General features: G+C 45.9%; 14 protein-coding genes, 2 long non-coding RNA genes and 4 pseudogenes across 60 annotated transcripts; 11 read left to right on the top strand and 9 right to left on the bottom strand.

Moving 5' to 3' along the window:
* Nucleotides 1-2,140: 2,140 nt before the first annotated feature.
* PCDHB15 (protocadherin beta 15) lies at nucleotides 2,141-7,054 on the top strand. The gene is given in 2 exon segments (XM_047729555.1): nucleotides 2,141-4,668; nucleotides 4,671-7,054. Coding segments are annotated over 2 exon segments (2,385 nt in total). The 5' UTR covers nucleotides 2,141-2,348; the 3' UTR covers nucleotides 4,736-7,054.
* Nucleotides 7,055-29,325: 22,271 nt separating this feature from the next.
* LOC125100498 (mitochondrial ornithine transporter 2) lies at nucleotides 29,326-30,918 on the bottom strand. Its single transcript, XM_047730704.1, has one exon. The coding sequence runs from the start codon at nucleotides 30,780-30,782 to the stop codon at nucleotides 29,877-29,879; it is 906 nt and encodes a 301-aa protein (XP_047586660.1). The 5' UTR covers nucleotides 30,783-30,918; the 3' UTR covers nucleotides 29,326-29,876.
* A 7,763-nt stretch (nucleotides 30,919-38,681) lies between these two features.
* On the bottom strand, nucleotides 38,682-41,026 carry TAF7 (TATA-box binding protein associated factor 7). Its single transcript, XM_047730779.1, has one exon. The coding sequence runs from the start codon at nucleotides 40,250-40,252 to the stop codon at nucleotides 39,203-39,205; it is 1,050 nt and encodes a 349-aa protein (XP_047586735.1). The 5' UTR covers nucleotides 40,253-41,026; the 3' UTR covers nucleotides 38,682-39,202.
* Nucleotides 41,027-51,374: 10,348 nt separating this feature from the next.
* On the top strand, nucleotides 51,375-54,308 carry LOC125100540 (protocadherin gamma-A1-like). The gene has a single exon (XM_047730778.1). It carries the CDS (start codon nucleotides 51,711-51,713, stop codon nucleotides 54,141-54,143), a length of 2,433 nt encoding a protein of 810 aa, XP_047586734.1. The 5' UTR covers nucleotides 51,375-51,710; the 3' UTR covers nucleotides 54,144-54,308.
* A 12,070-nt stretch (nucleotides 54,309-66,378) lies between these two features.
* On the top strand, nucleotides 66,379-254,077 carry LOC125100255 (protocadherin gamma-C4). 32 transcript variants are annotated; one of them, XM_047730316.1, is made up of 5 exons: nucleotides 138,892-140,712; nucleotides 161,390-162,271; nucleotides 239,839-239,897; nucleotides 248,079-248,167; nucleotides 253,660-254,077. In XM_047730316.1, the coding sequence occupies exons 1-5, from the start codon at nucleotides 139,186-139,188 to the stop codon at nucleotides 253,884-253,886; spliced, it is 2,784 nt and encodes a 927-aa protein (XP_047586272.1). In that variant the 5' UTR covers nucleotides 138,892-139,185; the 3' UTR covers nucleotides 253,887-254,077. The 32 variants fall into 32 exon arrangements, with proteins under 32 accessions (XP_047586277.1, XP_047586265.1, XP_047586263.1 ...); XM_047730320.1 differs by having other exon boundaries at nucleotides 138,892-140,453; nucleotides 161,149-162,271; XM_047730318.1 differs by lacking the exon at nucleotides 161,390-162,271 and adding an exon at nucleotides 152,076-152,167 and having other exon boundaries at nucleotides 138,898-141,499.
* Nucleotides 72,068-74,538, top strand: LOC125100256 (protocadherin gamma-B1-like). The gene is given in 2 exon segments (XM_047730333.1): nucleotides 72,068-73,595; nucleotides 73,598-74,538. Coding segments are annotated over 2 exon segments (2,454 nt in total). The 3' UTR covers nucleotides 74,524-74,538.
* Nucleotides 77,222-86,998, top strand: LOC125100259 (protocadherin gamma-A4-like). Of its 2 annotated transcripts, none has more exons than XM_047730335.1 (2): nucleotides 77,222-77,815; nucleotides 84,988-86,995. In XM_047730335.1, exons 1-2 carry the CDS (start codon nucleotides 77,608-77,610, stop codon nucleotides 86,913-86,915), a joined length of 2,136 nt encoding a protein of 711 aa, XP_047586291.1. In that variant the 5' UTR covers nucleotides 77,222-77,607; the 3' UTR covers nucleotides 86,916-86,995. The 2 variants fall into 2 exon arrangements, with proteins under 2 accessions (XP_047586291.1, XP_047586293.1); XM_047730337.1 differs by having other exon boundaries at nucleotides 77,593-78,067; nucleotides 84,907-86,998.
* LOC125100257 (protocadherin gamma-B2-like) lies at nucleotides 87,898-93,105 on the top strand. Its single transcript, XM_047730334.1, has one exon. It carries the CDS (start codon nucleotides 89,810-89,812, stop codon nucleotides 92,264-92,266), a length of 2,457 nt encoding a protein of 818 aa, XP_047586290.1. The 5' UTR covers nucleotides 87,898-89,809; the 3' UTR covers nucleotides 92,267-93,105.
* Nucleotides 144,066-149,000, top strand: LOC125100258 (protocadherin gamma-A9-like; annotated as a pseudogene).
* LOC125100260 (protocadherin gamma-A12-like) lies at nucleotides 173,836-175,254 on the top strand (annotated as a pseudogene).
* Nucleotides 180,122-180,669, bottom strand: LOC125100262 (60S ribosomal protein L21-like). The gene has a single exon (XM_047730338.1). It carries the CDS (start codon nucleotides 180,640-180,642, stop codon nucleotides 180,160-180,162), a length of 483 nt encoding a protein of 160 aa, XP_047586294.1. The 5' UTR covers nucleotides 180,643-180,669; the 3' UTR covers nucleotides 180,122-180,159.
* A 3,797-nt stretch (nucleotides 254,078-257,874) lies between the features above and the next one.
* On the bottom strand, nucleotides 257,875-355,284 carry DIAPH1 (diaphanous related formin 1). 7 transcript variants are annotated; one of them, XM_047730294.1, is made up of 29 exons: nucleotides 355,041-355,272; nucleotides 327,645-327,671; nucleotides 326,498-326,653; nucleotides 323,733-323,834; nucleotides 323,257-323,387; nucleotides 322,999-323,085; nucleotides 321,868-321,931; nucleotides 320,469-320,608; nucleotides 317,688-317,796; nucleotides 316,636-316,746; nucleotides 316,358-316,476; nucleotides 315,594-315,710; nucleotides 314,860-314,975; nucleotides 314,270-314,334; nucleotides 312,776-312,955; nucleotides 311,285-312,037; nucleotides 310,323-310,437; nucleotides 309,819-309,827; nucleotides 275,316-275,414; nucleotides 271,095-271,189; nucleotides 270,720-270,821; nucleotides 270,254-270,493; nucleotides 269,991-270,120; nucleotides 269,182-269,306; nucleotides 268,402-268,566; nucleotides 268,139-268,274; nucleotides 265,967-266,053; nucleotides 261,446-261,497; nucleotides 257,875-259,834 (listed from the first exon to the last, which is right to left on the bottom strand). In XM_047730294.1, the coding sequence occupies exons 1-29, from the start codon at nucleotides 355,155-355,157 to the stop codon at nucleotides 259,774-259,776; spliced, it is 3,810 nt and encodes a 1,269-aa protein (XP_047586250.1). In that variant the 5' UTR covers nucleotides 355,158-355,272; the 3' UTR covers nucleotides 257,875-259,773. The 7 variants fall into 7 exon arrangements, with proteins under 7 accessions (XP_047586250.1, XP_047586251.1, XP_047586253.1 ...); XM_047730295.1 differs by having other exon boundaries at nucleotides 261,446-261,501; XM_047730297.1 differs by lacking the exon at nucleotides 261,446-261,497 and having other exon boundaries at nucleotides 355,041-355,284.
* LOC125100261 (60S ribosomal protein L6-like) lies at nucleotides 318,045-318,972 on the top strand (annotated as a pseudogene).
* On the bottom strand, nucleotides 321,108-321,257 carry LOC125101335 (uncharacterized; annotated as a pseudogene).
* A 2,187-nt stretch (nucleotides 355,285-357,471) lies between the features above and the next one.
* On the bottom strand, nucleotides 357,472-372,485 carry HDAC3 (histone deacetylase 3). Its single transcript, XM_047728963.1, has 15 exons — nucleotides 372,352-372,485; nucleotides 372,162-372,244; nucleotides 370,691-370,833; nucleotides 365,447-365,528; nucleotides 365,261-365,317; nucleotides 365,085-365,140; nucleotides 364,575-364,708; nucleotides 363,963-364,043; nucleotides 363,537-363,610; nucleotides 363,309-363,373; nucleotides 362,157-362,246; nucleotides 361,975-362,033; nucleotides 361,605-361,684; nucleotides 361,188-361,345; nucleotides 357,472-358,125 (listed from the first exon to the last, which is right to left on the bottom strand). Exons 1-15 carry the CDS (start codon nucleotides 372,404-372,406, stop codon nucleotides 358,056-358,058), a joined length of 1,287 nt encoding a protein of 428 aa, XP_047584919.1. The 5' UTR covers nucleotides 372,407-372,485; the 3' UTR covers nucleotides 357,472-358,055.
* LOC125099681 (uncharacterized) lies at nucleotides 358,549-361,261 on the top strand. The gene is made up of 3 exons (XR_007127318.1): nucleotides 358,549-358,749; nucleotides 358,929-359,028; nucleotides 361,149-361,261. It is a non-coding gene; the product is annotated as an uncharacterized LOC125099681 (long non-coding RNA).
* A 65-nt stretch (nucleotides 372,486-372,550) lies between the features above and the next one.
* On the top strand, nucleotides 372,551-376,750 carry RELL2 (RELT like 2). 4 transcript variants are annotated; one of them, XM_047728967.1, is made up of 8 exons: nucleotides 372,551-373,394; nucleotides 373,578-373,735; nucleotides 373,811-374,057; nucleotides 374,442-374,507; nucleotides 374,614-374,680; nucleotides 375,121-375,306; nucleotides 375,579-375,954; nucleotides 376,081-376,750. In XM_047728967.1, exons 3-8 carry the CDS (start codon nucleotides 373,874-373,876, stop codon nucleotides 376,111-376,113), a joined length of 912 nt encoding a protein of 303 aa, XP_047584923.1. In that variant the 5' UTR covers nucleotides 372,551-373,394; nucleotides 373,578-373,735; nucleotides 373,811-373,873; the 3' UTR covers nucleotides 376,114-376,750. The 4 variants fall into 4 exon arrangements, with proteins under 4 accessions (XP_047584923.1, XP_047584920.1, XP_047584921.1 ...); XM_047728964.1 differs by having other exon boundaries at nucleotides 372,552-373,394; nucleotides 373,578-374,057; nucleotides 376,081-376,114; nucleotides 376,350-376,750; XM_047728965.1 differs by having other exon boundaries at nucleotides 372,552-373,394; nucleotides 373,578-373,713.
* FCHSD1 (FCH and double SH3 domains 1) lies at nucleotides 375,235-386,710 on the bottom strand. Of its 2 annotated transcripts, none has more exons than XM_047728961.1 (20): nucleotides 386,591-386,710; nucleotides 386,260-386,357; nucleotides 385,617-385,662; nucleotides 385,143-385,210; nucleotides 384,654-384,810; nucleotides 384,431-384,567; nucleotides 384,272-384,335; nucleotides 383,342-383,470; nucleotides 382,737-382,859; nucleotides 382,464-382,559; nucleotides 382,014-382,139; nucleotides 381,507-381,611; nucleotides 381,156-381,317; nucleotides 380,168-380,296; nucleotides 379,999-380,082; nucleotides 379,705-379,822; nucleotides 379,368-379,588; nucleotides 378,504-378,591; nucleotides 377,398-377,453; nucleotides 375,235-377,268 (listed from the first exon to the last, which is right to left on the bottom strand). In XM_047728961.1, the coding sequence occupies exons 1-20, from the start codon at nucleotides 386,609-386,611 to the stop codon at nucleotides 377,203-377,205; spliced, it is 2,094 nt and encodes a 697-aa protein (XP_047584917.1). In that variant the 5' UTR covers nucleotides 386,612-386,710; the 3' UTR covers nucleotides 375,235-377,202. The 2 variants fall into 2 exon arrangements, with proteins under 2 accessions (XP_047584917.1, XP_047584918.1); XM_047728962.1 differs by having other exon boundaries at nucleotides 375,237-377,268; nucleotides 384,654-384,789.
* Nucleotides 386,711-388,924: 2,214 nt separating this feature from the next.
* Nucleotides 388,925-412,939, bottom strand: ARAP3 (ArfGAP with RhoGAP domain, ankyrin repeat and PH domain 3). Of its 3 annotated transcripts, none has more exons than XM_047728960.1 (33): nucleotides 412,764-412,939; nucleotides 410,631-411,139; nucleotides 410,453-410,514; nucleotides 410,236-410,347; nucleotides 406,149-406,349; nucleotides 405,921-405,990; nucleotides 405,551-405,671; nucleotides 405,268-405,452; nucleotides 405,062-405,168; nucleotides 404,605-404,804; nucleotides 404,422-404,507; nucleotides 404,102-404,284; nucleotides 403,823-403,958; nucleotides 403,091-403,207; nucleotides 402,517-402,664; nucleotides 402,318-402,420; nucleotides 400,254-400,473; nucleotides 399,483-399,546; nucleotides 398,825-398,988; nucleotides 396,781-396,993; nucleotides 396,392-396,497; nucleotides 395,024-395,171; nucleotides 394,674-394,742; nucleotides 393,870-393,944; nucleotides 393,658-393,772; nucleotides 391,876-392,004; nucleotides 391,663-391,796; nucleotides 391,346-391,428; nucleotides 390,991-391,026; nucleotides 390,793-390,856; nucleotides 390,567-390,704; nucleotides 390,324-390,362; nucleotides 388,925-389,783 (listed from the first exon to the last, which is right to left on the bottom strand). In XM_047728960.1, the coding sequence occupies exons 2-33, from the start codon at nucleotides 410,918-410,920 to the stop codon at nucleotides 389,307-389,309; spliced, it is 4,395 nt and encodes a 1,464-aa protein (XP_047584916.1). In that variant the 5' UTR covers nucleotides 410,921-411,139; nucleotides 412,764-412,939; the 3' UTR covers nucleotides 388,925-389,306. The 3 variants fall into 3 exon arrangements, with proteins under 3 accessions (XP_047584916.1, XP_047584914.1, XP_047584915.1); XM_047728958.1 differs by having other exon boundaries at nucleotides 410,631-411,171; nucleotides 412,764-412,891; XM_047728959.1 differs by lacking the exons at nucleotides 390,324-390,362; nucleotides 412,764-412,939 and having other exon boundaries at nucleotides 410,631-412,749.
* A 623-nt stretch (nucleotides 412,940-413,562) lies between these two features.
* On the bottom strand, nucleotides 413,563-421,714 carry LOC125099680 (uncharacterized). The gene is made up of 3 exons (XR_007127317.1): nucleotides 421,647-421,714; nucleotides 413,892-413,953; nucleotides 413,563-413,776 (listed from the first exon to the last, which is right to left on the bottom strand). It is a non-coding gene; the product is annotated as an uncharacterized LOC125099680 (long non-coding RNA).
* Between the last annotated feature and the right edge of the window lie 148,852 nt (nucleotides 421,715-570,566).

A 570,566-nucleotide genomic window follows, 5' to 3' on the forward strand; every position in this document is an offset into this window, starting at 1 on the left:
ATTGCATGTTTTTGTTTCACAATAAGTAGTATTACACAGAAAGGCTACAATTTCTCCCATACTTAAGTGCTTTACCTCTATATCAACCTTCAGTATATCAGCTATACGAATAATATCAAAAGATTATTAGATTATATCAAGATATTTAGGGGCACCTGGGTGGCTCAGTGGGTTAAAGCCTCTGCCTTCGGCTCGGGTCATGATCCCAGGGTCCTGGAATCGAGCTCCACTTGACGGGGGGAGCCTGCTTCCCCCTCTCTCTCTCTGCCTACTGTGATCTCTGTCAAATAAATAAAATCTTTTTTAAAAAGATATTTAAATGATAGATCTCTTGTGGTATCTATCTAGCCCACCCCATCATTTTCAGGAAACTTCTCTCCAGTAGAAGTGTATGGTTGCAGCCATGTTTATTTTATTTGATCCATTTCCCTCTGAGTCTTCAGACAATCAGACAAGGTGGTGTTGCTAATCCAAGCTTTGTAAATCTCGTTTGTTTAAAAACAACGAAGCAAATCCAAAGAAAGCAAATCTAAAATAGTTTCTGTTAGGAACTTAACAAGAAAATGATATCATGTTGGCTAAATAAATAGAAAGAAAAAAAAAACAGAAGGTCAATGCATTTACAGAGAAGAAGAAAGGAGATGCCTAAAAGGTAACATTATGGATTTTCCAGTCCTTCCCAAGTCTGCTTTCTCCCTTGGCTTTTTGGAAACAAGTATGTGCACTTTTAAGAAATGTCCCTTTAATGATGATATCTATGTGGATTTCTCCCTTGTCAAAAGCATATCTAGATTCTTGCATGGCTTGAAATTTACTCTTCATTGGAGATTTTTAAATTGTTTTTATATTAATATAATAATATTTGGGATCAAAAGTTTGTGGAATATTAGTAGTCTGTAAAGGACAAGCACAAACTCTGGTTAACATATATGATTTTGAGAAGAACTGATGGCTATCTTAAAATTTTAGTGTTTGGTGTGTCTTATGGAAATTCTTTGGAAATTCTCATATGTAAGAAAGTTTTAAATATTATTACTGTCACAATAATATTGACAATGTAAAATGTGTTTTAAAAGAGATGTATACCATATTTGTAGGATCTTTATAGCATGGTAGTTACGTTCTGGTTTTTTGTTTGTTTTTTAGAATCTATTCCATTACATAGAGGATGCCAGAGAATTTTGACATTTAATGAAAAACATTTAGATCATTCTGAAGTACTGCAAATTACTTTTCTAAAGAGCATATAAAATGGCTATTAGGGAACATGGTGTTTTGTTTGTCCAGTTCATATAATGTACTAGGATTCCAGCAGAAAAAAAGGGGGCTTCTATGTTAGGAGGAGAGTCCATCTATCAAAATTTTTAAATTGTGATTTATTGATTGACCATTGAATATTGGTTGAGCATCTACTATGTGCTACGGACTGTTCTAATGTTGGGAGATGTAGATATGAACAAAGCAAAGATATCAAGCACAAGAAAGTCACAGAAAAGAAAAAATTAAATATGTACATCTATGCTATATCAGATAAATGTGAAGGAGGAAAAGCCAGGTAAGAGATAAAGAAAGTGTCCTCATATGCATTTTCCCATAGTTTGAAAGTTTTTAAATCATAGTTCTCTGACCTTATGTCAAAATGGTATCATCTCCTGTAATAAACTGAATTAACTGTTTTTTTTTTTAATGTGATTCAACCAATGGGAACAACTATTCTGTCACATACACTACCTAGAATATGGAAGAAAATCTAGAGGAATTCATCCTCTTTGCTGAGAGAATTTTAAGAAATCACATAGGTATATACTGTTATTTTCACATGATTTATCACTGTTTTCTTCTTTGACTTCTCAATTTTCCTAGCACCTCAGGCCAACTACAGGTTGGAAAAAGTAGGGACCATGTTTACGTTGTTCATTGATCTGTCAGAAGTTAGTACATAGAAAGCTAATAATACTTCTTTGAATGAAGGAATGAGTAATTATAATTATATGGTTTTCCGATTACACTGCCTCCTTCAAATCATTTCCAAACTCCTAATAGCATATTGGATTATCAGAGAATACAATTGTAGCGATTCCTCTGGAAGACAACACATGGTGGCGCTGCAAGCTAAGGTTTAAAACTCAAAAAAAAAAAAAAAAAAAGAAGAAGAAGAAGAAGAACAGAAACAGCTACAAACCTGACTTCCGATCTATAACTGAAGACAAAGCCTGTACGCAGAGTTCCAGACCAGTACGTCATGCTACTCACCAACATTTCCGGACAGGTTATCAACTGAGAGATCCATCACTGTCCCTAAGGTAGAGCTGGGCCCTGTTTCTGGACAGGTGTTTGTGGAAGTAAAGATGGAGGCCGGAGGGGAGTGCTTTCCTAAACAAAGGCAAGTCCTGATTCTCTTTCTCGTGTTGGGAGTAGCTTTGGCAGGCTGGGAATCTCGTCGCTATTCCGTGATGGAGGAAACCGAGAGTGGCTCCTTTGTGGCCAATCTGGCCAAGGACTTGGGGCTGGGAGTGGGGGAGCTAGCAGCACGGGGAGCCCAGGTAGTCTCCGAGGATAACAAACCCCGCTTGCAGCTTGATCTGCAGACCGGGGAGTTGATATTAAACGAGAAACTGGATCGGGAGGAGATGTGTGGCCCCGCAGATCCTTGTGTAATGCATTTCCAAGTGTTGCTGAAAAAACCACTGGGAGTATTTCGAGCTGAGCTACTGGTGAGAGACATAAATGATCATTCTCCAGAGTTTCCTGAAAGAGAAATGACTCTGAAAATCCTGGAGACTAGCCCTCTGGGGACCATGTTTCCTCTGAAAAAAGCCCAGGACTTGGACGTGGGCAACAACAACATCCAAAGTTATAGTATCAGTCCGAACTCTCATTTCCATGTTTCTACCCGCACCTGGGGGGATGGTAGGAAATACCCAGAACTGGTACTAGACAAAGAGCTGGATCATGAGGAGCAGGCTGAGCTCCGATTAACCCTCACAGCACTGGATGGCGGCTCTCCACCCCGGTCTGGCACTGCTCAGGTTCGCATCTTGGTACTGGATGTCAATGACAATGCCCCTGAGTTTGCAAAGATACTCTACCAGGTGCAGGTTCCAGAGAACAGCCCTGTAGGCATGCTAGTTGTCAAGGTCTCTGCTAGAGATTTAGACACTGGAACAAATGGGGAAATATCATACTCCTATTTTTATAGTTCCCAAGAGATAAGCACAACTTTTGAGCTAAACAGCCTTTCAGGAGAAGTTCGACTAATTAAAAAATTGGATTTTGAGATAATATCTTCATATGAGCTGGAAATAGAGGCGTCTGATGGTGGGGGGCTTTCGGGAAGGTGCTCTGTCTCCATTGAGGTGGTGGATGTTAACGATAACCCCCCAGAAATAACTATTTCATCACTCACCAGCCCCATTCCTGAAAATTCTCCTGAGACAGAGGTGGCCCTGTTTAGAATTCGAGACCGAGACACAGGGGACAACGGAAGGATGACTTGCTCTATCCAGGATGATCTCCCCTTCGTTCTGAAACCATCAGAAGAGAATTTCTATACCCTGGTAACAAATGGGGCCCTAGACAGGGAGAGCCAGGCCGAGTACAACATCACCGTCACCGTCACCGACCTGGGGACCCCCAGGCTGAAAACTCAGCACAACCTAACGGTGACGGTGTCCGACGTCAACGACAACGCCCCGACCTTCAGCCAGACGACCTACACCCTGCGCGTCCGCGAGAACAACAGCCCCGCGCTGCACATCGGCAGCGTGAGCGCCACCGACAGAGACTCGGGCGCCAACGCCCAGGTCACCTACTCGCTGCTGCCGCCTCACGACCCGCAGCTGCCGCTGGGCTCGCTGGTGTCCATCAACGCGGACAACGGGCAGCTGTTCGCGCTCAGGTCGCTGGATTTCGAGGCGCTGCAGGCGTTCGAGTTCCGCGTGGGCGCGGCCGACCGCGGCTCGCCGGCGCTCAGCAGCCAGGCGCTGGTGCGCGTGCTGGTGGCGGACGCCAACGACAACGCGCCCTTCGTGCTGTACCCGCTGCAGAACGGCTCGGCGCCCTGCACCGAGCTGGTGCCGCGGGCGGCCGAGGCGGGCTACCTGGGGGCCAAGGTGGTGGCGGTGGACGGCGACTCGGGCCAGAACGCCTGGCTGTCGTACCAGCTGCTCAAGGCCACGGAGCCCGGGCTGTTCGGCGTGTGGGCGCACAACGGCGAGGTGCGCACGGCGCGGCCGCTGAGCGAGCGCGACGCCGTCAAGCACAGGCTGCTGGTGCTGGTCCGGGACCACGGCGAGCCGCCGCTGTCGGCCAGCGTCACGCTGCACGTGCTGCTGGTGGACGGCTTCTCGCAGCCCTACCTGCCGCTGCCGGACGCGGCGGCGGCCGAGGCCCGCGCCGACCCGCTCACCGTCTACCTGGTGGTGGCCTTGGCGTCCGTGTCGTCGCTCTTCCTGTTCTCGGTGCTGGTGTTCGTGGCGGTGCGGCTGTGCAGGAGGAGCCGGGCGGCGTCGGGGGCCGGCTGCTTGGTGCCCGAGGGCCCGTTTCCGGGCCACCTGGTGGACGTCAGCGGCGCGGGGACCCTGTCTCACAGCTACCAGTATGAGGTGTGTCTGACGGAAGGATCTGGGACCAATGAGTTCAAATTCTTGAAGCCTATCTTCCCCAAATTCTGAACCAAGACCTTAGGAGTAAGTCAGAGCCAAATCCAACCTTCCGGAATAGCTTAGGTATCTGAAACTTTCCTGTTCACTTTCTGTTAGTTTTGTCTCCTTCGCCTTTCTGTTTCATTTTTTAATCCAGTAGTAATTTTAATTGTACTTTCACCCTCTTTTTTCCATAGTAAATTTACTCTTTGTTTTGTTGGCCTGATCAATCCTGTGATTATTTTTCCAGGTATTGTATTATTAGTAGACATTCTATATCAGGAAATTAATATCTCTGTTTAAAAATTTTTATACTCATTCCTAAAGGATAATATGAAAATTAACCTCTCAGAATATACAATTCTGATTTTCAAAGTATTTTACTAACTATATGACAGTACTTAAGAACGTCCAATTCCTGGGGTGCCTGGATGGCTCAGTTGGTTAAGCATCTGACTTTTGATCTCACCTCAGGCCTTGATCTCAGGGTCATGAGCTCAAACCCTGTCTTGGGCTCCATGCTGGGAATGGAGCCTACTTTAAAAAAAAAAAGAGGAATGTCTTAATCTTTGTTTACATACTTCATTTTTAAATTACTGGAAGGCTTTTAGGTTTTATTAGTAACAGCTATGACTTTTGCATAACCCCTGATGTGTTTGGGGTGGAATCAATTTGTATTTACCCATGTCCAGTTTTTCCAAGCTCTTTTTGGGTGGATTTTTGTTTTACAAATAGACAGCAATGTGTATGTTTCCATGCTACTTATTTCAAAAAGTCACAGTTGTAAGCATTAGATTTTCCCTATGAAATACATATGTCACATCATGAAAATCTTTATCATGCCTTCTTTCTGAGAAATTCATGTTGAAAAAAACATTTGGGTTCTAACATTTAACTTATGATCCTGATAAAAGTCCTAGACATATTTACTGATGCTCAGGTTGTGTTTAAGGTGTATCTGTATACTCTAATGGCTCTAGTGCCAGGTAGGGCATTGCTTGCAATTATCTGCTATGATTGCAGAGTAATTCTCATGTGACTTCCAAATTCTGGGCCAAGAGGAGCTTTTGATGGCACAACATGCCAATATCTACTTGCCTTTGGATGATGACATTGTACTTGTTGTTAAGGGATTTGAAAGAAAATACATTACATGATTAATATTAGTTAACCCAGGAAAACTTACTAAATAATACATTGGTGGGGGTGTTGAATGATTTAAAGAAATAATCAACTGTGTTGTCAGGACTCCTCTAGCTCCAGGAAGCCTCCTAATTTTGCAGATGCTATAGAATGGTGTGGTAGGCAGAATAATAGCTCCATAAAGACCTCTACATCCTAATTCCTGGAACTTATAAAATGTTAAGCTTTATTGTAAAGGGGAATTAAGGTTCAGATGGAATTAAGGTTGTTAATTAGTTAACCTGTAAATAAGGAGAATATCACAGATGCTCCGTGTGGGCCTGATTGATCAGCTGAAAGCCCTTAAGAGCAGAGCAGATCTGAGTCTTCCCTGAGATGCAGAGGAAATTGTGCCTGTGGGCAGGGGCTTCAGCTTGTGTCCCAATGTTCCAGCCAGCCCTTTAATTGCGGGTCCTACAGATATTGGACTTGCCTAGCCATCTCCCACAATTGAGTAAGTCACTTTCTTGCAAAAAATCTCTCATTACATATCTCCTGCTGATTCTGTTTTCCTGGTTGAACCCCCAAATGATACAGATTTTGGTACATGGAAGTGGAGTACTGCTGTAACAAATTACTAAAATCATAGAAGTTGTTTTGGAACTGGAAGGTAGGTAGAAGCTGGAAGAAGTTTGAAAAGCATAATGGAAAAAGCCTACATTGCTTTGGATAGTTTAACAACTCTGCTATCAAAGTCTCAGAAGGAGAATGATGGAGAAAACATGTGTTGCCATATAGAATACCTAAGTCAGGGTGCCTGGTTAAGTAGGTTAAGTGTCTGACTCTTGATTTTTGGCTCAGGTCATGACCTCAGGGTCGTGAGATCAAGCCCTACATCTGGCTCCATGCTGAATTTGGAGCCTACTTAAGATTCTGTCTCTCTCTTTTCCTCTGCCTCCTCCCCTCACTTTCCAGTGCTGGCACTCTCTCCCCACCCTTCCTCCCACCCTTTCTCTCTCTCAAAAAAAAAAAAAAACCTAAATCATTGTAAAGATAATGATGATAGAAATATGGATGTTAACATCACTGATGGTGAGGGATCAGACAGAAATGAGGTCCAGCCCAGTTTCTTCTTGTTGCTTATAATGTGAGAAGAATGAGATGGATGGAGGGAAGAACTGTTAAGCTTTTAAAAGGGACTAGAACTTGGTAATGTGGTAAATTCTAAGACTAATCAGATTGTACACGGGGCTCAAATTAGGAAAGTATATTCTAGATAAAAAGCCAAGGGGTCAGGGGCGCGTGGGTGGCTCAGTGGATTAAAGCCTCTGCCTTCAGCTCAGGTCATGATCTCAGGGTCCTGGGATTGAGTCCCACATCGGGCTCTCTGCTCAGCAGGGAGCCTGCTTCCTCCTCTCTCTGCCTTCCTCTCTGCCTATTTCTGATATGTCTCTGTCAAAGAAATAAAATCTTTAAAAAAAAAGCCAAGGGGTCACAGGACAATCTTTTGCTAGTGCCTTGAAAGGATTAAAAGATAAGAGCATTCAGTCACACAGCAAGTTCTTGAAAGAGGTTAGGACTGTGATTCATGAAAAGCCCAGCCATTCCAGCAGAAGTCAGAAATAGAGATGAGAATACCCAGGAAATAACTGAGAAGCAGCTCATTGTCTAGGGGAGAGAATCCCTGTTATACACATGGGACTCAAAAAGTTCTTGAGAATGTTATACCAGCAGAAGTATTAGCAGCTTGAATTGGAAGAGACAGAATGATAAAAAAAAAAAAAGCCTATTGTACTGCACAATTCTGTAAGCAAGAAATTATTGGAAAAACTAGTAGCTGAAAACATATACTACTCTTTCATGAAAAGGGAAGGATGGTTGATAGGAGAGAGCCTGGAGCCCAGAGGGTGAAGGTCCAAACCCAGGCCTTGAGAGGCTTTAGAGGCTTCAGGATGGATTTTGATGTTTCTTGGGGCATATGACTGTTTCTACTTTCTCCTTTCTGTTTTTGAACTGGAATGGCTATTAACTGTAATCCTATGCCTGTCCTATCCTGATACAGTTTAGAGAGCCAATAATTTGTTTAGTTTCACTGGTCCACAGATGGAGAGGAATTATGCCCAGGGTGAGTAGTTCCTAGAGTGTCACTCATACCTAATTAAGATGATGTATGAAATTTTGAGTTTTTGAGTTGGTGAAATTTAAGTGAAATTATGCACCGAGTTGATAACTTTAACGAGATGAGATCTCTTCGGACCTTGAATATATATGTATTTTTACGTGGGATGGATGTAAATCTTTGGGGGTCAGAAAGTGGACTTCAGTAAGGAAAATAATGGCCCCACAAAGTATCAGTGTCCTAATCTCTGAAACTGTATCATTTGTTATGTGGCAAAGAAAAATTGGAGTTGCGGATAGGAAAAAGGTTGACAATCTGCTGACCTTAAAATAAAGAGATTACCCTAGATTATGCAGGTCGGTCCAATGTAATCACAAGAGTCCTTACTTAGTAAGAGGTGGTAGAAGCAGAAGAATCAGTGTCAGAGTGATGTTTTACAGAAGAGTCCACCAGCCTTTACTGACTTTGAAGATGGAAGGGAGCCTCCAGTAAAGGAATGCAGGCATTCCTAGAAGCTAGAGAGGCAAAAATAATTCCCCATTAGGGCCTCCAGAAGGGAATGCAGCCCTACCTTAAATGTAGCCCAGTAAGACACATTTTAGACTTCTGACCTCTAGAGCTATAAGATAATAAACTTGCATTTTTAAGCCACAAAGTTTGTGGTAATTTATTACAACAATGATTTCTAAAAAAAAAATTTCTTTTTTTTTTTAAGATTTTATTTATTTGACAGAGAGAGAGAGAGAACACAAGCAGTGGGAGTGTGGGCAGGAGAGAGAGAAGCAGACTCCCTTTTGAGCAGGGAGCCTGATGCAGGCCTCCATCCCAGAATCCTGGGATCTTGACCCAAGCCAAAGGCAGACGCCTAGTGACTGAGCCACCTAAGCACCCCTTAAAAAGCCATTTCTGAGCCCATTTTTCTTTGCCTTCCCCTACTCTAGACAAAAATATTCACATTCCCATAATCTCTTGCACATAACCATATCCTAGTTCTCAGCTATTGCTAGTGGTTTAAAAGTGAAATTGGGGCATCATGCGTAAGGGAATTTTTTTTTTTTTAGCGTCTTATTTTTTCCTTTTTATTTTTTTTAAAGATTTTTATTTATTTATTTGACAGACAGATATCACAAGTAGGCAGAGAGAGGGGGTGGGGGTGGGGGGAAGCAGGCTCCCTGCTGAGCAGAGAGCCCAATGTGGGGCTTGATCCCAGGACCCTGAGATCATGACCTGAGCCGAAGGCAGAGGCTTTAACCCACTGAGCCTCCTGGGCACCCTTTCTCTTTTCCTTTTTAAATTGAAGTATAGTTGATACACAATGTTAAATTAGTTTCAGGTGTACAACATAGTGATTTAACAACTCTATGCATTAGGCTTTACTGATCACAGGTGTAATTACCATCTCTCACCACACAATGCTATTATAAAACCATATTCCACTATATTCCTTATGCTGCACCTTTCATCCACCTGAATGACACATTCCATAACTGGAAGCCTGTATCTCCCACTCCCCACTCTTCTTTATCCGTTCTGCTCATCCCCCTATCCCTTCCCTCTGGCAAACACCAGTTTGTTCCTTGTATTTGTGGGTCTCTTCTTGTTTCTGGGGGTTTTTTTGTTTGTTTATTCAGGGTTGGGTTTTTTTTTAGATTTTACATGTAAGTGAAATCATATGGTATTTTTCTCTGTCTGTCTTATTTCACTTAGCTTAATACCCTTAGGTCCATCCACGTTGTTGCAAATGGTGGTATCTCATTCTTTTTTATGGCTGAATAATATTCTACTGTATATTTGTATCCTGTCTTCTTTGTCCATTCAGCTATTGGTGGACCCTTAGGTTGCTTCCATAACCTTGTCTATTATAAATAATGCTGCAGTAAACATAGAGGTGCATGTATCTTTTTGAAATAGTGTTTTTGTTTTCTTTGGGTAAATAACCAATGTGTAATTACTGGATTGTATAGTATTCCCTTTTTTAAAGATTTTATTTATTTGAGAGAGAGAGAGAGAGAGAGTGTGTGTGTGTGTGTGTGTGTGTGTGTGTGCGTGCCGTGTTGGGGGAGGGGCAGAGGAAGAGGGAGATGCAGACTCCCCATTGAGTGCAGAGCCTCATGCAAGGCTTGACCCAGGCCCCTGACATCATGACCTGAGCTGAAGTCAGACACTTAACTGACTGAGCCACCCAAGTGCCCCTGTGTGGTATTTCTATTTTTAATTTTTTGAGGAGACACTGTACTGTTGTCCACAGTGGTTGCACCAAGTTACATTTCTACCAGTAGTACAGGAAAATTCCTTTTCTCCACATCCTTGCCAACACTAGCTATTTCTTGTCTCTCTGATACCAACCATTCTGAGGTATAAGGTAATATCTCATTGTGGTTTTGGTTTGCATTTCTCTGATGATTGGTGATGTCAAGCATCTTTTCATGTGTGTATTGGACATCTGTATGTCTTCTTTGAAAAGATGTCGAAGTCCTCTGCCCATTTTTTTAAAGATTTTACTTATTTATTTGACAGAGATTACAAGCAGGCAGAGAGGCAGGCAGAGAGAGAGGAGGAAACAGGCTCCCTGCTGAGCAGAAAGCCAGATGCGGGGCTCAATCCCAGGACCCTGAGATCATGACCTGAGCTGAAGGCAGAGGCTTTAACCCACTGAGCCATGCAGGCGCCCCATCTCTGCCCATTTTTAAATTGGATTATTTGGTTTTTGGTGTTGAGTTGTATGGGTTTTTTTTGAGAGATAGAGAGAAAGAGAGCAAGAGCCTGACCCAGGGCTCCATCTCACAATCCTGAGATCACAACCTGAGCTGAAACCTAGAGTCAGAAGCTTAACCAACTGAGCCACCCAGGTGCCCTGAGTTGTGTAAGTTCTTTAGGTATTTTGAATATTAACCCCTTATCGGTTGTGTCATTTGCAAATCTCTTCTCCCATTTAGTAGGTTGCCTTTAGTAGGTTGTTAATGATGGTCTCCTTTGCTGTGCAAAAGCTTTTAATTTGGGTATAATTAAGGCAAATGTTTTTCAAAGGGGTAGTCTGAGGTGGCATGTTCCTGGGGTCTTTTTGGCCATTTCCTTTTCATAACCAGCCTGGATATTGGAGAATAAGCCTTGAGTTGAAGCAGCCAGCTTGCAACCCTGAGATGTCTACTCTGATCTACTGTGGCTGACTTTGTATCTTTATTCAGTCATTTTTCAATTTGGCTAATACAAACATACACAAAAAAACTGAACTTGGAAAGGAATATTCCTGGCTAGTAGCACCCCAAAAGTTGAGTTGTGAAGAATAGAATGAGAAGGTGAACTGATAAGCTACTCTTTAAACCTACAGGAGTGGTGTGCTGACAAAATGACTATGATGTTTATGAAGTAACCCAGAACTGACTTCCTTCTCAGTCAGGGAAGTAGCAGGGTCAAAAAAATTTTTTTAAAGATTTTATTTATTTATTTATTTGACAGATCACAAGTAGGCAGAGAGGCAGGCAGAGAGAGAGGGGGGAAGCAGGTTCCTACTGAGCTTGATCAGTGGGGCTCGATGCCAGGACCCTGAAATCATGACCTGAGCGGAAGGCAGAGGCTTAACCCACTGAGCCACCCAGGTGCCCCTAGATCCTTTCTTTATCTAATATTTGGGTATTTTATTCATAATGTATTATTTTCATAAAGTTTGATTTTTTTTAGAAGATTGCATTAAACAGTATCTATCTTTAATACCAAGTTTTGGGGAGATCCATTAATTTTGATTCGGAGACACTAACCTTACCCTAGTCCTGGTCCTATTGATTGTTTCCAACTTGCAAGTTCAAGTGGCCATTGCAGTACTAGTGATGCCATCACAACTGGAATCTGAGCTCCAAAATCTGAATCAAGTCTCCCTCCATTCTGAATATGGGATAGTGGCAGCAACAGTAGAAAAATACAAAGGTATCCCATGAGATCCAATGAACTGGAGTCCTGCAGAGTGGGAAGAGAAGAGCACCTCTATGGCCATAATTAACCAGGCAGAATGTTTAAGTTTTTCTTCCAGGTGGCATGCAGCTGTGTGAAAAATGTGATATTAATTAGGTAGATTAAATTTACTAAGAATGCTGTTGAGTGTTTTGCATTTGTGTTCATGAGGGATATTGTTCTATACATTTTTTTCATGTTCTACCCTTAGCAGGTTTAGTTTCAGGATTATACTGGTCTCATAGCATGATTTGGCAATTATTTCTTCCTTTTTTTAATGAGAGAATTTGTGTAAGATTTTTATTATTTCCTCTTTATGTATTTGATAGAATTTACCACAGACGACATCTGTGGCTAACATTTTCTTTGTGGAAAAATTTGAATTGCAAAATAAATTGCTTAAGTAGATATCCTACAATTCTAGTTTTCTGTTTCTTCTTGTGTCGGTAACATGTTTTTTCAACAATTTGTCCATTTTATCTAAGATGTTAAATGTATTGACATGAAGTTATTGATAATACTCCTTTTTCATCTTCTTAATATATTTAGGATCAATAGTGATGTACCTCTTTCTTTCTGGGTATTGGTAAAATTGGTAAAAATATATTTTCTCTCCTTTTGTCTTTATCAGTATTGCTTTATCAGTATCAATTTTATTAATCTCTAAAAAAAATCTTTGTCGTCTTCCTATTTCTGTTTTCTGTTTCATTGATTTCCACTCTTATATTTTAATTTCTTTTTCTATACCTACTTTATTTTTTTAAGATTTTATTTATTTATCATTTGAGGGAGAGAATGAGAGAGACAGAGCATGAGAGAGGGGGAGGGTCAGAGGGAGAAGCAGACTTACTGCAGAGCAGGGAGCCCGATGCGGGCCTCGATCCTGAGACTCCAGGATCATGACCTGAGCCAAAGGCAGTCACTCACCCTACTGAGCCACACTACTGAACCACCCAGGTGACCCATCTATACCTACTTTAGATTTAGTTTTCTCTTTTTCTGTTTCTCTGAAGGTTTGGATCACTGACACTAGACTTTTTTGTATAGATTAAAATATATAAATATATAAATTAAAGCTATACATTTCTCTCTATGCATTACTCAAGCTATATTTCATGAATTTTGATAAATGGTGGGTTTTTTTTTACCATTGAGTTTGAATTTACTTATATTTCCCTGTTGATTTATTTGATCTATTGGTTAACTAGAAGTATGTTGCTTCATTTCCAAATATCCAGAGATAACATTTTCACATTCAAAATAACTCTGTTTTGGTCTAAGAACATAACTCGGTATGATTTCAATCCTTTAAAATTTATTGAGTTTTGTTGTTATCCAACATATGTTTGATCTTTATGAGTTTCTCATGTGTACTTGAAATAAATGTATGTATAGTATTCTATAAATATCAATTAAACCAAGTTGCTTGATAATTTTTTTTCAAAGATTTTATTTATTTATTTGACAGAGAGAGATCACAAGTAGGCAGAGAGGCAGGCAGAGAGAGAGGGAAGCAGGCTCCCCGCAGAGCAGAGAACCCGATGTGGGGCTTGATCCCAGGACCCTGAGATCATGACCTGAGCCGAAGGCAGAGGCTTTAACCCACTGAGCCACCCAGGCGCCCCAAGTTGCTTGATAATTTTAAGTTTTATTTATTCTTACCATTTTTTCCTACTTGTTCTATCAATTACTGAGATAAAATGTTAAGTTCTTAAATTATGATCATGAATTCGTCTTTCTCTCCCTTCAGGTGTAGCACTTTTTTTTTCAAGATTTTATTTATTTATTTGACAGACAGAGATCACAAGTAGGCAGAGAGGCAGGCAGAGAGAGAGGTGGAGGCAGGCTCCCTGCTGAGCAGAGAGCCTGATGTGGGGCTTGATCCCAGGACCCTGGGATCATGACCCAAGCCAAAGGCAGAGGCTTAACCCACTGAGCCACCCAGGCGCCCAGTGTAGCACTTTTTTAAACTTCATGTATTTTGAAGCTCTGTGATGTACACATAGGTAAGATTATTTTATCTTCTTGATGAATTGACAATAATTATTATGAAGCATTATGAAGCATATTACTAGAGACATTCTCTAGTAATACTGTTAGTCTGATGATAAAACCACCCTATATTTCTTATGCTTAGGGTTCATTTAATATCTTTTTTCCTCCTTTAACTTTCTCATCCTGACTTTATATTTTAGATACATCTTATGTAAACTAAAGAGTTGGATTTTGTTTTTTACCCAGTTTTGTCATTTCTGCCATTTAATTGGAGAGTTTATTCCATTTATATTGAATATAATTATTTATATTATTGTCTTTATGGCAATTTAAAAAATATTTTATTTTTAAGTAATCTCTACATCCAAAGAGGGGCTCAAACTCAGAACTCCTATATCAAGAGTCATATGCTCCACCAACTGAGCCAGCCAGGTGCCCCTATTATAATTTTTTGGTACCATCTATTTTCATTCCTTTGTCTCTTATTCACTGGATTTGTTTTTTTTTAAGATTTTATTTATTTGACAAACAGAAATCACAGGTAGGCAGAGAGGCAGGCAGAGAGAGTGGGGGGAGAAGCAGTCTCCCTGCTGAGCAGAGAGCCTGATGCGGGGCTCGATTCCAGGAATCTGAGATCATGACCTGAGCCAAAGGCAGAGCCTTAACCCACTGAGCCACCCAGGCACCCCTGGATTTGGCTTTTGTTTGTTTTTGCTTAATTGTGTATATTTTTTTTTTGGTGCTCTACTTTTATACTAAATTGACTTTTTATGCATAACATTTTGGGGGGTATTTCATCTAAGGATAAGCATACACAGCCTTTATTAACACAGTCTACCTTAAATTAATATTATGTCACTTCACCAGCAATGTGGAATAACTTCCTGTTAGGTAATCCTCATCTTTTTCTGTCATGACACAGAAGATCAGCACAAGACATAGGAGAGGTATTTAAGAATTCCTATGGTGAAGAACCTCTATGAATAGAATCAAATTGGAAAATATTTGGAAAATATCTTAATATGTAATGGGTAGAAGATATTCCATACTAGAGAGAAATATCATGAAAACAATCAGTGTGAGAAAAACTTCAGCCAGATTTCAAATTTAAATGTGCATAAAAGAACTCATACTGAAGAGAAATGCTGTGAATTCAGCACATGTGAGAAAATAGTAATCTTTCATTTGTTAAAACACACATGGGAGCACACACTGACACAAACCCTATCAATCTAAGAGACAGTAGAGAGCCCTTCAGCTGTTTTATGTATTGTAGGACTCACGTGAAAATTCACGTTGGAAAATAAAATACAAAATGTGGGAAAACCATTATTTGTTCTCCATTTATTGTTGTACATGTGATACTCATGGTTGAGATAAGCCTTATTTCATGTAATGTGAAAAATGTGGGAAAAAAAACACTTCCATTTTTTTATCTTTTAGAAAAATGTAGAAAAAATCTCACTGATGAGAAATACTGTGATTGTGAAAAATGTGGAAAAATCCTCAGTTGTCCCTCATCCTTTAGGCACATGTGAGAACTCATATTGAAAATATCTCCTTTGGCTGTTGAAGTGTATGAGAAGGTCTTTATTTCTTTTATATCCCTTACTATACATGTAAGATTCACATTGAGGTGAAGCCTTGCAAACGTAAGAAATAGAGGAAAACCTTCACTTATTCCTGAAAGCTTACTCTACAAGTGAGAAAACATATAAGAAAAGGATCTGTATACATATAAGAAATGTGGGAAAGCCTATAGGTTTCCCTCTACCTTTAATAACCACAAGCACTGGCCTTATAATGGTAAACAATGTGACAAATCCTTTCATTTTTCATGTTTTACTATATATGTGATAATGCACATATATTCACAGAAACACTGTGAATATATGGAATGCAGTAACTTCTGCCTTCTCAGCTCTTAGGTCATGAGAACTCATACTAGCGAGAAGTCATATTACTATCTGGAGAGTAGGAAAGTCTGAACTTGTATGTAATTCCTTCAAAAACTTGTGAAAATTCACATTGGAAAGAAAGCATACAAGTTTAAGAAATGTGGGAAAGTATATTTCCTAACACTTCAGTGCTTATTTGAGAACATGCACTGAAGAGAAAATATATAAAGAATGTGGAAAATCTTTCGTGTCTTTCTCATTCCTTAGTCAGCTAGTGAGAACTCATACTGTGGTATAGACCTGTGAAGAATGGAAAATCCTTTAGCTTATACCTTCATGCTTTCAAAGATGGGAAAAGTCAAGTTGGAGAGAAAGCCAATGAATGTAATCAATGTGGGAAAGCCTTCAGGTGCATCTAATCTTTTATTATGCTTGAGGAAATTCACACCGGAGGAGAAATCTTTTTACAGAATTGCTTTATCACTGTCTCATCTTTGAAGTGACTCCTAGCTCATAATTTCTACTTTATATTTTCTAATATAAGCCTTTATAATATAAATGTTGCTCCTGATGTCCTTGTAGCTATATCATACAACTTCTGATATCTTATTTTCATTATGGTTCATTAATATGTATTGTATAATTTCCATTGTGAAGTCTCCTTAGACTTAAATAAAGTGTTTTTAGTATGTAAATGTATTTGAAATTAGTTTTGTTACTGTTTCTAATTAATTCCCATTCCCATATGTAATACATGTGGTCATTACAATATTGACTCTGGTACTTGTTGGGATAAGGTATTGATCTTTACTGTTGAGAGATCTGCAGCATTTTTGTAGCTAATGTAGTGTAAAAGCAGTTGCTTTGGTCAATAAGTAGTTGATGTAAGTAAAAAAATGTGCAAAGTTATAAAAAAGGATAGTTTCATTAGACTTGGTAATTTCACCTTTTGTGCTTTGCTCCTCCAAGTTGGACACAATACTTCAAGTTGAAGAGGGAGCCCTTGCAACCATGAAAGTGAAAGCTAGGGGGAATGATGATTGTGCTGGATCATGTTAAATGAGACTTAGAACCACATTTTCCAGACTCTTCTCTGCTATATGGTTGTAAGTTAGAATTGGACAAGAGTAACCTGCATGAAATTTGGAATGCAAAATGAAGAAGCCATCAACCTCAAAAGAATGTGGAAGTAGCAGATTGACAGATCTAGAACTATTCAGGAGTTCCAAACTTCAACCTTGACTTCCTAACTATTGGCTTTGTTGAACATCATCCCTAAGCCAATCACTAAGCATGTAATTTCATTTCCCTCAGGGATGGCAGCTTCCACAAACACCTCCATGAGCTCACCCATCATGGTCCTACTTTGGCGTCTAGATGTGCACAACTGTTTGAATTTTCTACACAGTCAAACCCGCCTATTCTCACTGCTGTTTCAGGATATCATGATTAGAGATTTTCTTCCAAACTCTGACTCCCTTTTCTCCACATTGTGAAAAGTGTAATTTCTATAGTGAGCACCTATAATACATAAACAAATATATATACAATATAAACAAATGAGTAACTTTGTTCCCCTTTTGTATTGTTAAGTGGCCACACTATCTCTGTACTGCCTGTTTCTGGACTCTTCCAAGAGAGAAATAAACACCTTGCTAATCTGTGGGTCATGCTGTGAGAATTTTTTTTTTAAAGATTTTATTTATTTATTTATTTATTTATTTGACAGAGAAAGATCACAAGTAGGCAGAGAGGCAGGCAGAGAGAGAGGAAGGGAAGCAGGCTTCCTGCCGAGCAGCGAGCCCGATGCGGGCCTCGATCCCAGGACCCTGGGATCATGACCTGAGCCGAAGGCAGTGGCTTAACCCACTGAGCCACCCAGGCGCCCAATGCTGTGAGAATTTTATGTCCCTCAAAACTGAATAAAATCCTAAAAAACATAGTATGTGTTAAGTTAAAACAACCAATCAGTGTAATTCATCATATTAACAACATGAAGGAGAACATTTATGTGATCATCTTAATTCATAGGAAGTCTTTGAAAAATTCACAATGCACTTTGTGAAAATTTTCAACACTCTAGAAGATGGAACATTCCCAATGTGGTAAAGAATATCTATAAAAATCCTACTACTAATATCATACTTAATGGTGAAATATTGAATGCTTCCCCATAATACTAGAGACAAGGCTTAAAAATAATCACTGCCCTGTTCAACATATAAAGTAGGGTCTAGTCAATGTAAAAATGCAAGAAAAATAAATAAAAGACACAGGTACTTAAAATATTTGTTTTGGGGGCACCTGGGTGGCTCGGTGGGTTAAAGCCTCTGCCTTTGGCTCAGGTCATGATCCCAGGGCCCTGGGATTGAGCCCCACATCAGGCTCTCTGCTCAGCAGGGAGCCTGCTCCCCCCCGCCACTTCTGCCTGCCTCTCTGCCTACTTGTGATCTCTGTCAAATAAAAAAAATTATTTTTATTTACAGATAACATAATTGCATGTGTTGAAAATCCTAAAGAACCTAGAGTGGATTTAGCAGGGTTGAGGTTATAAGACTGATTTGTAGAAGTTAATTATATTTCCATATAACTGCAACAAATGGGGAAAAAAAGTTAAAAACTACCATTTGCAATAACATTAAGAAATAAATAGGAATAGATTTAACTAAAGATGTGCAAGACTTCTACACTGAAAATTGTAAAACATTGCAAAGAGAAGTTGAGAAGATTTAAATAAATGATGATTGGAAGACTCAGAATTATTAAGATGTCCATTACCCCCAAATTGATCTCTATAGAGATGCAATCCCAATGAAATTCCAACCAATTTTTTCATAGAAATTGACAAGTGACAAGTAAACATATTTGCAAGACATCTTGTATAGCTGCCATAATCAAGATGGTGAAGTATTGGCAAAAGGATCATCAATAAACTAAAAATCGAATTGAGTGTAATACTAATTATTTGAGGAGAAAATCAACATTTTTTGTCAGTATCCCTATATACTCATGGTATTTATGGACTATATTTAATCAAGTATGTATCTTTGGTCCATTTTTACTAATTATCATAACTTCACTGACAGGAAAACTCCTTAAACTAGCCTCTCTGGGATTTTGACCCAACTCATTATATTGAAAGGATCCTTGCTTTCTGGCCATAGCAAGAGGTCACAAAGTTATTCTTTTTTATTGCTTATCCAGACATGTACTCAACTGTCCTTACAAAAAGCTCTGGTTTCTTTTCATTGAATAAAGGTGTTAGAGGACAAAATTTTGGGGTCCTGAAAAGTTGGAAGATTGAGTATAAGGAGCTCTGAGTTAGAGGCATGTTGATGGACATATAGGAGTGAAGATAAAGTGTGAAAATCTTTATGTGCTAAGTTAATGATCACCAAAGGGCATCCCACCAAGAAGAGTCACTAAACATTGAAATAGACAAAATTACATATCTGTTTAACTTTAGACAGCCTCTTTCATTAGCTAGGACACTGCTAGCATGATGAACATAGGGAAAAAGAGGCCACAGTGGCAAAGATTGAAGTGTCTCTGCCTCACTGACCAAGGCTCATCCAGCTGCTTCCATAGCCAAATGTCTAACCTGCCAGTAACTGAGATAACACTAAACAATTTATATGGCAGGAATGGCTTCAGTTACCATTGCTTTCAACAACCCACTTGGGGAATTTGTGCTTCCCCTTTTCTGAAATCTGGGCTCTGCAGAGTTAGAAGCCCTTATCCCTAAAGGGAAAATATTCCGCCAGGGAACATAGCAAGATCCCCAATATAATATAGGCTAAAGCAGTAACCTCAGTCTTCTGGGGTTCCAGCAGACAAGAAGAGAAATGATCCAGCTTGACTCTGATCATCAGGAGGAAATAGGGCTGCTCTTATACCCTGGGGGCAAAGAAAATGTGTTTGGTACCCAGAGGACCTACTTGAGTGCTTCCTGGTACATATTTGCGCAATTACTTCAGAAATTGGGTATATGCAACAATCCCAGATGGGAAAGAGCATGATGACAAGGCTCAGATCTCTCAGGAAAAAAGTCTGGTTTACACCACCAGGTAAGTTGGTGACACAAGCATACGTTCTAGTGGAGGGTTAGAAGAAGCCTGAAGTGGGCAGCGTGGGAGGGAGATAATTACCAGTTTTAGCCCTGAGACCAGTTTTACTAGTAGGGGCTGTAGGTCATCCTATTAAACTTTCTCTTCCAAGTTTTCCCTCAGGAAGAGGCCCAGAAGAACCATGAAGGAGCTGCCTCCTAAATATATGTGAAGAGGATCTGAGTGGCACAGCAGGTGGGTTGTAGGGACATGGAGATGCACCACCCAGGTTCTCTTCCAATGAAGGACTTGTTTCTGGGCGTGCCAAGGAGAGTGATCAGTGGCCATCCTTCAGCTGTCACACCAGTAACAGGGTGAGCCATGTCCAATTACTGATCAAGGTGGAAATATATAGACCTGGCTATTTCAATCTAACACAGCATACCTCTACAGGGTCATTTTAACTCCAGACCTCCCCACTTCTCTGTCTGCTGAATCCTGCTTCCATCACCTCATTTCCACAGCTGTTAACCCCAAAGAACTCCTTAGCAAACACTCTACACTCTTAAGTCTCAGTGTCTCCTTCCTAGAGATCCCAACTTAGTAACACAGCTCCCAGCTTGCTATTGGACCATGGTAGAGACTGAAGCCTGACTGTGGAATACCAAATGAACATGTGATCTGAGATACCTGTAACTTACTAGATATTAGCTCATTCATCAAACCATAAAATTGGTATCATGTGTAACAGTTCTCCATCTTCAAGTGGAAGTAATAATACAAGATCATCCATGACAAGGTCTAGAGAATATAAATACATTTCATGAGTGGATGGTTTAGACTGGCAGGGCTCCTGCTGTTCCTGGATTTATAACCTCTCTTTCAACCTACATCTATGGCCTCAGTGGGAGTTCCCTGGGATCAAATTACTGAAGATGGGAAATTTGAGCCTAACCTAGCAATTTTTCCACCCAGAAATCTGGCACAAGTCAGAAGAAGACTCCTAGATAATTGCATCCTGCAGGACTGGCCTAGAAAGGAAGGAAACTCCTGATGGGAAAGAACTTTGAATGGTACACCTGATTGTTCATTTTCCTGGAAAGAAGGATGGCCAGAGGTATAGATTTGCATTTGTATTAGTTTTCTAGGGGCTGCAATGCTGAAAGTACCATAAACAGGTTGGCTTAAATAATGGAAATTTATCATCTCACAGTTTTGGAAGTTAGAGGTCTAAAATCAAGCTGTTAGCAGAGTTGGTTCCTTATGAAGGCTGGGGGGGAGAATCTGTTCCAGGTCTCTTTCCTGGGATTGTAGGTAGCATTCTTCTCCCTGTGTCTCTTCACATAGTCTTCACTCCAGTGTGTGCCTGTGTCCAAATTTCACCTTTTCAGGAGGACATCAGGCATACTGGATTAGGGCCCATCCTAACGACCTAGGTTTAACTTGATTACCTTTGTATTCTGAGGTACTGCATGAAGCACGGGAAGAAAAGGTTGAGGTGATATGGGGAAGAAAGTATACCAGCAAATTCCTCACTCCCTCTTCCCCAGACCCACCAGAGAAGCAAGAGAAATCAATCCAGTGGGGACACTCCTTTAGCCTTCCTCTTTTTGCGTGTGAGCAAGGACTCATGAAGGCATGTAAGCCAGGCCTTCCTGCTTTTATCTCCCCCTCTCTTACCCAGCCAGTGTTTCAATTACCTGTTCCAATTTTCTATCAAAATACTGCTCTTAGGACGATATCTCTCTGCCCATTGTTAGACATGATGGGCTATAAACTGATTTTGTTGGTCTGAAGAAATGACAGTCAGCTGTCTCAATTAGTGTAGTATCTTTTTTTCCAGTTCTTTCCTAACACTTTGATCATTTGCATCTACCACCAGATAAGCCAAGCCTAGTCCAGAGTCCATGGCTACTCCTGTCAGCATCCGTTTGTAACCCGATGGAGCTGCCAGTATCAGCTTGACTTGCCAGTTATGTTCAAGTCTTTCCCACCAGAGAACCTGTAGTCTCCGTGTCTTTTGTTGACAGATAGAACAGTTTTTGTAAAAGATTTTTAAATTTATTTTAGAGAGCTAGAGAGATTGAGAATGAGGGGATGGGGAGGCAGAGGGAGAGAGAGAATCCTGAAGCAGACTTCCTGCTGAGTGCAGAGCCCAATGTGGGGCTAAACCTCAGGATCCCAAGATCATGATCTGAACCAAAATCAAGAGTCTGCTGCTCAACCGATGGGGCCCCCTAGGCACACGAGTTAGAACACTTTGTATTGGCATTTTGTGCCTCAGTGGGTGCAAGAGGACTATGTCCAGATTCAGCCCATCTCTAAACTGCCCCCAATGTTTACTTATTTCATGGACTTAGGTGACTGCCTTCCATGAGGGTGGTAGCCTTCCAAACAGGATATGGTCCATTCACCTTGGAACTGTCATCCATAAACCAAGCAGCTCTTTTTCAGTCAGTTGAGGACTCTTTATAGGGCACTGCCCATGTGACAATAGAATCCAGCAAGGCTTTATGCAGTTCCAAAGTCAGTCCTATGGGAAAAGAGGCTCCTCCTTGTATTTCCTTGTACTCTCTAGGCGGCAGGATCCCAAGTAAACCATTTCCACTTTATTATGAATTTTTTTGGGCATTTCCATCCTTATTAGAGTATTCCACCAATATTACTCTAGACGTTATGGGTATTTCCGCTTTCAGCATCATTTTATGTCCTTCAATCACCAGGATAGCTTCAATTAACATCTAATAACAAAGCAGTAAATAACTTTCAAATGGAAATTCTCTTGGCCAAAGTCCCAGTAGGCATTGCAGGGAAGCACTCACAGGCTTTTGTTCTAAGTCCTAGCCTTGGCTCCACACAGGGCTCTCAACACAGAGAATTTGTCCCTTCCAGCACTCTAGCTTCCATTCCACACTGCATGGCTCAGGCAATCCTATTGGTTCTCATTTAGGATGTCCAATTAACCTTAACTGCAGGACTGACTTACATGTCTTCTGTTTTACAATATTAAGGGAGATGTTCCTCAGTCAGCTACAATGTCTACTGCCCAAATATAATCAGTTTAAAAAGACAGAACCACTTCACATAAAGCTTATTCAAGCATACCAGTTCTCCTATAAAGTTTTACTATAATTCATCAACTCATATGTTCCTAACTATAGTCTCTATTAGGATTTATCCACAGGTTTTGATTTTATAATACGAGGTAGGGAAGTGTTCCCCACCCATACAGAATGTCAGTTCTCATATAAAACATTCAGTCAAGTTGAGAGAACTTCTTTAGATAATACGTGCTTAAACATTCTATCTTTCAGGGGCGCCTGGGTGGCTCAGTGGGTTAAGGCCTCTGCCTTCGGCTCAGGTCATGATCCCAGGGTCCTGGGATCGAGCCCCACATTGGGCTCTCTGCTCTGCAGGGAGCCTGCTTCCTCCTCTCTCTCTCTCTCTGCCTGCCTCTCTGCCTACTTGTGATCTCTGTCTGTCGAATAAATAAAAATCTTAAAAAAAAAAGTCATTTAAAACATTCTATCTTTCATAATCCTGTCAACCATTACAGTTTTAGGTTATCTCAACCCAATTGTAGCCCAAATCAGGGCTTCACCCTTGGGCTTTGGTATCACATTATGTGGGACTCCCATATTGAGGAATCCTGGAAACTTCTCTTCCCCAACCCCTGGCCATTTTAACCACTCTTGTGCAAAAGGCTTTGAGTCCCCAGCAAGAGGTCAAGCCATGGGACCCTGGCCCTTTGGTCAATTTTTGTCTCAAATAATCTACCTAACCACAGTTCCCAAGCTATTACTGGTTAGGTTTCTCATGTAATCTTTATCTTCTGACTTTTTACCTTTCTCCAAATAGGGTTAAAATAGAGCAGGACTTGTTTGGAGATCCTTTAATGTTGGGGGCCAGTGAGGGGGTCCCTTTGAACTGCCCAACCTTAGGTAGTACTGTATTAAAACTTTTGTTTAACCCCATTAATATCTGTCTTTAATCCCATTTTTAAGTAACCATCTAAAGATTTCCACCATGTTGAGACAAATCCTGTGCTTTCCCTTTCCCCCTCTTTATTTTGTTCCTATCAATATCCATTCTATTAACTTTATTCCTTAATAACCATTTAAAATTTTCAATTTTTTGCAAAGAATACTTTGTTTCTTCCTTTCGCCTCTCCCCAGTCTCTTGTTAATTAACTTTATGCTTTTATTAGCATCTGTGAAACTCATGGGGAAAGTTGAGAGAGAAAATTAGAGGAGGCTTCCCAACGTGTTTTTTGCTTTTGCAACATTTAAGGTTATACGGAAGGCCCATGTGAAAGAGCACGCCCTAAACATAGCATTTACTGTGACCTAGGTGATGGGCATATTCAGTGGGTGAATCTTATGGTCATCATAAAGCCCAATCCTACACAACTTGCATATGAAGCATATCAGAGGCCTCACCTTGGGTGTTCCACTTGGCATATCTAGAGGGAAATGGATAATCCGTCTTTCTAGGGTAAACAGACCTTACAGTGGCTTTTACCCAGTCCACCAGTCTAACTGTTCCCTCAAGAGTAACCCCCACTACATCTCGATCATTTGCCATCTGTAATTGTTCCATAGTGAGCTGTGGGTCCTGTATCAACCCAAACGTGCTCTTCCATTCTGCAGCATTCAAAATGAAAAATGTAGCCCCTAGAGGAGTTATTCTCACAATCCATTCAAGTAGAAGGTTTTAAAGGAAGCTGATGATATCAATCTACAAGATAAAACAGTTCCTTCACACTATGCCCCCTGGTTCCAATGGTTTCCTGGTTTTTCTGACACCAACTTTGACTATTTTATTGATGATTAGAGGTCCTAAAGGGACTTTTCTTTTGTTCCTGAACAATTTTTTTGTCCTGGGGTGGGTGTAGTTGGGCAGCTCTGAAACTGGTGGCCCAAACTCAGGCTCAATGAAATGACTTTGGTCTAGCATCAAAGTCTGACCCAGAATTGCTCTCTTCTCTTTTCAGTTTAGCAAAGTTACAAATAACAATAACCAAGTTTTAAAAAACAAAATTCAACTGAGTAAATTTTAGGATCTAATTGGCTTTATGCAATGATTCATTATCTAGCAGCATCCTATCTAGCAAATAGAAAGGAGCTCTGAAAATCTATATAAAATGGAAGGATTTTATAGGAAGAAATGGGGAGGGGCAATCAGCAAAAAAAAAAAAAAAGAAAGAAAGGATTGTTTCAGGCAAAGTCACCATCTCTTAGGGGAAAGAGCAAGAGATCTTTTTATTTTTCCCCCAAAACTTGCTGATACTGTTCTCTTGCCCCTCTGCTTGCTTCTTACTCTTATTCACTACTTAGGACATTTTCTTTGGTTGTTTATTTTTAAAAGATTTTTTTAAATTTATTTATTTGTCAGAGAGAGTGAGCACAGGCAGACAGAGTGTCAGGCAGAGGCAGAGGGAGAAGCAGGCTCCCCACTGAGCAAGGAGCCCGATGTGGGACTTGATCCCAGGAAGCTGGGATCACGACCTGAGCCAAAGGCAGCCGCTCAACCAACTGAGCTACCCAGACGTCCCTATCTTTAAAAGATTTTATTTATTTATTTGAGAGAGAGAGAGCGAGAACAAGCAGAGGCAGAGGGAGAAGCAGGCTCCCCACTGAGCAGGGAGCCAGATATGGAACTCCATCCCAGGACCCTGGGATCATGAGTCAAGCCAAAGGCAGACACTTAACCAACTGAGACACCCAAGCACCCCAGAGTAGGCGATCTTAATAGGTAGATTACCTCATCTTCCTTTGGAGGATGGAGAGGCCCGTGTGATAGATTACCTTATTGGTACTGACCAAAAAATTCTGACTGACTGTTAAGGCTACGTATCTGGGAGAGGTTGAAACTGCAATTAGGTTAGGTATTAAACCCCATTTGGTGACTTGACTTGACTCCATTTTGGGTCTCTGGTTTTCCTTTAATCCAAGGGATTGAATATTTTGACTTTTTCCTTATTAGTTTGCATTTCATAGTGTATTCAGTGAACCATCTCTTCAGAAGTTGGATCCATCACTAAATTCCATTGGCATCTTGTACCTTTAGCCCCTGACTCTAGCGCAACTGCTGCTCTAGACCATGGGTGACTGTATGGCCACACAGAAATCAAAGGTTCTTCATCCCTCACCTTTTCATCCTTTCTTTTCTAAAACCACATGTTTCTGTGAGCCAGGACCAATCTAGCAAATCCCACTTCACTGACACCAGCTCTTTTAAGGTTCTAAATAGCCAGTTTCAACATAGGGAGAAATATAAGTTAATTTAGCTGATTCATCAAGATTAGAAAAAACTGGAGAGTACATTAACTATTAAATAAGTTGAATATTTCAGCATCAGCTGGCCATGAGTACTACCAAAAATTCAAGGAAAAAATAATTAGTCTTAAACACACTTCTAAAGACTAGAAAAGGAAAGAACACTCCATAAAAATGTCATATGTTTAGCATGACTCCGATATTAAGAAAGGAAAATTAAAAGGCAATATCACTCATTGACGTAAATTAGAGGGAGAAAAATATCACCATTGTCTTTATAGATACAGAAAAAAAACATTTGTTAAATTTTTTTTATTATGGAGTAAAAATCTCCTTAAACTAGGAATAAAAGGAAATTTTCTTTTTTTAAAAAAGATATTTTATTTATTTATTTGACACACACACAGAGAGAGAGAGAGAGATCTCAAGTAGGCAGAGAGGCAGGCAGAGAGAGAGGAGGAAGCAGGCTCCCTGTTGAGCACAGAGCCTGATGCGGGGCTTGATCCGAGGACTCTGGGTTCATGACCTGAGCTGAAGGCAGAGGCTTAACCCACTGAGCCACCCAGGCACCCCAAAAGGAAATTTTCTTAATCTTTAAATGATATAGGGCGGCTGGGTGGCTCAGTCTGTTAAGACTCTGACTCCTGATTGTGGCTCAAGTCATAATCTCAGGTTGGGGAGATCAAGCCCCATATTAGGCTCTGTGCTGGTCATGGAGCCTGCTTAAGATTCTCTCTCTCCCTTTCCCCCTTCCCCACCTCCCCAGCCCTGCTCACACGTGCAAGTGCATGTGCACACACCCAGGTACACGTGTTCTCTCTCAGTAAATAAACAAAAATAATAAAAAGCTTTAAATGATGTGAAAACATTTACAGCAAAACACTTACTTGTAAGATGTTAAAATCTTTCCTCTAAAATTAGAAACAAGACAAAAGCCCACTTTAGTATCTACTTAATATTGTACTGTAGGTTTTGGCTAGCATTATAAGTCAAAGAAATACAAGTCATCTGGATAGCAGAGGAAGAAGCAAAGTTGTTATTATTTGCATATGATGTTAAGGAGTACACAGAGAATCCAAGTACCTGCAGATAAAATGTTATAGTTAAAAATAGTTTAATAGGGTTGCAGAATTTGAAAAATCAATACCAAATTAGTGTATTTTACAAATGGAACAAAAAGAAATTGATATTTTAAATCGAGATGTGATTTTCAATCATAAAAAATCAAGTAGTTAGGAATAAGTATAACTGATGAAGTGTAAGACCTATGTTGGGGAAATTACATAATTTTATAAAGAGATATTAAGATGACTTACATAAATGGAAAAATATATAATGTTTGTGAATCAGAAGATTGAATATTTTAAAGTTATCAATTCTCTTCTCCCCCAAGACATTACTTTAAACATTAAAACATTACTGTGACATTACTTAGAAATTTGTATGAAAGAATAAAAGTCAATAATAGCTAGGAAGCTATTAAAAAGAAAAAAGAACAGGAAGAAGAAACCTGCCCTGGGGAGTTGCATTCTTGGTTTAGGCTCTTGTATTGATCTCAGGGTTGTGAGATCAAGCCCTACATTGGGCTCTAAGTTCAGAGTAGAGTCTGCTTAAGACTCTCTCTGCCCCTATGCTAGTGGGCTCTCTCTATCTAATAAATAAATAAAGCTTTAAAAAAAGAAAAGGGGGGGTACCTGGGTGGCTCAATCTGTTTAGTGTCTGCCTTTGGCTCAAGTCATGATCTCAGGGTCTTGGGATTGAGCCCCGGCTCATGCTCCCTGCTCAGTGGGGAGTCTGTTTCTCCCTCTCCCTCTGCTGCTCCCCCTGCTCATGAGCTCCCTCTCTCTCTCTGATAAGTAAATAAAATCTTTTTTTTATTTTTTTTTAAGATTTTATTTATTGGGGCTCCTGGGTGGCTCAGTGGATTAAGCCGCTGCCTTCAGCTCAGGTCATGGTCTCGGGGTCCTGGGATCGAGCCCTGCATCAGGCTCTCTGCTCAGCAGGGAGCCTGCTTTCCTTCCTCTCTCTCTGCCTGCCTCTCTGCCTACTTGTGATCTCGCTCTCTGTCAAATAAATAAATAAAATCTTTTTAAAAAAGATTTAAAAAAGATTTTATTTTTTTAAATAAATAAAAATAAATATATCTTTTTTAAAAAAAGATTTTAAAAGATTTTTTAAAAGATTTTAAAAGATTTTTTAAAGATTTTAAAAAGATTTTATTTTTTTAAATAAATAAAAATAAATATATCTTTTTTTAAAAAAAGAACCTCACATCCTGAGATCGAGTCCCCATGTCAGGTTCCCTGCTCTGTGAGGAGTCTGCTTCTCCCTCTCCCAATGACCCTCACCCCTGCTTCTGCCCTCACTCCTGCTCTCTCTCTCTTAAATGAATAAATAAAATCTTAAAAAAAATAAAGCCCAGCAGAGGTAAAGCTCTTTGGGAGGGAAGAAGAGGGAAAGTTGGTACAGATGAAGGCTGTGTTACTTCCCAAAGGCCTGATGCTTTAGGCCACATCTAACTAACAGTGCAGAATATGGTCCCACTTTGAAAATAAATGCCAGAAAGAGAAGAGCATCTTGAACTGATGAATCTATCCTGAAATTAATAATGCACACTATGTCAGCTAAGTTGAGTTTAAATAAAACCCAAAAAAGATGCTTTCTAAATATATCTAAAGATATATATGAACATATATATAGCCATCAGAAAGGATGATTACAATTTGCATCGATATAGATGGGACTGGAGGGGATTATGCTGAGTGAAATAAGTCAAGCAGAGAAAGACAATTATACAGTTTCACTCATATGTGGAACATAAGGAATAGCATGGACCACAGGGGAAGGGAGAGAAAACTGAATGGGAAGGAATCAGAGAGGGAGACAAACCATGAGAGATTCTGGACTCTGGGAAAAAAACAGGGTTACAGAAGGGAGGGGGTATGGGGGGGACGGGGTAACCGGGTGACGGGTATTAAGGAGGGTATGTGTTATGATGAGCACTGGGTGCTATACACAGCCAATGAATCACTGAACACTACATTAAAAATTAATGATGTACTATATGTTGGCTAACTGAACATAATAAAAAATAAAAAAATTCTAAAAAAAACAAAAAACATGTATATATAAATGTATTATATATATATATATATATATATATATATAGAGAGAGAGAGAGAGAGAGAGAGAGAGAGAGAGAAAACATCTTGGGAAAATGCAGGATGCTTACTCTGAAATTTTAACTCAAGAATGTGGAAGCCACACCAGTACGCAGGTATACTGTCCTCTTAAAAATCTAGATGGGTATTTCAGATTTCAAGTACCACACAAAACCTTTTTTAAAACTTTAATTGTCTAGTATAGTGAACATGTTAAGCAGAGTTTTAGAGACCCTACATCTCAAATGGGTTAAACCGTCTTTTGACCATCTTCATGAAACATGGTTAACTCCGTCTTTCTGGTGATACGGATTAAACATGAAACCAAACTGTTTTACTCACAACAGATAACCGACTAAACTGCATGTACCTGTACAGGTTTATACAAGAGCCATGATGGAACTATATTTGTCATTTCAGATCAGGGTCATAGGCCACCTGCTCACTATGTCTATCTCACCAAACACAAGAGCAGCCATCTTTCTATTTAATACAATTATGGGTGGAAATCATAGGATGTAAAATAGTTCTTCTGTAAAGTTTAGAAGAAGGGAAGACAAAAAATTCCCATGAAGTAAAAAATAATTCCACAGTGGTCCAGGGCTCCATGAAACCAGAGATAAACTAGTCCTCTAAGGCATTTGCGTGGATCCAGTTCACCGAGACCCTTCAGTATGCTTCAAACTGGCTCATCATCATTCTCCTGCTATATTCATAAGCCAGAAATAGTGACCCATTGGCAGGGAGCGCTCGAATCATAGTAGCGGTCAGTCCAGAATATAATGCTGCTATTCCTTCATTTTTCACAATACTTACAAGAGTTCCCAGAAACCCAGCCTGTTTTCCAGACATGGAAAGAACCTGAATTCTGGATTTGATACAATCCACTGGGTAGATGACAAGCCAAAGACAGATTCCAGCAATTCCACCACTTAACATCAAGGGGACAGGGCCCAGTTCATCTTTTGATCTGCCTGAGGCAAAAAATGATCTACTCAGTTCATAGCCCCCGAAGAAGAAGAAATAGCCTGGAACTTCTTGAAGGAGAGTGCTGGAGAGTCCTTGGTAGAAGCCCAACGGGCCTTCCTTTCTGAGGATACCTTTCACGACGGACCAGATTGTATTGTGGCTTTTTGCTATTTTGCCCGACCTCTCCATTTCATACATGGTCTGTAGTCGGCACTTTACAAGCTCAGTGGGGCACAGGGCCAGCGCAGCAAAGGCGGAGGCAAAGGACCCCGCAGTGGCCGTCTGCAGATCACTCAGCTTCGCCTGCCTGTCCAGTCCAACCACTTTCCTCACGAGCTCTTGGCAGAAGCCGTAGCACATGAAGAGGACAGAGTTCTCGGCGACGTAGGCCATCAGCGCAGGGCCGGTTCCCTTGTAGAAGCCCCGCAGGCCCACCTGGGAGTACGTTTTCAGGCAGCAGTCGGTGAGACCCTTGTACAGGCCGGGGAACGTCTGCATCTTCACTTTCACTGTGTCGAAAGGCTGCCCGGTCAGGACACAGGCCGTGCCCCCTACCGCACCCGCTGTCAGGTCGATGGCGGCCTGGGTGGCAGGACTGGACTTCATGTTTGTTCCCTCACACTCTCCGGCTGGTCTCTGGGGTAGGCAGCTCTCTGGAGCCCCAGGCAGGTGTCACACCCCAGCCGCCCGTTCTCGACTCTCCCTCCTCCGCGGGAGAAGCCGCTTAACCCCACGCTAGGTCTCGGGCGCTCTCCCCGCGCACTGAAATAACCTCCAGCTGGCGGGCTCACGCGGGGCCTCCAGCGCGCCCTGCCGCCCGCCGCCGCCGCCACCGCCGCCACCCGGCCCTCCTAGCTCCCGCCGGCCCGGGGCACCCGCTGAGTACACACTTTTCTTTTTGTTTTCTTTCTTTCTTTTTTTAAAAATTAAGTCGACTCCACGCTGGAGCCCAACGCCGGTTTGAACTCTTGAACTCACGACAGTGAGATGGAGACCGGAGCTGAGCTCCACAGGAGTCAATTGCTTAACCGACTGAGCTACCCAGGCGCCGTGTAAGTACACACTTTTAATGAATTATAATACAGCGATTGAAAGCTGTTCGCTAAATTCTTGCAATTACAGCCAGAGACTCGAGACGCCGCTGTTAACAAGCCTGGACAGAAACGCTTTCTTTTTCAGCTAGCCCCCACTCTCTCCCCAGGTATCTCACTGGGCAAAACAAAAGGGGATAAGCAACTAGCGGAGCCAGCCTGGGGTCAAAGGTCAAATACACAGAAACAGATTTAAGACTGGGAAGACAAACTACTGGGCGAGGGGTGATATTTACATAACAATTGGGGGCTGCTTTTCATCAGAAAACCCTTAAAGTCTCTAGGACAGCAATGCCAGTTCTGCAGCGGCTCTTCCCTAGACCAGCGACGCTGCGGGGTTGGGGGAGGTGCGGGAGAAGGGTGGAGCCTGAGACCCTCCTGTGGCGGAACCGCCCTGCCTGTGCCTGTGGAAGAATGGCTACTCTCGCGGCCACATCGCCAAGGATCTGGGGTTGGAGCCCTGGGAGCTGGTGGCTCCGAGCCCTCATCATTTCTAGAGTTAGGTCAAGGCGTTTTACAATTGGCGTGGAAAACAGGTTATTTTTTTAAGTCTCTAAGGAAAGAGCTGTGTGGCTCCAGCGCCCTCTACTGGCGTAAATTTTGAGGTTCTTGAGGCGTCATAGAGCCTCAGGCAGCAGCGAAAGATGGGGATATAAATGACAACAGGCCCAGCTTCCAAAGCAAGTTGGGGTTTTGGACATTAGCTTGAGGATACCCCTGTCAGGACATACTTTTCCCTTCCAGATATATGCTCATAATCCCAGCGTTAGAACGAATTCTCTTAGGCTTCCATTCTAAAGCTGCGTCGGTGTTTTACTTTGAGGGTAAAAGTAAAACGGAGGGGGCAGGAGGTAGGCTGAAATGATTCTCCCTTCGGAAAGCTTTCCTTGTTTGATTATCTTTGGCTGTCAATTGATATATAAAAGTGAGTCACTGAAAAGCAGATGGTGCGTGGATAATTTGCCAACAGGTAGACTTCATCGTAGTAAACAGTTACCTGGCCTTTTCCTTGAAGAATGCCCAAATGTCAGTATTTGATTTCTTTTCTCTGCAACACATGGTTTCTTCAGAGAATAATCTTGAAATCTTAACTCTTTGTATGAGATGTAAGGCCTAGATACTGATTTAATGAGATTGAGAATGGGGGAAGAGGGGTGAGATTACTACAGTAAAGTATATAGATTTTCACACAATTTTCTTGTTTGATCCCATACATTCCTTTATCTGTGCCTGCTTTCTCTTAGTTTGAGCCTTTGGTTTAATTTACCTAGAAAATAAACATCTGTGGAATGGGGAAGGCAGAGTCATCCTAGGGAGGGCTAGGGATCCTGGACATCCAACAGCTCTGCATGTACTTCAATGAACCCCATATGTCCAGCCAGGTACCTTTCTCCCTTCCTTAGAAACTTCTGCATGCAAACACTGAGTTTTTCACAGGTTCTATATCAAGTGGGTTTTTCTTTCTTTGGTATACTGCTTTTCAGACATTTAGCATGTAACTTTCTCTGATCCCTGAGTTAATTTGTCAGTCATTCCTCTGCTTTGGCCTTCTGAAAATAGGATGACATTCTTCATTCACTGGCTCATCTCTTATTCTTTCTGACCTTGAGATTTTTTGTTGTCTTGGTAAACTTTTTGACAGAAAAAAAGAGCTGTGTGAGAACACTGCCATTTTACACTAGAAAAAGATTTTAAAATTCTTCATGTTGAGGAGTAGTTAATAGTTGAGGGATTTTAAAAAATTTATTATACTTTTTTTAAAGTAAACTTTACCTCCAATTGGGGTTAGACCTCACCAGCCCAAGATCAAGGGTTGCATGCTCTATGACTGAGCCAACCAGGCTCCCTGAGGGATTTTTTTTTGTTTTCTTTTGATATTATCCTCAGGAAAGTCAAGAAGAAAAAAAAGTATTTTAATATTTATTGTGGAGGCTCTATCAAGTTATCTAGAAGTGTTTTCAATAGTTCAACGACCACTGATTGTCAATTAGTTACATCTCGTTCATTGTTTATTTAAAAAACACATACTGAGTTTTTACAAACACAAGACATATAGGAAACTGCAATAAATCATAAACTGCTTTTGCATTAAGTTCACACATATGTTTTGGAGAAGCCAAATTAGTGATCCAGGCCAGGGATCACAAGGGCATTAATAGGGAAATGGTCTATACCTTAAATTGCCAGACATAATTGCATAAATAGTAGAGACTAAGATCAAGTTCTATGATTTTAACTAAACTGCTGGACTTGGAGAGAACAAATTCCAGCATGTATTATATCACTGCCCTAGATAATAGGTAAGCAACTGAAATCATTTTTTTAATTCTAACCAAAGTGATAATGCTTCTTGTTTTAAACTGGAGCACTTCTTCTCAAGGCCAGAAAACAATGGCAAAGAATTTCCAGATTTTTAAAAAATATTTTATTTGTTTATTCAACAGAGAGAGACACAGTGAGAGAAGGAACACAAGCAGGGGGAATGGGAGAGAGAGAAGCAGGCTTCCAGATGAGCAGGGAGCCTGATGTGGGGCTCGATGAGGGGGGATCCATTGTGGGGGCACCATGTGGGGGGCTCTATGCGGGTCTTGATCTCAGGACCCTGGAATCATGACCTCAGCAGAAGGCAGAGGCCTAATGACTGAGCCATCCAAGCGCCTGGAATTTCCAGCTTTTCATTGAAGACCACTACCCTTGACAAGATGAATGCCCAAATCACATGCTCCCTAGCTGTTAGACTGAACAGTCAGATAGGATTACTAGAGAAGTAGGGTGTGAGCTAAGGCCTGAATGGCAAAAAAGACAAACAGGAGACTATCTGGAGATTGTTCCAGGAAAAGGGAACTGTACCTGCTAAATGAAGCTCTGAGTTGAGAAAGATTGGCATTTGAGGTACAGAAAAAAAGTCCAGTATGACTGCTGTGTAATGAGCAGTCTTCCTACTCTATATTTTCACATAGAATTCTTACTGGGTAATAAAAGATAACCAGAGTTTAAGACACAGTCCTTCAAAGACATGAATTGTCATAATTTGTCCAAATTTTCATCTCAAATAAAAATTTTATCTGCAAATTAAAAACGTCAGGCCTTATGACACTTAGAACTGATCATAAAGATCCCATTTACCTAATCTGTAGATATAACAAAAATTGGATGTTGATAGGGATGTTTTTTGCAATATTTGCTATAATAAAAAAATTTTAAAGGGAACAACCTGAGTGATCAGCACTAGGGGAGTGGATAAAATGTTTTTTAAAAATCTATATCATGGGGGTGCCTGGGTGGCTCAGTGGGTTAAGCCTCTGCCTTCAGCTCAGGTCATGATCTCAGGGTCCTGTGATGGAGTCCCACATCAGCCTCCCTGCTCAGCAGGGAGCCTGCTTCCCCCTTTGTCTCTGCCTGCTGCTCTGCCTAGTTGTGATCTCTCTCTCTTTGTGTGTCAAATAAATAAAATCTAAAAAAAAAAAAATCTGTATCATGGGATGACTGGGTGGCTCAGTCAGTTAAGTGTCTGCCTTTGCGTCAGGTCATGATCCAGGGTCCTGTGATGGAGTCCCAGCATCTGGCTTCTTGCTCAGCCGGGAGCCAGCTTCTCCCTTTGCTTGCCACTCTCCAGCTGTTGTGCTCTCTGACAAATAAAGAAATCAAACCTAAAAAGAATAAAAATAAAAAATAAAAATCTGTATCTTGAACAGAAGCAGTAAATCTATATATCCTAATAGGGAAGGACCCTTATATTTTTGAGTCATAAAATTTTTTATTTGTGCCTACAACAAAATCATATATATTTTTTGCTTTTCAAAACTGCATAAACATATATAATTAAATGTATACCAAAGAAAGGCCTGGAATGATAGATCTCAAAATGTTAACAGATTACTTTAGGAAGTTGGTGTGAAAGGGACTTTACTTTTGGTCTTTTTAAAATCTCTGCACTGTTTAACGTTAAAAACTAGCCCAACTACACACCATACTCATTAGCCAAGGGAACTGTGAGAAAAATGAATCCTTTTGGTAACACAGGACTTACTTTAAGGAAAATGGATCCCAATCTTCTTTTTCTCTTTTGAAGTTTACATAAGAGATTAATTACTCTTATGGGGTTCTCAGTATTAATACAAAGCCAAACTATTACTAAATCAAGTAAAAAAGTTGTAGTTAGCTGGGTCAGTTTGTTTACACTGTAGGTATATTTGAAGAAATTGTTTCAGTTGTAATTGGATTCTTTGATTTGAAATCAGCCACTTAAAATGGCTTTATTTACACTTTTCTTTTTGACTACTTTTGAATTCAAGTAATTATTTCATCCCACTTATGTTCAGACAGTAGTAGTTTGCTTTTATTGTTAATAACACAGGTGCCTGCTTTTATTAACTTACTAAATTTCAGGCATTGTTCTAAGTCCTTTATTTGTACCAACTCAAGAGCCAAGAGCCAACAACTCAACAGTCCTATGAGGTATGTAGTGTTATCACCTTCATTTTAGTGATGAGAACAGTAAGAAAAACAGATTAAGTTACTTGGGCAAGAAGCACACAACCAAAGGTCACTAAGCTAGCATACAAACCCACGCACTGCACCTCTTGACCTTGAGATCTTCATCTCTTTACTATTCTTTAGTAAGTGACTAACAAGCCAAATTGCCTACTTTCGGTGAATTTGCAGCAGTGGGGGATGAGCTGTAGGTAGTTTATACTCTATTATGATAAATGCATAGGACTATTTATCCCAGCAGGGGAACATAGTGACTCAGTCGGTTAAGCACCTGCCTTCAGTTCAGGTCATGATCCCGGGATCCAGCCTGGCGTCGGGCTCCCTGCTCACTGGGAATCCTGCTTCTCTCTCTCCCCCTGCTTGTGTTCTCTAAGACATAAATAAAATCTAAAAAAAAAAAAAAAATACTATCCCTAGCATCCACTAGAGTGCATGAGATTATAACAGACACTAAATGTTTAGTTCAGTACGTCATATCCAGTGTTTGGTACTGTATAGCACAGTAAGTATTTGTGGAATAAAAGGGAAACACAGAGTAGAGGTAAATCTGTAACTGAATTGCTCTAGATGGAGATCAAGAAAGCCTCGCTGGAGTTAGTGATATTTAGTTTGAGGTCTGAGAGTTAGTAGAATTTGGCCAAATAAAGAGGAAAGTCTTCTAGATGTGGACCGAAAATAAGCGAGAGGCTGTGGTGAGATGAGGCTGAAAAGGTTAACTGGAGCACTCCTAATCTTGTGTCTTTTTTTTTTTTAAATATATATATATATATTTTAAGATTTTATTTATTTATTTGACAGAGAGAAATCACAAGTAAGCAGAGAGGCAGGCAGAGAGAGAGGAGGAAGCAGGCTCCCTGCTGAGCAGAAAGCCCGATGTGGGGCTCGAACCCAGGACCTGGGATCATGACCTGAGCCGAAGGCAGCGGCTTAACCCACTGAGCCACCCAGGCGCCCCAATCTTGTGTCTTTTTAAAATTATAAACTTGGTCCTGAAAGCAATGGTGTACCATTCAAGGGTTTTAAGCATGGGAATTACATGATCAAATATGTAATTTGACGATCACTTTGATGACCAAGTCAAAAAACTAAATTACATGGTAAGAAAAAAATGTTTATACACAACACACACACACACACACACACACACACACACACACAAAATGGGTTAGAAAGTTATTGCCATTTGCTAGGCAAGAGATAATAATGACTTGAACTAGGGCAGAGGCAGGAGGATCAAGTAGTGATTGAAGAGCTTTTTAGGAAGTAGACTCAGTAGTTCAAGGGTGAGTAGCCAAAGGTTATGGCTTAAGCTTCTTCTTCCTCTTTTTTTTTAAAGATGTTATTTATTTATTTGACAGAGAGAGATCACAAGTAGGCAGAGAGGCAGGCAGAGAGAGGAAGGGAAGCAGGCTCCCTGCCGAGCAGAGAGCCTGATGTGGGACTAGAGCCCAGGACCCCGAGATCACGACCCGAGCCGAACTTAACCCACTGAGCCACCCAGGCGCCCCATGGCTTCAGCTTCTAGCTTCATTAATGAGGATGGGTGGTAGGGCCGTTTAGTTCACTTAAGTTTTAAAAAGAGGAAGAGCAGGTTTTCAAGGAAAAGGAGGAAGTGAGAGTTCCATTTTTAACATTTGGAGTTGAGTTGCCTGAGGGATACTTACAAGGGTTTCCAGTATCCAGGTGAATATACTAAATCTGAACTCTGAAAGGATCAGGCTTAGAAATAAGGATTTGAGCATCAGCATAGTCCTAGTAACTGAAACTGTGGTCACACAATCACTAGACCATTCTGTTACTGTATGCAGCATCTTTCCTTCCTATTATAGCTGGAACTCAGCCATCACTGGTGTTGACACCTTCGTAAAAAAACAGTATTTTGTTAAATGATTCACTGTAAAAGGCAAATTTGTGGAGCTTTTCAGGTATCAAGGCTGTAAGTGTAGCAAAATACTGAATGTACTAAACATAACTTATTACCTACCATACTAATGCAGTAAGAAAACTTATTTGCAAAATTAAGAAATAATCCAAAGTTTGACACTCAGAGAAAAGTTAAGCCTGTACTATACTGAAATCTTAACAGTCTAACAACATTTTGGTAAAAATGATTAGATAATGTGAGAGAAAAATTAGTTTTGTGAGATGTCCAAACATTAGCATATGATTTTAGACTTAAGAGGTCTGGACAATTTTAACATTTCACCACTGCTGTTTTCTGTGAAATACAAAATTAAGATGGGCTTTAAATGTTTCATGAGGCCAATTTTCAAACCAACCTTTAATCCCAAACTGTCCAAAATGAATTGCATGCAACTACATTTTGTAAATTTTTTGTTTTCAAAAACAGCTCAAGTGTAAAGCCATTAGATTAGAATCCTAAGAACACACAAAAATTGTTTAAGACAATTTGAAATATCCCACTATAGCGATGACTTCCTTTTGAACAATTTTGATTCAATATGGACATATCAACTTGAGTTCTGAGAATAGTATTAAATAATTGCAGTAATTGAAGTTGAAAATATTTAGAAATCCAACTAATCCAAACCATTGGGTTGATCCAGTGAACAGTACTTGATATGATAGCCTTTTTTCTACTGAATTAACCAGATGAGCATAGTGCTTAAAAAAAAAAAAATAGACCTTCATGTACAAAACTTAAGGATCATTTAGGTAGGTTCTGTACCTAGTGCTTTTTAACCTGCAAATGAAACAGGTGGTTTGGAAACTTAATGTAAGGCACAAAGATGACATTTCCTAATTTTTTGACCCTACTGTGTTTTCTTAAAACCCAACATAACTGCTTCTTTCCCTACAAAACAGGATCAAATCACTCAGTCATTAAACCACACCAAGAAACCACATCACAGGAGGACCTGATATTCCCACTACCCATAAAAAGCAACAAGACACATAGTGAAGTGAAAATTAGTTGCTTTTATTGTGTTAAAACAGCTTTATGAAATGATTTCCAACCCTACATATGTAAGAATGCTTTGAATAGCTGGGAAAATAGCTATCACTTCATGGGAAAACACACAAACTAGCCTCACTGCCTACAGACTAGACTCTGCTTACTGATCTCGGATGGCATCACAGAGAATCAACAGCCATTTATGGCAAATGGAGAAATAGCAGCAAAGTCCTGCCGTGAAGCTGTGATTACTAAGGTTGAACTGTTTATTCCACTAATCCTGCAATCTTCCTACAATCATTTATCTGTCTATACATTACTACTTCCTACAGGATAAACAGCAAAGTGGTTCTGACAGAAAACGAGATAGCAATTCACATGTGTATCTGTAAGACAAATTCGGTAGAAGACGGTGGAGAAAATGAGAACTACTGCACAGTTCTATCTAGTCCAGGTGATGAAGCCAAGATTCTTCTTTCAATGCTGAGCACTCTAAGGAATGAAACTAAGTATGAGAGCTCTTTTCACTTCTCTAGGAGCGATTCTAGCTCTTCTTGCAAAGAGCTGAGCTGCTCCTTTTCTCGGTCTTCTTTTTGTTTGAGTTCATCCAGCACAGCCTGAAATCTGTTCTTGAGAGCCAGATTTTCCACTTTCATGATGAGATCCTCCTGTCGTTTTGCCCTATCCTGTGTCTCTTGGAGTTTGCCTTTCATATTATCAATCTGTTTCTGAATTCCCATAACCAGCTGGTTGGTTCCCTCATTTTCTTGGTGCTGTTCATCTGATTCATTCAGCTTGTCCTGTAGCTGTCTTTCCAGATCTTCCTCAGTGTCGATGATGTTTATATCCTCTTCATCTTGATGCTGCGTCTCATCTTCATCTTCACTGCTGCTGCTGAGGTCGTTGAATATCTCCCGAAGCTCATCATGTTCTAAAGAGTCGTGGCCCTGCCTGTGACCAGACATACCTGGAGAAGAGATATCAAGGCCCTGATTTTCTGTTTCTTTTGTTTCATCTTCAGCAATTATCTCCCAACGAGTACTCACAGCTTCAGCATCTGTACTTAGCAACCTCTTCACTTCCTTCTCCACATCTGGAGATTCAATATACTTCTTTTTTGCTGTCTTCCGGAACCTTCTCTTTCTCACATTTTTTAGAGGCAGAGTAATTCCATGGTTCCATATAAACTTTTTCTCTTTGTCCTTATCCTTTTTCTTGCTTGCTTTGGGATCAGTAGTAGCAACTGGTTCCTCCACAGGAGGATAGAGATCACCATCAACTGTGGAGACAAGCATCTGACATATATCAGCTGTCTTGTAAAAAGTTTTTTTATCAATGGTCTTCAAACTTTCCATAACACAGGGCAGATCTACCAATTTTGAGGCCAGTGGGACCCGGTCCACTCTGACGATTCCGTGACGTCCATCAGGGTGTAACTCAATTGTCAGTCTGTCCTTCAGGTTGACGTGACCAGACTGTACCGCCCGCCTCACAGTAGAGGCATATTCCGGAGGCAGCCGTAAAATAAACTGGCTCTCTAGCTCGTGAGGAGCATCATCTTTGCTCTTACTCATCTTTACTTCTTTGAGGCTCACTTTTCTAACAACCACTTGTTGCACTAAAAGTTGCAGCTACTGCAAGCAGTTAGAAAGACCAGTTTGTTACGATTCGAAATCCTCAATTATAAAAAGTTTTAAGCAGAATAGGGGCAAGGCGTCTATTTTGTCTTAATTTTGAATTAAGGTCCAAGTCTTTGGAAATATGTTGTGCCTGAATACCAGTCGTTAGACACACTAATCAGTTCGGGCCACTTAAATCTACTGGCTGCAATGCAAGTTCCGACCTCTAGATGTCGCTGCCGGACAATGCAGACAGCTAGCTAGCAGGAAAGCAAATGGCGGCTTCTGCGGAATGATTTTCGACACAAAATGAAAGGCCCAGTAGACTCTCCCAATCCACAATATCTCCCGGAACAAAGGTATTCAAAAAGCAGGATGCAGTGCGCTTTCTTCGCCTTAGGTACTTACAATCCGGTGACGATTATAAACCCAGCTTCTCCGAACAGGAGCAAGCGGAAAAGGAAACCAAGCAACACGGCCGGGAGCCGAGCGTCTCCTTTATTCCTTTGTTCCGCTCGGATCTCAGGAAAGTGATCCGCTTATCAACGAAACGCCGAGGACGGGCAGTGCAAAATCTCGCCGAGAACCGCAGCTCGCAGCGCCCGACTCGGCAGCTCAGCAACACAGCCACTCTCACTCCGGAGCTGCAGACCCAGCAAAGAAAGCGCTACGGAACACCGCCAGGCAAGAAAAGCGCTGTGACTGACAGCACGCCTAAAGCGGAAGTGCGGGCTGCTCTAGCGCGCGCAGGCGCAATTACGCTATCCGGGGACTTGTCCTCTCGCGAGAATTTGACTTAACTCGAGAAAAAGCTAGTGTTTCTTAAAGAGCTCTCGGTTTTGAAAATATTTAAAGGCAATGCTTGCAGGAAAAACACAGACCCTCAAGCTCACCTTTCCTGCTTTGTTAAGCCAGAACCTTTACCGGTCGCCGTGGGTCCGGATGGCTCCTAGGCTTCTGTGTGATTGCTGGAGATAGGGCATCCGTGCGGAAAGCGTCTTTGCCTTTGGAAACATCTCGGATGCTCCACACGGTATATCCAAATCTGGAGCAGATACAAAAAATTATACTTAACCATATAGTGGATTGTAAAGTACCCAAATCAGTGGAGTAAGAAGGACATGCTGACCACTATAAAATTCTATGTTTTGTTGATGATGAAAATGCCCTGAGGGGACCCATGACTTAGGGACTGTTACTGTTTTGAAGGACCCCAAGGGAACATGGTGATTCCTCTTTTTAATATGTTTGATGTAGATATAAATGTCAACAGGGAAGTAAGTGTTCTTCTGGAGGCACATACTCGTTTAGGATAGAGCTGTCTAACGAATGGTCTGATTGAAGTAGAATAAAATTAGAAGTATTACTCCCTATCATGCTTTTGCCTGTAATTTTTAAGTTAGGAATTTTTTTTTTTTTTTGTTCCACGTCTACTATTTTAAAACTGTTTATGCTTGTTTCTTCTATGGGTAATGAGGTATTCATTTGCATGTTTTGTAGTATTTAGGCCTAAATATGTAACCGTTTCCACTTGCACCTATTCATTTCCATTCATTTTTTAGTAGGATCAGTTTGGTAAAGCATCAAGCTCATTAAAGTTTTATTTCTATCTTCTAAAATACAAACTGCATATAAATTTGAGAGAGCTCACCTGAAATGTGATTAATACTTTCAAAATTCTCTTTATTTGTTTAGGCACTTACTATCTCTCTTGCCCCAAATTGGAAGCTCTGTGATAGTCAGGAGTTTGTGGTTTCCCGTGTTCATTGTGTCCCAGTGCCTAGTACCAAAACATGGGAGACACACAAGAAATATTGCTAATTGAAGGAAATAATTGACCCATGACATAAGAGAAAATGACATAAATATAGTCTAATTCCCATAATGATTTGTGAGAGAAAATGGGTCTTATGTTACCTTAGAATGAGATAGATCCACTTTATACACATTTTCTCTCTAGCCAAGAACAGTGCCAATTGTGAGTGGAGAGTTTTGGTAAAAGTGTGTGTGAATGTGTCTTCTTTGGTTTAGGTAGACTCTGATACTGTGTGTTATGGGAGGAAATTAAAATGGCCTGACACCAGTTCGTTTTCTTGTTGTTGTTAAGTTTGAAGGAGAAATTACATTCTTCCAGATAACTACATTAGTTCTTATTGTTCTATAATATGTTGAAGAATGTTAGTGGATTTAACAATAATTTCCAAGATCATCTATTTTCTTTTTGAAGGTGAACTTTTTTCACTGTGCTGTCCCTTAATTATACCTGGTTTTACTTATTTTATACGTATAACAGGATATCTGCTGGCCTCTGCATAGTACTTTATTTAACCATATAAGATGTAAGGACATGCCTATAAATGAAAATAATCCAAATATTTCTTTGCATTTTAATTGCCAGAGTTCTATGATGCTCAAATATCCTTGTCACAGAAAATAGCTTAAGATAAATTCTATGTAATTCTGACCTGCCAAAATTATGATATATTTTGGTTACTAACCTTTAAATGGAATATTGTCAGAGATAATTAAAAGGATTAACTGAAGTTTCCTCTAAAGTAAATACCTCCTTCAATCCTGAAACATATTTTCTGCTCATGAGCTTAACATATTTTGCAAATGCTGGTTTTTTGAGGGAAAATTACACTGATCCTAAAACTAAGGGCTCTGCCACATCACCCATTACCCTAATGTCTATTGAAAAATCCAGGTTTTTAATTTTTTAAGATTTTATTTATTTATTTGACAGACAGAGATCATAAGCAGGCAGAGAGTTGGGGGTGGAGCAGTCTCCCTGCTGAACAGAGAGCCTGATTTGGGACTTGATCCCAGGAACCTGAGATCATGACCTGAGCTGAAGGCAGAGGTTTAACCCACTGAGCCACCGAGGTGCCCCAATCCAGGTTTGTTTTTTTTTTAAATCAAGCCCATTAGGCCTACAGAAACACTATAAATTGATGAAGGAATTACACTTCTGTGGTTGTTCCATGAAATACCTGGGATACTAGCAAACCAAAGATTTGGGGAGAGGAAAAAATTCCCCAGTGAGGTAACAAGTCCTCCGAAGACTTCCTTCCTATAATAAAGGAGTGGCACAATCAGGCTTATGCTGTGTGTTTGGAAATTCCCTTTAATAAACTTTTAAGTTCCTTATATTGTGGAAATTAAAAAATTATGAGTGATGGGGTACCTGGGTGGCTCAGTGGGTTAAAGCCTCTGCCTTCAGCTCAGGTCATGATCCCGGGGTCCTGGGATCCAGCCCTGCATGGGGCTCTCTGCTTGGCGGGGAGCCTGCATCCCCCTCTCTCTGTCTCTGCCTGCCTCTCTGCCTACTTGTGATCTCTGTCTGTCAAATTAAAAAAAAATCTAAAAACTTATGAGTGATGGAAGTATCCCTGCTTATATTTTAGAGATCAAAAATTATAGGGGTGAGGAAATTGCAGACACCCCAAAAAAGTATACTTATATATTGGCATATCATTACATAAACAGAAAAAAAAAACCAAGTTAATCAGGGGTGCCTGCCTGGCTTAGCAGGTAAAGCATGTGACTCTTGATCTTGGGGTTGTAAGTTTGAGTCCCACATTGTGTGGGGAGATTACTTAAATATAAAAATCTTAGAGGGGCTTCTGGCTGGTTCAGTTGGAGGAGCATCCAACTCTTGATCATGGGGTCATGATTTTGAGCCCTACATTAGGTATAGAGAGAGATTACTTAAATTAAGTAAAACAAACAAGAAAATGGAATCTTGAGAAAAAAAAAACCCAGGTTAACTAAAATGTAGCAGTCTCCTGTATCAAGTAGAATGTTTTTTTAAAGATTTCATTTATTTGAGAGAGAGATAAGAGGGCAAGCTTAGGTAAAATGTAGCAGTATCCTGTATCAAGTAAAATGTTATTTTAGGATTTTATTTATTTATTTGAGAGAGATAGAGAGAGAGCAAGCATGAGCTGGGGGAGGGTTTGGGAGCCTGATAGGGGCCTTGATCTCAGAGTCCCAGGATCATGACCGGAACCAGAAGCAGGCGCTTAACCAACTGAGCCACTGGGACACCCCAATTAGGATGTTTTCTATAGAAAAAAAGATCAACCTAAATTGATACTGATTTAAACAATTAGAAAATCTGTTATCTTAAAAACCAGATAGTCTAGAGCAGCTCTGTACAGTTAGAATTATACTCTGAGCCACAGATTAAAGCCACTGATGTGATCTTAAATTATCTAGTAAGCACATTAAAGTGGTAAAAAGAAACATAAAATTAAAAAAAAGAAACATAAAATTAATTTCACTAATTTTATTTACCTTAATCCAAACTATCATTTACACATGTAATCAATGTAGTAATTATTAATGATATATTTTACATTCTTACTTTGTACTAAATCTTCAAAACCTTTTGCGTATTTTACACTTACAGCACATCTCAATTTGGACTAGCCATATTTCAAATGCTCAGGGGCCACATATAGCTGGTGGTTACTGTATTGAACAGTGCCATTCAAGTATGGCTTCCTCTGGGCATGACAGAATCATGACCTGGCACAAATTGTTTTCCTCTTCCTCATTTTGGAGAACGATTATTTATTTATACTTTTTCTGTTATTCTTTTAGCTTTGCCCTCATCTTGAGACTTCTAAAGTCTGTGGTCACAAGAAATCTGCCAGCAGTAACCAGGGGAGTTCCCTCCTTGTCTGTGGTAAGTTCAAAGAGTGGCTCCCCCAACCAAAGTTCATCTTTCAATCTGATTGGACCAATTTAGGTCATGTACCTATGCCTATAATAATAATAGGCCTAGTAATAATAATAATCACCAGAATACCCTGAGCTATACCATTTTCAGTATGGTGGGAGGAGGTGACATTTGATAATATCTGGAGATTTTTTTTTGGAGATATTTTTGATAGTCACAACTATGGGAGTGTGTCTACTGGTATCTAGCGAGTAGAGGCCAGGAATGCTACTAAATATCAGAACAGCCTTATTCCCCACAACAAAGAGTTATCTGGCTCAAAATAGTGCCATGGTTAGTCATCATATTAAGTCTATATTCCTAAGTAAACAATGACAAGAAGAATGAGAGTATCATTATTGGCTTAGATCTATCAGAACCTATTACAACTATGAATAGGTTTAGCTTCCTGTTTCAGAGGATAGGCCTCTAAACTACAAAAGGAAATGTCAGAAGAGGGCAAAGGGCATGGATAACCGTCTTCATCCATTTGAGCTACTATAACAAAATACCATAAACTGAGTGGCTTGTAAACAACAGAAACTTATTTCTTAGTTCTGGGGCTTGAGAAGTTGGAGATAAAGGTGCCAGCAGATTTGGTGTCTGGGTGAGGGCAAGCTTCTGGCTCCATAAACAGTGGCCTTTTTACTGTAACCTCACATGGTGGAAGGGGTGAGGGAGTTCTCTGCAGCCTCTTTTACAAAGCACTAATGCCATTCATGAGACTGCACCCTCCTGAGCTAATCACCTCCCAAAGCCCTACCTCCAAATACCATCACACTGGGAATTGAGTTTCAACGTAAGAATTTTGAGGGGACACAAATACCAGTCTATATAAGCTACCAGTAGTATCAATGAAAGAGCTGATTATTTGGGGGTTGTAGTGGTATATGTGTCATTCCAAAAAAGATACAAGTGGACAGTAAGCCCATGAAAAGATGCTCAGCATCACTAATGGTTAGGGAATGCCAATCAAGACAATGAAATACCACCTTACACCCATTATGATGGTTACAATAAAAAAACCAAAATACATAAATGTTAGCAAGTTTTAAAATATTTGAAACCTTTGTGCATTGTTGGTGGGAATGTAAAATGGCACAGCCACTGTGAAAAACTGTAGAGTTTCCTCAAAAAATTAAAAATAGAATTACCATGTGATCCAGCAATTCTACTTCTCGGTATATACCCAAGAGAATTGAAAGCAGAGACTCAAAGGGGCATTTGAGATTTTTTTTTTATTTGACAGAGAGAGAGAGATCACAAGTATGCAGAGAGGCAGGCAGAGAGAGAGGAGGAAGCAGGCTCCCTGCTGAGCAGAAAGCCTGATGCGGGGGTCAATCCCAGGATCCTGAGATCATGACTCAAGCCGAAAGCAGAGGGCTAACCCACTGAGCCACCCAGGTGCCCCTCAAAGGGACATTCGCACACCCATCCTCATAGCAATATTATTCACAGCAACTGAAATTTGGAAGTAACGCAAGTGTCTATCAGATGAATGGATAAGCAAAATGTGGTCTGTACATAAAGTGGAATATTTTTCAGCCTTAAAAGGGGAGGAAATTTTGACAGTTGCTATATCACAGATGAACTTCAAGGTTATTATGCTATGGAAATATGCCAGTCATAAGAAAATAAATACTGCTTGATCCCACTTGTATGAGGTATTTAGAGTAGCCCAAATCATAGAAAATATATGGTGTTTGCCAGGGGCTGGAGAGAAGGGAGAATGAAGAGTTATTAGGTAATGGGTATGGGTTTCAGTTTTACAAGATGAAAAGTGTTCTGGAGATGGATGGTGGTAATGATTGCACAACATTATGAATGTGTTTTAATACCACTGAACTGTGCACTTAAAATTGTTTGAAAAGTGGTTAAAATGTTAAGTTTTATATTATGTGTATATTACCACAAAACAAAGAAAAAGCATTATGTACTAACGAAGTATGAGTAGTCATCAAATACGATATAATAATTATATAATTACTGGTGATTTTAAATTTTTATCAGTATTTTCTATTTTTGTATAGTAAAAATTTTTTATTATAGAATTTACAGTGAGAATATCTTTTCATAATGAAAAATTCTTTTTACAATGGATAATTTCTTGAGCAAAAATTTTTTTTATTTAAAATTTTTTAAAAATTTTATTTATTTATTTGACAGACAGAGATCACAAATAGGCAGAGAGGCAGGCAGAGAGAGAGGAAGGGAAGCAGGCTCCCTGGTGAGCAGAGAGCCCGATGCGGGGCTCGATCCCAGGACCCTGGGATCATGACCTGAGCCTAAGGCAGAGGATTTAACCCACTGAGCCATCCAGGCGCCCCTGAGCAAAAATTTTTTTAAGGAAAAGAAGCTTCAGTAGTGTATCGTCCTCATACCAAGAGGGAAAATTCTATATGAATTATTTTAAGTTGATGAATTGTAATAAAAGTGCTTGGTTTAAGTTTTGTGAAAATTCCATTTTTTAATATTTTGTCAAAAATAAATAACGACTTACAGCCTTTGTCTAAAATAAGCCCTGGAAATAAAGCAAATACCGTCACCTGACTGAGAAATTACATGCGGTAGATATAGTACCAGGCCTCTGGGTGCCGCTGTCTCCTAATCCGTGGATAGAGTGAAACAAAGCAATCCATTGGCATTCTGACTCAGTGATCACCGCCGACTTGGGAAATGCGTCTGGAGTGGATTCCAAATGCCTTCTCTCCCACCATCTTTTCCAAATATCTGGATCAGAAATGCCAGGATGTTTAATGAACCATAGTGAAGTGCTGCCTTTTCTCTCCAGCGCACCTTTGTAATCTGGAAGCCACCATGGCAAGGTGTATTAAGATCTGAGAAGGAGCATCAAGAAGAGATAAGAAGACCCCCGCAGGGAAGATGCTTGGCGGGCAGGAAGTGGTTTCCCTTACTGGCGTCTTTGTTCTGTCTAGTGAACTACACATCAGGTGTGCTGTGAAATTCCAGAAGAAGAGCCAGTGGTTTAAAAGTGGAGAATCTGGGCAAAGATATGCGTCTTGGTGACTGGAACTACGGGTGAGTGCTGGGAAGCCTCTTTTTACTGCCAGCACCAGCAAGGACAGCAGGGAAGAACTGGAGAATGACAGGCTAGATCTAGCAGATATGCTAAAGGAAGTCTTTGGGATCTTGAATCTGAAACCCTCCTCTGGAAATCCCATAAATGCTTTTCATAAAAATATATTCGCCCTGGATATAAATAATTTGTGGCTTTTAATACATTTTGTTTTGAAAATTGTAGGAAACATCTTAATAGTAGCATATTCATTCTTAAACCCCAGTATGTTTGGATCCTGCAAGTAATTCTCTATGAATTTATCACATTAATTTCAATACCCATCTCCCACAAGTAAAAGAGATGAGTAGGGCAGGAATGGACCAAAGGAACAGAGCTGCCACCACTTCATGAGGGGGAGCAGTAGAAGCAGCTTATGGCAAGGTATAAGAGATGGAGGCTAATGCCAGTCCTCCCATACTGAGCCACAAGGAGTACAGCAGAGTTCACCTGCCCTCTACCACATCGTCTGCATTCGTCAGGTGGTTCCCCACTGACCTAGGTGACACCTTTAAGGTAGAGTTCCCCTACACTTACTACACAGTCTCCCAGGGCATATAGCAAATATCTGTCATCCAGTAATAACAGTGCCATCTTTGATTTTGGAACATGACAGTTGCAACATTTAGTAGAAGAGAAGATTGGAGGCAGTTTAAGGGTCCATTTCAGAATCCTGATTGAAGTGGAGGTTGAGAACTATAATGCTGTGCAGATGACTTTCAGCTGGCTGTATAGGCAAGGCAAGAACTCTGGTTGCCCAAGCCAAAACAGTGCAGAGATAAAAGATATTGTAGGAAGTAATAAATAAGCAATTCACCTATAAGAATTACTTTGTAATTCTTTCTAGATACAGGCAGAAGGAATTCTAAACTGGGAGCAGTACGTGAAGTACAGTGGCACCACCCGAGCCACCAAGGATAAGCCATTCTCTCCTCCAGCACAAACATCACCCTGCAAATCACCCCCATCAACAAAAATGCTTTTGTTCTCCAGCAGGCCTCTTATGTGGCCCAAGAGAATGGGAATGCCTGCTCAAAGCCTCCATTGCACACTTTAGTGCTTCTTACCCAGATGTGGGGCCCTATGTGCCTATTTCTTCCTGACCAGCAACCGAGTACCATGTGCATCGTCATCCAACGTGTCCTAGTGCAGAGCACGATGATGTTCACTGCAGGCTCCTTGTGATGGTGGGCCACCACAACGAAAATGCACAGGCAGCACTGTGCCAGGAGCTGCAGCCAGAAATCATGCCCTCTTGGATGTGTAACCATGCACAGTGCAACTCGCTACCTGGTCACCAAGGTGGACGTCAAGTGAAGAGCCTTGCCTGGCTATCCTATTACATGCTTCAGACCAGCTAATTCTTCAACCTGGGGAGGCACAAGAGTGAGATTAGTACTGTGGTCCTGTGAGCAGCAGAGACGCTGCTCTACAGGGCTTGCTGGTCACTGCACACAATACCAACAGTCATCATCCTACAGCTGGTCTTTGCCTACAGTTTAGAGGAATTGCTGCCAGAACCCAGCAGTGGCCTGGTACCTGCTGGCTGGCAGGCAGACAGAGCCACAGTTTTACCTGGTTGTGGCCTTGTCCTTTGTATCCATGGTCTTCTCCTCACAGTGACTCTGGCCATCACTCTAGTCCTGAGAGGCTCCTCCAGCCCTACTTTCAGTCTGGTCTTTGGTCCAAGCCTAGATTTGGAGTTGCTTTTACTTCAGCAAGTGAGATTTGCCCTATTTCTGCAGTCCTTTTGTGGGTTCAGATATTTTGCAAATTTTTAATCTTATTTCTTTGACTCAAGAAACATCTTTTAACTGGATGTTCTCTTTGGTGCCTGCACTGCAACCTTCAGTATTACATTGGATTCAAATATTTACCTGTGAGTTCTAACACTTTTATTTTGTAAATACCCTGTTCTAAATCAACTCTACTTGGTTTTTGCTGTTGTTGGAGGAAGAGAAACTCTACAAATTCACTTTCTAGTTGCTGTGTGTTTTTAAATTTCTTTCATTTGTCCAGACAGTCCCATTGGTGAAAAGTTTGTGCCTATTAGTGCACATTCTAAAACTTATATTTTCTGGTAAAAAGTCCTCTCCTTGTAATATTTAAAGAGGTTCACTGAATACTTAAGTTTCTGCCTTTGGACTCCATATACTTGTTTGGAGAAGCTGAGAAACCATAAATTTGGTTATACAGGAATGGATATTCTCTTTCCAAGAACTATTCTTGTGACTTTTGTTTCCTTCATTGCTTTATTTTCTCTACTCTTCTCAGTCATATCCATAGGTTGACTGCCAGTATCTGGCCCAATTTGTTCCTAAAATGTTAACCTCTGGAATGCAGAGAACATTCTTCCCTAACTTTTGGGTAAAGATAAATCACTCAAAACCTCAAGGCGTTTTACTTAGTAAACTTTTACTAATTTTACAATGAGTAAAAGAAGGAAGGCAATCTAGTTAAAAATTTTTGCTATTAAGAAAACCAGTTTCTCTTGGAGGAAATATTAAGTTTGATTTTAGGAGAACACATATTATTTTCAGGGCCTGTCTAAAAATAAAGATGTGGCCATTTCCTTCTCAGTTTTGAAGAATAATATCACTACCTCTTGTGTCTCTTAAATTTGAAGACTAAATTAGATACTCATATGACATTTTCCAGTGAAATTCCAAGAGCCCAGTGTTATTCTATTCAAAATTTATTGCCTTTGAGTGACTTAAAGGTCTTTAAAAATCCACATAATACATAGACACTTCAGAAATGAGTTTTGAAAAAATAAGAAATGGTTAAAACACATCCTTCAAAATTCAGAGGTTTCTGATAAATATTCAAAGCACAATGGAAAGAAAATGGACAGTCCGATTTTTAAAAGTCTAGCTTACATTTTAAAAGTTTATTTATCCTCTAGTTTTTATTTGATTCACCAGTCAAAGGGTAGTTGCTCTTCTGTGTGGTCCGAGAAACTGTCAAGTGTCAAGACATACTAGGGAAGTGGAGGTATGATTTTTGTCCCTTGTGATGATATTGCCTGAATAGCAAACAGGGAAAGCAGATAGCTTAGGTATACTGAGATTCTACTGTATATTGCAATTTAGTAACAGTTAGATATGATTAATTAAACAAACACAATAGTTTCTCATTTTCATGCTTATATTATGTTATATTATATTATGTTATATTATATTATATTATATTATATTATATTATATTATATTATATTATATTATATTATATTATATTATAGAATCAATAGCTACTTTCTTGACAATAAACCAAGACTTAAGGAAAGATCGATGAGGTTAACAAAGGTAAGTTTCAGTATTATCTACGAGTGTAGTAACTGGTGAGGACTCTGGGAGCCGCTGTTCACCAGTCTGGGAGATACAGGCTGCGCGTGCGCACTCTCACCCCCAAAGAAAAAAGAAAAAAAATAGCTTCTTAGAACCTCCATCACCGCCAGATTGAAAACAGTCTCCTTGAAGCTTCCCAGACCCTACTTCTGGACCACTTTCCGCTCTGAAATCTCCTGAAAATTTGGTTAATTTAGGCTTAGAAGAACAGAGAAACAATACTCTTGGTACCGGACTGGGAGTAAACTACGAAGTGAGAGAGCAATGGTGATTCAGGGGAAGCAGCCCAGCTGCAGCGAGCTGTTCCTGCTATGCCTTTTTCTGGGGCTGTCGTGGGAAGCTTGGGCTGGGAAGATCCGATACATGGTGCCAGAAGAGACAGACATAGCTTTCTTCGTGGGCAACATCGCTGAAGACCTGGGGCTGCAACCTCAGGAGCTCACAGAGCGCAGAGTTCGCATCATCTCTAGAGGTAGGACGCAGCTTTTTGCTCTGAACCCTCGAAGTGGCAGCTTGGTCACAGCGGGCAGGATAGACCGGGAGGAGCTCTGTGCACAGAGTGTGCAGTGTCTGGTGAGTTTTAACATCTTGGTAGAGGATAAAATGAAGCTTTTCCCTGTTGAAGTGGAAATAATTGATATTAATGACAACACTCCCCAGTTTCAGTTAGAGGATGTGGAATTTAAAATGAATGAAATAACTACTCCAGGTACCAGGATCCCTCTACCTTTGGGGCAAGATCTTGATGTGGGTATGAATTCACTGCAGAGCTACCAGCTCAGCTCCAATCCTCATTTCTCCCTGGATGTGCAACAGGGAGCTGATGGATCCCAACTCCCAGAGATGGTGCTGCAGAGTCCCCTGGATAGGGAAGAAGAAGCTGTGCACCACCTCCTCCTCACGGCCTCTGATGGGGGCAACCCAGTCCTTTCAGGAACCCTCCGCATTCATGTTCAGGTGGTAGATGCAAATGACAACCCTCCAGCATTTACTCAAGCACAGTACAACACGAGTGTCCCAGAGAATGTGCCACTGGGCACTCAGCTGCTTACAGTAAAAGCTACTGACCCAGATGAGGGAGTCAATGGGGAAGTAGCATACTCATTTCACAATATAGACCACAAAATAGCCCAGATATTTCAGCTGGATTCTTACACAGGAGAAATATCAAATAAGGAAGCCCTGGATTTCGAAGAATACAAAATTTATTCAATGGAAATTCAGGCTCAGGATGGGGCAGGCCTCATGGCCAGAGCTAAGGTGCTGGTAAAAGTTCTGGACATAAATGATAATGCCCCAGAGGTGACCATGACCTCTGTCACCTCTTCAGTCCCAGAAAACTTTCCTCCTGGAGCTATAATTGCTCTTATCAGTGTGCATGACCAGGACTTTGGAGACAACGGTGATACTACCTGTTCCATTCCTGGAAATCTACCTTTTAAATTAGAAAAGTTGGATGATAATTTTTACCATTTAGTGACAGAAAGAACACTGGACAGAGAACTTACCTCTAGGTACAACATCACAGTAACAGCAACAGATCAGGGAACTCCAGCTCTATCTACTGAAACTCACATTTCACTGCAAGTGACAGATATCAACGACAACCCCCCTGTTTTTCCCCAGGACTCCTACTCTACCTTCATTCTAGAAAACAATCCTCGAGGTGCCTCCCTCTTTTCTGCAACAGCCCATGATGCCGACAGCAATGAGAATGCACTAGTCACTTACTCCTTGGTGGAGGACACCATCCAGGGGGTGCCTCTGTCCTCCTATGTTTCCATCAACTCAGACACTGGAGTCTTATATGCCCTGAGATCCTTCGACTATGAACAGTTCCGGGACTTTCAACTGAGAGTGGTAGCATGTGACAGTGGCGACCCGCCGCTCAGCAGCAATGTGTCGCTGAGCCTATTCGTACTGGACCAGAATGACAACACACCGGAAATCCTTTACCCCGCTCTCCCCACTGACGATTCCACAGGCGTGGAGCTGGCGCCCCGATCCGCAGAGCCCGGCTACCTGGTCACCAAGGTGGTGGCGGTGGACAGAGACTCTGGCCAGAACGCCTGGCTGTCCTACCGCCTGCTCAAGGCCAGCGAGCCAGGGCTCTTCGCGGTGGGGCTGCACACGGGCGAGGTGCGCACAGCGCGGGCCCTGCTGGACAGAGACGCGCTCAAGCAGAGCCTGGTGGTGGCGGTGCAGGATCACGGGCAGCCCCCTCTGTCGGCCACCGTCACGCTCACCGTGGCCGTGGCCGACAGCATCCCGGACGTCCTGGCGGACCTGGGCAGCATCGGGACCCCCGCCGACCCAGACGATGCGGACCTCACGCTCTATCTGGTGGTGGCGGTGGCGGCAGTCTCCTGCGTCTTCCTCGCCTTCGTCATCGTGCTGCTGGCGCTCAGGCTGAGGCGCTGGCACGCGTCGCGTGTGCTCCAGGCTTCAGGAGGCGGGCTGGTGGGCGTGCCGGCCTCGCACTTCGTGGGCGTGGACGGGGTGCGGGCTTTCCTGCAGACCTATTCGCACGAGGTCTCCCTCACCGCGGACTCGCGCAAGAGTCACCTGATCTTCCCCCAGCCCAACTATGCGGACACGCTCATCAGCCAGGAGAGCTGTGGGAAAAGCGAGCCTCTTCTGGTATCTCAGGATTTACTTGAAGACAAAAAGGAAACATTTTCTCAGGTAAACTACTAAATTTTTCTAGGTAAAAATAATTACTGAGTTTATTTACTGTCAGTCTTTACTATTAACAGTTCTATTACCCACATATTTTTGTAGATTTCTATTTACAGATTCTGGGAAATTATTATTAAATGTTTATATCCAGGGGCACCTGAGTGGCTCAGTGGGTTAAGCCTCTGCCTTCGGCTCAGGGCATGATCCCAGGGTCCTGGGATCGATCCCCACCTCGGGTTCCCTGCTCAGCGGGAGGCCTGCTTCCTCCCTCTCTCTCTGCCTGCCTCTCTGCCTACTTGTGATCTCTCTTTCAAATACATAAATAAAATATTTTAAAAATGAAGAGCATTGCATCAGAAACAAGAAAATATAACTTCTAATATTTTCTTGCTTTCCTCTGGTCAAATAATTTAATTTTTCTTGTTTTACCATTCTCTTATCTGGCAAGAATAGGGTTTGACTAGAAAAGATCCACCAATATTTATGTGACTAACAATGTTTTAAGTTTCTCTCAGTTATAAATACTAATTTATCCCTAAACTTAAAATAAATGTCATCTGGCAAGGCCTCTTTTATTTGGGGACATTTGAAGAGGTAAAGGTTGTCTAAGATATTTTTAGTTGTGTTAGGATTAAATTATAGGAATATATATATATGGAGTTTTTGTGGAATATCTTAGCCCTTTGTTTAATCTTTTATTTTGAGATAATTCATGTATTCTGAGGAATACATTAGATGTTTAAGAACTTATGAAATGAGGTAATAAAGTGAATGACAGGAAATTTACTATGCAACTTGAGAAGTTGTTTTGAAGCCTCCTGACTTGTATATTATGCCTATAATGGGAGCGACTAACAAAAACCAAGTATATATTTCTTTTTAATGTGTGTGTTAACTCTTCTCAAGAAATGTATCATTGGGGAGTAAGTCCATGCTTTGATAAACTTACTCTGCTCCAATAAATTAAAGACCTAAACAAACTATAAAAATAAGAAATCAAAAGCTTGGTAAGGCATAAATAAAAAATAAATATATATATGGGTCAGAGATGGAACAGAAAGTGGTGAGCCACACTAAAGCTATGGGGATTCTCGTCTTGGCTTAGATACAGGCATAAGATCAGGAGGTCGTTCCAGCACTGTTACAGGGACAGAGTGCTTTAGGCTAAACAAGGAACCTGAGCCAGACTTACTACAGACTTACTACTAGAATCCAAAATAAGCAGTTCGGCCCCTCAACTACCTAAAACAGGGAGAAATTGCATGAAAATGCTGCCTACCAATTCCTGTGGTCATGACTTTTTGCAACCTGCAGACCAAAGGTGAAAAGTGGATACAGGTGCTAGCTTCAGAAGATGAACACCAAGTTTCTTAGACATGAGCTGTAATATTCACACTACTACTGCTGCACACCATTAAAAGACCTACTTATGGCCTGGGACCTGGAATAAAAACACTTTTAAAACTATAAGAGACAAAACCCTGAACCCAGGAGGGAGGGAGAGTAGGAGAGAAAATAGAAGAGAGAGAGCAATTAAGAAACTCTTCCACTTAAAATAAATCTACAAACCAAAATGTTGAAACATCGTCTTCTGGAGTTATTGTTGCTAGTGAGATACTTTCAACAAATTGTCGTTATCTTTAAGGTATCTCTGTTTTCTGTCTAATGGCTTTTAAAAAAATTCTCTCATCCTTCTATATGTCTAAGCGTTGATTTTTATTTTTATTTTCTGTTTGGAGTACACTCTCAATAACATAAGTTATTTCATTGGGCACCTGGGTGGCTCAATTGGTTAAGCATCTTATTCTTGGTTTCAGCTCAGTTCATGACCTCAGGGTCCTGGGATGGATCCCTCTGGTGGGCTCCATGCTCAGAGGGGAGTCAGCTTGACTCTGCTCCTCTGCCCCTCCCCATGTACATGCACTTTTCTCTCTCTCTCAAATAAATAAATCTCTTTAAAAAGTAACATTTTTAAAAAGTTACATGAGTTATTTCAATTCTGGATTTTCTCAGCTCCTGTTAATTTAAAATTTTTGATTTTATGTGTATATAAATTAGCTAAGTTTACCTATTAAAATACAGAGATACCAAGTTGGATGATTTTTAAAACCCATCTAAATTCTGCCAACAAGGGCGCCTGGGTGGCTCAGTGGGTTAAGCCGCTGCCTTCGGCTCAGGTCATGATCTCAGGGTCCTGGGATCGAGGCCCGAGTCGGGCTCTCTGCTCAGCAGGGAGCCTGCTTCCCTCTCTCTCTCTCTCTGCCTGCCTCTCCATCTACTTGTGATCTCTCTCTGTCAAATAAATAAATAAAATCTTAAAAAATAAATAAATAAATAAATAAATTCTGCCAACAAGATACATGCTTAAAACAAATTCTACTAAAATAGTGAAAATAAAAATATATATGTGGACACACAAAAGAAAGCAGTCATGTCAGTTTTAATATAACAGCAAATAGTGTTTAAGACAGTAAATATTAATGGTGATTTTTTAAAAGATTTTATTTATTTATTTGGCAGAGAGAGACACAGCAAGAAAGGGAACACAAGCAGAGGGAGTGGGAGAGGGAGAAGCAGGCTTCCCGCTGAGAAGGGAGTCCGATGTGGGGCTTGATCCTAGGACCCTGGAATCATGACTGGAGCCAAAGGCAGACACTTAATGACGGAGTCACCTAGGTGCCCCAATGGTGATTTTTTTAATGAACTGCTCATAATTACGAAAAACCAGACAAACAAAAAGATATAAAAAATATAAGCCCCTATCACTGAATAATATAGCTTTGAAAAGAATACCAGGAGATTTAAACTCAGTGTCATAAGAAATAATATACCCCACAGGAACAAAATTACTAAGCATACAGAAAATTTGAATAATAGAATCTATAAGCTTGATTTAATAAATGTGTATAGAGTCCTATGTACAACAAATACAGAATAGCTATTCTTTACATGAACATATGGAATCTACAGCAATTTACTACATAGTCATAAAAAAGAGTAAACTTCAAAGTATCAATAATATATGTGCCTTTTAACATGTATGTACTTAATCCATAAAGCTGGGGTGGAGAAAATAGAGACAGGTAGGTAAAAGGGTACAAACTTACAGTTGTAAGATGAATAAGGCCTGGGGCTCCTGGGTGACTCAGTCCTTAAGCATCTGTCTTCTGCTCAGGTCATGATCCCATGGTGCTGGGATCGAGTCCCGCTTCGGTTTTCCTGCTTGGTGAGCCTGCTTCTTCCTCTCCCTTTGCCTACCACTACCCCTGCTTGTGCTCGCACACGCACTCTCTCTGTCAAATAAACAAATAAAATCTTTAAAAGAAGAGAATAAGGCCTGAGTATCTATTGTATAACATGGAGACTACAGTTGATAATATTGTGTTGTATAATAGAACTTTCTTCAGAGAGAACTTAAATGTTCTCACACATATAAAGAAGTAAATATTTGAGGTGATGGATGTTTTAATTAAATCAATAAGGGGAAATCCTTTCATGATGTATACATTTATGATATCATTACGTTGTACACTTTAAATATCTTACAATTTTATTTATTAATTATACCTCAATAAAACTGGAAAATTACAAAGCAAATATTTAACAATAGTAAAAGGAAACAAAAAAGTTTGGACACTTAAATCTATACCCCTAAATTACTTTTGGATTTAAAAAAATCACGGGGGCGCCTGGATGGCTCAGTGGGTTAAATCCTCTGCCTTAGGCTCAGGTCATGATCCCAGGGTCCTGGGATCGAGCCCCGCATCGGGCTCTCTGCTCACCAGGGAGCCTGCTTCCCTTCCTCTCTCTCTGCCTGCCTCTCTGCCTATTTGTGATCTCTGTCTGTCAAATAAATAAATAAAATCTTTAAAAAAATAATAAAAATAAAAATAAAAATATCACGGTGGAAATAACTATTTAGAAAGGAACAAAAATTAGGGGTGCCTGGGTGGTTCAGATGGTTAAGTGTCTGCCTCCAACTCAGGTCATGATCCCAGGGTCCTGGGATCTAGCTCAGCAGGGAATCTGCTTCCCTCCACCCCTCCACCCCTCACCTGCTTCTCTGCCTACTTGTGATCTCTGTAAATAAATAAATCTTTTTTAAAAAGGAGCAAAAATTAAAATATTATTTAAAACTGTGGAATACAAGGACACCTATTTGGCTCAATCAGTTGAACATGCAAATCTTGATCTCAGGGTCATGAGTTTGAGCCCCATGTTGGATGTGGAGCCTATTTAAAATTAAATTAAATTAAATTAAATTGTGGAATACAGCTGAAAGAGTATCTAGGGGTAAATTTATAGACAAAATAACTAAAAGCAAAACAAATTATTTAAAATAAGTGAGTTTAGCAAGAAACAAGGCAGGGGCGCCTGGGTGGCTCAGTGGGTTGAAGCCTCTGCCTTCAGCTCGGGTCATGATCCTAGGGTCCTGGGATCGAGCCCTGCATGGGGCTCTCTGCTCAGTGGGGAGCCTGCTTCCTCCCCCTCTCTCTCTGCCTGCTTCTCTGCCTACTTGTGGTCTCTGTCTGTCAAATAAATAAATGAATAAATAAGATTTAAAAAAAAAAAAGAAACAAGGCAAACAAGAAATATTGTATCAGCATAAACTTTAAGAAAATAATAGGGAAGGGGCACCTGGGTGGCTCAGTGGGTTAAAGCCTCTGCCTTCAGCTCAGGTCATGATCCCAGCGTCCTGGGATTGAGCCCCACATCGGGCTCTCTGCTCAGCAGGGAGCCTGCTTCCCTCTCTGTCTCTCTCTGCCTGCCTCTTTGCCTACAAATGTTCTCTGTCTGTCAAATAAATAAATAAAAATCTTTTTAAAAAAAGAAAATAAGAGGGAAAAAACAAAGCTTAGAGTATAACATTAATATACAAACAAGGACGAATTCTGATGATGAAGCATAGAAGCAGACAATAAAAGTCATACTGAGACCAGTGGGGAGAAATTAAAATTCTGTGAAGTCCAGTGCTAAGACTAATACAGAGTAGGCAGATGGCCTAGTAAAAAAATTCTTTTTAAGGATTCTAAAAGAAAACCTCAAATTCTGATTAAAAATAAAGACTTGGAAAAGGAGAAAGAAAAGCAAGAGAGACTGGGGGAAAATAAAACAACTTGATTCAAACAAGAAGCATGAGTGGGAAATAATATCAGATTAAAACCAGCTATTGCCAAAGACAAAGAACAGAATTCTTTTTTTTAAGATTGTTAAAATTTTATTTATCTGAGAGAGAGAGTGAGAGAGGGTCAGAGGGAGAAGCAGACTCCCTGTCCAGCAGGGAGCCCGATGCGGGACTCAATCCAAGGACTCCAGGATCATGACCTCAGCTGAAGGCAGTTGCTTAACCAACTGAGCCACCAAGGCATCCAATAACATAATTCTTTAGAGAGCTGCAGTAAGGGATGTTGAACATTTATTCAATGAGTATTGAAAACATCAAAACGATGTTGATGAAAAGATTTTTAAAATCCAAAAAAGTAGAGGCCCTACTAGAAAACAAGGTGAGTCAATATCACTGGTTTCCATTTTTTCCATTCTCAGAGGAATGGATAAAAATAAAAATGAAAAAAGTTCAACACGGAAGAAACCAAAAGATAAACAGACTGAAGTGAGATCAGAAGTGGGCAATCTCATTTAAGAAGTTGATTCAAAATTTTAATTAAGATAGTATCAAGCCCAATCTACCATATACTAAAAAATAATATTTATGACTAAATAGAGTTTATTTTAAGGATGCAAGGATATTCTAATATAAGAAAATCTAATAATGCAAAACTCCATATTAAGAGATTAAAGATAAAAAGCCACATATTCATTTATTTTTTATTTTTTTTTAAAGATTTTATTTATTTATTTATTTATTTGACAGACAGAGATCACAAGCAGGCAGAGAGGCAGGCAGAGAGAGAGGAGGAAGCAGGCTCCCCGCTGAGCAGAGAGCCCGATGCGGGGCTCGATCCCAGGACCCTGAGATCATGACCCGAGCCAAAGGCAGCGGCCCAACCCACTGAGCCACCCAGGCGCCCCCCACATATTCATTTAAATAGAGTCATAATAAAGCTCTTGAGAATATTCAACACATGATTAAAATTGTTTAGCAAAATAGGAATTGAAGGAAACATCCTTAACCTGATAAGAGTACTTATCAAAAACTTAGAGGACTACCCAAAGCAATCTACAGATTCAGTGCAATCCCTATCAAAATCCCAATGATTCTTTTTGCAGAAATAGAAAAAAAAATCTAAAATTCATATGAAGTAGCAAGGAACCTCAAATAGCCAAAACAATCTTGAAAAAGAAGAACAGGGGCACCTGGGTGGCTCAGTGAGTTAAGCGTCTGCCTTCGGCTCAGGTTGTGTTCTCAGGGTCCTAGGATCCCCAGGTCAGGCTCTCTGCTCAGTGGGGAGTCTAATTGCCTTCTCCTTCTGACTTTCCCCTTTATTTGTTCTCTCTCTTAAAGAAATAAAATCTTTAAAAAGAAAAAGAAGAACATAGAAAAATCCCCTTCACTTTCCTTAATGTTCCAGGTGGCCTTCCACCTCCAAGCATTTGTACTGAGGGTCTAGAACACTATTCTAGCCTCTTCACCCATTCCTACCTTTGTTCCTACCGTTTATGACATCTTCAGTAATGTCTTGGAAAATTTTTGACCCCCAGATCTAGGTTGGATACCCTTCTTATGTATCCCTTTCCATTGCTCAGTGTTTCCCACCTTTGTAACAGTTAACATATTCTATTAAAATATTCTATTTAGTTTTCTGTGTCCTTCCCTATACTGTAAGCTTCCTGAGAGCAAGGACTGTGTTCATCAGGTTCATCATTTCTTATGAACAAATAGGCAACAAACAGGTAAATTGCCGGGTATACAATAGTCACCCAATTAAGTGTTGGATAATTCACTTTTTAAAATACAGATGTTGAAGTTTAATTCTAAGGCATCAAGCACAGAAACCCAAAACATATGACCTTAGAAGATAATGTAGCTAATGTTCTAAAGTTGATCTTACTGTCTTTGAATATAAAATAAGAAGTTGGAGATGTTTGGAGCAAGGGCAGAAGCAGCCTTGATGGATGCCTTGAGTGTTCAGTAGTAACACTTCCCTAAGCAACTACTATCAAGGTCACATTTGTTTACACATTCTTATTAATTCTGAGAAAAAGACTCCTGACTTGAAAGAGCTCTTCTAAGGTATCTTAAAACTAAGATTCTTCAAAGCAACTTGAAAGTCACAAAGCTAAAAAGCAAGAAGTAACTTTGGGTTTGCCTTAGAGGGTGCAGAAATTACTTAGGCCTCTGAGCGTCGCTGTTGACCACCTTAGAAGTAAAAGCCTGCAAGACACCCAGTCCAACATTACTGCTCCCACAACAAAAAGGGCTGGGCGCTTGGCCCCCAAGCTTCTGGACGGGGGGAAAAATCAGTCCAGCAGCTGAAAGTTCTCTCTACAGTGACCTGGGTCCTGTGAATCCTGGTCCCCTCAGACCCTGAGGAATAAGGACTTTCAGAATCTCACACTGGGTGCTGGAAGTTTCGTGGGAGAAAAGATTGCAGCAGAAGAAATGGCGGCTCTGCGAAAATTGCCGCAATGTGGAAGGCTTACCCTGCTCTGCTTTCTTTTGGCTGTCTTGTGGGAAGTCGGAGCTGGGCAGATGCACTATTCTGTGCCAGAAGAGACCGACAAAGGCTCCTTTGTGGGTGACATCGCCAAGGACCTGGGGCTGGAGCCCCTGGCACTGGCAGAGCGTGGAGTCCGCATCATCTCCAGAGGTAGGACACAGCTTTTTGCTCTGAACCCGCGAAGTGGCAGTTTGGTCACCAAGGACAGGATAGACCGAGAGGAGCTCTGTGCTCAGAGCGTGCAGTGCCTGGTGAATTTTAACATACTCGTGGAAGACAAATTAAACATTTACTCAGTAGAAGTAGAAATAACAGATATTAATGATAATGCCCCTCGCTTTGGAGTAGAGGAATTAGAGCTAAAAATAAGTGAAACGACTGCGCCAGGATTCCGAATTCCCCTAAAGAGTGCGCATGATGCAGACGTAGGAGAAAACACACTTCAGAACTATGAACTGAACCCAAATGACCACTTCTCCCTGGATGTGCGAAGCGGAGTGGATGGGAACAAGCACCCTGAGTTGGTGCTGGAGCTTGCCCTGGACCGCGAGGAGAAGGCCGTTCACCACCTCGTCCTTGTGGCTTTGGATGGGGGCAGCCCAGTCCAATCGGGCACCTCCCGCATCCGCGTGACCGTCCTAGATGCGAATGACAATGCGCCTGTATTTACACAGCCCGAATACTGTGTAAGTGTTCCTGAGAATATTCCCGTGGGCACTCGGATACTTACAGTGACCGCCACTGACACAGATGAGGGATACAATGCCCAAGTGGCATATTATCAAGAGAAAAACCCAGGAGAAACCTCACAGGTATTTGAGCTTGAGTCAACGTCTGGAGAGATAACAATCACAAAGAGTCTAGATTTTGAGGATGCCAAAGTCCATGAAATTGATATTGAAGCTCAGGATGGTCCGGGCCTTCTGACCAGGACAAAGGTTATTGTGACAGTTCTGGATGTGAATGACAATGCCCCAGAATTTTACATGACATCTGTTACTAGCTCAATTCCTGAAGACTCTCCCCCAGGAACCATAGTTGCACTTTTCAATGTACATGACAGAGACTCTGGGCTGAATGCATTTATCACATGTTCACTCCCTGAGAACCTTCCTTTCAAGTTAGAAAGATCAGTGGACAATTACCACCGACTGGTTACAACCAGAGCCCTTGACAGGGAACAGTTTTCCTTTTACAACATCACTGTGACTGCTAAAGATGGAGGGAAACCATCTCTGTCCACGGATGCTTACATTTTGCTGCAAGTGGCAGACATCAATGACAACCCACCCACCTTCCCTCACGTGTCCTACTCTGCCTACATTCTTGAAAACAATCCCAGAGGTGCCTCTATCATTTCTCTGTCGGCCCATGACCCTGACAGTGACGACAATGCCCATGTAACTTATTCTTTGACTGAAGACACTCTTCAGGGTGCACTCCTGTCCTCTTACATCTCCATCAACTCTGACACCGGCATCGTGTATGCGTTGCGCTCCTTTGACTATGAGCAGTTCCAGGATTTGCAACTGTGGTTGACTGCATGGGATAATGGGAACCCACCCCTCAGCAGCAACGTGTCATTGAGCATATTTGTGCTGGACCAGAATGACAACACGCCGGAAATCCTGTACCCGGCCCTCCCCACTGACGGTTCCACAGGTGTGGAGCTGACGCCCCGATCCGCAGAGCCCGGCTACCTGGTCACCAAGGTGGTGGCGGTGGACAGAGACTCTGGCCAGAACGCCTGGCTGTCCTACCGCCTGCTCAAGGCCAGCGAGCCAGGGCTCTTCGCGGTGGGGCTGCACACGGGCGAGGTGCGCACAGCGCGGGCCCTGCTGGACAGAGACGCGCTCAAGCAGAGCCTGGTGGTGGCGGTGCAGGATCACGGGCAGCCCCCTCTGTCGGCCACCGTCACGCTCACCGTGGCCGTGGCCGACAGCATCCCGGACGTCCTGGCGGACCTGGGCAGCATCGGGACCCCCGCCGACCCAGACGATGCGGACCTCACGCTCTATCTGGTGGTGGCGGTGGCGGCAGTCTCCTGCGTCTTCCTCGCCTTCGTCATCGTGCTGCTGGCGCTCAGGCTGAGGCGCTGGCACGCGTCGCGTGTGCTCCAGGCTTCAGGAGGCGGGCTGGTGGGCGTGCCGGCCTCGCACTTCGTGGGCGTGGACGGGGTGCGGGCTTTCCTGCAGACCTATTCGCACGAGGTCTCCCTCACCGCGGACTCGCGCAAGAGTCACCTGATCTTCCCCCAGCCCAACTATGCGGACACGCTCATCAGCCAGGAGAGCTGTGACAAAAAGGATTTTCTATCAGCACCTCAGGCTTTACTTGAAGATAAAGGAGAAGAAACAGTTCCCCAGGTAAATTCCCTTCACAATATACTTACAAGCTATTGCTAAAATAAACATGTATTTATTTACTTAGCTGCCTCCTTTGTTTACCACATCTTTTTTATTTTTCATATTTCCTTGTGAATATATCAGTTCTTATGAAATTAGTCTTGGCAAATTATTTCTCAGAATTTCTAAGTGTTTACACCCTGTAAGGGGAAAGGGGGCTAGCATCATTTATCATGAATATAAATCAGGAGTTAGTATCAGGTGAATATTATATTTAGGTTATCAAAGAGCATTCCATTAAAAACTGGTATATCTGCTTTCTCATACTTTCTTTCCCAACCCTGGACAAATCATCTCATCTACCTGGGTCAATAATTCTTTCTCTCTTAAAAATATGAAGATTGAGGGGCCCCTGGCTGGATCAGTTGGTGAACCATGTCAATCTTGATCTGGTGGTCATTAGTTTGAGCCCTATGTTGGCGGTAGAGTTTGCTTTTTAAAAAATAAAAAGATAATTTTTTAAAATGAAAGTTGAATTTTATGTTTACGCAAGTGCATTAAAAGTCATGGTTTTTGTTTTATATTTTGATCTATGAGTAATGAAATGCTGTAGTTTCTTCTCAGTGAATTTTAATAATTTTCCTTCAGTTTGGCAGTGAGGTTCTTCATTTTATTTGATTTGTATGACCTTCCCTTTTTAAAAAATGGAAATTTAGAAATATATACACTTCACTGTATTTTAGGAAGGTATGTCATGGTATCTCAGCTTAGTTAAAAATCCTACTGATTTCTAAAGTAGTTGTTGGGGGCACCTGGGTGGCTCAGTCGTTAAGCGTCTGAGTTTGGCTCAGATCATGATCCTGGAATCCTGGGATTGAGCCCCACATTGGGACTCCGTGCTCTGTGGGGCACCTGCATCTCCCTCTCCTACTCCCCCTGCTTGTATTCCCTCTCAAATAAATAAACAAATAAATAAATAAATAAATAAATAAATAAAATCTTTTAAAAAATAAAGTAGTTGTTGCTTAACAAAATGATTTAATTATTGTTTGCTCTATAATAAATGGGTAGTGTAAGAGTAAATGCGTTTCTCTTTGATGTTTTTATTTTCTCATATCTGGAAACCACATGTACTTTCTACCATTAAAAATAATATGTATCCTCAAGGGATTCAAAGGCCAGATAAAATAATTGCCCCTAAAAAATCCTCCTTATACATTTCTCCTCTCAAAGATTCCTACTCACAGCAGTGTTAAAAATATTTCCAGTTCCTCACCTAACCTTAGTCTCCCTCACAACCACTGTCTTTCTTCCTCATTCCATGTTGGCGTTTAGTATGTTCATTTTGCTTTTAATAATGAAGAACAAAGTCTACAGTAATATTCTCTGTAACTGAGATCATTTTAAATTTTGATTTGGAAGTAATCATGTGCTAACCGAATCTTGTGTTTAATGGTATCATCATCTTTCAAGGTACTGTGATTTTTAATTATACTTAAAGGCATTTGAGGAGAGCTGATCTAAGCCAATGTGCCTCTTGTGTTTTATTACTATTATGTAATTCTCTAGGAGATAAAACTGAAACTTATTGTGGAATAATACATTATAACACATTTACTTCTAGGTAATAAATAAAGTATAAAGTGAGAAAAATTAAAGACAGTTCCTTATAGTGTTTATATTACCTCTTCACAAGAATAAATGCCTTATGGATAAATTTATAATAGTACATGCTTGGAATGACAAGTGTATTTCTATTTCTGTGCTTGGAGAGGAAAACAAATACAGAGACAGCATTTCTGGAACATAACACAAAAGTTTATTTCTACTAGTTTTAGTTTGGGTCTTTAAAAAACACCCTCACTTTAGATTTAGACAAAGTGAATTACTTGAAGTTCTTTGATTTCTCTCTCACATCTCGACATTGCCATACTGTTCTCTCTCACATCCAGGACTTTCCCCTGATCCATTCCTGTTATGTTTTTGTGTGTGTGTGTGTTTTGTTTTGTTTGTTTTTGGCAGAGAGTTAGCACAAGAGCAGCAGGCAGAGGGAGAGGGAGAAGCAGGCTCTCTGCTGAACAGGGAGCCCGATGTGGGGCTTGATCCCAGGACCCAAGGATCATGACCTGATCTGAAGGCAGTCGCTTATCTGACTGAGCCACCTGGGCACCCCTCCTGTCATGTTTCTTGAGAGAGTCTTTGCTAATCTCCAAGGCCAGGTTGGAGGCCCTCCCATCACCTTTGGCTTCTTCCATTTTGGTAGTTTTCTCAATGCACTGGAATTCCTTGTTTGAAATTATCTTCATAGCTTTTCAGGGGAGGGAAGTGGTTATGTTCGTATAATTTACCTTAAATCCCCACATATCGTCTAACATCCAATTTTATGTTTGTTTAATGAATGCGTTAAATTACAAATATTGAAACTAAGATGTCATGCTATCAAGGGCAAACTTCAATAAGTATAATTATAAATATGGCTTATTTTTTCTTGTGGTTTTTAAACTTTGAACATTTCAAAACAGTAACTCCAGCGTGTTTGAAGCAATATTGGTGGTGTTAAGGTTAGAGCATGGCTTCCCAAGGAACTTGAAGTTACATACTTTAATTTATAGCAATTCGAGTGTGTGAAATAGACACCAATCCCATTACCTCTGATAAAGACGATTGCAGGTGTTGGGAAACTTAAAAATGACTTACTTGGGTCTGTCTGAGAGGGTGCAGTAAATCAATAGGCCTCTGAGTGTCGCTGTTGACCACTCAAGGAGGAAAACGGAGCTGGAGAGCTAGTCCACCATATCCTTGTTCCTAAAAAGCAAAGAACGAGTCAGTCAGACTGCAGAAGATCTGAGGCTGCTACAAAGCTCACCTTGTCCGTCAACCAGCTCTGTGACTCCTAAATTAGGACTATAAAAGGCTTAGTTCCTTGAGAAAAAATGATATTTGAGTCCGTCGCGGGCAATTGGAACCTATTTCACAGAAAATAATTCACCAAAGAGAAAATGATCAAATACCTGACATACAAACACTGCAAAGGACTGACCCTGCTGAGCGTGCTTCTGGGGATGCTGTGCAAGACTGGATCCGGGCAGATCCACTACTCAGTGCAGGAGGAGCTGGACAAAGGCTCCTTTGTGGGCAACATCTCCGAGAACCTGGGACTCCAGCCCTGGGAGCTGGCGGAGCATGGAGTCCGCATCGTCTCCAGAGGTAGGACGCAGCTCTTTGCTCTGAACCTGCGAAGCGGCAGCTTGGTCACAGCAGGTAGGATAGACCGGGAGGAGCTCTGCGCTCAGAGCACATTGTGTCTGGTGAAATTTAACATCCTGGTTGAAGACAAAATGAAAATTTTTGAAGTAGAAATAGAAATTAAAGACATTAATGATAATGCTCCTGATTTTCTAACAGAGGAATTGGAAATAAAAATTGGTGAACTAACAGTTTCTGGAACTCGATTTCCACTTAAGACTGCATTTGACCCAGATGTGGGCATGAACTCCCTTCAGAACTACCACCTCAGCCCCAATGACTACTTCTCCCTGGCTATGAAGCATGTCTCTGATGGGGCCAAGTACCCAGAGCTAGTACTAGAGAGGGCTCTGGACCGTGAGCAAAAGAAAGTTCACCAGTTTGTCCTCATTGCTTCTGATGGTGGAAACCCTGTCCGCTCTGGCAACTTGTACATCCAAGTGGTAGTTCTGGATGCAAATGACAACCCACCAGTATTTACTCAATCTGAATATCAAGTAAGTGTTCCAGAGAACTTGCCATTGGGTACCACGCTGCTCACAGTGAATGCCACTGACCCTGATGAAGGATTCAATGCTCAAGTGTCCTATATTCTAGATAAAATGCCTGGGAAAGTCGCTCAGATGTTTGATCTCAATTCAGTGACTGGAGATATATCAATTTTTAAAAGTCTAGATTATGAGGATGCTACATTCTATGAAATTAAAATTGAAGCACAAGATGGACCTGGTCTCCTTTCAAGAGCTAAGATTTTAGTCACAGTTCTGGATGTGAATGACAATGCCCCAGAAGTTGCAATCACTTCTCTTACTGGATCAGTCCCAGAAGAGGCTCCTGCTGGAAGAGAAATTGCCCTTATCAATGTGCACGATCAGGATTCTGGGCAAAATGGGCAAGTCACAGTTTCTGTCCTGGGAGATATGCCATTTAATTTAGAAAAATCAATAGACCAATATTACCGCTTAGTGACAGCCAGATCTCTAGACCGTGAACAGGTGTCTGAATATAACATCACTCTCAGAGCCACAGATGGGGGAAATCCCCCACTGTCCACGAGCACTCATATCACTCTGCATGTTGAAGACATCAATGACAACCCACCTGCCTTCAGTCAGTCCTCCTACTCTGCCTACATTCCTGAAAACAACCCCAGAGGAGCTTCCATCTTCTGTGTGATCGCCCAGGATCCCGACAGCATCCACAATGCCCACATCACTTATGCACTGACTGAGGATACTATCCAGGGGGCGCCTCTCTCCACCTATGTCTCCATCAATTCTGACACCGGTGTCCTGTATGCGCTCCGTTCCTTTGACTATGAGCAGGTTAGAGACCTACAGCTATTGGTGACAGCCGGCGACAGTGGGAACCCTCCACTCAGCAGCAATGTGACACTTAGCATATTCGTGCTGGACCAGAACGACAATGTCCCCGAAATCCTGTACCCCGCTCTCCCCACTGACGGTTCCACAGGCGTGGAGCTGGCGCCCCGATCCGTAGAGCCCGGCTACCTGGTCACCAAGGTGGTGGCGGTGGACAGAGACTCTGGCCAGAACGCCTGGCTGTCCTACCGCCTGCTCAAGGCCAGCGAGCCAGGGCTCTTCGCGGTGGGGCTGCACACGGGTGAGGTGCGCACAGCGCGGGCCCTGCTGGACAGAGACGCGCTCAAGCAGAGCCTGGTGGTGGCGGTGCAGGATCACGGGCAGCCCCCTCTGTCGGCCACCGTCACGCTCACCGTGGCCGTGGCCGACAGCATCCCGGACGTCCTGGCGGACCTGGGCAGCATCGGGACCCCCGCCGACCCAGACGATGCGGACCTCACGCTCTATCTGGTGGTGGCGGTGGCGGCAGTCTCCTGCGTCTTCCTCGCCTTCGTCATCGTGCTGCTGGCGCTCAGGCTGAGGCGCTGGCACGCGTCGCGTGTGCTCCAGGCTTCAGGAGGCGGGCTGGTGGGCGTGCCGGCCTCGCACTTCGTGGGCGTGGACGGGGTGCGGGCTTTCCTGCAGACCTATTCGCACGAGGTCTCCCTCACCGCGGACTCGCGCAAGAGTCACCTGATCTTCCCCCAGCCCAACTATGCGGACACGCTCATCAGCCAGGAGAGCTGTGGGAAAAGCGAGTCCTTCCTGGTATCTCAAGATTTACTAGAAACGAAAGGAGACCCCAACCTACTTCAGGTAAGTTTATTTCTTTCTTGGAACACTATGAAGAACAATTTTGACCGTGTAGCTAACATAAAGATTTAATGCACATTTATTTGAAAATAAAACAATGTGATAGTCCTTATGTTGCCTAAGTATCTGATCTTCCTGACCTGGTTATGACTGAGTGAGCCTAGGTATCGAATTCTGGCCAATATACTGTAAATGGAAGTAATATGTGCCTCTCTCTGGGGGAAGCTCCTGTTGGCATTGTAAGAATTTCTAGATCTCTGTGTTATTTTTTGAAATTGTGACTGTTTCTTCGACTTCAGTGCTTGAATAACTATACCAAGAGAAGATCTCTGTGGTTGTCATACATTGATGTGTATACATGTGATAAATAGACTTTTTTCATTTTAACTTCCTTTGATTTGAAGTTTGTCACTCCAACCTACTTAGCTTATCTTGACTGATACAAACAAAAATATAAGTACTAGGTATTTTAGGTGACTATAAAATGATGCTTGCTCTTTCCACACCAGGCCACACTCTTTTCATCTCAATGGCATAGAAACTGTTGAGTAAAAAAAAAAATGTACAGCTTGATCAAGTAGTTTTACCTGGCCCGTATTCCTTACTGTGTATACCTAAAGTATGTGTGGGTGTATGTGTGCATTCATATTAATTTCAGCCTTTTGTCTGAAGATGGGGAGGTCAATTGCCTAAACTGTTATGAGTCTTGGAGGGACATTTCTTGTCCTTGAGAAGGATCTTTAAAAATGCAAGGAGATATGTCTCATCTCAGCAGGACATTTCCAGACCAGCTATTCCAACAATAGAATAGTGTCCTACAACTTTCTTGAGTCAGAAATTTATGAAATTATTTTCACCCATGAAATCACCTCAGAGAGTCATCCAAAATGAGACCAAAATATATTTCTTTAGATTTCAAATAAAGGAACATCTCTCTCCCTCAATATATTAGTATTCAAGAGTATTAGTATTCAAGGGCCTGAACAAAATAACTGAGAGCAGGGAAAAGTGTATTTTCACTCAAACATGCAAATACATCTCAGAAAAAAAAGGCACATTATATTCAAAATGTTTCTTTAAGGGAAAATCTTTATGTTGTGATAAAGTGATATTAGTATGACTTTCCTCATAATGAGAAAAATTACTAAATAGGTAATGCCAAGGGAACTTTAGATGCTCAAAGCGAATTTTCTAAGAATCTTGTATAAAACAAAGCCTACATAAATGTTGTGAAAGTGTACAGAGAGTACAATTTTTGTAGGTAATGAAAGGTCTCAGACATTCCATTTCACTAAAAAGGATTTTCTTAAGGAGGGGGAAGAATTCATTATAATAGAAAAGGGAACAGCAAGAGAAACAGAAAATATAAATCATGAAGTAGGGAAAACAATGAAAATAATGTCCTAGAAAAATAGATAATAGTCTGTTCTGACTGGAGTGTAATGTGAGTGTGTATTAACACTGCAAAACAGAATAAATCACTATATTGGTATCTAATTTGGTAGTGCATTTGAAATAAAGGTATTTGTATTAGTCACCCAAGGTGAGTTCAAGGATTACAGGGTAAGTTTCAAAATGGAGTGTCTAAGGACTCTCAACACCTCTCCAAGATTTACCAGTGATCAGGGTAAATTCATTATACTTATTAATGGTATAAATCAGCTGATTTACCATGGAGTATTGCATTTACATTCATATAGTAAAAATCATTGATTTTATAAAAATAAATATGGCATTCACAAGATTGTGCTATATAAAAGCATGTGTATTAAATTGGTCACTTAAAATATCAGGCTGTGCTGTACTTAATGTGAAGATTGCCTATGCTTAAAAAAAATGAGCAGTACATTAAAATAAGTCTAGGGCTTGACTCACTCTTTTTTGCAAAGACTGTATCTTTGGAAAGTATTACTGAATGGTAAAGTATTTATGGAGAGAGTTAAAACACTATGTAAAAGAGATTATGGATTTTACAAAAACATAAGGATCATAGTTCACTAAAATGTGGATAAAAAGTCAGTAACTTATTTGATTAAATCCATACTACTCATGCCAGTGTTTGTAAATACAGTGAAATAAATAAGTAAAGATATTTTTGCCCCCAAAACCAAAAAAAATGAGTGTAAGCCTTGTGAAATTTTTAAATGAAAAAAAGAATGTAAAATTATAGTATTGCTTATGAAGTGATGAAAACTAGAACATACCAAATTTAGAGGGAAAATATGAATACTTTGTTTTTCCAACAAATAGACAAGATATATATAGATTCAAGAGCTTACACGTTGAGGGTAAATGGCTGGACAATATGCAGTTCTTCCAGACAACCTCCGGGCACCGCTGTTGACCAAAGGGAAGAAAGGTTCTCAATTCTGCGGGAGAGTTAGGCAGTGTTTTCTAGCTTTGTCCTGCGCACATCAGAATGCGGAGGCAGCGCCTGTGCACCCACCAACTGAAGTCCTACCCTCAAATTACAAAAGTCCAGGTGCTGTCACTGCTTTTTTTTTTTTTTAAACATCCCAGAGACATTCTGAAAAGAAGCTTCCCAGGGAGTTCAAAAAATGCAAAGAAGCTCCAGAAAAGCTGAACCAATGAAAATTCATGTACTGTTTCTCTTCCTGCTGTCTTTGTTGTGGGGGGCTATCTCCCAGCAGATCCAATACGTTATTCCGGAGGAGCTGGCCAAGGGCTTGCAGGTGGGAAATCTTGCCAAGGACCTGAAGCTCAATGTCCAGGAACTGCCAGCTTGAAAATTGCGGGTTAGTGCAGAGAATTTATTCAGTGTTAATGCAGAGAGTGGGGATTTGTTAGTGAACGGTAGGATAGATCGAGAGGAAATCTGCAGAAGGAAATCCGAGTGTGCACTAGAATTTGAAATGGTTGCTGAAAATCCAATGAATGTTTTCCACGTGATTGTTGCAATCCAAGATATTAACGACAACGCACCACGTTTCACTGCAAAAGGCATTGACTTGGAAATCTGTGAGTCAGCCCTACCAGGTGTAAAATTCCCTCTGGATTCTGCACAAGATGCAGATGTAGAAAGTAACTCACTAAAGATATACACTATCAACTCCAACGAACACTTCTCTGTGACAATGAAGGAAAGTCCTGATGGAAGTAAATACCCAGAATTACTTCTGAAAAAACCTCTGGACAGAGAACAGCAGAGCTCCCACCAGTTAATCCTGATGGCCATGGACGGTGGAGACCCTCCACTAAGCGGCACCACCCAGATCCGGATTCAGGTCACTGATGCCAATGATAATGCTCCAGTGTTCAGCCAGGACACATACAGAGTTAGCCTCCAAGAAAATGTGCCCGCGGGGACCTCTGTACTCCAAGTGATGGCTGCCGACCAGGACGAGGGTGATAATGCAGAGATCACCTATGCCTTTCTCAGTGCCCCAACAAGTACCAGCCTCCTCTTCCATCTCAATCCAAATACTGGTGACATTACAACCAATGGTACATTGGACTTTGAAAAGACAAGTAGATATATGTTGGTTGTAGAAGCCAAGGATGGAGGGGTGCACACGGCTCACTGTAATGTTCAGATTGAAATTGTTGATGAGAATGACAATGCCCCAGAAGTCACACTGATGTCCTCTTCTATCCAGATTCCCAAGGACTCAGACCTTGGAACTGTAGTAGCCCTCTTTAAAGTGAGATACCATGACTCTGGGCAAAACGGTCTGGTGACCTCCTATATTCAGGAAGATGTTCCTTTCAAATTAGAATCCACCTCCAAGAATTATTACAAGCTGGTGATTGACAGTGCCCTAGATAGGGAGCAGATGGCCGAGTACAATGTCACTATCACCACCACTGACAAGGGCAAGCCCTCCATATTCTCCAGTACAAGCGTCACCCAACATATCAGCGATGTCAACGACAACGCGCCCATTTTCCACCAGGCCTCCTACGTGGTCCACGTGGCCGAGAACAATCCTCCTGGCGCCTCTATTGCGCAAGTCAGCGCCTTTGACCCGGATCTGGGGCCCAACAGTCGCGTCTCCTACTCCATCGTGGCCAGCGACCTGGAGCCACGGGCGCTGGCGTCCTACGTGTCCGTGAGCGCGCAGAGAGGGTGGTGTTCGCGCAGCGCGCCTTCGACCACGAGCAGCTGCGCGCCTTCGAGCTGACCCTGCAGGCGCGCGACCAGGGCTCGCCCGCGCTCAGCGCCAACGTGAGCCTGCGCGTGTTGGTGGGCGACCGCAACGACAACGCGCCGCGGGTGCTGTACCCTGCACTGGGGCCCGACGGCTCGGCGCTGTTCGACACGGTGCCGCGCGCCGCGCAGCCCGGCTACCTGGTCACCAAGGTGGTGGCGGTGGACGCCGACTCGGGACACAATGCCTGGCTGTCGTACCACGTGCTGCAGGCCAGCGAGCCGGGACTCTTCAGCCTGGGGCTGCGCACGGGCGAGGTGCGCACGGCGCGTGCTTTGGGCGACCGGGACGCGGCCCGCCAGCGCCTGCTGGTCGCTGTGCGGGATGGGGGACAGCCGCCGCTCTCGGCCACGGCCACGCTGCTCCTGGTTTTCGCCGACAGCTTGCAGGAGGTGCTGCCGGATGTCAGCGACCGCCCTGAGCCCTCTGACCCTCAGGCTGAGTTGCAGTTTTACCTGGTGGTGGCTTTGGCCTTGATCTCGGTGCTGTTCCTCCTTTCGGTGATTCTGGCGGTTGCTCTGCGCCTGCGCCGCTCCTCCAGCCCAGCTGTCTGGAGCTGCTTTCCGCAGGATCTCAGTTCCAAGTCCGGACCTGGGGTTCTCCCCAGTTACAGTGAAGGGACTTTGCCTTATTCCTACAATCTGTGCGTGGCTTCACGATTAGCTAAGACAGAGTTTACTTTTTACAACCTGAAACCAGACATGGTTCCTTCTCGGGATCTCCTTTGTGACGATACTTCTGTGGATGTATGTGTCAGCAGTGAAGACCCCCGAATCGTTTCTGATTCGTCTTTTGCGTTTTACGTGAGTTTCTGCAAACCTGCTTTTATTCTCGGTCGTGCATAATTATTTATTATTGTTTATTATTATTTTCCTAGTGATGTTAGTAGTAGGAGAGGTGTATTGGATGGGTGGAGATTGGTGTCTTGATTGCTCAGTAGTCTTGGTAGTTAGCTGATTAGAACTTCTCAGTCTGTACTGTTGACGATTTAGATATGTTCAGATAATAGATATGTTCGGAAAATATTGCTAAAGAGATCTTGTTCTTGGATGCCACTGCCTTTAGTAATAACACTGCCTGTGTTAGCTGATGTGTGATACTATTTTTTTCAAGCTTTATTCTTAGTATAGGTGCTACCAAAGGGAGCACTTCAAGCTTTATTCTCTATGAATTTACTGACAGTTCTTTCTGCTTAAGTTAATGTTCATCTTCATCAAATATAGTTTTTTTCATCTTTTTGCTGCAATATGTATTTTTTTAAGGATTTTATTTATTTATTTGAGAGAGAGAGAGACAGTGAGAGAGAGCATGAGAGAGGAGAAGGTCAGAGGGAGAAGCAGACTCCGCGGGAGCTGGGAGCCCGATGTGGGACTCGATCCCGAGACCCTGGGATCATGACCTGAGCCGAAGGCAGTTGTCCAACCAACTGAGCCACCCAGGCATCCCTGCAATATGTGTTTTTAATTGAGCCTTTAGGAATTAAGTCTCAGCATTTCTTTGCTTATCACATGTAGCAAAGACTGATTTGGATCACTAACTTTGGGTCAGTTTTATTCTCACTCTATTATCTCATTCAAAAATAACCTTCTGGGCATCTGGCTGGCTCCGTCAGTAGAGCATGTGAGTCTTGATCTCCAGGTTGTGGGTTCAAACCCCACGTTGGGTTATGAAGATTGCTTAAAAATAAGATCTCTAGGGACACCTGGGTGACTCAGTTGGTTTAGCGTCTACCTTGTGCTCAGGTCATGATCCCAGAATCCTGGGATCGAGCATGGTGTCCAGCTGTCTGCCGGTGGGGGGGGCGCCTGCTTCTCCCTCTCCTTCTGTCTACTGCTCCATCTGCTTGTGCTCTCTCTCTCTGTCAAATAAATGCAATCTTTACAAAAAATAAGATCTTTAAACAAATAATCTTAACCATTCTGAAATAATTTTTATACTCTTTCTACTTTTGACTGTTATAATAAGGAATGTATTGAAACTTTTTGTATATAAAGACTCTTCCATGTTTCTTTCTTTTTTTAGTATAGGTTTCTGAAAAGCGAATCAGTTTTTCACATCTCATTTACCTCCCAGTCCCCAGCAATTTGTGACTCCTTTGAGGATTGTGAAAATTACCTTTACTCTGCTCTCCAAAGTCTGATGATTTTACAATTCTGAATAAATAGTGGGCTTTCTTGTCTGATTAAAATTTATAAGTAACTTCTAGAAGCTAATTATTATGTGAGGAGTAATCTAAAGAACTGGCTACTTCCTGCTTTATATTAAATTTTCTAAGATTAGTTAATCACTCAAAGTACTCATATGTAAGAAAGCTTAAACATGCAGTTATAATATATATACAACTACTAAAAATTTTCCTTTTAGTGGTTTTTTTTAAAGATTTTATTATTTATTTATTTATTTTTTAATATTGTATTTATTTATTTGACAGAGAGACACAGCGAGAGAGGGAACACAAGCAGGGGGAGTTGAGAGAGGGAGAAGCAGGCTTCCCACTAAGCCGGGAGCCTGATGCGGGGCTTGATCCCAGAACCCTGGGCTCATGACCTGAGCCGGAGGCAGACGCTTAACGACTGAGCCACCCAGGTGCCCCTAAAGATTTTATTTATTTATTTGACAGACAGAGATCACAAGTAGGCAGAGAGACGGGTCAGGGGGAAACAGGCTCCCTGCTGAGCAGAGAGCCCAATGTGGGGCTTGATCCCAGGACCCCCGGATCATGACCTGAGCGGAAGGCAGAGGCTTTAACCCACTGAGCCACCCAGGCGCCCCTTAGTGGTTCTTTCTAAAATCACACCTAAAATAAACTAATAAATGATAGTAAAATAATACACTCAGGATGTGTCCTTATATGAAAAGATACTGAATATTGTCTCCTTTTTACAGACAAAGCTTCAGTTTAACTCTTCTGTCTTCTTTATTGTTTATTTTTAACATCAGAGTTACCCATTGATTTAGGGCTTTGCAGTTATATTAGTAATGCACTCACTGAATACTGAAAAACTGTTTGAGTATCTACTCTATGAAAGATGCTGTTCTAAAGTTTGAGGATACATTGTGAACATAATAATCACAAACATAGCCTGTGACCTAAAATCTTGTGTATACAAAATTAATGAACAAATTAGCTTCCCAAAATTATTATCATATTTGCTAAGCTCATTTGCACAGGAGAAAGACTAGCTCTTGAACAGGAGATATTTTCTTACAAGAGAATTGAAAAGTTGTCCCAGATTCTAAAGGGTCAACTCATGTGAGGAAACTTGTTTCTGCATAGATAAGGACCCAGAGACCTAGATCTCAGACCTCCAACCTCCCTGACCTGACACTGTTTTTTCACCTATTCTTTCATTCTTCAAGTTCATCCTGTTTCTGGGAAGGATAAATGTGCCCCTCACACAATGCACTGCACTGAAAATGGACTAGGAACAAAAATAATGGAAAAACTTAAAAAGTTTTAAAAGAGAAAAAGTTCTTAGAAAAATCACCATATTTTATTTGAAAATAAATAAATTGGTTTGGAAGATTTATTGTACAGTAAGCTTTGGATCATGTCTGGATTTTCATTGCAAGTAAAACAACAAGAGCTTGAATTTTATTTTTGTGGGGGACAAATAGGTTATGGAAAAGAAATGGTATAAACGGGTAGTGCTTTTCTTCACCAAGAATAGGTTGTAGTAACAGGTTAGGACTCTGAGTGTCGCTGTTCACCAATCAGGGGAAACAGATAACCAGGAATTTAGTCCAAATCAAAAGATCTCTGCATCACAAAGCATTAGCCCTGCGGCTTAAGGAAAGCTAAAGACTGGACCCCCGAACTCCAACGTTCAACGGTGAAAGCACAAAATCTTGGACCTTGAAGATCCTGGGGCTTCTCCAGTCTCCACTGAGGAAACGCCAAGAGGAAGCTGCTCTGAGGCGGGGCGGTAATGGCAGCTCGTCCTTATCGCCCAAAATGCAGCCGGCTGGTCGGGATCTGCGTTCTCCTAGGGGCCCTGTGGAAAATCCAGGCCGAACAGATCCGCTACTCAGTGCCTGAGGAGTTGGAGGAAGGCTCTTACGTGGGCAGTATCGCCAAGGACCTGGGACTGGAGCCTCTGGAACTGTCAGAGCGCGGAGTCCGTATCATCTCCAGAGGTAAGACGCAGCTCTTTGCTCTGAACCCGCGAATGGGCAGCTTGGTCACCGCAGGTAAGATAGACCGGGAAGAGCTGTGTGATAGATCTCCCAAGTGTGTAGTAAGCCTGGAGATTCTTCTGGAGGACAAAGTAAAGATTTTTGGAGTAGAAGTGGAGATCATCGATGTTAATGATAACGCGCCCAACTTTGGGACAGAGCAAAGGGAAATAAAAGTTGCTGAAAATGAAAGTCCTGGGACAAGATTTCCTCTTCCTGAAGCTTTTTTTTTTTTTTTTTTTTTTTTTTTTTTTTTTTTTTTTTTTTTTTTTCTATGTTCAGCTTCTTCCACTTTGTTTTTTTTTTTTTTTTGTTTTTTTTTTTTTGTTTTTTTTTTTTTTTAATTTTTTTTTATTTTTTCAGCATAACAGTATTCATTATTTTTGCACCACACCCAGTGCTCCATGCAATCCGTGCCCTCTACAATACCCACCACCTGGTGCCCCCAACCTCCCACCCCCCACCCCTTCAAAATTCTCAGATCGTTTTTCAGAGTCCATAGTCTCTCATGGTTCACCTCCCCTTCCAATTTCCCTCAACTCCCTTCTCCTCTCCATCTCCCCTTGTCCTCCATGCTATTTGTTATGCTCCACAAATAAGTGAAACCATATGATAATTGACTCTCTCTGCTTGACTTATTTCACTCAGCATAATCTCTTCCAGTCCCGTCCATGTTGCTACAAAACTTGTGGATTCATCCTTTCTTTCTTTTTTTTTTTTTTTTTTTTTTTTTTTTTTTTTTACAGCTTTATAAACATATATTTTTATCCCCAGGGGTACAGGTCTGCGAATCGCCAGGTTTACACACTTCACAACACTCACCGTAGCACATACCCTCCCCGATATCCATAACCCCACCCCCTCTCCCAACCCCCTCCCCCCATCAACCCTGTTTGTTTTGTGAGATTAAGAGTCACTTATGGTTTGTCTCCCTCCCAATCCCATCTTGTTTCATTTACTCTTCTCCTACCCCCTCGACCCCCCATGTTGCATCTCCTCTCCCTCATATCAGGGAGATCATATGATAGTTGTCTTTCTCCGATTGACTTATTTCGCTAAGCATGATACCCTCTAGTTCCATCCACGTCGTCGCAAATGGCAAGATTTCATTTCTTTTGATGGCTGCATAGTATTCCATTGTGTATATATACCACATCTTCTTTATCCATTCGTCTGTATATGGACATCTAGGTTCTTTCCATAGTTTGGCTATTGTAGACATTGCTGCTATAAACATTCGGGTGCACGTGCCCCTTCGGATCACTATGTTTGTATCTTTAGGGTAAATACCCAGCAGTGCAATTGCTGGGTCATAGGGTAGTTCTATTTTCAACATTTTGAGGAACCTCCATGCTGTTTTCCAGAGTGGTTGCACCAGCTTGCATTCCCACCAACAGTGTAGGAGGGTTCCCCTTTCTCCGCATCCTCGCCAGCATCTGTCATTTCCTGACTTGTTAATTTTAGCCATTCTCACTGGTGTGAGGTGATATCTCATGGTGGTTTTGATTTGTATTTCCCTGATGCCGAGTGATATGGAGCACTTTTTCATGTGTCTGTTGGCCATCTGGATGTCTTCTTTGCAGAAATGTCTGTTCATGTCCTCTGCCCATTTCTTGATTGGATTATTTGTTCTTTGGGTGTTGAGTTTGCTAAGTTCTTTATAGATTTTGGACACTAGCCCTTTATCTGATATGTCATTTGCAAATATCTTCTCCCATTCTGTCAGTTGTCTTTTGGTTTTGTTCACTGTTTCCTTTGCTGTGCAAAAGCTTTTGATCTTGATAAAATCCCAAAAGTTCATTTTTGCCCTTGCTTCCCTTGCCTTTGGTGATGTTCCTAGGAAGATGTTGCTGCGGCTGACGTCAAAGAGGTTGCTGCCTGTGTTCTCCTCGAGGATTTTGATGGATTCCTTTCTCACGTTGAGATCCTTCATCCATTTTGAGTCTATTTTCGTGTGTGGTGTAAGGAAATGATCCAATTTCATTTTTCTGCATGTGGCTGTCCAATTTTCCCAACACCATTTATTGAAGAGGCTGTCTTTGTTCCATTGGACATTCTTTCCTGCTTTGTCGAAGATGAGTTGACCATAGAGTTGAGGGTCCATTTCTGGGCTCTCTATTCTGTTCCATTGATCTATGTGTCTGTTTTTGTGCCAGTACCATGCTGTCTTGATGATGACAGCTTTGTAATAGAGCTTGAAGTCCGGAATTGTGATGCCGCCAACTTTGGCTTTCTTTTTCAATATTCCTTTGGCTATTCGAGGTCTTTTCTGGTTCCATATAAATTTTAGGATGATTTGTTCCATTTCTTTGAAAAAAATGGATGGTATTTTGATAGGAATTGCATTAAATGTGTAGATTGCTTTAGGTAGCATAGACATTTTCACAATATTTATTCTTCCAATCCAGGAGCATGGAACATTTTTCCATTTCTTTGTGTCTTCCTCAATTTCTTTCATGAGTACTTTATAGTTTTCTGAGTATAGATTCTTAGTCTCTTTGGTTAGGTTTATTCCTAGGTATCTTATAGTTTTGGGTGCAATTGTAAATGGGATGGACTCCTTAATTGCTCTTTCTTCTGTCTTGTTGTTGGTGTAGAGAAATGCAACTGATTTCTGTGCATTGATTTTATATCCTGACACTTTACTGAATTCCTGTACAAGTTCTAGCAGTTTTGGAGTGGAGTCTTTTGGGTTTTCCACATAGAGTATCATATCATCTGCGAAGAGTGATAGTTTGACTTCTTCTTTGCCGATTTGGATGCCTTTAATTTCCTTTTGTTGTCTGATTGCTGAGGCTAGGACTTCTAGTACTATGTTGAATAGCAGTGGTGATAACGGACATCCCTGCCGTGTTCCTGACCTTAGCGGAAAAGCTTTCAGTTTTTCTCCATTGAGAATGATATTTGCGGTGGGTTTTTCATAGATGGCTTTGATAATATTGAGGTATGTGCCGTCTATCCCTACACTTTGAAGAGTTTTGATCAGGAAGGGATGCTGTACTTTGTCAAATGCTTTTTCAGCATCTATGGAGAGTATCATATGGTTCTTGTTCTTTCTTTTATTAATGTGTTGTATCACATTGATTGATTTGCGGATGTTGAACCAGCCTTGCAGCCCTGGAATAAATCCCACTTGGTCGTGGTGAATAATCCTTTTAACGTACTGTTGAATCCTATTGGCTAGTATTTTGGCGAGAATTTTTGCATCTGTGTTCATCAAGGATATTGGTCTGTAGTTCTCTTTTTTGTTGGGATCCTTGTCTGGTTTTGGGATCAAGGTGATGCTGGCCTCATAAAATGAGTTTGGAAGTTTTCCTTCTATTGCTATTTTTTGGAACAGTTTCAGGAGAATAGGAATTAGTTCTTCTTTAAATGTTTGGTAGAATTCCCCCGGGAAGCCGTCTGGCCCTGGGCTTTTGTTTGTTTGGAGATTTTTGATGACTGTTTCAATCTCCTTACTGGTTATGGGTCTGTTCAGGCTTTCTATTTCTTCCTGGTTCAGTTGTGGTAGTTTATATGTCTCTAGGAATGCATCCATTTCTTCCAGATTGTCCAATTTGTTGGCGTAGAGTTGCTCATAGTATGTTCTTATAATTGTCTGTATTTCTTTGGTGTTCGTTGTGATCTCTCCTCTTTCATTCATGATTTTATTTATTTGGGTCCTCTCTCTTTTCTTTTTGATAAGTCTGGCCAGGGGTTTATCAATCTTATTAATTCTTTCAAAGAACCAGCTCCTAGTTTCGTTGATTTGTTCTATTGTTTTTTTTGGTTTCTATTTCATTGATTTCTGCTCTGATCTTTATGATTTCTCTTCTCCTGCTGGGTTTAGGGTTTCTTTCTTGTTCTTTCTCCAGCTCCTTTAGGTGTAGGGTTAGGTTGTGTACCTGAGACCTTTCTTGTTTCTTGAGAAAGGCTTGTACCGCTATATATTTTCCTCTCAGGACTGCCTTTGTTGTGTCCCACAGATTCTGAACTGTTGTGTTTTCATTATCATTTGTTTCCATAATTTTTTTCAATTCTTCTTTGATTTCCTGGTTGACCCATTCATTCTTTAGAAGGATGCTGTTTAGTCTCCATGTATTTGGGTTCTTTCCAAATTTCCTCTTGTTATTGAGTTCTAGCTTTAGAGCATTGTGGTCTGAAAATATGCAGGGAATGATCCCAATCTTTTGATACCGGTTGAGACTTGATTTAGGACCAAGAATGTGATCTATTCTGGAGAACGTTCCATGTGCACTAGAGAAGAATGTGTATTCTGTTGCTTTGGGATGAAATGTTCTGAATATATCTGTGATGTCCATCTGGTCCAGTGTGTCATTTAAGGCCTTGATTTCCTTGTTGATCTTTTGCTTGGATGATCTGTCCATTTCAGTGAGGGGAGTGTTAAAATCCCCTACTATGATTGTATTCTTGTCGATGTGTTTCTTTGATTTTGTTATTAATTGGTTTATATAGTTGGCTGCTCCCACGTTAGGGGCATAGATATTTAAAATTGTTAGATCTTCTTGTTGGACAGTTCCTTTGAGTATGATATAGTGTCCTTCCTCATCTCTTATTATAATCTTTGGCTTAAAATCTAATTGATCTGATATAAGGATTGCCACTCCTGCTTTCTTCTGATGTCCATTAGCATGGTAAATTCTTTTCCACCCCCTCACTTTAAACCTGGAGGTGTCTTCGGGTGTAAGATGAGTTTCTTGTAGGCAACATATAGATGGTTTTTGTTTTTTTATCCATTCTGATACCCTGTGTCTTTTGATTGGGGCATTTAGCCCATTAACATTCAGGGTAAGTATTGAGAGATATGAATTTAGTGCCATTGTATTGCCTGTAAGGTGACTGTTATTGTATATTGTCTCTGTTTCTTTCTGATCTACTACTTTTAGGGTCTCTCTTTGCTTAGAGGACCCCTTTCAATATTTCCTGTAGAGCTGGTTTGGTATTTGCAAATTCTTTCAGTTTTTGTTTGTCCTGGAAGCTTTTAATCTCTCCGTCTATTTTCAATGATAGCCTAGCTGGATATAGTATTCTTGGCTGCATGTTTTTCTCATTTAGTACTCTGAATATATCATGCCAGCTCTTTCTGGCCTGCCAGGTCTCTGTGGATAAGTCTGCTGCCAATCTAATATTTTTACCATTGTACGTTACAGACTTCTTTTCCCGGGCTGCTTTCAGGATCTTTTCTTTGTCACTAAGACTTGTCAATTTTACTATTAGGTGACGGGGTGTGGACCTATTCTTATTGATTTTGAGGGGGGTTCTCTGAACCTCCTGGATTTTGATGCTTGTTCCCTTTGCCATATTGGGGAAATTCTCTCCAATAATTCTCTCCAATATACCTTCTGCTCCCCTCTCTGTTTCCTCTTCTTCTGGAATCCCAATTATTCTAATGTTGTTTCGTCTTATGGTGTCACTTATCTCTCGAATTCTCCCCTCGTGGTCCAGTAGCTGTTTGTCCCTCTTTTGCTCAGCTTCTTTATTCTCTGTCATTTGGTCTTCTATATCGCTAATTCTTTCTTCTGCCTCATTTATCCTAGCAGTGAGAGCCTCCATTTTTGATTGCACCTCATTAATAGCTTTTTTGATTTCAACTTGGTTAGATTTTAATTCTTTTATTTCTCCAGAAAGGGCTTTTATATCTCCCGAGAGGGTTGCTTTAATATCTTCCATGCCTTTTTCAAGCCCGGCTAGAACCTTGAGAATCGTCATTCTGAACTCTATATCTGACATATTACCAATGTCTGTATTGATTAGGTCCCTAGCCTTTGGTATTGCCTCTTGTTCTTTTTTTTGTTGTGAAGTTTTCCGCCTTGTCATTTTGTCCAGATAAGAGTTTATGAAGGAGCAAGTAAAATACTAAAAGGGTGGCAACAACCACAGGAAAATATGCTTTAGCCAAATCAGAAGAGATCCTGAATTGTGAGGGGGGAGAAAGGGGATAAAAAGGGGTTCAGAAAGAAAGAAAAAAAAAAAACTATTAAAAAAAAGAAAGCCGATAAAAAAAAATATAAAAAGAGGAAAAAATATATATATATTAGATAAACTATTTAAAAAACGTTAAAAAAAAGAAAATGGTAAAAGTTAAAAAAATTTAGCAGAAGAAGAGAAAAAGAAAAAAAAATTGAAAAAGAAAAAAAAATTAAATTAACTGCAAGGCTAAAAAATCATGGGGAGAAAGCCATGAGTTCCGTGCTTTGCTTTCTTCTCCTCTGGAATTCCGCCGTTCTCCTTGGTAGGTGAACTTGGTCCTGGCTGGGTTTCCCGTAGATCTTCTGGGGGAGGGGCCCGTTGTAGTGATTCTCAAGCGTCTTTGCCCCAGGCGGAGTTGCACCGCCCTTACCCGGGGCCGCGCTGAGTCATCCGCTCGGGTTCGCTTTCGGGAGCTTTTGTTCCCTGAGCGCTTTCCGTAGAGTCCGGAGGACGGGAATAAAGATGGCGGCCTCCCGGTCTCCGGCCCGGAGGAGCCGAGAGCCCGGGGCCCCACTCCTCAGTGCGCCCTCAGAGAACAGTGCCAAATGACTCTCGTCACCCTGGCCTCCGGCCGCGCTCCGAGCTGACCGAGCCTGCGACCGGTTCAAGGCAACCCTGAGCTGAGAGTCACTCCTCGGCTCTGTCTCTGCAGCCGGCTTCCCCGTTCTAATACCGGTAAGCTCTGCGACACTCAGACACCCCCGATCCTTCTGCGACCCTGCGGGACCTGAGGCCGCGCTTACCCCGCCTGGGCTTCACCCCAGTTAAGCCTCTGGAGCGATGTCCCTCAGCAGAACAGACTTTTAAAAGTCCTGATTTTGCTCCGTTGCTCCGCCGCTCGCCGGGAGCTGGCCCCTCCCCCCGCGGTCTATCTTCCCGTCGCTTTGGATTCACTTTTCCGCCAGTCCTACCTTGCAGAAAGTGGTTGATTTTCTGTTTCTGGAATTGCTGTTCTTCTTCTCTTCAATCTCCCGTTGGATTTGTAGGTGTTTGCAATCTTTAGATAAGCTATTTAGCTGATCTCCCGCTACCCGAAGTAGTCTCAGCCTGCTACTTCTCCGCCATCTTGACTCCTCCTCCTTTTCCTGAAGCTTTTGATCCAGATGTTGGTGTAAACTCCCTGCAGGGTTACCAGCTCAGCTCCAATGTTCACTTCTCCCTAGACGTGCAAAGTGGAGCGGACGGCATTAAGTACCCTGAGCTGGTGCTGGAGCTTGCTCTAGACAGAGAAGAGAAGGCGGTTCACCACCTCCTTCTCACCGCCTTTGACGGGGGTGCCCTGGCTCACTCTGGTACTGTCAAGATTCATGTAACGCTTGTAGATACCAACGACAATGCTCCCGTATTCACTCAGCCAGAATACCATGTGAAGGTTCCAGAGAACGTGCCAGTGGGCTACTGGCTACTCACTGTAAAAGCCACTGATCCAGATGAAGGAGCCAATGGAGAAGTAACCTATTCTTTCCGTAAAGTGAGAGAGAAAATGTCCCAACTATTCCAGTTGAATTCTTTGACTGGGGATATAACAGTATTGGGGGATCTAGATTATGAAGACTCTGGATTCTATGATATAGATGTAGAAGCCCATGATGGACCTGGTCTCCGAGCCAGAAGTAAGGTACTGGTGACAGTTTTGGATGTAAATGACAATGCTCCAGAAGTCACTGTTACATCTCTCATCAGCTCTGTCCAAGAAACTTCTCCCCCAGGTACAGTAATTGCACTTTTCAATGTGCACGACAGTGATTCAGGAGAGAATGGCTTTGTCACATGTTCTATTCTGGATAATCTGCCATTCACACTTGAAAAGACCTATGGAAATTATCATCGGCTATTGACATGCAGAACACTGGATAGGGAAGAAGTTTCAGAATATAATATCACGGTAACTGCCACTGATCATGGAATGCCACCACTTTCTACAGAAACTCAAATCTCACTGCAGGTGGTAGACATCAATGACAACCCACCTGCTTTCCCTCATGCTTCCTACTCTGCCTACATTCCTGAAAACAACCCCCGAGGAGCCTCCATTTTATCCATGTCTGCCCAAGACCCTGACAGCGTTGAGAATGCCAGAGTCACATACTCCTTAGCTGAAGACACACTCCATGGGCTGTCTCTGTCTTCCTATGTTTCCATCAACTCTGATACTGGTGTCCTGTATGCACTGTGCTCCTTCGACTTTGAGCAGGTTAGAGACCTGCAACTATTGGTGAGAGCCAGCGACAGTGGGAACCCTCCACTCAGCAGCAATGTGTCCTTGAATATTTTCATTGTGGACCAGAATGACAATGCCCCTGAAATCCTGTACCCCTCTCTCCCCACTGACGGTTCCACAGGCGTGGAGCTGGCGCCCCGCTCCGCAGAGCCTGGCTACCTGGTCACCAAGGTGGTGGCAGTGGACAGAGACTCTGGCCAGAACGCCTGGCTGTCCTACCGCCTGCTCAAGGCCAGCGAGCCAGGGCTCTTCGCGGTGGGGCTGCACACGGGCGAGGTGCGCACAGCGCGGGCCCTGCTGGACAGAGACGCGCTCAAGCAGAGCCTGGTGGTGGCGGTGCAGGATCACGGGCAGCCCCCTCTGTCGGCCACCGTCACGCTCACCGTGGCCGTGGCCGACAGCATCCCGGACGTCCTGGCGGACCTGGGCAGCATCGGGACCCCCGCCGACCCAGACGATGCGGACCTCACGCTCTATCTGGTGGTGGCGGTGGCGGCAGTCTCCTGCGTCTTCCTCGCCTTCGTCATCGTGCTGCTGGCGCTCAGGCTGAGGCGCTGGCACGCGTCGCGTGTGCTCCAGGCTTCAGGAGGCGGGCTGGTGGGCGTGCCGGCCTCGCACTTCGTGGGCGTGGACGGGGTGCGGGCTTTCCTGCAGACCTATTCGCACGAGGTCTCCCTCACCGCGGACTCGCGCAAGAGTCACCTGATCTTCCCCCAGCCCAACTATGCGGACACGCTCATCAGCCAGGAGAGCTGTGGGAAAAGCGAGCCTCTTCTGGTAACTCAGGATTTACTTGAAACAAAAGGAGATCCTAGTCTTCAACAGGTGAGTCAATCTTGCCACACAAAACACAGGCAGAGAGCTATATAAACGTCTCCAGTTGTATAAGGTAATAGACATATTAGGTAATATGTGAAGTAAAGACACTCCTTTTTTAGTATTTTATTACTTTAAAGGGGAGGGGCATGGGGCGCCTGGGTGTTTCAGTTGGTTGAGTCTGCCTTTGGCTCAGGTCATGATCCCAGGGTCTGGGAGGGAGCCCCGCCTCAGGCTCTCGACTTCAATGGGAGCCTGCTGCTCCCTCTGCTTGTGCATGCTCTCTTTCATCTATAAAAATGAATAAATAAAAATAAAAGGAAGGGGCAGATGATCCCTCAAGAATAATCAATAGTAATTACTACTTAAAGTTCATTACTTAACATTTGTAGTCTTCATTTAGTTACAGTTTCAGGAACAGTATCTTAATTGTATACCTCAGCCTCTCTTCTTTAAGTGCCATTTTTCATTTAGGCATTAGTGAAAGAATAGAACTGTGAAATGCAGGGCATTTGCTCAGTAGGTAGAGCATGGGACTCTTGATCTTTGGGTCATGAGTTTGAGCCCCCATGTTGGATGGTGAGATTGCTTTTATTTTTTATTTTTTTTAAGTAGGTGCCAAACCCAGCATGAAGCTCAAGGCAGGACTAGAACTCACAATCTTGAGGACAAGACCAGAGCTGAAGTCGAGTCAGATGCTTAACCAACTGAGCCACCCAGGAACCCTAGAGAATGACCTTTAAAAAAGAAAAAAAGAAGAGGGGCGCCTGGGTGGCTCAGTGGGTTAAGCCTCTGCCTTTGGCTCAGGTCATGTTCTCAGGGTCCTGGGATAACCCCCCCCCATTGGGCTCTCTGCTCAGCGGGGAACCTGCTTCCCCCCCACTCCACCTCCTTGTGATCTCTCTGTCAAATAAATGAATAAAATCTTTTAAAAAAAGAAGAAGAAGAAGAACAGAAATGAAAGGCAATTGTGTAAAAGCATAGTGAAGTATTCTATGAAGCTGTTATTGATTCTAGATTTTTTTAAAATTTACTCTTTTTTACACTTGGCTTTAAGTTTTATTTTTTTCCTTGAAAGGGTATTTTCCATTACAATTTAACAGTGGCAGGGGCGCCTAGGTGGCTCAGTGGGTTAAGCCTCTGCCTTCGGCTGGGGTTGTGGTCTCCAGGCCCTGAGATTGAGCCCCACATCAGGCTCTCTGCTCAGCAGGGAGCCTGCTTCCTCCTCTCTTCCTGCCTCTCTGCCTACTTGTGATCTCTCTCTCTGTCAAATAAATAAGTAAAATCTTAAGAAGATATATAATTAAACAGTCGCAACTTATAAATACTGGAGAAAATATTAACTTTTAGATATAATTTTAATGGGGATAGCTGCTCAATTGGATTGACGTATTTCAAGTATTTTGTTGTTGCAGTTTCTGAGATGCATCAGCAGTCACTATGTATGATTCCTTTGTGCATTTCTGTGATTATCAAAAATATTGCCCATTTTATTTCATTCATCTTCAAGTAGACTGAAGGAGTAATTTTAATAATTTCTAAATTTTCTATTATACCATTACTATGAGATCCTTCTCGATTTCTAAGGAAAACATAACTTTCAAAAACTTTCCTTTTTCATCATGAGAGTCACTTATAAAGTTTAGGTAACTTGGATTCTGAATTGATATGATTTATCCTACTTGTTAAGTAGGCCTCATCCCTGTTCCTAAAAATTACTCTTGGTTAGCTCTGAGATAGCTCTGGGATGATCTGATATGGGGGAAATATTTTGTGTGGGAGGGATATGCAACACTTTTGTTCCTTGTGCCTTCCTTAAATTCTGTGAATTAACTAAGAATTCATGAATGTCTAGGGCCACACAAATTAGTGCTCTTTAGATAGCAGGGAATTGTAGCAGTAGATTGTGTTAGATAGCAGGGAATTGTAGCAGTAGATTGTGGACAATGCCTCAATTCATTCAAAAGGAGCATTTTAGTTTCTAAATGCTTTTGTCTTTGTGGGAAACTGTGTGGTGATACATAGAAAAACAGATCATCATGTGATGCAGTTAGCTGGCATGGGGAAAGGAGAGAGGAAATAATATTGAGAAAGATTCTGGGGAGATTATTTAAAATACTGAAGCTTTAAAATAAAATTTGGAAATATCGATTGACTTGAAACTGTGTCAAGCATATTTGGATGCTGGCATTAGGAATACATTCCAGAATCAGAGTGAAACATACTTTAAATGTCTAAGAGAGCAGTAGATAATTTTTATCCTAATGTCACACTGAAAATGTATTTTTGTTTGAATGGGCACTGGGTTTCTTTTAGAAAATAGTATTTCTGGTTAAGTAACTTATTGTACAACAATATAATAGAAGAAATAAATGGAAAAGCTCTTTATCTACTGATACGAAATAATTTCACGATATAATGAGTGAAAAAAGCAAGATGCAAAACATATTATAATGTATATTTACATATTGAAGGGAGAATAACATATGTAAAAATCTGCACTGTGCAAAACATTTCTGGAATGGTACACACAAATAAACGTAACACTTATTTCTCCTGGGAGAAATGTATTGTTGAAAGCAGAGAGGAGGACAGTATGTTGTAAGTACCTTTTAAGTTTGGAGCTATGTGAATATATACCATTTTAAAAACAAATAGTCTCTGTAAATTCAGAAAAGAAATATATTTGCAAAACGTTTACAAGCAATTGGTACGGTTCCACAGAAAACCTCTGGGTGTCGCTGTAGGTCAAAAAAGTGAGAGAAGAAGCTCTTGGGAGCCTCTTAGAGGGTAACTTCCTGCTCTAACCAGCCACTTAGAGGAGACCAGTAAAGATTTAGATACAGAAAACAAAAGCAGGAAGAGAGACCCTATTTGGGCTTTGCCATCCAAGGAGGACTTATTTCTCCTCCCGACCAAAAAGCAGAGCCACCGTGGAGAGAGACAGGATGAGGCAGAGCACAGAGAGGAGCAGCCCAGCGCTGTGGCGGCAGGTATTGTTGGCTTTCCTACTGTCTTTGTTCCGCGGGGCTCTCCCGAATCAAATCCGGTATTCAATTCCGGAAGAGCTGGCCCAAAACTCAGTGGTAGGAAACCTCGCCAAGGATCTGGGGCTCAGTGTCCAGGACTTGCCAGCCCGGAAGCTGCGGGTTAGCGCGGAGAAAGAATATTTTACTGTAAACCCTAAGAGTGGGGACTTACTTGTGAGTAACAGAATAGACCGAGAGCAGATATGCGGAAAGAAGCCTCTGTGTATTCTGGATTTCGATACTGTCGCTGAGAACCCACTAAATATTTTCCATGTAGCAGTAATAGTGCAGGATATAAATGACAACACCCCGCTATTCAAACAGAATAAGATTGAATTAAAAATTGTAGAATCCACCAAGCCAGGTAAAACGTTTCCACTGGACCCGGCCCTGGATTCAGATGTTGGTCCAAATTCACTGCAAAGATACCATCTTAATGACAACGAGCACTTTGATCTCACAGAGAAACAGACTGCAGATGGACGTAAATATCCTGAGTTGGTTCTGAAACATTCTTTAGACAGAGAAGAACAGAATTTCCATCAATTGGTTCTAACAGCTGTGGACGGTGGGGACCCACCCCAAAGCGGCACCTCTCAGATCCAAATCCAAGTGACTGATGCTAACGATAACCCCCCAGTGTTCATCCAGGACATATACAAGGTCAGCTTGCAGGAAGGTGTGCCCCGAGGCTTTTCCGTGCTTCAAGTAACAGCTACTGACCAGGACGAGGGTGTCAACGCAGAGATCACCTACTCCTTTCATAATGTGGACGAACTAGTGGAACAGTTCTTTAACTTAGATAAAATAACAGGAGAAATCACGACAAAGGATGATTTTGATTTTGAAATTGCTAATAGTTACACTTTCAGTGTAGAAGCAAAAGATCCTGGAGATCTAGCGGCACACTGCAGTATCCAAGTTGAAATTGTCGATGAGAATGATTGTGCACCTGAAGTGATTATCACTTCAGTGTTTACTCCCCTGCCAGAAGATTCACCACCAGGAACAGTGATTGCCTTAATAAAAACAAGGGATAGAGACTCTGGAGAAAATGGAGAAGTTTACTGCCAAATCTTGGGAAAGGCCGACTTTATGCTGAAATCTTACTCGAAGAACTATTACAAGCTAGTGACACATGGGCCTCTGGACCGGGAGGAGATTCCAGACTACAACATCATTGTATTGGCCACCGACAGGGGAAAGCCGCCCCTCTCCTCCAGGACTAACATCACTCTGCACATCGCAGATGTCAACGACAACGAGCCAGTTTTCCAACAGCCTTTCTATTTGGTTCACATTGCAGAGAACAACCCTCCTGGAGCCTCCATCGCTCAAGTCAGCGCCTCCGACCCCGACCTGGGGCCCAACGGTCGCGTCTCCTACTCCATCGTGGCCAGCGACCTGGAGCCACGGGCGCTGGCGTCCTACGTGTCCGTGAGCGCGCAGAGCGGGGTGGTGTTCGCGCAGCGCGCCTTCGACCACGAGCAGCTGCGCGCCTTCGAGCTGACCCTGCAGGCGCGCGACCAGGGCTCGCCCGCGCTCAGCGCCAACGTGAGCCTGCGCGTGTTGGTGGGCGACCGCAACGACAACGCGCCGCGGGTGCTGTACCCGGCGCTGGGGCCCGACGGCTCGGCGCTGTTCGACACGGTGCCGCGCGCCGCGCAGCCCGGCTACCTGGTCACCAAGGTGGTGGCGGTGGACGCCGACTCGGGACACAATGCCTGGCTGTCGTACCACGTGCTGCAGGCCAGCGAGCCGGGACTCTTCAGCCTGGGGCTGCGCACGGGCGAGGTGCGCACGGCGCGTGCTTTGGGCGACCGGGACGCGGCCCGCCAGCGCCTGCTGGTCGCTGTGCGGGATGGGGGACAGCCGCCGCTCTCGGCCACGGCCACGCTGCTCCTGGTTTTCGCCGACAGCTTGCAGGAGGTGCTGCCGGATGTCAGCGACCGCCCTGAGCCCTCTGACCCTCAGGGGGAGCTGCAGTTTTACCTGGTGGTGGCTTTGGCCTTGATTTCGGTGTTGTTCCTCCTCGCGGTGATTCTGGCGGTTGCCCTGAGCCTGCGCCGCTCCTCCAGCCCTGCCTCCTGGGGCTGCTTTCAGCCTGGTCTGTGTGTCAAGTCAGGACCTGTGGTTCCTCCCACCTACAGTGAAGGGACTTTGCCTTATTCCTACAATCTGTGCGTTGCCTCACAATCAGCTAAGACAGAGTTTAATTTTCTTACTGTCACCCCAGAAGTGACTCCCTCTCAGGATCTCCTCTGTGAAGATGTCTCTTGGGTACCAAACACAAATCATGAAGGCGCTGGGGTCCCGTTTGCATCAGATGTTATTTTGAAGGTGAGCTTTAATTTACTTGACTTATTTTCACTTTAGGTGTCAGTGTTTGTTAACAAATCACTGAACTGGGGTTTAAGTCTCAACTTCATATTTTGTCTTGTGGATTCAATTTAAGCAGTCTTCTGCCTTAATTATCTTAGTTGTATCTAATCAAATCCCTAACATATGTTTTTGTCTGATACAGGAGATTAATCTGTCCATAACTACAGGCCTGTATTACATGAAATACTTATCTTTCTTCCTCATCTTTATATTCCTTTCCCCTGAAATGTCATTACTGTAGGAATTAAGCTATTCCTTTCACCTTCAGGGTCTTTATTACTCCAGTTTTAGTTTTACTTCCTCTTAGAATTATAGCACTTCATAGTAAAGAGATCTGTGTGGCTAGTTTGGGAAAACTGGGAACCAAAAAAAGAAAAAAAATTTACTCAATGTCATGGCTTGCCATCATCAGGGCATGGGTAGAAATGAATTGTAGACCAGCATTCTAAGTGTCTTTTCAAGCTAAGTGTCTTGATATCTCAGATCTGTTTTTAAAGGAAGGGCAACTTTTGAGGTCTGCAGTGTCTGTTTTATGAGTGTATTTATTAAATGGGAGAAATCTTTTTCATTCATAGTAACAGATTGCTTTTATGAAAAATTGTACATTGAAAAATTTTTGCAAACTGTACTCACATTGTTTACTTAAAACCTTTTTTGAATTTTCTAATTATAGATATGTCTTCATTTTCTTTCTTTTCCAATGAAGATGTCATTGGGTAAAAATTGTTTTTCTCATTTAATTGACTCTCTGTAATGTTCTCTTTTCCCAATCATGAGACATTTTTCCCCCTGCTACCATTTGAAGGTGATAACATTAAATATCTCTCTCAATATAGGAAGGCCACTCAGTGCCTTCTCGCTAAGTATCTGGACATGTTTTTCTGCATAGGTGATGAACTAAAGTCCTTTCCTTCAGTCACTATACTGATTTCCCTAAGAGTCTGTCACTGTAAAATGCCTAACTCCAATTTAGACATGGTAACCGAAAAATGTAGATAATGTGTAGTTAACCCAGCTCAAATTCTTAGTCTGATAGAGTGTAGCTGCCAAATGCTTGGTGTGGAAATCTGGGAACTTTCTCACAGTCCTCACAAGTAACAAAATGCCCCTTTATTTTTTCTTTTATGACATCTAATACAATTTGCTTGAATCAGTAGGCATTTTTGCAAAACTGCAATGGGAGCTAGGTTTGTTTTCTTGACATTCTTCTGCACAGTGGACACATTTTAATAAATAAATCCTAATAAAAAGATGACATTTTAAAACCTACAAAATTAAGAATTCCAATATCCAGATTTAACGGACTTAATATAGGTAAGAGGTAAGTAAAGGACATGGGCTCAGTGGCACTTAATTAAAACTTTCCTAAGGGGGAAAAAATCTAATAATTATGTTGATCTCAAGGTTTGTTGAAGACGTGATATTTCAGAATTAAATATAAACAATGTCACTTGGTAATGGGTTAAAGATACAGCAAAATTATTAGAAATAAAAAATAAACATTTATGAAATAGAACAGAATTGGTGTAGTAACTGGTTAGGACTCTGGGCGTCGCTGTTCACCAAAGTGGAAAAGCTGGTTGCGTTACGACCTGACTCCCTGCTCCTTCCTCACCAGAGACCGGAGAAGTTTTAGGAAATAGGCTTGCATTTCTGTCGAGTAACATGTTCCCTTTGGCTTGAAAGAAGTAAGGAAACAGCAGGCTGGAATTAGAACTAAGAAAACTGGTCGGAGAGAAAGCAATGGCGGATCCACTGAGGGTTTGGGGCTGCATAGAGCCGATCTTGCTCTTTCTGCTCCTGGAGACGCTATGGGGAGCCAGAGCTGAGCAGATACGCTACTCCGTGCAGGAGGAGCTGGACAAAGGCTCATTCGTAGGAAACATCGCCAAGGACCTGGGACTGGTGCCCCGGGAGCTGGCGGAGCGCAGAGTCCGCATCGTCTCCAGAGGTAGGACGCAGCTTTTTGCTCTGAACCCGCGAAGCGGCAGCTTGGTTACCGCAGACAGGATAGACCGAGAGGAACTCTGCGCTCAGCGCACGCCGTGTCTGGTGAGTTTTAATATCTTGGTTGAGAATAACCTGAAGATGTACGGAGTAGAAATAGAAATAATAGATATTAATGATAACTTTCCACGTTTCCGGGATGAGGAAATAAAAGTAAAAGTTAATGAAAATGCGGCTCCTGGAACGCGATTAGTGCTTCCCTTCGCTCGAGATGCTGATGTGAGTGTGAACTCCCTCCAGAGTTACCAGCTCAGCCGCAATATGCATTTCTCTCTGGAGGAGAAAAGTGGAGCTGATGGACAAAAATATCCGGAGCTTGTACTGGAACAGCCCTTAGACCGTGAGAAAGTAGCTGTCCACGACCTCCTCCTCACAGCTTTAGATGGCGGAGACCCCATACTCTCTAGTACTATGCACATACATGTGATGGTCCTTGACGCAAACGATAACGCGCCCTTGTTCACCCGATCTGAGTACACAGTGAGTGTACCAGAGAACATACCGGTAGGCACTCAGCTGCTTAGGCTAACCGCCACGGATCCAGATGAGGGAATAAATGGGGAATTAACGTACTCTTTTCGCAATGAGGAAGACAAAATTTCAGAGACTTTCAAACTTGACTCAAACCTGGGTGAAATCTCAACTCTGCAATCACTGGATCATGAAGAATCCAGGTTCTACCTCATGGAAGTGGTAGCTCAGGATGGGGGGGCTCTTCTGGCGAGCGCTAAGGTGCTGATCACAGTACAGGACGTGAATGACAATGCCCCAGAAGTGATCCTCACCTCTCTTGCTGGTTCCATCTCTGAAGACTGTCCTCCTGGAACCGTAATTGCACTGTTTAGTGTACACGATGCTGATTCTGGAGAGAATGGCGAGATTCTATGTTCTATCCCCAGGAATTTGCCTTTTAAATTGGAAAAGTCAGTTGATAATTACTATCACTTATTGACAACAAAAGCCTTGGACAGAGAAAAGATCTCAGATTATAACATCACAGTCACTGTCATTGACCTTGGAAACCCACCCTTGTCTACAGAAACCCAGATCTCCCTGACTGTGGCAGACATCAATGACAACCCTCCCATCTTCCCTCACACCTCATACTCCACCTATATCCTGGAAAACAATCCCAGAGGCATCTCAATCTTATCTGTGACTGCGTATGACCCTGATAGTGGCAACAATGCCAAGGTCACTTACTCTCTGACTGAGGACACCTTTCAAGGAATGCCTGTATCCTCCTATGTCTCCATTAATTCCAACACAGGCATCCTGTATGCTCTTGGCTCCTTTGACTATGAGCAGATTAAAGACCTGCAGCTGCGGGTAATGGCCAGTGACAGTGGAGACCCTCCACTTAGTAGCAACATGTCACTGAGATTGCTCATCCTGGATCAGAATGACAATGCCCCCGAAATCTTGTACCCCACTCTCCCCACGGATGGCTCCACAGGCGTGGAGCTGGCGCCCCGATCTGCAGAGCCCGGCTACCTGGTCACCAAGGTGGTGGCGGTGGACAGAGACTCTGGCCAGAACGCCTGGCTGTCCTACCGCCTGCTCAAGGCCAGCGAGCCAGGGCTCTTCGCGGTGGGGCTGCACACGGGCGAGGTGCGCACAGCGCGGGCCCTGCTGGACAGAGACGCGCTCAAGCAGAGCCTGGTGGTGGCGGTGCAGGATCACGGGCAGCCCCCTCTGTCGGCCACCGTCACGCTCACCGTGGCCGTGGCCGACAGCATCCCGGACGTCCTGGCGGACCTGGGCAGCATCGGGACCCCCGCCGACCCAGACGATGCGGACCTCACGCTCTATCTGGTGGTGGCGGTGGCGGCAGTCTCCTGCGTCTTCCTCGCCTTCGTCATCGTGCTGCTGGCGCTCAGGCTGAGGCGCTGGCACGCGTCGCGTGTGCTCCAGGCTTCAGGAGGCGGGCTGGTGGGCGTGCCGGCCTCGCACTTCGTGGGCGTGGACGGGGTGCGGGCTTTCCTGCAGACCTATTCGCACGAGGTCTCCCTCACCGCGGACTCGCGCAAGAGTCACCTGATCTTCCCCCAGCCCAACTATGCTGACACGCTCATCAGCCAGGAGAGCTGTGGGAAAAGCGAGCCTCTTCTGGTAACTCAGGATTTACTTGAAACAAAAGGAGATCCTAGTCTTCAACAGGTGAGTCAATCTTGCCACACAAAACACAGGCAGAGAGCTATATAAACGTCTCCAGTTGTATAAGGTAATAGACATATTAGGTAATATGTGAAGTAAAGACACTCCTTTTTTAGTATTTTATTACTTTAAAGGGGAGGGGCATGGGGCGCCTGGGTGTTTCAGTTGGTTGAGTCTGCCTTTGGCTCAGGTCATGATCCCAGGGTCTGGGAGGGAGCCCCGCCTCAGGCTCTCGACTTCAATGGGAGCCTGCTGCTCCCTCTGCTTGTGCATGCTCTCTTTCATCTATAAAAATGAATAAATAAAAATAAAAGGAAGGGGCAGATGATCCCTCAAGAATAATCAATAGTAATTACTACTTAAAGTTCATTACTTAACATTTGTAGTCTTCATTTAGTTACAGTTTCAGGAACAGTATCTTAATTGTATACCTCAGCCTCTCTTCTTTAAGTGCCATTTTTCATTTAGGCATTAGTGAAAGAATAGAACTGTGAAATGCAGGGCATTTGCTCAGTAGGTAGAGCATGGGACTCTTGATCTTTGGGTCATGAGTTTGAGCCCCCATGTTGGATGGTGAGATTGCTTTTATTTTTTATTTTTTTTAAGTAGGTGCCAAACCCAGCATGAAGCTCAAGGCAGGACTAGAACTCACAATCTTGAGGACAAGACCAGAGCTGAAGTCGAGTCAGATGCTTAACCAACTGAGCCACCCAGGAACCCTAGAGAATGACCTTTAAAAAAGAAAAAAAGAAGAGGGGCGCCTGGGTGGCTCAGTGGGTTAAGCCTCTGCCTTTGGCTCAGGTCATGTTCTCAGGGTCCTGGGATAACCCCCCCCCATTGGGCTCTCTGCTCAGCGGGGAACCTGCTTCCCCCCCACTCCACCTCCTTGTGATCTCTCTGTCAAATAAATGAATAAAATCTTTTAAAAAAAGAAGAAGAAGAAGAACAGAAATGAAAGGCAATTGTGTAAAAGCATAGTGAAGTATTCTATGAAGCTGTTATTGATTCTAGATTTTTTTAAAATTTACTCTTTTTTACACTTGGCTTTAAGTTTTATTTTTTTCCTTGAAAGGGTATTTTCCATTACAATTTAACAGTGGCAGGGGCGCCTAGGTGGCTCAGTGGGTTAAGCCTCTGCCTTCGGCTGGGGTTGTGGTCTCCAGGCCCTGAGATTGAGCCCCACATCAGGCTCTCTGCTCAGCAGGGAGCCTGCTTCCTCCTCTCTTCCTGCCTCTCTGCCTACTTGTGATCTCTCTCTCTGTCAAATAAATAAGTAAAATCTTAAGAAGATATATAATTAAACAGTCGCAACTTATAAATACTGGAGAAAATATTAACTTTTAGATATAATTTTAATGGGGATAGCTGCTCAATTGGATTGACGTATTTCAAGTATTTTGTTGTTGCAGTTTCTGAGATGCATCAGCAGTCACTATGTATGATTCCTTTGTGCATTTCTGTGATTATCAAAAATATTGCCCATTTTATTTCATTCATCTTCAAGTAGACTGAAGGAGTAATTTTAATAATTTCTAAATTTTCTATTATACCATTACTATGAGATCCTTCTCGATTTCTAAGGAAAACATAACTTTCAAAAACTTTCCTTTTTCATCATGAGAGTCACTTATAAAGTTTAGGTAACTTGGATTCTGAATTGATATGATTTATCCTACTTGTTAAGTAGGCCTCATCCCTGTTCCTAAAAATTACTCTTGGTTAGCTCTGAGATAGCTCTGGGATGATCTGATATGGGGGAAATATTTTGTGTGGGAGGGATATGCAACACTTTTGTTCCTTGTGCCTTCCTTAAATTCTGTGAATTAACTAAGAATTCATGAATGTCTAGGGCCACACAAATTAGTGCTCTTTAGATAGCAGGGAATTGTAGCAGTAGATTGTGTTAGATAGCAGGGAATTGTAGCAGTAGATTGTGGACAATGCCTCAATTCATTCAAAAGGAGCATTTTAGTTTCTAAATGCTTTTGTCTTTGTGGGAAACTGTGTGGTGATACATAGAAAAACAGATCATCATGTGATGCAGTTAGCTGGCATGGGGAAAGGAGAGAGGAAATAATATTGAGAAAGATTCTGGGGAGATTATTTAAAATACTGAAGCTTTAAAATAAAATTTGGAAATATCGATTGACTTGAAACTGTGTCAAGCATATTTGGATGCTGGCATTAGGAATACATTCCAGAATCAGAGTGAAACATACTTTAAATGTCTAAGAGAGCAGTAGATAATTTTTATCCTAATGTCACACTGAAAATGTATTTTTGTTTGAATGGGCACTGGGTTTCTTTTAGAAAATAGTATTTCTGGTTAAGTAACTTATTGTACAACAATATAATAGAAGAAATAAATGGAAAAGCTCTTTATCTACTGATACGAAATAATTTCACGATATAATGAGTGAAAAAAGCAAGATGCAAAACATATTATAATGTATATTTACATATTGAAGGGAGAATAACATATGTAAAAATCTGCACTGTGCAAAACATTTCTGGAATGGTACACACAAATAAACGTAACACTTATTTCTCCTGGGAGAAATGTATTGTTGAAAGCAGAGAGGAGGACAGTATGTTGTAAGTACCTTTTAAGTTTGGAGCTATGTGAATATATACCATTTTAAAAACAAATAGTCTCTGTAAATTCAGAAAAGAAATATATTTGCAAAACGTTTACAAGCAATTGGTACGGTTCCACAGAAAACCTCTGGGTGTCGCTGTAGGTCAAAAAAGTGAGAGAAGAAGCTCTTGGGAGCCTCTTAGAGGGTAACTTCCTGCTCTAACCAGCCACTTAGAGGAGACCAGTAAAGATTTAGATACAGAAAACAAAAGCAGGAAGAGAGACCCTATTTGGGCTTTGCCATCCAAGGAGGACTTATTTCTCCTCCCGACCAAAAAGCAGAGCCACCGTGGAGAGAGACAGGATGAGGCAGAGCACAGAGAGGAGCAGCCCAGCGCTGTGGCGGCAGGTATTGTTGGCTTTCCTACTGTCTTTGTTCCGCGGGGCTCTCCCGAATCAAATCCGGTATTCAATTCCGGAAGAGCTGGCCCAAAACTCAGTGGTAGGAAACCTCGCCAAGGATCTGGGGCTCAGTGTCCAGGACTTGCCAGCCCGGAAGCTGCGGGTTAGCGCGGAGAAAGAATATTTTACTGTAAACCCTAAGAGTGGGGACTTACTTGTGAGTAACAGAATAGACCGAGAGCAGATATGCGGAAAGAAGCCTCTGTGTATTCTGGATTTCGATACTGTCGCTGAGAACCCACTAAATATTTTCCATGTAGCAGTAATAGTGCAGGATATAAATGACAACACCCCGCTATTCAAACAGAATAAGATTGAATTAAAAATTGTAGAATCCACCAAGCCAGGTAAAACGTTTCCACTGGACCCGGCCCTGGATTCAGATGTTGGTCCAAATTCACTGCAAAGATACCATCTTAATGACAACGAGCACTTTGATCTCACAGAGAAACAGACTGCAGATGGACGTAAATATCCTGAGTTGGTTCTGAAACATTCTTTAGACAGAGAAGAACAGAATTTCCATCAATTGGTTCTAACAGCTGTGGACGGTGGGGACCCACCCCAAAGCGGCACCTCTCAGATCCAAATCCAAGTGACTGATGCTAACGATAACCCCCCAGTGTTCATCCAGGACATATACAAGGTCAGCTTGCAGGAAGGTGTGCCCCGAGGCTTTTCCGTGCTTCAAGTAACAGCTACTGACCAGGACGAGGGTGTCAACGCAGAGATCACCTACTCCTTTCATAATGTGGACGAACTAGTGGAACAGTTCTTTAACTTAGATAAAATAACAGGAGAAATCACGACAAAGGATGATTTTGATTTTGAAATTGCTAATAGTTACACTTTCAGTGTAGAAGCAAAAGATCCTGGAGATCTAGCGGCACACTGCAGTATCCAAGTTGAAATTGTCGATGAGAATGATTGTGCACCTGAAGTGATTATCACTTCAGTGTTTACTCCCCTGCCAGAAGATTCACCACCAGGAACAGTGATTGCCTTAATTAAAACAAGGGATAGAGACTCTGGAGAAAATGGAGAAGTTTACTGCCAAATCTTGGGAAAGGCCGACTTTATGCTGAAATCTTACTCGAAGAACTATTACAAGCTAGTGACACATGGGCCTCTGGACCGGGAGGAGATTCCAGACTACAACATCATTGTATTGGCCACCGACAGGGGAAAGCCGCCCCTCTCCTCCAGGACTAACATCACTCTGCACATCGCAGATGTCAACGACAACGAGCCAGTTTTCCAACAGCCTTTCTATTTGGTTCACATTGCAGAGAACAACCCTCCTGGAGCCTCCATCGCTCAAGTCAGCGCCTCCGACCCCGACCTGGGGCCCAACGGTCGCGTCTCCTACTCCATCGTGGCCAGCGACCTGGAGCCACGGGCGCTGGCGTCCTACGTGTCCGTGAGCGCGCAGAGCGGGGTGGTGTTCGCGCAGCGCGCCTTCGACCACGAGCAGCTGCGCGCCTTCGAGCTGACCCTGCAGGCGCGCGACCAGGGCTCGCCCGCGCTCAGCGCCAACGTGAGCCTGCGCGTGTTGGTGGGCGACCGCAACGACAACGCGCCGCGGGTGCTGTACCCGGCGCTGGGGCCCGACGGCTCGGCGCTGTTCGACACGGTGCCGCGCGCCGCGCAGCCCGGCTACCTGGTCACCAAGGTGGTGGCGGTGGACGCCGACTCGGGACACAATGCCTGGCTGTCGTACCACGTGCTGCAGGCCAGCGAGCCGGGACTCTTCAGCCTGGGGCTGCGCACGGGCGAGGTGCGCACGGCGCGTGCTTTGGGCGACCGGGACGCGGCCCGCCAGCGCCTGCTGGTCGCTGTGCGGGATGGGGGACAGCCGCCGCTCTCGGCCACGGCCACGCTGCTCCTGGTTTTCGCCGACAGCTTGCAGGAGGTGCTGCCGGATGTCAGCGACCGCCCTGAGCCCTCTGACCCTCAGGGGGAGCTGCAGTTTTACCTGGTGGTGGCTTTGGCCTTGATTTCGGTGTTGTTCCTCCTCGCGGTGATTCTGGCGGTTGCCCTGAGCCTGCGCCGCTCCTCCAGCCCTGCCTCCTGGGGCTGCTTTCAGCCTGGTCTGTGTGTCAAGTCAGGACCTGTGGTTCCTCCCACCTACAGTGAAGGGACTTTGCCTTATTCCTACAATCTGTGCGTTGCCTCACAATCAGCTAAGACAGAGTTTAATTTTCTTACTGTCACCCCAGAAGTGACTCCCTCTCAGGATCTCCTCTGTGAAGATGTCTCTTGGGTACCAAACACAAATCATGAAGGCGCTGGGGTCCCGTTTGCATCAGATGTTATTTTGAAGGTGAGCTTTAATTTACTTGACTTATTTTCACTTTAGGTGTCAGTGTTTGTTAACAAATCACTGAACTGGGGTTTAAGTCTCAACTTCATATTTTGTCTTGTGGATTCAATTTAAGCAGTCTTCTGCCTTAATTATCTTAGTTGTATCTAATCAAATCCCTAACATATGTTTTTGTCTGATACAGGAGATTAATCTGTCCATAACTACAGGCCTGTATTACATGAAATACTTATCTTTCTTCCTCATCTTTATATTCCTTTCCCCTGAAATGTCATTACTGTAGGAATTAAGCTATTCCTTTCACCTTCAGGGTCTTTATTACTCCAGTTTTAGTTTTACTTCCTCTTAGAATTATAGCACTTCATAGTAAAGAGATCTGTGTGGCTAGTTTGGGAAAACTGGGAACCAAAAAAAGAAAAAAAATTTACTCAATGTCATGGCTTGCCATCATCAGGGCATGGGTAGAAATGAATTGTAGACCAGCATTCTAAGTGTCTTTTCAAGCTAAGTGTCTTGATATCTCAGATCTGTTTTTAAAGGAAGGGCAACTTTTGAGGTCTGCAGTGTCTGTTTTATGAGTGTATTTATTAAATGGGAGAAATCTTTTTCATTCATAGTAACAGATTGCTTTTATGAAAAATTGTACATTGAAAAATTTTTGCAAACTGTACTCACATTGTTTACTTAAAACCTTTTTTGAATTTTCTAATTATAGATATGTCTTCATTTTCTTTCTTTTCCAATGAAGATGTCATTGGGTAAAAATTGTTTTTCTCATTTAATTGACTCTCTGTAATGTTCTCTTTTCCCAATCATGAGACATTTTTCCCCCTGCTACCATTTGAAGGTGATAACATTAAATATCTCTCTCAATATAGGAAGGCCACTCAGTGCCTTCTCGCTAAGTATCTGGACATGTTTTTCTGCATAGGTGATGAACTAAAGTCCTTTCCTTCAGTCACTATACTGATTTCCCTAAGAGTCTGTCACTGTAAAATGCCTAACTCCAATTTAGACATGGTAACCGAAAAATGTAGATAATGTGTAGTTAACCCAGCTCAAATTCTTAGTCTGATAGAGTGTAGCTGCCAAATGCTTGGTGTGGAAATCTGGGAACTTTCTCACAGTCCTCACAAGTAACAAAATGCCCCTTTATTTTTTCTTTTATGACATCTAATACAATTTGCTTGAATCAGTAGGCATTTTTGCAAAACTGCAATGGGAGCTAGGTTTGTTTTCTTGACATTCTTCTGCACAGTGGACACATTTTAATAAATAAATCCTAATAAAAAGATGACATTTTAAAACCTACAAAATTAAGAATTCCAATATCCAGATTTAACGGACTTAATATAGGTAAGAGGTAAGTAAAGGACATGGGCTCAGTGGCACTTAATTAAAACTTTCCTAAGGGGGAAAAAATCTAATAATTATGTTGATCTCAAGGTTTGTTGAAGACGTGATATTTCAGAATTAAATATAAACAATGTCACTTGGTAATGGGTTAAAGATACAGCAAAATTATTAGAAATAAAAAATAAACATTTATGAAATAGAACAGAATTGGTGTAGTAACTGGTTAGGACTCTGGGCGTCGCTGTTCACCAAAGTGGAAAAGCTGGTTGCGTTACGACCTGACTCCCTGCTCCTTCCTCACCAGAGACCGGAGAAGTTTTAGGAAATAGGCTTGCATTTCTGTCGAGTAACATGTTCCCTTTGGCTTGAAAGAAGTAAGGAAACAGCAGGCTGGAATTAGAACTAAGAAAACTGGTCGGAGAGAAAGCAATGGCGGATCCACTGAGGGTTTGGGGCTGCATAGAGCCGATCTTGCTCTTTCTGCTCCTGGAGACGCTATGGGGAGCCAGAGCTGAGCAGATACGCTACTCCGTGCAGGAGGAGCTGGACAAAGGCTCATTCGTAGGAAACATCGCCAAGGACCTGGGACTGGTGCCCCGGGAGCTGGCGGAGCGCAGAGTCCGCATCGTCTCCAGAGGTAGGACGCAGCTTTTTGCTCTGAACCCGCGAAGCGGCAGCTTGGTTACCGCAGACAGGATAGACCGAGAGGAACTCTGCGCTCAGCGCACGCCGTGTCTGGTGAGTTTTAATATCTTGGTTGAGAATAACCTGAAGATGTACGGAGTAGAAATAGAAATAATAGATATTAATGATAACTTTCCACGTTTCCGGGATGAGGAAATAAAAGTAAAAGTTAATGAAAATGCGGCTCCTGGAACGCGATTAGTGCTTCCCTTCGCTCGAGATGCTGATGTGAGTGTGAACTCCCTCCAGAGTTACCAGCTCAGCCGCAATATGCATTTCTCTCTGGAGGAGAAAAGTGGAGCTGATGGACAAAAATATCCGGAGCTTGTACTGGAACAGCCCTTAGACCGTGAGAAAGTAGCTGTCCACGACCTCCTCCTCACAGCTTTAGATGGCGGAGACCCCATACTCTCTAGTACTATGCACATACATGTGATGGTCCTTGACGCAAACGATAACGCGCCCTTGTTCACCCGATCTGAGTACACAGTGAGTGTACCAGAGAACATACCGGTAGGCACTCAGCTGCTTAGGCTAACCGCCACGGATCCAGATGAGGGAATAAATGGGGAATTAACGTACTCTTTTCGCAATGAGGAAGACAAAATTTCAGAGACTTTCAAACTTGACTCAAACCTGGGTGAAATCTCAACTCTGCAATCACTGGATCATGAAGAATCCAGGTTCTACCTCATGGAAGTGGTAGCTCAGGATGGGGGGGCTCTTCTGGCGAGCGCTAAGGTGCTGATCACAGTACAGGACGTGAATGACAATGCCCCAGAAGTGATCCTCACCTCTCTTGCTGGTTCCATCTCTGAAGACTGTCCTCCTGGAACCGTAATTGCACTGTTTAGTGTACACGATGCTGATTCTGGAGAGAATGGCGAGATTCTATGTTCTATCCCCAGGAATTTGCCTTTTAAATTGGAAAAGTCAGTTGATAATTACTATCACTTATTGACAACAAAAGCCTTGGACAGAGAAAAGATCTCAGATTATAACATCACAGTCACTGTCATTGACCTTGGAAACCCACCCTTGTCTACAGAAACCCAGATCTCCCTGACTGTGGCAGACATCAATGACAACCCTCCCATCTTCCCTCACACCTCATACTCCACCTATATCCTGGAAAACAATCCCAGAGGCATCTCAATCTTATCTGTGACTGCGTATGACCCTGATAGTGGCAACAATGCCAAGGTCACTTACTCTCTGACTGAGGACACCTTTCAAGGAATGCCTGTATCCTCCTATGTCTCCATTAATTCCAACACAGGCATCCTGTATGCTCTTGGCTCCTTTGACTATGAGCAGATTAAAGACCTGCAGCTGCGGGTAATGGCCAGTGACAGTGGAGACCCTCCACTTAGTAGCAACATGTCACTGAGATTGCTCATCCTGGATCAGAATGACAATGCCCCCGAAATCTTGTACCCCACTCTCCCCACGGATGGCTCCACAGGCGTGGAGCTGGCGCCCCGATCTGCAGAGCCCGGCTACCTGGTCACCAAGGTGGTGGCGGTGGACAGAGACTCTGGCCAGAACGCCTGGCTGTCCTACCGCCTGCTCAAGGCCAGCGAGCCAGGGCTCTTCGCGGTGGGGCTGCACACGGGCGAGGTGCGCACAGCGCGGGCCCTGCTGGACAGAGACGCGCTCAAGCAGAGCCTGGTGGTGGCGGTGCAGGATCACGGGCAGCCCCCTCTGTCGGCCACCGTCACGCTCACCGTGGCCGTGGCCGACAGCATCCCGGACGTCCTGGCGGACCTGGGCAGCATCGGGACCCCCGCCGACCCAGACGATGCGGACCTCACGCTCTATCTGGTGGTGGCGGTGGCGGCAGTCTCCTGCGTCTTCCTCGCCTTCGTCATCGTGCTGCTGGCGCTCAGGCTGAGGCGCTGGCACGCGTCGCGTGTGCTCCAGGCTTCAGGAGGCGGGCTGGTGGGCGTGCCGGCCTCGCACTTCGTGGGCGTGGACGGGGTGCGGGCTTTCCTGCAGACCTATTCGCACGAGGTCTCCCTCACCGCGGACTCGCGCAAGAGTCACCTGATCTTCCCCCAGCCCAACTATGCTGACACGCTCATCAGCCAGGAGAGCTGTGGGAAAAGCGAGCCTCTTCTGGTATCTGAGAAGATAAATGTAAATGAAGAACTAGGAGTTGTTCAGGTGAGATTTCTTTTTCAGTATGGTTGCGTGTAGCTTTTTTCCATTTGTTTCCTTAATCATTTATCTGCCACATTCAAAATCGGTTAATTATGTAAATACTGAATCATTGTATGTTTCATTTAGATATCGACTTAATTGGATGATGCTGTCTCCATTTGTTTTCAAGTTATATTTTGTGTTTAATATCTTTTTTCAGTACGTGGATTTCAAGACAGTCTAGTTGATATCCATAGGCTTAAAAGAAAGTAATCATAATCACTTTAGTCAAAATTTTCTTACACTAGAACTGTTACTGTGTTAATAGAAGAGTTGTTTGTTAGTCCAAGTTGTTAGATATAATGTTCTTTTTTGGATATTTGTGTGAACACCAATAGTGAATATGTTTTGGAAAGGATAGTATACAACACTGATATTTTAGTATACCTGCTGTTTGCATAAGGAAATAATTTAGACTATTTTAATAAGTCAATGGAAGACTATAGAAAACTTCAACATGGTAAAAAATCAGAAAAACAGATTAAATTTATAATTTGTGGCATTCTCAAGTCTGGGAATTTGGGGTTAACCCGTGTAATTACTGTAATTACATGTATATTTGTTGAGATAAGAAATCAGTGAGAAGGAACCTTAAAACTGTACTTTATTTGGGGCACCTGGTGGCTCAGTCAGTTAAGTGTGGGACTTTTGATTTGCGCTCAAGTCATGGACCTTGGGGTCATGGGATCGAGTCCTGCGTGGGTCTCCTGGCTCAACAGGGAGTCTGCTTGAGATTTCTCTCTCTATCCTTCTGCTCCTCACACCCTCGCCCCCACAAGCTCTCTCTAAAAATAAATAAATCTTAAAAACTCCACTTTATTCTGTGATAGTTTAAAATCTCCAAAGAATTAGATTCTGCTATATTCATTAAATGCCCTACACCTGGCACTTCTGGTTAGAAATAACCTCTTCATTTTTCAAAATCAGTATCTACTTGAATGTTTGCATCTATGCATATGTCGGTACAATTCTGCTTTATTAGTAGAGTCTTAAGATTTGTACTTGGAAAATCAATTCAACATAAAAAATTGAAATTTTAAAATTCATTTCTCAGGGATAGTCTCTTCTTAAATAATTTTTCTTAATGAAATGCAGGTCTATGGGTCTCAGATTCTTGAGTGTTTGTTGTGTAATGGAAGAACTGCCCTCTTCATTTTCACATCTGATTTTACTGAAGATGATTTTCAGATGTTTCTCCTTAAGATTTTTTTTTAAGATTTTATTTATTTATTTGACAGAGAGAGATCACAAGTAGACAGAGAGGCAGGCAGAGAGAGAGAGAGAGAGAGAGAGAGAGAGAGAGAGAAGCAGGCTCCCTGCTGAGCAGAGAGCCCGATGCGGGACTCGATCCCAGGACCCTGAGATCATGACCTGAGCCGAAGGCAGCGGCTTAACCCACTGAGCCACCCAGGTGCCCTCTCCTTAAGATTTTTAATCTTTCAAATATTGTACTTTCAACAACCTCATCAGCTGCAAAGTGGACTAAATGGAAGAAATAGCAATAAAATACTATGGTGGGATGGTAGGCTACATTACCTGACCAAACAAGGGTTTGTTGTTAGATGTGGGAACCTATGAGCACCTGATTTTTGTTTTTTAAATAATTACTTCAAGGGAATCCAACATTTATATACTGAAGGAGATCCAGTTATATTTATATATGGATATATCTGATTGCAGTGTAAAATGTGCAGTTTCACTGAATAGTGAATGCATCCAAAGAGTAATGAGAATCTGTATGATGGAGACTGAGATCATTCCCTCCTACATGAAAACTCACTTTTTCATTATAATTTATAACAAATAGTTTTTTCATTACAGTTTAAAGAAAAGGTTATACATTTTGGATATGGTGTCCTATGTTAACTTTTTCATGCAATGGAAAATACCTCTTAAACCTCTATACACTTCAATAGACTTTAGGTAATAAAATGCTTGATATAACTCTCTGAGCATATATGCTATATATACTATATAATTGCATATTTGAATCTTTAGTTTCATATGTGCTCTGAAAAGATAACTCTCCTTCAAGTGTTCATAACATGCTGGAAAGACACTTCTTCAGTCATGTTTTGGAGCAAAGTCTTGAGTCTATGTTTTTTATGTTTGTATGAAGAAGATATATGGGTGAGTTTCTGTCTAGAATCCTGAATACAATGAGTAGTTTAAGATGTCTAATGCTATTCCACTATGAGTTCAACATTGCTACCTACCTGCTAAGTTATAGAATTACGATGTCTTGTATAGGTTTTAAAAATTTCTTTATGAAGATTCTAGTTTAGAAATTGAATTAAAACAGTAAGGCCCCAGGACACCCAGGTGGCTCAGTCGGTTAAGCATCTGCCTTCAGCTCTGATCATGATCCCAGTCCTGTATCTGGTTCCATGCTCAGTGGGGCGTCTGCTTCTCCTTCTCTCTGCTGCTCCCCCTGATTATGTGCTCTGTGTCTGTTTCTCTCTGACAAATCAAATCTTTAAAAAAAAAAAACACCCTGTAAGACACCTATCAGGAACATGAAAATTGACATGGAAAGAATGTCAGTACAAAGAGTTAGGATGATCTGATTGTGATCTGGGGACAATATAGATTCTTTCTTTAGAGTATATAATTATAAGGACTCATACTTCATTCCCAAATTTCAAATAGCTCACCATTGCTAAGTGACTTGAGAAGAAACAGTACAGTTAAAGACAATGGTAGTGTAGTGTGGAAAAAATAAAATCGGTGGATAGTTTTAAAATCATGGTCAGTTAAACAAAGACACTTGGAAACTAAGGAAAAAAGTTTCTTGCTTCTTTTTTTTTGAGAGTTTCTTGCTTCTTACTATACTTTTATTTTGTAAGGACAACCAATCTCTGCTTACCTGTCTAGTTTGGGGGTAATGTGGTAATGATAATATAGAAGGAAGTGAAACATAGGCTAAAACTAAAAGCTATGAGATTTGTAACGTTTGTAAGTTAGAAAAAAGAAACAAGTGGAATAATCTTACCATCAAGCTGATATTTCAAGAATTTTCATATTACACTTTCTGCCCTCACCACCACCAGTACTTTCATTTGTGTCATTTTCTGCATATCATTTCATTTGGTCTTCAGTTTTACTAAGGAACACAGGGAAGAAGTTATTATGACCATTTTATGAAAATGGAAACAAAAACCACGACGATGTCAGTAAACATCTTCAAGCAAGTTGCCTCTGCTCTTTGAAGAGTAAAACTCACTTGATTTAGATGGGTAAAGTTCAAATTCAAATAAAATGACCGCCAGATCGGAGATATAGTAAATATTTAAGATGTTAAAAATCCTTGTAAAATTGGAAGAATGAGTATCTGTATAAGGATACAGTAGAATTTTCTTTTAACCCACTCCTGATTGGGAGTTCATTAGTAACCACTACTGCAGTTCTGCAGCCGGGACGCGGGGTGCCGCTGTTGGCTAGTACTGAGCGTAGTATCAGCTTCTCCCGACGCAAAGCAATCGCCTCCCCACGGCAGAACCGCGGTAACTGGACACTCACTCTCTGGTTCTCTGCCGCCGAGATATCTGTCAGAGAGTCTGCCTGCCAAGACAAATCAAGGAGTTACTCCTGCTCAGAGAGTTCTTGGGATCATTTAGCGATCGTAGCTCTTCGGAATCAGAAAGGCAACGTCGCAGAAATTGTGATGGGAGACCGCTTGGGACAGAAGGGCCCGGCTGGGCGGAGACGAATGCCATTTCTCTTTTTGCTGTCTTTGTTCTGTCCGGTGCTCCCAGAGCAGGTCCGCTACACTATTCCCGAGGAGCTGGCCATGGGCTCACTGGTGGGGAACCTCGCCAAGGATCTGGGGATTGGCATACAAGATTTGCCTACCCGAAACCTGCGGATTAGTGCACAGAAGAAATTCTTTACAGTGAGTACTGAGAACGGGGACTTACTTGTGAGCAACCGTATAGACCGAGAGCAGATTTGTGGCAAGAAGTCAACGTGTGTTCTAGAATTCGAAATGGTCGCAGAAAAGCCTTTGAACTTCTTTCATATAAATGTGGTAATTCAGGATGTCAATGATAACCCACCGACCTTTAGCCAAAATATCACTGAACTGGAAATCAGTGAACTGGCCCTAACTGGAGCCACTTTCTCTCTGGAATCCGCTCAAGATTTAGATGTAGGTATCAATTCCCTGCAGCAGTACTACCTCAGCCCCAATCCGCACTTCTCTTTGATTCAGAAGGAGAACCCAGATGGCAGTAGGTACCCAGAACTGGTAGTAAAGACTCCCCTGGACAGGGAAGAGCAGTCCTGCCACCACCTGGTCCTCACCGCTGTGGATGGGGGGGACCCAGCAAGAAGCTGCACTACCCAGGTAAGGGTGGTTGTGGCAGATGCAAATGACAACCCACCAGTGTTCACCCAGGATGTGTATAGGGCCACTGTTCAAGAGAACCTGCCCATGGGCTCCTCTGTACTATGTGTGATGGCCACTGACTTGGATGAGGGGGTCAATGCTGAGATCACATATGCTTTCATCAACACTGGCAATGTAGTGAGACAGCTGTTCAAGCTGGACAGTAAAACAGGGGAACTCACCACTGGTGGAGAACTGGACTTTGAAGAGAGAGAGAGCTACACAATTGGGGTGGAAGCAAAGGATGGTGGACGACACACCGCACACTGTAAAATACAAATAGATATTTTGGATGAAAATGACAATGCTCCTGAGGTAACCTTGGATTCTGAATCTAAACATATTCAAGAAGATGCTGAGCTGGGGACTGTTCTTGCCCTGATCAAAACACGTGACCTGGATTCTGGATTTAATGGGGAAGTTTTCTGCCAACTAAAAGGAAAGTTCCCATTTAAGATAGTTCAAGATACACAAAATACATACATGTTGGTCACAGATGGAGCCCTAGATCGAGAACAGACTCCAGAATACAATATCACCATCACAGTCACAGACAGGGGAAACCCGCCTCTCTCCTCCAACAGAAGTGTCACCTTGAACATAATCGATGTCAACGACAACGCGCCAGTTTTCCAACAGCCTTTCTATTTGGTTCACATTGCAGAGAACAACCCTCCTGGAACCTCCATCGCCCAAGTCAGCGCCTTTGACCCGGATCTGGGGCCCAACGGTCGCGTCTCCTACTCCATCGTGGCCAGCGACCTGGAGCCACGGGCGCTGGCGTCCTACGTGTCCGTGAGCGCGCAGAGCGGGGTGGTGTTCGCGCAGCGCGCCTTCGACCACGAGCAGCTGCGCGCCTTCGAGCTGACCCTGCAGGCGCGCGACCAGGGCTCGCCCGCGCTCAGCGCCAACGTGAGCCTGCGCGTGTTGGTGGGCGACCGCAACGACAACGCGCCGCGGGTGCTGTACCCGGCGCTGGGGCCCGACGGTTCGGCGCTGTTCGACACGGTGCCGCGCGCCGCGCAGCCCGGCTACCTGGTCACCAAGGTGGTGGCGGTGGACGCCGACTCGGGACACAATGCCTGGCTGTCATACCACGTGCTGCAGGCCAGCGAGCCGGGACTCTTCAGCCTGGGGCTGCGCACGGGCGAGGTGCGCACGGCGCGTGCTTTGGGCGACCGGGACGCGGCCCGCCAGCGCCTGCTGGTCGCTGTGCGGGATGGGGGACAGCCGCCGCTCTCGGCCACGGCCACGCTGCTCCTGGTTTTCGCCGACAGCTTGCAGGAGGTGCTGCCGGATGTCAGCGACCGCCCTGAGCCCTCTGACCCTCAGGGGGAGCTGCAGTTTTACCTGGTGGTGGCTTTGGCCTTGATTTCGGTGTTGTTCCTCCTCGCGGTGATTCTGGCGGTTGCCCTGAGCCTGCGCCGCTCCTCCAGCCCTGCCGCCTGGAGCTGCTTTCAGACTAATGTCTGCTCCAAGACCGAATCTGGGGTTCTCCCCAACTTCAGTGAAGGGACTTTGCCTTATTCTTACAATTTATGTGCTGCCTCACATTCCTCAAAGACCGAGTTTAAATTTCTCAATATAAAGCCTGAAAATATTCCACCACAAGATCTTCTGTGTAATGAAGCCTCTTGGTTTGAAAGTACCAGTAATGCAGATCCCCAAATGACTTCTAATTCAGTCAGTTTGCAACAGGTGAGTTGCTTCAAAACCCTTTCTTTCCATAATTGTAACTAGAGGTCAATAATTATGATAGAAGTAAAACGTATACAGGTTAAGTATGCCCTGTTTTACTGTGTTTTATAGATCTTTCTGGGCATCACATGGGGGGATTGTTAGAATTTTTTGTTCATTTATCTGTGTTGCAGTCTTTCATGGGAAGTGGCCTTGTGATGGTCTTGAAATTTTTATTAAATACAAAGCCATATATCCTTAAACATTTTTGATACCTTAGTATCATACTGTCATTGGGAAACATATTATAAATATATAATTAAACACAAATGTAGGCAATTAAGTGGTTTACTCAGTCTCAATGCAGTTAATCCTAAACTGTTTTGTATATAATATATAAATTTTTGTCATTATAGTCAATATATTTTCACTTTCTTTTCATGTTTTTTTTTAACTTTTAAAAATTCATGTAAGTCCTCTCTACACCCAACAGGAAGCTCAAACTCACAACCCCAAGATCAAGAGTTGCAGTCTCTGGGGCACCTGGGTGAATCAGTTGGTTAAGCATCTGCCTTCGGCTCAACTCATGATCTCTGAGTCCTGGGATTGAGCCCTGGGTTATGCTCCCTGCTCAGTGAGGAGTCTGTTTCTCCCTCTGCCCTTCCCCTCTTTCATGCTCTCTCTCAAGTGAATAAATAATACATTTAGAAAAAAATAACCTTAAGATTAGTTGCAGTCTCCTCCAACTGAGCCAGCCAAGCACCCCCTTTCATTTTTTAAAAGGTATACAGAAATATTGCCTAAGGTTATTTATTCTATGTGTTAATAAAATAGTGACATCTAAAAATGGCAATACTTGTAACTGGCAGTAGGTGGATTGGTTCTAAATGTGTTGTTGCTGGTGCCCTTATTGGAAATGGGACAAATAAGAAAGACTTTTAACTAGAAGACAAATTGAGGGTTGCTGGAGGGGAGATGGACAGGGGGATGGACTAAATGGATGATGGGTCTTAAGGAAGGCACTTGTGATGAGCACTGGGTGTTATATGTAAGTGATGAATCACTGAATTTTATTCCTGAAACTAATATTACACTATATGTTAACTAATTAGAATTTAAATAAGAACTTAAATCATAAAAAATGCAAATGGGGCAAATACAAATGATGGTGGAATGTGAAAATTCAAGGTTTACATAAAAGTGTAATCTTATTTCTGTTCTCCAAGGCCCTAAGAGCTATAACACAAAATGAGTGGCAAATTCCAGGGAACATCTAAAATTATTCAAAATATTCTCTTTTATTCTTTTGGGGAGAGAAATATTACCAGTGACACCTAAGCAAGATTTAGCCAAAATAAGATTCTCTGTATGCAAAGACAGTGCAGTATTAAGTTAGGACTCTAAGTGTCGCTGTTCACTAACCCGGGCAAGGAAAACAAGGAGAACTGGGGTTATATCCCCAGCAAAAAAGCAGATCAGACAGGATAGCTCTCTAGCTGCGCAGAAATTCTAATTTAAAACGCTTCTCAACTGATCTACTTGTTTACGGAGCTTGACTTCCAATTCTGAGAAGCACAAAAGTGATTGCAAACCTGTTCCCGCTACTCGTAATCCCAAGGAAGTCCTTAAGGAGCCAGTAATGGCCGCTCTGCAAAAGCGCCGGCGCCGCAGCGGGATGGTGGTGCTCTTCATTCTTCTGGGGATTCTGTGGGAGGCCGGGGCCAGGCAGATCCGTTATTCCATTCCTGAGGAGCTGGACAAAGGTTCCTTCGTGGGAAACATAGCCCACGATCTGGGGCTGGAGCCCCAGGAGCTGGCGGAGTGTGGGGTCCGCATCGTCTCCAGAGGTAGGTCACAGCTTTTCACTCTGAACCCGCGAAGCGGTAGCTTGGTCACTGCAGGCAGGATAGACCGGGAGGAGCTCTGTGCCCAGACTGCACCATGTCTGGTGAGTTTTAACATCCTTATTGAGGATAAACTGAATCTTTATCCCATAGAAGTGGAAATAGTGGATATTAATGACAATACACCCGGATTCTTCAGGGAAGAATTAGAAGTGAAAATTCTGGAAAATGCAGTCCCATCCTCTCGTTTTCCACTAATGGAGGTCTATGACCTGGATGTGGGAATGAACTCTCTTCAGGGATTCAGACTCAGCGAAAACAGTCACTTCTCAGTGGACGTGTGGAGCGAAGCCAATAGGCCCAAATATCCAGAGCTGGTGCTGGAGCGCGCCCTGGATCGAGAGGGAGAGGCCATTCACCACCTGGTTCTTACTGCTGTGGATGGCGGTGACCCTGTTCGCTCAGGCACTGCACGAATTCTGGTGATTGTCCTAGACGTGAATGACAATGCTCCAGTGTTTACTCGGCCTATCTACCGTGTGAGCATTCCTGAAAATCTGCCAGTAGGTACACCAGTATTGTCGGTAAATGCTACTGACCAGGATGAAGGAGTCCACGCAGAAGTAACATACTCCTTCCTAAGGGTAACAGAAAAGATCTCAAAGATTTTCTGCTTGAATGTTTCCACTGGAGAAATAGCAACTTCTGCAAATCTAGACTATGAGGACTCAAGCTTTTATGAGTTGGATGTTGAAGCCAGTGATCGGCCAGGTCTAGTCGACAGAGCAAAAGTTGTAATAACTATCTTGGATGTAAATGATAATGTACCAGAAGTGGTAGTTACATCTGGAAGTAGATCAGTTGCTGAAAGTACGCCTCCAGGAACAGTAATTGCTCTTTTTCAAGTATATGATCGAGACTCTGGCCTGAATGGCCTGGTAACCTGTTCCATCTCAAGAAGTCTGCCATTTGAACTGGAAAAATCAGTAGACAATTATTATCAATTAGTGACCAATACAGTACTAGATCGAGAACAGGTATCCTTGTACAACATCACTATAACAGCTACAGACAAAGGAATTCCACCTTTGTCTACAGAAACACTTATCTACCTAAACGTGGCAGATATCAACGACAATCCGCCTGCCTTCCCTCAGTCCTCCTATTCTGTCTACATCCCTGAAAACAATCCCAGAGGTGCTTCTATCTTCTCTGTGACTGCATCCGACCCGGACAGCCAGGAGAATTCTCGAGTCACTTACTCCCTGTCTGAAGACACTCTCCAGGGGGCTTCCCTCTCCTCCTATGTGTCCATCAACTCTGACACAGGCATCCTGTATGCCTTGTACTCCTTCGACTATGAGCAGTTCCGTGACCTGCAGTTGAGAGTAACTGCGCAAGACAGCGGAGACCCACCACTCAGCAGCAATGTGTCCTTGAGTATATTCATTGTGGACCAGAATGACAACACACCAGAGATCCTGTATCCCACCCTCCCCACTGAGGGTTCCACAGGCGTGGAGTTGGCACCCCGCTCCGCAGAGCTCGGGTACCTGGTCACCAAGGTGGTGGCAGTGGACAGAGACTCTGGCCAGAACGCCTGGCTGTCCTACCGCCTTCTCAAGGCCAGCGAGCCAGGGCTCTTCGCGGTGGGGCTGCACACGGGCGAGGTGCGCACAGCGCGGGCCCTGCTGGACAGAGACGCGCTCAAGCAGAGCCTGGTGGTGGCGGTGCAGGATCACGGGCAGCCCCCTCTGTCGGCCACCGTCACGCTCACCGTGGCCGTGGCCGACAGCATCCCGGACGTCCTGGCGGACCTGGGCAGCATCGGGACCCCCGCCGACCCAGACGATGCGGACCTCACGCTCTATCTGGTGGTGGCGGTGGCGGCAGTCTCCTGCGTCTTCCTCGCCTTCGTCATCGTGCTGCTGGCGCTCAGGCTGAGGCGCTGGCACGCGTCGCGTGTGCTCCAGGCTTCAGGAGGCGGGCTGGTGGGCGTGCCGGCCTCGCACTTCGTGGGCGTGGACGGGGTGCGGGCTTTCCTGCAGACCTATTCGCACGAGGTCTCCCTCACCGCGGACTCGCGCAAGAGTCACCTGATCTTCCCCCAGCCCAACTATGCGGACACGCTCATCAGCCAGGAGAGCTGTGGGAAAAGCGAGCCTCTTTTGATTCAGGAAGATTCAGGTTTTTGTAAAGAGGAAGACTCCCTTGTTCAGGTGAGATTATTCCTTTTATTAGTTTTATTTGAATAGGAAAATTTAAAATTTGCTTTGATAACTGCTTAGTTTTCTTAGTCTTTGCATTGAGCCAATTTTCAGAAGTTTCTTTTTTTTAATCAATAGAGCTCTATTAAATCTTAGTACTCTTAGTACTCTAATTTCATGAAAAAAAATCTTAATAATGTATACTGTAGATGTTCCTTACTTTTCTCCTGCTGGCAAGATCTTCGTGCTTTGGGTTACATACATCTCTTATGTTGGTTCCCCCCCCCCCGAATTGTGACATCTGTAAGATTCTTTTCCTAATGGGGGTACCTCGTGGCCCAGTGGGTTAAACTCTGATTTAGGCTCAGGTCATAATCTCAGGGCCCTCATCTCAGGGTCCTGAGAATGAGCCCCAGGTTCTGCACTCTGCCCAGAGTCTGCATAAGATTCTCCCTCTCTCTCCCCCTGCCAGTTCCTGATCCCTGTGTTCTGTCTCTTCTCTCTCTCCAAAATAAATAAACTCTTTTTTAAAAAAGGATACTCTTTCTAATGTAAAAAAAAATTGCAGCCTCTGTTAAAGATCGAGGTCTCAGTTTTTCACCAATGTTAACTAAAAGCAAGTGTTTTCTAAAATAATGGAGATCTGTGATCTTTACTACTTAGGAATCAAAAATTATTTTTATGGAAGATAAAAGTAATTGATGTCTGTAGCAAAGAAGACCTAATCTTTGGTGTTAGAAAACCTGAATAATATTCCTGAAATTATCTGTTATTCATCTTGGGGAGTCACAGTTTTTAAATTAACATGTAAATTAAAAAGACTTACCTACCTCACACAAATTCTGAGAAAATATAATAAAATAATTTTATTAATGTTTTTTCAACTGTAAAGCAGTAAACAAGTATTTGTTGACATCACCAGTATTATAATTTTGACTTTTAACAAATGTAAGCACCTGATGCTGCTTGCCTACTACAATGTCTTCTGCAATCTATGTGCTTGATAATATTTAAAAATGAAAGTGAATTTTTAAATATGCTTATTAGTGTCCACTTACAAGGCCATACCCCTAAAAAATAGAGGACTGAATAGTGAATGGGAGGATGCAGGATTCACTGTGTTCAAATGAGAATTTAAATAATTTAGCATATTTAACCCAGAAAAATAAGGCTTCTGTCATGTAGAACCTCTATTCAAATATTTAAGGAAAGGAGGGTTGTCATTAGAAGAATAATTAGTTTAATTCATCATGACCCAAAGGTGTGGATGAAACTGGCTTGGTGAGTAGAAAAAAAAACAAAATTTTGAGTTGTTCTTTTTTTGTAGTTGTTGCTGAAGTTGTTCTAATGGAAAATAGATTGCCTAGGAGGTGGGAGGTTCTATTATTAGCTCTTTCCAAAAGTAATTTGATGGCCCTGGAGTTAACAGAATACAGAGGATAATAGAATTTGATGAGTTGTTGAAGTACATGATAGCCAAGGTCTTTGCCAATCCTGAGGTGGAGGATTCTATGACCTGATAATGCAATAGATTAGCCACTTATGCTTCTGAATTTGCTATGCACATTTAACATAAAGAGTTGAAAAAGATCTCTTAAAAATAAATGAGAACCTCTTTTGTAACTTGAAATTGTCAGTCTTCTTTAAGATAATATTGAGTTGATGTGCTTAAATTAGTTACTAAAGGTAATATATATTTCTCTAAATCAATATTGGGATATTTACATAAGCAGTTATTGTGGAATTATTTATTTCAAGATCCAAATGTATATGACTAAGGGTTCCAGTCACACACATTTTCAAATCTGATTTGTTTGTATGTTTGTGATACTATCCTTTGATGGTTTTAATCAAAATTTAATAGTGAATAAGGTGTCTGGGTGTCACAGGTGCAGTCAGTTAAGCATCTGACTCTTGGTTTCAGCTCAGGTAGTAATCTCAGGGTCTTGAGGCCAATCCCCAAGTTGAACCCCACACTTAGTCCAGAGTCTGCTGAAGACTCTCTCCCCCAATCCCTTTGTCCCTTACCCCTATGTGTGCACACATGCTCTCAAATAAATAAATAAATAAATAAATCTTTTCAAAAAAGAACTTAATAGTAAATAATTTGCAAGAACTTGAATCTTGAATATTAGTCATGGGAGTCAGATTTTCTCATACATGTATTAAGCTTTGTTTCATATGATCTGAGAATGTAAATGCTATTTTTTTATATCAACAATTCTGGATGATTTAAAACATCTTGAAAAAGGAAACAAAACAAACTATATCCATTTATAAGCAAAGCTCACTGACTGTTTTATGGATAGTAGGCTGGTTTATTTTATTCTCTTAACTGCTCACATCACTAACTGGGGTAGTATAGGATGGTTTATTTTATTCTTTTATCTGAATTACCTATGACCATTTCATTTAAATAAATAAAATATTTATTGGGATTTTACTCTCAGTAATATTCATTCATGCAGACTGACCAAGTGTTAAATCCTAGCAGTCATGGAATTTGCTAAATTCTGGCTAACTGAGGCTCTCTGACTTAACATACCATATAGATCATTGTTAATAAGATAAACAGTCTGAGATTTTGAGTATATACTGAATTTTGAAGCTTCAGGGGGAAAAGCCTACCAAATTATTGGGCTAGTTTATCATTGTGAAAACAACCCATCTGATCAAACTTCTGTTGAGGTAGCAGCTGTCAAAGGGAAGGAATAAAATTTAAGAGAGAAATAGAAAATAATACCTGCATATTTGCCTGGGAATGGAAACCCAAACAGAACTCTAAACAAATGTTTCTCATTAGAAAAAAGTTCCATAAAGAAAGGAGAGAAGATTGGGGCACCTGGGTGGGTCATTTGGTTAAGCAGTTAAGCAGCTGCCTTTAGCTCTGGATCCTGGGATAGAGCCCCTTGTCTGACTCCCTGCTCAGCAGGGGAGCCTGCTTCTTCCTCTCCCTCTGCCTGCCACTCCCCCTGCTTGTGCTCTCTCTCAAATAAATAAATAAAATCTTAAAAAAAAAAAAAAAGAAAGAAAGAAGAGGGGCGCCTGGGTGGCTCAGTGGTTAAGCGTCTGCCTTCAGCTCAGGTCATGCTCCTAGGGTCCTGGGATCAAGCCCCACATCAGGCTCCCCACTCTGCCAGAAGCCTGCTTTTCCTTCTCCCTCTCCCCGTGCTTGTTTTCCCTCTCTCGCTGTGTCTGTCAAATAAATAACTAAAACCTTTAAAAAGAAAGGGAAGATGAGTAACTTAATGTCTGAGAAGTCAATTACTTTCCACAGAATTTTTTCCATAGAATTTTTTTATGCAAGTACAAAAATGAAGGTCGATTCTTAAGGTCAATTCTTCCCAATAACTCAGTCAGTAATAACATACTTCTTTTATTTTTTTTTAGATTTTTTATTTATTTATTTGACAGAGAGAGATCACAAGCAGGCAGAGAGGCAGGTAGAGAGGAGGAAGCAGGCTCCCCACTGAGCAGAGAGCCCGATGCGGGGCTCGATTCCAGGACCCTGAGATCATGACCCGAGCCGAAGGCAGCGGCTTAACCCACTGAGCCACCCCGGCGCCCCAACATACTTCTTTTAAAACTTTAAACTTATTTCCATTGTATATAGTAGGCTTATGTTATATGTAATGTATCTTAGTGGTCTAGCAGAATCTTTAATAGTTAAATTTATGTTGTAGAGTAACTTAAGGAAATTTGATTACTAGAGATAATACAGCCAAGGTATTTCCTGAAATGTGCTTTATGTTCAGAGTATGTTCATTATCTTATTTATCTAGATCTCAGTTAATTAGCTCCAAAGAAGTTATCCAGAAGTAATAAGTTAACTGAGACTTTTTAAAAAATAGTAGAATAGGAAACAAATGTGAGATGACCCTATGAATTTTGAAGTGTTAGATAGAAAAAGATCAGAACATTGGGAACCATAACATCTAGACTCCAAATTTTGTTCGAAAATGTCTGCAAGTACTCATGATCTTTAATGACTTTGTTTATGTCAACAGAAAGTTCAAAATTACTACTAAACAAATAGTGTTTAATTTCTACTTATGGAATTAATCTGTAATTCTCATATTGGCTCCTTTGAACAAAAAGTTATTTTATTTTGGTGAAAGCAAATATGGCTATAAATAGATAGATTGAAACAGCTGTTCATTCAAAGTATTGCCTATATTTTGGAACAGTGCCATCAAAGGGCAGAAATAGATTACTTACTTAGGAAATCCTCAGCAACTAAGCTAGGAAGCATTTTCTCTTTTTAAGATTATTTATTTATTTATTTGACAGACAAAGATCACAAGTAGTCGGTGAGGCAGGCAGGCTGAGAAGAGGAAGCAGGCTCCCTGCTGAGCGGAGAGCCCAATGCAGGGCTTGATCCCAAGACCCTGGGATCATGACCTGAGTCAAAGGGTAGAAGCTTTAACCCACTGAGCCACCCAGCTGCCCTGCTAAGAAGCATTTTCAAAGTTACTTCCGATTTCTCCTCCTCCTCCTCTTCCTCCTCCACCTCCTTGTGCTGCTATCTATTCCCCTAGGCATTAAAATAATTTACAAAGCAAGGTTATTTCTTTCTTTTAAAGTTTATTTATTTATTTACATAAGTAATATCTACACCAAACATGGGGCCTGAACTTACAACCCTGAACTCAAGAGCTGTGTACTCTTCTGACTAAGTCAGTTAGGCACCCCATAAGGTAAATTTATTTTTTGCCAGGTCGTCATTTCAGGACTGGTAACTCTTTTCTCCTGCAGCTCTGTGGAAAGAATTTTATTTTTGTCAGCTAAGAGTAGCCTCAGATCTATCAACAATTCAGTTTTACTTAATTAATATCATTGGAACAATTGGTACCTCTAAGGAGCTTCTCAGGATAGTGTATGCTCAAAGGCTATCTGGAGGCCCACCTTTTTTCAGTTATTCTAGAATTGGGTAGGATGGTTGTTTGAATTGCACAATGAAAGAAGCAGTCAACACTCACTTTCTTAAGGATCCATGGGCGGTAGAATCTGCAAATTCCTGCCTTCTATGCAAAATGAGTTGCTTCTATAGCTGATCCGTTGCTGCTAGGGTTCTTACCTCCTCTCTAAAGGCACATTTTGAGCATAAAGCATCAGCCAAGGCAAATGATTTTCCTTTCTCCTCAGAACACTGGAAGTGAGAATATTTGTATTCCAACAATGGTTTTACTATTATATAGTCAAGGACAAGGCAATTCTCTCTCATTTTTAAAATTATTAAAATGAAGGTAATGGACTAAATCATCTCTAAGAGTCCCTCCAATCAAAAACTTTATTAAATCGGGCTCAGTTGGTTAAGCAGCTGCCTTCAGCTCAGGTCATGATCCCAGCGTCCTGGGATCGAGTCCCACATCCGGCTTCTTGCTCAGCGGGGAGCCTGCTTTTCCCTCTGCCTCTGCCTGCCACTCTGTCTGCCTCTGCTCGATCTCTCTCTCTCTCTCTCTCTGATAAATAAATAAAATATTTTTTAAAAAGTAAAACAAAAAAAAATAAAGTCTACTTTAAAAAAAACTTTATTAAATTACCTCTCTGTATTCTAAAGAAAATTTTGACTCTCTGAGTCTTACACGATGGTGTGTAGAACATAGTTGGTGTTCAATATTATTGAGTTAATTTATTACACTCTGATGTAAACTGTTTATAACATTTTTCAAAATAAATCACACTTTTTTACCTGTAAACACTGATTTCACTGGGTTCTATGAAGTCTGAGGCAGTACCCGACATCATTTCAAAGTTGAAATGCAAAACAAAAAAACTTAAAAAATTAGCTCGAATTAGTAAGCACCCATCATGAACATTGTTGCATCAATTCATCTTCTTGAAATAGATTTTTAAATAATATCAAAGATATATAGATCAAAGAAATATAAATGGAAGGATTTTGAAGGATAGAACAACTTTCTGAAAAATCAGTTATTTTGCTTTAATATGGTGCAGTAACTTAGTAAGGACTCTGAGCGCCGCTGTTCACCAACCAGGGGGAAAATGGTGCGAGAGATCTGCCAGAACCACTGAGCTTTATCATACAAAGAAACACCAGATTGAGACAAACTCTCTTCCAAGCTTCATCAAACTCAGGTCTCTTTTACTAGATACTGTGCTTCTTTTACGAATACAAAAGATTCCATGCTGACACACTGGCATCCAGAAGCACAACAGGAGATAGCCCAGCGTCTAAACAAGATCGGCACAACAATGGCGGCTCCGCAGAGGGGTGGGGAATACAGAAGATTCATCCTGCTCTCCATCCTCCTGGGAACCCAGAGGGAAGCTTGGGCAGGACATATTCTCTACTCTGTGCCAGAGGAGACAGACAAAGGATCTTTTGTGGGTAATATCGCTAAGGATCTGGGTCTGGAGCCCGGGGAACTGGAGGAGCGTGGAGTCCGCATCATCTCCAGAGGTAGGACGCAGCTTTTCGCTCTGAATCCGCGAAGTGGCAGCTTGGTCACCGCGGACAGGATAGACCGGGAGGAGCTCTGTGCTCAGAGCGCGCGGTGCCTAGTGAACTTTAACATCCTGATGGATAAAATGAATCTTCACCCAGTAGAAGTGGAAATAATAGATGTTAATGACAACGCTCCTAGATTCTTGACGGAAGAAATGACTGTGAAAATAACGGAGAACACAGCTCCTGGGATGCGGTTTCCGTTAAATGAGGCTCGGGATCCAGATGTGGGCACGAACTCTCTCCAGAGCTACCAGCTCAACCCCAATCATCACTTCTCCCTGGTAGTGCAGACTGGAGACGATGGAGGTAAATATCCAGAATTAGTGCTGGAAAGGGTGCTGGATCGAGAGGAAGAGGCGGTTCACCACCTACTCCTTACAGCCTCTGACGGTGGCGACCCACCCCGATCCCAGACCGCCCACATCCAAGTAACAGTGGTAGATGTGAACGATCACGCTCCAGTCTTCTCTTTGCCTCAGTACCAAGCAACTGTCCCTGAGAATGTGCCGGTGGGTACGAGATTGCTAATGGTGCATGCCGTTGACCTGGATGAGGGAGTCAATGGGGAAGTGACATATTCTTTCCGGAAAATAACTCAGAAGATTCTGCAGATATTCCAGCTGAACCCTCATACAGGAGAATTATCAACTTTAGAAGGCCTAGATTATGAAGAGTCCAGCTACTATGAAATGGAAGTTCAGGCTCAGGACGGTCCTGGTAGTATAACAAGGGCTAAAGTAATGATCACAATTTTAGATGTGAATGACAATGCCCCAGAAGTGACTGTAACTTCTGTAAGCAACTCAGTCCCTGAAGACACTCCTCCTGGAACTGTAGTTGCTCTTTTCTACCTTCAAGATAGAGATTCCGGCAAGAATGGTGAAGTAACCTGCACTATTTCAGAAAATCTGCCTTTTAAATTAGAAAGATCAATAGACAATTACTATAGGTTGATGACAGCCAAAAACCTAGACCGGGAAAAATGCTCTGTGTATAACATCACACTGATAGCCACAGATGGTGGAACCCCACCCTTGTCCTCAGAAACTCACATCTCCATGAACGTGGCAGATACCAACGACAATCCGCCTGCCTTCCCTCAGTCCTCCTATTCTGTCTACATCCCTGAAAACAATCCCAGAGGTGCTTCTATCTTCTCTGTGACTGCATCCGACCCGGACAGCCAGGAGAATTCTCGAGTCACTTACTCCCTGTCTGAAGACACTCTCCAGGGGGCTTCCCTCTCCTCCTATGTGTCCATCAACTCTGACACAGGCATCCTGTATGCCTTGTACTCCTTCGACTATGAGCAGTTCCGTGACCTGCAGTTGAGAGTAACTGCGCAAGACAGCGGAGACCCACCACTCAGCAGCAATGTGTCCTTGAGTATATTCATTGTGGACCAGAATGACAACACACCAGAGATCCTGTATCCCACCCTCCCCACTGAGGGTTCCACAGGCGTGGAGTTGGCACCCCGCTCCGCAGAGCTCGGGTACCTGGTCACCAAGGTGGTGGCAGTGGACAGAGACTCTGGCCAGAACGCCTGGCTGTCCTACCGCCTTCTCAAGGCCAGCGAGCCAGGGCTCTTCGCGGTGGGGCTGCACACGGGCGAGGTGCGCACAGCGCGGGCCCTGCTGGACAGAGACGCGCTCAAGCAGAGCCTGGTGGTGGCGGTGCAGGATCACGGGCAGCCCCCTCTGTCGGCCACCGTCACGCTCACCGTGGCCGTGGCCGACAGCATCCCGGACGTCCTGGCGGACCTGGGCAGCATCGGGACCCCCGCCGACCCAGACGATGCGGACCTCACGCTCTATCTGGTGGTGGCGGTGGCGGCAGTCTCCTGCGTCTTCCTCGCCTTCGTCATCGTGCTGCTGGCGCTCAGGCTGAGGCGCTGGCACGCGTCGCGTGTGCTCCAGGCTTCAGGAGGCGGGCTGGTGGGCGTGCCGGCCTCGCACTTCGTGGGCGTGGACGGGGTGCGGGCTTTCCTGCAGACCTATTCGCACGAGGTCTCCCTCACCGCGGACTCGCGCAAGAGTCACCTGATCTTCCCCCAGCCCAACTATGCTGACACGCTCATCAGCCAGGAGAGCTGTGAGAAAAAAGATCCCTTATTAACCTCCACAGATTTTCGTGAATGTAAGGATGAAGCCGAAAATATTCAGGTGAGTTCACTAATTATTTTATATCCTCAAGAAATTATTTTGTGTAATTTTCTTGATTGTTTTGTGAAACACGTGTTTTGAAGGTGTAGTGAAAAACCTTAAAGAGGTAAACCAAGTTCAACGAGTTCAGTGGTGATACTTTAATACAGAATACTTGTTGGTATAGGTTTTGGTGTCCTTTCCATAGTGAAAACCTGTGGACAAGATTGTGAATAAGTGGACTATCACATTTTTGTACTTTCCATCTATTTTCCACTCAGTGTTCTTAATTCATGTGTTCTATAAATGAGAATGAATTGTTATATCTTTCCCATTGCCCTAGGTTATCAAGAGGTTACCCACTAGGTTATCCACCTCCACTCTGCTAACCATCAGTTTGTTCTTAATAGTTAAGAGTCCATTTCTTGGGAGTACTTGGGTACCTCAGTGGGTATAGCAACCAACTGTTGGTCTCAACTCAGCTTCTTGATCTCAAGGTGGTTAGTTGAAGTCCTGCCCTGAGCTGGGCTTCATGTGGGCATGGAGCCAACTTTAAAAAGAAAAAAGAGTCTGTTTCTTGGCTTGTTTCTCTCCTTTTTCTTGCTCATTTGTTCATTTCTTAAATTCACATATGAGTGATATCATATGGAATTTGTCTTTCTCTGATTTATTTCACCTAGTATTAGAAACTCTAGCTCCATCCATGTCATTGCAAATGGCAAGATTTCATTCTTTTTATGGCTGAATAATATTCCATTGTATATATTCACACATTTTCTTTATCCGTTCATTAGTCAATGGATACTTAGGCTGTTTCCATAATTTGGCTAGTTTAAATAATGATGCTATAAACATAGGGGTGGGTTTATCCCTTTAAATTAGTGTTTTTGTATCTTGTTAAATACCCATTAGCACCATTACTGGACCATAGGATGGTTCCGTTTTTAACTTTTTGAGGAGCCTCCATACTGTTTTCCATAGTGACTGCACCAGTTTACATTCCCACCAATAGTGTAAGAGGGCTGCTTTTTCTCCACATCCTCACCAACACTTGTCATTTCTTATGTTTTTTATTTTAGCCATTCTGACAGGTGGGAAGTGATATTTCACTTCCTGATGTGTTCAAAGCATAATAGTCTATTAAAGTTGACTTCTACTAGAAGACTAGACTAATGCCTAAAGAATGAAATCTGTGGGACACTTGGGTGGCTCAGGTCATGATCTCAGAGTCCTGGGATGGAGCCCTGAGTGGGGCCTCATGTTCAGCGGGGAGTCTGCTTTTCCCTCTCCCTCTGCCCCTGCCCTTCCACCTCCCCACCATGCTTTATTTCTCTCTTGCTTTTTCAAATAAATAAAATCTTAAAAGAATGAAATGTATGCATCAAGCTTTGCTGAGATCTATATCAATGATATGGATCTAATGCAACAATAAAGGTTATTGTCTGAAACCAAAAAATATGACATAAAATATCATTTCAAGTGGCACTTGTGAAGTAAGCAGTTAGATGTTTTAAAACAAAACCCTATTGCACTATTTTAGTGGTACAGCCATGTGAAGTGTGTTTGTCTCTCCTAGTGGGAGATTGGGGATGCTTGCTTTAGGAAACAACCAAACACTCAGGTCCTAGACCAGAAATTGGTTCAATTTATTGGACCTGCTGAAAAATTCAGTTACTAATAACTCAGTCTGGGGTTAACTACTTTTATATTTGTTAGATGACATTTCAGTGAAGGCCAGCATTTCAGTTGACTAGCAGCAGCTAGAAGTGGTTGATGACAAGTAATCTTGTTTACTTGGATTTACTTCTTTACTAGGAACTATGCAAAATATTATTCCCCTTGAAACTTTGAAGATTTATGTTACATTTTGCAACTGGGAAAATACTTGTGCAGTAGGAAGGAGGATGATAGGCTAAGTTTTCCTGGCTATGTTTACACTTTCCAGTATTAAATAGAAGGATTTTTTTTTGGAACATAGCATTGGTGGTATTTTGGATAAAAGGGGATGTGCAACAGTGTGGAAGTGGGTTTCATATATTTTATAGGGTTCAGATGTATAAAAAGCTTGGGGAGAAGACAATATTACTGACACTTTGTGGGGCAGAAAGATGATTATCAGGTAGTTTGAAAAGGAGACTCCCCCAGCCAGATTCATTGGATACTTAAAAATTTTTTAAACAAAGGAGAGAAGCAACTGTTAAACCCAGTATGCTATTGCAAATGAATATTCTAAGGACTATTTCATCAACTGAGGTCATCATGGGATATTGTATTTAAGCACAAAAGTGAGAAGCAGTACGTCATTGCAATAGACCAAGGTTAGCTATTTTGTGTTTGAAGGCAAAATATATCTCTCTGGTAACTTTGAAGGTTGATGTTATATTTTATAACCAGGAAAATAATTGTGCAATGCAAAGGAGAGGGAATAGGCTAAAGTTTTTTCCGGCTATCCTTTCCTTCACTGATAGAAGTGTACATCAGATAATATTACTATAAAGAAATTATTGAAACTATTTTGAAATAAAGAAAGGTTTAGAGGTAAGTATAAATTGTGCCCTTTTAAAGACAATTTCAGCATTACTGATGCTTTCTGAAAAGTTGAAATGAATCAACATAGAGATACCCAAAAAGGAAAGAAATCAAGAAAAAAAGAAACAAGGAAAGAAGAACAAAACTTTATTCATATACTGCTAATTGGTAAGTATTCAAAATTACTGTACTTTGAAATCCTTTAGGCCTAGTCTGTGTGATAGTCATCTATTAAAGTGTGGATTTGAAGATGGAGGAATAATTATGTCAGCATATGGATTACCCTGAAAATCTAGAAATTTGGTATGTTTCTGTAGCTAAGAATATGAATCAATCGTCATTAAATATATAGATATATAAAAATAATTTGTTCAGTTATGCTCAGGGTTGTAAATATTGTAGCTGGTTAAACTGAAGCAGCAGAGGCTGCAGTGTCCTAGTGCGGACTGTGGGCGCCGCTGTTGGCCAAAATGGAGAGCTTGGGCACTGGCGATCTCTTCGCGCAGCCGCAGCGCACTTTCCCTATCCGACTCGCTAGCCCGAGCCTTTACACCACTTCCTCCTGCGGAAAAGAAGAAACCCTGACCCTCACACAGGACTTATAGGCCGTTCGGAGCTCTGGACATCTGCAGCCCAGAGATTATTTGTGATCCGGCGTCTCCAGGCCGGTGAGCAACCTGAAGGGAGCAAGAGGGATGGGGAGCGGCGCTGCGGAGAGGGGCTGGGCTGAGAGGCGGCCGGTGCTCTTTCCCTTCCTGCTGTCTTTGTTCTGGCCGGCGCTGTCTGAACAGATCCGCTACGGGATTCCCGAGGAAATGCCCGAGGGCTCGGTGGTGGGGAACCTCGCCAAGGATTTGGGACTGAGCGTGCATGAGTTACCGACTCGACAACTGCGCATCAGTTCGGAGAAGGCTTACTTCACCGTGAGCGCCAAGAGCGGGGAGCTACTTGTGGGCAGCAGGCTAGACCGGGAGCAGATATGTGGGAAGAAGACAGCCTGTACTCTGGAATTTGAGGCTGTTGCTGAAAATCCATTGAACTTTTATCACGTGAGTGTGGACATCGAAGATATTAATGACCATACCCCCAAGTTCATCCAAACTTCCTTTGACCTGCAGATAAGTGAGTCTACAAAGCCTGGGGCACGATTTATTTTAGGATCTGCCCATGATGCAGATATTGGTACCAACTCACTACAGAATTACCAGCTCAGCCCCAATGATCATTTCTCACTCGTGAATAAAGAGAAATTAGATGGCAGTAAATACCCTGAGCTGGTACTAAAGGTGCCTTTAGACCGGGAAGAGCAGAAATCCTACCAGTTCATCTTGACGGCATTGGACGGCGGGGATCCACCCCTTAGTAGTACTGCCCAGATACAGGTCCTAGTGACTGATGCCAATGATAACCCTCCAGTGTTTAGCCAAGAGCTATACAGGGTGGCTGTTCCGGAAAACGTTCTTCCAGGCACCCTTGTGCTTCGAGTGATGGCCACTGACCAGGATGAGGGTGTCAATGCCCAGATCACTTTCTCTTTCACGGAAGCAGGCCAGATCACCCAGTTTGACCTAAATTCTATTACGGGGGAAATTACTGTTTTACATACGTTAGATTTTGAGGAGGTCAAAGAATATTCCATAGTTTTGGAAGCAAGGGACGGTGGAGGAATGATTGCCCAATGTACCGTGGAGATAGAGGTCCAAGACATAAATGACAATTTCCCAGAAGTGGTATTCCAATCTCTGCGGGATATCGTTATGGAGGACACCAAGCTGGGAACACACGTTGCTTTGCTTAAAATCCGTGACAAGGATTCTGGACACAACGGAGAAGTTGTTTGTAAATTAAAAGGTGATGTTCCATTTAAAATAGTCTCTTCTTCGATAAACACCTATAAATTAGTGACAGATGGAGTTCTAGACCGTGAGCAGACTCCTGAGTATAATGTCACTATCACAGCCACCGACAGGGGCAAGCCCCCACTTTCCTCTAGCTCAAGCATCACCCTACACATTGGCGATGTCAATGACAACACGCCAGTTTTCCAACAGCCTTCGTACGTCGTTCATGTGGCAGAGAACAATCCTCCAGGCGCCTCAATTGCCCAAGTCAGCGCCTCTGACCCCGACCTGGGGCCCAACGGTCGCGTCTCCTACTCCATCGTGGCCAGCGACCTGGAGCCACGGGCGCTGGCGTCCTACGTGTCCGTGAGCGCGCAGAGCGGGGTGGTGTTCGCGCAGCGCGCCTTCGACCACGAGCAGCTGCGCGCCTTCGAGCTGACCCTGCAGGCGCGCGACCAGGGCTCGCCCGCGCTCAGCGCCAACGTGAGCCTGCGCGTGTTGGTGGGCGACCGCAACGACAACGCGCCGCGGGTGCTGTACCCGGCGCTGGGGCCCGACGGCTCGGCGCTGTTCGACACGGTGCCGCGCGCCGCGCAGCCCGGCTACCTGGTCACCAAGGTGGTGGCGGTGGACGCCGACTCGGGACACAATGCCTGGCTGTCGTACCACGTGCTGCAGGCCAGCGAGCCGGGACTCTTCAGCCTGGGGCTGCGCACGGGCGAGGTGCGCACGGCGCGTGCTTTGGGCGACCGGGACGCGGCCCGCCAGCGCCTGCTGGTCGCTGTGCGGGATGGGGGACAGCCGCCGCTCTCGGCCACGGCCACGCTGCTCCTGGTTTTCGCCGACAGCTTGCAGGAGGTGCTGCCGGATGTCAGCGACCGTCCTACACTCTCTGATCCCCAGGCTGAGCTGCAGTTTTACCTGGTTGTAGCGTTGGCCTTGATCTCAGTACTTTTCCTTCTGGCTGTGACTCTGGCCATCGCCTTACACCTTCGTCGCTCCTCCAGCCTCACCACCTGGGGCTGTTTTCAGCCTGGTCTGTGTGTCAAGTCAGGACCTGTGGTTCCTCCCACTTACAGTGAAGGGACTTTGCCTTATTCCTACAATTTGTGCGTTGCCCACACTGGAAAGACGGAGTTTAATTTTCTAAAGTGCAACGAGCAGTTGAGTTCAGAACAAGACATACTTTGCGGGGATTCATCTGGGGCCTTATTTCCACTTTGCAAATCCAGTGAGTCAACAGCCCATCTGGTGAGTTTCTTTTAAGCATAACCTGCTTCTTATGATCTACCCAATTATTTATTTTTCATGGAAAAATATACACTTTGTAGATCTAAAAGTTCCTCTAAAAAGTAAAACTATCATGCCATTCTTCAAGGGAAGTTAAAGTAGGAGCAGTTATGTCTCTTTTAGGGATGCCTTGACAGGCTCAGATCTATGGAGCAGTGAGATTGTGATTTTATCTAGGAAGGGAATCTGTGTTGTAGGCCATATGCTAAAAGCTAATGAGATTTTTTCCTACGTTTTTCTTCCTATTACCTAATATACTTTTTAAGCTGGATATAGTATAAATGTAAAAGTGGGCAATCATTTTAAAAACCTTTAAAACAAAAACAAAAAGCTAAAATTAGATATTTTTCATAACTGATTTTACCATTTTGTTTCTTCTATTTACTTCCTTTTGTTTCAAAGCCTCCTAGAATAAAGTATGTTAACCTGGATTTTAATGTAGATGGGCACATTCCAGTTGTATGCAATGAACTGTGTGGGTGTTTAAAAGCATTTTACTTACCAGTAAGACCAGTATGCTCACCAGAAGACAAAAGCATTTTCTTTATCTTGCAGCATAGGTTTTTCACACATACCTGTATAATTTTAAATTGTCTTTTTTGCAGCCCACATATAGCCAGAAGACTTCTAGTCATTCTGCTATCTCTAGGAGAAAAATGGACTCTTGAATTCTTCAAATTTTAGACAAAATTGCCAATCTGATGTACATACTAGTATATATGTATATGATATCTATATAGATATGATAATACATTTTTCATCTTTAGCTAGATGTGTTAGCAGATGCTCAGTCACTGACCACTTTACAAACTGAAGAAAAGAGACATAATTTTTTTGTAGTGACACTTTTTGATTGCTTGATGATAATTATGTGTTCCCTCTTTGTGGTTCTCTTGATCAAAATACTACTTAAGGGGGTGCCTGGGTGGCTCAACCAGTTAAGCCTCTGGTTCTTGATTTTGACTCAGGTTATGATCTCAGAATCCTGAGATCCAGCTCCACACTCAGCAGAGATTCTCTATAGGAAAAAAAATTACTAATTAAGGCAAAATTAACTTTAGAATACATGTCTTTTTCACAAAGTTAATTGAGTCTGCTTTAAAATGTAATCATCTCTCATTTGTGGAAGAGTAGGATGGAGATTTGCTTTTCATTTTGTATTCATTTGTATTTTTAAAAATATTTTCTATTCAAATAGAAAAAATACAGAATTTAAATGAAGTAACAAATCAAGGTTGCATGGGACACCTGGGTGACTCAGTTGGTTAAGGGTCTGCCTTCAACTCGGGTTGTGATCTCAGGGTCTTGGGATCAAACTGCGCCTTGGTCTCCGTGCATATCAGGGAGTCTGCTTGTCCCTCTCCTTCCTCCTCTCTTCCTCCAGCCACTCTCATTCTCTCTCAAATAAAATAAAATTAAAATTAAATTAAATTAAATCTTAGAACGAAACAAAACAAAACAAAACAAGAGTGTCTGGCTGTCTCAGTTGGTAAAACATAGAATTCTGGATCTTGGGGTTGTGTATTTAAACCCCACCTGGGTATAGAGATTACTTAAATAAATAAATGAAATAGCAAAATAATATAATCTCTGATGAAACTTAAAAGTGAAAGCATTTATCCTGTTAACATTTAACAATATTTGTCAACATATCAATATGTAATTAAAATCGCATTTTAAAAAGAAAATTTTTAAAAAGCAACAACTCTACTGAAGGCTTACTATAATGATTAATTGGTTTACATCAAATACAACACCTTCTAAGTGAATCATGTTCAATAGTTCTACTTTAGTCTAAAAATGAATTTATTGCCAGTGACAACTAGAGGCCTTATTTATTCAATAACAGATTTACAATAAAGCTCAGTGCATAGTAAGAAATGAAATGTTAATGATTTACATTTTAAGAGTAAACATATTCCAGAAATTTGAGTAATGTGAGACAATCCCATAAATCTTTGGGGATCATTTAATAATCCTTTGTAAAACTTTAACCCTACTTAATCCCATGCTTCTGGGCAACAACTTTTAAAATGTGAATTCAGAGACAAATTCAAAACATGCTGTAAAAGGCAAGTATTTTTTTTCCTCCCTCAATAATCTTACACTAGTACTTATCTAAGTGGGTGCAGTAACTGCTTAGGACTCTAAGCGCCGCTGTTCACCTATTTGGAGATAAATGTAACCAAATGCCATCCGGTTACTAAAGGCTCAAATCTCGGAAGGACCAGCAGATCCCACAGACTAGCTGCAGGGCTGCAGCGGAACTCTGTTCTTATATCTGAGACACTCCAGTTTTCTATAAGATGATCTCCACAGCTGCAGCAAAAAGGTAAACAAGACGCGTATGCCCAATGAGAATGCTGAGTGGATTCAGTAGTGAAAGAACAATGGCCGCTCCAAAGAACTACCGGAAACGCGGCAAGCTGGTCCTGCTGTGCGTGTTCATGGGCACGCTGTGGGAAATCGGGAGAGGACAGATCCACTATTGGGTGCCAGAAGAGAGCGACAAAGGATCCTTTGTGGGTAATATCTCCAAGGACCTGAATCTGGAGTCACAAGAACTGGGGAAGCACGGAGTCCGCATCGTCTCCAGAGGTAGGACGCAGCTTTTTGCTCTGAATGGGAAAACTGGCAGCTTGCTCACCGCGGGCAGGATAGATCGGGAGGAGCTTTGTGCTCAGAGCACACAGTGTCTAGTAAATATCAACATCCTGGTTGAGGGCAAAGGAAAACTTTTTGGGATAGAAATAGAAATCACCGATATCAATGATAATAACCCAAAATTCCAAACTGAGAATCTGGAAATGAAAATTAATGAAATCGCTGCGCCTGGAACACGTTATCCTCTACCAGAGGCTGTTGACCCCGACGTGGGCATGAATTCCCTACAGAGCTACCAGCTCAGCCCCAATCACCACTTCTCTCTGGAAGTGCAAACTGGAGATGACGGAACTCTACACCCAGAGCTGGTGCTGGAGCAGGCCCTGGACCGCGAGGAAGAGGCTGCTCACCACCTGGTCCTCATCGCCTCAGATGGCGGTGATCCGCGTCGCTCCAGCACAGTGCACATCCACGTGACAGTGCTGGATACAAATGACAATGCCCCGGTTTTTGCTCTACCGATTTACCGAGTGCAAGTCCCAGAGAACGTGCCCCCAGGCACCTGGCTGCTTACTGTGAGCGCTAGCGACCCGGATGAGGGAGCCAACGGAGAGGTAGCCTATAGATTCTGGAAAATTAGTGAAAAACAATCCCCATTATTCCAGCTTAATGAAAATACTGGGGAAATATCGACAGCAGAGAGTCTAGACTATGAAGAATGTGCATTTTATGAAATGGAAATACAAGCTGAAGATGTGGGGGCACTTTTGGGGAGGACCAAAGTGCTCATTTCAGTGGAAGATGTGAATGACAATAGACCGGAAGTGATCATTACCTCTCTGTTTAGCCCAGTCTTGGAAAATACTCTTCCTGGAACAGTAGTTGCCTTCTTGAATGTGCATGACCGAGACTCCGGGAAGAATGGTCAAGTTGTCTGTAACACACCTCATAATTTACCTTTCAAACTAGAAAAATCAATAGATAATTATTATAGATTGGTTACATGGAACTATCTGGACCGAGAAAAGATCTCTGTGTACAATATCACAGTGATGGCTTCAGATCTGGGAACTCCTTCTCTATCTACTGAAACTCATATCACCCTGTATGTGGCTGATATCAATGACAATCCACCCACTTTCCCTCAAGTCTCCTATTCAGCCTATATCCCAGAGAACAACCCTAGAGGTGCGTCTGTCTTCACTGTGATGGCTCACGACCCTGACAGTGGCAAAAATGCCCAGGTGACTTACTCTGTGACTGAGGACATCATCATGGGGAGCCCTCTCTCCTCCTATGTCTCCATCAACTCAGACACAGGCATCCTATATGCTCTGTGCTCCTTTGACTATGAGCATATACGAGACTTGCAGTTACTGGTGACTGCTAGCGATGGCGGGGACCCTCCACTCAGCAGTAACGTATCACTGATCTTGTTCGTGCTGGATCAGAACGATAACACACCAGAGATCCTGTATCCCACTTTCCCCACCGATGGTTCCACAGGCGTGGAGCTGGCGCCCCGATCCGCAGAGCCCAGCTACCTGGTCACCAAGGTGGTGGCGGTGGACAGAGACTCTGGCCAGAACGCCTGGCTGTCCTACCGCCTGCTCAAGGCCAGCGAGCCAGGGCTCTTCGCGGTGGGGCTGCACACGGGCGAGGTGCGCACAGCGCGGGCCCTGCTGGACAGAGACGCGCTCAAGCAGAGCCTGGTGGTGGCGGTGCAGGATCACGGGCAGCCCCCTCTGTCGGCCACCGTCACGCTCACCGTGGCCGTGGCCGACAGCATCCCGGACGTCCTGGCGGACCTGGGCAGCATCGGGACCCCCGCCGACCCAGACGATGCGGACCTCACGCTCTATCTGGTGGTGGCGGTGGCGGCAGTCTCCTGCGTCTTCCTCGCCTTCGTCATCGTGCTGCTGGCGCTCAGGCTGAGGCGCTGGCACGCGTCGCGTGTGCTCCAGGCTTCAGGAGGCGGGCTGGTGGGCGTGCCGGCCTCGCACTTCGTGGGCGTGGACGGGGTGCGGGCTTTCCTGCAGACCTATTCGCACGAGGTCTCCCTCACCGCGGACTCGCGCAAGAGTCACCTGATCTTCCCCCAGCCCAACTATGTGGACACGCTCATCAGTCTGGAGAGCTGTGAGAAAAATGATTCCTTGTTAACATCGGTAGATTTTCGTCAATGTAAGGATGAAGCTGCTTCTGTTCAGGTGAGTTCAGTTCTTTGTTCACATTTAATTTTGAGAGGAATTCTATTTTTTTAAAATAAATTTATGTTTTAAAACACACATTGTGGAGATAGTTTAAAAAGGTTTTTAAAACTGAAACACAAAGTTTTTGGTTTTAGTGCTGGTACTATAAAATTGAGCTCTAATCGTGATCATTTGCTTCATTTGCTTTCCAGAGACTTGGACAAGATTGTTTAAATGTTAACTCTCAATCTTTTAACAGTTTTCTGTATGTGGAGCACCTGGCTGGCTCAGTCAATAAAGCATGAGTTTTTTGATCTCAGGGTAGTGAATTCCAGCCCCACTTTAGGTGTAGAGATTACTTTAAAAAATATATAGATAGATAGATATAATCTATATACATAGATCGATAGATATAGATCTATCTATATTTAAATCGATAGATATAGGGACGCCTGGGTGGCTCAGTTGGTTAAGCAGCTGCCTTCGGCTCAGGTCATGATCCCAGCGTCCTGGGATCGAGTCCCACATCGGGCTCCTTGCTTGGCAGCGAGCCTGCTTCTCCCTCTGCCTCTGCCTGCCACTCTGTCTGCCTGTGCTCACTCTCGCTTCTCTCTCTATGACAAATAAATAAATAAAATCTTTAAAAATAAAAAAATAAAAATAAATCGATAGATATAGATCTATCTATATAGGTCTAGATAGATAGATATAGATCTATCTATATAGATGCCCAAGTGGCTCAGTCCGTTAAGTGTCTGCCTTCAGCTCAGTCATGATCCCAGGTTCCTGGAATCGAGTTTGGTTGGAGTTCCTTGCTCAGTGGGGAGCCTGATTCTCCCTCTGCCTGCTTTGCCTGCAGTTCCCCCCTGCTTGTGTTCTCTCTCTCTCTCTTTCTGACAAATAAATAAAATCTTTAAAAAATATACAAAAAATTAGAGTACCTGGGTGGCTTGGTTGGTTGGCCTCTGACTCTTGGTTTCTGCTTGGGTAGTGATCTCAGGGGTTGTGAGATCAAGCAGAGGTGGGGCTCTTGGCTCAGTGGAGACTCTGCTTGATGATTCTCTCCCTGTGCACCTCTCTCCACTCATGCTCACACTCTCTCTCTCAAATAAATAATCTTTTTTTTTTAAAGAAGAAAAACATAATAATAAATTTTTATTTTCCATATGTTACTATAATTATCACTTAATCACTCATTCACTTAAGAATTAGTTACCCTGGGGCACCTGGGTGGCTCAGTGGGTTAAAGCCTCTGCCTTTGGCTTAGGGAATGATCTCAGGGTCCTGTGATGGAGCCTCGCACCAGGCTCTCTGCTCAGCGGGGAGGGGAGCCTGCTTCCTTTCCTCTCTCTCTGCCTGCCTCTCTGCCTACTTGTGATCTCTATCTGTCAAATAAATAAATAAAAATCTTTAAAAAAAGAATTAGTTACCCAACCACATATAGTAAGTTGTTTTCTATTTGGGAAATATATATTCCTAATTAGAGTTGAGATAAAAATAAGTGAGACTTTTAAATCCTTGTATTAGCTTAGTAAAAGTAAAATACATCTTACAATTTTGGGATTCTTTTAGGGTTAGGATCTTGAAGATCTGAAGTTTTCTAGGCTTTTGGAGATTTTTCACTTTAAACCCCTTTTATGAGATTTTTATTTGCATCAGTACCCTTCAAAACTGTGATACTTCTTATTATATTTCAGAACACAAATACAGGGATGGCTGGGTGGCTCAGTGGGTTAAAGCCTCTGCCTTCGGCTCAGGTCATGATCCCAGGGTCCTGGGATTGAGCTCCACAGGGGCTCTCTGCTCAGCAGGAAGCCGGCTTCCTCCTCCTCTTTCTCTTTCTCTCTCTCTCTCTCTCTGCCTGCCTCTCTGCCTACTTGTAATCTCTGTCTGTCAAATAAATAAAATCTTTTTTTAAAAAAGAACATAAATACATTTGAAAGGGTGGAACTTGGTAGTAGGTGAAACTGGTTCCCTTATGTGTAAGTTGTCTCCAAGAGCTCATACTAAAGAAGACATAGAATCTAAAATCTAAAATTTCCATCACCCCCCCCCCCAAAATAAAGACAAGACAAATAAAATGTCATTTTGTAAAATACAAAAGATGTTTTCGGTAAGTTCCAATGAATTGTTCTGTTGAACAGCCATGTGAAATGTGCTGTGTTCACTTGGTGAGAGAGTTTGAGAATGTTGATTTTAAGAAGTTTCATTTATAAATAGATTCTAAACAAGCTGATCAGTTCAATTAAAAATGATTCCATCTGGATTATATATCTTCTGTATTCCTTGTTATAGCATTTTAACAGTGCTAACTCTTGATTTGTCATTACATGAGAATGAAGAACACAATAAAGCATTTGTTAGTTATAAAATGGGCATTTCCCAAGGGCTCTGTAGTGTTTCCTCCTATTTTGTACATAATGTGGGTGGGATTTAACTTCATATTTTCTGTAGTGTTTGGGTGCACCGACATTTGAGGGGAAAACTATATTATTCATACTTCACAATTTTTAAAAGTGTTTGGAAACTTGTCCTGACAAAAGTACTTATTCTTATTCAAAACATTCACTGATTATTAAAAAACTTCAATACATGGAGTAAAATAGAACAAATGTCATTTTCCCAGGAAATTTATATGAATAAACTTACCATAAGTTCAATTCTAAAGTCATTACTTCAGTATAACACAGATACATAGATAAGAAAGTAATGTGATCTACTGAAATATCCTTTTGTGACTGTGTATTAAAGAATAGAAAAACATTTCCCCAGTGACTTTTAAGAATGAATTAATATACTATATTGGGTATGACATAATCCAAGTAATTTTTAGACATGAAGAAGGTAGAATAAATCATCTCTTGGCTACATCATAGGGAGAGAGTTCTTTTTCTTTGAGTGAATACTTCCTTAGATAGTCAAAAGAGTAAAGAGAAATTATTTCTTAATACTTTTTAAAAGATTTTATTTATTTATTTAACACAGACAGAGAGAGAGATCACAAGTAGGCAGAGAGGCAGACAGAGAGAGAGGAGGAAGCAGGCTCCCCGCCAAGCAGAGACCCCAATGCGGGGCTCAGTCCCAGGACCCTGAGATCAGGACCCGAGCCGAAGGCAGAGGCTCAACCCAATGAGCCACCCAGGCGCCCTGAGAAATTATTTCTAAAAGAGAGTGTTAATAAATATTATCAGAAGATGTTTGAGAATGTATGAAATTGCACAACTTTACATAATTTCCAACAGTGTTAGTATTCTCTAATATATGTAACATGAAACCGCATTAATAATGTACAAATGTTGGGGGAAAACATTTAGGTATCAATGAAAGAAGATTAAAATTGTTTCACATATTATACCTAATAAAATAATTCTGTGAAGTCAGTAGGTGATAAGCTCTCTGAAGTCAAGACCTCTGTTTTACTCATTTTTATATTGCTACTGACAAGGGCAGTACTTAGCAAAAGGCAACAGTTCAATGTATGTATGTAGTAGGGTGAAATGGATGGACCAGTATATGTAGGTTTCTATAAAAACTCAACATATTTCTAATAAATTGGAAACAAGAGGAAAAAATGCCTTTAAAAGGCTTTGTAATTTAAGATATTAAATATATTAACATAAAAGCGTGGCTTGTTTAGTTATGCTCAGGATTGTAAATATTGTAGCTGGTTAAACTGAAGCAGCAGAGGCTGCAGTGTCCTAGTGCGGACTGTGGGCGCCGCTGTTGGCCAAAATGGAGAGCTTGGGCACTGGCGATCTCTTCGCGCAGCCGCAGCGCACTTTCCCTATCCGACTCGCTAGCCCGAGCCTTTACACCACTTCCTCCTGCGGAAAAGAAGAAACCCTGACCCTCACACAGGACTTATAGGCCGTTCGGAGCTCTGGACATCTGCAGCCCAGAGATTATTTGTGATCCGGCGTCTCCAGGCCGGTGAGCAACCTGAAGGGAGCAAGAGGGATGGGGAGCGGCGCTGCGGAGAGGGGCTGGGCTGAGAGGCGGCCGGTGCTCTTTCCCTTCCTGCTGTCTTTGTTCTGGCCGGCGCTGTCTGAACAGATCCGCTACGGGATTCCCGAGGAAATGCCCGAGGGCTCGGTGGTGGGGAACCTCGCCAAGGATTTGGGACTGAGCGTGCATGAGTTACCGACTCGACAACTGCGCATCAGTTCGGAGAAGGCTTACTTCACCGTGAGCGCCAAGAGCGGGGAGCTACTTGTGGGCAGCAGGCTAGACCGGGAGCAGATATGTGGGAAGAAGACAGCCTGTACTCTGGAATTTGAGGCTGTTGCTGAAAATCCATTGAACTTTTATCACGTGAGTGTGGACATCGAAGATATTAATGACCATACCCCCAAGTTCACCCAACCTTCTTTTGACCTGCAGATAAGTGAGTCTACCGTGCCAGGCACTCGGTTTATATTAGAAGCAGCGGAAGATGCAGATATTGGCTTAAATGCCCTTCAGATTTATAAACTCTCTCATAGCCCTATTTTCTCATTGATAAGTAAAGAGAAACAAGATGGTAGTAAATACCCAGAACTGGCATTGGAGAAACGTTTAGACCGAGAACAACAGAGTTACTATCGTTTAGTTTTGACTGCCTTGGATGGTGGAGATCCGCCACTCAGTGGTACCACTGAGCTCCGGATCCAGGTCACTGATGCCAATGATAACTCCCCTGTATTCAAGCAGGACATATACAGAGTAAGCCTTCGAGAAAACGTGCCCCCAGGCACCGCAGTGGTACAGGTGTCAGCCACTGACCAAGACGAGGGCATCAACTCTGAAATCACTTACTCGTTCTACAGGACGGGGCAAGTCTTCAGTCTGAATTCAAAGAGCGGGGAAATTACAACTCTAAAGATGCTGGATTTTGAAGAAGTCAAGGAATATTCTATAGTGGTGGAAGGGAGGGATGGTGGAGGACTGGCTGCACAATGTACAGTTGAAATTAACATTCAAGATGAAAATGATAACAGTCCAGAAATTACATTCCATTCTCTAGCGGAAATGATTCTGGAAAACGCACCGCCAGGAACACTAATTGCTTTGATCAAAATATATGACCGAGATTCCGGGGAAAATGGGGAGGTTAATTGTCGATTAGAGGGTGAAGTTCCTTTTCAGATAATCTCTTCATCCAGAAATTCATATAAGTTAGTAATAGACGGAGCTCTGGACCGAGAACAGACCCCAGAATACAATGTCACCATAACAGCCACTGACAGGGGCAGGCCGCCCCTCTCAGCGACCACAAGTGTCACTTTGATCATCACTGACGTCAATGACAACGCTCCAGTTTTTCACCAGGCCTCCTACGTGGTTCACGTGATGGAGAACAACTCTCCTGGAGCCTCTATTGCCCAAGTCAGCGCCTCCGACCCCGACCTGGGGCCCAACGGTCGCGTCTCCTACTCCATCGTGGCCAGCGACCTGGAGCCACGGGCGCTGGCGTCCTACGTGTCCGTGAGCGCGCAGAGCGGGGTGGTGTTCGCGCAGCGCGCCTTCGACCACGAGCAGCTGCGCGCCTTCGAGCTGACCCTGCAGGCGCGCGACCAGGGCTCGCCCGCGCTCAGCGCCAACGTGAGCCTGCGCGTGTTGGTGGGCGACCGCAACGACAACGCGCCGCGGGTGCTGTACCCGGCGCTGGGGCCCGACGGCTCGGCGCTGTTCGACACGGTGCCGCGCGCCGCGCAGCCCGGCTACCTGGTCACCAAGGTGGTGGCGGTGGACGCCGACTCGGGACACAATGCCTGGCTGTCGTACCACGTGCTGCAGGCCAGCGAGCCGGGACTCTTCAGCCTGGGGCTGCGCACGGGCGAGGTGCGCACGGCGCGTGCTTTGGGCGACCGGGACGCGGCCCGCCAGCGCCTGCTGGTCGCTGTGCGGGATGGGGGACAGCCGCCGCTCTCGGCCACGGCCACGCTGCTCCTGGTTTTCGCCGACAGCTTGCAGGAGGTGCTGCCGGATGTCAGCGACCGCCCTGAGCCCTCTGACCCTCAGGGGGAGCTGCAGTTTTACCTGGTGGTGGCTTTGGCCTTGATTTCGGTGTTGTTCCTCCTCGCGGTGATTCTGGCGGTTGCTCTGCGCCTGAGAAGCTGCTCCAGCTCTGCCTCCTTGGGCTGTTTTCAGCCTGGTCTGTGTGTCAAGTCAGGACCTATGGTTCCTCCAAACTACAGTGAAGGGACTTTGCCTTATTCCTACAACTTGTGCGTTGCCCATACTGGAAAGACAGAGTTTAATTTTCTAAAGTGCAATGAGCAGTTGAGTTCAGGACAGGATATACTACTTTGTGGTGATTCATCCGGGGCCTTATTTCCACTTTGTAATTCCAGTGAGTCGACTTTCCATCCTGAAACTCTAAAGCCGGTGAGTTCTATTTAAGTATCTACTCCTTTTCCTCGTCTATCCAATTTTTCGTATTTATATGAAAATATATTACATTTCTAAGAGTAATAAGTTGTCTTAAGGACATCATAGCCCATCAGAAAGCTATACTTCCATTTTTTAAGTAGAGTGGTGAGCCGGGAGTAGTTATGTCACATATAATAGCATTATCACACCACGTTCAGGTTTATGAAGTAGTGAGTTTCCTCCTTCACATAAAAAGTATTATATCCGTTTCTTATATCTTTTTTCATAGTTAATGAAATTTACCCAGTTTGCCTCTTTTATTTTGAGGTTTTTTACATGTAAGTAAACATTAAATTTAACGTAGGCATCCTTTAAAACAAAGAAACTGCTACTAGCCTTCTTTCTTTTTTTTTTTAGTTTTTTTTTTTTTAGCCTTCTTTCTTCACTGATTTCACTAGTGGAGTTTCCATCCTTTTAAATGTTTATTCCTCGTGTCTAGTTCCTTGTATGTACTTAGTCATGACTATTTGAATACTTGAAAATTGTAAGAAAAACAGTGTGGAGGGGAGGATAGGGGGAGAGAGACTCATTGAATTCATCAGAAGTTCCAATCATTATCTAATTTCCTTCAAATTTTTTTGAATGCAAAATCCTTCTCTTCCTCCCATAGTTAATAGAAGACACTTGACACAAGAAAAGGAAATGCTATTGTTTCTATCACTTGTTGTCATTCCTTACCTATATTTTTTGAATAAAGAGGGGAAAGTCACTGGATTTTCTTATTGTTTGGAACTCTGAACATTAGTGATTAGAGGTTTTCTGATCATCCTTATATCTATAGAGGAAAGGAGAATCCTGAATTTTTTATTTTATGGCAAAAATTACTAATTTTATGCTCAAAAGGTTGCCATTTCTTAAGAATCAGCCTTTTGCTTGGTCTTCCTTGGTAACTGCTTCAGTAAATGGTATCTTTTCAAATTGCTGAAAGAATTTTTTTAAACATAATTTTGTCCATTGTGGGGCTTGAACTCATCACCCTAAGATCTAGAGTCACATGCTCACCTGATGGAGTCAGCCAGGTTCCCCTGAAAGAATTTATTGTAATGTACTTTTTGTTTTTTTTTTTAAAGATTTTATTTATTTATTTGTTAGAAAGAGAGAGAGAGAGAGAGAGGGAGCAAGCATGAGCACAGGCAGACAGAGTGGTAGGCAGAGAGGCAGAGGGAGAAGCAGGCTCCCCGCAAGGAGCCCGATGTGGGACTCGATCCCAGGACGCTGGGATCATGACCTGAGCCGAAGGCAGCCGCTTAACCAACTGAGTCACCCAGGCGTCCCTACTTTTTGTTTTTTAATGATAATAATTTGTTCTACATTTTGTATTCTTTTTCTGTAATTATCACAGATGTTTAAGTGACCTTTACAATATGAAGTTTGACTACTTTAAAACTGCATAATTTCTTTATGGAAGGATTGAAATGGAAACCTCCTTATCATTGTGTGTTTATTTCAGTATTCCAAATGCCATAATCAGTGTATGCATTATATAGTCACATAGAAAATGTTAAAGAATTGAAATAACATTAAAGTGTAACATTCACAAATATGCAACTTTAGGAAACCAATCCTTTCAAAATTAGCAATATTAGGTGAGAAAATCTATTACTGTTGCCTAATTAAAATTATTTTTGTGAATGAAATTTTAAGGACATCTTACTCCAGCAAATTTACTATCTGCATAAATTAACCTTATAAAATAATTTCAAAGTGAATAACCCATATATTCACTCAATGTAATTATGTAATACATATATAATGTATAAAACTAAGAAAAATATGAATGTATTTCCAAAGAGGATTATACATTGTAGTTACATCAGAAAATAATATAGAAAAGTTTTGAAACATTATAAAAAGGGAACTAGAATAATTTACATATGTAAATGGAGAGCAAAATTTTACCAAGAATAAGTTAATTTTATTAAGAAAAAATGGTGGGGGCGCCTGGGTGGCTCAGTGGGTTAAGCCGCTGCCTTCGGCTCAGATCATGATCTCAGGGTCCTGGGATCGAGCCCCGCATCGGGCTCTCTGCTCGGCAGGGAGCCTGCTTCCTCCTCTCTCTCTGCCTGCCTCTCTGCCTGCTTGTGATCTCTCTCTGTCAAATAAATAAATAAAATCTTTAAAAAAAAAAAAGAAAGAAAAAATGGTGAGGGACATGGGGGTGGCTCAGTCGGTTAAGCATATGACTCTTCATCTTAGCTCATTTCTTGATCTCAGCGTGGTAAGTTCAAGCCCCACATTGAGCTCTGTGCTGGGTGTGGAGCCTATTTAAAAAAAAGAAAAAGGGGGCGCCTGGGTGGCTCAGTGGGTTTAAAGCCTCTGCCTTCAGCTTGGGTCATGATCCCAGGGTCCTGGGATCGATTGAGCCCTGCGTTGGGCTCTCTGCTCGGCGGGGAGCCTCCTTCTCCCTTTCTCTCTTTGCCTGCCCCTCTGCCTACTTGTGATCTCTGTCTGTCAAATAAAATCTTAAAAAGAAAAAGAAAAAAATTTTTAAATGTCAATTTAACAGTGCGCTTAATAGAAGTTTCATTCCACTTCATTTTCAACTAACACATCCAGCAATGGTTATTGCTTTTGAAATGAGAATGCAAGAAGCAGTGAGACAAGTCTTCATAAGTCATGGTTCAAAGAGTGTTTTCTTTTTTAACCATCTGTAATCAAGTATTATCTCAGTGGGTGTAGTGACAGATTAGGACTCTAAGGGCGCTATTCGCCAGCTCTAAGAAAAGCTCAGTCAGCTCTCCCATTCCAACATGAGGATCTGCAACTACACAAAGCCTCACAGATCCCACAAACTGCAGCAAAAGCTGCAACAAAACTCACCCTCTTAACCTGGGGCACCTCGGTTTCTCCTAAGGAAAAAGATCATCATAATTTGCTGGAGGAAAAAAAAGAACCTAAGGAATCAATTTGCATAGAAAGCATCCTGGATAAAAAATAAGTATCCACAGCAAAGCAACGATAGCCATTCCATGGAACCTCGCACTGCGAAGGACTGGTTCTCCTGTGCCTTTTCCTGGGCAGGCTGTGCGAGCCCGGAGCCAGCCAGATACACTGTTCGCTATTTGGTGCCTGAAGAGACAGAAAATGACTGTATGTGGTAGAATATCTATCTCCAAGGACCTGTGGCTGGAGCCCAGGGAGCTGGCAGAGGGCGGAGGCCACATCGTCTCCAGAGGTAAGATGCAGCTTTTTGCTCTAAATCCCCTAAGTGGTAGTTTGGTCACCAAGGACAGGATAGACCGAGAGGAACTCTGTGCTCAGAGCACACAGTGTCTGTTTAAATTTGAAGTCCTGTTGAATGGAAGTAGAAGTAACTGATATAAATGACAGTGCTCCAGAATTCCACACTGAGAATCCGGAATTTAAAATTAATGAAATCACTGTTCCTGGAACACATTATCTGCTCCCAGAGACTGTTGACCCCAGCCTGGGCATGAATTCCCTGCAGAGCTACCAGCTCAGCCCCAATCACCACTTCTCTCTGGAAGTGCAAACTGGAGATGACGGAACTCTACACCCAGAGCTGGTGCTGGAGCAGGCCCTGGACCGCGAGGAAGAGGCTGCTCACCACCTGGTCCTCATCGCCTCAGATGGCGGTGATCCGAGTCGCTCCAGCACAGTGCACATCCACGTGACAGTGCTGGATACAAATGACAATGCCCCGGTTTTTGCTCTACCGATTTACCGAGTGCAAGTCCCAGAGAACGTGCCCCCAGGCACCTGGCTGCTTACTGTGAGCGCTAGCGACCCGGATGAGGGAGCCAACGGAGAGGTAGCCTATAGATTCTGGAAAATTAGTGAAAAACAATCCCCATTATTCCAGCTTAATGAAAATACTGGGGAAATATCGACAGCAGAGAGTCTAGACTATGAAGAATGTGCATTTTATGAAATGGAAATACAAGCTGAAGATGTGGGGGCACTTTTGGGGAGGACCAAAGTGCTCATTTCAGTGGAAGATGTGAATGACAATAGACCGGAAGTGATCATTACCTCTCTGTTTAGCCCAGTCTTGGGAAATACTCTTCCTGGAACAGTAGTTGCCTTCTTGAATGTGCATAACTGAGACTCCGGGAAGAATGGTCAAGTTGTCTGTAACACACCTCATAATTTACCTTTCCAATTAGAAAAATCAGTAGGTAATAATTAGAGTTGTTGACAGTCCAGATTCTTGACAGAGGAAAAAAAAACCTCTGAATATAAAATTACAGTGACAACAACAGAGGAATGCCCCCCCCCCCACAGAAATTTACATCAACCTACACCAGAGACATCAATGATAACCCAGCTTCTCTGGAAAAGTCCTACTCAGTCTACCTCCCTGAGAACAACCGCAGAGGCATCTCCATCTTCTTGGTGTCGGTCCATGACCCCAACAGCGACTAGAAAACCCAGGTGTTGTTTACACCTTGGTTGAGGACACTGTCCAAGGGTTGCCTCTTTCCTGTGTCTCCCATCAACTTTGACACTGGCGTGATATACATGCTGTGCTCCTTCAACTTTGAGCAGTTTCATGATCTTCACAGGTGAGGGCCAATGGCAGTGGAAACTAATCATGCAGCAACAACATGTTGCTGAACTTGTTTGGGCTGGACCAGAAGGACAGTGCATCAGAAATCCTGTACCCCACTCTCCCCCACTGATGTTTCCATTGGTGTGCACTCCACAGAGCCTGGCTACTTGGTAAGCAAGCCGGTGGCTATAGACACTCAGGTCAGAATACCTGGCTGTCCTGCCACCTGCTCAAGGCCAGTGAGCCTGGGCCCTTCTCAGTGCAGGCCCTGCTGGACACAGACATGCTGCAGCAGAGCCTGGTGATGGTGGTGGTCCAGGACCACAGCCAGCCATCTCTCTTGTCCACTGTCACACTCACCATGGCCTTGGCTGACAGCATTCCAGATGTGCTGGCTGACCTCAACAGTCTGGAGGTCCCCACATATCCAGAGACCTCAGACCTCACCTTAGACTTAGTGGTAGCAGTAACTACAGTCTTCTGCATCTTCCTCACCTTTGTCATTGTGTTGCTGGTGCTCATGTTATGGCCCTGGCACACCTCACATCTACTCCAGGCTGTGGGGGTTGGATTAGCTGGTGTGCCTACTTCTCACTCTGTGGGCATTATGGGGTGTTGGTTTTTCTGCAGTCTTCTTCCCAGGAAACCTCACTCATGACTGACTCCTGGGAGAGTCATGTGATCTTTCCCTAGCCCAACTATGACAACATGCTGATTAGCCAGAAGCACTGTCAGAAAAATGACCCTTTGTGTGTTTAAGATGATTCTAGGTTTCCTATAGAAAACACCTCTTTGGTTCCAGTGAGTTCTATTTTTCCTTTATTTTCTATTATAATTGGTTTTTTTTTCTTTAAGGTTTGCACTTAAGGTATGATACGCTGATGGTAACATATTTCACACCATTCAAGTTTTCACTTGGCCTAATTTTTGCTCTAACATATATAGGAGGCATTTATTGGTTACATAACTGATACAGTTTTCACTTTCTCTTAATTAAATTAACCTAGGGTCAATGGAAATCATGGGGTTGGTCTCATTATTGATCATTAATATGGACTATTTGGGTGTGTTTGCTTGGTTGGTTATCAGTTCACCACTAATTCTTAGGGGTGGTTTTCCATTCCTGAAATTTATTATTGTTATCGTCTATGGCCCCATTGTGAATTTCTTACATATCTTTGAACTTCTTACATACTGCTGAAACATAACTACATCTGATACAGATTTTGTAAGGTAAATTAATGATAAAACACATCGTCTTCTTCCTGAAGAAACTAAAAGCCCAGACTTTTCTGCTTCTGCTTTCCTGTTTCTATGATAGGACAATACCCATTTGAAGTTATGGTTTTCAGATCACATGTTTGTAGAGATTGTTTGAATTTAAAGATCACTTTTGAGGAAGAATGACACTTCACTTAGAGGGGTTTCTGAGAATGAACACCGAGAGAGGACAAAACAAGGGAGATAAACATTATTCCTCAACTGTCTGTTATTTATGGCTCAATTCTCCAATCTACAGGCTCAAAGTAAATCTGAGTAAGGGAGACAAGTTAGGAAAATATTCACAGGAACTGCTGGAGAAGTTTCTAAAAATATTTTACTGGCTTTTAGCTATAAGAAAAACTTTTATTTTGTTTTATTTTAAACAAAGCATCTTTTCAAGTAAAAATGACATTCTGGGAGACTTTATTTTTTTATTATTTAGTTTTTGAGAGAGAGAGTGAAGGTGGAAGGGCAAAGAGGGGGTAGAGAATCTTAAGCAGACTCTGTGCTCAGTGCAGAGCCTGAAGGGGGGCTGGATATCATGATGCTGAGATCATGACCTGAGCCTGGAGGCTTAACTGATTAAGCCACCTAGGCACCCCTCTAGGAGACTTTAAAAATGAGCTTTGAAGTCGATTCAAAATTCTATTCTAAATGCACTGGCTATAGGGTTAACAGGTCTGGAAAGCCATTATGACATACAGACATTATAATTACTTCAAATTCTCTATTTCTAAGCTACTAAGAAAAAATTAAAGCATCCTTCAGGGTCATATTTTTAACTGTGCAACAGGGAAACTGTTACTTGAAGTTTCTGTCCTGGGGAGTAACCATTGGTACTTAGTATTCAAAAATATTAAATATGCGTTAATTTGGGAAAAAATAGCATAGATATTGATGAAGGTTAGTATATCATGACAGCTTACTACTGTTCTCTACCATTAATAATATCACTTGCGGGGCGCCTGGGTGGCTCAGTGGGTTAAGCCTCTGCCTTCGGCTCAGGTCATGATCTCAGGGTCCTGGGATCGAGCCCCACATGGGGCTCTCTGCTCAGCAGGGAGCCTGCTTCCCCCCTTTCTCTCTGTCTGCCTCTCTGACTACTTGTGATCTCTCTCTCTCTGTCAAATAAATAAATAAAATATTAAAAAAAATAATATCACTTGCAAGCTCACTGCATGGATAACTGGGCAGAGTGGAGAAAATGTTGAATTCTACTTTTCTCAAACAAGATAGGACTTCTACATTGGTAATATTTTATTATAACAAAGTAGGCTAAAATCTTTGTTTATCTCAATGTTTCATCTTAAAAGAAGAGTTAAAATGTCTTGGATATGCTTCAAAATAATGAGGGAGTACAATATATATTGAATGAAGATGGCCTTGTGTTGATCATTATTGCCATTGGGTGATGATTATATCATGATTCAATAATACTCTCTGCTTTTGTATAAGTTTGAAATTTTTCTGTAATAAATTTCTTTAAAACACTAAGTACATACAACTGTAATACTTTAGAAAAACTAAAATTTTGGGCTCTTATATAAGTGCATTTTCAAATTGGGGTGCCTGGGTGGCTTAGTGGTTTAAGCCTCCGCCTTTGGCTCAGGTCACCATCTCAGGATCCTGGGATGAGTCCCCCATTAGTCTCTCTGCTCAGCAGGTAGCCTGCTTCCTCCTCTTTCTCTGCCTACTTGTGATCTCTCTCTGTCAAATAAATAAATAAAATCTTTAAAAAAATTTTAAAAATCAAAGAGCAGTGTACACATGTTCTATGTATATAGAGAAAAAATATATATGTATTTCTCTATATATTTCCCTTATACATATTTCTCTCTATATATATATTTCTCTATATATACAATTGGCCCCAGGTCCTCTCTGTTGCCTAGGACTAGGGGGTCAATGCAGAAGTAAACTAACTACTACTTCAGGAGCACTTCTCAGAGTACAGAGAATTTATAGAAATATGTACAGGAGTTTCGAAGAGCAATATTTATATTCTAGAGATACTCTAGAGAAAAAGTGGATTGAAGAAAATGTCAGGCTGCGGTACCACAGGGGGCCTCTGGGCGCCGCTGTCGGCCAGTACAGGGCAAGCGCAGTCGCCCGGGATTCCTCAGCCTCCAGTCTGGGCTTTCCTGCGCAGTCACCAACACAAACGGAAGGAAACCCTGTTCACACACTGAGGCTCCTGGCCGCGCAGACTTTGCCAACAGACACGGATTCCCAGCTCCGCCTGTCATGGTCTAAATGTTCTTCCAGTGACCCCGTAGATTGCAGTTTCTTCAGCTTTCCGGAAAGACTAGGACCCCGCGAGAACTAGAGCGAGCGATGGGAGGGAGCTGTTTTCAGAGGCGCCTAGCCGGCAGGCTGCAGGTACTGTTTCCCTTCCTGCTACCTTTGCTCTACCCCGCGCTCTGCGAGCCGATCCGCTACTCCATTCCCGAGGAACTGGCCAAGGGCTCGGTGGTGGGGAACCTCGCCAAGGATCTCGGGCTCAGAGTCTTGGACGTGTCGGCTCGGAAGCTGCGAGTTAGCACGGAGAAGCTGCTTTTCAGGGTAGACCCAGAGAGCGGGGACTTACTCGTGAACGACCGAATAGACCGTGAGCAGATATGCAAAGAGAGAAGAAGATGTGAGTTGCAGGTGGAAGCCGTGGTGGAAAATCCTCTAAATATTTTTCATATCATTGTGGCTATTGAGGATATTAATGACCATGCCCCTCAGTTCCATAAGGATGAAATAAATTTAGAAATCAGTGAATCTGTATCCGAAGGTGCACGAATATCCCTTGACCCTGCCACTGACCCTGATATAAATATGAACTCAGTTAAAGATTATCAGATAAATCCAAACCCTTATTTCTCATTAATGATGAGAATTAATTCTGATGGTGGTAAATATCCAGAGTTATCTTTGGAGAAACTCCTAGACCGGGAAGAGCAACGTTCTCATCGCTTGGTATTAACTGCCTTGGATGGGGGAGACCCACCACGAAGTGCCACCGCTCGAATAAAAATATTTGTCAGGGATGCCAATGACAACTTCCCAGTGTTCAGCAAAGATGAATATAGAGTCAGTGTTAGTGAAAATCTGCCCACCGGATCCTCCGTGCTGCAGGTGACAGCCACTGACAAAGATGAGGGGGTCAATGCAGAAGTAAGCTACTACTTCAGGAGCACTGCTCAGAGTACAAGATACATGTTCTCACTAGATGAGAAAACAGGTATGATTAAGAATAACCGGTCACTGGATTTTGAGGATACGGAAAGATACACAATGGAAGTGGAAGCAAGGGATGGAGGTGGTCTCTCTACTCAATGTAAAGTCATCATAGAAATCCTAGATGAAAACGACAGCAACCCTGAAATAACCATCACTTCGCTCTCTGATGAAATTTTGGAGAACACTCTTCCAGGAATGGTGGTGGCACTCTTCAAAACACGGGACAAAGATTCTGGAGAAAATGGAGAAGTTGTGTGTAACATAGGGAGGGATATTCCTTTCAAGATTTATTCCTCTTCTAAGAATTACTACAAACTGGTGACAGATGGAGCCCTAGACCGAGAACGGACTCCGGAATACAACGTCACCATAACAGCCACTGACAGGGGAAAGCCGCCCCTCTCCTCCAGTACTACCATCACGCTGCACATCACCGATGTCAACGACAACGCGCCAGTTTTCCACCAGGCCTCCTACGTGGTCCACGTGTCAGAGAACAACCCTCCAGGCGCCTCGATTGCGCAAGTCAGCGCCTCCGACCCCGACCTGGGGCCCAACGGTCGCGTCTCCTACTCCATCGTGGCCAGCGACCTGGAGCCACGGGCGCTGGCGTCCTACGTGTCCGTGAGCGCGCAGAGCGGGGTGGTGTTCGCGCAGCGCGCCTTCGACCACGAGCAGCTGCGCGCCTTCGAGCTGACCCTGCAGGCGCGCGACCAGGGCTCGCCCGCGCTCAGCGCCAACGTGAGCCTGCGCGTGTTGGTGGGCGACCGCAACGACAACGCGCCGCGGGTGCTGTACCCGGCGCTGGGGCCCGACGGCTCGGCGCTGTTCGACACGGTGCCGCGCGCCGCGCAGCCCGGCTACCTGGTCACCAAGGTGGTGGCGGTGGACGCCGACTCGGGACACAATGCCTGGCTGTCGTACCACGTGCTGCAGGCCAGCGAGCCGGGACTCTTCAGCCTGGGGCTGCGCACGGGCGAGGTGCGCACGGCGCGTGCTTTGGGCGACCGGGACGCGGCCCGCCAGCGCCTGCTGGTCGCTGTGCGGGATGGGGGACAGCCGCCGCTCTCGGCCACGGCCACGCTGCTCCTGGTTTTCGCCGACAGCTTGCAGGAGGTGCTGCCGGATGTCAGCGACCGCCCTGAGCCCTCTGACCCCCAGGCGGAGCTGCAGTTTTACCTGGTGGTGGCTTTGGCCTTGATTTCGGTGTTGTTCCTCCTCGCGGTGATTCTGGCGGTTGCTCTGCGCCTGCGAAGCTCCTCCAGCTCTGCCTCCTTGGGCTGTTTTCAGCCTGGTCTGTGTGTCAAGTCAGGACCTATGGTTCCTCCAAACTACAGTGAAGGGACTTTGCCTTATTCCTACAACTTGTGCGTTGCCCATACTGGAAAGACAGAGTTTAATTTTCTAAAGTGCAATGAGCAGTTGAGTTCAGGACAAGATATACTACTTTGCAGCGATTCATCTGGGGCCTTAATTCCACTTCAGGGTGGGCATTTGACTGCACATCCTGAGACTCTCATACCGGTGAGTTCCACCTTTGTATCTTCTGAAGTATTCTACTAGTTTCTCTCTCAGGCATACTATTGCATTTTTATATATAGAATCATATTTAGAAAATCCGTAACTAATTACCTTTTTGTCTTCTCAGTGTTTACTTTTTGCTGATTATATTTTTCAAGATTTAGTTGGTTCATAAGTTGCTCTATAATTCAGAAATAATGTCACTAAATTGGAGAAATCTAGTCAAGTTCAGATTAGCAAAACAGGCAGTGTTTTCTTGCCAAATAAATTAATAGGTAATTATTCAAATCTGATAAGATTTAGGATGAATTTTCCATATCCTTATATGTTTTGAGTTTAATAATATTAAGCTATGCATTAAGTATCAAAGTAAGTGCTTGTTTCAATGAAACATTTATTGCAAATAATATCCTGGGTACACTTAGGTATCTTTTTTCATTTATTTTAATAGTTTAAAAAACTAAACATTTGAGTGGATCTGGTGAGCAGATCCACAAGTCTCTGAAATTCTATGGAAGTTATAGATATATGTATTTTCCTTGGATAATGAGTCAGAACTTGTTTTCCATTGCCAGGGTTTCTACAGTCCCCAGAACTTAATACTAACTACCTTAGAAAAAATTTTCTCTTCTACTTTTGGTTTTTCTGGTTGTTTTCTTATATTTATCTTTTCTTGGAGTTTAAATTGCACTCTTTCCTAATTTTTTTTCTTCTACATTGCAAGATAACAAATTTCCAAGAAAGCAAGTGAAATGTCATTGCCTTTTGTACTCAGTCTCTATCTCTGATTGATATAAAACCTTCAAAGACAAAATATAAAATCTTTGAAGAGTAGGGACATAAACAGTTCTGAATGTGTTCTCTGAATAAAAGATGTAAGTCTGCAGGCACCTGGGTGGCTCAGTCGGTTAAGCATCTGCCTTCAGCTCAGGTCATGATCCCAGTATCCTGGGATTGAGCAGGGAGTCAGGTTCCCTTCTCACTGGGCAGTCTGCTAGTCTCCCTCTCCCTCTGCTTCTCCCTCTGCTCATGTTTTTGCTTGCTTGCTCATTCACTCTCTTTCAAATAAGTAAATACAATCTTTAAAAAAGAAAGATGTGAATCTCTCATCTCCTCACCATTGAGGAGAGAACTGCTGCTGGGTTGATAGGCACATACCATTGAAGATGTGTGAACCACTTTACTTTGGGCTTCCATACAAAATGCTGAAAGAAGCGATTTTTATCTCTTGGCATCAGTGCTCTGGTGAAAACAGGTCATTTGAATAAATATTTTTTAAAAAAACATGCATCACAATTCCAACTTTGTAATTGTATCTTGAAATTCTTAGAGATATTTTTCTTTGCATTACAACACAGGCATGTTATGTTTTTTTTGTTTGTGGTTACTTGCTCTGTTGGGGTCCATTATCAAAGGAACGAGCCTGAGACAGAGTGAAAGTTATTAAAGCTTTATTCTATGCCAAGTATTAGAAGTCAGATTGATTGGACAGGGGAATGAGACTGAAACAAAGTTAAAGTTATGCAAAGCTTCATTCTATGCTAAGCATTAGAAGTCAGACTGACCTGTCAGCGCCGCCTCCGAAGAGAGCGACCCCTCCCAGTCTCACAGACTAACTTTTATAGAGCAAAAGCCTGGCCACACATAGGTGGCCAATGAGATTGTAATATTGTACAGTCATGTTAGTCCACATGCAGGTGGCCAATTGAATTACAATTTATCCTACAGTAGCTGTTTGAACTAACCTATTACTCTGGTCAGAATTGGCGCTCAAGTTTGGTGCCCAAAAGGCAGAGTTTACATTCTTTGGTGGTTAGGGAGATAGTATATGTGCTTTTTACTGATTGGATGTCTCCACCTGGCCTGACTCATCCTTGTATTCTGGGTTCTGTTATCAGGAACTGGCTGACCTGGCCTTTTATTCTGGGCTCTGTTATTAGGAACTCGCCGACTATATTTTACTGGTTTTCCAGATTTGCTTCTAAGTAAGTTTCTCAGGCAGGGGGGAGGTTAGGGTCAGTTTAAGTTTTACTGCACAAACAACAAAATGGCTCTTTAACCAAGATGGAGTCGCTCCGGCTAAATAGGTCCTTACAGCTCAATTCATTTAAATAGGTCAAATTGACTTCTAATTATATATGCCTACAATAGACGTTTTTCAGAAAAATTCACGAAGGCTCAATAAAACTATTTTAGAATATTTTAGAAGAATATTTTGAAAACCTTTTCCACAATATTATTGCTAAATGAATTTAATTAGTTGATTAATTAAAGCTAAAATAAAAATTATAAGTGAGTTATAAGGGATGTATCTCATATAGTTTCTAAATGAATGCCTATTAAACATAATGGGACCATTTCAAAATTTCAAATAAGATAGTAAGACTTTTGTGAATTTAGTTAGAAGCTTATATGAAATAGAAGAGGTATTACTTAACCTTTTAAAGTGGGTACATTCCTGCTGAGAAAATGTGTTAAAAGTGTATATTTGACCAGTTATTTTCATTTAATATTTTATAGTACTTTCATGCCATTTATCCTACTCAGCAAGAAACCTACAAACAGTAGTTGGCTTAAGGAATATCACTTGAAAAACCAAAGAAGTATGGTAAAATAAAATAAAATATCCAACAAAGAATATAGTTTGTTGTCCACTGCATACATAGCGGGTGCAGTAACTTCTGAGGACTCTGAGCGCCGCTGTTCGCCTACTGGGAGAGAAACGCAGCCCGCGCTCAATCCGGATTCTCAGGGCTCTGGCCATACAAAGCTCCTCAGTTCCTACCAACTGGCTGCAGAGCTGCAGCAAAACTCATTCCAGAATTTAAGGTGCCTAGACTACAGAGGTCCCTGAAGCCAGAGGAATAAAAAGGAATCGGCCCAAACACACAACGTGCGCAGTGAGTACTTGGCGAGAATTCCTTGATTAGACAACAATGGCTGCTAAAAGGAACCGCTCCAACCGCACAGCGCTCGTTCTGCTTGGTCTTTTTCTCGGTCTATCGTGGGTGGCTGAAGCCCGGCAGATCCGCTACTCCGTTCCTGAGGAGCTGGAGAAAGGCTCCTTCGTAGGCAACATTTCCAAGGACTTGGGGCTTGAGCCCTGGGAGCTGGCGGAGCGCAGAGTTCGCATCGTCTCAAGAGGTAGGTCGCAGCTTTTTGCTCTGAACCCGCGAAGCGGCAGTTTGGTCACTGCGGGCAGAATAGACCGGGAGGAGCTCTGCGCTCAGAGCGCGCGGTGTCTGGTGAATTTTAACATTCTTGTAGAAGATAGGGTGAAACTTTTTGGGGTAGAAATAGAAGTAACTGATATCAACGATAATGCCCCAAAATTCCAAGCAGAAAATGTAGACGTAAAAATTAATGAAAATGTCGCTCCAGGAATGCGATTTCCTCTCCTGGAGGCGGTTGATCCGGATGTGGGTGTGAACTCCCTCCAAAGCTACCAGCTTAGCTCCAACAAGCACTTCTCCTTAGCGGTTCAGAGTCATGGCAATGGAGTCAAATACCCGGAGCTGGTGCTGGAGCATGCCCTGGATAGGGAGGAAGAGGCAGTGCACCACCTTGTCCTCACTGCCTGGGATGGGGGCAACCCCCTCCTATCTGGTACGGTTCTCATCAGTGTGACTGTCTTCGATGCAAATGACAATGCACCAGTCTTCACATTGCCAGAATACCGAGTGAGTGTTCTGGAGAACTTGCCTGTGGGCACACAGCTGCTGACAGTCTCTGCCACAGACAAGGATGAAGGAGCCAATGGAGAAGTAACATATTCATTCCGAAAATCACCTGACACGCAATTGTTGAAATTCCAACTAAACAAAAATACTGGGGAAATAAAATTATCAGAAAATCTAGATTATGAAGAAACAGATTTCTATGAATTAGAAATACAAGCAGAAGATGGAGGAGCATATCTTGCAATGGCAAAAGTATTGATTACAGTAGAAGATGTAAATGACAACAGTCCAGAGGTGACCATAACATCTCTGTTTAGTCCCCTGATGGAAGACTCGCCTCTTGGAACTGTTATAGCCCTTTTAAACGTCCATGATCCAGACTCTGGGCAGAATGGACAGGTCACCTGTTCCATATCAGAGAATCTACCATTTAAGTTAGAAAAATCCATCGATGGTTATTATAGACTGGTGACACACAGAACCCTTGACAGGGAACAGGTATCCTCTTACAACATTACAGTGACGGCCACAGATGGAGGAAATCCACCCCTGTTAACGGAAACTCACTTCACCCTGCAAGTGGCAGATATTAATGATAACCCACCCACCTTTTCCCACATCTCCTACTTCACCTATATCCTGGAGAACAATCCTAGAGGTGCCTCCATCTTCTCTGTGACTGCACTAGACCCAGACAGCAAAGAGAATGCTCAGATTATTTACTCCTTAGCTGAAGACACTTTCCAGGAAGCACCTCTATCATCCTACATCTCCATAAACTCTGACACAGGAGTCCTGTATGCACTTCGATCCTTTGACTATGAACAGTTTCGTGATTTACAGATTCAGGTGATTGCCACTGACAGTGGGGACCCACCACTCAGCAGCAATGTGTCACTGAGTATATTCGTGCTGGACCAGAATGACAATGCGCCGGAGATCCTGTACCCAGCCCTCCCCACTGATGGCTCAACAGGCGTGGAACTGGCCCCTCGTTCTGCGGAGCCCGGCTACCTGGTCACCAAGGTGGTGGCAGTGGACAGAGACTCTGGCCAGAACGCCTGGCTGTCCTACCGCCTGCTCAAGGCCAGCGAGCCAGGGCTCTTCATGGTGGGGCTGCACACAGGCGAAGTGCGCACAGCGCGGGCCCTGCTAGACAGAGATGCGCTCAAGCAGAGTCTAGTGGTGACCATCCAGGACCATGGCCAGCCCCCGCTCTCAGCCACCGTCACACTCACTGTAGCCATTGCTGATAGCATTCCAGATGTATTGGCTGACCTGGGCAGCCTGGAAGTCCCCCTTGACTCCCAAGCTTCAAGCCTCACGCTGTACTTGGTGGTAGGGGTGGCTGCAGTCTCCTGCGTCTTCCTCGCCTTTGTCATCGTGCTGCTGGCGCTCAGGCTGAGGCGCTGGCACGCATCACGTGTGCTCCAGGCTTCAGGAGGCGGGCTGGTGGGCGTGCCGGCCTCGCATTTCGTGGGCGTGGATGGGGTGCGGGCTTTCCTGCAGACCTATTCGCACGAGGTCTCCCTCACCGCGGACTCGCGCAAGAGTCACCTGATCTTCCCCCAGCCCAACTATGTGGACACGCTCATCAGTCAAGAGAGCTGTGAGAAAAAGGATCCTTTGTCTTTGTTAGATGATTCGAAGTTTCCTGTAGAAGATGCCCCTTTGGTTCCAGTGAGTTCTAGTTTTACTCTCCTATCAAGAATTATAATTGACATTACTTTTAGGTTTAGCATAATTATTATAATATGATATTATTATAATATAATATTATATTATGTTATAATTATTTTTAGCATAATGATAGAAATTACCGATCTTTATTTTTTCACTTTTTTCCTCTGGTTTAATGATATTTGTCTTGCTAAAATAAGGAGGAGTAGAACTTAGTGGTTATTGAGGTTGGTATGTTTTTACTTTCTGGTCAGTATTCACCTAATCCCAATGAAGGCCTGTGGTCATAGGCTATTATGATTTGCCTTGGAGAACCTTCTATTTTACATATTTGTTGAATACAATATGACAGTTCCTGAGAGTACTTCTATACAGAAGTGTCTCTCAATTTACGTGCACTTCTCTTGGCCACTTGCTGAAACCCTGGCCCCTTAGGCAACTCTAGTTCTTGTTTTGAAGGTGGTCCGGTAATAGGTGCATATCAGAAACAAATGCATTAGCTTCACTGGAAACAATGCCAAAACAAGTCCCCTCAAGGTTGTTCTTCCCAAGGAGAAGAGCAACACCACTTCTCAGTACTTTTGTGGTTATATTTTTAAAACTATACCGTGTAGCGACAGTAACAGTTGAATATGCTTCCTAGAGAAATTTGAATTTTTCATTAATATTTTCTTAACAATTGATAACAATGTGTGCTTAAATTTTTCCAAGTGTAATCATAACTGGTAACAATGAAGCATCCTTTTTGCTTGTGATTCTAATTTCATACTGTTATGTGGAAGACATAGCATTTTAATTTGACTTTCCTTGCCCGGTAGGCATTCTATAGGACCTACAGAAGGTTAAATGAAAGCAAAAGCAAAAGATGTGTGCCAACAGTATTTCAGTGGCTCTTTAATGTAGAAGAACGGAGACCCACATGAATATCTGAAAACTCTGAAATTAAGAGTCACAATAAGCTTAAAGTCAAGAAAGAAATATCGCTTCTGTGGGAGATCTGAAATAAGCAGAGAAATACACAAAATTATTCTAGAAGTCCAATATGCCATCCATTGCACAACAGAGCCATCTGTCACAGAATTATTCTAAACAAGTGATCAGTAGAGTTACTGATGAGCCCATTTACTTTAGTGAAGATGGTTATGTATTTGGTTTGATACTCACATTCTTCTAGACTAATATGGTAGAGGAAAGTCAAAGAATGCCCTAATGTGTCTCAAAATACTTTTAAGACCATGACTTTTCTCATGTCATTCAACAGTTGTTGAACAGTAGGTCTGTGGAAGGAGAGCACATCCTTTTGGGTCATAGTTATTAGCTTAAATCATGGAAAGAGACATTTTAAATATCTGACTTTGGGAGTCAAACTTATTATGCATCTATCTGAAATAATTGTTCTGAAAAATACAGATTTTTAAAACAAAGTCTTTTGACGTGGTAGCTATTGTAACCAAGTGTTTTAAAATACTATTATTTAAAAGTAGTACAGAACACTCTAGATGATTGTAATGAGTAAGGGAATGATTGCCTTCTAGTTCCTAAATATGGGGAATGGGTTAATACTTTCTAGCTAAATATAAGCTAGGGTTGAAGACGAAAAAGGTTTTTTGCTTATCTTCAGTACTTGCCTTTGTGGATAATTACTTTTAAAAGGAACAACAGTGATTACCTCTGGATGGAAGAATTGGAGAGTAATGAGCCATGAGATAGAAGACCTACTTTCCACTCTATATTCCTCTGTGCTTTTTGTTTTTGAATTTTGAAAAATCCTTTTACCTGTTCAAAGTTTATGTAAATTTTTAACATATAAAACATATGGTAGTTTTGACCATGTGAAACATGTTTCATGATGAAAATGAAATCAATGAGAAATAAGATTTCAATATTTTTAGCTATCACCTTACATTTTAAAAAGATTTACTGGGGCGCCTGGCTGGCTCAGTCGGTAGACCATGCAACTTTTGACCTTGGGGTTGTGGGTTCCGGTGAACCCACGTCGGGTGAAGAGATTACTGAAAATAAAATATTTTTAAAAATTAAAAAATGAAAAATAAAAAGATTTCTGAAATACCGAAAAACTAGATTGCGGTTCCACACAAAACCTCTGGGCGCCGCTGTCGGCCAGTACAGGGTAAGCGCAGTCGCCCGGGATTCCTCAGATTGTAGCCTGGTTTTCCTGTGCAGGCAACAACATAAAGAAAAAGAACCCGCTTCCACACCGGGTTAAGTGCTGCGCAGACTCTCCAGTACACAAAGATTCCCAAACTGGAGGCTCTGTAAGTTCTAGGGCCGAAAGCTACCAGTGCGATAGTGTGCACTCTCTCCAGCTGGAGAGACTGGGACCCCGCGAGAACTAGAGCGAACGATGGGAGCGAGCTGTTTTCAGAGGCGCCCAGCCGGCAGGCTGCAGGTACTGTTTCCCTTCCTGCTACCTTTGCTCTACCCCGCGCTCTGCGAGCCGATCCGCTACTCCATTCCCGAGGAACTGGAACCTCGCCAAGGATCTCGGGCTCAGCGTCAGGACGTGTCGGCTCGGAAGTTGCGAGTTAGCACGGAGAAGCTGCTTTTCAGGGTAGACCCAGAGAGCGGGGACTTACTCGTGAACGACCGAATAGACCGTGAGCAGATATGCAAAGAGAGAAGAAGATGTGAGTTGCAGGTGGAAGCCGTGGTGGAAAATCCTCTAAATATTTTTCATATCATTGTGGCTATTGAGGATATTAATGACCATGCCCCTCAGTTCCATAAGGATGAAATAAATTTAGAAATCAGTGAATCTGTTCCCCTGGGGACCGGAGCAATTCTTGAGTCTGCAGAAGATCCTGATACTAGTATGAATTCACTGAGCAAATACCAGTTAAGTCCTAATGAGTATTTCTCCTTGGTGGTGAAAGACAGTCCTGATGGTAGCAAATATCCAGAATTAGTACTGAAGAAGACCCTGGACCGAGAAACACAAAGCTCTCATCACCTGGTGCTGACAGCCTTCGACAGCGGGGATCCACCACGATTCAGCACGGCTCAAATCCAAATCCTGGTGGTGGACGCCAATGATAACCCCCCAGTGTTCAGCCAAAATATATACAGGGCCGGTCTTCCTGAAGGTGTACCCTCAGGCACTTTGGTGGTGAAGGTGAGCGCCACTGACCAAGATGAAGGCTTCAATGCTGAGATCACATACTCATTCCTTGGTGTAGCTCATAAAGCCCAGCACGTGTTCTCTCTGGATTCTGCTACAGGAAACATTATAACTCATCAGCCCTTGGATTTTGAAGAAGCAGAAAGATACACCATGGATGTAGAAGCCAAGGACCGAGGATCCCTCTCTACGCGGTGTAAAGTAATTGTAGAAGTTCTGGACGAAAATGACAACAACCCTGAAATAATCATTACTTCTTTCTCTGATCAGATTTTGGAGGATTCCCTTCCAGGAATGGTTGTGGCTCTCTTCAAAACACAGGACCAGGATTCTGGGGGAAATGGAGAAGTTACATGTAGTTTAAGTAGAGATACTCCATTTAAGATTTATTCCTCTTCTAAGAATTACTACAAACTGGTGACAGATGGAGCCCTAGACCGAGAACGGACTCCGGAATACAACGTCACCATAACAGCCACTGACAGGGGAAAGCCGCCCCTCTCCTCCAGTACTACCATCACTCTGCACATCACCGATGTCAACGACAACGCGCCAGTTTTCCACCAGGCCTCCTACGTGGTCCACGTGTCAGAGAACAACCCTCCAGGCGCCTCGATTGCGCAAGTCAGCGCCTCCGACCCCGACCTGGGGCCCAACGGTCGCGTCTCCGACCTGGAGCCACGGGCGCTGGCGTCCTACGTGTCCGTGAGCGCGCAGAGCGGGGTGGTGTTCGCGCAGCGCGCCTTCGACCACGAGCAGCTGCGCGCCTTCGAGCTGACCCTGCAGGCGCGCGACCAGGGCTCGCCCGCGCTCAGCGCCAACGTGAGCCTGCGCGTGTTGGTGGGCGACCGCAACGACAACGCGCCGCGGGTGCTGTACCCGGCGCTGGGGCCCGACGGCTCGGCGCTGTTCGACACGGTGCCGCGCGCCGCGCAGCCCGGCTACCTGGTCACCAAGGTGGTGGCGGTGGACGCCGACTCGGGACACAATGCCTGGCTGTCGTACCACGTGCTGCAGGCCAGCGAGCCGGGACTCTTCAGCCTGGGGCTGCGCACGGGCGAGGTGCGCACGGCGCGTGCTTTGGGCGACCGGGACGCGGCCCGCCAGCGCCTGCTGGTCGCTGTGCGGGATGGGGGACAGCCGCCGCTCTCGGCCACAGCCACGCTTCTCCTGGTTTTCGCCGACAGCTTGCAGGAGGTGCTGCCGGATGTCAGCGACCGCCCTGAGCCCTCTGACCCCCAGGCGGAGCTGCAGTTTTACCTGGTGGTGGCTTTGGCCTTGATCTCCGTGCTCTTCCTTCTCGCATTGACTCTGGCCATTGCCCTTTGCCTTCGAAGCTCCTCCAGCCCCGCCGCAAGGGGTTGCTTTGGGTCTGCTCTCTGCTCCAACTCTGGCCCTGAGATTACTCCCAACTACAGTGAGGGAATATTGCCCTATGCCTATAATTTATGTGTGCCAGGGGATCAGACTAATCCAGAATTTAAATTTCTCACATCTGCTGATCATTTTCCAGCCACACAAGATACTCTTAACAAAGATAGCCCTGCAGGGCTGTTGGCTAGCATTTTAATACCTAACGTTGAAGCAGATAAGACGACTTTTGAGCAGGTAAGTATTTAAAATAATGCTTTTAATATTATAATATGCCAAAATATTCCAATGTAGTATTGGTAATTTTAAAAATATTTTATTCATTTACTTATTAGAGAGAGAGACCACTAGTGAGAGAGTGAGCGCGCATGAAGGGGGGTGCAGAAGGAGAAGCAGACTTCCTGCTGAGCAGGGAAGTGCAGATTTGGGGGCTCCATCCCAGGACCCCCAGCTGGAGACCAGAGCAGAAGGCAGACACTTAACCGCATTAGTGCAGTAGGGGACTGAGCCACCCAGGCGCCCCTATAGCATTGTTGTTTAAAGATTTCTAGATTCAGGGGCCCCTGGGTGGCTCAGTTGATGGAGCATGTGACTCTTGATCTCAGGGTTATGAGTCAAGCCCCACTTCAGCATAGAGCTTACTTAAAAATAAATATATAAAAATAATGATTCTAGAGTCAATCTCTTGATAAAGTTCCTTAAAGTAAACCTAGGTCAAACCTAATGATATAACTGTTTAGATTGAAGTTTACAATGCTGCAGTCCTTCTGTTATGCAATTTAAAGTAAAATATATATAGAAATCTCTGGCAAATTTTTCATGAAATAGAATAATTCTTTTTTAAAAAACAATTTTATTTATTTGACAGAGAGAGAGATCACAAGTAGGCAGAGAGAGGGGGAAGCAGGCTCCCTGCTGAGCAGAGAGCCTGATGCGGGCTTCGATCCCAGGACCCTGGCTTCGATCCCAGGACCCTGGGCTCATGACCTGAGCTGAAGGCAGAGGTTTTACCCACTGAGCCACCCAGGAGCCCCAAAATAGAATGCTTCTTAACCTAAGAATATGGAACACAATTATAGTTCTTTGTCATGGCATTTTAAATAATAACCTTATTCCCATCCAAATTTTCTCAAATGTTTCATCTTTATTATTCAATAAAGAAATATTGGTGGGAATTATAGTCATGAGCTCATATTTTTTTCTAACCATGCTAGTTCCACATCCACAAATGCTATTCCCTTCAGTCAGTAAAAATCAATAGGAAGCAAATCTAACCTGCAAGTTTTCAGTTCCAATAGTATTTGAAAATATTTTTTAAAATTAAACAAGCCCTTTTAATAATTAATCCTTTTATTACGTGATCTTGGTAAACCTTTAATATCACATTATGCAATTCTTTATTGTGTGCAATTTTCAGTGTTACAAATATGTATAATTCTTGAAGTGTGTAATAACGTCTGGAAAAAACACATCAGTTGGGTTTCTTACTCCTTGCAATAATAAGATTCGGCTCTAGGCGCCGCTCTTCACCAATCGGGGAATGGGAAGCTGCAAGCGGCAGTCCCTCCCTCCCCCATCTCTACAACACAAAGCCGAGTAATACGGATACTCACAGATCCTGATGCTGGAAACTTAAATAGTTCGCTCTCTAATATATTTTGGATGCAGTCATTCCGGAACTTCGTAGATACATAAGCTGATTCAGAACAAAACAGTTCAAGAAATCAGGGAATATAGGCTCAGCTTACTACTATGGGGAATCCGCCACTGCGCCTGGACCGCAGCGGGCTGGTCCTCCTGTACATTTTCCTGAGGACGCTACAGGAGTCTGGGGCAGGACATATCCAATACTCGGTGCCTGAAGAGACAGACAAAGGCTTCTTCGTGGGCAATATTTCCAAGGACCTGGAGCTGGAACCCTGGGAGCTGTCGGAGCGTGGAGTCCGCATCATCTCCAGAGATAGGATGCAGCTTTTTGCTCTGAATCCGAGAAGTGGCAGCTTGATCACTGCAGGTAGGTTAGACCGGGAGGAGCTCTGTGAGACACTGTCTTCCTGTTTTTTAAATATAGAGATACTTGTGGAAGATACCCTGAAGATTTACGGAGTGGAGGTGGAAATAATGGATGTTAATGATAATGCTCCCAGCTTCCAGGAGGCGGAAATAGAGATAAAAGTCAGTGAGCACGCAACTCCGGGATCCAGATTTCCCCTTCCTAGTGCTAGGGATCCAGATGTGGGAATGAACTCCCTCCAGCGCTATGAGCTCAATCCTAATAGTTACTTTTCATTACAAATGAGAGGAGGAATGGATGGGGCCAACAATCCTGAACTAGTGCTGGAGGGGAGTCTGGACCGAGAGAAAGAGTCTGCTCACCACCTCCTCCTCACAGCCTTCGATGGAGGAGATCCCATCCACCAGGGTGCTGTTGCCATTCGTGTGGTGGTCCTCGACATAAATGACCATGTACCAAAGTTTACACAGTCTGTATATCGAGTGAGTATTCCTGAGAATCTCAGGTCTGGAACTCAGGTGCTCATTGTAAATGCAACTGATCCAGATGAGGGAATCAACGGGGAAGTGGTCTATTCATTCCAGAATACAGAAAGCAAAACTTCTGAAATATTCCAGTTGGATTCTCAAACTGGAGAAGTTTTAATACGAGGGTCTCTGGATTTTGAGAAACATAGATTCTATGAGATGGAAATTCAAGCCCAAGATGGTGGTGGTCTCTCCACTACTGCTAAGATATTGATCACTGTTGTGGATGTGAATGATAATGCTCCAGAAGTAACTATCACATCTTCCACTAATTCAGTTCTGGAAAATTCTCCTCCAGGTACGGTTATTGCTCTTCTAAATGTGCAAGATCAAGATTCTGGGGAAAATGGTCGAGTTTCATGTTTTGTTCCTAACAGTCTGCCTTTTAAGTTGGAAAAGACTTACGGAAATTATTACAAGTTGATAACAACCAGAATGCTGGACAGGGAGCAGGTCCACCTCTATAATATAACCCTGATAGCCACAGATCAGGGATTTCCACCCTTGTCTACAGAAACTCACATTTCACTAAACGTAGCAGATGACAATGATAACCCGCCCACATTTGCTGACTCATCTTATTCCATCTACATTCCTGAAAACAATGCCAGAGGATCCTCCTTCTTCTCAGTGATGGCAGTGGATCTGGACAGCAGTGAGAACTCCCAGATCACTTATTCCTTGGTGGAAGATACCCTCCAGGGAGCACCTTTATCCACCTACATCTCCATCAACTCCAACACTGGCACCTTATATGCATTGCGCTCCTTTGACTATGAACAGTTCCGTGACCTGCAACTGTGGGTGACAGCGCAGGACAGTGGAAAGCCGCCACTCAGCAGCAATGTGTCTGTTAACATATTTGTTCTGGACCAGAATGACAATGCCCCTGAAATCCTGTACCCCACTCTCCCCACTGATGGTTCCACAGGCGTGGAGCTGGCGCCCCGATCCGCAGAGCCCGGCTACCTGGTCACCAAGGTGGTGGCGGTGGACAGAGACTCTGGCCAGAACGCCTGGCTGTCCTACCGCCTGCTCAAGGCCAGCGAGCCAGGGCTCTTCGCGGTGGGGCTGCACACGGGTGAGGTGCGCACAGCGCGGGCCCTGCTGGACAGAGACGCGCTCAAGCAGAGCCTGGTGGTGGCGGTGCAGGATCACGGGCAGCCCCCTCTGTCGGCCACCGTCACGCTCACCGTGGCCGTGGCCGACAGCATCCCGGACGTCCTGGCGGACCTGGGCAGCATCGGGACCCCCGCCGACCCAGACGATGCGGACCTCACGCTCTATCTGGTGGTGGCGGTGGCGGCAGTCTCCTGCGTCTTCCTCGCCTTCGTCATCGTGCTGCTGGCGCTCAGGCTGAGGCGCTGGCACGCGTCGCGTGTGCTCCAGGCTTCAGGAGGCGGGCTGGTGGGCGTGCCGGCCTCGCACTTCGTGGGCGTGGACGGGGTGCGGGCTTTCCTGCAGACCTATTCGCACGAGGTCTCCCTCACCGCGGACTCGCGCAAGAGTCACCTGATCTTCCCCCAGCCCAACTATGCGGACACGCTCATCAGCCAGGAGAGCTGTGGGAAAAGCGAGCCACTCTTGATAACTGAAGATTCAGCTGCTGGTTTAGGCAATCTTGACTCCACGAGTAATCAGGTGAGATTTATTACCTGCCTCCGAGTTGCTAGTATCTCTGCACAAGTCTTTTAAGTGGCTTTTTCAAAACAAAACCGAAAACCAAAATCAATACTTTTTTGGAGGGGGACATATTCATTGTGTATATGTTTAGAGCAATACATGTGAGTTCCTGTACTTTATCTTTCAACAAATTAACATCATTTTTCAAGAAAGTTTTCTTTTCTCTCCCCCTGGCATATTCTCTTTTGATTCTAAAGGTCTAGTTCAGCTATTATGGCTTGGCTTTATAATAAGTTAAATTTTAGTAATATTTTTCTATCATCAGTGTCTGTGACTATCAATGTAAACTGGTTAGGATTCAAATTATGATTCACAGTTTTTATTTCTCTATTACAACTTCACATTGCCTCCCCTAATTTATAATTATATTCTCCCATTATTTGCTTTATTTCTAATGTTCAAATTTGACCCTCTTGGTCAGTGGGATACACTCTGTAGCTCTTTTCCTTATCTATACACACATATACACACATTTACATGTAGGAGTTTACAAATGTAAGCTTTTCTCTAAGCATGAAACAATTCTATTTTGGTCTTTGATGGGTGGTGATATGTTTAAATTATGTTAATTATTTCAAGTTTCCCTCTTTTATTTTTACTACCAAAACAGATATATTGACTGCCTTTTTACTACTAGAATCTCTTGGGAAAGGAATTGTAGAGTACACTTTTTTTCCTCTCAAGTTCTAGACCTCTTATCTGTTTCTACAGTGGAGTCATTTGATTGTTCTGAGTAGTTAAATTGTTGAATGGGTATTATTTCCTATTATTCTTTTACTTGCACTTTAGTGTGTGTGTGTTCGAGATTTTTTGATGTGGTCATTTCATCTGCAGAAATAATTTTGATCCAGTGCTTCTCAAAGTTACTTACAAATTGGCTAAACATGCTTATATTTTTCAGATTTACTGATGTGGACCAGTTTGTAAATATAAGAGATGCAGTAGTTATTTGGACCTTATGAAACTGATTTAGCTGGTATTACTATTTGTTATTTCCTTTTTGTTGTTGTGTTTTTTTTTTCAATATGCCCATGAGCCATGGATTCCTTTATTTCCCTTGAAAATTCATTTTGTATCATATGTAAGTATATTCAATCCTTATATTCAGAACCAACTTGTTATTGAAGCCCTGGTAGTTACCTAATGACCTCTATGTTATCTGAAACAATGTCAAAGAAAGGCAAGTGAGGAAAGGAGACTTTTTGAGGATATTTGATCACAGGAGTCATCTCCACAATCAGTTCAGCTTAGCACTCTTCATACGTCTTTGAAATGTTTGGCTCAGATTGTTTACATATTCAGGTTCCTTCAAGTTTTTCTCTCTCCTTTAGGTACTGACCTTAATATATTTAGCTATAATTGAGTGTCTGATGTTTGGGCAAAAAGAATTTCAACTGTAGGAAAGGGAAATCCTGCAACAGGTGCCTAAATTTGTCCCATGTCAAGAAAAATGTCAGAGTGTCTTGACCATGTAGGGATAAATTTTATGCCTATGGAATTCCAAACAGAAAAAAAGGCATTTTACTTGAATTGAAATTATATGAATAAAAAGGATATGAGGTATTGCTGGGAGAAGGAGGTTGTTCCATATTTATTTGTATATATATATATTTATTTATTTATATTATATCTTATATATCATAATATATATATTATGTATTATATGTAATAGATATATATATATATATATTTAAAACATTGTCCGAACATTTAGCTGGCTACCAAAATCTTGAAGAACAAAAACTGAAAGATTTAACTTTTTTAAAAAAAGATTTTATTTATTTATCCTTTGACAGACAGAGATCACAAGTAGGCGGGGTGGGGGGGGTGGGATGTGCGGGGAAGCAGGCTCCCTGCTGAGCAGAGAGCCTGATGTGGGGCTCCATCCCAGGACCCTGGGATCATGACCTGAGCTGAAGGCAGAGGCTTTAACCCACTGAGCCACCCAAGCACCCCGAAAGATTAGCTCTGAAACTTGAGGTTTGGGTAGTTATTTTTGACTCAGAGGTAGTGATAAAGTTCTGTTATGGTACAACATGTGGTCCAGTTAAAGAGAAGGATAGGGGCACCTGGGTGGTTCAGTCGTTAAACATCTGCCTTTGGCTCAGGTCATGATCCCAGGGTCCTGGAATTGAGCCCCACATCCAACTCTCTGTTCAGCAGGAAGCCTGCTTTTCCCTCTCCCACTCCCCTTGCTTGTGTTACTTCTCTCTGTGTTTGTCAAATAAATAAAATCTTTTAAAAAGAGAGAGAAGGATAAAAATAAAATACCCTCACATTTTTGCATGTCATTAAATTCCTATGATAACCTACTAGGGTATTGTTTGTGGTGAAAGTGTACAATAGTTGATAATCCTTTTCATAAATCTTTCATAAATTTCATAAATATCTTTAAGAGATTTTACTTGATCTTAGACAAAAGACTGAGAACCGATCTTTTTAAAAAAAGATTTTATGTCAGAGAGAGAGAGCGCGCACAAGCAAGGGAAGTGGCAGTCATAGGGAGAAGCAGGCTCCCCCACTGAGCTAGGAGCCCGATGTGGGACTAGTTCCCAAGACCCTGGGATCGGGGCCTAAGCCAAAGGCAGCTGCTTAACTGACTGAGCCACCAGGTATCCCATAAATCTCTTTCATAAGTAGCAAGGAAGACTACATGCCATTGGTCATCTTTATCCTGAGTATGCATCTGAGCTCTCCCCCAGTTTGCTCTGGAAAAAGGAGAAGGAAAGTTATCTGCACATAAGATTGAAGATAATACTGGCTATTATTTCATGGCTGTAAAAATTTCCCCATATCACTTGGTGAGGCTACTTTACCATGTGGTCTTTGTTCTAAGTCTGGAGAGAAGTTTGCTTTGTTCCTTCAGTACGTGCACTGCCTCTCATTAGAAAAAGACAAACTTTTCTCATTCTGGGTTAATGACTCTTCTATGGAATCAGATCTCTAAAGAACTTCCTTTGGTAGTAAACACTAGAAAATAGACACATCCAAAACTTGTTTATTGCCTCATTCCCTATACGTCAGTCCAACAAATCTGTCAGAATAGCTGCAGTTTTCTAAGTAAACTCCGAGCGCCGCTGTTGGCCAATGCGCTCGCTAGAAGAGCTGGAGTCCATCGTCTACCTAAGTGACTTTCTGCGCAGTCACGGAAGCGATTCTGAAAGGAGATAAAGCCCAGATACGGGCTCTCTTCTCAGCACATGATTCTGGAATACAGAATGGGATACCTTGAAACAGCGTTGAGTTTTCTACGCATTAGCAGTAAATATTTAAAACACAATTTGTAAAGCATCTTCTCATAACACCTGAAGCTGCAGCAGCGAAGAAAGGATGGGAACTAGGGCGAAGCAGAGGAGCCTTACCGGGCAGTGGCAAGTACTCTTTCCCTTCCTGCTGCCTTTGTTCTGTGGGGGGCTCTCTGAGCAGATCCGCTACTCTATTCCTGAAGAAATGGCCAGGGGCTCAGTAGTAGGGAATCTTGCTGAAGACCTGGGGCTGCATGTACAGGATTTACTGAACCGTAACCTGAGAGTTAGTGCAGAGAAGCAATACTTTACAATAAACACAGAGAATGGCAACATACTTGTCAGTGACAGAATAGATAGGGACTCGCTCTGTTCCCAAAGCACCCTGTGTGTGGTGCCCTTAGAGATCGTGGCAGAGAATCCTCTAAATGTTTTTCACATAACAGTGAGGATAGAAGATATAAATGATAATCCACCGTATTTCCCCCAAAATAGCATTGTTTTACAAATCAATGAACTTGCAATTCTAGGAACTCGGTTTGGTCTGGAATCCGCTATAGATGCAGATGTAGGACCTAATTCACTCCAGAGTTACCAACTCAGCTATAATGAGTATTTCTCTCTGATGGTGAAGGATAAGACTGAAGCCAGGAATGCCCCAGAATTAATTTTGGAGAAGCCCCTGGACCGGGAACACCAGAGCTCCCATCTTCTGGTTCTGACCGCACTGGATGGGGGTGACCCAGTCCGAAGTGGCACCATTCAAATCAGGATTGAGATCACTGATGCCAACGATAATCCCCCAGTGTTCAGTCAGGATGTGTACAAAGTTAGCCTTCCAGAGAACTTGCCCTTAGGCACCTCTGTGCTAAAGGTGACAGCCATTGATCAGGATGAGGGCATCAATGCAGAGATCACCTACTCCTTCAAAACACTAAGAGATATTGGAAGTATGTTTATGCTAGACCATCAAAATGGGGAAATTAAATCCAAAGGTCCCATAGACTTCGAAATCAGTAGTAGCTATACCATGAGCATAGAAGCCAAGGATGGTGGAGGCATGGCCACTGAATGTAAAATTATAATCGAAATTTTAGATGAGAATGACAATGCCCCAGAGGTTATTTTCACTTCAGTGTCTAATTCCATAACCGAGGACGCAGAACACGGGATGGTGATTGCTCTGTTCAAAACACATGACAAAGATTCAGGCGAAAATGGAGAAGTCACATGCCTCATAAAAGAAAAAGTTCCTTTCAGAATTGAATCTTCTGCCAATAATTACTACAAGCTTGTAACAGATGGGTCTCTGGACCGGGAGAAGACTCCTTCATACAATGTCACCATCACAGCCACAGACAGGGGAAAGCCACCTCTTTCCTCCAGGTCTAGTATCATTCTGCACATCGCAGATGTCAACGACAATGCACCAGTTTTCGAACAGGCTTTCTATTTGGCCCACATTGCGGAGAACAACCCTCCTGGAGCCTCCATTGCCCAAGTCAGCGCCTCCGATCCCGACCTGGGGCCCAACGGTCGCGTCTCCTACTCCATCGTGGCCAGCGACCTGGAGCCACGGGCGCTGGCGTCCTACGTGTCCGTGAGCGCGCAGAGCGGGGTGGTGTTCGCGCAGCGCGCCTTCGACCACGAGCAGCTGCGCGCCTTCGAGCTGACCCTGCAGGCGCGCGACCAGGGCTCGCCCGCGCTCAGCGCCAACGTGAGCCTGCGCGTGTTGGTGGGCGACCGCAACGACAACGCGCCGCGGGTGCTGTACCCGGCGCTGGGGCCCGACGGCTCGGCGCTGTTCGACACGGTGCCGCGCGCCGCGCAGCCCGGCTACCTGGTCACCAAGGTGGTGGCGGTGGACGCCGACTCGGGACACAATGCCTGGCTGTCGTACCACGTGCTGCAGGCCAGCGAGCCGGGACTCTTCAGCCTGGGGCTGCGCACGGGCGAGGTGCGCACGGCGCGTGCTTTGGGCGACCGGGACGCGGCCCGCCAGCGCCTGCTGGTCGCTGTGCGGGATGGGGGACAGCCGCCGCTCTCGGCCACAGCCACGCTGCTCCTGGTTTTCGCCGACAGCTTGCAGGAGGTGCTGCCGGATGTCAGCGACCGCCCTGAGCCCTCTGACCCTCAGGGGGAGCTGCAGTTTTACCTGGTGGTGGCTTTGGCCTTGATTTCGGTGTTGTTCCTCCTCGCGGTGATTCTGGCGGTTGCTCTGCGCCTGCGGAGCTCCTCCAGCTCTGCCTCCTTGGGCTGTTTTCAGCCTGGTCTGTGTGTCAAGTCAGGACCTATGGTTCCTCCCAACTACAGTGAAGGGACTTTGCCTTATTCCTACAATATGTACGTTGCCTCGGATTCCCAGAAAGCAAAGCTTAATTTACTCACTATGACGTCAGAAATGGGACCCTTACAAGATCTCTCTACTGAAGCTTCGTTTGTAATAAGTGCCACTGAAGAGAATAACAAATTAAACTCTTACACTGATGCTTCTGCTCACGTGAGTGTCAATAAACAGGTTTGGTTTAATTTTCAAATAATATTTTGGCAAAAAATCTTAAACAGATCATATCTACTATCACTTTGTTTGTTTACCCACTCTCAATATTTTCTTTTCCTTTCTGTGTGAGCCAGTGACTTCATTATTAGCCCTCAAGTATTTTGAAATACTTTGACAATTTCACCTGAGATAGTCTTTATCCACCTACACGCTCTGTCTCCTTTACTGTGACAAATGGATATTATGATGCCATTGCCACAGAAATATCTATAACTGAAGCATAAATGTTTTTTTTTTCCCTGTGGGTGTTTCTCTTTCTCAGAACATCAATATTTTGAGTATATAAGCCTTTTTCTTCATAATCACAAAGTGAGTAAAATGCATAAGAAAAGTTTTTTAAAAATCTTTTAAAGATTTTATTTATTCAAGAGACAGAGCACTAGCTAGGGAGAGGCAGAAGCAGAGGGAGAAACAGACTCCCCGCTGATCAGGGAGCCAGACCCAGGCCTCCATCTCAGAACTCTGGATAATGACCTGAGCTGAAGGCAGATGCTTAACAGACAGCAGAGGTTTAACTGACTGAGCCACCCAGGCACCATGAAAGGCTTTTTTCCCTAAAGGACAGAGTAGTATTTTAATAATAGTCCATTACATTTGCTAAGGATTTTTTGAATCCCACTGAAAAGGCCAATTTTATTCCCAATATTTTCTCAGAACTCTGTAGATTTCCTTCCAGCTTTAAAGATATGTTGTGGTAGGCTTGCCAAATATGCTTATCCTCAGAATCCAAACATTTACATTAATGAAAGCAGAATAGTGGGAATTTTTTTCTTAATATTGATGGGTTTCAAATGTATTACCAGTCATTTTCAGTAAATGGAATTGGGTTTGTTACTCAGAAAAAGGTAAGTTTTTACTATTCTTTGGATTGCTAATTTTCTCAAACATGGTTTTGAAATAAAATGTGTTAGTATGTTGTAAAGTACTACCCTTACTTCCAGTAAATGCAAGTTGAAATGCTTCCATTCTGTCCTAAAAATGTTAATGTGTCTTATTCACTTGACTTCTTGTTCATGTGCTTCTGATAATATATACAATTGCATTTCCTATTTTTAGGTTTCCATATTGTGCAATTTTGATTTCTAAATATTAAATATTGGCAACCTTTTAAAATAGCTCCTCTAAGTATATTTAAGACTTATAAAAACCTGCCCCTTATCACAGCCGAGTGAGAAAGTTTAATTTATTCTATGATTTTTCAAAAACAGGAAACACCTAGGAAGATGTCCCATAATAGGTGTTTTTTGGGAGTGGTGATATCAAACTAGGTGCACTAAAGTTATACAGTTAAAATTACTTTGTATAGAAACTTCAAATTCATTTGAAAGGTTATTGGAAAAACAATACAACTACGGAAAATAATCTCAAGAAAGCAGCTCTATATGAAAAATTTTAGGGAAATACAAAGAAGTTGACTGAAATTCCTAGTAAAAGGAGCACTGTAATTTTTTAGTTGGCTCCACTTACAACCCTATTTGAGGAACAGTAAGTGGAGCTATTTGCGGTACAAAAACCAAAGATCCTTCCTGGAGTTGAAGATTGTGCAGTAATTGGTTAGGACTCTGAGCACCACTGTTCACCAATCAGGGAGAGAAAAACAGAGATCCTGCTTGCCTCCTGCTTGCCCTGCAGGCACCTGTAGCACAAAGCCCAGATAGCAACTAATCATCTCCGGGACTATGAAGAAAATGTTGGATTCTGAAGATGGGAAAAACTGGTCCTGACTTGGGTGGTCTAGGGACAAATTGGAACTAATATTCTCCAGGAAAGCGATGATGATTCCTGAGCGACTGCATCAGGACTGAAAAGGGCTTGTCCTGCTGGGAGTTCTCCTGGGGAATCTATGGGAAACTGGGTGCACCCAAATTCACTATTCACTTCCTGAGGAGCTGGAGAAAGGCTCTAGGATGGGAAACATCTCCAAGGACCTGGGGTTGGAGCCCCAGGAACTAGAGGAGCGCGGAGTCGGTATAGCCTCCAGAGGTACAACTCAACTTATCGCTCCAAACCTTCGAAGCAGCAACCTTATCTTCGCAGGCAGGGTAGACTGGGAAGAACTCTGCATGGGGGGTCTTAAAGTGTCAAATCTGGAGATTTTGCTGGAGGATAAAGTAAAAATATACAGGGTTGTGGTAGAAGTGAGAGACATCAACAATAATGCCCCCTATTTCTGGGAAGATGAATTAGAAATAAAAGTGAGTGAAAACGCAGCCACTGGGTTGCAGTTCCCTCTTCCCCACACTTGGGATCTGGATATCGGGAAGGACTGTCTCCAGAGCTGCTGACTCAGTAGTAATACTGACTTCTTTCTGGACGTGCAAAGCTGAGCGGATGGTAACACGTACCCAGAATTGGTTTTGGAGCACGCCTTGGACCGGGAGCAGAAGGCTATTCATTACCTTGTTCTCATGGCTCTGGGGGTGACCCAATCCGCACAGGCACTGTGCGCATCAATGTGATGGTAGTTGATGTGAATGACAATGCACCAGTATTTGCACAGTTCGAGTACCACATGAGTGTTCCAGAGAATGTGGTCATAGGCACTAAGCTGCTTCGGGTAAGCACCACTGACCCTGATGAAGGAGCCAGTGCTGAAGTGATGTATTCCTTCCATTATGTGGACAACAAGGCAGCTCAAGTTTTCAAACTAGATGCTAATTTAGGGACAATTTCAACAATAGGGGAGCTGAACCACAAGGAATCGAGGATTCTATGAGATGGAAGTGCAAGCTGTGGATAATGCAGGATATTCTGCACAAGCTAGAGTCTTGATCACAGTATTGGACATGAATGATAACGCCCCTGAAGTAGTTGTCACCTCTCTCCCCAGCCCTATTCTGGAAAACTCTCCCAGAGGGACATTAATTGCCCTTTTAAATATAAATGATGAAGACTCTGGGGAAAATGGACAAGTGATCTGTTTCATCTGAGAGAATCTCAATCCCAGGACCCTGAGATCATGACCTGGGCGGAAGGCAGAGGCTTAACCCACTGAGCCACCCAGGCGCCCCAAGAATCTGCCATTTAAATTAGAAAAGTCTTATGGAAATTACTACAGTAACAGTTCCTAGCTACATCATCACCGTGACCGCCAGTGACAGAGAAAGTCTTTCCCTGTCCACGGAAACTCACATCTCACTGAAAGTAGCAGACACCAATGACAACCTGCCTGCCTTCTCTGATGCTTTCTACTCTGCCTATATCATGAAGAACAACCCTAGAGGAGCCTCCATAGTGTCTGTGACTGCCTATGACTCCGACTATGGAAAGAACGCCCAGGTCACTTACTCACTGGCGGAGGACACCCTTCTCAGAACACCCATATCCTCCTACATCTCCATCAACTCCGACACTGGCATTCTATGTGCCCTGTGTTCCTTCGACTATGAATGATTCCAAGACTTGCATCTACAAGTGATGGCCCATGACAGCGGTGACCCTCCGCTCAGCAGCAACGTATCTCTGAGCCTGTTGGTGTTGAACCAAAACGACATGCCAGAGATTCTGTACTCCCCTCCCCCCCCCACCGATGGCTCAACAGATGTGGAGCTGGCACCCCGCTCCGCAGAGCCTGGGTACCTGGTCACCAAGGTGGTGGCGGTGGACAGAGACTCTGGCCAGAACGCCTGGCTGTCCTACCGCCTGCTCAAGGCCAGCGAGCCAGGGCTCTTCGCGGTGGGGCTGCACACGGGCGAGGTGCGCACAGCGCGGGCCCTGCTGGACAGAGACGCGCTCAAGCAGAGCCTGGTGGTGGCGGTGCAGGATCACGGGCAGCCCCCTCTGTCGGCCACCGTCACGCTCACCGTGGCCGTGGCCGACAGCATCCCGGACGTCCTGGCGGACCTGGGCAGCATCGGGACCCCCGCCGACCCAGACGATGCGGACCTCACGCTCTATCTGGTGGTGGCGGTGGCGGCAGTCTCCTGCGTCTTCCTCGCCTTCGTCATCGTGCTGCTGGCGCTCAGGCTGAGGCGCTGGCACGCGTCGCGTGTGCTCCAGGCTTCAGGAGGCGGGCTGGTGGGCGTGCCGGCCTCGCACTTCGTGGGCGTGGACGGGGTGCGGGCTTTCCTGCAGACCTATTCGCACGAGGTCTCCCTCACCGCGGACTCGCGCAAGAGTCACCTGATCTTCCCCCAGCCCAACTATGCGGACACGCTCATCAGCCAGGAGAGCTGTGGGAAAAGCGAGCCTCTTTTGCTGTCAGGTAGTTCAGCGTTTTCTAAAGACAGTAATGCATTAATTCAGGTGAGTACCTATCAAATATTCTGTGGGTTCTGAACAAAATATCTCTTAGTGTGGGTAGTGTGTATTTCGAATTTAGAAAGCAGACACCAAAAAATTTATATATGCGTGGTGGATACGAAGGACAACTTGGAGGCCTTCTCTGAGGCCTTCCTTCATGCCTTCTCTCGTACCTTATTTATAACAGTGTTCATGTATTATTTATCTATATATGTATAAATTTATAACCTCCTTGGTACATTTTAAAATACTCAGGTTTTTTCTAATTTAATTAACCAGCTATACCTTCTTTTAACTGGTCTTTTTATTTACCTTTGGACGTGTAGCATTTTTATGTTGAACATCTGATGCCCATTTATCCGTTAAAAACCCAAATTCTTGTAGAGGGATTCACTCTAATTTGTGAAAAGTATAAATGCAATTTGAAATAAACTTTTATGAGTAGAGGGGTTTCTAAGTACACATGAAGTTGCTAACAAATTCATAAGCTGCAGTTAGTTTCTTTTAAAGTGAAGTAATTCTGGTCATTAGGGATGCATGCGTTTATACTTTCTTAGGTGCTAAGTCATTTCATGGTTTCACACAATTCTTGAGCTTCCAGATATACCCAGTGTATTTCCTACATGCTTAAAACTTTGTCATTGTATTATCCAAACAGAGGTAACCACTGGCTTAGTAGAGCATGCTACTCTTGATCTGGGGATGTGAGTTCAAACCCCATGTTGGGTGTAGAAATTACCTAAAAGTAAAATCTTTAAAAAAATATATGCAAACAGTGTAAATGTTGTCCTGAAGAAAAACTGAAGAGATTATTTTTCATCCCAATTGCAGATTTTGGGAATGCAATGTATGTATGTGTTTCCAGGCAAGATATTTCCTTAATTTATCCACACTGATGATCTTGATGATGACTTTGTGAAGCATTCAAGTTAACAAATTGTGTTTTGAGTGCATTGTTGGTAATGTGGTGCATTTTCAGTAGTCTTCTTTTGTAAGTTTCCGTAACTTTGACACATGGAAAAAATTCTGGGAAGTGCTTAGATTCTAAGTGTTTTTTTGAGAACCTAACGCTTATTGTATAATGTTGAACCTAAATCGAATGCTAATACATATTATTCTTGGGAAGGCGTTGCTGGAACCTGTAAGAAGTCTGGATCTTTGGGGGCACCTGAGTGGCTCAGTGGGTTAAAGCCTCTGCCTTTGGCTCAGGTCATGATCTCAGGGTCCTGGGATTGAGCCCCACATCAGGCTCTCTGCTTGGCAGGGAGCCTGCTTCCTCCTCTCTCTCTGCCTGCCTCTCTGCCTACTTGTGATCTCTCTCTCTCTGTCAAATAAATAATTAAAATTTAAAAAAAAATAAGTCTGGATCTTTGGGTGAGTTCCGTAAAGGAGTAGGGAATCATAGCATCCTTATTAGTTTCTCTTTGTTACCTGTCTCCTTTCAAAAATACAAAAGTTAGTATCTAGAATTGTAAAAGAGATTAGAAATCATTTGGGAAAGAAAGGTAATTAAATGGCCCTAAATTGCGACAGTTACTGTTAATGAATTGACATGTCACTTTATGCTTTGTACAAAGTACAAAAAAAAAAAAAAGGAAACATAGTATGGTTCTGTTTGTCTGATATATTTAAAAGGAAGTTTTTGAGTCTACCTGAAAATGCAAATTTTGTATTGACATGTAGTTCCAAATGGAACGTAGTAAGTAGAGCTTTCTAAATGATGTCAATGGAATTGGAGGGCAATTTGACCTCCTGTTTTGTAAAAGCTATCAAAATGTTTATCAGAATAAATAAAATCTTTAAAAAAAAAAAAAAAGGGACACCTGGGTGGCTCAGTTGGTTAAGCGGCTGCCTTCAGCTCAGGTCATGATCCCAGCGTCCTGGGATCTAGTCCCACATCGGGCTCCTTGCTTGGCAGGGCGCCTGCTTCTTCCTCTGCCTCTGCCTGCCTCTCTGTCTGCCTGTGCTCGCTCACTCTCTCTCCCTCTGTCTCTGACAAATAAATAAATAAAATCTTTAAAAAAATGTTTATCAGAAGGCCAGTTCACACATGGTGGTCAATTCAAAATGAAAGACATAATGTACAATAGAAATTATTTGGGTAACCTGCTGACTTCTGTTCACTTCACCTGATTTAGAGACAAATCATTGAAAGTTAGGGCAATGAACAATCATGACCCTTAAGCTGAATCTCAAGAATCTGTGATCACAACTAATGCTTCTAGGTGAGCTAAATTGGCTTCACTTATTTGTTGAGTGAGTGAAAGAACAAATGTGTGTGCTCTAGGAATTACCTGCTATTGGTATTCTAAGATGTAGTTTGATAGAAAAGTAGCAGCTTCAAAATGAGGTACCACTAATTTTGTGACCTTTGACAAGTTATTTCATGTCTGTCAGGTTCAACAAAATTGGGACAATAATGCATAATTTGAAAGATTGTGGTGAGGGACTAGTGATAACATATAAACCGCCGGGTTCATAATAGGTACTTACTGGTAGCCATTTTTTTACACTGTTGCTATAAAAAGCTTTTAGTGTCAGCACACTTGACATTCTGTTGGGAAAAGTAATAATTTGTGTGTTCTCCTGGTTGTCTTATGGGTTGACCTGTGAGTGGAAATAAAACTATTCTAAAGTTTTTATGAAAGCTAATTTAAAAAGCTTAGGGGTGCCTGGGTGGCTTACGTTCAGGTTATGGTCCTGCAGTCCTGGGGTCAAGCCCCATGAGCCCAGTGTTGGGCTCCCTGCCCAGTAGGAGAGTCTGCTTCTCCCTCACCCTCTGCCCCTGCTTATGTACTCTTTTCTTTTGCTCATTGTCTCTCTTAAGTAAATAATCTTAAAAAAAAAGTCCTTAGGTACATTCTTTTTTAAACTTGTTTAAAAATTGAATTATAATTGAAACAATATTATGTTAGCTTCAGGTGCATGACCTAGTGATTCAGTATTTTTTTAAAAGTTTTTTTTAGGGGCACCCGGGTGGCTCGGTGGGTTAAAGCCTCTGCCTTTGGCTCGGGTCATGATCCCAGGGTTCTGGGATGGAGCCCTGCGTCAGGCTCTCTGCTTGGCAGGGGGCCTGCTTCCCTTCCTCCCTCTCTGCCTGCCTCTCTGCCTACTTGTGATCTCTGTCTGTCAAATAAATAAAATCTTTTTAAAAAATTTTTTTAAGTTTTTTTTTTTTTTTTAATTTGAGAGAGAGAGCACGTGATCGGGGGAGGAGCAGAGGGAGAGGGAAGTAATTTCTAGTGGACTCTGCAAAATCCATGACTCCGAGATCATGACCTGAGCCACCCAGGCGCCCCTCATTATTTTTATACATTATGAAATGATCACTCAATAGATCTAGTTACTGTCTGTCACCACACAGAGTCATTACAGTATTATTGACTGTATTCCCTTTTCTGTATATTACATCCCCATGACTTATTTTGTAACTGGTTTGTATCAATTGATTCCTCTCACCTAGGGGGATTAGGTGATAGGTAATTTATAAACAGCAGAAATGTATTGCTTACTGTTTGGAAGGCTGGAATTCTGAGATAAAGGTGCCAGGATGGTCAGATGAGGGCTTTCTTGTAGATCACAGATTTTTGGCTGTGTCCTCACATGGCAGAAGGGGCAGAAGATCTTCCTAGGCACATTATTGATTGAGAAGCCCATCTGGGGTCTTAAAAGATGGGAGAACCATTGTTTTGATGGGACAGTTTTATGAGTGTTAATTTTTCTTTCTTTTTTTTTTTTTAATTAGGACACAAAGTTTGCTTTAAATATTTTTTTCGGGGAAAGGACACTACACTTCTACTCAATTAAGAGAAACAATTTTACAGTCTTGAGGTCTTTTATCTTCTTTATATTTATCATGCCATGAATTCATAGGGAATGGGTTCCAGCAGTTCGGGCTCCTTTCCATTGGTTCTCATGAAATGTGCTTCTCTGGTTGGAGCAGGCTGATGCTTCAGCTGAACCCAAGTACCTTTCTCTTTGGCTTCCTTCTTTTTCTGATCATTTTCCTTTACACGCTTCAGGAAGCTATCTCGGCTCTTTGAATGTTTAATATGCTCAGTGTGTACATTAATTCTCTTGGCAAGAATCTTGCCCTTAACTTGTTTGTTTACAACAATACCAACAGCATGCTGAGTAACATTGTAGACTCTTCCAGTTTTGCCATGGTAACATTTGTGGGGCATTCCCTTTTGAACAGTGCCCATTCCCTTGATGTCCACAGTATCACCTTTCTTGTAGATTCGCATGTATGTGGCCAAAGGAACAACTCCATGTTTTCTAAAAGGCCTAGAGAACATGTACCGGGTACCTCTCCTCTTTTCCTTTGTGTTGGTCATTTTGGCAAATTACTGGAAGATGGCGGTTCCGGCCGAAAGGGGTTTCTTTCCTTTTTTTAATGGCTTAAAATGACGTGGGAAAGTTTTAAACAGGATTTTATTTATTTATTTATTTATTCATTCATTCATTCATTCATTCATTCATTTGAAAGAGAGAGAGTGCACATGAGTGGGGTGAGGGGAAGAAGGAGAGCAGGGAGCCTGATACAGGGCTCTATCTTGGAACTCCGGGACTATGACCTGAGCTGAAGACAGACATTTAACGAACTGAGCCACCCAGGCACCCCTCTTTTTCTCTTTCTGAACCATAGTGAAACCTAAACAAGGGTCCTATGAAATTTCTTATTTAAAGGACCTATTGACTCCATTAGGATTGCTAGAATGATTTAACTGGAGAATGGAGCATCAAAAGCTGAAAGCTGGAGTTACTTAGTTTTGGCCACATGAGAGTTTAAGTTAATATCATGTATTATTTTTAAGATATTTATTTATTAGAAAGAGAGTGTGTGTACAAGCAGGGGGAGAGGAAGAAGAAGACACCCCATTGAGCAGGGAGACCAAAGCAGGTCTCAACCCAGGACCCCAGGATCATTACCTGAGCCACCCAGGCACCCCTAACATAATGTATTTAGTGATATTTGTTGATAACTTAGGATTGATAATTAGGATCTTTGTTGGTTTTTTTAGAGTAGGCAGTGGTTTTGGTTGTTTATTTTTGTGCTGGTTCCACTAATGAAATTACATTGAGAACTTGGCTTATCTTCCTATAGGTTAAGAATGATGGGTTTGCATTCACTTAATCTAATAAGTTAAAGTATTCAGGTATAATTTAAAAGTTGCAGCTTTGCTATTTCATAGCATCTAAAGTTGAAATGTAATCTTTCAACAGATACTCTTCCCCCATATTCATTCTAGAAGAGATATTGTGCTCTTTGAAGCAGAAATAGGCTAGGATCCTTGGTGAGACTGCACAACTTGTTGAGACTGTGCAACCCATAGATCATTTTAAAATGAATTAGAAGGCTAAAGATAAATGAGAGGACTGTATCAGTTTTCTCAGTTACATGTAACAGTATAGCTGTGATCATGAATTGAATTTTTCTGGTGAAAAACCTGCTTTTTTCATGCAAGATACCAAGTTCTAAAAATTAAACACCTTCACATTAAATATGTGTAGTTCTTTGTGTATCAACTATATCTCAATAAAGTTACTTTAAAAAAATTTTTAAGCAAACTGTGAAGGGATATTGATCAAAGTAGTGAGTGTATATATTAGGAAAGAGATTGACTCTCCTGAGTTAAATGTAAGAGTTCATTTTTAGGAAACCATGTATAATGAAAAGTTACCAATAAAAGAATATATTGTTTAAGGGGTGCCTGGGTGGCTCAGTGGGTTAAGTCTCTGCCTTCGGCTCAGGTCATGATCTCAGGGTCCTGGGATCCACCCCTGCATCAGGCTCTCTGCCTGCTTCCCCCTCTCTCTCTGCCTGCTGCTCTGCCTACTTGTGATCTCTCTCTCTGTCCAATAATTAAATTAAAAAATCTTTTAAAAAAGAATATATTGTTTGGGATTCTTAAAATATTAATAGGAAGAGATAGCCTATGGCAAAGGTGATTGAAAAAGATCTTTGATAGAGGAAGAGTTTCCTTAATACAAAATGGGAAGAGTTCTGGTTCACAAAGGTGTGAAGAAATTGTCATCAGATAAATCACTGACTCAATACTTCTGCAATTTCTGTTAGAGAAGCCATAAAAAGATCTATGTATGTCATTAATGACAAATATAATTTCTCTGTTCATCTTTTTTCATTTAATTTTTTATTTTTTATTAACATATAATGTATTATTAGCCCCAGGGGTACAGGTCTATGAATCGTCAGGCTTACACACTTCACAGCACTCACCATAGCATATCCTCTCCCCATTGTCCTTAACCCATCTTAGTTCATCTTTAAGTCTCTGAAGCATTTCACACAATGATTTATACCTCTTCTAAATATTCAGTAAAAGGCTTCAGTTCAGTGATTAGAAAGTGGTCTCTAACATAGATCAGTGGAGTGGAATAGCAAACCCAGAAATGGACCCACAACCAAATGGTCGTCTTTGACAAAGCAGGAAAGAATATCCAATGGTAAAAAGACAAGTCTCTTCAACAAATGGTATTGGGAAAACTGGACAACAGCATGCAAGAGAATGAAACTGGACCGCTTTCTTACACCATACACAAAAATAAATTCAAAATGGATGAAGGACCTACATTTGACAGGAAACCATCAAAATCCTAGAGGAGAACACAGGCAGCAACCTCTTTGACTCGGCTGCAGCAGCTTCTTACTAGACATGTTGCCAGAGGCAAGGGAAATAAAAGCAAATGAACTATTGGGACTTCATCAAGATAAAAAGCTTCTGCACAGTGAAGGAAACCATTTATGAAACTAAAAGACAACCAATGTAATGGGAGAAGATATTTGCACTGACATATCAGATCAAGGGCTAGTATCCAGGGGTGCCTAGGTGGCTCAGTTGGTTAAGCCTCTGCCTTTGGCTCAGGTCATGATCCCAGAGTCCTGGGATCGAGTCTTGCATCCGGCTCCCAGCTCTGGGGTGGGGAGGTCTGCTTCTCCCTCTGACCTTCTCCCTTCTCATGTTCTCTCTATTTCTCTCTCTCTCAAATAAATAAATAAAATCTTAAATATAAATAAATAAAATATTCTTTAAAAAGGGGGGGTGGTTATCCAAAATCTATAAAGAACTTATCAAGTTCTTTGCCCCCAAAACAAATAATCCAGTTAAGAAATGGGCAGAAGACATGAACAGACATCCAGAAAGAAGACATCCCGATGTACTAACAGGCACATGAAAAGTTGTTCATTACTCATCATCAAGGAAATACAAATCAAAACCACAATGAGATATCATCTCACACCTGGCAGAATGGCTAAAATTAATACAGGAAACAACAGATGTTGGTGAGGATGCAGAGAAAGGGGAACCCTCTTCCACTGTTGGTGGGAATGCAAACTGGTGCAGCCATTCTGGAAAACAGTATGGAGGATCATCAAAAAGTTAAAAATAGAACTTCTCTATGGTCCAGCAATGGCAGTACTAGGTATTTACAAAGAATACAGAAATAAATAATTGCCTTAATACATGATCTTTTCATATTGTGTAACTTCTTTTTTTATTGTGTGACTTCTTGGAAGCTTCCTATATATTTGCAGCTGCAGATCCAGCCAGTAGTTCATCCTGAATCTGTGTTATATGAAAAAAAATAAAGCTTCTGTACAAAAAAATTTTTTAAAGGGATAGCCTAAAAATTATCTTAAGTATCAAGAAAATATAAAAAGCAGTCATAACTTTGACCTCATATGGTGGAGTCACTGAGAATATGAATTCCCAGGAATATTTAATTGGTAGAATAAGCCTGTACAGTATACTACCTTTCAGCCTGTAGATTCCATTGAGAAACATCTTTCTCTTCGTTTCAACTCTCCAAAACACTGAGCTCTCCTTACTTCAGGTTGCAGTCCTAAGGCAGGGACTCAGAGCGCTACTGTGAGTCATTATGAAAATAGGGATTAACAAGGAGATCTATAAAGGTTCTTGCTGGATGACTTTCCTCATGGGACCTTGTCAAAGATATGGAGCCTAGGTGTCCAGGACTTGCTTGTTCAGAAGCTGTGGATTAATGTGGAAAAGGAATAGTTCACTCTGAGTGAAGAAAGTAGACACTTGTAACAGGATGGACCTGGAACATATAAAGCCATATACCATAGTTTGTATCAAATGTTTGGAGTGGTAGTTGAAAATCCTTTACATGTTTTCCACCTTAATATAGATGTGCAAGGTGCCAATGATAATACTCAATACTCAAATATCTGAATTGACCCAGCTTGGGGCAAGATTTATAATAGAACCTACAGAAGATACTGATGTTGGAAACAATTACTTTACAAAATTGCCAGCTTAGCAGCAACACTTTGTCTTTGAAGTAACAGAGACCAAAGTGGAAACAAATATGTTAAGCCTGTGTTAGAGAAGCCACTAGGCTAGGAAAAGCGAAACTCATGCGGTTTAGTCCTGATAGCCTTAGATGGCAAAGATGGCCCTGAAGCAGTACTGCTCAGATCCCCACCCTTGTAGTCGATGCAGCTATACATGCCTCCTGGACATCTCCATGGTGAGGATGAAGGTCACTGACCCATATGAAAGTAGCAGTGTGGATATCAGATATGTCTTTATAGCCCTTTATAGTGTCCAGTTTAATCTTGATCACAATTGTGGTGAGATAAAAACTTAAAGTACGGTGGACTTTGATGAGATTAAAAAATGTTCTGTGGTTTGGTAAGGAAGGAATGATGGAAGTGGGGGAGGACTGGTTTCCTAGTATAGTTGAGGTCAAAATTCTGGATGATAATGACAAAGTCCCAGAGCTGATTTTTACTTCTTGTTTTTTTTTTTTTTAAGATTTTATTTATTTGACGCAGAGAGGCAGGCAGAAAGAGAGAGAGGAGGAAGCAGGCTCCCTGCCAAGCAGAGAGTGCGATGCGGGTCTCCATCCTAGGACGCTGAGATCATGACCTGAGCCAAAGGCAGAGGCTTAACCCACTGAGCCACCCAGACACCCCTGATTTTTACTTCTTTTTCCACAATGATTCCTGAAGTTCTGCACCTTCAATGGTAATGACTCTGTTTAAAACACAGGATCCAGATTTGGCAGAAAAAGGAAGGTCTCATGTCTGGTATAGATTCAGAATTGAATCTTCTACTGATAATAACTACATACTTGCAACAGATGGGGCCCTGGACTGGGAGCCTACCAATGTTACCATCATGGCCACAGAAAAAAACAAGTCACCTCTCTCCTCCAGCAGAAATGCCACCCTACGTGTTGGTGACATCAACAGGCCAGTTTTCCACCAGGCCTCCTGGGGGTCCAAATGGCCAAGAGTAGCCCTCACAGAACCTCCATTGCCCAAGTCTGCACCTCAGATCCTGACCTGGACCCAAGAGCAGTATCTCTTACTCCCTTGTGGCCAGTTTGGGTACTTTAAGTGAATTTGAGCTGGAGCAGAATGCTGGGTAGGGACAGTTACACGTAGTCAGGTGGATCTGAATAATGTTAGCATAGCTTTCACTCAACTTATAGTTTACAAACACTTGAAAAATTATAGAATAACATTTGCATATAAAATTCCCTATTATATATCACTGTCAGTGGCTTGGAAGATTACAGTCTAAAATATAACAAGGAAATATAAATATATAAAGTTATATAAATACAAAATATAAAAGGAAAAGGAAATATCTGTTGGGAAGTACATATAGGAAAAGTGGGTAATGAGGAAGCTGAAAAGAGTGAAAAGAAAATTACTGGTAAGTCAAGATAAAGAAAACTAGTAAGATGTATAAAATTGTGTCTGATTGGTTAGTTGTGGTAGGATTCCTTATTGGTGTGGATTCTGTTGTCTAAGCTATGTTAACTTGTGTAGTATTTTCTCTACCAGTGTGTTAGAGAAGGCCCTGAATTTTCCTGGTGAGCAAAGGGCACTTATTTGATATCTGTTGACTCTTCTATTTGCCTTGTTTTGAACTGATTTTTGGATGTGGTATGAGGTAGCAACTCAGTGAGGTAGGAATCAAGGTTTTTTCCCATATGATGCCCCGTTTTTCCAGTATCATTTGTTGAAAGGATGTCATTTTCCTATTGAATTGCTTTGGCATCCTTGTTGAAAATCATTTGATACAAATGGGTCTATTTCTCAACTCCTTGTCATGTGCCATGGATCTCTTTGTTCTCTCTTTTTTTTTTCTTTTTTTTTTTTTAAAGATTTTATTTATTTGTCAGAGAGAGAGGAGAGCGAGCGAGCACAGGCAGACAGAATGGCAGGCAGAGGCAGAGGGAGAAGCAGGCTCCCCGCCAAGCAAGGAGCCCGATGTGGGACTCGATCCCAGGATGCCGGGATCATGACCTGAGCCGAAGGCAGCTGCTTAACCAACTGAGCCACCCAGGCGTCCCTGGATCTCTTTGTTCTTTTGCCACAACCACACTGTCTAAATTATTGTAGCTTTATAGTAAGTCTTGAAGTCAGGTAGGTTAAATCCATCTTTTTGTTGTTGTTTTTCCATGTTGTTTTGACTACTCATGATCCTTTCTCTTTCCAAATAAAAGTCATTTTCTTACTTTCTGGAGAAAGAAAAAGCTTGCAAAGGGTTCATATGGGATTACACTGAATCTATAGATCTTTTGGGAGAGGGGTCATCTGAACAATATTGAGACTTGGAACCTATGAGAATGGTATTGTATTTCCATCTATTTAGATCTTTACCTTCTCTTAGCAGTGTTTCCGAGTTTTAAGTATAGAGGTATTGTATATCTTTCATTAGATTATTCCTATGTATTTTATGGTTTTGGATGTTATTATAAAATATATTTTAATTTCATTTTCTGATTGTTGATGGCTTACAGAAAAACTTGAATTTTGAATACTTCCTATGGTTTTGAAAAGCAAGAAGTGCAATGTACTCTATTCTCATACTGAGTGAGAATATAATGTAAGAGTATAGTATAATCTTTTTTTTAAGAAGAGAATCTTTTTTTTAAGATTTTATTTATTTATTTGACAGAGAGAGAGAGAGAGAATCACAAGTAGGCAGAGAAGCAGGCAGAGAGAGAGGGGGAAGCAAGCTCCCCGCTGAGCAGAGAGCCCAATGTGGGGCTCGATCCCAGGAAACTGAGACCATGACCTGAGCCGAAGGCAGAGGCCCAACCCACTGAGCCACGCAGGCACCCCAAGAGTATAGTATAATCTTAAGCCACCTCTACTTAAGCTCAGGCATCCATTCTCTGAAATATATAGGTTGGAAGAGCCCATCCAAAAACAAAGTAAACACTAGTGTTTTCCCCAAGTCTAGCAGTGGTTGAATCATTCATTCATTTATTAACAAATATTAAGTGCCTGCTACATGCAAAACACTGTCCTAGGTTCCAAGGATGCACCAATGAACAAGGCAAATATGATTCTTGACTTAATGGGTTCCTTTCGAAGGTATGGTCTTTAATAAGTCTGATAAATGCCTCCAAAGAGAAAAATAAGGATGCTAAGAGAGCTTGTAATAGGGATCTTCCCCTAGTCTGGGAGGATCAGGGAGAGGTTCTTTCAGGAATTTATAAAGTTAGCATGAGATGTGAAAGATGAGTAGAAGTTAGGTAGGTAACAAAGAGATTAAAGGAGAAATTGGCAGAGCAAATCATGGGTGTAAAGATCCTTTAAAAAAAGGTGAGCAATTGGAAAAGTCTAGGGAGGCTAAAAACGTTAAATAAGTAGACATGAGGTACATTATAAGGCAGAGTTCTGTCAACAATGTTAAAGATTCTGCATTTTATTCTAAGTACTTTCATACTTAGGAGCTTTTGAATGGTTTTTAAACAAGGCAGTGACAAGATATGATTTGAATTTTTAAAAAGATTCTTTGGTTTGCTGTGTGGCAGATTGATTTATGAGGGTAATAAATGGAAGTAGGAAGAACAGATGGGAGACCATGGCAGTGTTCTGTTAAGAAATGGTGCTGAATTGGATTAAAGGAAGGCAGTGGATGTAGAAACAAATGGATGGATTGGAGATATATTTAGGAAATAGATACAAGACAGTAGTAGAATGGTGGAATGTAAACTCCTTAAGGTCAGGGACTATTTTCTTTATTACTCAAAATCTGGAAAGATCATTGCCTGGCCACTGGTAGATTCACAATTAGATATTGTTGACTGTGTAAATACAGTGATGAAAGGGGGAATTAAGAATCATTTCCAGATTTGTGAACTAAGGAACTGGATGGACAAAGGTACCATTTGTGAGTTGTGGAAGCCTAGTGAAGGGTATATTACAGAGAAATTAGGAGTTGTAAACAAGTTATTTGAGATTATGTGAAATATCCAAGTGCAGATATTAAAAGTGTGGTTGGACATATGGTAACCATTCTTTTACATTTATTCCTTCCATTGTGATAATCCATTCAGGGGAGCTGATCCTTACCAGGCTGCGCATGATAAGAGTCCTGATAGCTCTACACTGGTATGTTTTGGGGCTCATCACAATGTTAGTCCTGTGCTTTATTTTTCTTCCTGATCACTTTTTCATTATTAGAGACTTATGTTACCCAGAGAACCTCAGTATTTAATTCATGCTCACCCTACTTTTCAGACTAGTTCTGGTGTCCAGTTCTTTTCTGCCTCTGGAATTGTGTTTGGATTATAATTTACCAGGCTGTTTTAATTTGTTGTTGCCTAATTTTTTTTTCATTTGATTATATATTTTTCATATGAATTTTTAAGCCTAGCATCTTTTCACCATCTATTGCTGGCTTACAAACAGCAAAATTTTGTATTAGGAATGTTTGGGAAAAGGATACATAGCAATAATAATAGAATTGTTGGATTTTAATATTACTAATACACTTGGAAAATAGATCCGCACATACCTTAGGCACTCTTTACAGTCCTTAGTAACCATGATTGAAAGATAATTTTTGTTCTGTTACTTTCATCTGACATATATTTGCTTCTTCCTCACTGTGTTCTCTTTCTCTCCCTAACAAGAATATAAGCTCCTACATGGCAAGGATTTATTTTTTTTTCATGCTATATTTTTAAGGCCTGTAACAGTGCTTGGCATTGTTAAACTCTAAAGGAATATTTCATGAATAAATTAATGGTAATTTATCATTTTAAGTTGAAACCAACAGTCTTGATGATGGTAGAACAACCTCTTCCCCTAAGGGGATAGAAATTTTCTATTTTGATAGAGGTGTGGATTATATGGGTGTATACATTTGCCCAAATTCACTGAACTCAAGATCCTTGCTCTTCACTGTATATAAACCATGCTTCAATTTAAAAAGAGATAAATAAAACATCACATTCCCCCCACCCACTGTTGCTTCCAGACTCACCCCCAAGAGCTCATTGCTGTTAATATTTGATTATGTGTACTTCCAGGCATTTTTTTGGTATATATAGATATGTGTGTGTGTTTTTGCATAACAGGGGTTATTTTATACTAAGTATACTGTTCTGCAACTTGCTTTTCCCAGTTAATAATATTTCCAACACCTTTTCATTTGAGTCCTTTTAGGTTTGCCATCTACCTTAATCTGAGTAATTTCGTTTATTTTGTGATAAGAAACACATTTACATGGTTCAAAAATCAAAAGGATGTATAATAGGTATATATTGTTTTATTCTGATTCTGGACTTCTTCTTCTACTGCTGTTTCCTCTTGCTCCCATATATTTTATTAGTTTCTTAAGTATCCTTTCAGCATTTCTTTATACAGATAGGGGCAAGTATGGATATATATTTTTTCCAGGTTTCTTGCAAAAAAGTTATACTGTTTTCTATCTTGAGTTCATGACTCCACAATGTATCCTTTAAAAATCTTTCCGTATTAATATATAGGAGAGGTTTTTTTAAAAAACAGATTCTTGGTATTCCATTGTGCTATTTATTATTATCCTGGTAAATAAATTAATACTTGGGATGTTTCTAGTCTTTGAGTATCACAGACAACTTCATTGAATAGTCTTGTGCTTATATTATTTTGTTCATGTGCAGTATATATATGGGATGAATTCCCAAAGGTAGAATTGCTGAGTCAAAGAGTAAATAGGTTTATAATGTTGATAGGTGTCTTCAGAGTAAGTTTTCTTTTTTTTTCTTTTCTTTTTGTATTTTTAATTATTAACATATAATGTATTGTTTTAAGGGTATAGGTCTGTGATTTATCAGTCTTACACAATTCACAGCACTCTCCATAACACATACCCTCCCCAATGCCCATCACCCAGCCACCCCATCTCTCCCACTCCCCTCCACTCCAGCAACTGAGGAGTTTGTTTCCTGAGATTAAGAGTATCTTATGATTTGTCTCCCTCTCTGGTTTCATCTTGTTTCATTTTTTCCTCTCTTCCCCTGTGATCCTCTGTCTTGTTTCTCAAATTCCACATATCAATGAGACATATGATAATTGTCTTTCTCTGATTGACTTACTTCGCTTAGCATAATACCCCCTAGTTCCATCCATGTCATTGCAATGGCAAGATATCATTTTTGATGGCCGCATAATATTCCTGTGTGTGTGTGTGTGCGTGCTTGTGTGTGTGTGTGTGTGTGTGTGTGCACATGTGCACACACATACATACATACCACATCTTCTTTATCCATTCATCTATTGATGGACATCTGGACTTTTTCCAGTTTGGCTGTTGTGGACATTGCTGCTATAAACATTGGGGTACAGGTGCCCCTTTGGATTACTACATTTGTATCTTTGGGGTAAATACCCAGTAGTATAATTGCTAGGTTGTAGGGTAGCTCTATTTTTGACTTCTTGAGGAACCTACATATTTTCTAGAGTGGCTTCACCAGCTTGCATTCCCACCAACCGTGTAGGAGGGTTTCCCTTTATCCGCATCCTCGCTAACACCTGTCATTTCCTGATTTGTTAATTTTAGCTATTCTGACTGGTGTGAGGTGGTATCTCACTGTGGTTTTGATTTGTATTTCCCTGATGCCGAGTGATGTGGAGCACTTTTTTATGTGTCTGTTAGTCATTTGAATGTCTTCTTTGCTGAAATGTCTGTTCATTTCTTCTGCCCATTTTTTGATTTGATTGTTTGTTCTTTGGGTATTGAGTTTGATAAGTTCTTTATCGATTTTAGACACTAGCCCCTTATCTGATATGTCATTTGCAAATATCTTCTCCCATTCTGTCGGTGGTCTTTTGGTTTTGTTGACTATTTCCTTTGCTGTGCAAAAGCTTTTTATCTTGAGGAAGTCCCAATAGTTCATTTTTGCCCTTGCTTCCCTTGCCTTTGGCAGTGTTTCTAGGAAGAAGTTGCTGCAGCTGAGGTCGAAGAGGTTGCTGCATGTGTTCTCCTCAGGGATTTTGATGGATTCCTGTCTCATATTGAAGTCTTTCATCCATTTTGAGTCTATTTTTGTGTATGGTGTAAGGAAATGGTCCAGTTTCATTCTTCTGTGTATGGCTGTCCAACACCATTTGTTGAAGAGACTGTCTTTTTTTCCATTGGACATTGTTTCCTGCTTTGTCGAAGATTCCTTGACCATAGAGTTGAGGGTCCATTTTTGGGCTCTCTATTCTGTTCCATTGATCTATGTGTCTGTTTTTGTGCAAGTACCATACTGTCTTGATGATTACAGCTTTGTAATAGAGCTTAAAGCCCGGAATTGTGAAGATGCCAGCTTTGGTTTTCTTTTTCAACGTTCCTCTGGCTATTTGGGTTCTTTTGTGGTTCCATATAAATTTTAGGATTATTTGTTCCATTTATTTGAAAAAAAAACTGTTATTGATAAGGATTGCATTGGATGTGTAGATTGCTCTAGGTAACATAGACATTCTCACAATATTTGTTCTTCCAATCCATGAGCATGGAACGTTTTTCCATTTCTTTGTGTCTTCCTCAATTTCTTTCATGAGTATTCTGTAGTTTTCTGAGTACAGATTCTTTGTCTCTTTGGTTAGGTTTATTCCTAGATATCTTATGGTTTTCGGTGCAGTTGTAAATGGGATTGACTCCTTGATTTCTCTTTCTTCTGTCTCATTGTTGGCATATAGAAATGCAACAGATTTCTGTGCATTGATTTTATATCCTGACACTTTACTGAATTCCTGTATGAGTTCAGTTTTGGAATGAAGTCTTTTGGGTTTTCCACACAAAGTATCATATCTGCAAAGAATGAGAGTTTGACTTCTTCTTTGTTGATTTGGAGGCCTTTTATTTCTTTTTGTTGTCTGATTGCTAGGACTTCTAGTACTGTGTAGAATAGCAATAGTGATAGGGGACTTCCCTGCCATGTTCCTGACCTTAGGGGAAAAGCTCTCAGTTTTTCACCATGGAGAATAATACTCACTGTGGCTTTTTTATAGATGGCTTTTATGGTATTGAGGTATGTACACTGCAAAGAGTTTTGTTCAAAAAAGGATTCTGTACTTTGTCAAATGCTTTTTCTGCATCTGTTGAGAGGATCATATGGTTGTTCTTTATTAATGTAGTGTATCACATTGATGGATTTGCAGATGTTGAACCAACCTTGCAATCCAGGAATATATCCCACTTGGTTGTGGTGAATGCTCCTTTTAATGTACTGTTGGATCCTATTAGCTAATATTTTGGTGAGAATTTTTGCATCCATGTTCACCAGGGATATTTGTCTGTAATTCTCCTTTTTGATGGGGTCTTTGTCTACTTTCAGTATCAAGGTAATGCTGGCCTCGTAAAGTGAGTTAGGAAGTTTTCCTTCCATTTCTATTTTTTGGAACAGTTTCAGAAGAATAGGTATTAGTTCTTCTTTAAATGTATGCTAGTATTCCTCTGTGAAGCCACCTGGCCCTGGGCTCTTGTTTTTTGGGAGATTTTTGATTATTGTGTCAGTTTCCTTGTTGGTTATGGGTCTATTCAGGTTTTTAAAAATTTCTTCCTGATTCAGTTTTGGTAGTTTATACATCCCTAGGAACATATCCATTTCTTCCAGATTGTCAAATTTGCTGGCGTGTAGTTGCTCATAATATGTTCTTGTAATTGTTTGCATTTCTTCCATTTTGGTTGTGATATTTCCTCTTTTCATTCATGATTTTATTAATTTGGGTCCTTTCTCTTTTCTTTGTGATAAGTCTGGTCAGGGATTTATAAATCTTACTAATTCTTTCAAAGAACTAGGTCCTAGTTTCATTGATCTGTTCTACTGTTCTTTTGGTTTCTATTTCATTGATTTCTGCTCTAATCTTTATTATTTCTCTTCTCCTACTGGGTTTAGGCTTTATTTGGTATTCTTTCTCCAGCTCCTTTCGGTGTAGGGTTAGGTTGTGTATTTGAGACCTTCCTTGTTTCTTGAGAAAGGCTTGTCTTGCTATATACTTTCCTCTTATAGGACCACCTTTGCTGCATCCCAGATTCTGAGCAGTTGTGTTTTGATTTTCATTTGTTCCCATGAATTTTTTCAATTCAATTCTTCTTTAATTCCCTGGTTGACCCATTCATTCTTTAGTAGGATGCTCTTTAGCCTCCATGTATTTGAGTTATTTCCAACTTTCCTCTTGTGGTTGAGTTCCAGTTTCAAAGCACTATGGTCCAAAAATGGTTGAGACCTGATTTGTGACCCAGGATGTGATCTGTCCTGGAGAATGTTCCATGTGTGTTAGAGAAGAATGTGTATTCTGTGGCTTTCGGATGGATTATTCTGAATATATCTGGGAAGTCCATCTGTCCAGTGTGTCATTTAAAGCCCTTATTTCCTTGTAGATCTTTTGCTTAGATGATCTGTCCATTTCAGTGAGGGGAATGTTAAAGTCCCCTACTATTACTGTATTAATTGTCAATGTGTTTCTTTGATTTTGTTATTAATTGGCTTATATGATTGGCTGCTCCCATGTTAGGGGCATAAATATTTACAATTGTTAGATCTTCTTGTTGTACAGACCCTTTAAGTTGATATAGAGTCCTTCCTCATCTCTTATTATAGTCTTTTTTAAAGATTTTATTTATTTATTTGTGAGAGAGAGAGCATGAGAGGGGAGAAGGTCAAAGGGAGAAGCAGACTCCCTGTGGAGCTTGGAGCCTGATGTGGGACTCGATTTGGGGACTCTGGGATTATAACCTGAGCCGAAGGCAGTCACTCAACCAACTGAGCCACCCAGATGCCCTCTTATTATAGTCTTTGGTTTAAAATCTGATTTGTCTGATATAAGGATTATCACCCCAGCTTTCTTTTGATGTCCCTTAACATGGTAAATTGTCTTCCACCCCCTCACTTTAAATCTGGAGGTGTCTTTGGGTCTAAAGTGAGTTTCCTGCAGACAGCATATCAATGAGTCTTGCTTTTTTATCCAAAATGATACCCTGTGTCTCTTGATTGGGTCATTTAACCCATTTACATTCAGGGTAACTACTGAAAGATGGGAATTTAGTGCCATTGTATTGCCTGTAAGGTGACTGTTATTGTATGTTGTCTCTTTTCCTTTCTGGTCTTTGGTTACCTTTGGGCTCTCTCTTTGCTTAGAGGACCCCTTTCAGTATTTCCTGTAGGGTTGGTTTGGTGTTTGCAAATTCTTTTAGTTTCTGTTTGTCCTGGAAGCTTTTGGTCACTCCTATTTTCAGTGACAGCCTAGCTGGATATGGTATTCGTGGCTCCATATCTTTCTTGTTTAGTGCTCTGAATATATCATGCCAGTCTTTCTGGCCTCCCAGGTCTCTATGGGTAGGTCTGCTACCAGTCTAATGCTTCTGCTATTGTATGTTACAGTCCTCTGTCCCAAGCTGCTTTCAGTATTTTCTCTTTGTCTCTGAGACTTGTAAGTTTTACTATATATGTTGGGGTGTTCACCTATTTTAATTGATTTTGTGGGGATATTTTCTGTGCCTTCTGGGTTTTGATGCCTGTTTCATTCCCCAAATTAAGGAAGTTCTCCCCTATAATTTGCTCCAGTGTACCTTCTGCCCCTCCTCTCTTCTCCAGGGTTTCCAATTATTCTAATATTGTTTCATTTTATGGTATCACTTATCTCTTGAATTCTCCCCCTTGTTATCCAGTAGTTTGTTTATCTCTTTTTTTCTCAGCTTCTTTATTCTCCATCATTTGGTCTTCTATGTCACTAATTCTCTCGTCTGCCTCATTTATGCTAGCAGTTAGAGCCTCCGTTTTTTTTTTTTTTAAGATTTTATTTATTTATTTGACAGAGAGAGATCACAAGTAGGTAGAGAGGCAGGCAGAGAGAGAGGGGGAGGAAGCAGGCTCCCTGCTGAGCAGAGAGCCCGATGCGGGGCTTGATCCCAGGACCCTGAGATCATGACCTGAGCCAAAGGCAGAGGCTTAACCCACTGAGCCACCCAGATGCCCTGAGCCTCCGTTTTTTAGTGCACCTCACTAATAGCCTTTTTTATTTCAACTTGGTTAGATTTTGTTTCTCCATAAAGGGATTCTCTGGTGTCTTCTATGCTTTATTCTGTGCATTGATTTTATATTTTTTTTCAAGCCCAGCTAGTATCTTATAATCATTATTGTGAACTCTAGTTCTGACATCTTACTAATGTCATATTGATTAGGTGCCTGGCAATCAGTACTGCCTCTTGTTCTTTTTTTCAAAGTGAGTTTTTCTGTTTTGTCATTTTGTTCAGAGAGAAATAGATGAACAAGGGAACAGAATGCTAAAAGGTAACAATGACCCCAGAGAAATATACACTAAACAAATCAGAATAGACATGATCAGACTTGTGAATAGAACAGAATATATATGTTAAGATTAAATACAATGAAAGGATAGAATATAACTATAAAAATGAAAATTAAAAAAGGTTTTAAAAAAAGAATTGATATAAAAAAAGGAATTGATAAGAAGTTGGTTGAAAAAAAAAAGGAAAAAAAAAAGAGTGTGATCAGGCAGGTGAATAGAATAGAGCCATTCACTAGATTTTGGATATATTTTGGTCTGTTAGAAGAAACTTCATCCCAGAGTTTTAAAGAAAGAAGGAAAATATATATATATATATATATATATATATATGTATATATATATATATACACACATATACATATATATATATACACACACACATACACACACACAGAAAATAAGGTTAGAGGCAATGAATGGATAGACTATAACTGTAAAAATTAAAATTAAAAAAGATTTTTTAAAAAGATTTTATTTATTTAACAGGCAGAGGGAGACAGGCAGAGGGAGAGGGGGAAGCAGGCTTCCCGCCAAGCAGAGACTCGATTGCAGGACCCTGAGATCATGACCTTGATTCCAGGACCCTGGTATCATGATCTGAGCCGAAGGCAGAGCTTTAACCCACTGAGCCACCCAGGTGCCCCAAAATTTAAAAAGATTTTAAGAAAGGAGTTGGTAAGATAAGAAGTTGGTTGAAAAAGGAAAGAAGAAAAATTAAAAGGAAAAGAAATAAGAAAGAAAATTTTAAAATTAAAGTTGAAAGACTAAATCGTGGGGAAAAAACCATGAATTCTGTGTGTTGTATTTCCCTAGTGCTAGAGTTTTGCAGTTCTCGCAAGTTTTCTTTTTAACTATATTGAAATAACTTCATATTTTCAAAGTGTTTCAAGAATTGCACAAAGAACTATATACCCTTTACCCAGACTCACCTATTAATTTATATTTTGCTACATTTCCTTTATTCTTTTTTATTCCATCATTCTCCCATATATTTTTATGTTTGTACACATAGGTGTGTATGTATTTTATATGTGTGTGCACACTGTACACAAACTATTTTTTACAAACCACTTGAGAGTAAGTTGTAGACATCATGTTTCTTTATTCCTAAATACTTCATTGTGTATTTCCTAAGAACAAAGACATTCTTCTGTATAACTGAATTTTAATATGAAAATAAGAGTTTAACAGTGATAGAAGGTTTATCTATAGTCTACAGTCAAACTTTACCAATACTTAACAGTAATTTTTCATTTGGTTTTCATGTCTCCTTGGTTTATTTTTTTAAAGATTTTATTATTTGATAAAGAGATAGAGAACACAAGCAGGTGGCAGGTAGAGGGAGAAGCAGGTTTCCCGCTGACCAGGGAGCCCGATATTGGGCTCCATCCTGGGACTTTTGGGATCATAACCTGAGCCCAAGGCAGATGCTTAACAAACTGAGCCATCCAGGCACCTCTCCTTAGTTCACTTTAACCTGGAAGAGTAAAGTTCAGCCTTGCTTTCTCTCTTTTTTTTTTAAGATTTTATTTATTTATTTGACAGAAAGAGACACAGTGAGAGGGGGAACACAAGCAGGGGGAGTGTGAGAGGGAGAAGGAGGCTTCCCGCTGAGCGGGGAGCCCAGTGCGGGGCTCCATCCCAGGACCCTGGAATCATGACCTGAGCCCAAGGCAGACACCCAACAACTGAGCCACCCAGGTGCCCCCTTGCTTTGTCTTCTTATAACACTGATACATTTAAGAGTCTGTAAGTCATTTATTTTGTAGAATACCCTTAATTTTGGTTTGTTTTATGGTTCCTCATGATTATATTTAAAACATTTTTTGTAATTTTCCTTTGCTGTGTCAAAAATTAACTCAAGATTTAGTGGCTTAACACAACAGACTTTTATTATCTCATGTGTGGATCTGGATTCTGGGTATGGCTTTGTTGGGTGTTTCTGTTCAAAGTTTCTCATAAGGCTACAAAAAAGGTATCAGCCTTCTTATCTGAAGGTTCAGAGACGGGAGGATCCACTTCTAATCTCTCTTACATAGTTATTAGAGTTAATTCTGTTCCTCATGGATCATTGGACTGAGGACCCCATTGTTTTGCTTGCTATCTGCTAGAGTCCTACCTCTGCTCCTTGCCATGTGGAGCTCACCATAGGGCAGCTTAAAATATAACATCTGCTTCTGTCAGAGCAAGTAATGGAGAGGGCCAGAGAGGGCAAACATGATAGAGGTCACAACGTTTTTGTAAACCTAATTTTGACATACCATAACTTTTGCTATATTCACTTCATTAGATGCAGGTCTCTTGGGGTGCCTGGGTGGCTCAGTTGGGTAAGCATCTGACTCTTGATTTTGGCTTAGGTCATGTTCTCATGGTTGGGAGCTTGAGCCCCTCATGGGGTCTGCACTGGGCATGGAGGCTGCTTAAGATTCTCTCCCTCTCCTTCTGTGCCTCCCCCCTCTAAAAAAAAAAAAGCAAGTGTTTTGATAAGTGCAACCCACTCTCAAGGGGTATAATTTTCTAACTGCATTTATAGTAATTTCTTCTACATTTATTAGTTGGCATTAGACTGTAAGGAAGAGCTTTCCCTTCTGTTTTATTTTTCAAGTTATGGTTCATGGTTATTTTTTCAGTGAGTTATATTGCATTATTACCATTATTGATTTTGATCCCAAATCGTTCTGGATTTATTTTATTTTAGATTGTGATTTATTTTGATCCCAGATTATTTTGCCAGTGACGACCTTTTCAAGCTGGATTTTGTGTCTTTTCACCATACTCCTATCATTTTTTTTAAAGATTTTATTTATTTGACAGAGATCACAAGTAGGCAGAGAGGCAGGCAGAGAGAGAGGGGGAGGCAGGCTCCCTGCTGAGCAGAGAATCCGGTGTGGGGCTCGATCCCAGGACCCCGAGATCATGACCTGATCTTCCCTTCCCTCTCTGCCTGCCTCTCTGCCTACTTGTGATCTCTGTCAAATAAATAAATAAATAAATAAATCTTAAAAAAAAAAAGGTATATTTATTTGAGAGCGAGAGCAAGAGTGTGGAAGGGGGTGGGCAATGGGGAGGGTCAGAAGGACAAGTATGCTCTCAGCTGAGCGGGGAGCCCAACTTGGGGCTCAATCCCAGGACCCTGAGATCATGACCTGAGCCTTAGTCGACACTTGACCAACTGAGCTAGGCGAGTACCCCAAGTGTTGATGGTGTTCTTTTTGAATGTATAAAACGTTAACATAATTAAAGTTAAAACTGCTTTTAAGAAGTATACGCAGAAAATAGTCAGTCCTTGCCTATCCCTTTTGTCTTATTCACCCCACGCACTGTAGATAATCAATTTTATCAGTTTCTAGTTTATCCTTCCTGTGTTTTCTTTTGCAAAAAGTAACTACATATATTATCTTACTTGTTCTTTCTTAGACATGGAAGCAGTCTTACTATGGAGACAGCCCTTTCTTTGAAGTGTTACAGTATACGTGCATTTAGTTACCACAGTTTAAATAATACCAGTCCCCTAAAAACAGTTCAAAATTCAGTTATGATAGCATTTTCATTGAGTAATTGCTTCAAGTATAAATGTCTCTGTTAGTCCTTTAGTCCACAAACTGTTTTGCATATGACAGATATGTGCCATGATTTGTAACCAATCACATGACCTCTTTCCATCAGTTAGAGGTTAGTTACTGTGCAGTTACTTAGTTATGCACAGATACAGAGCATGTAGTTGTGTTCCTTCTTATCTCCCAGAGATAAACCCACATATCATTTTACAAAAATTTATAGAGGGAGCTGACCAACAAAGATGTAAGTGCAGCAAAGAAAAGTGATAATGCAGTCAGTGAAATCCAGATGAAATAAAAATGGGATTAGAGGGGTAGGTGGGCCGTTCAGACAGTAGAGCATGCAACTTGATCTCAGAATTGTGAGTTTGAGCCCTACATTGCTTAAAAATAAAATCTCTTTTAAAATGGAATTATGGGGGCACCTGGGTGGCTCAGAGTGTTAAGCCTCTGCCTTTGGTTCAGGTCATGATCTCAGGGTCCTGGGATGGAGCCCTGCATTGCATTGGGCTCTCTGTTCAGCAGGAAGCCTGCTTCCCCTTCTCTTTCTGCCTGCCTCTCTGCCTACTTGTGAGCTCTCTCTGTCAAATAAATAAATACAATCTTTAAAAAAATTTTTTAAATTTTAAAAATGGAATTATGTACTGTATGTTGGCTAAAAAAATAAAATAAATAAAAGAGATAATGGAATTATAGGAAAGATAGCTGACACTAGGAATGTTAACACTGCTGCCTTCGAGAGTCTTTGACATGTAGCCAAAGGAGCTTTGTGAAGGAAAACTTATTGGCATAAGTTAGGAAAGTTGTGGTGAAAAGGATAAAGATGTCCCAGTAAAAAATGACACCAGCAGAAATGCTTCACATTAGAGGAACTCACAGAGATACCTCGTGATGTTGAAAGTCAAAGGGTACATAATATATTGGAAGTTGATCCAAATTTACAAAAGGGTATGACAATTTTCCAAGGCACAGAAAAGATGTTTGCTCTGTATTGTAAGTTATAGGATGAGAAGAAGCCAATCCTTTAATTCTCAGCTGTTCTAATTTCTCACATTATAGTTTTACTATTTTTGTACTTCCATGTAAGAATGCTTAATGTTTTCATAAACTATTTTTTAAATTTATTTTTTATTTTTATTTTTTATAAACATATATTTTTATCCCCAGGGGTACAGGTTTGTGAATTGCCAGGTTTACACACTTCACAGCACTCACCCCAGCACATACCCTCCCCAATGTCCATAACCCCACCCCCCTCTCCCAAACCCCCTCCCCCCAGCAACCCTCAGTTTGTTTTGTGAGACTACGAGTCACTTATGGTTTGTCTCCCTCCCAGTCCCATCTTGTTTCATTTATTCTTCTCCTACCCCCTTAACCCCCCATGTTGCATCTCCACTTCCTCATATCAGGGAGATCATATGATAGTTGTCTTTCTCCGATTGGCTTACTTTGCTAAGCATGATACCCTCTAGTTCCATCCACATCGTCGCAAATGGCAAGATTTCATTTCTTTTGATGGCTACATAGTATTCCATTGTGTATATATACCACATCTTCTTTATCCATTCATCTGTTGATGGGCATCTAGGTTCTTTCCATAGTTTGGCTATTGTAGACATTGCTGCTATAAACATTTGGGTGCATGTGCCCCTTCGGATCACTACATTTGTATCTTTAGGGTAAATACCCAGTAGTGCAATTGCTGGGTCATAGGGTAGTTCTATTTTCAACATTTTGAGGCCTCCATGCTGTTTTCCAGAGTGGTTGCACCAGCTTGCATTCCCACCAACAGTGTAGGAGGGTTCCCCTTTCTCCACATCCTCACCAGCATCTGTCATTTCCTGACTTGTTAATTTTAGCCATTCTGACTGGTGTGAGGTGATATTTCATTGTGGTTTTGATTTGTATTTCCCTGATGCCGAGTGATATGGAGCACTTTTTCATGTGTTTATAAACTCTTTTAAAGGTCTCAGAACAATTCTAATTTACCCCATTGATTATTAAGATCACTTTGCACAGCTTCAGTTTGCATAGTCGTTTTTACAGTCCTGCACTACTGTGCTAAGTAAGGAATGCCTATATATGCTTTTTTGCATTTTTAAAAAATAATTTTAATCAGTTTTGCTATGGTAAAATTTATATGCTATAAGATGTACCTTTAAATGTTAAACAATTAAAAAAAGACAAATATTTGCACCTTGTAACCATTTCTGCAGTCAAAATATAAAACAATTTTGTAACTTTCAAAAGCTTTTTCATGCCCCTTTACAATCACTTCCTCACATCTCTGGCTCTAGGCAACCACAGTCGACTTCCTGTCACCATAAATTAGTTTTGTCTTTTCCAGAATTGTATGTAAACTGAATCCTACAACACTACTCTTTTGTGTGTGTTTACTTTTGTTCTGCATGGTTTTGAACTTGATTCACCTTGTTGCACATATTAGCTTGTTAAATTGCTGAGTGTAATGCATTGTATAGGTATGTCTCAATTTTTTAAGTATGTTCAGCTGTTAATGGACATTTGAGTTCCCAGTTTTGTGTTATTCTTCATTAAGATGATATGAACAGGGACTCCTGGGTGGCTTAGTCAGTTAAGCGTCTGCCTTTAGCTCAGGTCATGCTTCCAGGGTCCTGGGATTGAGTCTCACATCAGTCTCCTTGCTCAGTGGGCAGCCTGTTTCTCTCTCTGCCTGCCGCTCCCCCTGCTTGTGCTTGTACTCCCCCCCAACAAATAAATAAATCTTAAAAAAAAGATGTGAACCTACATGTATGAATATTTTTGTGAGCATACTTTTAGTTTCTCAGGGAAATACTTAGAAAGCATGATTGCTGGATCATATAATACGCGAAGTGTATGTTTAGCTTTATAAGAAGCTGCAGAGCTGTTTTTCAAAGTGGTAATGCCACTTTACATTCCCATCGGCATTGTATGATGATTAGACTCCATATTCTCACCAGTGCTTCTTGTTGTTTACCTTTTTAATTTTAGCCGTTCTAGGGAGTATGTAGTACTATCTCATTGTGGTTTTAATTTGCGTTTTCCTGATTGAACATATTTTCATGTGTGTATTGGCTGTCTGTGTGTCTTCTTGTAGTGTGCATTCAAGTCTTTTATTCATCTTTAACTGAGTTATTTGTCTTCCTAAAATTGAGTTAGCGTTTAAAAAATATATTCTGGATGTGACTTGTCACATACATGTTTTGTGTAAATTATGACTTGTCTTAAAAGACTGACTTGACTTTTCATTTTCTTGGTAGTTTCTTTAAAAGAGCAGAAGCTGTAATTTTGATAAGCCCAATTTATTCATTTTTTTCTTCTATAGTTTGTGGTTTTTTATCCAACTTAAGAGTCAGTAAGGGTGGGGTGCCTGGGTGGCTCAGTCATTAAGTGTCAGCCTTTGGCTCAGGTCATGATCCCAGGGCCCTGGGATTGAGCCCTCGATTGGGCTCCCTGCTCAGTGAAGCCTGCTTCTCCCTCTCCCACTCCCCCTGCTTCTGTTCCCTCTCTCTCTGTGTCTCTGTCAAAAAATAAATAAATAAAATCTTAAAAAAAAAAAGAGTTGGTAAGACTGCCTGGGTGGCTCAGTCAGTTAAGTGTCCAACTCTTGATTTTGGCTCGGGTCATGATCTCAGGGTCATGAGATTGAGCCCTGTGTCAGGCCCTGTGCTGGGTGTGGAGCCTGCTTAAGATTCGCTCTCTCTCTTTCTCGCTCTCAAAAAAAAAAAAAAGATTCTGTTGCCTATTGCAAAGTTCTGATGATTTTATCCTGTATTTTATAGAAGTTTTATTGTTTTATATTTCTTTGGTTTTGTATGGTTTTGGTAAGAGCTTCTGGTTTCATTGGTTTTTCTCTATTTGTCCATTTTTTTTAAAGATTTTATTTATTTATTTAACAGACAGAGATCACAAGTAGGCAGAGAGGCAGGCAGAGAGAGAGGGGGAAGCAGGCTCCCTACTGAGCAGAGAGCCCGATGTGGGGCTCAATCCCAGGACCCTGGGATCATGATCTGAGCTGAAAGCAGAGGCTTAACCCACTGAGCCACCCAGGCACCCCTATTTGTCCATTTTTTAAAAAGATCTTATTTATTCATTTGACAGAGATCACAAGTAGGCAGAGAGGCAAGCAGAGAGAGGGGGGGAGGCAGGCTCCCTGCCAAGCAGAGAGCCTGATGCAGGGCTCAATCCCAGGACCCTGGATCATGACCTGAGCTGAAGGCAGAGGCTCTAACCCACTGAGCCACCCAGGTGCCCCTATTTGTCCATTTTTTAAAAAGATATATTTATTTTAGAGAGAGTGTGCGCACATGGGCATATGGTGGTGCTGGGTGGGGAGGGGGCAGAGGGAGAGAGAAAGTCAAGCAGACTCCCTACTCAATGGAGAGCCCCATATGGAGCTTAGTCCCAGGATCCTGAGATCATGACCTGAGCCAAAATCAAGATTTGGTTGCTTAACCACCTGAGCCACCTAGACACTACTGTCCATTTTTCATCTCATTAGTTTCCACTCTTATCTTTATCATTTCCTTCCACCTACTCTGGGTTTTACTCTTCTTTTTCTAAATTTTCATGGTTATAGCTTAGATCATTGATTTTAACCTTTCTCTTATTTTCTGATATAAATAGTTAAATCAGTTTTTCTCTGAGCTTCAGACACATTGTACTAATTTCTGATATTATGCTTCCATTAAAATTATTAAAATAAAATTAAAATTAAAACATTAAAAATAAAGACAGTACAAAATGTTTCCTTATACACCTTGCAATTTCTTCCTTGACCTATGAATTATGGATTATTTAAAAAGTATGTTGGTTATTTTCCACATATTTGAGATTTACCCAGATTTCTTTAGTCACTGGTTATTAATTCAATTTTATTGCAGTACAAAAGCATACTTTGTATTGTTTCTTTTTCTTTTAAATTTGTTAAAATTTGTTTTATGGCACGGGATATGGTCTGTCTTGGCAAATGTTCCTTGCATACCTGAAAACAGTTTTTATTGTTAGTGATTGTTGTGTTTAATAATTGTAAACTAGGTCTTGTTGGTTGATAGTGTTGTTGAGGCCTTGGTATCTTAACTTATGCTTTGTCTACTAGTTGTTTCACTCACTGACAGAATTTCTAACTACAAATATGGATTTTTCTTTCTACCTTTGGTTATATCAATTTTTGTATCATATATTATTTATAATATATATATTGTTTCATATATTAAGCTGTATTAGAAAGTACATATACTTCCTTTTTCAATTTTCATTTTAAAATCATTATAGATACACTGAAAGTTGTTAAAAACAAAATAGAAAGGTCCCATGTATCCATCACCAGCTTCTCCCCAGTAATAAGATCTTACATAAATGTAGCATAAGATCAAAACCAGCAAATTGACATTGCTACAATCCAAAGATTTCACCGTACTCAAATTTCAACAGTTTATACATGCACTCACTTGTGTGTATGAATAGTGCTGTACAACTTTATCATCTGCATAGATTTGTATAACCCTTACCACAGTCAAATACAGAACTATTTCATCACCACAAAAATCTTCCTCTTATTGCCCTAGACCCTGGCAACCACCCATCTGTCCACCATTGCTATAGTTTTGTCATTTTGGAAAAGTTGTATGTATGGTACCCTACACTTCATAATATTTCATTATGGCCATTTTTTTTCATTCAGCATAATGCTCTTGAGGTCCATCAAAGTTGTTGTTGGTATCAAGAATTTGTTCCTTTTTGGGGCCCCTGGCTGGCTCATTCGGTTAAGCATCTGTCTTCAGTTCAGTTCATGTTCTCAGGGTTGGGGGATTGAGCCCTGCATTGGGCTCCCTGCTCAGTGGGGAATCTGCTTCTCCCTCTCCTGCTCCCCATGCTTGTGTGAGGACTCTCTCACTCTCTGTTAATTAAATAAAATCTTTTTTAAAAAGATTTAATTACTTATAAATAAATAAAATATTTTAAAAAGAGTTTGTTTTTTTAATTACTGAGAGTAGTATTTTATTATATGAATATATAAGAGTTAGTTTAGCCATTCACCTCTTGGAAGACTTTTGGGTTGTTTCTGGTTTGGGACTATTATACATAAAGTTGCTGTGAACATCATGTAGAAGTTTCTGTGATTTAAATTTACATTTTTCTGGCATATATATCCAGGAATATAATTTCTGTATCATATGGCAAGTGTGTTTTTATTTTTATAAGAAACTACCAGACTTTTCCAAAGGACTCTGCCATTTTGTATTCTCAGCAGCAGTTTATGAGAGATCCAGTTTTTCCATATTCTCACCAGTATTTGATACTGTCATGATTTCTTATTTCACCTATTCTAATAGTTGTATGATAACTCATTTTTGTTTTAATTTGCAGTTCTGTAATGACTAATGATGTTGAACGTGCTTTCACATGTTTATTTGCCATCCATATGCCTTTTTCAGTGAGAGAAATTTAGTGTTTTGCCCATTTTCTAAATGGATTTTTAATTACTTTCGCATTTTGAGAGTTCTTTATATATTTTAGGTAGGTGTCCTTTGTCAGACATGTAGTTTGGAAATACTGTCTTTAGTCTGCCGTTTGTCTTTTTTTTTTTAAGATTTTATTTATTTATTTGACAGAGAGAGATCACAAGTAGGCAGAGAGGCAGGCAGAGAGAGAGAGAGAGAGAGATGAGGAAGCAGGCTACCTGCCGAGCAGAGAGCCCCATGCGGAACTCGATCCCAGGACCCTGAGATCCTGACCTGAGCCGAAGCTCACAGAGGCTTAACCCACTGAGCCACCCAGGCGCCCTGCCGTTTATCTTTTTATCCTCTAGACAGGATATTCTTAAAACAAAAGCTTTTAATTTTCAGTGAAGTACAATTTATGCATTTTTTCTTTTATGGATCATGGTTTGGCATCATATCTAAGAACTGTCCACATGCCCTAAGTCCTGAAGATTTTTCTCCTCTATCTTCTAAAAAGTTTTTTTGCTTTAAGTTTTATGTTGGCACCTGTGGTTCATTTTGAGTTAATTTTTATATAAGGTGTAGGGTTTAGGTTGAGAATCAATTTTTTGTTTATGGATGACCAGTGGTTTCAGTACCATTTGTTGAAAAAGGCTAACCTTCCTCTGCTGAATTACATTTGTACCTTTGTCAAAAATCAGTTAGCAAACAAAGCTATGGGAAAGGGTGTATTGGGGATTTGAGGAAAATGCTTTTGTATTCTACAGGGCATGGAAATATGCAGGAGTTGGTGGCAGTCATGGTGAGACCATAAGAGAGGAAGTTTGTCTTAGCATGAAGTTATACCATGACGAATACAATTTTTTTTGAGGGAGGGGGAGAGTCGGAGGGAGAGAGAGAGTCTTAGGCATGCTCTGTATCTAGTTCAGAGCCCACAATGGGGCTTAATCTAACAACCCTAAGATCGTAACCAGAGCTGAGATCAAGAGTCAGACACTTAATTGACTGAGCCATTGAGGTGCCCATGAAGAATACCATTGTATGTTAAATAAATAAAAGGAAAGAAATCAGGTCCTTGGTGACATATTTATGACCCCGGGTCAAACTAATGATGCCTGCTTACTTCTGGACTTCAGTTATGTAAGCCAATAAATCTTCTTTATGGCTTTAAAAAATAAGTTGTCCTGGGGCGCCTGGGTGGCTCAGTGGGTTGGGGCCTCTGCCTTCAGCTCAGGTCATGATCCCAGCATCCTGGGATTGAGCCCTGCATCAGGCTCTCTGCTCTGCGGGGAGCCTGCTTCCTCCTCTCTCTGCCTGCCTCCCTGCCTGCTTGTGATCTCTCTCTCTGTCAAATAAATAAATAAAAATAAAAAAAAAGTTGTCCATACTTGTGTGGGTCTACTTCTGGGTTCCTTATTCTGGTTTGTTGAACTCTGTGTGTATCTCTCTTCTAATAGCACGTTCTGTAGATTACTGTAACTATATGGTGAAATTGGTTGAAGTAAGTCCTCCCACTTTATTCTTCATTTTCAAGATTGTTTTAGCTATTCTAGGGTCTGTGCCTTTACATGTATATGTTAGAATAAACTTGTCAGTATACGAAAAAATACCTTGCATGATCATATTTTGAGGAATTGTGTTAAACCTAGAAATGAAAGTGGAGGTGGGAAGGAATTGACATCTTTACTATGTTGAGTCTTCCGAGCCACAAATATTATGTTACTCTCTATTTACTTAGATATTCTTTTGTTTCTTTCATCAGAATTTTTGAAGTTTCAGTCTGTAAGTTGTGTGTATATTTTTGTTATACTTTTAGATTTTCATTTTTTGAGCAATTGTGAATGGCATTGAGTCTTTTTTTTTGGCATCGAGTTTTTAATTTCAGTTTCTACATGAAATTTCAGTTTTCTATAATCTAAATTTCAGTTTCTACAATCATATTATATAGAAATAAAATAGATTTTCGTTTGTTGTATCCTGTGATCTTGATGAAGTCACTTAATAGTTCTACCAGTTTTCTTACAGATTCTTGTGGGATTTTCTTTGTACATAATTTGCAAATTTGCAAATAAGGACAGTAGTGTTTCTTCCTTTTAATCTCTATGCCTTTTCTTTCTTTTTCTGGCCTTATTGCACTGGCTAGAACTTCTAATCCTATGTTGACTAAGAATAGTGAGAATGGACATCTTTCCTTTGTTCTTGATCTAATGGGGGGGCGGGTAATTTAGTCTTGCAACCTGAAGTATCGTTTACTGTAAGTTTGTGTGGATACACTTTATTAAATTGAGAAAGATCTCCTCTGTTCTTAGTTTTCTAAGTTTCTTTTTTTAAAATCATGAATGGGTCTTGAATTTTGTCAAATGCTTTTTCTGCAGCATGGTATATGATTGTATAATTTTTCTTCTTTAGCTTGTTGATACCGTGAATTAATGCTAATTAATTTTCAAATATTGAACCAGCCTTGCACCCCTGGAATAAAGTCCACTAGTTTTGGTGTGTAATTCTTTTTACATGTTGCTGAATTCCATTTACTCCTATTTTATTCAGGATTTTTATATTTATATTTATGAGGGATATTGATTTCTAGTTTTTTGTGCTGCCTTTTTCTGCTTTGGTATCAGTAAAATTGGCTTCATAAAATGAATTAGGGAGTGTTTTCTCATGGTTCCTGAATGGCTTAGTCTGTTAGAGGTCCTACTCTTGGACTCAGCTTATGTCATGAACTCAGGGTTGTGAGATTGAGTCCTGTGTTGGGCTCTGTGCTCAGTGAGGAGTGTGCTTCTCTCCCTCTGCCCCTCCTCCACTTGTGCACTCTTTCTCTCTCAAATAAATCAATCTTTTTTTTTTTTTAAAAGCATTTTCTAGAAGAGATTGTGTATAATTGATGTTAATTATTCTTTAAAAATTTGAAAGAATTCTCCAGTGAAACAGTCTAGGCCTGGAAACTTCTTTTTGGGAATTTTTAAACTATGAATTCAATTTGTCTGCTAGCTATAGGACTATATAGATTATCCATTTCATGTTGGGTCAGTATTGTAGTCATTGTTTTTCAGCAGTTGGTCCACTTTATTTAAATTGTTGAGTTCAGGGTGCCTGGGTGGTTCAGTGGGTTAAGCCTCTGCCTTCAGCTCAGGTCATGATCTCAGGGTTCTGGGATTGAGTCCTGCATCAGGCTCTCTGCTTGGCAGGGAGCCTACTTCCTCCTCTCTCTCTGCCTGCCTCTCTGCTTACTTGTGATCTCTCTCTGTCAAATAAATAAATAAAATCTTTTTCTTAAAAGATGTCAGAGAGAGTGAGCACAGGCAGACTGAGTGGCAGGCAGAGGGAGAAGCAGATTCCCTGCTGAGCAAGGAGCCTGATGTGGGACTCGATCCCAGGACGCTGGGATCATGACCTGAGCCGAAGGCAGCCGCTTAACCAACTGAGCTACCCAGGCGTCCCTAAATAAATAAAATCTTTAAAAAAAAAAAAAAGAATTCTTCAAAAAAAATTGTTGAGTTCACATGCGTATATTTGTTCATAATATCCCTTATATTCCTTTTAATGTCTCAGGAATCTGTAGTGATAGCCCATTTCACTGGGAATATCAGATTGGCCATCTTTTTTTTTTTTTAAAGATTTATTTATTTATTTTAGAGAGTGTGTGCATGAGTGGGGGAGAGGGGCAGAGGGAGAGATTCTCAAGCAGACCCCTCCCTGAATGTGCAGCCCAACATGGGGCTCCATCCTACAAGCCTGAGATCATGACCCAAGCCAAAACCAAGAGTTGACCTCTTAACTGACTGAGCCACCCAGGTGTCCCTGGATTGTCCATCTTGATAGAGTTTGTCAGTTAATGAATTTACTAATTTTAGTAGTTTTCAAAGCACCAGCTTTTTGTGCCATTGAGTTTTTCTGTTTTTCTGTTTTGTTTTTATTGATTTATATATTTGTTTTAAAATAGATAAATTTAGGTATAATTTACATGTCATGAACTTTACCTATTTTAAGAAACAGACAAATTTTAATAAATTCATTTACTTGTGTGACCATCCCCACTGTCCAGTTTTAGAACGTTTTCTTCACCCCATAGATTTCCTTTGTGTCTGTGGTCCGTTTCCAGCCCCAACCCCAGGCAACCACTGAACAGCTTTCAGTTTGTATAGTTTTTTCTTTTGTAGAAATTTCAAACTAATGGAGTCATACAATATGTAGTTTTTATGTTGGCTTCCTTCACTTTGCACAGCATTGTTGAGATTCATCCTTACTGTAGCATGTATCAGCCCTTCATTGGTTTTACTGTTGAATAGTATTTCATTGTAGGGCTATACCGCATTTTGTTTCTACATGTGTCCTTTGATAGCCATAAACTGGAATCAACCTATATATCTATTATGAAAAATATAGCTATAAACATTTGCTGCAGTCTTTGTATGAACATGTGTTTTAATTTCCCCTGGGTATATACCTAGGAATTCAGTTTCATTGATTTATGACCTTGTATTTGTTTTAAGATTTTATTGATTCATTTATTCATGAGAGACAGAAAGAGAGAGAGAGAGAGGCAGAGGCAGAGGGAGAAGCAAGCTCCCCAAGGAGCAGGGAGCCTGATGCAGGACTTGATCCCAGGACCCTGGGATCATGACCTGAGCCAAAGGCAGAGGCTTTAACCCACTGAGCCACCCAGGTGCCCCTTTTTTCTAGTTTCTTGAGGTGGGAATGTAATTGACTGATGGGAGAACTTTTATCTTTAGTGCTATATTTCCCTGTCAGAACTACTTTAGTTGCATCCCACAGATTTTGATAAGTGTATTTTCATTTTCATTCAGTTTAGCATATTGTTAAATTTCCTTTGAGACTTACTCATTGACCCATGGATTACTTAGAATTGTGTTGTTTTATTTCCAAGTGTTTGGAGATTTTCCTCTTTTCTGTTACTGATTTTCAGTTTAATTCCAGTATGGTCAAAGCATATATTCTGTTTGTTTGTTTGTTTTTTTAAAATTTTCTGAGATTTTTTTTTTTACCCTGGATAAGATCAGAATGGTCCATGGGTGCTTGAGAAGAATATATATTCTGCTCTCAGGTGGAATGTTCTGTAAGTGTCAATTAGGTCCTGTTAGTTAATGGCATTGTTTACTTTTTCTGTATTCTAGTTAGTAATTTTGTCAATTGTTGAAAAAGAGTTTAATTGATTGTTCACTTCTTCAGTGCCCTTGTTGTTAGTTCTGTCAGTTGTTGTCAGATTGTCGATGTCTCCAACTTTAATGATGGATCTGTCTATTTTACATTTAAGTTATGTCAGATTTTGCTTCATGTATTTTGAAGTGCTCTTGTTTGGTATGTACACATTTAAGATGGCTATGTCTTCCTAGAAAATTGACCCTTTTATCATTATACAAAGTCCTTCGTGGTCTCTTGTAATTTTCTTTGGGTAAATAGACATTTAAGATTGTTAAATATTGGGGTGCCTGGCTGGCTCAATTGGTTAAGCAACTGCCTTCAGCTCAAGGCATGATCCTGGAGTCCTGGGATCGAGTCCCACATTAGGATCCCTGCTCAGCAGGGAGTCTGCTTCTCCCTCTGACTTCTCCCCTCTCATGTTCTCTCTCTCTCTAATAAAATAAAATCTTAAAAAAAAAGATTGTTATGGGGCGCCTGGGTGGCTCAGTGGGTTAAGCCGCTGCCTTCGGCTCAGGTCATGATCCCAGGGTCCTGGGATCGAGCCCCGCATCGGGCTCTCTGCTCAGCAGGGAGTCTGCTTCCCTCTCTCTCTCTGCCTGCCTCTCTGCCTACTTGTGATCTCTCTCTGTCAAATAAATAAATAAAATCTTTAAAAAAAATAAAAAAATAAAAAAATAAATAAAAGATTGTTAAATATTCTTACTGGATAAATTGACCTTTTTGTTGTTTTGAAATGTTTCTCCCTTCCATAGTGTAATGGTTAGCACTCTGGACTCTGAAATGTTTCTCTTTATCTCTCCTAGTCTATCTTCTTTTTTTTTAAGTTTTTTTAAAAAATATTTTATTTATTTATTTGACAGAGAGAGAGAGAGATCACAAGTAGGCAGAAAGGCAGGCAGAGAGAGGGGGGGAAGCAGGCTCCCTGCTGAGCAGAGAGCCCGATGCGGGGCTCGATCCCAGGACCCTGAGATCATGACCTGAGCCGAAGGCAGAGGCTCAACCCACTGAGCCACCCAGGTGCCCCTCTCCTAGTCTATCTTCTTAAGGCCTACTTATTCTGATATTGATAGAGCCACTGCAGCTTTCTTATAATTAGTGTTTGCATGGTATATATTTTCCTATTCTTTGTATATAAAGTGCATTTTCTGTAGAAAGGATATTATTGGGTCTTTTTTTTAATTCCTCTCTTTTAATTAGAATTTTCAGATCACCTTTCATTTAATGTAATATGTCTACCATCTTACTCTTTGTTTTCTTCTTATCCCAACCATTGTTTATTTCTTCATTCAACTTTTCATGCCTCCTTTTAGATTGAGTATTATTTGGTATTCCATTTTATTTCTGATATTTATCACATATGCTCTTTAATTTTTAAGTGCTTATTCTGGGGTTTATACTATGCACCTTTAATCTATCAACATAAATATAATAAAAATAATATTATACCACTTTTCATATAATGCAGGTACCCTTTATACTTCCATTTTTCTCCTTTTGTGTGCTTGTGCTATTGTTGCCTCACATTTTACTTCTGCAATATTTTTAGCCTCACATTATGTTGTTATTTTTGCTTTAAACAATCAATTATCTTTTAAAGAAACTAGAAAGTGAGAAGTTTTTCATATGTAACCTATGTATTTATCATTTCCATCACTTTACATAGATCCAGGTTTCCATCTGGTGTCATTTTCCTTCAGACTGAAGAACTTCCTTTAATGTTTCTTGCAGTACAGATCTTCTGGTTACATTTTTTTTTGTTTTTTTTTTTTTGAAAAAAATATTATTTCACCTTCATTGTTGAAAGGTACTTTTGCTGGATATAGAATTCTAGACTGATACTTTTTTTCTTTCAGTTTTTTGAAGTTGTTACTCCTCGCTGTTCTGCCTTGTGTTGTTTCTAATGAGAATTTTATAGTCTTTCTTTTTTGTTTTTCTGTATTTAATGTTTCTTTTCCTCTGGCTGCTTCTAAATTTTTCTCTTTATCTATGAAACTTGATTATGATGGACCATAGTGCATTTTTCTTGATGTTTAACCTTCTTGGGACTTGTTGAGTGTCTTGAGTTTGTGGATCTAAAAGTATAGAAAGTTTTTAGAAAGTCTTTAGAAAGTTTTGAGCTATATTCAAATATTATTACACACACATACACAATTATGGAGCTCCAATTTTACTTATGCTAGACAAATTGATATTTTCCCACATTTCTTCTCTGTGTGTTTCTGGATAGTTTCTGTTACTATGTTTTCAAGTTGAGTGATCTTCTTTAGTGTCTAGGCTGCTGTTAAAACTAGTGAAGTTTTCATTTCATATATGTTCTTTTTCATTTCTAGAAATTCTGTTTCATTCTTTCCTTCCTATCATTGTCTCCATGTTTTCCTTTAAATCCTTGAGAGTATTTACAATAGCTGTTTTAAAGTCATTGTCTGCTAATTTAATTACCTTTGTTATTTCTTGCGATGATTTTCTTCCTGGTTTTAAGTCACAATTTGCTGATTATTTGCATGCCTAGTAATGTTTTCATTGGATGGTAGATATTGTAAATGCTACATTGTTGAATGTTTGGGTTTTGTTGTCTTTCTTTAAAAAGTATTGAAATTTGTTTGGGAAGGCAGTTATTTGCTGATCTGATCTTTTCACGACTTGTTTTTAAATTTTGTTAGGACGGGTCTATAGAAACCTTTGCATTGGACTAATTAGCGCTGCTACTAAGTTGTGATCTTTTTTTGGCTGTTCATAATGATTTTTATATTCTGGCTGAATGGAACCAAATATTTACCATCCCTGTGTGAGCTTCAGAATTCTTCAGCTTTTAGCTCCCTTGTTCTTTGTTCAGCTTCTGGAGAGTTATCAGTCTATATGTGCTCAACTATTGTTCATCTAGAGACTTGGGAACGTTATCCAGACTTCTGGAGTTCTTTATGTAGCTCCATTCTCTGTTCCACAAATTCTAGCTGCTTCGGTCTCCCCAAACTCTTAATTTCTACTCCTGAATTCAGCAAGATCACTTTTTTGTTCTTGGGTGTCTCCTTTTTTGCCCCATGGTCTGAAAATTACCTCCAGGCAAAATACTAGAGATCCTAGAACTCACCTTATTTGTTTCCCTTCTCTTGATCTCACACTCCTTTTAAACCAGTGTCTAAGAGTATTTTCCACATATTTTCATCAGTGTTCAAGGTGGCTTAGAATGATATGATTCCACATGAGCAGAAGTAAAAGTTATCCCTTTGCTTTTTGTACTAACATTGTATCCTATGAATCATTGTATATTAATTTATAGAGATGTTTATTTTTTATAGCTTTCTAAAACTCTATTATATCATAGTTTATTCAGTAAATCTATAGTTTGCCATTTAGGTAGTTTCTAATCTTTTTGCAATTATAAATAATGCTGTAATGAATAATCTAGTACATATGTGTTTTCATAATTTTTAAGGTGTGTCTTAAGCATATATTCCTAAAAATGTAGTTACTTACATCATACACAAAGATAAACTTGAAATGGATAAAAGACCTCAACATTAGGTAGGAGTCCTTCGGAATCCTAGAGGAGAACATAGGCAGTAACCTCTTCGACATTGGCCACAGCAACCTCTTTCAAGATATATATCTCCAAAGGCAAAGGAAACAAAAAATGAAAATGAATTTTTGGGACTTCATTAAGATAAAAACTTCTGCACAGCAAAGGAAACAGTCAACAAAACAAAGAGGCAACCCACAGAATGGGAGAAGATATTCACAAATGACAGTACAAAGGGCTGATACCCAGAATCTATAAAGAACTCCTCAAACTCAATACACACAAAACAGATAATCATGTCAAAAAATGGGCAGAAGATATGACACTTCTCCAGTGAAGACATACAGATGGCTAACAGACATGATGAAAAAATGTTCATCATCATTAGCTATCAGGGAGATTCAAATCAAAACCACATTGAGATACCACCTGACACCAGTTAGAATGGCCAAAATTAACAAGACCGTAAACAACATGTGTTGGAGTGAATGTGGAGAAAGGGGAACCCTCTTACACTGTTGGTGGGAATGCAAGTTGGTGCAGCCACTTTGGAAAACAGTGTGGAGATTCCTTAAGAAATTAAAAATAGAGCTTCCCTATGACCCTGCAATTGCACTACTGGGTACTTACTCCAAAGATACAGATGTAGTGAAAAGAAGGGCCATCTGTCCCCCAGTGTTCATAGCAGCAATGGACACAGTCACCAAACTGTGGAAAGAACCAAAATGCCCTTCAACGGATGAATGGATAAGGAAGATGTGGTCTGTATACCTGATCGAGTAGTATGCCTCCATCAGAAAGGATGAATACATAACTTTTGTAGCAACATGGACGGGACTGGAAGAGATTATGCGGAGTGAAATAAGTCAAGCAGAGAGAGTCAATTATCATATGGTTTCACTTATTTGTGGAGCATAAGAAATAACATGGAGGACATGGGGAGATGGAGAAGAGAAGGGAGTTGGGGAAAACTGGAGTGGGAGACGAACCATGAGAAACTGTGGACTCTGACAAACAATCTGAGGGTTTTGGAGGGGTAGGGGGTGGGAGGTTGGGTGAGCCTGGCAGTGGGTATTATGGAGGGCGCATATTGCATAGAGTACTGGGTGTGGTGCATAAATAAATGAATTCTGGGACACTGAAAAGAAATTTTTAAAATAAATTTAAAAAAATTTTTAGAGTGTGATTACTAAGTCATAGGGCAAATGCATATATAGGTTTGTTAGATATAACTGTTGCCCTCCATATAAATTGTACTGTTTTGCACTCCTACCAGTAGATGAGAAAGCTTATTTTCCCATAGCCTCCTCTATAGAGTATGTTGTCAAGATTTTTAATTTTTGCTAATGTGATTATTTAAAAATTTTGAAAATAGTTTTTTTCAAAGATTTTATTTATTTATTAGACAGAGATCACAGGCAGGCAGAGAGGCAGGCAGAGAGAGAGGGAGAAGCAGGCTCCCCGCTAAGCAGAGAGCCTGATGCAGGGCTTGATCCCAGGACTCTGGGATCATGACCCGAGCTGAAGGCAGAGGCTCTAACCCATGGGAGCCACCCACGTGCCCCTCAAAATAGTTTTGATTAGAGCTTCTCTCACTATGATTTAATTTAAAGATCTTTTCACATATTTGAGCCTGTTTATATCTTCTTAAAAATTGTTCATGTCTTATGTTCATTTTACTGTATGATTTTTTAGTGTCTTGACCTAAAATTTAAAAAAAGTTATTCATTTATTTAGAGATATTAGGTCATTGCCCAAGATGTAAGTTGCAAATATTTTTTCTCAGTATATCATTTGTCTTTCAGCTTTGTTTAGAGTGTTTTTTGCAGTTCAGTCTTTTTTCCTTTATATTTTTATGTAATCAAATTAATAATTTTTTCTTATATTATATTTAGGTTTTGAGTCATGCTTAGAAAGCCTTGCCCCGCACTGAGGTTACAGAAATATTCATCAGTTTTCTTCTAGTTCTTATATGATTTTTTGTGTTTTTTTTTTTTACATTTGGATCCTTAATCTGTATGGGTTTTATTCTTCTGTGTGCTGAGGTATGGATCTAATTTTATATGCCCCCCCCAACTGGCTGTCCAGTTGTCTCAGTACTGTTCATTAAAAACTTAATCTTTGCCTCAGTGATTTGAGATAGCATCATTATATTGATAGAAGGCTTAAAGATCAGAAAGTTACACTTTCTTCTCACTCAAACTTATCAACATATTATGAAGTGCATTATTTGATTAAAAAATAAACAATTTAACCACACATGGTTATTCATTTGGTGAGAACTGATAATTTAGATAAAAATATAGTATGCTGGGGGAAATTGAACAAATTTAATCTAAGGAGAATTTAGGTCTCTTGGAAGATTTTCAAGTGGGCAATTAGTATTTTTCAGGTAGTTTCCTGGCATATTTGAGTTTCTGATTTAATAAATAGTAAGAGAGTACTAATGTGATCAGGACTAGATGAGAATACCTTTCAAATAGGTGAAGAGGTAAACATCTTTTTTCTTAAACTTTTGATCTTTCCTTTTTTTAAAGATTTTATTTGTTTATTTGACAGAGATGACAAGTAGGCAGAGAGGCAGGTGGCAGGGCGGGGGAAGCATGCTCACTGCTGAGCAGAGAGCCCGATGTGGGGCTCGACCCCAGGACCTCAGGATCATGACCAGAGCTGAAGGCAGAGGCTTAACCCACTGAGCCACCCAGGTGCCCCAAACTTTTGAGCTTCAAAATCACTGATTTGTTTCAAAATATTTTTTAAAAATATTTATTTATTTTAGAGAGAGAGAGGACACAAATATGCAAGAGCAGGAGGAAGGGGAGGGTTGGAGGGAGAGGGAGGGAGAAAGAATCTTAAGCAGACTCTGCTGAACACAGAGCCCAACGCGGGGCTCAGTCTCATGACCCTGAGATCAAGACCTGATGCAAAACCAAGAGTCAGACGCTCAGCTCAACTGACTGAGCCACCCAGGTACCCCTGTAGTTTCAAAATATTTTTAAATTTAAATTCAGTTAATTAGCATATATTTTATTAGTTTCAGAGGTGGAGTTCAGTGATTCATCAGTTGTATAAAGCACCCAGTGCTCATTCCATCAAGTGCCCTCCTAATGCCCATCACCCAGTTATCCATCCTCCTACCCACCTCCCCTCCAGCAACCCTCAGTTTCTTATAGTTAAGAATCTCTTATGTTTTGTCTCCCTCTCTGATTTCATCTTACTTAATTTTCCCCTCCCTTCCCCTATAATCCTCTATTTTCTTTCTTATTGATGAGGTAATTTCTTCTGAGGGGAGAGGGAATGGGTATAAAACTTATTTTTAAGATTCATAGGTCTTTTCTTTAAAAAAAAAGATTTTATTTATTTTTTTGACAGAGAGATCACAAGTAGGCAGAGAGACAAGCAGAGAGAGAGAGGGGAGGAAGCAGGTTCCCTGCTGAGCCGTGAGCCCGATGCAGGGTTCCATCCCAGGGGGGCTCGACCCCAGGACCTCAGGATCATGACCTGAGCCGAAGGCAGAGGCCTTAATCCACTGAGCCACCTGGGCACCCCATTCATAGGTCTTTTCAAATAGATCTTTTTCCCAAAAAAAAGTATGCGAGATATTTTTTCATGTAAATATTAAGGCTAAACTCTTCAGGTTATTCACCAAATCCTTGAATCTCCCACCAGTGTAAAAATTGTGGTACATGTTTGATTAATCTCTTGGTTATCTGTTTTTATATTAGTTCTCCTCAAATGATCTCTTAATTTGACCTTGGAATATTTCTCAAATAGGCAAATTAGGTTAATTGGAAGATTAATAGATGATATTTTGGGTTTTAAAGGGGTAATACATATACTTTTTCCTTGAATGTAATAATTTGACTATACCATGAGCAGGATTTTCTGATATTACTGGATACCCTGAGAATAAATAGTTTTATGATATAGTCACCTAATATACGAAAATGATATTAGGACATATTTTTGGAGAGGTTCCTCTGTGCCAGCAAGGACAGCTTCATGAGCATGTGATCGTACAGTCACATGGGTCCCCTTTCTTAGAAGGGCCCTGAATTTGGGCTAATGCCCTGCTGTTATTATCTTGAAATTATTAATTTTTAAACAAGAAGCCCCCTATTTTTATTGGCCATACAAATTGGGTAGCCAGTCATAAGATAACATTTGACTCAGGAAGTGGGAGTAGAGAGGGAAAGTAATTGATAGATTCAAAATACATATTGGAGGTAGTAAGCATTCTCATGTACTGGGAATTAATTGAATGTGGAAATGTAGAAAAAGATGTTAAGAATGACTTGGGAGTTTTTTTTTAAAGATTTTATTTGTAAGTAATCTCTAAGCTTGGTGTGGGTGCTCGAACTCAAAACCCGGAGATCAAGAATTGCATGTTCTACTGACAGAGCCAGCCAGGCACCGTGGACTTGGGAGTTTTAACCCAGTGGTTGCCTCATGCTGGGGTTAGGAGCAAGGATTGACAGAAGACAGGATTAAGGGACTTTTGGGATGATGGGAATATAGTAAAACTGGATTATGGTGTTGGTTGCATAAATATAAATTTACTAAAAATGCTTGATTGTCTAGGTGAACTCTGTGGTGAGTATAAAGCTGTTAAAAAAATAACAGATTGAGATGCTTGGTTAAATCAAGGGGTGAAGTAATTATTCCCATTTTAAAGTTAAAGGAAATGAAAGAGAAGTTAAAAATAAACTTTATGGTTACATAGCTACTAAGTGTCATACTCAGTATGGGAGCTCACGTCTTTCTGACCCTAAGGCTTCACGCTGGACACCTGTAACACATTTACTCTCTATGTCAAAATTGTCTTTGCTATATCTCATTGATGAGAGGCTCTCTTGAAATTACAGAACAGAGGGGCGCCTGGGGGTGGCTCAGTGGGTTAAAGCCTCTGCCTTCAGCTCGGGTCATGGTTTCAGGGTCCTGGGATCGAGCCCCTCATCAGGCTCTCTGCTCAGCAGGGAGCCTGCTTCCTTCATCTCTCTCTGCCTGCCTCTCTGCCTCCTTGTGATCTCTCTGTCAAATAAATAAATGAAATCTTTAAAGAAAAAAAAAGAAATTACAGAACAGAAAGGAAAGAAGATAGAGACTGAAAAATTGTGCTGTTCCTGTAACACTGGTGTTTTCATTCCCCCACCCCACAGTGTAAGTTGTATTACCACACCTTCTTTGCCTCTTTAGCAAACTGTATTTTTCAAATCATTAGGTTAAGGAATAGTTTCATTAGGTCCACTGGTAGCTTGAAAGAATGACCGTATCTTCCAAAATTCTTACACCTAGGGAAAATGGATGCATATAATTGACTCTATATAATCCTTAGTGCATTTTATGATTACTAGGCCATTGGCACGAAGATTGCTATATTAATAATCATTAAATGTAGAGAGATGTTGGTCAAAGCGTACAAACTTACAGTTACAAAATGAGTACATTTTAGGACTCTTATGTGCAGTATGTTGACTGTAGTTAACAGTACTATAGGATATACTTGAAATTTGCTGAGAGATTATCTTAATTGTTCTCACCACACATACGTGCATGCGCACACACATACATGCATATTGGTAACTAACAGACGTGATGGATGTGTTAACTATGTTGTAATTATTTTTTTTAAAGATTTTATTTATTTGACAGAGATCACAAGCAGGCAGAGAGGCAGGCAGAGAGGCAGGCAGAGGGAGAGAGCGCGCGCGAACTGAGCAGAGAGCCCGATGCGGGGCTCGATCCCAGGACCCTAAGGTCATGACCTGAGCCAAAGGCAGAGGCTTTAATCCACTGAGCCACCCAGGTGCCCCTGTTGTAATTATTTTATAGTATAGTAAATCATCATGTTTATACCTTGAATTTTTACAATTTTATTTGCCAATTATACTTTTTAAAAAATTTTTACTTATTTATTAGAGAGAGGAGAGAGAACATGAACGGGAGTGGGGCAGAGGGACAGGGAGAATCAGACTCCCCTGCTCATTAGGGAGCCCAACACAGGGCTGTATCTCAGGACCCTGGGATCACGACCTGAGCCGAGGGCAGGCGTTTAACGACTGAGCTACCCAGGCGCCCTGATCTAATTAAAATTTTAAGATGATCAAAGGTGCCTGGGTGGCTCAGTAGCTTAGTGTCCAACTCTTGGTTTCAGCTCAGGTCATGACCTTGGGGTTGTGGGATAAAGCCCCGAGTTGGGCTCCATGTTCAGCACGGAATTTGCTTGAGATTCTCTCCCTTTGCCTCCTCCTGCTTGTGCAGTATCTCTCAATAAATAAAATCTTTAAAAAATTTTTTTAAAGAAATCATTGTGGCTACTATGGAAAATGGATCCAAGAGGGTGCTTTTGGCTTATGAAGACGTCTTAAGAAAACTATGGGCCTTACTACAAATGGGAAAACCATCTCAGCTTTTAGAAGCTAGTTTTCAAAACTGAGGGTTGATGGGGGGAGGGGGTTGGGAGAGGAGGGTGGGGTTATGGATATTGGGGAGGGTATGTGCTACGATGAGTGCTGTGAAGTGTGTAAACCTGGCGATTCGCAGACCTGTACCCCTGGGGATAAAAATATATGTTTATAAAAAATAAAATTTAAAAAAAAAAGCTAGTTTTCAAAAGCCATGTTGTAATTAAGTGATGGCGAATGGAAAATAAAAAGACTGATAAGTCATTATTTCTGAATAAACCATGGATCAGTATTTCTCAAACCCTAATATTCATTCAAATCACACAGATATTTTGTTAAATCAGTATCTGGTCAGGAGATACAAAGTAGAGGATTTCTGCATTTCTAACAAGCTCCTAGGTGATGCCTAATGCCATTGGTTCTTGGCTCACACTTTGAGTAGCAAGTGAGTAGGCTATATTCTGTATTCTAAAAATATTCTATAGAATATTTTCAGTGTTTAAATACCCATCAGCCTTCTCGGTGGTCTGATCTGTCGTCAAACAGTATTTAAAACTAGGGGGTTTCAGGGCGCCTGGGTGGCTCGGTGGGTTAAAGCCTCTGCTTTCGGCTCAGGTCATGATCCCAGGGTCCTGCGATCAAGCCCTCCATATCATTGGGCTCTCTGCTCGGCGGGGAGCCTGCTTCCCTACCTCTCCCTCTGCCTGTCTCTCTGCCTGCTTGTGATCTCTGTCTTTCAAATAAATAAATAAAATCTTTAAAAAAATTAAAACTATGGGGTTTACATCCTTGCCAACATTTGTTGTTCCCTGTCTTGTTAATTTTAGCCATTTTGACTGGTATAAGGTGGTATCTCATTGTGGTTTTGATTTGTATTTCCCTGATGGCACATGATGTAGAGCATTTTTTCATGTGACTGTTGGCCATTTGGCTGTCTTCTTTGGAGAAGTGTCTGCTCATGTCCAGTTCAGGCGCAGCCCTCTCTTCAGGCTAACTGCTCTAACATCTGGACAGTATACTTGAGCTTTAATAAACTTTCCCACTTGTGTCACTCATAAGAAAAAAACCTAGGGGGTTTAAAATAAAGTATTGAGGACATGGAGAAACAGATCCAAAAGGGATTTTCATCTCTTCAGTAAATATCCTCTTTATACTTACACACTTATCTACTTATTTAACCTGTTTGACTATCTCCCTGCTTCAGAGTTCATTTACACTTCAGAAAGTACTGTATGCAGTCAAAGTGATATCCAAGACAAGTATACAGAAATAGTATGAGGCTCTGAAACTTTATGTCTCATATTTAATAGGGTGATTTGCATCAGTAATTGAGGCTTACTCTATGCCAGGCATTTTACCTGCCTGGCATTTTATAAGATAAGGAAACCAGAAACCCTGTGAAGGTACTTTCTTGCCCAAGGTGTACAACTTAGCCAGTTTATTTCATACCTGATTGTCTAATTCATTATCCTAATCATTACCATTTTGTTTGTTTCTTGAATTATAACCTTAAATGCAGAAAACCTGAGGATCTTTCTTCTATGGGCTAAAGGTTTTGTATTCTCTAAAGACTATGGGGCTTTGCTGCATATCTCAGTCATTTTATAAAGGCGATAAATAGGCCTGGATTTTTCTCTTTTGGAGGGGGGAGGGATATTATCCTTTTTTAGCAATGCATCTTCTCTTTGCGGCATATGAACACAAGATCTTGGGAAATGGATTGATGGTGTAAAAGGAAGTATATGCGATTATGCCTTATGATTGAGGTTATGTTGGGAAAGATGGGGTAAGGAAATGTCACATTGCTCCCTGGTTCTTAAGAAATGAGAGCTAAGGGCGCCTGGGTGGCTCAGTGGGTTAAGCCTCTGCCTTCGGCTCAGGTCATGATCTCAGGGTCTTGGGATTGAGTCCCGCATTGGGCTCTCTGCTCAGCAGGGAGCCTGCTTCCTCCTCTCTCTCTCTACCTGCCTCTCTGCCTACTGTGATCTCTGTCTGTCAAATAAATAAATAAAATCTTTAAAACAACAAAAAAAAAGAAATGAGAGCTAAAGAACAACACCAGTTTTAAAAGAAACCTGAATTTTAAATTTCATAAAACACAGTTAAACCAAACAGAGAGTGGCTCCTGTTGATTTACTCTACTGAGGAAGTAATAAAATTGTACACTCTCATTTTGTAAGAGATAAAGCTGAAATTATTCACATTTCCACGGAAATGCTAAATGCCCCCTTACATGTAGAGTCCAGCTGGATAGGATTTACTCAGCCCTCCAACAAACCAGTTTTGTGTTTTTCCAGACAGTGTTGTATGGTTCTCAGTTTGGTTTGATGCTCCCTTCTTGTGATTACTAAAAGACAGTGATTAAAACGTACAATAGGCTTTGGTTTGGTTTGAAAACTTGCAGAACAGCCAGCTTCATCGCTCTGCAGTTGGCTTTGCAGGCTAAGGTGGGTTTCCGAGGTACAGATAACTGCCAAGGCGCTTTGGAAAGAAGCCAAAGGAAAGTGAAGTTCCTGTCCGTAGTGTTTGTCCCGCTCAGAGAGCCTGGCGCTAGCGCATTCTTCGTGCAGTTATTGGCTGGGACTCTGCGTGCCGCTGTCGGCCAATGAAGACGCTGGAGATCGGGCCCGGCCCGTCCCCTCTCGGAGCCCCGGGATGAGGCAGAGACTGAACAGCCGGCGAGCAAATCAGCGGCATCCAGAAAGCCATGTCTGACTCCGCGCCCAGCGCTCAAGCGCTAACCCGCTGAAAGTTTCTCAGCGAAATAGCCGGAAAAATCTGGACCCCACTAAGAGGAACTGCCTTTGAGTGAGATGGTCCCAGAGGCCTGGAGGAGCGGACTGGTAAGCACCGGGAGAGTGGTGGGAGTTTTGTTTCTGCTTGGTGCTTTGCACAAGGCTTCTGCCGTTGTTCGCTATGAGATCCTGGAGGAAAGAGAGAGAGGTTTTGCGGTGGGCAACGTGGTCACGGACCTTGGCTTGGATCTCGGCAGCCTGTCAGCCCGAAGGCTGCGGGTGTTGTCCGGGACTAGCCGAAGGTTCTTTGAGGTGAACCGGGAGTCAGGAGAGATGTTCGTGAATGACCGCCTGGATAGAGAGGAGCTTTGTGGGACACTGCCCTCCTGTACCGTAACTCTGGAGCTGGTAGTGGAAACCCCACTAGAGCTGTTCAGCGCAGAGGTGGTGATCCAGGATATCAACGACAACAATCCCTCTTTCCCTACCCGGGAAATGAAATTGGAGATTAGCGAGGCCGTGGCGCCAGGCACGCGCTTCCCGCTGGAGAGCGCGCACGATCCCGATGTAGGAAGCAACTCTTTACAAACCTATGAGCTGAGCCTTAATGAGTACTTTGCGCTTCGCGTTCAGACGCGGGAGGACAGCACCAAGTACGCGGAGCTGGTGCTGGAGCGCGCCCTTGATTGGGAGCGAGAGCCAAGTCTCCAGTTGGTGCTGACGGCTTTGGATGGAGGAACTCCAGCTCGTTCCGCCACCCTTCCCATTCGCATCACCGTGCTGGACGCGAATGACAATGCACCCACCTTCAATCAGTCTTTGTACCGTGCGCGTGTCCTGGAGGATGCATCCCCTGGCACTCTCGTTGTGCAAGTTCATGCAACTGATCTGGATGAAGGCCCCAATGGTGAAATCATTTACTCTTTTGGCAGCCACAATCGTGCCAGTATGCGAGATCTCTTCTCCTTAGATCCTGTTACTGGGGTGCTGACAATCAAGGGTCGCCTGGACTTCGAAGACACAAAACTCCACGAGATTTACATACAGGCCAAAGACAAAGGCGCCACTCCGGAAGGAGCACATTGCAAAGTTTTGGTAGAGGTTCTGGACGTGAATGACAATGCCCCAGAGATCACAGTCACCTCCGTGTACAGCCCAGTCCCCGAGGATGCTCCTCTTGGAACTGTCATTGCTTTGCTCAGCGTGATCGATCTGGATGCTGGGGAGAATGGATTGGTGACTTGTGAGATTCCTCCAGGTCTCCCATTCAGCCTAACTTCTTCCCTCAAGAATTACTTTACTTTGAAAACCAGTGCAGCCCTGGATCGTGAGACTGTCCCAGAATACAACCTCAGCATCACTGCTCAAGACTCGGGAGTCCCTTCCCTCTCAGCTCTTACAGTTGTGCAAGTACAAGTCTCTGATATCAATGACAACCCTCCACAGTCTTCCCAGTCCTCCTATGATGTTTATGTTGAGGAAAATAACATCCCTGGGGTTCCAATATTAAATCTAAGTGTCTGGGACCCAGATGCCCCACAAAATTCTCACCTTTCCTTCTTCCTCTTGGAGCAAGGAGCTGAAACTGGGCTAGTGGGCCGCTATTTCACAATAAATCGTGACAGTGGTATCGTGTCTTCTTTAGTGTCCCTGGATTATGAAGATCGGCGAGAGTTCGAAATAACAGCTCATGTCAGTGATGGGGGCATTCCGGTCCTGACCACCAACATCAGCGTGAATATATTTGTCACTGACCGTAATGACAATGCCCCACAGGTCTTGTACCCTCGGCCTGGCCGGAGCTCGGTGGAGATGCTGCCCAGAGCTACCGCTCCTGGCCATGTGGTCACACGGGTGGTAGGCTGGGACCCTGATGCAGGGCACAATGCCTGGCTCTCCTACAGCCTTTTGGGAGCCTCCAACCAGAGCCTTTTTGCTGTGGGGCTTCACACAGGTCAAGTCAGCACTTCCCGCGCAGTCCAGGACACAGATGTGCCCAGGCAGACTCTTATGGTCTTGATCAAAGACAATGGGGAGCCATCACTGTCTACCACTGCAACACTGACTGTGTCAGTAACTGAGGATTCTCCTGAAGCCCGGGCTGAGTTCCCCTCTGGCTCTGCCCCTCAGGAGCAGAATAAAAATCTCACCTTTTATCTACTCCTCTCTCTAATCCTGGTTTCTGTGGGGTTCGCAGTCACAGTACTGGGAGTGATTATATTCAAAGTTTACAAGTGGAAGCAGTCCAGGGACCTGTACCGAGCCCCAGTGAGCTCCCTGTACCGAACTCCAGGGTCCTCTCTGCATGCAGACGCTGTGCGGGGTGGCCTGATGCCGCCGCACCTTTACCATCAGGTGTACCTCACCACCGACTCACGCCGCAGCGACCTGCTGCTGAAGAAAACTGGTGCTGCCAGCCCACTGGCCAGCCGCCAGAACACGCTGCGGAGCTGTGATCCAGTGTTCTATAGGCAAGTGTTGGGTGCAGAGAGCTCCCCTCCTGGACAGGTAAGGGTTAGCATCCCAGAACGATATTAATGCTTTTTGATGCCTGCACCAGGTTCAGGAAGGAATGGAGTGTTTTTTTAATGATGAACATGATTTCCTAATGATACATCCACATTTTCACCTTGCCCTGCCTAGATCAAGCATCATGCCTTTGTGAAAGGGATGGCCTGACTAGAGCATGGTTTGTGAACCCACACAATGTGGATTTGATTGACTCATGTGTGGCCCCAATCCCCACACTCAGCACTCACTTGCCATCACAACTAACCAATCTTGCTAAGGGGGCATTAAATTATAAGCCAAGATCTCAGCACTCAGAACTTAGCTTGGTGTCATTTGCATTAAGAACAAGCTGCTAGATATCTCTAACCAGTGACAGATGCTTGGAATATAGCAAATATTCCATTTGTCCATCTTTCATTTGATTGCTGCATCTTCATTAAAACTAATGGTGTACTGATAAAGTTCCTTTTTTTTTAAAGATTATTTATTTATTTGACAGAGATCACTAGTAGGCAGAGAGAGAGGGGGAAGCAGGCTCCCCTCTGAGCAGAGAGCCTGATTCAGGGCTCGATCCCAGGGTCCTGGGATCATGACCTGAACCAAACAAAGGCAGATGCTTAACCCTCTGAGCCATCCAGGTGCCCCTGATAATGTTCCTTTGCCTACACAGATCCTGGACCTCGTTCTCAGCTGATTTTCTATGAAAGAAAGAAAATTCTAGGCATCCTTCAAGTTTTAATTCAAGTACACTGCTGGAAATAATGTGTATATTACTTACAAAATATTTTAGTGGCATAGTAGTAATGCATGTGTATTATAGAAAATTTAGAAAATAGAGAAAAATATGGAGAAATAATTGTAACTAACACGAATCCCCAGATTTAAAGATGTAGTCACCATTAATTATAGAAGTAAAAGTAATCATTTACCTTATAAATAAATCCAGACAATCCAAAAGAACATGTGGTACAAATTGAAAGTTCTTTTGTACCCCCAGTGTTATTCCCTTCCAGCATTATTTTTCTTAAGTATGCACACAATGTAAGAGGTAGAGAATTTGTAACTTGAGAAAGGTAAAGCTTTCATTTATTCAGGCTGGTGTGCAGGTAACTACGAGGCTTTTGTCTTGGAGTGAAGCCTATACACACTTCCAGTTGTAGGAGAACACTGTTATTTTATGATCAATAAAGTATATTAGTATACTAATAAGTATATTATTGTTACTAACCCTTGGATTTGTCAGTTAGACAGATGAGGCTTCACTACTTACCAGCTGTGAGTCCTTGGCCAAGATAATCTCAGAGCCTGGTGTATCCTAAGTGTTAAAAAATTCTGTTATTATTATTATCATTTTTATTCTTTACCCATCCCAATCTTTTTTTAAAGATTTTATTTATTTGAGAGCGAGAGATCACAAGTAGGCAGAGAGGCAGGCAGAGAGAGAGGGGGAAGCAGGCTCCCTGCTGAGCATAGAGCTCTATGCGGGGCTCGATGCAGGGCTCAATCCCAGGACCCTGGGATCCTGACCAAGCCAAAGGCAGAGGCTTAACCCACTGAGCCACCCAGGTGCCCCTACCCACCCCCAATCTTAAACACACCTTGGAAATGAGAAAATCTGGAGGCAGCCAAAAAAGACATAGTAGAGACATAAATGGAAAGGCGCTAAGGAAAGATGACAGCTGTCAGACTTGGTTGCATACTAGCATTACCTGGGGACCCCTTAAAAATTCTGAAGCCTGAGCCACACCCAAGCCAATTAAAGCACAATGTCTGGGGGTGAGACTCAGGGATCGGTATTTTTTGAAGGTCCCCAAGTGATTCTAATATACAGACTGGTTTGAAAACTACTGCTCTAAAATTATCAGTCTATCGATCAACACATTTATGAAGCCAGGTGTTATTTTGGTGTTCACAGAACCAGACTTACTGGGCCAGGCTGAACTTAGAAAATTCTGTTATTTCCAGCCTTAAAATATTCTATAGAATAGCTCTATAAACTTGTTGAATTGCTGTGTTGTACACATGAAACTAATGTAACAGTGTGTGTCAACTATACCCAAATACAGAAACAATTGTGTTTTAAAAATACATATGTATTTGGAATAGCTCTAGAGGAGCAACGTAGGGAAGACATAAGAGGATGCTTTAGTCATCTAAAGAGAAAATCTTCCTAAACCACTAGCATCTGGCCAGCTGTTCTTAAAAAGTCTAGAGCTGGTCAGTATGGAACTGAGGTATGACAGAAATATTCTATGAGGGATGACAGAAATATTCTATGATTAGATTGTGGTGATGGTTGTATCCTTTTAACATATGTGAATATACTAAAAACCATCAAATTGTGGATTTTATTTTTTTTAAGATTTTATTTATTTATTTGACAGACAGAGATCATAAGTAGGCAGAGAGGCAGGCAGAGAGAGAGGAGGAAGCAGGCTCCATGCTGAGCAGAGAGCCTGATGCAGGGCTTGATCCCAGGACCCTGGGATCATGACCTGAGCCAAAGGTAGAGGCTTTAACCCACTGAGCCACCCAGGTGCCCCAAATTGTGGATTTTAAATGAATGAATTGTATAAAATATTCATGGTGGGTTGTTGGTGGTGCCATTCACCTGTGCTAGTGAATCCCACCCCAAACACCTCATAGGTCAGACTGATTGAAACCTTCTGATTGATATCTCCATTACTCCTATGTGAGGAGGTTTAGCTGTTTTATGTTTAAGAACACAGAAAGCCAGATCCCTCTGTTTGAGACCAGAATGTAGGTTGTTGGCTTCACCATAGTCAAAAGGATATTCCTGAGGATTACAGGTTTGGTTAAAAATCTGGGGAGGATAAGAAATCGGGGTTTTGCTGGTGGTTTTTGCAGCCTGTGGTGACCTAGGTGAGGATTCAGATGAGTTAAGAAATCTTATGTCCAGATCAGGCTGGATTTGTCTCTCTGTGCTCTGATGTGTCACTAGGATTATAGTTTGCAGGTAACTACAGTGTGGGATGATCTGTGTTTCTGTGTGTAAGAGGTGGTAGCCAGGCTCCTGGGAGGGTCTAGATCAGGGTGGGAGTAAAGTGAATAATCCAGTCTCCAGCTCCAAGAGGCCCCATGGCACCAAGTGAAAAGCTTGCTCATTTGAAACTGTCTCTCTTGGTAATTAACAAATCAAGCATGCCATGGTGTCAAATAAAGGGGATTTGTAGGCACAGTGCTGTTAGTGGCTGATCTCAGTCATTCAAGGAAGCTATTAAATCTGTGAACATTAGCATTCTGCCAGGTAATGAGATCTAGTCCTTAGCGCCTCGCAGGCACACTGATTCTTTACTGATTTGGAACCTCTCCCTCCACCTTGCTTCATCTCCTTCTATACTGTCCTTGAAATCAATGAATGGTAATTCTAGCTAGTGTCTGAATAAGAGAGATTCAGTTTCTGCTGCACCTCCTGTTACAACAAAAACGTGCACTGCATAAATTTAATTGGCTACATTAATGTGTAAGTCTTTCTGCAAAGAGATGGATATGTTTCTGAATAATCTGCAGAGGGGCAGAGTTTTGAGTCTATGGCCCTGCTTCTAATTAGTTGTTGCTCTAATACATCAGACTGAGGCAGAAACTACCCATTTAGAATATTGGTGGGTGACAACACGGGCTTGAACAAAGTGACCAGTCTCAAATGGCTACTTCTCTCTGGGCTGCAGGTTGCTAGGGCTCTGGCTCTCTGTCCCCTACTCCCCGCCTCCCCGCCGAAAAGGGGCGGGGGAAGTTGGTGTGCTAGGGGGAAAAAAGGACATATATACATGTTGTCTGTCTCTCCTAGAGATAATAAACCTATAGAAAGAAATGCTGTTGAGTGGGAGGAAGGCGAAAAGATAGGTGGTTTTTGTTTTTGGGTTTTTTTTTTTCCTCCAGTGCTGCGACGCATTAACCCTGCTGCTATTGGGATGTTCTCTGCTCAGCCTATTGGCTGAGCCCAGGAGCTGCCGTCTGCCAATCGGGTGGCGGAAGGCAGACAAATCTACCCCGCCACCAGCAAAAAAACGGCGCGTAACCCTTGCGGCGCCGGCCCAGCCGCGCCAGAGCTGGCGCCACGAAAGAGAGATAGGTGTCTCCAGCTGCTGTTGCCGTTTGGGGCGGGTCGGCTTCTTCTGCTTCTCAGGACCAGGTAGAGGACTAGCGGGAAGCAGCAATGCTCCGCAAGGTGGGAAGCTGGGTAGAAATCTGCTGGGGGGCTACCCTTTTGTTCCTCATTTGCCACCTGGGTTACGTTTGTGGGCAGATCCGCTACCCGGTCCCAGAGGAGTCACAGGAGGGGACTTTTATAGGGAATGTCGCCCAAGATTTCCTGCTGGATACAGACAGTCTGTCAGCTCGTAGGCTGCAGGTTGCTGGAGAGGTGAACCAAAGACACTTCCGTGTGGATTTGGACAGTGGAGCCCTGCTCATCAAGAATCCAATTGATCGGGAGGCACTGTGTGGACTCAGTGCCAGCTGCATCGTGCCCCTGGAGTTTGTAACCGAAGGGCCTTTGGAAATGTACCGAGCGGAGGTAGAAATTGTGGATGTGAATGATCACGCCCCCCGATTTCCTCGGCAGCAGCTGGACTTGGAAATTGGGGAGGCAGCTCCTCCAGGACAGCGTTTCCCCTTGGAAAAAGCTCAGGACGCAGATGTGGGGAGCAATTCTATCAGCAGCTATAGACTAAGCTCCAATGAACACTTTGCACTTGATGTCAAGAAGCGCAGCGACGGCAGCCTGGTCCCAGAGCTGCTCCTGGAAAAACCTTTGGATCGGGAGAAGCAATCAGACTACCGCCTGGTGCTGACTGCTGTGGATGGAGGGAACCCCCCGAGATCTGGCACCGCAGAGCTCCGAGTATCTGTGCTGGACGTGAATGACAACGCCCCAGCCTTCCAGCAATCCAGTTATAGGATTAGCGTGTTGGAGAGTGCCCCAGCCGGCATGCTGCTCATCCAGCTCAATGCCTCTGACCCAGACCTGGGTCCCAGTGGTAACGTCACCTTTTCTTTCAGTGGTCACACCCCTGATCGTGTGAGAAACCTCTTTAGCCTTCACCCGACTACTGGAAAGCTTACCCTTCAGGGGCCCCTAGACTTTGAGAGCGAGAATTACTATGAATTTGATATTCGGGCTCGCGATGGGGGTTCTCCAGCCATGGAGCAACATTGCAGCCTTCGGGTGGATCTCCTAGATGTGAATGACAATGCCCCACACATCACAGTGACCTCGGAGCTTGGGACTCTTCCAGAGAGCGCAGAACCTGGCACTGTAGTGGCACTCATCAGTGTGCAGGACCCTGACTCAGGGTCGAATGGAGATGTGAGCCTCCGTATTCCTGACCACCTGCCATTTGCCCTCAAGTCTGCCTTCAGGAACCAGTTCTCCCTGGTGACTGCTGGGCCCTTGGACCGAGAGGCCAAATCCAGCTATGATATCATGGTCACTGCTTCTGATGCTGGGAATCCTCCTCTGAGTACCCAGAGGACTATTTTCCTCAATATCTCAGATGTGAATGATAACCCACCCTCTTTCTTCCAGAGGTCACATGAAGTGTTTGTTCCTGAGAACAATCGCCCAGGGGACCTGCTTTGTTCCCTTGCAGCCTCTGATCCAGACTCTGGCTTGAATGCACTTATCTCCTACTCTCTCCTGGAGCCCAGAAATCGAGATGTTTCAGCTTCTTCCTTTATTTCTCTGAATCCCCAGACAGGAGCTGTTCATGCTACTCGATCCTTTGATTATGAGCAAACACAGACATTGCAGTTTGAGGTGCAGGCCCGGGATCGGGGCAACCCACCCCTCAGCAGCACTGTGACAGTTCGTCTGTTTGTGCTGGACCTCAATGACAATGCCCCAGCTGTGCTCCGCCCTAGGGCGCGGCCTGGTTCCTTGTGTCCTCAAGCACTGCCTCCATCAGTTGGTGCTGGGCACCTAGTCACGAAGGTGACTGCTGTGGACTTGGATTCAGGTTACAATGCTTGGGTTTCCTATCAGCTCCTGGAGGCCCCAGACCCCAGCCTGTTTGCAGTCTCTCGCTATGCTGGGGAGGTACGGACGGCAGTTCCCATCCCAGCTGATCTCCCACCACAGAAGCTGGTCATTGTGGTAAAGGATAGTGGTAGCCCCCCACTGTCTACCTCTGTCACTTTACTAGTGTCCTTGGAGGAAGATACTCATCCAGTTGTCCCTGATCTTCGAGAATCTTCAGCTCCAAGGGAAGGAGAATCCCGCCTGACCCTCTACTTGGCTGTATCGCTAGTGGCAATTTGCTTTGTGTCCTTTGGCTCATTCGTGGCACTGCTCTCAAAGTGTCTGCGTGGGGCTGCCTGTGGAGTGACCTGCTTTCCTGCTGGCACCTGTGCCTGTCTCACCCGATCTCGAAGGAGGGAGGGGCTTCCTCCTTCCAATGGGATCCTGCGAATCCAGCTAGGGTCAGATGATCCTATCAAGTTTGTTGATGTGGGCGGCCACTCTCATGGCTGTACACCTTTGGCTTCTGCACCCACTCGGAGTGATAGCTTCATGATGGTGAAGTCACCCAGTGCACCCATGGCAGGGGAGCCTGTTCGCCCAAGCTGCCCACCCTCTGATCTTCTGTATGGGCTAGAGGTGAGACCTTTGCAGGCTCAGCCAATGCTTGAGGTTATGCTGATGCAGGCGTATGGCTGGGTCACATCCCATCAACTGTTGGTCTCTCTGCAAGAGCCCATAGTGCATGGTAACTATGTGGTAGATGGTGTGCTTTAGAAGTGTTTTGTGAATAATGGATGAGTACTTGGGGTGGATTATGCCCTTATCTGAGGGTAAGAAATGAAGGTAATGATCAAGAGTCAGGGTATTGTGGAAGCCTGCTTCCAGAATATGGGAGCATAGAAGGCTCTACTGCACAAGGGTAAGGTAGACCAGGCAGTCACCTAAACCCAAGAGGTTGCTTTCTCTTCTTGATTGGGGAGGCCAGGTTCTGGACTACCTTAACTCTAGGCTACCATTTCCCAGTGAATTGAGGGGGACTAATATATTTGCCCCATGGTATGGGGTACTCCCTAACCCACCATAGAGAGAACTCTCTGCTTGAAACAGCAGGAAGCACAAAGAGGAGAGAACTGAAGGGTCAGGGAGGCATCAAGGTGCATGCAGAGATCTTTCAGTCCAAGTCTTCAGGAATCCCAGTCAGGTCCCCTGAGGTTTGAGCTGGATGCAGGAGAATGGGGGCAGGGGAGCATCATTTATTTGGCGGGAAGAATAGTGTAAGTGAAATCACTTAATGTCAGAAAACTGGTTTACAGCTGAGGAACTCAGAGACAGCCACTCTGGGAGTCTTTAAGTAGAGTTCTGAATTGGTGAAGCCATAAATCCTAGAAACCATGCCTAGTTTCTAGTTTCTAGTCACTCTCCTGGGGGACGTGGATCAGTCGCAGGAATGTTCCCCCTACCACAAGCTGTTGTGCTCATTCCACAGCTCAAGTCAGGGATCTCAGAAAAGCAGAGCCCTAGAACCATCAGCTGACATTGAGATTCCTCAAAGCATTGATGGCTACTCAGAGCAAGGCTTTACAGGATCCTAACAGAACTTTTCTCTCACCTTAGCAGCCTTTGGCAGGATGGGGGAGGAGGGGTTCACAGGGGCTTTGCCTCCCCTGAAAGGACACAATTTTGTTGGTTGAAGAAAAGTAGTGGGAGCTTCTAAAGTCCTGAGGGAAGTTGCTGGGATAGAACCCTGAGAAGTTTTGTACCACTTTGTCTTCCCCATTGAGCACCATCTGAGCTGTCAAACTTTGCTGCCAAGGGGGCTGAATCAACCTGCAGCCTGAAATGAGTGGGTAGGTAGGAGGCTTCATTGACACAGATTTGCCTGTTCCTAAGGTTTCCAGGACCGAGGAGACTTCATAATTGGTTGAGAGCAGACAGACTTTTTGGCCAATCAGACTCAGAGCAGAGGTGGGGGATCTGCTCTTCCTGCCCACCTCTCCTCCCCCTGTTCCCCAGCTCCACTCAGATTCAGTTGCCATCCCCCCTCCATCCACCCCCGCCATTTGGTGACTAAGAAGAACTGCTGCAGGCAGACAGACCTCGGAGCAGTTTTTAAGAGGCTGGAAGGAGACAGAAGAGATTTCCGCTGCTACATTCCAAGACCTGGGTCTACCTTGGAGACAGGACAGCACAGAGTCAGTGTCCAGGAAGGGCCTTCTGGGTCATGGGACCCGAGACACCCCCACAGCTCGCTGGGAAATGGCAGGTGCTCTGCATGTTGTCCTTGTGCTGCTGGGGCTGGGCATCTGGGCAGCTTCGGTACTCAGTGGTGGAGGAGTCAGAGCCGGGGACGCTGGTGGGGAATGTTGCTCAGGATCTTGGCTTAAAGGTGACAGATCTGTTGAGCCGCCGACTGCGGTTGGGGTCTGAGGAGAATGGCCACTATTTTTCCCTGAGCTTGATGAGTGGTGCTCTGACAGTGAATAAGAAGATTGACCGAGAGAGCCTGTGTGGAGCCAGTACGAGCTGCCTGCTGCCCGTGCAGGTGGTGACTGAACATCCCTTGGAATTAATGCGCGTAGAGGTAGAGATCCTGGATCTCAATGACAACTCTCCTAGCTTTGCCACCTCAGAGCGGGAGATACGCATCTCAGAATCAGCTGCACTTGGGGCACGATTCCCACTGGATAGTGCCCAGGATCCAGATGTGGGCACCAATACTGTGAGCTTCTACACTCTAAGCCCGAGCAGCCACTTCTCTCTGAAGGTGAAGACCCTAAAAGATGGGAAGCTATTCCCAGAGCTGGTGCTAGAGCAGCAGCTGGACCGTGAAGCCCAGGCGAGACATCAGCTCGTGCTCACTGCTGTGGACGGGGGTGTCCCAGCCCGCTCAGGGACCACCCTTATCTCTGTCACTGTGCTGGACGTCAACGATAATGCCCCCACCTTCCAGTCATCAGTTCTTCGCGTGGGGCTCCCTGAGAATGCACCTGTGGGTACACTGCTGCTTCGCCTCAATGCCACTGACCCAGACGAGGGCAACAATGGCCAACTAGACTATTCTTTCGGGGACCATACATCTGATGTAGTGCGTAATCTTTTTGGCCTAGACCCTAGCAGTGGAGCAATCCACGTGTTGGGTCCCATAGACTTTGAGGAGTCGAGTTTCTATGAAATTCATGCAAGAGCCCGTGACCAGGGACAGCCAGCCATGGAAGGCCACTGTATGATTCAAGTGGATGTGGGAGATGCCAATGACAATGCCCCAGAGGTACTCCTGGCCTCTTTGGTCAATCCTATCCTGGAGAGCACACCAGTGGGCACGGTAGTGGGCTTGTTCAATGTGCGGGACCGAGACTCAGGTAGAAATGGTGAAGTGAGCCTTGATATCTCCCCAGACCTGCCATTTCAGATTAAGCCTTCTGAGAACCACTACTCACTGCTGACCAGCCAGCCTTTGGACCGGGAGACCACATCCCACTATACCATTGAGCTTTTGGCCAGTGATGCAGGCTCACCTCCCCTGCACGCCCATCTCACCATCAGGCTTAACATTTCAGATGTTAACGACAACGCCCCCTACTTTACCCAGCAGCTCTATACCGCATACATCCCAGAAAATCGGCCTCCAGGTTCCCTTCTCTGCATTGTGGCTGCTTTGGATCCAGATACTGGGGATAATGCTCACCTCACCTACTCCATCGTAGGGAATCAGATTCAGGGAGCCCCAGCTTCCTCCTTCGTATATGTCAACCCTGAGGATGGGCGAGTCTTTGCCCAGCGCACCTTTGACTATGAATTGCTGCAAATGCTGCAGATCATGGTGGGGGTTCGAGACTCTGGCTCTCCCCCGTTGCATTCTAACACATCTCTGCATGTGTTTGTCCTGGACCAGAATGATAACGCACCGACTGTGCTGCACCCAAGACCCGGGTGGGAACTCTCAGTCCCCCAGCGCCTCCCTCGTTCTGCTCCTCCTGGCTCCTTGGTCACCAAAGTGACAGCTGTGGATGCTGACGCAGGCCACAATGCGTGGCTTTCCTATTCGCTGTTGCCACAGTCCACGGCTCCGGGACTGTTCCTGGTGTCTTCACATACTGGCGAGGTGCGCACGGCCCGGGCCTTACGGGAGGATGACTCTGACACCCAGCAGGTTGTGGTCCTGGTGAGGGACAACGGTGACCCTTCACTCTCCTCTACAGCTACGGTGCTGCTGGTTCTGGAGGATGAGGATCCCGAGGAGATGCCCAAGTCCAGCGATTTCCTCTCAAACCCTCCTGAGCATGCAGACCTTACCCTTTACCTCATTGTGGCTCTTGCAGCCATCAGTCTCTTATCCTTAGTCACCTTCACCTTCCTGTCAGCTAAGTGCCTTTGGGGGCACAGAGATTCAGATGGGGGTGGGAGCCAGTGCTGCAGGCGCCAGGACTCCCCCTCTCGGGACTTCTATAAGCAGTCTAGTCCCAACCTGCAGGTGAGCTCAGACGGCACACTCAAGTACATGGAGGTGACGCTGCGGCCTTCAGACTCGCAGAGCCACTGCTACAGGACATGCTTCTCACCAGCCTCGGATGGCAGTGACTTCACTTTTCTAAGGCCCCTCAGTGTCCACCAGCCCTCAGCTCTGGTGCTGGAGCCTGATGCCTACCGGTCCCGCTCTAACACACTGCGGGAGCGGAGCCAGGTGAGGGGCTCCCTACTGCTCAGGGTGACCAACCCCCATGGGCTGCAGTGGAGAAGTAGCCCGGCCACAAAAGGGACTTTCTGCATCCACTCCTCTTGGGGAGAGGGTGGGGACGTTGGGGTGGAGGAGGGCATGGAGCTCGGCATTGCCTGTACTCTGCCTGACTTTTGGGGCCATTTGGACTGATTGTGTGGAACACTAAGGTGGGGATAGGACTCGGAGTACCAGGAGGTGGTGGTGGTTGTAGGTGAGGGGAAGTAGAACCAATCCCTGCCGCCCACATACAGGAAAGGCTGGGGTCCAGTCATCTTTTATGGCTGGGGTTGGGTGGGGGGCCTGCTCCTGGGTAGAATCAGTCATGAATCTACACCGGCACCCAGCCTCCTTGAATCCTGAGCCAGCTTGCTCTGCCAGTCTTCAGGTTTCCACTTTCCACTCCCTTGGTGGGTGACTTCACTGTTAATCTCAACTCTCCCTATCCCCCCATCAAACAAATACATCTGTAGACAGGGTAGGTGTACACCCAGGCTTCACGCATATCCTCCCTGCAGAACACAGCCACTGGCCACGTGGACCAGTGGGCTTGCCTCATCTCATTTGCATGCACACATACACATGCACACACACCTACCTGCACTTGATCTTACATGCACACCACATTTAACTGCCAGTGCTTGCTGTCAAGTTCACATGCACTGGCTGTCCCCAGGCCCCTCATAGCTTCCAAACCACCTGGCAGCTGGCCTCAGAGATACTCACTGCTGACTGATCATACACTGTTGAGGATCCTGTGGCATGGTTTCCTAGGGCCTGCAAGGACTGAGGAGCCTTTTCCTGCCTCCACCTGGGGCTAGACCAGGTCACCTCTGTACAAGAGGATATGAGTCTGGGAACTCTAGGGCCAGGGTGGGCTGCTCTATCCTGCTGGGGCTCCAAGCAGAGGTCAGTATTGCCTCCAGCCCAGAAGCCTCGGGGGCTGGCTGAGCTACCCTGTGGCCTAAGGGTTGGATAGATAGGCAGCCTGGGACTTCAGTGACAGTCACTGCCTGCCCTAACACAGGAAGTGGGAACATGGAGCACCTGGACCCTGGACACTCAGAGATAGGCTTTTGGCTCCGTCGTAATCTTGATGTGTTCCTGCAGTTTAGGGTCAGGGCTTCGGGAGTGACCAAAGTATCTTCTGTCACGTCCTTCCTTCTTGGCCTGATAGAAAGCCCAGCCTCTGCCAGATGCCAGGGAGCCCTCATATGTTTGACAACTATAGTAGTAAAAGGCACAAGTTGGCACAATCTCAGGAGCTTTTATTTAAACTACAGTTATGTTCCTCCCCACCCCTAACGAATCAGAATTCTAGTTTGAAACAACACCCCTATGTGATAGCTGATTGAGAGAGCCTTACTGTACCACATCGTACTCGTTCTTCCCAACATTCTTGTTGGACAGATACTAGCTTCCTCACCTATGACTGAATTTCACCACGGTCATATGACTTGCTCAAGTTTGCAGGGGAAGTGCTAGGGAAAACTCTAGCTCAGGTCTAACTCCAGAATTTGTACTTTGAGTCATTAGCACTTGTAAAGCTGGAGGACAGGAGGGTAGTCTGCATCTGCTGGGATGGGACACAGATGTGATTCTTTTCTTTTATGGCTTTATATGTTGGAGAAAAGTTTTCTGGGGCTCCTTATCTCAGCAGCCCTCACTGAACATGCTTTGGACCCGCCATCCTTATGTAGGTTGTGAGTTTTGCCCAGCAACTCTCTTCTAGTCTATCATCGTTCTTGTATCTCTGTGTGGATTCTCTTGTGTCTAAGGCTGAGGGGTAGGCATCTCAGTGCCTTTTCCCACAGTGGCCCAGGACTGGTGCTGGTAAATTTCTGGGTTCTGCTCAAATCCTTGCCACCTGTGAGCCTCAGGGTGAGTCATTTGGCAGCCTTGGTCTGTCTTCTCCCCAGTGTAATCAGAGATGCTCACATGTCTCCTCTGCTTCTGGGAGTGAATGTGAGAGTTAATTACCAGCACACCTCAGAACCGGTAAGGAGACGGCTCTCAGAGTGTCCCGTGTGTGTGTATGTGTGTGCGCGCACGCACGTGTCTATGTGTGACGGAGTACTGTACTCTCTGGACTCAGGAGTGAAGCATCTGGCCAAAGTCCCATACCTTCCTCCAGGTGGGACACGACTACAGATCAGCCCCTTAGGAGCCCTGGAGACTGAGCTGGCTCTGCTTGGAGGCTGTGGGAGCTTGATCTCTGCTGGGCTCCATCCCAGCAGTTTTCTGTATCCCAGACAGAGCAGCCTTGTTCTCTCCTCCTCAGTCATGGCCATTGTCTGGCAGAGTTCTGGGGGTGAGAGGTGTCCTGGGGCTTGGATGCCCTGCAAAGAATCAGTCTGGCATGACTCCTAAATTAATAATGTGTTTAGCTGTGGGAAGGGATCATCGAGAGCCAAGGGCCTGGAGGAGGCGTCCCTCTGAATATGTTACAACACAACCTGGCACAAAAAGGGTTACCAGGAGCGGCAGCCATCTTGCTGCAAGGATGCTTTGTTTCCAGCTGAGGAGCTGAATAAATTCTTTCTAGGGCTGGTGGAATTCTCATGAAAATCTCCTGCGGGGGAGTGATTCTTTGGGCCCCTCCCTTGAGTTCCACAGAAGATACTTTCTGCCCTTGAACCTCAGCTCAGCGGTTCTGAGTCAGTGGGCTTGGAGGAATGGGCTCTTTCTGGGTTTGCTCCTCGATATGGTCAGATCAATATTATTTTATCTCTTTGCCTCTGGTACCTCAGACCTCTGAGACCTGGGGTACGCTTTGTCTTTAAAGATGAGTCTACCCCTCCCTCCTCTTAGCCTCTTTTCTTCTCTGTGTCCATGCCCCTCTTTCCTCCCTGCCCAGCCCCAGCTCTGGTGACATTCTGACTGCTTGTGAGTCCTCAGCCCCTTTTCCTCTGTTTTCTCCACAGCAAGCCCCGCCCAACACGGACTGGCGATTCTCTCAGGCCCAGAGACCCGGCACCAGCGGGTAGGTGACTGCCTCTCCAGCCCACCCTCTTCTCTGCGGCATTTTCTCAGTGATGACGTAGGAGGAGGTGGGGGAGGGCTCAACATTGGCTACAAATGGCTTCTTCCCTCAGTTCCAGATTTCAGGGAGGTTTTAGTGTATTGGGGGCTGGTACACAGACCCCAGAAGGAAGAGGCTTCTACTCTGGCTCTTTTGAAAGCTCATTCCACACACTCAGCCCCTGCCTTCTCCCCATGTGAACCTTTTCCTATCTCCTGGTCTTCAGGTGGTCTCTGGGGGGAAAGGAAGTGTTCTGTACCCATCTAATTCCTCTGTCGCCCTGCTCCAGGTTGGGCTGGGGTTCAGGCAGACTTGGGGGATAGGAGGAGGAGGGGAGGTGCTGTCAGCAGTCAGAGCCTCCTCCAGAGTCAGCAGGAAAGAGCAGGGCCAGAGGTGAGGGAGGCCAGGCAGCTGTGGAGGAGGGTGGAGGAAGGTGGAAACTGCGTGGCTGGAGGGAGGACTGAGGGGGCAGGAAGCTCAAGGGGCAGGTTTCTCTGGTCCTGGCTCCAGGCTGCCCTAGAGCCCACACCTGGTCCTGCCTCTCTACCTATAGGCCTGTCGTCTCTGCCGCTCTTTTTTACCTCTTTGCCCTGCCCTCAGTCTCAGTTTGTAGTCTCTGCCTCTCCCTCTCTTTCTGCCTCTTTATTTAGTTTAGTTTAGTTTAGTTTCTGTCTTTAGAGCTGCATCTTAGTCCCTGCCATTTGTGTGTGCCTACATGGAACTGTGCCTGTGTCCCCTGTCACCAGCCCCCCCCCCCCCCCCCGCCATGCTGGGTGCTCAGGAAATGGTGCAGTTCATAAATAAATCGGACTCTCCGTTAGTCTAATCTGTTTCTGCTTCCCTATTTCCTTGACCTCTTTTCTGTTTCTCCCCCTTGCTTAGTGTCCTTGTGTTCCTCTGTCTCCAGTCTCTTGGTTTATTAATCCTGCTATTTCTGCTTTCCTCTCTGTTCTCAGCCTGTCTCTCTTTCCTTGTCTCTGCCCCTCTCTGTATTTCTCTCTAAGTGTATAGTCTGTCTCTCTCTGCATCCCCGAGCCTCAGTCTGTTACTCTTTCTTTATCTCTCTTTGTCTTCCTTTTATCCTGTCTCTTATTTCTTTGTGCTTGTGGGCAAGCCAGCACACACGTGCCCCCCTCCCTCCTCCTACTCCTCACACACAGAGTCTTTGATCAGTGCTTACCAGCACACACCCTCCCATCCCCGCTGCCCCAGCTGCTCATTTCAATCCAGTATGAATTCCTGCTGAGACAGGAACCCCCTGCGGGTGGTGGGGAAGGAAACTATAGAAAGACCTAAAGTTAGTCTGAGAGGAGTGGGATGGGCTTGAGGCCAGGTCTCCCTGTTAGAAGTCAGGAGCCTGAGGAGTCCAAGGAACCCAGGAGAAGTGGGGTGGTGGGCAGAACTTAGGCGCCCTTCCCTGCCCCCTTTGCTGGCCAGGTCCTTATGGCCCACATATCCCCGCATGCTGCAGATGGTGAGCCCGCACTGCCCTAGGACCCAGGAGACCTTGGTATACGGTGGAGCCTCCGCCTCCCACAGTCCTTCATGTATATCGGGAGCTCGGGACACTTCCTAGAAGGCCCCTAGGAGGCAGCAAGCCAGAAGGCTTGGACTGCCCTTGCCCCTCCCTTGACCCCCATCTGTCTTGTTTTGCCCTAGTGGCTTTGCCAGCCTTTCTATCACTGACCTGTTAGGTCATTCATGTGCTCACTCAGGTGTTCATTCATTCATCACTTATTTATTGGGCCTCTACTATGAGGCAGTCCCTGTTCTAAACACTGTCCTGCAAGAATGAACAAGCAGACATCATCTTTGAACTGATAGACTTCCAATCCAACAGGTGAGACAGAAAACTGACAACAAATCACATTAAACAAACGTTTAGTTACGAATCATAGCAAGTTCTGTGAAGAAGAGGGTCATGTGAGTATAGAGCAAGCCTCCAGGAGGAAACGAGCCAAAGTGGTAAGGCGCACTGGTCAGCTTGTGCCTGTGTACTGATCCTAAAGCAGAATTGCCTGCTGCACCTGGAGGGCCCACAGACTGCTTGTGATATGCCCTCCGGGTTGAGCGCCTTACCCCTGCCTCAAGTCCCTTTTCATCGAATGAGACTCGGTAGCCTGAAATACACATAGAACCTCTTGGGGAGATGTAAGAGAAAGCTCCCTTCCTTTAGTTAACTTAAGGTGGATGGGCCACGTATTCCTGATTGAGGTCCGAAATGCAGCTTTTCTCCTTCATTCATTCCATAGTTAGTAAGCATCTCCTGGAGGCCAGGTCGGAGTCTGAGTGTGGGAGGTAATACAATAGGCCTGCTCCCTGACCTCGAGGAATTTACCATATGTTGAGTGAGACAGGTATTAAGCAAAAATAAAAAATAAATGTAAGATTGCAGTTATCCCAAGTGCTATGAAGAGCAGTACCTAGTGGTGAGAGCATAAAGTAGGGATTTGATCTGGTCGGGGAACTGGAGGTCATCTGAGAGGAGATGAGGTGTTGCTGAGAGGCTAAGTAGGAATTAACCATCTGAAAGAGGGAGGGAAGAGCAAAGGCCTTGTGGTAAGGTCTCTCAGGATCAGCAGACTGATGAATTCTTTCTTTGCTGCCATTCTGGTGAGTAAATTGGAGTGAGAGGATGAAGAGGGGAGGTTTTTCTCATTCAGTCTAACCGTGGTTCTGGCCCTCCACTGCTTCTCTGCTCCATTCCCTCCCTACCATCTTGTTTACTGGCACACCAGCTTCAGAGCAGGGCTGCTGTTGGGTTCGCCAGGAAACCTAATTCAAGTCAGCACTGGGTCACATTGCCTAGACCAAAGGGAAAAGGCCAAGTTCTGAAGTCCCTTCTTGCCAGGTGCCCCTCCTTTCAGCCAGTATCCCTTCTCAGGTCACCCTTCTAGCTTCTTACCTCAGCGGCTATTACCTCAGGCGCTGAACCCAGCAAATCACTTGCCCCTTCTCAGGCTGTAACCCAGGCCCCACCCTGCAGCTGTTCCCAGTCTCTGCACAGAAGGAGAGTCTCCATTTAGCTTCTCCTGCACTCCACTCTCTTCTCCCTTGATGGCTTCTCCCTACCCTTCCATTCCCTCTCCTTGGTGAGACACTCGCCCTGCTCCCCCTCCGTTTAGGCCGTCACTCAGCAGGCAAGTAGCGTCGTATTTTTGACTGCTTATAAAAAAATACAGGCTCATTATAGAAGCATGAGAAATAGAGGAAAATTTTAAAAGAGAAAGCACTCAAATTTCACAACCCAGAGATCCCCCGCTACTGACATTTTTTGAATATGGAAATTTTCCAATCCATACACAAGGAGTATGGTATCATGAACCTCTGTAATCCACTGTCCAGCTCCAGCTAATGCCCTGCTTTGTTTCACTTGGGTCTCTACCCTGTTACCCCCTTGAATTATTTTGAGACAGATCTCAGCCTTCCTGTCGTTTCATCTGAGTCTTCACTGTCTTTAACAGACAGTTCTTTTTTTAACACATAAGCACTCAAAATAATATTAATAAACTAATATGTTAATACTAAGTCATACTAATAAACTAGTATCAGATATCCAGTCTATATTGACATTTCCCCAATTATATGTCTGTTAACTCATTTGTGCACTTACCCAAATTAAGGGCCACATTTTGTATTTGGTTCAGTGTCTCAAATCTCTTAAGCTCTTTAACATTTTCATATGTGTATTTCTAAACCATTTTTTTGTGTGTGCACTCAACCTGCACAGGTGTCTTTTCTTTTCTTTCTTTCTTTCTTCTTTTTTTTTTTTTTAAGTCTGATTCACCTAAATTGTTCATAAACTTCTTCACAAAATAGTATGAACTCTTACTCCCAGTGAGGTGGTATATTTCTCACCATTTTTTCCTCTAGTAATTGAGTTCCATCAGCATTATCACCTCTTCATGTTCTCTTCGCAGTATGCCACGAGAATTTCCCCATGGCAGGAACAAAATTTTCAGAAGTTAATTGTTGCCTAATAGCTCCTCATCTGGACATAGTGTATTTTTTTTTCAAGATTTTATTTATTTATTTGACAGAGATCACAAGAAGGCAGACAGGGGGAAGCAGGCTCCCTGCTGAGCAGAGAGCCTGTTGTGGGGCTCAGTCCCAGGACCCTGGGATCATGACCTGAGCCGAAGGCAGAGGTTCAACCCACTGAGTCACCCAGGCGCCCCAAAATGTCTATTTTAAAAGGCTGACAGGCTTTTACTGTGTCAAAAAATACATATGTGTTTATATTTTAACACAATTAAATCCAGGCTGTTATCAGAGGTGACTTGCCCAGATTTCTCCCTCTTTGCCTCCTCCTGCAGGGAGCATTTTTTCACAGCCCAGCCTCTGGGCTGATACCCCACTCCCCACACACACATCCGGCACACCGCGATCCAGTCTCCTTGGGGCAAGAACTCCGTCCCTCAGCTCTTACGCCTTCTGGCCTGCCACGGGTGCCGACACATCGTGGATGCTTAGAAAATGGTCAATTAGAGATAGTCCATCTCCTCCATTTTTATTTTCCACCATCTCCTAATTCCTGGAAGAGCCCCCTATCCCCGCTTCCAGGGCTCCAGGGCCTCCATGGGGAAGCCCAGTATGGTGTTGTGTAGAGGAGCATGGGCTAGAGTCCTACCAGGCCTTTTTCAGGTTGCAGCTCTGCCAGTTAGCAGCTGTGTGGCTTCAGGAGTCTCTCAACTCTCAACCCCTCTGAGCCCTGGATTTATCTGCGGGAAAAGAGAGAATCATAATAATACTTACCTGCAGGTGGTTCTGAGGCTCAAATAGGCAAGCTAACTGAGCGATAGCTACTATATAACAACTAAATATAAACTGTATATAAACTAAATATATATAACCACATTATATATATATATATACATATATATATATATATGTATATATATATATATATATACTAAATTCTATGTAATTTAGTTAGCCCAGAACCCAGAGAATAGGAAGTTCTCAGCAAATTGTTCAAAAAGAAATCTCTCCCCCTCTACTTACCTCGTGCCCAGCTTCACAGAGTTGGCAGCCTGCTCATCTTCTTAGCCTCCAGTATTCAATCATTGTCCAAGAATCCTCCCCATAGCCCAGCCCATCATGGTTCCAGACCCAGCCCCTCCCTCACCTTTATTCCCTCAACAGCATTATCCAGTCCCCACATGGTATCTTCCTAACCTGGTGTCTGACCCTGTTGTTCACCCTGGAGCCCTTCTCCTGCTTCCCCTCCTTGACCTTTGTTCTCCCCACTCTATCCCAGTCAGTCTCTTCACCTAGGCATGAGCCCATCTGCCTCAGCCTTGTGCCCTCTAACAGGCCCAGTGACAGCTCAGCAGGGCTTCAAGTTAAGATCCCTGAATTTCCACAGAGACAGAGCTGGCTGAGGCCCCACCACTGGGCTCCTGTCCTCCCAAAGATACCCTTAACCCTTGGTCCTTTCCCAGGAGCAAGAGGGATCTTTAAATACTTAAATCTCACCATGACACCCCCCACCCCACTTTAAACACCTGAGTGACTTGCCAGAGCTCTTAGAATGAGACCAGAAATCTTTAGTGTCCATTTTTCTACATCCTCAGCCCCTCACACCATCTCCCCTTGGGGCAGCCACACTGGCTTCCCTTAGCCCATCGAACTGACCAAGCTTCTTTGAGCCTCAGAGGCTTGGGACATGTTACTCTCTCTACCTGGAAAGCGCTATCCCCTAGCACTACACCTTCTCTTAGATACTTCACTTTACTTCTCAGTTTTTTACTTTAAAATGTTTCAAGCTTGTCAAAAAGTTGACTTGTCAGAAATAGTGTGATGAACATGGGAATACTGTTTTTACCTAGATTAATCAATGGTTAATATTTTGCACATTTATCTCCCTCCCTCCACACACACACACCAAACTTTTTTTTTTTAACCATTTGAGAGTGGCAGACATCATAACATTTGAAAAACTTCAGTATAGAACCCCTAACAATAGTAGCATTCACCTATAAACCATAAAAGAATGATCACGTTTGAGAAATTTAACATTAATGCAGTAATAATATATAGTCCACTGGCAGATTTTCATAAACATTCTTGAAATGTCTTTTAACCTGTTTGGTGTTTTTGTTTGTTTCTTAAAGTAAGCTCTGCACCCAACATGGGGCTTGAATTCATACTCTAAGCTTATATGCTCTACCGACTGAGCCAGCCACACACCTGGTATTTTTTTTTTTTTAATCTAGGATTCAGTCAGAGCATGAATCTCATTTGCTTGCCATATCTCTGTCATCCCCTTTAATGTAGAACAGCCTCCTTACTTTGTTTTTTATGACAGACCTTTTTTAGAGTCCAAGTCAGTTGTCTTTTAAAATGTCCCACAATCTGGCCTTGCATTTTCTCACAGTGAAATTAGGTTAACAGTTTTTTTAGGAATACTGCCTGTACGACATTGTGTAGCCTCCCACTGCATTACCTGGGGGATGCTTTCGTGTCTGTCTGTCCAGGTGTTGGTGATACTCACTTTGTTCACTTAGGTAAGTGGTCTCCCTATCTCTCCATTACAAAGCTACTTTTAAAGAATTGATTAATAAGTACTCTGAGTGGTATTTGAGACTGTGCAGCAAACTTCCACTTTTAATATTTTAGTATTCACTGATGACTGGTTAGAAGGTGGTGATTTTCTGTCATTCCTCATACTTTTGTTTAACTAGAATTGTCCTGCAAATCACCTGGAAATTCTTCCAATTTAAATTCCCTGTCTTCTAATTTCCCTTTTCCTCAAGGAAGCCTGGACTGATTGAGCTCCCTAGCCCCCTACTAAATGAAGACTTCCCTCTCCACCCTGCTTTTTGCCTCCACGGCCCTTGTCACAGTCATGATTGAATAATTGTGTACTTAATGTCAGCCTCTCAGTATGGACCGTGAGCATCATAGAGACAAACTAGTTTGGACATGTTCCCAACTATAACCCCAGTATCTAGCGCAGGGTCTGGTGCACGGTCATTGCTCAGTAAATGTTGGTGGAATAAATGGACACAGAATTCCATCTCTTCGCACTCTGAAGAAAGAGAAATGAGCCTTCTACTTTCCCTTCCAACTCTAACTCTCTGTCGGATGTGATGGTGTAGAGGTCACACACTGCACCTTTGCTCTGATCTAAGCCCAAGACTAAGTCCACCTTCCTGGGGATGGGGAATCCCAGATCAGGGGAAATCATAAGCAGGGACAGAACTTGGAAAAATTGTAAAGCATTTCTTGGCTGTGCTCACCCACTGTGATGGAATGCACAGACTGTGATTGGCTCTGGCTTGCACTCACTCTCTCGTGCTCCCTCCCTCCCTCTCTCTTCCTCTCTCCCTGCAGCTGGTCCCCTAGTGCCCCCATCCCTCCCTCATAGTAACCTCTCTCCATGGACTTTTTCCCCCATTCATCCAGGCAGTTTGTTGAGGAACTCTGGTGTGCCAGAGGGTGCCAAGGATCACCTGATAGACTGTGTCTGTGTCAGGGTGTCCCCTCCCCTCAAAAACAGAAATAATGTCATACTTCCAGATTCCAACAAAGCAGGGAGATAGTCACTGTGGGAAAAATCCAAGTTGTGTTGGCATTCCTTTGGGTCCTTTATAGGTTAGCATTGTTAACGACTGTCAAGCATCTCATGTTTTCCTCAGTGCTTGGAGTGTCTCAAGGTGGTAACTGGGTGCTTCATTGGGAGGCAGGTGGGCATTGCCCCCTGCACACAGCCACAGCAGCAGGAACAGGGCCACTGGGGCTGCCCCAAGGAGGTGCCAGGCTGTCTGGGTGGGCTTCAGGCATCCCCTCTGACAAATTTTATTCATGTTACCAAAGCAGAGGTTGGGAACTGGCGGTCTAGAAAACACTGCTTGTGCTGGATTTGCTGTGAGAGGGAGAGTGAGGAATTAGGGAAGTGCCTCAGAAAAGGATTGCTATGTATAGATGGTGCAAGACCAGCAAGTGTGCTCAGCAGAGGGATTTTATCCCAAAGGACTTGCAAACATTGCGTGTTTTGATCCTATGGGCCCTCTTTTGGCGTGGGACTGGGACAGAGACACAGGGTGCTAGATCTGGGTTCCCTGGGAGAGGACAGGAGGGGGATGGCCTGTGCTGGTCTGGGAGGCTGTCCTCACCACCCCACTCTCTCTTCCACAGCTCCCAGAACGGGGATGAGACCGGCACATGGCCCAACAACCAGTTTGATACGGAGATGCTGCAGGCCATGATCCTGGCCTCTGCCAGTGGTGAGTTGCGCGGCTCTGCGTGTGGGGTTTGGGGCAGTCCTCGAGCGGCCAGGCCTCAAGACTGGCCGTCCACCTGCATGGCGCCCCTGGATTGTTTAGCTGTTCTGAGGGGACTCCTCTTTCCTGACAAAAAGCCAGAAAGAGAAAGAGCTAAGGCTCCCGAGATGCCTCGAGGGGAGCTGAAAAGGAAAAATTTCTTGAGGGGGTATAGGCAGAAGTATTAAGAGTCCAGCTTCAGGGGACAGCATAGGTCAGAGCCTCATTCTGCCACTTACATTCTTGGGGAATTTGATCTGTTGGCTTAATCTCCCTAACCCTTCTTCAGCCCAGAAAATGGAGGCTGTGGCCTCCACGGGTTGTCATGAGGATTAAATGAGAGCACAAAACCACGGGCCTGGCACATGCAAGCCTTTCGTCCATACAAGTGGGCGTGAGAGAATGCACATGGACCTGTGAGAGCCCTTCTCTTTTTTGTTGACCCCACCTGTAGCTGGGTTTTCCTGAAAGGCTAACAGAAAACTTCCCATGCAATAGAGATTCTGCGGAGGGTTTTTGTCCCTGAAGAGTCAAAAAGGGTCCTGAGCTAGGGAAACAGAACAACAGAATGGTATTAGTACTTAGGGGCACAGGCTTTGGAGGCAGGCCACCCTGGATTCAAATCCTGGCACCCACGTTTAGCTGTGAGTCCTCAAGGAAGGTACTCAGCCCCTGGGGGCCTCAGTTTCACTGACTATAAATCAAGCACTTTGACAGATCTTACTGCGGTGTGGTGAGGGCCAAATGTCAGGCCTCAGCACAGGAATGACAGAGTACGGGCACAATACGCAGTGACTAAAGTTGATTAATTCTTATCCTTATTGACCCGTAGAAGGCAGATTTTGAATATCGCCTATTAATAAGGACTCATTGCAGGAACCGCAAATCCTAGGCTTCCTTGGAGGCTGTCAGAGGATGAAGGCATTGGGCTTACATAGTGGAGTGAAAGGCGTGTCCTGTAGCACTCGTGGAGGGCTGGTAGAGAGCCAGGTAGAATCAGGACAGCATTCACTGAAAGCACACCTACGTACTGTCCGGGGTGCATGCTTGGCAAGCTTGATGGGCCTCACATCGGTTAATCTTCTTACCAGCTCTGCAAGGCTGATCTGTGATTGTTTACTTATATCTGACAAATGAGAGAACTGAGAAATCCCAGGGTCCCTATTTAGAGCTGCAGATGGGTGATTCTAACACAGTCCGACTCCCAGGTTCATGCTTTTTCTTCTATAGTGACCACATCTGCCTTTAGATGCAGCCTGCGTTTTCCCTTTTAGCTGAGTTGGAGCAGAGGCTGAACTCCTCTTACTGTCCTGCTTTACTCCCAGACTAGAGGTGCCAGATAAAATACAGGATGCCCAGTTAATTTTAAGTTCATGTAAACAACAAATAGTATTTTAGCATAGTGTTTATAGCATAGTTTTTAGCATAGTTTAACATTAGTGTTGGGACGTACTATATAAAAAATGGCTCATTTTTTATCTGAAGTTGAAATTTAATCAAGCACACTGCGTTTTTTTTTTTGGTTAAAACTGACAAGCCTCTCCCGGATGTCTATGAGGCTGAGTGAAGTCAGGCCCATAGTAGGTGCAGGGTTGCAGGGGTCGGAGGGAGGTGACAGGGAGGCCAGTCTTCTGGGACAGAGTTGGCCCAGGTCTGGGGTGCTGTACTCCTGGACAGACTCAATACTGAGTATGAAAGAGGCAGGCAGATGGGTCTGGGAGATGCCAAGTCAGGTTCTTGAGGAAAGTAAACAGGTATATTTAGCTGTTGTGGGTTTTAGCGTTAAGGCCAGGAAGCAGGATTGTTGGCCTGAATGCAGATTTAAAAAACAGAAATGGAATCAGTATTTATGGCCCACAACTTCCTGGGTCACTGCAGGCTGGCTTCCCTGCCAGGGCTCCGCCCTCCTGGGCCCACACAGCAGCTGACCTGATCCCACCGTGGGCCTTGGGGAATGATCCAGAGGGTTGAGGTGGCAGGGTCAGGCCCTACTCTCACTTTCACACCCGCTTCCCTGCCCTGAAGCCCGAGAGGCTTCTGGAGTCCAGCCCAGCCAGGCACTGCTGAGGGGGAGTAAGTAAGAAGGAAAGTAAGTACACTTGGGAGGCTTTTTAAATAAACATTTGGGGGGAAGTGTGTTTTCAAGGAGGCTCTGGTTTGTGGTTCAACTGGCCCTAGTCTAGCTTGATGAGGCCTCCCTGTCTGGAGTTGTCTCAGCCCTGGGTTGGGGTGGGAAGGGCAAAGGGGGGAGGGAGGTTGGGTGCCAGGAGCCAGAGAGGAGGCCCATGCTGCTCCCACCTTCAGGCCTGAGCTGTTTTGTTTTGTTTTGTTTGAAGACTTTACCCTTAAGTAATCTCTACACCCAACACAGGGCTCAAACTCCCAACCCGAGATCGGGAATCACTTGCTCCAGTGACTGAGCCAGACAGGCACCCCTTGTTGCTGCCTTTTAAAGAATGTTTCTCTTGGGAATAGAAAAGATCTTGGTCCCTGCTCACTGTGTGTGTCAGAGAAGTGGAAGGAGGGGCCGTTGAAGAATTGATTCTACAGAAGGCCAGCGCCTCCTGTAGAATCTGTCCACAGTCTACCTTCTCCCCCTCAGATTTACAGATGGGGAAACAGGCTTGAATCATGCAGGGCCTCTGCCAGGGTCACCTAGTTTTTTAGTGGCGCAGCTGACCAAAAGGCACTCCTGTGTCAGACCTTTTGTCTTGGGCTCTGGGTTTGCACATCCTCTCCCTTCTCCTTCCAGCCCGACCTCAGTGCCCACCCCACCCCCCACGGGACCATGGGCCAATGTCGGGCCTTTGCTTCTGGTAAGAGGTGACAACAACTGGCTTTGTCATTTCCACCTCCTTGGGTGCTCCTCAGAGATCTAGGGTGCCTGCAGGATGTGGGTGGGCCTGGCCTTCGGTTACCCAGTCAAGCCCTTTGTGCCCCTCTGTTCCTGCCTCCCTTCTTCCTGTTTCTCCCCATTTATTTCCCTTTCTTTTGCGTGCCTCTGTGTGTGTGTGTGTGTGTGTGTGTGTGTGTGTGTGTCCGTCCCTCACTCTCCCTCTCTGGCGCCTCTGAAGTCTTCCCTTTAGACCCTAAATCACTCCGGAATCCTAGCTTTTTGAAGCCGACTCTGCGCCTCCTCCCCCTTCCCTCCCTTGCCAGGCTGGATGGGGGATGCTGGAGGGGAGGGGAGGGTGAGCTTGGCTCCCTCCTGGAGTTACTTAGGGAAACTGTGGAAAGTCTGTGGAATGAAAGGGCTGGGGGAGGGGACCAGCCTGGAGAAAGAAGGAAGTGGGCAGATGCTCCCTCCCACCCGACTTTTCTTTCACACACACCCTCAAAGCCCTCACATCCTGAGATTGGGGACTTGAAATGGAGGTTGTAGAAACCTGAGCGCCTGGAGTGGGAGCGGGGAGGCAGAAAGGCTGGAGAAAGGCTGGGGCTCCTCTTTCCCATCTCTGTTCACTTCTCTCCCCTCCCCCTCTAGTGCCGGTCTAGAAAATAGTTCCGGTTTCTCAATCCCTGGTTAGTGTCCCAGGATTAGTCAGCCTATCTGGCTTTAGTCACCCTCTCTACCCACTCCCAGGGTCGAGGGTGGAGTAAAGTGGGGGAGCACATCTGCCAGCTGGGCTGGGACTTCCCGGGGCTTTAACCCTCCTGCTGCCAGAGGAGTCCCACAGAAGCCCTGGTGAACTCGGTCTGAGGTGTGCAGCTCCTGGTTTTCCCTGCTGGCCTAGTCAGGGGGTGTGTAGAGTAGAAGTCGCTCACAAGGCCTATGGCGGTGAGGGGGGTGCGGCCGCACCTCACATGGAGCACTGAGGCCTGCACAAAGCATTGTCCTATTGAAGCCTCACAAAAACCCAGTGAGGTAAGTGATTTTGTGCTTCTCTACCTTCAGTGTGCATCAAAATCACTTGGAAATCTTGTTAAGGTGCAGATTCTGAGTCTCGTTTCCAACAAGTGCCCAGGGTGATGCAGAGCTGGGGCCCCCATCTGTACTTCCCTAGACCCCATTTCTTCTTGTGCCGGGTGGGAAGCTGGGCTTGAGGTGTTCTCCAGTGTCACCCAGCTCTGATACTCTGAGCCTCTGTCTGCGTCGTCCCTCCCTCCTCTGTCTGCTCCCTGGTCACCTTCTTAGCCTCCTAGAACCCTGCTCAGCCCTGTTTTCTCTCCAGCTCAGCTCCCAGCAGAGGGATGAGGGAGGGACCCGCCCACACTGCTGGGGGTGGTGGGGACTCTGCCCGAGAGTGGGTGCTTAGATACACCCCGGCTTTAACCCATGCTGGCTGCTGTGGCTTTGAGTTGGCTTCACTGGACCTTGCTTTCCTCATCTGTGAAGTAGGGTAAATCCCACATATCTCGATGGGTTGCTTTGTGGAAGTGAAGGCCTTTGAGTCTGTGTGCTCTCTAGCAGAGTGCCTGGCGAGGAATAGGTGTCAGCTGCTGGTACTATTCCAAACTGAATGCCTGGGAACTGTCCCCTCCCCACACAAACAACAGAACTGCTCAATACTGGCGCTGTGGGCGCTGGCCCAAGGAGAGAAGGACCAACAGGGCCTGGCTGCAGTCCCCCAGGAGCTCATGATCCAGTGTGGCCACCAGAGAGGGCTTAGGGCAAGGATTTGAGAGCTTTTAACTCAGCCCTGAGAAGACTAACAGCTAGTATGTTTTAAGTCCTTACCACATAATAGGCACTCTTCTAGGTGCTTTGTGTACATCATAATCTTGGTCAGCCTTAACCAAGACCTGAAAATGCTTTCTTTTTTAAGATTTTATTCATTTCTTTCTTTCTTTCTTTTTTTTTTTTTAAAGATTTTGTTTGTTTATTTGACAGAGAGAGATCACAAGTAGGCAGAGAGGCAGGCAGAGAGAGAGGAGGAAGCAGGCTCCCCACTGAGCAGAAAGCCTCAATGCGGGCTCAATCCCAAGACCCTGAGATCATGACCTGAGCTGAAGGCAGAGGCTTAGCCCACTGAGCCACCCAGGTGCCCCAAGATTTTATTCATTTCTTAGAGAGAAAGACAGATAGCAGCAGAGGTAGTGAGAGCACGAGTAGGGGAGGAGAGGGAGAAGCAAGTTCCCCACTGAGCAGGGACCCTGATGCAGGGCTCTATCCCAGGACCCCAAAACCATGACCTGAGCCAAAGACAGATGCCCAACCAACTGAGCCACCCAGGTGCCCTGGTGGATGCTGTTTTTAACCAGTTTCACAGATCAGAAGACTGAAGAGACATAGGGGAGTCCAGGTAGACTTGCCCCAAATCAGTAGGTAAGAGAGCTGGGCATCAGATGGAGCGTGTCTCACTTTCCTCTGCCCCTTGTGAATAGAGAGGACGTTCCCGGGACTCAGCAGGATCAGGGCCAGGTGCTTTGCAGGCCTTCATTAACTGGTTGTGCTCTAACAGAGTGACTGTTGCCTACCCAGAGTCTAGATCTTGACCTTCCTTTGTCTCTTGCAGAAGCCGCTGATGGGAGCTCCACCCTGGGAGGAGGTGCTGGCACCATGGGCTTAAGTGCCCGCTATGGGCCTCAGTTTACCCTGCAGCACGTGCCCGACTATCGACAGAATGTCTACATCCCAGGCAGTAATGCCACACTGACCAATGCAGCCGGCAAGCGAGATGGCAAGACTCCTGCAGGTGGCAACGGCAACAAGAAGAAGTCTGGCAAAAAGGAGAAGAAGTAAACCGGAGGCCAGGCTTGGAGCCACAGGGCAGCTTCCCGCCCCAACCAGCCCAGTCTCTCCTTACTTGTACCCAGGCCTCGGATTTTCAGGGCTCACCCCCAGGATACTGGTAGGGATCCAGGCCATGCTCCCCTTGGGAAACAGAAACAAGTGCCCAGTCAACACCCCCCTCTCTGCCCCCAAGGGATTGAATATGCAAAGGGAGTTCTGCTGGGAACCCCCATCCAATCACTTGCTGTGCCCATGGGGGTAGTGGGGTTCGTGTAGACACCATTTATCACACCCCCTTTAGTTACAGCTGAACTTTGCCATCTTCCAAATTTAATCAGGCCCATCTACCATCCCCTGCTTTCCTCCTACCCATCCTACCCCACTCCCTCAGCAGCCCCTTTTTCTCAAGTAAGGTGGTTGGGGTGTTGAGGTACCTGGTGACTCATAGTTCTGAAGAGTTGGAAGGGCATCATAACCTTTAGGCCTTTCCAATTCTCAGACTTCCCCCAAAGCATGGTTTGGTGCCAGTCCTTTCATCTCCTTCCAGAGCCCCAGGACCAAGCTCAAGTTTTGGGAGACATGGTCACCATTCCCATGGTACTGATGCTTGCTGGATTTCGGGAGGGCACTTTGCTACCATGCGTCTTCCCAAAGCCCTTGGGACCAGTCTTTTGTTCTCTTTCTCATTGTTTGGTGTTCCCACTGCATGCTGTTGACTTCCCCCTCCCCAAACAAGAGACTCCACTGCATGTTCCAAGACAGTATGGGGTGGTGAGATAAAGGGAAGGGTGTGGGGATGGACAAAGCTTGACTTACTGGTTATCAGGGTCTTGTAGAAGGCTCTGTATGTCCCCAGGATACTGGCCAGATTCCCAGTTCTAGCCATAAACCAAGTACCAGGCTGGACCCTCATTTACCATATAAAGGCAGTAAACTTTGGGCTGAGCATTTAGCATCAGTGGATTTCAAGTGGCATTACAGTCCAGGAAAGGTTTGAGGATGTTTAGGACCAGATCCCCTGGAGAGGTCAGAGGGCCCTCTGTGGGTGCTGGGTACCCCAGAGGTGCCACTGTTAGAAGAGTCACTGTGGCCCCAGCAGCAAGGGAGGGTCAGCTGGGCCATTCTTGGTCCTTGGGTTGGGGAGGCATGGAGCTAGAGTTGGGACCAAGTGAACAGGAAGTCTCAGCCCCAGATCAGAGCTTCTCCACAGGGCCTCTGCACTCCCCAAGCCTCTCTTCCTTCATTTTGCCAGGTGCCATTTCTTTTCTGTGAAGTCCACTGCCCAGGCGCCCCTCCCCCCGTCTGCCCTCTAGTGGCCAGAGCCTGGTTAAAGTCTCCCAGTGCCTCCTTGTGCATAGACCTTTCTCTGCCCACCCCCCACCCAGTCCCGTCTCTCCAGCGGGGCTGTGCAAGAACCCCACCCCAGCCCTAACAGTAGTGTAGAGCCCCCTCCCTCTTTTGGCTGGTGTAGAATAGCCAATAGTGTAGTGCGGTGTGCTTTCCCGTGGTGGCGGGTGGGCGGGCAGAAGGCTCCGCGCAGCCGTCTGTCCTTGAATCTGCCTGCGGCGGCCCGTGCTGTGTTTTGTGCTGTGTCCACGCGCTGCGGCGACCCCTCCCCTGTACTGACTCCTATAAGTGCTTTACTTCGCATAGTCATGTAGCTTCCCCACCCACTCCCTTTCCTGTGTCTCACGCAAGTTTTATACTCTAATATTTATATGGCTTTTTTTCTTTGGAAAAAAAAAATTAAAAGGTTTCTTCTGAAAGGTTGAATGGGTTCTGTGTAAGGAATGGAGGCTCCGGGCATGTGTGGATGAAGCGGCGAGCTAAGCGGCGTGTGCTGGGAGAAGGGTGGGCTCGCAAGGCGATGATTGCGTTTGCGTCTTGGTTTTGTGTCCCTACCTGTGAGACTGTCTCTGGCTGTCAGGTGTGGCTGTGTATGCTTGCAGTCCTGTTAGACGTCACAGTGTACAGCTGTGATTGTGTTTCATTGTGTGTAATCGGCTTCTGGGTCTGTGGCGGAGGCGGGGATTTCGGGACACAGCCAGTCGGTGTGCGGTGTCAGTGTGCTTGCGCCATCTCCGCTACGGTTCTAGGCGCCAGTCTCCAGGCAGAAGAGGACACTCCCGGGGGGGTGGGGGGGGATGAGGGGGGGATGGGGGGGTGGGGGGCGGGCGGGTGCGGGAGTGCGTTGGAGCCGGCTGGAAATCTGGTGGTGGTGGTGGACGTTTCCTTAGTTCCCGCCTCTTCCCTGCTAAAATGAATACCCCAGAGTGCTCTCAGGGGGCTTCTCCGGAGGAGGGGGGATGCCCCTTTGCCAATTCCCTTCCAAGCCCGCTGCCTAGTGAGTTTGGGAACACTGTGGAATTGGGAGGGCATGCTGGAGGCGGTTCTCTAGAGGCCCAGTCTATAATAGGCTGGGCCTCAGCTTACCCATTTGGAATTCACCCTCCCACTCGCTGCAGCAAAACCAAGGAAATTGGAAGGTTCATCCCTGTTGCTGGGGAGGCGGCAATGGTGTCGGGATTGAAAAGTGTGCAGGAAATGAATGAGATTGCCCGCAGACGCAGATCGTCCTCTCCCGTCCCCCCCACCACCGCCCCGCTTTTCCGTTCACTCTTCAGTTGGTAGTCCTCGCCTCCCTTCCTCCTCTGCCTGCTTCCTTGAAGCACAGTGGGATTCAAGGTTGCTGCAGTCAGAGGAGCTGCAGGAAGTACAGAGGAGAGAAGGCGGAGCGAAAGGACAGAAACGCAGACCCACTGGGGTTATCTGGAGCGGAGGGCGGTGAGGTTCTGTGAGGGGATGCCTAACCACAGGCTGGAAGGAGGCTGTCTCTGGGCTTCCTCTGCGCATCGGCTCTCTCAGAGCCGGGTCACATGTTCTGCCAGCTCCCGGTCTGTTGTCATGGAAACCAAGCCTTCCAACGAAGCATCTGGAGGCGACTTTCTTGCGTGGGAGGAAGGGTGGTGGTGCACGGTTTGAGATGGAAGCAGGGTTTTGTTTCTGAGAGCCAGGCTGCAGAGGGCGGGGTGCTGCCTGCCTGGGTTCTATTCCAGGCACGGCAGTAGACTGGCAGAGCCTGTGAGCAGCTGCGGTTGGTCCCCTAATTGGTATGTGAGCCTGTAAAGCTCTGAGCCAGAAACGCGTGGCCTCCGGTGGGGGAGGAGGAAGGCAGCCCACCCCCACATCCCCCGCCATGACTGGGAGGCAGCTGCCCAGGCTCCAGGGCTATTTAAAAGGATTTTATTTCCAATTCTAGAGCTTGTCCGAATGGTTTTGTGGTCCTCTTCTGCCTCTGCTCTCTATTCTGGGTCTGCTCATAGCTTGTGAGGTTCCTTTGTGCAGGTCACAACATGCACATCTGAGCAGCAAGTCCCTTGGAGCATGACCTCTGCTGGCAGGCTCAGGTTTCTACCCCAGTGTAAATTCCTCTAGTCTGTGGCCACCAAAAAGGCGGAAGGGGGGTGAGGGGGGTAGGGGGGAGTGGGAGGACAAGGATAGAAGAGGGGAGATGGGAGAATGGTTCCCTCAGTAAAAAGAGGCACAGGTATTGCAGGTACCGGGGGCATGAGGAAGTGGGGGAGCTAGAACTGAGTTCAAGAAAAGGGCCAAACCCCTAGGCAGCAATGTGGAAGGGGGATGGGGCAGAATTGGGCCCCATTTCTTTAGGTCCAGCAAATGTAAGGGCAGAAGCCCAAGCAGGGTGTTTGTCTGGCACATGTTAGGCACCATCACCTTTTTTTTTTTTTTTTTTTAAGATTTTATTTATCTATTTGAGAGAGAACACAAGCAGGGGGAGTGGGAGAGGGAGAAGCAGGCTTCCCGCAGAGTAGAGAGCCTGATGCAGGGCTCGATCCCAGGACCTGGGATCGTGACCTGTGCTGAAGGCAGGTGCTTAACGACTGACCCACCCAGGCGCCCTGGCACCTTCAACTTTTTTCAGGTCAAACAGGGCTTTGGAAAACAGCTTAAACTCACAAAAGAGGCAGTAAGGTAGTACTGTTTCAATGCTTTATTAACAGTTGGAAACAAACCCAATAACTGGAGGTGATGACATCCCAGAAGCCCAAAAGGCAAGGGAAATAGGTTTGCCTTTTTTTTTTTTTTTATTAAATGCATCCTAGCAAAAGTAGATTAAAAAAGATAGGGTCAAAGCCCCAGATATCAGCAGGAAGGAGGAAGGAACCCAGGGAGGCCGCCTCCTCCCTACCCCCACCTTCCAGGGAAGAGCTCAAAGGAGCTGCTGTTGCCGCTTCACACACAGGCAGCTGTAGCAACCAGCACCCTGGTTCCTGGCCTGAAGGCCTCCCTGCAGGAACCCTTAGGTCACGTAAGTCCCCCCTTTGCTCCAACAACTCTCACTCTGGGTCACACCCTAACCATGTCATGTTCTCTCCTTACCTGTGGTGGGAAGCTAAAAGCACAAGGAGGGCAAAGTGTCACCTTGAGCCAGAGAATCTGAGCTTCCTGGAGCCAGGGCTACTGAACAGTTTTGGCCTGCCTACTGTTCAGAAGGGAGCGGGGGATGCCATGTGGCCATACTCCTGTGCTTCCTTGCCCAGTGTCCAGTTAGCATTTGCACATTTGGCTTGATAAATATATTACATTTATAAAAACTCTGTGGTCTCAGAGCTCCCACTATTCTTAGGCCTGGTCCAGCTCTGTCAGGGAAGAGCTTCCTCCTGCCCCAAAACTGGGTAATGGGAGAGAGAATCTGCACTGGCCTCAAAGGGCCCAGAAGGCTTTAGGGCTGACGTGGCAGTCCAGGATTGAGGGTTGCTCAGGATTGAAGCCTGTGGTGAGAAATCCCAGGGTTGCTGGGTCCTGCCATCAGAGCCTCTTACATTATGAAGGGGGAAGGGGGAAGGAATATTTTCTTTAAAAAAAAAAAAATCTCCTATAAAAATAGATCCATTTTGCAAAACAATTTCTCAGCCAGGAGGCTCCACCTCCCATTTCCTTGGAGACAGAGGGTGAGGTGTTGGGATGGTCACAGTACAGCCCATACTCCAGATGAGATGCACCAAAGCTCTGGGGAAGGTGTGAGGAGTGACTGTGGCTCAGTCGCCTGGGGCAGGGGTAGAGAGTTCACAGAGGCAGGGTCCTCAAACATGGCAGCAGGCTAGGGATAGGTCCCCCAATGCCTCTGTACCTTGCCTCCCCACAGGCCCTTGGCCACGGTGGAATAGATCAAGTGGTTCAGGTCCTTTTTGTTCTGGGACGCCTTTCTGAGGAAGGTGTGGTAAGGATGGGGTTTGCTCCCCACTTCTCTAGGCATGGCTCCCACTGTCACACCACAAGTAATAAATAACAACCAGGAGAGGGAAGAGCAGAGCAGAGGTAACAGCAATGAAAGGGGGGATAGAGCCCAAAGGTTCACAAGCCCCATGCTGTTCTCAGGGCTGGAGAAACCACAAAAGAAAAACACCCAGCAAGACTGACCCACTGGAAAAGCAGGGGCTGGAAAAGCAGGTGGGGCCTGGTCTGAGACAAGGCCTCGGTGACAGAGAGGAGACACTTGGGGTTAAGGCAGCAAACAAGGAGCCTGCTTTGGTAATACAACAGCCAGGGCTGGCTGGATCGGGCTCAGGCCTCCCCCGGACCCCCAGTGCCCTTTCCTGCTGGCCTCCAGGCAGCTGAAGCTTGTGTGATGTACAGAGAGCGGCAGGCCAGAGAAAAAGGGTCAGGATAGTGGGAGCAGCCACTGCAGAAGAATACTTCCATGACCCTTTAGGCACAGGCTACAGGGCAAGACAGTCTGGAGCGCCCTGTGGGGCTGCTATGGCCACAGGCCCCAGCTTAGTTTGCACGGCCAACCAACTCCTTGGTTTCCTCCAGGATTGTGGAGACTCCCTCATTGTTCTTGGCCATCTTAGAAGGAACAGCAGTCATGGCATCATCCTTCGTTAGCTCTGAGGCTAGCAAAGATGTGACTGCACACCCGGCCTTCCTGTTGGCTGCAAAGAGAAGACATGAGAGAGCTTGTCCACAAAAGGCCCAATTTCTAATCCCTTTCCTTCTCTGTAGCAGACATTCAGCCCAAGGCCATGCAAAGGGGGCTGCACGATCTGGTTCAGAGAAGCCAATACTTTAAAGGAGGAGGAGCAGAGATCCAAGAACACATGGAATAGACTCTCTAGGTGCAGACAATGTAAATGGAGGGTGCAAGCTGTGTGCTTGCTTTCCTGTGTGGAAGCTGCATAGATTTGAGTATACGGAGACAGACACATGTGGTTCAAGTTTGTGTAAAATTTAAGGCGAAATCAAGTACTCAAAATGGGTTTACTCATCACTGGGTTGCTGAAATTAAATAGACCCAGGCTTGGTAGAGAGTATTATTTTTGTTTACTTGGCAGTTTTCCAGGAATCTCCTAGGCCCAAACCATTTGGAGTGAACCCTGGGGAGGGCTGTCCCAAGCAGAGGAAGGCCTTCCTCAGGCTGCCTGGGGCGACTCCTGCAGCAAGGAACAGAGCAGCAGCCATGCAGTGACCCCGCATGCATGTCAGGCTCCCAGATGTCCCACCAGCCCTCCATCCCTCTCCCCACGCCCACACGCCTAGCTCTTTCCCACCTCTTCAAGGGCCCTATGAGGTATGTATGTGGCTGTGAGGTGGGTGGGTCAGGAAAGGTATGTCAGGGAAGGCAGAGCTAGGGTCAAGGACGGGCCCCTACAAAGAAATCTCAGCCCAGTGGGCTAAGGGATTGTGAAGCTCCAGTTGTCATCTTAAACAGGAAGAGAAGAACCAACCAATTCATGAGTTTCTGGTCTAACTTCTGGGAGCCACCCCTAAGACTCTCCCATTAATTTATGGGATGCAGAGTTATGGCACCAGTGTCTTCAACACAAAGGCAGTTTCTTGGGACTCTGCCCAGCTCATGCTCTCTGCCTCTTCCCATGCCCTACAAACAGCACAGAGAGACCACATGTACACCAAGAGCCGCCTGCCTGGGATGAAAGAAACCAGACGCAAAGGCCACATGTGCTAGGATTCCATTTCTATGAAATGTCTAGAAGGGGCACATCCAGGGAGACAGTAGATTCATGATGGCCAGGGAGTGGGGGAATGACTGCTCATGGGGATGGGGTTTCTTTCTGGGAATTAGAGATTATTCTGGAATTAGTGGTGATGTTTGCAAAAACCTGTAGCTATACTAAAGACCACTGAAGTATATACTTTAAAAAGAGTGAATTTTAAGCATTTGATTTATACCTCAAAAAACCCTGCTTGCTGGGTCATGGGAAAGATGAATGAAGAAAGCGCCTAAGCATTAAAGAAGCAGGGACAGGTGAAATGAGCCTAGCCCTCCCCGAGGAAGAGGGCAGGACGGGGGCAGCCTCAGGACATGCACAGGAAGGCAAGGTCCAGAGGAGGTGGTCAACAAAGCGCCTGGAACGCCTGCACCTTGTTTAGACCAGCAAGCAGCTCATGGCAGGGTGGAAGCCAAACAGGGTCAGCTTCTCAGCAGGGCTGCCAGTTTCCCCAGAAGTGGAACGCAGCACCACTGTGTGCACACATCAGAGGCCGCCCGCAGATCAGGGAGCACTCGTCATGCCCACAAAGGTTACCAATGTATGGGTCTCCTCCTCCTCCAACTCCTCCTCCCAGGGGCACAACGGACTGTCTAACAAGAGGAGAAGGCAGAGTGAAGGCCCTGACCAACCAGCACAGGGGCTCATCATCTGGTTCCAGGGGGAAGGAATGGGACCCAGACTCCAGGCCGTTCACACAAACCACTCCTTGGATTATGAACACATGCTCTGGCCTCAGTGACTGAAAGGAGAGGAAAAGGAGCCCCCACTGGAAGATCTACAGGTAGATGCTTCTATCTTCTTAGTCTCTCCAGCCAAGTCTGGAGCCAAACCTGTGCAGTTTCCACACAGGAAAGCAAGCACATGGCTTGCACCCTGCATTTACATTGTCTGCACCTAGAAAGTCACTTAGTTTCAGCTTTTTTCTGAAGGAATCCCTTCTCTAGGACCCTACTTCTCATGTCCAGAAAGGCAGTGGCTTGGTGTCACTTTGGTGTTCCTGTGCAGTCTCTAGCAGTTGAGAAAATACTGCCAACTACTTGTGTGTGACTGAAGGAGTGTTTAGGCTGAAAGAATTCCTGATTCCAGACCCCAGAAGAAAAAGAACATCAAGTCTTCAGAGACACCTGTCCTGGGCAACATGGGAAAAGTCAGAGTTCAAGTGTGGCATGTCTTGTGGTGTTTCTCTTTGATTTCTTCCTTTAAGAGGACACCAGTTGTACCTCATCAAGTACTATTTCTACATTTTCTAGATTCCAAAAGATTTTGATGCATTACCAAAACTAAGAGTGGATGGTAGGTAGGGAGAAAACCAAAACTTAGCTTTTAAGCCTAGGGATGGCCATGATGTGGCCTAAGGTTAGAACCAGAATTAGCTGGAATTGGAAAGAGAATCAACAGAACGGAAGAATTCCGGTTTCTACTTTGTCTTCAGGGCTACAATTATACTCAACAGTTTGAACAATCCAGAGAAACTGACTCTTCCCCTTCTTTCCCTAGCTTGGGTATTTGAGACTACTGAAAAGTAGCCACAAAAGCAGATACATAATTTGACTATATTAGATCAGGGAGGATTATTAACTCACAAGAGAATGTGTCATAGTCTAGTGGGGAAAAGGGAACCATCCTGAGACACTGGTCAAAGCTCTCTGAAGCCAGATTCCTAGATGTTCTAGGGTGGGCTAGGATAAAAACACCAGCAAAATCTACCAACCATATATAATACCAGTACAGATGAATCAGAAAAAGGTTAATGATTTAGAAAAAGACATTTATAAAACAGAGGCTAGAAACTGCTCCCAAAGAGGAAGTGTTCTTGTTCATAAGCTTCCTTAGGGGAGAGGAAACTAGGACAGATGGGGCAGTCATTACTGTCCTTAAGAACTCATTACTGAGTTCTAAAGTCACCTAATTATACTTTCTGTCCTATTTTCACAGAAGCAGAGGGAGAAGAGGTAGTGGTCTAGGAAACATTCTTCCCCTTCTGTGGACAGGTAGTCATCAGAAACTCACTGGAGCAACTGTACCATGTCCAATGCGCTCTCTACTCGAAGGTAGGAACGAATACCTCTGGCCTCCACAGAGGGGTCACTGTCCTGTTCATCAAGGAGGCTTAGTGGCCACAGCCCTGGACTTGGAATCACAAAAGGGGGGCCAAAGTTCCTTGCTCTAGCCTCGGCCAGCTGTATAGAGCTGAGCCAGCCAGAGTTTCTCTGGGTCTTAATTGCTTTCCTCTATGCAGAGGTCAGATGCTAATCACTAGAGGTCTTCAGACACTCTCCAGACTCTTAAGGTTCTGTTAGTGCAGGTGGAGCTTGGAAGGAAAGGAAGAGAAAGACCAATTTCTTCCCTTGACTTTTATCTCAGTGAGCAGATGGCCTATGTATAAGAGGCCACAATTCAGACATGGAGATAAAGTTGAGTCATTAAAACCACACGCTGACTCAATCATCAGCTTGAAATAGTAGCTATGATACAATCACATGGATTCTTCTCTTTGACACTCAAACCATTGTTCTCCCACACCCTGCAGATCACAGCAGCTTAACATGTCACTTTTAGTGAACCAGCCCTGATAGTAACTCTCCTCTTCCAGCGCCTCAATGGTGCTTTGTATACTCTGTACTCTGTCTACACTCCCTCAGGTCTCCAGAGACCGGAAGACTTTTTTTTTTTTTAAACATGCCTTTAAGTCCTATGGAAAAGGCCAGTGTCTTTGAGGCAGGGACAGCTGCTTCCCAGGGACTGAGGAGGGCTGTGAGACAGATCTGCTTGCTAGCGCTTCAGTTTTTTGGCTCAAGGCAATCGGCCATAGGGGAGAGTCAGAGTTGGTGAAGGAAGGAGTGGACCAGCTAAGTCCAGTAGCCACTGAGGGAAACCTGCAGCCTTTACAGTGAGAGTAAGGCCTTCTGAGTCCAGCCTCTTTCCTGTCTTAATTCTACTGTCTCTGGTCAAAAAAAAAATTAAAGCTAGAAAAGACTCAAGAGACCATTTTAATCCAACTCATGAAAAAACTGAGTACCCTAGACAGGACCAGAGTTAGACTTGACTTGGGGTCCTTTGGTCTCTACCTAGCCTGATGCTCTTCGGATTGTGGTAGAGTTTTTACATTTAAAAGCATGAGGCCACGTCACTTCACAGCATGTGAATGTACTACCTCAGCAGCATACCAGAGTAACCAGAAAGGTCTTCCTGGGGACATGCTTTCAGATACGTTTATCCCTGTTCCGTGAACCTACAGGCCAGAAAGATAAGATTACAGGATGGAACCAATTTAAAAAGTATGCACTTCTCTGCTTCCCTTAGTATTTCCTAGTATCCGTCTCCTATTCCTTCTTGCACTGAGAACAGCACTTTGACTAATTTAGATCTTCTGCTGAAATGTCATGTTCCAACAAAATCCCTGCTTCCTCTGCCTGTGAGTCCTGGTTCCCTCCTTGGGAAGAAGCAGAGAATGGGGCCTCCCCACAGAGGGGAACCGTTGATGTCTGGCTGCCTGTGTGCAGGAAGCATCTGGGATTCTAGTCCAGTTTCAGAGGAAGAGGCTTAAAAAGGGAATTCCCCACCAACAGTCAGATGCAGGTTGGCATTTAGCTGAGAGAGTCAACAGTGAGATGCAATATACTTTCATTTGGCTGGAAATGCCTAATGTAAGGCCACATTGGCAGGGGGTTGAAAGCATCTCATAAGAACCTTTAAAAACTAAACAAATACTACTAGCTGCACTCTCTACCCAAACACCAATCTATAGGATTTAATGCACTATGCCAGGAAATTCTAAGTCCATCATAAGCACCTCTCCTCTCACTACAAAGCCTGCCAAGAGGATGCCAGGAAATGGGGAGGACTTGTAACTAGGGATTCTCCTATTTAGGGAAGGTTCGGAAGTCACGCAGAAGAGCCGTCAGAAGGGAATCTTCTTTTGGGAATTCAGAGTACGGGCTGAAAAAGACAGCAACCTTTGGGACATTAAGTTTATGGGGGTTAGCATGCTCTACACGCTTGATCCAGAGGATCCCTGTCCAGGCTATGACAGGTATTGGAAGCCCTACAGAGGCCAAAACAAGCTACACTATTCCTCCTTCCAATAACCTTAAAGCTCTTATCAAAGAGATCTACAGAACAGCCCAGGCAGGCAACCGGAACACAGCTTTCACTCTCTCGAAAGTAGAAACCCTTCATGACTGCCTTTTCTGTTATTCCCACCCTTCAACCCAGGAAAGAAGCTATCTCTCCTAGTCCACAAAGGCCCTCATCAAACACAACAGTGCCCTCACCCACCCAAGGGATAGTGTTGGTTGTAGTACCTTTTCCTGGACCAGTCTCTTGGCCACTGTGTGCTTCCTTCTAAGGAAGCTTATCCACTGATTCTTCCCCCACACTAATGCCTGGATCACTTGTCTTCTTATACCCACAATTCTTAAAGGCTCTGACTCAACTTAATCCACTGAAATCTTCAGATGGTTGGGAGAGGAGGCTGTGGGGAAGTCAGTGGGGAAGACAAAAAGCACTGCAGGCTAACTGCACCCAAGGAGAGGGCAATTCTCAGACAGAGACAGTTTCTTCCATTGGACTGCTCCTCTGTATTATTACATTTGAGGATAACGATGCCTAATCTCCTCTATCTTTTCTGCTTGTGAAGTTGAGAGTAAGGGCTCTTGACTTTTTTTTTAGGGCTCTTGACTTTTTATTCCCTATATCTAATTTACGCTTTTAGCTCAGTTTTTGTTCATACCTGCAAACACCCACCCAAATCTGTGTCCTGCACCATGGTTCACTTGTTCCAGGTTTCTGCTTCAAGAATGGGGAGAAGTACAGTCATCATCAGCTATAATAGATCTGCTAACAGATCTGAAGACCCAGTTCTCCAAGTCCACGCTTTCTAACATGGGAGGTAGAGGACTGGACAACCCACTCTTGATGCAGGGACTATTGTGAGGAAGTTCCTAAACCCTCAGAACATCTTTACCTCTTCTTCAGCCCAAGGCAATCAGGACCAGGAGCAGAGAGACCTCACCCCTTCCACACGCCCAGGCTGGGCTCCATCTGCTTACTTACCCTGACGGGGTCCTCTCTTCCGTCGGAATGCTGCACCTGTCTGCAGAGCTTCCAGAAGACTGTCCATCACACCGGTCTCATCACCCTCTGTCACGAACAAAGACGGAGATGTAAGCTCTTCAGCCTGAGCAGCATACAGTGTTAAGTCCCATGCCAACTCTATGACTGTTGCCTGGCTTACCCCTGGCCCACGGTGGCTGAGGACTCAGAGCAGACACAGGGCTAAACCTCAAGGCTCACAGCCCATGTTTAATTGCATCTGTTGGACAGTGGTTAAAAGAAAAGGTTTCACTGCCTACTAATCAATGTAAACCTTGGAATATTTCCTTGAAGTATGTTCTTTCCCAACCCCCTGGGGACTAGCACAGAGAATTGCAGAACTGCCCAACTCTAATTCCAGTTTAAGTATAAAGACTGGGAGTATGAAATTAATATACAACCATATCACTTGCTCTTTATCCTAAAGTGTTTCACTCTAATTCCTATAAATACATCAGGGACAGCCTGGTTCCAGTTTCAGAGCAGGGCTGAGGAAAAAGAAGACACCCACCCCACGGCTGAATTTTACTTAAGTACTGCCCCTTGTGGCTGCATCTTCCAGAAGCCAGCTCAGCATGTAGGAGAAGCATCCTGGCTAGAATATAAAGAGTTAATGTAGAGTCTCTGTTCCAGCCTGGCTCTGTTTCCATGGCAACAGCTCTGGGTGGTGAAATCTGAAACTGAAATCCCAAGAAGCCTGCAGGCTGGAAGCTACTGGGCTGGGCTCACCACTCCCGGCGCCACCTGCTGGCTGAACATCACCAGTGCAGCTGACCTACATTCTGACCTCATTTGCTTGCCTTGGGGGCCAGGGCTTGCTGCATCACCAGATAAGGGGATGCAGCCTTCATCCTGTATCTCCGCTGGACTCCACCTTAGCCTGATGCCTCCTAGACAGTACCTGGGGACAGACACTGGCCACCAGGGGAGAATGGGGAAGGGAAAGGACACTAGGTGTGGGCTTCAACAGCATTAGTAATAATAGAACAAATCTGTGGCTTCTATATAACTAGATCCCAGCAAAGTATCAAGAAAAGAAAAAAAGGGAGGCTGTTCAGCTCCTTCAGGTCACTAGTTTTACCGCAATAGGAGCTGCCAAAGTAATATCCTTGGGAGCAAGAGGTGCGAGAGCAGCTCTGGCCTCTTGTGCTCAGCAAAGCACTTTGATTCTTGCCAGACTTGGCAGCCTTAGAGCCCCTTTATTTTTTTTATATATAAATTCAATTAGCCCACATACAGTACATCATTAGTTTCAGACGTAGAGTTCAGTGATTCATCAGTTGCATATAACACCCAGGGCTCATGAACATCATGTGCCCTCCTCAATGCCCATCACCTAGCTACCCCACCTCCCCTGCCCTTTACTTAGATAGCTCGTAGTTCCTCAGGTTCAAGAAGGGTGGCCTCAGCTCAGTGCCATGCACAATGTATGCTATATTCCTGCTACCCAGAAAAGGAGCAGAGGGGGGCAGGGCATCAACAGCAGGAAGGCAGCAGAGACAGGAAACAGAAGGCCAGTAATTGAGCCCATATGTTTCAACAAAGACATGCTTCTGGTAGTGAAACAGATTCTGCTAAAGACAAGAGAGTAGCCAGCTCCCATGCCCCCTTATCCAGAAGTTCAGTCCTTTTATAACCTCATAGGTATGTGCAGTTTTGCTTGTACATAGTGTGTACGGCTGTGCGGAGGTACTGAGCACACAGTACTTAGTGCAAATAAGCAGACAGGAGGACAAGCCACCAGTGAAAGACAGGAGCAAAGCCAGGAAAACATTTTGGGGAAAAGAATGAAAGATGTAGTAGATGGAACAAAAATGGGCCAGAAGACCATGTGGCCAGGCAGAAAAGTACACGTTACAGCAATACTAAACCCACTGGGAGATGAGACATAATGCAGGAACTAGCAAAGGCGGGGGGTGGAGGGTGGGGTGAGCATGGAGCACTGGAATGTACATGCAGGGGAGCTGAGGTTCAAGTCCAGTGTCAGGCTCTTGGAGGTAAAAGGCTGCCAACAATCCTTTGTCAGGAGCTGAGCTCAGACATGAGCTGTTCTCTCTGGCCTTGAGATTCTAGGCAGAGAAGTCCTGCAAATGTTCCTGTTTCAGCCCATCAACTCTTCTCCTCGCTTCTTACCTGCATTCATGTCTATGAGTTGCTCTCTCTTCTGCTGCTTCTCGAGCCGCTCCTTCTCTGCCTTCTCCTTGGCTAGTTTTGCTCGCCGCATCTTTTCCTCTGTCTCCCGCCGCTTCTGGTTTTCCTTGACTGCTTGCTGTGGAGGAAAACAAAACGAAACACGTGGGCATGCGTGCACTTGCACATAAGCCCACCCCCCGGCAAGCCATGTGGAAAGCGAGAAATGTCCACAAAGGATTCAGTCAGCAGTATCCCTGGCTCACCACAAACATATTCTTGAAGTTGTGCAGATCCATGAAGAATTCTTCCACCGACACCTTCTTGGGGTCAAAGAGGAAGTAGTCTCCCAGCTCCTTATAGAGGGCCTCCATGTTACAGTGCATCAGCCGTAGCTTGTTATACTGCTCTTGTGCGTCCTTCACGAAGCTGTGCGGCCAGGGAGTCAAGGACCAAGGCCAGGAAGCAGACCCACTGCTCTGGCCCCGAGGAGCACGCAGAGACGCATGCTGGCATGCACAAGGATGTTCAACACGACACTGCTTGTAAGAGCAAAGGCAAGAAGCAATCAAAATACCCAGAACAAGAATGGAAAACTGTAAACCGTGGCTCCCCTACAGCAGGGGTGGCAGTAACGTGGCTCTGCACATGCTGCCGTGGGGTCAGGGCCGAGAGCCAGGAGGTGCAAAAGGCAACACAACACGGTTTAGTTTAGAACACACTCCTGAGCTGAAAATGAGGAGTCCAGTGGCAGTGGTTAGGAAGGGGCGAGCAAAGAGAATACGTGCATGCGTGTAGTGGAGACGGGGCAGAGGGCAAGGGGTCAGGGAGGAATTTTGGTGGTGTGCCTACCACAACAATGAGAATGCTCTCAAGAACTATGTATATAATGAAAAGAATTTTTTTGAGAGATTTTTTTTGTTTTTTTTTTTAAGAAGGAAAAATTCTCTACCCCCAGGTCTCTCCAGCTGTCCTCCCTCTGGGAAGTCTTCCTTCCCTTCCCAGCAAGCATCCTAGGAACTCCCTCCTCTCGTAAGAAAGGATATAGTCATTTTTTCAACAAACTTGTCTTTCTCATCTGTGGCAGCTGGGAAATTCTGAACATCACGTTCCACATCAGAAATTTGTTTCTTCATCTGATCTAGGTTCTTTTGCAAGTTTTCAGCAGAAACTAAAGGAGAAAAAAGAGAAAGCAAGAGTTATTCCCAGTCCCCAGACCCTCAGCTTCTGGTCGTCAGGGCGCCGCGTCAGTGCTCACGGTGAGCTGCAGCTCTCAGGTCCCCTCCTCCAGTGGTTCCAACACATCATATTCTTCATCTTTCCACTTAAACTGTAAGTTACTCGATGCCTGAACCTCCAGCCTCAAGAAGAGAAGCTTCATTTAATTTAACAGAAACCTGTGAAAGTCCCTAGGATCTTGGTCTCATTTATTTTAGAGAGAGTTTGGGAGGAAGGAGTTGTACACAGCAATACAGAGGAAGGGCAGAAATCTGTTCCCATTTCTACCGAGTGCTGCTTTTTCTGTGCCCCGTTCCAAGACGGTGAGGCCTGATTTTTGTCAATCTAGTCCATGCTTTCTCAATAAAAAGAACCATTGACCTAGACTAAAAACACTTGCCTTTCTTCCAGTTTTTTTTTTTAGTATTTGGTGTTTCCCTAGGAAGGGAAAGAATGCTTCCCACTTCTATACACGAAGACCTCCCTTGTGCCTGATAATCCTCTTTGCTGTGGACTAGACACTGTGCGTCCACCCTCCCCCGCTCCCACCTAAGATAGGCAAGTGAGAATTTCCGTCCCAATGCAGAGATTTTGGGGGCCTGGAACGGCCTTCTAGCTGCACCTCAACCTGCCCTACCTCGGCTGGCTTTCTCCACATGGGCAAGCTCATCTGGAAACTTCAGGACATCAGGATAGTCATTCTCACACAACTCAGCCAAGAAGTGCAACAATGTCATCTTCTGATCTGTGGACTTGGTGTCTCGAAGCTTGGGGAAAGAGGAGAAACGTGTTAGTCCTGACCCGCCCAAGACCCCCTGAGGCCAACAGCAGTTTGCCACATGCTGCCCACAGAGGCCAGCGGCCTTCCCCTCTCCATTCTGCTCTAACCACCTGGCTCACCTTACAGAGGAAGCTGATGTTGAAGCCAAAAGCACCAGCATTCCTGGAGCCAGCATTCATGTAGTTTCCGACAAGCAAGGTAATCTCCAGGAGGCTAGAGAAGCTCTCACTCTTTCGTAACTCCTCACACGCGGCAGTCACAGAAACGATCTCTGGTTTAATATTCTCCACTTGCTCACTAAACTGTAGCTTGAAGAGGATGGCGTTGAGGCGAGGCCGCAGGCGGGGCACTGTGCCCATCTGGTGGGGAAGACAAGCAGTTCCAGTACAGCCAACAGGGAGAGAGCAAGTCAGAAAAACATCAAGGCTTGAGCCTCGTGTGGGAGGCTGTGAGTTCCAGAGCACCGAACAGAGAGGAAGATAGGTTCAAAACAGACAAGAGGCGAGAAGCAAGTGGCCCAGCTGCTCTGGGGGAGGAAGGGAGCAAGGAGTCCGAGAAGAGCTTCTTGCCACAGGCCTCACTCACCACCACACCAAACTGCTCTGACTCGGCCAGATCATCGTATTCATCCTTCAGCTCAGAGAGCATTTTTAACTGCTCGGGCTCTGGCATCTGCTTAATGAGGTTCTGAAAGAGAGAAGGGACGGTCTCAAAAGCGGTTAGCTTGAGCCTTTCAGTCCCCCACTCTGCCCAAGGACCACAAAGAAGAAAACAGGCTGGGGGCTGGGGCAGCTAGTGCGATGGCAGGACTTTTGAAAACTACACCAGAAATAATCTAACCACTGGAGAGATGGACGCTGACCCAAAGCCAGCATTCTGTAAAGTGCCAGTGCTAAAGACCGTGGCTAGTGCACCACGACGTGAAGAGCCAGCTCCCCAGACAACAATCTTGCTCCTTACCTGGATCATAGATTCCGTCAGAACACTCTCGTTCACCTCCAGGATGACATTCTTAATCTCCTGATAGGCCATGCGGAAGGAACCCAGAAAGATGGCTGCCAGAAAATGAGATATCAAGACATTCTTCTCAGTTTCCTCTCCCTTCCAGCCTATTCTACAAACCTCTGCTGGACTATCTGCCTAAGAGTTTTCTTTTAAAGTCACTATCAGAAACCTCTACCAGCTTTACACCACCTGGGTAGTTAAAATCCAAGTTCCTGAGTCCAACGTCTACGGTTCCCACCTCCCAGGTTTCTCATGAACACCCACATTCATATCAAATGCCAGCTACCCTGTTCCAAGCACCACATTCTACAAACACTGTGGCTCCTGGCCTTTGCTCACACAGAAAGATTTTGATCTTCTCTCTCTATATACATCCAAGAAAACTCATCCCACTCTATTTTCAGTTTCCCACACCCATGACTCCATCCTCAAAGCTGCCACTGCCTTCAAATGCTCAGATTCTTAAATTGCCATATCCTGTTCCCCAACAAACACTTCCTGTCTTCTAGCTCTCTAACTAGCCTCTGCAGTGACCCTTAAACCTCATCAGAGCAAGCGGTGACCATTCCATTTTCTCCGAAAGTACGAGTTCCACTTTGCCTTCTCTCCTTCACCTAGACCCTACAGTCTATAGCTTTGCCAGTCTCTACTATTACTGCCAGCTCTGTTACTACTGCTCCTATTCCTGTCTCCTTCTCCTTCCAATTCCTGGTCAGTGAGCCCTGTCATCTCCCACCTTGCACCTGGGCTGATGAATACGGCTAGCAAAGACTCTGCAGAGCACAGTTCATTGGAGAGGCACCAACAACAGTAATTCTACACTAGGCCCTCTTAGAAGCTCTTCCAAAGTATCCCCATTCTCCCAACTGTCCCACTACCCATTTTTTAAAAAAAATTCTTGTTCCTCTTCAGTGAAAAAGAAAAAATGAAGCCACTAGTCAAATTACTTGCTAAGTATTCTAGTATTCACTGGGGGCTCTTAGCTGGAGCCAAGCCAGAAAAAGCTTGGATAAGGACTATCTGGAATTATCTAGAAGAAAACTTCTGCCAACACTTGTGTAAGCTTATCAGTAACTATACCCACGTACTCATCCTTTTCTTATATTTCAGTAGAACAGGTGGCCCCGAGGACCTCTTCCTTCAGCAAATGCACATAACCAAGTTTCTACTATCTTAAAAACAACCCAAAACCCTGACCTGATATTCTTAATTACTAACTTCTTTCATTCACTTTACCATGTTCTAAAAACACAACAGTCTATTCTCTTTCACTTCCACAGCTCTTATCTACTCTCCTGTCCCCAGTCAATGAAAAGACCACAATTACTTACGGAGATCACAGATAGAACTTAAACATAATCTACATACCCGATCTCATTTAACCCTGTTGCTGATATCCTTGTATGTTTGTATTATTAGCCCCACTTGACAGAAAAGGAAACTAATACTTAAAGGTAAGCTACTCAAACCCCTACACTGCCGGTATGGGTTGGAAGCATGATTTAAATACTACAGGAGGCTCTGTCCTTACCTCTATGCTATACTGAAATTCTTGCTGAGGCTATGGACTTTCCTCATGCCAGATCCAAGGGATACCTGTCCTGTCCTGATTTTACTGCTCTCCGGTCTTCATCTGATACTGCTGACTACCTCCACTTCTTAGGACTATGTCATACCATTTTTTTTGTTGCTCCTTTCCAGCCTTTGAGTTCCCTGCCCTTCTCCCCCTTCTACTTGCCCCTGAAATATTAGTGACCTTCAAAACAAACTCATGGCTTTAGCTATGACTAATATGCTGTCTCCTAAATTCCTACCCCCAGCCAAACCTTACTCCTGATTTCTATGCCCAAATGCCTAACACACCCATCCTTCTGGAGAAGTCGCAGCACACCTTAAACTCTATCCTACAAGTCATCATTTCTACTTACCACCCTGCCACCTCTCCTTCATGTTCAGTACCCACCACTCTTCCCCAAAAAGACATATTACTGCTGGCTGGATCTTCCTAGTTCAGTAAATGGTATCATTCTCTACAGAGTGATGTAAACTGAAGAAAACATCTCCTTCATTCCCTCAGCCAGTCACTAGGTTCCATTATTTCTATCTCCTTAGTATCTTCTGCCTTCCTACTCATTCTCACTACTTTAGTTTCAGGCCCTGATTCCTTCTCGCCTAGTTTAAAGTGAGAACATAACTCATCTCTCTGCCTGCAGTCTTCCCAGACCCTAGCAATCCAGCCTGTGTCCTTCCCCAAGTAGCCTTCCCCTGAATTACACAGGGTCTATCATTCATTTTCCTGATTAAAATCCTTTTAAGAAATTCCAAGGCCCTTCAGGATAACACAGATACTTCTTAGCCTAAGCCTGTCAGAATTCTTGATCATCTAGCTTCTATCTATTTCTTGAAAGCTTTTCCTGCCACTCCTCCCCCACGTATGGCCTTTACAGTGTGCCAAATGCACTGCCACTCCATGTGTCTGTGTCTTCATACGTGTTGATTCCTCTGCTGGAAACAAGCCAGCCCTCAGCCTTCTCTTCACTCCTGACTCATCGTTCTTTCAACTCCCGGTGAGCAGTACCTCCTTTCGAATGACATGCTCCCTCCAGTACTGCCCACACGTGATTCAGATGCCCCTTTCCCAGGGCTCTTGTCCACATCCTAGCTCACCTCCAGCACAGCACTTCGTCTGTGTGGTTCCCATTATTTATTTTCCATCTGCAGCAGACACATGCTTCCTGAGGACCGGGACTGTGCTTTATTCAGCTTAGTGTCCCTCACACATAAGAGGAACTTAATAATTTCTGAATCACTACATTACATCTCCTAGGCCATCCTCCCCTAAACAAATCTCATTCTCTCTGTGAGTTCTGTTTTCTGTACTCTTTTATTAGCCAGCTGGAAAGAACCATGTACTAACCACAGTCTGTTATCACTTTCTAAAATAAAAGTTACACACGTTTTCTGTTCCCAGAGAGAATCTTGAGAAGAGAAACCATCTCACATCACTTTGATCTCCATAAAAAGACTTACCCACAGACAACATTTGGTAGTATATGTTGTCCATGATCTAGGCCTATACAGCAAAGAATAATGTAAAGGCTTACTGATCTCACTCTATTCCCGATTTTACTTATGGGTATATGTAATCGTTTCCTTGTGTGACCTCGGCCAAGTCACAATATCTAAACTTTAGTCTTCTCATTTGGAAAAATGGGGACGACAGCCACACTGTAAGATAGTGAGCAGGCTTCATGGAATACATACCCTTTCAACTCTGGAACACATGTCTCGTATGGGCCCAACAGAGACTGCAACATGGCAGAACCTCAAATATTTGTTGAGGAAATGTTTAAATCTCTATTACTCAGCATAAAGGAGATCAACAGCCAAACAAACAGAAAATGAACATTCACCCTGATCATCAAATAAGTACCACCTGTAACATCTTTGCAGAGAAGTTTCTGATCCGAATTTGAGAAGTGCAGGATTTATATTATTTATTCTAAGTCACAAAATTATCTTAGATTTAAGTGAAGTCAATCCAGTGCCTGCATTTAAAAGAAGTACTTAGGGGCGCCTGGGTGGCTCAGTGGGTTAAGCCGCTGCCTTCGGCTCAGGTCATGATCCCAGGTCCTGGGTTCGAGCCCCGCATCGGGCTTTCTGCTCGGCAGGAAGCCTGCTTCCTCCTCTCTCTCTCTGCCTGCCTCTCTGCCTACTTGTGATTTCTCTCTGTCAAATAAATAAATAAAATCTTTAAAAAAAAATAAAATAAAAATAAAAGAAGTACTTAAAGAAAGAAGAAAATGCACAGTGGCTAGACTATCCTGTGGAGCCAATGGAAACAGTAATGGCTTTGAAATTAAAAAAAAAAAATCTGAGGTTCAAATCCCATACCTGTTTCTCACTACACCTATGGAACTAGGCAAATTCCTAAAACTCTTAACTACTGTTAGCATCACAGAAATTCGCCTAGTCCGCTGTTAGCGTCTAGTCTTATAGCAAAGAAACAAACTTGCAGTGCTACTGAGGAATTAAACAAGATACTGGAAGTTCACACTCCAATGCCTGGCATGCATCAGGAACTCAACAAATCAAGAAACCCTGGATCTACCAAAATTAAGCTTTTAAAAGAACCCCTTCCTATTTCAAATAGTTGGGATCACAGAGAATACTCACAGAGATTCTGGGCCGTCTTTGAATCCAACACCTTTAACTCTTTTACTTTTTTCTTTTGTACAGATTTCTTTTCTTCTCCACCTTCCTGATCCTTCTTGGCTAGTAAGGGAAAGATGAGAAAAGCATGATTACGGACAAGCCACATTGGGGTCTTACTGAACCACTGTACCAGCCAGCCTGGAATGCCTCCTCACTTCCTATTAACAATGGTTTCCCTATTGTATTCCTTCTCTTTAACTGGCCACCCTTCTTTGTTGACACCCACCTTCAACTACAGTCAACATCTCATTCCCATTTCTTTAACTGTTATCAATAATGCTTTTCTACCTATATGCTATCATTTGCTTGCAGATCCTTCTCTGAAGGACCAGATAATAAGTATTTCAGGTTTTGCAGACTACATGATCTATCTCAACTACTCAACACTGCCACTACAGCATGAAAGCAAAGATGATACATAAATGAATGGATGGTCAGCCTGAGGGGTGTAGTCTGCCAACCTAGTACTGGAGCCTTCCACCACGTTATCCTTTTGTAACTATTAAATATCCTGTTTTCTTGGATGCCTGGGTGACACATTCAGTTAAGCGTCTGCCTTCTGCTCAGGTCATGATCCCACGGTCCTGGGATCGAGTCCCACACTGAGCTCCTTGCTCAGCAGGGAGCCCGCTTCCCCCTCTGCCTGCCTCTCTCAATCTCTTTCTCTCTCTGACAAATAAATAAAGAAAATCTTTTAAAAAAAATCCTGTTTTCTTTCAAGCTCCATCTTGAATATGAGTTGTCTATAAAATTTTTCTTTTTTTTAATGATCTATTTATTATAGAGAGCAACTGAGTGTGCATGCGTGTGTGCGTGTGCAAGCAGGGTGAGGGGCAGAGGGAGAGACTGCAAGCAGAACCCCTTGCACCTGACGTGAGACTGAGCCACCCAGGCACCCATATTGGTTGAATTTTAAACCCCACAAAAAATATTACCTGGTAAAAATAAATAAGAAATAAAGCAAACAAAAAAGAAAGTTAATGGCAAAAAGTGTCAACAGCTAACAAAAACACTTATCCTTTGGCCTGTCAGTAAGACTTAAAGAAGGAAAATGTTAAATACATGAAGATTACGTATATAAACACTTACTGAGTACCTATTATGGAATATCTTTATGTGCCAGGTTATTCTGGGCACTGTGAATACAACAGTGAATGAAAGAGAGAAGCACCTGGGTGGCTCTGTCACTTGAGTGTCCAACTCTTGGTTTTCACTCAGGTCAAAATCTCAGGACCCTGGGGTCAAGTCCCACATGGACCCCTGTGTCAGGCTCCAAGTTCAAGGCAGAGTCTGCTTGTTCTTCTCCCTCTCCCTCAGCTCCTCCCCTTGCTCATGTTCTCTCTCCCTCAAATAAATAAATAAAATCTTAAAAAACACACACACATACAAAACAGCGCACAGAACAGAGAAAGATTCCTGCTTTCATGGAACTCAAATTCTAATCAAGAGAAAGGACAATCAGTTAATACATAAAATACTGTATTAGCTAGTCATAGTTCTGTGAAAAGAAAATCAAGTAGGGAAGAAACAGAGAGACTTAATGGACAATGGATTACACCTTTAGGGGAATGAGGGAAAGTCTTAGAATGTCACTTTTGAGAAAAGACCTTTTAGAAAGCAAGAGCACAGGCTAAGTGAGTATCTTCAGGGCGAGGGGCATGCATTTCAGGAAGAGAAAGATCAATACAAAGGCCTGAGAAAGAAGCATGCCCGGTGAGCTCAAAGAAAAGCAAAAAGCTAATTACACCTGCACAGAGTGAGGGGAAGTCAGGAAAAGTCAGAGAGGTACTAAAGACAGATTATGTAACAAAATGAAACTTATGGGTGGCCAGATAAAAATGGAGAATTAAAATATCCAGACTGTATTACGAAAAGTTAGAAAAAAGGGGAGGAGAAAAGTTATAAGTAAAGCTCTCATTTTACACAGGCAAAATAGAAAGTTACGTATTCACTGCTGATGTTGAAAAAGAAAAAAACCAGACTCAACTTTTTTGCTTGGCAGTAAAACAAAAATAAAGTACAACTACAAGAAAGAAAGGGATGAAAAGGTCATTTTTGTGGAAGATGTAACTCCATATAGCAATTCACAACAACCAAAAGACCAATGAAGAACTACCAGAACTAGTAACTCAGGAGGGCTACAGAGAAAAGACAATCATCTGTGGAGAGGCCACTTTTAGAGCACAGGCTAGAGCGATGGGAGCCATGGAGTGGAGAAAGAGCCTATGGGCAACCTCCTGACCGAACCCAGACAGGCCTATCAGGTGACCCACCTCAAAATACCAATGGGCTACTAACAACCAGACATAGTTACTGAAACAGAGAAAATTCTGTATGTCATTATACCTCCTCACCTTCCCTCTTTAAAAACATCCCGCACTCACTGCCTCATAGTAGACAGCCTCTCCTCTGCAGTCCTGCCAGCAGCTCCTTAGCAGTACATTCGATAAACTCTTGCCTTTGTTCTGCCTCAATTGAGTCCTTTCACTGCCCGCCCACTGGCTTCCACCCAATCCTTGCCCTACATTTGAGAAGCCCCTCCAAAGGAGACAGACACCACAATATGGACTTCTCAGCTCTACCAAAATGGAGTAGCCTCATGTAGAGGAAATACAACTGTATTTAAAAACTGGGGAGGGTAAAGAGACCTAAAAGGAAAATAAAATCTCTATGCTTACTTGAACTGGTAGAGCAGTATCATCAGGACATCTGGATGGCTCTATCAGTTAAGGGTCTCCCTTCGGCTCAGATTCTGATCCCAGGGTCCTGGGATCAAGCCCTGTGTCAGGTTACCACCTTCTGCCTCTCCCCAACTTGTGTGTGCTCTCTGATAAATAAAATCTTAAAAACCAAAAAAACCCCAATATATTTAAAGGACTGAAATCAGAGCATGTTCTCTAACCATAATGGAATCAAACAACAAATCAATAACCAAAAGAGAACAGGAAGATACCCAAACATTTGGAAACCAAAGAACCACTTCTAAATAATTTGTGAGTCAAAGAGGAAGTCTCAGAATATTTTAAGATACACAGAACTGGATGAAAATGAAAGTACAATACATCAAAATATACGGGATGCAGCTACAGCAGTGCTGACAGTGAAACAGCCCTGACAGCAGTGCTGACAGTGCTGACAGCCCCAATTAGAAAATTAGAAAGACCTCAGGTCAGTAGTCCAATTTTCTATCTCAAGGAGCCAGAAAAAGAAGAGCAAAACAAACCCAAAGCAAACAGAAGGAAGGAAATAAAGAATTTATGAGCAGAAATCAATGAAAATGAAAATAGAGAAAACCCAATCACTCAAAAAGCTGCTTTAAAAAAAAAATAGACTCCACCAAAACGTTCCTAGAACTAATTCATGAATTCAGTCACAGGATATAAAATCAACATGCAGAAATTGGTGCATTTCTATACACCAGTAACAAAGCAGCAGAAAAAAATCAAGGAATCAGTCCCTTTTGCAATTGATCCAAAAACAGAATACCTAGCAATAAACCTAACTAAAGAGGTAAAAGATCTATATTCTGAAAATTACAGAACACTTAAAAAAGAAATTGAAGAGGACACAAAGAAATGGAAAAACATTCCATGATCACGGATCGGAGAAACAAACATTGTTGAAATGTCTACCCAAAGCAATCTGCACATTTAAGGCAATCCCTATAAAAATACCACCAGCATTTTTCACAGAGCTAGAAAAACAATCCTAAAATTTGTATGGAAGTACAAAAGATCCCAAATAGCCAAAGCAATCCTGAAAAAGAAAAACAAAACTACAGGCATCACAATTCTGGATTTCAAGCTATACTGCAAGACTGTAATCATCGAGACAAAAAGAGACACATAAGACAAAAAGAGACAGAATAGAAAGCCCAGAAATGGACCTAAAACTATATGGTCAACTCATCTTTGATAAAGCAGGTAAGAATATCCAGTGGAAAAATGACAGTCTCTGTAACAAATGGTTTTGGGACAAAAAATCCCTGGGTCAGTCTGGGCTGTGGCCCAGAAAACTTGTCGGCCACAGAATCTGCTCCCTTTCCACGGATGAGTTTTTGTCCTAGGAAATGATGGTGCAGGTAGGGACCACATTTCCTAGCCCATCTTGCATCTGGGAGGTTACCATATGATGTAAGAGCAGACTTACTTACAAGTATACAGAGTATACTTACATGTATACTGATTCTAAGCCAGGTTTTTTTTCTTATAATACAGATTAAAATTTATTTTTTGCTTTAAGGGTTAATCTTATGTTATATGAGTTACATCTCAATACATACAACAGACCAAAGATGGAAAACCTAAAACTATTAACTTCTAGAGAAAACCAGAAAAATCTTCCCAACTTTGGGGTAGGCAAAGATTTTTAAAAACAAACCACGTGATGGGCAGAATGTTAAGTGCACATACCCTGTATAACCCTTCTCCTTTGCTGTCCTTATAGAAGCAACTAGCAGGTTGTGGCAGGAAATAATAAGTAGCCTTTAGAAGCTGACAACAGCCCTTAGCTGATGACCAGCAAGAAAACAGTTATCTATGTCCTACAATTATAAGGAACTGGATTTAGCCAAATAGCACATAAGCCTGGAAGAGGACAATGAACTCCAGAAAGCAAGGAAATCCAGCCAAAACCTTGATTTTAGGTTGGTGTGATGCTTAACATGGATTCCAGACCCACAGAAACTACAGAATAATAAATCTATGCTGTTTTAATTTTGTGGGAATTTGTTACAAAGCAATAGAAAACAATATAAAACATAAAAGAAAAAAATTGATAAAGCAGACTTCATCAAAATTAAAAACTTCTGAGGTGCGTGGGTGGCTTAGGTGTTAAGCATCTGCCTTTGGCTCGGGTCATGATCCCAGGGTCTGGGGATTGAGCCCCCAGTCGGGTTCCCTGCTCAGCAGGGAGCCTGCTTCTCCCTAACTCTCCTGGTTTGTGTTCCCTCTCTCACTGTGTGTGTCTCTCTGTGAAGTAAATAAATAAAATCTTAAAAAATGAATAAAAATAAAAATCTTCTGTTCTTTCAAAGGTACCATTAAGGAACAAAATGGTAAGTCTGGGAAAAAATACCTAAAAAACACAGATCTTAATATAGGACTAGTATCTACAACATATAAAAAAAAATTCTCATTATTTAATCCTAAGAAAACAACCCATTTTTTTTAATGGGTAAAAGATTTGGACAGATACTTCAACAAGGAAGTTATACAGGTTTAAGTAAGCAAAGGAAAAGATGCTCACCATCATTAAGTTATAAGAATATGTACTAGTAATTAATTTAATTAGAAATTAAAACTACAGGGGCACCTGGGCGGCTCAGTGTTAAGCATCTGCCTTTGCCTCAGGTCACGATCCCAGGATCCTGCGATCGAGCCCTGCATTGGGCTCCCTGCTCAGCAGGAAGCCTGCTTCTCCCTCTCCCACTCCCCCGCTTGTGTTCCCTCTCTTGCTTTGTCTCTGTCAAATAAATAAAGAAATAAAATCTTAAAAAAAAAAAAAAAAAGGAAGGAAAGAAAGAAAGAAATTAAAACTACAATGCCTAAGGGGGTGCCTGGCAGGCCCACTTGGTAAAGCATGCAACTCTTGATCTCAGGGTTGTTCAGTTTGAGCCTCACACTGGATGTAGAGATTACTTAAAAAACCCAAACCCTGCAATGCCTAACCCACAAGATTCACTAAAAAAACAAAACTGATCCAACTAAGTGCTGGTAAGGATGCAAAGCATCTGCTGGTGGAAATGGGGAAAAAAAAATGGTACTGCCACTTTGGAAAACAGTTTGGCAGTTTCTTATACAGTTAGACATACATTAGTAACATATGACCTAACGATCCTGTTCCTAGATATTTTTCCGAGAAAAATGAAAACATACATCCAAACAAAATCTTGCATGTAAATGTTTCTATTGGCTTTACTCTTAACTGCCCCAAACTGGATTCAACCCAAATGTCCATCAACCAGGAAATGGATATAATGGACTACTACTCAGCACTGGAGAGGAGTATCTCTGTATGCAACAACATGGACAAATCTCACATACATTATGCTGGGTGAAAGAACCTTGGTTTAAAAGGTTACTTAAAGTTTGATTCCATTTATTGTGACTACTCTGGAAAAGATAAAACCGCAGACAGAAATCACATCAGTGGCTGCTAGGGCCTGGCAGTGAATGGACAAATGGGCAAGAGGGAACTTTTTGGAATGATGAAAATATTCTTGAGTGTGGTGGTTACATGGCTATATATATTTGTCAAAATTCATAGAACTGTACACATACAAAGAATAAATTTTACTATATGCATCTTGTACCTCAACAAACCTGTCTACCTGAACAAATTACATCTTCAAGGCCAATAAAAATAGAGTAGTATAAGGCTGTAATAATTATAACAAAGTGACAAACAACATTTGAGGTGAATAAAGAATGAGAAATAGAAATGAAACACATAGCATATGCCAAAGTAGAAACTCAAATCAATGAAAGAAGGATGGTCTATGATACACTTTTTTCTTAAGTGACTGGAAGTAGATACTTGAGGCTCTGTGCACCATACAGTTTGTATTTCAATTACTCAACTCTGCTAGTGTAATATGGAAGAGGACAAAAATAATGTCATCAAATGGGCATAGCTATGTTCCAACAACTTTATTAACAAAAATGGGTCGAGGATAGTTTGCTGACATCTGGTCTAACCAATAGTGCTGGAACAACCAGCTCTCCACTTTGAAGGGAAATAGATCCTAATTTCATGTTGCTCCCAAAAATAAATTCGAGACAGTAAATGTTAAAAATAGAAGAATATAATTTTGAATAAACAAAGTTCTAAGAATAACAAAATCAAAATGATATAAAGACTGGTTTCATTATATAACATTTTCATTTCTCAATGTGGTGAAAATTACCATGTAAAATATGAAAAGAAATGAAAACTTCCATTTCCAATAATGATGCCAAGTCTGCCATGAAAATCATCTAAAAATGCCGATATAGTGTTTAAAAAACCACCTTGAAAACATGGAAGAAGTGATAAGATGGTGAAGAACTGCTCCGGAAAGGTAACCACAGCACCGGCACACTGTTCCCATACGTGTTTGATGGTTTTCTGTGGTAGGGTGGACAGGATCAAGCTTCAGTTTCTGGCTATGTGGGGAGTGTCATATGAGGCTATCTCCCCAGTAGCTGGGAACCCAAAAGGCTACATCCTGTGTAAAGTTTAACAACAGGTTCACAGGTGAAAGCCCTAGAAAGCCTAAACTTTAGGAACATGGTGAATAAATGCAGAGAGAAAAATACTAAAAGTAATGAAAACAGACAAACAAATACCATACACATACAACACATAAAATGGAGGGCTAAATGTGATATTCACTGGCACTGAACATGAAAGCAGAAAGTGCCAAAAGAAAGGGTACCTGGGTGCCACAGTCAGTTAAGTGGCTATGTTCAGCTCAAGTCATTATCTAAGGGTCCTGGGATCAAGCCCATCATCCAGCAAGCCTGCTTCTCCCTCTTCCTCTGGCCCCATCCCATGTGCTCTCACTCTCTCTCTCAAATAAATAAATAAAATCTTTTTTAAAAAAGTATTAAAAAAGAAAGAAAATTAAAAATGGAATACTTGAAGGAAAAATAGCTGTGAATTTTCCAAAAGTGATAAAGGATTTCAACACAAAGAATCAAGAAGCTCAGAGAATCCCCAAGAATAATACAAGAACCACATCATGGCACACCATCACCATAAAACTGCTAAAAATCAGAGTAAAATTCTCCAAGTAGCAGGGGGTAGAACATAATTACCTCCCAGGAACTACAGTAACACTGACACTGAAGTTGTGTTAACAAAAAAGGGAAAACAAAAAATATCTTTTAAGAACATAAGTGAAACAAAGATATATCCACACAAAACTGGTGTTTATTACCAGTATACAGGAACTAACAAAATAAATATTAAGGGGAGTAATTATTCAGGCAGAAGATGAAAAATTATCACAAAAGGAAATACAGAAATATACATTGGATGAAGAACATTAGAAAAGTGTTTTTAAGTTAATACTGACATTATGAAATAATAGTAAAAATGCTTATGTGATCTAAAACATGTAGAACTAAAATACATGACATCAGTGTGTCAAAAAGGTACATTGTAAATAGAGCTAAAATTATGTAAGTTCTAGCATTATCTGGAAGGCAGTAAAAGTTATAATTTGTATTAGATTGTAATAAATCAAGGATGCATGTATAATTTCTAAGGTATCTGTAAAAAGTGAAAAAATGTTTAACTAAAAATAAAGTTCTAGGGGCACCTGGGGGGTTCAGTGGGTTAAGCCTCTGCCTTCGGCTCAGGTCATGATCTCAGGGTCCTGGGATCAAGCCCTGCATTGGGCTCTCTGCTCGGCGGGAAGCCTGTTCCCCGCCTCTCTCTCAGCCTGCCTCTTTGCCTACTTGTGATCTCTCTCTCTCTCTCTCTCTCTGTCAAATAAATAAATAAAATCTTTAAAAAATATAAAGTTCTAAATGAATTTGTGAGAAGATTAAGAACAGAAAAAGACAAAGTGGAAAAAAAATTAAACAAACCAAATAGCAATATGGTATATATGAATTCAAATGAATTAAATACTTTGCAACGAAAGACTAAGATCATCAGACTGGATTTACAAAACATACACACTAAATATGTGCTGCTTACAAGGGACACGCTTTGAATAAAGACACGAATGTTAAGGGTAAATAATGGAAAAGGTATACTGAACAAAAGAAAGCTGTTGTAGTTATATTAATATCAAATAAAAAATTCTTCTCTAATAATGCTACTGGTTTGAACACACATTTAATAATGATAAAAGGTCAATCCACAAGGAAGACAATTCTAAATCTAAATACATCTAATAATTTAGTTTCAAAATATATGAAGTAAAAACTGACTTAACCAAAAGAAGGGCAATTCTACAACCACTGTGGAAGAATTAATACCTTTTGTACAGAAACTAAAACAAGCCAACAAAAAGTTGCAAAGTATATAGAAAATGTGAACACATCTCACAAACTTGACCTAATTGCTATATTAGAACAATGCATCCAACAATGAAAAACTATACTTTTTTTCATATACACACACAGCACATGTACCAAATTCACCCACCACATGCTGCATCAAAAAGCCTCAACAAATTTCAAAGGGTAAAAATCATTCAAAGTATGTTCTTTGACCACAACTTGGAAATCAGTAAAAAAGGTAACTAGAAAATCCCCAACTATTTCATATCAAATAAATATCCAAATAACTCTGAAGTTAGGTAAGAAATCACAATAGAAATTAGAAAATATTTTGAACAGAATGAAATCAGCATATAACAGAATAGATGGAATAAATAGAAAGGGCAAAATAAGATGGCAGATTGAAACTCAAGTATTTCAGTAATTATGTTAAATGTAAAAGGATTATATGTTCTCGTTAAAACCAGTATTGTCAACTGGAGTGAAAAAGACAAAAAATGGTCCAAGTATATGCTGTTTTATGAAACATCTAGAATTAAGACTACATGAAGGATGAAAAGTATAAAGTTACACTAGGCAAATTCTAACTAAAAGCTTAGGGCACCTTCATGGCTCATGCAGTTAAGCATCTGCTTTTGGCTTGGGCTGTGATTTCCAGGTCCTGGGTGGAGCCCCATGTTGGGTTCCCCACTCAGCAGGGAGTCTGCTTCTCTCTTTCCCCCTGCCCCTCCTCCCAGCTCATACACTCTCTCTCAAATAAATAAATAAAATCTTAAAAAAAAAAAAGTTGATGAAATTCCGTCAATTTTAACAAAAGTCTTTTAGACAACAAAAATCATATAGAACATAAATAAGGACACATCACAATGATAAAAGTTTATCAGCAAAATATAAGAATTTTGAATTTCTATGTACCCAGTAACATTATGCATTTATATATTAAAATACATAAAGCCCAAAAATGAATAATCTGAAACTAATCATGAGGACACATTAGACAAACTGAGGGACATTCTACAAGCTCACAGGTATGTACTCTTCAATAATGTCAAGGTTGACACAAACAATGTGTCATTGTTGGATGGAACAATTGATGGCTGGAACAATTAATCCTGTTAGAACGACCATACCACCCAAAGCAATCTACAGATTCAATGCAATTTCTATCAAAATACTAACAGTAGGGGTGCCGGGGTGGCTCAGCTGTTAAGCATCTACCTTTGGCTCAGGTCATGATCCCAGGGCCTTGGAACTGAGTCCCACATCAGGCTCCCTGCTCCGTGGGAGAGCCTACTTCTCCCTCTCCCACTCCCCCTGCTTGTGTTCCCTCTCTCTGTCAAATGAATAAATTAAAAAATCTTAAAAAAATAAATACTAACAGTATTTTTCACAAGTAGAATCAACAATCCTAAAATTTGTATGAAGCCACAAAAGACCCCGAATAGCCAAAGCCATTTTCAGAAAGAAGAACGAAGCTTTAGGTATCCCAATCCCAGATTTCAAGATATAGTACAAAGCTCTAATAATCGAAACAGTATAGTTTTGGCACAAAATTAGACACATTGATGAATGGAACACAACAAAGAGCCCAGAAATAAACACAGGTCTATAGGGTAAATTAATCTACAACAAAAGGAAGACAGAATATACAACAGTGAAAAGACAGTCTCATCAATAAATGATGTTGGGAAAGCTGGACAACCACATGCACAAGAACGAAACTGGACCAATTTCTGAACACCAGACACAAAAATGAACTGGATCAAAGACCTAAATGTGGGGAACACCTGGGTGGCTAAGTCGGTTAAGTGTCTGACTTCAGCTCAGGTCATGATCTCAGGGTTCTGGGATGGAGCCCTATGTCCTGTGTCAGGCTCCCCACTCCAGGGTATCTGCTTGTCCCTCAGCTCCTCCCCTGGCTCATGCTCTCCCTCCCAACTCTCAAATAAATAAAATCCTTAAAAAAATTAGAAAAAAAAAAGAGAGAGAGAGAGATCTTGTCACCTGTGACAAGATGTATGGACCTGGAGGGTATTATGCTAAACGAACTAAGTCAAAGACAGACAAATACCTTTTCATTACGATTACATGTAGAATCTAAAACAACAAATAAACAAAAAGCAGAAAGAGACTCATATATGAAGAGAACTGATGGCTACCAAAGGGGAGGAGGGTGGAAGGATGGGCAAAACGGGTGAAAGAGATGGAATGTACAGGCCTCCAGTTTGGAAGTAAGTCCGGAGGACAAAAGGTATGGTACAGGGAATATCGTCAGTGATGCTTTAACAGCACTGTACAGTGACAGAGGACAGCTACACTGACTGAGAGCCTAACTGCAGAGCTGGGGGTTCCACTATGTTGTACAACTAACACTAATGTACAACTAACACTAATGTAAAACACTAATTAAAAAAAAAGAACTAAATATAAGCATGTGTAAATAATTAACAAAGTATGGTGACCAAAAAACTGTCAAGGTCATGAAAGATAAGGATTGAGGAACTGTAATGAGAAGGCTGACTCCATTTTTTGTTGTTCGTGGACAGCTGTTAAGGCTCCCCTGTCCCCTCTGCCCTTGTGCCCCACATCTTGGTGCTGGCAGCAGATTACAAGACACAAGGTATTAAGCTGGGCCAGAAGCTCACCCTGGCTCAACATCCTAACCTCAGTTAAAACCCGTGCCAGTCTCCTTTTCTTGCCCTGTCAGCCATTTCAAACCTGCTTGAGAGGACTGCCCTACTCTTTCCAAAGGCCTCAATTAGTTAATAATATCTTCTCATACCCTCTTGGTGTGTGTAGGGCATCATTAATCTTGACATTCAAACCCAATTTTGAGCAGGGATCCATCTGCCTTTGCAGGTGACTGTAACAGGAATTATTTCCAATTAAAGAAGATTACAGAATAACTGAATATAACGCATGATCCAGGATTTTTTCTGTAAAAGACATAATTGTAACAACTGGTATAATGTGAAGGTCATATTAGATAAGAGAATTATTTTAATATGGATTTCCTAATCTGATAAATTTACTGTAGCTATGGACCTGTTATTAGGAAATGTACACCAAAGGTTAAAGACATCATGCCTGTAACTTCTCAAATCTTCAGAAAAAAATGATACATATACACACACGTGTACTTATTCCAAAAAATGATACACACATATACATACACACATTATACAGGCAAATGTGGTAATACATTAACATCTCAAAAATGTGATGAAGTATGTACAGGAAATTTTTTGTATTATTCTAGCAACTCTTCCATAACTCTGAAATTATATCAATATCAAAAGCTTTTCAAAAAGATGGGGCACCTGACTGGCTCAGTCAGTACAGCATGTGACTCTTAAGCTCAGGGTAGTCACTTTAAGCCCCACACTAGGTATGAAGCCTACTTCAAACAAACCAACCAATAAAGACAAAAAGGAAGTAAAATTGACAGAACTGCAATGCTAAATCCACAAAGTGGCATGTTTTAAACCATTTCTGTCAGTAACTGATGAAACAAACAAAAAGGATACAGAAAATGTATTTAATTTTTTTTATTTCTATTTTTTTTTGAAGATTTTATTCATTTATTTGACAGAGATCACAAGCAGGCAGAGAGGCAGGCAGAGAGAGAGAAGGGGGGAAGCAGGCTCCCTGTGGAGCAGAGCCCGATGCGGGACTTGATCCCAGGACCCTGGGATCATGACCTGAGCCGAAGGTAGAGGCTTTAATCCACTGAGCTACCCAGGCGCCCCAGAAAATGTATTTATTTTTAAGTGATCTTTGAGTCCACTGAATGTGGACTGAAAACCACAACTCCAAGATCAAGAGTCACATGCTCCCGCTCCCCTGACTGAGACAGCCAGGTGTCCCAAGAATATAAAAAATTTAAATACAATTAATAAAAAGGAACTAATGAAGATATACAGAACACTTTATGAAACTGAAGAACACATACATGCTTAAGTGCATACAGAATATTTATAATATTTAATATTCAAAGCCAAATCTACCAATTTCTTTCCTTTTTAAAAAAATTTTATTTATTATTTATTTGAGAAGGAGAGTGAGCGAGCAAGAAAGCACAAGCTAGGGAAGCAGCAGAAGGAGAGGGAGAAGCAGGCTCCCTGCTGTGCAAGAGCCTGATGATAATGCTCCAATCCCAGGACCCGGGGATCATGACCTGAGCCGAAGGCAGACACTTAACTGACTGAGCCACCCTGGTGCCCCTCTACAAATTTTTAAAGACCAAAATTACAAGAGCACTGACTGAAATGCCATTAGCTAGAAATGAATACGAAATGTTTAAAAATCCCGAAAACTCACTGTTGTAGACAGTAGAACGGCTTCTCAAAGAAATCCACAACCTAATTCCTAGAATCTATGAAAAACCACCTTGCATACAAAAGGTACAATGCACGTACCATAAAGGTAAGGATACTGAGAGAAGAGGATTATTCAGGATTATCTGGATGGACCCAATGTAATTATAAGGATCGTTATAAGAGGGAGGGAGGAAGGTCAAGTTAGAGAAGAGATGTGATGACAGAAGAGGGGGGCGGGGGCACAAGAATATTCATTATCACCGCTTCATTCAACAACACTGGCTGGGTTTCTGAACCGGTGTAGTAATAACGAAAGAAAAAGAAACAAGAATTCTAAGGATTAGAAAGAAAGAACACTCTCATTTGTTTTTCTTTTTTTAAGTATCAAAACAGAGCAATTTATTCAAGATACTGAATATAACACACTCATTTGGAGATAACTGTCAACATAAAAAAATCCAAAAGAACCTATAAACTATGAGCAAGCAAAAATGGAATTGAAAATATAAAAATATGAAATATCTAGGAATAAATTTAAGCTGTACAAGACCTCTATGGACAAACTATATGACACTAATGAAAAACATTAAAAACAAGTGAGTGTTTTACAGGTTTATAGATATGTAGATTAAAGGACAATAAAGTTAAGATGTGAATTCTTCCCAAACTGATTTATAGAGTCACTAGAATAAGAATCCTAACAGGTTTCTCTTTTTAAGTTGCTAAGTGGTTTCTAAAATATATATGGAAATACTAGGTGTCAAAGGTAGGACAATCTTTTTGTTTTGTTTTGTTTATTTGACAGACAGATCACAAGTAGGCAGAGAGGCAGGCAGAGAGAGAGGAAGGGAAGCAGGCCCTCCACTGAGAAGAGAGCCCGATGCAGGGCTCGATCCCAGGACGCTGGGATCATGACCTGAGCCGAAGGCAGAGGCTTTAACCCACTGAGCCACCCAGGCACTCCAAAGGTAGGACATTCTTTAAAAAGCAACAAAAGATAGGTGGTATCAACGTATCATAAAATTGAAAACCAAAATCATGTGGTATTGGCACCTGGATAGACAAAATGATCAACAGCAAAGAGCGGAGTCCAGAAGACAGACCCACGCATAGAAGAGCACTTGAGGGAACAGACTGGCCATGTCAGACGACTGGGAAAAAGACAGAATTCACAAAAGATAGGACTGGAATTGTCACATGAAAAAACTAAGTTGCACCCAAGGGCAAATAAATCAATTACAAATCAATTAAAAAGCTCAATGTGAAAGGCAAAACTACAATGACTAAAGGATTTCTTACACAAGACACAATATGCATTAGCCATAAAGAAAAAGCCTGATAAATCTAAGCACTCTACATAAGGAACTAGTCAACAAGACACTGAAGAAAGTGAAAAGACAGGCCACAGAGTCAGAGATGTTTGTGATAAACCTAAGTAACAAAGGATTAGTATCTAGAATATATAAGCTATTCCTTTTATTTGAACTATGTCCATTTTGCAACCCTCCTGAGCTAACAGGTCTATGCACTGAGAACTGATGGCTGCTAACATCACAGAAGGGATGGCTGGACATTTTAGGTTGTCTGAAGAGGAACCTAACATTATGAAGAAGTCTTGGCAAGACACAAATAGAGCCTGATTCTGATTAAGCTTCTAGATCAAATACAGGGGACAGAAACACAGGAACTACACTATGGTAATAAAATCACAAAAACCTGTATTATGAGAAATTCCACAGGACAAATAATGCAGTTCTTACAATAAATGAACTTATAACAAATGAAAAATAAAGAAAAAAGGGAGAAAGGTAGAGATAAAGAGAGACAAAGACATTTAAAAACACAGGCAAAACTTAACTATAGTGTTCAGAAATATAAACTTATATGATTACAAAAAAGTGATTACCAAACCAGTCAGGATAATTGTTTCTCTTAGTGGGAAAGAAGCACATGGAGGTTCCTAGGATCCCCTTGAGAAGTGTGTATCTCCAGACATGTGGCATTTACAAAGGCATTCATTTTATAATTAAATTCCTTAAGTTGCATATTGGTTTTATGTAGCTTTCCATATTTGTCTTTATTTAACAATAAAAAGTATAAACATTAAAATGCCTAAAAAGCAGATAATGACAATTTGGAGGAGAGGAAAAAGATAAAGTCTTCCATTTATAAATCAAGAAAAAGAGGCCAAAAAGAGGCCATATTATTTCAAGTATTACTATACAACACAAAATGACTGTCAATGAGATAGATAAAAACTTTTAAAAAGAGGAGGGTTTAGTATTTCAGATAAGAAATGAAGGCATGGCCCAGTTACGGTGGGGCTGAAGGCAGAAAGCAATTGATGGATTTTAGACTTATAAACAGAGGCAAAAAGGCTTGACATAAACAGGTATGACCTCTTCGTTAGCAGATGTGAGTTGCAAAGTGGTATGAGTGAGCGGGTCTGAAGGTACTGTAAATATACTGCAGAAGAAGGAGCCAGATAAGAGAAGTGGTTTGAGAAGTCAGAATAGTGGTTACTCTGGGTCAGGGTGAAAGGAGTAAGCAATCAGCTAAAACCTGAAGGGGGTACAAGGAATTTCCAGGTCTTAGTAATGTTCTGTTTTCTTGATCTGAGTGTTCACTACATGGATATAAACTTCATGTGGAATTTTATGACCCATACACATTTGCTTTGTATACTTTAAATAAAATAAGAAAAGTGATATACATACACCCTCTGAAGACAAGAACATAAATGCTACATATACTGTACAAGCAAAGACTACAAGCAGCACGGACAAAACTAAAATGGTATATGCTATGTTAATGTCGTCATGTTATCCAGCATGTACATTTTTAATATTGTCACCCACCAGCAAACTGTGAGACAGGTAAGACAGGAATGAGTCTGGATACCACCTATAATATTTTCATATCCTTAGAGAGCTGACCCTAGTTCAGCTTTGACACTGGGTAGGTAGGTTGAGGGAGACTCACGGACAACCAGCAGTAAAGATAAAAAGTCAAGGGGCGCCTGGCTGGCTCGGTCAGTAGAGCGTACAACTCTTGATCTTGGGCTCATGAGCTTGAGTGTCATGCTGGGCATAGAGATTACTTAAGAAAAAGTTAAAAATGAAGATAAAAAAATCACAATGTAGAATTGATAGGATACTCCCATTAACAGCCTTCCCAGCCCTGTTGCTGGAATGGTGTATTGATTCAGTATAAAAATATTATAGCATTCAACATGTAAACTTACCAATGCTTGGGCTCCACCCCTCATTTTGCCAGACCAAGGACAAGAAGCCCAGAAACAAAGGCCTCATACCATGTCTCACACTAAAAATGACATCAAGAGCTGAGTAATTTCAGTTTGTAGAATTGTATGAAATTCATTCATGACAAAAACATCGAGTACATACAGCACGCCTTAGAGAACGAAGGGGAATCTTTTTCCTTTTTAAGGCTATATTTCTTTGACACAGAGAAAGAGAGAGAGAGAGAGCACAAGCAGGGGGAACAGCAGGCAGGCAGGCAGGCAGAGGGAGAGGGAGAAACAGGCTCCCTGCCCAGCAAGGAGCCCGATGTGGGGCTCGATCTCAGGACCCTGATCATGACCTGAGCAAAAAGCAGCTGCTTAAGCAACTGAGCCACCCATGCGCCCCAGGGAAAGAGAATTTTATTGGCAAATGACTGTGCCTCTCTGCTGACAAAAGCAAAAAGAAACCCCTATCACTCAGCCAACTCTTAAGGAAAAGAGCATGTCAGCGCCAGCATCCAGGACTCCAGCTGCAGCAACCCTGACCTCTTTTGCAGATTCTAGGCACTTGTGCTAATGGGAACTACAGCTTCCAAACTAGGCACGTGGCCAACCTAGTCTCTATGGACCAAACTTGCCGAGTGCCATGCCAGCCTCACCAAGTCAGACCCTGTAACTTCCCTTCTGTAACCTATGCTCTCCCCCAAAGCAAGGAAACAGACTGCCTGCTCCAGCTGCTGTCAGTCAGGCACTGCCCTATTTCAGAAAGGAGAAAGAGCATCAAGCAAAAGCTTTCACCTCCTCATCCAAATCACAAAGACAAACTTCAAAAAGGTCATGGGGCAGAGCAGGGAGGGGACAGTGCTGAAGCCATGAAAGAATTTTCACATGTCCCTGTCCCCAACACACCACAGGACTTTTCTTTCCGTGAGACCGTCTCTGAAGTAAAGTACTGCTAACTCATTAGGTCTGGTCAGGGAGAAAGGCTGCCACTGAAAAAAAAAAAGCAAGGTGACTGGGTGATAAAGCTGAGCATCTGAAATCACCCTAGGGACATAAGCTATCACACAGCAGATAAATCCCATATACCAAAGCTTAAAAGTGCTCCTTTAATTCCTAGGAAAGAGCATGGTCCACTCTGTTGAGAGCAGTCTGAAACTTTTCTTAAGACTTTGGGTAACAAGCTATCACGTCAGAATAAGCCACTCCCCTAGTAAGATATTCCAGCCCTTTCTCTGAAGGTTGCAGGGCATCCCCCCTTAACTTCTCCCATCACTTCTGGAGGATGTCCTGAAGATGGGAAGCTGTGCTCTGTGAAAAGAATTCTGGCTCTGTACTTTCCCAGTCCCAACCTGAGGGATCCTCCCTCTTTCCTAAGAAATCAGGTCTAGAAACAAATTGCAAGATAAAAAATTAAGAGCCAGTACAAGCTGAAGAGGGAAACTACCAAGACATCAATCAATTGTAATGCATGGACTTTATCTGGCTCTGATTCATATTAACAAACTATTAAAAAAAAAAAAAAGACCCTATGGGCGCCTGGGTGGCTCAGTGGGTTAAACCTCTGCCTTCAGCTCAGGTCATGGTCTCAGGGTCCTGGGATCAAGCCCCGAATCAGGCTCTCTGCTCGGCGGGGAGCCTGCTTCCCCCTCTCTCTCTGCCTGCCTCTCTGCCTACTTGTGATCTTGGTCTGTCTGTCAAATAAATAAATATATAAAAATCTTAAAAAAAGGGCGCCTGGGTGGCTCAGTGGTTTAAGCCTCTGCCTTCAGTTCAGGTCATGATCTCAGGGTCCTGGGATCAAGTCCCGCATCGGGCTCTCTGCTCATTGGGGAGCCTGCTTCCCTCTCTCCCTCTCTCTCTGCCTGCCTCTCTGCCTGCTTGTGATCTCTCTCTGTCAAATAAACAAATAAAATCTTAAAAAAAAAAAAAATCTTAAAAAAAAACAAACAAACCTGTAAGATAATTTGAGAAACAATGAGTGGATATCTGATGATGTTAAAGTATTTTTAGATGTGATAAAGATAATACAGTTCTTTTTTTTTAAAGTCCTCATTTTTTGATATACATTCTGAACTACTTACTTAAGGCCTAATGATATAACTAATCAGGATACAGTTTAAATAACTGGTATGGCAAAAAGAAGGTTGATGTTGATAGATAAAACAAGATAAGCCCTGAGTTTTTAAACTGGGTTATGGGGCGCCTGGGTGGCTCACAGGGTTAAGCATGACTTCAGCTCAGGTCACGAACTCAGGGTCCTGGATTAAACCCCAAGTCGGGGTCCCCACTGAGCAGGGAATCAGCTTCTCCCTATCCCTCTACTGCTCCCCCTACTTGTGCATGCTCTCTCTCTCAAATAAATTAAATCTTTAAAAAAATAATGATAAAACAAATTGGGTGATGGAGACAGTTTTCATAACCTTCTCTTCACATACATATGTGCGTATGCATTTATGTATTACATATGCATGTGTGTTTTGTTCTTTACTTTTTCAAAAATGAATGTTTTGTGTGTGTTTTTAAGTCAGACTGCTTCCCTGGGATCATTAGGGCATCAGATTCTTCTCAAGACAACTGAGTGAAAAGGGTTCCTATTCCTCTGAGGTGATCTATAATTGAGAAAACCACCTTCAACATCTCGGTAAGAAAAAAACCACCTAAACTCAGGTTTAGATTCTTGAAGAGGGAGAAGGGATGCAATGCCTTTTGTCTCAAAAGCCAGCACACTCTGTCACAGTTAGGTGTCCAGTAGCCAGCACCCCTCTGTTCTTGGCTCAGAGGGTGGGGACCTGCTGGATCTGTCTCAGAATGCAGGCAGCCTGCAGCAAGCCCTGATGAACAAGGGCTGAGTAACGGAGTCTGCTGATTGCGCCTCGGCCTGTCTCACTCCTCCCCCAGTCGGGCTCCTCCCTTGCCCAATTCTTTTTTTCCTGCGTCACAAACACAAAATGGAGTAAGCTAAGAGCAAAAACAATTTGTCTAAAATGGCTGAATGCGGTAGGGAGTGCCAGGCAATAAAGCAAAGGGAAAGGGCACCCCCTGCTGTCCAACAGAAGGACCCTATTTTTCTTTTTTGACTATTTTGCATATGTTTAAAGAATCCATCCTACAGAGTCCAAGCTAATTTTGTCTTGAATCTTGATTATGTTGAGTTCTAAAATTTAAGCAGATTGAGGCACAAGAAGGGAAGATAATTTCTAGTCTCTGAAGATAAAAGAGTCAAGGCACAATGTCAGCGGCCCAAGTCCCCGTGACCACTGAGTTCCAGACCCCCAGAACGGAAGGGAGGTCCCACTATGTAGCAGAGTATTCCCCAACTGCAGTAATGAGCTAATGGCCCCCGGAGTTCCGCAGCTGCAGCCATCACTTCCCCAGGAATTCCTGTCGCAGGATTCTCTCAATGAAGACCACAAACAGGAAATGGAGGAGAAGGGAGTTGCCCAACATCCTGGAAACTAGGTTCTTAAGAACTGCAGGTGGGAGTGAATAAGTGAGCTAGGAAAAAGAACTTTGGGAAAATACTGTTGAAAACACAGACTAACTTCTAAAGCCTGCAGGACTTTAAGATTCTGTAGGGCTGAAAGATTTCGGCTGAGTTCTACTGCGTTATACTCCACTCTACCTAACCTTCGTTCTCACTGACTCAGGCCCACATACTCCTTGCTCAGCCTGAGATGAAGCCTGAGGCATTTGTCCCTATGCTACAAGGAACACCCTCCATAATCTCATGCTATCCTTCCCTTGAATAAAAGAGTACTTTCTGAGTAAGAAAGAACACATGAGAAAGGTGAAGAAAGTGGAAACAGGATGAGACATCTGTGGATCCAAGTCATGGGCACCTTCCACTGACTCACGAAAGCCCAAGCTTATCCAGGATCCGTGAAGAGAGACAAAGGCAGGGCATACAATCTATGTGAGCACAGAACCATAATAGGAAATTAAAAAAAAAAAAGTGGACTCTGTACCAGTATAGTTCCCTCTGATAAAACATGGCTTTTGGGAAAGAGTCTTAGATCTGCCTAGCTTATCTAAAAAAGATTTGAACACTTATCAGTAAGAGCCCCAGGAAAAAACAACAAACCTGTGAAGGTAACAGAGCTAGGGCATCACCAAGTCCTCCCAAGGACTTGGGAGGACACCAAGCCATGTCCATTAAGCTCTACATGAGCTCTTGGATTCTGAGGAAAGGCCAAATCAAGAGGGCCCTACCAAATGCTAATTTAAGAAACTGCCTAAGTGGAGGATTTCTACTTTATATTCTCCATAGCTATAATATACATGAGGAAAAAATTCATCACCTTGGAGCCATATGTAGGTATACACCATAGTAGGGAAAACCAGATTCCTATCACTGACCTCCTGAACAAACCAAATACCCATCTGCTAAGGGCCCAGAACTAGGCCACCATGGATGTGCAAGGAGATGAAATAAACTGGTAGAGACGGATAAACCTGAAGGACAAGAACAAAGCTGGACTGAATTCCAAAGCACAAAAACCAAGTGCTAAGAGTTAGGAAGAAGGGAGCAAATGGAGTCTGAAAGGGTGGCAGAAAAACAGTATTAGAAATCTGGGCGCTTCTCAAAAACATTTGATCATTCAGACAAGAAGTCAGTGAGTTTCTCACAGACACTTTCCCAGCACACCCAGGAAGGTGACTCAGTACAGGAGTGCTCAGGAGGAGATCAGCCTCAGGGATATGGGTGAAGGTGGACTGGAAGGACAGACAGGGGACACTAAAGCCAGAGGACAGAAGAAAAGGCATCCAAAAGTGGCACTTGGTATAAAATTTTTGCTTTTCTTTAAAGATATTAACTAAGATCCACACATTACAACTGGCTGACATTTTAAAATTCTCTTTTAACCTGTATGTTCCTCATCTCATTTTTCCTCTGGAAATTTATTTGTTAAAGAAATTAGGGCTGGTCACTGGGGAAATGCAGAGAGTGCTGGCCCCACACTGCAACAGCTCTGAGAATGCCTGCCTTCGTGCCACTTCCTTCCCCTAAATGCTAGATTCTGAACCTAACAGATCTGGGATTAAATTCTAGCATGGTATTTACTTGCTACGAGATCTTAATAAACAAAGTACAATTAATTCCATACTTTCAATTTCTCAGTTATAAAACGAAGATACCACCTATTAGGCAGCACTGTTCCAATGACTGAAAAGAACAGATTATGACCTCCTACCACTGAGAGCATCTGACATCAAATACGTATTCTTAAATCAGACTGAGAAAGAGAAATGCCTTCATCTTTTTCTAGGGACTTGGAGCAGTTTTAATCTTTGCTGTTCCTCACCTAAATCCTGAGTAAACTGCACATTTCTTAAGCTATTTTCAGTAACAAAGGATCCTAGAAACGCCCTCCAATTTAGCCAGGGTTCTGGGAGGGGAAGTAACATGGTAAGAGCCTAACAAAGAGAACAGATGGAATAAATACCCAGCCCCCAGCCTGAGTCTGCAATGGCAGCAGCTGGTTTTCTCCGTCATACTGCTGTTTTTTTCCCTTCTTTGTTCCTAAGGTGGAAGCCAGGAAAGGGTGGGGAAAGGGTGGGGGGGAGGGCAAGACGTCATCACTGTTAACTGAAAGTCACCTGATACTCTCCCGCCAATCCCTAGTCTCTGACCTCACAATCTGGAATCTGAGCCAAAACAGCTCAACTGCGCACACCCCGTGGCTGAAAAGAAAAATGCAAGCAGAATAGGAATGCAAGCAGAAGAGGAAAAGGGGTCAGTCTTCCTTCAAGGATTTCAGCAGTTTTTCTTTCCAAGGGGAAATTTAAACACACACACACACACACACACAATCTTATATTCTAATCTAATAGATAATGAAAGGAACAATTACAGACTCTAAGAACAGAGTTGGGATTACCATAGGATCAGGAAGGAGCAAAAGATTCCATCCCATCCTGCATCATATGTGGGGTTACCAAAGCCCTTCTCTCATATAACTGGGGTTCCCTTATTCAAGGATGCAGAGAGAAGAACAAATAGCTTTTTAAATTGGAATCTGATTTTTCAAGGACAGGCTAGAATCATCACGAGAAGTCAAGTACAGAGACTGTTACCTGCTTTGTAGAACTGGGTATTTACAAAGCATTCTGCTTTGTAAATATTCATTTCTTAGGTCTAAGCGCTTCTAAAAGCCCCTTTTTAAAGCATCTTGGCCACTGGCAAACTTTCTTCTTAACCCTTTTGTTCTTCCCATTAAAAGAATAAGATGATGTCTGCCTTCAGCTCAGGTCATGATCCCAGGGTCCTGGGATTGAGCCCCAGGTAAGGCTCCCTGCTCAGTGGGGAGTCCGCTTCTCCCTCTCCCTCTGCCATTCCCCTCACTTGTGCTCTCTGGCTCTCTTGCTCTCTGTGTCAAATAAATAAATAAATAAAAATCTTAAAAAAAAAAAAAGATGGCAACATTATAGAGAAACTGAAGGAAAAGAAATCAAGCACCCTAAAAAACTCTGTTAAGAGTATTCTGGTATATTCCCTTCCAATCTTTTACTTCTGCACTTTTTCTGTAAAACAGTTACAATGAGGGTTGTACATAATAGTATCCTGCTTTTCCCGCCTAACACTCAATCCTCAGCATTATTTTTTATTTTTTATAAGATTTTATTTATTTGTTAGAGAGAGAGAGAGAGAGAGCACGAGCACAGGCAGAGTGGCAGGCAGAGGCCGAGGGAGAAGCAGGCTCCCCGCCAAGCAAGGAGCCCGATGTGGGACTTGATCCCAGGACGCTGGGACCATGACCTGAGCAGAAGGCAGCCGCTTAACCAAGTGAGCCACCCAGGCGTCCCAATCCTCAGCATTTGAAGTACACTTCAAAATGCTGTGAAGTCGAGGTGCCAGAATTATAAACACAACAATTACAGTGTACTAAGTTCCAGAGCGATTATCTCCAGAACAAAAACTGAGAAGGAAGCAAGAAAAGAATGAAGTAGGTCATCCCTCTCCTTTGAAGACCATAACGCTCTATGGAGTAGCATCCCTATGCTAGTGAGATAAACCTCTGCTCCTGCTCAGGAATATAATGCTCCAGAGGGAGGCCAGGTGCCCGGAAGGGCCGAGGGCAGAACTTTTCAAGTGTCTCTTCTCCACAGCCTTCTGGAAGGCTCCATTCAGTAGGAACTGCCATACATTTAGAGTTGTTGTGTTCAATCATTTATTCCATAACAGAATTTGCAGGGAGAACAACAGGAAACACAGGCATGCTAAGTTGCTGCAGCTAGCATTTCAAAAAAGGGACAAATTGTTCCATTACCATATTTTTGGTTTTATCCTAGTTTCATTAGAAAAGCTATGCATGCTTATTGAAAATTTATGATTTTTTTTTAATAAGGAAGGTCTCTATGTACTGATATGAAAAATCCCCAGGATATAGATGGTACAGAAAAATACAGATAGTACGTTACCTTTTGGTAAAGGGAAGGAGGATAAGAATCTTGATCAGTATTTGTTTACAACTGCATTTTTAAAAAACCATTAAAAGCATAATCAAGAAAATAACAAAAACAATGACCTCTAAGGGTAGGGAGGGGAGGGCTGAGATGGGTTAACACTAGGGTGGCAATGAGAGTTCTTTATACTTTATCTTGACTTCTCAACTACCTAGATTACCTATGCAGAAAAACAAGTAACAGAAACAAAAAAGCCTCAGAGGAATTACCCACTGGTGGAGATATGCTGAGTACCTCCTGAAAACTGGTCTGCCTCTAACCTCATGTTTGCAGGGAGATGAGTCCCATATTTGCAGAAAAGTAAGTTCATATCCAACAATTCCTGAAGCATGTAAGGGATGCTGAGAACAGTGCTGTTCCCTTGAGGCAGCTGCTTTGGGCTCCACCAAGTAGCAGCCTGAGAACACTGGGTCACTCACTCTCCTGCTTATCCCAAAGCCCAGCTCTGCTCTTTCCATTTCCTAGATCCCACTTCTCCTCCTCCATACATCTCCGATCCCTACTCTGCATGGTGAGGGACTAACTGAATAAGAACAAGAGTTATATCTGCATAGCTGCAGCCCCTTCATCCTGTTCTGGACATCCTGAGCTGACACAACTCCATCTTTGTTATACAACCCAAGAGATCTCCCATCATCTGCCCTCCAGCTTCCCCAGTCTCTCAGTAGTTCCTAGCTACTTCACAGACTCAGAGAACCTCTTCAAAACATCCTTCAAAGATGCCTAATGAGAGATCTGGCAAGAGAAAATGGCAAGAGAAAAATTTTGTAAAAACAAGTGTCCCTGAAGTAGAGCCTCCAAAATGTTAGCAGTCCACAGAAAATGTCAGCTTGCCCACTAACTGATCTGAAGGATCTCCATAAAAACAAGGGTAATACTTACCCAAATCTCAGAAAGACATCAAAACATTATCATGAGAAAAAGCAGAGCAGCTTTTTCTGGAAAATGGAAACTAAATAAAAACGTAAGCCGTGGATCTAGCCAGGTTACTCCAACTACCACCACAAACTTACTTGAGGTGTTTATTAGAAACTTCTCTTCCTACAGTCCCTGAAACTTTGACTCTGGAGGAACAGCCAAAGAATTTATAATCTTTAACAAACAAGCTCCTTATGTAATCCTTACACACACTGAAGTTGGGAATTACTGACAGAAAAAGACACCTTAGTGCAGGGACTGACTTCAAGATGACAGAAGTTTACACAATACTGATACCCTTCCTGTTTGGTTGAAGCCTCAGACCATTTAAAAAGACACTTTATCAAATATCAAATCTGAAATCTGCAGATAATGCTGGATGATGCCATGGGTTTAAAAGATACAGCTTCAGTCTATGTGTGTCAAAAGGAGTACTAGAGGAACACACTGAAGTTCGAATAGCTAGAAAGAGGCTCTAAAACTGGGTTTATCTTGGGATAATTAGGAGTTAACAAAGGGGTTGACAGTAAAAACCTTTCTGCACCAGCAAACTCTCCCCAAAGTCGGCCAAGGAATTCCGTCAAGGAAACAAATACAGCATATGGTCTCTGGGAACTTACGAGTATATAATCAGCAGCGAGTTGTATTATGTGCTTCAAGTAACTATTCAGGGTAGACAGAGATGGGGTTAGGAATATGTATATCATGGGGTCACAAATATGTACATAACTAACTACCAAGCTGATAAAAAAACAATTTTCTCTTTTAGCACTTTAAAAGGAAGGCTATGCTTTCCCGAAGTTACCAGACTCAAACAAAACCGAAAATATTCTCCAGCCTCTATGCCCTCCAAAAAATACAATGTTGCTCCTATAAAAGACAGCAGCTGCAAGGGGGGAGGACCCTTTTGTAAAACGGCAAGTTAACAGCTTTCTGTTGTAATTTACTGATCAGTCCTCCAAATGAATTTACTGACGATAGAGGGCAGCATACCATGCAATTGGTATTTGAAACCAACAGAGGTCAGCTCTCTCTAACGTGATTGCATCACTCCCAGACGTAACAATGACACATCCAAAACAGAAGCGATCCATGTGCCATCTGGTGGTGAAAAGGAGAAAGTGCACACTGCACACTGCGGATGTATCCAATTCCTACAGTTTAGAAAGAATTAAAGTTTAATTATCTTTATCTGATGACACCCTCCCTAAATCTCCACCAGAAAGTCTTCTGTGGAAACTAAACCAGCAACCTTCATGCAAAAGTTTCACAGTTTTACAACAGTGTAGCTCTTTAACAAGCAGCAATTTCTAATGCCCCACTTCAGTGCAGCAAAAAAGAATGAAAAGCAGATTAAAACAAAGAAAACACTACAAGCATTTTTAGTAAACAATCAAAGGAGTTTCAGTTGATGAGCAGGCAACACCAAAGACAGCTTATGCAAGCAGAAAGAAGAAAAAAACACAAGACCAGAAGTTTCAAACTACGAAATATCTTTAGGTTTATCTGTCTCATTTTACAGATGAGGAAACAAAGAGTCAATGTATGAAGGAAAATTTCTGGTGCAATCTTGTTAATGGTCAGATTAAAACGAGGTATCAGTTTCCCTCATCAGATGTTACAGTAAGTAGTTTCTTATTTTTGATGGAAGGGTAAATTGGTACAATCCTACACCCAGCAATGTGTGCCCCCAAATTTTAAGAATTCACTGTGCAGAAATGCAAGAACACACAGATAAATATGATTTTTCCTACAGTACTACTTATAAAAACTGGTCATTTCTCACTAATGGATCAGCTGTACAAATTTATATTGCATTTCACAAAATACAACTATCCATCCAAGTGGTTCAGTCTGTTAACCAACTGATTCTTGATTTCAGCTTAGGTCATGATCTCAGGGTCCTGGGATCAAGCCCCACATGGGGCTCTGCACTTGGCAGGGAGTTTGAGATTCTCTCTCCATCTCCCTCTGTCCTTCCCTGCACCCCAACTGTGCTCACTTTTTCTCTCTCTGAAATAAATAAATCGTAAAAGAAAAAAAAAAAGAATAAAACTATCTATTAGAAATAATGAGGTGCATCTCTGTGTAATGGTATCAAGAGGTGCTGAATCATATTAAGCAAAATGCAAAACAGTATCTACCACATGGGATCACAAGATTACATTAAAAATGTGTATATGATCATATTTATGTAATTTTATCTTCAGTTTCCCTGCCCCTTAAATTTCTGGCAAACTTCTATGAAAATTTCCCATATTTCCCCCACCTGAGCTACAAAAGAAAAGGATTTCATTCGTTCCTTTATTAGAGTAATACATGCAGGTGAAAGGTATGTTAACCACAGTCACTCCAGGAAAGGAGAGGGAGATTTTTTAATTTTTATTTTTAGTGTACTCTATGCATTTGTTGAAATGAAGTACAGGACTGGCTTTAGACAGGACCATGGTAACAGAGAGGAAGACAGAGAATCGGTACAGTAATGTTGGACATCCACAGAAGTGCCTCTTCCAATGGCTTCAGTTTTCTCAGTGAAGCAGGAAGAAAAACATGCTCAACTGAGAATGAAAATGGGGGTGTTGGGTCTCTGGAGACAGAAAAAGTGAAATAATCATTTAAGAGAGTGGGAAGTTGAACGGACTCGAAGTATTTAATATTCGATTGCCTGGCAGGACCAAGGGGGCATGTAACAATGCAAACTGAGCAGACAGGAGCCAGAAGAATGAACAGTCAGGGAGGCAGGAGAGTAAGAGCGTCTGCTCTCCTGAAAGCCAAGAGGAGAAAGTCTATCTAGGAGGACCAGGTGTTTGGTTTTTTTTCCACTCACATTCACTTGTACTACCTGTGCAGGGTGGAGAGAGACAGACTTGTTTTGCCAATCACCTATGATGAAATCAGAAAGAGGTAATGGAAGGGGAAAACATCAAAGACAGTCATTATTATAATGATTAGCCACAAAATTTTAGCTGAAGAGGAGAGTGAAGTCATCAAGGAGCAGAAACACAGTGAAAGGGGATAGGACAAATGGACTGGATGTCCCAGTGGGGCTGGAGGACTGTGGCAGTCCCGGTCCTAAAGAGAGAGACGTAAAAAGCTAGAACACGGGTGGCATGAAATTAAGATTGGAGACAGACTGCAGCTGAATGGGTAGGGTAAGGTAGAGGACAAGATCACTGGAAAAGAACATTTCAAGGAACTGTGAAGCCAGCATATTGGTAGGATCACAAACCTTTTGTGTATAATTGCTAAGAACTAAGATGGAAGTGGCCAGGGAGTACCGCCAAGAGCGGGAACAGCCAACCCGGCCGAGAAATAAGGAGTAACTCGGGATGTTTGTAGATGACCGGCGCTGAGAGAGGAACTGGGTGATGTCATGAGATCCAAAATTATGGGGTTCTGGCAAAGAAAAAGGTGGCATGATCTGAAAGTGGCAATAGACAACAAAGAGGACATCTACACCATCTCTGGGTCCAGGTCCACTGGGATGAGGTTTATGGGAGGAAAAACCCACCAGATGCGGGGGCAAGAAGGAAAGCAGCGTTGAGGGAAAGCCAGGTCTCTGTTAGATCACCAAGGTGAAGTTGATGTCAGAGGAGCTTTTTCTAGTAATGGAAAATGAATTCCAGAGGGCACAAAGAATGGGTTTCAGGTACTCAGGGAGGATCAGAGGAGGAAACTGAATAGGAGATACAAAGAACCTTCCTGGGATTCGAGTATGGGAGGTGAGGGTGCCCTGGAAGTCTGGGGCTCCCTATAGGAAGTAATATAAACCAAGATAAACAGCTAGTATTAGATACAATGAAATTCAAGGTAAATAGTGATGGAAAGGTTGGGAGTAGAAAGAGGTATGTAAGAGGGGGTAGTTTATTTTTTTATACTCCTGATGATGAGAGAGGACAATCCAAATGTGCAGGGCTCATCATAACCTTAGGTGATAGAACTAGATTTAGGTCTTTTATTATTATTTTCTTTTTTAGAGAGAGAGAGTGCACACCTATACTCGTGCAAGCAGGAGATTGGTGGGGGGGAGGGGCAAAGGGAGAGGCAGAGAGAGAATCTTAAGCAGGCTCTACGCTTGGCACAGAGTCTGACACAGGGCTTGATCTCATAACCCTGAGATCATGACCTGAGCTGAAATCAAGAGTTGGACGCTTAAATGACTGAGGAAACCAGATGCCCCAGATTTTTTTAAAATCACAAGGAAGTACCATTTGATATAATGGAACTTCCCAAACACTTTGCACTAATAGTCTGATCCTACTCAGAACGCAAGAATATTAGTAATTAAAAGACAACAATCCCAACAAATACTCACTTAAATAGCACGAGTCCTTATTCTATACACTTGAGAGGAGTAAGGAACTGATAGAACAGACATCTTTCTGTGAAGAGACTCACTGATTAAGGTGGAGCATGTTGAGCTCTAACAAAATCTTGTTTCAAGGGGTTAAAGTTGCAGAAACTGTAAAGAGTCACTTGGACATTTCCTGATAAAGATCCAACTGAAGGAGTGCCACCTAGTGGACAGAACAGGATCACAGGGATGGGGTGCCTGGGCGTCTGCCTTAGGTTCAGGTCAAGATCCCAGACTCCTGGAATGGAGTCCCACATCGGGCTCCCTGCTCAGCAGGAAGCCTGCTTCTCCCTCTCCCACTCCCCATGTTGTGTTCCCTCTCTCGCCGTGTCTTTCTCCGTCAAATTAATAAATAAAATCTTAAAAAAAAAAAAAAAAAAAAAAAAAGATAAAAGAACACAATTACAGGGAAAAGAAAAAAGACCCTTCAATCTCGGGGGAGAGAAGGGATTGCTTCCCCATCACAGGCTGTTCTTGAAGACTGAACCAACAAAGCTCTGGGAGAGCAACAGACTATTGTTGCCAACAGTTATGACTTGTGGGACAAGAGCACAAACCCTGGGCTCTTGCAGGCTATCGGGAAGTCTGCACTGGGTTTGACACAGAGTCAAATCCTAACTAGAATACAGTTATTGTATATAAAATTCTTAGCTCCCGGTCAAGATCTTCCTTTTTACCAGAGTTCTTTCTAAATTACTGCTGAAAACCACCTGGAGAACTGTTCTGATGCTCAAAGTTCCCACAATGCACCTCATACTTTAACAGGGAGGGGGTCTAACACTACATATTGACCAATGCACACCTACTGAGGGTAACTAGCTTATGGATCTTAGGAGCTCCAAAGGTTTTTGGAAGAAAGGAATAAACCTAAACAGGAAATTGCCACTGTACTTAGGACATCAGTTAGCACCTCCCACAGTTTCAACACATACTATTTTTCATGGGATCATGTCATCAACAAAAGAGAGTAAAAGAGAGAAAGCTGAATGAAAAACTAGTTATCTCATTCATACAAATAATGACCTCGGTCATCACAGTGATGAAAATGCTCCCCCAAAAAAAATTGGGAAAAAAAAAAAGTTTAACTACTGAACACGCTCCCAACGAATTCAAGAGAGAGTCAACAAAGAGACTACGATAAAACACTCCTTGCTGATAGCCGTAAGGATGGTGAGAAAGTGCAAAGAACTCAAAGTTTTATAGTACTGCCTATCAGCTCTGAATTCATAATATTCCCTGACAAAGAATAAACTGAGTAAATCTATGATTTATAGGAAGTCAAGAGTTCAAAAACAAGAGACTAATCTTGTTTGAAAAAATGTTTAAGAGAAAATATAGTATATACTGAAGACTGGCTCGCCTCTCTGGTTTCTTCTCTGAATACAAAGGCTCACATCTTCCTGAACCATATGATGCAGTGACTGGAGATCCCTGATCACAGGAGGCAGATGTAAAGAGTGAGGTGGGTGTTCTTGTTAATGTCTATTCCTAGAGTATACAGGAAGTTTTGGCTATCAGTAAAATATAAGGGGGATATAGCCATATCTAACAAATAGCAGTGACCTGTGTTTATCAAGTGAGAGAGGAAATAATGCAATATTATGAAAACTTCATGTACAAATAACTTCCTCATCAAGTCTGGTAACCAATGGCCTAAAATCATCTAAGCAGGGCTTCCATTGGACTAGATAAGCAGGCCTTATTTCTCCAATTGGATTCATTTTGTTACAGTTGAATATACTAGAAACAGAACATGTTTCCTCTTCTTCACCCCTAAATATCCAGCATTTCACCTACTTTCCCTAATCTGTTGCTCCTTTTTTGTACTAAGAGTCACCTGCCAGTTCAAGGACTAAAGAGAAGTGCCTGAATGAATGAAGTGGTGGCAAAAGCCAGCAAATCCCCTTCTTTCATCTTTTGTCTGGATCTAAACTTCCAGAAGTTCTTAGGACAGGGACATATGCTTCTGGGAAGCAGAAGTCACACACCCCAGAGTCTGAATCTGGTCTCTGGCACTTACGATATAGCCTAGGAAAAGTTATTCAAGCTGTGTCTCCAATTCTTTATCTGAAGGACAGAATATTTATGGAGTGGTAATGAGTATTCATCTATCATTTAACTATATCATCAATATTCAGACTATAAGAGACGTGGAAACTGAAACTGGCTACCTACTTAAAAAAACGGGATTAAGGATAAAGATCTGAAATTTTATACTGGACATGTTTAAAGTACCAGAAGCAAAAGAAACCTTGCTTTCATACTGAGGAGATGTGGGTCCTCTGAGCACTCACCTCTGAAGGTGCTAAAGCTTGATTTTCCTTTGCTGAGAAAAACTTTAACTAAGAAACCAAAGCCCTTTTTACTAAGTGTTTCTGGGTTGTTGTGAGCAAGGGGACTATCGGGAAGTCTACACTGAGTTTGCCAGCCTGAGCACCAAGAGAAATTGTTCAAAATTGTATCAGGAAAGGCAAAGGCAAATTAGCACGATCACAGTGGAAGTTACACATGGCATGGGGTCCCTACAGCACTTCTGGCTGCTAGCTGAGGCCCCTGCAGATGGTATTAAAGCACCTATTTTGTTCCCAAGAGACATGTTCAACACACGCCAACACTCTAATACCTCTTGCATCATCAAAGATTTATAGACTAATGCAAAGGAAAAGAGAGCAGGTAAACAGAGAAGGAAAAAATAAATCAGACAACATTAAAAATCCAAAGAAGAAAGAATTTTTAAAAGGGGGAGGTGTTTCTTATTTGGGGGAAATGAATGATAACAGACACAGCAAGGGTGACGAGCAGCAGGAAGTTCTGTTGTGTCTGAGTGTTGTGGGTCACTCAGTCAGGTAAACAGTAAACACTCAAGTTTGTATCTGACAGGAAAATTACATCATTAAGATTTAGAATGTCTGGAAAACTGCTCATGATTTAATTTTCGTGAACATATCCCCTAGTGTCTCCTAATGGAAAAATGAGGAAATTAAGACAGAGTGCCAATTTAACACCTGAAAGCGCTAACTAAGCTAAAGATATTTATTTTTTAACTTAAAAAAAAAAAAAAGATTTTATTTATTTTATGAGAGAGAGAGAGAGAGCATGGGGGGTGGGTGTCAGAGGGAGAAGCAGACACCCTGCCGAGCAGAGAGCTGAATGCAGGACTTGATCCTGGCTGGGACTGCGGGATCATGACCAGAGCCAAAAGCAGTTGCCTAAACAACTGAGCCATCCATGTGCCCAAGAAGCTAAGGACATTTAAAGACTAGCTAGGAATTTCCTTCATCACAAGAGCAGCAATCTAGTAGCGTGGATTACTACTACCTGAAAATCAATACTCCATTAAACTAAATCAACCAAGTCATATTCATTTTTTTTTCCAGATTAAGATACAGAATTTTCTAAGAATGATTTTTTGGGGGAAAAAAGAGCCAAGGCTGGTAGAAAGTTAAAATCTTCAATGAAAAGAAAGTAGTCTAGGGCAGAATCTGAAAGCTGAAGGAGCATTTAAAAATGTGGTTACATGGCTGAAAATGAGAAAAGATAAGATAGGGTCTTGCTGGTGTTTTTTTTTTTTTTTTTTAATTTTATTTATTTATTTGAGAGAGAGACAGTGAGAGAGAGCATGAAAAGAGAGAAGGTCAGAGGGAGAAGCAGACTCCCGTGGAGCTGGGAGCCCAATGCAGGACTTAATCCCAGGACTCCAGGATCATGACCTGAGCCGAAGGCAGTTGCTTAACCAACTAAGCCACCCAGGTACCCGTTGCTGGAGTATTTTTAAAACACTATCAATTAAAACACTATCAATTTTTAAAACACTATCAGTGAAAATAAAATGCCAAGGAAAACCATGGAAGTGCAGAAAACCTCACTATAATCACTAGTAATACAAATGTACAGAAGAAGGGGGTGGCCAAGGTGGGAGGAAAGGGGCCCAGCCAGCGTGCAGGTGCAGTGGTGCTCAGAGCACAGGTGTGAGAAAGGGACTTATACCAGAGGCCAACGCAGAGGTAGATTCTGTGAACTTACAAATTAGGATATCATTTGATTTTGAGTTTCTCTGTCCAACTAGTCTTCGCTGATATACTAGAATAGCCTAAGTAGTCACTATGCCCAGATTTTTCACTAAGCAGGTGGAAGTCAACCCCTTGGCTACACTTTAGTTCAGCAGATGACAGTTTTTCTACAGTACAAGGCCACTTTGCCCTGAGTGAAAGGCAAGAGGTCACACTTGAGCCCAGCAATCTTATACTCTCAGATAGACACACCTAACTAGGGGCCACCAAGGGCACCTAGCAGTGTTAGGCTCCTTAATAGAACAAACTGCAGCCTGGTTCCATCAGTTCACCTAAGGAAAAAATAATACTAAATGCTTATTTACTGGGGGCGGGAGGGTGGCAGAGAAAAGAGAGGGAAATGCTCAAAAGTTGCACTTAATTTTCATCACTAGGGTCAAAATATACCTCTAAGGAAACAAAAAACCTGTAAGATGGAAATACAAAATTATTAGGCCATAACTGTCATTAAATTCAAACACTGAGTCTCTCAGGGGAAATAACTACAAGTGCCCTGTCACAAGGCAGCACAAAACCACAAGAATTAGGAAGTGAAGAAAGAAGAGGGCAAAACAGATCAGCTCTTCTAGAACAAAGAGGAAGGTATGAAGGTGAAAAAGAAAAGCGAGAATTTATGCAAAAAACCATGGACCAGAAGACAAGATCACTGGATCTGGTCTTTTGACCTTGGACAAGTTACCTATATTCATTTCAAACATGCTACAGAATGGAGATAATACACAACCTGCTTATTTCTTAAGATTTCTGGGCAGGTCCAAGAAATAGTATGTGTTAAAGCACTTGGAAGACCATAAAACACAACAGTAATGTAAGTTGATGGTATTAGTACTTAAGGAGTCCCTCGCTTTCTGAAGAAAGAACAACTACATGGCAGCTTTGACTTAAACTTACAACAACTGTCTACGCTGTCAGTTAAACACCACAGCTACAGATCCTTCTGGACTCTTAAAAAAAACAGAGAGAGAGAGAGAGAGAGACAGAAGATAAATCAATCCCCTATCTCATCTCAGTTTTCTAAAGAGAAATTCCTTTACATCTGTTACATCTTGTCTCTAATGTTCAAGATAACCAATAAAAGGCTCTTCTGTATTCTTACCTTTTGAAGCTGGAAGAACAAAGGGCCAGGAAGATGAAAGCATCAGATATTGAAAAGAAATGGAAGAAAAGAAAAAGAATCACACATGGTTGTTATTGTAGACAGTCACTCAATTACCTAACCTGTTAAAGACTGGCCCAACCCTTAATAATTACGTTTGTAGGCCTGGGATGGTACCTTAAAGATAGTGCCAGAATCCGTTCAAGAGTATTATCAAAATGGGCCCATAATGAGCTTTATGTCACCTTAATCTCATATCCCCAACATGTTATACTGATGAAAAATACTTACATGTGAAAAACATTGGGGAAGAAAAATACGAAAACACAAGTTTTCTTTCCCAACCTCAGTGTCCCCATAATACAAAAATATCTTAATTTCTTCTGAATGGGAAAAACCACCTCTCTTCAATTCTCACCCAGGGAAGGGAAGGAATGGGAGACTGACTTAAAGGATACTCAAAGTCCTATACTGGACCTGTGCATGAAAGAGGAAGGTACTCACTCTTGGTCTGGGCAGAAAAGGTCAGAGTAAGTTTGGCGAAAAGTTCATTGTTCTCAAAGCGGTCCTCCTTCACCTTTGTCCAGAAGCAGTCCTGGGACAGGTCCTCAGCAACAAACTGTGGATATGGGGAGGGTGTTAAGTGTTACTAAGTGGAGCCCTGTACTTTCCATCCTAGAAAACTGACCAAGATGCGGGTGAGGTGGGTGGTGGCTCTAAGCAATGTCTTACTAGAGTGACCAACTGGAGACACAGAAGAGCTGTGCTCCGCGTGGAAGGACATAGTGCTTCCAGTTCATACGAGAGCTAGGTTCACTTATGCTGCTTATCCTCCTTCTAACCTCAAATCCTCTAAACTGAGAAGTACTGAGGCTGTGTTTCACATCTTCCCTTATTCTACATTATATTCTCCCCATCAATTTGGCTAACTATGACATACTTGCTCATTTTATAAGTAAACCCCTAAGCTCCTTTTACTTGGTTTCTGGAAGCGGAAGGCTGAAGCAGAATCACAGGGGCCTCGAACACAGAGAGGAAACAATACTGTGCCATGAACACATGTCCTCTGTAGCTCATTTACAGGGAAGAGGTAGCAGAGCATATCCATCAATCCACAGCTCTCAGATCAGCACCTTTATCAGCAGCTTACAGCCTGGTGAAACGACTATTATCAAACTGTGGATAACCATGGCACTCATATCCTCAAAGAAAAGGCCAAAAACATTAACTTAAGGATATGTTTAGGTTTTGTAGCAGAGTAAAAGGCTCAAAGAATTCTCCAAAGTGATGTCTGGCACACAGAAGATGCCTAGTATGTGCTGAATAAACATAGGCAAGAGTGGAACCTGAAGATAAAAAGATGCCAACCGTAAGAAACGGAAGCCCACCTGGGCACAAAATACAAAGTAGGAAACTAAATTGGTTTCTTAAGATCTATTGAGGAAAAAATGGACAGAAATTCTCACCTTGGACCAGTTTGGCCTTCGGAGTTGCACCTCTGGCTTATAAAGCTTCTTTGGGGTCAATCCAAATGGCAGAACTGGGGCTGCAGGAACTCCAAATCCAAAAGGGGGAGGTGGAGGCATACCCATTCCAGGTGGAGGTGGAGGAATTCCAGGACCTCCAGGAAATGGAGGGGGTGGAGGGATTCCAGGACCACCAGGAAGAGGAGGAGGGGGAGGTGGCATTCCTGCTCCTCCAGGCAAGGGAGGAGGAGGTGGGGGGATATCAGCACTCCCAGGCAAAGGAGGGGGTGGGGGGATGACAGTACTCCCAGGCAAAGGAGGGGGTGGGGGAATGACAGTACTCCCAGGCAAAGGAGGGGGTGGGGGGATGACAGTACTCCCAGGCAAAGGAGGGGGTGGGGAGATGACAGTAGCCCCAGGCAAAGGAGGGGGTGGGGGGATGCTAGCACCCCCAGACAAAAGAGGTGGTACAGAGGGGCCAACACTTCCAGGCAAAGGAGGGGGCGGGGGGATATAAGCATGCCCAGGCAAAGGAGGGGGAGGTGGTGGAGGAGGAATGGTATCACCTCCCGGAGGAGGAGGTGGTGGGGGTATGCTAAGCTCTCTTGGTAAAGGAGGGGCTGGGGGTGGAGTAACAGTGCCAGGAGCAGGGGGAACAGTAGCACTGCTAGGAGGGGCTATAGCAGTAACTGCAGCAGAGAGAGAAGCCATTTCTTTCTTGGCATCTTCCAGTTCCTTGGACAGCTTGGCAACCTAGAGGAACATCAATGGAAGAACTCTTCACTCCACTTCAGGGACCACTGGGGTTGGAAAGGACCTAAAAATTACTTAATCCAGAGTTCTCTTTTTATGCATGAAGACACTGAAAGGAGTCAGACAGATGAAATGATTCACCTAAAGTCACATAGATATTTAGAATTCAGGTCTTCAAGTTCTTAGTTCAGCATGCTTTGCATTCAAAAAGCAACTTTAACCTTTATGTTAAATTCTCCCTTTAATTAGAAAATGCAAAGTTCAAGTAAATCAAATATTCTAGTGAGATAGGCACATAAGTGATCAAGTTATCAGATATCATGTATCATTTAAATAACTGCAACTGCAAAGAGTGTGGGCATTAATCTGCCCAGAAATAGTTAAAATAAGAGAAAATTAGCAAACATATTTAGTTTTTTGGGATTTTACTCCTGAATTTATGAGATGACTTTTAGTTTTATTTCTGGGTAGTTCTATGACTCCTTTTATTCTCTATATTATTTATTTTCCAAATTTTCTATCTTGTGTGTTACAGTAAATGATTTTTAAAAGATGCTATCACCTATTGGTAAAGATGATTTTTAAATGATTTTTAAAAGATGCATCATCTAACTAGATCACCTATTGGTAAGTAAACCTTCCCTAGGAGTAAGATGACTGACTCCTGCTCCAAGACAGGCCCATCCTTAGGCTGCTGATGGTGCACAGGTCACTCTGCCTTCCCTGCTCAGACATTACCTCTCCTGTGAGCTGAGAAACCTCTGCTTCCAAGTCCTGTTTCTCTGTGGCAATCTGCTGCTTTTCAGAATTCAAGACATCCTTTTCTCCCTGAAGATCCTGGAGCTTCTGCTCAAAGTCACTTTCCATCTTTTTCATTTCTACCTGTAGCTCATGTCGGGCTGTTAACTCTGAGTCCAACTAAAGGAGAAAGGAATTAGGCTCCTAGTAAACTGTCCAGGAAGAAGCAGAGTGTTATTCCCCAAAATTCACTGTTTTGTCCCAATCCTTTACAGAGCTCACTTTCCCAGAAAAGGACTGGGAAAAAAGGCCACTATAATTTTGAATCAAAATCAGGGTTAAAGAAGAGGGAACCAGAGATTATTTCCAGTCTCTCTAATTTGGGAGTTCTAAAAACAAACATAAAACAACCTAAGACAAATATTTTGCGATTTCACTTATACATGGAATTTAAAAAACAAATGAACGAACAAAAACAAGCAGAAATGAGCTGATAAATAGAGAACAAAGAGGTGTTTGCCAGACGGAATGGGGATGGGGGATGGGCAAAATGGGTGAAGGAGTGGAAGGTAGAGGCTTCCAGAAATGGAGTAAGTCACAGGAATGAAAGATACAGCAGAGGGAATATAGTGAACCGTATCATAAGAGTGTTGTGTGGTGACAGACGGCAGCTACACTTGTGCAGAGCATGGTGTAATGTATAGACTTGTCAAATCACTATGTTGTGCCCCTACAACTAACCTAACATTGTGTGTCAACTGTATTTCAATTAAAAAACAAACAAACAGGGCACCTGGGTGGCTCGGTCAGTCAAGCACCCGACTCTTGACTGCATCTCAGGTCACGATCTCAGAATTGTGAGATTGAGCCCTGTGTCAGGCTCTGCACTCAGCACGGAGTCTGCTTAAGATTCTCTTCCTCTCCCTGTGTTCCTCTCCCCACCGCCCCCTGCGCTTGCTTAAAATAAAAGGGGGGGGGGGTGCGGCAAAAACAACAAGAACAAACCTAAAATTTTTTACAAATTTTTAACATTGTTAAGACATTTACACCAGAGCAGCTATGGTGTATAATCCCAACCACTTCTAGGAGCAAAACCCTATCAACCACAACAGAAGTCCTAACAACTGAAGAGAAAAAAGGAACTGAGACATATTCCAGTCCCTGTTGTTCTGGGGTAAGTGGCCTGAGATGCCAGCAAAACCCCAGGAACGGTTATACATGAGAGTCATCTGTTGTTCCTGTCCTACCCAGGGGCTCCCAAACTGTGGACCACTAACTCCTCCGCATCACGTCCACATTAGTTTCTCCAGTGACGAACCTATGCCAGAAAGGTTCCCCCAGGAACTGCTACTGGGGGCTGAATGCTTGCAAAATATCACAGGTAACAGTTTCACATGTCAGAAAAAATATCATAATCCTTAAAAAGAAAAAAAGAAGAAAATAAAAAAGAAAGGCCCTCAATGTTTGATCTCTCACACCCACACACACACACACCTTCTTTTCCAGTTCTGTAGCTTTGGCTTCAGATTTCTCCACCTTTGTTTTATCAATCATTTGATCTGAAAAGAAAGAGTCAAGTAAGTGAAGCTCCCAGTTCTCTTGTCTTTCCCTCTCACTACCTCCATCCTTCAATATAACCAAAGGACAATCTTTTGTCCATTTGCTTATTTTTATTACCCTTCTTAACGTTCTGCTCTAGACAAAGAAATGGATCTTTCAGTTAAGTTCAACAGGCAATTTCTGAGTGCTTGTTATACAATAAGGCCATCGTGCTGGATGGCCTGGAGAGTGCCCGCCCACAAGTGATACTTAAGAAATCTGTAAGACCAGCAGGAATCACAGATAATAGGTAAAGTCCCTTCAAAAGGTAGGGTGATGTCTGAGTATGGGTAAATTTTAGATTTATAGAACAGTAAACTAAAGGTCTCTGTGTTCCTAGCACAGAAGTTTGTTATCACCTAAAGACAAAAATGGAAATACCTGGAGACTAGAAAGATACCTTTCCTGAAAATTTCACTGGAAGAAAGAGAAAACATGAAAGGCAGAGCAATGTTTTAAGGAGACAGATCGGAGAACATACTTACCAATCAACCCCTCAATATCAATCTGGAGGTGCCGGCACTTGAAGTCAGGATCAGCCCCATTCTTGTGCAAAACTATTTGAGAAATACATTCTTCAATCAACTTATAGTACTGTGGCCTATGGAAGAAGAGAAGAAGGCTATCAGAGGAAAACCAAAATATAATTTTCCAAAGCATTCAGGATCAGGAAAAGTTAACTGCTTTGATAAGAGAGAGACCTGAGGGGATGTGTTCCTGAAAAGACCTTTTCATCAAACTAGCAGACATCCACTGCCATGTTAGGAAACTCGCTATTGTACAACAGCTACCCATCTTCTTCAGGTAATCAAAACTTGTTGCCATCTACCTCCTGGTGCCAATCATTTCCCATCTAAAACTCAGGCTGGCTCAAGCCTTTCTGTAACAGATAGCACTACCCCTGAACCTCTACTTCGAGGCAACCTGAAAGAACCTGAAATGGGTACCTCACTTTGCTATCATCATAACCCCACCTCACCTCTCCTCTCTCCAAAAAAGGGACATTTTACCTTATATAGTCTGACCTCCTCCATAAGGATGCTTTTCAGTCAGATTAAAAGGACAACTAACAACTCCTTTTATATCTGTGACTAAAAATGAACTGTAATCCTTGCCTTTGTCTCTTCTTTTTCCCTTTACAGACAGTCTTTGAATTTAAGGATTTTGCTCTCTCTACTTAGGCTCAAATTCAATACTTCTCACAGGTATACCATCTTACCTGGCCTCATAGTCATTTCGGACCAAGAGCAGGTGCTGCAGGATGGACAGGAAGTGTGGCTCTGCCTTTGAATCCTTCACTGTGTTTAAGAGAATCTGGAAGACATCACTGAAGTCGGTGAAAAGGGGGAAGAAGCTAAGGAAAGCATATATTTAGAAACCATGTTTGACAGGTAGACTGCCCTGCTCTTGGCAAAGGTCACAAGATGCCACTTCTATTCTAACAGCTGCCTCTCTTGTAAATTACCCCCAATTTTAAGCTCCATAAGCTTCCTTAGGCTGAAGGAACAGTGAGCTGGGTGGTGGTATACACAAAGATAAAGGATTCCCAGTACTTGGCCTGGAGATGAAGCAGTAGGCAGAAGTGATAAGGTAACTGCACACAAGTCACTTGTGTCAAATAGCAGTATGCAGCCAAACCATTCCCTCTGTCAGTCTCAGGGACACAGAGAAGAAAGCAAAATCACAAGCCTGCCCCTGGCTTATGCATATTCTCCAAAGACCAGCTCTACACCACAGTAACTAAGATTTCATATTCTAGGAGGTCCATACTTATTTTGATAGCTACTTCCATTTCAAGGAACCCAAAGATCTCTGGTCCATGCTGAGCGAAATAAAGCCCACAGCAATCAAAAGACACCTGCCTCATCTACTGAGAAGATACGCAGACTGATGCCCTGTTCTGAGTCATCACCCCACACCATTCCATACAGGGATCTACACTGAATGTCTCATGTGTCCTGAACCCAGTTTATAAAAGGATATTCCATCTCCATTCGAATGTCATCCAGCCGTCCCTTGAGGTCATAGGAATCTTCTTCTCCTTGCTCATCAAACACATTTAATTGCACTCTCATATCATCATTTTCAATCTCTCGAAGGTCCTGTCAACAACCAAAGTACAAGTCAGGGAACCCAGAAGTGTCCTCTGCTGGCTAGAAACCCAAGCCTTTCAACCTGGTTCTTAAACAGAAAACCAAAGTGACACTAGAGATGATGGGGCCATGAGAGCGTGGCTGTCCTAATGGAGAGCTGTGGCTCACCTGCAACACCTGATGCAGCCCCAGGCGCATCAGTTCACTTCGGATGTGCACTCGAAAGTCAAGTTCTTCAGCTGGTGTGATGAGAGCATTGATCAGCTGCAGACAGCCCACCTAAAGTAAGAAAATTCGGAAGCGTGTCATTGCTGATTCCTAGGGATCAAGATTCCATTCTCTTTACATGCATATGTAGAAGATGCAGTACAAAACGATAAGAACAGCTTCCTATTAGAGCAGTAAGACCTGATTTGAGCCCAGGTGTGGAGAGCTCAGAGGTCTAAATGCTTCCAAGGATTTGATGGGGAGACTTTGTTCTTAGCCTTGGCTTTCCTAGCATATAAATAGAGAGAATGCATTTTCCCCCATCTCATAATAAGGAAAGCTGCTCTTTCTCTGCCTTCTTGGAGAGAAGGATAATCATTTTCCCTTCAGAACAAATCCTGAAATATAAAACATATACAGATGCAACTCATTTCATTGCATTTCACTTTGTCACACTGCACTATATAGTATGGTTTTGGGGTTTTTTTGTTTGTTTTTTTACAAATTGAAAGTCTGTGGCAACCCTGTGTCAAGCAAGTTTATCAGTGCTAATTTTCCAACAGCACTTGTTCACTCACTCTTGTCTCTGTGTCGTAGTTTAGTAATTCTCCGAATATTTCAAACTTTTTCATTATTATTTTACTTGTCATGGTCATCTGTGATCAGTGATTATGACATGCTGAATGCTCATAAGATAGTTACCGTTTTTAAGCAATAAAATATTTAATTAAGGTGGCTACATTGTTGTAGACATAATGTTATTTACACTTAATAAACCACGGTATAGAGTAAACATAACTTTTACATGCATAAAACTAGGAAACCCAAAAATTCATTTAACTCACTTTACTGAGATACTGGTTTTATTTTAATGTTCTGGAAGCAAATCTGCAGTATCTCCAAGGAATGCCTACAGCTGGGAACCATTCCATGTGTTCTATCAAAAGGTCAAATGAACCTAAGTCCTTTCATCTTGAGTTCTATTCTTGGACAGTTTTGGAGGATATACTTGCCTTGAGTGCAATGGAGGTCCCACTTTTTAATCCATCCAACAATGGCTGGAAGCGTTCCACTTCATCCATCTCAGCTCTTTCTGTCATCGCCGTCAAAACCCTTTCATTCCTGCCCAGGAAAAAGGAAAGGGAGAGAAATGTCTAAGTGCCCTGGCACAGACAGGCATAGGAAGTAAATTATACAGGGGCACAGATCAGTTAGAAAATAGAACATTATCAACTGTCCAGACTTCCATTATTCTCCTCATCACCTAGGGTTGGGGGTCAGAATCTGGTGAAAGCTAAGGACAATCTCCTCAAAAAAATCTATTTCCTAAAACCCATTCCTAGACTCTTCTATGGATACCAAATTAGAACACCTGTTCTCTCTCTTTCCCATCTTGCAAGATGGCGGGCGAAAAAGCTAAGAAGCCGGATACTAAGGAGAAGAAACCTGAAGCCAAGAAGGCTGATGGCGGTGGCAAGGCTAAGAAGGGTAACCAGAAGGCTAAAACCCCGAAGAAGGGGAAGCCCCACTGCAGCCGAAACCCTGTCCTAGTCAGAGGAATTGGCAGGTACTCCCGATCGGCTATGTATTCCAGAAAGGCCATGTACAAGAGGAAGTATTCGGCAGCTAAATCCAGGGTTGAAAAGAAAAAGAAGGAGAAGGTTCTTGCTACCGTCACAAAACCAGTTGGTGGTGACAAGAACGGTGGTACCCGAGTGGTTAAACTTCGCAAAATGCCTAGGTATTATCCTACTGAAGATGTGCCTCGAAAGCTGTTGAGCCACGGCAAAAAACCTTTCAGTCAGCATGTGAGAAAACTGCGAGCTAGCATCACCCCTGGGACCATTTTGATCATCCTCACTGGGCGCCACAGAGGCAAGAGGGTAGTTTTCCTGAAGCAGCTGAGCAGTGGCTTGCTACTTGTAACTGGACCTCTGTCCCTCAATCGAGTTCCTCTGCGTAGAACACACCAAAAATTCGTCATTGCCACTTCTACCAAAATTGATATCAGCAGCGTGAAAATCCCCAGACATCTCACTGATGCTTATTTCAAGAAGAAGTTGCGTAAGCCCAGACACCAGGAGGGTGAGATCTTCGACACCGAGAAAGAGAAATACGAGATTACAGAGCAGCGCAAGGTTGATCAGAAAGCTGTGGACTCACAAATTCTGCCAAAAATCAAGGCTGTTCCTCAGCTTCAGGGCTACCTCCGCTCTGTGTTTTCTCTCACAAATGGAGTTTACCCTCACAAATTGGTGTTCTAAATTTCTTACAAAGAACCTAATTAAATAACTGATCAATTAAAAAAAAAAAAAAAAAAGAACACCTGTTCTATGGAGTATAAACTGGGATAACTTTTGGAAGGTAGATAACAGTATCAATTTTAAGTGCACATAACTTTTGGCATACTTCTAGAAACCTATCCAACATAAATGCGTAAATGTGAAACAATGTATGTACAAAGATGTTCATTATGGCATCATTTATAACAGTAAAACTTCTTATCACCTAGAGCAAGGGCCAGAATCTGCTAAGAAAAAAAAAATTTCACCTAAAATGTCTAGCAACACGGAAACTGTTAAATAAATTATGGGACATATATACTTTGGAATGCTAAACAGCCAGTAAAGTTAAGGTAGATCTTTAAGTACCAACATAGAAAGCTGTTTAAGATCAACTGTTAAATTAACAAAAAAAAAAAAAAAAAGAAAAGGTGGAAAGAAATGAATGGTATGATTTAGTCTTTATTAAACCAAACTGTTCCACAGCAATAAAAATCTATTCTTTGCATGTGATTCGTTTTATAGGCATAAGCCATCGTTCCTTAATTCTAAAATTCTATCTTTTGGAGCGACAGAAAACATCTTGGAATCCAAGAAATACAAGAATCCAAGAAATATTTGTGCTAGGAAGAAAAAAAAATCTATAAGACTATAACTAAGCCATTAACACTGGTTGCCTCTGCAGAAAAGGATTTACTGAAGGGATAAGGCTATTAAATTTCACTTTATATGTTTCTTTCCTGTTTGAATTAAAAAATAAAGTTGTGTTACTTCTGAATTAAAAAAACAAAGTAAACGTAACCCTTGCCTTAGGCGATAGAGACAGTAACAGACACCTTCCTTGCAGATCACCCCTCTGATAACCACCGGTATGCTGAGGACGGCGCCAAACACCTCACAGACCTTCTTAAACATTATGATTCAGGGGCACCTGGGTGGCTCAGTGGGTTAAAGCCTCTGCCTTCGGCTCGGGACATGATCCCAGGGTCCTGGGATCGAGCCCCACATCGGGCTCTCTGCTCAGCGGGGAGCCTGCTTCCCCCTCTCTCTCTGCCTGCCTCTCTGCCTACTTGTGCTCTCTCTCTGTCAAATAAATAAATAAAATCTTAAAATAAACAAATAAATAAACTTTTAAAAAAAATTATGATTCAGTGTTCATGCCTTGGTCTTACCTAGTATTTAAGATAAAGTGGACACCCATTCAACTCAATTTTCCTCTAGACTAGGGAAGGTGGTCATAAAGAGAATGGAGGGGGCCTGGTGGAGCCTGGGTAGCTCAGTCATTAACCATCTGCCTTCGGCTCAGGTCATGATCCCAGGGTCCTGGGACTGAGCCCCACATCAGGCTCCCTGCTCAGTGGGAAGCCTGCTTCTCCCTTTCTCACTCCCCTTGCTTGTGTTCCCTCTCTTGCTGTCTCTCTGTCAAATAAATACATCTTATTAAAAAAAAAAAAAAAAAAAAAGGAGAGAGAAAGAGAGAGAATAGAGAAGAGCTATAACCCAGTTACATACATGTCCTCTGGCTGTGGTAAGATACAAAGAGCAGAGAGCAGCTTAGCTGCATCAATCATCATGTTGGGAACAGCTGGATCCATGGCTCTGACCAGCAGTAGGATTCCTTCTTCTGTTTCCAGCATGGTCTTGATTCCAAACTGGAAGGATAAGAATAGAGAAGGGAGGCTTAATGATGACAGCATTTGACCAAGGACTAAGTTAGGGGTGGTTATAGGTTCAATGATGACCCCCTAAATTCTTATGTTGAAGTCCTAAGCCCCAATACCTCAGAATATGACCTTATTTGGAAATAGGGTCATTGGCAGATGTGATTAGGTAAGTTACAACAAGCTCGTACTAGAGTAGGGTAGACCCTTAATCCAATATGACTGTGGTCCCCGTAACAAGGAAACATGTCAACACAGACATGCACAGGAGACCACCACCTTGTGAACACAAAGGCGGACCCTAGGGTGAGGCATCTAAAAGCCATGGAATGCCAAAGACTGACAGCAAGCTACCAGAAGCCAGAAGAGAGGCATGGAACATACACTCTCCCTCACAGCCTTTGGAAGGACTCAATACTACCAAATACCTAAATACTTGGATTTAGGGCCTCCAAGAACTGTGAGACAATAAATTTCTGTTGTTTAATACACAGTTTGTAGTGCTTTGTTATAACAGCCACAGCAAACTAATACAGGAGGAGACCTCTTCCCAGCATAGCTAAATAGGGATGAGTATAAATACAACACAATTTTATATTAGATACAACACTTGATCTTAGCCAAAAGGCTGAGAAGCAATACACTTTTACATTAGATACAACACAATTCCAGGCCTTCAAAAAAAAAAAAAAAAAAACTTTGATTCTTACATTTCTTTCAAATGCCTCTCGCATCCAATGGGGGTAAGTAAATTTAACAAAATTAAATAATGAGGAAGACAGATCTGCACTCTGGAGCAAACAACTGTGAGATCCCAGAGTTTAAATGGGAGAAAGGAAGGAGGGAAGGAAGGAAGGAAAGAACAAATCAAAGAAAAGAAGCAGGGAAGGAGGAAGGGTAAGGTAGCTTGATTCTACAGTGCATTCTACAGTAGGAGGAGTATGGAAAACAAACAAACAGAAAATAAATCTTCCAAAAATAATAAATACAGATTAGGAAATTCAAGAATTAGCAAAACAAAGTATAAAAATAGGAAAGAAAATGAGCCTACCTTCTGAAACAGACATCAGAACTGGGAAAAAAAAGGTCCACAGAAACATACATATGTGGCCATCAAAAAGCTGTAATACTAAAAGGAAAAGCTAACAGTCTTGAACTTTATATTCCTAGGTCCTTTTTAGAGTTTACCAATAGAAAACAAAGAACAGGGGTCATGATGACGGTTGGAATGAGAATGGGAAAAATCTCACCTTGTTGTTCATAAACGCTTTCAAGCAACGGATGATCTCATGCTTGTTACGGCTATCGTAGCTTCTGTGTGTAGAAGACATACTTCATTAGTTCCCTTTATTGTATACCCCTCTCCCATTTGACTTTTCAATCTTGAACACACAGGTCTTTGGAACATCCCCAACTAGTAGCTGAGTAAATTCTAGGACATAGCAATTTGCCTTGAAACACTGACAAAAACAAGCAGATGAGAGGAACTGCCATCATCAGACCTCTGGTTACTCTTCTCGTAATCCAAAAATTTAGTACTACATTAAAATCTTTTGTTTAGGGACGCCTGGGTGGCTCAGTTGGTTAAGCAGCTGCCTTCGACTCAGGTCATGATCCCAGCGTCCTGGGATCGAGTCCTGCATCGGGCTCCTTGCTCATCAGGGAGCCTGCTTCTCCCTCTGCCTCTGCCTGCCATTCTGTCTGCCTGTGCTTGCTCTCTCTCCCTCTCTCTCTCTGACAAATAAAGAAAATCTTTAAAAAAAAAAAAAAATCTTTTGTTTAACTCCCTTCAGGCTTCTAAGTGCTAAATTTGATCAGGAGTATATCCCATCTATTATTGCCTGCCTCACTAAGTCAAAGGCTTCAAGCCTGTCCATTCAGGAGGTAGGGGCCCTATGTTTGGTTTTGGAAAGATCATAAGAAGTAGAGAAGTCACTTTGGGTCAGGCTGACTTCAAGGTAGCCTAAGACAGTCCAAGATATCCCAAGAACTATTCCAACCCTGAAGACTGTCAGAAAATTAGTACCAAATTTATCAAGAATATTTTAAGACTTTTGAATGGGATATAACCCAGAATGGGTCCCAAGGGAGCTCTGAATGAATGTTGACCCCACTTCCAGATTGGGTGAGAACCTATGCTGGCAAACCCACAATCTTATGTGGTCCACAGCCTATGTTATCCACTGTGTTCCTCTTCCCTTTGCTATATCTGTAATCATCACTCATCCTCTAGTTTGCCCAAAGACAAACCCTCTTTGCAACTAACAGCATATTCTCCTAGTCTACATTTCCCATTTTAGTGCCATTTTCTCCTATAGAGCAAACAGCCAAGTCCCCTACTACCCTCCACCGAAAATATGTCAGAAGTTGGAAGTCCTCACCCAGGAGTCTCCTCTCTCTCATCATGGAGTCGTTTAAGGATATCCAATAAAGAGGCCAGGCCCTCAGCACCAAATGTTTGCACCCAGCTATAAGGAATCGACAGAGACAATGCAATATTAAATCAATATTTATCCACCCAAGCAACTCTTTACCCCCAATCCAGAACTCTCAAACATCCTCGCTCCTCTGATCTTCGATACCCACCAATAAATCCTAACCCTGGGATCTCACTCTTGTTACAGCCTCAGAATCCTCACCTGACAGGGTTGTTATTGAGGGAGACACGAAGGGATTCCAGGCAGGTGAGCAGAGGCATATCCCGCAAGCCTGACCTCAACTCCTGAATGTACATCATAGCAGACCTAGAGCTCTCCTTCTGGCTCATGCCCTAGACAGGAACATACGGGAAGATCAGTCAATACTGGACGCAGTCATAAACTGGACTAGCATTAGTCATTACCTTTTGAATATCAAGCCAAACACACATCATACATAGCACCAAATTCTGTGGGACTCAGAATTTCCCATCTCATTCCCCACACACACTTCATGAAGACTGAATGAAGTAAAAAGTATCTTAATAACAGTAACTTGAATACAGTAAAACATGAGTATATGACAGAATAAAATAAGACTGGTGTAGACATAAAATGTTCTACAACACTGGTAAAGCAAACAGGTCCAAGATAAGGGCAGAGTGTCCCATGGCATGGGTACCTGCCCCAGGACTCACAGCCTTAGACGTGTGCAAGTATTGGGACACCATCTCCCTCTTGATGATTATGTCCTTCTCCCTCAAAGGCTGCTGTTTCTCCTCATTCAGGTTCATATCCAACTAGTAGACAGAGGGGGAAAAAAAGGGAAGAAAATAAAACTGCATCAAATTCCTTACAAGTTTTCAGTGTTTAATATTTAGTATACTTAGTCAAAGTTAAACACATTAAATGCTTACTGAATCAGTAAACTTTCCTGATCGCTTGAGATTTAAGATTATGAAAATTCCTCAGGGATGTTAATGGTTAACATTTTAGCCTAAATTCCTACAAACACTTTTATACACAATGTTTTTCCTAACAAATATATACTCTTAAGCTAGATGAAAATTCTATTTTTTTTACTGAAACAAAAGGACAGATTATGTTTTTTGTACTTGGGATGGTCTTAACAATCTCTTCTGGATGACCAGCATCTTCCAAACCCATAAGATCTGCACCACTCTAGGGTGTAAACACCCATTAGCACTGGTTAACTCAGTCTCTGTACAAACTCCTTTCCCACGAAGAAAGAACTAGAAATCCTGTAATAAAGTCCCTCAAACAGATGTAACTTGGATGTGGTATTGAGGAAAAAGCTCAACTTGAGCCTGTTACGTGTACGGCCATGTGTCTGAGCCCACTGCCTCAGTGAGCACAAATTTAACCCAGTAAGTTCAAAATATTATTTGACATGGGGAAAGGGTAGGGGAAAAACGGATACATTCCAGTTCTTCTCTGTCTCCAGGTGTGTGTGTGTGTGTGTGAGAGAGAGAAAGAGAAGGAAACACTGTCCCTAAATAGTAAAACAAGTGTGATGTTTTTCTGACTCAATTCCTGGTGCTTTTTTCCTCCTTTTACATATATACTGAACACAGAAGTTGCAAAGTGGGGGCCTTCAGGCTGAATCAGACCCAAAGACACGGTACGTTTTGCTTAGCTAGTTCAACATTTTAAATCTGGAAGACTTTATATAAAGGATGCAATCATCAAATTTCAGATTCTGCATAACTCTATGGGTCAGTTTCCTCCACCAATTTTTTATAGTGATATCAAGGATAAAAGAGACGGACAAAAACCTATGATGAAATAAAACTTAAAAGAACATTAGTACAAGGGACTTTATGTGGAATTGTGATTTGAATGAACAGTTTTATTTTATTTTATTTTATTTTTATTCATTTGACAGACAGAGATCACAAGTAGGCAGAGAGGCAGGCAGAGAGAGAGGAGGAAGCAGGCTCCCTGCTGAGCAGAGCGCCCGACAAGGGGCCCAATTCCAGGACCCTGGGATCATGACCTGAGCTGAAGGCAGAGGCTTTAACCCACTGAGCCACCCAGGCACCCCTGAATGAACAGTTTTTTAAAGAAAATGACCAACTGGTAAAATCTGAATGCTATCTATAATAGTTGATACTATTAAACAATTGCTGTTTTTCAAGAATTGAAGATTTATGACTTCTTTAGAAAAACAGAAATATCCGGTACTACTGGGCATTTCCAACTGGAGTGCTACAGAAGCTACCGGCATTGAACTGTGGCCTGGCCCTCTTAACAAAAACACCTGAAGTCCTTCTGCATTTGACCACAGTCCCTCCTCCTTTTCATCACTTGCTATCTGGCTTAACTTATTGTTCCTGCCTTCTTGGCCCTGAAAACATGTACATTTGCAATCCAAGCCCAAAAGATGGTCTTAGGCTCTCACAGCACTTGGACTGAGAGACAAACTGAAATCTATAGTGAAAAAGAATAATAGTACTGGCTGAGTGTTTATTATATACCAGGCCCAGTGTTAAGAATTTTACGCCCATGCTTTTATTAAGTTAGGCCTGCCGCTAATCTCTGTTTGAATCTGAGATCATCTATCAAGGCAATATATAGGTCATAGGAAACCTTGGAACCATGTACTCACAACTTTCCCAGACCTATTAGCACTACTGTGCATTCACTGAGTGTCCTGCTCACTCAGTGTCCCTCACGGAGGACATGAAATCAAGTCACATCCCTGTGCATTTCATTACTCAACTGACTTCATCCACAATCTTTAAAGGTCTTCTAGGAATTACAGCACCAGAATTATCTCTCCAGATTCACCACTAAATAGAAGACCGTGGGTAAATGATGACTTTCCATGTCTCAGTCTCCTTTCATATAAAATTGATTGCAAATGCTTTAAAACTTTACCCACCCTAGCTAACCCAAAAGTGGTCTCCACACCACCACATGAGTTGGTCCACTTACCTAAGGTCTTTGTGGTTAACATACTGTTGTGCCGAAGGACATTAACAAGGTGGGCATCCATTAGATATGTCCAAGTCTAACTCATTGATTTCCATCTATGGACTGGTGCTTGTATATTTAGTACCTTTGTTAATAGGACTATTAAGACATTCTCTGTTGGGACGCCTGGGTGGCTCAGTTGGTTAAGCAGCTGCCTTCGACTCAGGTCATGATCCCAGCGTCCTGGGATCGAGTCCCGCATCGGGCTCCTTGCTCGTCAGGGAACCTGCTTCTCCCTCTGCCTCTGCCTGCCATTCTGTCTGCCTGTGCTCGCTCTCTCTCCCTCGCTCTCTCTGACAAATAAATAAATAAAATCTTTAAAAAAAAAAAAAAAAAGACATTCTCTGTTAAACCCGAAATTCTTTGTAATTAAGGGCTAATTAAGGGGGATCATGCCCAAAAGAGTGCCCAGCAGGCCCACAAATGCATTTTCAGAAAAAAAGCAGTTTTGGGGTGGAAAACTTACCAGCATCTGTTCAAAGAGTACTAGAACTTGCTCATCTGAAATATCTTGCAATGACTGTGCTGTGGGGTCATCCCCGTATGATGCAGAAGAATTTCTATGAGCAGAATTGGGCTTTTCCTTCTCCTTCTTAATTCTCATGCTGGTAAATCTCTCCAGCTGAGAAAGAGAAAAAATTATTAGCGATCCATTTTCATTCACACAACAAACCACACATGAAGTAGTCAACTCTCTAACTTCTTATACGTGCATGGTTCCTCTGGTTTGTGGGCACTTAAGATTCTTCTAACATTAAAACAAGAAATCTCTTACCTAATTTAGTATACTCATTCTGTACTCTCATCTTCATCCAGAAGTAAGAAGACTGAAGTATTAAGATTTGAAACTTCTCTACAAAGAGAATACCTTGTTCTTGAGTTCTCTGATCATTTCTAAGCCCTTCAGCAATACAGAACTGAAAACACCTCACATATAGAGTTTGCTCAGTAAAATGCCATTTGTTTCCTTCAGAGGGTCCCTCCCTTCCAGAGGTGAGTATGAACACAGATTTTAGTAGGTATAGGTCATAAAGAATAAACAAGTAAATGCCTTAAAACCAGGAACCATTACTTTCTGTACACTTCATGTACATTTCTTCTGTACACTCCAAAGCCCCTGTGTTATAGAGGCAGCAAAAGTTCAATATACAGTCTTCAAAATCCCCTTTGCAAAGAATACAGTGTACTACAGGGGTAGATATGCTGTCTCTCTGCCAACCCAAGACTCATGACCCATTCCCCAAACCTCAGTACAGATGCTCAAACCAAAGAGCCACCAATAAGCTGAAGTTTGTTAGCTCTACCTGTTTGAAAATAACAGTAAGTATCTTTAAGCATTGTGGATTTCAAGCGATGGGAGTAGCATTCAGACTGCAAGTCAGTTATGAGTTTAAAGAATGTGGCTACCCTTGGAAGCCAATGAAATGTCCCAGGGGGATGCATGCAATGGGCCAAACACAGAGCAAAGAGTTCGGAAAAAATCTGGGGAGGTTCTGAGAACAGAACCAACATCACCATTTCAAGTTATAGAAAGTCAAAGTTATGACAAGTGGTAAATATCACAGTGGAGGAAATGAGCTGGTACATGCACATGCTGAACAAAATTTCCTTACCTCATCTGCCATGAGCCGCTTCAGAGTCTAGGAAACAAGAAAAAGGAGGGAAAAGAAAAAGAAGATAGATCAGTGGAATTCCCCAACACCAAATGGGTTGGGAGGAGAAAAACAGTAAGTTGAAAGGATCTAAGGTACTTCCTACAACCTAAAGATTTCAGCAAACTATTCCTTACCACATTCTCCCATGTAAGGGGCATGAAGGAGTTTCAAGGTCACTAACATATGACTCTTTGGTGGGGAAAACAAGTAGAGAATCTCAAGGACTCTAAGATGACCACTATGCATATGAAACATGCTCAACTTCATCAGTAAACGAGGGAATGCAAACTAAAACCACAGTGAGATATCGCTTCACACTCTCACAGATGGCAAACATTTTCTTGTCTGTCTGGTTGGAGAGCGGCGGGAGCTCTCACACAGTCAGCAGTAATGTAAATTGCTATGGCCACTGTGGAAAACAGCATGGCATTATCTAATAAAGTTAAATACACACATATACAACTCAACACATCAATTTCTATAAATCTATCCTGCAGAAACTTGCATGTATGTACCAGGATATATGTAACAAGAATGATCACAGCAAAACTATAACAATATCTAAAACAGAGAACAATCCAAAGAGCCATCAAGAGTAGAATGGGGGGACTCCTGGGTGGCTCAGTTGGTTAAGCAGCTGCCTTCGGCTCAGGTCATGATCCCAGTGTCCTGGGATCGAGCCCCACATCGGGCTCCTTGCTCTGCAAGGATCCTGCTTCTCCCTCTGCCTCTGCCTGCCATTCTGTCTGCCTGTGCTCGCTCTCTCTCCCTCTCTCTCTCTGATAAATAAATAAAATCTTTAAAAAAAAAAAAAGAGTAGAATGGGTAACCTGGTACCATGTACAATGGGGAACAATTACACAGAGAAATTAAATGAACTCACAAACATTAAAACTAAATGAGTTATTTCTTTCATATTCAGCTTAAAAACATGCCAACTATATTATTATTTAGGAGGTAAAATTATAAACGAATGATTATCACAAATGTCAAAACCATGCTTAGTTGGGCTGAGTGGACAAGTTGTGCCTGCGTAAGGGGACAAAGGGGCTTCTGAGGTGCTCACAATATTTATTTTTCTTTTTTTTTCTTTTTTTTTTTAAGATTTTATTTATTTATTTGACAGACAGAAATCACAAGTAGGCAGAGAGGCAGGCAGAGAGAGAGAGGGAGAAGCAGGCTTCCCGCTGAGCAGAGAGCCCAATGCGGGGCTCGATCCCAGGACCCTGGGATCATGACCTGAGCCGAAGGCAGAGGCTTTAACCCACTGAGCCACCCAGGTGCCCCACATAATATTTATTTTTCGACACGGATGATCATTACGTGGGTGTTTGGTTTAATAATTCTGTGTTTTGGGTGCCTGGGTGGCTCAGTGGGTTAAGCCGCTGCCGTCGGCTCAGGTCATGATCTCAGGGTCCTGGGATCGAGTACCGCATCGGGCTCTCTGCTCAGCGGGGAGCCTGCTTCCCTCTCTCTCTCTCTCTCTGCCTGCCTCTCTGTCTACTTGTGATCTCTCTCTGTCAAATAAATAAATAAAATCTTTAAAAATAAAAAATAATTCTGTGTTTTATGTTCTCTTCCATATACATGCTGTACTTAAAAAAAATAGCAGGGATGATAAAGCAGAATTCTTTGTCCTAATACCTAATTTTAAACCGTACTTCTTTATCTTAATGTTTTTACAATATATATAGCAAAGGCCTCTTGACTAACCTTCCTCAACTAATGAAAAACTAGGGGCGCCTGGGTGGCTCAGTCATTAAGCAACTGCCTTCGGCTCAGGTCATGGTCCCAGAGTCTTGGGATGGAGCCCTGAATCGGGCTCCCTGCTCAGCAGGAAAACTGATTCTCCCTCTCCCACTCCCCCTGCTTGTGTTCCCTCTCTTGCTGTCTCTCTCCCCGTCAAATAAATAAATAAAATCTTTAAAAAGGGGGGGCACCTGGGTGGCTCAGTGGGTTAAGCCTCTGCCTTCAGCTCAGGTCATGATCCCAGGGTCCTGGGATCAGGCCCATACTGGGCTCTCTGCTTAGTGGGGGGGCCTGCTTCCTCTTCTTTCTCTCTCTGCCTGCCTCTCTGCCTGCTTGTCATCTCTGTCTGTCAAATAAATAAATAAAATCTTTATCAAAAAAAAAAAATTCTCCCCCACAAAACAAAACAAAACAAAAAAAAAAAAAAAAAAGAAAAGAAAGAAAGAAAAACTAGCTCTCACCCTGCCACAGAGCTATTTTACTAACCTTTTTCCGGATAAGAAAAAATCTCTACCATTATGTTCATGTTCCCCACGTCAGACTTTGATTATATCTGGTTAAATAGTGAATCAACTTTTCCCTCCATGGTCCAGAGGAGGTCAAGCTTCCACTGACTGAGGGCTAATCACAAACCTGAAGCTTTAAGAACCTTGCTCAGCATCAACAGAATTTATAGTTACTTTGTGTGTGCCTCTTACTGGGGAGAGAAGGCAGAAGGATGGCAAAGCAGGCAGCAACACTGAAGGAGACTAACACTTCCTTTTGTCACCATCCTTATTCACAGGGGAAACAAGCTACAAAAAGGATGAGTATGTACAATTTAACCACTGCCAAGATTAAACTTAAGTGCACCTAGAGTAACTGCTTCCAGAAACTTGTCCTCCAAACTCAAAATGTTCCTTCAGAACCAAGCAACAACCCTAACAATTCTGGGATGGATGTAACACAGGGAACAGAACCTGGGGCTAATGAATCAGTGCCAGTTGGATTGCTCACAGCTGCAGGCTAAGTTAAAGAAAAGGAAACCAGCAACCGGTTCCTTCTGCCTAGTTTCATTTCTCTTCTGTTCATCCCTACTACCACTATGTAAGCTTTTGCCATTATTATCTCCTGCTCGACTTACTGCAAAAGCTTCTTAACTGATCTCCCTGCCTCCAGTCAGGTCTACCTTACACCAATCCATTCTCCATACTGTATTCAAGGGTAATCTTTCTAAAATGCCACAATGTCCACAGTACTTCCTCATTTAAAACCTTTCAATGGCTCCCAACTGTCACAAACCCTCTACTTCAAACTCTATCTTCTGGGCATCCTGAACGAGCTACAGGTCCACAAACAGATCTTGCTGTCTCACCACCCCAGACTTTCCTTAGGCTGCTCCTTCCCTCAGTCTTGACTTTGCTTTCAAGGCTAACTCCAACAGGCCCTGCAGTAGGATACCAACTCTAATTGGACAAGTACCTCTCCTTATGTTTCCACTATAATAGGTGCTTGTCTGTCTCGTGGCACTGGTTGTGATTACAGTTGTCTTTTGACTGTCCGCCTCCTCTGCTCCTTTCCAGACTAAGTTCCTTCAGGGCAGAGCCTGAGACTTAGTCATTGTATTTCCTACGAACAGATACCATAATCTGGGACTGCTTTCCTAAACTGCCAAGAGCCCTGAAAAAACTCTGAAATCAATTCATTGTGTCAATGAAAAAAACTGAAGCCTAGACAGGTAGAGTAAATCACTGAGGTCACGTGATCAGAAACAAGCTGGGTATGAACTCTAGTCTTCAGATTCCAAAGCCTAAAATCTTTGCATTCCCCAAATTCTTCTGCCTTGTTCCCATTTAAGGCCCATACTCTTGCCTTTAGAAACAAAAGTGAATATATCTTTTCATAATAAGGAAGATACCACATTCTCTTGCTTTCTTTGGTGCATTACTAAAAACAGATTTAATTACTTTAAAAAAATTATCCACACTTTAGCGCTCAGTTTGAGTATGGACAGCAAAAATGATGCCTACAGGATCAAAGTTGAACTTTCCCAAAATGTCCAACAGAGGGCAGCAACTACCAGCAAAGCGAATCACCCTATAGGCAAAATTCTGTTTCAAAACCCAACAAAACACCCCAAGAGCAAGCTCAATTCAATTACTGAAATGTAGACCGCTGCTAGACTGTACTGAGGGTGTATTGTTTACTTACTATTATGCGTTTTTCTTATAGATCTCTGTATACTATGCTTGCAAACAGTAAGCTTTACTCAGTATTTTAATTATATCCTTAGTTGTGCTGTGGATTCTGAGATAAAGAACAAGAATTCCCAGATCATAAAACGTATAAATGACTAAAAATAGGGGTATCCAGGAAGATAAATGCTCCTGGAGCTGTATTTGTGCCTCACCCCCCAGATGCCCAAGCTTTTGTCATTTTCTCTCATCACCCTACCTGTCTCTTAATGCTTCTACTCTCACCATTCTCCTTGCCTGCTGTCAATTCTCTTCTGCCCCCAAACCCCCAAACCAAACCCTTCCTCTCCTAACCTGTTGGGACTAAATACTTCATCTTCCTGTCGCTCCTGAGTCTTCCTCTAAAACCTTTAACTATATATAGATACTGAAAGAAGCATATGTACTAGACGAAATCTTTTTTTTTTTAAGATTTTATTTATTTATTTGACAGAGATCACAAGTAGGCAGAAATCTAAAGATTTCCCCTAAACTAAATCTTTTTAAAAATATCAAAATCTGGGGTGCCTGGGTGGCTCGGTGGGTTGAAGCCTCTGCCTTCGGCTCAGGTCATGATCCCAGGGTCCTGGGATCGGGCCCCGCATCGGGCTCTCTGCTCGGCAGAGTCTGCTTCCTCCTATCTCTCTCTGCCTGCTTCTCTGCCTACTTGTGATCTCTGTCAAATAAATAAATAAAATCTTTAAAAAAAAAATTAAAATCTGCTCATGAATACAGATTAATAGGAAATATTAGATAAAAGACAGTAGACTGAACAAAGCACCTAATTTCTCCCCTTTTGAAAACCTTCTAAATCTACAGAAAAAGATTCTTTTTGGAAAGAAAACAATGATGGAAGGAAGGAGACTATCAGGTTGGGAAGAGTAAGAACAGCACAACTTCAACCAAATTTTGAAGCTGGGAAATAGACTAATGGTAAACCCAAAAGACCTAAGAAAGCTGAAAACACAATAACCAATTGTAATTATATTTAAAGACTATCAAAAGGCAACAAGAATTAGCATCATGAAGTACCTATGGAAATGGGGGCTGGAAGGAGGAGGAGCCTAAAATAAGAAGACTGGCTGGCAGCTGTTTAAGAAGCAGTTCCTACACTGGGTGGAGCTCAATTTCAGGACCCTGGGATCAAGAGTCAGACACTTAACTGACTGAGCCACCCACGTGCCCCAAATTGTATTTAATTTTAAATAAATTTAAATTTTAAAACTAATACATTATTATTACTATTATTATTATTATTATTAAACTTAAGTATGTTTGGAATATCCTGGATATGTGAATCTACTTTCACCCATAAATTTTATCAAATCTAAATATACTTCAACTTCGGGCGCCTGGGTAACTCAGTCAGTTAAGCATCCAACTCTCAGTTCCAGCTCAGGTCACCTCAGGGTTGTCAGATGGAGCAACATGTAGGGCTCTACACTCAGTGTGGAGCCTGCCCCATCCTCCTCCTCTGCCTCTGTCCCTCCTCTACTCCCCACCCAACCCCTTCCCCATGCACTCATATTCTCTTTAAAACAAATAAAATCTTTAAATATACCCCAACTATTTTTTAACAAAAATTTAGCATATATATTGAGATGTGCTATAAATGTAAAACATACACTGGAGTCCAACTTAGTGTTAAGAACAATATAACACATCCCATTAATGCTGTTATATGTATTACATACTAAAATCTTGTCGTATATTGGATTACCTAAATTATTATTAAAATTAATTTCACATGTTTCTTTTTGCTTTTTTCTTTTTGCCTTTTTCTGTGGCTGCCAGAAAATCTGAAATTACATGTGGGACTCACATTATATATCTATTTTACAGGTCTATTTATAGTAAAGTGCATGGTTAACATACTTTACCTGTATGTTAGTCCCTTCCTTTTTTTTTCCCCTTTTAAAGTAGGCTCCATGCCCAGCATGGCATCCAACATGGGGCTTGAACTCATGACTCTGAGATCAAGACCTGCACTGGGGTGCCTGGGTGGCTCAGTGGTTTAAGCCTCTGCCTTCGGCTCGGGTCATGGTCTCAGAGTCCTGGGATCAAGCCCTGCATCGGGTTCTCTGCTCAGCAGGGAGCCTGCTTCCCTTCCTCTCTCTCTGCCTGCCTCTCTGCCTCCTTGTGATCTCTGTCTGTCAAATAAATAAATAAAATCTTTAAAAAAAAAAAAAAAAAGACCTGCACTGAGATCAAAGGCCAAATTCTTTTTTTTTTTTTTTAAAGATTTTATTTATTTATTTGACAGACAGAGATCACAAGTAGGCAGAGAGGCAGGCAGAGAGAGAGAGAGAGGGGGAAGCAGGCTCCCCGCTGAGCAGAGAGCCCGATGTGGGGCTCGATCCCAGGACCTTGAGATCATGACCCGAGCTGAAGGCAGAGGCTTTAAGCCACTGAGCCACCCAGGCGCCCCAAAGGCCAAATTCTTAACCAACTGAGCCACCCAGGCCCCTCTTGTAAGGCCCTCATTCTTTTTTTTTTTTTTAAGATTTTATTTATTTGACAGACAGAGATCATGAGTAGGCAGAGAGGCAGGCAGAGAGAGAGGAGGAAGCAGGCTCCCTGCTGAGCAGAAAGCCTGATGTGGGGCTCAATCCCAGGACCCTGAGATCATGACCTGAGCTGAAAGCAGAGGCTTAACCCACTGAGCCACTCAGGTGCCCCGTAAGGCCCTCATTCTTAAACATTAGCAGACAACACAGTTTATCAGATATTTGAAAAACGCCTAGACTAACGTAAGATTGCGGGGGGGGGGGTGCTGTCATTCAGACTATGCAAAAAGATTTTCAAAATCACTAACATCCACAAAAGGGAACATAATGCCATTTTAAAAAGAAACATTCAGACGAAAAAGAACCTGTAGAAGTTGAAGAGAACAGAAACTCAAGAGAAAGCTCAATAGAAGGACTAGAAGTTAAGAATTGAGGAAATCTCCCAAAAAGCAGAACAAAAACACAAAGATGGAAAAATAAGAGAGAAAAGATAAGCAAAGATGGTTCAATACACAAATAGGAGAAAACAGGGGAGAAAGTTACCAAAGAAATAAACCAAGAATATTCCCCAATACTAAAGGGTAAGTCTCCAGCAGAATGGATAAAAATAGACCACACAGAGGCATATTATGGTGAAATTTCAAAACACTGAATACAAAGAAAATTCTACAAGATGCAACAGAAGGGAGAGAAATTGGTCATATACAAAGTGATGAGAACAAATTTGGGTTTTTTAACAATACACCAAAAGATAGGTGACAACAGAACAAGCCTTTTATTTATTTATTTTAAGATTTTTAAAAATTTATTTGACAGAGAGGGAACACAAGCAGTGGGAGAGGGAGAAGTAGGCTTCCCGCTGAGCAGGGAGCCTGATGTGGGGCTTGATCCCAGGATCCTGGATCATGATTTGAGCCAAAGGCAGACACTTAATGACTGAGCTACCTAGGCACCCTCCAGAACAAGGCTTTTAAAAATATGAAAAATATAATTTCAAACCTAGGATTCTATATCCAACAAAACAATCAAATGTTGAGTTCAGTATAAGCATTTTCAGAAACTTAAGCTTTCAAAAATTTATTCCCATGTACCTCAGAAAGCTACTATAGGATATGCTCCACCAAAATGAGGGAGCAAACCAAGAAGTAAAGGACTTGAAACACAGCAACAGAAGACCTAACGCCTGAAAGAGCTAAAGAAAATCCCTAGGACAAAAGATTCTAGAAGACTGTTCTTTGCCAGAGAGCACAATTAAAAGGGGACTGTGGGACCTGACTCCCATACTGTCACCACCATCATCCACTTTTGTTCTGGGCTTTTAAATTGGTAATACCTGGTGAGTCTGACCCGGACAGATTCTTGGCTTACTGGAAACATATGTTAATAATTTCTTCCCTTCCTTCCTTGGTCTACTGCCTGGACCTCAAGGACACTCAACTCCACCCCACAGAGTTTTTCTAGTTTGACTTATCCAGAAGAACTAAGATTGGCCACGGTAAGCTTAGAAAAAGAAAGTATAAAGCAGTATAACTCCTCTGACCATATTCTTCTTGGATTCCTAGTACTTGACCCTCACTACAGCCTTGCCAGATGCTCAACTATGGTGACTCTTGATCCCGAGGTTGTAAGTTTGAGCCCCAAGTTAGGTGTAGAGATTACTTAAATAAATAAATATATAGTAAATAAATATATAGTAAAATATATAGTAAATATATATAGTAAGTATATATAGTTATATATATAGTAAAATATATTAAATAGTATATAAATACAAAATATATTAAATAGTAAAATATATAGTAAATAAATATATATTAAAAAAAAATTATTTCTAAAGGTCATTAGCTGGTACCAGAAAAGAGCTCAACAAAATGGCATTTACCAAAATGACCTTTATCTTTTCCAAAAGATGCTCTGTGTTATCAAATCTTATTCAAATGAACAGAAATTGCTCAAAGCTGCACCGCATCAAAAGTAACAGCATCGGGGCGCCTGGGTGGCTCAGTGGGTTAAGCCTCTGCCTTTGACTCAGGTCATGACCAAGGTCCTGGGATCAAGCCCCACATCCAGCTCTCTGCTCAGCAGGGAGCCTGCTTCCTCCTCTCTCTCTGCCTGTCTCTCTGCCTACTTGTGATCTCTGCCTGTCAAATAAATAAACAAAATCTTAAAAAAAAAAAAAAAAAGTAACAGCATCAAATGGGGTGCCTAGATGCCCCATTCAGTTAAGGGTACACTCTTGGTTTCAGCTCAGTTCTGATCCTGCGGTCATAAGATCAAGCCCCGAGTCAGGCTCTGCACTCAACAAGGAGTCTACCTGAGTTTCTCTCTCCTTCTCCCTCTGCCCCTACCCTGTCCCCACTCTCTCTCTCAAATAAATAAATCTTTTTAAAAAATAACATGATCAAAAATAAATGCACTTTAAAAATAAAACAAAATATATTTGGCTGGATACTGCTCTGCATTAAGACCATCCATCACCATAAAAATGAAAAGCTGTCCCCTCAGTCCCCCTTCTAGAGAACAATTCAAGGCTCTGATTCACTCACCACATCCTAATGTAATATGTGGTAAGATAAATCTTCTGGTTACCGTCTACAGGAAATAAACTTCCTAGACACTTCACAGTTTAGCTTCTGTAAGAAATCAAAAATAAAAAAGTCCAAAGACCCCAATGTATGCCTTGTGAGGCAAAACTAATCATGACTTAATGACTATGAAACATACCCTGATTATTATCATAATAAATGCAAATGAACTATAAAACTTCTCTTCCATACTGGATTTGTTGTGGTGGTGGTTATACCTATTAACACTTCAGCTTTTAAAAAGTGAGTAGATAATGGGGTCCCTGGGTGGCACACTCAGTTGAGTGTCCAACTCTTGGTTTCTGCTTGCGTCATGATCTCAGGGTAATGGGACTGAGTCCCATGTTAGGTTGCGTGCTCAGCAAGTAGTCTGGACTCCCCCTCCTAGCACTCTACCCTTCCCCTCCATGCCCACACATGCTGTCTCTCTTCCTAAAGAAATAAATAAATCAATCTTTAAAAAGTAAGTAGATGGCTCTCTCTCTCTCTCTCTGACAAATAAATAAATAAAATCTTTAAAAAAAAAAAAAAAAAAAAAAAAAGGGACGCCTGGGTGGCTCAGTTGGTTAAGCCGCTGCCTTCGGCTCAGGTCATGATCCCAGCGTCCTGGGATCGAGTCCCACATCGGGCTCCTTGTTCTGTGGGGAGCCTGCTTCTCCCTCTGCTTCTGCCTGCCACTCTGTCTGCCTGTGCTCTCTCTCTCTCTCTCTCTCTCTCTCTCTGACAAATAAATAAATAAAATCTTTAAAAAAAAAAAAAAAAAGTAAGTAGATGGGACTAAACATGGCAGTCTTTTAAATACAGGTACCCTCTGTTTGTTTGCCTAGCAACGGAACTGGCAAATTTTTAAACTCAAGGCTATAAGAAAATCATTCCAGAGACTGACTCACCTCTACCCAACTCCTGAATCTTTAACTTTTCCCACTCAGCAGGAAAACAGGACAGAATTCTCTAACAATTAAGGATGGTCTCTTGGCACAAGATGTTCACATAGCCAAACAAAAAGTAGTGAGGTAGTATCCTTAGTAGCAGAGAGGTTGGCAGAGATCTAATAAGAGAATATGATTAAACTTCACTTTAAACAGAGTATATTACATAGTAAAAAGTGTTTCCAATTCCTACCATGGTGCTTCACAAGAACAGTTAATCATGGATGATAATCTTATGAAACATGTGGCTCATGCACAGACAATATAAATCTCCAGTTGCAAGCCTGTATCTCAGTACTTTCCAAATACTTTGTTCAGACTAACATATTTAATCTTTTTAAAAATTGTAACTGAAGTATAGTTGATATACAGTATGTTTCAGGTGTACAACACAGTGACTCGACAATGACATATGTTATCAAATGCTCACCAAGGTATTACGGTATTACTATATTCCTTATGCTGTATTTTTTATCGCCATGACTTAGTTTGTAACTGCAAATTCATAATCTCCTTCGCCCATTTCTTTTGCTCATTCCTCCACTACTCTTCTTCCACTTTTTAAAAAAATTTTTGTTCAGGCTAATACCACACATATCAGAGCTCTTGGCTAAATGACTACCACCAGAAGATTCTAAGAGGCCCAGAGGCCCAGGCTCCCTTGGAACTACAGGTTTTCTTAAAATACCTATAATCACAAAGCAATTCACTAACTGCCTCAGGATGGTCAACTCATACCTCTCCCTCTCTGACATCTACCCTTGCTCAAGGGCTTTCTAATCTAGTATAAGGGACAGGTTTAGAGTGGTAGATAAAATTCTAAGATGTTCCCCAAGATTCCTAGCTGACACATGCATCCTCTATAATTACCAGGACTGTATGACAGGATACCATTCCTGTGATTAGGTTCTATTATTCGGCACAATTGACTTTTAAGAAAAGGAAATAATCTGCACAGGCCTGAACCGATCACACTTGCCCTTTAAGTCTGAGGTGAGATGTTAGAGACTCTAGGACTCAATATGTCATTTCTGACTTGAGCATGAAGGGCTCCAAATGGCGAGAACCGAACTCAGCCAATACTGAATGAGCTTGGAGGCAGATTCTCCCCAGGTGACTCCAGATCAGAACTGGCCTCTGACAACTCTTGAGAATGCAGCCACACTATTCATGCTGGACTTCTGACTAATGGAACTATGAGCTAATAAGTGGGTTTTGCTTTAAACTGTTGAGTTTCTTATGTAGCAGGAGGAAACTAATACATTAAACAAACTGACAAAATTACAATTTATCTAGAACTTTGGCTAAAGGAAAAAGACTAGGACTCCTGGTTTATTTATTTATGGTATCCTAAAAAACTACAGGTATGATTTTGAGCAAATCACTTTAATTCTTCATGCTTCGGTTCCCTTATTTATTAAAAACAAAGCCAAAGCAGACACACACATCTCCTGGGAACTATGAGATCATAAAGTGGAGTGGTAAGAGATCATTCTGTAAGGTAACTGCAATGTTATTACTACATAAAGACTTGTTTTAAAATACACACCTGAAGAGGGGACTAGTTGACACTGTGCTCCAACAACAAAAGGAAAAAAACTATTCCTCATCTATCAACTATACATTTAGCCATAGTCAGTCATTTCGCAAAAAGAACTAAAGAACGTAACAAGGGCAGGCTCTCAATATCTTTTATCAGACTGTTTATTGTAACTGCTTCTGGGGATCAGACTGTAAGTTGCTTAGGGGCAGGAACCCAAGTCTTGTTCATTTGATGTGGCTACTATTTAATAAATATTTTAAGAATTAGCATCAGTATAGGTTTAAGAGCATAATCCTAAGCATAGTATATTTATTCATTAATTCCTTTACTCAAATTAGGCAAACCTAGGAAATTCCTTAAGTTAAAGTCTGTGACAATGTGACTGTTATGAACAGGTCAGTCAACCATAAGACCACACCTTGAAGAATCATGTCTTTTCCTATACATGAGAACAGGGGATGCTCATTGGTACTTGACACACTTTGAGTTGACCTTGAGGAAAATATCCAACTATGGGACACATGTCACCTAGGGAGTCTTCCACATCCTTTGAAAAGCAGTAAACCCTAAGACACAGGCCACCTATAGGTAAAATGGAAATCCAACAACAATCTTCTTTCAGATCCTCAGGAAGGACCAGGTAAGGTATGTGTCGTTCAGAATCATACAGATCAGAGAGCATGGTCTGGCTCTGATTCGTCTCTTTATTCTATCACAGTAATGACATTCAGTTCCTTAGGATAGTTCCTTAGGTAACAGGAAGTTATCATGTGCACTTGAATTTAATTACCAATGAATCCCATTCCAGCTCAGACAAAAAATTTGTCACAACTCCACTGAGCGACAGTAAGGGCAGGCTGAGTTTTTCTTTTTATCACAGTTGCACTCTTATCTTGAGGACTGTATCATTTCATAAGGCTGGTATGAAAAGTAATAAAATGGATGGAAAGCACCTTGTTTTGCAAAGTGCTTTGTAAAAATTAAATAATATATGATGATGGAACATATGACACTTTTCAGCCTCCCTTCTTCAATTCCCACTCCTCGTTTAGAAGTCAATTATAACTAGAGAGAAAAAATAACAGGTATCTTCTAATGTAGAGAACTTCAAATGTAGAGAACTTTCCCTTCCATTTTCAAAGAATGGCCCAAGGATGACACTGAATTAAGTCAGTATTTCATCTACCATTTGCAGAGAAACAGACTAGATAGATTCTGACATCACTACTTAATGATGTCAAAAGCCTAAACCTAAGAGTTGTGCAGAACTGGAGTACCCACTTCCAGAAAGGAAAGAAAAGAGATAGGAAGGGAGGGGAGGAAAAGAAGAGAAAACGGGTATCTCCAAGAAAAAAGGAAGACTAAATGAAAGGCACAAAAATGACCAGGAACTGAGAAACATCAACTATAAAGCTAACTTAGATTAATAAGTTAAATGGGTTTGAGGAACCTGAAGATTATATAGCAGTCCCCAGAAATGGAGATGGCTCACTCATGCTCAATATGATCACTATGGGAAAACTGCTAAAGGAGTCAGACCTTCGCAGCTCATCCATTTAAGTTTCATGCTGCCTTAGCAGCCCCAAAGCTCAACTCAGAACTAGATAGTTAGCTTGTTAAAATTCATATAAGAAAAGAAAGGAACACAGTAGAGGAGAGTCCAAGAGCTCTTAAATCTAACTAAGAGAGTTCTTGGGACACGTGGGTGGCTCAGTCAGTTAAGGGTCTGCCTTCGGCTCAGCTCACAATCTCAGGGTCCTGGGATTGAGCCCCAGGTCAGGCTTCTCCCTCTCCAGCTCCCTGTGCTTGTGCTTTGTCTCTCCCTGTCAAATAAATAAATAAACCTTAAAAAAAAAAAAAAAAAGAGCCCTAATTAAGAGGGTTCTTTGAATCTACCCCTGCCTTCCAGAGCCAGTATCTTTTTACTGATCCCACCCAGGATGCCTTGAGAGATTCCAGGCAGTGATGTTTGTCAAGTATGAGTTAGAAATGTCCTACAAAGAACATTAGGTAATTAATCATTACCTGTTTCAGTAATTTAGTTGTAAATCTGAAGCAATTTACTTAGAAATGCAAAGGAACAAACTCAATTTCCATACAACTGTCTAAATCATTTGGTGAGAGTCTGCTTTCAAATAAACCACATTTCCCAGCTATGATTAAAATGAAGGAAAACTATCTTAACATTAAGATTCAATCCTCTGTCAGGTCAAAATACATTCTAATAGTCCTCTGTTAGTTCAAGAAGGCAAGCCTCTTAGGGAAAAGGAGAAGGTAACATTTTGCCTACCCCTCAGCTCATTTTAAAGCCCGGGACTGGCATAGCCTGCATCCCAGATAGCTGATAGCCTAGAGAAAAGAAGGGAAGTCCACTCAGGTTTCACTATTCTAGCTCAGCAGAGCAGGTGGAAACCAGGCTGGGAACATTGCATTCCCCCGACAAGTCCATCCAAACTAACTGCCAGCCCCCTGCACTATGAACCACCCGTGGATTGGGACAACAAGCTGCCAATAGATAAAGTGTTCATATTCTGGAAGGCCTAGTTTCCTATCAAGTGTCACAAGGTATGGCAGACATGACCATCTCTTCTGCTGTCAGGAAGGAAGTGCACATATATTCTGTCATCTGGTGAGAGATCAGTAAGCAAAACTTCCTCCCTTTCAAACATCCTAAGGTTCTGATAAAACTTTTGAACACACACAGCAGTATCCCCCACTTGTCAACAGTTCATGCTAGGCCACTTTGCTTTTTTGAAGACCTATATCAGTACCTGTTTTTGCTAACTGTAAGAAATCCTTAAAAGATTTTCACCTTTATTAAAAAAAAAGGGGGGGGGTGAAAAGCGAAAATAGCATCCAGCATTTGTTTTGCAGGGAACTGTCATGCGAGAGGCAGTGCACACCCCGAGCAGGGCTACGCTCAGCATCTCAACATCAGGCCACCGTAAATCTGAAGTGTGGCTGTAAGCATCTGAGCTTTATCTCCATTTGTTCTGTGCCTCTGTTAGCGAGATGTGGCCGAAGTTACCAGAAAAGTCTGAGAGGTTATTTTTAGGAATGCTCGAAAATGTTTCCATATAAATTACTGTAAGTGCTTCTTTGCTTTATGTCATTTTGGTTTATGAAAGATTTCATAGGAACATCAGATGGGCCGGGGGCCTGTATAGAAAACAATAACTAATGTTAACCTATTTTCCCAAAATTTTGGCACATTTCTCCAGTTGCAAATACCAATCCTTGTTCTTCACTTTCTTAGTGTGGGCCTTTCTCTTTATTGCCTGAGCTTAGATTGTAATTGCTCCTTTAAAAAGGGGGTGTTGTCCACTCATTTGGAAACAGTCAGTGACTCAGGAATGCTGTTTCCCAATCTCCGTAGCAACTGTTTTCTCCTCCCTTGCTGTGATGTGAGTAGCAGGACATCTACTCTTCCTCAAGGGTTAGCACATGTATGACACACCCAAGGCCTGGCTGACAGGAAGTTCCTGCAGCTGGTATTACTTCTACATACAGGGACCAATGAGGCCACCTTGTTTTAAATCCCATTCTCAAACCCTTCATTTCGAAATGATGGTTACACCTCCTTTTTTCCTATCCACACATCATTCCTAAACACCCAGAAATAATCACAGCCTACTGATAACAGCTTAACTGATCCAAAAATTACACTACACAGACATGATCGTATGAAAACATTTTATTTAAATCTAGAATAAGATCTGATTTTGAGAAAATCTGGCAGGGGAGAGAAGCAGGAGAGCATGAGGTGAAATCTTATTATTCCTCTATCACCAGAAATACAAGTAAGAGTTAAAATACAGTGCTGCTGATAGTTCCACACTACAATTGCTAAAAGTATGTTCTAACACAAACATACAATTTCAGGCCAAAGTCCTTAGGCTACAAAATGTAAACATAAAAATAAATAACAAATGGAAAGCAAGGTAGGGGACTGTTTTATTTACATACACACCTGTATTTTTTTTTTTAAGATTTTATTTATTCATTTGACAGAGGGAGGGAGACAGCTAGAGAGGGAACACAAGCAAGGCTGTGGGAGAGGGAGAAGCAGACCCTCCCCTGAGCAGAGAGCTGGATGCGGGGCTTGATCCCAGGACCCTGGGATCATGACCTGAGCTGAAGGTAGACACCCTACAACTGAGCCACCCAGCAACCCCCACATCTATATTTTCTTATAAATAGGTGTTTCACTTTTATAATAAAAAATACATTTCCATTTATAACAAAAGTAACACTTTTCAAAGATTAGAAAGCTAGAAAATGTTTATGATACATTGTTTTAAAAGCAAAAAACTTATGGAAGCTATAATTGCAACTGTAAAAACGTTTGTGCACAGACATAATGACTAAAATATTCACACACTAAGTGAAATAAAAAATGAAAAGTAGAAATTTGGGGTCTAGATACTGTTATTTTTAAAATATATGTATATGATTAAAAAAAAAAGAGCATTAAAAAAATCATGGCACAGCACCTAAAAGCAAAGCAACATTATCCAATTCCCATATTTAAAATGCCCACTAGTATTTACTCTTCTCCAGTAGTACTCTGCTTAAGGAAACACTCCGGCAGGGCACAGTTAGGAAAATTAGGGGTAACAAAGCAATGGAAGAAAGAATAATGAGGGGCGCCTGAGTGGCTCAGTCAGTTAAGAGTCTGCCTTCAGCTCAGGTCATGATCTTGGGGTCCTGGGATCGAGCCCCGCATGGGGCTCCCTGCTCAGCAGGGGGTCTGCTTCTCCCTCTGCCTTTGTCACCTGCTTGTGTACTCTCTCTATCACTTTCTATCTCAAATAAATAAAATCTTTTTTCAAAATAATAATGAATAGTCTAAAAGCTAGTTCACCTAAATACATGACCTTAAGCAAATTAGCACCTCCAGGCCTCAGTGGCCTCCTCATATTAAGATGAGGAAGCTCGATCAGATCATTTCTATAGTCTCTTGAGAGGCCCTTAAAGACTGTGCTTAGTTTACTACTGCTCTTTTTGAGGGTAGCCCAATGCCTGCTGCTTGCCTGATAGTGCATATCCTACAGTGGCTTCTCACCACTTCTTCTTGTGGTTTCAATCACAGGAAACAGACGTCACCCATGGGCCTAGAAGTAAGTAACGAACAAGCCCTGGCGGATGCAAAGAGCTGCCAACTAAAGCCAACTCCCATCTTTCTAAAATACAAGAATCAAGAAATCACTAGAAACTTTATCTCTGTGGAGCCCAATACACATCTTTCACAAAAACTAACAGAACTAAAAATATCTCTGCAGGTCCCATGCATGCAGACATGAGAGAATTTTAGAACAGTCTCACTCTACTTTGCTTCTACAACCAAATGAAGAAATTGAAGATTAGCTATGGGTAGGAGTGTAAGTTTTTAGAAGGGGGGAAAAAAGGTCACTAGCACCTTCTGTGGAGACCTAGACATATCCTGAAGACTTGGGAGACTCATCCTTGTCTTCTTTATCTAATATTCTATGTAAACCTTTAGATAGTCCTAAAAGACCATGATACCAAGAGATTAAAATAATATGGGGACTTACCAATTATTCACTTTAAATGTATGCTAACAATCCCTACAGAACTGGGTCAAATACTGCTCTCATTCATAATGTTGAAAGCTGGCAGCCCTGTAAACCCTTCCTTTCAAAATGATGGTTTGAAAGTTGGCAGAACTATCTAAAATAACGCAGATTTTTAATCCTACAGACAGTTTCTTTCATTAAACACAAAACTAGAACATACTATCTCTAAAGAATAATAAACTTTTCTCAACAGAGTTCTTCTGGTCAGATACAGTTAACATTAGTGATTCTCTTCACCTCAGTTCCCTTGGTCAGAGAGGACTAATGTTTCTAAACTGCCAATCTCCTACATTAGACCATAGAAATGGAGGACCTTGAAAATCATCTCAAGACTCCCAAGACTAACATTAAAACTAAAATACATAAGAGGATATTGCTAATGTGAGCAAAACACCACCAATGGGCTTAGGCACCTCACAAGCAACATGAGAAATAAGATCCCCCCAAAAAGCTGCCTCTTCCCTCTCTATATATATTATATAGAATACGTATGTGGGGGTTTTTTCATTCACAAAAGATTAAAGAACACTTCAAAGAGCAAGCAAGCAAAACACATACGGCATTATAGAAAACTTTTAAGAAGAAATAATACAGCCCAAAGATAAGTTCTGATTGTCCCCATGGTGGGATTTCCCACCTGAGCCCACAATTTGGCTATCCAGTTTTGAGATCCAGCCAGAGTCATATTTTTAAAATCTAGATTTATTGCTCAAAGTCTGAAAAGATGGGTGTATTAAAATTGATAAGGATTGTAAATCAAAAAAACTTAATCTAAATTCCACCTAGGTATCAGAAATGATCTGCTGAAACGTTAACACTTACCTATTCTGTTCTTGGATATGCTGATTTACTATCACCACCACACATTCGCATGGCCAGAAACTGCTCATCAACATGCACCATGACATGCTACAAAACACTAATTTTCAGTCCTGCTGTCTGCATGTTTCTACAGAAAGAGAACCTAAAAGCCCTTAACAGGAATAAAATAATCCCTATGGGGGTGCCTGCGTGACTCAGTCATAAGCATCTGCCTTTGGCTCAGGTCATGATCCCAGGGTCCTGGGATAGAGCCCTGCATCAGGCTCCCTGCTCAGCAGGGAGCCTGTTTCTCCCTCTCCCACTGTTCCTTCTCTCGCTGTGTCTCTGTCAAATAAATAAATAAAATCTTTTTTAAAAAATCCCTATGAAGTGGCTTCACCTTTCTTAAATGACGGATCTCCCATATTAATCCTCTTGACTGCTATAACTGGGCCATTTTCTTTACCACAGCCACACATTCTTATCTCTGATCCTCTGTTCACACCGCTCCCCACACCATGAAATCCCTTCCCTTCTTCTCTGCCAACCCTTGTATTTCCCTCCAAGGGCAGACATATTCCACATCTTCTATGAAATTAATTATAACTGTCCACAATTATATCCTAGATCTTTTATCAAATTTGGGACATAAGGACAGGCCTTTGAAATCATTTATGCTGAATCTCTAATATTACAAGAAAAGACCAAGAAAAGTGGAATGACTTGCCCAGAGTTCAAATGGTTAATCCATAGCAGAGTCTGACTAAACAGCAATATTTGGAAAGGATACTTCAGTGGGAATGGAAAATAAGAGTTCTACTCCTAGGTCTAGCTATAAATGTACACAGACTACTTTCCTAGACCCACATTTCTAAATAAAGGGTTTGAATGAAATAATTTTTAGTATCCTTTTCACTTGCAGCATTCTAAGATTCTGAAACTTTTCTTCTCACAGTCCAGTACTCATTCCACTTAATTCCTTCACTTCTCTGAAATTCTACAGCTTTCACCCTCTGTGTCCATAGCCTTTGAGCTTTTCCTACCCATTCTCCTACTGACATGACTGAGATGACAATGTATTAAAAAAGCAAGGGCTGAACAGGACAGGTGATAGGACAACCACATGACTTCCTGATCTTTAGCCTTTTGGATCCATGTGGATTCAGACAAGAAAAACTCTACTCTCTACTCTCTGCCACTAGTCATAGAGAAAATCCTAGTTCCGGGTACCCAGATCTCTATGGCAATGTCTTAATTATTAACCACGGGCAAATAACTGCCAGGTCTAAAGAACAAACATCAGTAGGCCCCAGACTCAGAAGAGACCCTGGAGTTATTAACCAGTCACAATCCTTAGAGTCAAGTTTCAGGGCCACAACGAGAGGATTTTAAAGATACCATATGCCACTTCTAAAATACAGAAAAGAGGAGCACTGGGTGGCTCAGTGGGTTAAAGCCTTTGCCTTTGGCTCGGGTCATGATCTCGGGGTCCTGGGATCAGCCCCGCATCAGGCTCTTTGCTCAGCAGGGTGTCTGCTTCCTCCCCTCTCTCTCTGGTGGCCTTGGGATCTCTGTCAAATAAATAAATAAAATCTATTTAAAAAATGATAAAATACAAAAAGATAACTATTAGAGGTGGTCTAACAACAACTTCCTCCTTCTCATTTGTCACCACTGCTTGCTGCTGTCATCAGTTTAAACAACTAAAAACAACTGACAGGTGATGTTATTAGAGGTGTTTCATTTATAAAGAAGATCAGGTTGCATTTTTAAAAATAGTAATTGGCAACTTCATAATAACTCATGAGCCAAAAGAAAGACTGGTTTTGATACACTGAAATAGCTACCTCTTCATGCCTAAGAAAGGTTTAATTATAATTCTTGCAAAGACTCCAAAGTCTACATGACTAAATGCAAAAAGCAGTTAGCCATTTAACCACTGCACTTTGTCCATCTAGACCCAAACTTCTTTCCCACCAAATGAATTGGAGGGCAGCCCAGTTTTAATTGACCAGTCATCAAATGACTTAACAGATGACATCAAAATTTTCTATGGAATTCCTAGCAGTGAATACTCTTTTATACTCCAGGTGCAAAAACTGGATGCTTATAAAATGTCAGTACAATGTAGTGAATAAGATTTTTTTTTTAATCAGCTAGATCTCAGTTTGAATCCCAGTTCTATGAGCTAAAGCATGCTGCTTGATCTCACTGAGTCTCAGTTCAATTACCTATAAAATGGGAATTACAATAGTGCCTATAAGACTGAGGTAGAAATTAATGAGATAATGAATCGAAAGCTCTTTAGCAGAATCCTAGGGCTGTAATAAGTATGCAACAAACAAACGCTCTTACTATTGCTACTGCTATTACTACTACTCCCTGTCCTTCCCGTCTGGGATGAATTCATCTTCCTATCATCTATCAAGATGCTGAACATACATTAACATTTATAGATAGGAAGACAAGCATTATACAGTAACACACACAGTACACAAGAACAAAAGGTTTCTAACACCACATATTAAGATGAAAATGCCATCAGGACAAATTGAATCTCAAAGGTTCCCCAATTCCAAGTATCAGAAATGTTCTGTCTTTGCCTATAGATCAAAATTTACACCCCAAACAGCATGAGTGAAATAGAACTAACATATCCACAGCAGAAAAGTAGAGAACTTCAGAGCTTCATCTATAAAACTTCTAAAAGAAAACAGAAGGAGAAAATCTTAGGAGCTGTGATTTTAGCAGAGATTTTTGAAATACGACACAAACAGCAAAAAGTTAAAAAAAAAAGTGGACCTCAAAATTAAACACCTTTGTTCTTCATTCCACAGTTTTAAAAAAATGAAAAGGCAAATCACAGGAGAAAGAAAATATTTTTATTTTATTTTTTTTTTATTTTTTTATTTATTTTTTTTTTTTAAAGATTTTATTTATTTATTTGACAGAGAGATCACAAGCAGGCAGAGAGGCAGGCAGAGAGAGAGGAGGAAGCAGGCTCCCTGCTGAGCAGAGAGCCCGATGCGGGGCTCGATCCCAGGACTCTGAGATCATGACCCGAGCCGAAGGCAGTGGCTTAACCCACTGAGCCACCCAGGCGCCCCAAGAAAATATTTTTAAAACACATATCCAACAAATGACTTGCATTTAGACTACCATAAAAAATTTTATTATTTTTTTTAAAGATTTTATTTATTTATTTGACAGAGAGAGATCACAAGTAGATGGAGAGGCAGGCAGAGAGAGAGAGAGCTGAGCAGAGAGCCCGATGCGGAACTCGATCCCAAGACCCTGAGATCATGACCTGAGCCGAAGGCAGCGGCTTAACCCACTGAGCCACCCAGGCGCCCCTACCATAAAAAATTTTAAAAGACAAATTTTGAACAGACACTTCAGCAAAGATATACAGATAGCAAATAAACAAAGTAAAAGATGCTCAACACTACACAAATGCAAATAAAAGCCACAATGAAATACCACTACACACCCACTAGAATGGATAAAATTTAAGGGTCATCATAGTCAGAGTTAGCAAGGAACTGGAACTCATATATTGTTTGTGGGAACGTAAAATGGTAGTCACTCTGGAAAACAGTTTGGCAATTTTTTAGAAAGTTAAACAGAGCCCTACCGGAAAAAAAAAAAAAAAAAAAGGCAGCTTTACCTGAGATTTAAGGTCAATACCAAGGTATACTTCTTGGTTTTCTATGACCTTCAGGATCAAAGGGAGTTTATAAATCAGGATCCTTAAAGTATGTTAAATCTTAAAAGGAAATGGCAAATTCCATGTTTTTACACAGCAGTATTTCTAAAATAGGGAATAAATCACACAATCAGAAATCCAGAGGGGCACCTGGGTGGCTCAGCTCATGATCCCAGGGTCCTAGGCTCCATCCAGCTCACTGCTCAGTGGAGAGCCTGCTTCTCCCTCCCTCTCTGCATCACTGCACCCCCTCTCCTTGTGTGCTCTGTCTCACTCTCACTCTATCTTAAATAAATAAAATCTTTTAAAAATTTTTTTAAATTAAAATTCATCCAGGCCTTGCATGGATTAATAGAAATTCCTTTAAAAAAAAAATCCAGAAAAATAATCCAGGACACCATAAACTCCACCTCTATCCGCTACCATAACAAAATGCCAAAGTCACTACCACCTAAGGACCACTTATAACTACCACCATTGATGGAATCTCCTATCTTCCATATAAGAACACTTCCATAGGGGCACCTGGGTGTCTCAGCCAGTTAAGTGTCCAACCCCTGATTTTGGTTCAAAATCCGATCTCAGAGTCGTGAAATCAAGAACTGCACTGGGCTCCATGCTGGTCGTGGAGCCTGCTTGAGGTTCTCTCCATTTTCTCTGTCTCTCCCTCCTCACACACTTATTCCACATAAGAATGCCATGTGTTTCTCTTAATTCAGTTTCATTATACTAACTTTCGTTTGTCTCTCCTTTATCTGTTCCATCCCCCTTCTTGGAGAGGGAAGAAATTTAAGCAAATATTTATAGGACAAACTGAAACTCTGTGATTGTCAGTGAGCCAAGCAACACAGAGCCAGTTTCTTCAATCTTTTCCCTCTCAGTCACATAGCTTCTAGTGTATCCATTCTGCTTATATAACCTCTTTCTACTATTCTAGCTATTCCAAGATCTTGAAATTTACTAAAGGAAACGCAGAATCCAACATTTTAGCTTCTATTCCTCCATTCATTTATCCAATATCCACCCCATAGCCCCTGATGTTTCCAAACTCCAAATGTAAGAAGAGATTGCTGCACTGAGTGGGTGTTTGGACTTGATGACATTTAAAGCCCCTTACAACACTAAAATTTTAAGGCTACCATTCACAGCAAGCTTTAATAATGAATGGAAGAATCTCAAAGCTGAAAGAACAATGATACATCCAGTTAGCCTGTAATCAGTGGTAAAATTCATAAAAATACTGGTCTCAACACTTCTCTTTTCCTTCAGTAATTCTTTTACTTTATTAAAAAGGAATCCTCTAATAAAATGTTTGCCCAAAAAAAGAAAGAGTAAAAGAGAGGTGGAAAAGAAGGTAAAATATGTTTCCAGTCTTTAAACATTCTTTATTTTTCAATTTTAGCTTTGAAGCTTAAGAAATTTTAGTTTCAACCGCTTTTACCATTCCTGATTCCTCAAAGGACTAGCTGCCAATGGGACTGGGACCAGCCCTCAGAGAAGCAGACAGGGAATAAAAACAAAGACAGAGGGAATGATAGTAGCTGGGAAAGGGGAGAAGGTTGGCTTTGTGTCATATAACCCTAAGTAGGGGCAAACACCAAATGTTGCTTTGCTCATTAGTAAGAGGTACATTTTTTTCCTACTGCTTTCAAACAAGAGTGCGTGGGAAGAGGAGGCTCAACATAATAAAGAAAAACAGGTAAGTAATACATGGTTTGTTTCAAATCGAAATGCTTTCTGCAGTCATGAATGACTTCAACTGAGACATAAAATGGGAGAAAAACCATCTGTATATACAAACCTTTTTTTCTTTATAATACCTACCATTTCTTGTTAATAAACATGACTTTAACTTGTTCTTCTAAATCGTATGAGGTACAACTTTATCTTTTAAGCCTCCATTATATATCACAGAAAATATAACTGTCCAGGAATAACTTGGCAATCCATTTATAAAATACAGAGGGCCCCATGGGATAGCAAAAGGTTATTCTATCATACAGGAAATAAAACTAGTCTATTCTGACCCATATGCCCAGCAACAAACTTAAACCACTTCTCACTTATTACTATTTTCTCAGGTTTTATAATAAACATAATTCACAAGTCATAAAATTTTCAGGTCTTTTTGAAATAAAAGTATCCCAATGTTTATCAACTCTCCAAAGGCAGAGATTTTAATTCTGAGGCATTCCCTCAGTTTGACCTCTTGCAAAGGAGGATTTCCTTTGAGACAAGTAAATATAACATGACCAAGTAGATCCTTGTGTTACCTCTTCAAAGACAAGGCAGGAAAAGAGCAGCAATTTTAAGGAATCATTCTGTCATCGTAAACCTCAGAAACATTCCTGTAGGCTCCCTTCTCTTTCTAAACCAAGCAATCCCCGTGTTTATCATCTTTCAAAAAAACCCCACATGACTTGTATAAAGTTCTCTGACATCTTTTATCTTTGACTGTTCTTTTTGGATGGACAGGGGTCTACAACCAAACATTTATACTTTCATTATCACTCTGCTTTTAGAAGGGCATGAAACTACCCCTTGGTGAAAATTCAATATACACATCCGAAATTAAACAAGATCTTAAAAATTACGTATATTCTATTCTCTCTAATCCCATGCTAAAACTCATGTTTTACAAAATTATGCCCCTAGCTGATTCAGGAAGCAATATTCTTTCTTAGAATGCAACCACCTCTTGATTGTATAAGGCATGTAGTTTATAAAATGCAGGAATACTCTGCAGCCTCCTAACACTCTGGTTGTAATTACTACCTTTACACATATTTCAGCCAGCAGTCTATTTGACACCCACATTCACCGCTGCTGAAAAATCAGAATGCATTCTGGTTGTTCCCAATTTTTATTTTCTTTCACCCTAAGGACCTGTGAAACAAAGTGCAACAATGCTGGAGAAAGGATATGCTTAAGGCCTAGGAGAAAGACTCCTGAAAAATCAAGGGGGAACACCAGGCAATCTGGCTTGCGTCACACACATCAGCATCTCTAACAACCAAGTGTTTTTAAAAGGTGATTCCCAACCACTTTTTAAACTTCAACTCCATGTGCTTTCTACCCAAGATGCATCAGAGAGTTAAGAGCGCATCTTCAGCAATAAGTAAGCTCTGTGTCCCATTCAGTTGATATATACTTAGAACCTGTATAAGCTTGGAAAGGTACAGAGCAGCAGAGTGACAAAAAATTCTGCAGAAGCAAACAAATAACCTTCAGGCACACAAGGTCCCAACCAGTGCAGCTTTATAAAGTACCTTCTTTATGGAATTCCAGAGGACACACTCTAGCAAAGGTGGAACAGGGAAAACAGCTTTCAATTTGCTTTTAGCCTGTAGTTCAAAAAATTAAGCCATGGGTAACAAAAGCACACCAGCAATCTCTCCCCTTCCACCCACCCACACACACAGACAGACACAAAGAGAAGTGGATTGCAATGCTTCTCCTAGTCTCTCATTGCCACAGACTTCTCATAAAAAGAACAATGAGAAAGAAAATTCCCATGCCTTGAGGTGAGTTACCGTTGGCAAGAAAGGAGTTAAGTAGCATTACTTTTCAGAAAACTTTCCAATCCTCTAGCTCGGAATGCAATTCTCACTACCTGTTCTCTGTTGTTTTTTTTTTTAAACAATTCAGCAGGCTAAGAGTTAAAACCAACACCTCAGAAAAAGAGAACTTGGTTCAGCTCCACCCTCTGTAAAGCAAATACCCAAAACTGAGCCAAATCCACTCAGCATATACAAGACTCCATGGACATTCCAAAACACAGGTGAAAAGTTAAGTTTCCTCACGTATCTCAACTTTCACATGCGCTTAGATTTCTACAATTTCACTTGTGAAACACACAAGTGTTAGATAAAACAGAAACACAAAACTCTATTTAAAGGACTTGAAAAACATTTACAAAAGTCACAGAGTTCACTATAGATTAGCAGGAATAACTGGAATTCGGGTGAGGAAGGTCAAACAGTACCCACGGAAACAAAAGCAAAACAAAAATAACAGATACATATGCAGAAATAAAAACGGAATATGGGCCCCAGAATTTAAGTCTTAGAAGGAAAGCTCTCTGTGTGTCAATTCCTATCCTAAAGAAACATAAGGAAATGTTGCTTTAATCGCCACAGGGGAAGGGTCATCACTACCACTAACCCAACACTTATGGGAAAAAAAGATGTTCACATGAAAAACAGGCAGTTACTGAGACAGCCCATAAGTCACTGGAAAGGGCAGTCCAGAAGCACCTGCCTTGCTAGAAATAGGTAGGAAGAGATGAGTCACTATTTTAATTCTGCTTAGTGTTCTCCACATCTCAATCCTCTAGGTCCCAAAGAAAATTTTCTTCCTGTTTCCATCATTTTATCAGTTTTCTACCCAAACTTGTGGAGTTGGGTCAGAATACTAAAGGTTGGGGATAAGAGAAAAGAGAAAGAGCGAAGAGTCAGAACCCAGTTGATTAGTCCAAAGAGATCCTGGGATGAGGAAATAATTACTTGGAAGACAAGACTAAATAACTACATTTACAACTAGCAAATGATTACTAAGAGTCAAGATTCCCTCTCTTGGATAGTGCCCCATATCTCTCAAAGCTTTTACAGTAAAAAGCAAACAGCTCCCTGGAGAAAGGAGTAAAAAAGATTTAGTGCAGGCAAAGGTAATGAAATATGATAGTGTTACAAGAATAGCAGTATTCCTTCAGACTCCGATTAGAAGTCACTGGCACCTGAGGAAAGCCATACTCTTCTACAGGTCAGAAAAGGAATGTCACTAGGCTGTCACACAGGAGGTGGCAGACAAGCTGAGATGGTTATCATGGGAAACGTACAAAAAGCAACTGAATTACTCAGAAACTTCTTTGACTTGCAGCGTAACTTCCTCCCTACGGGAGAGGTTTAAATCACCAACCTAGGTCAAGAGGGGCACATCATTATAATGAGAAGTTCTAATCCCCTGAAAAGTGATAAGCAACAGGGCAAAGAGACAGGTTTTCTGGATGGAGCTATACCGGGAACCAAATTAACGTCATGCCCAATGACCATGGATGGACCTGGGCAGGAACCCATTCCTGCCATCACAAGGACAAACATGTAAGGGAGGAGGGAAGGTAGGGCCCAAGTCAGGTAACATTCCAGAGGGGAAGGATTATCAGGTGACACCAGGCTGAGGGCCCAGAGCTGGGGCTAGGAGAGAGGAAAGTTAGCAGGTGAAAGGGATCAATCTTGAGAAGGAAGTGACCTTTAGGAGAAGCAAATTAAGAGGATACAAAAAAAAAAAAAAAAAAAAGGAGGGAGGAGTAAGAGGGAAAATGGACCCAGAAAAGCACAGAGAACAAGACAGAGGCGGGTGCGGGTAACAGAGAAGAAGAAAGGAAGTGGGGCTAAGAGGGAAGGGATGGGGCTAAGACCCGCCAGGCTATGGGGGCGGAGGGCAGAGCTGGCTTGCGGGCGGGGGAGGGAGGACGGGAAGGTGTGAAGAAAGCCCCGAGGCTGCCAGGGCGAGAGCCATGTAGGACTCTGGGGTTTCCCTAGGTCCCTCCCGGAGGGGTAGGATGTCGGACTGTGGAGCCCGGGACCCAGTAAACCCAGAAAGAGAGGCGCGGGGGCGGCTCCCTAGAGACAGGCGTGCAACCCTGGGGCCAGCTGTGGGGGTCTCCGTGGACCGGAGGGCGGTTAAGGGGCCAGGCTGAGGGAACCGGGTGGGAGGGACACTCACAAATTTCTTGGATTTGCCGCCGTCGCCGCCCGCCGCAGGCAGCTCGTCCGGGCTCCGGCCCTTCTTCTTGTCCCGGGGCCCGCGGCCGGGGCCCTGGCCCCCGCCGAGGGGGTCCATGTCCAGGTTCGCGCTGGGAGATGACCCCGCGCCAACGCCGCTCCCGCCCGGCACCTCCCGACCTGCCGCCGCCGCCGCCGCCGCCGCCCAGCAGCTCCTCAGCCCGCCGCCGCGCCCCGCCTCATTAGCATGCCGGGCTGCGCGCGCCTCATGAATATACAACGGCGACGCCTCGCTCCCGCCCGCCTGCCCCACTTCCGCCCGGACCCGCAGCTCCTACCAATGGGGGGAGGGGGTGGAGGGAAGTCGCGGAAGCAAGCTACCTGCCCGGCGGGCCTAACCATTCGGACCCACGTGGGGGGGCTGTATGGGCGGTGCAACTCTGCGGCCTCAACCCGGGATGGCGCCACCTGGCGGTCTGCACGGCGCAAGCCTTCCCGCTCCCACGCAGTGCCCACGTGGCTGTAATGCCCAGACCCTCTCACACCCTAGAACAGGATAATATCTAAACCAAAAATCAAGTAAGAGAGAGTGTCATCTCGGCCGAAAATCCAGTGCCGGTGTTTCAGGGATGGTACAGTTTTTGTGTGTGCACTATTAGTGGAGCACATGAAAAAATTATCATTTATTGAAAGCTATGTGCTAAAAGCAGAGCTTGGTCCAGAGCAAGTGCTAGACTGGAACTCAACTAGCCCTGGAGTTACATTACCTACTTTTGAATCGCAGGTCTACTATTTTCTAGTTGTTTTTGAATCTGAAAAACTATTGCCAACATGTGACTACACAGTAATAATTACCATTTACCAAGCACTTGCTCTAAACCCAGCACTATGTAAAACTTTTTTTTTGGGGGGGGGGCACCTGGGTGGGTCAGTGGTTTAAAGCCTCTGCCTTCAGCTCAGGTCATGATCCCAGAGTCCTGGGATCGAGCCCCACATCGAGCTCTCTGCTCAGTGGGGAGCCTGCTTCCCCCTCTCTCTCTCTGCCTGCCTCTCTGCCTACTTGTGATCTGTCTGTCAAATAAATAAATAAAAATCTTAAAAAAAAACAAAAAACTTTTTTTTTTGGTGGTGGGGCGGTGTCTGGGTGGCTCAGTCATTAAGTATCTGCCTTTGGCTCTGGTCATGATTCCAGGGTCCTGGGATCCAGTCCCTTGGGAGCCTGCTTCTCTCTCTCCCCCACTCCTCCTGCTTGTGTTCCCTCAATAAATAGTATCTTAAAAAACAAAAATCTGTTTTTCCTCACTGAATCCTCACATTGTCATGTGATAGATTCCTCTAGTCTCACCATTTTACAGATAGAAAATATGGACTTCTGAGAGTTACAGTGACTTGCCCAAGGACATATAAATGGCAAAAATTTAAACCCAGGTCTGCGAAGTCCTGTTTGACCAGGATTTCTTACTGACATAAACCAAACCTGGGTGAAGAGAGCAGGTGTTCTCCAAGAGTATTCTTTGATTGACCAGCTTGCTTTCTCCCTAATTTCATCCATTCTCCCAGCTACATCTCTTCCTCTTGTGTAAAGTTATATGGCACCCAGAAGGCCCGCAAAGTATTGACTTAATTATCTTACCTGCAGCTGGAAAAAGATTTTAAATATATGTTCCTGGAGGGCAGAGTCAGTGACTCAACAACTCTGAGACCCTGGTGTTCAGGCTAGAGCCTGGGATATTACAGGGACTCTCCAATGCTGGCTGGCTCAGAAAGCTGGCCTTCATCTCTTGCATTCCACTTTCTAATCGCCTGGGGGCGACTGCAAAGAACTGTCGAGCCCACCCTTCTAACTCAGTTTGTCCAAAACAGCTCAAAAACTACGTACTTTCTAGCTAGAGTACTGACAGACAGGATCAAAGCATGGAAGGAGTGATCCATCTATCATTCTTCCTTCTCATACCACTGTCTACATCTGCTATATCACTTATCTCACTCCTTACTGGATTGTAGACTGCTCTAGGGAAAGGTCCACATTTGCAGCTACTATAGTATCTACCATCGCTCTTACACAGACATTAAAATAAGGAGGAACTACTTATGTCAGGCACAGTGACAAGCACTTGACATCTTTTATCCCAGTAGATCTTCACCAACTAGCATCACACCATTTCAAACACCCAGGTTCAAACACCTGAACTCATCTTCTACTCCCGCTCTTAAGCCAATAATCTGCCCACATTTATCTAACTGATAATTACAATGCTCTATTAACTCCTTATATATGAGTAACACAATCCATGTAGAATGCATACACAGGGCCTAACATAAGTGCTGAATGAATGTTAACTACGATTTTTATTATATACATCATCACCCCCCCCCTCCTTTCACACACAGTCGGCTAGCAAGAATTAAGAATATTCCCAGGAAGGCAAAAGTTACAAAAAATACCAACTTGGTTTATTGGATAAAAACAGTGGTAAAATGGACATAAAGCCAAAAGTTAGAACAGGACATTTTCACATCCCCCCCGCCCGACTCAAAACCGTACTTTCCATCATCTGGGGTTAAGGTGTTAGGGAGCCAGAGCCCACTAAAATCCATCACTCTTCACCTGCACTGGAAACAAGGCCTGCAGTACGAGAACCCAGGGAAGAAGAAAATTGGCAACATCAGCCATGTCTACACCTTCATCCCTAAAAGTCTCCGGGTTGGAGGGAAGCAGGGAAGGAATAAGGGGGCCAAAATGGCAGGGACTGGCCTCTAGGGCCCACTGCCCAGGATATCCTAGAGGAAGTTATCCTTGTCCCTGTCTGATCCCTAATAAGTACCATTGTCAGGCCTTGGGAAGAAGAGGAAAGGGGACATTGGTTCAAATACCAGATGTGGTCTCCAAACCCTCTTCCAGCACTGGTAAAAGCCCAGAAGGTGACCATGAGGGCTGGGGCTGCCACATCTTTTCCCTCCTGCCCAAACAAGAGGTAAAAAGGAATTCCTCAGGACAGAGCAAGCCCAACTGCTCTTAAATCTCCACGTCGCTTTCCTTGTCATTGTCATGGTCTCCATCATAGAACTCGTTGGGTGCCTCTGGCCTGCAAAGCAAGAGAGACAAATCAGGGTCCTATTCTCCAGGTTCTCACCTTCTCCCACACAGCTACCCTCTCTGGAACCACTTCCTAGGCCCCTTTTATACAGGAACCACTCTTCTCCTATTGGCAGATACTGGTCACTATCCATCCCATCCATTCATGCAGTCTAAATAGACATTTATGGAGAGACACTCCATGCCAGCCACCATCATAAGCCATAACGATATGGTAGATAATAAGCTGGATAAAATTTCTGCCTATCCTCAATAAACTTACTGAATAAACAAGACAACTAACAAAGTCAATAAATAAAGATGATAATTTCCCATCTTGGCAAGTGCTCTGACACAATGAAATAAAGGGATATGACCAAGAGTGAAGGGGGGAAAGGGGCACATTCCAGGCAGAATTATTAGAGACAGCTGTTCTAGGAAGGTAAGACTTCAAGTCTGAGAAGGGGCTGGCCAGGCAGAGATCTCAAGAAGCCCATTCTGAGCTGCAAAGAAAGCCAAATACAGAGTTATCAGGTGGAGGGAGACTGATGTATTCTAGGAAGAGCATAAGGCTAGAATGGCGGGGAGCCGTGTGCAGGGAGGAGAGTAGTTACAGATGAGACCACAGACATAGGTAAGCACCAGCACGTCTTTAAAGCCATGATCAGAGAATGGGGTTTTGTTCTAAGAGCAATGGAAAGGAGAGTTGTAAGCAGAGAAGCGAGTGAAGTGATGTGAAAGCAACACAGGGCCCAGTAAGTACTCAATACTCATTTCTTTCTTTTTGGAAAACTCCTCTCTGGGAGAACACAGAAAACCAAATTACCTTGCCCACAGCTGATAACTAAGAAAGAAGGGAGAAAGTCATCAAAGAGAAGCTGGGGAACAAAGTATGAAAGGCCCTATCTGCCTGGTAAGCAATGTCTCAGTTACTTCTGAGTGCCTCAGGTGTGGAGGTGTTGAGTCAGAGACTCAGCCCTGGTATTTAACTAGCCTTAGGATGTCTTGCAAGTTACTTAACCTCTCTGAGCCTTAGATTCCTCCTCTGGTAACTGAACGTTAACAGCCACCTCTCAGGGTTGTCTGATGACAGCAGAATGATGACATGATGGTATGTACGTTTTAATATAAAGCATTTAGCACTGAGTCTGGTTCTTAGCAAACCCACAGAAAGTCGTAACTCCTCTTATTACTACTCTGCAAGTGATACGCAAGTTGGAGCTATAGGCATCAAAGAACAGGAACTTGGTGGGTGGTCTGACAGGGAGGTAGGGCTTAGGGCAGGGAGAGGCCTGAGCTGCTGCTGGCTGTTGAGAGGGGGTGGTATTGTACAGACATTAGGCCCAGATTCCAGCCTAGAACCACAGATGAAAAAGCCAAACTCAACCAAAAGGAGTAACTTAAAGCAGGTTTTTAAGAAAATCAATTTCTAGAAGTCAAGCTTCAGAGATCTGGAGAAGTTGACAAAGAGGAGACAAGGTGGTGAGACATTAAAAAGGAATCCTGAGGCCAGATGTTCAGATACTTCCTCAACCAGGAGTGGGAATAAAGCAGTGTTCATGGAGGAGAAGGAGTGGACTAGTCCCGAAGGTCCAAGCAATAAAACTCAGGCCTAAAGGAGAGATATGGAAGCTGACCTCTAATACAGAGAAGCAGATTCTGGAAGGGTGTGAGAAGGCCATGTGACTCTGTAGCAGAGTCAGCTCAGACCTCTAACAGTGAGTGGGAGGTGCAAGTGTCCAGCTGTGGTTATCCCTCAGCCACGTAAGGGTATCTGTTCTCCATTAAGTGCATCCGTTTCTCCACTTCTGTGTTCTGCTGTCTTTTCCCTTCATTTTTCAGAAAAGCCTATTCTGGGATTAAAAAAAAAAAAAAAAAAAAAAAAACCACCTCTACCCGAATCTCTTTTTTTCCTAATTCAATGCATCTGTATTTTAGTATATATCTCAGAAAAATAAAGATTAAAAAAAAAATAACTGTAATGTAATTATTATATCTGAAAAAAATGAACAGAGGAAAGAAATCAAAGGACCTTAAATAGCAGTATGTGAGCAGTGACTTGTAGAGCTCCGAACCTGGAAGGAGCCAGTAAAATGCTGGAAAGATTATAAACCCTTACAGATTGTTTGGAAGGCAATTTGGCAGCAGATACCAAAAATTTTAGTGCACGCAGCCTTTGACCTAAGTAGAAACAATTCTGGGAATCTAATTCACTCACACAAGCATGCAAAGATATATATATATATATATATATATATATATATATGGAAGGGGGTTCAGGGCCACATCTTTGTTATGATGAAAAAATGGGAAAAAATACAAATGCCATCTATGGTACTTAGTTAAATTATGCTACAGCCACACAGCGGAATATTATGCAGCTGATAAAATAATGAAGCAGATCTATATATAATCACATGGAAAAATATGCTGTTTAAAAAGAAAAGAACCAGGTTGCCTGGGTGGCTCAGTGAATTAAGCCTCTGCCTTCGGCTCAGGTCACGATCTCAGGGTCCTGGGATCTAGCCCCACATCTGGCTCTCTGCTCAGCAGGGAGCCTGCTTTCCCCTCTCTCTCTGCCTGCCTCTCTGCCTACCTGTGATCTCTCTCTGTCAAATAAATAAAATCTTAAAAAAAAAAAAAAAACCAGTACAGATCCAAATAGCATTTTTAAAAAAAGATGCACAAGCTCTAAGAATGCATGTGTATGTATATTTGTGTTACTATGCACATGCTGGATAGTATACTTAAACCCTATTGAAAAAGTCTATTTGAAAAGATATAAATCAAACTATTAATAGTGGTTACTTTGTGGAACTGGTCTAGGATCCTGTGAATGCAAGCTTAACATTATTTTGGTGCCGTTTAAAATTCTGACAATAAATATGTTACTTATTTATGCCACAATCACACATACAGAAAGAGTGGGGGATTACAAAAGAGCAAAGGGCAGGCATCCCAAAGGAAGTAAGCCAGGGATGATTAAGCTAATGCCTTCTAATATACTTTTTCCCTCTTAACTTCCCCGACAAGCCTGCTGGAAACCCCTGCTCTCAAGTCACTGCCCCAGACCTGGTGTAGTTCTCCTCAGGACCCCTCTCCTCTGCATCAGCCTCGTCAGTCCTGTCATAGGTCAGGAGGTCTGCAGGCACATCATGAATCTGGACACTGGGTGCATGGTTCAGCATCTTCAGGTTTTCAAAGATTGTCTGGCGGATCTGGTCCAAATACTGGTTGGGGATTTGGAATACGGAGTGAGTGATTCCCAGAGCATCCACCCTTCTAGCTGACTCCCACCCCTATGATCCTAGTTCTAATCCCCCCAGTCCGATTGCCTCTACTTTAACCTGGGCTGTGTCTTAGTTTTAACAGTGACAGGGGCAGCTGAGAACTTTTTTCTCTTCTCCAGTTTCTCCAGTTTCCCCATATCCTGTACCTCTCCTAGGCCCTCCCCACCCCTGGGTTCATCTTTTTGGGTTCAGCTGCTACCTGGCGTGAGTTCTGATTCTCGATGCGCGTGCTGACATCCGGATGGAGCGTGAAGTCTGGGGCAAAGTACTCGAAGTACTCTAAATGGGGAATGGGAAATTAGAAGAGAAGGCATGGCTCAGACAGAGACAACCAGGTCCCAAGACTTCCCAATCTATTTCCTTCCCATCCAAAACCCCTGCATAATAGCTGTCTAATCTTTTCCCTGCTCTGAACTCAGCGATTTAGTCTGCAGGGCTCCTAGAGTGTCAAATTTCCTATCTGTAATAAAAAGAAAAATTTTTAAATTCCCATCTGCCTTGAAATTACGCCATTCTGGGGGTCTTCTGAGAATGCCTCCTGCTGTGGGTTATCAGAGAGTGGTCCTTACCACTATAGGGAAGCTCCTCGCTAATGGCTTCTTCTACCAACAGTGACGTTTCATATGTCCTGAAACCAAACAGCAAAGTGGGCTAGGCTGAGCAAGTGGGCCCTCCAGCCCTCTCAGGGAGCCCCCAACTCACCAACTCACATAGGACAAGGGGGAGAAGGAAAACCAGGGAGCATGCTCACCAGCAGCGGGCAACATTTCGGACAGTATAGCCACCACCACCTAGCACCAGTAGAGGGATATTGAAGCTCTTGACATATTCGACACATTCCCTGTTAGAAGGAATCAGAGGAATGGCTGGAAGAAGTAATCAAAAGGCAAAGTATACGTCTCTAGGTATTGCCTCGAAAGGGCAGAAGGGAACTAGAGAAGCTTCCATAATCTTGATCTAGGTAGTGAAATTCACCGAGTTATACCCTTGAGATATGTGTACTTTATTGTCTATATGGTGTGTCTCAGTAAAAACTGAAACACACTGGGCGTTCCCACCTCTCTCCAGCTCAACACCCACTCTGGCACCTCATCTGTTAATCAACTATTTTCATCAAAGTACCAGCAAGTGCTGTCAGTTCCAGCCTCCACAATACAACTCCCATCACCTACTTCTCACTGGCCGCCTCCTCCACCTAGACCCAGGCATGACGTCTGCTGCCTGGGCAATACCAACACCTTCCTAACTGGCCTTACACTTCCACTCCTGTCCCCCACCCCACCCCCAAGCCTTCCTCCTTTCAGCAGTCAGAGCAGTCACTTTAAAACATCAATTTGAGGGCACCTGAGTGGCTCAGTTGGTTAAGCAACTGCCTTCGGCTCAGGTCATGATCCTGGAGTCCTGGGATCAAGTCCCGCATCAGGCTCCCTGATAGGCAGGAAGTCTGTGTCTCCCTCTGACCTTTCCCCTCTCACTCTCAGTCTCTCATTCTCTTTCTCTCAAGTAAATAAGTAAGATCTTAAAAAAAAAAAAAATCAACTGGATCATATCATTTCCCTGTTTAAAACCTTCCCGCAGTTTCCCATCATATTTGAAATTCAATCCAGACTTCTCACCAGGGTTTAAGGGCTCTGCATGACCTCACCACTGCCAACCTCTTGGGCCTCCCGTCAAACCACCTCCAGGCTGCTGCCTGTGATCTTGCCTCCCCACTCTGACTTCATCTCCTAGCTGGCTACACCAGCTCTTTCCTGTCTCAGTTCCTCCGCATGGACCCTTCTCATTGCTTGGGAGTGACTCTCTCTTTCTAGTCTTCCTATGGCCCATTCCCCAACTACCCCTACTCCACGTATTGAGGCCCAAACCCACTTGAAAACCGGGGGCAGAGGAGAGTAGGTCTCACCCATGTCCTCGAATGCTGAGGTTGAAGCAGCCCAAACGATCACAGCCTAGGGAGTCAGCTCCACACTGTGAAAAGCAAAACCCCAGGCAGCTGCAGTGAGATGACTGATCAGAATGACCCAGATGTCCTTCACTTCTGTTCCCCGACAAACGCAGGGGCTATCCTTCTCCCTGCTCTATTCCCCTAAGCCCAGGCAGAGCCCTCTTGAAAAAGCACCAGCAGTATTACCTGGAGCACAATGCATGTGGGTTGGTAGAAGTCCACCACCTGGTTGATAACCGGCTGGAAAAGGTGCTTGTAACCTGGGAGAGGGCCAAAGATGGGCACCTGGCACCCCAAGGGGATGGGGAGACAGGGAACAAAAGGAAAAAAGGGGTTGAGAGAGCATGTAGCCCAGGAAAAGGGGCAACCCAAAGAACCAAATCATTGGTTCTAAGCTTCTGGATGGGGTCCCAGACCACTCTGAGTGACTGATGGAAGCTAATGACCCGTTTCCCAGAAAAAATGCACATACACATAAATATGTTGCATACAATTTCCGGGGGGTTCATCCTTAAGGACACCTGGCCCAACAGTAGACAATACCAGGCAGAAGACGTTAATTCAAGGAGGACGAAAGGGCCTAGTAAGCAGGGAAATGACCTCGATACTTACTCTGGTCATCAATGCCATCCCGCAAAGGCACATTGAGACAGTAGTAGCGACCACTCTCTGCTCCAACTTCATACATATCACCTATAGGCAAGTGGAGAGTAGGGGGTAGGAGCTATACACAGGGGACACCCACAACCCATCTGCTTCAACTTCAATCTGTACATCAAGGGCCTCTCACTACATCTGTGTACCTCTACCACACACTCTCTAGAGACACTTCATCTCTTGTGGCTTGCATTCATTCAGCAAATAATTTTTGAGGGCCTACTATGAGCCAACCTGTGCACCAGGCACTGGGGCTATAGCAATAGAGAGAACTAATGAAATGAATGAAATCCCACCAAGCTTATACTCCTGGGGGATGGGCATGATAAGGGAGACAGGAAACAGAACAAAACACTGCCATATATACAAACAGCAGTGAGTGCTCTGAGAGAAGCAAGCATAGTGACATGACAGAGTAATAGGGAAGGAGGGATTACTTTAACTGCAGTGGTCAGGATGGACCTCTCTGAGGAGAAGCCACTTGAGCCAAGACCTGAAGGTTGAGCAGGAGGCTGTCGTGGCAAAGAGCTGAGGGTGTAAAGGGGATGATCATCCCTACTCCCATACCTGTGCCAGGAAAGAAGTAGTTTCCATATTTGTGGAAGGAGACTGTCATCACCCGGTCAGTGAGGTAGAAGGCTTCCTGAACTCCATCACCATGGTGGATGTCGATATCAATGTAGAGCACCCGAGGGTGGTACCTGGGATGAGAGCCAAGCCAGAGTCTGAGGTAGAGGGGAACCCCAGCAAGAAAACCCCCAACCCACAACTCCCAAAACAAGGTTTGGAATTATGAAGCCCAAGTCACCTGAAACCTAATACCACCAGTTCCCTACGGGCAACTCTGGACTCCAGCCTGGCGGCAGGGACAGGAGAGGGATGTGTAGTGAAGACTGAAATGTGAGCAGGTAGGAGGGAGTGTGCAGCAGGGCATGGGAAAGTAGTCTGAGTAAAGCATTAAGAATGGTGGAGAAGCTAGTGTGGGGCTGGAGGAACAGGTCACGGGCCAGCACAGTGTGAGATACCGCCTTGGCCATGGGTCTCATAAGTCCCTCCATCTCCTCCCAGGCTACTTACTTGAGCAGCTCCAGGATGCCAATCACAATGTCATTGACATAGCAGAAGCCAGAGGCCTGTGGCGAGACAGTGATCTTACAATGCAGTAACGATTCCTCTCCCCAGCTGCCCCCTGTTATCATCCTGACCACCTACACTAGGGCAGTCATTGTCTCCCCCATCAACTCCTCACTTACCTCAAACTTCTTGGCATGGTGCAAACCACCAGCCCAGTTAATGGCAATATCACAGATCTGAAAAACAAACACCCAACTCACAGTCCTCCTCGCCCACCCACAAAGCTGGAAGCTCAGGGTTAGGGTTAAGGCCTTCGGTTAGAAGGACCCACCCCAAAGGGAGAACAGGACTCGGGCCACAGTCACCTTGTTGTTCAGCTGGGTTGCTCCTTGCAGAGATGCACCTGTGTAACGGGAACAGAACTCAAAGAGCCCGGGAAACACTGGGCTGCAGGGAAGAGAAGCAAGTCAGAGCCCTTTACCTGTCTAGACCCTTCCTACACCTCTCCCCTGAGTCCAAACCCCTCCAACCTCCATTGTTCAATAAACTCCCAGCCCCTATATACCTAAGTTATCTGCAAATTTACTCAACAAATATTTTGGACTGTATACCAAGCCCTGTGTAAGGCACTGGATGGGAAGTAAAAAAGCATTTCACTCTGTCAGGGGGTTTGTATCCTGGTTGCAAAGAAAAATAGGCAGCTTCTAGGTACTTAGGAACACATGCCATAAAAGAAATAATTTGAGAGGGAACATAAACTTTGTTTCTCTTTCAATGTTCTTTTATGTATTTCATATTTTAACACAATGTTCAATAACATTCTTTCAGAGTCGCACATTTTTGGGGTGCCTGGGTGGCTCAGTTGGTTAAGTCTGCCTTCAGCTCAGGTCATGATCCCAAACTCCTGGGATCAAGCCCCACATCAGACTCCTTGCTCAGCAAGGAGCCTACTTCTCCCTCTCCCTCTGCCTGCCACTCCCCCCACACACTGCTTGTGCACGCTCGCTCTCTCTCTGTGTCAAATAAATATATAAAATATTTTTTTAAAAAAAGAGTCACATTTTTAAGCAAGAGCTGCATTCCTATATACCTGAAATAGTAATAATGATAATCCACAGAAAGCCTTTAACACAGTTAACACAGTGTGTGGTACCTACTATTCTTCACATCGATAAATATTAATCTTAATTATTACCATCTTCTTTTTTATAAAAAGGAGAGGCCTGAAGCCAGATACAAAAGATTATATACTATAAAGCTCCATTTATATAAATTCTGGAAAAGGCAAAATATAGAGACAGATCTCAGATCAGTTGTCACCTAGAGGTAAGCTGAAGAGAAGACATTGACTATAAAAGGGCATAAGAGCCCTCTGTGGGAAAATGGAAATAATCTATACTTTGATACATACTAACAAAACTCTCGAACTGCACACCTAAACCTGGCGAATTTTACTGCATGCAAATTATACCTTCAAAAACTTAACTTATGAAAAAGAAAAGCTTAAAAGATTTTTACTTTTAAGTCTCAAAAATAGAAAATGGTGCAGCTGACACATCTGACCATGTGATAAAGAAAGCTATAGAGAGTTTTATAGTTTCTCAAAGGTTCTGGGAAGAATTAATGATTAATACCTAGAAAACTAAGCAAATGAAAAAACAATGCAATTATCAACTCTAGGAAAAACAAAAAGATATACAGGAAGTAAGACTAAACCACAGTATACTATTAGACTCTATAGTAAGTGAATTTTTCAAGATTCTAACAATGTAAACATAGAATGCTTATTTAATAAAAATTGTGATCTAACTATATTGTGAAGATGGGATAGGAGGGCAAGCCAGGGTGATAGTATGAGGACACTAAATGCTCATTTCCCATACTAAGGGCTTTATAGGCAATGATTGAAGTTGAAAAGTGGAAATAGCAACACAAGCATATTATAAGAGACAGGATAATATGGCAGTTTGATTTAAGAGTCCAGATTCTAGAGCCAGACTACCGAAGTTCAAGTGTGGCTCTTTTTTTTTTTTTTTTTTTTTTTAAGATTTTATTTATTTACCTGAGAGAGAGAGAGAGAGAACACAAGGAGGGGAAGCAGCAGACAGAGGGAGAAGCAGGCTCCTCACCAAGGAGGGAGCCCAATACAGGGATCAATCCCAGGACCCAAGCCAAACGTAGCCACTTAACAACTGAGCCACCCAGGTACCCCTCAAGCCTGACTTTTTAACACCTACCAATGATCATGAGACTAGATAAGCTGTTTATAGTTTCTGTGCCTAAGTGTCCTCATCTGTCAAAGGAGGCAATAAGAGACCCTGATTCACAGAGATTGAGGAGCTTAAATGACCTAATGCCTCTGAAGCATTTAAAATGCTACCCGACACAGAGTAGGCATTACTTAAGTATTACAGATTATTTGTAACAGTAGATTAGTATCATTGCTTTGAAACCCAAAGATAAATACCAGAAGAAATAGCTAAATGAGCTGAAAGTGGCTGCCCCTAGGGAGAGGGATTTATGAGTGGGAAGCACAGATCTGGGACTTTTTTTTCCCCATTGAAAGCCTTGCAGTATAATTGGACTTTTTATATTAGATTAATTTGAAAACAATCAAAAATAAAAGGGAAAATCCCTGATTCTCATCTGAAATACAGAGATAACCATGACTGTAGCTTAAGTCGAACAGTACAACTGATGCGGTGCCAAGGGCTGAGTGGTAGTATTCCCTAAATGCACAGAGCACTTATAGAGCCCCAGCTGGGGCCTTAGGGCTGACTCTGCATTCCCACACCTGCAAAGTGAGCTCAGAAACAACAGTAGCAGCAATAACAAAAAAAAAAAAAAAAAAACAAGAAATCTCCTAAGACAGCATGCAACCAAGCACCAAATGACTAGTGCAATGTGTACAGGACAGATCTCTGTGCCTGGTGTGGTCAAGAAAGGTTCAGTGGGGGGTGCTTGGGTGGCTAAGGGGGTTAAGCCTCTGCTTTCGGCTCAGGTCATGATCTCAGGGTCCTGGGATAGAGACCCACATCGGGTTCTCTGCTCAGCAGAGAGCCTGCTTCCCCCCTCTTTTTGCCTGCCTCTCTGCTTGTGATCTCTCTCTCTCTCTCTGTCTGTCAAATAAATAAATAAAAATCTTAATTTAAAAAAAAAAAAAAGGTTCAGTGGTGTGAAGCTTGAAGGTGGTGTGAAGGCCAGGAAGGCCTTGGAAAGGTTGAATGAGGAACAAAGGGCATTCCAGGAAGGCATTCTGTGAAAACGAGGGTGTAGGGATAAGCCTGGGAAGGTGCTCAATGCCAGCCTTCTATCTTCCAGCTCGAAGTGCTTCCATCAGTAGGATCTTTCAGGGAAACAGTGTAGTGTTTAAAAACCAAGGCTCTGGGGGTGCCTGAGTGGCTCAGTTGGTTAGACAACTGCCTTTGGCTTGAGTCCTAATCCCAGAGTACTGGGATCAAGCCCCACATGGGGGTCCCTGCTTAGCGGGGAGCCTGCTTCTCACCCTCCCTCTGCTGCTCCCCCTGCTTGTGTGCTCCTGCTCTGTCAAATAAATAATTTTTTAAAAAACTGAAATAAATAGAATAAATTCAAAATAAATAAAAACCAGGTCTCTGGATCTGAATCCTGCCACCTTGACTGATCAGTTTTGTTAACTCTGGTTAGTTACCTAAATCTCCTCAAATTTTGGTTTTATGCCTAAATTAAGGCAAAGGACTATTACATCTCACTGTTGCTGTAAGAATGAAGTGGATATACCAGCAAACCTCAACACAACAGAGTAAGCGCTCAGTAGTTGCTGTTATAGGAAATTCTATAGGACCAACAACCTGGTTTCTTCAAGAAATAAATTCAAGGTACAGGGGCATGTGGGTGGCTCAGTCAATTAAACATCTGCCTTTGGCTCACGTCATGACCCCAAGGTTCCGGGATTAAGCCCCACATTAGGCACCCTGCTCAAGGGGAGTCTGCTTTTCCCTCTCCCTCTGCCCCTCCTTCCGCAGTGCACTCTCTCTCTCTCACCCACTATCTGTATCTCATATAAATAAATAAAATCTTAAAAAAAAAAAAAAAGGAAGAAATTCAAGTTAGAGAAGGAAACATTACAGATTTAAAAACCTTAAGAGACGTATCAACCAAATACAACGTATGGGCCTTATTTAGATCCTAAATACATCAACTGCAAAAAAGAAAAAATTAGGAGGCAGTTAGAGAAATTTGAATACTGATTGCAAATATGATGGTATTAAGGAATTACTGTTTTTTAGGTGTGATAATGACAATGTGTGTGTGTGTGCATGTTTGTTTTTAAGAGTATCATTTAGAGACACACAATAAAATATTTGCAGGTAAAAAATGTGACATCTGGGATTTGCTTTAAAATAATCTGAGATGCAGGGGCTCTTGGGTGGCTCAGTCAGTTAAGCATTAGACTCCTAATTTCTACTCAGGTCATGATCTCAGGGTGGTGAGATCCAGCTGGCGTCAAGCCCTGTGCCTGCCCATGTCCTTACTGGGCTCCAAGCTGGGCATGGACCCTGCTTAAGATTCTCTCTCTCCCTCTCCCTCGGCATCCCTGCCACCCTGCCCCTGCTGGCTTGCCCCCTCCCTCCAAAACAAACAAACAAACAAACAACAACAACAACAACAAAAACACCCAAACTAAAATAATCTAGGATGCAGATGAAGCAAGCCTGGCTATATGCTCATAAACGTTACAGGTGGTGAAGGATACATGGGAATTCACTGTACTATTTTTTCAGAAATGTTTGAAATTTTCCTTTAAAAAAAGTCTAAAAATAAATTGAGTAAATGGTAGCTGTTATGACTGCTATGTTTTCATGAATATATATGAGAATGTAAGCAAGGATAATGGCTTATCTTTGTTATCTGTTCCCTTCCCCACAGGGCCCAACTCTTGAGTCTTTTTCATATGATTCAGCTCAGTGTAAACCTTCCTCAATGTAAATCACTCTCTTGCTTTTAAAACACTTTGATAATTTCCCTCTCCTCTAGGGATAAGAGCCCCAATTCATCATGAGGCTGTTTAATTTTTAAAGGCCCTGCCCATCTCTTTAACCGCGATTCAGATCACTTTTCTTTTCATATTCAGTGAATGACCTTTTTTCTGTTCCTCAAATGAGGAACACACCAACCTCTCACAGACCCTCAGCACATGTTGTCCCTAATTCCCACAATATTTCTGCCCTCACCACCTATGTGCCCAACTACCTTTCATCTAATTATCTCCTACTCTTTCTTCAGATCTCCCCTCAACCTCCATTACTTCCTCCAGCCTCTAGTGACCAGCCAACTCTCAAGATGGGTAATTCTCCTGCGTATACACTCTCAGTCAGCCACATATCTCTCCTTCACAGGACTTAGCACAACTGTAATATTAAATTTTGTTGTTATATATCACTGCATTGCCAGCAATTAGCACAGGGCCTGGCCTAGAGCAAACGGCCATTATTTGTTGAATAAACAAATGAGTAAATGATGATTCACTGACACAGACCCCCTTCATATGTTCCCACTGCTGCCACAAGACCTCACTCAAATGTTCTCCTTGAAATGGCTGGCATTAAAAATCCCAGTTCTCCCCTCACCAGTCATCGCCCACGTTGAAGGCATTAAGGCTCTTGGTGAAGCCTTGCATATTGGTGGGGCTGACTCTCTGCAAGAAGTCGATGTAGTCCTCAGAGTGAAAGCGGCACATGTCATGCTGGGAGGCCTGGTATGGCTTGAAGACCTCGGGATGGAAACATAAGGTGAACCCTGGCGAGATCAGTCCCATTCATTAGGTTGAGACTGCCCACACTGAACCCAGCCCAGTGGACTGTCCACATCCACACACATCAGCAGTCCCCTTACCCCTCCAATCCTTGTTATTCTATGAAGCAAAGGTCAGTGAAGAATAGAGGCTCTGATGAGCCAGCTGGGGTACTATGATCAAGCCTCCTAAAGACCAGTGCACTTGCCTTCTCCTTCCCACTTCCAGCCTAATCTTTCCCATCTTTTCTCAACCTTGAGCCTTTATCCACCTATTTTTTATTCTTTTCATAGTCATCTCCTCCCCCTGCCCCTGATTCCATCCTCTCTCTTCTATGAATTCTTAATTTTAGAGTTAAATAATATGGGATATATGACAACCTTTTAATCAAAACCCAGGAGAGCCACAGTGCTAAGCTAGAAACTTACTACCTTTGGGGGAATTTCACACACTTCTTTAGAAACTGGGCAAGGACAAAAAGCTTCTCTCCCCAGAAAATGCACATGGGTACATACCAGCAAACAATTTCAAGGGAGTCATAGATTCATGCACTAACATCACCTCAGTCTTTTCTGTAGCTAATTCACTTGTCTGTGCCTCAGCACAGTGGACAACACTCATTTATATTGTTGACTAATTCCCCTTGTGACGCATGAGGGCTGAGCTTAACTGTTACAATCGCCTATCACAACTATAAATTCCAAGTTGGGGATTGCCCACCTCCATGTATGTTTCTGGGAGATGGAGGATTGGGTAGCAATTAAGTAGAACCTTGTGGGGGATATTCTAAGTTGGTAGGGAAGTACCCAGGACATTTCCCGCTCTCTTCCACACACACATGCACATTTGCACACAGGGCTCCAGAGTCCTCCCTGGAGCTCTAGCTCCTTGGAGGTGGCTAGAGGTGGCAGTGAAAGGGTGAGAACTGCGGTGGGAACACCGCACATCCAGATAAAGTGATCCATCCCCTCTCTCCTGAAGCCAAAGCACTGCCCACATCCTAAGACGCTGGGGAGGAAACACTTTCTCTCTTCAAACCACCCCCCACTCCACCCTAACCATAGGCCCGAGGTTGATCTACCTGAGGTCAAAGGGTGGCCGACCTAAGGTAAAAAAATAATTTCCATTAAGTCGGTGGACCCACCCACCAACACTCCGCTGATGGCGGGTGGTCCTGGCTGCTTCCATCCACCCTGCCCCCCACCCCAAGGGTGGGTCGCACTTGGTGCATTCAGGGCAGCCCAACAATCCTATGGCCACACAGCTCGCCCGCACCCTCAATATCCAGCAGCAATGGGGAGACTCACGATCATCTTCTTATAGAGGCCGTAGTGCAAGACCAAACTATGGGTCAATGCCAAGCGATGGGGCTTCATAGGGTGCCCTGCCCCTGGGGGTGGGAGAAGAGAGTTCGTCAGTTCCCGTCGCTGGAGTTTTAGCCCCCGCCTCGAAACCTCCGCGTCCCGAAGCCCCTCGCGTACAGCCTTGCTCCCTCACCGTAATGGAAGTTGCCCACGTCTGGGTCGTAGAAATAGGCCACGGTCTTGGCCATGGTGCCGGCGGGAGCAGGCCCCGCGCCTCCGCCGCCCGCCCGGCCGCCTGCCCCACCCCCGCTCCTACGTGCTGCGTCAGCACGCAGCCTGCCTCTGCGGAACCCGGAAGTCCAGGCCCCGCCTCCCAGACCACGCCCCCTGCGGAGTTCCGCCCCTAGCTTGGCTTCGCCCTTCCAGGTTCCGGAGCGTAAGCATCTGTGCTCTGCGGCGGACGGGTAGCATCGGTTCTAGGATGCGAGGGTCATCTCCTCCCGGGCAGGGGTCAAATCCTCGGGAATCCGAGACATCTCGTCCAGCCAGCTGCCCCAAACGGGGCGCAGGCCATTGTCACCAGTCTAGGAGACTCCGGAGAACCGCCACTCCGTCCCTCTCCGGTACAGAAAGCAAGCTTCCCCTGGTCCGCTGGGAAGATTCCTGGCTCTCCACCAGACCGAGGCATCTGAGGGCAGGAGATGAGCCAAGCATGCAGGATAGAACAGTGGAGAGCACTTTGTTCTGACTGCCTGTCCTCCCCACCCGAACTCTGACTCGGCGCCGCACACTCCCCCCGGGGGGGACGGAGGGGGGCGGTGCAGTCACGCGCGCCCCACACTTGCGCTCACAAGCACGCAAGGCTCTCTCTCTCCGCCCCGCACACCTGCGCTCCGCCCCCTGGTCCCGGGCTGGCGACTGGAGAAGGCATTTGGGAACCTAGGCCGGCTGCGGCGGCGTCCCCCCCATCCCCATTTCCTTCCCCTTCCCACAGCCGGAGTTGTCCGGAGCCAGCCGCAGCTCCTAACCAGCCCGCATCCCTCTTCATCCTTCCCTCCCCCCGCCTGCCGCGGCACCGGTATCTGCAGCCAGAGCCCGGAGCCGGTGAGGCGGCGAGGGGGGGAGGGGGAGGAAGCAAGGGATGAGCGCCGGGAGGGCGTCGGGGGCCCTAAGCCGGACTAGGACGTCCCTGGAGCCGGAACCCGAGCCGGAGCCGGAGCCAGAACCAAGCCACCGGTACCGAGTGGGCCAAGTGGTCAGGATGGGAGGAATCGAAAGGGGTGGCGTTGTGCGGGAATACAGGCAGGGGAGGGGGTTGCAGAGGCCTGGCTCAGGCCGACGCGGAGGAGGTGCGGACGCTGACTCAGGCGCGATTCTTGCGCCCGCCGCCTGAGAATTCCGTCCCATCTCGCTCTGCAGTGTCCTTGGGAGGGACGGAAGCTCAGGACAAGCTGGAAAGGGGAACGCTCTGGGCGTCGGGGAAGCAGGATCAGGGTCGTGGAAGAGGGCTTGCGCAGCCACCGTCTGGCACCCTTGCCCCGGACCAGCACCCCTGGCACGGACAGCTCCTTGGTTGGGTAGGGGGGTGGGGCCGGACCTCAGAGGCTCGTCGGTTTCGGGTCCTGAGGACCGAATTCCTATCCCTCCCCCAGTCCCTAGCTGCAGCCCCCTAACCCCAGGAGGCGCCCTGGCCCGCGCTCGCCCCCCAGGGCCTCATGTCGGAACCACAGCCTGACCTGGAGCCGCCCCAACATGGGCTATACATGCTCTTCCTGCTTGTGCTGGTCTTCTTCCTCATGGGCCTCGTAGGCTTCATGATCTGCCACGTGCTCAAGAAGAAGGGCTACCGCTGCCGCACGTCGAGGGGCTCGGAGCCCGACGATGCCCAGCTCCAGCCCCGTGAGTGAGGAGCCTAGAACCCGGCTCAGTCACCTTCCTCCCATTTCCTTCACCCCACACCTCTTTCTGACTTACTGATCAAGAGACCCAGGCCAAATCCTGACCAAGGTTTAATGATGCTTTCTTGAGTCAGCAACTGGGATGACACCACCCTGAAAGCAAGCCTAGGAAAGGCAGCATGGGTGGGAAGGGCCCACTGTTGATAGTCTTGGGCTCCCACTGACTTTCCCATCTTTTCTGCCCTGGCCCCCAAATGCTAACATCCAGCATGATGGCAAATAGACAAAGGGATAGGTCTTGAGCAGTAAGCCACAGAAGCCACCAGGTAATGTCCACCCAAAGCTGACTCACTTCCTGCTTCCTTGCCAACCTCTCATCCTTCAGCTGAAGACGATGACATGAATGAGGACACCGTAGAGAGGATTGTTCGCTGCATCATCCAAAATGAAGGTGGGTGTAGACTGGCCGTTTGCTCTGCCAGCCCCTGCCCCCTGCTCAACTTTCTCTTGCCCTGACCTCCACCTCCACTGACTCCCTCTTTTCCTTCTCCCCTCAGCCAATGCTGAGGCCTTGAAGGAGATGCTGGGGGACAGTGAAGGAGAAGGGACAGTGCAGCTGTCCAGGTGAGCTGGAAACAAGGGCCAGCATGACTTAGCTTGCCTTGGAGAGTACCCTCTCCTCCAGCACAATCCTTTCCCAATGTCCTCGCATGTCTGGGGGGCCGGGGGGAGGCAAAGCTGGCTAGCCTATAAGAAGAAAGAAGTTTTCTAGAAATCTGAGTCCTTCAAACCATACTTCCCATCTGGATATCATCAAGCCTGACATTTATCCCTTGTGCCATTCCTTTGGGTTAAACATTGCCCTCTTTTTAGCAAACAACCCTGGGAAAGAGAACACATGATGACTAAAATCTGAATATTGTGTTTATTAGATAAATACAAGAGTGCTGGGGCCTGGGGGAAGCGCGGCATCTGGGGATTTAAGAAGCTGAAAGAACAGACACAAATGGAAAAGGAAAGGAAATGGTAATGTCACTTGTGCTCCCTTCTTCCCTATCGTCCAGCGTGGATGCCACCTCCAGCCTGCAAGATGGAGCCCCTTCCCATCATCACACAGTGCATCTGGGCTCTGCAGCCCCTTGTATCCACTGCAGCCGCAACAAGAGGCCCCCGCTTGTTCGTCAGGGACGCTCCAAGGAAGGAAAGAGCCGCCCCCGGCCTGGAGAGACCACTGTGTTCTCTGTGGGCAGGTGGGGACAGAAAGCCCCAGAGAAAGGGAGTTTGAGGTGGGAGCCCCAGTGACCAGGCACCTGACTCCAAAGGTGGGCCCCAGCTCTGTTCTCCTAGACTGTGAGCTACAGCAGAAGTCAGGCTGTACATATGCCCCATAATCTGGGGAAGTCTCCCCCCTCCCCCCAGGCCAGAGGGAAGTGACCATGAAACCCAGGATGTCCCTGGTTGGGGGGAAGCCTAGCAGTCTCTGAGTTGTGGTCTTAAGCCCCAGTGTTCCCTCCCTTCCCAGGTTCCGGGTGACACACATTGAGAAGCGCTATGGGCTACATGAGCATCGTGATGGCTCTCCCACGGACAGGAGCTGGGGGTCTGGTGGAGGGCAGGACACAGGGGGTAGTCAGGGGTCCGGGGGAGGGCAGCCCAGGGCAGGGACACCTGCCATTGAGAGTGTGCCCCCTGAAAGGCCACAGCCCCCAGGCCTCGCCAGTCCCCCAGTGCAGAATGGAGGACTCAGGGATGGCAGCCTAGTCCCTTGTGCACTTGAGGGGAACGCTAGAGCCTTCACAGAGCCCATGCCTGGGGCTGGAGAGAGGGGCCCAAGCCCAGGAGTGGCCAGTCGAGAGGCAATTGGACAGTCAAGCAAACTGGACACCTCAGATCACCAGGTATGAAGGCATGGGCATGGCTATGGTGGGCTCAGCTCCTATTGCCTCCTACCCTGGGGGTAGGGGGAGGTAGCACTGATTGGACCCACATCCTCTTCTCCCATTGTTGACACTTCTCTCTCACAGGTATCCCCACCACTGGGAGCAGGGGGTGTGTGAGGTGAGTCTGCCTGGGCCCCAAATCAGATAATCTCATCTTCCCACCCCCTACTTACATCACCTAAGCCCATTAGCTCACTGTACTCCCCAGGATGGCCTTTGCTGCAAATTCTTTGGTTTAGTGGTGGGGAGTGGGCATGTGCTCCAGCAGACAGGGAAGGTCCTGCAGCCCCCAGGGGAAAGCTGAGACACATCCTGAATAGAAAGCAACACTGTTACCCTTCCTCTCCTCCAAGCCTCCTTCTTCATTGTGCTGATGGACTACCAGCTGGCAGGGCCAGGGGGTGGGCGGGCATGAAGGCCCTCCTCTCCACTGGACAGCACTGTCCCCACCTGAGGAACCAGCTCTACTTCCATCTGGAGTTGCATGGCCTCAGGCTGGGGGACCTCGGGAGAAGTCTCAACCCCATCCCTCAGTCTCTTTCACTTCCCCTGCCTGCCAACAGGCCGCCTGACCCCTTCCCCATTATCTCGCTCCATTTGCTAGAGCGTGGCAGCTGGGAGCAGGCTCCTGCCCTTGGTGGGCCCCTAAAGCAATAGCACCTTAGGCCCCCTGTCCTCTTGGTAAAAGAGGTCCAGGCCCTGGCTTGGGCTTAGTGCCCTTTATTCACTGTCAATAAATCCGCTCAGACCATTACAGCTGTGTTGCATACTGGCTCCAGCTCCTTTTGACAGGCCTGCTCCTGTCCCAGCCCCCAACCCCAGTGGCCATGGGTCACAGACCCAGTGGACTGCGTCACAGAGTCAGGGTGGAGACACAGATGGGCTGGAGCCACTCAAGACTTTGGAAGATGGGTTCCAGCCCCAGAGATTTCACAATCCATTTTACCACCCTAGAGATGGGGTGGTGGCAGAAGAAAGAGGGATAGTTCCAGCCCTAGAGATAGCAGAAGTATGATGGGGGGAAAGGAGTGAGTTCCAGCTCCAGAAATGGGGAGAGGGAAAGTTTCTACCCCTGGAGGTAAGAGTGGAAATGGGGGAAACTCCAGCTTTTGGCTGTGTTATTACTCCAGATCATAGAGGGGTTGTTCTCTGACATCTTGGGTATAGGGACAGCAGCATCACTGGGGGACAGCAATCCCCCTGGCTTCAGGTAAGAGAATCTGGGTGGCCAGGATCTGGGGCTTTAGCTGGTGGGGGAGGTGGTGGACGCATCTGTAGAGAACACAGAATCAGAGCTCCAGAACCCTCCCTTGGGGACATCCCTGTCCATTCCCTCAGCCCCGCAGACAAAACAGGACACGTTTGGAATGACACAATCTCCTCCAAGGGAGGGACCCATACCGGCCTGAGTCGAGGTATCATCATGTCCAGGGGTCCAGGGCAGTCCAGATCTTGGTCTGCAAACAAGAGCCACAAGTCATTCTTCAGGCTTTGTTTTGTTCATCACTGCATCTCCAGCACTTAGAACAGTGGAACTCTGTAAATATTTGATGAATTAACAAATAGTCCCTAGTCTTAGAGCCACAAGATCCATTGATCTATCCATCCTCAGCACTTACTTGGCACCTGCTGAGAGGGGGCGATGGGATTCACAGCACCCCCATTCCCAGTGGCTGTCAGGAACCCAGTACTGAAAAACCAACAAACACAATGAATGATTGTGCTAAATCATTCAAAGTGAACTATAGGGGCTGGGACAGGGGGTACAGAAAATGGTCACAGGGACCTCTGGGATCAGGGAGGGAGGCTCCGTGAAGAAAGTAGAAGTATGAGAAGGTTTTAGAAAAGGTGGGCATTCCAAGAAGGAAAATGATGACACAAACCAAAGTGTTTACAGGATTCAAGAACATTAAAGGCAGAGGATGCGTAGTGGGAAAAGCTGGCTAATTTGTAAAATAACCTTCATGAGGAAACAGCTACTGCAGGCATGCATACTATGTGCCAGGCACAATGCTAGGCCCATATTTCTTTTTTTTTTTTTTTTTAAGATTTTATTTATTTATTTGACAAAGGGATAGCTAGAGAGGGAACACAAGCAGAGGGAGTGGGAGAGGGAGAAGCAGGCTCAGCAGGTAGCCTGATGCGGGGCTTGATCACAGAACCCTGGGATCATGACCTGAGCAGAAGGCTTAACGACTGAACCACCCAGGCACCCCTAGGCCCATCTTCCTAACCCTCACAACAACCCAGTGAAATAGGGACCTTTCTCCTCACCCTGTAAAGGCCCAGGCAGGTTCAATATCCCGCCCCAAACCACACACTGGGAAGTCATATGCAAAGTCTCAACGATGCACTTGCCTCCCCTCCAAAGCCCAAGCTCTTCTCACCATCCTGCTTCTGTGAGCCTGATGGAGGAGGTTCCTGAGGGCAGGCAGAGAAGCCGAGGGCAACCTTTCTCCTCCTGCCTGTCTCTTTCCCTCCCAGGGCCCCCAGTGCCCTCTACTCACCCACAGGCAACACAGGTGCAGGGGCTCCCTCCACGGCAGAGGTGGGCACAGGAGGTGAGAAGCTAGGAGGAGAAGGGGATGGCAGCATCTAGGAACGAGGGGCACACGGGGTTATTCCTGGCACACAGGAAGGTTTCATCACCTTCTCCTCTCATCTCATCTTCAATTCCTGTCCCATCCTCCTTGATTTGGACAGCAGCCAGATGCTTCTATACACGTGGGGGCTTTAGCTGATACACACTTCCATAGCCAATAGGTACTATGCCCCAGACATTCTGTTAGCACTTCACATATGCTCACTAATTAATTCCTAACACCATCCCATGAAGTAGGGAGTTTTGTTTTATGATTTCTTGTAGAGATGAGACTCAGGTTAAGCCATCTATTGAAAAGCATGGAGCCTGTTAGTGGTAGAGTCCCAACTAGAACCCAGCTCTCCTGACTCCCTCTCCTAGGCTCTTCCTGCTGTAAGAGTAGGTACCATATATTAAACGACCTCCTCTGGGTCACTGTGCTAAGGGCTTTACCTCCCTATCTCTAGACACGAGGGTTGGGCTGCTGAAGTAGGTATTATTACCCCAGTTTTCCCAGATGACAAGTAAGCACCAAGCTTATATCACTGCCCAAGGCAACGCAGTATGAATCCAAACTCAGATCTAGCACTAAAGTAGGACCACCAAACTCTTAGGGAAAACTGCCTAAGTTTCCCTCTTCTCTGCCCAGCCAAAGGAGATTGGGAGGTCCAAGCCAATGTAGGAAGTAAACCGGGAGAAGGAAGGGGGCATTCAGATGAATATGGGGCCTCATTGGAGTGGGAGGCTCAACTCAGAGAAGCCTGGGGACCCAGGGAGAAGGAAGCCTCACCTGTTCAGGGTCTGAGAGTTCAGGGGGTTCTGGGGGACCAAGCAGCTCCTCCACTAACAGGGAGGGGAAAACCCCCACGTGGCCCCCGAATTCTCCTCTCCAGAAGCCATCATCCACTCCATCCTGGGCCCGGGGCAGCAGGCGGATAAGCGCCCCCTCTGGAAAGCTCAGCTCCTCCGCACTCTGTCCTGTGTAGCTGTATAGGGCACGGGCCAGGAAGGCTGCAGAAGCCCAGGAGAGGTGGTGAGGGGAGTTGATGGGGAGTAGTTCCCTGGGCCATGACACCTCAGGGCCACCATGACTCAAGGTCCCCTGACCCAGAATTTCCCATTCTTACCTGTGGGCTCTACCCCTGAGGGATTGTCACTGTCGTGGCCACTCTCAGGGAAGGAGAGGTCCGGGAAGTTGAGATACCGCTCAGGGACAAAGCCTACCTCGCCGTGCTGGTTTCGAGCCTATTCACGCAGCAATGTGAACAGAAAGCAGACTTGACTCAGCAGCCCATGGCCCTAGCCCTCCTCCTCAGGCTTCCAGCTTTGTCTGGCTGGGTCCTTGCAAGCCACAGAGAAGTTCTTCCCACTGCCACACCCCCCACCCACTGCCAAGGTCAGAACCTATGGTCCATACCCACCTTGACCCATTCATCAGCATCTCCCTCTTCTATGACCTCCAGCCACTCGCCCTCTGTAATGGTCAGCTCATCCTCATGCCCTGCCTAGGCCCCACAAGGAAGAATTCAGGACATGGCTGTCTCCCATCCCCACTTCTCTGAGGTCCCCACCCCCGTGCCCACCTGATACCTGATAGTTGAACACCACATGTGCTGGGCAGGGGAGGGGCCTGGTGGCCAAGGCTACAGGGGCAGGTTCCTCAAAGAGCTCCCCTGTCTCCTCACATTCCTCAAAGTCAGAGAGCTCAGCATCCTCAGCCTGGGGGACAGAGAACAGACATCACTGGGGGGCCCACTCTCAAGTACCCATTTTAATCCCCACTCCTCCATTCTACCCTTAAAGAACACCAATAGATCATTACCCAAGGTAATACCACCCATCTGTCCACCATGTATCACAAGCAAAATCACCACAGAGCAGGGTAACACCAACAACAATTGCAAAATTCCAGTACTGAGTGCCTACCATGGGCCAGGAATGACACTTAACATCTTATGTATAGCACCTCATCAAAACTTCACAATAACCCGCTGATATTTTGCATAACTATATCATCTCGTTTTACCTACTTTTCAAATGTTTTAAAAAGATTTTATTTGAGAGCAAGGGTACACACATGCATGTCATGCACTGGGGGGCAGGGCAGGGGGAGAAGGAGAGAGGCAAGCCGACTCCATACTGAGCATGGAGCCTGATGCAGAGCTCAGTCTCACAACCCTAAGATCATGACCTGAGCCAAAATCAAGACTCAGACCCTTAACTGACTGAGCCACCTACTTCATTTTACTTATAAGAAAACTGAGCCTCAGAAATGTTAAGTCAATTTCCAAGACCACACAGCTAGTAGTAAGCGGAGTGGCTGGCGCATAAACCACTTAGAGTCCATACTCAGAACTTTAGTTCATAACTGCCATCCTATAGTCACGATAAAAGTTCACTGAGAGCACTCTGTGCTACGAACTATGCAAAAAAGTATACGTACTTCATTCCAGCCTCATAACAACCTCTTTGACTTCAGTACTATTGGGATGCCCATTTTATAGGGTCTGACCTCCTCTGGGGAGATCTACCCTTTACCCTCCCAGGTGTAGAGGGGTAGGGAGCAAAGGGTACTCACCGTGGGAGAGAGGTCCCTCTGGGACAGCCGGGCCTCACTGAGCCGTCGCTCCTGCTCTACCTCATCCTGCGCCTGGGTCATGGCTGGCTTCAGCCAGCGCTGCACATCCAGGCCAGCTCCTTGGAGCAGGGCCAGCCGGGCAGCCCCCTTCACCTGGCTCACCTGGCATGGGGAAGAGAGATCAACCAAGGTCATGGATGGGCCTGCTTTTGGGCGGTGAGTGGAGCCACCCCAAACATGTCCACCTTCTACCTCCCACCTCCCTGCTCCCCACCATGTAGCTAGACAGCAGGAGGGTGTTGTGTGAGCAGGTGGGATCTCAGGGGTCCCAGGAACAGGGCTATGGCTCACCTGTGCCCGCCGGATGCTCTCCCTCACTTCCTGCAGCCGCTGTTCTAGACCTGGCGCCTCCTGCCCTGGAGCCTGCTGTCGCCTCTGCTCCAGCCGCTGCAGCACCTGGTTGGAAAGGCAGAGAACAGGGGTGGGTGGAAACACTATGCAGACAACTTACTATGGACTGGCACTTTGCTACTTGCTTTGCATGCATTATGTCATTTAATCATCCTCATGCAGTGGGGACTGTTATTAGCCCCAATTCACAATAAGGAAACTGAAGTCCAGAGAGATTAAGTCACTCCCTTACTCAGGGTTACATAATGAGAAAACAAGCGAGCAGGATTTGAACCCAGGTGGGTCTAGCTCTGAAAGCTGGGCTCTTAACCACTGTGCCACACTATTGCAGTAAAATCCCTTTCCTTCCTCTCCTGCATGCAGCCCTATGACATCCCCCACTGACTCCGGAGTCCTTGTCTCTCAGTGCTTCCCACCCACCCACAACACCTGCACCCCCCACCTCACCCGATGCCCATGGTTCTGGATCTTGTAGTCTCGGGCGGCTCGGCTCGTCCAGTGCTGAACCTCTTTCTCCAGGCTACGGTCCCCCGCCATGCCTCCTGCATCCCCCTCCAGCTCCAGGGTGCAAACCTATGTGAAGAGTGTACACAGATGCTGAGAGGAGGACCTGATGTTGCTCCTTCTCTACAGTCCCTTCTTGTTTCCTTCTCCCTGTCCTAACCTTCTCCAGCCACAGGGACAAAGAGGTGAGGGCACAGGTGTGCATTCCTGTGGACAGAGACACACAGAGAGTCCCCAAAATGGGAGAGAAGAAGAAGGAATAGGAACTAGAGTTCTGAAACCCCTTCTCCATAGTTTAACAGTCACTAAGCAGGACAGGGGTGATGAGGGAGTAGGCCTAAACCACAGTCCCCTTTACAGGTGGTTGGCTTCCAATGAAGAGAGAAGTCTCACCTGATCAGTCCCTGCAGGCTGAAACTCCTGAGGTGGTGTGGGGGAAAATACTCCAGGTTCCTGAAGAAAGAGCTTCAGATCCTCCTCCCAGCTTACCTGGGGGTTCGAAAAGGTCAAACTAGTCACGGGTTACCCCTCCAAGCCTATCCCCAGCCCCTCTCGGAAAAAGAAGGACAGGTGAAAATCAAAGGGGCAGATACACAGTGGGTGGTCTGTACTGAAGAGGAGGGTGAAGGGGATCCCTGAGGAGCTCGTATACGGCACGGTCCTCACCTGGGAGGTTGCCTGCCCTCCACGGCGGGCATGCTCCAGGGCCATCTCTGCAGCTTCCAGCTCAGTGCGGCTTAGCAAGGTCAAGGGGTCCCTCAAGTGTTCCAACAGCTCGCTGACCAGGGCCTGGAGAGAACCCCAAGATCGTGACCCCACCCTTCCCCCAGCATCTACTGCAAAGCAAGCTCTCTCCCCAGGTTCAGATGGGTGATGGGCGTGAGGAATTGGAAAGAGGGAAGAAATGAGACATTTTACTGCTTCTAATAATAGGCCCTCATGTATGCATAGACCTTAACAGTCTAAAAAGCATTTTCATATCCATTCTCTCGCCTGAGCCCCATTAGTTTTATAAAGTAGGCAGAACAAAAATTGTACCTAATGAGGCAACTAGGTATTCAGAGGGGCTAAGTGTTCTGCAAAATGTCATGTAGCCAGCTAGAAGACAAACCCAAACCAGAACTAAAGAATGTAACTTACAGCCACTCAAAGCAGGCTGGGACCTTAGCACCACCTAGCCTGAAGATGGTAGGAAGCAAGGAGAGGCTCTCCCATACAACACCCCCTCACCCCCCATGCCAAGAGGCAGGACTATCTGGGTTGGGACTGGCCTTGAGCAGGGCTGGCAACTCCTCCTGGTAGTAGTGGTCAAGGTGAGCATTGGTGGCCACCAAGTTGAGCAGGTACTCATTTCGGGCTGCTCTCAGCTGCTGGGAGTACTGGGCTGATTGGGCAGAGAGCTAGAAGGAGAAAACAGGTGTCAAAGGAAGCCCTGGACCCGTGGGGTCCTTCCAAGGCCAACCCAGATCCAGCATGGATTCTCATATTATTGAGTGCTTACTATGCACCTGGTGCTACACTAAACACATTGCACACTCAACAACTCCAGCTTGAAATGCTCTAGTGGCATCTAGGTCCATTTAAAATAAAATCCCACTGCTCCTTACTGTGGCTTGCCAGATGCAACAAGAGCTGGCCCCTGCAATCTCTCTGACCTGTTTTCACAGTGCCTGTCCCCCTGCTTAGAGTGCTCCGGCCACACTGACCTTCTTTCTGTTTCTTGAAGCCCACAAAGCTATTCCCACCTCAGAGCCTCTGCACTCACCGTTTCCTCTCCCTGGAATGTTCTTCCCTAGATCTTTGCATGGCTGGCTGCTTCTTGCCATTCAGGCCATGTGTTCAGATAGCTTTTCTCTCTAAATTACACCCTGTTACCCTTTACCATAGCACCTTGTTTTGTTTTCACTTAATCTGATTATTTGTTTCTTTACTTACTATCTGTCTGCCCCTCACCAGACTCTGAAGGCACAGAGTCCTCAATAAATGCATGGTAAAGGAATAAAAAAGAAATGTACTATTTCCACATTACAGATGAAGAACATGAAACTCCAAGAGATCAAGTTAACCAGGGTCACACATTGAGGATGTAGGGAAGCCTGGATTCATCTCAGTCTCTCAGATTTATGCCCTTGGGTTTCAAACTGCTAGACTACTCTTCCCACCTCTTTCCCACCTCCACTCATTTCCACGTCCCCCCAAACCTTGGTGCTGAGTTTCTGGAGACTGGTCCGAGTGTGGAAGAGCCCGTGGTCACTTCGGTTCAGTCTGTGCAGGCAAGGGAGAGGAGTCAAGGTTAGGCTCAGCTGTGGTGCCTTGGCTCCCGTCTCCCAGTCAGGCTTCCCAACTCCCCATGACCCCACCTAGCCTGGACATCAGCCACCTTCTCCTGTGCCAAGGCCCACACACGTTCCCGCTGCCCATACAGCTTCCGACTTCGGCTCAGCTCCCGGACAGACTGCAGCACCTCTGCTTGCGCCCTCTGGAGGTTCTCTGCTCCCTAAGGGCGTGTACACACAGAGTCCTGACCCAGACCACTTTCTACCCCAAGCCAGCTCTTCCTTCATCCCATCCACTGAGCCATACCTTCCGGAGCACCTGCTCCTTGGCACTCCGCCCTGTGCCCCCTGCCAGGTCACGGTATCGGTCAGACGCCTGGAGCCGGGCTTGGCCCCCAGCCACGGTGGCATCCAGCAGGCAGCGCCAGGCACCAAACACCATCCTGCCTCTCCCCAGAGAAGGTCTGTGTTGAGGAGGAGAGCACTCCAAAGCTTCATGAGACACTCCCCCCCACCACCAAACCCAATACCATAGGAGACACAGTGCTTTCCCTTCCCCCTTGTCTGGGAGCCTATCAATCGATCAGCGCATTAGCTCAGCCACAAGGATCACTCATGCCCTCCGCCTGCACCCACAGTGTCCTTGCTGGGTCAGCTCCTCTCGGGCTGCTGTGTCAGCTCTACCTGCAGCTCACATGCCCTCTCCCCTCACTGGCCCTTTATTCCCATAGGTTCCTGGGGTTGGGCTCCTCACCCCTTCTAGGTCCCCTGAACTACCCCCATCCATGGGACGCACCTGCTGTCCATCTCCCCACTCCGGTGCCCTTCTCTCTTCAGGAATGGCCCTGCCAGTTTCTGAAGTGCCTGGTGGGAAAGTCATCACAGACTCAGTTACCTTTCAAAGACTCTCAACAACTAGGAGAACATGAAATCCAGGTATAATAAAATCCAGGTATAATAAACGCTATTCATGAGATGCATATTACGTGCCACTCACTCTGCTAAGTGATTTACCTATTTCATCCTTACAACAATCCTATATAAAGTTACAATTATTATTCCGTTCTACAGAGAAAGAAATTGAGGCCAAGAAAGGCTAAGCACCTTGTCCAAGGTCACACAGCCAACAAGTAGCATGAGAAATCTGACACCAGTCTGCCTAACTCAAGGCCGTTGCTGTGGGCCAGAAGAGGAATATGTGCAGAAAAACAATGCCATGTGCAAAGGAGGCCACAACAAAAGAGAAAGTCCAGGAAAAGGAGTCCCATACCTGTCCATATTCTCGTTCAATGGCTGCCCTCTGCTTGCTGTAGGACCTATGAAGATTAAAGGGGCAAGATGGTGTCACTGTTTGGTCCTGTTCTCCCACCCTCAATCCTCTCCTCAGCCTGGGCAGGAAGAAGAGGGGAGCCAGACCTAAAGTGTGAGTACATCAGGAAGGAATGAGACTGGAGAGAGAGTCCTTGAGATCACCTCAAGCAGCCGCAACCCAGAACAACCTCACCTCATTGTTCAGAGCCTCAGCAGGATCCTCCCTACCTCTGGAAAACCATCTTTGGACTTGGAGGTGAGGACGAATGGGGGCCTGGATACATTCCAGCCTTCCAACAGGTCTGGAAGAGGGAGGGGAGATTCTGCCCCAAGCTTGATTGTGGGGCAGAGGGAGGGGTGTGGAGTCAATGGGTTTGAGAGAGGGTCCCTGTGTGTTTCTGTGTGTTGGGTTAGGAGGAAGGATAAGCCCTACCGGTATCTGGAGAGCCAGGCCGACAGTGAGGGCCGGGAATGGGCAGGTTGGAGAACCCTTCACCCCCTGCTTTCCCCTCCCCAGGCCAGCTCTGACCCAGGTCCGTTCGAGGAGAGGAGGGGCGCGCAACGGCAAAGGTCGGGGTATGGTGGAAGGAATCAGAAGCTACCTGATGTCCTCCAGCAGATCCGCCTCCCTCTGCTGCCGGGTCTGAAGGATGCTCAGCTGCTCCAAGAAGCGAAGCTTCACCTCCTGGGCCGGCTTCACCTGCGGGGGTAACAAGAGGTTGAAGACCCCTGGCGCCGGGACCTGAAAAACACTCCGCGCAGGGAGCGGTGAGGGGGCGGGACCGGGGAGGGACTGGGGTGTTTCCTGGATTACTTCAGGGTTAGGCCCCGAACCCTTACAACTCCTCGTCCCCCACTGCGGCTCCGGTGACCCCCTCAACTCCCACCATCCCCCCAGCCCACCAGGAGTCCCCATTCCCAGGCCAAGCTCACTTTTCGGGGCGGCGGCTGCATCTCCGCTCCGGCCAAGGGAAGCGACTCGACTCCGGAACTCGAGGAAGCCCCGCCCACGCCAAAGCCCCGCCCCGGACCTGGCCCAGCTCCGCCCCCGTCCCGCCCACGCCTGGTCCGGCTACGCGCAGGGCTGCGAAGCGCGAAGGTGCCGCGGAGAAACCGAAGAAACTTCTGTTGGTGCTGCGGCAGCCCCGGAAAGGGTCAGGACCGCAGAGTGGACGCGGCGTCCGCTGCGCGGTAGGGGAACCCCAAGTTTCTGAGTCAAGACGCCTGGGTTCTATTTCTAGTGGAGCCACTGACTCAGCCCGTAATTACTACGAATCACTCATTTACATATGCAGATCTCCGGTCCTCCTGTCCTCCCTCGGGCGCGAAGGGTGACGCCTGAAGAGGAGGAACTCAATTTGTGACCAATTTGTCATTGGATGCCTGAGCAAAGATGCTTCTGACAAGGGAAACAGGGCTGCTCTCTGACCTTTCCCAAATTCCCACAGAACTGGAAAACCCAGTGAGTGGTGATGAGAAGATTGCCCGGAGCCAGGAGGAAGCCAGTCCCAGAAGAAGAAAGGTATGTCAGGGGCCAATGGAAACTAAATGATACCAGTGAATGGATGTAACTGGGGAGATGGGTGTAAGGCCTGGCGCCCCAGGAAGCCCTGTCACCATTAGGGTCTGCCTTTCGGGCTCTGTGCCCCAGGTTCTACCAGCGCAATCCCTACTTTCTGAGGATCCCCACACCCTTTCTTCATTCCCCTCACCTATCCTTGGCCCACACCCCGACTTGGAAAAGCAGTTATCTGTGGCCCCAAACCCCAGATTCACATTTCCAACAGCCCATTGACACCTCCAACTTGTAGATCTAACAATTACCTCAAATTTTTAAATCCGCTCTTTCTACCTGATCCTTCTCCAGTTATCTTCCCCAGACAAAACACTAAATGGTACCTCTCTTCATCTGGTTAGGAAAGTCTGAAACCCAGAGTCATTGTGCCATTTCTCCTATCCCTCATTCCTTCCATCAGCAAGTCCTGTAGGTTCTATTTCTGAAAGATCTCTTATTAATCACCTTTCTTCAATTTCCAAAACCACCAACCTAGTCCAAGCCCCAGTATCAGTCGCCTAATATCTGGTCTCTCATTCCCCCCCACCACCACCTCAATAACCCACTGCTCACAAAACAGCCAGAGTGATTGATGTTTTTTTTTTTTTTTAAAGGAAATAAGATCTCATCACTCTCTCCCTTCAAACTACTCAATTACTTTGGAATAAAATCCAAACACCCTAGCATGGCCAATAAGGCTGTGCATTATTGGGCCCCTGCCGGTCTTTCCCCCTTTAGCCCATACTCTTCTCTGTCTCCCCACTCACTCTGCTTCAGCCTCTCCAGCCTCCTTTCTGTTTCCCCAACAGGCCAAGCCTCTTCCCAACGCAGAGCCTTCATGCCTGACACTTTCCCTCTTCTTCTGGAGTGCTCCTTCTCTCAGTACTTCACATATCTGGCTTCTTTAACTCTTCACAGCAGCCTTCCCCATCTTCCCAGCCTAAAGGCCACGACCACAGGCACATTGCTTTGGTTTGATTTCTTCACAACACTGCATTAATTTGTGTATTTTCTGTTCCCCTGCTAGAGTGGGAGCTCCATAAAAGCAAGACCCATCTTTTTTTTTTTTTTTTAATAAGATTTTATTTGTTTGGGGAGCCTGGGTGGTTCAGTCAGACAAGATCTGCCTTCAGTTCAGGGCATGATCCCAGGGTCCTGGGATCGAACCCCATATCAGGCTCGCTACTCAGCGGGAAGGCTGCTTCTCCCTCTCCCTCTGACTTTTCCCTCTGCTTGTTCTCTGTCTCAAATAAATAAAATCTTAAAAAAAGATTTTTTATTTGACACAGAGAGAGAGAGAGAGCGTGTGAGCGCACAAGCAGGGGGAGCAGCAGAGAGAGAGGGAGAAGCAGGCTCCACAGGGAGCCCAATTCGGGGCTGCAGGGCTCAATCCCAGGACCTTGGGATTATGACCTGAGCCAAACGCTTAACCAACTGAGCCACCCAGACAAACTTTACCCTGAAGATCTGACACCTAATTAGGTGCTCAATACATATTTGTTGAATGAATGAATGAAATAAACAATAATAGCTTTCTGGTTCCAAGATTTATTAACAGGGACACATCCTTTTTGGCTCCTCTTCACCCCTGCTCCCAACCCCAATCAACCTCCACCCTCTAGGTCTTCAGCATAGTCCCCAAATGTAGGAATTGGGGTTAGATAGACTTGGAGATCATTCAGCTTTCTGGCTTCCAAATCCTTTTTTTTTCCTTAGTGCAGTAAAAACTATTCCTTTCAAACCCCAAACCTCTTACAGAACTCCTGCATATCATATATATAAAGCAGGAGTTCCCTCAACTTGTTGAGGGAAGTTATGTGGGGCTTACAGCTCTAAGAAACAGTTGGATGTTCCCTGGCTCCTTATTTCAGTGACTTCATGGTACATATAAGTGAGTGGAGGTTCAGTGAGGGGCCATAGTCTGACCATCTCTAAGCAGGAGATTCCAGAGCCCTCAATCCTGTGCTCTTTCCATAGCACCACACTGGCTTCTGGAGCCTTTCCAGCCAGAGCAGAGGAGGCTCCTGGCAGTGTCTGCCATGGTGAGAACTTGGGTCTTCTGGTTACCCTCCCCTCAGACTACTCGTCTGAGGGTCATGTGAGGGGCTGGCTGGAGGGTGAACTGGAAGGTTGGGTGGGAAAACCAGGTGTTTGTGTCAGAAGGCCATTGGAGTTTGGGGACTGGGGGCTGGAGGGCTGCGGGGGGCTGCCCAGGCCTATGGCAGTCTCTCCTTTCCTCAGGATGAGGCTGCTAAGCTCCTGGAGCAGCTGCTCCTCTAGGGACCCATGTGCCTGGGGGCTGCTCTTTGAAGGGGGTCCGGGAGGGGGCTCAGGTGGCCTCTGCTCTGGGTCCAGGCCACCTGCCTTGGGGAAAGGGGGTTTGTCAAAGGACCTCTGGCTGATGAGAGGGGTCTCTGGGTTGGCTGTCTTTTCTCTCATCATGGAGAAGGAGGTAGAGGTGTCCTTGGTCAGCTCAGGAAAGGCCCCCACTTCTTCATACACCGGCTCCTCATAGACAGGCTCCTCCAGTTCCTCCTGCTCCTCCACAGAACCCTGGGATGACTTCATTGGCTGGATGGGAATGGGGCAGCATGATGCAGGCACAGAGTTAGAGTTCCTGGGTTAGTAATTGTTAACATTTATTGAGCCCATCCTCTGGGCCAGATGCGGTAAAATACTTTTCATGTGTGCTATCAAACCAACTCTGTACAACAGGTTACACTGCAGGTGAGTGAAGCGAGGTACAGAGGGGTGAAGTAAGTTGCCCAAGATCACACGGTGAGCAAATGGAAGAACTGAGGCTTCAGCCCAGTTCTATCTGGCTCCAAGATGTGTTCACTTAACCACTTTCTTTCTGTTTCTCAGAGCCTGTGACCACTTTCCCTTTTCCTTATCATATCCTCCCATGCCTCATTTTCCTCATTCCTTCTGGCCCCTCACAATACTCTCTGTCTCGTGCACACACACATGCACGCACACACACACACACACACGTGCACAAACACACACAGATGACCCTGCATCAAACAAATACAGAGGGCACATGGATTCAGGCAGTGCAGAGGAACACGGGGCCGAGGGGCACAAAGCTGAGACAGGTACAGTACTCACAAAGAACATGGACAGGGTCCTCCGGTTGTGAAGTCGCCTCTGGGCACAGGTGGGATGGGGATTAGGGGAGGGAGAGACACAGAGACACAGTGAGGTCTGGCAACAGAAGGCAAGGGTGGGGTGTGGGGACACAGAGAAGGCAGAGGCGGGCACCAGACAGGCAGGCACACCACTCCCACCTGCAGGGCAGCAAGGACACAGGCAGGATTCAGGAGGGCACAGCAGCAGGCCAGGGGACCTCACCAGGGTCTGGTTGGCAGAGAGGAGGGTGGCCCCACTGTCATCTCCTCTGATGGGCAGCAAAGGCATGGTGCCAAACTTCTGACGGGCAAGGTCAGAGGAGGAATGGCGTCGTAAGACCACTGGCTGCTGGTCATCGTGCTGCAGGGAGAGTAAGGAGTTGGCACAGTGGGCATGGGACTACAGCTAGGACCTCTGACCTCACCCTCAGCTTTTTTCGTCCCCTCACCTGGGCTTTGAGGATGCTGGTGGTCCAGTCCCACATCTCATCCTCATTAGTGCAGGACAGGTATCTGGGGATGGTCAGAGGGGAATTAGCCGGAGAGGAGGGGTTGTAGCTATAGCAATGGAGAATAGAAAAAGTAGAGAGGAAGAGGACATGGTGCAGGGCTGGGCCAGGGGAGAAGCCAGGCCGAGAGGTACTCACAGCTGCATCTTCTCCAGTATCAGCGTGAAGCCCCACCTAGGAGCCAAAGGACAACAGAGATGGGCAATTAGAAAGGCCGGAAGAGGGGGGCACCTGGGCGGCTCAGTGGGCTAAAGCCTCTGCCTTCAGCTTAGGTCATGATACCAGGGTCCTGGGATAGAGCCCTGCATCGGGCTCTCTGTTTGGCGGGGAGCCTGCCTCCTCCTTTGCCTCTCTGCCTACTTGTGATTTTTGTCTGTCAAATAAATAAAATCTTAAAAAAAAAAAAAAAGAAAGAAAGAAAGAAAGAAAAAGAAATGCCAGAAGGGTGATGTCAGCAAGGTCCTAGAAATGTGGGCTGGGGAAGAAAACTCACGGTGTTGGAGGCTTAAACTTCTTTCGGATTCCCAGGTAGACTTTGGAACCTTCCAAGGGCCACTCTCGTTCTGGTTTAGAGCTCTGAGAACAAGAAGGCAGTCAGTGAGGCCAAGAGGTGAGAGAAGGATCACAATCAGTCAGGTCAAGAAGTCATGGAAGCACTGGGGTTATGTGCTCACAGGATCACAGAGGTCAAAGAACAAGGGCAGCACTGAGACGGATAAGCAGGCAGGCTATGGAGCGAGAAGGTTGATGCAGGCATAGCTGCTCCTCAGGAGCTTCCAGCATCCATCCCCACTCCCCCCAGCACCTCACCTTCTTTTCCTTGAGCAGCAGCAAGCAGCGGCCACGCAGTAGAAAGAACCTCTCCTGGAAGCGGTTGCCCAGTAAGCGGGGTGGCTCCTCCCGACACCGCAACAGACCCACCCTCGGGCTCTCGCGCCGGATACCTGGGCACAAACAGATGATACTCGTAGGAGGGTCCTGGGGAAGAGGCCTGGGGGTGCTGGGCTGAAGGAGGAGGTTCACCTGTGAAGAGGCAGCCAGCCTGGGCCAGGGAGACTTTTCTCAAGAGCAAGGAGGCCGAGCAGGGCTCTGGCAGCTGGCACCATTGAAGGGCCTGCTCTAGGACCCTCTCCTTGGGGTGAAGTGGCCGCTCTGAGGAGTAAAGTAGGAGCAGGTATCAACCAGAATATCCATCCATGCCCTGGACCTCCAGCTCCTTTCCACCAGTCACTTTCATGTGTCCATTCCACAGCCCAGCCACAGGTATTTATTTAAGAGCCAACTCTCTGCCAGGCATTGCTGGCCCTAGGGATATGATGGTTAGCATGGAACCCATGGCCTACCTTCACAAAACCCACAGCAAAGTGAGTGAGCAGACAGTATACAGGTAAGTAGACCAAAAAATTGCAAATAATTAAATGCTTTGAAAGAAACAATAAGAAGTTGAGAGAGAGAAGGAGGACAGCTACTGGGACAGAGTGATGACTGGGCAAGGTCTTGGAGAAGGGGGCATTTGAAGCTGAGATTGGGGCCTGGAGGAGGAGGAAGAACAAACCATGCTAAAATCAGGGGAAGAAGATTTCAGGCAGGACGCAGCTCCAGAATAAAGGCTCTTTGTCAAGAAAGATGTGTTTGAAAAACAGCTGGCATGGCTAGAGCACCGAGAATGAGTTATGTGAGATGAGGTCCGAGAAATAGGCAAGGGCCAGACAGTCGGGGTCTGTGGACCATAATCAGGAATTTGAATTCTATTTGAAGTTCAGTGGGAAGCCATTGGAAGGTAATGGCATGATCTGATTTATGTTTGAAATGCATGTTGACCACTGTGTGGAAAATGGAATGTCGGGAGGCAAGACGGGAATGCAGGCCAGATATTCCTTTTCTGGGGTTAGTGGTTAATGTTGGGTGCAGAAAGCTAGTGGTGACTTCGGCCTGGCTGGTGGTAATGGTGGAAATGGGTAGAAGCAACAGATTCTAATAGAATCAGCAGGACTCGTTGGTTGGATTAGGTGGGAAGTTGAAGGAAAGGGAGGACACTCAAGTTTCTGGTCTTGATTACTGGGTGAATGGAGGGGCCACTGACTGAGTTAGGGAAAACTAGGAAATGGCCTAGGCTTTTTGTTAGGTGAAAGGTCTGGGAATTGAGTTCAGTCTCGCATGTTTAAAATTAGAGATGCTTGGGGGGGCGCCTGGGTGGCTTAGTGGGTTAAGCCTCTGCCTTCAGCTCAGGTCATGATCTCAGGGTTCTGGGATTGAGCCCTACATCGGGCTCTCTGCTTGGTGGGGAGCCTGCTTCCCCTCCCCCACCCCGCCTGCCTCTCTGCCTACTTGTGATCTCTTTCTCTGTCAAATAAATAAATAAAATCTTTAAAAAAATTAGAGATGCTTGGGGTGCCTGCGTGGCTCAGTCGGTTAGGCATCCAAGTCTTGATTTCAGCTCAGGTCATGATCCAGAGAATCCAGCTTATTAACAGCATTTAAAGCCACTGGAATGGATTAGTCATCCAAGGAGAAATGAAGATAGGGAAAGGAAAAGGTCTGGGGTTGAATTCTGGGTCCTTCCAATATTCGGAATGTAGGCAAAGGAGGAAGAAAAGCCTTCTTTGGGGAGGAAAGGAAACCAAGGACTTGTGGGGTCCCCACAAGTCAAGAAAAAAGAGAGTACTAAGAAAGAGGGAGTGGTCAACAGTGGGGAATGTCCCTGCACGTGCACAATGACAGTGTCACTGTATTTGGTAACCCAGAAAGCACTGGTAACTTTGACCCCCCATCACACATGCAAGTACACACGCATGGCAGGCTCACCGAGTTCCCCGTGCTCACGGATCTCAAATGTCACCCACAAGTCCATCCCAGCCTCTGTCCCCCGCATCTCCAATACCTGGTTGGTTAGCTCCTCGGCAGTCAGTGTTGGAGACACCTGAGTTCAGAGCAAGAGCAGAGGACCCATGCTGGTCAGTCCACTGACCCAGCACCCCCAATCCTCTCATCTCCCCTCCTGTCCCCTCAGGACTGACCTTTAGGGTGACACAGTTGTCTGGGAGCTGCTGTTCTATATAAACCTCCATGATGAGGTCTCCAGCCTGGGACAGCTGAGGGAAAGGCATAACGAAGTCAGGAGGACATAAAAGGATGCAAAAAAACAAGATCAGAGGACTCCCTATGTTGCCTCCTAAGCTCTTATCTCCACACACCCACCCCTGCCGCCCTGGGCACAAAAGTCTCCTCCTACCCCTCATCTCTAGTGTGGCTCAGGCCCTTAAAAGGGAGAATCCCAGGAGAGGTAGAACCGCATCTTCAGGCTGTGTGGGTACTTCCCCAGGCTGTGAAGCATATGCTTGGAAGGACAGGTCTAAGGTCAGACTCTCTGGGTTCCAACTCTGACACTCGATACAGTAGGACTTTGAATAAGGGACCCTCAAGGCCTCTGTTTCTTTATTTGAAAAAAATGGTATTGTCTGCCTCATGGAGTTGTGTGACGCTACAACAAGATCACAGGTGCTTGGAAGATAAGTGCTTAGCTGTTTGCTATCGTATTTACTGCTGTTATGCTCACCACTTTATCTACCTCAGCTAACTCTTCCCTGGATCTCTTACAGGCGGAACCCAAGTATGCTGCCATCATTTTGCAATGAAGGATCCTCATGGTGGAATAAATAGAGCCAATCCTAAACCAAACCCCTCTCCCCAAAGCACTCCCTTTCTTGGGTTTCCCCTCTGTCTCAGAAAGGTGAGGGCCAATGTCCAGCAGCAGAAGGGCACCTTCCTATCTTGATAGCCCCTTCCATCCCACTCATGAGTCTAAGGGCAGGACAGGTTACCTGTACATCCTTCCAGGTGGTGATAAGACTGACCTCCAAGTCAATCTGAGCTACCTGGTCAGAATCAATCTGTGGAAGGGCCAAAAAGGAGCATGTGTATTGTGGGACAGGTAGGGGCGGGAGGGGGGAGGCTGGGGTGGCGGGGGACTGGGGGGTGAGGGGGCGGGGTGCTAGGAAAAGAGGGAAACAGGAAGAGTTTGTAAGACCAGAAGACCTGAATGAGAGCATTAGAGGCAAGAAGAGCTAAAAACCAAGGGGCCAAGGGCACTTGGAGTGAGGTTATGGGATAGAGGGGCCCAGGCCCCAGAATCCAGGAAAAAGGACTATAGTCAGGGGTAAGGAGAGCTTACATCAAAGACAGAGACGTAGCCGTCGATGAGTTCCTGCAGCACCCGCACCTCATGCTCCCCCCGCCCGTCCGTCTGGAACACACTGGGTGCGAACAGCAGGGCCAGGTTCCGCGTGCACATCTGGTTTAGAGCGGCACACTTTTGTACCCTGCAGAGGGGTACAACACGGGTCATAAGGGATGCAGCTTGAGCTCATCTGTTTTCCCATGTATCCATTCATTCAGGAAATCCTTAGAGTCAGTATGCTAAGTCCTGAGCTAAACACTTGGGATGCAGTTGAAAGACACAACACTGGCCTCAAGGAGATCCCAGTGTAAGACAGAGACAGGTGAGGAATGGGTGATTATAACTCTGGTATGGGGCAGCAAGCTTTTTTTGGAAAGGGACATATAGTAAATATTTTAGGCTTGTGGGTCATACATTCTTTGGTCCAGTTCATCAGTTCCACTGTTGTAGAATGAGAGAGGCTACAGACACTGCATGAGTGAATGGGTGTGCCTTCACACTTTGTGTACAAGACTTTATTTATTTTAAGGATTTGTTTACTTATTTGAGAGAGAGAGCAAGCGCACAGTGGGGAGGGGCAGAGGGAGATGAAGAGAGAATCTCAAGCAGACTCCCCCTTGAGCAGGGAGTCCAATGCAGGGCTCAGTCTCACGACCCTGATATCATGACCTGAGCTGAAATCAAGAGTCAGATACTTAACCGACAAAGTCACCCAGAAACTGTACAAAACTTTACTTAGAAAAACAGACAGTTGGATGGATACAGCCCATGCGCCATAGTTAGCCCATCCCTGTGATAGAGAGTAATCCATACAACACAGCCAGGGTTCACCTTGGAATCCCTTAAAGACCTCTCTCCCCAATAGGCTCATCAAGGTAGATCTGCATCTTATTGTTCTTTGTGTCTCCTACCTCCAGCCCTTTGGCTGGTATGAATAATAGAACAAAATAACATTGGTTGCTCACCATTTCTGAATGCTTACTACCTTCATGCCAGGAGATGTAGTAAGAATTTTATAAGGATTATCTCATTTAACTCCCATCATCTAGGAGGTGGATACTATTCATTACGCCATCTTCCTTTTATAAATGAGGAAACTGAGGCTCAGAGAGTGCAAATAACTTACCCAAAGTCACATGCTAGAATGGTGGAGCCAGAGTACAGGCTAGATCTGCTTGACCCCAAAGTCCACACTCAGAACCTTTGTGCTATGACACTTTCACTTAACTGTTTGCAGTCCACTTAACTGACACATTCACTTAATGAATAAATGTGAGGCAGTGGGAGTAGGGTGGTGGAAGGAGTTGGACAGTGGTGATAAAGGGTCAGTGAGGAGCCTGCAGGGGGTCTGGCCATACTGACCGATAGAGATGCCCGATGAGGGTAGCAAGCGTGCGGCGGTTGACCTGGGGCAAGCAGCCAATTACTTCTTTGTATTTCTCCAGGCGCTGATTCTTCTGGGGTAGCTCTGGGATGGAGTCGGGGAGGGGTGGAGAGGATCAGGGAAGGGAGCAAGGACGGAATTTTAGAGAAATGACCTCAGAATGGATGTCTCTCTGCCCCCTTCCCACCTTGACCTAAGCTGTGTCCCTGAGTGATCCTGGGGAGTGAGAATGAGGGAGGGGAGCAACGGGGAAGAAGACTGCCAAATCCCACAAAACAGCCTCAGGGATTTGATGGGGGAGGGTGGAGTTCCAGGTCATCCCCTTGGTAGCCTGCCTGCAAGGAGTTCTTAGAGATCTTGGGAGTACCAGCAGCCTCCCTCCAGCGAGGCAACAGCCGTGCAGAGGTCACAGGGTCATCAAGCTCTCGAAAGAAGCGTTTGAGTGTATCAGTGACATCTTCCACAAAGTGCTCTCCTGGCCGGAGCTTCACTGACCGGGCATCCCGCCGGAATTCAGCCAGGAGCCGAAGGCTACGGGCACGGGCACCTCCTTTCCGGTATATGCCCTCCAGCTGGAGCCCTGAGAACAGCCAGCATCTCCACTCACCACTGAGCATCTCTGCTCACCACTGCCCAGAGACCCAACTACCCACCCAGTATCCAGTATCTGTGATCCTCCCACCCGCCACCGACATGCTGTATCATTATTGGGGTAAGGGGCCCAGAGAGGAGGAAGTCTGCCTCCAGGATCTTGATGCTCAAGACCCTGCTTAAGTCCTGCTCAGAAGGTTCTTCCCTAACCATGACATTCCACATAGCCTCCATCGCTCTCTGTCTCCTCACTGTTTTGATTTTGAGATAGCACTCCCAAATTACATTACAGTTGATCCTCCCTATTCACAAATTCCACATTGTGAATTCATCTACTTGCTAAAATTTATTGTAACCCCCCAAATCAATACTCGGTGCACTTTTCCAGTCATTTGTGAACATGCGCCGAGTGGAAAAGAATTTGAGTTGCCTGTTGGATACATTCCCAGCTAAGCTCTCATATGGTAAACAAGTGTAGTTTTCATGGTATATATATAGCATCACGTTTTTTGCATTCTTCTGCTTTTTTGGGGTGGTTTCACTGTTTAAAATGGCCCCCAAGTGAAGTGCTGAAGGGCTGTGTAGTGTTGCTAAGCGCAGGAAGGCTGTGTGTGCCTTATGGAGAGAATATGTGAGTCAGATAAGCTTTGCCCCTGTGTGAGTTACACTGCTGCTGGCTGTGAGTTCAAAGTTAACAGATCACAAGTATATGTTAAATAAAGTGTCTTCAAACAGAAACACACTTCAAATGAGTTTTACGTGCTGATCACTTGATTAAAGGTGACCAGAGATTCCCAGGAACCTGACTCTGTATTTCCACTGGGGCAATGATTTAGGATTCACTAATTCAGTGTTTGCAGTAACTTCTTAGAGCAAAACTACCGTGAATAACAAGCACTGACTGTATTTCTCTTACTTATCACCCATCTCTCGCACTAGTCCCTGAGCTTCTAGAACCTTCCCTCTTCACTGCTATATCTCCAGTGTCTGGCACACGGGAGCCGCTCAGTAAGCATCTGCTGAATGAAAAGCAGCAGTGTGGGTATGAACACCCATATTCTTCTTTTGAACATGAGGGAGACTGAGAGACGATGGGGTCTAGGGAGTGGGGAAGTCACTGCCTGAGGCTACTGCCAAGGTATGGAGAATGTCTCTAGCCACCGACTCTCCAATCTCCATGCTATTTGTAGTTCATAGATGTGCCTTTTTTGCCCTTTACTGCCTTTCTTGGTTTTCTATGAATTTTCCTCCTCAAGAGTCCAGACTTCTAAAAAGGAGGTTTGCTAAGAAGCTAGATTCTACTTAGTCCTTCCTTGGGCAGGAGAAAAAAAGCAAAGGTCAAAAAGTCACAAAGAATTCTGGGAACCACTTTCAGAGCTGATCCTTTATGCCTGCATGGACTAATTCTGCTCAGACCTTCAAGTGTTTTGCTGCACAGCTTGGCTCTTGCCTTGTAGCTGCCTTCTCTTTGTTCTCTATGGCCCTCTAGTCCTATTTCAGTGCTCCTCTTCCTTCACACCCATGCCCCCACCAACAACTACCTTGGAACACTGACTAGCTGCCAGGTGCTGCACTAAAAGCTTTCCATATGTTATCTTACTATCACAACTATACTAGAAAATGAGGACTGTTAGTAGCCCCATTCTACAGATGGGGGAGCTGAGGCTCAGGCAGGTAAAGCAGCTTGCCAACAGAGATACAGTGGATTGCTGTTAGGCTGTAGTCTCTGGAGACAAAGCTCTTATAGGCAGACCACACCCTCTGGCTGTGCCCATGTCCCCCATCCCCTGCTGGCTCAGTATTGGCCAGTACCCACTCACCGTGCTGGGTGACAAAACTGATGCAGGCATCCACGATGATGGGGATGTCACCCCGGCTCATCTGCTGCTCCTGCAGCCCTGTGCCGCCCCCGCCAGCCGCCCCCTCAATGGCTGCGTTCCATGCTGAGAAATCCAGCCGGCCCTCCCCCTGCAGATACAGGGTCCTGAGACCCGAGATGCCTGAGTCAGAGCTAGCTCCAGAGGGTCTTTTAAACTAAGAGGCCCGGGATCGCAAGGACCAGACCTCCCAGAGCCACCAGCAGGGGGCAGCAACATTCAAACCAGATGGGGTCCCTGAAGGTGAATTTTTCTTTTCTTTTTTTTTTTTAAGGTTTTCCTTTTAAAAAAAAAAAAAGATTTAATCTATTTATTTGAGAGAGAGGGAGAAAGAGAGCATGCACATGCGGGGGACGGGGGGCAGAGGGAGAGGGACAAATGGACTCCCTGTAGAGTACAGAGACCCCACGCATGGCTCAATTCCAGGACCCCAAGACCAAGACACAAGCTCAAGTCAGACTCCCAACCGACTGAACCACCCAGGTGCCCAGTAGGCAGGCAAATTTGAGGAAGTGGGCATGGTCCAGCAGACCAGGGTAGAGGGTTGGGGCTGGGCTCTTGAGAGAGGGATGTGGGGTCAAGGATAGGGGTTAACACTTACCTTCCTGTCTCCACCAGGACCAAATGCTCCTTCTTGTCTGGGGTGTCAGCTGCTGAAACCACACCTGGAGAAGAATCATCAGACATTATCATCAAAATTTCTTCATCATATTGACCAATAAGTCACTAAATATTCAAGGTATCTTGATGCCAGACTAGGAGTCTTCAAAGAATGTTGCATTAAAGCCTATAAGTTACATACTATTATCCCCATTTTACAGGTGACACATTAAAGCTCAGAGACGTTAAGTTTCTTATCTCTTTACTTGTTATAAAATGGCAAATCTAGGCTTGAACTCAGGTCTCTTGTCTCTAAAGCCCTCCAATATTATCCCACACTGTTCCTCTTTGAGGAAGAAGTGAAAGTATCCAGTCCCCTCTCCTAGTCCCCAACCAGCAAGCAACTCCCAAGTAATACCAACAGTAACATTAATAACATATAATAATACTTATTAAACACTAATAAGATGCCTTCTGCCAGGCTCTTTGGTAAGTGTTTTAAATGCATTGCTTCATTTGAAACGTAAAAACTCTTGTATCGTGCCCATTGTAAAGATGCGGAGACTAAGGCACAGAAAGGTTAAGTAACTTGTCCAAGGTCACATAGCTAGGAAGTGATGGAGATGGGGTTCTGTATCTGGGCAGTCTGACTCCAGAGCTTATGCCTGAATCCACTATGTTCTGCTCTTTTCCATAGGGACCCCAAACAGATGAAGGTTCACTGCCCGCTACTCCATGGCCACCTTTCATCCCCGTCCCCACCCCTGCTCACTGATTTCCTGTAGCCGCCGCAGATGCACCATGTCCTCAGGTGCTGGAGGGCCAGGGCCCGATGCTGGACACAGGAAGAGGAGATCACCACGAAGAAGTCCAAACCCTGACAGCCAGAGGCCAGGGGCCAAGGCTGAATGGGTGGGAGAGCGCAGCCACAGGCGGCCCAGCCGCAGCAGCCCGGGGCCCAACAGCTGGTGGCAGCTCAGCGGGGAGAACCACTGTGAGGCAAGAGGAGGACATGGGGAACAAAGAGGGTGAGGAAAGATACAAGATGTAGGGGAGAGAAATAAGAGTGACAAGGATAGGGAATGATACGAAGAGAAAGCAAAAGAAAGAGAGGAATGAAAAGGGATTGGAGAGAGCAGAAGAAAGACCCGAGGAGACAGGAGATGGATGGAGAAAGGAAAGAAATTCAGTTCAATTTAATTTGCTCCAGCGAACACAGGGCAGCCTCCTGCCCTTTGCAGGGTATCGGGGCCAGAAAGAACAGGGAGCCAAAATGCTATAACTGAAGAGTCACAATGCCCTGGGAAATCCCAGCATCCTAAGGGGCCGGGGAGGCTTCATAGAGAAACAAGGGTTTGAGGTGGTCCCAAAGGAGTGCTTTCCCAACCACGTGTGGGGAAGGAACACGGGGTTCTTCTTTTTGTTGTTATTGTTCAGTTACTAACCAGAACTTTCATAAAAAAAAAAAAAAAAAAGAAGAAGAAGAAAGAAAGAACTACTAGCAAAGTGAAATGAAAAGAGAAATGTAAAATATAAGCCCCCACTTTAAGAAATTAGATTCTACACCTAAAATCACTTTGTTCCATTGCTAAGAAAGATTCGGAACGCTCCCTCTCAAGTTCTGTTCTTACTCTGCCAGAGGCCATGACAAAGAATGAGCCAGTGTGGTGTCCCAGGCTACAGACTGCGCTTTGGGTAGCACGGCCTTGAAGGATGAGCTATGTTTTTGGAAAGTGCAGCTGACAATCAGAGGAGATAGCCTGAAGGCCACAAGGGCCATGACACAGCCCTGAAAGAACACACAGACCACTTCTTTGCTGGCAGGAGTTCTACTCCTCTAAGCAGAGTGGGGGAGGGTGGGGTCAGAGGCCAGAGAGCAGGTGAGCATTTCCCACAGAGGAGTGTCACGGGCTGCAGAGCCAACCAGGTAAGGCCAGGAGGAAGCCCTTGGGCTTTGGTAATGGGAAGTCACTAGGCACCCCGCAGTGTGGCCGCTCAGAAGTCTGGCAGAGGTGGTGCAGTGGCAGCCACAAGGGGCTAAGGAGGAAGTGTAATCCCACCAGGGCACACAGCCTTCTGCCAGGCTGTCAGGAGGGCGCCAGTGTGACGAGCTGACTGTAGAGCAGGGCTGAGAGAGAAACTGGGTAGGGATGGGAGCGACTGGCCTCCTCATCACCCACAGATGGAGGGTCTGTGTGCACCAGGCAGCAAGGGCCTCACATGTTACTTAATCCTCAACCCCGAGGGGCATGTCTTATATATCCACTCTATCCCTGTGGAAAAGTTCATGAGGCTGAGAGTTGAAGGACTCAGATCCCAGCATGTCTGATTCTAGGGTGTGAATGTTTAACTCCAGAGGGTTCAGGACAGAGAGACTGGCTTGCCTGGGAATGGAGATGCTGGGCATGTAAATGCAGCCTTCCATCTGGACTGGGAGAACTTGGGGGAGGGGGAAGCAGGAGTTAGAAGCAGTCTTTCCCTGGGCGGAGGCCCTGCACAGTCAGGTTTGGACCATGACCTTTGGAGACAGAGGTCTGTTTTCGATCTTGGGCTCTGCTGCCTCCTAGCTCTGTGACCTTGACCAAGTGACTTCATAACCTCGGTGACTCTGTTTCCCTATACGTCAAATATTGATAATCCTTTCATCTGAGGGTTGCTGTGAGAGTTAAATGAGATATTGAGTGAGTAGAACCTCACACTGGTCCTAGCACAGCAGTTAATCTTAGTTGTCGGTAGACAGTGGTGGGAGTGGTTATAGGAACAAGAGAGGGCAGAATGGGGGCAGCTGGGGACAGGAAAACCACGAACTGTCAAGGAGGGTTCTTAGCTGGCTCACCTTGCCCACAGCACTGGTCCAGGCCTCCAGACTGTCAGCTCCATCTGTGCCAAAATGCTGGATCCTTCCCCCAGTTAGGATGAGCTCAAAGGAAAAGGGGAATCTAGAGAGAAAGTGAGGTCAAGGAGGAGAAAGGGGCTGGCAGGCTCAGGATCGGGAAGGCCAAAGTGGGGGTGCAGGGAGCGCTGGGTGCAGTTACCTGTCGAGGTCACCTGGGTCTGTGGGTGGGGGACTCACACCCAAACATACAACATCCTGGGGCTGGATGAGGCTGAGGGGTTCAGGGCTGCTTTCCGACGCAAACATTTCCAGAGCCGCTCTCAGCACACACCATAGTCTGGGGGGAGCTAAGGAGGAGGCTGATGGTCAACAGGCAAAGCACCTCTGTCCCTACTGTCATAATTCCCATTTGCCAGACAATCATGCCATACTCTCTGCCTATGTATGACATCATGTGATTGTCACAATTCTATGAGGTAGGCATCACTTTCAATTCTCTTTTGCCCATGGGGAAACTCAACTACTTGAGTAGCTTGCCCAAAGCACACAAATAGGAGGTAGCAGAGCTGGGATTTGGCCCAGGCAGTCTGACTTCACAGCACGGGCTCTCAGCCTCTCACCCAATGCTGCCACTGAGTATGGTCCCCCTGTTACTCCCAGCACCCAGCCCATGCCAGGACGTGGCCCTGCTTGCCCTTCCCAGCCCTCTGTGGTACACTCTTGCTCATCCCAGTTTCTGCCCCATCTCCTCCCACCCTTGGCTCCCCTCTCACCATCCCGGCCCCTGCGAGGAGGTGGGGGTCCAGCTTTGTTGCTGATGGGACCACAGTACAGGAAGCTGCTGTAAGTGGCGGGCACCACCACCTCATTGTATACACCAGGGGAAGGGTCTGCAAGGGGAAGAAGTTGTCAGTTCGGGGGATGGCCTGAGCCCCCTGGAAAAAGGATCAGATTAAGGAAGACAGTGGGACCCGATTCCACTGGCAGCATGGCCAAGTCAAGCCCAGTGGAGCTGGACTCCTCACCTCCCACATTAGAAAAGAGGGTGGCAGGAAGTGAGACTCCAGCCCTTGCCCACTTCTTGTCCCCACCAGTGAGCCCACCAGCCAGTCAGCCCAAGGGTGGGGGCCTCTGAGCGTGGGCCATCCTATAAGTGTCTCAGCCCCTCTGCCCTGACCACTGGAGGAAAGCCTCTTTAGATGACCACTTCTATGAACAGACTTCTCCCAGGGAGATGAGACCTCGCTTACGGATTCACCTTGTCAGGGGTAAACCAGCACTAACACCTCAAATGTCCAGATCCACCCCAGGCAGTGGCCACCATTGGGCATTGCATGACATCAGGAAATAGACCCTAGGGGATCTAGAAGTTTGGGAAACTGCCCAGACTGGGCTATTGTGATGGCCTGAGGAAGAGGATATTTGGGGCTTCCTGGAACAATCAAGGCACAGGTCAGGGCTGAGAATTCTTGGAGGGTGAGAAAGGGGACCCGTGTGGGAATTACCTGGGAGCTGGAGACCGGGGAAGCTGCCATCAAGGGCTGCGGGGGACCAGGGCTCCTCACCCTCGGAGGCCTCGACACAGAGGAGCTGGGTCATGTTCTTCAGGAGGTTGGGTCCTGCCACAGCGGCACACAGTGCCTGCAGGGGGGAAGGGCCTCTGTCAGTGCCAAGACCCAACCTGAGAGCATGGGGACAGTTGTCCAGTCATTAAAAACAGCCCCTACCACCCCAAGTCTAGGCATTTCAACTTAGAGACTACCCTCCTCCCCATCAGCTCCTACCTGAAGAAGCTGACTATGATCTGGATACTGAGGGTGGGGCTTCCGGTAGAGACCCAGGCGGTACTTCCGAGAGATGAACTCTCCCCGGGGCCCTGGGCTTGTGTCTGGATGCAGCCCCTCGCCTAGGGGTAGTGCCCCTGCCCAGAAGCGGTTGGCACGATCATTTCCCAGGACAATGAACAACTGCAGGATGACAAGGAGCAGAGGCAAGTAAGAGGAACTCAAGGGTCTCAGACATTTCTGCCCCCAAGCTGGGCCCAAGGCCTTTTTGGGATGCTCTCCTTTCCTTTTCCCACTTTCTCCCTCTTCAGACTCCTCACCTGCACTATCTCATTACTCCAAACACTTGTGTCCAGCTTCAGGCTCTGTACCTTGGAGATCCCAGAACCCAGGGCCCGGTGCTGACCTGTTAGGGTATGGAGGGTATGTGGCACAGATGCTCAGAGCCCCCCGACCTAGCCCCCCTCCCTCTCACTATTTCAGCCAAAGGCCCCAGCCCTCACCTGCGCACTGCTTGCAGATGACCACCCCCAGGTTGACAGCAGCCCAGTCTGGGCGGGAGGCCCCACAGTCCGCACAGTGCCGGTTTGCCCGATTGGACCAGATTTTCTCAGCCACCTCGTAGTCAGACAGGGTCTCGGTTACTGCTTCCTGCAGAGCGGCCGCCCAGCTCTGCCGAGCCCCCCCAGACTCGGCTGTGAAGCTGAGGGGTGGACAGCCAATCTGTGGGCATGGAGACCCCCTCCAACCTGTCCCATCCCACTGGCCATTCCTGCAGGAGCCACCACTGGCCACAGCTGGGCCAGTCTAGACCCTCCTGAGACCTTGACCCTGTTCACTGGACTCCTATGAGAGCACACCCACTGACATCCTACTGAAGAGGCCTCAGTCCTCTGCCCGCCCTGTGCCGCCTGCCCAAGTCTCTCCCCCAGCCCTGCCTCCTGCCAGTCTGGGCCCCACCTGAAGCAGCGATGGGGGGTGAGCAGATCAAAGCTGCGGCTCTTGGTCTCCCGGACGCTGCAGCCTTGCAGTTCAATGAAGCAGATCCCGATGCCCAAAGAAAAGGCCTGGTGGGGATGGGGGAGAGGTGTGGCATTGGAGCAGGGACAGTGAGGTGCCAGAATGGATTAGGCCAGGCTCCTTGGCCCCGGCCCGGCCCTTCTCACCTGCTCACTCTTGTACAGCGCCAGCTCTCCAGGGCTCAAAGCAGCAAAAACCTTGGCCTTGTGTCCTCGAAGCTCCAGCATGCCTGTGCGGAGGGGTCGGGGTGGCTGAGGGGGCCGGGGGTTGCCCAGGAGGCGCTGCTCCCTCAGGCAGGATTGCAGAGTGGAACACCATGTGTCCCGCTGGGCTGGTGGGGGACAGAGAGGCTGGTGAGCCAGCGGGCCGTGTCCTTACGCGGCCTTCCTGCCCCAACCCGGGGGGCACACAGCAGGCCCCGATTCTCACCCTCGCTCTCTGTGCGAAACACAAATACCCTCTGGCCGGTGATGACCTGGAACTTATTGTCCTTGCTGCTGCGGGTCATCTCGATGGCAGTGAGAGGGATCACCCCCTTGGGGAAGGGATCCTGCAGAGACAGTCCAGGGGCACAGAGGGACAGAAACTCAGCCATGTGTGCTGACCTGGGAGCCGGCACCAACTTTTTAAATGAGGTCAGCACTCATGTCACAGGCAGTGGGGTACGGCCGCTAGGTGAGCTACTTTAGATGCTGACATCAGTCATATGGTGACACCCCCCACCATGGGCTTCCCATCCTCCAGTCCTCAGCCCCCACCCTTTCTCCAGCCCCGACCCAGCCTCTCGCCAGATCCTGACCTTGTCACTGCCAAAGTACATGAGACTCCTTCCGTTGAACTGCACAAAGCGCCTCTGGAAAACGTAGTTTCTGGGGACAGGAGGGGCCAAGATGAGTGAGCAGGGGAGGCTGTATCCTGGGGGACTCCTAGGGTCTGGGAGCTCTGGAGACCTGACCCCCACCCCACCCCAGCCTCACCCTTCCCTCTTCTCCCTCCCCTCCCTCCCTTTCCCTCCCTGGCAGCCCACCCCTGAGGGGAGAGCTTGTCTAGCCAGCCACTGAGAAGGGGTGAGGGGCGGTCTGCCGTGGAGGAGAAGCTGGCATAGGGTGAAATGAGGTCATCGTTGGTTTCCACATCCAGGGTGGGCAGTGAGAGGGTGGAATCCCCAGGCAGCTCAAGGCTGGCATAGCCTGCGTCCTCCCGTGCCTCCAGATCCTGCCGGCTAAGCCTTAATGTGGGGCAAGACAGAGAAACACATGTTAGACCAAGTTCCCTGGCCATCCTCACCTGCGGTGCTTCGTATGATGCCTGGCAGGTCCTGGAAATAGGGAGTTTGGGAACACAAAAGATTAGCCTAGAGTTTCTTCCCTGAGCACACTTAGATTTTTGGTTAGAGCAATTTCAGTCCCTCTCCTCTGCCATTAGTGTTACTTGGTAGAAAAGGTGGGGAAGAGCTGCATATCTCGCTCTCTGTCACAGATGCTGGTATCTGATCGAGAAGTCTTCCCAGTCCTTTCTCCAAAAAGGGATTGACCTTCCCTCCCTGGACCAAGTCCTGGTCGGTTCTCAGTAGGGTGACATGACTGGTCACTTGCTTCCCCTCAGGGCCTCCCTCCAACACCCGTTTTTCTACCAACCCCAGAATGCTCTTTTAAAAATGCAAGTGAGGGGCGCCTGGGTGGCTCAGTTGGTTGAGCGACTGCCTTCAGCTCAGGTCGTGATCCTGGAGTCCCGGGATCGAGTTCCGCATCGGGCTCCCAGCTCACGGGGAGTCTGCTTCTCCTTCTGACCTTCTCCTCGCTCATGCCCTCTCTCACTGTCTCTCTCTCAAACAAATAAATAAAAATATTTAAAAATAAAAATAAATAAAAATAAAAATGCAAGTGAGATCATTTCACTCCCTCCTGCATGAAATCCTGCAATAACTTCCCATTTGCAATTAGGATAAATCCAAGTTCCTCATCACAGGCTGCAAGATCTTATACAATGAGACCCTCGGCCAATCCCCTGCCCTTTTCTTGCATCATCCTCGCCTTTGCTTTCTACCGTTCAACCACATTCTCTTCTCTTTCAGAATCTTTGCACATGCGGCTGCTTCTGCCTAGAACATGCTTCCCCAGTCTGCTTTTCCCCATCTTTTAGGTCTTTGTTTACACCATCTTCCCAGAAAGTCCTCTATTATTCTCTGTCACTTTCCAGTAGTCTTTACCTCAGTAGAACAAAATCACTTGCAAAACCTTAAAATACGGGTATGTGGGCCCCCTACTAGAACCCTGAGTTTGATCTTCTGGGAGTGGGGCCCAGGCATCTCTAGTTCTGAAAGTTCCCCCAGCTATAGCACAGCTAAGGTTGAGAACCACCTCTCTACCCTCTTGTTTTCTACTTCACTGAGAAATTGAAGCAATCAGACAAGAACCCCACAGACTCCCAGTGCCTCACCTACCAAGTTTCACACATACTTTGCATTCCTTCTGCCACCATCATAAACATCCCTGTCTGAAGCCAGTCCCTCCTCTGAGCACTATCCTCTCACCTACGCAAGGACATTGCTCCAGACTTTCTCCCCTTTCTCTCCCCTACAGCAGCTAATTTTTCCTCCCTCCCAGAACCCTCTCTCCCACTCCACCTATAAACATACATAACAGTCCATCCTACAAAAATCATTTCCTGGCTCCATTTCCACTATCGACAACCACTCAACTCTCTGCCCTTCTCTGCAGAAAAACTCCTCAAAAATGTTGTTTATACATTCCAACTTCTTCTGTTACCTCCCGAGACCATTCTGAGGCAGCTTTCACCTCTACCCCTTATTAAGGTCCTCAGTGACCTCCATGTTGTCAATGCCAGAGGCCAATTCTCAGTCCTCATCTTCCTTGATCTCAGCAGCATTTGATACCCCTGACCTCCCCCTCTTCCTTTCTTCCCTTAGCTCCTAGGATGCCACATTCTCCCAGTCTTCCTTTTCCTTCACCAGCCATTCTTTTTCAGTCTGTTTTGCTGGTTCTTCCTCTTCTCCCAAACCTCTTGATACTGGAGTGTGCCAGGACTCTGATCTTGGCCCTCTGCTCTAGCGACATGCACTCACAGCTACATACACCCGAGACCGAGAGGCTGACAACCCACAAATTTAGATCTCCAGTTCAGACCTCTCCCCTGAACTCCAGACTTGGATATCCAATGGCCTATTTGTTATCTCTTCTCAGGCTTGTAACATATACCTCAAATTCAGCATGCACAAAATGGAAGTCCTGATCTCCCCCCGACCCCCGGCTTCATACACCGTCTTCCCCATTTCAGAGCAGAGCAATTCCAGGAACTTTCAGTTGCTCAAATGGCGCTATCCAACAGAACTCAATGTGAGAACCACACACGTGATTTAAGATTTTCTAGCAGCCACATTAAAAAATAAAAAGAAACAAGTGAAACTAATTGTAATAATATATTTTATTTAATCCAACATATCCAAAATATTAACATTTTATTATATCATCTGTATAAAAAGTAAGATAATTTATGTCTACTTCTGTTACACACACCCAGTATTGCTTTGTTCATACTAAGTCTCTGAAATTTGGTAGTTGTAGAGTTCCAGTGCATCTGACTCCAGACTAGCCATATTTCATGTATTTAGTAATCACGTGTGGCTAGTGGCTACCACGCTGGACAGGGTAAGCTCAGTCTGAAACCTCTGAAGTCATTCTTGACTGCTCTTTTTCCTCACACCCCAACTTCTTAGGACAGTTTGCCTTCAAAATATAACCCAAATCTAGCCACTTCTCACCATCTTCACTACCGTGACACTCGCTGGAAGTGTCTCACCTAGATTATGGGAGCCACCTCCTCACTTGGTCTCTCTGCTTCTGCTTTTGCCCCCTACAGACCATTCCCAACACAATGACCAGAGGGGTTCTTAAAATGTAAGGCAAAACCCTCCCAAAGGCTTCCCTTTCACTTTGAGTCAAAGCGAAAGTCCTTACAAGGTCCTACCTGATCTGGCCCCTTTGACCTCTGTGTCGTCATCTCCCAGTCTTCCTGCTCTGGCCACTCTGCCCCAGCCCTGCTGGCTTTGTCACCACTCTTGGGTCCCCCTGAAAGTCTCTATTCTGGCCACTGCCCCCTGCCTTGGGACACTTTTCTCCGGATACTGTCACAACTAACTCTTTCAACCCCTTCATTTTGCTCAAATAACAATCTGGCAATTCTTTTTTTTTTTTTTTTTAAGATTTTATTTATTTATTTGACAGAGAGAGAGATCACAAGTAGGCAGAGAGGCAGGCAGAGAGAGAGGGGGAAGCAGGCTCTGAGCAGACAGCCCGATGCGGGGCTTGATCCCAGAACACAGAGGTCATGACCTGAGCTAAGGCAGAGACTTAACCCACTGAGCCACCCAGGCACCCATACTCTGGCAATTCTTAATGAAAAACTGCAGGGTGTATCCCCTTCAGTCTATCCCGGCCTTCTTACCCAGCTCTATTTTTTTCCATGGCATTCACCATCTTTTAACATATGAAATAACTTACTTATTGTAACTATTGTTACTTGACTATCTGTCCACAGGGGCTGGGATTTCTGATCTATCCCAAGTATCTACAATATCTGGCATGCAGTACGTGCTCAGTAAAGATGCCTTAAGTAAAAGCATGAAGGGGTACCTGGGCGGCTCAGTCATTGAGCATCTGCCTTTGGCACAGGACATGATCCTGGGGTCCTGGGATTGAACCGCATTAGGCTCCCTGCTCTATGGGAGGCCTACTTCTCCCTCTCTCACCACTTCCTACTGTGTTCCCTCTCACTGTCTCTCCATCAAATAAATAAATAAAATCTTAAAAAACAAAAACAAAAATATAACAACGAAAGCATGAAAAGCACTTCTCCCTATTTTAAGTCATATATCCATTTGTTTGTCTGCTTGCCTCCTTTCCTGTCTGGCCCATTGAATCATTAAGCTGCCTGAGGAGGAGACTGGGTCTTTCCTAATCCTGCTGTATCTAGAGTACCCGGCTGGCACACAGTGGACACTGAACACACACTTAATGAATAATGGGTACACAGCCACCGCCAACTGCTCCTCAAGCGTCCCTCTTCCTGCCATCACCACCCTACTGACCACTCACCTTTGTTCAGCCCTGTCCTGACAGACACCTCTGCCTTCTCTCCTGTCCGCGGGCCCTGGGGCTCCCACAGGCTGGACACCATAGTACAGGCAACCAGGGTCCATGATGTGTACTGGCAGGGAGAGGAATGGGGGAGACAGGGAAGAGGTCAGATGGGAGTGTCTGCAGTCCTGAAGGGCCTTGTTCCTCTCCCTCCAATCCATGCTAACCCACCTACCTGTGCCTGCTGTGGGCCTGAGGGCAGGGGTAGGGGCAGCTGCCTGGGAGCTATCTGGGGCCCTGAGGGAAGAGGTCTAGTGATCATTAAGGGAGAGAGGAGACAGGACTAGCCCTCATGTCCTGCTCCTCCCAGCCCCCACCCAGCACTGGCTCCCAAGGGAGCCAACCCCACTCACATGTCCTGAGCTGTCTGGGCCCCGCCTCTTAAGTCCAGGCCAAAGTAGATGGCGTTGGGCATCATCTCCATAGCATTCAAGGCTGAAATTTGCTCGGAGGAGGAGGTGGGGAGAAGCGGGGACTTGGGGCTGGACTCTGGGCTCCTGGACACTTCGGGTCTCCAGAGGGCTGGGCTCACTCCAGCCCTTTGGGTGGCAGTAGGGCCACTAAGCCCACCAAATACCGTCCTCGGCTTAGGCACAGGCTTGGGGGGCTGGGCTTGGGGCGCTAGGCTAGGGGATGGCTCCATGGCACTGTCCAACTGGGGACCCAGGGAGCCCTCTGCAGCACCTGCCTGCAGCAGGCGCAGAATGCGTTTCCGGTGCCCTGTGGCGCTGATGCCCAACTGCCTCAGCTCGTCGTGGCCCAGGCCCCGGGCTGCACCCGCCGTGGCCAGGCCATGCCGCCGGAACGTGTCTGCATACTGCTCCAGGTGCACCGTGGCCAGCCACACAGCGATGTCCAGGTCCTGAGGGGCAGCCATGGGGGCTCAAGCCATTGCTGGGGGGAGCAGCAGGGTGAAGGGACGGCTCAGGCTGAGATTCCCCCTCCCTGTCCCAAAGTCTGAGGTCTGGACGGGGGTAGGTACCAGACTTCAGTCTTCCTCCAAAGAAAAATGACCAGTGGCCGGCAATCTGGAGGAAGAGCCATCCCAGAACATCAGAAGGGGCTTTCTTACTATAGAAGTCCTTCATTTGCAGGTGAGGACACTGAGGCCCAGAGAAGGGAAGAGGCTTGCCCCAGGCTCACAAGGAGCTGGTGGAAGTGTTGACCCCCAAGCTCCTGCCCCACCTAGGTCTGCCTCCGCTTGCCTGCACACTCAAATGTGTAAGCACAGCCAAGAGGAGAGAAGCCCGCAGGGGCAAAATGAAGTGGGACGGTGGGGAGGAGGGGCCCCATGATGTGGTATAAGTGGGGACAGGGGCAGCTGTAGCATAGCAGAAGGAAGGAGGGAGGAGGTGCAGCTCCCACTCCCCCTGGTTTCCAGAACCGAGGTCCAGGCTCTTGGCCATCCTAAACCTGGTCATTCCCAGTTCCTCCTCCCCTTCCACCTATTGTCTCTGCTCAGACTTCCTTCCTGTCCCTCCGGCCCTGGCCGCCCCCACATCCTGTCTGCCTTGGTCAGGCTGCCCAGAGAGCCTTAAGACCCCAGCAAGTAGGGTCCTGGCCCGAGGCAGAGACCACTTGGAGTGAGGCTAGGGTGGGGAATCGGGTCAGAGAGAGGCAGACAGGAAGCCAGGGGTACTCCAGGGTCTTCCCTCTCCACCAACCTGCAGCATGTTCACACATGTGTATGCACATGTGAGCACCCTCCTGTAGGGACTCAGAAGTGCGAAATGACATCCCTCTGCCCCTGCTTTCTCCAAGTCTTCCTCTCCAGAACCTTCCCATTCCCTGCACCTGCCCTTGAGCTCAGGTCTCTGAGGCTCTGTCCCATTCTGCCAAACTGCCCCTGACCCTGGTCTATTCTCTGGACGCGACTCAAATTCTGTCTCCCTGAAGTGTTCTCTCTGCCTGTCCCTGTCTCTACAGCACTACATCTGTCCCCACCTCTACCTAAATCCATCTTCGCTCCTCTCCTTCTTTTGCTATCATTAAGCCTCTGCTTGCCTCAGTCTCCAATTGTAACTAGACCTTTAGATGTACATGAATCCAGACTTCTGTCTCTCCGCCTCTGCCTGTTAGGCTCCCTCCCTGTTGCTCTCTGTGGGGTCCTGACTAGGACGGCCTGTCGCCCCAGCATCAGTTCTGGCCTCTCTGCCTCTCCGCGGTCGGGCCCCATCCCCAAGCTTGTTAGGGCCTGACTCAGAGCCCAGTTTCCCAGTGACTCAGACCCATCCGAGGGCACGGGACCGGGAACCGAGAGGTGTGCCGGGGCAGCAGTGGCGGGGGCGGGCCGGGCAGCACGGGGCTGTGCGGGCTGAGACAGGGGAGGGGGCAAGGAGGGAGGGGGCAGAGGCCGGGCCACCGGAGGGAGGGGCGGGTCGCGGCGGGGAGGGGGCAGGGGAGGGCCGCCGGCGCGGAGGGAGCCCTCGAGGAGGGGACGGGGAGGAGTCTGGGAAGCAGGGGCCCGTGGACGCGGGGGTCCTCACCTCACTACGCGGCCGCCGTCCGCTCCCAGTGCCTGTTGCGCCGTCCGAGTCTCGGGCCGCGCAGCGCCGGCCCCGCCTCCCCTCAGCCCTCCCCCGACGGGCCGGACCCCGCCCCGCCAGCCGGTTCCCTCCCCGGGCTCCCCACCGCTCCTTGTGCAAGCGCCGGCCTTCAAAAGGTCCGGGCTCCTTACCCAACCGCGGCGCTTATCTCGGGGCCTGGCCAGCTCTATCCTCTCAGGGGCCGAGAAAGGGACCGGAACAGGGCTGGAGGCCAAGACAGACTTAGAGACAGGGACAAAGGGGCAGAGCCCAGAATGGAGGTGGGACAGGGGTAGAACCAGCGCAAAAAGGAGGGCGCTGTGTGGAGCACGGCTTTGCATCCCATCTGCTGTTCCCTCCCCGTCGTGCCAAAAGAGGAGGCCGAGGGGTTGGCCCTAAGACCCCAGAGTGGCAGGCCGTCTACCACGCCCAGCACGGTGGCTGGACCCTGGCACCCTGTTAATGGGAGGACGGGAGCAAGCATCCAGAAGTTTCGGAGAGCCATAGCCTTTCAAGCTGGGGACACCTTCAGCGGCAGCCCAGCGATTTGAGGTTGGGGGATAGGGGCAGATGCCCAGCCAAGGAGTCCCCATCCGCTTCTCCCTCCCCAAGGGCCATGCCTAAGTCTCTTCTCAGAGGTGAACGGCAGCAAGGCCACACTCCTACTCCCAAACCAGGGCTTGGGACTGCCCTTTTGAGGACAAGCCTGGTGCCTTGCAAACACAGTGACCCAGTAAGCACTCTTTTCTTCCTTGGGAGAAACCCCTTCTCATTCTCTTACAGCAATTGGGGTGAGGGTGGGGGGCTTTGTTGCCTGAAGAGAAATGGATCCTCTCCTCTTCCCAAATCTTGCTTGGAGCCCCAGCCTTGGAGTCTGTCCCCCAGAACCTGAGGCACTTCCCCCTCACAGCTGGACTGGCTTAGCTCTGGGGTTAGGGGGGAGGAGGCGAGCACCGTTGTCTGGCTGTGTTTTCCTGTTTGTATGAGAGGAAGTTGGCTGTGAGTCAGCAGACACAGGAGCTGTCAGTAGCTAGGGGAAGACCCCTGCCTCAGCAGAAGGTAAAGGGAGTGTGGACAAGTGGTCCCCACCTCTCACAGCTGCTCCAGCTTGGAGAGGATGTGCCATCTTCAGCCTCCTGCAGCTCTTCTCTCTGAGAGAGTGATAATAATAATTAATCATTAAAATGGCCATGGTAATGGCTACCACTGACAGAGAGCTGACTCTGTCCCAGGCCCTGTGCAAATACTGCTTTGCAAGTTTCCATTAATTCTCACAACTCTTAAGATAGGGGATTTTATCACCTCCATTTTGCAGATAAGGAGACATTTTTCTGGATGGGCAACTGTGGGGCCAGGAGAATGCTCTTCACCCACCTCCTACTCTAAAGACTGAAAATTGACCAAAGACCTCAGCTGCTTCTCTCTGAAATCCATTCTTTCCTGGTTTAAGGCCAGCATCCCACAGGGCTGTCTCCAGCCAGTGACCAAGCTTAGTAGAGATCCTAAGGTAGGCCCATTCCTGGAAAAGAATGGGACTCCTCTGACAGCTGACCTTGACTCAAGAGTCCCCCCTGTGCCCTTGATGAACTTTCCTTCTACTGCATAGGGGTCCGGGATGCTTCCTCCCAACCTTCCTTCCTTTGCTCTCTCCATCCCTCTCCCAGCCCCTGGCTCCCTTTCTCTCCCACATTTCCCTGTAACTCCACAAAAGAAAGGAATCAGGTAAATTACTATGGGGCACAGGGATTTTGGAGGGATAGATTTTGGGGGTTCCTGATCAGGAGCTAAATGCAGGAGTTCTGAAACTTTTGTGTGTCAAGTTCCGCTGTGGCAATCTGGTAAAACCTAGGTACCCAGTCTCAGAATAATGCTTTAAAATGCATAAAATGAAATATGTAGGAGATTACAAAGGAAACCAATTATATTGTAATACAGTTATAAAACTATTTTAATGTGATACCATAATATATGTGCTTCTTTATTAATGCTTTAAATAAAATCTAGCAATGGGTTGATACCTCACATAATTTTGAAGCTGTGAGGAGCATAAATGATATTTCAAAATATCTGCAATACTGTAATAGGATACAAAAATATAAGTGATTTTTATTGGTGGCAAAGCCATAATTATGGCTAATACGACTGGTTTGTGGCTACTGTCATAATTGAAGGAAATGCTAAATTTCAGCTAGAGATTAGTGAAAATAATATTTTTTCCCATCCAAGTTTAGTGACTCCACATTAAGGATACCTGAGTTAAGAGTGTCAGGACTGAGCTGCAGAGAGGGAGACCCAGCTCTCTCCTGAGACCCAGGCTCCCTGTTTGGTTCAACCCTTTGGGGGTGGGTGACGACTCTGAACCCTGGGTTTACCCCCCTTCCCTCTTTCTCCCTGGTTTTCTCACTTTCTCTTTGTCTCTGTCTCTCTCTACCATGCACCTCTCATATCTGTTTCTCTGTTTCTCTTATTTCTGTCTCTTCTTATTTGTCTGTCTTCCTTTGAATACATTTCTTTCTTCATTCTGAATCTTCTAATGGTTCTTTTCTGTGTGTCCATCTCTCTGCCTTTTCTCTCTCTGTACCTCTATCTGTGTCTGTGCCTCTCTCTTTGTCCCCTTAATCTGTCACTGAGGGGACAGAGCAAATTCAAAGGATTGGTGTAGCCTGAGCCCAGTGGGGCAAAGACAATGCCAACTCTAGGGTCCTTGAGAACTAGAAGAGGGCGTATCTTTGGGCCTGCAGCTCTGGCTCCAGAGGCAAGGGTCTTCCTTCCCCACTCTCTCTTCCATTCTCCACCTCCTTAAGGGCAGAAACAGGTCAAGATAGAGATGAGTGAGAATGAAGGCAGTGAATGGAAACATTTCAGGCTTTGGAAGGTAAGGGCTAAAGCTTCTGTGACTCTGAGCTTGGATACAGTGTCTCTTTCTCCAAACTCCCAGGAATCCTGATGTCAAGGCTATCTTCTGCCCTCTGTGCCTGGGCAGAGAAGGGGAGAGTACTGACCAGGTCTGGTGTGCAGGCACAGGGACTCAGAGGGTAAGCCAGCAGCAGATGTCTGCCCTGGTCCCCAGTGGGTGGGCAGAAGGGAGCTCAGTAGGCTCAAGGAAGGGGAGCACAGAGTTCTGGGATTGATCTTTCCTGAGTACTTAGAGTGGGGTAGAGCAAGCACGTCAACTGTTTCCCTTGGGGTGGTATATGCCTCCCAAGAAGATTTAGATAAGGGGAGGACTCTTGGTCTAAGAAAGATGGGGACAGAGAGTGGTCACGGAATGCCCTAAAAGAGCTGAAGTCACCTAGGAAAAGAGAATAGGGGAATGGTCGTGTGAGAGGTGAACTAGTTCATAGGAGTGAGACTGAGACTGCGTGGATGGCTAGCGTCCCTTGGAGGGGCTGCCTCTTTGAGAGGTTGTCGTGGATCCCTGCCCTTTAGCCAGACCTCCGTCATCCTCATAGTCCAAGGGGTTTACTACAGCAAGATCAGCAATGCCACGCTGAGCCAGGGAACTCACTTTACTCACTTTACTGCCATGGCTGGGAATCTGGGCTGAACTGCCATTCCCTTTTGGGATATCGCCTGTGAATCCTTCAGGGCCTGCTGGGCTCAGGGTGATAGGAAAGGACCCTCTCCAAATCTTAATCCTGGACTCCCACCAGTTCGCCCTGGCAAGAGAAACGCCATTATTGACCATCACCATCCGATCTGCCTGCCCTGGTCTAATCCAAATGACAATCGTAGAGCTCATGTGACCCAGTGTATGCATGGAGCCACAGTTTAAAAATAAGGGACAGCCCAGAAACCAAAAAAAAATGAACAGGTTTTCAGTGTTTCATCTCTCAAAAGATCTGACAACCTACAGCAACCCTTCTGTGTTGGTCATAAATCTCAGTGGTCTGGGACTTCTCCCTCAGCTACACCCCACCTCCCTAAAGTCCTCCCCTTGGCCAGCACAGTCTTCCTCTCACTCATACTCTTTACTGTGCAGTTTGATTCAGCCTCACTGGCATTTTGCAGGGAAGGAGGAGTAAGAATAAATGTGACTGACGCGTGGAACAAAAGGGGTGCCAGTGAGCAGAAGAAGGGCAGAACCAAGCAGTGGGGATTGGGGAAGGGAATGTCCCAATACCCCTTTCCAGTTCTCTCTTTGCTCTTCCACCTCCCCATCCAAATCATGGTCCACTATAGCCGCAATCGCTTAAGAGGTCATTTTGTTCCCCAAAAGGGGATGGTACAATGATGCAGGTAAGGACAGCTCCAGAGTCCCTTCCTGACCCACCTCTACCTGCTGTGTGACCTGAGCAAGTTACTTAATCTCTCTGCACCTTGGTTTCCTTTTCTGCAAAACAGAGAGGTTAAAGCAGTGCCTATCACAGGGTTGTTGGAAAGATTCATCTGTGGAAATATACGGGTACATGGAAAGGGTGTGATGCACTCACTCTAAGCACTCAGTAAATGTTTCCCATTCCTTATTTCTGTTTGCGTGTCACTTCCACAGCGGCTCTGGATTAAAACCAGCTTACCTATCACTCCCTCGTTCTGGTACATGCCAGGATCTTGTTTTCATTGACCACCCTATTGCCACATTGGACCACATTGTTCTCATCATGCTTCTCCCACCTCCCAAGGTTGTCATCTTATCGATTCCACCACTTGTGTTACTCCTCACCCAGTATCCCGGCACCCCCGCACTCCTGATCACCTCGACTGTCTCCAGAGGCCTCCAGGGCTCATTGGTTCTCCTGCTTTCCTATTGGGTGGCAGAGGGCACATGATCACCCTCACTGGGTCCTAATGAGATGGGCCAATTGGAGTGGGCATGGACTCTGAGGAGCATGTTTCTTGTAGGAAGGAACACTTCCATGCAATCATTTCATTTATTTCTCAGATTTTTATTGAGCATCTCTTCTGGACTAACCACTGTTCAAGGGTTTAGAGATATAACAGTGAGCAGAAATAGACTGTGGAGAGCTTGGTCTACTACAGGAGTGAGACATTTACCAAAGAACCCCCAAATAAATGTGTAGAGTCGTTACAAAGCAAGATGAATGTTACAAAGGTGAGCAGTATAAGAGTATACATCAGAGGAAGCTGACCTAGCCTGGGGGGTCTGGGAAGGCCTCTCCTAGAACCCGTGTTTAATTAAGCTGAGATCAGAAAGATGGGTTAACTGGGGGTGGGAAGAGAATGTCGTAGGCCAAGGAACCACAAGTGCAAAGGTCCTGAGGTGGGAGCAAACCTAGTAATAGAGACAGAGCAAAGAGATGGGAGTTTGAGGCCACCTGAGATTAAGGGTGAGACCTCAGGGGCCAGGCCATGTAGACCCTTGTAGTCCTTGGGTAGGATTTGGTCTCCATTCCAAGAAGAGTGTAAGCATGGGGTGATAGGTACAGACTTGGACTTTAGGAAGATGCCTGCAGGGAGAATGTTAGGATCAGCACAGCTCTCCCCACCTCCAATTTCTCTGGCCTGAGGACTGCACCACCTCCCCCACTCACACACCCCCTTCTCCAGCTGCTCTCCATTAAGCCCTCCCCATTGCCCTTCTCACATTTTTGTGAGGATGAGGTCATCATGGGGGAGGGGAGGGAGTCCTAGTCCTCTAAGCCTTCTTTATCCTAAAGGGCTAGGGCACCCCCCCCAACACAGGGAGGGGGGAGGGGAGGAACAAACTCAGTACCTCGCCCTTCCCCCCATCTAGAGCCCCAACTAAAGCCCGGTCTCCTGCCATCCCAGACTGTTGTGGAACAGTGAGCTGTAGGTATAAGAAGATACTTTTATACAATCTTACATTTTATGAAGGGCATCTCATCTTGCCACTACCACTGGCTTCCATTGGGGCCTTGGGCAGCTGACCCCCTCTTTAGGTCTCAGTTTCCCTGTGCAGGTTTACTGGAGTGGGATCTAAAGTTCCGGACGGTGACTATAGTTAAAAATACTGTATTGTATACTTGGAATTTGGTAAGGCAGTGGATCTTATATGTTCTGACTACACATACTTGCAAAACGGTACATGTGATGGGACTGATGTGTTAACTAACTTCATTGTGGTAATCACTTCCTAATATATATATAAATCAAATCATCAAGTTGTATACTTTAAAGTCAGACAATTTATTGAGCAATTATACCTCAGTAAAGTGGAAAAACTTTTTTTGTGATGGGCAGCACTGTCCAATTGAACTTTCTTACTAAGGAACATGTTCTGCATCTGTTCTGTCCAACATGGTAGCCACTAGCTACCTATGGTCATGAAGACACTGACAAGCGGCTGGTGAGCCACAAGAGCTGTATTATTTTATTTTATTTTATTTTTAATCTACCCTTAAACAGCCCCATGTAGCTAGTGGCTGCCATACTGGACAGCACGGGCAGATCATAAACTTTTATGAAAATCTGATGACAGTTATGGACTCCTCCTTAGAAAAATATCCACGTGCTCTATCAGAGATGGGCCCCTCTGGTCCCATTTCGGTATCCCAGGCAAGCACAGCTGACTGGCTGGAGCTCAGATCCTTCTACTCTGCCCTTCTTTCTGCCTCAAAAACGCAGGAAAAGTGGGTCCTTGCCTGGAGGTGGAATGACTGGGATGTCCCAGGAACTAACAGACCAGAGTTGTAAGCCTAGTCTTCTGCCCCTAGCCTGGGGCACTCCCCACATATCTAAAGAAAGGCAAGGTAGTGAAGGGCTGGGTGCAGGGGTAACAGGAGATTCTCTCGGTATTGACCTGAACTTCCTCCTGCCCTGCTTCCACCCACCCAAATGCCACTGGGCCGGTTCCTCTTGCAGTTTACAACTCCATTGGAATGTGAGGCTGTGCTCTGGAGATGGGATTGTGCCATGGGCCCCACAGTGTTTATGAATAGAGGGATTTGGAGTAGTCAGAGGGTGGGAGACCTAAGCCTAGAGGGTGGGTCCCTGGACTCGAGTCCAGCCCCTCAAGGCCTCCTTGCACAGGAAAAGGGAGCAATCACTGTGTGCTGCTCGGGACCTTCTTCCTGCGGCTACCTCCTCCCGCCCCCAGTGCCACCCGCTCAGTCCTGATGTTTTTACTGTTTTTCCAGATCATCTGAGAGTCAGACCCTGTCCCTACCCAGGAATATGGAGGTCTGGGGGGCTCAGAGAAACTCACTCCCTGCCCTACATGGATGGGTGTGTCCTCTCATTCTGGGGAAAGAATATTGTCTTCCCTTGTGCTGCTGAATCCAGCCACTCCTTCCCAGAAAACTTCTTACCCAGACCCATTTACAGGGGACAACCTTCATTGGGACTTAACTTTTCCACCCTCTGCTCTCCTCTCCCTCCTTGCTGTTCTTGCCCACCCTCCTCTCCTTTTTTTCTCAGATGTCTACCTCTTTGCCCCCCATCTGCAAAGAAGTTGGTCAGTTCCTGCCCCCACAGGGTCTCTCTATTCTTCTGGTTTCAGCAGCAGCGTTGGAGTGGTCAGACTCCGGCTCTGGGACTGACCCCAGGGTGGGTCACACAGGGGGAGAAAGCTCTCGGAAACCCCTTGTCTAGGTCCTCTAGAACAGAGCATGTGGCCAGGATTCAGGTGAAAGCCCAGGGGGCTGAGGGCAAGGAAGAGGAAAATTTGGGCGGGGAAGACACGAGACAGGGGGTGTTCAATGCCTTACTGTGTTGACTTGCTTCATATGGGCCAAAGAGAGACACTGCATACACTGCATACACTGCCAGAGTGTGTATACTCAGTTTGTGGTCAGACTCCTCTAGAAGACTGTAAAGAGGAAGCATACCTTGGAGTAGCCCACAGCTTCCAACCATATCCTATCCCCATGGGTCAGGGTTCACCCCAAGCTTCTGGGTTGTCAACCAATTTTGGCAGCACTCAGAAACCAGGTCCCACAGTACATAGCGTGGCCTTTCATCTACACTCGAAGGTGAGCAGCAACGTCAGAGAGAACAGGGAAGTAGTCAAGGCATTCGAGAAGAAAGGTTTGTGTCTCAGTACGATCTAACCCTTGTGCCACTGAGATCCACTCACACCCCTGCATTACATAGGACTTCCCTACTACAACATGCGGCCTCTGTTTTTGTCCATGTTAACAAAGTTGTCATTACTTTTTCCCCAGAAAGGGAGGTATAATCCACTGTAAACAAGGCCCCTTCGAGGTGACGCTAGATGTGAATTAAGGAAGATAAAGACAAGAAGGTTAATGAAGCAAGCATCGTCCCCACTGCTGTAGCTGGTCCCGACTCTGTAATTGATATGGTCTCCCTCCTCCTTCCCTCAGTTAACCCTCTGCAGAGCTCAACTACTTGCCAGGAGAGATGATACAGGTTTTCATCTCTGAGAGCTCTGATCCCTTGGTTGCCTTCCCTTTGGGGACTGTCCTTGGTGAGGCTGCCCATTGCCAATTACAACTGGGTGGAAGGTTCTAGGAGATGCCCGGTGAATCTCCTGGCTGGGTACAGACATACCCTTCCCTGCCCTTTTTGCATCTACATGCATTCCACCCACAGCTCTTGTGCCTCATGGTCACCAGGATGAATGACCTTGACTGGTACTGTAACGAAGAATTGAATGTCCTTTTTGGCTATTTGGTGCCCCCCGCATGAGAAGCATAAAGGGGCCAGGTGGAAGCCACAACTTCCTTTTTAGTGCAGACATTACCGTGTTCCCTAGTACAGTTCTGCCTTCGTGGGAACTAGGACCTCTAACTGGCAAAACCTACTGTTTTGGGAACAAGAAGCAAAAATTGTGCAGATCCAAGAGTGAGATGGGCCACTTCCACTTCCACATTGATTCTGAGACCTGTAATTTCTAGGTGTGGGGAACACGGTGCTATTCGAATCAAACACCATGCCCAGGAGTTCAGGGCCCACACCCACATGTGTCATGTTGCTGCTGGTGACTTCTGAGCATTCCAACAGGCTGCCCCACTGTTCTGCAAGGCCCCCTGCTTCTGGGCAGTAAGGCACAACTAAGTAAGACCAATGGATCTGTTGCATGGATCACCATATCATTATTACATCATAGCATATGACAAATTAACTCAAAACGGGTCACAATCTAAATGTAAGAGCTGAAAGTGCATAAGTCTGAGGTGACCTCATTACGGTACCTTCTTCGTGGAAGCACAGTGGACAAGGAAGACAATCTTGAACCCCAAGCACACACTGGTTCTAGTAAGGATGAATTACTGTGCTCTCCAGGATGGAAGGAAGGGATTCAAGGCAACCCACCTGCCACCAGGAGCTCGGCTGATCTTCTGAGGAGGAGAACCACACCTGCTGCTTGGCGTGGACCTTGCTTTCGAAAGATGGAACCCTCAGAGTGTTGGAACTGGCTCAGTCTTGATGAGGGGGAGTCCAAGGTATTGGGCCCAGGTATTGCCCCCATTCCTGGCACCATGGCCACTGTGTTTAAAAGCTATTGTGCATGGATTTGGGTGGACAGGAAGAGGGGCACTCACCTCAGGAATCATTCTGTCTGCATCTGGCTGCAGGTGCTCTGTAGGGTTTGGAGACCCAGAAGCTTGCACATTTGGTACCCACTTCCGGAAGTCTGTCCATCTACCTTTCCCTAGTCCTCTTTGTCAGTGATCTTGGTTTTGTACCTTCCAGGCTCCTGACCAGTGAGCCAAACCATTCCCTACTTCTCTAGAATTAGAGAATATCCACATCTCAGACCACCTCACCTTCTAGATGAAGCTGATAACCGAGCGTACTGCTCAAGGTTTTGCACACTGGGTGGAACTTTTCTTCACCACTGTCCTTTAGGGTCACTCCTCAGAGGGCCATGTCCACCTCAAACCCCACCAGCATACCACACAAACCATCTGTGAGTCCCTTTCTTGTCATCTGAGAAGGGACACAAGCTTTAGGACCCAATATTCCCCTCCATTCCTATCTGCCCACGACTTCCTCTCTAATCCTGACTCACTGGGAACAGGTCCCTCACCCCCTGGCCTCCAGTCTTGCTTCACGTCCTTGCCAGACCAGGCTAGATAGGAGCTAGTGTCCTACTTCCTCCTGGGTCTTGGGGCAGGGTGCTGCCTTCCCAAGGCCTTAACATCCTCACTCAGTAACCACATGATAACAGCATCAACAATAACTCCTGTTGATGGGCACTCTTTTTGTGCCAGGCAGTGTGCTGATAAGCAGGGCCAGCACTAGGGTGAAAAGAATGAGGAGCTTAGAGTGCAAATTTTAAGAAGCTCTCAGTGTCATACAAGTGCCAAGTCCCTTAAATTTTGGGCTCCAGTCACTTGCTTTTCTCTAGTCCTGACCCGACCGATAAACTCTTAACATGTTTCTCTATTCCTTCTCACAAGTAAATACTACTGCCCCTTTTTACAGATGAGATAACTGATCCCAAGGTTCATTCACCAAAGTCATACTGTTAGCAACCAGCACAGCCGTGTTTTCCCAATTTTAAGGCCTGAGCTCTTTTTTTTTTTTTTTAAAGATTTTATTTATTTATTTGACAGAGAGAGAGATCACAAATAGGCAGAGAGAAAGGCAAAGAGAGGTGGGGAAGCAGGCTCCCCGCCAAGCAGAGAGCCCGATGTGGGGCTTGATCTCAGGACCCTGAGATCATGACCTGAGCCAAAGGTAGAGGCTTAACCCACTGAGCCACCCAGGAGACCCAAGGCCCGAGCTCTTAACTTCTCAGCTGTATCCACCCAACTTAGCCTGGCCTGAGCCCCCAGGGGAGGCTCCCTGAGAGTGATCTTCCACAAAATCAAAATCCCACTCAGATGTGGGCTGCAGGATCAGCCTGCACTGATGCAGGCAGGTTGGGTCCGAGGACCCGGAGGAGGGTCCCACAGGGTCAGGCAAGAGGCTGACCGTAGGACGGAAATCAAATGTGAGCCAGAGAAAGTGAAAACGGAGTTTATGGAATAGTGTGAGTGACAGAGGAGAGCAGGCGGAGTGTCTGGAGAGAGGAATGAGTCTTGTCATTGCTTGGGGTAGGGGTTTGTTGATACTGAAGAAGGTCTGGCATACCTGTTTCTTCAGGAGTTCGTGGCGGGGTCCAATCAAAGGCGAGTGTCAGGTGAACACCTGGCGTTATTTCAGAACTTACCGAAGGTAGCCAGCATCAGCTGAGGTTCGTTTGAAGGTAATGTCCTAGAATGTGTTTGGGATCTGGCTCTTCTTAGGTGTTAGCAGGTGTGTGGGGATAGGACAAAACTCAGAGAATGATTAACCTTCTTGCTTCCCCCTTGAAGTGGGAGCATAGCTTCTTTGGCTTATTCAGAGGCAAAATATGAAACATGAGTAAATGGGGCCTGGCAGGAAAATAGCAGAGAGGGGGCCTTTCTGAAATGGAGCCTCTACTTCAGTAACCATGCCCCTTCTCAGCACTGGCAAATCCCAAACACGTTCCGCCCAGGTACCCAAAGGAAGGAGCCGCGCCCGAGCAGGCAGGAAGAGGGTCCTTTCCCGAGCATGTCCACTAGATGGCGCCCCAACACCGAGCCACAGAGCTCCAACCGCCGAGTGGGCGGCCCCCCAGCGGAGAGACGCAGAGCAAGGCCCTCTCTCTCTCCTGGCCAGCCTTCCCAGAACCCCGCGTTGAGGGTTCCCACCCAGGTCTGAGCCTCGGCCTTCCTCGCGAGCGCTGCCCACCACCCAGGTCCAAATCCTCCTCTGCTCTCCCCGCTCTCTGAATCTCCCACCCCTTTCCCTGCCGCCCTCAAGGGATGGACTCATGGCGAGGAGGCTTCCCAGGACACCTGGGAGAGAATCTTCCTGCTTTCTCCTCCAAATTGAGCAGTGCCCAGCACCTCCCAGTGCCTCCACAGCACTGCCTCTTCCCTCCGTTCCCTTCCTGAATTCCCCAGGCCCTCCCTGTCACTCCCACCCTCTCAGCTTCTGCCTGTCTTCTGAGGCAGGGACCATTAAGGCCGGTTCCACAGATTTGGTGATGCAAATACATGCAAATATATGCAAATCGCCATGTAAAGGAGGCTTGCCACTGTGGTTCTAAGTGGCTGTCACAGCTTCTCTGACACCTGTTCTGAGAGACAGCTGCCCTGCCCCCTCCTGCTCAGGCATCTATCTTGCTATTTACCCCCCATCTCTTCCAAAGCTGGCTTCTGGCCCCCTTTCCTTCAGGGACCCTGGGGGCTTCTGGTTACAAAGGACCTTTGGGGTCTTGTCTCCAAACTCTCTAGAGGGGGCAAGGAGGGAACCACATCTTAAGGAACACACACTTTGCCATCTGAAAATTACACCATTTCCTGCCTGTGTGGCCTTGGAAAAACAGCTTAATTTCTCTGAGCCTCGGTTTCATCATCAGTAGAATGGGAATAATGATAGTATTCACTTCATAAGGCTGTTGTAAAGATTCCACACAATGCTGTGTGTGAAGTGCTTACCGTGCTGCCTTTGAACATTAGCTCTTTATATTGTGATTATCACCAACCCCATTGGTCATCCTATTCTCGGGGCTCAAACTTGGAGACAAGGATACAGATGGACACGCTCAGGCGTGTGCCCATGTGGCCTCATCCGTGTGCATGCATGTGCGTTCACGCGTGCACAGCTGACAGCCTCACGCACTGGCAGGGCACATGCGCGGGTACACACACATTCAGAAACACACACAGGAGGAGGCTGTGGGAGGTGGAATCTGACTCATCGAGACCAGAGCTGTGGGTGGTGCTTTTGTCCTGATTTCCGGGGCTCCATGCTCCATTTCGAACAAGGAAATCTATGGGGGATGGCACAGCCAAGCCTCCAACCGAAGCTCTTTGTGTGGGCCCTTTCTTGCACCAACCCCCTCCCCAGCTGGTCCCAACCCAGCTCTGTCATCTAGGCTTTTCCTTCCTCTGACCTTGCCCTAAACGCCACCAAGTCCCTGCGGGAAGAGTCCTTGACGTCATAGTGTAAGCCCTCGATGACATCATGGAGCAGGTGCTGCCGGCTCCCAGGAGCATGACCCCAGGGCTTGGTGAGCATAGTGGAGAAGGAGGTCTGGGGGGCAAGCAGGTAGGCTCCAGTTCAGTTAAGTCCTGGTTTTGTGTGACCTTTGGTAGTTTCCTTAACCTCTGGGTCTCAGTTTCTTCACCAGTGGAACAAGGTCAGTCTTACCGAACTCAGAGTGTTTCTGTCTTTCCAGTGAGATAATGCACATAAACATGTCCCATGCAGGGGCGCCTGCATGGCTCAGTCGTTGGGTGTCTGCTTTCTGCTCAGGTCATGATCCCAGGGTCCCAAGATCGAGCCCCGCGTCAGGCTCCCTGGTCGATGGGAAACCTGCTTCTCCTTCTCCCATTCCTCCTGTTTTTGTTCCCTCTCTTGCTCTCTGTCAAATAAATAAACAGACAACTAAATAAATATGTCCTTTACGTTCATACATGGCCATCATTTTGGCTGATGCTTATCAAAGTCAGGGCACAACGTCTGGGCAGCCCCACCCCTAGCAGTTTTATCCCCTTGCCTGGAGCTGCCCCTCCTTCCCAGTCCTCAGGCTGGGAGGAAAGGAGGGTGGCAGTGTCACCTGCCACACGGGGTCTCAGAGGGCCACCTCCTAGGTTGGGCGTGGGTGGGGATGTCATACCTGTGTCTCAGGAGACCGGTTCGGCCAGCTCTTCTTCTCTCACAGGGAAATATTGGTCAAGATGGGACAGAGTTGAGTTCTTTCTTTGAAAGGAAACTGCCATTGACTGTGCCATTGACTGTGCCCCTGGGATGTGCCAGCTACCGTGCTGGGTGCTGTTTCACGGGAGCTCTTTTCACCTTCCCAGTTGTCCTGTGAAATCACCACTAGCATCCCCAGTGCATGAAACAAGAAGAAAATGAGTGACATGCCCAAGGACGCACAGTGGGTAAACAGAGGAACTGGGAGGCAGGCGGACTCCTATTCCATGCTCTCTGCCTCGCCACACCTATCAGTGGTTTTAACCCATTCATGTAGACTCCCTGGGCATGGCATTAGGGAGTATCAGTTCCCTGAATGTGCGGGGGGGAAGGTTCTCTATTTCTTGGGTCAGTCTCTGGAGAGCCCTGTGGGCAATGTCAGAGCTGGTGTAAGCTAGTTAATATACTGGAAATGTCCCCAGGTGTCATACACTTGGCTCCCAGCCAGTGGTTACATGACATCAGGGAAGGGACACAGGTGCACGGGACACAGGTGCACGGAGGTAGGGGGCAGGCTGGGGGCAGCCTAGACACCTGCTGAAGGTTCAGTCCTATGCCAGTGGGTAGGTGGGTGGGGAGGGGGAAGCAGCAGATGGACGGGGTCGGGGTGGGAACAGGGATGCTGAGTCGGCTCTGAAGCCCAAGGTGACTCGAGAATCTGCCAGGAAGAGGCAAGTGTGAAGGAGAAAAAAGGAAGGGAGGGGAGGGGAGCTGTAGTGGAGGAGAAACTGAGGCAGCCCATGGGGGAAGGACAATGGGGTCAGGGTGGTTGCCAGAAAATGGTTCAGTGTGCTGGTTCTGGGGTGAGATGACTCCCATGGCAAGAATGGTCCTTTAGTTTCCTCAGCTGCAAACCAGGGCACAAAGAGTGTGTACCCCAACAACCTCCAGTTCTCTACCACCAGAACCTAAACTTCCTTTTGGCCTAACTGCCAAGAAACGAGCCACAGGCACCTGAATCACTGTTGGGCCAACTTCAGAAGGCTCCAGAGGCCGGTGTCCCACCCCAGTCTATCCACATACTCATTTCTCAAAGCAATGGTCACCTTTTCTCAGACATGCAGAGTAGGGGCTCCAAGAATATTCATTGAAAAGATGAAGCAAACAATACATGTCAATCGGCCCAGTATGTTGGTCAGTAACAGCACCTTAGCTGATTTCATATCAGCAGATATTTCCGAAGCGTCCACTTATGCTTAGTCAAGAAGACCCTCCCTTCCCCTCCTGGTCTCACAGATCGGTGGGTAAAGAGTTCAAAGTGGATGGGGCGCCTGGGTGGCTCAGTAGGTTAAGTGTCTGCCTTTAGCTCAGGTCATGATCCCAGGGTTCTGGGATAGAGCCCAGCATCGGGCTCCCTGCTCGGCAGGAGGCCTGCTTCTCCCTCTCCCACTCCCCCTGCTTGTGTTCCCTCTCTTGCTGTGTCTCTCCTTGTCAAATAAATAAATAAAATCTTTTTTTTTTTTTTAAAGAGTTTAAGGTGGCGATGAGTGCTACCGGGGTGCCCTCAGGGGTGTCCCCAAACCAAGGCCCAGAGGAAAAGGTGGCCAATGTTTGGAGGAAAAAAACGTGCGTGGTTAGGCTGGGTTGGGGAGCCAGCCCCTGGAGCCCTCTGAAGCAGGCCCTTCGCAGCCCCAGCAGTGATTAAGGTCCTTGTGGCTGGTTACTCGGCAGCCAGGCTGGAAGAAAAAGCCCGTAATTAACAAGCTGACACTCACACAACCACGTCGGCCCGCCCAAGTGCTGGGATAGCTGTCTGTCAGTTGTAGCTGCTGGTGGAATTTTTTAGACAGCTGGGCTCAAGCCGGGAAATGAATATAAGTTACATTTCTATGCATCGTTGTTCGTGGTGGTAAAAAAAATTAATCAGTGACATAGCTGTGACACATACTCATTTAAGAGTCTACAGAGAAATGTTCATTTGTCAGAGGCAGCAAAGAAGAGATTATGTGTCAGCCGGGGAGGGGTGAAATATTTATACAATGGCTAATAAACACCGGTGTGTAAGGGGGTCAATTGATTGTGTCAGTGGCCACATGACAAATACACCATTGAGCAGCCTTGGGCACTACCCTTGTGCCCGGGGGCTCCATTCTGATGACAAATACACAACGTGTTACTGTTAAGGCTCCCCACCGACCACCTGCCCGGCCCTCTTTGCTGTCTGGGCAACCACAGATTACTAGGAAGCAGAATTCCCAGGGAAGCTGCCTACCCCCAAATTCATTAAGTTGAACTTGAAGTTGGTAAATTACTCCCCAACTGCCAAAACAGCTGCAAAAAAAACCATTTCTTTGTGTATGTGCTGTTTTTTAAAACTTCATGTTTCTGAGTTTCAGAAGGCCTGGAAAATGACTGGCCTCATTCCCTGTCTCCACCCAGACCATATACCAGCTCCCCTGATGCATATCTCACCCTGTCCTGTGCCCCCAAGGGCACAGTGCTCTTTCTGGGCCCGGACCCCCACCTGCCATTGCCTAATGGGACAGGAATCTGGTCGAGACATTTCTCATCCCCAGGCAAGAGGCCCCTGACTCACCTTCCTCTATGGAGTCACGAGAAAGGCTATCAAACTTCCTGGAAGGAGAAGGACATCCTATCAGCAATGACCACTACTTGTTTTTGAGCTCTTATCACCTGCCAGGCCCCGAGTGTCAAGCACTCTACATACATTATTTCATGGAATCTTACACAACCCTTGAGGGAGTTCTAATACTCAGTCCAGTATAATAAAAAAACCCAAACTTAGAGAAGTAGCTTGTCTAAGGCTCCCAATTACATAGATGGAGGTGGGATTCCAATCAGGTAGGACTCAGGAGCATGGCCTTCTTGGTCCTGGCTTGCCTGTTTGACCATGTTGGATCTATGCCTCTCATGGTTAACACCTGAAATCTTAATCCTGGAGTTTAAACAATTCAGATTCTAAGTGATTCATTCATTAGAAGACTGTAAACTTCTGGAGGCAGAGGCTGTGTCCTACACTCTTTACTCACCACATTCACTCCAGAAAAACCTGGCTGATTCTAACTCTCAACTGGGGAGGGCCATTCCCAAGCCCTAAAGTGCCCCCCACCATCCTGGCTGAAAACTGTGGGATTTGTCACTCCCTCTCCCTTCCTCTTCACCCGCCTCAAGCCTTAAGCCTGCTGTCTGCTGCTGCGATGCCCCTGTCATTCCTGTGAGGGCATCCAGCATCCAACATTGTCATTTGATTTGGGATGGGATGCCACCCTGAGAAAACAGTTGCAGATGAAATTTCACACATATCTGTGATGTGGAGATTATAGATAAGCACACGTTGCAGCTTGTTTTTACTTTTAAAATGAAATTCCTCCCTTACAAAGTGGTACTCCCCTTTAGATTTCCCACTGCAGAACTGTTAATCATAGTAAGGATGATAATTTAGGTTGTATTTATTGTTTATTATACGCCAAGGGCTTTGTGTGTTATTTTGTATAATCCTCACAATCCCATTTTATAGAGGAGAAAACTAAGAACCAGAGAAATTAAGTAATTTGCTCAAGGACATGTACAGCTGGTAGGAGCTGGGATTTGCCACTCAGTGTCCCATCTGCAGAGCCTCTGGACTCTTATTGGTTAAGGCCTGAGTTCTCTCCTATTGCACAGAAGTGGTTCCACTCAGCCCAGACCATGGCTTCAGCCATATTGAAGAACTCTTGCTCCACAGCTGGTCTTGGGCATTTTGCCTTTGGGTCTTTGCAAAGCTGCTCCCATTGTCTAGAATGCCCTTCCTTATGCTTGCTCTCACATGGGTACCTCATTGAGGACCACTGTGGGGAAGCTTTGGTTCTCATATCTTACTCCACCCACAAACCGTCTCCCTAACCTGGCCTCCACAGTCTCTCCCAAGCTCAGCCAAGGGCGCTCTAGAAGCCTGCCCTCCCACATTCCCACAGCCTGCAGAGCTGGCTCCAAGGATCTAGGACAAAAAGTGACTGTAAAAGATCTCGCACAAGAGTGGACCCTATCCCCAGTGTCAGACCCACTGTCCGCATGGCCTCTACAGCATACTTAACACAAGCCTTGTCAGATCACTGCCATGCCCCCCTCCAACAAAGCACCAGCCTCACCTCATCTCTCTCCTCCAGCCAAGCTCTCTCACCTATGGGGTCCCTGAACAGGTGCTGCTCTCTCTTGCCCCTGGCTCTTTCTGCTTGGAATATTCTTACTTCTTTCTCTGCTGCCTGCCCGTTACTCATCTCTCAAGATTCTTTTTGGGTTCCCCTTCCTCCAGGAAGCCTTCTCAGATTTCTCTAGCTGGGGTAGCCCCTCCAGAGCAGGAGATGAGCCACTGATAACTGTGGTTTTCCTAATGCCACATGCACAGGAAAGCCTCAATGAATGTTTATCAAGTGAAAGTGTGAATGAATGACTGAGTGACCTGGGAGTGTATAGAACCATAGAAAATACAGATGCCCCTAAGAATCCCAGACCCCAGAGAGGAGATTCTGGAGGTTTTGGGTCTGAGAAGGAGCCTCAGTTAAGCCAGGGAGAGCCTAAGAATGGGCTTAAAGTCAGATTGTTCAAACATACCAGCATTATGCCCTGGTTGTGAATAGCTCCTCTGAGCTTTGGCCACATCATCTGTAATGTGGGGGCTGATAATATTGCCAATATCATGAGGTTGTGTTGGGAATTAAATGGGATAACCCAATTCAAGTGGCATATATACACTCAACAGCTATCTGTTGTTGCTGCTGCTGTTGAAAAGCAGACTAGGCAGAAGAGCTGAAGGGGTGGGCTCCAGAAGCTCCTCCAGGATCCTGGGCCAAGGGATGATTAAGAGGAACCTGTATTTGGGACTGTGTGACCTCAGACAAGATGCTTCCCTCTCTGAGTCTTGGTTTTCTCCTCTATAAAATAAGGACATTAATTTCCCTTCCAGTAACTACCCAATAGGATTACCGTGGGAGATCATATGAGATAATATACGTGAAAAAAGCTTTGAAACATGTTCAGGATTTTATAAACGCAAGGGATTATGCTTATCTATAGGCAGTTTGTAGGGACTTAATTATTAGTCCGTACTCACAGGCCCCGAAGCTTTGTCTCAGGCCTGTAAATGTTCCCTTGGCAGCCCCTTGGTAAAAGAGGGGCCCCGTAGAGAAACTGAGGCTGGGCTGTCAGCATGTATTCAAAAGCCCTTGGTGATAGAGGGCAGGGTGTGGGGAGGTGGCACTGAGATAGCATGGCGTTGGTTTTTCCATCCCAAGCCTAATTCCTGGTTCTAGGGCCTCCATGCACTGTTGCAGAGGTGGGAATCTGCAGGAAGGGAGCAGAAACTCCTTGGGTTCAGGTGTTAAGGGCTTCAGATGCTGCCAGGGGTGGCTCTTCTGGGTTTGCTCCTGGTGGCTCCTTAGGCTGGAGGAGCTGGAGGCAGGCAGCAGCTGGCAATGACTCGGCATTTGCTAGGCCTGGCTGGCTGGCAAGGGAAGAGGTGCCCTGCTTCCCGGTGTTTGTAGATCCAGAGCTGTGTTCTTTGGAGAGTGGCAAGGAGGGTGGGTCCAGGCTGCCTAGGGCCAGGCCAGCTCCCAGGAGCTCAGAGCAGGCCCAGCTCTTCATCTGTGAGAGGTAGCAAGCCAGGAAGGGCCCAGCCAGAGCGATGTCCCTCATAGGGCCTGGTCTGGGAGTGGATGGCTGTGGACGGATGAGATAAAAGGCTGGAAAGCAAAGACCAGGCCCTGAGATGCCAGAAGTCATGTCTCTGAAGACAGGGAAGGAGGGTCAGTGGGAAGGACTAAAGCAGGAGGATGGAGTCCTAGTGACATCCATTCGTTTATTTACTCATCTAAAATCCATCTAGAACACCTCCTATATGCCGGATAACTGAAGACAGAGCAATAAAGAAGACAGAGCTATCCTGACTTTGGGGGGTTAGGCTAGCAAAGGAGATGGATGCCAAGCATGGGCCTTTCCCAAGGGGAAGAGCAACGGGCTTTAGAAGGGGAAACTGACAGGCTCCTTGCAGCCCCAATAGCAGAAGTCCTTTCCTCACCAGTGAGGTTTGAGCTGAGGCCAAAAAGAGTTGGCCAGGATGGGGATAGAATCAGTTGAATTCAACAAATAGTTATGGGTCAGCTACTTTTGCAGAACCAAGACACCAAGTCTCTGTCCTCAAGGGTTTAGAGTTTGCAGGGAAAAGTCTCCCAGGAGGAAGGAACTGCATCGGCGAAGGCAGAGGCATGAGGGGCTGAGGACACCGTGGCCTGCACCCTAGGGGGCTCTGGATGCAGCAGCCAGGAGAAGTGGGAGGCAAGGCAGCAACAGAAGACTCCCTCGGGGACATCTGAGGCATTTGGGGCTTGTCCCAGGGCAGTAAATGAGATGCTTAGATTTGCATGCTTGAAAGGCCACGCTCCAGTATCCCGTGGCACCAGGGCAGATGGAAAGTCGCAAGTGGGAGCTTCTGTCCCACATTCCCTGCTCTCAGGCCAGGTGTACAGGCAGGGGAGGGTATATCCAGGCTGCACGTCTAAACGGCTGTCAAACTGTCTGTCACTGACCCAGTGCGGGAGTAACCTGTATGTGTCTGCCTCATGCCTCCTCACCCCTTTAGCATCAGTGAGCTAGCTGTGGATCGACAGTAGTCCTCACGTGGGCCTGGCGCCTCTGTCCCTTTGAGTCTCTCAAGAGATCTATCCAGGAAGCTGAACCAGGACTCCTACTCCCATTTTACAGATAATGGTATTAATAACAAGAGCTGACGTTATTGAGTATTTAACCATGTGAAGACCATGTGCACAAACCACCTCACTAAAAAGCCTCAGTGACCACCCCCATTTCACAGAAGACGAGGTCATTGTCCAAAGGCACACAGCATGTAAAGAGCAAAATTGAGACCAGAACCCTCTTCTGATCTGTCCCTGTCCCAGGCTGTCCCAGCCTCTCCTGTCTCCTTTCATTTCTCCTCTTGTTGCTTAAGTCTTCCCAAGCAGACAGTGACCTGGTCATGCTGGAACAGCCCCATCTCCAGAGCTCAGTGGAGGGCTTCACCCTTTCCTACCCCTTCCCTCACACCGAAGCCAGACCCCATCCCCTTGCAGGACAGTCCTCCAGAAATCCTGAGCATCTGGGCCTGAAAGCTGCAGGCCCCCTCCCCACCCCCTCTGCCCAGCTCAAGGCAAGCACCAGTGCTCTCTAAATCTTACCAGGGCAGAGACCCCCTCCTGCCTCCATCTCAGAGCCTCACTTGGTCAGAACAGACAGGGGAGGCAGGATCGATGTGCAGAGAACTCGGTAATAATCCCTGTGCAGGCAGTCAGGCTTCTGTATAAAGACAGATTAAAAACTCATTGGGTTGAGATAAGGAAATAATTCAGCTGGTTGGCCACAGTGGGAAAGCCTGAGGCTGCTGGTGGTACGTGTGAGGGGGGCCAGGGTGGGAGCAGCTTCTGGCCTTGGAATCTGCCCCTCCCTCCCCGCCTTGGTTTCACCCTCCGAGGCACCTTTGCTGCCTGCCTTGAAGCCAAAGCTGACAAATCCCAGTCCCCCCAGGGAGCAGTGAGGGGGAGGCAGGCTGGGGGAAGCTGGAGAGCACAGTCGCTGCCTAGCTCCGCACCCTGGTTCATTTCCTCCGCAGCACTGAAATCACTTTGCTCATTTATTTGTTTACTTGTGTGCTGTCTCCTCACCTAGACTGTAAGCCCCCAGGAGGCCAGGGTCGGTCTTGTGTACGGCAGTATCCCCAACCCCCAGCACACCGTAGGTAGGGGCTTCTTAACTGTTGAGTAAATGAACGCCTGGGTTGAAACCCTGGCTCTTACCATGCACTTTTGGTGTATGATCTCGCTGGGCCCCCATCTCCTTGGCTGAAAAATGGACACAGCAGTATCCTCCAACGATCCAACCCAGACCCCGGCTCCTAGGAAGGGCGAAATAAGGATTGTTAAACCGAACAGAAAAATGGAAAATGTGTCTGACACGTGAGGCGCCATCAGGGGGCGCCCTTGTGCAAGGCGCTCGGAGTGCTGCGCCCTCCGCAGGCTCCGGGGTGACGGCAACCAGGCCGCCCCCGGTCTTCGGCCCCCACCTTTGGAGGGTTACCTCTTCCCCACTCCATCCCATTCACACGCCCACCCCAATACCGGCGCGCGTGCCTGCTCCGGGGACTGTCTCCTCAGCCCTCCGCCCCCTCCCCCTCGCCGGGCCCAGACTCCTTCCGCCCACGCGGCCCCATATGCTGGAAGAGCCTCCCACTCCCCATCTGTCGAGCCACTTCCTTGCCCCCGTTCCCCGGCTTCTGCGTCGTCCCCTCCTCCGGGAAGCTGGTCGTGATTGAGGGATGGAGGAGGGCCGACGTCGCGCGGGACAACCGCCTTCCACTCCTCACTCCCCCAACCACCGGGCTTTGGGAAAATGCCCGCTGCCTTGTGCAGACGACGATCCCCAGGGCCAGAGTCTGAGCCTCCAGTCAGGATGTGCGAACAGATGTAAGGGAGAACTCTGTGTGTGCTTCAGTCTTGTGGGCAAACCTGCCGAGGCGGAGACTGGGAGGGCCTGGAAGGACCCCCTTGTGTCAGGCGCGCTGGCTGGGACGACTCCTGCGCACACCCTGCAGCACGCAGGGCCCAGATCTCAGGGTCATAGCTCCTGGATGATCAACTAACTGACGGGGCGCTCGCAGGGGGCCAGAGAGAGAGTCACGGTCCCTACGGACAGCCGCTGGGCCCAGGGAGCTCGGTGCGGAGGAACACATCCCGCTTTTCCTGCCTGAAGGACCAGTTTCTTTTCACAGATTGATTATTGCTATGTGTGTGCGCGCGCGCACGTGTGTGTTCCTCGGGCGTTGCTGGTTTTTGTTTTTTGTTTTTTGTTTTTTAATGCACCTTGCTTGTCTAATGAATGTTTGATTGCACCTACATCAGGAGGCTGTTTTAATGAAAGGTGAAGGCTCGGAGAGGGAAATAAATAAATAAAAGATCATTTCCCCATCCCCTGACGCCCCTCCTCCTCCTCCAACAACAGCTCTCCATCCACAGCTGTATTCTGGAGCCCATGCCCCCATGGAAGAATTCTGTTCCTGTTTGAATGTTCCCATGTAAATGCTGCCACTCTCCCGAGGAAATCACACCCTTCAATCGGCCCCTCTCAGGGCCTTTATTAAGGGTGTGAGGGGGCAGATGAAGCAGGGGAGAGAAGCTCTCAGGGAAAGGAGGAAGCCTTCCTCTCCGGCCTGAAAGCTGGACTGCAGATTTGCTCATCCGTTCTGCACCTGGCCTTGTGCTGAGAGCTGTGGGTACAGAGAAAGCAGGCACCGGTTCATTCCAGTGTCCTCAGTTCCCTTCACCAACTATTAGTGTAGCATCCTGGGACCACCTTTTGATCCTGGGTAATGAAACTTGGAGAGGTGAAGTTTCCTCACCTGTGAAATGGAGAGGAAAATGAGATCGCAGGTGTGAAGTGCTTAGTACTGTGCCTGGTACAAAGCAAGAATTTAATGCCAGTATTATTATCTATCACCGAGGCAGCAGTGTAGGGGTTGTGAGAAGGCGAAGCAGTGGGGCAGAGACCTAGCTCAACTGTGTCTCCTCCATCCCTCAACAGGTAATTGTTGAATGCCTGGGTCCCAAGCGTGCTTTTCCACCCTGTGGTCACAGTGATGAGACAGGCAGGCCTGGCCTCCGTGCACAGAGAGCTTGTATCTAGTATTGGAGATTGGGTCCCTAGACAGGCTCTCTGGTAGCAGGGTGGGCAGACCTATACCGCCAGTTCAGGCAGCCGTGGGAGCTTGGAACAGGGGTACTTCTCCCTAACTGGCTTCCCAGAGGAAGGCTGCTTAGCCAAAGGAGTAGGGGGTGGGGCTGAGGATGTGTGAGGATGGGAGGGAGAATTTCTAGGCATGTGGAACTTCCTGTTGGAAGGCACAGAGGTTAAGAGAATGAGCTCATGGCTGGTTGTGGAACTGAAATTTCAGTCTCTCATGGTGAAAGAAACAGCTTTGGGATCAGATGCCTGGATTCAAATCCTCGGTCTGCTATTTACCTGCTGTGTGACCTCAGTCACGTTACTTAACCTCTCTGTGCCTCAGTTTCCTAACCTGTAAAATGGGTATATTCCTAGTAAGGTATTAATAATAATTATTATAAAATAATTAAAAATAATAATTGGGTCCAGGGGCTGGGGTTTGGGGAGTGGGGTTTCTGCCCCATCACCCAGGATTTGCTCTCTCTGTCCCTTATCTAAGGATTTGCCCAATGAGGGTATCAGGAACCTGTTCCAGCCAAGAGACAGAGTAGATGGAACAACAGGGGAAGGAAAGATTGAGGCAGCTGAGCCTCCCGCCCAGAGTAGAAGAGGGTTGAGGAATGGGGGGCTGGAGGTTCCCTTGGGCAGCCACTGGCAGGATGACACGGTTGATCCAGTTTTTGGTTTCTATTCCAATGGCTTCCTAACTGGTCTCCCTCCTTCTCTCCTTGTTCCCCTACAGTCAGTTCACTGCGAGGCAGCTAGAGGGATCCTGTTAAAATGTAAATCAAATTGTGTCACTCCTCTGCTCAAACCCTCCAATGGCTCCACACTGTGCTCACAGTCAAAGCCAAAGTTTTTAAAATGGCCTACAAACCCTGCAAGGTGTGGCCTCCTGCCAAGCCTCTCCCTCTTCTCTTACTCCTCCAGCTTTGCTGGTCTCTGTGCACTTCCTCAAACATAAACTTGCCAAACACAGTCCCAGCTGAGGATTTTGCACTTGCTGTTCCATCTGCCTGGAAGCTTGAGCCCTGCGTGTCAGTCAGCAAGTGTTTCTCCCTCACTCCCTTCAGATGTTGCTCAGTGAGGGCTCCCCCCTCATCTGGCAGGCCTCTCTCCTGCCTGAGCACTCTTTATTTCCTTCCTCTGCTTTTTTCTTTCCATGACAGTTACCACTCTCCAGATATTATACATTGACTTAATTATTTCTTATTGGTTCTCCACCTCCCTGCTGGAATAGAAGTTCCATGAAGGCAAGGGCTTTGTCTTGTTCATTGCTGGGTCCTGGGCATGGCGTGTGGTAAGCTTTCAATGACTGTCTGTTGAATGAATGAATAAAGGAATGAATGAATGAATGAATGCATCAGAGAAAGACCATTGCGATGCAGAGTATGGAAAGGATGGGGTGACGTGGGGGGGCAGTAGTGGGGGCAGGAAGGGAGAACTTTGCACTTGCCCTGGGGAGGGCTGATAGTTCCCTTGGGCCTAGGTAGTAGAGCTGGAAAGCAGTGAGTGGTCTGGGAAGACACGTAGGTGTCTGTTGAGTCTGTGGACTGTCTGGCTGTGAGAGAAAGGATGCAGTAAAGGACAGTGATGTTGCCCAATTTTTGGTCTAGGGATCTTGGTGACCTGTGTTACCCATGACTGATCTGGGACAGGGGAAGCAGGTTGGGGTGAGGGGTTTCTGATGTAAGCCTCTCTGAACCTCAGTTGCCTTATTTGTAGAATGGGAAGGATTCTACATCCCCACTTTCTACTTTCTAGGGTGGTTGCGGAGACAGAGATAAAAGAAATATAAGCCCTTTGTAGGAGTATTCAGTGGTTTCCCATATATGAAGGAGCATTATTATTATCATTATCATTATCATTATTATTTAAAGTCCATTGGGGGAGAACTGACAGGCAAGTGAGATGAGAACCTGCAGTAGAACAGAAGCAAATGCCAGCCGAGGTCAAAGCAAATGCCAGAAAGCACGATGCAGTCAATATATGCAGTGGGTGGTCAGGGAGGGGAGAGAACATAGCAGCCTGAGCTGTCAGAGGCTGTTCAGAGAAGGGATTTGGCCGGATCCTGGATTGAGGGGAAGGAGAGCAAGAGCAAAGATTGGGGTTTGGTTAGAGGTCTGTGAGCAGAAAGACCCCAGGGTAGCTTGGAGATCTGGTAGTGTTCAGGGACCCCTGGACGTCCCTCTTCCTGCCTCCACTAGCCAAATGAGAGAATCATGGTAATCCTTAGGCAAGGGACAGAGAGGGCAAATCCTGGGTGATGGGACAGAAACCCGATTCCCCAAACCCCAGCCTCTGGGCCCAGTAAGGGTATCAGGAATCTGTCTCAGCCAAGACAAAGAGTAGGTGGGCAAACAGGGGAGGGAAAGACTGGAGGAGTGGAGCCTCCTGCCCAGAGTGGAAGAGGGTTGAGGAACCAGGGTCGGGGGGCGGGGGTGGGGGAGCATTGCGCAGAAGATTCCCTTGGCCAGCTTTTGGCAGGATGACACAGTTGATCAGATTTTGGTTTCTGCTCTGGTGTGCAGGGCCTGGTCACCAGCCTTGCACAGGGCCGGCTGACTGGTAGACCCAGGCTGCTACTTCTCCCCTCACCCAACAGAGGAGCAAGCTGCTTGGGCCACCCTGCTCCACCTTCCCTAGTGCTAGGGAAAGTCAGAGCTATGTCAGGACGGGACAGACCCCTCCAAAGTGTTGGCTCCAACTGTTGTTTCTCAGACTGGTTTGTGAGTTGTGATTACTTGTTCCCACTTCCCTAGCCAGTGTGTAAGCCTTCATCCATTCATCAGTTCAAATCTCAGGCCCTCTCTGGCTAGCTTGTCTCAGGTAGTCCTCCCACTCCCTCCCCAGCACTCACTTGTTTTGTTTCCCTAGAAAGTATGTGTCACCATCTGAAATCATATCTTTTACAGATGTATTAATAATAATTCCTTGTATGCCTCCTTGGACTGGTTATAAACTCTGTGAGGCTGTGACCCTAGCCTGTCTTGTCCATCTTGCTCTCTCTTCAATACCTAGAACAGTGCCTAGCACGCAGCAGACACTTAATAAATTATTTGTAAAATGAAGGAATTAAGTGAATGAAGGCATTCATTCCCCTACCACTCACACCTGAAAAGGACAAAGAGAAAAACATATATATGTGAGCATAGATAGGGCCATGGAGTACCTCTAAAGAGGTCGGGCACAACTCCAGGCTGCAAGACCCATGATGAGCTCACACAGTGTGCGTTTGTGCATAGTGTTGTGTGTGTGTGTGTGTGTGTGTGTGTGTGTAGAGAGAAAACCACCAGTTGCAAGCTGAGGTTTCTGCCGCATCAAATGCAGGGACTCCCAGAGCCCTGGTTAAAGGCCTGCTTCTCTTGGAGAGCAGGAAAGAGGAAGTGAGGAGGGATTCTGAAGGGGCCCCAGAGAGGTACAAGGCCCTTGCAAGACCTCATCCTGCCAGCTGGGGGCGCCCAACCAAGTATGACCACATCATCCCCACAACTTCCAGACCAACTGAACACCCCCACCCCCACCCCCACCCTCCCGCTCCGTCCCCCGCAGCTGCCCCTCCCACCAGAGAAGTGTCAGTGTGAAGAGGGAGAATTTGCTCTCTCAAGTGTGACCCGGGGTGGGTGATGAATACCAGAGATGGTAGGATCAGCTAGAATAACATGTCACACGGTGGGCTGCGTTCAGGAATGCTGGATTGGGTAACTGGCAAATTGAAAGGCTTCTTCATACTGTAATGGTTAAAGAAAAAGGGAATTATCTCATGCCTTTCTTTTCGTCTATCAAGGTGTCAGCGTATGCTAATTACCTGGCAGAGGCTTCAACGGGAAAAGGAAGAACAACTATTATATTTCTGAGGAAAGATTTATCTTGTGTTATTGGCGCCAGTTGGAGGAGGAGGTGGGGGGTACTAGGGGGTCAGAGAGGCAAAGTGAGAACTGTTCCTTGGCTCGAATGGAATTGAAATGCCTTTGAACTGAGGCTTCTCACCTAAGATTAGAAATAACAAGCCTTGTTGGGAGATGCTTTGCCCTGGGCCTGTAAGGGGAGGGGACAGGATGGGCAGAGGGTTCTAGTGTCCTGGGACACTGTGGGAAGGTCAGACCAGGTGCAGCTGGGGGCGGAGCGCGTGTGATACTCCTCCATCAAGTCACTCACTGATTCTTCATTGACTGATCACATGAAGGGGGAGTCTAAGGTGGGGGAGGAGGTTAAGAAACACAGGCCTGGAGTCAGGCAACGCTGAGTTTGCAATCCCGGCTCTACATCCTCTTCGATGGGGTCCGTGAAACATCTTTCAGAGCCTCTGTTTTGCCATTTGTGGGGAAAATAATCCCCCCTTTATATGGTCACCACCACAACTAGATAGGGTCACAAAGTGACGTGCTCCGTGCGGCTCAGTGATAGCGGCTGTGGATAGGATTATTCAACAGCTATTTTCTGATTACCTGCTGTAATTCAAGGCACCGGGGAAACAAGGCTGAATAGGAGGGCTCTGCCCTCAAGGAGCTTATCATAAAACACAGGATCTCTACCTCCTTCAGCTCCCGCTCTCTCAGAGGTCCCAAAAAGTGGGGAAGCTGTGAGATGGGGGGGAGCACGGCAGGGAACAGGGAAGGGTCCTCAAGCCTCACATAGGCTATGATAGCACCCATAATAATAATACGTTAACTCAGATGGGATGCTTGACATGTATGAACTCAAAGGGAGATCTGGTAGGTAGGTGGCAGAGGCCAAAGGGTGAGTGCAGGATCTGGAAGAAAGGAAAGGGGCTGCCTGCAGGAGTTGCTCGTCAGGGCCGGAGCCCTGGAGGTCAACCCTGGGGGCCCGGTTTCTCTGAAAGGCCTGTTTTCAGGGGCCAAGGGGTCCTGGGGTCAGGTGAGCTGACTTCTCATCTGCTGACCTGCCTATGTTGCCTCCCAACCGTCCCCAAGTCCCTCCCTCAGGATCAGGGGGCTGGAGAGAGCAGCCTGGTGTAGTCACCTGGGGACGGCTGAGGCGCTGAGGGCAGTGTTCCCTCTGACACTCACTGGTTGGGTGGACTTGAGCGAGCTCCACAGCCTTAGTGTGCCTCCGTCAAATAGAGATCACCAGGCCTACCTGTGGGGTGACTGGGCAGATGAATAAGGCATTCAAAGCACCTGACACACAGTTGGTATTCCCAAATGGTAGCGGTGATTTCAAAAATTGGCCATCCTTGCAGGTGGTGTCTCATCCAGTGCCAGCCTCCACCCCTGTAGCCTGGAGAGGCAGTGAATGCTCTGGGAACGTCAGAGAAAGGAACGGGGGTACCGCCAGGCAGGCTGTGTGGCAGGCAGAGACTTTGAGTGGGTAATGGCTGTCAGGGACCAGCAAATCACAGGTGTCTCAGAAACAACAGGAGTTACGCTCAGACACCAAAGAACAAACACGTAGCACAAGACGTTTTGCCAAAGCAAAGCTGTTTTGATCGTTCCCGGATGTGACATGTATCGCACGAGGAAAGAGAACCTTTTGCGTGAGGCTGCCTAATTGACAGCCTGCAGCTCCAGGAGGAGCACAGGGTGGGTGGGGGATGGGGCAGAGCAGCCCACCCTCACCCTGCCCTGTCCTCCCTCCCCCTGGCCAGCCTGCATCAGCTTAGGCATCCTCAGCTGAGCTGAGAGGGGAGGGCGCTCATTAGTCCCAAAGCCCCCAGATCCAGCCCCTGCCCTCCCCCCCTCCAGACCAATCCTGCATCTCTCCCAAACCCAGGCTCTGTGCCAGGCTCATTGAACTTCTAAACTTTGCTGCATGCACCAGGCTCTCTCTGGCCTCCAGGCCATTGCCTGTGCTGTTGTCTCTGCCTTGGATTCCTCTCCTCCTCACCCCTCCCAACCACCCGGCTACTACTGGTAAATGCCTACTTAATAACAAAAATAATAGCACTTTACATTTATTGAGCACTTACTCTGTGCTAAGTGCTTCTCAAATGCTATCTTGTTTAATCCTCACAACAGTGATGAGGAAAAATAATCACAGTTGACAGGTAGTAGATGCCCACCATTTGCCAGGCACTGTTCCAAGTACTTTACATGTATTAACTCACTTAATCCTCACAACCCCATAGGGTCAATTAGGATTACAATCCCTGTTTTACGCATAAGGAAACTGAGGCATGGAGCGGTATAGTGACTTGCCCAAGGTCACCAGCTGGAAGCAGCAGAGCCAGGTTCCAGCTCAGGAGTTAATCACCACTACACCATCTGCCTCCTGTACGTCCATTAAGGATGCCGTCAAGGGTCCACCTCCTTCTGGGGGCCTCCTCTTTCCTTGATTGGGTCAGGAGATTCCTGTGAGCTTTCATGGCTTTCTGGCTAAACAACATCTTTCTCTCCACCCCCTATGAGCATTTACCATGCTCTCAAATTTGCTTGCCTGTCCTCTGTTGATCTGGAAACTTCTGGCAATAGGGAGCGTCTGCCTGGTTCACTGCTGTGGCCTCCAAGTCTCCAACGGTGCCTGGCACATGGGAGGGGCTCCAGATATGTTTGGTGAATGCTTGCCTGAATCCTGTTTGGGCACATTCCTGCTCTGGCTCCCCCTTTTCAATTACAAGGACTTCAAAACCGCACTGTAGGCATTAACTGGAGTACAAAAAATTCAATTACATAAAATCTGGGTTCTCATTTTTGTGGGGTTAGTAGGAAACTATATTTTTCCATCCACCTGAATTGACACAAAAAGTAAAGATGGTAAGACTGATCCGTACACAACTGGCTCTATGCTGAACTGAGAACGTTCCAAATGATCACAGGGCATCCCTTCCTGATACCCCCATTCCCTTTCCAGCAGTGCAAATTTAGTGCAGCTGGGAATAGGCCAGGAGCCCCACACTGGTCCTCCATTGTGTTCGATCTGAACTGCCTTTCTCCAGGGGAGCATTAAGGAAGGAGCTGGAGAGCCAGAAAGGCCCTAGAGAGGGCAAGGGGCTCTGGTTTCATTCCACACATACCTTCTGTCCTTAAACCATCACCAACCAGTGCCCCAGCACGCGTTTTTTTTCCCTCTGCCTAGGGTGGCTAGTCGTTGGTTAGTACCTGCGGCGGCGATGCAGATAATAAGCCCCCGCCCTCCTTTGGGCGGGGCTGCCATAGGAATGCTCGAGATAGACAGTTCAAGAAGAGCGAGATTCACGAGGTGGGCAGGTCCAGGCAGGCTCCTTGGAGGAGGTGGCATTCGGTCTGGACTCTGCCCCCTGCTGGCCTTTCCCCGTGATTACAGGGAGCCCAGAAATGTCATACGGCCCCTGGCTTGGATTTAGGCTTTGAGTCAATGACAATTTGGGGAGAGGTTATGACAACCTGCAGGTAATGAGAAGCAAGTCCCCATCAGGGCACCACGATCCACACCCACCCCCAGGGATGCAGCCTGCCTGGCCGAGCTGGGAGGTGTGGGAGCCTCACTTTCCTCACCAATAAAATGTAGATAATGATAATAACTTCCTCCCAGGCCTGTGGTGAAGATCAAATGAGAGAATGCAGGCAAAAGCGTCTTATATGCTATAAAAGGCTCTGACAAATGCTCATTATTTCTTCCTATTCTTCTCCTGGAATTTATCAAACACTTTATGGGCCCTGCAGGTATTTTTCTGCCTCTGTTACACGTGGCTTTCTCTGTGGCTTTCTCTGGCCCACGAATCTCCCCTCCACTGCTGCTGTGCTCTGTGGAAGGTGAGGTAGCTCAGTGATTAAAGAGGGAAGGGAGCAGGCGCACCCAGGTTTGAATACTGACCCCACCTCTTCCTGGTGGGTGACCCAGGGCAAGTCTCACCTCTCCGAGCCCTTCAGTTTACTTCTGTATAAAATAGGGGAAAACAGAATTCAACTTGTAAGGTTGGATGTGAGGCCTGAATGAATGAGTTTGTTCAGAGTTCTTAGGACTGAGCCAATGAAGTTTAAGGGAAGTCTACTCTGCTGCAGCTGTTATTTATTTTCTCTCGCGGCTCTTTGAGTCGTGGGACAAGAGTGAGAGACCCCCCCCCAGCACGATTTTCATAGTCTACCTTGTCTCCACCCTCAGGAAGGGGCTAGATCAAGAAGCAGATCAGGTGTTCATTCATTCAGCAAGCAGTGTTTGCGGGTGTCCTCTGTGCCCCTCTCTCTCGGAGCGGCAGTGACTGAGTTACAGTCCCCATCAATCAGGAAGGCTTATGCCGCAGTGAGGAAGATGATTGTCATTCACTCATTCATCTGTTCATTCATTAGGTCAATTATTACCCATTCACCAGGGTCTCCCAGAGCAGGTTTCATGTTGGGCTTTGGGGGTGCAGGGCTGGGAGCAAGATGGGGAGCCAGAGAGGCAGAGGTCCGTTGAAGTCTCTGCCTCTCCCTGGTATGTCTCCCCACCTCCAGTCACTTGGCCTCAGTCTCCTCAACTGGATGTCAGAGGGTCGCTTGAGCTGGTCCCCCACCACCTGGCCCACACCAACATTCCAGACTTCTGAGCCAGGATGGACAAATGCTGAGTGACACCCCGCTCCATGCTCTCAGCCCACGCGCTCACTCAGGGCACAGGCACTGAATGCTCCGAGCTCATTAGCGGCTGCACAGCCGTTGCCGCATGTCACAGGCTCTTACAGTCTCCATTACCGAGGGCCCTCGCTCCTCTGTATTTTTAGCCTGCATCTGGAAGAAACGGCTGGCATCTCCTACAGTTATACATGTCAGGTTCAGTGGTCTCGATAACTCCTCAGGCCTCTGGGCACCTGGACGTGGGGGCCCTGGATCTGCTCCCAAAAAGGAAGCTGGTGGGAGATGCGAAGGCCAGGGGTGGGGCCAAGGGTCCTTCCTGCCCAGATAACCCCCAGTTCTGGGACTCCACCTCCCAGGTAGGACAGAGTCAAGGGGCCCCCACACAGTCAGGTGCTCTGGGACCTACAAAGACAAACAGCTCTTTGGATGACACTGGAATGAGGATGGTGATGCTGACTTGGCAACCAACCCCAGACCAGTTGGTCATCCCCAAGGACCAGCCCCCAGCTCCAGCTGCAGACAGGTGGAACAGAGCACAGAGGAGCACCCCCCGCAGCAGTGTGCTGTTGGCTGACATGGTCAGCACAGGCTCCGTCTGTCGTGGGAGACTCAGCAAGCCCCGGCAGCCAGCCCCGCCCCAGAGTGCCCTGGTTCCTCTGGCGTGTGGCATCTGGTAAGAATTGTATCTCACAGACGCTGGAATGCTGGAGAGAGTGCCGTGAGGTTAGTGACCCCACCGTGGGCTCACCAGGAAGGAAAAGAAAGGCCACAGCTTGCCTGGGTGGAGTTGGAGGGACAATGTGGGAGGGAGTGGGGAAGTAATCCTGGGGGGCCCCAGGCTTGAGATGGAAAGGGGGTGTGACTTGTCAGGAGCACCAGAGCCCGGATTCCAGGAAGAGTAAAAGCCTCCATCAAGGACATAGCTTAAATTCTCCCTCTCCCAATAGTCATGTATCCTAAGATTTGCTAATAAAATAAGGTGATAAGAATGAACAGTTATTGCTCTGTTACTCTGAGCCAGGCGGCATACTAAGTGCTCTCCTCTCATATCCTGATTATCTTACTGATGCTTCACATTAAGGCAGGAACTCCTATGATTACTCCCATCTTAGAGATGAGGACACTGAAGCTCCGGGGGACTAAGCGACTCACCTAAGCTCACGGGACTGGTAGGTGCTAAAGAGACAGAGTTTCAGTCCGGAAGCCAGTCTCAGCCTCCACTACATACGTAGCCTCCGAACAACAGGGAAAGGAATGACGCGAGTTCCCACTCAGCAGTGACATTTTGCAGACCACGGAGAGGCAAGAGCATGGATGTGAGGTGTGACGTGAATGTTTTGGTTGTGCTGCCAAATCGCATTATGACAAATCCCCGTTTTCCTCTGGGCCTCGGTGAGGGGCTGGACTGAGGTGGGGATGGATCCACGCCACACCGTGCATCTGTTCTGAGCTCCTACCTGGCTCCGGTATGATGATTAATAACAAAATAACAATATTAGCAAACATTATGGAGCGTTTACTCAGGCATATTCCGTGTGCTGTTTCATTTAATCCTCACACCTCTCCTGTGAGGTATTATTCTTAAACAGACAAGAGTGAAGCTCAGAAAGGGTGAGCAACCTGCCTAAAGCCACACAGCTTTAGGCCATAAAAAGTGGTCTGGAATTAGAAATGTGGTCTACTCTTAACCACTCCTGTACACCGCCTTCTGTGGGATCAGTCCTGCAATGCCTAAATATTTTGAGAAGGAGGGGCTTCAGGTAGCTTTGGCAGATCTGGAGGGAGAGGGGAGTGAGGCCTACATTATCCCCAGAAAGCACTCAGAGTTCCCTGTTATCAAGATGAAAGCAGCAGCCTCCTGACTTTCAGGCTCATGGAACCCACCTCTTTCCATCCCATTCCATTTCATCATCCACTTACCTCCAGGGGTCTGGGACCTCCCAAACACAGGACAGCTTCTGCAAGAGGAAGGAGGGGGGCTGTGACAACTTTGCCCCTTCTGGGTGGGGCCTGGAGTGGCAACAGGGAGACACAGGGCACAGAGAGCTGAGGATGGCTGAGCTTTGCCCCCATCTATGAACTGACCAAATATCTACTGCCAAATATCCGGGTCGGGCACCATTCCAGGGCAGGGTTGCCATACATGCTTGTGTAGCCCACACCTCTCTGAGGGCCTGTTCCTACCATGGACACGTGCACCTGACATGTTACTGGATACTGGGGACGCCCAACCTGGTCCTTAACCTCACAGAAGATGTGGTCCACAGGGGGACGGTCAGATGAACCAGGGATTACCTGCCAGTGTGGTGAGACAGGAGGAGCAGGAGCTGTGACGCTTGCAGGAGAGGCTGCAAGATGACATTTGGGAAGTCAAAGAAGACTTCCTGGAGGAAGTGACTTCTAACCCAAGACCTGAATTATAAATAGAAATGGCCTACTTGGTAGGGAAAGAGTGTTCTAGGTAAAAGGAAGGCAACAAGTAGCTAATTATAATACGAGGTGACACAGGCTAGAATATTAATATGAACAAAGAGCATTGGGAGCCTTTATTTATTTAATAAACCCGTTACTCATTAAAACAAACATTCATTAAGGAAATGGAAAACAGAGGTGCCTGGGGGCCTCATCAGTGAAGCATCTGCCTTTGGCTCGGGTCATGATCCCAGGGTCCTGGGATCGAGTCCCACATCAGGCCCCTTGCTTGGCAGGAAGCCTGCTTCTCCTTCTCCCTTTACCTGCTGCTCTGCCTGCTTATCTGCTCTCTCTCTCTTTCTGTCAAATAAATAAATAAATAAATAAATCTTTTTTAAAAAGAAAGAGATGGAAAACAGTTATGACTGGTAGTTAACAAAAGTTTCACCCAGGAGGTAACCTTCACCCTGGGCCTTGAAGGATGAGTAAGAGATTTCCAAGAGGAAAGGAGAGAAAGAATCCTCCAAAGAGAAAACTCCGTGAGCAAAGGCATACGGTCCAAGATTTTTTTTAATTGAAGTATAATTAAAATATAATGTTATATTAGTTTCAGGTGTACAACATCTTCTATATGTTATTCAGTGCTCACCACAATAAGGGTAGTCACCATCTGTCACTGTATAACGTTATTACAATATTATTGACTCTATTCCCTATGCTGTACTTTTCATCTCCGTGACTTATTTATTTTATAACTGGAAGTTTGTACCTCCTAATCCCCTTCACCTATTTTACCCATCTCCCTAAACCCTCCCCTCTGGCCACCACCAGTCTACTGTCTGTATTGAAGAATCTTGTTTTTTCATTTGTTTTGTTTTGTTTTTTAGATTCCACATATAAGTGAAATCATATGGTATTTGTCTTTCTTTTTCTAATTTCACTTAGTATTATACCTATAGGTCCATCTATCTTGCCACAAATGGCAAGATCTCATTCTTTTTTATGGCTGAGTAATATTCCATTGCATGTGTATATAAAAATATATATTATATTGTTAATTTTAGCCATTCTGGCAGAGGTGGTGAGGTGGTATCTCATCTTGGTTTTGATTTGCATTTCCCTGATGATGAGTTGATGTTGAGCATCGTTTCATGTGTCTGTTGGCCATCTGGATGTCTTCTTTGGAAAAATGTCTGTTCGTGTCTTCTGCCTGTTACCTAACTGGATTATTTGTTTTTTGAGTGTTGAGTTTGATAAATTCTTTACAGATGTTGGCAAGTTCTTTACAGATGTTGCAGAGAAAAGGGGAGCCCTCTTACACTGTTGGTGGGAATGCAGCCACTCTGGAAAACAGTATGGTGGTTCCTCAAAAAGTTAAAATAGAGCTACCCTATGACCCAACAATTGCACTACTAAGTTTTTACCCAAAGGATACAAAAATACAAAAAGATTTGAAGGGGCATATGCACCTTGATGTTTATAGCAGCATTATCAATAGCTAAACTAAAGGGGTGCCTGGATGGTTCAGTCACTGATCTTCGGCTCAGATTGTGATCTCATTGTCCTAGGATTGAGCCCCAAGTCAGACTCCCTGCTTGGTGGGGAGTCTGCTTCTCCCTATTCCTCTGACCCTCCCCCCGTTTGTGCTCTCTCTCTCTGTGTCTCAAAAACAACAACAATAACCACCACCACCACCACAAAAACAATAGCTAAAATATGGCAAGAGCCCAAATGTCCATCAACTGATGAATGGATAAAGAAGATGTAGGAGAGATATATATGTATCTCCCATATCATTCATATATGTGTGTGTGTGTGTGTATGTATGTGTGTATATATATATATATATATATATATATATGTGTGTGTGTGTGTGTGTGTGCACATACATCCTGGCATATATACTGTCGTATTAGTCAGCCATCAAAAAGAATGAAATCTGGGGTGCCTGGGGTGGCTCAGTGGGTTTAAGCCTCTGCCTTCAGCTCGGGTCATGATCTCAAGGTCCTGGGATCGAGTCCTGCATCGGGCTCTCTGCTCAGCGGGGAGCCTGCTCCCCTCACCCCTTTCTGTCCGCCTCTCTGCCTACTTGTGATCTCTGTCTGTCAAATAAATAAATAAAATCTTTAAAAAAAAAAGAATGAAATCTTGCAATTTGCAATGACATGGATGGAGCTAGAGTGTATTATACTAAGTGAAATAAGTCAGAAAAAGACAAACACCATATGATTTCATTCATATGTGGAATTAAGAAACAAAACAGATGAGCATATGGGAAGGCAAAAAAAAAAAGAAAGAAAGGAAAAAAGAAAGGGAAGCAAATGATAAGAGGCTCTTAACTGTAGAGAACAAACTGAGGGTTGCTGGAGGGGAGGAGGGCAGGGGGATGTACTAAATGGGGGATGGGCATTAAGGAAGGCACTTATGATGAGCCCTGGGTGTTATACATAAGTAATGAATCACTAAATTCCACTCCTGAAAACACTATTACACTATATGTTAACTAACCAGAATTTTTTTAGAATTTTTCTAGTTAGCCCCAACTAACTAGAATTTAAATAAAAATTTGAAACAAAACAACAAAATGTATATATTATATATATTTGTATGTATATTTATATACATTTTCTTTCATGTATCATTGGACACTTGGGTTGCTTCCACATCTATACTGCAATAAACATAGGAAAACGTGGATCTTTTTGAATTAGTGCTTTTATTTTCCTTGGCTTAATACTCAGTAGTGGGATTACTGGATTGTATGATATTTCTATTTTTAACTTTTTGAGGAAACTCCAGACTGTTTTCCATAGTGGTTGTGTCAGTTTGCATTCCCATCAGCAGTTCACAAGCATTCTTTCTTTTTCTGCATCCTCACCAACACTTGTTATTTCTTGTCTTTCTGATTCTAGTCCTTCTGACAGGTGTGAGGTGGCATCTCATCATGGTTTTGATTTGCATTTCCCTGACGACCAGTGATGCTGAACATCTTTTCATGTGTCTGTTGGCAATCTGGAAGTCCGTGAAAAAAATGTCTATTCAGGTTCCCTGCCCATTTTTAAAATCGGAATGTTTGTTTATTTTGGTGTTGAGTTGTATAAGGTCCTCGCATATTTTGGATATTAATCCTTTCTCAGATATGGCATTTGCATATATCTTCTCTCATTTAGTCGGTTACCTTTTCACTTGGTTGATGGCTTTCTTCACTTTTAATTTCCTTTCCTTTTTATTTTGGTGCGGTCCCAATAGATTGTTTTTACTTTTATTCCCTTGCCTGAGCAAACATATCTAGAAAAATGTTACCAAGGCCAATGTCAGAAAGATTACTGCCTGTGTTATCTTTTAGGAGTTTTAGGGTTTCAGGTCTCACATTTAAGTCTTTAATCCATTTTGAGTTTATTTTTGTGTATGGTGTAAGGAAGTGGTCCAGTTTTCCCGGCACCATTTATTGAAGAGCCGGTCTTTTTTTCCAATGTATATTCTTTTTTAGATTTTATTTATTTGACAGAGAGAGAGCCAAAGAATACAAGTGAGGAAACAGTAGAGGGAACAGAAGAAGCAGGCTCCCTGCTGAGAAAGGAGCCGGATTTGGATTTGGGGCTGGATCCCAGGACCCTGGGACCATGACCCAAGAGCCGAAGGCAGACACTTAACCAACTGAGCCACCAAGGTGCCCCTCTGATGTATATTCTTGCTTCCTTTATTGTAGTTCAATGGACCCTATAAGCATGGGTTTGTCTTTGGGATCTTTATTCTGTTCCATTGATCTATGTGACTCTTTTTGTGCTAGGGTCATACTATTTTGATTACTACAACTTCGTAACACATCTTGAAACCCGAATTTATGACATCTTCAGCTTTGTTCTTCCTTCTGAAGATTGCTTTGGCTATTTGGGGTCTTTTGTGTTTCCATACAAATTTCTGTATTATTTGTTTTAGTTCTGTGAAAAATGTTGTTTGTATTTTGATAAGGATTGCATTGCATCTATAGACTGTTTTGGGTAGTATGGACATTTTAACACAATTAATTCTTCCGTACAGTTGGAGATCTTGTAGAAGGTTGCCTGCATACAGTGGAGGTCTAGGAAAACTTCCCCAGGCTCCCCATTAGTAGCTCTTTGTGTCTCAAATCTAACTTTGATATTTATCATTCATTTTTATTTTTAACATGACCTCATCAGAGGTTCACATAGGGATGTTAGCTGGATGTACGCATGAGCCCAGGAATAAATGGATGGGTGGAAGAAGTAAGGTATGCATGAATGAAGGAATTAAGAATGGATAGTAAGAGTAAACATGTATACAGTGCTTTCTCTGCATCAAGCATTGTTCTAAGTGCTTTATATTTATTAAGTCATTAAATCCTCATTCAACCCCCAGAGGCAGGTAATATCATATGCACTTTACAAATGAGAAAAGTGAGGCATGCAAGGCTGAGTAATGTACCCAAGGCCAGGCAGCTAGGAAGTGGGGGAATCAGGGTTTGGACCAAAGCAGTCTGGCTCTGGAGGGTGTTACAGACTGGGTCCCGGGAACAAACGCTGAGAGTTACGCAGTCCCTCTTTCACCCAGAGAGCTCCCTTTTTTACTTCCTGGCAGTTTCTTGGCCGGGCTTCCTCCGGTTGCGGAACAGACCTAGGTCCGGGTGGCCAGAGTCCATCTGGGTGACAGGAAGGGCCTGATAGTGCTGAGGACTGAGGACTGGCTGCTGCTCCCAGCAGGGTAGGTGAGGGAGCAGGGCCTCTGGCCTCATCCCTGGACCTCAGCTCTGGGAGCGCAGGTCTGATCATAGAGCAGGAAGCTGGAAGTTTGCCTTTCAGGTTGATTGTATTAGCATTTCAGGCGAGTCCCCGTCCTGTGAAGTGCATTAAGGATTCACTCGGGCTGGTCTCTCACCCGGGCAGGCTCATCGTGAAGTGCCTCAGATTTCCTAGGAATCCTCTGAGACATTTTGACATTCTGATTGTCACTGCCAACGTGGGCTGCGAAGGAATTAATTGACATGGATGAAACCCTCAATTTCCAAGGGCTGTGTAATAAAATAAAGGTTATTGTATTATTATGGATTCTACCACTAATGAAAAAGGGCTAAAGACCCTAATCACAATATGGTGTGCTTACTGGGGACTTACCTTAATCGCCGCAGGCAACCATCCTAAACTCCAGGGAATAATAATTATAATAGTTATTATTTATAGAGAACTTTTGATATGTTAGGCACTCTACTAAATGATCTCATATATTATGTATTCCCACAACAACCCTAAGGAGGTGCTCTTTTCATCTCCATTTTACTTGGGAGGAAACTGAGGCATGGAGAGATAACGTGAACACGGCCAATCAGCTGTAGAGTAGCAATAGACAACCTTGTGGGTGAAACGCATTCTAATCTTGGGGGTGAGGGAAATACTTGGACAGGCAAGGGTAAGATATTGGCCAAGGGTAGGGCATTCTGGGTAGTAGAGTACTAGGAGTGTGTGTGCATGCTTTCCAGACGCTGGGAGAACCCCACTGCCTTTTCTCTCAGACCATATAACTCCATCCATCCACCCACCTGTCCATCCATACAAAAGAGATCCAACCAGCCATTTATCTTACCGTCACCCATCTACCCATCCATCTACTTATCTGCCCATCAATCCAACATCCATTTATTCATCATCCATCCATCCATTTAGTCACATATTCACTTATTTATTCAAATCACGAGCTTCCTGATTGCCCTTCCCAAACACTGTCACGACGGTGGGTGCCCTCTTCCTCTCCAGGGGGTGTCTGCTGTGCCTAAGGCAACAGGCAGGGGAGAAGGGGCGGGACAAGGAGCTGGGAGAGGCAGTATCAGCTCCATAATTTGTTCAATCCCTTCGACTTTCTCACCCCCAGTCTCCCTGTACGTAAAATGGGGATAATATCTATAGGCTATTGTGAATTTAAAGCAGGCAAATACGTGACACGCTTTGGAAACGGGAAAGTACCCCACGAATTCTTGTCACCATAGTCATTATCATTGCCAGTGCAGCATGGACCCTAACCCACAATGTCCTTAAGTTTGAGAAGTCAACATCTTTATAATGATCCACTGCTGATTTTGTATTACAAACGTTCGGTAAAATTTGCAAATATGAAATTACTTATATTATGCATTTACCCAGTTTTATAATAATCAGATCTATTCCACGTCCTCTCGGGGCTACAGGAACTATTGGGGAATAAGAACTGGAGAAGACTTAGTAAAGAGGAGTACCTGATCATGGAATGTAGGCCTGTCATTTCTGGCTTCATTGATAGAACTCTCGGTTGTCAGGAGAGAAAAAAGTGTATACAAACAGTATGTGCCTTAAAATCCAGGAAATGATGAGCTATCATGTTTCAAGATCAGTATGAACTGCAGTAAACACAGACCTGGTATCAGTTGGCTTACATTAAGTTATGCCGCAGTAACAAACAATCCCCAAATCTCAGAGGCCTGTGATAAATGTTTATTTCTCCCTCATGTCACATGTGTGCCATGGGCCTGCTGCAGCCCTGCTCCGTGTTTTCTTCACTTGGGAGCCCAGGCTGACAAAGGAGCACACTAGGTCTTAAAGCTTCCCTTCATATCTTTTATTTTTTTTAAAGATTTTATTAATTTATTTGACACACAGAGAGAAAGACAGCGAGAGAGAAAACAGGAAGCAGAGGGAGTGGGAGAGGGAGAAGCAGACTTCCCGCTGAGCAGGCAGCCTGAAGTGGGGCTCGATCCCAGGACCCTGAGATCATGACCTGAGCCAAAGGCAGATAGTTAATGACTGAGCCACCCAGGAGCCCTTCCCTTCATAACTTATTGGTCAACGCAAATCCTGTGCCAAGCCTGACATCAATGGGAAGGGTATTCCTCCTTTAGAAAGGGCACCCAAAAGAGGGAGGACAAATATTTTGAAGAATAATACAACCTTCCAGGGCAACTGGGTGGCTTAGTCAGTTAAGCATCTGCCTTTGGCTCAGGTCATGATCTTGGGGTCCTGGGATCTCCTGTGGTGGGCTCCCTGCTCAGTGGGGAGCCTGCCTCTCCCTCTGATGCTCCCCTTGTTTGTGCTCTCTCTGTCACTCTCTCTCTCTCAAATAGATAAAATCTTTAAAATATATATATAACTTACCCCTGAAACAAATAATACATTATATGTTAATATAAATATATATCTCCATACCTTGTAACTGCGTTAGAAGGTAATTTGAACCTCAAAGTGACTTGGCAGGAGGGTCCCTTGCAGGAGGAGGGGGTAGCTTAGGCGGCTTAGCCTCTCTCTGTGTTCACCTCTTGCCTTGTCACCATCTCCACTCACTATACCTTCTCCATATCTTCTGGTTTCTGCTTTTCTGTCTTGAGGGTCCCATTTCCTCATGATGTTGGCTTCCCCTTCATGGTACCTTTGCTCTCTTCCTCCCTTATCATCTTTTGCCTTCTGATCTTGCCATGAATTAGCAGAACTCTTTAGGTTTGAGAGCTGGAAACCCAAACTCAACTAGTTTAAGCAAAATAATAGTAATAATAATAATAATAATAATAGAAAAAAGGAATTTTTTGGCTGGTATAACTGAAAAATCAAAAATAGACTAGAACTGCCTTTCGGCATGGCTGGACTGCCGGCCTCCGTGACGTCCTTGCCATCTGTCATCTGTCTCTCCTCACTGTTAACTCTATCTTTGAACGCGCTCTCCAGACACGGTGATGATGCCCCTGGTTGTCCCGTCATCGCCATTCTCCTCTTCCTCTAGCATGATGGAAGTTTCGAGCTGGCCGAATAGCCTCCCTTGCAACTAGGTGTGGCTTGGGACTAAGTTCTGGCTAATAGGCTATAAGCAAAAGTGATACGTGTCACTTCTGCATTGTTCCCTTAAAAGGAAAGCCCAAGTTCCCCTTCCATTTTCCTGCCTCCTGGCTGGCGGGAACACACTCATGGTGCGACGAGAGTAAGGCCAGCGGGACAGAGCAACAGGATAGAGGACCAGGGGCTCCTAAGGATTTTCATGAAGCAGACTACTTCATCCACTTGGGCTTTTATATGAGCAAGAGATAAACTTTTGTCCTGTTGAAGCCACTGCTCTGAGTTTCTTTGTTACCGTAGCCAGACCAAAACCTTAATTAATTCACTTCCCCCTCTGGAACGCATCGCTGTGGTCAGAGAATAAAATCTGCTGACTGGCCAGACCTAGGATTGCGGCTATACCCCCGAATGTGGGGGCAGAACCAGATCACCTTAACTCCAGAGCTGCTCCCTAAGGAGTATGGGGGTGCTATGACCATAAAATGTGACATGAGCCTACACCGGCGAAAAATGACACACATCCATCATAGTCCTTATGCCTGTCTCTTTAGAGTCCCTGCAGAGAAAATTTGATTGACCTGAGTCACCTTTTTCCTGCCACCAGACCCCAGCAGAAGTTCCTGGCCTGGGGGTCATCTACCCCATGCCTGGTAGTGGTCCTATCAGCTGTGGCTATGGAGATAGGACCCCTATGCTGCCCCTCTGGTTGCCTTGGTGGGCAGAAGGGACAGTGTGATTCACGTGTCTTCAGGGGCCTCTGTCTGCTTGCTGTAGTGGGTACGGTTCATGAAGAGGACTGTGGGGAGCTCCTAAAGGAGACTGGCTTCTCCAGGCCTGGGGAGCGGACCAGGGAAAACGGGGTGGGGGGGGGGGGCTGGCTATGGTCTCTGTGTCTGTGCTCTCTATCCCTGCATCCAAAGTCTGCCCCTGCAAAATTACACAAGGATCCTAGCTGGGTCATCTTCTCTGTGCCAAAGGCAAGACAAGCCCTTGAAATTTATTGCAAACGCTCGATGGGGATGGACTGGAGTGCTTGTTAATTCCAAATGCCGATAAATGTTGATAAATAATGCTATTAAAATGTATTATTGTTCTGATACTTCGTTATAGCGTCTTTCTTCTACTGTTTCCCCCATGTAACATTTGCTTTAAAAGGCTCCAGCCAAACGCCAAATGCCCGTAAAACTGCACCTTGTCTCCCAGAACATCTTCATTTGCGAAACACTCAAAGACTCAGCACTTGGGAAAAGCTTTGGAGATATTCCACTGTTTTGTAAACTTTGCAAATTCCTAGTTTCTGGGGTGGAGGCCTAACTGCGTGTTGAATTTGAAATTTTGAAGCTTCAATTGCTTAAAAATATTGTAACTGCTTCTCAAACAGGAAAATTGCATTTAAATTTTCCTCTGTGTTTAACCTCAGACTGGCAAGAGATAGTCTTCAAATTTCCCCAGTAAATGAAAATCGCTTTAGGATTGAGATTGCATGTCGATAGCTCATACCTCCAGAAAAAGAAAATCTTCAGGAACAAATGCAGTCATACATTCTGTGCTGGGCCGACAACGTGGAGAAAAAGATCATTATTTTGTTCTACAATCCATAGCATGAAGGATTTGGGACAGAGACAAGGAAGACCTTCTTGCCTATGAGGTTCTGTCCGATCTGAACTGTTACAAAGGGAAATTGCAGTGTCCTGCACTTAATTTTCTTAGAGCCAGCCTCCTGCAAAATTGTATGATCCCTTTTTGGCACTTTCCACGTCAAAATTCTCTTCCTCCCCACAAAGGCTCTAGGGCTTCAAACCACCTCTTCTCATTGGTCAGTCTTCTAATTCATTCAAACTAAAGTGTGATTGTTTGCATCTTAAAGGAGACCCGTGTGTAGGAAGAGGGCAGTGCTTTACTCAAAGGAATGAATCAACATTGTTGAAATTCTAGGCAATGACAGTCTGTTAGATGGAAGCTCAATGGAAGGGGAGACTTTCTTGTCCACCCATAAAATGTTTTACCTGTGGCAAATACATCCGCTTTCCTTTCTCCTGCCCTCCTCTCTCTCCTTTCCTTCCATCTGTTCAGCAGATTTCCCTGGGGTGCATGTTTCATTCTCTCTGCTCAATGTTGAAGTCCTGAAATGGGAACTTCCTCCAACAAAAGGAAGTGGGTCCAAGAAATAATAATCCTAATCATATACTGCAATTCCCATTTATGGAATGAGTGCTCACTGCATGCTAGGGACCGTGAAAGGAGCTTTTAATGGATAACACTTCATCTTATGACAACCCAGGGAGATAGGTGGTGTTATTCCCTTTTCACAGACAAGAAAACAGAGGCACTGTTTTTGGCCTCTGTTCACACGTGTTGCATGCGGTACTGGAACTCAAGCAATCTGGAGCATGTAAGGTAGGCTTTGAGGTGACCGAGTCCCCAGTGTGCTCTGGGCTACCTGATGGGTTGCATTGAGGGACAGCAAGAAGGGCCAGGTTCTTGTGGAGCCCCGGCAGGAGAGTCCCAGTGGGGAACCCCCTCTCTTTGTTGGCCACTATCCAAAGGAGACCCTCCCCCCATGAGCAGACACCAGAAGCTGGCCGTGCCCCAGGCATGACTCTGGTCAGGAAGAGAGGATCTTTTGTGAGCTGCTGGCCTGGGCTCTGTTAATGCCAATTAGCGTTCCTCCCTACTTGGAGCTGCCGGGCCAGCAGGCTTCTGTGATCCTCGTGGCTAGAGGTTTTGGCCTAGAAATGCTCAGGATGTGGGACAGAAGTCAGAGTCTGAGGGAGGGACTGTGTCATTGAATGGAAAGGAAATGGGGTTTCACAGAAGCTCATGGGGCCCAGCAGCCATGAGGGGAGCCATGAGGCGGTCAGGGGCTAGACAAAGAGGAAGAGTAGAGAAGGTGACACTTAGGACGACCTCAACCCCTCCCTCATCAATCTCACTGTCTAAGCCACGACTTGGGAGAGTGGTTCTCTAGAGAGGAGGAGAAGGTAGACAGTGGGCTCTAACAGTCCCAGGCTTGTGGGGAACTCTGGGAGAACCTAGGAGCTTGGCTCTCCAGAGTTATGCGTACCCTATTCTTATTTCCTGCATGAGGGCCTCGACCAGTGTCACTGCAGAGCAAGCAGCCCCCGCCCTTCCCCGGTGCTGTCTGGGAGCCAGTGAGTGGTTCAGTCCTTCCCTGGCTCCTGGTTCCAACTCCACCTGGTAGCACAGATGCTCCCTAGTGACTGACCCAGGTGTCCCCAGGGAACAGATTTCTAGAACCCTATCCTGCAGGTTTAAGAAAACCAATTCACCTGGGGCGCCTGGGTGGCTCAGTGGGTTAAAGCCTCTGCCTTCGGTTCAGGTTATGATCCCAGGGTCCTGGGATGGAGCCCCGCTTCGGGCTCTCTGCTCAGCGGGGAGCCTGCTTCCTCCTATCTCTCTGCCTGCCTCTCTGCCTACTTGTGATCTCTGTCAAATAAAAAAATAAAATCTTAAAAAAAAAAAAAAACACTTCACCTTCACGCAGATGGGGCCTTACTCTTTCCTCCTATCCACAGGGGGTCTTTCTGAGCAGCATATGAAGGGACAGGGATAGAGTGTCCCTTGGTAAAAAGGTGCTCAGGCCAGATTTCCTATCCTTGAACCCCTAGCTCCTCTCCTCTTCCTGGCGGTCTCCACTCTTTTTTTAGTGATTTCTCCATACTCCCATGACAACTACTACTTTTGGTTCCATGTCCCTAGGAAATGGACAATTTCAAAGGGAGAGAGGGGAACTGTCAGACAATAGAAGCCTTGTATTTGCTTCTCAAGCCCCAGACTCAGCCCTTCTGTGTCTCTGCAGTTTGCTAGAACAAACTCTCACTTCTTCCAGTACCAAAAGGAAGAGCTCACTATCTCTCCAGCCTCCCTGGTGAGAGCAGACCCTGTGGCCCCTCTTCCTTGTTGCCCCTCTCATTACTGCGTGGTCTGTGCCTTAGGAGACTTTTGGTGCCAGGGCTCAGGGCCTGGAAGGAAGCTTTTCGAGGCTTTCTCTCTACCCCTTGGCCACCCGCCCCCACCCTGTCATCGGTGGCTGACAGGGCCTGCTTTGCCAACAAAGGTATCACTGAAGCTTTCTGCCACCTTGTCACTAACCTCTCCCAGGGAAGGAGTGGGTGGAGGGACAAGTCATTCAGCCTGACCCTGTTCTTCCAGCAGGTGCTGCTGCTACCCACGGCTTCTGACGGAAGAGTGGAGCCCTGCCAGGGACTGCACCATGTTCTCATGGCTTGAGATATACAGCTACCTTATCCCTGTCTGCTCCCAGCTCCCTGAAGCCCGGATCACAGGACTCTGGAGAAATGACTCCCTGCCCCTGGCAGGAAGAGACTGATTGTGCCAGGAGAAGCCAGAAATCCTTAGCCTGGCATTGGTAGCCTCGGCAACCAGATCTCCCCTCAATACTCCAGCTACTAGAGTGGGTTCCTCCCTTCACCATGTGTCTATAAGCTGGCCCCTGGGCCTTTATACATGCTATCTCTTCTTCTCTCTCTCCTGTCTTTCTAAATCCTGCCCACACAGGAGGGCCAAGCTTGACCTTCCCCTGCTCCCAGGGAGCCTCCCTTGACTACTTCAGCCCACAAGAGCTCCTTCCTCTGAGCCCTCATAGCTCACAAAATAGAACTGAATACTATAGTATCTCTCATCATGTATTAGTCTTGTTTTTCCAATTAGTCTGTCAGTCTCTGGAGGACAGGAGACCATAGGTGACCCTTTTTTGCCTCTCCCAGTGCACTTAGAGAAGGGTTGGACTTTTTGGGAACTCAGCCATGATTGGCTGACTAATTAGAACTTGCTGGACTGCATTCAAGGCCTGGATTTGTATGGGTAAATAGTTTTCATGTGTCTGTGTATACACTTGATTTACATGTTTGTACACATATGTACAGTATGTGCTTATGTATGTGGATATGATTAACATATTTGTGCCATGTGTATAAATGGTTCAACTCATTCAACAAGGATTTATTGAGACCTTGTCCCAACTGGGCACTATCCCAGGTGCTAGATTTACAGTGGTGAGTAAACAGATAGACTGCCCAGCCCCTCGGAGCTGGGAAGAGAGACCATTAAAGAAGCAATAACAATAATACGAGCTAAGTGCTGTGATGGGGAGAGCACATGGAAGGAGAAATTTAGCCAGTCTAGGGAGAAGGTCAGGGAAGGACTCATAGACAAAGGAAAAACTTGGGGGTGACTGGCTGGCTTAGTGGAGTGTATCACTGTTGATCTCAGGGTTGTGGGTTATAGCCCCATGTTGAATGTGTAGCTTATGTAAAAATAAAATTGTAAAAAACAGAAAGAAAAAGAAAAAGGAAATGTTTGGCTGAGAGTCTGTTGAATATTAAATTGTGTCTCCTGAAAAGATGTGTTCAAGTCCTAATCCCCAGTTCCTACAAATATGACCTATTTGGGAATAGAAACTTTGTTGACATCAGCAAGTTAAGATGAGGTCCGACTGGATGAGGGTGGGCCCTAATTTAGTGCCTAGTGTTCTTATAAGAAGAGGGAGATTTGGACACACACATGGGAAGAAAGCCAGGTGACTACAGAGACAGAGATTGGAGCGATGTCTCTACAAGCCAAGGGATGGCAAGAGTTGTAACCACCAGAAGTTAAGAGAGTCATGGAACGGATTTTCTCTTTGAGCCCCCAAAAAGGAACCAGCCCTGGTGACTCCTTGATTTAGGACTTTTGGCCTCCAGAACTGTTGAGAGAATGCGTTTCTGTTGTTATACGCCACCAAGTTTGTGGCATTTTGTTATGGCAGCCCTAGGAAAACCCCAATACAGAGGCTTCCTAGGCTAACTCGGCATCTGCCAGGTGAGGAAAAGAGGTAAGAGTGACTCTGTCTTGGGGAGCAGACTACAGAGAGTGCATAGCAGAGAGAAATAGAAAGTCAATTGGGCTGGAATGGTCCCTAGAACATGGGAATGGGAATGGGAGTTATGTGTTAGAGCATGAACGTGTATACATGCAGTTTGCAGGACGTGATTGTGTATATGGGAACGGTTTGCGTATTCATCTATATGCTTTTTGGAGTTTTGCATTTTTCTTGTTTCTGATTTGTGTGTTTCCGCATGCTCTCATGTCGTTTGTGTGTGTCTTGGTCTGTGTGCGTGTGGTTTGTGTGCTGGTGCATGTATATGGTTTGCAGGTGTGCACTGAACCCAAAGCAGTGGGTTTGTGCCCAGTCTCAGGAAATTTTGAAGCCAGACAGAGCCCAGCTTCCTTGTCCACATGGTTGGTGCTCACTGCAGATAGCAAAATCCTGGTCAGATTGTGTAATGACTCCGATAGACATCCGGAGCTCAGAGCTTGTGTGTCCCAAGATGACCACGCAGGGAGGACTGTGCCTGGTCTGCCTCGGTGAGCAGGAGGTGGGTGTGGACAGAACCGTGGAGTCTTTACATTTGAAAGTTGGAGATGGCCTTGGAGGTGGCTCAGATCTCTCTTGCCCCTTAGCTCAACCCCCTGGAGCTGCTCCTGGGGACTTCCCAAAACTCAGCCCATAGAAGGTCACCCAGGGATTTGGCCAAATCCCCAGCTGCCTAGAACCCCAAGCTGTGGACAAGGCTTGCTACTGAGTGCAGCAATCAGGGGAAGGGCCACCCGTATTCCAAGCCTTCCTGATAGGACATGCAAAACATGTATGTATGCATCTTCCTGGGGAGAGGGTGTCTGGCTTTCATCGAAGCCAGAAGATCTTTGACCCAGGAAATCTAAGAACCAATTCTCTCATCTAGGCTGACATTGAGGGAGGGAGTGTTCGCCTGGTACATGCAGGTGTGTGCAAGCATGCGGAACTCTCAACCTGCTTCCTCTCCGAGAATATGGTTGGATCAGGATGTCAAGTGCAGCCTCGGGCCCTGCCAGCTGCTGCCATGGTCAGATTGCAGGGGGCTGTCCTTGACAGGGCTGGTAGAACAGACGGAGCCAGTGTTAAGGACAGGACGGGAGGGGTGGACGCTGGTGCTCTCTGGAGGAAGCTTGTAGGCTAAGGAGGCTCCTTGAGGTGAGCGACCTGACTCGCCAGCCCTTATGTGGTTCACATTCAGGGCAAAGTCTTGGAGATGCCGCAGGCTGATTGTATGGCTGGGAATGGGCGGAAGGGGTGTGCAGGGAGAATTGCAAATGTTCCGTTGAAGGAACTGGAGCTTTTCAGGACCTGAGTCAGTACCTCCGGGTTCCTGCAGCAGTAACTTTCTCTGCCTGCTGCCAGACGCCCCTATGTTTTTTCATTTGTTTTTAAAGATTTTATTTATTTATTTGAGAGAGAATAAGTGAGAGAGAGAGCACAAGGGAGAGAGAGAAGCAGGCTCCCCACTGAGCAGGGAACCCGACACAGGGCTTGATCCCTGAACCCTGGGATCATGACCTGAGCCACCCAGGCGCCCCCCAGCCTGCCCCATGTTAATGCTTCCGGGCAGGGTGGGGATGCAAAGGCCAGCAGACCCACAGGTAAAACTGGAGGACATCGTTGGGCTACAGATCTTCTGAGAAGCTGGACAGGCAGGAGAGCTTCTTATGGATAATGTAGTAAGCTGATCCCTAAAAGAGGGAGGGAAGAGGATCTCCCAAGGCTCAGGGCTCAGGGCTCAGGCCTGGGGATGGAGTAGAGGCAAGGTGGCCACGTTCCTGCCATCAGACTCAGCCCCTGGGAAGAGAAGGAGAAGCACCTGTGGCTTGGGATGTGTTTCTCCCCTCCTTGCCTCCGGCACTGGGCTGAGCCGACCCGGGCCTTGCCAGCTGAGGGGAAAAATTCCTCCTCTACCCTGAAGCTCTTCCAGCTGGGCTAAGGATTAAATTTACATGAGCCATGTTAACAGGAGGAAAAAAAAAAACAACCCAAAGTTTTATCACGTGTGCACAGAGGCCCAATAATGAAATTGAGACCTAAAGAAATGAGCAAGACAGGCAGTTTTTATACTTTTTAGACAAAGAGACAATACATTTGTGAGGAATTGACAAGACAAAGTTTCACTTTGAGAACTTCAGTCAGTACCCTTGGCCCCCACACAGCCTTGCCCAACAAAACCCTTCCTCCCCTGGGCTCCCCAAACATTCCTGGATTGGGGATTTGCCTGAGGCTGTTCTCTGAGACTTCTCCCAGGCCCCTTTCCTCTTCTTCCCCACTGTCCTCCAGGGCCTGCCTGCAGCCACTGACACAAACTCCCCTCACCCCTTCCCCCACAAACTGCTTTGCTGCCCCGCACCCCCAACCCCTGTTGTAGCCGCCAGGACATGACTGCCAATACTGTGTTGAGAACACTCTGGCTCCCAGACATGATGGCTCCCTTGCTTCTTCTCCTCCTTTTAAAGAACTTTCTATAAGCAATTAATTAACCTCATCACATCCTTTCCGTGGAGCACAGTGCAGGAAGAGAGGGGAGGAAGAGAAGCGCCTTGTCCCTTGAGGACAGTCAAGTGGACAAGTGGCTATCAGGCGGCTGCTGGGGGATTCGGTCTCTGAGCTGCCACCCCCTCCCCACTTTGGGGCTACATGCAGTGTGAGCCCAGCTCCAGGAAGGAGCAGGGGTCACCCTGGTTGCTCTTGGCCCTGGCGTGGTCTCTAAGCTGCCCAACAGGGCCCTTATCATTCGCTCTCTCCAGTTTCTTCCACCTGCTGCTTTTTCTCATTTGCCCTCAACGTCCGAGGTCAAAGATCAGGTACAAAGGACTTGGGGAGGAATGCAGATGAGTGGAAAGGAACATGAAGTTGGGTGGCACTGGTGACCTTTCTCCGGGATGCTCTGCCTGCCCTACGGGTACAGTGAAGGACATGGAAATGCAGTTTCTGCATGCAGATGTGCCCAGGCAGCCTGGCCCTCCACGGGCAGCCCATAGCCCCTGGAGAGCCCTTGTGTAGTCTGAGGTCTTATCACCAAAGGGGTGGGACCCTCACTAAGCTCTGGATGCACACAGAGTGGACAGCCACAGAGAGATGGGGCCCAGGCTAGGGCCCAGAGGAAAGACCGAGCAGGAGAGACACAGTGTGGGACATTAACTGTGCACCTAGTGACACCAGGTCTTGAACTAGACACACTGCGGATGTTAGCTCATGTCATCCTCTGGCTCCCCAGGAAGTTCTTAAGGAAACGAAGGTTTAATAATGCAGGAACTTGGCCCAAGATCACACGGTGAATGAGTTGTGAAACCAGAACTCAACCAAGCGTTCATTATCTGAGCAGAACTTAAAAATGTAAATCCCATAGTGCCCTCCCCTGCCTGAATCACTCCCAGGGTTTCCCAGTGCCTTCTGCAGGAAAACTTTCTCTTTTCCTTGGCTGGGAAGATCCTGCCCCTCTGACCTCACCTCCCTCACACCCCTCCCATCATTCCCCCTGAACCTGCTACAGGCGTCTTTCTGTTCCTCTAGCACAGGCGTCCATTCTCCTCCCAAAGCTCTTGCACTTGCTGCCCCCCCTTTTGGGACACCTTCCCTCCAAATCTTCATGGAAGGCTTTCTTATTCTTCAGGCCAAATGCCACCTCCTTGGAGAGGCCTTCCCTGATGACCTGGGCAACGGTGGCCTGCCTCTTTCCCTCTCTATCCCTTCATCTCAATTTCTTTCTTTTTTTTTTTATTAATTTTTTTTAAGATTTTATTTACTTATTTGACAGAGATCACAAGTAGGCAGAGAGGCAGGCAGAGAGAGAGAGGAGGAAACAGGCTCCCCGCAGAGCAGAGAGCCCGATGTGGGGCTCGATCCCAGGACCCTGGGATCATGACCTGAGCTGAAGGCAGAGGCTTTAACCCACTGAGCCACCCAAGCGCCCCCCTTCATCTCAATTTCTATTCTTTACACCACTTAGTATCTGAAGTTATTTGTATGTTAACCTGTTCCTTGTGTGTTGCCCACTAGAACATAAGCTCCTTCAAAGTATTCACTGTTGTATCCCCAGGGCCTGGTGCTTAGTAAGTGCTCAATAAATGTTTGATGGACAAATGACTTCAGAAAATCTTTCCTGGTACCCAAGGGGGCAGTTGGAGGAGTAAGAGGGCACAATGGGCAGAGAACTTGGCTGCTGGCTTGCAAACTACATTGGACACTGAGCTGTGAGCCTCTCTCCATAGAAGAGACTCCGCCTGTCTGTCTGTCCATGGGATGACCTGTCCTGCCTTTCTGCATAAGAAGTATGTGGAGACACATTTTCTCAGACTTTTGTCTGAGAAAAGACTTTTGTGTGAAGCCAGGTGGAAGAGATGAGGCTGCCTGGCATCTCTGGACCAGAGCTGGGTACCCTTCAGCTGCTTGCATGCTCCCAACCTTTCCTGATCTTTGCTGAGGTTCAGGACTGCTCGGGAGCCCACCCGGTCACGCCAGAGGGTTGTGGCAGGCATTGCCTGGTGGGGAGGGAGAGACGGCTGCTCAAAGAACCTGATCTTTTGCATTCGGTGACATTCTTGGATTTGGCATTTACAACCTCAGGGTTTTATTCCGAAGAGGCCTTTTGCATTTGATGTAAATATTATGGTGATGAGAGGCGACACTGAGAATACCCTGTAGGAAATGTAATTCCACCCCCACCAGGCTGGGATCCTCTCCCTGCTGCTGCCTTGGGTTGTTATTCAGGGGATTGATTCCTCCCAGTTCTTGGGTTAACCCAGAAGAGCCCCCTCCACTCTCAGGCAGCAGGGTCTGGGAGTAGTACATTAGTTATTTTTCCAATTTGCAGAGGCACTTTCATCCATCAATGTGCAAAGCAATCGGGGCAAGTCTGGAGCTGGCTTGAGTTGCATCCATTCTCTGGGTGGGGGACAGGCCCATTCTGGAGGAGGCTTGGGCAGTCGTCAGCTTTTGAGAGGTGGGGTTGGGGGATCCAAGCCAGTAATGGCACTGGAGCTCCCAAGACTCAGGTGCTCTCTCAATCACTTCCTCAATGAGTCTCAGCTACCACACGTCTCCCAGCAGGGTTTAGTCTTAGACCTATGCTCCTCCCTACTCTCCGTAGCGCTGGACACTCCCTTCAGCTGCAGTAGCCCTTGGTGTCATATTCCTCCTCTCTTCTCAAACTCCCAGCAAAGTGATATTTATTTTTAAAAGAGTTTATTTATTTATTTGACAGAGAGAGAGAGATCACAAGCAGGCAGAGAGGCAGGCAGAGAGAGAGGGGGAAGCAGGCTCCCTGCTGAGCACAGAGCACAATCCCAGGACCCTGAGATCATGACCTGAGCCCAAGGCAGAGGCTCAACCCACTGAGCCACCCAGGCACCTCGAAGTGGTATTTATAATCCCCATGTGCAATCCCTAGAGGGGAGCTAGGACTGGAGTGCTGTCCCCAAATGGTTTGCAAGGTGGAAGAGAGAAATGACACCTCTACACTGATGTCTCTTTGGTAGGCTATGTGGTCAGGGACAAGTGATGGAATCTCTCTGAGCTTTGGTTCCCACATCCTTCAAATGAGGAAAATTCTATTTATGATGTAGATCCGAAGAGAGAGTACACTCAAGGGGCCCTGCCCAGTGCTTCCCACGAAGTGAGTGCTTGGGAAATGTGGGTTGGGAGGGATAGGGTGGACCAAGGACCAGCTGCCAGCCTGAAGTCCAGAATTTATAGCTCATCTTCCTAGCTGTGCTGTGAACTTTGTATCTATCGTGAACACTCAGTCAATAAATATTGGTTATTTGGATGTGTAGTGAGTGCTTTTATCATGATCAGTAAACCAGTATAACCTAGAGCTCAAATTCTGCAGTCAGAGAAACTGTTTGGATCCCAGCTTGGTCTCTAGATACTGGACTTTTCAAAGTTTTGTTTTCTTCATGTACAGAAGGGCTTGCTAGGGCCGCCTGGGTGACTTAGTCAGTTGGGTGTCTGCCTTCAACTCAGGTCATGATCTCGGGGTCCTGGGATCAGGCTTAGGTAGGGCTCCTTGCTCAGTGGGGAGTCTGCTTCTCTCCCTCCCTCTCCCGTGCCCCCCCCCCACATGCTTTCTCTCTCTCTCTTTCTCTCTCTCAAATAAATAAAGTCTTAAAAAAAAAAAAAGAAGAAGAAGAAGGGAGTGCTAATAGAACAATGTCAGATCTGAAGATTGCAGGACAGTGTTTGGCATATAACAAGCCCATCGTGAATGTGTGTTGTGGTGCCATGGGGAAGACTCCTGATTTGAGATCAGAAGGCCTGGGCTTAATCTACGTCTGCCTCCTATTTCCTGTTTTACCTTGGGCAAATCACTTCATCATGGAGTCTCTATTTCCCAATCAGAGGAAGGGGGATAATGTCAGCTCATTTTCAATTGCCATTAAAAAAGCGTAACATTTGGGGCCCCTGGGTGGCTCAGTCGGTTAAACATCTGCCTTTGGCTCAGGTCATGATCTCAGGATCCTGGGATTGAGTCCCACACTCAGCGGGGAGTCTTCTTCTCCTTCTCCCTCTGCTGCTCCCCCTGCTTGTTCTCTCTCTCTGTAAAATAAATAAATAAAATCTTAAAAAAAGAAAAGCATAACATTTGTAGCGAGAAAGATGTTCTGCTTGTGTCTGGGGAGTGGGTGAATGACGAGAGATTCTGGGACGTGGATTCAGAGAACTTGGATCCCAGGTTTATTCCTCACTTTCAGTGTGCTTTGGGACAAATGACTTCATCTCTTTGAACTAAAAGGAAGGGAAATTTCTTCCTTTATCCTCAAGGTCTTCCAGCCGGGCTATGGATTAAATTTACACGAGACACAGTAACAGGAGGAAAACCCCCAAAGTTTTATTATGTGTGCACGGAGGCCCAATAATGAAATTGAGACCTAAAGAAATGAGCAAGGCCGGCAGTTTTTATACTTCTTAGACAAAGAGACAATAAATTTGTGAGGAAGTGATAAGACAAAGAAAACTTAACTTTGGGAGTTTCCATTAGTAGGGAATTCTCGATGGGATTTGGAACCGGAGTTAGTAAGTTAGTAATAAGTAACAAGGGTTGTTTATACAGTCTTCTTGGTCTAAATTTCCCATCTCTTGGTAAAGAAGTCTCTTTATCGTGCTCGCTTCGGCAGCACATATACTAAGAAGTCTCTTTATCTCCTGGTACAGAAAGGGTAGCTTTCACGTGGGAGATTTATTTCCTGCTTTCAGGGAGACAGAGAAGTGTCTGAGTGTCCTTCTTGCCCAGGCTATCTCTTAAGGAACTACCTAATGGGGAGCCCAGAAGTTCAGGGTCAGGCCCTGGGATTGACCGTTGTGTGGTTGGAGGTCTCCCCTAGCTTCTGTGCCATCTGTGTTCCTGAGCTCCCTTATGGGGCAGCCTCAGGCAATTTCCTCCGTTGCCCTCTGAGGGAGCAACAGGGCAGAACCCACTGTAGGGAGAGCATCTGAATCAGCCATTCAGTACGTGGCCCTTCCCCAAAGGTCAGTGGCCTATCTGGTCACTGCAGCCGGTGGCCACAAAAGACCTGCTGAGAATCCAATCTAATGGAGCTGCAAAGGCTCCAGCCGCTCTTCCTGGGAGCTTGAGGGTGAGTTGCAAGGTGATTTCACTGCTGTCGCTTTCTCCCTTTAGACACAGGCTGTCCTCGAAGGCAAAAATAGCAGCTTCAGAGGCAGGAGAGTGTTGTGACATCATCCCCAGGTTCAGCCAGCAAACCCCTCTCCAGACAGCTGATCCCGCTTGCCCCTTGGAGACCAAAGCCAAGGTCCTAGGGAATGATTTTAGTGGCCCTGGGCCCCTTCCAGCCTCCCCTCCCCGCCCCCGGCTCCAGTACTGGCCTCTTCTGTGAATAGAAATCCTCCTAACTTGGCTTTTTTACCTGGGTGAAGAGAAGTGCACTCAGCAGCACGTGGCTGGGCCCGTGCCCACATCCAGCTCCCTAGGGCTAAGCATCACAGACCTGGAGGGCTCTGTAGCCTCCCTGGGCCAGGAGCACACAGACTGGGCTGGAGACACTGAGGACCGCACCCAGCCTGGAGGCTGAGCAGAGCGGGAAGACACTCTGCAGTCCCTCTGAAGAGGGAGGGAGGAAAGAGGCAGGGAAGGGGGTTTGCAGAGAGGATAGAGGAGTTTGTGCATAGGGGTGTGTGTGTGTGTGTGTGTGTGCGCGCGCACGCGCGCACGCGTGCACACTCACACACACACTGCATGCAGCAGAAGATAGCAGGAATGGGAACTCCAGAGTCTCCACTGATTAGAAGGGTTTTGAAATTGATAAATTACTTTGTATTGGGGCGAAATGATTTGACCAGATTTCAAATGTCTCAGAGAAGGGAAGCATCTCTTGGGCCAGCTATTGATTGCGTTTAATAGAGCTGGGACTTTCTCACTTAAAAACAACAAAATAAACATCTAAGAGAAGGCACTAACTCACCTCTCTCTCCCTCATCCTTCCCTATCTCTTTTCTCTCTGAGAACAGAAAGGATCCCAGAGACCCAAACAAAGCTGGGGTGACGGTGGGGCAGTGGGGGCAGGGCTGATATCAGAGCCATGGAGTTCCTCTGGGGCAGATTGATGGTGGGGGCTCAGGAGAACAGGGGACCCTGGGTTGGTCCCATTCTTCACAGATCGATTTTGCCAACAGCGACTGTGTAGGAGCCTTTGATAAATCACTAACCCAAGTGATGAATGCCCTGAGGCCGGTTGGGGTGGGGGAAAGGATGCTGGCCTGGGAGGCAGTTCCAGAGAATAGTAAGTGCGAGGATGGAGGGCTGTTGGGCAGAGGGAGCCAACTCAGTTAAAGCTGAGTCCTAGAAATTCTGTAAGATACCCCCAGATAGCTAATCCGGGCTTTGTCTTTCAGTAGGATTTGACCACAGTCATTAACTCAGCAGCACTTCAGGATTCACTTTCATTCTGTCTCTTGGCTATCTCTTGCAGTCTCTCTCACTGCCTGCCTCTTTTTCTGGTTTCCAAACAGACTCTGATGGTTTCCTCCCAGTAGAGGATTCCCTTGGGGCTGCTGGAAAATGAAGAGTGTGGGGAGTAGCAAGGAGGAGGTTGGCAGTAGGCAGTGGGGGGAATGGGGTTAGGTGGCCTCTTGAAATGGGTAAAAGTGAGAATCCTGGGGGCGGCCAGCAGAGAGAGGGCGGGGCTGGGGAAATGAAAGTATGAATTTGCTGAGCAGCCCTGGCCAGAGAGAAATCAGTTTCCGAGGTGTTTTATTTCTCACGGAAGAAAAGGTTAGTCATGAGGTTATCTCATCCCTCTCCCCAAATCTGCCTTGATTGGGCTGAGAAATAGCAAGAAGTGTAGAGAGGGAGAGAGACCAACCCAGAGCCATAGACTTGATCTCTCACCATGGCCAAAGCCTGCCTTGTAGGCAGCTGAGCTCACAGACCAGGAGTCTGATTTAGTTCTGGGGAACCTTGGACATGTGACAGCCTCACCCACCTTCTGGTCCCTCATCTATAAAATGGGATAATAGAACAGATTTCTCATGATGTTTATATTAATTAAGATCACATATAGTAGGTGCTTAGAACAGGACCTGGCCCATAGCAAGCATTCAGTAAATGTTAGCTGGGAACCTTATTATTCTCCCCAGTAGCAGCATGGCAGAGTCTGAAGTCATGAAAAACTCAAAATATGTCAGCCACATTGGAGTCAAAAGAGGGGACTCCTGGCTCTGTCTGAGGGTGGAAAATTCTACCCAAATTACTAATCTACAGGCCAAGCCTGTTCTGTGCCCTGTCTCTACTGTCAGTACTGATGTGCCATAGGTTGTCTCCACTGTTCTGTTAAGGCAGCTGAAACTTAGTCCTTGAGATGCCTGCCAGGCTCCTGACCGGTCCACGGGCTTCTGCCCACACGGGCGGGCCTTGGCTCCTGCTTACCCCACCATTCAGGAATCTGCTCCTAGGCTCCCGGCTCTGGCTCTGTCCGTGGTGCTAACTCACATCACAGCCCGAGACTTGCCCGCGGTGCAGAACTTCCCACCCCAACCATCGGCCCCTGTCCCCCAACTTCGCATCTCTGATGATCTCCCCCATCACCAGGAATGAATTCTGAGCTCACGTTCTGGAACGCTGCCAGGAAGAAGGAAGCGGCGTTACTATAAAGAATCACACAAAAGGCCGCAGGTAATTATGTCTCTTTTAAGCTGCTAACAGGATTGGCCGTTTGATAAATGGGAGGATTTGAGGCTGTTTTGTCACTGACAAGCTGTTGTAAGATCATATTGGAAGCTGAAGACAGTTTATCTTCATGTGTGTGGTGGAGAAAGGGGAATTCTCCGTGGATTTTACACCCTCTTCAAATTAATGTGATTTCTTAGGCTGTCCTGCGCAGGGGAGTGAGTGATCTTTATGACTCACCCCCTGATTAGATTACCTGGCTCAGCAGCCACCTCCAGCCCTTCTGAGTGCCCTCTCCCTCCCTAAGCCCCTCCCTGCTTCCCATAGTTACCCCGGCTCTCCCTCCACCTCCAGCTCCCCTCTGACCTCCTCTAGCCGTGGTCTCAGGGCCAGCTGTTGAGCAAGACCACAGCTCAATTACTGCTGGCTGTCTAGAGAGGCAGGGAGATCTGGTTTCTTCGGTTTCTCTGGAGGGAGCAGAAGAGCAGGAGGTGGGATTCAATGAAGAGGGAGGCAATGGGAGAGGGAGGGGGGAAAGCAGAGGAGGAGAGAATGAAGGAGACAAAGAGGGAGTCAAACCAGAGAAATAGTGCCAAGCAGAGGTAAAGAAAAGAGACTAGAGGGAAAAAACAGTAGCAAAGGGAGAGGAAAGGTTTTTTCTTTCACTTTCAGAATGCTGTTTTCCACAAGAACCAAGGTGGCCTCCGTCCCTGAACCCCTGAATGAAGCAGGTCCCCCACTGCTTTCTTTGATAGCTCTGTTTTATCATCTTCAGAGCTCTTACCACTATTATTTATTTATTCATTGGCTTTTAAAATATTTGTCCTCACTCCTAAATTAGAAGACCCATAGGGCAGGAATCATGACTGCTCATGGCACCCCAGCACCCAGCACCTAGTAGGTCATTGCTAAATATTTATTGACTGCATGCGGTGGAAGGTCTGAAGGGGCAGGCTGGCTTGCCCTCCTGGCAGGGGTCCAGGATGGTATTGCCAAAGATGTCATCACTGGCTGGACTGGGGGACACATTTCTGGGGAAGGGAATGCTTCATTAGTTCTTTGGATAGAATTAGGTATCCTCCAGAACAAAGCTTTTCCAAATGTGGTCTGTGATTCATTGCTTCAGAGTCCCCTGGCAACCTGTATCTTCACAAGTACTCCACGTGATCTGATGCAGTGGGTCTGAAGTTCACACTTTCAGAAACACTATTCTGGAAAATGGGTGAACTGGAGGCTCCTGCTCCAGGGAGGTCTCAGCAGAACCAGGGGCTTAGGCTGCTGTGTGTGTGTGTGTGTGTGTGTGTGTGTGTGTGTGTGTGTGTAAGAATTGTTGTTGGTATACCTGCAGGGGAAGGAGGAAGTTAAAATCCATTATTTCCAGCCAGTTGTTCACCTCACTCTACCCACACACTGGGAGCTACTTGTGCAAGAGCCCACAAGTTCAAAAGAAAAGCTCCCCTTCCTTTGGGGAGCCTACTGGGGACAGTTCGCCATCTGACCCAGAAGCCTGGAGGAAGAGGAAGGCAGCAACAGATGTGAGGAGGAGAGGGGCCCCTCCCTGTCCCATACTCAGAGGCCTCTGTTCTCTAACACATTGATGTTTCTGCAGCTGGTAAGTCATGGCTCATTTCCCAAGCAAGCTGAGCAGACCACCCTCAAGCCCCAGGCCAGGCTCCCCACCTCTTCAGGGGACCTCCCCCAGACTTGTCAGCAATGTATACTCCAGGATTGATTGACTGCTACCCTTGCATTCACTCCCAGCCCACCCCAGCTCAAATGTCACAGTCCCCTCGTACCAGACACAGGCACGGCCCACACAGGACACCTGAAATACAGCAGTAGGTGCTCGAAGGTACAGGACAACGTGCCTGAGCAGTGGGACAACCTGGATATGTTCATGCTGGACCTCCGCCTGGGCCTGAGAGTGGTGGGAGGAGGTATGGAAGACAAGGACTAACCAGTTTGAAAGGACAGCTCATCTGTGCCACTTCCTCCCAGTAAAATAAAAGCCCATCGATGGAACTAATACCGCCTTCCATTCACTCTATGCTCCAGCAACTCTGGCCTAACTCCATGCCTCAAGTACTCCAGCCTCTCTTCTGCCACTGAGGCAGAGGGCACTCTGACATGACAGAGCCATCCAGGCGCCAAGAGCTCATGCTCTTCCCTCTGCTTACAATGCTCTTTGATACTCTTCCATCCCTCTCATCTGATAACTCCTATCTCTGTTCCTTGCTGGACCTTTCCCGATCCCCTGGCTTTCCACTACCACAGCTTGACATCCTCTCCTTCTTGCAACACTCAGCTCCCTTGTCATTACATATTCAGTGTCTGTCTAGATTGTGAGCTCCATGGCAGGAGGGGTCACAGCTCTGTGTCTTGTCCACCACCATGTCCCTGGTACAACCTCTCATGGTATGTGGCCTGTGGTGGGCCCTCAGCTGGAAAGATTGAGGCTTAGAACGGTTTGTTCAAGACTGAGCATCAGTCATGTGTCAGGCACAGTGTTAGACTCTGAAGATGCGGTGGCAGGCCAAAAGGCACCCTCCCTCCTCTCACAGAGGCTGCAATCTGTTGGAGCGATTGATAGTTGTCAAATAATCATACAGATTACTGTCTACAACTGTGGTAGGTATTTGTAGAGGTTCATCTTGCTGACAAGGGTACCTAAGAGGGGGATTTGGTTTGGTTAAGCGGGGCAGGGAAATTTCCTGAGAAGGTAGCATTTCTCTGAGATGGAAAAGGTTGTGTAGCACAATAGTAGAGAAAAGTGTTCTGGAGAGAGAGAAAAGCGTGTGTGAAGGCCCTGTGGCAGAAAGGAGCATGTCTTCCACAAAGAAGTAACAAACCAGAAGGCCTGGAGTTGTGGGGTGAATGGGAAGGCCTGGAAGCTGGCAGAAGCAAGACCATGCAGGGCTTGTCAGGTGAGGTAAAGAATTTATTTCTTCATCTAAGAGCAAAGGGTTTAAACACGGAAGAGTTTAAACAGCAGGGGGGCAGGCACAGGCAGCAGTGATATAATCAGAATTGCATTTTGAAAAGGTCACTCAGGCTTCAGTATGAAGAAGGAGGGGGGATGTTGTGGGTGAGGAAAAGGGATGATTCAGTAGCCCATTGCAGCCACCTGGGCTCGGACCACGAAGGCGCTGGTGGAGCTCAAAGGTAGTAGGTGGTTTTTGAAATAAAGTTGTCAAGCAACACCACAGGCTCGTGGCAAAACTAGGACTAGTACCCATCCCCAGGCTTTGCATATTCCTGTAGCTGTCGGCCTCCTTTTGAGATGTCCAGCGGGCCACCATAAGGAGGAATTGGTTCCCAGGCCTCCCCAGAAGTATGCCTTGCTTTCTGGCCCCCCAGTTTCCCATATTCTACACTGTCTTCCTCTGGGGTTGCCCATATATATCTTCTTTGAAGCTGGAAGCCTCTGACTAAATACCCATCTAAGAGATAGGTTTCTCTCGCCGTCCCAGGTGCTTTGCATTCTGGGAATTGTAGTTCTAGAGCAGGAATGCTGGGTCGGCTCCTGGCTGTGGGTCTGGCAGGCAGCCTGGTTGCCATGGCAGCAGCTGGGCTGGAGCCACCGAACCATTTCATCCACAGCTCTGCTGGCTCAGAGAGCCTCCCAGCAAGAAAGCTTGGGCTCTGGGGAGGAGGATAAGGGAGAAAGGGATGGAAGGGAAAGGAGGGAGGGGAGGACGTCATGGGCCTTCCCCTGAGGCCTGGACTAAGCCTCACCCTCCTCGGGGGGCTTGTGGACTGAATTGCAGAGAAGTCACCAGCTTATCCTCAGAGCAGGACTCCCCAGCCACTGGGAGCCAGTTCTGCTGCTCAGTTCTTGTCAGTCAATCAGACCCTATAATTCAGCTGTGTGAATGCATAAGTCTGCACCAGAACACAGAGAAAGGAGGGAGCAACTCCCTCCCCTGGGGAACATGGAGCCCCGGTAGCAAGGCAAGAAGGTCCAAAATAATTACTTAGGAAGGAAAAAGTCCTGCTCATTTTCCTCCAAAATAACTCCAGAATCCATTCCCTTCTTTCTGTCCCTTGGCCACAGTCCTGGCTCATTCTATCTCCCCAAGAGAAGGCTTTCTAAAACACAAATCTAGTCCTGTCACACCCCTGCTTAAAATTCTTCAATGGCTCCCCTTTGCCCACGACTGGATCAAGTCCAAACTCTCTAGTAGGACCATTCATGGCCTTGCAAATGCTGGCCTGAGGCTCCCTGTCCAGTTTCTCCTCCTGCTTCCCCTCTGCCCCAGTCATACAGAAGTTTTCTGGTTCCTACTCTCATATCCCCTGCCTTTGCACATACTCCTCTGCCTAAAATACCCTTCCCTCCCTGTTCCAACCTCTGAGAAGATCCAATCCAGCTGAAACAGCTCCTCCTCTGTGACATGTTCCAAAATCTTTCCCCACCAGGGAAGAATGAATGGCCTGCTGCTCTGAGTTCCCAAAGCACTTTGTACATCCCTCTCAAGCACTTATCACCCGTGTTGTGATTATTGTCTCTGTAGCTGCCTCTCCCTCCCCCTCTCCTGCATCCAAGCCATCCCCGGGGTCACAGTGTCCAGCAGAGGGTCTGGCACAAGGGAGTCACTCAGTAAATGGTGGGATTGAAGGAAGGCTGTTAGGGCCTCTGCTATGCTTCGACTGTCCCCCTCCCTGGGCTCCCTGCCTTTCCTGGGCCCCTTCCCCCACCTGCTCCTCCCATGGGCTTGCACACCTCACACACAGCAGCAGACTGGCAGGCCCCATGGAGCCAAGCCTTCTCTTCTGGGCAGGGGGTGGCATGGGCACCAGCACATGGAGGCTGCAAGCCTCCCCATGTCCCTGGGAATGTGTAGCAAGTCACACTTAGGTCTCTAGAGAGGAGGTACCCGTGTCTTAAATGGAGCCATGATTTATGGACCCAGCTCTGGGAGCTGAGAAAACAAATTAGGCTTCCCTGCTTCTCCACCTGGAGGCAAGATAATTCCAGGAAAGTCCTTCCTCCTGGGCAGAGGCTCCCTCTGCCTGGGCCTCAGTCCTGAGGCTTCTCCATCTGCCTGTCACCCCACCCTTATCACCTTACTCCTTGGTCAGTAGTCCGAGCTACCTGGGCCAGCTTTCCCTGCATTGAAATCCTGACTCTACCACTTAATGTCTGGGAAGCCTCTTCCAGGTTTCCATCCTCTTTCTTATTTCCTCACCATAACAAGACGAGAAAAATAACCTGCTTCGATCATTCATTTATTTATGTGTCCCTCCATCCATCTGTCCATCTCTCTCCCCATCCATTTACATATTCCCTTGCATGAAGATTCATTCAGTGCCTACTGTGGGCCAGATCCTGAGTTAATCACTAATGATGTAGAAGTGAATCAGAAAGATATGATCTCTGCCCTCCAGGAGCTTGTAATCCATGGGGAAAATCACCTGCGAGGTGTTCCAGGGCAGAAGTACAGACTATTAAGTCAAGTCCAGGCCTGATCTGGGACCTCCAGTATTTATTTCCTCAGTGTGCACCTGTGATCTGGCAGGCATGGGGGTTCCGCACAAATGCAGACAGGCCCTCTCTTCACTCTTCTCAACGCAAGCAGAGACAGACACAGCACTGAGAAGACTCAGCCTCCGCTGGATACAACTGCGAGCCGGCCTGCAAAAGAGAAAGTTGTGAACTCTGCAGCTGAAAACAGGGAACCCAGACTCCCCAGGGCTCCAGGGAAGAGTCCCTGGGATGGGAGGGGGTGCCCCTTTGCTGGCCAGTGGAGGTGAAAACCAACGGGCAGAGCCTCAGTAGCAGTGACTGGGCTGAGGTGAGAAGCAGCCCTCCCTGGTTAGGGTGCGGGAAGGATGGAGCAAGGGCCCCCACGGAGGAGGTGAGAGATGGCAGGAGTGCCAGCCACTCAGGACCTGGAGAGGTTGGCACGTGCCCAGAGCACATGGAGGCTACTGTCAGCCCACACTCTGCCATTCAGCAAGACCTTTATTTTCTCTCTTCTGCAAGAGCCTGGTCCAGGTGTCAGTCCAGTGAGGGGGTGGGGAGGACAGAGGCCTGCGTGGTGCTGACTCAAGCTGTTCTCCATCCTGCAGCCCCTAATGCCTAGCCCACAGCTTGGAGCTGCTCCTCAGGCCCTCCGTCTGCTCCCCTGGCTGTTGGAAAATCAGTGTCTTGACTCAAGGGGGTACAGGCTCCAGGGCTTGGAGGAAGACAGAAGGTGAGAGGGAAGGAGGAATAGGGTGGATGCACGGAGATCCATCAGGGTCCTCAGTGTTTGCAGAGAAAAAACCACCAGCTTGCTCTGTGAGTCTGGGTCTCAGTTCCTTCATCTATGAAATGGTGGGGTTGGGCTTGCTGTAAGGGCCCTTTGGCTTCTGCTTCTTCTGCTCCTAGGAAATGGTGGAAGGAGGCTCTGCAGAGAAAGGCTGGCTCCACCCTGTGCTAAGGGACCTAAATCAGCATTTGTTGACATTTCCCAGGATACCCTAGGTGCTGGTGACATTTCTGAGACTTGCTCCCTGAGGGGGCTTGAGGATACGGAGTAGACCCCATGGTCCCTTCTCCAGGCTCAGATAGATTTAGGCCACAGCAAACTGCCCCCCACCCATCTCATCCTATCCCAGTCCTGCCTGAGACATGTTTCACATTCCAAACAGCAGCAAAGTACCACTTCCTGAGGTTGGTCCTGTGCTGGCATGGGGGTGGGGTTGGGGGCTGAGATCCCGCTTTGAAAATGCTGATTGATGGAGGAATGAGCCAGCTTTGGGCCCAGAGCTTTCCTCACTAAGCCTCAATGTCTGCATCTGTAAAATGGACCCCCTAGTCCCTGCCCCCTTCACAAAATAGTTGTGGGGTTCCAAAGAGAAAAAGGCAATGTTTCCTAAACTGTGGGTTGTTGTGCAGTGTGAAGGGCTGCAATGAGGGAATCGAGCCTCAGGGTGGGCATGGAGGTGGGATGGGGGCATGGAGCTTGTAAGGGGTTCCCTGGGTTCAGAGGCTGGAGAAACCAGGTGGGAGTCCAGCAATTTCACAGACTGGAGAGAGCTGCTTGGTGGCTAGAGGCCAGCAGAGGAGACCCAGGGAAACCTCTGTTGCCCTGGTTAATGCTGACAGATGGCTTCAGAGCTACAGACAGTGTCAGAACTAGCCCACAGGAGGAGCGACCCAAAGATTCTCTTGCTATTTTACTCTTTAGTCTCAGGATGGAGGAAGACCAGCTTGGGAGGCCAGATCAGGGTGACTATAAAGTGCCTAGAATTTGGAGTCATGAGAACTAATCCTAGCTCCATTGATCAATAGCTATGTGGCCTTAGGCAAGTACTTTTACCTCCCTGGGTCTCATTTTCTTCATCTGCAAAAGGGGGCAAGGGGGAGTAATAATGCATATCTTGTAGGTTTGTTGGGAGAATCAAAGAAGCTAATGTTAGTGTGGGTGACCACGAAGCACACACAGAGCTGCCTGACTGCACTCTCATTAGGAGCATGGAGGCAGGTGAGGTCTCACCAGGAACATTTCTGCCTCTGGTCAGACTAGTTTATAAAGAGGGGAAACCCCTTTTCCACCGCTTTTCATGTATTTAAATGTGTACCAAACACCTAATGTGCACCTGACTCGGTATGGTGGGAAAGAGGACAAAAACTTGACTCCTAGTCAGGTTCCTAGTTTGTTGATTGTGTGAGCTTGAGTGACTTTCTTCCCCAATCTGAGTCTCAGGTTTTTCATCTTTAAAAATCCATAATCAGGCAAAGATTATGGACCAGTATTAAAAAGCATTAGGAGAATAGTTGATGGGGAAATCGACATTTGTTTGGAGCCAGAGTAACCCACAAATGTTATTTTCTAGAATCAAGGTAGGAAAAAATCATAACTGTCATCGGCTGGTGTCCATCTGAGTGTTTCTAATGGTGGAAGGATTAATAGTATGTGTCTTCTGATGTGATGCAGAGTGAAGTAAATGACATCACCTCACATGTGCAGTAGCCAAAAACATTTATCTTGAGTTATTCTAGCTTTAGATCTGGTTTCTGGTTTACAGGAAATAACTAGTGCAAGGAAGTAACCAGACATCTGGAAGGAGGGATATTCTATAGGGAAACTGATCTGGATGTTTCATAGGTGAGTGGCCAAAAAAAAGGGGGGGAATACATCACCTAAAGCAATTTAATGCATGTAATGATCAGATACCTTGTGTGACCCTAAACTGGGTCCTGACAGACCAACTGTAAAGGATCTGGGGGGCCAATTGTGGAGATCTGTATATAGGATATTAAGGGGTCAGGTGCAGGAAGTGGATTCGCCACAGAAAAGAATCCCTTCAAAGGCTCCATCTCTGGTTCTAGCATGTCCAGAGCCTGGTAGGGATGGAGAGGGGAGAGAAAAACATCTCAGACCATGGTAGGGGGATGAGGTAGGGGCATGGGTGTGTGCTGGGGGGCTCTCCAGCAGAGGCAGAGGTGCAGTGCAGAGAAAGAGGGAGCCAGAAGAGGAAAGGTTTTTAGGGACTTCAAGCCATTGAGGTGGTCCCCTGCAAATGGAGAGGGAACCCTGAGTGCATGAATAGTGCCCCATTACCCCCAGCTCCACCCCTCAGAGTCTGCTGGGATCCTTGCTCATTAGGCTGACATCTCCTCCTTAATAAAAAATACATGAATAGATAAATAACGACAGCCATAATTGAGCAGGAAACCACTTTCCACTCTTTTCTGTTTCCCCAGCTCATTCCTTCCAGGAGCAGTCCTGGGGGGGTCCCAGGCTAAGTCCATATGTAAGTGCCCTCCCTCCCACCCCTAAGTGCTACAGGCATCCCTCTTCTCAGGAGGGGACTAAGGGTGGCAATTTTGGGATGACTGAACAGATTTTCAGTACTCTGATATGCTCCTGTAGAGGCAGGGGATGAGAGAAATCTGGAGAGAGGTCTCTCTCAGCTTTCAAGGAGAAGGCAGCAAGAGCTGAGCTTTTAGGGCAGAGCTAGCAGTAGTCACCAATATACAGCTACCTCAAGTCAGGGAGGGACAAGAAACTGGGTGTAAGAAGAAACTGGAAGGTGGCACAGCTGGAGAGTTTCAGGGACAAACAGGAGCTGGCATTTGCATAAGATGGTGGAGGGGCCTTGACCCACTCCCAAATATCCAGAGGGAAGATTACCTTCCTTAGAAGAAACAACCCTTCCTTCCTTCCTTCCTTCCTTCCTTCCTTCCTTCCTTCCTTTAATAAAAAAGATTTTATTTATTTATTTGACACAGAGAGAGATAACATAAGCAGGGGGAGTTGCAGGCAGAGGGAGAAGGAGAAGCAGGCTCCCTGATGAGCCACCCCCTCCCCACCCCAAGATCATGACCTGAGCCAAAGGCAGACCCTTAACCAATGGAACCACCCAGGCACCTCCAACAGTCACTTTCTTTTTCTCCTGGTAGTCTCATGTTGATCCCTTTCTCTCTGTCCTTCTGTGTCTCATGCTCTCTGTCTCTGTTGTGTCTCTCTACTGCCTTCTCTTCCACTGTTACCTCCTTTCTTACCTGGGTCCGTTTTCCTTGGAGATAATGACCCACTTCTCCAAGCTAAGGAGATGCAAGTCTGCCCCAGACATGGGGATTCAGGACCATGGAGAGCATCCTTCATAAGCAATGCCTTCTCCCAAAATGAAAGAAGAGGGTGGGAGAGCTGGTGAAGGGGAGGTAAGGGAGAAATGGTGAGGAAAGGTACAAAGGTGAGGCTCATTTCCAGGCTGGCTTTCCTAGGCTGGCTGACTCTGAAGTGGGACTCCGAAATTTTCTTATCCTAGATCAAAGGCCCCCCACTATTACATCAAGAAGAATTGGAAAAGAAAGACCAGCCTGTGCTCTGGGGTGTGGGATTCTGGAGCATAAGCTCTTGCTGGGAAGCTCTGGGAACCATTGTGTGTAGAGTGCAAAGCTAAACAAATGAGCAGATTATTGTTTGGGGTATATTTTTCAATTTTTTAGTTGTGGTAAAGTACATATAAAATTTACCGTCTCCGCCATTCTTAAGTATACAGTTCAATGATATTAAATATATTCATGTTATATATTTTTCTCAAGAGAATGGAGTGACCTTTGGGCACACATTAGGGAGGCTGTGTAGGGTGTGTTATGTGTGCATCAGAGAAGGGGAAAGTTAAAACCCTACAGGTGAGTGGGTGCCCAAGGGAAGGGAAAGTAGGAGACAGGGACCAGGATCCTATTAGTCCTGTTCATTCTGGCAGCTGCAGGCTGGGAGTAGGGGGTCAGGCAGAGACTTCCCTGGCCCCAGTTCAAGACTAATGGGACCCAGGAGTCTCCTCTTCCCTCCAGCAGCTCCCTCTGGATGGAGCCAGGAGCCAGATTTTAGAAGCAGTCCAGATGTTCAGGGGAGATGCAGAAAAGTGGAGCAGATGGGGCTTGAGATTCCGGAGGGGGCTGAGAGGAGGAGGACGGCAGCTGGAGGGTGTGCTCGGGCACGTGCTAGAGCTGAAGTTGGCTCCAACATGTGCCACGGCATGTGCCACAGGGTGTGCCCAGGATATGGGACTGGGGCAGAGGGCAGGCTAGGTTGGGTGGCTCTTGGGGCCTTCCCTATACCCACTACTAAGATCTGTCCTGAGCTGCCTCTAGCTGTGGCCAGGCCTCAGGGATATAACCTTGCTGCCATGTGCTACGCCAGGATACAGAAGTGAGGAAGCCAGACCCTGCCCCTCTCTCTGGAGAGCTCAACCTTTCCCCCAGGCTTGGACCTGGGAGATCTGCCCCTCATCCCTGAGTCCAGAGTGGCCCCTCCTTAGGGACTCTGGGAAGAAAGCCTTGATAACAGGCCCGAGTGAGATGGCCCAGGCTGTCTGTCACCTTCTACCCAATAAGCTCACAGCTTATCTCCCCCCATCCCCCCCCAGAGCTCAGTCCCTGGCTATGTCATTCCTATTCATTCCCTGCAGTTTCTGTGGTTCTGGAAAAAGCGTGGACCAAGACAAAGAATCTAGAACTGGTGTTTTCTCCCGCCGCCCTGAGGACTTGAGGGCCCACTGGCTTTTCCTCCCTACCACCACTTTGCTGTATGTGGCTGTGGTCAACTCACCATCCTAACACCAGCCTGGGAGAATGGTCATGAGCCCCATTTGGCAGATGAGCAAACTGAGGTGCAGAGAAGTGAAATCACTTGCTGGGGGCTCACCTCTTCAACAGAGCCAGGATTTGAACCCAAGTTTGTGTGACTTTATTTTTCCTACAGTTCCTCCTCTACGCAAGGGGGTAACGTTGGCTGTGTACCTGTAGTGTGGCTCTGGACAAATAAGTACCTTTCCCTTGCTGGACCTCCATTTGCCTATTTATAAAATGAAAAGCTATAAACAGGATTATTTTGAAGAAGGGGACAGTGGGGACAGACTGTAAACGGATGATACTCTAAGGGCAAGGCAGTGACCAATTCCCCACACCTGCCACACCTTTATGGCACCCCCAGGATGTCAAGATGCTCAACAGGGGTGGGCTCTGTAGGCTAGGGTGGTGGATTTGGAGCAGAGTCTCGGGGGAGGCCAGACCTTGAGCCCAGGCTCTGCCTGCTGGGGAGGGAGAGCAGAGGGAGGTCTGGGATAGAGAGTGGGGCTGGCTGGGCAGGCCAGAGCCAAGCAGGCAGAGCTAGGCAGACAGAGCAGAATGAGGCTCAAAGCTCTAGGGTTTTACAAATGGATTTTGCTGAAATGGAAATTTCCACCCATCCCTGAAATGAACCTGGCAGTGAGGCCAGGTCTGTGGGGCCGCAGCAGCTGGGGACATGGATGGGAACAAAAGCCAAACTGTCAAAATCCCTCAGACCTATCCACCCCTCCCCTTGCTACCCATATTCCTCTTCCTCCACTCCTCTCCCCTGCTCAGGTCCTCTGGATCCTCAGGAATCTTCAGAATCCTCATACCTTTTTGTACCTTTCTCACTTTTTCCCTCAACCACTTTGTGCCTCTTACACCCCTGCACACTGACACTCCCCTCACCTCCCCCTTGTCCTCAAACTGCCTTTTCACCCCTCATCCTCCTCACGCCTCCCCACCTTCCACCTCATACACCCACACACACCTGACACTCTCCCCATCTCTTACTTTATCATCACACTGCCCTTTCACCCCTCACCTCCTCTCCTTCCCTCACCTGGCCCTTACCACTCCCTCTCTCACACCTGACACACCCCTGGCCTCCTGTTGCACTCCTCACCCCTTCCTCACAAGGCTTTCTGGAACCCTCTCCAGCTCCTGACGCTCAGTCATCCCTTTCAACTTCACTCCTCTGACCCTGCTCAAGCCTTATCCCTCACCAGGTCCCTAACCCCCTTCTGGCCTACTTATGTCCTCCCTGAAAAACCATGAGGGCCAAATATCCCCTGGTGAAGAGCTAGCGGGGCACTACATTCAGACTCCTAAGTCAGTCCTCGCTGGCTGGGCGAGCCAGGAAATGACCTAATTTCTCTTCTGTTTCCTCATCTGTAAAATGGGGCTGACAGCTTCCTCCAACTCTTGGGGCTGCTGTGCGACTGAGCAGGTGAAGGCTTGTCAAGCCCTTGCCTCATGCACACGATGGGCGCCAAAAAGTGTCGATTTTGTTTGTTGTCATTTTTGTAGTTACTTGATATTTTGTACCAGGCCCTTTGCTGGCCAGTGCTGGGTGGGAGGGGGTGGGTGGAGTGTGTGCGAGATCTGGAGAGGTGACGAAAGTATCAAAGACTGTTCTGGGGAGAGGGGTCAGGGATGAAACTGATCAAGCAGCCCCATAGGGTCCTAGCGATGCTGTTAAGTGCTAATTAGACTACTAGGAACCGTGGGCAGCACCCAACCTGAAAGAGGTGTCCACTAATGGCTGGCAGTGGGGCAGGACTCTCCTTCTGCAACTTGGACCTCCAGACCAACTGGACCCAAGACATGCCAACCTGGGCACCCTTTCCTCCCTAAGCCACTGCGATGGGGTGTGGAGGGCAGGGAGAGGGAGGGATGCTGTCTTCTCATCGCCCAAGAAGCTCTCATAGGAGTTGGGAGGAAGAGGACAGGGATGGGGGACCTGGGATGGGGAGGGTCTCCAGAGGGTCTCCCTATAGGGTGGGTGAGGAGAGTGGGGAAAATGGTAGTGGAGGGGGACAGAATACAGGAGCCAAATGGAGGAGGCAGGAAGGATGTGGATTCTTTGAGGGAACTTCTTGTTCTAAGCACTCAAGGCCCAGGTAGGGATGGGGACTAGCAAGGCCCCTCACAAAGTTGTGGGGCTGGGGGCAGTTTGGGACCCCTATGACTGCAGGGAGTGGGAGCCTTCTGCCCAAGGGAGAATGCAGGGGACAAGGAGTTGGGGCAGCAGTTGAGTGAGGAAGTTCCTGGGGGCTGACTGAGTGGGGCTGTGGGTCAGAGAGGGCGCCCCAGGACCAAGGGTGAACGTGAGAGGGCAGGTGAGAGGGGAGTCTGGCCAGAGATGGGAGTCTGGGGGCAGGCAGGGGTATGTGTGGAGGGACTCCAGCCCACTCCCCCAGGGCAGGTCCCTGGAGCATAGCGGCATGCTGTCAATTACATGTTGACCAATTACTCATTAGTAATTAAACAGGAGCTCTGAGCTGCTCCAGGCTCCCTCCTGCCCCAGTCCCCAGTGCTGGGCACCAGCCTCACAGCCTGGGCTGAGCTGAACCACTAAAGGGAAGAGCAGCAGGGATGGGACCTCAGAGGCAGGTAGAGGTGGTAAGTGAAAGGGGATACACAGTCTCTGTCCATTTCAGTGGGAAATGACCCTGGCTCTGGAGCCTGGGGGACAGGGCAAGGGACAGGAACATGGGAAGCTGAAGAAGTGTAGAGAGCTGTAAAGGCCAGAGGAAGTGCGGAGAGGCCAAGGGTGGGCTTGTCTCCGGTAAGGGCAACCTGTGCTTGTTGGAGGTGGGGGTGGGGCTGCCTGGGAGCAAGGCCACACAAGGCTCTGCGCTTGAGGGTTTGTTCCTCTGAAACTGGGTCTGTGTCTCTGTCAGGAACACCCAGTGCTGCAGGGGAGGGGAGGAAGCACAGTGGATTGAATTACCTTTCAAGTCTAAAGCCTGGATTCCTCTGGGCCTTGCAGGTGGGCGTATGCACACATTCCCGAGAGAGAGGATTGTGGGATGTTGGCTGTCACTAGGGATCCAGGAGGCTCACTCCAGCTCTAGTTTCTTTTGCATGGGCAAGGAAAAATAGGCGCCTATCACCCTGGGTGGGAGGCAGAGTCAGGGGAAAGGGGAGATATCTGACCCAGTACGGTCTGCAGGTCCTCAGACAGGACTGGAAAGATTTAGTGCAAACTTAGACTCTGCCCTGTGTAGCCTCATGTGACCTTGGCACATGACTTAAGCTCCCTGGTTTCCTCACCTAAAAAGATAATAATAATACTAACGGGGGCGTGAGCCAGCCTGACCATGAGCCAAGCACTGTACTAAGCACTTTATTTCTTTATATCCTCACACAGTCCTATAGGGTAGGTACTGTTGATCTCCCCATCTTACAGATGAAGAAACAGGGACTCAGAGAGGTTAAGTGATTTTTCTGCAGTCACACAGCTTGTAAGTAACAACAATGGGACTCTGTCGGATCTCAGAGCCTTATCCTGAATGATGTACTGTACCCAGATCTCAGGGTCACTGTGAGGAGTAAATGAGATAATATACATAAAGAAGTATTTAGGGGTGCCTGGGTCATGATCTCAGGGTCTTGGGATAAGTCCCACATTGGGCTTCCTTCTCAGCGGGGAGTCTGCTTCTCCCTCTGCCCCACCCCACCCCCACCCCTGCTTGCTCAAGCTCACTTTGGCTCAGTCAGTTAAGCTGCTGCCTTCGGCTCAGGTCATGATCCCAGGGTCCTGGGATCGAGTCCTGCATTGGGCTCCTTGCTCAAAACAATCAGCTTGAGACTCTCTCACTCTCCTTCTCCCACCCCTCCCTTCCCCATGCCCTACCCTTCCCCCCCTTCAGAAATAAACAAATAAGTAAATATTTAAAAAGAGAGAGGAGAGAAAATAAATAAATAAATAAATAAAATCTTAAATAAAAAAAAATAAGTATTACCTTAGTGCCGGGCACACAGTGAGTGCTCAAAGGCCAGTGCTAAGGTTGTTAGCATGCCTTCATCTGCACAGGTGTTCAAGGTTTGCTTTTAGGCTGCTCAGATGGCAGGGGGCTGAGGAGAGGATGGAGAAGCTGGGAGTGGGGGCGGGGGCTGGGAAGGCAGCTGCAGGGAGACTGTGGTCCAGGGGGCAGGACGACAGAGGTAGGAAGTGAGGGCTGGTTGCAGAAAGCCGGGGAGGGTGGGGCAAGCAGAGGGGAGAAAGAGGAAGTGAGTGACTATGTATTTACTTAAAGACTTTGCCCAGGTGATCAACCCATCTGGTTTTCCCAGATGTCCCCAGGGGATGTAAGTCAGACAGCATTACTTCAGCCCCTCCAATGCCATCCACCCGGGCTTGCTTACACTGACTGGCTCTAGGATTCAGGCCAAGAGAGTAGCGGGTCTGTTGCTGGAGCTCCCTGGAAGGGAGTAGGAATCCCTTTTCCCTGCTGGTCACTCTCCTCTCACCTCCTCAGAGCTAGAAACAGTGGGTTTCGACTCCTCCCCACAGCTCCACCTCCCCATCCTGACCTTCCCACCTTCCCTCCAGGTGTCGGGGTGTGAGATGGTTAGGAGCTGAAGAGGGCACTCTCCTCCAGGCCTCCCCTCTCCTTAGTCACCTGGAGAGGAGATTCAATGGAGGGAGACCTACCAGGCACCTGCCCGGGGCACCCATCTCTATGGGGCGCTAAAGCCTCACTGGTCACTTAACGAGTTGGAAAAAAAGAGTATTTACCAGGCTTGAGCACCAGGATGGGGGTGGAGGTTGGCAGGAACACGTCCAGAAGCTGCTGGGCACAGAGGTGAGATCCCCACAGGGTGCTCAGACTACACAGTCGTTCATTAAGCTCCTTTAGGAGGAGGGGAGTCCTGGAGAACCAAAAGATTTCGATGTAGCTCAGTGGAACTGGCAAGGTTAGGACCGGAGCTGATCTGTTTGGTTGATGGAAGAGAGGCTGAGTGCGGTGGCCTGCGAGCCCCCCGCAGTAGTGGGGGCTTCCTGCCTAGTCCCTACCCGGCCTCTCTCCCAAATAAATATTAAACAAATATTGAAAGACTGTTGGTTGGAAGAGGCACCAGATTATTAGCATGCCCTGGGCTCTCTCATTCATGAGACCAGTCCTGTTGCAAAAGTACCATAATGATTCCCTTCCTGTCTTGGGTCCTGACTGCATGCTATGCCAATTGTTCATTCATTCTTTCAGGCGCTCATTCCACAGGTATTTCTAAGCACCTACTGTGTGCCAGGCACTGTTCCAGGTACTGGGAATACACTGCAAACTACTTCCTCTCCCCCCTCCCCCGTGTGATTGAATCTGCAGAGATCTAGAGTCTTCTGTGTGCCTAGATGGGATTGGGGTGGGGGTGGGGGATCAGAAGAGGTTTCAGGCTTGATCTCTGTCCCAGGAGAAAACCATCTCCTTGGACAACAGGGAATCTCAGTAGAGGTATCTTATTCATGCCTGTCCCCAGCCCAGCACCAGCTTTTCATGCCCTCAAGACCTGGTGTGTGCTTATAAATTCACCCGGTGTTCAGGAAGATGCCTCTGTGTGTGTGTGTGTGTGTCTCCCTGAACAGAGCTCCAGACTGGGCAGCTGGAGTGAGGAGAGGGGTGCCAGAGAGGAACAGTAGAACATGCCAGGCTCCTCCCGCCATACTGTGGACTGTGGACCCCTCCAGGGCCTCTCTGCTGGGTGCCACTGCCTCGTGAAAAATGCAAGACCTTACAGCACATGCTCCCACCCTCACTCCCACCCCGCACTACCGCTGAGATTGCTCCATTTACCTGCCTGGGCTTCTGAGCCTTATTCCAATATTGAAAGGTCTGGAGGGACCCCAGTCCCGATACCCTGTTCCCTATACCTTCCCTGACTTGGAGGAAGAGAAGACAGAAACCCCTGAAGTCAAGCATTCTCCTCTACACTGCAGCCCTGATGTGGACCCCTCTCTGAAGTCAGACCAATGAGGATGTTCTTGGAGGCCTTGGGGAAAGCAACAAGTCCCCTCCACCTCAACCTGGAGCCAGGGCCGGGGCTGCCATGGCAGAGGAAGGCCCAGGGAGGCAGAGGGTGTAATGGGGGGTGGAAACCGGGCGCTGGGTCTCACGTGCCCAGAAGGGGGAAGCTATGTCTGCACAGGCGTCCCCCCCAACACACTGTCTGACAGAACGAGCTGCGTCCTTGTGTCTCTATTTTTAGTCAGAACTGGAAGGAAAGGAAGTTCGGGGGCCAAGCCACCAGCCCCATCTCCTGCTGCCAGCACCCATACCACATGGTGCAGGGGGCGGGGGAGGGAGGAGGAGGGTGGGAGGAACCCCAGCTCTTCTGGGAGGCAGGACTGTGCTCTCTGTCACCTGCTAGCACAGGTGCTGGGCCTGATGGATAAGATAAGGGGACACACTCTGGATCAGGGCTGGGGAGGAAGTGCTGCTTCCTTGCCCTGCCCAACACCATTGCTCTGTGTTAGGTCTCCCCGGCATCACAGAAGCTCCTGAAAGAGGACTTAGGTAGGGGGGTGCTTTCTTTCCTGGGCTCTTTGAGTGAAGCCCCCCCCACCCCACCCCACGCACTCATTTCCTCTTTCAAGATTTCAACATCTTGACCTCTGTTAGGTATTTGGGGGCCACTTTTCCTCAGTGGGGGTCTTATACAAGGCATGAGTCCTTAGTCTCTCCTCCCCCCACCACAGCAGCAGAGCTGGGAGCAGAGAGGGGGTAGTTCTCCCATGTTCCCTCCTCCCCAGCAGAAGAAGGACCTCAGGCTTAAACTCAGCAGCTGCTGTGGTCATTCTCTGTGGGTCGGGGAAAGCCAGTTCAGGTGCCCATAGAATCCAACTGTTAGAGCTTGGACTCTGCAGCCAGACAGGCCCGAGTTCAAGTCCTGACTCCTCCACCTACGAGCTGTGTGACATTGAGGAAGTGGCTTTCTGGATGTCTGTTTTCTTAATCTGTAAAATAGGGATAATGATAGCACCTGCCCATAGGATTGCTAAAGATTAAATGAGATGATGTGAGAAAATACACACAGCAAGTACTTAACTATTAGTTAATGAAATGTGAAAAGCAGAGCCAGTCCAGGGCCTGAACCCCATTGTGTGGCTGCTCTCAGGCCCCTGTTACAAATATTTCCTCTCAGATTTGACTGGCTTTGTTCATACCATCACTGCTCCCCAAAGTCCCAAGCAAATGTATAGCCCACCCTCTATCTGCAGAGCTGGAAAAATTGTTCCCTCCAGCCACTGGCTGCAGTTCCCAGGGCTCCCCAACCCTATCATCCCACCCTTGCCCCCCCCACCAGGCCAAGGTGGCTACACAGTTGGAATCTTGCTGGAAGAATGGCCAGAAGCACCTTGGCAAGGGTGGGGTTGGGGAAAGGAAGTTGAAGGACATTTCAGACAAATCTGGCCCAGGGAAGAGAGCAGAAATGAATCAGTGAAGACGACGCAAATACAGAGTAAGAGTTTCTGTGGGTAAACACTTCGGAGGAACCACTGGGTGAGACAAACAGACTAGTTTTGAGGTTTGTGGGGGAGCGGTCCATGAACCTTCTGGAAGTGTATTCCAAGAGGGGATCCATAGCCTTCCACAGATTCTCCAAGGGATCTATGACCCCAAAATGGCTAAGAACCACTGTGGACTCTGGTCCAGAAGTCAGGAGATCTGTGCATTGAATCTTGTCTGCCTCTCAGTCCTCAGGCAGCAGCCTTCCTCCTCAGTTTCCCCACCTGCTCCATGAAGAGGTTAGACCAACTAAGGTCTGCGATCCAGGTGGATCCTCCCAGGACTCTGTGAAGTCTGATAAGCAGTGACAGAGAGAATAACCAGAACTGAGGCTTGGGAGGCAGGCCCCCAGGAAAGTGAGAGAGGGCCCTCTCCTACCCCTTCCCAGAAGCTGACTTGGTCCATCAGCCAACATGTCAGCCAGCCAGCCGACAGAAACTGAGCTGCATCTCTCCACCAACCCAGGAGGCTGTTGCCATGGCAACTTCATATTTATCCACTTTAGCTCCTAATTAAGGGGAAAAGCATATAACATATTGGATGTCAAGGAGGCTTTGTGAGCCTCAATTTAGCAGCCGTGCCTGGATGTCAACCTCAAGCATGATTGCTGTTAATCACCTTCCAAATTACCTAGACAGGTCACAAAGGGAAAGGTCTCCAGCAGTGGGGGTCCCCCTGGGCCCAGGGGAGGTGAGGTGTTGGGGAGTACCATGGGGAGAGCTGTTCAGTATCATGACCTAGGGGGCTGCTGTGTAAATCTTGGCTTTTAGGGTGTGATGATACGGTCTATTGGGATGGTGGCTGGGTCTGTTCCCACTGACCCCGAGTCAGGGAGCTCTACCCTGGGGACTTGCAAATCAAGGCTCTTGGACCAGAGAGAGGGACTGACCGATTGATGAACCAAGAAGTGTATAAGGACCAGCTGGTGGCCTCTGATGTCAGAAGGAAGACTGACAGATGACCAGGGCTGGCGGGGGCAGGCTGCACTGGTAGCTGGCAGGGTGGACGACTAACCCATGGCAGATGGAAAGTCTGATGGATGTCCACTCAAGGGGCGCAGATGGAGTGACTGGATTCAGCAGCACCCCTGTGATCTCCCAAAGGAATGCCTGGCCCCTTTACCCCGACTTGGGACCCAGGCGTTTGGAGGCACCAGCTTGAGCAAGCCCTGGGGGTGCTCCCTGCCTGCTATCGGAGCTGCAGCCAGAGCCATGTTCCTGGGAGAAGCTTCAGCAGATCCCAGATGAGGGAGGCAAGGAGTGCAGATCAACAGAGTAAGGGTAGGAGTAGTGTCCCCCAGGGGAGGATGTCAGCAGAGTGGTTAAGAGCATGAGTGATGGGGTCAGGCAGGCCCAGGGCACAGTTTCAGCTTGGCTCTTTACACCTGTGTGACTTTGGTCCAGTCACCTAAGCTCTCTGTGCTTTGGTTTGTCTTATCTCTCCGACAGGGGTGATGATAATTCATACCTCATAGGGCTCTGTGAGGCTTTCATGAGATGATAAACGTAAGGAGCTTAGCACAGTGCCTGGCACATGGTACCCGCTCACTAGCTGTGTAGGCACTATTAGCAAAAGCGACAGCCCTGGAAAGGAGGGGCAGGCACAGGGTGACTAAAGGCTGGGCCTGGCAGTGGATGAAGGAGCATTTACCCTCTGGCCACTTTCGGCCAAGGCTCTAAGAGAAAGAACCCACAAGAGGGAATAATGATGAAGGCAGGGGACAGGCTGGGAGCTGAGAGAGGGTGTGAGGACAATTGGAAATTGCTGGGCCTATGTAGGATGTTTGTCAGTCTCAGGGGGGTCAATGGGCGAGGAGGTCCTTGTACTCAAAGTCTCAGTGTCACCTAAGGGCCTGAGAGGACTTTAGAACTAGGATGATTCTACAAGATCTACTGTCTGGGCTCACCCCACATCTCCTGAATGAGAATTTCTGGGGTGGAACATGGGAAACTTTTTTTTAAAGATTTTATTTATTTATTTGAGAGAGTAATCTGGAGCAAGAGTGAGAGAGAGCACACATGAGTGGGGAGAGGGGCGAAGGGCTAAGCAGACTCCCACACTGAGCAGAGAGTCCAACACAGTTCTCCATCCCGGGACTCTGGGATCATGATCTGAGCCAAAGGCAGATGCCCAACTGACTGAGCCACCCAGGCGCCCCGGCAAACTGGTTTTTAAAAAACTCCCAGAAGGGGCACCTGGATGGCTCAGTGGGTTAAAGCCTCTGCCTTCAGCTCAGGTCATGATCCCAGGGTCCTGGGATCGCCCTGCATCAGGCTCTCTGCTCGGTGTGGGGGCCTGCTTCCTCCTCTCTCTGCCTGCCTCTCTGCCTACTTGTGATCTCAGTCAAATAAATAAAAACAAGCAAACAAACAAACCAAAAAACTCCCAGGAACTGGGCACCTGAGTGGTTTAGTCAGCTGAGGGTCCAACTCTTGATTTCAGTTCAGGTCATGATCTCAGGGTCGTGAGATTAAGTGATGCAGTGGGCTCTGTGCTCAGCCTGGAGTGTACTTGTCTCTCTCCCTCTGCTCCTTCCCCACCGCTCACTCTGTCTCTAAAATAAAAATAAAATCTTAAAAAAAAAAAAAAAGGTGGCTCAGTCATTAAGCGTCGGCCTTCAGCTCACTCAGGTCATGATCCCTGGGTCCTGGGATCGAGCCCCACATCAGGCTCCCTGCTTAGCGGGAAGCCTGCTTCTCCCTCTCCCACTCCCCCTGCTTGTGTTCCCTCTCTTGCTGTGTCTCTCTCTGTTAGATAAATAAATAAAATCTTTAAAAACACACACAAAACAAAACAAAACAAAAAACTTCCAGGAAGGCCTGATAAATCAGAGGCCACTGTGGGTCAGAGCTGGCAAGATCTGGAAAACAAATAAAATCTTAAAAAAAAATAAAAATAAAAATAAATAAATAAAATCTTTAAAAAAAATCTGGAAAACAGGGTGGACAAACCCTCTTCACCTTTTAGCAGTATCAGGGTTAAAACTAAAAACTGTATTCAAAAAGAAAGAATTCTGCAGCTAAAGAAGTTTAGAAAACATGTATTACGGTAATAATAATAATTACAGCCAACATTTATTGATTGTTGACTGAGAGCCAGACACTGCTAAGTGCTTCATGTGGATTAACTCCTTTAATCTTCTCAACTGCTATTGAGCTAGATCTTCCCATTTATACAGATCAGTAAACTGAGGTTCAGAGAGGTATGTCAAAGGTCACACAGTTCATTAGCGGTGGATCCAGCATTTCAACCTGGGTGGTCTGGATCCACGCCTGGGCTACCTTCCCATTCTACAGTTGAGGAAACCCCAGCGCCAGAGAGGTGACATGACTTTCCCAAGGCCCCACAGCAAGTTGGAGACAGGAGGGGTTAGAACCCAGGAGATCTTCTCTTCCTCCCGCTCTCCATCCCCACTCCTCAGACACATTTTGCAGAGAAAAGTTAAGAACAGGCTGGCCTGAGGGAAAGGATCTCAACTCTTTTCCCCTCTGGAAGCGCGAGTCCTGAAAAGAGCAGGTGGAATGGATAGAGACGGGAAGGTTTCTGACTCAGAGGAGAAGGAGAAACTTTGGGACATGGTGACCATGGCCGTGGCAGCCTTGCTGGTCTGGGAGGAGGAGTTGCCATGCCCTGGTTTCCGCAGATGTGGGCTGCAGCCGTCCTGCTGAATGGGAGGCTATTAAGGGAAAATGCTTTGCAAGGAGCTGAGCAGCTGGGAGCGGAGATCGTCAGAGCCCTGAATGGGGGGCTTTGTCCCCTCATGGGACCTGCGGGCGCTTGCTCTCAGGGTCTGTGTCTGGGAGACTGGCTGGTCTAGATGCCGAGGGCAGTCTCCCTCAAGAACGCTCTATTCCCTGCCCTGTCCTGTCCCAGGTCCCCTGCCCCAGCGCTGTCCCACATCCAGGGCGGCCAGGCTGTGAAGCACACGGGCCCTGGGGACTGACAGCAGGGCCAAATTCGTAGGTGTGGAAACGTGGGCGTGTTGCTGAAAATCCTAATGTCCTCATTTGGGAAATGGAACCGATAAGGGTATCTCTTTATAATGTTAGGAAAATTGAGCAAGAACACAGAGCTGTTGCTTAAGTCATGCTGGCTCTTGTGCCCATTCTCTCCAGCTGAGCTCTTCCTCCTCCTGGGTTGTGGCCCTCTGGGGCCAGGGTGTGAACTCCTCTCCTGGGTCTCCCCACCTCCCTGAACCCTAAGCAACCAGGCAGGGGCTCAGGAGGGGTCTCCTGACCTAGAGGAAGGCCATAGGTGGAGAGAGCGGGAAGCAGCAGCTCAGGTCCGATTTCCAAAGGAAGAGCTCTGAGGACAGAATGTAAACTCCAGCCTGTGACGCCTTCTTGCCTCCGGCCCCACTTCCACTCTGGATACTCCTGAACCCTACGTCTGCCTGTTCCGTCCTCCCCAGTCCTTCACCAGGTCTGTGTCCTCCGCCTTTCCCCAACTAACTCCTACATGTCTTCCAGGCCATAGACGAGCCTGACTTCCCTTCCCACTGGGTGTTGTGTGTGCCTCCCACTCTGGTGCTGACAAGCATCCAGCCCCCTGTCATCTTGGCCATGACCTCTGGGAGGGTAGGGGCTTCGATCTATTTATCAATCTCCCAGCCTGTTAGTACAGGGCCTGATCCAGAAGAGTCCATCTGTAAATATTTGTTAGAGGAAGGTGTGAATGAATGAATGAAGGCATGAGTAAGCAGACTGGCCCAGGCTGGGAGAGGGGGCAGGATGTCTGGTGGGATGAAGAGAAAGGGGAATGGGGGACTTCAGACAGGACTATAAACAATATCAAACATTCTCTCCCCAGGGGAAGGACCCAAGCTGACCTCCTCTCTGGGACCCAGCCTTGAGCTTAGGCCACAGGATCTGCAGCTTTGTCATTGTAGTTAGTGTTACTAAGGACCTACCATCAGCTACTACATGCTACATTTTATACACACATTTATTGTGTGCTTCCTCATTTTTAAAGCAGCTCTGTGAGATAAGCGCTGTGATGACCTTCATTTTACAAAACAGAAAACTGAGGCCAAGAGACGTGAGGACTGCTTGCTTGCCCAGGGTCACACAGCTAGCAAAGGGTGGGACTGGAAGTTCACTGAGCACCAAGGCACGCCTGTTTGATCTGAGACCAGGAGCTCATAACGGCTAGCCGTCTTGCCGTCTCTGCAAGACGGAGCGGAAGTCACCATCCCACTTCACAGGAAGTGGAAGTTGCTGGGAAACGAAGCTGGAGAAAGTTCAGACCAAACGTTCAGTTCATGTTCGGTGAGCAGCAACCACAGTGCACAGGGCCGGCAGGAAATGTAGAGTTGGCTGCCAGCCCGGCCAGCCAGCTCTCCATCTGAGCAGACAGACAGACAGACCCTGGGAAGAGGAGCGGGAGATGATAGCTGGTCTGGGTGTGGGGCAGTGCGGGGTGCCAGCCCATGTGGTGACAACAGCTGGCATTCGTCACCAGAGGCTTGAGGGTGGACGACAGTGGGCCCTGGGAACAGAGCACAGGTACACGAAGTGTGCCCGGAGGGGCTTTTTGGAGGCTTCTCACATCGGAGGCTTAATCGCTCGTCATTCGCTGAGCTTGGATGGTGGCTTCTTGGCACTCCAGTCCCTGACAGGGATGACTTCTATGCCCATCCCCAGAGAGGACATTTTCTTCTGCTTCTGAGGGCTCAGCAGAGCACTCTAACTTGCTCGTTGTCTCCCAGAGGCTGCAGGATTCCAAGCTTTCGCAGTGCCCTTCTCTCCTGCCAGATGGAAATGCTATCCTTTTAGCAGAGCGCAGAGCCCCTCATTCAGTGGGAGACCCTGGGGGCTGGTCTCCCTGATTGTCCAGTGGGCTGGAAGCAGGAGGCCCATTAGACTCAGTCTTTGGCTGTGTAGAAATTACCCAGTGAGGTGTGAGGAGTGGCAGTGGTGGGGCTGCTCCGCCGAGTGCTAATTTCTCACCATTCCTCAGGAGAAGCAAGGCTGCTCATCTGGGGTCATTGCCACATCCCTGCCCACGTCCTGGTGTCATCAGATGCTGAGAGCTGAACACAGTGGGGGGTTGGCGGGTGGAGGGGACAGGCTCTGGCACTCAGAGCTGGGATCTGGAGCACTCTGAGAAATGGGAGGCACCAACACACAGTTCCTCTGGCCTGGTGGCTTGGCTCAAGGTGGCTGTCCTCTAACCCACAAGCAACTTTGTCAGGTGCTACAGAACCAAGCCAGGGGCCAGGTGGAGCGCCAGGGTATAGGGCTGGCAGCAGGTGCAGCTAGGAGTTCAACTTGGGTTGCGTTGGAGAAATGAGAGGAAAGGACTGGAAAAGCAGTGGGGCGGGGCAGGGACCCGGTCCCGGAGATAGAAAATAGAATGAGGACGCATGGGGCAGGCCTGGCGTGGGGAGGTTGGTAGTGGAGGTAGGTGGTGGGTAGAGCTGGAAATGGGATTGGGATTGTTATCACATTAGGGAAAGAATTCAGGGTGGGCCTTGGCTTGATGCTGATGCCAGGGACGAGGATTGGGAACCAAGTTGTAGTTGGGATGAGGACTGGAGTTTGGGCTGGAGAACAGTGGATGGTCAGCAGGTCTGCTGTTAGTGTGACAGTCGACATTTGGCTCGGGATTAAGTTGGGAAAGGGTGGGAACCAAGTTTTCTGTTCACTGACCAATGTGTATCCTTCTTGAGTATGTGGAAAACCCAGACTTGGAAGACTGGGACTGTCTCAGAACTTACCTGCTATCAACCACCCACCTCATCTACTTATCTCCACCTGCCCATCCTTATCCTCACCTCCTTAATTCCCATTTCTTGCTCTTGGGCAAAGGCAAGGCTGATGCACTGTCTCCTTCCTGAATACAGCAGATGGGACTGAGGACTGTGCCATGTCCTTTTTCAAGCAGCTGCTTTACTGCAGAGTCCTCAGGCTTCGAGAACAGAACTAGACCCAAGGCATTCTGGGTAGGGCTCCATCAGCTGGGGCCTCATCCTAGGGGTGAGTGGGGACATGGAGCACCCCCTCCCACTCCTTCCTGGCACTGGCCAGGGCCCCGACCTCTCCCTTCCTTTCTGCAGAGGCCCTAGCCCCTGCATGGCCCCCTCTCACTTCTCAGGGTGACAAACCTGACATCCTCAGGCTCTGAGTGCTGGGGTCAGGCTTTTAAAGCTGTCATTGGGGAGACCATGGCCCCTCTCCTACTCGTTCCTCTGCCCCAGTGTCCCTTCATGCAGAAACAGGCATCAGGGCATGAAACAGAGGACGGCTGTGGCACTGTGATGCCTTTTAAATGCAGGCAATTAGTGGCTAAATAAAATATAGAACAAGCATCTCCTGCTTCTGGCAGGAGCTCACTGAAAATTGCCTGGCTTAGGGACCCCAGGACTGGACTGGGGAACAGAAGATGGTAGTCCCAGTCTTCCGCTCTGGAAGCCTTTTGCTGGGACAGGGTTGCAGAGAGGAGGGGCTCGAAGACTCCCAAGACTCTTCAGCCTCCTTAGAGGATTGGGGTGTGCAGGGAAGCTGTGGGGTTCTCGAGGGAGCCGAGGGAGAGGCTGAAAAAATACCAAGAAGCAGAGGACAGTGGCTTTGGAGCATGACAAACCTGGATTTGCACCCTGGCCCTGCCCCTTCCCAGCTGGGGGAAGGGGGCAGGCTGCTCACTGTTTCCACGCCCCAGTGGCCTTGGCTGTTAAATGGGGATGAGAATAGTCATACCAACCTCTCAGCCATGTTGCTAGATTTGAATGAGGTCATAGATATTCCACACCCCTCAAAAAGAGGCCTCCCAGAAGGGAGTAAGACTGCAGCCAGAAAGGTTTAGAGATACTGCTGGGAGGTCCTGCATGGGTGGAAGCACAGACCCTAGAAAGGAACTGGGAGCCCAGGGAAAGCTGATCAGATCTCACTTCTGGGCTTTTTCCTCACTGATGCCCCCCTCAGGTGTTCTAGAGAGAAACAGGTGATTAGGCTCAGACCATTGGAAATGAAAGAGGAAGAACCCAGACCTAGCTGCTGTGTGTGCCCCATTAACCCTCCTCCCCACTACTGTCCTACTGGGATGTCATTCATAGATAACCACCTTGGATGACTCCATTAATGTCCTGGAGCCTCAGTTTCCCCCACACTATGGATTTAACAGCAGCACAACAGTCAGTTCCTTGACCATAACACCCTACAACAAATGCACTATCCTCATAGAATTCTGGCACCTGCTTTCCTCCATCCATTGGTCTCTCCCATACTGCTCCCACACTGAGCAGAGCCCTCACAGGGGTGCTTCCCAGATGGGGCCGGGTCATGAAGCAGCTCTGCACATGACAGCTGGGGGCACAGAAGAGGCTGGGCCAGGAGCTGGGATGGCCAGTCACTCTGCTCTTGCTTCCACATGGACCCCCATCCTAAAGCTCCAGCTCAGCCCTTTTCTTTAAATAAAAGCAATGACGTCATCCTTGTTCTTAGCTGCCGAGCTAGAAGGAGGTGATCTGAGATACTGTGGAAGGGAAGCAAGAGATGCTGAGGCTGGGGGGTGGGGAAACCAAGGGGGCAGATGAAGGACAGAGACCAAGGACCCCCTGAGAGCACCTGTGCGTGTGTGTCTCCTGGGATCCGCCCACATGTATGTGTGAGTCACATAATGCTGGGGCAGAGATGAAAGCGCATGGTACTGCTAGAAAAGCAGGGGCTCGTGTAACATGTGGTGGAGCCAGACAGATTTGGACAAGGCCCCTTACGTCTCCGGGTCTCAGTTTTCTCATCTGTAAAATGGGAGTACCACTGGGTTTGGCCTTGCAAGCATTTTGCATGAAAGGATTAGAAAGGATAAGGGATGTAAACATCTGGTGCATAATAGGTGCTCAAACAAATGGAGGCTATCCTAACTATGATCCGGCAGAAGCAATGCTGTCACCAAATGACAGCTAGGCTGGCATTAGGAGGCCTCCCTCGGGATCAGCCCAACTCTTCCCAGCAGAGCTCCTGAGTCTAGGCTCTGCCAGGCAAGTGGCTTCGTGGTTCTCACTTTATCTTCAGACTCACCTACCAGCAGCTCCCCTCCAGTACCAGAGTGGAAATCACTTCTGCTCCCCCTCTCCAGGTACAGCCCTAGATCCTTCTGCGGAAGCCGTGGGTTCTGTTTTCCCTCAACACCTCTGAGGCATCCCCCTGAGGTTTGCTTGGGCTCCTGGCAGCATCTGAGATCTCACTCCTGGACCCTGGACGACAGCTCCTCTTCCTTCTTGGGGTCCCCTTTCCTCCCAACCCACACTTCTAGTGCCTCCCTGTCCTTTTACTCATCTGCTCCCTTCTCTCTGCATTCCCTCCTCTGTCCTTCTCTATTTCTCTTCTTTTTCCCATCTTTTGGATGTCTGTTTCCATTCAGTCTCTGGGCCTGCCCCTTCCCAGTTTTCCTCCTCTGTCCCTGTCTCTGATATGAACTCTCTTGCTGTCTCTCTCTACCAATTGCAACATCTTTCTCCATCTCATCTTTTTTCTGCTCCCTAACCAGTGAGTCCCAGCCTTGAGCAAAGGCCCAAAGGGCCAGGTCAGGCCAGTTATCCAGAAGGGAAGCCCTCCCCCCCGCAACTGAGCCCTCTTCCCCAGCCCGTGTGGAGTGCAACCCTGGCTCTCTCTGCTTCCTGAGCACGGGTGTGTGTGGGCCGAGGGCAGAAGGCCCATCTTGCCTGTCATCTGGAGAGACGTGTGTGCAAATGTTAGCTCTATGGCTCTGATTCAGCTCCCGGGCGGCTGGCTGCAGAACACAATGACAGAAGCGGGTGATGGGGACCCGAAAAAGGGAGCTGAGCTGGAGATGGTGTCCTGGGAGTTTCACAGACGGCCTGGGTGGCATAATGGAGAGGGATGGGGGGGTCACCGGATGTGACAATGTGAACTGGATGGAGTGAAAGGGAAGAAGTTTCAGTGAAGGGCGGGGATAGGAGAAGAGGGTATTGGGGGGCATGAAGAGAGCTCTGGGGGGTGGAGGGGACCTGGGATAGAGTTAGAGGACATTGGCTAAGGACTCAGGGATGGCAGATGTGGGTGAAGGGGCTTTGGGATGGACCAGGAACTGGATCCTGTGAAATGGGATGGGGCTCCCTGAGGCCTCCCCTTGCCTCCCCCTCCCCTGTCTCCCCACTGACACCCCTGCCAGACCTCTCTGCCCCTTTTGCTCCTTTGCTGCTTCCACCCCTCAGCTCTCAGTCTCTAGGTTTGCCCATCTCCCCTTCCCTCAAGGAGTTTTGAGTTGCTAATGGTTCTTTCCATTTAGGACATTCCCCTATAGCTCCTCTCATCACTTTGGTCTGTTCCTTGAGGGTGGACAGACTGATTTTCAGGGTTGACCCTGCAGAGACCTGTCCATCTGCCTGTCTGTCTGGTCCAGAAAGAAGAGCCCCAGTCTCCCCTTGCCTAGGTCTGGTGGAATCAGCAGATTGCCTGAGGAGTCTGCAGCACTTTCTGACCCTGGGGTCTGCGAACCACATGCCCTGGTGGGGAGGATCAGAGCAGGGGCGGAGTCTAGATCATCATAGTCCATGTTGCTGGAACCTTAGGAGGGGTCTAACACCTGTGTGTGTCCAGGCCGCAGAGAACACATGCAGTCAACATGGGACCAAATTCGCCAGCCATTCCTCTTCCCCAGGACCTTCATCCCATGTCTGTATCTACAGGGGCCTGGAGGGGGCTGCTATGGAATTTGGAGACAGGTGGCCAATTTCAAAATACAGCATGATAGTAATATTGGCAAAAACCATCTCTTACTGGGAGCTCACTCTGTGCTGGCCTATGGAGAAGCTCTGTACATTTTTAATTCAAAGAAAATCTGCACAAATATCTATGAGGAGAACATTATTTTTATTCCCACTTCCCAGAGAAAGAAACTGAGGCTCGTTTGGGTTAAGTCATCTGCCTATATTCACACCGGGGCCATGTGTTTCCACGGTGTGTGCTTTGAACCCCTGCAGACCCTGTGGAGCCCCCCAGAGACAGCTCCTGCTGTGCGACCCTGGGAGGTGTGAATGATGGAGCTGGGTGCTCATGGCTCTCCCTGCCAAGGCCTGGGACAGACTTCCAGAGAGCAAGAAGCCCTTCCTGTCCCAAACGGACCACAGGATGCCACTGCCTCCACCAACACCCTCGGAAAGCCGTTAATTGGTTATGCTTGTAGCCAATGGTGGGGGGGGGTTGACCTAAATTTAGGTTACCTTCCTGGGCTGTGGATGGGAACAGGGTGGGGGGGGCAGTGTGGGGCTGGCCAGGGTCCACTTCTGTCTGGTCAGTCCGGTCCCAAGTGGCAGGCCTCCTGGCAGGCTGTGGAGGTGTACAAAGACCACCGCGCCCCCACCCCCGCCCCGGCTCTGTGTGGGTGCACTGGGCTGCTGTGTTCCTGCGGCGCCGGTGGGTGCGTGACGACGGCAGCTCCCACCCGGCAGCGCGGTAGAGCCGTGAACAGAAGGGGCGAGCTGCCGAGCTGCCGGCAGCTTTAAATAGCTCCTTGCTGTATCTCACTTGCTGTAGCCCCACCCCCCCAAGTCTGGCTGCCCTAGGGAGGGGCTGCGTGAGCCCCAGAAACGAGGCCAAGACAGAAGGGCTCTGCCCCCCCAACTCAGAAACACCCTCTAGTCACGGAAACGCTTGCCAAACACCACCTGTTCGTCACTCTGCCTAAAAGGTACAGCCCACTTTTTTCCCTCCGGTAGGCGGGTCTGGGAAATCTCTTAAGGTACTGTGCATGGTCAGGGGACAGGCATTGTCGGCCTGTATCTTGGCTGCAAGGCTGCAAGGGCGGAGCAGGCAGATTTTCATTCGGGCCCTCCCTTAAGGGGGGCGGGGTGCACAGGTCCCATCCACTGGGACCCTACTCCCAAGGGCAGTCGGTGTTGACCCCCTTGCTCATCAGCTTACCTCCTCACTTCAACCTACACCTGTCTACACTCTGCACAGAGACCCTGATGATCTGATCCTACAGCCATCTCCATTCCATCACTCCATTCCCCCGTCACTTTAGCCATCAGACCTTCTCTCTCTTCCCCAAACATGCCCAGCTCATTCCTACCTCAGGACCTTTGTAGCTGCTGTTCCTTCCCCCAGAATGCTGTTGTGTGAGAAATGCTCCTCTTCAGTTACGCGTGAGTGATTAGTTGATGAGCCCCTGTCTAGCCCACCAGCGGATGAGCTCCAGGAAGAATGGGGACTCTATATTCTTTCTACTTATCATTGATCCCTAGAGTCCCATGCTGTGCCTGTGACATAGAAGGGGCTCAGTAAGTATTTGTAGAAAGAGATACCCTGACAAAGCCCGAAATGGAGGCCAGCAGCCTGGTGGGCCAGGAAAAAGAGCACTGGACATGGAGTCTGCAGCTCTGGCCTCAAACCCCTGCTCAGACCCTCCCGGGGCTGGCACAACCTAGGAGCACCTTCTCCCTTCTGGGCCTCAGTGTGCTTAGTGTACCCAAGAAAGTGGCTCTGAGCCTCAGTGGTGGCCTCTTCTCCCGTAGCCTCGGAGCCTCAGAGCCAGTATGTAGCAGAATGCGTGCCGGTCCCTAGGGAAGCCCCCTATAAATCTGCCACCCCACGGGGGCCTGGAGGAGGGCAGTGACAGAAATTTGGCCCAGAGCTTGTAAGAGGCAGCACATGACTCAGCCCTGGGAAGGAGGCATCCATCACCCTAGGCAGGCAGCAAGGGGAGAGAAGCAGGGGAGGGCCAGCGTGGGAGTGAGGGAAGGAGGAGGCACAGCTCTCAGCCCCTCTGCTCCCTCCACCACTTCTCAGGCCTGGGACCCATTAACAGACACGGGGGACTCTGAGCACAGAGAGGGGGAAACCTGAGAAGGAAGCAGAGTGGGATGAGGTGTAAGGGGTCAAATTCTATGAAACCACGCAGGATAGAGAAGATGTGGTCCTGAGCTACTTGCAAATCCTGAAACTAATGACACAATTTCCTCCCCCAGATCCACTTCTTTGGCTTCTTCTCAGCTCAAATGTCATTTCAACAGAGAGGCCTTCCCAGATCAACCATCTGTCCCCCACCCTTCTATCACCTCTTTATTGTCCTCAGGGCTCCATGACTCTTTGGAATCACTGTAATGATTTGTCTCCTGGCTTGTGGTCATTCCCCCACATCCTCCTGGGGTGTAGGCTCGCTGAGGGCGGCAGCCTCTGTCTTGCTCACTGTTTTCCCATTAAGGCCTAGAACAGCGCCTGGCACAGAGCTACCACTTACGATGCACTGGGAACAGTTTTAAAGATTTTATTTTTTTTTATTTGACACATACACAGAGAGAGAGAGCATAAGCAGGGGGAGAGGGAAAGGGAGAGGGGGAAGCAGGCTCCTACTGAGCAGGGAGCCCAGCGTGGGGTTCGATCCCAGGACCCTGGGATCATGACCTGAGCCAAAGGCAGACGATTAACTAACTGAGCCACCTAGGCACCCCAGCTGGGAACCGTTTTAGATGACTTACATTATTCCATCATGTCCTGATCTTTCAGAGAGGCAATATAATTATTTCTCATTTTTCAGATGGAAACACTAAGACAGAAAGATAAGTGACTTGTTCAAAGGTCACCCAGCTAGAAAGCGGTAGAGCCCCTATTTGGACCCAAGTCTGTTTGACCCCAAAGCTCAGAATATTTCGAATGTGGGAGCAAAAGAGCTGGTGGAAACAGTGGGGGTAGGAGGCGGGGGAGTGTTGACCTAAACCTCCCAAGTTACTGCTAAAGAAACATTAGCCCAGAACAAGGAGGTCCCTTCTGAAGTTAGAGTTACTTAATTTAGGATTTCTAAAGGGAAGTCCTGCTTGACACAGCTGCTATCCAACTTAGGGAATTTGTTACACTCAAGGGGTCTTCGCAAGCTGAAAATAGAAAGGAGTTCAGAAAGGGTTGCATGGAATTAATGGATGACGGGTCCCCAGTGGTAATTAAAGAAAGTGAGAAATGCTGGGGTTCGGGCTTAGAAGTGTGAGGTCAGCATCACTGCTGGGGACTGCCATGTTCTCCACCAAATGGGTCCTGGCTGCTCCAGCAGAGAGAGCAGCAGGCGGGGAAGCACGGGGAAGGTCCATGATCTCAACTTCCCAACTTACTCTGGCAGGATTTGGCTGCCCAGCCAATTCCTCCCCCTGACCACTTCTTTCTACCTCCCCACCCCCATCCCCAGGCCCAGCTGGGCTGTTAGGGGCTGGGTGTCCTGGCTTGCTGACTCACTCACCTGCCCAAGATGGGCAATATGCATATGTTCTGGTTTTCTGTTTTCTTTGTTACCTTTTTTTTTTAAAACTATTTTTACAAGGTCTTCATTACTTCCTAATTATTCATACTCCTTCCATTTGTTTGCCTTGTTTAATACAAAACTCAACAAGCAGCTTACTTTTTCATTTGCTTCAGATTCTTAATGGATCTTATGCCTACACCCCTTTCTTCAGGTTAGCCTAGGGTGGGAGAGTATGTCCCCAGGTCCCCTCTTCCCTGAGCACTGGGCATCCCCAAGTCTTTAGTGACTTTCCTCCACCCAGCCCCCTATAGATGCCAATGGGATCACCACTCTCATTATCCTGCTGCCTAGACCTCCCCACTTCTCCTTCCCTTCTCTCCTCTATCAGAGTGTCTCTCTTCTCTTCTCTTGCCGCTCCCCCTCCTCCTCCCCCCTACCTTCCTCCCTGCCTTCTCGCAGTCTGCCCACCCTCCCATGGTTTCCTACTCTCTGCTTCCCCAATTCTTCCTTATGCCTTGTCTTTCCCCACCCCCATCTTCACCCTCCCTTCCTATCCTTTCCCTCCCCTCCCCCTGCAAAGCCTTCACACCTCAGAGCTACCCTAAGAACCTCCAGGGATTTCGTTCACCCCCCGCCACTCCTCCTTTCTGAAATATAAAATATTTGGGCAGGGCTTCAAATTGTGCCGTGTCGCTGGCTGATCCTGCGGGTAGGTACTGCCTCTCTTGGCTCTTGGCTGATAATTCATTTCCCCCCAGCTCTGTCTGCATAGTCCTCCTTAAATTGCTTCATCCCTGAAAATTCACTTCCTTGAAGCCTGACAGCAATAGCTCATGGAGGGGTGGAGCAGGGAAAGGTCCCTAGGACCCCCGAGTCCCCAGTGTCATGGAGCTGGGATCGGGTCCTTTTTTGAGCCCCATTGAGGCATCAGGACTGAAGCCAGCAACTCTCTGCAGATCCTGCTCCCAGGTCTACTTTATGGAGGCCTTGGCAGGGACAGTGGGCCTGGCTTAGCCCCCTCAGCTTCCCCAGGCAGGGGTGGTGAGGCAACACCCCGCCCCCGGAAGTGAGCAGCCCCGGGTCCTCTGATGGCATCGACCTCTGGCTTCTGTCTGGGCCTTTTCTTTTCTGGCCTCTGGCTAGGGACCGTGGTTGAAAGGCTCACACGGACACCTTACACGTACATACACGTGGTGCACACAGCACCTGCACCTATTCACGCATCTCTACACTTTCTCTACACTAGAGCAGGGCATCCCCCACTTGGGTGCACCAGAGCCATCCAAAAAACTCATCGGAGCCCTAGGCTACATCTGGATTTTCAATTCAGTAGGTCTGACATGGGACCTAGAACGCACACTCTCACCACTGCTGCTGGTCCTAGTAGCGCTCTTTGAGAATGGTGGCACTAGACATGTCCACACTCACACACACAGAGCGGTACACATTCATGCCCAGAAGCTTGTGCCAAACAGCAAGAGCAAGGCAGCTGGGAGCACCAAAGCTAGAAGCCTGGGGATCACTTGCCCCAAGAATGCAGATTCCCAGGATCATTCTCTCTCCCTGTCACTTGGCTCTTGCTCTTTCTCCATCAGTCACTACATTCCTGCCTATCTCTTTCTCAGTGTTCACCTGTCCCTGCAGCGTCCTAGTCCCAGCCAGGTCCTGCAGTCTGCCTGTGGCTTCCCAGCCACACTGCACACCTGAGGTCGTCCGTCTCCATCACCCTATGAGTGAGTGGCAGGCAGGTGAGAGAAGAAGATTACAGAAGAACAGGCTCAGCTCCCCACTAATAGGGAGCTTGTTCACCGTGAGAACACAGCCAATTATTCCCCCTGTCCTGGGGAGTAATCATTAATGCCACAGGAAATTCTACACAAGCGATTAAATCATTACTGGGGAAGGCACATTGAGCTTGTGTCACCGTTAAGTGTCCCTGGTTCTGTTGGTCTGGGGAAGACTGACCTGGAGGGGGTTGGGGGAGACAGGGAGAGATAAGCATTGTTCTCACCCCTTCAGCCAATCTGGCAGGGGCCAACCCCAAACCATTGTCCCCACTCTGAGCTGCACACCCAGCTACTGGCCCCCAAGGCCCATCTGACCCCCCAGTGATGGAGGCTCTCTTCCAGTAGGCTGATGAATCTATTCATTTATGGACAGATATTTACTGAGCACATACTATGTGCCAGTCAGTATTCTAGAGCCTGGGGAGATATTGATAAATGAGACAGATGAGGTCCCTGGCCTCATGGAGTTCACAGTGTAGTGGGGAAGGCACATAATCAAAAAGTGAGTAAGTGACTAAGAAAATAATCCTGAATTGCAGCAAGGGCTGCAGAGCAGATAAACAGGATGGTGGGTGTGTGAGTGGAGCATCTACTTGGAGGACCCCATGGGCCACCCACACGGTGACAGACAGGATTGGCCAGCCATCTGTGCCCATCTCTTGGGCCTGCCGATCATGTTTTGTATGAACATCTGTGACATCTGAGCAGCCCTCGGCCTCCTCCAAGCCCCCACTATGCTATCTCAGGAAAGAACATGAGTGTCTTATACCAGCTACTGTTTCTGAGCACCTACAATGTACCAGGCATTGTGCTAAGCAATTGATGCTCATGACATCATTTCACTGACAAAACAATAACAATGTTATGAAGCGGCTGTTTTTAATACCCATTTTACAGGCAAGGAAATGGAGACCCAGCAGGCTAGAGCCCCTTGGCCAAGACACACAGGAGGTACGTGGGAGGTTGAACTGAGGTCTGTCTGGGCCCTGAGCAGAGGCATTTAACCCCCGCCACGTGCCACCTCCCAGGAGAAACATGAGAGGTCAGTGTGGGCTTTGCAGGATCGATTTCAGGGCTGAGAGACCTCGAAGCTGGGGGTCCCTGTGGACATGAGGCTGAGCTGGGCTGGCTGCCGGTTACTAAAAGGTAATAGGAAGGGGCTCACCTTCTTCCACAGCTCCAAAATGCAGCCCAGAGTGGGGAAGCAGTGATGGCCAGCTACATGATCTGGCCAGCCCAGGGAATTCAGGACAGTCCCCTCTGGATCTCTATCATGGAGAGATGGACCCTACCTCCCTGGCTGCCCCCCAGACCTCTGCAGCCATTGTGGGGGGACCTCCAACCCTTCCTTCAGTCCTGCCACCTCCTGTACCTGTGGTCAGACCACACTCCCCAGGGCGGGTGGGGCAGCCTGAGGCAGACGGGACCAGAGCCTGGGTCTGCGGTGACTAATCTGCTGGTGCTTGGGAGGCCCTGGTGAATTATTCACACAGATTCTGTGAATTATTCAAGTTGTTATTATTTATTTTTCAGATGAGCCTGCGGCAGAGCCTCCAGGCCCATGTTCAGAGGATGACATAACTCCTGACTCCTGATCACTCGCGTCTATGGAGAATGAGTCAGACTTCTCTCCAGCCTCACCCAGGAGTCCGGAGAGCAGGCCGAGGACCGGGAGCTGCTGCCTTCGGGGCGGGCTCCTGCACAGCCCCAATCCTCATCCCAATTATGGAATTAATAGTTACCGCTTCCTGGGTCTCACTATGGTCTGCCACGGTGCTTCCCACGTTCAGGCTCAAGTGAACAGCAGCACCACCCTAGGGAGACTAGAACTCCATTTTAAAGATGATAGAACTGAAGGTCAGCCATGTGAGGTCCCTTGTCCAAGGTCACCAGTTGGTAATTGGGATTCTAGCCCAGGGCCGTGGACTCTAAACCCGGTGGCTGCCACCTTGCCCATGGGTGTTGTGCCCAATCAGGCCTCCGCCAAATCCCAGTGCTGTCCTAAGGGCACCCCTACCCCCACCCCAGGCTTCAAATGGAGATGAGGGCAGGCCACGCCCAGAGCCTCCAAGACTCTCGAGGAGCCTTCTGCATCTCCATGGCAACAGGATCCTGAGCAGCCAGAGCTGAGTTTGGTCTACCTGTGAGAAGAGGAGGTGGCCTTTGCCTGCAGAGTCCCCCAGGTTTCCCAGGCTCTGAGCAAGTGTGACTCAGGGTCCCCCAGCCACCTCCCAAGTTTTCACCTAGCCCCCCCTCCAGCCCCAGGCCCCGAGCACCTGTTCCTTACACAGAGCTTCCACAGCAGAAGCCACCCAGCCTCCCTGCCTCCTTCAGCTAACTTTCCTGCTGCCTCACCTCCAGCCCTCGAGTGGCGGCCTCAGTCCTTGTCCCTGAGGAATCTCCCTTCCCGGCTTCCCACAGCTGCCATCTGCAGGAGGCACAGCAGGCCTAGGAGACATGTAGACTCAGCCCCTGGGGGTGTCCTGAGGGCTCCTTGTCAAGGTGACCAGAGTCTCACGGGGACACTATCCTGTCCTAGAGGGGCACCTCTGTCTTCCTACCACCCCACCCATTCATTCACTCATTCGCTCAGTCATTAATTCTATAAATACTTATTGGATGTCCAATATGCGGCAGGCACAGTTCTGGGTGCTTAGGAAGTGGCCAAGCACAGTGGCCCTCTGCGTCAGGGCCCTGCCCCTCCTGGCATAGCCTGGGCCGCTCTCCCGGGACCTGGCTGTCCTGACATGAAGGAAGCAAAGCCATAGGCAAACTGGATTGAGGCCTGGCTCTACTAGACCCTGGCCCTCAGGGTGACCTTGGGCCAGCAGCTCCCCGTCTCCACCTTTCCCCTTTTTAAAAGAAGGCAGTGGGACCAGAATCCGCTTTCTAAGGCCTGGCCAGCCCTGCTTGTCTTAGGTGCCGGTAACTCAGTAACAAGGACAACATCATCATTTCCCTCCCACAGCTGTGAAAGTCTCCTCTTCATCTCAGGCAGACTTCATGGCTGTCCCTCTCTTCCCGGCTCTGTGCCTTTTAAAAGGGGAATCTTGGGAGGGCTCTGCTGCTAACGGTGGGTTTCTGTTGCCAGAGAGCCTTGGGAGCTGGGGAGGAAAGGAAACAAGCAATTGTAGAATGCCTGTGCTTTCCTTGCAAATGTTCCTTCTGAATCTGTGTGGAGGTGGGTGTGATTATTCCCATTTCACGGGCCACAACACTGGGACCCAGGCCACCCAGCTGGTAAGTAGCAGGGCCGGGATGTGAACTCAGGTCCACTCAGGGTCCCACACTTGCTGCCACACGGGGCCAGCTCTCTGGACTGCAGCTGGGGATGGAGTGCGGCTTCCTCTCGAAGGACCTGTGCTGGAGCTGAGGAGGAAGCCCTTGGCACGAAGACTACATCTAGGGGGTTGGGGGGTTGCCGATTTCCCCGTCTCCACCACCGAACAGAACCTTGGGCCCAGGTATGTCAGGCTATTTGATCTCAAAGCACCTGGACTCTTTCCCTGGCTGGGAAGCAGGTGAAAAGCGGCCACAGAGCTGCGGGCCCTCCCGTGACCTTGGGCACCCACACCTGTAGCCCGTTCCATAATCTCGTGGCAGGCGGGGCACTGCTCTCCACTCCAGGCAGCCTGACCCTTTACCCCTAGGCCCTCCCACCACCAGCTTTGGAATTCAGGGCCAAGCTTTACATTCCTACAGAGCTCCAGAACTGGGGGGGGTGGGGAGGTGGCCTTTTTTCCCTCCAGTTCAGAAGTGCTGGGCTGATCCTTAAAGCCTGGGCTCTGGAACAAACCCAAGTTCGAATGCTGGGGCTGGCACTTACTAGTGGGCAGCCTTGGACCCCATGCTTCATCCCTCTGACCTCTGCTTACCCATTTGCAAACTAGGGATGATGGTGGGGGTGGAGGGGGGATTGTGAGGATTACACCAAGTGACTTAGATGGAGTGTTCAGGAAAGGCCACTCAGGAGGAATGGAGAGAATGTTGCACCCTCCCCTCCCCCTCTGCTCTGAGCTGGGCCTGGGGCTGCAGCTCTTGGAGGACTGAACTGGTCCAGCAGGTTCTCAGGGCCACATAGGGGCAGTGTATCTGATGGCAGTTTCTAAATAGAACTCACCTCCAAACCCCAGTCACCTATCCCTGTTGGCCCCTCAAGGTGCCAGGAGGAAGCCAGCTTTGCAGACTTTAGTCTCAGACAGAGCAAGGTAGTGGGCCCCTGCCGGAGCCCCTGAGGTCACAGAGCTGCTTGGCGTCTCAGGGACAGAAGATTCAGGGGGAAGGGGATGACTGGAGTCTAGGAGTGACGCCATCCACCCTGGGGAGCTCCCATTCAGGGAGAACCTGCTTCCAGGCAGTTTGCTTCCCCTCGTGCCCCTCACCCATCCCTGGCTGAGGTGAAGTAGTGCTATTAGTTCTGTTTACAAGCTTGGTCTTTTGCCTAAAGTCATGGAACTGGTAAGTGGAGGGGTGGGGATGTGAACCCAGATCTGCATGGTGCCCGAGTTCGCTCATGCCCCCAATAGGATACCACCTCCCTCCATTGTTGCCATCATCATGGTTTACTGAGCTCTGGGTAAGGGCTGGGGTCTGAGCTAAGCACACTACAGGCTTTTCCTTACTTAGCTTTCCCAACCAATATCCCTCTGAGGTAGACTCTGTTACTGTTCTTATCTTACTAAGAAGGAAACTGCCCCTCGGGAAGGCTGAGGCATTCAGTTATGGAGCTTGGCTCTCTGACTGCTCTGTCTGGGGTCCTGGGAAAGCACCCCTCCCCACTTAATCTTCCACGATTGTGTTTCACCTCCAAGACCCCCCCCCAGCCTCACTACCCACCTATGTCTCTACCCTTCATTCTATTTGAGAGTCTCCTGACCCAGCATGGGTCCTCATCCTGGCTGCTCTGACCCTAAGCTCCGAGTACCTCCAACTCCAAACAACCTACTGCCCACCCCGCTGTCTCCAGGTCCCCTAGGAATTTGCCCCTAATTGTATCTCAGGCTGGGAGGCTATTAGCCTGTGATTGCTTCCCCAGCGCCTGCCTTGCCCCCTGGGTACCCACTCTCAGATTCCCCAGGGGGGTCTTAAGATGACGTAAATTGCCAGTCCAAGGCCTGGCCAGCTCGGCTCTCCAGCATCCCTGTCACCCAGTCCTAAGTGGACTCCTCTCTAGGGACCTGGGTCCCCTCACTATGGTCCAGCAGGAAGGGGTTCCCCAATTCAAGCACACTGCCCCCCGTAAGTGCTGCTGTTGGGGGATCCTCAGACTGAACCCTCTCCCTATTGCATGCCCCTGTGCACTCCTGCGCTGCCTCCCCCTCAGTCCCCCCAGCTCCAAGTCACCATAGGAGGGCAAGTGCTCATTAGTAAGAACACCTGAGTTCTTTTTTTTTTTTTTTAAAGATTTTATTTATTTATTTGACAGAGAGAGATCACAAGTAGACGGAGAGGAAGGCAGAGAGAGAGAGAGAGAGGGGGGGGGGGGAAGCAGGCCCCCTGCCGAGCAGAGAGCCCGATGCGGGACTCGATCCCAGGACCCTGAGATCATGACCTGAGCCGAAGGCAGCGGCCTAACCCACTGAGCCACCCAGGCGCCCCAAGAACACCTGAGTTCTTTTCCCTGGCTCAGACACTCCCTCTCTGTGACCTTGGGCAACTCCTTTCCTCTGTCTGGGCCTCAAAAATAGGAGATTCATCTTGGTGATCTCTAACTGCCTTCTAGACTGAAAGGTAGTACCATTTTGTTAACTCCTGGAGTTTTTCTTCTACTGTTATCTAATCAATGCTAGTCATGGGGCCAGGCATTGAGGATTCTAGAAAGGCAAGTTTCCACCCTCACAGAGCTCACAGCCTTGAGAGAAGGGCCAGACAGTTACCATACAGAGTGATCAGAGCTGGGATAGAGGATCCACAAGCTGTGGGGCAGGAGGCGGCGGGAGAGGGAGGCCTGGGGCCCAAAGGTGGGATCTTTTCTAGCTGGCTTCAGGATTTCAGAAACCTAAAGAATGAGGAAGAAGGGTAGGGTGTGGGGCTAGACCAATAGAGGGAATAACAGTCGGAGGAAACCTGGAGGCCTTAAGGGGAAGGAGATCAACATAGAGGAGGGAAGGGTGGACAAAGGTCCTGTCAGTCATGTTTGAGAGTTCGGACTTGACTCTTGGAGGACATTGAGGAGCTGTAGAAAGATTTGGAGCCAGAGGATAATATGTCTGCCATACGGAGGAAAGATTGGGGGCCAGAGGTGAAGGCAGGAGACCTTCCAGGAGGCTCCTAACCATCTGTCTTACCTCCCCTACAAGGGGAAAAATCTCTCCTGTCCCCAGCACAAAGGAGGCAAGATTTTCCTTCCACTTTTTCCCCAGATAGTCTCCCTCCCCCAGAACACACACACACAGAACCAGACCTGCTGCCCATCCCCTCGGGGGGACGGTCAGAAGTTGGGAGGCACCCAGAGCTCTGAGCCCTAGGAAGGAGCTAGAAGGGAAGGTGTCTGGAAGTTTGATGCCAAGCTGCAGCTTGGGGAGAGAGAGGTTTTCTCACTTCCCACATACCCCTCCCCTAGGGTGATTCTCTTCTGCTTGAGTCAGGGAGACTGAAGCTGGGGGACCTTCTCTGCTCCCTCTGCTTCCTCCTGTGCCTCTTCCTCTTCTGATCACTCAAGGGCCCTGCCTCCCATTCTCCCTGATCCCCCATCTCCCGTCCCCCCCACCCCCGACTCCCCGCCCGGGCTCATCCTGGAGCCTGGAACACTGCATGTGTTTGTGTCTCTGGGTGTGTGCGCATGCACACAGACATGGACTCAAGGGTGTGGTGTGTGTTTGTGAAGCACGAGGGAGCCGCCATTACCCCTGCCATGGGGCCACCATTAGGACGAAAGCCTAAGGGCCGCTCAAGTCTCCAAAGGGATTTCTGGAGGATTCAGAGATTAGAGAAATAAACTTTCAACTGCAGCCTCTGCTGAGCCTGGAACCCATATGGCCCCAGCTGCATAAAACACTGAGCTGGGCCCGGCCAGAGTGACCCAAGACTCTTGGGCTCCTGCTCTGAGCCCAGTCTTCCTCAGGCATCTTCTTACCTAGGGACCTGGGCCGCATAAGTCCCCCACCTGGGGCCCAGATGTGCAGGGCACCATTCTTCCCTCAGTCCTTGTGCCTCTACTAGTCCCTCAGCCCCTCCCCAGCAGGCAGGGGTGCTCAGGCCACACTCCAGCCACCCATCAATCAGCCCCCTGACTGTCCCTCAGTGCCGGCACTGAGCAGGACTGCTTCTGTAATGCATGTGGCCACATTTCCACTTTTCTTCATCACCACAGCCTTCCCTGGCCCAGGCCCCATCCACATTCTCTCTCATCTCCCCATGTGGGCCCTTGTCCCACTCCTGTCTGGTCCCTACACTGCCACCAGGTAGATATTTCTCTAAGAAAACTCAGGTGACTCCTCTCCTTGGTGTCCTTCAGTGGCTCCATGTTGCCTTCAGGATAAAAGCCACACTATCCCTCATGGCTCACAAGGCCGGGTCATCCCCTGCACTCCCCCCCCACAACAGGCTGGCTTCTGCTCCTGACAGCCGCTCGGTAGGAGCTCTCACCTCCAGGCCTCTGCCCTGACAGTTTCCACCCTCAGTCCCTCCCACTTACCATCTCGAGGCAGACTCCTCATTCCTCAGCTCTCAACACAAGTCAGCTCCTGCCAGACCCTCTGATCTCACACAGGCACCCCCTTTGGGTTCCCATAGCCCCTGGAACTTTGCCTGTCCTGGTTCTGTTTAACATATTCATCAGCCACACTCCACTGTATCAATAAGCATGCCTTGTATTCCGGCTGGATGAAGGAAAGAACAAGGTAAGAGAAAGGAAGGTGGGTACCACATTGCAGGATTCCAGTACAAAAGACACTATGACCACTGCTATGCTTGTAATAATAGTGGCAGCTCTGACTGACCCCGAGCACACCCTGTACCAGGCTCTGTGCTGATAAATATCTCCATCCATTCCCCCAGTGACCTTGAAAGGAGCATTACTGCTATCATCCCCATTTTACAGGTAAGGAAACTGAGGCCCAGAAAGATTAAGTTGTCCAAGGTCATACAGGCAGAAGATAGTATAGGCTAAACCTTCCTGTGTGCTGGGATATGGGATCACCAGGCAGGACTGAAGAAGCGATCACCAGAGCCCTCCTCCTTCCCCGACCCACCCGAAGTTCTGCTTCCCCGGCCTTGGAGTATGGCGTTCTTGAGTCCCCAAGGGAAAATGTGTCAGCCCATTCTGGAACATTCCTGGAAGTGGAAGAGAAGCCAGCCCCTCATGATATCACTGTTCCCACTCACATCTCTTTCAGAAGCAGGAGAAGTCTAGGAAGTCTGGAGCACATCTCCTCATCAGGGCAGAAGGTAAGGTGCTGAATTTAATAGCAAAGTAAATTTGGCTTGAGAGGAAATGAGATTTCTTGGTCAAGGTGAGTGTGTCTGAGAGAGCCAGGAATGGGATGGAATAGGGAGGATGGGGGCATTTTGGGGGGGGCTGCAAAATGGGGGAGTGCCGATCTAGAATTATTAGAATGTTGATTATGTCCTCTTGATTGTTAATGAAATTCTTCACCTTGGATTTCTGGACCAGGGGGAAAGCTCCCAGAGCTCATTTTCCTGCTGATGAGAGCAAGAGAGAGGGCAGGAGGGAGCAGAAGACTCTCAGCTTAGGAAGAAATTAAATTCCACCTAAACAAATGGGACTGAACAAGACCGGCCACTGCCATTTGGAGGCAGAGGCTTGGACTCACCCCAGGTCCTCTGTGGAAATGGGATGGAGATCCCTGAGTGGGGAGTGACCCAGGGGCCACCCTCACGCAGCAGAGTGTGGCTCTCAGAATAACAATAGCTAACATTATTGAGCACCATCTGCATACCCCAAGCTAAAGAATGGGCATGTCTTACTCCACTGAATTTTCTTAACAGCCCCTGGTGGTAGGTACTATGATTGTACCCATTTTGTAGATGAGGACACTGCGGCACAGAAAGGATAAAACCTTGTCCAAGGTCCTATAGAAGGTAAATGGAGGCACCAGTGCCTGTCCTGAGAGCTACAGGATGTCCAGCTCTACCCCTCCTTTACTACCTTGTGGAGGCTCAGCTGGCCCATCTATAATATGCTGCCAAACATAGTTATCACCATGAAGGGCTGTTGTTGGGAGTCAGTGAATTAAAAGAATTATATCAAGAACAAGTCATCCGGGCGCCTGGGTGGCTCAGTCATTAAGCGTCTGCCTTCGGTTCAGGTCATGATCTCAGGGTCCTGAGGATCCAGGTCCCCAGGATCAAGCCCCACATCGGGCTCCCTGCTCAGCGGAGAGTCTGCTTCTCCCTCTCCCTCTGCCTGCAGCTCCCCCTGCTTGTGTTCTCTCTCTCTCTCTGTCAAATAAATAAATAAAATATATAAAAAAAAAAAAAAAGTCATCCCAGAAATAGTACTCCCTTTGGCACCTTGCTCCCGACGTTGGGAGGTGTCCCTTCTTATCCGGCTAACTGAGCACTGTTCTAGGCACAGGAAATGTAGCAGTGAACAAAATGGACAAAATCCCCGTCCTGTGGAGCTAACACTCAGGGGAGGCAGACTGCAAACAAGGTGAATAAGTACATTATAACCTATGTTAGAAACAAGAAATACTTGGGGCGGCTGGGTGGCTCAGTGGGTTAAAGCCTCTGCCTTCGGCTCAGGTCATGATCTTGGGGTCCTGGGATCGAGCCCCACGTTGGGCTCTCTGCTCCGTGGGGAGCCTGCTTCCTCCTCTCTCTCTCTCTGCCTGCTTCTCTGCCTGCTTGTGATTTCTGTCTGTCAAATAAATAAATAAAATCTTAAAAAAAAAAGAAAACAAGAAATGCCATGAAGGCAAGCAAGCAACGTGGGGGAGAATGGGAGCCAGTGGGAAGGACTGCAGTGGAAATCGGGTGGTCAGAGGAGGCCTCATAGACATAGTGACTTGGAGCGAAGACTTGAAGAAAGTGAAGGAGTGAGCAAGCACATAGAGCCCAGAAGAGCTTTCCAGGGAGAGGGAACAGCGAGTACAAAGTGTGAAGGTGTGGAGGTGGGACCCTAGGCAGCACTTGCAAGCAGGCCAGAGTCAGGGGCGTTAGCAAAGGTAGAGCAGTTGGAATTAGAGCCACAACGTCATGGGGAGATTGTATGTAGGGCCTCGTGGGCCTTTGTAAGAAGTAGCTTTTATCTGAGTAAGACAAAAATCCACCAGGGGGTTTTAGGCATGATGTGATTTACGTTTTAAAGGTATCACTCTGGCTGTGGTGTTGAGAATACACAATAGGTAGTTGAGGACCCAAGCAGAGACAAGAGGTAGGAGGAGAATGCCATAATCCGAGGGAGCGTAGCTGGTGGCTTAGTTCCGGGAGATGGCAGTGGATGCGGTGGGAAGAGGTCTGATTCGGGATGGATTGTAGAAGTCAGCCAGCAGGATGAGCTGATGGACAAATGCGGAGGCATGTGAAGAAGGGCGGAATCACAGATGATTCCAAGGGTTTTGCCTTCTCTGTCTCTAAATTCCCTGAAGACACTCCCCGCTTTAATGTCCAGCTCCATCCTCCCAAATCCCCTGAAACACCCTCAGCTCATGGGGCTTTATTTAATGCCCACTGCTTCCTACCCCTGTCTCTTTGCACTGCCTGGGAATTGGTCTTACAGAGCCCCTGCTTGAGGACCCTCAGTGCAGCGATGTTGATCCAGAGTATACATCTGCCTCGTGGCCCTGTAGAGCCCCCCAAGTCGTTACTCAGCTCAAGGGGTCCCATCATATCTTCTGCCCACCTCAGAAGGCCCTGAAGTTCCTGGATTCTCCCAACTTTGTTTTTCTCTTCTCTCACTCCCTGGAACTGGCCCTACTTCCTACCATGGGGTTCTGCTCTCCCTTGTCAGCCAGCTGCTTCCCATGCTTCTTCAAGATCTCAGGGGGTGCACCCCCCCACCCCTCATAGTGCCCAACCTGGAAACCTGCCCCTCTAGATGAAGCCTCCCATTCCAGCCCAGACCTCTACCAGGGGGGCAAGCTCGTCTTGACTTGGGTGATTACTTGATGAAAACCTGTCATCCCACTTGACTGTAACCTCCACAAGGGCAGGGCCCCATCTGTTTCCCCAGAAGCAGGCAATTCACTAAAGGAGACATTCAGTGGATTTGACATGGAGCCTTAGGCTTTTGGTAAATTAACTTTCATTGACCAAAATCCTCCAGCTGCTAGGTAAATGCCTGGCACATAGCAGGTGTTTGACACATATTCATTGAAGGAATGAATCAGTCAATGAATCAGAGTTCTCTTAGAAGACTGTGGACATGCGACAAATTTTCTGAGCCTCAGTTTCCTCATATATAATGATGGGTCTAGGGTACCTACTTCATGAGTTGTGAGGATTAAAAAACACAAGGCCTGAGCAGCGCCTCACACTAGTAGCTGCATAGTAATTTTTCCTCTGATGCGTTTTCAGACATTTACCACCTTCTAACTCCCCCCATGCTCCTCCTCCCCTCCCACCCTCCCATCCCCACCTGTCCTCCCTTCCCCAGCCTCCTCCCCTCCCCTCCCCTCCCCTCCCAAGGACTCCCAGTGGTGGAATCACCACAGCCTCCAAACACGCCCCTTCTCCCCCAAGATCCCCAAATTCGCCACTGGTTACATATTGATCCTGTTTAACTTTCCCAATGGATGACAAACACGGAATTAAAATGACTTCCTGGAATATTAATGTAGTAAATGGCCCTATTAAAAGAAAGAAAATACAGCTGAGAAAATTCACTTTGATGTAGCATTTCTGCAGGAGGCTCATTTATCTGCAGCTCAGACTCTCAAAATGAGATTCTGAAGGTTTCTCTGATGTCTCTTATTTCTCCCTCACCCAGAATTTAAACAGAAAATAGAATCACAAGCTGGTGTCATAAAAACGCCGGCCTTTTCCCTTCTCAACTAAAAAGCAAATGAAAACAGGGCCAGGTAGATGTCAGTCTCTGCAAACACGGGCCCGGAGCACTACACCGGCCTTGTGCTGACTGCTCCTGCCTCGGGCCCGCAGGAGCCTGGTCCAGGCTCCCAGGCTCACCTCTAAGGGACTGTGGGGTTCTCGGAGGCCTGCGCCACTGCTGCTGAAGTCAGGAAGGGGGACGGAGCACTGAGCACCAAGGGAGGTCTTGCCCCAGAGCAGGCCAATACTAAGATTTGGGTGGACTTGAAATTTTGGCTCTGTCACTTATTAACTATTTTGGTCGGGCACCTTTCTGAGTCTCTGTGTCCTCAGTTGTCTGATGAGGGTTCTAGTACCTAACTCACTGGAAAGTTAGAAAGTTCAACCGAGAAAAGTCTACCTGGCATGTGGGAAGTTGCTCAGGGTTGCTCTTGTCTGTTGCTAGGATCACAAGTAATAATTCATGTTATTATTACAAGCAATCATTCAGGCCTGGGCTGACACGTCACCTCCAAGAAGCTTTCCCTAGGCTGGCTGATGTGCTTTCTTTGAATGGCCGCAGCCCTGAGCTTCCTTCCCCTTCCCAGTGCTGGTTTGGTTCCCAGCAGCCTGCAGCTCCATGAGGCCCCACCTGGGTCTTGCTCACAATTTTGTCCGAGGGGCATATATGTGGTAGAAGTTGAGCGTCTTGGGTTCAGAGTCAAGGTGCAGGTAGCTGATGTCCCTGCCACCTGGCATGATCTACAGATCTGTGTCATGGCAAAGGGTCCTTCCACCCAGACACCAGAGCTCAGAACACCCATCCACCTCCCTCAGACCTAGGCTCCCTTGTCTGCACCTTCCCTCGGTTTCATCTGGAATCTGGGGAACCCACTCTGTCCTCCCTGGCCTCTGGGAGGTAGCAGATAGAGCAGTTCAAATCAAGGTCCTCTGGGATTAACTCCCTCTTCCCTTCTCTCATCTGTCCCCTCACGTCTCCCTCTCCTCAGCAACTTCTGCTGAGATCCTGGGTCTCCTTTACCTTGATTTGGCCCTTTGAGCAGGGAGAGAGGGCTCTTATTTCCATCTCTGGTTGCCCTTGGAGAAGCCTAGGTGGACCCCTGACTTTCCTACCTGGGAAAAGCCATAGGCCTGCCCTCTGCACTTCAGACTCTTTTCGCCCTTCCCTGCTGCCAGAGGGACTCAGGACCCCTGTGCAGAGACCCAGAGAGCAGCCCCTCCCCGCCCAGCCAGGCAGGGCCCCGTCATATCTTTCTCAACCATTCCCATTCTAGACCCAGCCCCTTCTTCTCCCTTCCCCTACTTGTGTGTGTCACACACACACACACACACACACACACAGACTCACGCTCACGCTGTCACACAATCTCTGTCCTTCACAACAACAGGAATGAAGAAAGAAGAGGAACCCCGTGGACTGGAGGGGCGAGGAGGTGGGGGCTGAGGTCTGTGGAAGATCAGCTTGCCTGCTGGGGGCACTGTCCACCCAAAACCCCTCCCCAGCCAGCCCAAGGTCCCCCAGCAGGAAAATGAGAAGCTGGAGCCCAGGGGTTAATTTGGGGAAAAGCAGCAGCTGCTGGAAACAGTGAGAGCGGCCCCAGGGCAAGAGCTGCTCCTGCTGAGATAATGATGGTGAGGGATGCTGGGGTGGGGGCCACCCGCACACCACCACCCCCAAGCCAGCACCCCCCTCCCCAAGCCCTCATGTTCAGGCAAGTTATCTTTTGGGGCATGTATGCATGCGTGTGTACACACACACTCACACACACATACAGAAGCACCATAACCATCTGGGCATAAGACACAGTCCCTTACACACAATTATCCCAGCACTGCGGTTGCTCTCTGTGTTTGAGTATAAAGCCATTCAGAGACACAAGCCACAGGCAGCCATGGTGCTCAGAAGCCTGTAACACATACACGCACACATGCACGCATGCACAGCTACACCTTTCCACTGTTCCCGTGTTGGGTATGACAGCATGCCAGTGTGACCCCCATCACTGTACAAGGACAGAAGATGGCTCTGGCAAGTAAGCAGAGTTGGGGACCTGGGAGGAGAGGGGCTGGGCTTTCCTCCCAGAGCTCAAGCCACGGGCCAGGGCCGTCTCTAGATCTTCTTGGGCCTTCCTCCTCCTGGAGGCTACACGTCAAACACGAGAAGGCACAGCCAGATCCCACATTACATATCATTTCTGTGTAACCATGTGAGCTGAGCAGCTTTGTGGGGGGCACAATGCTACATTTTGTAGACAGAGAATTAAGCATTTATTACTTGCAATCTCTTCATGTGAATTCTGTTCATATTTGAGGTCATTGGTATTTTTTGACAGAACCCTCAAAAGCCTTTGGGCCCTGGGTCTTGGGGCTCTGGTATGTGGGTAGGCATGTGAGGCCCCTGGTGAAGGGAGAGTGGGCATGGGGACTGCCCAGCCTGTTCTTGGTGGCAACTAGCATAGAAAGACCAGGGACTCATGGGCAGGAGACCCTCTTAGTTCAGAACCTCAGCTTGATCACCATCAGCTCCTACCCCTTGGCCCAGCAGCCTCCACCCTGAGCCCCACTTTACTAACTTCAGACACCTGCTGCAGACCTCGCCTGGACAGCTGTGTACAGACACGAAAACCAACACTTAGATACACAACCAGATATGTACCCCCACCACCTGGACCCATGCCCCAACGGGTATACATCACCCCAGGACCCAGACTCTGACTCAGGTAGATTCACTCCAGATTCACCCCAAATCACAGAGACCTGCTGGGAGTAGAACAGAAGTACTCCTTAAGCAAGGTCACCTGTGGACACCCTGGTCCAATACTTGAGTCCCTACAGTGAGAAATACCCAGGCAAATAATTAGATACCCTCATTTACCCATCCTTCCTCCCCCTTTTTCTCATGCCCACCCATGCATACTCGCTGTCCTGTCATGGGGAGACAGAACATCCCAGCCCCACAGAGCCCAAGGGGCCTGATTAACAGGAAATTCTACGAATGCCAATTAGAGCAAAGTTTACTGAACAAATTGTTTGCAGTTGTGCCCCGGAACCATCATGAATTTTAATCTTGCATTGATTTGCACTGATGGGAGGTTTGCAGATGCCAGGGCCTTTTCTGCCTTCTGCTCCTCCCCCAGCACATCCCCTACCCCCCAATCTGGAAGGAGTCATCAGGTTTCAGACTCAGGAGCCTGGGAAGCAGCCCTCAGCGTCTGCTGGCCCAGAGATACCAGCCTGGGCCCAGCACACCCAGAGAGACCCAAGATGCCCAGAAGATGGGCAAGAATTTTGCAAATGCACGAGGTATACATATGTAGTATGGATGAAGAGAACCCTAAGTTTTTAAGGACCCCAGTAATTGGGAAGGGGCTGGGGATTCTGGAGCTTCTGAGGCTGGACACAAAATCAAGGACACAGATATGGAGATGGACACAGACGTAGCAGAGACAGAGATGGGCACAGATGTTGTAATAATTCCAGTTACTACCTCAACTAACAGAACTTCCAGTCTGTATACAACCTCAGTCCAAGTGACCTCCTCCTAAATGAATTTCGTGTCTTCCTCCACCTTCCACTAAACCTTCCCAAAGGTTCCTATTGCTTTAAAAAAATATATCCTTTCCTGATCTGTACCTCCTACCTCATCTCACACTGGACCCTCTCTTAGCTAGCTACTTACAGCCCCCTTGTAGGAACCATGGTCCCTCCCAGTCTCAAGGCCTTCGCACATTCCATTCTTCTGTCTGAAGTTTACCTAGGTAACTTCTGTTCATCTTTCAAGACTCAATTCAAGTGTCACTGCCTCAAGGAAGCTTCTTTGACCCTGTGCCTAGACCAATTCTCTTCCCCTCCCTGCCATTAAATGCTCTCATGGCCCTTTCATCATTAGAGTACAAACTCCATGAGGCCAGGGACTGTACCTGGTTTTGCTTACTACTGCATCCCCTGTACCTAGCACAGGACCTGCACAGAGTCTCTGTTAATCAGTCTTTGTCATAATAATGTTGTATATTTTAAAAATAATAAAATAAAAAACAAATAATAATGTTGTATATTAACGACTCCAAAATTCAGGGTCCTATAACAGTACTTTTTGCAGGCTGACTGGATTTTGGTTGATCTGGACTGGGCAGAGGTGGTCTTGGTTTTAAAATGTGGATTGAGGGTGACTGGGTGGCTCAGTTGGTTAAGCAACTGCCTTCAGCTCAAGTTGTGATCCCAGAGTCCCAGGATCAAGTCCCGCATCAGGCTCCCAGATCTGTGGGGAGTCTGCTTCTCCCTCTGACCTTCTCCCCTCTCATTCTCTCCTCTCTCTCAAGTAAATAAATAAAATCTTAAAAAAAATAAAATAGGGGCACCTGGGTGGCTCAGTGGGTTAAAGCCTCTGTCTTCAGCTCAGGTCATGATCCCAGCGTCCTAGGATCGAGCCCTGCATCCGGCTCTCTGCTCGGCGATGAGCCTGCTTCCCAATCTGCCTGCCTCTCTGCCTGCTTGTGATCTCTATCTCTATCAAATAAATAAATAAAATCTTTTTTTTTTTAAGATTTTATTTATTTATTTGACAGGCAGATCACAAGTAGGCAGAGAGGCAGGCAGAGAGAAAGGAAGGGAAGCAGGCTCCCCGCTGAGCAGAGAGCCCGATGTGGGGCTCGATCCCAGGACCCTGGGATCATGACCTGAGCCCAAGGCAGCAGCTTTAACCCACTGAGCCACCCAGGCGCCCCTAAATAAATAAAATCTTAAAAAAAAAAAAGTACCCGGGGCGCCTGGGTGGCTCAGTGGGTTAAAGCCTCTGCCTTCGGCCCGGGTCATGATCCCAGGGTCCTGGGATCGAGCCCCACATCGGGCTCTCTGCTCAGCGGGGAGCCTGCTTCCTCCTCTCTCTCTCTCTGCCTGCCTCTGCCTGCTTGTGATCTCTATCTATCAAATAAATAAATAAAATCTTAAAAAAAAAAAGTACCCAAAGGTATCTTCATCCTTTATTAAAAAAATAATAAATAAAATAAACTAAACTGTGGATTGAGCAGGGAACTGGCTGGCTCAGTCGGTGGAGACTGTGACTCTTGATCTTGGGGTTGTAAGTTCGAGTCTCACGCTGGATGGAGAGATTACTTAAAAATGAAACCTAAGAAAAAACAAAAACCAAAAAAATGCAGATTGAGTATAAATCTGTCTCATATTTCTCTAACCATTATTGGACCAGCAGCTACCTGAGGCATGTTCTTTTGCAAAAGACAGAAATGCAAGAGAGCGTGGCTAAGCATGTCAGCACCCCGTTTGCCAAAGCAAGACCTGAGGTCATGGCAAGCTTGGGGATATGGTAGATGGGGTAAAGAATTGGGCCCAGTGAAGACTACCACATGCTCACCAAATACCATGGTGCAAAATCAAGTGCTTGCTCTGTACTACTACTTGACATGTATTAATTTATTTAATCCTTGAGTCAACCCTGTAAATCTGATTAACCCCATTAAAAGAAAAAAACCTTTAATTAAAAAATTAGAATTTGCCCAAAGTAAACAAAATTCAAATAGTACCAATGGTATTCAATGAGAAGTAACTGTTCTTGCTACTCCCATCCCTTGCCCTCCTCCCCAAAAGGGAAGCACAGTTTCCGTTGTTTTGTGGGCTTTCCAATATAATTTATTCATGACAGGCACACATGTACATGAATATCCCTTTTTAAAAACTTTGTCTTGGTGCATACTATATTAAAACCATTCCGGGGGCGCCTGGGTAGCTCACTCGGCTAAGCATCTGAGTCTTAATCTCAGCTCAGGTCTCGATCTCAGGTTGAGAGTTCAAGCTCAGCATTGGGCATAGAGCCTACCTTAAAAAACAAAACAAGAACTGTTCTGTATCTTGGTTTCTTCTGTTCTGCACTTTTGTTTTCAATGAATAATGTATCTTGGAACTCCTTTATCAATTGATTTGATCTACTTTTTTTTTTTTACTTATTTCCATTTTACAGATGAGAAAACTGAGGCTTGGATGAGTTAAGAAATTTGCCTAAGGTGTCACAGCACATAAGAGGCAGGGTTGAGATGGAAATTTAAGCTTGAAATTTAAGACTTCAGAGCCTGTGTTCATAGCTGCTCTGTTCTACTGATATGGCTGGGGGAACCCACAGGGTCCTCAGCGTGAGCAGGGTCTGGGCTCTAGGGGGGGTATTCTCAGGGACCAAGGATGGCGGTGGCGTCCCTCATGGTGGTCGGCCAGAGTCAGCCAGGGAACCTACTAGTCCTGGGGCTGAGGAGTTGGGCCCTGGGCCTCAGTATTCACCTCAGACCACCCACCCTTCTTGGTGCCCCAGCACTAGCTCTAGGCAGCCCATCCCTGCAAAGTCCAGCCTCATCTTTCCCTCTATTCTCCTATGCAAGAAGAAAAGGCCTTAGGTAGGGAGATATGGGGTCTGGGGTTATTCTTCCCTCTCTCTCAGTTTGTGTCTTTGGGCAAGCTACTTCCCCATATCTGTGAAAGTGGGCATTCGTCCCACTTTCTCCTTGCAGAGGGAAGCAGGGAGACCCCGCTGAAACCCAGGTCAGAAGGCAGCAGTCTGGCTGGAGTGTGGTGCAGACTCCCAGGCTTGGTCAGCGGCCCTGATCCTTGTGCCTGGGCTGGGTTCCTCCTAGCACACCCACTGGGGCACCTCAGAATCCAGCCTCTCTCTAGTAGTGATGGGAGATAGAACAGCTCAAGGGCTCATATCCTGCCTCTACCGCTTACTGACTCTGGGCCTCGGGTTCTGCTAATATTGGTTATGATATATGAAACTCAGTATATTCTGGATGTGGGCAAACCTGCCACATTTCACTCCCCTGACAAGTCTATGTAGATACTATTCTGAATTTATACAGAAACAGGCTCTAAGAGGTTTAACTGACTTCCTCAAGCCCAGGAAGTAGGGAAGCAAAACGTTTGATCTTTTTGAGCCTCAGCTTCCTCTTCTGTAAAGTGGGGGCAGAAATACCCATCTTTCACAGTTGTAGTGAGCATTAAACTAACGAATGTAAGCACTAAATTGGCAGAGTAGGTGCTCAGGAGTGTGACTTTTCTTCACCCTCTTGGAGATGGAGATGGTGCTGGAACAGTGCTTTGGGATCCCCTGGGATGTTTTACAAAGGACTCGTGCTGGGTCCTACCCTCTGGGACTCTGATTTAAGTCATCTGGTATAGTCTGGGATGCAACTGGGGTACCAGGATTCTTAAAACTCCCCAGGTGAGAGAATCTTAAGAGCTGCCATACTCTAGATCCTAAGTGGGGAGAGGATGAACAACAAGGAAGGCCCTCTACCCTGTTAGCACCTGAAGTAGTCTGCTCACTCCTTGCTCCTTGCACTCTCGCCCCCCCCCCCCCCAATCCATTCCTCACTCCACTGCCAGAGAAGTCATTAAAAACTTACATTAGATCCCTCTCCTTCAGTAACTTCCCATTCACAGCCCAGGCCCTGCTGACTCTGGCCATGGGTCTACTTAGAACCTTCCCTCCCCAACCTGCCCCTGGCCAATTCCCACTCAGCCTTTACATCTTTCCTGAACCAGCCTTCCCACAAAGAAGCGTCCCTGGCTGGCCATCTAGAAGTAGCCTCTTAATCTTGCTCTTTCAGATGTTGTGAAATGCACAATGGAATGAAGAAGACACTTTTGAAATCATTTCTTTGTGTGCTTGCGTATTTCAAGTCTGTGTCCCTCACTGGACTCTAAACTCTGGGAGGGCAGGGTCCATGTGTGTTTCTGTTCATCTCCGTCCCACAATGCCTTGCATTGGGTCTGGCATAGAGCTGGTGCTTAATCAATATTTATTGAATGAATGGATGGTAGATGGGATGGATGGATGGATGGCTGGATGGTAGGTGCCAGCTCTACAGTGTCTTAGAGGGCTGGGTGTTTGGGAATTTCTTAATTATTTAAAAAAATGTGTGTGTGTGTGTGTGTAATAGCTCCCATCTAGTGAGTACCCACTATGCTTATGTTAGCAGGAGGATATGAGAGAACTATAGGGCCTCCCCTTCTCAAATTCTCTCCCCACCCTTAAAAGCTTCTCTGTTCTCTCTCTAGCTCACTGTCCTGAATTATACTGTGCCTCCTCCCCCATCTGCCTTTCACACTCTGGCCTGCAACATTACTTCCACCTCCTAGTGTCTTCCTTTGAGCTCCTCAGAGGATACCCCTACATTCATCAAAGCAGCAGGGGCCCCAGGCCTCCTCCAAAGACTGGCTCACTAAGCAGCCTTGTCCGAGCCCCAGTGGAGACTCAGGGAGAGGTGCAGGCTGGGAGCTGGAGCAGGAGGCGGCTGGTAGGCACCTCCAGGATCAGTTAAGGCTGCAGGGGAAGCTGAGAGCCCTGGGAGAGAGCGGCGAAGGGAATTAGGACGAGGGCCATGGTCTGGCGGGCCTGGGGTGGGGCCAGGATGAAGAATAGGTGCCTCAAAGACCATCCTGCTGAATCTCCAGCCTCTGCCTCACCCTCCGCACCTGAATCTGCTGCCTGCCAACCACCCGTGAGTGAGGAAGGGGCTTTAGAAGAAGCTCAAGGGGAGAGTGACTGGCTGTCTCAGTCCTTGGAGCATGCGACTCTGGATCTCAGGGTTGTGAGTTCAAGCCCCAGGCTGGGTGTAGAGATTACTTAAAAGTAAAATCTTAAAAAAAAAAAAAAAAGAAGAAGAAGAAGAGATGGGTTCAATTGGTTAAGCATTCAACTCTCTCTCTCTCTCTTTTTTTTTTTAAGATTTTATTTATTTATCTGACAGACAGAAATCAGAAGTAGGCAGAGAGACAGGCAGAGAGAGAGGAAGGGAAGCAGGCTCCCTGCTGAGCAGAGAGCCTGCCAACGCAGGGATCATGACCTGAGCCGAAGGCAGAGACCTTAACCTACTGAGCCACCCAGGCGCCCCAAGTGTTCAACTCTTGATTTTGGCTCAGGTCTTTATCTCAGAGTCATGAGATCAAGTCCCACCCACCCCCACCTCTGGCTCCACACTCATTAGGGAGTCTGCTTGAGATTCTTTCTCCCTCTCTTTGCCCCTCCCCCATGTATTCTCTCTCTCTCTCTCTTTCTCTCAAATAAATAAATCTTAAAAAAAAGAAAGAAAGAAAGAAAAGAAAAGAAAAGAAGCTCAAGGTAAGCAGAGCCTTATAAAGGGTTCGAAACCCAATTCCAGTGCAGGAAGGGGCTTTCTTCACGCCAACAATTCTCAGACACAGCTGGGTGTGCAAAAATTCAACTGAATTCTGACAGCATCGAGCTGAAGACAGCATCACATTCCACAGGTTAAGGCCTCAGTGCTACAAGACTGCCACAACCCGCCCCCCAACCCCACCTCAGATGCCAATCACAAGTCCAAGTTGTCCCCTGTGCTCCTGACCAAAGGACTAGATTGGAGGTTCCAATGACCCCCTCTCTGGGTTTGATTAATGTGCTAAAGAGGCTCACAGAACTCGGAGGAACATTTTACTTACTAGATTACCGGTTTATTATGAAAGGATATACAGTTGATCCTTGAACAATACAGGAGGTTAGGGGCACCAACCCCTGCCCCTTGCAATTGAAAATCCATGCCTAACTTTGGACTCCCCAAAAACAAGCTCTACTGATAAGATAAACAAGCCATTAACACATTATTTTGTGTGTCATATGTATTATATAAGTATTATATATTGTATTCTTACAATAAAGAGAACTAGAGAAAGGAAAATGTTAAGAAAATCATAAGGAAAATACATTTACAGTACTATCTTGTATCTATTGAAAAAAACGTGCATATAGCTGGACCCATGCCATTTAAAGCCGTGTTGTTCAAGGGTCAGGAGCAGGCAGGTGAAAGAGGGGCACAGGACAGGGGCGTGGGGGCTGTGGAGTTTACAGGCCACTCCCCAGCACCTCCAGTGTGTTCTCCAACTAGGAAGTTCTCCGAACTCTGTCCTTTGGGTTTTATGGAGGCGTCATTAGGTAGGAACGCATGATTAAATAAATCATTGGCCTTTGGTGACTGGAATCATTCTCCAGCCCCTCCCCCTACCCCAAAGCTGGGGGGTGTTTGAGGATGGGGAAAAATCAGAAAGCTCCCAACCCCCAGCAGGATGGGTTCCCCTGGCAACCAGCCCACATCCTTAGGTGACCTAGGGACTTTCCAAAAGTCATTTCATTGACATAACAAATAATACCTGTGTAGCACTCCTCACTTAAGCAATTCCAAGGGTTGTAGGAACTCTGTGCCAGAAATGGACAAAGCCCAAAGATGAATTTATTATAAATCACAACATCATACCCTGTGGTCAGCATCCTCGTCCCCTCCTCCTCCTCTTGGCCAACTTTATGGCTGACTGTGCCAGGCGCTGTACATACATCCTCTCAGTTCATCCTTAAGCAGCCACAGAAAACCAGGCACCGCCACTATCCTTGAACAGATGAGGAAACTGAGGCTCAGTGTGCTTATGTCATTTGCCCCAGGTCACCACACTGTCTGACCTCAGGGTCCAGCTCTTCAGCATAACACTATACTCGGCCTCCAAGAAGCTACAGCCTAGAACCATCATCACACATCCCAAATCCAAAAACACAGCCTCAAAAGAGGCAGGGGGGGGGGGTCTGTATGCCTTCTTCTCAAGAAAATAATGGCAATATAGTTGAGCCTGCCGTCATTTTGATAGTAGCTTTCCCTTCACGCTTAGTAAAGGTGCTGCAATTACTGGGGCCACCTCTGGCAACAGGACATTTAAAGGAAGACAGAATCATAGGATGTCAGGCTGGGAGAGACCTAATGCCACCCCTCTCAACTTGCAGGTTAAAAAAAAAATTAAAAAAAAAAAAGGTCTGCAGAGGCTTCCCACACCCACCTAAAAGCAGCCACCTAAATTTGTAGTTTGGGTTCTCTTGATATTCCTGCCCATGTTCTCATGCCTGAGCAACCGGCCCAGTTGCTGCTTTGGTAGATTTCCATTTTGAATTTCAGCTCTCTTCCCTGCAAGCCCCTGGGAGCCTCCTGCTTCCTCTCATTTCTTGTGTCTTTAAAGAAAACTCTCCTTGCCTGAGCTTCCTCCCATCGGATTTTGTCCTTTGGAGCTGGGCCTGCCTCCCTCCCTCCCTCTCTTTTCCTTCCCCTCTCCCTCTTCCCACCCAGACATCTTCCTCTTCCTCACTCAGAAGCAGGAAGGAGACCTTCAGAGGCTTCCGGTGGCAAGTGCCCCCCAACCCAGCAGCAGCCACATAGTTTCCCTACCCCGGTCCTCAGAGTGGTGGGTGTGGGGGTTCTCTGGCTGCACTGTAGAGCCTCTAGCTGCAACTTCTTCCCCTCTCCCAGAGTTGCTGGAAGATTATTAGATAATTTTCAAATTTGTAAAGCGCCTTAAGCTCCTCGGAGGAAAGGTGGTATATGAGTGTAATAACAATAACAATCCTATCTGTCAGAGCCATTGAGAAAATGAATCTTGTTATCCTCAGGAACCAGCGGTAGGAACCTCAGCAAGAAACAAGAAAATAAAGCGTGGAGTGCAGTCTCTTGACCAATGAGAGGACGGGAAAGTGCCCCCCCACCTCCCCGCCCCGGGGCCAGGGTGGCATCTGAGACTCCCCCCTTCCCCCAGCTCAGCGCTGGTGGAACGGGGGCTCTCAGAAAGTTACCCAAATTGCCTCTGATGCTTCACCAATTAAAATGACTTTAGGACAAGTTGAAATCAACTTAGGGAGCAAAGCATTGTGATTTCTGAAACTCTCCGAAGGCAGCGAGGGAAGGCAAGTGTCTGAGCAGGTTGTCACTCACTCAGGAGTAATGATGGGAAAATCCATCACAGTAACGTGATTGAGTTTGGTGAATTAGTAAGGATGTTTACACTGTGCGCTGGAAGCCTAGTGGAGCCGGCTGGGCAGCTGGGGTTTTTGACATGTGTGGCAGCTTCACGCCTAATGAGGTTCTTGGACTCCCCACTCACCCTGGCTAGACTCACTGTCGAGGACTTTAACTCAGTCTGTCTTACTCTTGGGTCAGGGAGGAGGGGTGGGTGCCGCTCTGGAGTTGGACAGGACCTCTTTAAGACCTGGCTTTATTACCCACGGCCTGGTGACCTTGGGCAGAGCGTTCCACTTCTCCAAGCCTCAGTTTTCCCAAGTGTAAAATGTGTGTGATGATAGCCTCTAACTCATAATGTTCCTGCAAGGGGGAATCAAGGCAAGCTCTCTTTTAATTTTTTTTCACCTCCCCAGGCCCAGCGTGGTCACAGAGAGAAAGAAGAGTTGATTTCATGTCCTCTCACCTGGAGTACTCATTCCCCTGAGAACCAAGAGGCATTGAGGAAGACAGAGTCCTGTGGGAAAACGTGCTACTCGAGTCCTGATGCTGCGTTTTGACAGCTGTGTGATCTCAAGCAAGTCGCTTAACCTCTCTGAATTTGGTTTCTTCTGTAAAGTGGCAATAATAATACAATCTCTATTACTGAACAGAAATTTTAAAAGTTCCAAGCAGACATTTGTCAGTAGGCAAGGTAAAACAAGATCTTGGGAGGGAGAACGAAAGCAGGTTGTCCTTCCTGCTCACCGCGGCTGCCTGATGGGGGAAGGAGAGTCAAAGGACAACAGGGGAGATGGTGAAACCCAGAATAGGACATAAGGGTGGGAAGGGCCCCTGTAATTCAGGGATCAGGCTTGCTAAGAATTCACCAGAGGAAATGACACACTGCTGCCCTATGGAGGTCTCAAGTCCGAGTGCAAACAGACTTCCAGACACGAAGCCACGATGCCAGAAGGAAGGAAGCCACTCCTTCCCCGGGTCCTGCACAGAGATACTCAGCCTGACTCTGCCGGAAGCAATGCCAAAGGACGGACAGGGCAACCCTGCAGGTGCTTCTGGGGGGCCAGAGGAAGGGACCATGGTGGCCCAGCACATCCTTGCCCAACCAGGTTCTCTTTCAACCCACATTCCCCTGGAGGCCTCTTGGAGCCTAGTCTGACCTTGAAGGGAAGTCACTGAGCCTGTTCCGGAGCAGGGGCCATGTCCTCACAGACATGCCCAGGTCAGCTTCAGGCCACAGCTCTATTATTTAAGGATTTCACAAAAGAGCAAACCTCCGGGCCTGGAAGAATGGCCGGGATCCTGACTCTTCCTGCACAGGAAATGCAGCAGCAAGTGCCAGAGCCCTGACTTGACCTGCTGAGGACTCAGAGCCCCCACAGACAGACTCCAAGCCTGACCGGGCTCCGATGACAAGGCACCTGGGCCAGGCGGGGCTCCTCCCTTCCACACTGAGCTGAGACCTACCACCAGACCAACTGCTTGTGGACTCTGCAGTGATTTTATTGTAATTTCCTCTTGTCGCAGTTAATAGCATTAGTTTGTTAATTACTGTATATTTTGAAAGTAAAAGAAAAGGGAATTCCCACCGGAGATTTGTTCTGGGCTGAAACAATGTGATGTGAGGGGAGGGAGAGTCTGCACAGGGGGGGGCAGGGAATGAGCTTTGCCCTGCTGGTTTGTCCTCCTCCTGACAGGGCGTGGGGTAAGAGGTTGGGCTGCTTTGTGAGGCTGGCCCCCGGCAGAACCAAACCCCTCTCTCCCCTGTAGAGCCCCTTCTCAGTCCCCAGACCTCTCTGGCAGCCCGCTACCACCAGCCCTGCACTAGTAACAGAGGGAGGAACCAGGCGGCGGGTTGGGGGAACCAACCTCAAGTGAAATGAGACGCTGAGTAAGGGCACCTGGGTGGCTCAGTTAGTTGAGGATCAATACTTGCTTTCAGCTCAGGTCCTCATCTCAGGGATGTGAAACTGAGCCCCGTGTTAGGCTCCCTGCTCCCAGCTCAGTGGGGAGTCTGCTTGAGGATCTTTCCCTCTGCCCCTCCCCCAGTTTCAAATAGATGAATAAGTCTTTAAAAAAAGAAAGAAAGAAAGAAAGAAAGAAAGAAAGAAAGAAAGAAAGAAAGAAACAAGACACCAAGGAAACTGGCCTGTGACCAGGGGCAATTGATTTGAGTAAGATGGAGTTTTTCATTAGGAAATAGAGGTGGATTTTGGGGAGAAGCTCTCACATTGAAGTTCTGCAGGAGACTACAGGTCTAGGGGGAGGTTGGGGAAACAGAAGTTGTGGTTGTGTGGAGACCCTGCTCAGTGGTCAGGCAAGGCTTGATTTTTAGCCCTCCCTCTGCTAGCCACCTGGGCCTCATGGGCCAGGTCCTCCCAGAGGAAAGGTGCCTTTTGGTAGTTTGTCCAACTGGAGGGGTTCCCTCTGTGTTGCAGGGCCCTGTAGTTTCAAGCTCCCCCCACCATTCCTCCCACCCAGAGTCACAGAATAGAAGCAGGGATGGGGCCAGGGGGCCCAGGAGAAGTTGGGGGCAGAGCCTGGAGGAATGCTTAGGGAGAGAGCAGGGAAGGGAGGGAGGGAGACGTGAAGACAGAGAAGGATGGAGGAGAAAGAAGTTCATACAATCTAGAGGAGCTGATTAAAATCCTGGAAGAAAATGTGATGGAAAGACTTTCTATCTTCCTATTGAGACATTTAACCTAAAAGAAATGAGTTAAATAATTTATACAGAGAACGAGTGAAATTTGCTTTGATCAAATTAAAAAATATGACTCTGGAAATAAAGTGTCCGCCGCATCCTTTCCAGGAGGCAGAAAGAGCTGCTGAGAAACAAAATGACAAAGACATAAAAATAACTAACCCTAACCCGGCGAATATTAGTACCATATTTTTTGGGAGATTACACAGCGTCACTGTGGGGCACACAGAGAAATCCTCTCTAAGCACCAACAGGAGAGGTTTTGCTCATTGAGGAAGCCCCATAAAAACCAGAAAATGGATAAAATTTTCCTTTGCAAAAGCTATCTGACTTCACTCTGGGGTTGGCCCAGAAACCACAAGGGATCAAGTTAAATTTCCCATTCGTGTATTTCAAAAAAGGAAGAAAGCTGCTCACCTCCCTTCTCCAACTCGTTGTATCTTAAAACTGACCCCTGTTCCTCTCATTTACCCTCTAGACACACACACACACACACACACACACACAATGCACGCACGCACGCACACGCACATGCACAATGGGACACCTGGCTGACTCAGTTGGTAGAGCATGTGACTCCTGATCTCAGGGTTGTTGTGAGTTCGAGCCACAGGTTGAGTGCAGAGATTACTTAAAAGAAGAAAAGGAAGAAAAGGAGGAAGGAGCATTACAGTCAAGCTCCAAGACTCCTGAGCAAGAGGTTAGCACAAATACCACTGACTTAACTGCTCTGAACCTCAGCTTGCCGCTTTTTAAAAGGGGCTAACTCCCCTTGCACAGCATTGTAGTAAGGATTAAGAAGATGATAGAGCTTGGCTCCCATGGGAGCGGTCAGTCAGTTTTAGGGCCCATCTCTTTCACCTTGACCTAAAGAAATGTCCAACGTGTACAAGCAGAGCCTTCAGGAATCCTCTGCCTAATCTATGTCTCTACCTCGAAAGCCCACAGTGGGACACTCTAAGTCCAATCCTGGAGACAGGTTAGCTTCCAGAGTACCAGTCTCTCTGACTCTGGGGGCCCAGTGGACCAAGAAGACACTCTTAGTTCCAAATTGCTGCGGAGAACTTCTGAGGCTAACCCTCTAGGGCTAGTCTCTGGCTGAATCTAAATGCTTCAGAGACAGACGGTATCTGGCTCAAATTCTGGCTTCACCTCTTACTTCATTGTGTGACGGTGGCCAAGTTAACTTAATACCTCCAAGCCTGTCTCTTAATCTGCAAAATGGGACTAACATTAGAACAGCCGTCATAGGATTGAATGAGATAAGGGATAGAAACGGCACACCTAGGGTGTAGTAAAAGTTTAGTAACTAATAACAGCATTTTTTACAATAACCTTAGAGAGACCTTCAAGATCAAGTGAGTTTTCTTCCCTCGCCTTCAGTTATGGTTTGTGATCCCCAGTTGGGAGGCAGGTCTAACTGACCTCTGTTCTGGTTGCCCATAAAAAGGGCTGTGGTCAGCTTTGGGCCACCTTTAATAGTACTCTGACACACAGAGCCAGGGAACCAGGCTGAAGAGGGAACTCAACCCACTGATGCGTGGGGGCTAGAGGAATGTTCAGTTCGTGAGACTGGGGGTGTCTGGGGACTGGGATGGTGGGCTTGAGATTCCTGAATGCCCGTCACTTGCTGGAGGGGGACTGGAGTGAATATGGGCTCCTGCTGAAGGCTCTCTTGAGTAATAGGAGTTTTGCAGCAATAAAAGAGGCCACCTCCAGAGAAAGTGAGTTCTCTGTCCCTGAGGGGAGTGTATACAGAGCCTGGAGGCAATACAGAGGGGGCACTGAGCATCCCTCTGGACTGCACTGGATGTCCCCTGTGCAGGGGTCAGGGTGAATCAGGAGGGCTCAGGGTCAGAACCTGCCCAGGCTGCAGGGGGTGGGGGGGGGGAGGGGGGAGGTGTTGCGGGTTTTCTGCCCCACCCTTCTTTTCTATACTCCTTCTTTTCCTTTTCTGAGTTCTATTCCCTTCTCCGCACCCCACCCCTCAGAGGACCCCTGAGAAAAGCAAAGACCATATGGGGCTAGAGTCTGTTCAGTTGAAAGGTGTGAAGGTAAAGGAGGGAGAGGCAGGTGACCAATGTGAGGAAGAGGGAGGGAGGAGGGAGGGAGGAGGAGAGGGAGTAGAAGAGGGCAAGAGGAGAAGAAAAAGGAAGAGGAGGCAGAGAAAACAGAGCAGTACAGAGAGAGAGGGAGATGCAAGATAAACAGACAAAAATCAGAGAAAAATGCTGAAAGGGAGAGACAGGAATGAGAGGCGATTCGGAGAGTGGAGCCCACCCCCCGCACCTGCCTCTGTGCTTCACTCCCCTGGCTGTGACGCTGGCTGGTGGCTGGTGGGTAGGCCTGGGGCACGCGCGTGTGCGCACACAAGCCTGGTCACCCAGCCACCCTGTGTCAGTGCAAGTGTGTCAGCCCGGGATGGGGATGAGCCAGCTTTTACCTCCTCTGGCTACACAGGATTTACAAGCTTTTGAAATGCAGGATTAATAAGAAGAGGCCGGTGTTTTAATCTATAATGGAACAGAAAGTATCATTATTGTTAAATAATGCACAGCCTGTCGTTTATTAAGAATTAATGGCTTATCGAGTGCTCAGGTTGCTGCAGCCGCCTCTGCCCTCCCAGGCCTGGGCTCCTAGCCGCTGGCCTGGCCGTGCCTCCCACCGTCCTACTGGCCGGGAGCAGGCTGGAGGGGCAGCAGCTGGTCAGCACGGGCCTGGACGACTCTGTGCTCTCATCCTTTGGCCTGGCCTCTCTCAGTGGCCTTCCCTCCCTTGGCCGTACAGTTGGGGGGCAGATGTGATGGGCAGAGTCCCTCTTCATCCTTCAGCCTGGATACATCAATCCCTTCTCAGGAGACAAAAAAAAAAAAATCTCCTGACCACGTGTGGCTTACCGGTTGTCCCTCTTTGGTTTCTACCTCTCACACTGAGTCCTCTGGCAGATGCACACACACACACACACACAAACTAGGGAGGCAGGAGGTCCCTTCTTTCCTCTGAGGCCTGGAGGAAGGGATCTCAGATTTCCTAGGAGAAACAGAAGCATCCCTTGAGGCACCCTGGCCTGGGGAGCAGGGAACCAGCATCTCCAGATATCTTGCCCTGTGTCCATCATCTCACAGACATCTTCTAATCTGCATCACCACCCTAGGAAGTACTGTTTCCTCCATTTTATAGATGGGAAAACTGAGGCTTGAGGAAGTTAAGTCATCTACCCAAGGCCACACCACAGATGGCAGGGCCCAGCTCTTCTATTCTACCTATTCAAAGCTGTTTTCACTCCAGACCCCGGGCACTCACGGTGGGCTCCCTGCCCTACTCACAATGGGTGACCTCAGGGATGGCACTGGAGGAACTGTCACAGGGTCTCTGTGTGTCTGTCACAAGGAGGGACCCCCATGCAGCGGCAAACCCAGCATCTCCACCCACTGGGAAAATGACTGAAGCAGCCAGTGAGTCACAGGGTCAGGGATGGCAAACCAGGAGCCTGACACCCAGCTCAGTGTCACAGTCAGACTGCATCCTTGAGCGCCCCCCCACCCCCCACCGCCAATAGAGAGCTCCCTGTCCTCTCCTGCTACCACTCTGTATGGTTTGGGTCTCTGGCCAGAAATGCCCATGTCTGGACACAAAGCTAAGCAGGTCTTCACCATATGTGAGGCAGGGATCAGAGCTGTGAGATCTTGGGCAAGTTACTCTATTTCTCTGAATGTCTGTCAAATGGTAACTGTGTCTGCCTCAAAGAATTATTGGAAGTACTGAATGAGAAGAAGTGTCGATATTGGCAGCTGACAATGGTACTGGTACCATGGTCATTGATTTCAGGACAGACACACTCCCAGCACCCAAGGCCCACCAGTTCCCACCCCAGCTACTCACTCCACAGACAAGTTGGGAGCATCAGAGACTATGGAACGAGCCTCTACTTACTGCACACGCTGGCCAGCCTTTGTGGAGGGCATAAATGGTGAATGAGCCAGAGACTGTGCCTGTACCCCCAGCCTACTGACCTCACCCTTCGCACCTGCCCATTTCCTCTCACTCCATTCTTGGTCATTTCAGCCTCTGCTCCCGCCCCAGTCTCTCCCTGCCACCTGCTACCAGCAACCCCATCTGTACCCTCTACCAGCTCCCCTCTGTCCCCATCCCAGCCCTCATCTCTGTCCCCACGATCTGCTATACTTCACCTTCCATTCCATCCACCTTCCTTCTCCCCCACCACTACCCTCCCCCCCAGCTTGTTCTGTATTTCATCTTTTTCATCCTTCCCTAGCCTGACTTCCCTCCCACCACGTCCCTATCTCACCCAATCTCTTTCCGGATTCCCTTACCAACCTTTCACTGCCATTTCTCTCCTTCACCCATCCCCATCTCTTCCCTTTCCCATCCCCACCCCCAGGATTCCTCCCATTCCAGATATGGGGTGCAGTGGCCCAAAGGCCAAAGGGATACTGCCCCCAGGGGCCGCTGCCGGAAGGTGCACCCAGGGGGGCTAAACCCCCTGCACCCCAGGGCCGGCGCAGCCCCAGAACCTGCTGTGGGTAGAGTCCCTCAATTGGCTGGCATTGGGAGGGTGCTGACTGGGCGACAGGCCAGCGCCTGGCTCCCCACCCCCACCCCCACCCTTCCCTCCCTTCCTCCTTCCTCTGGGCAGGCCACCACGCTGGGACCTCGGCCCACAGCCCAGCTCCTCACGCGGCTCCTGTTTTATTAACCTGCCTGTCGCTGCTCTCGCCACTGAATAGGGCCTGTGGGGGGGCCGGCAAGGGGGGCCCTGGGCTTTGCTGGGGATCACCATGGAAACAGCAGCCTCGGCCAATCAGGGGGCCGGCAGCGCCGAGTGTGGCAGGCAGCTCGGTCTCCGAAGCCTCGTGCAGCCCGCAGGCTGACTCCTGCCTGACAGGCCCTCGCAGCCCCTGCCGCGGGAGAGGATAAAAGGGGGGCGCGACCCCTGTGGAAGGGGCACAGGCCGCGGAGTGGTGGGAGTGGGAGGCCAGAGGGTGCTGCGGGGCAGACTTGATAAAGGGGAACGATGAACGAGGGATAGGAGGCGGGGTTGGGGGTGGGGTGGGAAGGGGATTTGCAGGTTTGATGCCAGGAGCGTGGGGGAAGAGGGTAGAGGTTCTCCCCAGCTGCAGTTCTTGGTATGAGCCAGGCTTCTCAGCCTCAGCACGTGCGCCATATGGGACAAGGCAATTCTGTGCTGTGGGGACATCCCCAGCCTCTACCCACCAGGAACTAGTAGTATGGCCCTATCACCCCGTCGTGACCACCTGTCTCCTCCAGACGGTGCCAGATGTCCCATGGGGGCAAAATGGCCCCTGGTGGAGCTAAGCCTCCCAGGGCAATGGTCACTAGTTACGCTACTTACTCTCTCTGAGCCAGCTTCCCTATGGGGAAGAGGGAAGGAAAAGGAGGAGGAAAACAGTGGGGTAAGAGAGAAAGGAAGAGCAGGAAAGGCAAGAGGCTGGACCCCAGGGCAGGATTCCTGGTAGGCGGGAGAGCTTCTGGAAGGAGGAATATAGGAGAGAGTTGCTCAAGACCCAGGGCTGCCAGTTGGTGCTGCAAGGATTAAATAAAATAAAGGAAGAGCTCTAAATGCCTTTCCTCATTGAAGATCCTTCTACCTGGTACAGCCTTCCTGGGCTCCCGCAGCTATAGCAATCTAGCCTTGTTTCAGGCTCACCTTAGGCACCACATCCAAGAAGCCCTCCCTGATTCTCTCTCCAGACTGATCTGTCTTTCTTCCGAGACTCGTTGCCACTTGGCCTCTAGCTCCACGCTAGCATTTGCGTGGTTCACTTCTAATAACAGTAATTGTCTTTACTGAGGGTTTCCTCGGGCCAGATGCCGCACTAAAGGCTTTATGCCCATTTTCCCATTTAATTTCCCCACAACTCGCTGAGCTAGGTACGTTTATCATCTCCATTTTACAGATGAGGAAGCTGGGGCTCAAGTGAAGTAAGTTGCCTAAGGTCACCCAATTACAAAGGTAAGGCTCAAACCCCGGTGTTCGTGACTCCAGGGCCGCCATTTTGACTCACGGGCGTACGCGGCCTTATGCTGCCCTACACCTCCATGTGCTGCCATGTGTGCCGCCGTGTGTGTCGCTGTGTAAGCCTCCGTGTGAGCAGCCGTCTCCATCCTTCATCCCAACCTCCTTACCATGCCCAGCACGGTGCTGGTGAGTAGTAGGTGCTTGAGAGCTGTTTTAAATGCCTTTGAGAGCTCGGAATCCAACTTAAGAAGGCCGAGGTTGAATGCGCGGATATAGGACACGGGGTGCCTCCCAAAGACCCTCAGGTTTTGCCTGGGGCCTGAATTAGCGGGGCCAACCGCATGTAAAGCAAATGCCACTGAGCCCTCTTCAACTCAGGCACACTGCCTTAAGGCCACTTTGGGTCTCTGAACTGACCTGTCCCTCACTTCCTATGGATGCTGGGCCACGGCCCCCCCTAGTGGCCAGAGGGTCACAGTGGTGGGGGGTGGGAGAGAGGGCGCAGTCCGAGAGCTCCCACACAGCCCGCTATTCTTCTCTCTAAGCCCTACCCCCAACCTCCCAGGCCCCCTTTGGGGAACTGAAACCAGAGGCCTCAGGTAACCGTGTCATTGTGGAGCCTGGCCCCTCACCCAAGCCCAGACGACAAAGCACTCCCCCTCCCTCCTTTCCCTCCTGCCCCATGTGAAACGAGAAAGAGAGAGAGAGAGAGAGAGAAAGAGTTGGCAGAGGACCCGCATCACAGCCTTCCCCCAGTGCAGATTCCACCCCCATCCCTGCCTTATAGTCAGCAAGAGAGGGCTTGAGGCTGAGGGGTGTCTGCCAGGAAACATCGCCGCTTCCCTCTCAGGTTAGGGTTTTGATCTGGAATCCAGGAGCTGGAGTCCCAGGGGGCTCACATCAGAACTGCTCCTCCACTGGAGACATGCACACGCCATCCGCCTCCCCTAGGAACCTGCAACACCCGCACCTCAGCTTTGAAGGCAGGGCTCCTGACAGGCTCCTGTTCCCATGGCAACCCGGGCCCAGGCTGCCCTGCCCACTGCTTCCCTCCTCCTGCCTCCCCCCACCCTGAACCCACATCACCTTCATTCACAGAACAAGAACTGCTTAACCTGGCAAAGTGGACTGCTTCATCCCAGCTTTCTGTCCCCCATTCCTCCCTTTTTCTCCCCCTTTACGGTGAAGATCCATGAGGCAAGGAGAGAAATGCTGAGTGGCAGTGAAAACAGGGCTGGACTAGAGTGGGTAGAGAGCTAAGATAGGGATGGGAGGGAGCCACGGCTCACTGTCCCCCTATCTTTCGGTCCCCAAGGCCTGGGCCTCTGCTCCTCCCATTCCCAGTACTGTCTCAGTTCATGGACCTGTGTCCCTGCCAGCTCTAGTTCTGCGACCATCCAGGCCCCAGACAGGTGCCCTGATGAGCTCAAGACCCTAGAGCACAACAGTGCCAGGTCTCTGCCTCCAGGCTCAGGTTTTTCTCTCCAGGACCAGCCAAACTGGAGCTCAGCCCTGGAGCTCAGCCCAGGAGCATTAAGGCTGCTGCTGACCCCGGGCCCCTCCTGTATAAGGCACTGCCTTGCAATGCAAGAAGGGTAGGGGGATTTTAATTTACAGTGTGCTTATGAGAAGAGCTAGAGGGGTCGCCCACACCCCAACCCCTGTTAAACAATGCAGCTGCCTTGGCTGGGAGAAAGAAACCTGGCTTTCTGGCTTTGGCAGGTGCTGTTGGAAAGTAAGGAGGAGCCTGCTTCTAGCAGGCATCAGTCCCATTCCTGCAGGAGGTCCTGAGCATGGTCAGCATCTCAGCCTCAGAATCAACCAGCCTGGGTTTGAATCATAATGTCCTAATTTACTCACTGCGTGATACTTCCTTCTCTGAGCCTTGATTTCCTTATCTGGAAAGCAGAGATAATAATTATATTCAGGTATATGCTGGACATCTCTGAGCCTTACATCCCTTCCAGACACAGTACTATAGATGTGATGTTTAATTCTCAGAATGGCTCACCAAGGGAGGTGTCACTATTGCTGTGTTTCCTCTGCAGAAGGGAAACTGAGGCTCAGAGAGGTTAAGGGGAGTCTGCTAGGGGGAGAGCAGGGCTTTGAAGCCAGGCAGCATGAGATGTAATAAGTAAGGATATTCTTACTAGTGAGGTTCTGTGACTGAACTTGGGGCTCCGTCTCTCACTTCCTTCACTCTGAGGATGCACAGCCTTCTCTGGGCTACAGTCTGGAGGTCAGGGAAGGACCCGAGCTTGATGAGGTTTGCAATGGGCTGAATAGAGGAGGGCAACTAGCTTTGGTCCAAGGAATGTCTGAATTGGCAGTGTCTGAATCTGGGCCCAACCCTCAACCTTGGAAACAAGGCGGGGTAAGACCTTAAGGAGGAAACGACTTATCCATGGTTACTTGGTAAATAATCAGCTCTACCCCGCCACCCATTATATACAGCCTTTGTTGTTGTTATTGTTGTTTTTAAAGGTTTTTATGTATTTGACAGAGAGAGAGGACAGTGAGAGAGGGAACATAAGCAGGGGGAATGGGAGAGGGAGAAACAGGCTTCCCACAGAGCAGGGAGCGTGACACGAGGCTAGGTCCCAGGACCCTGAGATCACGACCTGAGCTGAAGGCAGATGCTTAATGACTGAGCCACCCAGGGCCCCCATATGCAGCCTTTGGTTAGCAGGTCTGTATTATAAATCTTGGAAAGTTAGAATCCCCTGGGAAGGCCGGGGAGGAGTGGAAGGGAAGCAATTCTTTCTATCTGGGAGGCTTCCCTGGAACTCAAACGCACCTTCAGGTTCTCCAGGCTCTTCAGCTTCCCCCTTCCCAAAGAGAGTCCCCCATTCCTGGGCAGCCCGCCCCTCCACGAACCTCAGAATGCTGGGGCCTATCCCCCACCCCCCACCTTGAGTGAATGTGCAGAACAAACAGCATTGTTCCCCACACAATGGACAAAAAGAACTTGGGAGCTCACAGAATGGTCCTGAATTTCAGCTTCCTTCCCCTCCAAGCCCTAGAGAGATCTATTGTCTGTAAACTCTGCTTAAAATATGCTCTATGCTCCAGCTGGGGAGCCACTTAATGTACAGGAAGAGCCTCCGCTACCTCTCCTTCCCAGGCCCTGTTAGAACAAAGCAGGGAGGAGGGGGAAGAGCAGCCACCAAGAATGAAGAAGCTGACAAACAGCCCTGCCCCTGACTCCATGCTGTACCCCTTGGTGCCTTGGGTCTCTATTTTGCAGCTGAAGGGACTGCCTAGCCATGGGGTTGAGGAACCTGACCCACTGAAGACCCTTCACTGTGGTACCTTGGCAGGGAAATGAAGGCTTCAGGGCCCCTCTCCTCTCTCGTCGCCTTACAGGAGCCTCCAAGGATAGGGAACTCACTGCCTTCGAAGGCACCTGTTCCACTCCTGACAAGTCTCACTATTAGAAGACCTTCCTTGGAAAGAGCCCTACCCACCTCCCCATAACAGCCCAGGACTTCACCTTCTGGTTCCCTATTAATGTGGTCTCCCACAGGTGACAGGCCTCCTGGAATTTCAAGGCAGTTCCTGCAACCCCCTAAGGCTTTATTTTTCCTGGGCTAAACAACCCTGAGCCCTTCCCCCAGGCCCTATTAGTCTGTAGTTTTGAGTCTCTTCACCATCCTATTTTCCTCCTCTGTGCTGCCTGGTGTGTCACTGAGGATTCTCGGTGGTGGAGCCCTGAGCTGACCCCAGCACCCATAAGTATTTATTCAATAAATATTTGTTAAGTGCCTTCCAAGCACCAGGCACTGTGCTAACAGCTGGGGATGCAGACAAGATCCCAGCTCTCCCAAGGCTTGTAATTCTGGTGGGGAAGCCAGATACTAACATCAGATAAGCACAAAAATGAATGCATAATTACCAAGTGAGATAAGGGATCTGACTAAAGCAACTTGGTAATGTGAAAGCATCTAACAAAGGAACCTGATTTAGTGTGGAAGGGAGAGGGGTGGACCACCCTAGGCTTCCTGACATCTAAAGGATATAAGCTTTAACTGGAAAGCAAGGAATATAGGGAACAGCATTTAAGATGGTGTGGAACAGACTGTGCAAAGATACTGTGTCCAGAAGGAGTTTGTCTCATTCAAGGAACTAAAGAAGCCAGGCTGAGACCCCAGTGAGGAGTTGGACTTGATTCTAAGAGCAATGGAAAGACATAAATGTGTATATGCAATAAGAGCTGATTAAAATTTGCCTCAAAAAGACATAGATCCAGGGGCACCTGGGTGGCTCAGTGGGTTAAAGCCTATGCTTTAAAGCCTGCTTCCTCCTCTCTCTCTGACTACCTCTGCCTACTTGTGATCTCTCTCTGTCAAATAAATAAATAAAATCTTAAAAAAAAAAAAGAAAAAGACATAGATCCCTAGAGTGGCAAGCAGGTCTACTAAGCTTTTACAGGTGCTGTTCCCTCTGCCATGGATGCTCTGTTCCTAGGTTTGTCTTTCTTTCTTCTTTTCTTCTTTCAAGGATTTTAGAGGTTAGAAGTAGACTCCCTACTGAGCAGGGAGCCCAATGCTGGGCCCCATCCCAGGATCCTGGGATCATGACCTGAGCTGAAGGCAGACACTTAATTGACTGAGCCACCCAGGTGCCCTGTTCCTAGGTGTTTCTGAGGCTAACTTGTTTTTATCATTCAGGGCTTTACCTAGCACACCCAGCCTCAAGAAGCTCCAGCTACATGCCCTGTCACTCTCTATTTGTTTAGCCTATCTTATTATTTTTTAATAGCACTTTCACAATCTGAAAGCGAATTATTTATTTCTTTGCATATTTACTCTTGTTCTCTCATTAGAAAATAAACTCTGCAGGGGCAGGAATTTTGTATGTCTTAGTGTCTTCAGCACCTGGCATAGAGCTAGCACATAGTAGGACTTCAATAAATAAGAAATGAATGCAAGAATAAATCACTGAATGGAGGCCAATATGAAAGGACCTGTGTTTACCCACAAATACACATCTGTAAATGCATAGCTATTTAAGGGTATGTGCATATGTGTCCAAAGACACACAGAGACATCCTTTGCCTATGTGGTCACCTCACAAGGGGCCTCTTAGACAATTCAGAGTCATGGCCTGTGAAGTTCATTGCACTGCTTCAGCTAATCAATACCTATACTCTCTGGCTGGACGAGGACCTGTGCAAACAGACATGTCTCAGGTCAGCTGTTGGTTAATCAAAGATGAGGGTGGAATTTTAAGTGCCCTACAGGAGGGGTAGAAGAGAGAGATTGGCCATGTGGCTCGGAAGCAGAAGAGTACCTCATAGTGTCCATCTCACGACTTGTCCTGATGCCCCAGCCCACTTCCTATTGCCTCCCCATGTCCTATTCTACTGGGGGATGTCCTAACCAGGCATTACATGGGAACTACAACAGAGAAATTCAAATTTAGTGGCGCTTACAGGGCTTGGGAATTTGACCAGGTAGGCAACTTTTTAAAACAAGCATTTATTGGGGCACCTGGGTGGCTCAGGCAGTTAAGTGTCTGCCTTCGGCTCAGGTCATATGATTCCAGGGTCCTGGGATTAAGTCCCTCATGGGGCTCCCTGCTCAGCAGGGATTCTGCTTTTCCCTCTCTCTCTCTCTCCCCCTCAAATAAATAAATAAAATCTTTCAAAAAATAAAAAATAAACCAAAAAAATTATTTACTGAGTACCTACCTGAGTAAGTGCAAAGCATAGCTAGGGACTGCCACATTTATACATAATAGCTTATTCAAGGGAGATTTTATTTTTTTTTTGAAAGATTTTATTTATTTATTTGACAGACAGAGATTACAAGTAGGCAGAGAGGTAGGCAGAGAGAGAGGAGGAAGCAGGCTCCCCGCTGAGCAGAGAGCCCGATGTGGGGCTCCATCCCAGGACCCTGGGATCATGACCTGAGCCGAAGGCAGAGGCTTAACCCACTGAGCCACCCAGGCACCCCATCAAGGGAGATTTTAAAAAATCATAGAAATCTTAGAAGCTTTGTTGGGCTCTTGGCTGGCTCAGTTGGTAGAGCACGTGACTCTTGATCTTGGGGTTGTGAGTTCAAGCCCCACAATGGGTGTAGCGTTTACTTAAAAAAAAAGAAGAAGAAGAAGAAGCAGCTTTGTGTTTACACATGGACTAGGGGGACAGGGCATGGTTAATTCCCAGATGAGCTCAGGGATAACTTATTGGAGTATTATTTAAAATAATGACCATACTGATTGAGCACTTACTATGTGTTAGGTGCTTTTTATATAGATTCTCTCACTTAATCCTCACTATAAATCTGTGGGGGGGGGGATTGCTCTTATTGTGGGAAGACTAAGTCTCGACAGTGGGTAGGGGTAGGGGTGTTAAGCAACTTGCCCAAATTTTCAACCACTATTAAACGGCAGAATGGATATATTCAAGCTCAAGGGGAGAGTCCAGAGCTCCTACTCTTAACCACAATGGTGGTCATAGCTTTGCCAAAAACAAAGGTAGGACTTGGGTGGGCAGCTACAAACAGTCCATTCTAGGAAGAAGACACAGCTTGAGCAAAAGCTGGTAGGCATTGCTGCCAGGTCTGCCTGTTTTTGAAAATCTCTGGTAGCCTGAGATCCTGGGAGATTAAAAAAAGAAAGAAAGAAAAGAGAAACAAAGCCAGATTTTGTCAACTTTTCCTTCTCTCTGGCCTTTAGCATATTAGCCCTATGGTAGTGTCTTACCCTAGGTATGTCTCTCTCTAGTCCCCAGACAGAACTTGTGAGTGTACAAGGAGGTGGCCAGGATGGTGCTTCTGTTGAATTGGTCTTCTCCCTACCCTGACTGGTGGGGGCCACTTAGGGACATTCTCTGGGCCAAGCTCCTCCTCTGCCCATCTGCATCCCTGCCTCCTGACTCATTTCATTCCAACCAATAGATTTGTAGCATGCAAATTTAATGAATAGGCAAAGAAGTGATTGGCTCATTTTCCCCTGATGTAAAAATGCCACTATTCAAGTAACCCCTATGTACCCTCCCCCCCATCCCATTTCTGGGCATTTGATCATGTTTCTGGCAAGAAACTCCAACTCCTCTATTTCCCCCTTTTTTTTCCCATTCTGAGTTAGTGAATCACTTAAAATGCCCTACTCATCTCCTGAGGAATGGGACATGCAGAGGACCAGAAGCACCCTTAGGCCCAAACCACCACAGTCCTCCCGAGAGGCCCCATATGCCTTTGCTGGCTGTAAGTAGCATCAAATCCAGGACAACAGAGCCCATTTACTAAGAGATTTTGTGAGAATCCATGTCCAAAGGCTTCCTGAAACCAAACCCCAGCATATCGGCTGTTCCTTTCAGCCCCTAATTTAGTAATTCTATTGAGAAAAAGAGATTGTGGGTTTTTTTATTTGGTGTGATTTATTCTTTATCATATAAATAATAATAATTTACAAAGCTCTTCCCCAAACAGAAGAGAATCTGTACATAAAAATAAACAAAAATTAAACTGAGCTGGGCCTGGTGCCCAGAAAACCAGCCAATTCCAAACACAACCAGGGGGAAAAATTCCTCCAGGTCCTGGGAGCTCTGAGGACTTGGCTGGAATTCTGGGTGGAAGCTCTGGTCCGGGAAGCCACTGCCCCCTCTTCCCGTGATCTTGTGCAGGACTATGGCACCCCCGGCAGCCAGCAATCATGGAGAGCCAACCAGCAGACTCTTTGGGCTGGGATGTGGGTGGAATTTGGACCCAAAGCCATAATCAATTTTTAAAACTCCTGGGCAGTGTGCTTGCTGCCGGCTTCCAGGGACTGCAAGAGCTACTGTGCTGGTAAGATGGGGTATTTATTGGCCAACACCCAAAGTAGATGGAGCTGCCTATGATTCCATTTTTCCCCTGTAGTTCTTCAGATGATTGGGTTGGGCAGAATATCCTCTGATCTTTTCCCTTGGAGCTCCGACCCCTTCCCTGGAGGCTTGTTATTGCTATAGATATTGAAAAATGACAAGCAATCTCCTTGACTATTGATTAATTTCCCTCAACAGACACTCTCTGGCTGTTTGCAACCTATCTTCCCCACTCCTCTTATTTCCAGAAAAATCTTTAAGAGCAAGACCAATTGACTGGCTTGTACCTTTACTTTAGAGACTATATACAGGGGCACCCAGATGGCTCAGTTGGTTGGGCGTCCGACTCTTGATTTCTGCTCAGGTCATGATCTCAGAGTCATGAGATTGAGCCCCGTGTTGGGCTCCGTGCTGGGCATGGAGCCTACTTGGGATTCTCTCTCTCTGCCCCCTCCCTTCACATGCTCTCTCTCTCAAAAAAAAAAAAAAAAAAAAAGCGGGGGGAGACTTTATATGGCTGGAGGAGACTAGAAACAAACTGTAAGCACTCTCTTCCCATCCCAACGGCAAGAGTTATATTTGCATTGCTCACCAAGTTCACAGTCATTTGCAATTAAGAATTTTTGTAGATGGGGGCACCTGGGTGGCTCAGTGGGTTAAGCCTCTGTCTTTGGCTCAGGTCATGATCCCAGGGTCCTGGGATCGAGCCCCACATCAGGCTCTCTGCTCAGCAGGAAGCCTGCTTTTCCTTCTCTCTCTGCCTGCCTCTCTGCCTACTTCTGCCTACTTGTGATTTCTCTCTGTGTCAAAGAAAGAAAGAAAGAAAGAATTTTGTAGAGGGTGGACGTGGTGCTGATACTGAGATAATGTTGAAAGATGATCATGGCAAAAACGATGGGGAAGACCCAGAAAAAGGGGAGTGTGGTCATGATGTTGAGCATGCCCTTGTGGCCGAGGTGACTATCTGGCTTAGACTGAGATCAGAAATGTGAAAACTGGGGGCATCTGTCTGGCTCTGTCAGAGGAGCGTGCACCTCTCAATCTCGGGTCATGAGTTTGAACCCCATGTTGGGTGTTGAGATTAAAAAAACATAGCCAAAAACAAACCAAGAGTCCAGAAATGGGAAAACAATGCATTGTGAAGGAGGCAGTGGTGGCACCAGTGATGGTAAAAGCAAGGAACCCGAGAAGGGGACAGTGAAGGTAAATGTGTGTAGGTGAAGAGCCCAGATTCTGGGGCTAGACATTCTGGTTTGAAATTCCAGCTCTACCCCTTATAACTAAGCTTAACTACTTCACCTCTCCGCCTCCCATCTGTAAAATGGAGGTTGTACTAGTACCTGCTTCATGGGCTTGTGGGGGACACATGTAAAGGGTCTGCTCATGGGAAACACTGGGGAAGGGCGAGTGATGTAGGTGTACATGCAGGTTACAGCTGTGTCTGCAACAGTGAGGGCCAGAAAGCATGGAAGGCAGTGGTGGAAGAATCAGGAGACCATGGTCGGGCTCTGTCCCTTACTCTGTGTGTCTCCCCACTCCCCCCAAGGCCCTCAGGCCTTGGTTCCCTTGGTTCCCTTGTGAGTGAAAGGATAATTGAAGTGAGTAATATTCACACTTGAGAAGTCCCTTTGAGCAGTAAAGCTCTGCATGTGTGACCAATGCATGGCCCTGTGGGAACAGCCAGGCCCAGACAAGACCATGCAGGTCTGTAAGTCCAGGTGTGGACTCATCAAGCATTCTCGTACCAGGGGTCAAACAGAGGAAGAGGCTCAACGGGTTGGACCAGCCTCCTTCTAGAGCTAATGGAAAGGTAGGAGGGGAGCTCCTGCCTAGGGGAGGGGGGCCCCAGTTGCCTCTCACTCCAAGGCAGCTGCCAGGCCCCAGAGAGCAGCCCTGATGGGCCTAGCTGCAAATTTCAGTAATACTGTGACCCTGGCTATGGGGGCCTCTGCTGAGCACAAGTAGGATTTCATAACAGAACCAGTCTTTCCCAGTTCTCCCCCCTTGTTCACATTCTCCACCAGTCTCTTCCTCCCCTCAGGGCTGGAGGACAGAAGTGGGAAGCAAAGTTCATTTATGCACTGTGCCTAATTAAATCTTTACAGACTCCTCTTGTTTGGACCTTGCCTAAGAAGGTCAGAGCCCATTAATGTCTCCAGAACCAACAGGTGGTTCTCAGAGGCTGCAGGGGGAGGCGGCAGGAAGTTCTCCATCATTCCTGTCCCAGAAGGTGTCCCCGCTTCAGGCTCATGTGCCCCTGAAAATCAGGGGTAGAGGAGTGGTCTTGGCCTTCAGTGTCTAGGAGCTCTCATCAGTCCCTCTCCTCTCCTCCTGACAAGGTGCTGTGGGCTTCCCACCATTAGCAACTGCTGAAGCAAGGAGAAGAGTCCTGCTGTGTCCTGGGTTCCAGTCCTGAAACTATTACTCACACGTGGTCTATGGGCCTGGCATGATTGTGTTCAGGAACTAAGGAATGCCTGGTTCGGTCTGCCCTCTGGCTTACCCCTCAGCTTAGATCCCAGTCCACCTCAGCTCTATGTCTGTGTTTGGTTGGTGCCTAGAAGACGTAATACATATATTAGCCATCGAGGTATTGATCTCTTACTGTGTGCCAGGCTTTATGCTAGATGTTCTATATACGTGACATCACTAAATCCTTATTTATAGATGAAGAAACACACTCAGAGAGGTCAGGTCACTTGTTCAAGGTCACACAGTTAGAAAGCATCGGAGTATAGATTCATAGACCTCCCTGATGCCAAAAGCTATGCCCTTACCCCCCAAGTTCTGCACAACCCCCCTGGAGGGACAGGACCTCTCCTGACACTCAGAAGGAGGTGTGCTGACGACAGTATAAAGAGCCAAGGGGTCACCTCAGATCTATCTGTCCACCCATGAGCATGTCCACCACTGTCCGGGGAGCCTCCCAGGAAAGCTGGAGCAGAGCCCAGGGCTGCCTAGACAGCTCAAGGAAGCTGCCAAGTCTCTGCTGAGTCAGCAGGCACCCATCCACAGGCCCCCACCACGAGCTCACCATGAGAATTCCCCCAGTCCCTCTCCCCAGCTTCTGCCCCCTCCATCAAAATGACCCCCTAACACCTCTCTTCCCTGTACCCTCTCCTACCTCTAGAATGTTCCCTATGGCATCCACCTCCCGGTCTCCCTTCCTCCTGAAGCCCCAGACCTGTAGGGTTTGACTGGTCCAGACTGCAGATCTCCCAGTTGGGCTTTTCGTTCGGGTCACAGCTTCAGGTGCCTATCTGCATCTTGCCTGTACCTCTCTAAATCAGAGGAAGACCTGAGTCTCCTCGCTGCTCCTTGGGACCCCCCTCCTCCCTGCTCACCAGCTGTACAATGCAGTCAGGGGGAGGGTGGACTGGCAGAAACCAGCTTCTTTCTGAGGATGGAAAACAGAACTGTAGGAAATTAACAGGCTGAGAAATGTCTGCTTGGCTCCGTGTTTGTTTTGCGCCCTCAGTCTTTCTCTGTGCGGCTCCCTCCTCCTGCCCCTGCCACCTTCGTCCTGCTCCCCCCTGCCCCCACCACTTCATTTGGGTGCCTGGAGATGAAGGTTGTGCAGCTGGGGCTTTACAGGAAGGTGCATTTTGGGGTGTGTGTGTGTGTCCATGTGTGTGTTTAGGGATGGCAGACCTGCCCCCCCTTTCGAGGCAGCTTAGCCAGAAACGCCAGCGGCAGAGACAATTGTGCGGGTGGGGATGCTGAGCCCAGAGCCTGCGGAGCCCGTGGGCAGGCAGAGAAGCACCACACAAGAAATTGATTCCATTAAAAAGTAATCTTAAATTTAATAAAAGTTATGATTTGATTATAGCCACAGAACCTACAGGCAAGAGGGAAGGGGGGGTGGATTCTAGTGATGGATAAACAGAAAGGAAAAAAAAAAAAAAAACAAGAAGGGAGGGGGAGGGGAGGAGAGAGAGATGCTTAGGTTTTGGATGGATGAGAGGATGGAAAGACCTGGGGGTGGGGAATGAGACCATTTTCTATCCCTCAGATGGAAGAAAAAAGCCTGTGGCTGGTTTCCAAAGAGGAAACAGAGTGAGGAGTGAGTGAAGAGATTCAGGGAGCTCTGGGGAATAGAGCGGTTGGTTGGAGGCAGCTGGGGCATGGAGGCAAGGCTGGGAGAGGGGTATATGCAGGAGGCATGGCCCTGAGGCCTAGGAATGTAGGTGAGAAACGCAAAGCTCACAACTCAGCAGGCAGACAGGCAGTCCTGGGGTTAGATTCCAAGCCAGCCTCTTCCCAGCAGCACAACTTAACATGTCAGACCCTCAGTTTCTTCATCTGCTAAATGGAGCTGTGGAGATAGCATTCACCTCACAAGGCAGTCGTGAGGATTACTGAAATCGCGCAGGCGCAGTATCTGGCATCTCCTCAGAGCCCAGTAAGGGTCAGTCTGCATGCTTTCCCTCCCCTGCCAGGGCCATCACCTCCACACTGCCCCCACCCATTTATCTGTAAGCACTGGTCAATCCTACTCCCTTTTTTTTTTTTTTTAAAGTTTTTTTTTTTAGTCATCTCCACACCCACCATGGGGCTCAAACTCATGACCCCGAGATTGAGCATCACATGCTCTTCCAACTGAGTGAGCCAGCCTCTCCCCCGCCAAGCTATCCTTTTTTTAAAATTCTTTTTGCAGTGGTGGGGACTGAGTGGGCTTTATCTCCTATGTCAGTGTGGGGAGATTGTCCTCCTGGACAGAATCTCATGCTTTGTCCTTTGCCCATCTCTCTAGAACATGCACAGTGCATGGACAAAGCAGGGAAGCCACATGCTCTACAACCTATTTCCGTTATGGACTAAGGGACTGCCTGAAAGACACATCTCCCTGACTAATCCCTGATCCCTCACCCACTCAGCCAGGATCATGCTTAGGCAGAGAGCTGCAACTCTCTGGCCCCCTTGGGTGAGACTGCTCCGGCCCAGCCCTCAGCCACTATAATCAGCTCCTATAATGCACAACATTTAGCTTTTCGTGCAAGCCTCCCATTAGTTCCTTCCAAAGAGCCCGGGCCCTGTCTCCCAGCCTGGCGGAGGGAGCTGGGGGCCTGCAGGGTCGGCACCAGCATCTGTGAGTGGGGCCTGGGCAGGAAGCCAGGACATCACTGCGAAATGCTAAGTGAGGAGAGAGCCAGAGATCCCAGCACTCCCAGAGTCCAGGAACTGAAAACCAGGAAATAGTCACGGTAACAGGAGCCTCCAGGGGACACAAGAAATCATTCTGGGAATAATGGGACCAGTTCTGCTCAGTCATCTTCTCCCCTCCCAAGCTGTTTTTCACAAAGTAGCTCCATCTGAATTCTCTCTCACCCTTTGGCATGTTAAAGACACCTGCTGGTTGGAGAAGTTGAGGAAGGTAGGACTGGTAATATCAGCGTCTCCATTTTACTGATGAAGAAATTTCAGAAAGGGTAAGCCATTTCCCCTAGACCACACAGCTTGTGATAGATGGATCTGGAACTGAAAACCATGTGTTCAGACTCCAGTTACAGAGCTCGTTCTTTTTTTTTTTTTTTTTAAAGATTTTATTTATTTATTTGACAGAGAAAGAGATCACAAGTAGGCAGAGAGGCAGGCAGAGAAGGGGAGGAAGCAGGCTCCCTGCTGAGCAGAGAGCCCTATGTGGGACTCCATCCCAGGACCCTGGGATCATGATCTGAGCCGAAGGCAGAGGCCCAACCCACTGAGCCACCCAGGCGCCCCTACAGAGCTCGTTCTTACCAGGCCCCCACAGCCAAAACCAAGACACATCACTCATCGTGACTACATCCCCTGGAGCCCTCTTCATGGTTGCTGTCACCAGGCTGCTCACCTCCACCGCTTTTGCCAAAGTCACCACTGCGGTCCCTGTGGCAGTGGTCTCTGGGCTCACACACTCATCGTCTTCCAGGAAGGGTGGCCCAGTCCTGGATTCTACAGCCCATGTAGTCTCCAGAAAGAAGAGCCCATGGCCCTGAAAACTCAGGGGAGGTTGCCTCGAGAGAGCAGAGCACAGTGACCTGTAACCAGGGGCGCTGAGATTGCCGGCATCTGACTGGGACTCTGGACACAATCTGGCCATGACCTCCAACGGATGGCTACCCCTGCCAGCTTTGCAGACCCCTTCATGGAACCACCCTTTTCCTGAACCAAGACAGATGGGCCACCTTCTGGGCCAAGGTCTCCAGCAGAATAGCACTGCAGCTTTCCACGAGCATGCACAGGGACTCTCAGAGACAGAGATCATGCGCTCCATGCATCCTTGTTCTGTTCTCTGTGCACATGGCAAGCCAGCCACTCCCTACAATAAAATCTAGCCAGCTCACTCTTGTTCTTGAGGAGGATTTTCTTCCTGCTCCTCGGTAGAGACAGAACCTGGAAGGCAGTGGTTGGGGTGAAGGGATCATTTAGTGAAAGATCCTCCAGCAGATGGCCCCCAGGCTGTGTGCTCAAAAGCCAATCTTTATGCTCTACTTGAACCGGTTCCTAGCTCCAAGTGTTGCCTGGGTGACCTTTAGAAGCCACCATGGAGTCCTGACTTCTGTGTGACATTCACTAATAAATCACCTTCTTAGCCTCTCCCCAGAGCCAGTCACCCATGATGAATGATGTGGGGGGTCTGTGCAGGGAAAGGGCACTAATGTTGCCCAAGATCTTACTGTACACCCCACCCATGCTAGAGGCTTGACCTAGAGGAAGCCATTTGATCCTTGCAACAGCCTCGGGAGGCAGCTCTTATAGTACCCCACTTTGCAGTTAAGGAAACAGCAGCTCAGATAGGTTAAGTGACTTATCCAAGGTCACACAGGAAGATGGCAGAGCCAAGGTTTGAACCTGAATATGTCTGATTTGAAAGCCCATGCTCTTTCCACCCCAGTCACCTCCGATTTCTGCTTCAGCCCCAGGGAGGGCTCCTTCACAGGAAAAAGTTCTCCACTCCAACTTGGCAGTATCTTTCAGAGTGAAAAACTCATATATACACTTTGAGCCAATAATTTCTCTCCTAGGATGAATCCTCAAGAAACACTCATATAGGGGTGCCTGGGTGGCTCAGTCATTAAGCGTCTGCCTTCGGATCATGTCATGGTCCCAGGGTCCTGGGATGGAGCCCGAATCACGCTCCCTGCTCAGCGGGGAGCCTGCTTCTCCCTCTCCCACTCCCCCTGCTTATGTTCCCTCTAACTCTCCCTCTCTGTCAAATAAATAAATAAAATCTTAAAAAAAAGAAAAGAAAGAAACACTCATATTTGTGCACAAGGTATATTAGGGGTTCACTGCACAAAATTCATTGGCTATTTAGATTAGATATGCAAAAATGCAAAACAGGGGCACCTGGCTGGCTCTGTTGGAGGAGGAGACAGTTCTTGATCTTGGGGTTTTGAGTTTGAGCCCCACATTGGGTGTAGAGATTACTTAAATAAACTTAAAAAAATAATTTAAAAAATAAAATAAAATTTTTAAGATTGTATTTTATTTATTTGCCAGAGAGAGAGAGAGAGAGAGCGTGTGCGCACGCACAAGAAGGGGGAGCAGCAGGCAGAGGGAGAATCAGGCTCCGCAGGGAGCCTAATGTGAGACTTGTCCCAGGACCCTGAGATCATGACCTGAGCCAAAGGCAGATGCTTAACAGACTGAGCCACCCAAGCGTCCCTAAAAAATAAAATCTTAAAAAAATCCAAAACAACCTAAATGTCCATCAGTAAGGGAGTAGATAAATGAACAGAATGACCATGAAGCTGTAAGAAAGGACAAGGCTGTCCTTAACTGAACAGATAGGGAACTCTCTCTTAAAAAAACAGAGATAAGAGAGGGGAAACACAGTATTTGAATTCTGTATATATTTATGCACATTGTATTGTATATACACACATATATTACATATATGTATCTTGTTTGTGTTGTTTTTTCTTCTTAAGGCATTGACTGCTTCCCAGCAAGGGGACGTGGGAAAAGATGGGGAAATGTGAAGAGCTAAGTAACTCCCAAGCACCAGGAATCAGACCCTCCACCCTCTCCATCTTTTTTTAAACCCGTGTCCCCTCTCTCACCCCGGAGAGTTCCCACCCCAGACATCAGTGTGCCTTTGACAAGAGAAGAGAGTTTTGCATCTGTGCAGGGCATGGCTTCCTCCTCCTCCCATCCCCTCCCCACCTGGCACTGTCTGCAAGCAGGTGCAGACTAGGCCCGAGATCATTCCTTGGGTTGTAACCAGTAGGGTTTCCACACATCTTGCCACTCACAGGTGAGGAGGAAGGCCGGAGTCATCTGGGGTTGTGCTGGAGTTGTGCACCCTGGACCATGTACGGATCAAGCTTGTGACTTTGTTCCTCTTTTCTCTCTTGTTTATCACAAAGTTTAGTCTTCTGTAAATTAGATGAAATCTGGGGACATCTGATAAGGAAGACGTTGGGAAGATGCTGAGCGCATGTGATAGGCAGGGATTGGCTGAATGTTTTCATTTGTCTTTAAATATCTGTCCTGGAATGAGGTTTACATCATAAGAGCTATAAGGGACATCCAAGGCAACTGGGCGCTGACTGTCAAGATAAACTCCACCTGACCGTGCCTTCCTCCCCACACCATGTGAACCCACACCCCATGTAGGCTGGGGTTAGATGGACTTCTGTCATGACACAGATAAAGTATATAATGGGACAAAAGTTTTCACCCCACCTCAGATTGGCCCACATGGAGAATCAAATTCGGCTGTGTTTTCCCTCCGGTAAATTCTGGTATCTTGCTTCACCATTGCACATAGGTTCCATGATCCTGATGCACCAGCCCCCACCCCCCACACATATAACCTTGCTCTCCCATCATACTTGGTCCTCTTTCCTGCAGTTGTCTCTCCAACTCTCTTTGTTTCTCTAAGATGATTTAGAGTCTCTTGGATAAAAATCCAACTCAAACTGGCTTGAGCTTTTTTTTTTAAGGATTTTATTTATTATTTATTTGACAGACATAGACCACAAGTAGGCAGAGAAGCAGGCAGAGAGAGAGGAAGGGAAGCAGGCTCACTGCCGAGCATAGAGCCCGATGTGGGGCTCAATCCCAGGACCCTGGGATCATGACCTGAGCCGAAGGCAGAGGTTTTAACCCACTGGGCCAACCAGGCTCCCCAGGCTTGAGCTTTTTTGCACACATAACTGAAAAGCCCGGAGGTAGACTTCAGACATAGTTGGATCCAGGCACTTGGTCATTGTCTCTCTCAAACTCTCTCCACTACCAGGTCTATTCTCCTTTGTGTTAGATTTACACTCTGGTAGCTTTCCTTCAAGTGTTTTTGTTTTGTTTTAAGATTTATTTATTTATTTTGAGAGAGAGAGAGAAAGAGAGCACATGCATGAGCAAGGAGAGGGGCAGAGGGAGAGAGAGAATCTCAATCAGACTTCCCACTGAGCAAGGAGCCCCAGGTGGGGCTTGATCTCACCACCCTGAGGTCATGACCTGAACCAAAACTAAGAGTCAGATGCTGAACTGACTGAGCCACCCAGGTGCCCCATTTATTCCCCAAGTGTTTTAAGCAGCTCCAAGCTTAAACCTACCAATATGGCAAGCCCCACAGAAAGTACACCTTTTCCAGTAGTTCACTGTCGATCATCCTGGATCAATTTTTACTGACTCATTGGCCCAAAGATTAAAGGCACAGATGGGCCAGCTCCCATCCTGCAGCCCACCCTGAGATCTTGGCTGGTCAGGTAAAGTCAGCCCTTCCTAAACCATATGGACAGAGATAGGAAAGGGGTGGTTCTCTAGGGAAAATATGGGCAAGCTTAGCAGCAGAAGGAAGATGGCAGAGCGGGATGGCAAATCAACATGACACTGACTTAGAGAAAGGCTTCACTTCTCTCATTCTTAGTTGTCTCTCTGGAAAAACTGGGTATTGGTGTCCAGATTGATTCTCTGCTCTTGGACATCTCACAGCCTGGTTTCTTTTCGTGGCCTTGGACAGGTGATCTGGGTTAAAGAAGCCCCCAGATCTTTCTATGTCATCACCATTCTCACCCCTCCCTTCCCCATTTCTGCTCCCAGTAGAGATTCTGTGCACAGACAAGGCAGGGACAGAGGGAAGAGCAATAGGGAGAGAGGCAAGAGCTCAAGAGCTAACTTCCAAGGCTGTGCTGGTGCTGGGCACCTCAGCCCCCCTTCCTCCTCCCTGCCCACATCCCCCAGCCTGTGAGTGGTGTGTCATGGCTAGCTGGGCCAGCACCCTGGCCGGGCTGGGCTCCAAGCCCCCACTGCTTTGTTAGGGTATCATTATCCCTATTCTGCAGCCCTCGTCACCTGGAGGTTCTTTCTTCTCCTTTGGCCCACACACCAAACCTGCACACAGGTGCCTCTGTGTTTGTCTCCTGCCTGGCTTCTCTGAACTGCCACTTCAGAGCCCTCTCCACTGCTGCATGGTCGGTGCCTTTGCCCCAATGGGTACCATCCCTGCTCCAAACCCATTTTCCCTCCTCTTGTCTCTTTCTGCTTTGCTACTCTTTGACTAGAGAGAGAGACCTAAGACCTCCACTCCAGGGATCCTCCTTGTCCTCCCTGGGAGAGCAATGGTGGAGAAACCAGAGGCCAGAGGAGGCAAAACCTGGCTTCTGGGCACATCCAGTCAACTGGTCACCCAGTGAGAAGTGAGCCTTCACCCAGCATCAAGACCGTGATATCGATTGCCTTCACAGCTTTAGATAGCTGCTCTCTTACTGGTTATCCTCTATGGAGGACCCACTTTCCCTGGGTCCCTCATCCTCATCTAACTGTATGACTTTTACCTGGGGCTTAAAGAGACAGTGAGGGCCCTGAGTGAGCTTTGCCTCCAGTTCACTGTGGAAACCATGGACAATTCTCTTGCCCTCTGGCCTCCTTAGCTGCTCCACAAGTGAAGAGGTTGAAACTCGATCAGGGAAGTAAATTCTGGCACACTTGCCACCATTTCTAATGCAGTGCCCATGGTAGACATTGCTAATCAATAGTAGCACTCTCTTCTCAGGACACCCTGTAGGCAGCTGCTGCTCATCATTCAGCATTAACTCGTGACTTGAAACTCCTTTTCCACTCTGGACTGGTTGATCTCTAAGGGCCCGTCCAGCACTGACAGTCAAGGATGCTTTTGGCCTGGTTGAATCGATATCACTCCTCATTTCCTATTTCTGCCTCCAGCTCATTCTTTTGATCATCTCCATTCCTCTCTCTCCCTTCTTGCCTCATTTCTAAGTTCCTGCTGCTGAGTCCATGTAAACCCTAGATGATGTCTGGGTCTCCAAGGTTATGTTTACTGTCACTCAATTTCAGGCTCCTTGAAAGTTACATTTTCCAAGCAGTCACACTTACACATGTTGGGCAGTTCCGTGGCCTTGGCTCCAGGGAAGGAGGCAGTGATAGAGACACCAGAGACAGTCAAAGGAGGAGCGGGAGTGACGTGACCAGAGAAATATTAAGAAAGAGATTAAGGGTGGGCAGACAGAGGCGCTAGAGTTAAAGTTTTGTGTCAAGACCATACTGGTAGGAATGGGGAGGGGCAGTTTGAATGGAATTAATCCCGGACCCCTAGGGTCACAGTGGGAGGGAGGATCAGGTAGCCTCTAAAAGAAAAGGTCAAATGGGGCATATAAATTAGTAGTTGAGCTGACAAACATTAAGTTGGGCCCAGGGATTCTCTGCTGGGGATGAGCTTTCAAGAATTGTGATAATGACATGGACTTTAGATGGGGGCTTCCTGCACATAAAAGTATCCACTAGTTATTGATCAAAAGAGTTTGGTATGAGACTGAGTGCTGGCCAGCAGCCAATTAGTGGCTTAAAGCAAAGCCTCACCTAAGTGACAGGACATGTCTAGTCCATCAGAACTGCTTGGAGCAGTTTTAGAATTTCAGGAAGTGCTGCCAATGTAATCTGAAGAGCATATGAACACACACAAGGCCATTCACCCAGGAGCAGAGTGGCCACAAGAAAACCACGTATCTGCAGACCTGGGTTCAACTTGTTTGGCCAGTAATTGTGAGGCTTTGGCCTCAGTCTTCTCGAGAAATCCATAAAATGAGGATGAGCAGCATCTAAGCCAAATGTTAGATACGAATGTGTGTTGGGATGCCTGGCTGGTCTCAGAGACACGTGCAGCTTTTGATCTCAGGGTCATGAGCTCAAGCCCCATGTTGGTTGTAGATATTACATAAATAAATAAACTTTAAAAAAAAATGAATGTGTGTGAAGTGCTTAGCACGGTGTCAGGCCTGTGACTGATCATGAACGGTAGCTGGTAAGTTGGTGATGCTATAGCGTCATTATCCTAGATAATGACACACCTAAAGGGTCCCATGAGTGACCCCCTAGTTCACTCACTCTATATATGCCGGGTATTGGCCTGTTGACCTGTGTTACCCACTTTACTGGTGTGATTCTCCCAGGCACGCCATCTAATTCTCCTGTGACAGATAAATCTTGTCTGAACCCAAAAGGCTGCAATTCAAAATACCTGCTCTTGGGGCACCTGGGTGGCTCAGTCGGTTGAGCCTCTGCCTTCGGCTCAGGTCATGATCTTGGGGTCCTGGGATAGAGTCCCACATCGGGCTCTCTGCTCTGCGGGGAGCCTGCTTCCTCCTCTCTCTCTCTGCTTGCCTCTCTGCCCACTTGTGATCTCTGTCAAATAAATAAAAATCTTAAAAAAAAAAAAATGCCTGCTCTTGGGTGGGGATTACAAATGGTGTCCAGAGAGCTGGACAGCTCCCCTCTGCCCAAGAGGAAGGGCTGACTGTTCCCAACATGTAAAAGCCAGGTGGGGGGAATCACACTGGGGCTGGGTAGCAGGCGGCGGGGAAGGGCCCCAAGATGCTGACAAGGGGGACAGCTTTTCAAGTCACTCTTTGTCTCCTTCACAGTTGTGCTGCGGGCGTCCCAGTCCAGGCTGCCAACCTGCTCAGCACCCAGTCCCTCACAAAAGGAAATGGAGGCAGACAGTTTCTGCTGTTGCCCAAGTGGCTGCCCCAGGAGTCAGCCTGGCTGGGGTGAGTAAGGGCCCGCCAGCGACGAGCCTGCAGTGGGAATGCCGGACACTGAGACCCCAGGATGAAGCTGATAGGGCCACAGAGCCCCAGATCCCCGAAGCTGGCCTCTGCCCCTTTGCTGAGGCTTGAACTGAAGGTGGCAGGAATGGAATGAGCCAGGAATCATCTAACCTTCTGTGTGTGGGTCTGTCTCTGCCCGTGCAGAAAGGATGTCCAGACTAGATGGGAAGAAAGCCTGGCCTCCCAGCAGGCCTCTACCCCCAGGATGAGAGTGGTGCCCACTGTGCCTTGAGACCACAGTCACCTTGAAAATGCCCCTTCAGCAGGCACCATACCCACAGGCAAAAAGGAAAAGCTAGGGAGTTACCCAGAGTCACCCATTCATGAGTTCACGTCCCAGCTTTGCCAAGAACAAGTGTGACCTAAGGCTAGGGCCAGCTTTGTGAGCAACCTGTGCCTCAGTTTCCTCACCTACAAGTTAAGGATCATAAAAATGGGCTCCTGACAGGATTAAGTGAGAATGATGTATGTATACTCTTTGGCCCAGGTCTGGCACATAAGCAAGGGCTTGAAAAATGTTAGCTATTATTCTTCTAATTGTTACCATTGTTCATGAGGTCCCAAGATGTACTGTTGTCAAGCACTTACACAAATTCCTGCTGGGAAGTTCATAAGGCCCAGGGTGGAAGTGGATCTTAGCCAATCTTGCATGATTTGGTTGTGGTCCTTTTGCCACCCTGAGGAAGTGGCTGGGGCCAGCCACAGAGGGGCTGGAATATCCCTGTAGGACCCTGGCCTATGACCCAGGGATATCTTCTGGCCACCTGATCATCCATCTGGGAAGGAGAAAAGGATCTCTTTCGGATGATCCTGCTCCTGACCCCCTTGGCTTCTGTCCTGGCCAGGGTCCAGGAGGCAGAGGGATGAAAAATAGATGTCTCTGAACGTGTTGCCCAGAGTGGCTGTCTGCCTACTCCTGGGAAGCAGAGCAGGGAAGAGGGCCCAAACCTGCTGGAATTTCCCTGGACTTCAGTCCTGACAGGACATCAGGGCTGGCCTTGACGGGAGATAGCCCACTGCTTCTCCAAGCAATGGCTGAGAAAGGAGGAGGGGTGCACTCGCTTACAATTTCAGACAGGGGGGGCGCCTGGGTGGCTCAGTGGGTTAAGCCGCTGCCTTCGGCTCAGGTCATGGTCTTGGAGTCCTGGGATGGAGCCCCGCATCGGGCTCTCTGCTCAGCGGGGAGCCTGCTTCCTCCTCTCTCTCTGCCTGCCTCTCTGCCTGCTTGTGATCTCTCTGTCAAATAAATAAATAAAATCTTTAAAAAAAAAAAAATTTCAGACAGGGGAAGCCAAGAGGAGCCTCCTCCGCCTTCTTTCTCTTCAGGAACAGACTGGGTTCCTGTGTTTACCTGAGGGGGTAGCGGGTGGCTGTGTCTGGGTATTTCTCTGTACACAGGTCCTTCCTTCTCCCACAGGGGTGGAGGCCAAGGCTGGACTGTATATTTCCGGAGTTGCCTACTTGAATCCCAATCTTTTATTTTTAGAATCTTCTGACACACATTTGGGGGGGGTGCTGGGGGCCCAGAGCCAGGATGGGGGAAGAAGTTCAGGGGTCTGAATATAGTGACTGTGGGAGCAAAGCCGAGTTAGGCACTGAGGGGAATCTGTGAGATGGTGGGGGAAATGAGGTGAGTCAGTAGGGGGATCCCATTCTCCCAATGCCCCAGAGCAAGGAGCAGAGTCTTTACTGGCTGGGCAAGGGAGGGCCGGCTTGTGGAGGGGACGGGTCAAGGGTCACCTCAACGGCATGTAGCTGGATCCCCAGGGAGGCTGAGGAGCCTGGGAAAGAGCTGAGAAAGTGGCTCCCCTCCCCCTCCCCAGACCTTTGGGACTGGGAGAGCAGCTTCCGGCACTGACTACTCCTCAGGCCCCCAGGCTAGGGCTGGAGCTGGGGAAGGGCTGGGGATAGCTTAACCCTTCTGGTGCTGGTATTCTGGAAAGCCAAGAGCAACAGATGTGCATACATCTTCTTACACACAAGGCCCAAATGCTGTGTCCCTGCTGTCCTGCTCAGTACGGCTCATCCCAGAGTCCTGACCCCAAAACTCCAGACTGCCTGATGCGGCCAGAATCCAGCAGATTCTCTTCTCCCTGAGCACAGACAGAGAGAAATGGGGGCACCTCCCCTACCCAGGGATGGTTGGCACAGCATCTGCTCCCTCACTAGTGGGTGGTGGGTGGATGCCAGACAACTCAGAGCGTATAGGGTTAGTAAGTCCCCATCCTGCAATGAATGGGAGGCCCCGGGACCAGAGAGGAAGCTTCAAGTCAGGAGATCTGCTGTGTCCGCCTGTTTCTGTGTGATCTTGGATAGTCACTTAACCCTCTTGGGCTTCAGAAGCAACCTCTAAAAAACATGAGGAAATCAGACCAGATTGGTCTTTCATTCATGGAGTCCCCTGACCCAGGCAGTCCCCAGAGTCCCCAGACACCCGGAACTTCAGGGCCTTCCTCTCCACCTGCTCCTTGAAGGCAGGAAGCCTTTTGCTTTCTCCAGCCCTGAATAGGCCTGCCCAGCATGGTGCCCTGCACAGACTCTTCCAACTGGCTGTGACAAACAAGTAAATAGAGGAGGGTCCCACCCTTGACTTAGGGATTTTTTTCCATTGTCTCCTCAAGAACATTAGACTAGGAGTCAGAAAAACCTGACCTGGGTTCAAATTCTGACTTACTCACCAGCTGTGAGGGCAGGAGCCCCTCCAAGCCTCAAGCTCATTTATCTGTAAAATAGGGGCCGGAAGTAAAACATTGACCTTGTGGACTTGTCAGGGTAAACCCAAAGAGCCTTTGTAAATTCTTTTTTTTTTTTTTAAGATTTTATTTATTTTTTTGACAGAGAGAGGTGGGGGGAGGATACAAGCAGAGGGAGGGGCAGAGGGAGAGGGAGAAGCAGGCTCCCCGCTGAGCAGGGCTCAGTCCCAGGACTCTGGGACCATGACTGAGCCAAAAGCAAAGCAGTCACCCAACCAACTGAGCCATCCAGGCACCCTGTAAATTCTAAAGTGATACACAAAAGCAAGAAGTATTGTTATCAGTCATACTGTTGTTAACCCTAGACCTGCTTCCAAGGTACTATAAGGGATGGTGGTTTTAAGCCTGAAAGATTCTGATAGGTAGGTTTCTTAACCTCTCTAAGCCTCAGTTTTCCCATCTGCAAAATGGGGATTATAATAGTACGTACAGCAATGGGTTGTGTTGTGTCTCTGAGAGAGTACACGTAAATGGTTTGCAGAGTCTCTGGCACATGGCAAACTCCATAAACAGTGGCTACTATTGGGGCACCTGGCTGGCTCAGTGGAGTGTGTGACTCTTGATCTCAGGGTCATGAGTTTAAGCCCCACACTGGGTTTAGAGATTACTTAAACATAAAATCTTTAAAATAAAACTGGTGGCTACTATTATTTTCACCTGCCCTCCTCATTAACTCTCCCAGCTGCCTCACCCCTGGCCTCCCATCTGGAGGAAGTGGTTGTTTCACCCTTACCTTCAGTGCATGACTACGGATAGTGGATGAGCTGCCTTCCTCGTGCTCCTTAGAGGAGGCTGAGCAGGGGTGAGCGTTGGTGAGGAGAGGCCAGAGGATGAGGGTGGTGTGTGTGAGGAGGGGAGGAATGGGTGTCGGAGACTGTCCCAGCACCCCACCAGCAACCCAGGATTGAGGCCACTCTGCCTGCCAGGCTGGGCGGCAGCGACGTTGGGAGCTGCTTATCAGGTTAGAGCGGAGCCGCTGTCTCTGGCTGTCTCCGCACATTACCCAACCCATCCGTCCCGCTCTCCTGCGCGCCCTGCCTGCCCCCAGCTCTGCCTTCACTAACTAGTTAATTGGATCTTGGCTAACCTGGTTATGGGCCAAGTCAGCCCAGCTCCTCTGCCTCCAGAAGCACCGGTGGGGGCAGGGCAGAGCGGCTGTGCCTTTGTCTGTAAGCCTGGGGGCCTGTGGGTAGGAGCCAGTCCTGGAGCCCTTGTGTGGAGCCTGTCCTGGAGCCCTTGTGTGAAGACTGCCATGATCCCCTGGGTCCCCAGAGACTGGATCTGGGTGCCTGAGGGGAGCCCAGAGTGCCCCCACCTGCTGTGAGTGGTGGAGTGGTGGAGAGCGACAGCAACTGAGTCACACCACCCTGTTCCAGAGCTGAGCTCTGCCACTCATAGAATCTGTATGACTTTCAGGTGGCTGAGCCTCAGCATCCTCCTCCCTAAATTATATTATAAAATAATTAAATATACCACCAAGGGGGCTTGTGAAGATGAAGAGAAATAGAACATCCACTTCGGTGCCTGGCACCGAGTAGGCCTTGTGTGAGTGATCGCTGGGATCACTATTGTCCTCAGTGAGAGGCACAGTGGGCTCCAGCCACTTCCCCCATCCTGGCGGGAGGTGGTGGGGGTGGGAGGGATCTCAGACTGGGGGCGGGAGAAGCCTTCATTCACAGTTGCTTGCAGGTGTTTCCTCTGAGGCGAGACTCCAATCTCCTCAATTGTTCCTTATGCAAATGTTATGCTAATAACACGTCACTGCACCCCTGGGCCCAGCTTGGGGAAGGTGAAGGGTGGGTGTGATTCCCCAGGTTTTACTTTGGCCCAGTCTGTCCTCTTCCTCCCCCAAAGAGGATCAAATGCTGGTCCTCTGACAACACTAGTCCTCAGGGCAGAGAAAGAAAGGGAGAGAGGGAGACAGAAAGACCCTGATGGTAAGAGAAACAAAGAAAGGCCCCAGTCTTGGTAGGAGACGGACAGCCTCATCATCACCATAATCATCAACATCAAAAAGGCCTTTGGAAACGTCAGATTCTTCCCCGCCCTATGCGGACTACTCTACAATTACTGAGGCCCAGCTTCAGGCCCTGGGGAGCTGGGGGGTGGGTATGAGGGGGAGTTAGAGGAGGACCGGGAGAGCTAGGGTCTGCTAAGAGACAAGTGGCCATTCTCTTATTGTCCTTGAGGGCAGGGGCCTCCCTAGAGCCTCCCCCAGCGCCCCAGCTTCTGAAAGAGGGAAACCATAAATAAGAAAGTGATCCCTCCAAGGGATTCTGGTCCTGCTCCCCTTTCACTTTCTTACCAGCTGTGTGGCTTCACCTTTTTGTCTGATTTCCCCAGCTCTAAGACTGCCATCCTAATTCCTGCTTCTCCAGGTTCTTGAAAGAACTCAATGAGATCCCGAGATCCCATAGGCCTCAGTGAAAGAGGACCCTCACTGAGGACCCTCAACCAGAGTCATTGCCAAGGACAAGCAGTACCCGTCCCTACTCCATGGGCCACATTTGGGCCGTCAAACAAAATGGGTCCCACCTTCCACCTGGCAACAGCATGTGTGGTCAGTTTTCTGAACCAAGGTAAGGAATAACATCAAATGATGTGTGCCCTCCCCACCTGGGTGGGTTTCAGATCGGATTCGCCCCTGAACATTTAACCTGCCCTCGGAGTTAATGTTGGACAAGATTTACAGTTGAACTTTTGTCTTCTGATGCTGTCCCCTGGATGGTATAAAAATAGAGACGGAAGGCCATGTGCAAAGATGACCCTGTACACACAGCTACGGCAGCAGGCAAGGGGTGCTGATGAAGCCAATGTGGAACCAGCATCTTCCTGATGGGGAAACCCCTGTAACTACTGCCCTTGTTTTGCTGACACGTCTAGACCTGTAGGCGGCTCTACCATGACCCTCCAGTTCCTGTAGAGAGAGGAACTCCTCTGGCACTTGGAGTGCACTCAAGGGCAGACCCTGCCCTCAAGACATAATAGGTGCTCAATAAATACAAATTAGATGGATGGGGCGACAGCCACGAGGATGCTGCAGAAGAAATACCAAATTGTGCAAGCAGCAGGCCACTGTAATTAGACCAAGGAGGATAGTCAGTTATTAATATGAGACACGCGGCAGGGCTCACAGCCACCGAGGGTGGCTGTAATGAAGAGAGAATCACCTCTGTGCCCTCAGGGTCCTCCCTTCATGACAGCCTCCCGAAGAGAGCTGAGAAGGGCTGATCAGCACCAAGCGCCCTCACGGCCCCACGATCTCCACCTGCTTTCGTGGTGGTGGGGGAGATGGTCTCTGTCTTGGTGTCCCCCTTGCTGAGGGCCCCTGCCACTCCCATTCCTGCCTCCTTCCTGGGAACAAACCTCCCCCCACCTCAAGCCCTTTATCTCCAGCTCCATTAAGATGCCTATCTGTATGGAGCCCAATTAGAGCTTTTTATACCCAAGCCTTATCTCCTCCACAGGGTTCTAAACTCCCTGGGGACAGGAGTTATCCTGTCCCCATTGCTGGGTCCCCAGTGGTGGAAGCCAGCACCCTCCCACCCCTTCTGCAACAAGGAGAAGAAGAAGGAGTTAGAGAAAAGGGAGAGAAAGACATTGAGGGAGGTGGAGGGCAGGCTAGCTCAAAGAGGGAGGGAAAGGGGAGAAGCATGGAGAAGCCAGCCATGTCTGTTCTCTGGATCGAGGTACATGAACCTAGCCCTACTTTTGCTGTGGATGGTCTTCTTGGAAAGATAAGGAGGCCACACAAAGAGCCCTGTCCCTTGTCCTCTGGCCCTGTTGCTGCTGGCACCACTGGCTTCCATGTACCTGGCCTGGACCTGCCCTGTCCTCTCAGTCCAGGTCCCCTCGCTCCCCAGCTCCCCCTTGGCAACCTGCCTCTGAGGAGGTGCTCCTGGGTGCCATCCAGTGGGAGGGGACCTGGCAGGAACACTGCCAAGCCAGGGAGCATGGCCAGGAAGGAGTCCACGAGGCAGATGCCGCCCCTCTCCTGCTGCCTTGATTAGAGAAATTGAGATGTTAATAATATTCTGAGATGCAAGGTGCTAATTAAAGTTAATTACTGTTTCCTTGTGAAGTAACCTCTCTTCGTGTTTACCAGGAGCAAGGCTGCCAGCCGCTCCCCTGGCTTGTGCCAATCACTATGCCCGCTGCTCGGTGTCCCCACACCCTCCAGGTGCCCTCAGCTGCCCCAGCTCAGGCCAGTCAGGCACCACAGTCTGAGGTCCCCAGGTCCTGCCTCTTGGCACCGTACCAGAACTGCCCTGCTGTGGAGCATGGTATCATGTGACAGGAATGTCCCGTGGAGCCTGGGGACAGGACCAGAGTCCTCAGTCACTGGCACCCCTGTCCCCCACTCTTCCCTTCCTGCAGAATCTTGCCCTGTCTCTTTCCAGCTCCTGGACCTGGAGCAGTTTACTTCATCTCTTAGAATCTCAGTTTTCTTATCCATAAATGGGGCTGGTAATCCCTCGTAGAGTTGCTGTGAGGATCACATAAGACTCCATCTATAAAAATGCTCGCCGTAGCCACAGAGCTGGAATTTAATAAGCTCTCAATTAAGGTTAACTGTGATTATTGTTGTCTTTGCTAATAATCATCTCCCTCCCAAATCCCTCTTCTGTGCCGTCTGGCTTCCGGACTGGGATGGGTCAGTTGAGTGTACACATGTCCTCTGCTGTCCCTCTGCACTGGGACTGTGCCTCAGGCACACACTTGGGAGCACACCCACTCCCACTGTGGAGGGCCTCCCTCTCTCCAGCCCTAGCACATCCTTTTCTCTTGGCTCCATCCCTGGTCTCACTCAGCCTCACCCAGGTAAGTAGAGAAGAGAGGAAGCTGAGAGGCCTCTCTCAGAAATAGAGTTCTGCAAAGCCCAGAAGTGTGTGTGTGTGTCTCCACTCTTGAGTTCCAGGCTGCACAGGGCTTTGGGAGAGAGGCCACCCTCTTGGGATCCAAGTCAGGTTGCCATGACAACCACTGCAGGTGTGCACCTCCAATCTCCTCCACTCGCCCTGGAACACACACCACTCTGGCCAGTTCTGAGGGAGACACTATCATTCTGATGGAAGTTTCCTACTACCACCACTATCCCTTGCTTGCCTTCTCACGAAGCCCCTGGGCTGGGGAGAGGGCCACGGAACCAGGCAGAGCCCTGGGAAAGAATTCCTCTTTCATTGCCAGCTTCTTGTGGGGACTTAAAGCTCATGAATGAATTTTGCTGCCACCTTTGGTTTGGGAAGACAGAGGATTCTGAAGGGGGCTCCCTGGGTATAACACGGGTTATCATAGGGTTAAGGCCTCTCTTCTGGCTCTGTGTACCCTGCCCCCACTCAGGAGTATACCAGGCTCAAGTCTCTGAGGGAAGCACTGGCCAGCCCACCCTGGGGCATTTCCTGTTTATGGGCCTAGAAGGGTATGGCAGGGGGAACTGAGGCTAGGCGTCCAGGCCAGATTTGGGGGTGGGGTGGGTCAGAAGGATAGTGATGGCACCAGCAGGCCCTGGGAAACTGCCCGGCTCAGCTGTTCTGGTTTTTCTACACTCCACCCATTCTAGCCCCAGACCCAAATTCCAAGCATCACCTTGTTGAGAGCACACCCTGTCCTTGGCTCCCTATTCCAAGCCTTATCTCCTCCTGCCCCACAGTCCCTGCCTCTAGCCCCTCTGTGAGCCTGGATGCCTTCCCCCAAATCCTATGCACCTTGGCTCTAACTCATCTACCTCCATCCCAAGCTTCCCTCCTTACACCCACCTCTTCTCCCTCCGCCCCGCCCCATAACCCCATCTCCCTCTCATCCCCCATCCCACCTACTCCCCACACCTCCTCCCTCCTCCCTGCTGCTCAGTGCTTGCAGTCTCTATCCCTACTCACCTGTGGCCCACCTGCCCACCTTCTGGGCCCCTTTCCATGCTGTTGCTACAGAATCCCCAAGCAGATTTCCTCTCATTCATTCATTCATTCAGCAAACGTTTTGAGCGGTGATAAATAAGTTAAACAAGATTCTTGCCCCTGCAAGCTTTTATTCTAATGGAAGAGACAGAAATTGAACACATAAACAAATAAATGATGATAGACTGGGATAAGGTCAAGGAAAGGAACAAAGGGGGAGCTGGGGAGCCATGACAGAGACTCCAAGGGCACCTTCTAATCTCCTACTTAGATATGGAGTCAGGAGAAGTGTCAGAGAGAGTGGGGAACAGGGGCCACCTGGAGGCAGGGATTCGGCAGAGGCAGTCTCCCAGCCCATCTGTAAGCAGTGGACACAGAAGCCAGGAGACCCTGCTGCTATCCGCCCATTCCCACTGGCTCTCATAGATATCTTCTTCCTCTGCCAACCTCCTCAGACCTCCTCCCGGCCACCACCGCCACCCCCCTCTGCCCCTGCTGGCATGCCACCAGCTCTTTCCAACTCCTGGGTCTTCCTGATCACACTGAGGAGGTGAGGGGCAAGGACTCCCATCCTTGGGGGATCTAAAGGGGAAACTGCATGGACAAGAAAAACATGACCATGTGACAATACAGCCTCAAACTTGCAAAAACTGCTACAGCTGTAAGAAGTGAAATTTGCATGGGCTGAGGGGGTTTGGCAAGATCACAGCCAGGAAAGGGTTCATCGGGGGCGATTTTCTGTGGGTGCAGCACTTTGAGGGTTGGAGCATGTGCAGAGGGCGCTGGGCATGAGGAAGAGCTCCAAGCCACGTGGAGGGGCAAGCACATTCACAAACATAGCTCAGGGACTTTGCCCTTCCCAGTGCTGCAGCCCCATGAAATATTTAGGTTTCTGGACATGGCTCATCCCTTATTGTCCCCCTCAGCAAGTACACTTCCCCTACATCATTTATGGCTGTCTGCTTTCCTCCTCCTGGAGTATTGAGAGGAAGGGAGGCCAGACCCCAGACTGGAGGAGGGTCTGTCCTAACCCTGTGGCCAGGTGGCAGGATCTAAGCCTGCCTTCTCACCCCCCATCCCCCACCCTGTGTAGCCTTGGGAGCAGGCCAGGAGGGTGAGTCTAGGAACTGAGAGGTCATTTTGAGCCTGAAAGCCTGGGGAAGCAGAATAAGGTGGGAGTGAGGAAGATGCAGATGTCCTGGCTCCAGAAGGGAGAGGAAAGGAGTCTGGGAGTGATGAGAAAAGCAGCACTTAGTATTTATTGTGCTAAGCTTGTTAATGCACCATCGCCTTAAACCCACACTACAAATTTAGGATTTATTATCCCCATTTCATAGGTGGAGAAACTGATGCTCAGAGAGGTTAAGTACCTTGTCTATGGCAGCCCAAACAGTCCAGCTCCAGAAGCCAAGCTCCACATACTTCAAGAAGGTCTCACCTTAGCTAGGGGTGGGAAGAGAGGGTATGTGGGGTGTGTGTGTGTGTGTATGTGTGAGAGAGAGAGAGAGAGAGAGAGGAGAGGCATGTCAGGCAGTGTCTGTTCCATTCCCTCTTACTCCCAGAAGATGAGGCTGCTGTCAGTATAATCCCCTCTCCCTGCTCCCCTCCCCCTGATTCAGCCCCAGCCAGAATTCCTAAATACTTTACCTGTTTATTAGACAAATATTGTTGGCCAGAGATTGGGAGACCTTGATGAAAGGGGAAAAGGAAGATGAGGAAATAAAGACGGGGAGCCAGAGGGAGAAAGAGGTAGAGCAAGAGACAGGGCTGAGCAGAAAGCAGGGGCATTTGAGAGAGGACTGGGGACAGAGGGCCAGGATGGACACTGACCCACAGCCTGGACAGTTAGACCACAGCCCATCCACTGGATGGTAAGGGTATGGGTGGAAGGTCACAGAAAGAACTCCTACTTCCCACCCCCCACTCCCAGCTCCCACCCTTCTCCACCTACCCTTCCCCCTTCACACCCCAGCTTCTCCTTCCCCTCCCCCACTGTCTTCTCCGGAACAATTCTAATTAGACTAAGTGACTAAGAGGCGGTTTCAGCCTGAACAGCCAATTAGGCCAGGAAGAAGGGAAAGGAGCTCCCCCAAGTCTCCCACCTCCATCCACCCCCCTCATCTGTCTTTTACCCAGACCAAATACTCTTGGCCCAAGACTCCAGACTGTCACTCAAATTTCCCTGATTCTGCTCCTCCCTCATTGCCCAATGTGTCCGCATTACCTGTGTCCAGATAGCCCCTGGCCCATTCTCTAGTCCCCACCTTGAGCCCCTCCATCCTCAGGCTTGAGTCTGTTCAAGCCACTCTTGCAGGGTTTGCAAGGAAAGAGTGGGGTCCTCCTTGGGAGGCTGTCTTTCTGAGTCTCTTTATTTCTGATGTTTCTCCTCTGTCTCTCCCTCTCTCTTCTCTTCCTCTGGCACTTATTTCTAACATCCATGGACCAGGCCTACTGGTTGCCATGGAGATGCAGTGTGCAGCTGGATGGTGAGTGTGTGAGGAGCTGTGTACGCTCTGCAGCACTGGGAGGGGGGTGGGGGGGCCTGTGTGTGAAACGCATCCATGTGCAAGAAATCTTTCTTCCAGGTCGTCCTAAAGGGAAACCCAGGCCGAAGGGGAGACTCCAAAAGGCCCCAAGGATCCTGAAACACTGGGCCATATTCATCAGGGACACATCCTCTCCCTCGGCCCCTGCAGGGTCAGATACTAAACTCTGTTCAGTCCAGGCTCTGGACTGGCAGATTCTGGAGGGACCCCAACCTGCCCCTCCCATTCAAGGAAAGGATTGGGAACCCCGGGAAAGGAGCAGGGGTGGGCAGACAGGCCTTTCCTATACAGAACAGCTGGAGTGCAGATTAAGCTGTGCAGATGGACATTCTGATGAGGCCAACAACCCCCCAACACCACGGCAGGCCCTGGGTTGATGGGGAAGGTTGGCCCAACAAACTGGATAATCCCCTCCTTTTTTATTTACCTTACCCTATATTTGTCCAGAAGGGTGGGAGAGGTAAGAGACCTAGTTCCTGCCCTCAGTAAGTTTACCATCTCGGAGGAATGAGGCTAACTCCTTTCTTGTCTCCCATCCCGGGGCCTCAGCAGCCCCACTTTCCTGAACCTGGAATGCTCTGTTCTGAGCTCTACATCTTCAGGTGTCGTCAGAGAAGCTGCCCAGGCCGCAGTGAGTAAAGCAGCCCCTTCCTTTCCCCCACCTCCAGTCATCCTCCTTCATGTCCCACTGTTTGTTTCCTTCACGGCACT

This window comes from Lutra lutra, chromosome 5 (assembly GCF_902655055.1).
Source record: "Lutra lutra chromosome 5, mLutLut1.2, whole genome shotgun sequence".
NCBI classification, from domain to species: domain Eukaryota; kingdom Metazoa; phylum Chordata; class Mammalia; order Carnivora; family Mustelidae; genus Lutra; species Lutra lutra.

Excerpts from the sequence above, each read along its gene's own strand:
- LOC125100498 (XM_047730704.1), bottom strand. The coding sequence starts at position 30,782 with ATGAAGTCCAGTCCTGCCACCCAGGCCGCCATCGACCTGACAGCGGGT.
- TAF7 (XM_047730779.1), bottom strand. The coding sequence starts at position 40,252 with ATGAGTAAGAGCAAAGATGATGCTCCTCACGAGCTAGAGAGCCAGTTT.
- LOC125100540 (XM_047730778.1), top strand. The coding sequence starts at position 51,711 with ATGGTGATTCAGGGGAAGCAGCCCAGCTGCAGCGAGCTGTTCCTGCTA.
- LOC125100259 (XM_047730337.1), top strand. The coding sequence starts at position 77,608 with ATGGCAGCTCGTCCTTATCGCCCAAAATGCAGCCGGCTGGTCGGGATC. Across the intron at positions 78,068-84,906 it reads TCCTGGGACAAGATTTCCTC|TTCCTGAAGCTTTTGATCCA; the intron begins TTCCTGAAGCTT and ends CTCCTCCTCCTT.
- LOC125100257 (XM_047730334.1), top strand. The coding sequence starts at position 89,810 with ATGAGGCAGAGCACAGAGAGGAGCAGCCCAGCGCTGTGGCGGCAGGTA.
- LOC125100255 (XM_047730298.1), top strand. The coding sequence starts at position 122,304 with ATGCTGACACACTGGCATCCAGAAGCACAACAGGAGATAGCCCAGCGT. Across the intron at positions 239,898-248,078 it reads CAGAGACCCGGCACCAGCGG|CTCCCAGAACGGGGATGAGA; the intron begins GTAGGTGACTGC and ends TCTCTTCCACAG. Across the intron at positions 248,168-253,659 it reads GATCCTGGCCTCTGCCAGTG|AAGCCGCTGATGGGAGCTCC; the intron begins GTGAGTTGCGCG and ends TGTCTCTTGCAG.
- LOC125100262 (XM_047730338.1), bottom strand. The coding sequence starts at position 180,642 with ATGACCAACACAAAGGAAAAGAGGAGAGGTACCCGGTACATGTTCTCT.
- DIAPH1 (XM_047730297.1), bottom strand. The coding sequence starts at position 355,157 with ATGGACCCCCTCGGCGGGGGCCAGGGCCCCGGCCGCGGGCCCCGGGAC. Across the intron at positions 314,335-314,859 it reads TGATATTGAGGGGTTGATTG|ATCAAATGATTGATAAAACA; the intron begins GTAAGTATGTTC and ends CTTTCTTTTCAG. Across the intron at positions 266,054-268,138 it reads ACTCATAGACATGAATGCAG|AGGGTGATGAGACCGGTGTG; the intron begins GTAAGAAGCGAG and ends TGTTCGTGACAG.
- HDAC3 (XM_047728963.1), bottom strand. The coding sequence starts at position 372,406 with ATGGCCAAGACCGTGGCCTATTTCTACGACCCAGACGTGGGCAACTTC. Across the intron at positions 370,834-372,161 it reads GCCTCTATAAGAAGATGATC|GTCTTCAAGCCATACCAGGC; the intron begins GTGAGTCTCCCC and ends TTCCATCCCGAG. Across the intron at positions 365,141-365,260 it reads ACCATGCCAAGAAGTTTGAG|GCCTCTGGCTTCTGCTATGT; the intron begins GTAAGTGAGGAG and ends GTCTCGCCACAG.
- RELL2 (XM_047728967.1), top strand. The coding sequence starts at position 373,874 with ATGTCGGAACCACAGCCTGACCTGGAGCCGCCCCAACATGGGCTATAC. Across the intron at positions 374,508-374,613 it reads CTGCATCATCCAAAATGAAG|CCAATGCTGAGGCCTTGAAG; the intron begins GTGGGTGTAGAC and ends TTCTCCCCTCAG. Across the intron at positions 375,307-375,578 it reads ACTGTGTTCTCTGTGGGCAG|GTTCCGGGTGACACACATTG; the intron begins GTGGGGACAGAA and ends CTCCCTTCCCAG.
- FCHSD1 (XM_047728961.1), bottom strand. The coding sequence starts at position 386,611 with ATGCAGCCGCCGCCCCGAAAA. Across the intron at positions 380,297-381,155 it reads AGAGGGACCTCTCTCCCACG|GCTGAGGATGCTGAGCTCTC; the intron begins GTGAGTACCCTT and ends TCTGTCCCCCAG. Across the intron at positions 379,823-379,998 it reads ATGCTGATGAATGGGTCAAG|GCTCGAAACCAGCACGGCGA; the intron begins GTGGGTATGGAC and ends CTGCGTGAATAG.
- ARAP3 (XM_047728958.1), bottom strand. The coding sequence starts at position 411,154 with ATGGCTGCCCCTCAGGACCTGGACATCGCTGTGTGGCTGGCCACGGTG. Across the intron at positions 398,989-399,482 it reads GTCCTGGTGGAGACAGGAAG|GACCCTGTATCTGCAGGGGG; the intron begins GTAAGTGTTAAC and ends CTCGGGTCTCAG. Across the intron at positions 395,172-396,391 it reads CTCATCGGGCATCTCTATCG|GGTACAAAAGTGTGCCGCTC; the intron begins GTCAGTATGGCC and ends ACCCCTCTGCAG.